Source organism: Mesoplodon bidens (assembly GCF_964165515.1).
Source record: "Mesoplodon bidens genome assembly, chromosome: 3".
Taxonomy (NCBI): domain Eukaryota; kingdom Metazoa; phylum Chordata; class Mammalia; order Artiodactyla; family Ziphiidae; genus Mesoplodon; species Mesoplodon bidens.
The window spans coordinates 108,220,631-108,797,346 of NC_138178.1; the positions used below are offsets into that span (position 1 = coordinate 108,220,631).

The window sequence follows — 576,716 nt, forward strand, 5'->3', positions numbered from 1 at the left end:
ATAGGTCAAAATATGACTTTACATATTTTAGTCTCTGTGCCCTTAGCAGCCTTGTGAAGCTTTGAAATGTGTTTCTTCCAGGGGTAATATACAGAGCATAAGATGATAACAAACTAACATTTGAGATTCCTAGGCAGATACTAGACTGGGTATGCACTCCTGTCCAAGGAAATCAAGAAGGCAGAGAAAGGCTGACCAACTGCCTTGATAAGGGAGCCAGCAGAGTGCTGCTCGCTAATATCCAGAGTTGGGGAAGACAAAGAATATGTGATGATTAACCATGGAGTAGATGTGTACCCTGTGGGAGAGAGAACCAGTGTGAAATTATCTTGAGTCTTTTCTAGTAGAGCTACCTGATGGATAAAAAGACCTTGGCAGAAAGTACTTGGATTTGAGGTACCTGGACTAAAGGAATTGCAAGAGTGACAAGTCTAGTAGGGACCTGTACAAAGTGTATGAAAACTTCCCACAAGGATAAAGAACTCTGTCTTTAAATAACTACCATCAGTCAGAAAAGGCAAAACCAGATTCGGAAATGTTTAGCTGGAGTGAGACCTTAACTTCCCCTGTTCCTTCCCCTGGTCTCCAAATACTAGCGCTGAAGGGACTTAGCAAGCTACGAGAAACAAGGCAAGAAACAGAAAAAGCAAGTATATACCTCTTTCTTAAGCCTGAAGCAGGCCCAAACAAGGAAAGGAAAATATATAATGTTTTGTCAAGTTTTAAGTTTTAATTCTTGCATGGGGCTAGGTATTCTAATTTTTTAATTGAGACAATTTCTGACTTAATGTGATAGTAGGACTGTCTGTTATCTAAGAATGGATAGAAAAGTTATGAGCTTGCCAGAGTTGAGATCTAATGGCAGAGTAAGATAGCCTCCACTGAATAAAATTTAATGAGATGGCAGAAGAAAATCAAATTGCATTTTAATGACAATCCATGTGTCGTGTTATTCCACATACAAGTGTCACATTCTTCTCCACTGTCTTTCTATACTACCCAAAAGAAAAATTTATCATAATACTTATTACTGATTTACTTGTCTGCCTCACTTAGAAGATGAATGATAAGATAAAAACTCATTCTAAAGAAAAGGCAGTAATGGGAAAATAGTCACGCTTCATAGGAAGTTTTCTATCAGGAATCAGGCTTGCTTGAAAACAGGAAGTAAACTCTGATCTACAGGCATTTTCAGTTGAAAAGAAAAAACATTTCTGGTATTTGTCAGAATGCAACAAAAAAGGAATTTTGAAACTATTGGCAAAAATATCTTTGTGGTGTAAACATTTCCTAATACACAGTCTTAGCCCCAAGTGTTCCTCTAGCAATTATTCTAATCTCTTGTTCAAGTTGCTCAAATCAACAAGCATTCATCATTTGATCTTGTATTTAAGTTGTTGGGATAGATACACCAGACTGGTTTTCTTGGAAAGTTTTATGATCCGTATCAAACTTACTTTGAGTTTTAATACTACTGACAACAACAAATAGGAAAATGGAAAATTCAATGATGCAAAGTCTTCAACATTATAAGCAAGTTATTACATGTCTAAATCATTCTGAATACTTGGAAATTGAACTATCTGTTAAAAACAAACAAACAACAAAAAGTCTTCTTTAGTATTTTTAACCTACCTTATTTTGAGATGAATTGCTACATACATTTATTTACTGAGATATTTATGAAAATATTCTACTAAAGAAAATGTTGATCTCAAATGAAGTGTTATCTGCTACAAGTTTGGGATTCAGGAAGCTTAACTAGCATAGACATGTGTCTATTGAAGCTGTTTCTATGTGTTCAACGTTCAAAATAATGGAGTATCATATTCCATGAAAATTAAGAGCCTTATTATTTAGAAGTGTTTATTGGGGATTATTCAAAAAAAGCATAGATAAATCAATCTTTTTTAACTCTAAACTTAAGGTGTTCATGACTCCATGATATATTTGCTAAATGAAAAAAAAAAGTAGAGATAGGAGAAATTTTAAAAACATTGAATATTGATAGTACTTACAATAGCTATGGCCTTTACTATCATGTAGCATGACATATGTGTTCTAAAAATTAATGTGCTATGCAAAATAGTACAATAAAAACTACATGCCATATGGAAAAAATGGCGTTAGGGACACAACACTCAAAAACTTCATTAGTGACACATTACTAAGGTCTGAATATTTGTGTCCCCTTAAAATTTATACACATTGCAATCTTACCCCCAAGATGATGGTATTAGGAGGTGGGGCCTTTGGGAGGTGATTAGGCCATGAATGCATAGCCCTCATATATGGGAATAGTGCCCTTATAAAAGAGGCCTGAGATCATCCCTCTTCCCTTCCACCATGTGAGGACACAGTGAGAAGTGACAGTCTAAAACCAGGAGGAGGGTCTTCACCAGAACCCGACCATACCGGCATCCTGATCTTAGAATTCCAGCCTCCAGAATTGTGACAAATAAATTTCTGTTTTTTGTAAGCTACCCAATCTGTGGTATTTTGTTATAGTAGCCTAAATAGACTAAGACACACACAGACACACACAGACACACCCACATACACATAAAGATGGGCCATGATAAAAACATTAACAGTTTTACACATGTCAAATTGTTAGGAAATGCACAAGTACTACAATGAATATGGCACTTTACCTTGAAAAAGACCTGAAGTTTGCCTGTGAATGTGGTCACAGGAAGGGTTACAGCTTGTGAGTTATAGATAAGTGATGGAAGGAAGTTATTTGAAATCAGACAGGAAGTCATAACACAAGATGTGGATAGGTGTACCTCATCACATACACACACACACACACACACAATGTGTTTGGGATGGGAGATGTTATTCCTGTGTGACTGGGTTCAGCTGGGTGCACTTTTACGCATTCACCTACTATTTCTTATGGGTGGAATTATGTATAAGTAAGCTCAGAAAGTATTTTATGCTCAAATTGTTCCCAAGTGTTGGAATAAATTTGCATTTCCAAAACAAGTGTTATAGGGTGACGGACTGTACTTTTAAGACATGTTATTTCCTCTTTCTTCTTTAATGGGAAAACATAGCTAATAATGTCCTAGATGTTTTCACTTAACATCCATTTAATCTTATATCATTCAGTTTTCTGGGCAGCCTTTAGATGTACATGTTATTGTCTTCACTTTTACAGATGATAAACTGAGAGAAGAAATTTCCAAAGGTATTACAGTCTGTTATTGGCGAGGCAGAAATAAAGTCAATCCTGTCAGATTAAAAAGCCCATGTTCATTTGTCTAATTACTACACTATGTCTCCATTATTTGAACAAAGAGAAATGCAGGGCAAAAGTGGTAATTTAAAAAATTTTCCACTTGTATGGATCTACATTTTAATGCAATAGGTAACTATATTTTCATATACCATAAACGTTAGCATACTGTTATATTTTTTATGTCTCTTTATGTTCATCTTAGCTTTTTCCAAAGAGGCTGCTGTTTACCCAAAGACATTAAATATTTTTTTGCTGAAAATGCTTTTCCTTATCAACTCAATTTATAGAACTCTTGAAATAAAATGAAATAATGATAGGCAATCTATGGGATTGTGAAAAAGGAAGAGTGTTGCACCACATATACATTTTACTCAATTTTCAGACAATATAATAAATTGTATGTTATACTGGAAAAGTGCTACAAAGAAGACACTTTAAAACTCATTATTAGTACAGCTCAAATGACTTGCAAACTTCTAAATTTGTTACTTCTCATAATCTAGTCTATGAAATATAACACCACTACCTTACAGCTGGCATCATGCCTTATGTACCTATGTGCATGATTTTACAAAATTTTAAAACACTACTTTTCATTTCATTTGATTTCATAAATGACTATTAAGACCACTGTTGTGCCACAGAGTCATGTCACAACCTCAGAAAATATTTCACTCCTCCATATATCAAAGTGCTTACTTACACGTATGCTACTACCATAAGAGTTCTTTTCCTCCACCAAAGGACAGATGTTACAACTGGGCAAAGTGTAGGGAAGTTTACAGTATATAATATGAGGGGTACAACTAAGACTTCTTACCTCAAAATTAATTTTAAACACCTGACAATGAAAACATCCTAATTGATACATTCATCCAAATAAAAATATGTATATTTGTTTCCCTAAAAATAAAAATTCTATGCAAATGATTACTCTATTAAGTACTATAAGCCATTACTATCTTTATGAGTATATACTTTCAGATATCTCTCTGTGTCTCTGTCTTTCACTGTGAGTTTATGTTTCTTCATTAATGTGAATGTGTGTAATATTGGGTTGGCCAAAATTTTGTTCATTTTTTCCCATAAGGTGGCTCTAGTAGCACTTAGTTTTCTTTAACTTCTTTGAAACAGTTTTGTTAGACTGTATGTGACAGCTGTCATATCAGCGTGAATTTTAAAAAAGACATCAAAATTGGTGAATTATTTTGTAGCAATTTTAATATTGAAGATGGAAGAAAAAAGGCAACATTTTCGGCATATGATGCTTTATTATTTCAAGAAAGGTAAAAACACAACCAAAATACAACAGAGATTTGTGCAGTGCATGGAGAAGGTGATGTAACTGACTGAATGTGTCAGAAGTGGTTTGTGAAGTTTCGTGCTGGAGATTTCTCGCTGGACGATGCTCCACGGTTGGGTAGACCAGTTGAAGTTGATAGGGATCAAATCGTGACATGAGTGGAGAACAATCAGTGTTATACCATGCGAGAGATAGCCGACATACTCAAAATATCCAAATCAAGCATTGAAAATCATTTGCACCAGCTTGGTTATGTTCATCACTCTAATGTTTGGGTTCCACATAAGTTAAGCCAAAAAAACCTTCTTGACCATGTTTCCACATGCGATTCTCTACTTAAATGTAATGAAAACATTCCATTTTTAAAACAAATTGTGACAGGCGATGAAAAGGGGATACTGTACAATAACGTGGAATGGAAGAGACCATGGGGCAATTGAAATGAACCACCACCAACCACACCAAAGGCCGGTCTTCATCCAAAGAAGGTGATGTTGTGTATATGGTGGGGTTAGAAGGGAGTCCTCTATTATGAGTGCCTTCTGGAAAACCAAATGATTAATTCCAACAAGTACTGCTCCCAATTAGACCAACTGAAAACAGCACTCAACGAAAAGTGTCCAGAATTAGTCAACAGAATACACATAATCTTCCATCAGGATAACTCAAGACCGCATGTTTCTTTGATGACCAGGCAAAAACTGTTACAGCTTGGCTGGGAAGTTCTGATTCACCTGCGGTATTCACCAGACATTGCACCTTTGGATTTCCATTTATTTTCGTGTTTACAAAATTCTCTTAATGGAAAAAAGTTCAATTCCCTGGAAGACTGTAAAATGCACCTGGAACAGGTCTTTGCTCAAAGAGATAAAAGTTTTGGTAAGATGGAATTATGAAGTTGCCTGAAAACTGACAGAGGGTAGTGAAACAAAAGCTTTTATAGGGCTTCCCTGGTGGTGCAGTGGTTGAGAGTCTGCCTGCCGATGCAGGGGACACGGGTTCGTGCCCTGGTCCGGGAAGATCCCACATGCTGCAGAGCGGCTGGGCCCGTGAGCCATGGCCGCTGAGCCTGCGCATCCGGAGCCTGTGCTCTGCAACGGGAGAGGCCACAACAGTGAGAGGCCCGCGTACTGAAAAAAAAAAAAAAAAAAAAAAAAAAAGCTTTTATACATTGTTCAATAAAGTTCTTGGTGAAAATGAAAAATGTGTCTTTTATTTTTACTTAAAAACCAAAGGCAGTTTTTGGCCAACCCAATACATAACCATTGTACAAATAAACACTGTTTTGAAACTGTTCTCATCAACGGTAAATCATGGTAATTTTTATGCCAATATATTTTCATATGCAACATTGTTTCTACAGGCTGAATATTATTCCACTATATGGAAAGGTCATAATTTTTAAGCAAGTTTGTTTTATAATTTTTAAATATTTTGAACAAGAGTATGAAGAACAAACAGAAATATAAATATTTACACAAACGAATTCATACTGCCTTTAGGCTAAATACTTAAACTAAAATTTTTAGATTGCACTTATTTCTGAAAATGTCCACCATAATTTGTACAAATATATTTCTATAAATGTGAGAGTATTTGTTCTCTATTTCATCACCAATAATCGATTGTATAGTTTTAAAAACAGTGTGCATTCCTTGGTTGGTTATCTTATATGATGCTATTTCTTTTGCCTGTTACCTATTTTTACCTTGACATTTCACCTAATTTTTTCATTATTCTTTTTCCAAGTTGATGTTTTTCTAAGTTTGTTTGAATTTGCCTATTGTAAACATTTCATGTAAATGTAATAATACAATCTGTGGTCCTGGTGATTGGCTTCTTTCACTTACGTTTGCAAGGTTGATCCATGTTGTAGCATGATCACTACTTCATTTCTTTATTTTGCCAAACAATGTTCCATTGTATAGATATACCACATTTTGGTTTTCTATCATCAATTTTTATCTGTGAGTAATTCAGCTGTGAACATTCCCTAATGATTAGTGATGTTGGGCATGTTTTCATGTACCTGTCGGCCATCTGTATGTCTTTGGAAAAATGTCTCTTCAGATCCTCTACCCATTTTTAATTGGTGCGTTTTATTGCCATTGAATTGTATGTGGTCTTTATATATTTTGGATATTAACCCCTTATAATATATATGATTTGTAAATATAGTCTCCCATTCAATAAGTTGCTTTTCATTTTTTTGCTCATTTCCTTTGCTTTGCAGAAGCTTTTTAATTTGATGTAGTCACACTTGTTTATTTTTACTTCTGTTGCCCAAAGTTGCCAGATTCCAAAAATCAATGCCAAGACCTATGTCAAGTTGTTTATCACCACTGTTTACTTCTAGGAATTTTATGGTTTCAGGGAATATGCTCAAGTCTTCAATCCATATTGAATAATTTTTTGTGTCGTGTAAAATAGTAGTAAAGTTTCTCTTTTTTTTTTTTTTTTTTTTGCATGTGGTTGTCCAGTTTTCCTGGTACCATTTATTAAGGAGACTGTCCTATACTCATTGCACATTCTTGGCTCCATTGTCATAAATTAATTGACCATATATGCATGAGTTTATTTCTGGGCTAGTCTCTTCCATTAATTTATGTGTCTGTTTTTATGCTAAAAGCATACTGTTTTAGTTACTATAGCTTTGTAATAGAGTTTAAAATCAGGGAGTGTGATACTGTCACCTTCATTCTTTTTTCTCAAGATTGCTTTGGCTATTCGGGGCCTTTTGTAGTTCCATATAAATTTTAGGATTATTCATTCTATTTCTGTTTAAAATGCCATTGGAATTTCGATAGGTATTGCCTTGACTCTGGGAGATTGGGTAGTATGGACATTTTAACAATATGAATTCTTCCAGTCCATGGCCATGGAATATCTTTCCATTCATTTCTATGTTGTTCAATTTTTTTCATTAATGTCTTTTAGTTTTCAATGTTCAGGTCTTCTATCTCCTTTGTTAAATTTATCCCTAGTTATTTTATTCTTTTTGATGCAATTGTAAGTGGTATTGTTTTCTTAATTTCTCTTTCTGATTGTTCATTATTAGTGTATAGAAATGCAATAGACCTTTGTGTATTGATTTTTCTTTCTTTTTCTTTCTTTTTTTTTTCAGAAGCTGCCTCCAGCCTCTAGAGTTCAGGCTGAGGAATTCAGTGTTGTTGTTGGTTTTTTAAAAATATTTATTTATTTAATTAATTTATTTTATTTAATTTTTTTAGCTGCATCGGACCTTCATTGTGGCATGTGGGCTTCTCTCTAGCTGTGGTGTGCAGGTGTGCCCTCTCTAGTTGTGGCATGCAGGCTCCAGGGTGCATGGGCTCTGTAGTTGTGGCATGCAGCCTCTCTCATTGATGTGTGCAAGCTCAATAGTGGTGGCACGTGGGCTTAGTTGCCCTGTGGCATGTGAGATCTTAGTTCCCTGACCGGGGATCAAACCTGCATCCCCTGCACTGGAAGATGGATTCTTTACCACTAGACGACCAGGGACATCCCTGTGTATTGATTTTGTATCCTGCAATTTTACTGAATTCGTTGACTAGTTCTAACAGTTTTTGATGGAGTTTTTAGGTTTTGTATACATAATATCTTGTCATCTGTAGATAGTGACAGTTTTTCTTTTTCCCTTTCCAATTTGGGTACCTTTATCTCTTTTCCTTGTCTGATTGCAATGGCCAGGACTTCCAATATTAGAATGAATAAAAGTAATGAGAGTAGTCATCCTTGTTTTATTCCTGATTTTAGAGGAAAGACTTTCAGCTTTCCACCATTGAGTGTAATGTTAGCTGTGGGCTTGTCATAAATGTCCTTTGTTATGTTGAGGTACATTCCCTCTGTACCCACTGTGTTGGGAGTTTTTTTTTTGGGGGGTGGTGGTACGCGGGCCTCTCACTGTTGTGGCCTCTCCCGTTGCAGAGCACAGGCTCCAGATGCACAGGCTCAGCGGCCATGGCTCACGGGCCCAGCCACTCTGCGGCATCTTCCTGGACCGGGACACAAACCTGTGTCCCCTGCATCGTCAGGTGGACTCTCAACCACTGTGCCACCACGGAAGCCCTGTTGGGAGTTTTTATTATAAATCGATGTTGAATTTTTTCAAATGCTTTTTCTGCATCTATTGAAATGATCACACGAATTTTATCCTTTATTTTGTTAATGTGTGTATCACATTGACTGATTTGAGCCATCCTTGCATCCCTGGCATTAATCCCACTTGATTGTTGTGTATGATCCTTTTAATGTATTATTGAATCAGTTTGCTAGCTAATATTTTATTGAGGTTTTTTTTTTTTTTTTTTTTTTTTTTTGTGGTACACGAGCCTCTCACCACTGCGGCCTCTCCTGCCACGGAGCACAGGCTCTGGGCGTGCAGGCCCAGTGGCCATGTCCCACGGGCCCAGCCGCTCTGTGGCACGTGGGATCCTCCCAGACCGGGGCACGAACCCACGCCCCCTACATCGGCAGGCGGACCCCCAACCACTGCGCCACCAGGGAAGCCCTACTGAGGTTTTTTGCATCTATGTTCATCAGGAATATTGGCCTGTAATTTTATTTTCCTGTGGTATTCACTTTTGGTATCTGTATCAAGATAATGCTGCCCTTATAAAATGAGTTTGGAGGAGTTCCCTCTTATATTTTTTGGAAGTTTGAGAAGAACTGATATTCTTTTTTGAATGTTTGGTAGAATCATCAGTGCAGCAGTCTGGTCCTGGACTTTTGTTTTTTGGGTGGTTTTGTATTACTGATTCAATGTCATTACTAATAATCAGTCTGTTCAGATTTTCTATTTCATCATGATTTAGTATTGGTGGGTTGTGTGTTTTAGGAATTTATCGATTTTTTCTAGTTTATTCAAGGTATTAGCATAAAATTGTTCATAGTAGCTCTTATGGTCTTTCATATTTCTGTGGTATCACTTGTAACATCTATGCTTTCATTTCTGATTTTATTTATTTGAGTGCTCTCTCTGTTTGCCTTGATGAGTTTAGCTAAATGTTTCTAATTTTGTTTATTTTTTCAAAGAACAATCTCTTAGTTTTGTTGATCTTCTCTATTATCTTTTTAGTCTCTATTTTTTTAAATTTCTGCTCTAATCTTTGCTGTTTTTTTCCTTCTACTAATTTTGGGCTTCATTTGTTCTTCTCTTTCTAGTTCCTTGAGGTGTAAATTTAGGTTGTTTATTTGAGACTTTTTTTGTTTCTTGTGGTTGGCATTTATCATTATGAACTCTCTTAGAACTGCTTTTGCTGCATTCCACAAGTTTTGATATGTTATATTTTCATTTTCATTTGTCTCAGTTATTTTTTTTGATTTCTCCTTTGACCAGTTAGTTGTGTAGTAGCATGTTGTTTAATTTCCACATATTTGTGAATTTTCCAGTTTTCTTTGTATAATTAATTTTTAGTTTTATATCATTGTGCTCAGAAAAAATGCTTGATATGATTTCATAATCTCATAATATGATTTCTTAATTCTATTAAGACTTGTTTTGTGGTCTACCATATGATCTATCCTAGAAAATGCGTCAGGCCTAATGTGTTATTTAAGGCTGATGTTTCCTTATTGATTTTCTGTCTAGCTGATCCATCCATTGATATAAGTGGGGTATTAAAAGTCCCTACTCTTGGGCCTCCCTGGTGGCGCAGTGGTTGAGAGTCCGCCTGCCGATGCAGGGGATACGGGTTCGTGCCCCGGTCTGGGAGGATCCCATATGCCGCGGAGCGGCTGGGCCCGTGAGCCATGGCCGCTGGGCCTGCGCGTCCGGAGCCTGTGCTCCGCAACGGGAGAGGCCACAGCAGTGAGAGGCCCGCATACCACAAAAAAAAAAAAAAAAAAAAAGTCCCTACTCTTTTTATATTACTGTCTATTTTCCCCTTTATTTCTGTTAATATTTGCTTTATTTGAGTAATTATATGTTGGGTACATAAATTTTTACAAATGTTATATCCTCTAGTTGAATTGAACAATTTATCATTATATAACACCCATCTCTTATTGCAGTCTTCATTTTAAAATCTAATTTATCTGATATAGGTATAGCTGCTCCAGCTTTCTTTTGGTTTCCATTTGCATAGAATATCTTTTCCCATCTCTTCTCTTTCAGGTTTGTGTGTCTTTACAGCTGATATGAGTCTCTCATAGGCAGCATATAGATGGGTCTTGCTTTTTATCCATGCAGCCCCTCTATGTCTTTTGGTTGAAGAATTTAGCTCATTTACTTTTAAAGTGATTATTGATAGATATCTACCTCTTGTCATTTTGTTAATTGTTTTCTGGCTGTTTTTGTAGTTTCTCTCTGTTCCTTTCTTCTTCTCTTGCTCTCCTTTGTGGTTTGATGACTTTCTTTAGTAGTATTCTTATATTATTTTCTCTTTTTTGTGTGTGTGTTTACTACAGGAATTTGCTTTGTAGTTATCATGAGGCTTGCATATAACAACTTACATGTGTAACAATCTATGTTAAGTCCATAACAACTTAAGTTTGGTCTCATTCTAAAGCTTAACATTTTTACTCTCCCCCACCCACATTTTAAGTTGTTTTCTTTTTCTTTTTTTTGCGGTACGCAGGCCTCTCACTGTTGTGGCTTCTCCCATTGTGGACCACAGCCTCCAGATGCACAGGCTCAGCGGCCATGGCTCACAGGCCCAGCTGCTCTGCGGCATGTGGGATCCTCCCAGACCGGGGCACGAACCCATGTCCCCTGCATCGGCAGGCGACTCTCAACCACTGCGCCACCAGGGAAGCCCACATTTTAAGTTTTTGAGCTCAATTTTACCTCTTTTTATCCTGTGTCCCCCTTAACTATTGTAATATTAGTTATTTTTAGTTCTTTTGTCTTTTATCCATCATACTACATTTATAAGTGATTAATTCACTAACTTTACCACATATTCTTTTCCTGTGAGATTTATTCTTACATATGTTTCCTCATTAGTAATTGACACCCATTCTTCTCAGCTTAAATAAATCACTTTAACATTTCTTTCAAGGCTGGTTTAGTGGTGATGAATGCCTTTAGATTGACTTGTATAGACAACTCTTATCTTACCTTTAATTCTGTGATAATTTTGCTGGATAGATTAATCTTGGTTGGAAGTTTTATTTTTTCTTTCAACACTTTGAACATATCATGCCACTCCCTTCCAGTCTCCAAATTTCTGTGGCAGTCATAAAAATCAGGGCTTCAGCAGAGTTTATATGCTCTTTTTCTGGGAGATGACAGTGAGCTAGAATAAGGCAGAGGGATAGGTCCAATATGGCATCCACAGCCTACATTCCTTGAGCCTACATTGTCTTTTTTTTTTTTAGCCATCCTAGTACATGTGAAGTGGTATCTGATTGCAATTTTGATTTTCATTTCTCTACTAAGTAATGATGTTAAGCATTATCTCATGTAGTTAGTGGATATTTGCATATCTTCTTTGGAATAATGTCTATTTAAATCCTCTGATCATTTTTAAATTGGGTTACTGTTTATATTGAGTTGTGAGCATTGTTAATATAATTTGGATACAAATATCTTATCAAATATATAACCTGGAAATATCTTCTCCCATTCAGTGGATTGCCCTTTCACTTTTTTTTAATGATGTCCTTTGAAACACAAAGTTTAGTTGTGATGAGTCCTCTTTATCTATTTTGTTCTTTTTGGCTTGTGGTTATGGTGTCATATGTAAGACACCACTGCCTAACCAGGTCAGGAATATTCACTCTTATGTTTTCTTCTAAAGTTTTATACTTTTACCTCTTACATTTAGGTCTATGTTCAATTTTGAGTTAAGTGAAGTAGGGATCCAACTTCATTTATTTGCATGTAGATATTCAGTTGTCCCCAGAGCATTCATTGAAGAGACTTTTCATTCTCCATTGAATTTTCTTGGCACACTTGTCAAAAATCATTTGACCATGAATGCAAGTATTTATTCATGAGCTCTAATTTCTATTCCATTGATCTATATGTCTATTTATGCCAGCACCACACTGCTTTGATAGCTATAGTCTTGTGGCAAGGTTTGAAATCAGAGAGTATTAATGTTCTAACTTTCTTCTTCTTTATTAAAATTGTTTTTGCTAATCTGTGCTCCTTGCAGTTACACATGAACTTTAGAATCAACTTGTCCATTCCTGCAAAAAAGGCAGCTGAGATTTTGAAAGGGATTGTGTTGAATCTGTAGATCAATTTGGGGATTATTGCTATCTAACAATATTACATATTCTGATGCATGAACACAGGCTGTCTTGCCATTTATTTAGGTCTTCCTTAATTTTTTTTAAACAATGCTTTAACATTTTCAGTATTTAACATCTCTGAATTGTACCATCTAGAAAAAGTGTCTTTCTTAGTCACTGACTTAACACAGGGGTGGTTGTGGGATCTTTATCCAGCTTCTTTTACTTTGTCTAGGAAGTCAACTATATCACTCTGTCCATTCTATGCCTTTTAGACATAGCTAGTTAGATAACTCTGCCTAACAGCAAGGGTCTGAAGAATGGGAGAGAGTAGATGAAGTGCTTAATGAGCACCTCTGTTTCTGACACAGACCTGATGTGGGTAAGAAAGAAGCATCAGGCTTTATTACTATGTGGGGGAAAAAAAAGAGATGAGAAACCATGCGTTTATTATGCTAATAGTTGTGTAAAAATAGATGTATGTGCATTTACATGTTTGAATTTGTGTGAAAAATAAATGGCACAATACACACAAAACTGGTATCTACATTTGCCTTCAGGGAAGTAAACTTAGGAAATGAAAACAGAACTGGAAATAAAACTTACTTCTAGCTTTATATCATATTTTACTTTTTGAACTTTGTGCATTTTATCACAGCAAGTAACGTACTTCTCATACATAATGGAAGAAATGTCAGTGGTAAAGAATAGAAAGTACAGAATCAGATCACTATATACATACAGTCACTTTGAGACAAAGGTGACACTGCAGGGTAGTGAGGAAATAACGACCTTTCAATAAATAGTGTTAGGTTGATTGGTTTTCCATATTGAAAGAAAGTGAATTCCTATCTTTCACTGTACACAAAAATCAACTCCAGAGGAATTGCAAAGTTAAATGTGAAAAGTAAACCAATAAATATTTTAAAAGAAAACCTGAGAGAATATCTTCATAACCATAAAGTACGCAAAATTTTCCTAAATGGAATGAACAACACTTTAATTATGACCAAAATAAAAATAATTTATTAGACTATAGGATCAAACCCCTCCAGTAAGAGTGTGAATAGGCAGCCCACAGAGTAAGATAAGGTATTTGCAATATATTTTTTTGCAAATGATTTGTCAGACTATATATAAAGAACCCTTGGAAGTCACTAAGAAAAAGACAGAAATCCAATAGCAAATTAAGCAAAAGATTGAGCCAAACCTTTAAAAAATTCAAAAGGCCAGTAAACATATGTAAAGGTTTTTAAATTCATTCATTTTCAAGCATTTGCAAAATGTAAATATGTTATGTTACCACTACCACTAAAAGGAAACAGATGCCAATGACAAATTTTGGTAAGGTTGTGGGAACATAAATTGTTAAAATGACTTTGAAAACTGATTTGGCACTATTTACTAACAGTGGTTTTTTGCATACACTAGGACCAAGTAATTCCACTTCTAAGTATGTACACAACAGAAATTCGTACATTTGTTCACTAAATAAATTTATTAAAATGTTCATGGCAGCACTGTATATGATAGCTAAAAACTGAAACTACCCATATTCCCAGCAGGAGTAGAATGGATTAAAAAAAGTATGGTATATTCACACACAGAATAGTAATACACAATGAGAATGAGAATAATGTGACTGCCTTCACTGATATGGATAAATCTCACAAATACAATATTGCATGAAGGAAGTCACACCCCAAAGAATTCATGCTGTCAGAATCCATTTGTATGTAGTAGTTCAAAAAAAAAAAGATGCATCTTCATTATATTAAAAGTCAAAGGGCAGTTGACCTGTGTTATGTCACTGCCTGCATGGGAATCCTGGTAACGTTGCTGCTTTATCTTGGTGCCAGTTACATGCGTGTGTGTTCAGTTTTTGAAGTCACCCAGCTCTACAGTTATGATTTGTGCACTCTCCTTTATATATTTTATTCTTCAATGAAGAGTTCAAAATTATTAAGAAGCCAGGACCAAAGTATTTTTGGAAAATATTTAATGCATTTATATCTTTAGTCTGTAGAAGTACTAGAAGATTCCAAATAGAAAAGGAAAAGAGGAAACATTTGGAACCACAATCCTCTAAGCATAATCACCATAAATACAAATTTTCTTTTCTTTTTTTTTTGGTACAAGTTTTCTTATTGGGTCATAAATCTTTATGTATCTTTTAGTGTTTGTGCCATCTTTTCATTTGCTGTACCAGATCTGCAGCAAGCTCATCCATCAGGACAGCAGACATGCATACTGTTAAGCATTTAAAACAGTGATCAAAACATATGATGGTAAAGCATAAATAAACAGATAAGCCTTGTCCTATCAGGACTCTACATCAAGACAATATTTTGAGTGAAAACAGTTCTTAATAATAATTCCATTTTCTAATCTATGGAAAAAATTCCATTTACTGTACCTGCTATGGATATGAATTTTCAATCTGACTTTCACATTAAGGCTGCAGTGAACAAATTCTCTGTAAAGATGAACCTCAGTAATTCATTTCCTGAACCATTCGTAAAAACCCTATCAAACTTGACTGAACTCAAAATAAGTCACTTGCCTGGTAATCTGTATTCAAAATTATGTGGTGTATGAGTTTTTCTAAATCTGTTGCCTCACTTAGGTCAGTCATCCTGGCTTTATATTTCATTACTAATAATGCTAAGAAATTGAATGAAAATAGACTTTCAGATCCAATCTGGAGTAAATAGATGTAGGGATTTTCTGAATCTCTTTAGGCATTTAAATTCAAGTTACATCAAAAACTCATCAATATTTTCTCTTCTAATAGTTATTAGTGTATGAATAAAGTTTGCCATTAGTCCCTTCGTTTTTTCAAGAGCAATTCAGCAAAATAAATTCTTTGCATCTCCAATTTTCTTTTAAGTATCTGTAAGTATTTATAATTAAGGAATCATGATTCATTTTAAAACTATTGGGAGATTGAAGTACTGGAACTTAAAATGTTAATTTCAGCAACTAGAAAACTATACTAGCTTTTTTGTGTGTTATTTTCAGACATAGAATATGCGAAGCAAATGTAATAAACCTGCATCCCCTCAAATTAGTAGTTAATGATAGTGTATGATGAACATTAGCCTATATCTTTCAAATCCTGGTCAAATTCTGGTTTTATCTAAACTATTTGAGAATTCCAAAGCTTGTCATGTTGTCTCCATTCTCAGTGTTTTTGCACCTTCAGATCTTTCTGTTTTGATTGCCCAAACAATGCCTTTAGCTCAACTCTTCATTATCTTTTTCCTTCCTGAATTGATGCCATTTTAATGAAAAACAATATTGTTCACCAAATATTTTAAAAACGTGAGCCTGACCATACCTCCTAGTTTGCCTTGGACAATCCGTTGTCATCCAGGCATAATTATTAATACTATTTCATCTTCCAGTCAAAACCATATCATACAGATGACAATTATAATCATCTATGATTTCCTAGAGCTAATCATTATGTCCTGTCAATTTTATCTCTAAAATGTATGTGGAATCCAGCCTCTTCATCTCTACTATCATCCTAGATTAGCAAAGAGACTACTGAAACAGTTTCTATCTTCACTTTCACCCTTTCCCACTTCAAATCTTTTGTCTACACAGTGGACACAATAGTTTTCTTAAAGCAAAGCAAATGCCTATCTTTTGTTGTTTTCACTGCTCTTACAATAAAATCTAAACTCCTTACTCTAAGTCCCTATCTGACCTGGCCTTTGCATACATCTCTGGCCTTACCCTAGACCCCTGCCTTCTTACTGTTTCTCAAACACACCTTGCTCTTTCTGCATTGAGCCTTATGGTTTCCTCCTCCCATAGAGATCTTTCCCCAGGTTTCCATATGACTGCTGCCTCATCCTTAGGGATTTTGTTCGTGTCACCACCTGACAGGTCTTTGCTGATCAAAAAATCTAAATAGATTTCTTTTTTATTCTCTATCATATTACCATATTCATATCTTTCATAATTCTTATAGTAATTTTGGGGTTCATTTATTTCATAATTCATTTCTTTCATCATTCTTACAGTAATTTGGGGGTAAAATGGCTTTTTGCTCATTTTCCTTCTGTTAGTTCTGTGAAAGCAAATTTTTCACTAGTGTATGTTCAGCATGAGCATAGGGTCAGGCACATAGTGGTCTTTAAAGCCACCAGCAAGTATATTTCAAAAACCTAATTTCCCTAAACACTCTTCCGGGTAATGGAGTATGGTGAGAAAGACAGATGCAATCTTTACCCTCAATACACATATTCCAATGTAGTAAAACTGACTCATGCTATGAAGAACATAAAGTAGAGTACTATGTTATAGAGAGATCAGAGAAGAAAGCCTCTACTCAGGGAAGGCCTCAATGGAGAAAGTGCTATTACATGTGAGACAGACCTACACAATGAGTAAGGGACAGTTAGATGCAAAGAGCACCAAAGAAAAGGAAGAACTTGTGCAAAGCCCCTGAAACCAGGAGGAACCTGACAGATTAAAGACAGAAAGGTGAGTATGACTGCAGTGTGATGACCAAGCACATAATTCATTCAATCTTTCATATAATTCAATAGATATTTATAAAACACCTCTTGTATGCCACTGATTGGTCTAAGCATTCAGGATACAACAGTAAACACAATCAGGGAAAATCTTTCTGGAGCCCCATGAGTTTTACAGTTTTAAAGAAGGAATAGTAAGTTATGACATTTAATAACAAAATAACCAGGTACTTAAGAATAAATAATTTCCAGCATCACTTGTGATACTCCAAAGTGAGTTAAATTTTTAATTATAACACACTGAGCAGTGTTCACATGTCACCTGATGAACGGGGAGGACTGTAGACCTAGAACATGGATTAACTTGGTTCATTAGATTATCATCTCATTCTAAAGGAATGAGCCATTTCTCACTGTAGAGTTATAAATATTTCCTGAATTATCAAATCTGATTTTATGTTCACTGGTATGCTGAACTTTTTTACCAGTCTGGTCATCTTATCATTAAAGGAAATTCAATGTAGCCTACCATGCTTATTTCTGTTTGATTTTTTTAAGGGCTAAGAAACTGGAGACAATTCTAAGTTCATCCTTTGGCACAGGTGTAGAAAAATGGTGGTGTTATCCAAAGATCAGATACCATACTGAAGAGGCCTGCAAAAGAAATATTCAAAGGGCAGTGATAGAATTTACCTTAGGTCTGTTCTATTTATGATACTGTTAGTCCTTTCACTCATGCCTTATTGCTTTAACCAAAAACACTTGTATAGTTAAATAGTCCACTTGTTCTATGAGAAAAATATGACCTATTTTTTCTGTCTGTTTGTTGGAGGTTTGGAAATTCAGTGGCAAGGGCTGAAACACTTTAAAGCAGACGTTATAACCTGATAGTCACAACATTTTTTAGTCTGCACAATGTAAACATAGGCAGTGTTTTGTTTTGATGTTTCTTTATTGTAGCCACATATATTTTCTATTTTAGCCAAAAATAAGCAATTATTTGACAGCAGAAAAAGAGGCATGTTGTCCTGTATTCTCGTACAAAGTGATGTCTAAAATCACCATTTTAATGAAAATTTTATCGGGATTAAACTTAACATAAAGTATCTTCTCACCTTATAATAGTGTTCTGATTTAACTCCTTCTAAAATTATAAGAATAACATTGTGAGTGAAGTAATATGCTGATCAGTTATCTGAAATACGTGGCCCTGAGAAAGCATAATGTAGTGTATAATTTGGATTTAGGTTGTATTAGTAGAAATACAATCTTTAAAGCAAGGCCATAATAATTCTGCTCTACTGTTCACTGGTCAGATTGCCATCATAGTGTTGTGTTCAGTTTTGGAGAATACATTCTGTGATGTTTAATTTTATGTCAACTTGACTGGGCCATGGGCTGCCCAGATATTTGATTAAGCAGTATTTTGGGAGTGTCTTTAAGGGTGTTTCTGAATGAGATTAACATTTGAATCTGTAGACTGAGCAAAGCAGATTGCCCTCCCCAGTATGGGTGGTTTTCATCTAAACCATTGAAGGCATGAATAGAACAAAAAAACAGAGTAAGGGAGAATTTACCCTCTCTGCTGGGCTGTGTTTGAGCTGAGCCATTGGTCTTTAGCCCTTGGACTTGAACTGAAATTATATTACTGGCTCTCCTGGTTCTCCAGTCAGCTTGCTGAGTATAGATCTTGGGACTTCTCAGAACCACATGAACCAATTCCTCATAATAAATCTATCTATATCTATATCTCCTATTGCCTCTGTTTCTCTGAAGAACACAGACTAATACACTCTCTAAGAGTAGCATTGGTACTATCCTATACATAAGTTATGTATAGGATATATTCAAGATGGTTATGTGGTGTACTGATTACAGAAGTCAAGGCTACAGGAACATATAGATCCAAAACTGTGTAACTCTTTCAACATAATAGTTTATCCCTAGCTCTTATAAGAGTTCAAGTTGATTCCAAAGTGGGGATTGGGTTCAGTTCCACACATTCATTTAACTACCCAGTTTAACAAAGGCTGTTATGTTTCATTATGTGGGATCCACAGTCAACTCAGGCATTGCCATCTCAGGTAGCCAGAGGATAAAGCACAAAAGTGCAAGCATAGATTCTCAGGAGTCTAGCAATAGAGATAGACTCTGGATGTCATGTGAAATCAGAGCAGTGAGAGATTTCTCCATTTTGTAGTTGGGGAAGGCTCCTTTGATGATGGAGAAGCTGAGCCTGATGACGAGACAGAATTTTGCTTGATTGAAAAGAGAAGGAGAAAAGTATTCACAAAAGAGACAGATGTAAGGCAGGGAATCTGAACTTTAAAATTTTGAAATTTGTTAATTATGGTGGAATCAAAATCATATTGTTTTCTCTTATGGGACCTGCTTAGGGCAATTTTGTAACATTTAAAATTAAATTTGAATATTAAAAAATGTGATTCTTATAGATGTTGGTTCTCATCTCAGTAAATACTCTCTCTCTCTCTCTCCTTTAACTTATTACTTTTCTGTTTCATTAGGATGCCAAATCCTTGAGCATGGGGACTTTCATGTTTTTATATTCTGTTAAATCTACTGCTAGCTCAATGTCTCTAACATAGATGTTTTCAAGAAATATTTGTCTAGGGTGTCCTGATGTCCACCAACACATACACAGAAAATTTTGCTCCATCGGGTGACTGCTATTTGAAATATATTAATAGGAGACAGATGCTTCTATCTCTTAGATGGTACCTCAAATCATTGTTCTCATAGATGAAACATTTTTAGCATAAATTAACAAGAGTTTAAATGATTTCCATCAATCTCTTCCTTAAAGAATGTTTTGATAAGTAGCTTGTTTGGAGAATTCCTGAATGAGGAGGAAAGCATGGAAGTTAGGGCTTAGAAGTCTCCCTACCTCTACGCAAACTGTAAGTCTTGATTTATAGACTTTATAGTATAATATTACATTGGGTCAGTTCTCTGCTAGAGTATAGAAATTAGATCTCATTAGTGAGTAAGTAGGAGAAATATCCAACTACTCCCTGTGTATGTACAGTGTGCCTGTTAATCACATATGTGTTGATACATTACATTTATGAATGGGTGGTGCTGCAAAATATTATTATACAAATTCCCATTAAGATTTAGAACTAATAGAAGGAAGCATAGAGTTAGTAAATAAAGTCATAGAAAAAATTTTTTTAAAGTCTCCTTTATCAGGAAACACTACATGAGACAACATCTTATCAGATAAATATATGATTCATTTTTACAGAAAGGGACTGAGAGTTGATTCCAACCTTCTTTTGAATAAAGTTTGCAGTTAATTCTTCCTTGGAATATTTGGAACTATTTTTTTACCCTGAAGAAAACTACAGGTTATTAGTGAATTTTCTGGTACTATTGGCCTCAAGTTGCTCTCTGTCAGCTACCTCATAGACATGCTGTCCTTCATTTATGCAGATGGCACAGATGACCTACTATCAGTAGAATATTGCATCAATTAATGGCACATAATTGAGAAATAACAGATTGGGGTTAGGGGTGCAGTCTGTGAGTAGAGAACAGAGTTTTCCCAGTCAGAAATATACTGGCCCATGTGGAAATTAAATATGTGACCTTGACTTTAATACCACCAGGATCTAATTGAGTTAACCATCTCTGTCACACAATGTCATATAAATAACTAATATTCTTGTCATTATCACCCCATGATACCTGCTAATGTTATAAATCTCTAAGTTTCACTATTCAAATAATACTGTTTCTAGGATAACATTTCTGATGATACCTTTTTTTTTTTTCATGTAGTACAGACTTTGTATTATCCTGGAATCACGCTAAACTTTTTTTTTTTTTTTTTTTTTTTTTTTTTTTTTGCTGTACGCGGGCCTCTCACTGCTGTGGCCTCTCCCGCCGCGGAGCACAGGCTCCGGACACACAGGCTCCGCGGCCATGGCTCGCGGGCCCAGCCGCTCCGCGGCACGTGGGATCCTCCGGGATAGGGGCACGAACCCGTGTCCCCTGCATCGGCAGGCGGACTCTCAACCACTGCGCCACCAGGGAAGCCCCTCGCTAAACTTTTTAAAGTTATCATTATTAAATATAATTTTAAATTAAAATTTATAAACAGACTGCTTAAAAGACAATTACAGAGAGTTTTTCTAAATTCTAACTCATAAGATGTAATTCATAATGGTTGCTTGTTTTAATAAAATAATAGCAATCACGTTAGATTTTAAGGAGACATAATGCCCTTGTCTACCTCATTGAAGTTGAAGAATCAGCTGAGAAATGTGACATAGGGGTCACCATTAACCTTTCCACATAGGAATGATCAGGACAGAATTTTGTGTTTGTTTTTGTTTTGCATAGGCAGGTCGATTCAAAAGAGAGAGCATCTAGAAAAGGCAGAGGCAAAGAAGCTGAGTTTCTTCTCTCACCCTTATCAAGTAGAGTGAGGGATAAGGAGAAAATTCAGGAGATTTTCTCTTCCTGAATTCCCTTCACAGGGAAACCTGGAGAACAGAGGGTCTCTCTCTCCAAACACCCTACTTACCTTCCCATCTCAGACGTGCAGCGTGTTTGATAATATGCTGAGCAGTTTACACTGGTGACCTCATTTCACCTTCTAAGTATGTCATGAGTCAGGAATTATTATCTCCAAGGGTGGAAGAGGGATTGGAGATCTGAAAGAAGTTAGTTAATTTTCTCAAATATTAAGTGAAAGGTATCTGAATTCGGGCTCTCTGATTCCAAAGCCTACATTCTTTGTTTCTATAATTTTCTACGAATAATAATTTATGCTACGGCAGCAGATACCAGCAGATAGAGAAAACTCATTCTTTGCAGAAATATGTTTTGAGCTGCTAGTAAGCTTTGTAAATATAATCATCAGCTCCTTGTCCCTCTCCTCACTTCCCTCTCACTTTCTTTTCACTTCCTCACATGTAAGAGATCCAGAGAGAGGGCTTGGAAGCATGTGTTAGAGAAAATAAGCGCTATTTCTCCCACCACTCAGTATTGCTCCAAACATTTATTCTACAAATATTGAGGTATTATATACAAATCTATGTATGTATGTATGTATGTATCTATCTATCTATCTAACTATCCATCTATCTGTGTTTCTATCTATAGCATGCATTTAAATACAACTCTGGCAAGAGCTTAGGTTTTATGATCAGTTAACTATGCTCAACACTTGTGATATTGGTATCCATTGACTGGTAATTTGTGCAATCTAGAGTTTCTTAGATAACTTCAGAAGTTATAACTCAAATGTCTGTTTTTAGATAATTCTGCCATTGGTTTTTCAACTAAAGTTGTGAATGGTCAGCAATCTTAAGTTTTCTCATGATAAAGATTAACTTGAACACAACATGCAACTTACTCTTTCATTTCTGAAAATGAAGTGTATTTCACATCTACCTGAACTCTCCCAGCTGTTTCCTTAATCTTAAATATGTTTCCCTTTTTGAGGTCCATGAAATTCCTACTCTATATTAAAGTCTCAAATACTAAACTAATCAGTAAAGATTTTTAACTTCTTTTTTTTTTTAAGGGAATTCCTTTATTTTATTTTTTATTTATTATTTTTGGCTGTGTTGGGTCTTTGTTTCTGTGCAAGGGCTTTCTCTAGTTGCGGCAAGCGGGGGCTCCTCTTCATCGCAGTGCGCGGGCCTCTCACTATGGCGGCCTCTCGTTGCGGAGCATAGGCTCCGGACGCGCAGGCTCAGTAGGTGTGGCTCACGGGCCTAGTTGCTCCGCGGCATGTGGGATCTTCCCAGACCAGGGCTTGAACCCATGTACCCTGCATTGGCAGGCAGATTCTCAACCACTGAGCCACCAGGGAAGCTCTTAACTTCTTTTAACACTTCTATTTAATATTTCATTTTCACTTCTTTCTTCTATTTTTTGGTAACTGTGTATTAAAAGGAAGAGATTATTACATACCAGTTGTTTCTCCCATACATTTACTCTAGTATATTTCTTGACATAAAATAGGCATAAAACATATTTATAAAATGAATAGTATCATAACTTATTCAACTCTATCATTCACTTAAACATGATTGCACTATTTTACCAAATATAATATTTACAAATAAAAATGGTACACATAAAAAGGCATCTAATTTTGGTACAATAATCCCCACCAAATTTGAAAAAAATGATATGTTTCTTAAAATTATACTTACTTTCTCTTTTTTTCTCTGTCACAGACATAATAATTTTGTGTTGTGGAGAAATTTCTGATTTTTGATAACTGAGTGTACTAGTCTCTGATCCATCATCAACTAAATAATATTTGATTGTTTCCTTTCCTTCAGCAAATGTATACAAAATATTTTTAACCTATGGAAAATGAATTATTAAGTCATGTAAGTGTTTTTCCATCTCAAAGTTTGAGTTAACAGTTCCCAAAAGCTGCCTCATCTTCTACTTTTTCCTCAATGCTTTATTTTCACAACTTTATAACCTTTCATTCTGCTTTCTATGATTTTAATCCTCTTATAACCTACTCTTTCTAAATTAGACATTGCCTAAATATCATAATTTGTTTCCTTTTATTGTTTATCCCTATAAATATTTCCATCCATTTTATTATGCTTTATTTAAATGCAATGTATGAATCTTCTCACCATAATTCTGTGGTGACATAATATGATAATCTGATGAGGAAAAATGCAGTACAACATAGATAAGAGTAGCTCATGTGTTGTCATTGACTTGTAGGACAACCTAGCAAAATGATTACTCTGTTTGTCAATCCCCTTCGTATCTTAGGGAGATGATTCTCAAATATGATGTGATTCCAGTTCAGTCCAGGTACTTGATGATTCTGCATTCTGCACGATTGCACCCTGCAAGGCTCTCCTTGAAGAAGCCTGGAGTGAGGCCCAGCAATATATATGTTTATATTTTTCATCTCTGGTGAAACTGTTCTTTTAGAAACATCAACCAGCATTTGAAAAATTAAGCTTAGAGAAAATTATGGATTATAGTTCATAATTCAGAAAAATTCTTGCTGTTCATTGGTGATTGATTTTACCCCAAAACAAGATGGTATAAATTTCTGTTATTTCCCAAAACACTGTGGCAGTCCTAATCAGAAGCCATTCCTTGCTTAAAAGTTATTGTGAATTGAATTCCACTCTATTTTGCATGTATAACCACATGTAATTCTCCATAATCACAATCTCAAAAGAGCTAAAATATTTATCTGGCTTGTTGAGGTAGGATTGTATTTTGCAGGACTCTCCAAAAGGTAACATATCTTTCAATAAGTAGCAAGTTGACCTATGTATTTGTCACTTTCAAATCTATTTGCATGCATGTGTGCCTGTGTGTGTATGTATGTGTATACATAGATATCATTTTACTTTATGTAAGGTACATGTACATAGTACTACTTCAGTAGTGCATAGTAGTAGTTCTGAGTGAGCTTTCTCATATCAAACTCCCTATATTTTTCTTTGTTCCACTGCTTATAAAATTTGTAATGTTGAGCAAATTATTTCATACCTCTCTACTCCATTTTCTTCATCTTTATAATGCAGTAAATAATAGTGTTTTTATAAACATTTCATGAAATAATACAGGTAAAGCAAGCCTTCAAACACTGCTAGATGATACTATAGACAGAGGGTTCATAAAGATTAAAGCACACAATTTCTGTCTTTTGTGACTTAAATCTAGATCTGCTCATATAAACTGAAAAGAAAGAAATTAGAGGAATATCTTAGGAAAAATTATATCACTGATAGAAAATGACAATATTTAAACCTTTTTTCACATGCTAGCTGCTAAAAGTCTTCCTCCCAAATACTTTTCCTTTAAAACAAGCATTTTAGCAAAGCAATGTGAACTCATAAAGAACTCAAAAGTCAGAAGTTTGAAGGCTGTCAGCACCACTAGCTGAAATATAAAAACGTTCATGTGAAAACTTTGGTGTTATATGCATGCTAGCTATTTTGGCATTTAATATCATTTATCATACTCTATATAAATATGGTACTTAATATAGAAGTGAGTTAATGTCAGTGTATAAAGGATCAAATTCCTGGCAAACTCCTCAAAGGCAGAACTTGATAAGGGATGAGAGAGCTGTAAGAATATGCATTTTGTTGTGTGGACTAGCTCACTAAGCCACGTGAGGAAAGATGGGGAAGAAAATGAGAACATGACATTATGTCCAAGCTTGGCTTTAGTAACTAAGAAAGAAAGGTTTCCATGTCAAAAACTAAAAAAGGAATGAAATTAGGGTAGCTCTGAAAGGAGAGGATTGATATTTCCCATAATATTTTTCTGACAATTTTCAACAAGTTTGGCATGCTTTCTTATAAAAATCATAGTCCACTCTGATCAGTATTGAATGAGCTTTTTTCTAATATAGTTAGAAATCTGAATGCAGATACAATCATTTTACAGCTAAAGAAACACAGAGACTTAAAAAACTAAAAATAGAACTACCATATGACCCAGCAATCCCACTACTAGGCATATACCCTGAGAAAACCATAATTCAAAAAGAGACGTACCAAAATGTTCATTGCAGCTCTATTCACAATAGCCCGGAGATGGAAACAACCTAAGTGTCCATCATCGGATGAATGGATAAAGAAGATGTGGCACATATATACAATGGAATATTACTCAGCCATAAAAAGAAACGAAACTGAGCTATTTGTAATGAGGTGGATAGACCTAGAGTCTGTCATACAGAGTGAAGTAAGTCAGAAAGAGAAAGACAAATACTGTATGCTAACACATATATATGGAATTTAAGAAAAAAAAATGTCATGAAGAACCTAGGGGTAAAACGGGAATAAAGACACAGACCTACTTGAGAATGGACTTGAGGATATGAGGAGGGGTAAGGGTAAGCTGTGACAAAGCGAAAGAGAGGCATGGACATATATACACTACCAAACGTAAGGTAGATAGATAGTGGGAAGCAGCCGCAGAGCACAGGGAGATCAGCTCGGTGCTTTGTGACCGCCTGGAGGGGTGGGATAGGGAGGGTGGGAGGGAGGGAGACGCAAGAGGGAAGGGATGTGGGAACAGATGTATATGTATGACTGATTCACTTTGTTATAAAGCAGAAACTAATAAAACAATATAAGACATGAAAGGCCTTATGCATGAAAATGTTATCAGTACTCATCAAAAAGTGATGAAATTGTTCTACATTTTTCTTGTAACATTTTGGAAATATTTTATTTTGAGTACGTATTAGTTTGCATAAAAATAAAGTTTATTTAAAAAAACAAAACAAACAAACAAAAAAAGAAACACAGAGAGAAAGCATGGCAACTTTCTGGCCTTTTCAAATTCCTATGACTTTCATGCGTTTGAGCATGGATTTCTTCTTCTCAGAAGAATATGACATAGGACAGTTGCACAGTGTTTCTCATTGGCCTCTGGCCTTTTCTGCTTGTTTCTTATGTGGAGCTCTAAAGCCCTGTGTAAGGATACTTATCATGCAATGGGAATTTTGGTTAATGGTAGGAAGTACTTTACTTACTGGCTTTTTACCTGTAATTCAAGATTTAGGTATGTGTTTCTAGTGATTTTGTTCAGAAATGCTTAAGATTATTTTGCTGCTGACAAATTTGAAGTGAATAAGTCCAATTCACTATATCTTTTGTATAATGTCAAGGTGGGAAAGAACTCTTAGGAAGCTAGAATCATAACAGTAAGAGGGATGATTCTTTTCAGTCCCATCCCTTGGTGATGAAAGTGAATTCCTTTGAGTAAGGAATTTGAGCATCTTATCATATGATGCTTTGAAATAAAAACCAAGAAGTTCTGAATTTTTGTTAAGTAACGATCTGATGATCTTAATATGCCACACACACTTTTTGAATTCAGCAATGCATTCTTGGGAAATTAGCAATGTATGTCAGGATATGAGAGACAAAAATTCAGACACAAGAAGACATTCATTTTCTAGGTCACTGGGAGAAGATTTAACAATTAGCTGCAGACGAACCACAAGGCATATTGCCAGGAAGCCCAATAAATAATGTCCAAAAGGTATTCCAAGTGAAGCTTAGTTCAGCATCTTTCCAGTAAAGGGATATTCCCTTCCTCTCAGTAATCATAGACCTTCTATGGCTTCAAGAAAGGGAAAAAAAAATCCATCTTGAAAAACCGCAGGAGCTTTGATTCCCCTTGACATTAAGAGAACAGTTGATGTGGCAGCTCAAATATTTCACAGAAAAATAATAATATCTATCCTCTAAAAAAGGAAGCCCCCCAAAAGAATATAGGTTTTCACTGCAAAGAAAAACAGCTACAAATATCAAAATTGTATCATATGTGACAAAATGATAGACTTCTATACCGTGTTCTAAATGGCAAATATAACTGCATTATTTGTGAATCTTTGGTTTTAGGTCATGCTAACATGGATAATATTTAGTTTCAGGTAGAAAGAATGCTATCATAAGAGTTTCAGGTGGAATTATTAGTCATTCCAAAAAAGTCATTCCAAAAATGGAGGAACACTTTAAGTGGATTTACAAGGAGCGGAATACAGATATGGAAAATATTGTGATGCTAGTTCTTTAGCTTGTGTACATCCAAGTCATTGCTAGGGCCCTGATTCTAGGAGGATGCTGGAGTACTGAGCTAATTAACAGAATAATAAAAGGGAGTGAGAATTGGAAGGTAGACTTAATGAAGACATTGCAGGAGGCATAAGGACAACAGATGGTTGTGACTGAGTAACCCAATTTGATTTTCAGTGAGTATCATTCATTGTAAATCTGTGTAGATGCTGAGCAGAAACTGATGATCTTCTGTGTGGGGCATAGGTATATGGATGTAGGAAATTCTAAACTTCTGAGTGGGTTTCCTGTTAGATTTGTTTGAAGGGAAATGCCAAAGTCCAAAAAATTTGATTGGAGCTAATGAAAAAGTCATATATTTTCAGATGGATTGTACAAATATGACAAATTGTGATAAGCATCGCCAACTTTTTCAGTGGCACAGCATTCATGCTTACTCATTCAGGGTTATCTTTCTATCCATCATGTGTGTTACCTTAGTTATCAGAGGGAAGAGACTTTGCTGGTTGACCTTGTTCTGCATAGAGTACAATATCACATTGTGGAAATCCTTATTCTTTCCTAAATGGAAACTTTTTAACATGAACTAGCTGTTAGACACGGTAGAAGATTAACTCCCACTTGGTTTGCTTTCTAATACAGGTTTTAATCTGTTCCCTGCTAGTTTATTTCAACTTTTCTGAGTCTTTTTATAGAATAAAAACACAAAAACCTTGAGTCAAGATATTAAAGTTACAATTCCATCTTATCAACAACTTGTTGTATAAATTTGGTAATTCATTTTTTCATGGCTCCATTTCTCACCTTAGAAGAGGAAATATCTGTCACATGCCTCTGTTCTTACTGACATTGTAAAGAATTAATTATTAATGACTACAAAACACTTCCCAAACATAAAGTAATAGATGTTCTTTAAAATAAAAAAGACCTTTTTCATAATACAATTTATACTGCCTATTTGTATTTGGTAGAAATGCTCATTTATGTATGATATACTTTAAAGAAAATGAAATATTTTGCAGGGGGAAAAAATAAACATCATCACCAAAGAAATATTTAAAAGCTTCCAACTCGAGTTTTCATTTTTATCCCTTTGTACAGATTGTATGCAGTAGTCCATACTTTCATTTAGTGATTTTCATAACATTGACACATAAATGAAAGGAGTTAGAACTCATATCTTGTGTGTATTTGACAAGCTCTAACAGAATTGTTTACAAAATTTTATTGAAATCCCTGCTTTCATTTATCTTTGTTAGCACAAGCCTCAGAAATCAGTGGTATGGAATTCTTGTATAATTTAACTCTAAGAGAATTAAATGTGCAGGTATTCAGAGAATAGCCTATTTTTCTAAGTAAATAAATTTTTTTTGGAAGAAAATATATTATTTTTATTATTTTATGAAAGAATATTCAATTGGTTTGAGTCATTTCTAAAAGAACAAACAGAAAATGTATTGCAAAGACGGGATTGAGAAACCAAGAAACAAAAATGCAATTAGTTGCCAGTAGTCTCAGAAACTTGAATTAGTAAACAAGCTAAAATTGCTTGAACAGCTACAACAAGAAATTTAGAGTTGCAATGCTTCTTAAGTTTACTATATTAACCAAAGGCATGTGCACACCTTAGCTATATTTCAAAGATTTTGATCTGTGGACACTCTTTTCCTTGCTATGTACCATAACAAATCCATAATGCAGACATTCAGAATTTAGACAGTGGAGGGAAACTTAGGAAAGACAGGCCTTGTAAATATTTCATTCACGTGTGTCTCTTTCCTCTCCACCCGTTGGGCTGGGTTTCATGTAAACTCTCCTAGACAAATGAGTTTCAAGTGCATTTTGAAAAGTCTACACAGAAAGAAATTTAGTACTTTCCATTTTAATGGCTTGCAGTCCTGATGCAAGTTCTTTCTTTTAGCTAATCTAAATGCTTTATACAACATTTCAAGTTCACTTATTCTTGTTCTGCCCTCTGTGGCATCAGAGTACTGATCAGCACCTTCTAGGTAATAATCCTTCATGTAATTGAAAACCAACTTGTTTCCCCAGCCTATTTTCCAACTTAAATAATATTAGTTCCCTTAACCTTTCCTCTGAGATTCTATTTTCCAAGCTATTAATCATGTTTATTGCTTGTCCTTAAAGCTTCCTCAAGTTTTCCAAGGTCTTTTTAACTTAGTGAGTCCAGGCCTATACACAGCACTGTGATTATGCTAGGAGAATTACTTTTCACATCGTATGCATTGTTCTTCTGCTTCTGTGTCCAGGGAGTTCAAATTGCTAATTCACCTTTGAAATATGACTCTCATACTGTTGTAGTTATTACTGTTGTTGCCTTGCTTCCACCAAATCCATCCCCTCACATGTAATGATCAAAGAGTTTACTTCTAAGTATTTCTGCATTTGTTTAATCCTGAACCTTCCTAGTTGCAAAAATATTTTAATTCGATATTACTTGTTCAAAATGGGGTCAACCTGCCCACCTCACCTAACTTAGTAATTGTATTTTTTTCAAATTATAACATGTATTTGAGAGTTTAAAATACACATACAATTTTATAGCAAGAGAGGCACTAGCATCAGATTAAAACCATTTCTTAATTTGGAAACTTTCTGCTTCATGTGTCATTCAGATTTTACGTGTGATTCATTCTGAAATGAAAGAAAATTTAAAACACGGGCATGTTATTTCTTACATAACTATAATCAACCAAATGTGTTTCACTTCCAATTTCATCATTGCCACCTTCCACAAAATTATTTTCCACAAATGTCGTAGTTGTATTTCAGACTTTCTCCATTCCCACAATGGAGCATATTTAACTCCTATTAATACTTAGAGTACTTAGCACACTGATTCCAATCTTTCTTACATTCCTCTCTCGAATTTTTCTACACAAGAGTAATAGGAACATAATTTTATTTCATTTCATTTCATATGATTTCTTTCACAGATTCTGCAGATATTTTTTACCATGCCTCACTTTCCAGTTTTCAGTTAATTTCATATGCTATAATAAAATGTACATGCAATAAACCAATAATTTTTTCTCTATTGGTATATTTTAAAATTTAAATAGACTATCCATGCATTTTACAAATACATCTACATAATGCAATGCATCATTTAAAAATGAATTGTATATTGTGAAATTTCTCTATAACTACCTAATTCTGGAACTAGTTTAAAACCCATTTGCTTGAAGGAAAAACAAAAGTTATCACGTTGTAAAAACAGAGATGTTAGTTAAAATGATGAAGTATGGTTCCTTCCTTGTCATGGACAAAAATCTATTGAGATTCTGATTCCTTAAGCTAAGATCCTATTTTTCTGAAGAAAAATAAGTTAATTAAAGGCTTTATTGTTTATTGTTATTTATTGTTATTAAGTTTCTTACTTATTCTGAACAGTACAAAAATTTTGGAATTTATGTAACTAAAGATTCCTGTTAGTTTCCTTCCGATTTTGCTGAATCTTACAATTCTTGCTTTGTTGTTAGATTTTAAGTTGATCCCATCTTTGTGTGCCTGCTGTCTAGAGCGTTTCATCTTAACTTGATTTCCAAGTCTCCATAAGGTATATTGAATCCTGAAGACCTAAATATAAACTGGTGAAATTATGCTAGGTGCCGTGATTCACATGTTTATTTAATCATCACAATAATTGTTGATATTAAGCCCTTAAGTATTAATATAATGTTTGAAGAGATTACCTCATGCACACTCACAGCAAGCCACGATTAGTTACTACTAGCATCGTCTCTCTCTCTTTTTTTTTTTTTTGCGGTACGCGGGCCTCTCACTGTTGTGGCCTCTCCCGTTGCGGAGCACAGGCTCCGGATGCACAGGCTCAGTGGCCATGGCTCACGGGCCCAGCCGCTCCACGGCATGTAGGATCTTCCCGGACCGGGGCACGAATCCGTGTCCCCTGCATCGGCAGGCGGACTCAACCACTGCGCCACCTGGGAAGCCCCTGCATCGTCTCTTTTATTGAGACATGAAGGGGTCCCATTTCTTGATTGTTTATAAAGGTGACAAATGGCAAAGCTGGGATTTCATCCCAGGTTCTGAAACACCAGAGCCCATGTGTTTCTGACTAAATCACCAGCTGGGCACAGTTGATGTTTAAAATGCAGTTGCTATCAGGTGGCATACCTAACTGATCCACAATCAGCCATTCAATACATTGCTTGTTAATTCTCTTTGGGGAGAAAATAAATCACTGTTTTTGCTACAATTATTTGTCAGTTTTTGAAATGATTTATTATATCATTAGTTTACAAAATATGGCCACATTTAGTGTTTACATTCATTTTTAATTGGTCCCACAATAGTGGTGCATTAGAAAGGTTTGACCTCCATTTAAAAATAAGACTAATTGGCACATGGTTCTAAACTATATATCATTTTGCAAAATAATATTATAAAATGTACAGCTTTTAAAGTAATTAAATGCCCATGATACATTATAATTTTAGTTATTTATCAGAAGCTTTAAAATGAAATCTCTTATGCTGAGTATTTTTAATAAACTGCTTTATAATTAAGAACTCCTGAGAATATTCTAATACTATGTTAGAGTCCCCAAACTTTCAACCTTTCTTTTATTAAAGATTGAATTCCTCTACTTTCCATTCCAAATCTAAGACCAGACTAAACCAGTCCTCACACTGCTATTTATGTTTTCACTCTTCATGTCCAGATGAATCATAAGTGTGTATATGGAGGAAAGCATGACCTTTTAGCCAGTGTTTTAATTTAGACTATTCGTATAGGGATTGACATGCATTGGCAAACCTATAGGGAAGCAAACAGAGGTAAACGGTGTAATCACAGCAGCAGCTGGGCTTGGGGTATGCCAATAGTTATCTTAGAGCTTCCTGGGCAGCTGGGGCAGGTGTTAGTGATCTAAATGAGGTTGGTGGAAAGACTTTTATTACTTTACAATATTTCTGGCAACTAGATCTATGTTCCTGCCATTCCAGTCCTGGTTCCCACTTTGTTTTCTGCGTTTTTCCAGCAGGTTTTTAAAAGTTTTATATCACCTCCAACGGCTTTACTACCACCTCTCTCTCCAGGCCAGTTGAAGAAGTAATGCACAAAACTGTAGTACTTCATTTTGCAGTATACATTAGAAGCATAACCATAATTTAAGCATCCTGCCAGTAGTTCTTTTATTAACAAAGTGACCCCAGCCTTAACTGCAAACTCTACTCCGTTTTGTAATAAAAGGGATGCATTATCTTTTCCTCAAACACTAAATCAACAAAACTGATGGAGTGCCTACCATATATAAGACATTTTTATAATAACTATTTAGAAGTAGTTTTCCTGTCTTTAAGGAGCTTAAAGACATTTGGGGAATTAGGCTATAAACTATGAAATAAAACAACTAACAATAGAGGCTAGCAATTGACCATTGCCAAATTAATGGTATACAGATCAAGTACTGTAGAATTTTCAAGGTGAGAGAAAATATATAGAAAATTTACATAAATGGACTCCGTGGACCTTGCAAGGCATAAAGATAATTAGAATTTAGATAAAATAAAAGAGATATAAACATAGTGTAGAACTAGCATTTACTTCAGTTTATCTGTAGTGGTTGGCCTGTATATAAGGACAATGGGAGATAATATAGGGAAAGTAATGGAGCAGTTGTGATGACAGGGTAACAATAATTATAATAACAGTAATAACAGTGTTAAATAACTAAAGTGTGGGTTGTTACTATGAGGTATGTATGATATGCTTTCTTTGTGCTAATAGCATCTAGTGTAATCCTTAGAACAAAACCATAAAGCAGGTAGTGTGATTTTCTAGATCTTACATAAAAGGAAATAGAGGCTTAGAAAAAGTAAATACTTGTGTAAGGACATATTTCCTTAGTGGTGAAGCCAGGGCTTAAATGCAGATCTCTTTGATATTAAAGCCTTTTCATTTGCAGGGGCTCACTTTACCATCAGAGCCACAACTTAAGGCATGTAGCATGAGGAAACAGCTACGACGAAGAAAATTCTTTAAGGGGGTTAGTTTGTTATATACTCATCAGATTGACAGGTATAGCTCAGATATGTATTGGAGTGGGGAGAGACAAAAGTCATTTAGTCATCTGGGGTACCTTGAAGTCTCCCCTGAGACCTCACTCTGGCCTCCTATTCTTCCCCGAATATGGCAGGCACATTAGGTCCACTGTAATGGTTATTCCTTCTGCCTGAGATGCACTTGTTCTCTCTCCCTCTGGATGTACGTGTAGTTCTTTCTCCATCTCTTAGCAGGTTTTACTGAAACCTCACTTCACGTCAGAGCCTCTCTTGACAATGGAATGCAACCATCCTTTCCCAGACACTTCTGATCTCCCTTGTGTTACTCTGATTCTTCCTGTTTTTCCATAGCACTTTTAGCTTTTTAATATGTTCTATAATTTAGTTACTTACTATGTGTATTCCTCATTGTCCCTCTCCTTTTTCTAAAATATAAACTCCACAAGGGCAAAGGATCTTTTCTGTTTTATTTACTCATGTACCCAAGACCCTAGAAGAAATTCAAATACCTATAGCTGCTCATAAATATTTTGGAGTGAATGATTATATTACTAACACTTTATTATGCAAATAACTCATGCTAATTCTAAAAAATAGGAAAATATACAAAGCATAATAAAAACATTTAAAATAACCACAATCTCACCAATATTAACACTATTATTACAATATTATGCATTAATATCTTTTTATTACTATTATTACTAAAAATTAGTTCTGAATCTATGTCTTTTCAAAAATGTTAGACACCAAAAATAACTTGTTGTTATCAAGATTATTTTTGAGAATTTTCATTCGGAAGAAATATCTATGAATGTGCAATAGTTATTCAAAGGTCAACATGACTTTTGCTTTTCATAATTTCAATGTATTTCACAATATTTATGACTTCGATTTTGAATGCAGAATACAAGTATACGTATGATGATCAGTAAGATTTTTGCATTGAAGATGAAGGCAATGTTTAAAAATATTATTTAAATGTATATAATCTCAAATGTGATTTCAAAGTAAAAGCTGTCAGTGAGATGAGGTATGAAAGATGAATGCAGAAATGATTCTACTGCTAAAACACTCTAAATGTCCAAATCAGTGAACTACTCAAATGAAAGTCTCTCAATGCTTCAATAGCAATATTAATTTACTTTTAATACAGCATTCATCACTTTGAGCAGCATTTATTAGTTATACAAATCTTTCTGTCTTTTATATTATTTCTCTCTAAATCATTCTCCATATTGAAGGGAGTGATATATCTGATATATCTTAAAATTACATATGTGACTTCCATATATATGTGAGTGTTTACAATTTAATCTAAAAGCTTAAATAGTAATAAAACATGAGAAATGTAATTTTATAAAAAAATTAAAAGACTACAAACATTACTGCTATGATTAAAGTGGACAGGGTACTTCCGCAGAATGAAATACTGAGAAAGTATTTAAAATGTCATGACCAGGTAAAGCCTCTCTGAGCAGGTGAAACTCTAGCTGAGTGTTGAAGAATGAGAAGAAATCAGTTAAACAACAAGTCTATGAGAAGAGACTTCTAAGCCAATGGATCTTTAAGTGAAGAGCATGGAGGTGGAAAATGCAGTCCACAAAATGTGACAGGAGCTCATTGAATGAAAGAGAGAGCAGTGTGAGTCGAGGCTGGTGAGATGGGTGGTTGCAAGATCACAGAAATTCATAATCTCTGATTATGAGTTTGAATTCTATTCTCTGTGAAATTAGAAGTCCTTGGATGATTTTAATCTACAGCGTTCCATTATCTAATCTAGGTTTTCAAAATCTTTAACTGCTGCCTGTTATTGGACTGGAGAGAGGAGCAGCTGTGGTTGGATATACAAGATTAGAAACTGAACATTATAGTGAATAATACTGTATTATACACTCACAGGTTACTACAAGAGAAGATCTTAAATTCTATCACCACAGGAAAAAATATGATACCTAGGTGATTATGTTAGGTGATGGATATGTTAACTAACCTTATTGTGGTAATAGTTTTACAATATGGACATGTATCAAATCATCATCTTGTATATCTTAAACTTGTACAATGTGATATATCAATTATATCTCAATAAAACTGGGGGGGGGAAGAAAAATCAGAAGCACAGAGACCATGGGACATGAATGAGCCAATCAGATATTCTAACCAAGATTTTTAATCTTTAGACCAAAATTGAATGAATTAGCATATTTTTTTCTAATTCCTGATACGTCACCATACATTTAAATGATTTGGGAATCAGTATATTTTTATATTTATTATTTTTACATTATGGGAAAACATAATGTTGACAATTGCATATAACAATGAATACCAATTTTTTGTTGTTGTTGTGGTACGTGGGCCTCTCACTGCTGTGGCCTCTCCCATTGCGGAGCACAGGCTCCGGACGCACAGGCTCAGCAGCCATGGCTCACAGGCCCAGCCGCTCCGCAGCACGTGGGATCCTCCCGGACCGGGGCACAAACCCGTGTCCCCTGCATCAGCGGGCGGACTCTCAACCACTGCACCACCAGGGAAGCCCACCAGTCTTTTAGATTAACTCTATATTTTTAGACAATTAAATATCATAGTTTTTTGAAATGGCTTCCATATTTGTGGGTTAATTTATCTTTCATTTGGCAAAATTATGTCTTCAAATAAATTCTTCTGTAAGTGTATAAGATTACATTGTTGGGGCTTCCTTGGTGGCGCAGTGATTGAGAGTCCGCCTGCCAATGCAGGGGACACGGGTTCGTGCCCTGGTCCAGGAAGTTCCCACATGCCGAGGAGCGGCTAGGCCCATGAGCCATGGCTGCTGAGCCTGCACGTCCAGAGCCTGTGCTCCACAATGGGAGAGGCCACAACAGTGAGAGGCCCGCGTAAAGAAAAAAAAAAAAAAAAAAAAATTACATTGTTGAATCATTAAGTCATTTAAACATTTTCTATTTCCTTTGCATGTTAAAATGAACTTAATTGGGTAAAGGGTCATCAGCATGTGTATTTTTCCCCACAGTTACTTGTCAAAGTTGATCTTCTGGCACTGTTGAGTGGATGTTGAAAACTATCAAATAATTCCAGTTATTTGTTTTCTTTGTGGGCAACCTACTTTTCTGCCTAGACCTTTGTAGGTTTTCTTTTTCTTTTTCCTTGAAGTTAGTAACTTTATAAGGATAGGTCTTACTTTGCTCTTATATATTAAAGTTTTATAGGTCAATGAGCTGTTTTCTTTGGCAGGGTGGGAATAACTTGCTTTTCTAAAGTTTCTTTTGTTATGCCAGAGAAGAGTTTTACTGTAGTTCAAATTTGACCCGACTAAGGAGTGATAGCTATTTAAATAAGTTTCACAGAGTGTTGTAGGCATCCTGGGTATTTTTACTGCAATCAAATAACACTTTCAATTATACCTTTTTTCTAATTTTAAAATGTACATTCATAAATAAGTATAAAACTAAATATCTTACAAACTTTCAAAAATAAAGAATAACAATGTTCAAATTATTCTATGAGTAAATTATTTCAGATGAATGAAAGGAAATTCATAAAATGGCAAAATGAAAAATAGCTATTTAGCTAAGAAGATACAAGTGATTTTGTATATATAGCTGTTCAAATGATTTTGTTGAGGGTGATTTTATAATATCTTGTATTTTCCAAATATATGTTAATAAATATACATTTTATTTATAATTAGAAAATATGAAACTCATGTTCAGGAATATCACAAGACTGTCTTTGAGAAAATTTTGTTACTTATAATTTTTGGCAACACTTTGCCTGTTTTTGAAAACCGTAAGTTTTGTGACAGCCATGAAATTAAGCACTGGCTCATAAACCCTATATCTAAGTCATACAAATTAGTCAAAATGAAATGAAAGAAATTAGTGTTTTCTAATTCCTTTTTGTTATGTTTCCATGGAAATCAAATGTTCACACTATCTGAATGCTTAAAAATAAACTGGAATCAGTGACCTGATGCTTAAAACATTTACTGGATATCAATTATATGCTAATAATAATAATAAAAAATATGCATTTCCCTTTGTTCTAGTGTCCCTGAGAAGAAAATCTAGTTAGCTTGTGGCTAGAATTGATTGGTAGGTGGGAGATTATAAAACCTTTTGTGAGGTCTTAATTGGAAATTTGGTAGTCAGTTTCACCGGCTCAAAGATTATTAACAAATGGAAATTTTCCTTTTCAAAATGTCCATTTGTAGTTACAAACACATTTTTGCTGTTGTGATTGCTCACAAAATGTTTGACCAAAATATTTGTAACAGTAGCTCCATGTACTTAGCTCATGTGTACTGGGAGAAATTTTCTCTGGCTAAGGTTTCAGGCAGATGCTTTAATTTGTTTGCCAAATTATATCAGTTATGGTTATATTCAGCATGATGAGAGAAACCCCAAATAGCTATGATTAAAATAAGATAGAGAAGTTTTCCTTCTCAAATACAAATCCCGCGGTAAGTAGTCCAGGGCTGGTGTAGTTTTCTGTTGTGGTAGTTATTTAAGGTTCTTTTATCTGTGCTCTGCTCTGCATATATTTAATTTCTAGGGTCATTCAACTACCAGGGTGGTAGTTCCAGCCCTGACATCACATGAATTTCATGAAGAAGAGGCATAACACTTACGTTTACCTCCTACTGGCATGAGTGTAGTCACCTTTCCATATCTAGCTGCTAGGTATAGGAGGAAATGCTACCTTTAGGCTAAATGGAATGTATCCCTCCAAAAATGTAAGGCTATATTTCTAAAGAATTTGAGCAACTAATATTGGGGAGCAAATATTCTCTTATGGAGACCACTGTTAGGCACATATGGAATTTGTCATCACCTTATTTCTGTACATGGGAAACTTACCAAATTAAAAAAAATCTATAAGGGAGTTCACCCCATCTTTACCCTTTTACTTCTAATCTTATTTTCAACACAGGTGAGTAATTCTATTAAAATACAAGGTAAAGCCTCTCATTACTCTGCCCATAAACTTCCAGTGACTCCCATCTCACTTAGAATAAAATTCATTCTTCAACATGGCATATAAGGCCCTGCATGATGTTTGCCCTTACTAATTCTCTGATTTCTTATCTCTGAATTCCTTGCTCATCATTTTTTTAGATACCATGACTTCTTTCTATTTTCCAAATAAGCAAGACAGGCTTCCAGTTTGAGCATTGCCATGCTGTGAGAAACAGTTTCCTTGATCATTCATCATTTTCCCTCATTTATGCTGTTTCATTTTTCTACATAGAAATATCACCTCCTAAAAATGAATTTATTTTACCTCCTCCCACTAAATGTAAACTCCATGAGAGCAGGGACTTTGTTTTGTTTATTGTTAGTTTCTGTCTACTCCAATTTCCCATTTCTTTAAATAATTACCATTTTTTAACCTATTCTCCTAATAAGATATGAATGACCAGTATTTAATTTTTTGTTTGTTTTTGTTTTTGTTTGCGGTACGCAGGCCTCTCACTGTTGTGGCCTCTCCCGTTGCGGAGCACAGGCTCCGGACTCGCAGGCTCGGTGGTCATGGCTCACGGGCCCAGGTGCTCCGTGGCATGTGGGATCTTCTCGGACCGGGGCACGAACCCATGTCCCCTGCATCAGCAGGCAGACTCTCAACCACTGCACCACCAGGGAAGCCCACCAGTATTTAATTTTTGAAAAGATAACTGTTTTTCATCACTGAGATGTATTTTCCTCAACCATGGCACTTTAATTTACTTCCCTCTCACAAGAAGGCCATGATCTTTATAATAATTTTACTTTTTCTCCTGTCATCCACTAGTTTTCCTCTCATTTTTCTGTGTTGTCTTTAGAATACACGTACATAATATCCTCTCAACCTTCATTTCCTAGCTTTTTTTTTTTCTTTTCTGATCATTAGTTTCTAATAGAAATTCTCTTACTCTGTGATTCTTCTGATTGAGGAAACTTTCTTTGATGTTGATATTACATAGTCCTAAAGAGGCTATCTTTAGCCATTAAATACCTAAATATCAAGGTTCACTCCTAACCACTCTTTCCTCTGCTGTTCACTTTTTCCCATATTGAGTTCTCTGTTTCAGTTTATTATTTTGGGTGAAGTCTTTCTTCAAGTACTTAATTAATAAGGTTTCTCACTTTTTAAATAGCTTAAATCTCTTTTTTTTTTCTTTCTCCCGTGACATGTATGGTATTGGTGAAGGCTTTTTCTCTCTCATTATCTCATTTCTTAATTGTTTTCTACCTTCTATTTTTGCAAATAAGTTATGCTAGCTTTTTAGTATTTTTATGGCTCCTTGAATTTGAGACCTATATTTTGAATATCAGTAAGGGTGGAATCTCACCTTTGGTGAAAGGCAAAAAAGCTAATGACTTTCTCCTGACCTTTTTCAATGTCAAGGACATCAATATACCCATTCCTGTTGAAGTTATTTTTAGACTTAAGTGCTAATACTTTTGATAGCGAAGCTCTTCCTGGGGTCTATTGCCTGGGCTCTGTCCCTGCTTTCTACTGATTTTTTTTTTCCTAAGACTGCTGAGGGAGCCCTTTGAAAATTAAACAGAGATATTGCCACTCCAAGTATTTTCCAGTTTTAGCAGGATCCTGGTTAACCAGAGGGAAGTAAATTGTAGTTGGGATTGAAGAGTAAGGAGGATATACTCAGGTCACCATATTCCCAGAATCCCTCAGCAAAAAAGGATCTCTTGGTTAACAGCAGGATGTTGAGATTAAACAAGCTGTGGCTTTTATCTCCTCATAAAGATTTGCAAACAAAACAAATTATAAAGCATTTATATTAATAATGTTTAGTTTCAAGTGACTAAATTATTAGCTATGGAGATAATTTATTCCATACAATAAGTCTTTTCTTGGAATAATGAAAATGAGTAAATTTTAGGTCAAAGTGAAGATAAGAACAAAAATAGATTTAATTGTTAAACATTGAGAGGGTACACTGGTGTCATTATAAATCACCATGACTTATACAAGTGAACTTTTGAGCAAAGAAAGTCTAACCTAATTATTCTGTTCAGGCAAGATTTATTTTTTTAATCTGAAAAAAGGAGCTTATTAAGAAATCTAATTAATAAACCATTCATGGATTTCAGGGAAAGATGGTAGCATATGAATAGACTTACAAAGAAAAACTTAAAAAAAAATCTGACCTAAATAATCAAAGGAAAAGATGCCTAAAATGATTTTAACATTTTTGTAATTAAAAATTCTAACTGTGAAATAGAATCTCATGAATTTCCTTATATTCTACCATTTTTTTGACCTACAAAAAGGGCAGTTTCATATGGTTCAACTTAACAAAAACACATCCTTAGGAAAGATTCTTCAGACCACTGTAACTTGATTACATATAATAGAAAAACCACAAAGCTTATAAAGAGAATCATACACTATTATTGGAAGTTAAAAAGAATTTAATAAGTACCATCAGGTTTTTTATGACACAACTACCCTATTGTAATTTCTTAATTTTGATTAAACTGGGAATTGGCTGGACTGTGCATTCAAAATAATTTTTTTTTCAGAAAGGGTATATGCATGCTATCTTTTCATAATTCCTGAGTACTGGAGAATATATTGCTTGTGTTTTAGTCATATAATAGGAGGAATATTGTTTTCCATCAAAAACATGTAGGTAATCTTTTTTGTTTTCATTCTTCAGAGGCAAATTCCATGGACAAGATAACTCCCTATGGAATTCTTTTTCTAATCTATGTAGGTCAGTAAATTCATCAGGATATTTCTTAATCATTATGCTTTGTCATTTTTCTTATATATTGCATAACTTATATCTGAATTTTCAGGCATTCTAGTACTTCAAGAACATTCTATCACATTTTTGAAAGATTCTTTCCTGTACCAATTCTTTCCTATTTCCTTCAGGAATACTAATTATCTTTACACTGAATCTTAGTTCTCTCTTTTCCATAATGACCATCTTCTCACCAAATCCCTTTAATCCTGGTGGAAATTAGTATGATTTTCTGTGATTTTTCTTAAACACTAAATGAGACATGGTGTGAATCACACAGAGAAGGGAGAAGCAAGCTGGTTTGTGCATCAAAACCCTCCTGGAAGGGCAGTACATATCCATGTTCATCATAAACCACCATGGGATACTCTTGGATTAGTTTCTGTTTTCTCCTTGTTTCAATTCTAGTAACTTCCCTTTACTCTCATTCTGTTTTATTATAATGCCTCTTCTGATTTCTTATTTCATACATACAATGACCTCTAAAAATTTTTGTATGGATCAAAGCAGTAGAATAATATTTCCTCCATTTCTAAAGTAAATCATCATCTAAATTGGCCTCTTCATGCTTTTCTTTTTTTTTTAAACATATGTTACTATATTTACCTTCCATTTTTGAATAGGTTCTATATTGTGGCTTTTCTCTCAGTTCATCTTTGACTTAAGACTATTTTATCTGAGCATGACTGATACCTCCATTAGGTAGCATTCATATAGATTATGAAGTATATTGTGCCTTATAACTAATGCAATGAATGAGCCCAGCATTTGGTCTTCCCACTTTACTAAGGACAATAAATAAGTTTCCCTCCTGATCCCAGCAGGCTGGTCTACTTGAGAACCTTAGGGGTTCTTGCCTAATAACTTGAACTACAGTTTTTTTTTTCTTTCAATAATTTAGTGTTTAAGTGTACTAGGGAGAAAATTAGAGTAATAATCATAGTCTGAGTGGACAGCTTCACATATGTGATATTTTCTCTTCATTTATCAACTCTCCTGCATTGGCAAATCTGTTCTTGTAGTCAGAAAAGGATGCCTCCCTTCCAGCACTCACATCTGCTTCCTTGCATTTTTAACCTTTCTCTGACACACTGCCAAGAAGACACCCTTTTAAGAGGTTAGGTCATTGCAAACATTTGTGGCAAACGTACTTTATTTCATAGATTTTTCCACATATTCCTTTGTTCAGTCCACTTTGGTTAGCAGTTATAAAGATGGTTGTAAGGATTTTCTTTTCTATCTTTCCAAGCATGCTTCAGCAGGCTTCTGTTTCTCCCTTTCCTGTACTGAACTGTCTATTCAGATTTTTAAAATAAATCAATTAAAACAAAAATGAAGGGGCCATTAGGCTTTCTCTTCAGCCCATCTTCCTTGCTATTGAACTTCATCAAAATTTAAAACATTTGGTACTAGCATTTTTGCTCTGAAAATACTATTTCCATTTTTGTACTCTGCTTATATTAGACTATGACGTCCTTTCTTCTTTTCTCAACTGTAAAATCCTACCTGTTCATTAATATTCAAACCAAATGCCATTTTCTCTAAGAACACTCTCCTGATTTCTCAATGTAGAATTAAATACTTCTCTTCATTCCTCCCAAATACTTAAAATTATCTCTTAACACTGGCTAGTATAGTATTAATACTTATTTCATCCTGCTGCATATCACAGTTACCTTTACAATCTGGTGGCCAGTAAGCATGTGATCCCCCTGAGGACAGAGATCATGTCCTATTTAATTTTAATTTACCACAACATTAAGCATATTGGTTTGTTCATTGGTTTGTTAGTTGGTTAAATAATGATTCTCTTAATAGATACCAAATAATCAAATCAATATAGCCAATACTTCTCTCTTACTAACCTAATAATAGAGACAATGGAAAAATCTAGTTTCTTAGATATAACTAGAAATAATATCAGAGTCTCTATGTTGAAAACATATTGCAAACCAATCTAAATTTAAATTGTTAAAAATATTTGCAAAATAGGTGATAAAGAAATTAAAATAGCTTAAGTAGATTAAAAATGTTTCCTATTCAATATACTGCTGGTCCTCTGTAACTCAAACTTAATTTAGGACCCTTTATTTCTTGAAATCACCCTCAAGTGTTGTCTTCTATGCAAGAACTGAATCTTGACATTATATAAAATAGTCATCCTTGTGAAATGGGACCTTTTACTTTTCACAAGAAAAACATTGAAAATAAGACTATGCGTTATGAGGAATTATGAATCACAAAGATAAGTAGATTCCCTTGTTATTTATAGGATTTATAAAGTGTCTACTAGCTAACAAAATAAGGTAAGCAACTTTAGGTATACATCCTAAATAATTTGAGAGTAGACAAGGACTGATGTGTAAGATTGCTCCTTGAAATATTATAAAATGGCAAAAGTGGAAATAACTTAATGGGCCAGATATCATCTACTGCATCTCCAGTTTACTCTCTATCCTTCCTGGTTCTGATTAGACTTGGGATACTGACTTATAAGGACTACATCCAAAAGCTCCCTTGCTCCCTGACTTCAGGTTAGGTTCAGCCTGTGAGGAATATTGGCAGGAGTTAGCAAGGAAAAAGGAGAGATGAATCTGACTATTTATCCTATAGATTTCTTCCCCATGAGGTCTCCTTAGCTAGCTGAGCCTCTCCATGGAAGGTCACTGTTAATTCTCCAGGTGGTTCCCTCTTTTTCCAGGTGTGCTAACCTCTTCTTCCCTCACCCAGCCCCAGTTCCAGATTTATTTCTGGTAATTTCCTTATTCTCCTTTCTTTGTATTTAAACATTCCTCAAGTTATTCTTAATTGTTCAGCATCTGTTTCCTGAACAGACCCCAACTAAGACAAAATATAAAAACTTTGAGTCAGGTCATGCTTTTCTATGTTCCCTTTCTTCTGTCTCTGTGACAATGGAGACAGGTATCAAATGGATTCTCCAACAGCCTCGATCCCTGACTGACTACAATGAGGGGAGGAGCTCTGTATAGGACATGTAGCATACACTAAAATAAACCTTTCATAAATTACTGATATGGGGGTGTTTCTTATTATTGTGTAATAACCAAACCTATCATTACTAATAAACGTTCAACTGTCAGGCAGTGTTCTAAGTTTTGTGAACAAAATAAAGAACAAAGTTCCTGCCATCAAGAAGTTTACTTTCTACTAGGAAAGAAAGATGATTAAAAAGTAGAGAACATAATATCGGTTTTTGAGTGATAAGTGTTATGATAAAAAATGAGAGCATAGGTAGTTTGTATAGGTTACTATCTATATTAGTTTCCTAGGGCCATTATACAAAGTACCACAGACTTACTTGCTTAAACAACAGAAATGTATACAATCACAGTTCTGGAGGCTATTAGTCTAATACCAAGGTGTTGACAGCACCATGCTCCCTCAGAAACCTATAGCGGAGAATTCTTTCTCATCTCTTCCTAGATTTTGATGGCAGCCATCAACCCTTGGCATTCCTTGGCTTACAGTTGCATCTTCTTATAAGGACATCAGACACACTTGACTAAGAGAACACTCTACTCCTGTATGAACTCATCTGTATTACATCTGTAATGACCCTGTTTCCAAATAAGTTCACATTCTGCAGTATTGGGGGTTAAAACTTTAACATATATTTATGGAGGATACAGTTCAACCCATAACACTATTAGGGTCAGTATTTCTCAATGCAATAATGTAAAAATGAAACTTATTATTCAAATAAAGTATATTCTATATTTAAAATATAATGATAAAATAATTTATAATTTCTAAAGAACTCATTGTTTTCATAAATCACAACACACTGCTGCTTTTCCTGTTCTCTATAAATCTGTATTTGTTTTTTGTTACAACTATTATGTCCCCACCAAACTTTTAATATAGAGAGTGTTCTGAGAACATTTATCAATGCCGAATATTTTACACAAATTGAAACCATAGTATATAATTCAAGTTGCCCTGAGAAAGTTTTGTTTTTATTTTTTTAGACTGAGTATCTCTATGGTTGACAGGATAAAATGTTAATGAGATAGTTCTATATCGCTCATTATGATGCTCATCACTGGGTAATTTTACTTTTATCCTGTCAATTGTGTTTTGTTTGGAAACAAAAATCAATTTAATATTACAATATATAAATATGTTAATACATTCTTAAATATTAATAATTCCCTGTTACTGTAACATCATATCATCTGAATAATAAAAGCATATTTAATTTCCAGCTTTATCCATTAGAAAAGAGCCAAGCTAAGTTAGAAGTTATTAAAAAAAACACCCCCCAAAAAAATAATGTACAAGAAAAAAATTAGCGGGCTTCCCTGGTGGCGCAGTGGTTGAGAGTCTGCCTGCCGATGCAGGGGACACGGGTTCGTGCCCTGGTCTGTGAAGATCCCACATGCCGTGGAGCAGCTAGGCCCGTGAGCCATGGCCACTGAGCCTTTGCGTCAGGAGCCTGTGCTCCACAATGGGAGAGGCCACAACAGTGAGAGGCCCACGTACCGCTAAATAAATAAATAAATAAATAAATAAATAAATAAATAAATAAATTCTCTACCATGCAACCCCAAATATTTTATTTTACCTTCTTTTATTCCTTCAATGATATGCTTGCTTTCTTTTATGCAGATCCAGTTTCTGACCCATATAAATTTTCTTCTCCCTGAAGAACTTCTTTTAACGTGTCTTGCAAGGCAGGTCTACTGGCCAGGAAGGCTCTCAGTATATTTCTGTCTGAGAAGGTCTTTATTTCTCCCTCACTATTGAAGGATAGTTTCACTGGATATAGGAATCTAGACTTTGATTTTTTTTCTTTATTTTAAATACTTTAAAAATTTCACCTCACTCTCTTTTTGCTTGCATGATTTCTGATGAAAAGTCCATTGTAATTTTTTTCATTATTTCTCTATAAGTAAGGTGTCTTTTTTACTTTGGCTCCTTTCAAGATGTCTCTTCGTCTTTGCTTTTTTGTTGTTTGAATATGATATGACAATGGCTCACGGGCCCAGCCACTGCGCGGCATGTGGGATCTTCCTGGACTGGGGCACAAACCCGTGTCCCCTGCATCGGCAGGCAGACTCTCAACCACTGCGCCACCAGGGAAGCCCTATTTTGTTATTCTTAATTGATCTAAAAGATAACAGTTTGTTTAAAATAATAATAATAATGTTTTGGGTGATTATAGCATATAAATAAGTGACATGATTGACAACAGTGTCCAAGAATGGGAGGGAGGAATTGAAAATACTTTTAATAGGGTACTCATACCAAGTGTGAAGTGATATTTGTGTTATTTGATTTATTTAAAGTGTTATTCAAAGGTAGACTGAGATTAGTTAATAATGTATATTGCAAACCCTAGGGCAACCACTTAATTTTTTTTTTTAAGTATAATCATCATTCTAAGAGAGGAGATACAGTGGAATTATATAAAATGTCAAAACTAGAGAAGGCAGAAAAAGAGGGTAGGGGCAGAGAACAAATGATATTAATAGAAATCAGCTACAAACATGGTAGATATCAATCCAGCTACATCAATAATCACTTTAAATGTACATGGTCTTAATATACCAACTAAAAGAGGGATATTGTCAGAATGAATAAAAATAAAAAGCTCAACATCTAGTTGATAGCTTTCCCTTTATTTATTTAATAAACCTGAACAACATTTCACATCTAATTCCTAAAGTTAAAATAAAAACTCGTATTGATGAATGTACCTTGTCTTACATAGTTCATTGATGTTTAAATCAAACATCCCACAGTACCATGCAACTGATCTTCCACATTTAGAAGCACAGCATATCTGTGCCACTGTAGTCTTCCTTGTGGCTACCTGCCCAGAGCTTACTTTGAAAAGTCACTTCCCTACTGAGATTCCATGACATTCATGGAACTGAGGAAAATGTAAATATACTCATATTAAGGTAAAAATAAAGTTTAGCCCTAAAATTACTACATATCCAATTTTTATCTACTGTTCTATAAGAAATTCTAGAGGAAATTAGTAAATCACATAAATTTTAAGGAACTTTGAGCCTTTAAAATATGAGATCCTGTAATTTGTGTTTGTACTTTCTGTATTTTACAAGAACTGGATGTTCTTTTTACATTTGTCCGCATGTTTAGTACCAATCCATGGTTTCTGGATCAAGTGAGGCCTAATTTATTTATTTAGCAAGATATTTACTTATTGAGCAAGATTTGAGAGACCACAATGCATATAAAACTGGTCAATTGGTTCCTTTCTGCTCTTTTTTATTATTAAGTAAATATTCATAATATATGAAGAAGAGAATGAGAAGTTAATGTGAGAGCATATGAGGGATAGGTGATAGAAGAGATATATTCGAAAATATGTAAGAGGTTAATGCAAACATGACAGCTTTGAGACCTACTTGCTATTCTGTCCTAAATGACCATGTGAGTTTCATCAGGAGGAAGTGGTCTTTTGTAACAGAAATAATAGTGCAGAAATAACAGAATCGTTTTGTATTTCTAAATAATAATAATAATGAGCAGATGGATCTTTTATTTATAGGTTTAAAAAAAAAAGTCAGTGATACCCTAAACATGCAGGTGCATGAATGTGTCTAATTCACTTTTATAAAGCGCTTATATTGTCTCCTAGAAATGATGATTATTGAGCCAAAGGAATATCATGGGGTAGGAATATAGGAAATGGAACCCTTAGTCACAAGTAATATCTGTTGATGAAATGGCTAGAAATTGAATATGCACTACTCAGTGTCATCAATAAGAAGGTGAAACTCATAGGTGATGGAATAGAACATGGCCCTAAGGTCTGTTATAATGCCCAAATCTCCCATCTCATGATTTACTTTTATTGGTGTTCCTATGAAGGACATTAATGAGTTTATGTACTGGGGAACCATTTGTTTAGGAAAAGCATGCTTTATTGCATGCCAAATCCATGTAAGTTTCTTTACAGATCCCCTTTTAAGTGATGAGATTTTTCTGGAAAAAAAAATTTTCTGGAAAAGAAAGATGGTTTTGTTGCAGATCCATGGAGCAATCTATGGTTTATAGGAGTTATTGTTCTTTCATAGTATTCATATTAATACCTAAGTAGAAAATTAACTCAAAATAAAAAGAAGATAAAGTGGTAGAAAATTTATTTTATCCTCAATTTGGGCAAAAATATGTAAAAGTTGATACATTATTTATGGTAACTAGAAAAAATAGGTGATTGAAAAGAAAATTTGACAAATTAAAAAAATTTGTCATTATGGTTTTTAAAATTTTTCATTTAGTTAATCTATTTAGAAATATCAATAAAAGCCAAACATGTCACCCAAAGTAACCACATACAAAATGATAATTATGTTGAAATCTTAGACTGACCCACATATTTGACTGAGAGTAAAGTGTTGACAGCCCATGCCAGAAAAAGAAAGTCCATTCCTTCTATTGAATCTTGGTCAATAGACCAATTTCAATCTTCTATTGAAATTCCCTGAATTTCACTTAACTTGTAATTGGAATCATAGGACTGGGGTATCATTCAATGGGGAATATTAAAATGAGCTTTCTCATTTTTGCAGTGATTTTATACGAAAGAAGAATCATCATTTTCATGAAATATTTTCCTACATACGAAAATGAATTTTGCTTGTGAAGTCTGTGCTATTTTACATTTTTCTAAATATACTTAATGACCTGACAAAGATAGAATAGAAGCCATATTTTGATTTGTTTATTATCTTCATAGATTCTAAAGATTGAGTTAGAATTCAGACAAAAACATAAAGCACTTAGTGAATTTGAATGTTGTATTCTACATAAGACCACACTGATATGATCTTGTCCTTTGCTGTTCTATTGCTTTCAAGTAGCAGATTAAAGTTTTCATTGCTATAAAGCATTATTATTTTTTTAAATCTGTCATTTTTTCTCAATGGTTGCTATAACCTTTAATTATCAATACAAGAAAAGCAAGTTATTTTCCACAGATGAAAACATTATCTATCTTGAGTTTTATTTTGGATAAAAAAATAATTAAGCACAGTTCAATCAGTATTTTGACTTAAAAAATAAAAATAAACAGAATTCTAAACTACACGTCTTCTGATGTAGGCATGCTGTCCAAACATTAGCAATCTGACTTAAAATACATCTTCATCTCATTATATAATAAAATATTACAAATCTCCTGTGCAAAAGATGAACTAGATTTGTTAGAATGTTTTGAATGTCTGTTTATTTACCTTCTTCTAGAGTATTCCTTCCATCCATGTAAATAGAAATTGGTTTATTTTATGCAAAAATACCAACACTTTTAGTTTTTAAAGGAACCTCCATACTGGTCTCCATAGTGGCTGTATCCATTTATATTCCCACCAACTGTGCAAAACGGTTCCCGTTTCTCCACACCCTCTCCAGCATTTATTGTTTGTAGATTTTTTTTTATGATGGCCATTCTGACCGGTGTGAGGTGATGCCTCATTATAAATTTGATTTTCATTTCTCTAATAATTAGTGATGTTGAGCATCTTTTCATGTGCCTCTTGGCCATCTGTATGTCTTTAGTGAAATGCCTATTTAGGTCTTCCACCCATTTTTTAATTGGGTTGTTTGTTTTTCTGATATTGAGCTCCATGAGCGGTTTGTATATTTTAGAGATTAAGTAAGCCAGAAAGAGAAAAATAAATATTGTATATTAATGCATATATGTGGAATATAGAAAAATGGTACAGATGAACCTATTTGTAGGGCAGGAATAGAGACATAGATGTAGAGAACAGACATGTGGACACAGTGGGGGAAGAGGAGTGTGGGACAAAATGGGAGATTAGGTTTGACATAAATATACTACCATGTGTAAAATAGATAGCTAGTGGGAACCTGCTATACAGCACTGGGAGCTCAGCTCAGTGCTCTGTGACGAACTAGATGGGTGGGATGGAGGTCCAAGAGGGAGGGGATATAGGTATACATATAGCTGATTCACTTCATTGTACAGCAGAAACTAACACAACATTGTAAAGCAATTTCACTCCAATAAAAAAAAATACAAACACTTATTTCTAAATGCTATCTGGAAAAAAACAATACTCTAACATATATAGGGTCTTTGTTCAGACAGGCTTAAGATACATCAGGTATATAATCTCATATTCTGAGTTGCAAAGAAGGGGGTATTTTCCAATACCATTAAGGCTGATATAAAAACAGATAATTGGTAGGCCAGGATTCTAATAAGTGGGAAGTGAAAAATTACTTATTTATGTCCATTGCGTGCTTGAATCTATACAATAAATATAGTTCTGTACTGTCTAATGGCTTCCAACTGAGAACAGTTAGGGAACAAAACTGAAATATATATGTAGGAAATAATATATGAGCAATACTAAATTATACAACTATCTTATTCGTTACATAAGTTTTTTGAGCAACAACTGTGTTAGGTGCTATATTAGTAAAGAAATGAACCAAGTGTGCATTTTACTCTTTGGCGGGGGATAATGAAAAAGCAGAAAGCAAAAATAATTGATGTAGAATCAAATAAATCATTAAATATATATATTCAAATATATATATACATACATATATATGTAGACATGCAAAATAATTGAAAAACCTTTTGCGGGGGGAAGTGTTGCAGCTTTATTATGAAATTGCATTTAACTTGGGTCTAGAAAGGTTGTAAGAAATGCATTTATCTCTAAAAGTATAAAATAATCAAGTGCAAAGGGAACCTAAAGCGAATAATAACTTCAAGAAATATTCATTTACTCATTCACTCACTAAGCATGTATTGAGGGATTTGTATAACTTAAGAGGGGAAAAAAACAAGAATTCTCTTGTGACTGGAGCATGAAAGGGAAAATAGTAGTAAGCGCTGGAAAAGGGCAAGATGAAACCAAAAAGTGGAGGGTCTTAAATTCCTTTCTAAATGAATGTGCTATAATCTGTAGGCAAGTTAGGGCCAATTCACTCTGTTCGATGCCTCTACATAGCAGTCTAGAAACTCACAGGATATAAAATGGGTACAGAAAGCAAACTGATATGAATTCAGGCCAATTTACTCCAGGTATCAGGAGACGGAGCTTCTGCATTATTTTCGATCATGGTACTTCCAAACAACAACGCAAGGAAGTAGAACAATTAATACAGACTGTCACACGTTTTATTAATTATCTTGATTTATAGTCAATCCAAGAAGTAATGAGCCATTATTGCTCAGAAAGTTTCTAGAGCAGGTGACCTCAAAGAAATCCTTATTTATATAACTCAAATTCTTCCACTTCACAATCAGAATCCTTGTAATCTGCATCCCAGTCTTCCCCCAAGGTGAGACACTAGAAACCACTGATAAATGGGCCACAAATTACTGTTTATCTCATTTGCCTGTGCTCATTGAGATGGAGAATCCAATGCCAGAACCCATTTTGGGCTAAAGGGAACATGATGCAAGACTTTGATTTTGATTGGGAAAGATGGAGAGCTTTTTCTTGGCCCTAAGTTGAATTGAGATATTGTATAGTCTTGTGCATGAGGGGAGTATTTCTGTGAAAATAGGTCCAACCCAGTGGAAGGAGAAATAACAAATGGAGATAAGCTGAATTATAATTTTTTCATTTGGACCCTGAAATCACCTATACTTGAAATCAGATTGCCCCTGGGCTTACTTATATTAGTCAACTTTTTTTTTTCATATATGTCAGTAGTCCCCAACTCTCTTTTTTGTGTCTGAAAATGTCTTTCTTTTACCTTCACTTTAAAAAAAGCTTTATTGAGGTATAAGTGATATAAAAAGCAGATATTTAATGAATACAATTTGATGAGTTTGGACGTATGCATACAACCAAGATATCATTACCACAATCAACATAATAAACATAGCCATCACCTCCAAAAGTTTCCTTGTGTATCTTTTTGTTTGTTTTTTGTGGTAAGAACATTTAACATGCAATCTGACCCTTAAGATTTTGAGTGCACAGTATAGTATTGACAGTATAGGCGGTGTGTTGTACAGCAGATCTCTAGAACTTACTCATCTTATACAACTATTGAAACCATGCCCCCTACAGTTAAGAGAAGCTCATGGCTAATAGAAATTCTTGAGCTTTTCTTGCAGAGCAACAGATAGGGGGAACAGCTTGTTGAAACCCTTCTGCTTTTGTCACCTGTCTTCATTGATTAAGCTCACTTTAGTTATTTTGCTTTTCTTTTTTTCCCTTCTTTTTAACAGACATCTTCCCAGCTTCACACAGCCCAGCTGTTTTACAGGAACTTGGAGTCAGCTCCTGTTCAGTGCAAGCCAGCTAAGGCTGGTTGGCACCACTGACTAAAACTGGGCCCACGGTGTTCAATGAATGGGCTTTTGACATCAGAGGGCTGGAACATGCCTCCAATTTGAATAGCAGAAGCATGTAACTCTGATGCACCTGCGTAGAGCACCGATTACCCCACCTTTTCCCTATCTCCAATCACCTTAACCCATGCCTAAGACCACCCTGCTTATCCCATAAATATCCCGACTCCCTCGCCTTCGTGGGGGTGGATTTCAGACTTGTTCTCCCTTCTTGCTTGGCTGTCTTATGGCAGCAGTAAACCTCCGCATCTCAGTGTTTGGCTTGCTACATGTCTGGCAAATTGACCTGGTTCCCTAACACCGTGATTTTATACTTATTCAGTAACTCCCCATCACCTGGCAAACACCACTCTCTCTTCTGCTTCTGAGTTTGACTGTTTTAGGTACCTCATACAAGTGGAATCATGTAGTATTTGTCCTTCTGTGACTGACTTATTACACTTAGCATGCCTTCCAGGTCCATCCATGTTGGTGCAAATGGTACAATTTCCCTCTTTTTTGAGACTGAATTATATGGTCATTTAGTTACAGGCCTCAGAAGAATATTCAGGATGTGAAGAATCACTTCCAAGAGAATGTTAATGATCTTATCCAGGGACAGGATGAATAGAGGAAATACATTTGAAGGAATTCTACATTTAATGAACAGGCAAAGACAGGGAAACCAATAAACAGCTAGTAAAGGAGTAGTAATAGAAGGAAAGGGAAAACTAATATCTTTGAAATCTCTACATGGTATTTATTTTTTATCTGCTAAATCTCCTTATTCATATTGAACTCTAGCTCTGTTACTGAGCTTTCCTAGTTGAAACTATACTTTTCCAAATGTAAGTGGGGAACAATATGCTACTGAGGAAGCTCTTACTTTCTCTATTCTAAAACAGGTGTGTGTTTTTTAAGCTTTCAAAGCTATTTTGTAATATCAAAGGCTCAAATAAAATAAAATGTTAGCATACATGCATTTAAACATTCAGACTTAGTCAAGGATTATCATAAAGTGTTAGCACCTGGTATTGTTACACGAGGGAACTTTGTTCTTTATTTTCCTACTTGCTATAGGCAACCACCAGTTGTTTACTTCCTTTATTTCCTTTCAGTAGTTATTCCCAGCAGGACAAATCTCTTAGAGTGAAAGAACCATCAAAGTTTGAGGAAAACAAAAATAATTTAGGTACAAATGTAAAAACACCTTCTCAATCACAATTAATTTATTAGATAAACCATCTGAAGTTTTGTCTTAGAAAATAAGCAGGAGTCTTACTTTCTATCCAGGTGGGCTTAATCTAATTAATTAACTCTTTAAAAGCAGAGTCTTCTCTGGCTTGAAGTAGGAGAAGTCATAGTGATTTGAAGCATGAGAAGGATTTAGTGTACTGGTAAAGGCTTTGAAGATAGAAGGGGCCTCGTGCAAGGACCAGGGAATGTCCTCAGTCTAGCAGATGAGCTTGACAACCAGAAAGGAAGTGAGATCCTCATTCCTACAACCATAAGGAACGGAATTCTTACAAGAACCTGGATGAGATTAGAGGTAACTTTTCCCCCAGAGCTTCCACATACAAATCAGCCTTACTGATACCTTGAATTTGGACTTGTGAGTTCATAAACAAAGAATCTAGTAGAGTCTGCCTGGACCTCTGATCTACAAAACTGTGAGATTAATACTTGGATATTATTTTGAATCACTACATTTATGGTAATTTGTTATGGAGCAATAGGACACATGGGAAATGGAAACTAATTATTTTTGTTAATTTTTAGAGGAGCATTTCAAACCAAATAGGCAGAAATATTTAACTATATATTTTTCCATGAATTTGTTTGCTACCATTCCCTATGTTAATAAATTCAAATATCCTGAAATATCCCTCCACAGAATTGGTGAGAACATTTTGAAAAATGATTGTGGTATTTTGTCATTTGAGTTACAGTTTTCAACTGTTGTACCATATTTTCTTTAATATTTTTCTCATTTTTTCTGTTTTTCAATTTGTTTAGGTTTCTGTCTAACCTGGATTTTCTCTCTCCCAGTCTATGTGTTCTCCACTTTTAAAATATCCCTATTTTACTTTTTTTTTTTTTTTTTTTTTTTTGCTGTACGCGGGCCTCTCACTGCCGTGGCCTCTCCCATTGCGGAGCACAGGCTCCGGCTGTGCAGGCTCAGCGGCCATGGCTCACGGGCCTAGGCGCTCCGTGGCATGTGGGATCTTCCCGGACCAGGGCACGAACCCGTGTCCCCTGCATCGGCAGGCAGACTCTCAACCACTGCGCCACCAGGGAAGCCCTAAAATATCCCTATTTTAAAAGTGCTTTCCTTTTCACTTGATAGATGAATTCATTTTTTTTCTCTTTATACTTGTTTGTATGGAATTCTGGTTTTTTGTATTTTACTATTTTTGTTCCTTTATCTTATATTTTATATTCCTAAATAAAAAATCATCTTCCTGAAGCAACTACTGAAGTTATCAAAGCATGATCCACTCCTTTCAAATTTCACCAACACATACACTTATATGCCTGTTTCACCATAACTTTATATTACTCTAAACTTATTTTTCTATAAATAAAACTGATCAGTAGCTATAAGTTGAATTTTTATGTTAAGTGACTTGTGCAATTACACGTGCAAATATTCTTTTATTGTTCTTGTTGAGACCAGAAATTAAAGCAACCATAAGGCAAACGTTTCTCTGGCATATTTAGTCCATATGTGGCCTGTAAAGAGGTCTCATAAGAATATTTCTTTAACTTCTTCTCTATCCTTTCTATTTGATATTAAAGTGTAACAGTAAATTATTTGTGTCTATTTTATCTGTTCTTCTTTGTATTCTGTTCTCCAAATCATATAATTTCTGTCCCACTTACATAGAATAAATATCCAAATTTTGTTTAAGTTTCAATCATGTAATTTTCTTCATTACCTGTATTTTCACTGATTTACTTCTTGACTTTTTTCTTGTGGTACCTTATTTCAATGATTAAAAATTCACTTAGTTTATTGTTGGTAATAGACTTTCTCCCCAAAAAACATAATATAAACTAGCTCAACACTGTTTTATTTTTCAAATATTTTTCCTTCCCAATCTTCTCCTAATCAAAGATTTCATTATATTTAGTTTATCATTTAATTCTCTTGTTCCAATAAAGAATAATTTTAGATACATATATTTCTCCTTAAATTTGTTTCTAATAATATTACTAATATATTTCTCTGTTATTTACAGGTACACAACTCTGTCCCTTGGTATATAATTTCAGAGGTGTGATATAGTAATAAAAAGAAAAAACATCCATGAGTGTATTCTTGCAAACTTTCAAAAGAGGTAAGTTATAATAAGGTTATCAATAGTTTATGATTGTCTCCCAGTAATAATTAGATGATACAGGTAGAAGTCAATGAAAAGACGTTAGACTTTAAAAATAATCTAACTGAGTTTGCATTGTCAGAGTTTTCATTGTCATTTGTTTCTAGATATTTTTTGATTTCCTCTTTGATTTCTTCAGTGATCTCTTGGTTTTTTAGTAGTGTATTGTTTAGCCTCCATGTGTTTGTATTTTTTACAGACTTTTTCCTGTAATTGCTATCTAGTCTCATAGCATTGTGGTTGGAAAAGATACTTGATATGATTTCAGTTTTCTAAAATTTACCAAGGCTTGATTTGTGTCAAGATATGATCTATCCTGGAGAATGTTCCAAGAGCACTAAAAATAGAACTACCATATGACCCAGCAATCCCTCTACTGGGCATATATCCAGATAAAACCATAATTCAAAAAGAATCATGTACCACAATGTTCATTGTAGCTCTATTTACAATAGCCAGTACATGGAAGCAACCTAAGTGTCCATCAACAGATGAATGGATAAAGAAGGTGTGGCACATATATACAATGGAATTTTACTCAGCCATAAAAAGAAACAAAATTGAGTTATTTGTAGTGAGGTGGATGGATCTAGAGACTGTCATACGGAGTGAAGTCAGAAAGAGAAAATCAAATACTGTATGCTAACACATATATATGGAATCTAAAAAATAAAAATGGTTCTGATAAACCTAAGGGCAGGACAGGAATAAAGATGCAAATGTAGAGAATGGACTTGACAACATGGGGAGGGGGAAGGGTAAGCTGGGATGAAGTGAGAGAGTGGCATGGACATATATACACTACCAAATGTAAAACAGAAGCAGCTGCGTAGCACAGGGAGATCAGCTCATTGCTTTGTGACCACCTAGAGGGGTGGGATAGGGAGGGTTGGAGGGAGACACAAGAGGGAAGAGATATGGGGATATATGTATATGTATAGCTGATTCACTTTGTTATAAAGCAGAAACTAACTCACTATTGTAAAGCAATTATACTGCAATAAAAATGTTAAAAAAAAAAAAGGCAGGGTGAGGAGAGATACAACTTGTGAGGTTTGAAATTTGGAGAATTTTGAGGTATGGGAAATAAAGAGTGGAAAAAAAGTTATTGGGGAACAGCTATGATTCCTGCAAATGTCACTGAGAAGGCAGAGATGGGGAGAGAAAATTATAAAAATGGTTTCCTATGCATAAAGGTCCAAAGGACTCAGAAAAGATTTGAAGTGTTTTAAGTTCCTTTCTGTCTACTGATCAGAACCAACTGTTTCTTTTAATATGACACCATCCTCAGACTGGACCACATGGGGCCCCAGTTAAATTTAGGTTACTCATAAAATATTTTCCTTTAGAAATAGAAGCCTTAAATAAAACACAGTGTGTAAATTTAAAAAAAAATAATCTAATTGAGTAGCTAGAAAATAGTAGGAAGGGATTTAAGAATTATAGCCATCTCACCTAGATTGAAATGTAATTAAAAAATAGAATTAGAAGAGTATTTACCAAAATATGACATTTAATCCAAATTATTGTTCTTTGGTCAGAAATATTCTTTAAGCTTAATAATTATTATTGTACCAAATCAAATTTTCTATATGTTGGTAAGTATCTATTTGCTATAGTCAATATTCATTGAAATATTTTTTTTTTGTCCTCTGTGACATTGCAGGCTTCCAGTTTTGTTTCTATTTTTGACATTTTTACTTTGTTCTCTTCATTGGTTCATTTTATTTCTCTAATTTGAGTCTGGGAGACATTTCCTAGAGCTTCTTTTCTTGTTCACTGTAAATTCAATTCACCCACCCAAGTTCATCTCTTCTTCCCTTTCCCATTATAGTAAATGATATTCTCTTTGGTTTAGAAATCCAGTGTCAAACTTAAGATTATGTCCATACTCTCATAATTTCTCTTTTTTCCATTGCTTCTTTCATAACTCATATCTGATCAGTGACTAAATTGTAAAGAGTAAGCATTGTATTTGACATGTATCATGCTTATCTACATTTCTATAGCCACTGTCTTTCCCAAATCTCATTATTTGTTGAATTCCAAATTCTAGTCCACTCTTTAGTCTTTGTCTCACTACTCTCTAAGGCAGAGTAAATGTAACCAACAGAAGAAATTAACCACCAGTGTCAACTTTGAAAAAATTTAACCTAGGGTTGGGGAAATGATGAGAGGTGGATACAATCATTAAATATATTAGCTTGATCAATGTCAATTAGTACTTTAGAAACAAACTTTAAAAACTGAGGGGAAAAAATAGGCTTTCACCAAAAGAACAAGCAAACAAGAACAATAAAAATAAACAAAAACAAAAACTGTAATGGCTATGACACAAAGAGGCCAGAAAAGAAGGGCTAAACCAATTTAACACTACATGACATTTATCAGAAATAAGAGAAATTAGACATCCTTCCTCTGTAGAATTTGAAACAAAGAAATAAAATATAATGCTTTTCTCCAGGTGTTTTGTCCAGAGGACATATCTAAATGATTTAAATACCTTGAAATCTATTTAGACTTGCTTACAGTCAGTATATGGTTATTTTATTTTGTAAAACATCCTGTGTGTTCTTGAAAATAATGTGCCTTCTGTAGTTATTTCAGTTAGGTTAAGTCAACAAAAATTCTAGCAGCAAATGAACAAGAGCTGATCACCTACAGGGGACTGAAAATTACCTTTCTATGAAGTTTTGATACCTGGTTGCAAGAATATAATGGGATATTATTAAAGTATTGAGGGAAAACAACTCTGATGCAGAATTTTATATCCAACTAAAATACTATTGAACACTGAGAATATTAAAAAATATATATCCAGGCACATTCAGCTTCAATTGGCTTGGCATACAGAGCATATACTGAAAATATTTTTGAAAAAAGTATTCAAATAAGAAAATCAATATAGACAGCATGTCAAGAGATATAGGATGTACAAATCCTAGAATATCTTAATAAAATATATTGTTAAGTCAGTTTTTAAAAATAAATATTTTATTGTTTCACATGCATAGAAAAATATTCACAAATCATAAATATATATCATAATGAATAGCACATAATATGCATTTTAATGGATATCACAAAATATAAAGAAAAATAGACTAGAATTTTACAATAAACATAAGTAACAACAACATAGGTCAGGAAATTAAACATTACTAGCAACCCAGAATCCCTCTCAACTCCTTTCTAGGATAATTTCCTCCTAACCTTTTCCAGGTAACTAATATCTTCATATTCAAAAATTTCTGCATAATGCTTTCTAGGTTTCTGTTTTGAGGTCTGTACTCTATTTAGTAGATTAATTCCTGGATAATTGATTCTGATATTAATATTAGTGGAATCATTTTTTCAAATTTTATATTTTGGTAAATGGAAATTGATGACTCATAGCTAAATACCTTGTAAATGTATTTATATACTAAAATAGTTTATCTATAGATTATTTAAGATTTTCTATGAAAAATAGTTTCATTTCTTCCTTTCAAGTTCTTTCATCTTTTTTTTCTCCTTGCCTTTTTCACTATTTATATTGTCAGGTAAAATGTTGAACAAAATTAATAGAGGGTATAATTTTCTTGTTCCCAGTATCAAGAGGGAAATATCCAGTATGTCACCATTACAAAAGATGTTTGTTACAGCCATTTTGGAGATAGCCTTTAATAAATTAGGGATTTCTTTCCACATTCATAGTTTCGGTAATAGTTTTTATCATGAATAATATTTAGAATTTGTTGTTTTTTAATTATGGAGAATTTCATATGATTTTTCTACTTTATACTATTAAGGTGATAAATTGTGTTTCAGAAATTTGGCTATGAAAACATATTCATTTCTTTAGCAAATGCAAAAATGCTGATGGTTTATATATTGCTAGATTTGATGTATAATATTTAATTTAGAATTTTTGCATCTGTGTTCATAAGAAGGATTGGCCTATAATTGTCTTTTCTTGTAACATCTTTCTCAGGTTTCCAAATTAATGTTATGCTAGCTTCATAAAACAAACTGGGAACTATTTCCTTTTTATCTGTGGAAATATGTGTGTAAGGTTGGTTTTATTTCCTTTGTAAATGTTTTGAAGAATTCTCCATTGAAACAATGGGACCTACAATTTTTGCATGTGTGTGACAAAGTTATTTGTTACAGATTAATTTTTTTCAGTAGGTATAGGGATACTTTAATTTTTATGTCTTCTCATGTCAGTTTTGCTAAACGGTAATTTTCAAAGATTTTTTTCCGTTTAGTTTAAATTGCCAAATATATTTGCATAAAGTATCTCAAATCTTATGAATTTCTTTATTCTGTAGGATCTGTCATTACGTTGTGTTTTATAATTACTGCACATTCTTCTGCCTCTCCCTCCTTCTCTCCCTTCTCTCCCTTCTCTCCCCACCCCAAGTTTTGCAGATTAGTGATTTTATTTTTCTTTACAAGGGGACAACTTTAATAAAAACCTTCTTTACTGTGTGATTCAAAATGTACTCATTTCTGTTAACATCTTAATTTTTTATATGGCTTCTAATTTCATTTGATTTGGTTTACTGTTTGGTTTCTAGCTTCTTTATGTTAAATGTTTTAGGCTTATTCTGTTTTAAGCTGTTGATTCAGGTACTTAAATTATTGAATTTAGCTTTTCTTTTTCCTTTTTAACATATACCATTAAGGTTATAAATTTTCTTGAGTTTTCAATATGTCATATTTTCTTCTTCATTCATTTAAAATGTTTTCTAATCTTCACTGAGATTTATGTTGTGATTTATGGATTATTTAGGAATAGGTTGCCTGACTTTAAAACATTGAGGGATTTTTAAGTTGTCATGTAGTTGATTTCTAACTTAATTCAACTAGTGTCAAAAAATGTATTATTTCAATCCTTTAAATTTGTCAAGACTTGCTTTATGGAACAGCATATGTTGCATTTGAATACATATTAAATCTGTACATCAAAAGAATACATTTTGAGTTGAGTGCAATGCTTTATATGTGTTAATTAGGCCAAATTTTTTAATAGAGATAGTTAAATCTTCTAAATTCTTACTGATGATTTTTTTCTATTTCTTCCAATAGTTAACATGGTAAAATTTGTAATATGATTATGGATTCATATATTTCTCCCATTATTACATGCATACAAATTTAAAAGTGCCATGTCTTCCTGGTATACTTCTCATTTAACATTATGAAAAGTATGTCTTTATCCCTAGTACTCATTCAGGCCATAAAATTTATTTTCTCTTATAGTAGTATAGCTACACCAGCTTTGTTTTGGTTGTGTTAGCATGATAAAGCATTTTTCATCTTTTTTATTCAGGCTTTCTATATCCTTTTTTTTGTTGTTGTAAAAAGCACTTAAAAGACTTTAAAATTTATTTTTGAAAATTTCCTTAATTGGAGTATTAAAATCATTTATATCTGGCTAAAGATACTTAGATTTTAATCTACCACCTTGCTATTTTTTCCGTCTGTTAGGTTTTCTTTGTTCTCCTTTCTTGCCGTCATTTTAATTAAGCATTTCTATTCTTCCATTTGCTCCTTTATTATCTTATTAGTTTTAGTATCTTATGATTTTACCCTGGATATTACAATGATTCCTTGACTTAAGGCCTAATATAAAATAATACTTTAATCACTTTTCTTAAAGTATAAATATCTTAGAATACTTTTGATATATTTTATTAGGTAGTTTTTGTCAATTTTTATTTAAAATTTTACATTACAGCATTTTTTTGTTTACATGGTCAATATTCATTTACATTTATCCACATATTTTATTCTTTCCTTACATGACATTTGTTTCTGAATTTCTATGTATGTATACCTGGAATAATTTTTTTTGTGCCTGAAGAATAGCATATTTCCCTTAGTTTAGTATTTATATCTGATGAAAACAATTCCTCATTTGTTTTGTTTTTCTGAAATGGCTTCATTTTTTTCCTTTATATCAAAGGACATTTTAATTGTGTGTAGAATTCTAGTTGGCAGTTGACTTCCATTTGAGAAGTCATCTCTACATCATATTGTCACTCCTTTGTAAGTAATGTGTCTTTTTTCTAGAACTACTTTTAAAATAGTCTCTTTGTCATTAACTAAGTTTTCCTTAGTTTTAAATTAGCAGCTATATGGTTATCTCTGTATTTGTCCTGCTTCATTGAAGTACTTCCTGAATCTGTGACTTAGAATTTTCCAAAGTGATGAAAAATTTTAAGTCTTATTTAAATGTGGCTTTTGCTCATTACATCTCTTCTTCTGGAATTCTACTTACTAGTTAATTCTGGTTAACTCTAAACATATGTTATGCATATAAGTGCTTTTTGGCCCACCTTTTTAGTTCTTAATTTTGATTATTATTTTATGCTTAGAATTTCCTTAAATTTCTTTATTGGATCACAAGTATTTAAAGTCTGAGTCTGATGACCCTAGTATTTGGATCTGGGCTTGTTCCTATTGTCAATATTTTTTCTTTAGTTTTTAGTCAAACTCATCTTTTAGTATTTTATTTTATAGACATATATACATACACATATACACATTTCAATGATGCTCATTGCTTTTGAAGATTCTTATGATAAGTTAAAAAAATCTGGTTTGCATTACCATTTTCCACAGAAGACTAATTTTGTTTTTTGGGGGTGGCCTAAGAGCTGTGCAGATCACTTCCAAGCAAGCAGCAATTAAACTGATTTGTGGTTAGGCTGCAATTCTTGTGAATGGTAATCTATTTCATTTCCATCCTTGCTCTTGGGCCTTTGAGGTTTCAGATGAAAGCCTTGGGTGTTTAAAAGGGGCCTCACTTGTAGTGTCTTACCCATGTTTTTTATTCCCCTCAGCCCTGTAAGACTATTAACATTTCTGCTTAGCTTCTCAGCCTAGCAATAGACATTTATAGATGGGAAAATCTTTCAAGCATCAAAGGATTATTAACAGTGCTCTTTCTGCTCTGAAGTGCCCTTTTCTTCAGTATTTTGGCCCTGCAATATTTAATGGTTTGGTGTCTTTTTGACACTTTAATTCATATTTTTTATATGTTTTTCTCAAAGGGGGGAGTTGAATCCAGAGTTAGTTTATTATTGTTTAGAGAAAAAAACAAGGACAACAAAAATAGAGGATATAAATTTAAACAAAACAGAATGGAAAATTTAAACAAAACAGAATGCAAATTGCAGAAGTGCTAGGATTTTCATCTAATAGATTAAGGAAACTTTCCTGAAAGAAATCTTGTAGAACCATGAAAGACAAAAATGGAGTTACATTGAATGACATCACCAAGATTGGTTTTGTTCATTCAAAAAAATTGGATCATTGCTCTACAATTTTCATCAATTTTAATTTTCTGAGTTCTTTTTATTTTTGTTATGTAGAAATGTAAGCATCTGAGATGTATCCAAGATAGCAGAGAATTATTAGCAAGGGTACTGAAAAATATCAAAATATAATTTTAATATGGAATTATAACCAAGCTGTGTTATAACACAATTGTACTTCTGTCTTTCAAAATTGGTTATGGTTAAGCTCCAATCTGTCAATAAGTAGAAACTAAATAGAAACTAAATAAATGGGAATTTAAAAATTATAATATGTGGTAAAATTATTTGGGAAAGTTTGGCATTCAGTTGTTTTTATTTTCTGCCACTTCTGCAGGTTTCAGTGGTAACTGAGGTCATGCAACACAGAAGTATTATTTATGATAACCTGAGACCCCTGAGAAATTGGAGTTCAGCACTAAAGTAACAATAGGGGGAAATTGTACTAATAACATCTTAAACAAAATGAATAATAAACTCAAATGATGGTGCTTAACTATATAAAACTAAAAGAGTATTGTAAATGAAACTATGCGAATGTGTGTTTACCTTTCATTGTATTTCATTACAAATAGAGAAATTCCACTTATAGTATTGAGTGTATTGGACTTTCAGGTTCAAAAGGCTGGAGTTTCTTTTCCTTCAGTAGGAGGGAATTCAAGCATTACTAAATAAGAGAATATCAGGACCTTTACATTCTGTATCACTTCCAAGATAGCTGGGCAAATGGTAAAAATAATAATAATAATAATAATAATTATCATAATTTCCTGATTTTTTCATAAGTTTTTACTCAGATTACTAACTGTAATCAGCATATATATGTATATATGTGCATACATATGATTGCATAGTTGTTAGATTTTCAAAAAAGGAGTATATTGGAAAACTGCATGCAATAATTTGAATGTTACAACTTTTTTTTTTTTAATCTTGCTGCTGAGTGCAGACTGTGCTGTTTCACATCTTATTACAAGACTCAGTGAATAAAACATATTTGATAGCTTGGCAATAGAAGAAAAATTTATATTTAAATGAGGACAGAAGACATTGGGCATGAATCAATATGATTATGCCACAACTGATGAGTCATAAGTAATGACACAGTCTAGTGCTCGTGAAGCAAATCTGCTGATGGGAGTGAGAGGAATGCAATCAGTAAGATATGCACAGGGAAGACAGGAGCACATCCACACGTGTGTGAGGGATTATTTAGCAGGAAGCTTCTTCCAAGTAGCGTATCTGTAGGAAACCATTTGTTGGTTTCTCAGCAAAGGTCTTTGGGGTGAAGATATTATATATCATGAAACAACAACAAAAAAGTTTGAGCCTAATGGCACTTGAAAACATACTGGTCTTGACATACATGTGTGTACAGTTAAAAGACCAATCGAATAGCCAACGGTCAGTTTTGGAAATTTTAAACTCAGGTTTTTTTAATGTCCTCTTATATGTGATTGTGAGGTCACAGATTAAAAATTATGAATTTCTCAGAAAGAGCCACTCCTGCTTTTATCATACACTTTGAATGATTCAACATTGACATTTTATTATTACTGCTTTTCATCTTTCTTATTGAAGCTCATCACCTATCTTGTCTAATGCTTTTCTTTTCTTCTCCTGATAATTTACATATGATTATAACAAAACACTAGCAGTCTCATAAAATTGTTTTCTTATCCTAAGAAATTCTCTGAAGGAATATATTGTTTATATCTTTATATTTTGGACTGAGTAGAATACCTTGCTTATTATAGGTAAAACAGGGTAAATACGGAATGACTGAAAATAAGCATATATAAAAACAGCCTCAACATGAGAAGAGACTTGGGATAGTTATAATATAGACATTCATTTTACTTTTTCCTAAAGCCAAGCTATTACTATTAGTTGGAGATTGTGTTAAACTAAATTCCTTATAGAAGGCAAAACAAAACTAGTGGATTAAAAAAATTCCACCTCCCCCCAACAAGATGTCTGGAATAGCTAGTCCTGGGCTGATCAAGGACGAGACAAGGACATGATCAAGGACCAAGATACTTGAAATCGTCCTGTTTCAATATTTGAGTCTTGCTTAGTCTTCATGGCTTACAAAACTTAACACTGTACTTACAGCCTAGGTAGTAAGTACACAGGACACAGGGCGAACGATGGTGGATAATATCCTTTTCTTTCCAAGGGCTTTTCTAGAAGCATCACCTAGTACCTTCTATTTTCTTTTCATTTGCCACAGCTGTGTCGAGTAGCTTCTCCACGTAGGAAATTGGGGAATGTTTTTTTTTTTTTTTGCAGTATGCGGGCCTCTCACTGTTGTGGCCTCTCCCATTGCGGAGCACAGGCTCCGGATGCACAGGCTCAGCGGCCATGGCTCACGGGCCCAGCCGCTCCATGACATGTGGGATCTTCCCGGACCCAGGCACGAACCCGTGTCCCGTGCATTGGCAGGCGGACTCTCAACCACTGCGCCACCAGGGAAGCCCGGGGAATGTTTTTTTCAACATATTCATACCCATCGGGCTTCTCTTAATAGATAGAAAAAAAAAAAAGAATTGTTTGGGGGAGACAACTGATGATGTCAGTCACAGACATTATCAACCCAAGTATAGTTCTCCATGAATTTCCCTGATGACAGGGAATTCTTTTTGCATGGTTGTGGGGAAGAGTGTTCTTTGATTACCTTGTCAGGGGACATTTGGCAATATCTAGAGAAATGTTTGGTTGTCAAAAATGTGGGCGAGGTTTGCACTGGAATCTAGTGGTTAGAAGCCGGGAATGCTGCTGAACATTCTATAATACACAGGACATCCTCCAACAACAAGTAATTTCTGACCTGAAATGTCAGTAGTGCTGAGGTTGAGAAAACCTGGTCTATACCACCTGACATTGGGATATGATCTCCCAGGGAAATGTTAAAAGAAATACAAGATGAAGGAGCAGGAGGAGTAGCAAAAATATAGCTATCACGATCAATCACAGAACCTAATTGTCTTCAAATAATCTGAAAGATTAGCTTGTCAAAAATAGAAGCAAATTTTCAGTATTTCTTCAGAAGGCAAGAAATTTGTAATGATGAATATATTAAAAATTTACAATCATTTGAACTGTCCAACAATAAAACATTAGGTACCTTTACAGCACTGAATGTCCTTGGAGGATATTATGGTGTACATTTGTGAAGAATTCTTCATATTATAAAGTTTTGAAATGTATGAGCATATTTGAGCCAGATCAACACAAAGTTCATTTCTGACTCTTTAATATAAACCACTTTTAGACTATCAGTGTGGGTCTATAGGGGCCACTAGTCTATGCACCAGAAAATTTATGAACCAAGAGAAATGTGATTGAGGAATATAGTAATTGCCGTCTGCTGAGCTCTGCTGTGCCTGCTGGTGGAAGAAGAGGAGTGGCTGGTCCTAATCCCCTCTGAACTATACTATAGAAGTATACTAGTCTAGTTTCTGAAACACCCATCAAGACTGAGCTCAATTAGCACTGTTTCAATTAACTGTGAGAATTATATATTGAAAACAGTGTGGTAAAACGATGACCCGATCAGAAGCATTCTTTTGCCAATGACGATTTTTCTATCCTGACCTCTTTTATAACCTAAGTTAAGACATAGTAACCCTGAACTGAGACTGCAGGTGTACTGACTCCCATTGTTTTATAAAGCAGAAACTAACACACCATTGTAAAGCAATTATACTCCAATAAAGATGTTAAAAAAATCAATAAGAGCAGAATTAAAAGTTTAATAGAAAAACTAGGAACAATTTTTATCCTCTTTCCTTTAATGTCTCTCTAGTCTTTTCCCTTCATAGTTATTTGCTATTTCTCATTCATTTTTCATAGAATGGATGATTATGGTTTTTGTTTTTGTTTTTGTTTTTAACATCTTTATTGGAGTATAATTGCTTTACAATGGTGTGTTAGTTTCTGCTACCTATTTTACGTTTTGTAGTGTATATATGTCCATGCCACTCTCTCACTTTGTCACAGCTTACCCTTCGTCCTCCCCATATCCTCAAGTCCATTCTCTAGTAGGTCTGTGTCTTTATTCCTGTCTTACCCCTATGTTCTTCATGACATTTTTTTTTAATTCCATATATATGTGTTAGCGTACGGTATTTGTCTTTCTCTTTCTGACTTACTTCACTCTGTATGACAGACTCTCGGTCCATCCACCTCATTACAAATAGCTCAATTTCATTTCTTTTTATGGCTGAGTAATATTCCATTGTATATATGTGCCACATCTTCTTTACCCATTCATCTGATGATGGACACTTAGGTTGTTTCCATCTCTGGGCTATTGTAAATAGAGCTGCAATGAACATTTTGGTACATGTCTCTTTTTGAATTATGGTTTTCTCAGGGTGTATGCCCAGTAGTGGGATTGCTGGGTCATATGGTACTTCTATTTGTAGTTTTTTAAGGAACCTCCATACTGTTCTCTGTAGTGGCTGTACCAATTCACATTCCCACCAGCAGTGCAAGAGTGTTCCCTTTTCTCCACACCCTCTCCAGCATTTATTGTTTCTAGATTTTTTAATGATGGCCATTCTGACTGGTGTGAGATGATATCTCATTGTAGTTTTGATTTGCAATTCTATAATGATTAATGATGGTGAGCATTCTTTCATGTGTTTGTTGGCAGTCTGTATATCTTCTTTGGAGAAATGTCTATTTAGGTCTTCTGCCCATTTTTGGATTGGGTTGTTTGTTTTTTTGTTATTGAGCTGCATGAGCTGCTTGTAAATTTTAGAGATTAATCCTTTGTTAGCTGCTTCATTTGCAAATATTTTCTCCCATTCTGAGGGTTGTCTTTTGGTCTTGTTTATGGTTTCCTTTGCCGTGCAAAAGCTTTGCAGTTTCATTGGGTCCCATTTGTTTATTTTTGTTTTTATTTCCATTTTTCTAGGAGGTGGGTCAAAAAGGATCTTGCTGTGATTTATGTCATAGAGTGTTCTGCCTATGTTTTCCTCTAAGAGTTTGATAGTTTCTGGCCTTACATTTAGGTCTTTAATCCATTTTGAGTCTATTTTTGTGTATGGTGTTAGGGAGTGTTCTAATCTCATACTTTTACATGTCCCTGTCCAGTTTTCCCAGCACCACTTACTAAAGAGGCTGTCCTTTCTCCACTGTACATTCCTGCCTCCTTTATCAAAGATAAGGTGACCATATGTGCATGGATTTATCTCTGGGCTTTCTATCCTGTTCCATTGATCTATCTTTCTCTTTTTATGCCAGTACCACACTGTCTTGATTACTGTAGCTTTGTAGTATAGTCTGAAGTCAGGGAGCCTGATTCCTCCAGCTCCGTTTTTCGTTCTCAAGATTGCTTTGGCTATTCGGGGTCTTTTGTTTTTCCAAACAAATTTTGAAATTTTTTGTTCTAGTTCTGTGAAAAATGCCAGTGGTAGTTTGATAGGGATTGCATTGAATCTGTAGATTGCTTTGGGTAGTAGAGTCATTTTCACAATATTGATTCTTCCAATCCAGGAGCATGGTATATCTCTCCATCTATTTGTATCATCTTTAATTTCTTTCATCAGTGTCTTATAATTTTCTGCATACAGGTCTTTTGTCTCCTTAGGTAGGTTTATTCCTAGATATTTTATTCTTTTTGTTGCAGTGGTAAATGGGAGGATTTTCTTGATTTCACTTTCAGATTTTTCATCATTAGTGTATAGGAATGCCAGAGATTTCTGTGCATTAATTTTGTATCCTGCTACTTTACCAAATTCATTGATTAGCTCTAGTAGTTTTCTGGTCGCATCTTTAGGATTCTCTATGTATAGTATCATGACATCTGCAAACAGTGACAGCTTTATTTCTTCTTTTCCAATTTGTTTTTCTTTTATTTCCTTTTCCTCTCTGATTGCTGTGGCTAAAACTTCCAAAACTATGTTGAATAAGAGTGGTGAGAGTGGGCAACCTTGTCTTGTTCCTGATTTTAGTGGAAATGCTTTCATATTTTCACCATTGAGGATGATGTTGGCTGTGAGTTTGTCATATATGGCCTTTATTATGTTGAGGAAAGTTCCCTCTATGCCTACTTTCTGGAGGGTTTTTATCATAAATGGGTGTTGAATTTTGTCAAAAGCTTTCTCTGCATCTATTGAGATGACCATATGTTTTTTCTCCTTCAATTTGTTAATATGGTGTATCACATTGATTGATTTGCATATATTGAAAAATCCTTGCATTCCTGGAATAAACCCCAGTTGATCATGGTGTATGATCCTTTTAATGTGCTGTTGGGTTCTGTTTGCTAGTATTTTGTTGAGGATATTTTCATCTATGTTCATCAGTGATATTGGCCTGTAGTTTTCTTTTGTGACATCTTTGTCTGGTTTTGGTATCACGGTGATGGTGGCCTCGTAGAATGAGTTTGGGAGTGTTCCTTCCTCTGCAATTTTTCGGAAGAGTTTGAGAAGGATAGGTGTTAGCTCTTCTCTAAATGTTTGATAGAATTCACCTGTGAAGCCATCTGATCCTGGGCTTTTGTTTGTTGGAAGATTTTTAATCACAGTTTCAATTTCAGTGCTTGTGATTGGTCTGTTCATAGTTTCTATTTCTTCCTGATTCAGTCTTGGCAGGTTGTGCATTTCTAAGAATTTGTCCATTTCTTCCAGGTTGTCCATTTTATTGGCATAGAGTTGCTTGTAGTAATCTCTCATGATCTTTTGTATTTCTGCAGTGCCCGTTATTACTTCTCCTTTTTCGTTTCTAATTCTATTGGTTTGAGTCTTCTCCCTTTTTTTCTTGATGAGTCTGGCTAATGGTTTATCAGTTTTGTTTATCTTCTCAGAGAACCAGCTTTTAGTTTTGTTGATCTTTGCTCTCGTTTCCTTCATTTCTTTTTCATTTATTTCTGATCTGATCTTAATGATTTTTTTCCTTCTGCTAACTTTTGGGTATTTTGTTCTTCTTTCTCTAATTGCTTTAGGTGAAAGGTTAGGTTGTTTATTCGAGATGTTTCCTGTTTCTTAAAGTAGGATTGTATTGCTATAAACTACCCTCTTAGAACTGCTTTTGCTGCGTCCCATAGGTTTTGGGTCATCGTGTCTCCATTGTCAATTGTTTCTAGATATTTTTTTATTTCCTCTTTGATTTCTTCAGTGATCACTTTGGTATTAAGTAGTGTATTGTTTAGCCTCCATGTGTTTGTATTTTTTACAGATCTTTTCCTGTAATTGATATCTAGTCTCATGGCATTGTGTTTGGAAAAGATACTTGATACAATTTCAGTTTTCTTAAATTTACCAAGGCTTGATTTGTGACCCAAGATATGGTCTATCCTGGAGAATGTTCCATGAGCACTTGAGAAAAATGTGGATTCTGTTGTTTTTGTATGGAATGTCCTATAAATATCAATTAAGTCCATCTTGTTTAATGTATCATTTAAAGCTTGTGTTTCCTTATTTATTTTCATTTTGGATGATCTGTCCATTGGTGAAAGTGGGGTGTTAAAGTCCCCTACTATGAATGTGTTACTGTCAATTTCCCCTTTTATGGCTGTTAGTATTTGCCTTATGTATTGAGGTGCTCCTATGTTGGGTGAATATTTACAATTGTTATACCTTCTTCTTAGATCGATCCCTTGATCATTATGTAGTGTCCTTCTTTGTCTCTTGTAATAGTCTTTATTTTAAAGTCCATTTTGTCTGATATGAGAATTGCTACTCCAGCTTTCTTTTGGTTTCCATTTGCATGGAATATCTTTTTCCATCCCCTCACTTTCAATCTGTATGTGTCTCTAGGTCTGAAGTGGGTCTCTGGTAGACAGCATATATATGGGTCTTGTTTTTGTATCCATTCAGCCAGTCTGTGTCTTTTGGTGGGAGCATTTACTCCATTTACATTTAAGGTAATTATCAATATGTATGTTTCTATTCCCATTTTCTTAATTGTTTTGGGTTTGTTATTGTAGGTCTTTTCCTTCTCTTGTGTTTCTTGCCTAGAGAAGATCCTTTAGCATTTGTGGTAAAGCTGGTTTGGTGGTGCTGAACTCTCAGCTTTTGCTTGTCTGCAAAGGTTTTAATTTCTCCATCAAATCTGAATGAGATCCTTGCTGGGTAGAGTAATCTTGGTTGTAGGTTTTTCCCTTTCTTCACTTTAAATATATCCTGCCAGTCCCTTCTGGCTTGCAGAGTTTCTGCTGAAAGATCAGCTGTTAACCTGATGGGGATTCCATTGTGTGGTATTTGTTGTTTTTCCCTTGCTGCTTTTAATATGTTTTCTTTGTATTTAATGTTTGACAGTTTGATTAATATGTGTCTTGGCGTGTTTCTTCTTGGATTTATCCTGTATGGGACTCTCTGTCCTTCCTGGACTTGATTAACTATTTCCTTTCCCATATTAGGGAAGTTTTCAACTATAATCTCTTCAAATATTTTCTCAGTGCCTTTCTTTTTCTCTTCATCTTCTGGAACCCCTATAATTCGAATGTTGGTGTGTTTAATGTTGTCCCAGAGGTCTCTGAGACTGTCCTCAGTTCTTATCATTCTTCTTTCTTTATTCTGCTCTGCTGTAGTTATTTCCACTAGTTTATCTTCCAGGTCACTTCTCCGTTCTTCTGCCACAGTTATTCTGCTATGGATCCCATCTAGAGTATTTTTAATTTCATTTATTGTGTTGTTCATCGTTGCTTGTTTCGTCTTTAGTTCTAGGTCCTTGTTAACTGTTTCTTGCATTTTCTCTATTCTATTTCCAAGATTTTGGATCATCTTTCCTATCATTATTCTGAATTCTTTTTCAGGTAGACTGCCTATTTCCTCTTCATTTTTTAGGTCTGGTGGGTTTTTATCTTGCTCTTTCACCTGCTGTGTATTTTTCTGTCTTCTCATTTTGCTTTTCTTACTGTGTTTGGGGTCTCCTTTCTGCAGGCTGCAGGTTTGAAGTTCCTGTTGTTTGTGGTGTCTGTCCCCAGTGGTTAAAGTTGGTTCAGTGGGTTGTGTAGGCTTCCTGGTGTAGGGGAGTAGTGCCTGTGTTCTTGTGGATGAGGCTGGATCTTGTCTTTCTGGTAGGTAGGCGCAGGTCTGTTGGTGTGTTTTGGGTTGTCTGTGGACTTATTATTATTTTAGGCAGCCTCTCTGCTAATCGATGGGGTTGTGTTCCTGTCTAGCTAGTTATTTGGCATAGGGTGTCCAGCAGTGTAGCTTGCTGGTCATTGAGTGAAGCTGGGTCTTGGCGTTGAGATGGAGATCTCTGGGATATTTTCGCCGTTTGATATTACGTAGAGCTGGGAGGTCTCTTGTGGACCAGTGTCCTGAAGTTGGCTCTGCCACCTCAGAGGCACAGCACTGACTCCTGGCTGCAGCACCAAGAGCCTTTATCCACATGGCTCAGAATAAAAGTGAGAGAGAGAGAGAGAGAGAGAGAGAGAGAGAGAAAGGAAGGAAGGAAGGAAGTGGATAAAAGAAAATAAAATAAAGTTATTAAAATAAAAAAATAATTATTAAGGAAAAAAAAACGGACGGATAGAACCCTAGGACAAATGGTGAAAGCAGAGCTATTGGGACAAAATCTCACACAGAAGCATACACATACACACTCACAAAAAGAGGAAAAGGGGAAAAAATAATAAATCTTGCTCTCAAAGTCCACCTCCTCAATTTGGGATGATTCGTTGTCTATTCAGGTATTCCACCGATGCAGGGTACATCATGTTGATTGTGGAGATTTAATCCGCTGCTCCTGATGCTGCTGGGAGAGATTTCCCTTTCTCTTCTTTGTTCGCACAGCTCCTGGGGTTCAGCTTTGGATTTGGCCCCCCTCTGCCTGTAGGTCGCCTGAGGGCATGTGTTCTTCGCTCAGACAGGACGGGGTTAAAGGAGCAGCTGCTTCGGGGACTCTGGCTCACTCAGGCCGGGGGGAGGGAGGGGTACGGAGTGTGGGGCGAGCCTGCGTTGGCAGAGGCCGGCGTGACGTTGCACCAGCCTGAGGCGTGTGTTCTCCCGGGTAAGTTGTCCCTGGATCCCGGGACCCTGGTAGTGGCGGGCTGCACAGCCTCCCCAGAAGGGAGGTGTGGAGAGTGACCTGCGCTCGTACACAGGCTTCTTGGTAGCAGCGGCAGCAGCAGCCTTAGCGTCTCATGCCCGTCTCTGGGGTCCGTGCTGTTAGGTGCAGCTCGCGCCCGTCTCTGGAGCTCCTTTAAGCAGCGCTCTTAATCCCCTCTCCTCGCGCACCAGGAAACAAAGAGGGAAGAAAAAGTCTCTTGCCTCTTCGGCAGGTCCAGACTTTTTCTCCTGACTCCCTCCCAGCTAGTCGTGGCGCACTAACCCCTTCAGGCTGTGTTCACGCCACCAGTCCTCTCCCTGCGCTCCGACCGAAGCCCGAGCCTCAGCTCCCAGCCTCGCCCACCCCGGCGGGTGAGCAGACAAGCCTCTCGGGCTGGTGAGTGCTGGTTGGCACCGATCCTCTGTGCGGGAATCTCTCCGCTTTGCCCTCTGCACCCCTGTTGCTGCGCTCTGCTCCGCGGCCCCGAAACTCCCCCCTCCGCCACCCGCAGTCTCCACCCGCGAAGGGGCTTCTGGTGTGTGGAAACCTTTCCTCCTTCACGGCTCCCTCCCACTGGTGCAGGTCCCGTCCCTATTCTTTTGTCTCTGTTTATTCTTTTTTCTTTTGCCCTACCCAGGTACGTGGGGAGTTTCTTGCGTTTTGGGAGATGTGAGGTCTTCTGTCAGCGTTCAGTAGGTGTTCTGTAGGAGTTGTTCCACGAGTAGATGTATTTCTGATGTATCTGTGGAGAGGAAGGTGATCTCTGTGTCTTACTCTTCCGCCATCTTCCCCCTCTCTCGATTATGGTTTATAATAAAATATCCTTGAGAATCCAAATGCATAACTATCCTATATAATTATAATCAGAAAATGCAATTATTTGATATATTTATGGTAAATATCAGTGTATATATCATTTGTGATCTATATAAGGAATTCATTTGTAAATATATATATATATTTATTTTTTTAGTGACTCTGCTTAATTAGGGTATTATAATTAACAATATAAATATAGTTTGAAAGTGTATTAGATTACACACTTCTCCTAAAAGGAGCAAGTCATATCCACTAAATACATATAACTATTGCTTTCATAATCCTCACTTTTAACCAATAATCTTTACATCAGAATTTTCTCTTTTATAGCATGTTAACTTTCCTTTGCTGTTTAAATGCAAAAATGTAACTTGTTTCTCTATGAGAACGGAGAAATACCTATTTATTTCCTCTGAATCCCTTTCCATTTGTTGGCCATGATAGCATTTATATTAGACCTTTTTTCCATTGAAAGACTGGGTAAATTTTGGAAAAATGGTAATATAGTCTCAGTTTGCAAATGTGGTCACATTATTTGGTGATCTATGACAGCTCACCTCTGAAGTACATCATGTTATAACACAAAGCCATTTGCTCTGGACAAAGGCACTTTCAGGAATGGTTTTATTACCATGAAAATGAATAGATATACTGGCTCTAAAGTGCCACCACTGCCCTTTATGAGAATAGTGAACTCGATTAGCTGGCACACTTGCTTCCCTCACTCTTTATGAGCCTTATGTGGTTTGGGATGTTTTCAACATTTTTATCTGGATGATGTTATTTTCAGAAAAATCCTATAACATTTTTCATATAGGCAAGGAAAAGGTAAACACTGAACTTGCTTAATAAAAATTCAGTCATGAAAATACATTTGAATACATCTGTTTAGCAATCCTAACAAAGTGATCATTAGACTGTCCAGAGAAATCTTTTGAGGTTTCACATTATAGTAACTTACAAAAGTATGAATGCGGAAAATAAAGAGGTTTAAAATTATGGGAAGTATTTGTTCATTTGGGTCCCTGATTAAAATTAAGTTTTGCAATTCTGAAGAATACAAATATATTTCTATAGTTATATAAAAGCAAATATAAGGCACAAGAGGTTGGTTATACTAAGTAGAGGAAACACAGTGTCCTTTTTGTTTCCTGTTTTTGCTGTGGTTAGTGTTAATACCCATATATTGAAGAGTACCTTATTCTCAAAGCAATTCAACCATAATTTACATATACATGATATTTTACATAATTTGCTAAAGAAAACATTCATATAAAAAGAGTATTGCAGAAGAGAACTTGGTAAATGTAATTAGTGAAAATTAATTTTGTGGGATGAATAGTTTTCAAATATTCTTGTGGAAATTGATAAGACTAAAATTTTGAGGGGGTTAACTTCCCCTACATCTTTTTTGCTCCCACTTTTGAAAGCAGCTAACAGTACAACTTAGTTCCCTAGATTTCTAACACATTTTTTTTGATTCTTCACATTAAATATAAAGCGATACACACACTTCACTGATTGTATGTGCAAAGAGTTCTCTATTAGGAAAGTGTCAGTATGAAAACCCTCTTCCCACCAAGGAGTCTCTCCATTACTGAAGGTCAGTTGGTAAAGGTTATTATGTCCCCAGTAATAACAATTTGATCCTTTGTTCACTCCTTTGTTAAATGAACCTCTGTTGAAAATTATGAAATCAAAACTACAGTACCTTAATAACAGAGAAAAAAATGTCATGAGGCAGTCTCTCAGCATCAAAGCAACAGGGGTATGTCTTTTCAAAGTGAAAAATATGGCTCATCTTATTAACAAAAAGGGCAGCAAGTTTCTTTATAGGTGAAAAATGGAAGCAGCAAAGTGGTGGTTGTCAAGCAGATGCCAAAGTTGCAACTTCTATGTTAGATGATCAAATATATATAAAGTCTGCATTAAAAAAGTAGCTGTCACAGTATCCAACATACTATATCAAAGAGAGGCCAGTCCTCATCCCAAGGAGAGGAATTTCCTTTTTTTTTTAAATTTCGTTCTATACTTGCAGACTTCCTAACCAGCGTGGAGAAAAATTGGGGGAAATAAGTTCAAGGTAAGCCTTGAAGGATGAAGAGAGTGAGCAAATTAAATGCCATGGTGTAAAGGCTTGAAATCATGACACTGGGGTGACCTTTGTGTAAGGACGGGACATTTCCACACTAAAGGTGAAAACAAGTGGATTTTTTAAATTCTGAGCTCTAAACATCTATTCTCTCTTGGTCCCTTCTTTGACATTTCTGCTAAATTGGCCAATGGGATGTTCAGAATGGTCAGATCTTCTGTCACCAGGAGCTGGGACTTTCATTTAATAATACGCATTTCACAAATATGCATAGTCAATGCCTCATACCCTACTCCAGTGTAGGTGATGTGTGTATAAACGGATGTGTAAAAGGATATATGCCATCAACTGTATTTTTGAAAGTAAATTTTGAAGTATTAGAGAAATATTAGTCCTTATATCAGTTGTCTAGTAAGCTAGTTGTACAGATATAGGTACTACTTAGGTAAAAGCAATGCTAAGATTCAATTGTAAAGCATGCCATTTATCCATCAGGATGTCACCAACTGAGCAGAGATATAATTTGTATTTTGAGTTTAAACTTTAGAGCAGCACAACAAATAGAAGATTCTGTGATGATGGAAATTTATATAATATAGATGTGCCTAGATCTAGATCTTTAGATGTGGCTAAATCTATAATATAGATTACTAGCCTTTTAAATGTGGCTAGAAAAACTGTGGAGTGTGTCCTTTATTTTATTTAATTTTGATTAATTAAAATTAATCAAATGTAATTGTCTTTAATTGTTTAATTAAATTAATCATATTTAAAATTAATTAAATTTAATTGTCAAAATTAATTAAAGGTGCATGTGTCTAATGGCTATATACTGGACAGCTTATCCTTAGAGCATCAACAAGACAAAAATGCAAATCCACAAATAGTTGGAAATATCAAATCAATTGAAACAAATGGGTAGGACATAAAAGGATTTTGGAACAGAACTAAGGTGACACTTATTTTTGCTGTAGACTTGTTCATATATAGCAACCTCATCAACTGTGTTTCCTAATAAGTGTATGTGTTTCCTAATAAGGTTAAAGGAACTCTAAGTTATCTGGCTAAAAGCAAGGCAAACAAATTCATCAAACACAATTTTATTAGGAACCCTGAGAATTCATACATCAGTTGATAGTAGGTCCTGACTCTAAGTAATAAATTATTTAGTGAAGAGCAGAACAGATTAAAAATCAACCAAGGTAATTGCAGGTGAAATAAGATCTCTAATATAGGTCAAAGTCCTGTAGGAAAACAGGTGTATTTAATTCCATTGTCAGCTAAAATAAAGAGTTTATTTCCTAGAAAGAATAGTATTTGTAGTGATCCTTGAAGGATGAGGAGAATAAGAGAAGTAAAATACATAGTAAAGAGACTTAGAGGCATGAAAAGGCACATTATATTTATGGAAGTTTAGGAGTGATTGGAAGGGTGCAGTTTAAAGTTATGCTAATAAGGCATGCAGTTTGGCATCAGGACATGAAAGGTCCTAGATGTTATGCCTAGAAATTTGAAACTTATTCTGTGAATGATGGGGCCCACAAATATTTTGATAAGTATAATAACATGATTTCATCTATGCTTCAGGAAATTAACCCTATAGTAATGTACACCAAGGTAGGAAATGAAAGGAAGGGAAACAAGTGAAGAAGTTACTAACTGTAATCCCAGTAAGATGATACTAGTCTGAATCAGGCTAGTATTTTAGCAAGAATGTAGAGTAAAGATATCTTTTTGGGACATGGCAAAGTTTGGAGTTGATTATTTAAGTCAGATATCTTCAAGAAAGAGAGAAGTCAAAGATAGTTTACACATCTCATTTCAAGGCCTGGCATAAAAGGTGATATCCCTAAGAGAAGATTTGGTTTTAGTTTGCTTACTTCTTTATTTTGCTTCTTTTTTATTTTTTGGTTTCTTTAATTAGTGGGAGTATGGCATTTTTGTGAAGTCAGTGTAGAAATTGATGATTAAAAGGAAAGAACATGAGTTAGACATACAATTCACAAAGTAGAATTCCAATTATAGTTATATTAAAAAATATTGCGGAGTTAATACAAATTCAATTGAAAAATTCAAGGAATACAAAGGTGTGTAAAGCAAAAATGAAAAGCAGTAGTAACCTCATCTCTACCCTTTCCACCATCCTACCTATTAAGTGTTTCTGCTATTTATCATTTGCAGTGTTCACTACTATAATTTTTTCTACATAAATATAATTACATTTTTAAGTGCTAATAATTTCAATGTGCATTTGTATGCAGAAATATCTATGATGCATATATAATACTGATGCTACTGAATTATTTACCTGCTAGAGTTGCACAATGCTACAGCCCTGCAGGTGTATAATTATATTTATACAAATAGAATAATTTTCACTCAAAGAAACAATTTATCAATATATCAAATACCCCTTTCATGTCATCATATGTAGACGCATGTCATTACTTTCAGTGGTGTGTAGGGTATTCCATAACATTGATATATCACCATTTAACTATTCTTTTTGTAGTATACATTTAAGTTGTTTAAAATGTGCTTATATTACAAATAATAGTGATAATTTAATACTTTGGTATCTTTAAGACTATTTTCCTTGTTAAAAAGCAAAATCATTAATTTAATATAAGTTCTACTGAAAAAAAAGAGATAATGGTAGAAAAGATCACATATGAAATTTTAAAGACAGATTTTAAAATGTTCTTTGTATTATTTTCGAGTGAAGACATGATCTCATTTTTAATTATTGGAAAATAGTTATCTATGCGTATGGTATATGGTTCTATGTTTTGTATCTATCCGTCCACATAAGTGCTATGCAATACTGAAACACCCCCTACACACGCATACACACTTTGGGTCCTTTTACAATATGTCATTTGAATGTGATATGTTTTGTCTGAGGTTCAGTGTATGAAATAGCCACACAATTGCAGTTCAGAGAATCCGCATTTGAATAGAGGTGAATACAAGTTTCACCTTGCGAATATTCAGAAATTGAATGTCAGGAAGAAATTTACTCCTAATAAACATTGTTTTTAGATGGAAAATGCAGACGTAGGATGTGGCTATTTTCAGAATGACACACATCTACAGACACAGCTAGAAATACACTTTAGCTTAGTGAGAATTGCAAAGAACTTTCTACTTGTGCAAATGTAATTCTTCCCTGGCAGAGAATTTGATGCTGTGATGTCTCTTAACTTCATTCAGCTTAATTCTAATTTGTAATCACAAGTTTCCATAAAAATAATAATAATAACCTATTCTTCTGGAGGTAGCAAAATGAAACTATGATAAACTGTCAATATTTTCGAGGCCAAATCTATAAATTATACACATCCAAATAATTATCTGCCAATCCTATGTTCTGTATGTCTTAAATCACAAAAGACAAAGAATTATGCAATTGTTTTTTCTTATATTTGAGCTCCCTAAAAATTGGAACCAGAAGTAAGTTATTTTTCATTGAGCAGGGTAGAAAACAAACCAGCCCACCTACCTCATGGAGTTTTCTTCATCTGCTTTAATACACTGAGCTGAATGTGTGCCTTCCTGTGAGAATAGATAAACATATTCATTGTACACATGGCTTTGGTCAATAAAAATGTCTTGCTAAGTCAAAGACACACGTGTAATTTAGTCACCCATATATCATGTTTTTTCCCAACCCATCCCCTCCAGAAAGATTCTAATAAGCCTCTCAATGCAAGTTCTGTGTTGTTATACTGGATTTGGAGGATTCAACATATAATAACTTCAAAAATCCTTCCCTTTTTTGTGGATTTCCTTTTTAAAAATTATATCAATGTTCAATTAGGTTATCAATTTATACATTATAATATAATATGAAATTATTGTCGATCAATGTCTGCTTCTCTTTATTGAAGTATAGTTGGTTTACAGTGTTGTGTTAGTTTCAGGTGTATGGCACAGTGATTCAGTTATATATATATATATACATATATATGTGTATATATGTGTATATATATATATATATATATATATATATATTCTTTTTAAGATTCTTTTCCCTTATAGATTATTACAAAATATTGAGTATAGTTCCCTGTGCTATACAGTAAGTCCTTGTTGATTTTCTATTTTATTTATAATAGAGTCTATATGTTAATCCCAAACTCCTAATTTATCCTCTCTTCCCCTTCACTTTTTGAATTGGAGTTCAGCAGAGTGAAAACCCAGAAATGCCCTGAAAATTCTAGAATCTGTTTAGCCTTAAGCTTGTGGGCACAGCTGGGGAAAAAGTGCAATTTTCTCTTACAGTTCCAGTTAGCATATGAAAGCTTTCTGTTAATTATAAGACTCAATACATTTCACAGAGCCTTAACAGATGGACCCTAAGTGTCCATCAATAAGGAGCTAACTAAATAAATTTTGGCATGCTATTAGGCAATTTGAAGAAGGAAGAGGAGAGGAGGAAAAGGACAAGAAAAAAATCTATATGTGTCTTTGGGAATGATCCCCCAAATGTGGAGTAATACAGGGAGAGAGGGAAAGAGGAAGGTATGTGCACACACATATTCTCCTTTTAAAAACATAATGACCGGGGCTTCCCTGGTGGCGCAGTGGTTGAGAGTCCGCCTGCCGATGCAGGGGACACGGGTTCGTGCCCCGGTCTGGGAGGATCCCACATGCTGCGGAGCGGCTGGGCCCGTGGGCCATGGCTGCTGAGCCTGCGCGTCCGGAGCCTGTGCTCTGCAAGGGGAGAGGCCACAACAGTGAGAGGCCCGCCTACCGCAAAAAAAAAAAAAAAAAAAAAAAACATAATGACCATATTCAGATATGCTCAGACAGGTACACAAAAATATGAGAAGTTAATACAAGAAACCAAGAGCAGTTGCTGCTGAGGAGAAATCTGGCATGTGTAGTCAGAGAAAGCCTTCTTTTTACTGGCAAACCATTTGGCACTATTTTATTTTTTTATTTCATTCATGCATAGCTTTTCCAACCAAAATTTGGGTTTTAAATAAAAACAGTGTCTTTAAAAATCTGGAATTTAGTTGCTTCTCCTTTTTACACATTAATAAGGTGAATAAGATAATATGCATACAGGTACTTTATGTTTCAGTTTTAAGTAATAAGTTAGCAGATGTCATACTGTGCTTTTATTATCATTATAATGGAGAGATTTGTAGTTTTCTAGGAATAATTTTTCTTAGTGATTTTTTAAATTGTTGACCATGACTGTCCTTAAAACCCTCTTCCCATGGTTTCTAAAACATTGCATGTTTCTTGTACATTCTAATCCCTCACAGTACTTTGACTTGTTTTTATTTAATTATATTTGTAATCTACCATAAAATAGAAATATTCATTGAGTAATAATTTATATTCTCTCCCTCTCTCTGTCTAAACACACACACACACACACACAAATGTGGGCACAAAGACTCCCACAGTCCTGTGAGAAAGATAATATCATCCTTAATTTATAGATGACTAAAATGAAGCTGACTAGTTAAGATAAAAATCTGAGATCATATAATTAGTATGAGCTAAGACCATAATACAAACACAATACAGTCTGATTTCAGAGGTTACGTTCTCTTATCACACCATGTTGCATCTTCCGTTAATGAGGGTGTTTCTCAACATTCTCTGTCTCTCTTACTGTTACTGTTTATAATTACCCACTTGGAAATCTCATCTACTCTTAAGATTTGAATGTCCAGTTCTGTAGGGATGACACTTAAAATAGTATATCCAGTCCTGGTGTTTCCCATCTACTGCAGTCCCACGTTGACAAGGCACTGACTCACATAAATGGCCAACCATTAGGTTCAAAATGGTATTAACTGGAAATCATGTCTCCCATCCCAAATCATTGTGCTTGTTTTTTAAATATCTTATAATGTCACTTGTTACACAAATCTTTCCATTGCCAGGCTAAATATTTTGAAATCATATTTCCCCCTTTATTCTTCACTGTAAATTTTAATCTATTATTGAGTTCTTCCACTTATGACTTCAATCACTTTCACATTTGTCTCATCTTATCTACATTTACTTTCAAGTTTTTTACCCAAGGCCTTTATCCCCTACATTTTGATTAATGAAATAATCTCCCAGTTAGTGTTCCTATTTCTAAACTCTGGCTTCAAATCCATGTCTTATATAAACTGTCAATATTTTATGGTATGCAAAACATTTTTTTTTTTTTTTTTTGCGGTACGCGGGCCTCTCACTGCTGTAGCCTCTCCCGCTGTGGAGCACAGGCTCCAGACGCGCAGGCCCACCGGCCATGGCTCACGGGCCCACCTGCTCCACAGCACGTGGGATCTTCCCGGACCGGGGCACGAACCTGTGTCCCTTGCATCGGCAGGCGGACTGTCAACCATTGCGCCACCAGGGAAGCCCTCAAAACATTTTTGAACAAAAAAATTAAGGCAGTGATTTTATATAATAAAATGTCATACAATCTAGACTTTTTAAAGCTAGTGTATTAAATATGGACTCCTACAGTTCTGTTGTGATGCTTCAACATGTGTATTACTTCTTAGCATTTTATCATAACTAAACTCGCTAAATGAAGAATCACTCCATCCTCTTAAGTGAAGCTTCACTTGAAGGAAATCCTCCACTAGCACATAAGCATACATATAGAACAGTTATTTTTTATATTTACAAAACAAACACAAGAAATCTGTCGTTTTGGTTTCATTGTTACATGGCCCACACTTAGATCAGCAAAAAGCTAAGTAATAAGCAAGATTTCACTGCAGCAGTGCAAACGATAGAAAGCAAAAACTTTTGAAGAAAAGTAGGGTGGTCAGTTTTGACAGAGGCTCAGTATGAAAAGTTGATGTGAAAACTAAAAATATTTAACTGGACTTGGAAATCAAGTAGATATTGGTGCCCTTTAAGAGAACAGTTTCAGGAGAAGTACAGAAATAGAAACTAATTGGAGTAGGGAATGAGCAACTGTAGTCTGAGTTAGTAGAACAGTGGCCTTCAAAGCTGGCCAGATATTGGAATCACATGGGGAGTTTTTAAAAACCGCCAGTGCCTGCGCTTTACTCCAGAGAAATTGCGTCAGAATTTCTGGGGAAGGGGATTGGTTGCCAATAGCTTCAAAAGGTTCCCCATGTGATTCTAATATTTAGTCAGGTTTGAAAACCATTGCGTGGAGTATTCTTTTCAAGAGCTTGGCTGCAAAGGGAAGGAGAGGAAACGAGAGGGGAAAATAAAAGACTTGACGCGATAGGAAATATTATCAACAGAAATTGAAAATATTTGAGATTAGAATTCAGGTTATTGAAGAAATGAAAGTATAGAAATCAGGATCACTGGTGGAGAAATCATCCCTGAAAAGAAAATGAACAGCTTATCCTCTGTGACTGGAGAAACAGGAGTGAAAGTGAGTACAATTATAATTCTGTTGTTTTTTCTTTTGTAGTTGTTACATAAGGAGATTAGGACAGGAAGTTGAGGGAATTTGAATGATAGCCACAATTTCTGCTAAGATTATATTTACCTTCTGCAGTAGGAGTGGCAGTAATAAGGGATTTGAAGACATTGGTAAAAATTTGGAATAACTCACATGGGGAAAGGTAACTGCTTAAGATAACTTTCAAGTAGTTCATATTGACTAGGTGAGATTCAGGGCACCATAATCTATATAAATATGTGATTTTCTCCAATGAAATTTTAATATCAAGATATATGAGGAAAAGAGTGTTGAGAAAGAGCCAATACTTGCCATTATCAGGGAAAATATGACAAAGAACAAAAGACTTAAACATTGAGAATACTGGCATAAATCTGCTTGAAATAGACCATCATTTGAATAGATGAAAGGTTAATGTAATTTGAAATAGTTTGGAGTGAAGTAATATTCAAGAAGTGTTATGGACACTGCAAACCAAGTAGTTCTATGATGTGAGGTGTGGGAGAAAATAAACTTAAGTCAAAAGAATCTGAAATTATATTTATCAACCTAGATATTATCCATGATAAAAGCAAAATTTAGAGTAGAAAGGAGTAGTAAATGTCCAATGAGAGAGACTGGAGAGGAGTGAAGAGGGAGGAAGAGGGACAGAGTGAGAGAAAGTGAGAGAGGGAGAGAGAGAGTTGAGAGAATAGGAATAACCTGGGTTCATAATGTCTCAGGTTTCCAAATCCCTTTCTTGTTTTTCTTAGTTTTCAGTTCTGGTTCTTTTCCCTCTTCCCTCCTCTTAAAGGTCAGTGTTTACCAAGCTTCTGCTCTTGGCCCCCTTTTTCTAATTTCTTTATAAGGTCACTAATGAATCCCTCCTCTCCTCAGTTTTCCATTATTATAAAAATCTTCCCATAATCCACTTTTTTATATCTAGATTGTGCTCTACAGTTTGATTTATACTCAAGTGTCTAAGGACTTCATTCAGGCTGAGAGTCCCAGCTCCCGTTCAAATTTAATATTTCTTTCTAAAACCAGCTCTTCACCTAAACTTCTCTTGCTCTAGTATCATGATTTGTAACCCTGACTCCTATGGGTATCACCTGGAGAAATTTAAAATTCTGGGCCCTGCTTTCACAGGTGCTGATTTAACTAATCTGGGATTCTACCTGGGTATTGGGCTTTTTAAAATGTTTCAGGTGCCTCTAATGTTCAGGCCTGTTGAGCAGCACCATGATGAGTTCTGTAAAGTTTCTCAAGTCTGGCTTCACATTAGAATTACCAGGGGAGCAATTTTAAAATACCATTCTAGACCTTATCAATACCATCCCTTATCAACTGAATACAGATCTCTGAGGTTGGATCTTAGGCTTTAGTATTTTGGGGTTTTTTGTTTGTTTTGGTTTTTTGTTTTTATATAAGCATTTAATGCTGAAATTTCTGTCTAAGCATTTCTTTAGCTGCATCCCACAAATTTTGATATGTTTATAGTTTAATTGTAGTAATTTCTCTTGAGACTTTCTCTTTGATCCATGGATTATTTAGAAATGTGTGGTTTAATTTTGGGAATTTGAAGATTTTTAAATTATCTTTTTGTTATTGATTTCTAGTTTAATTCCATTTTGATCTGAGGTCATATGTTATAAAATTTCAACTTGTACTAATTTGTTAAAGTTTGTTTTATGATCCATGATATGGTGTATCTTGGTGAAAGTGCCATGTAAACTTGAAAATAATGTGTTTCCATTATTGTTGGGTGGAGTGGTCCATAAATGTCAACTAGGTCTAGTTTGTTGATGGCATTACGTCCTTCTATATTTTGTCTACATGTTCGATCTGTTACTCAGAAAGGAGTGCTAAAGTTTTCAACCATAATGGCGGATTTGTCTCTTTCTCTTTTCATTTCCTTCAGTTTTTGTATTACGTATTTTGAAATGCTGTTAAGTGCAAACACATTTAGGATTTTTATGTCTTGTTGGTGAATTAACTCTTTTATCATGTAATGTTCATCTTTATCCCTAGTAGTCGTATTTGCTCTGAATTTTACTTCGGTGTGGATATATTAGGCTTTAGTATTTTGAAAAACTTCCCAGATGATGCTCATGTGTAGCCAAGGTTGAGAACCATTGCTCTAACAGTTCCAATCTCAATGAACAACTATAAAGTTAATAACTTTTACTCATCCAGGCCTGGGAGTCATGATAAACCCTGAATTTATCCCCACCTTCTTTTCATTCCACACTCAGTTAAAAACCAAGTCTTGTGCATTCTATCTTTGTGAAAGATTTCTTAACAACATCTCTTCTTAAATGTCTAATAGCCATTTTAAGCTTAACATGTGTAAAACCAAATTTCTGACATTGCCAATCAAAACTAGGCTTGCAAAGTCTAGAATATCATTCTGACATTTCCTGAAATGGTACTATAGGGGAAAAAATATTGTCAATTTGGTTAAAGCTAACGTATTTGACATAAATTTAAAACATCTCGTGGGGTAAAATTTGTCTGGATTTTGTATATCTTTTCCTTCCCCTCAGGTTAAATTGTTAGAGAATAATATTAAAGAGTCTAGTACCTTGAGTATACTTATATAGAATGACAGAAAAAACAATTTATAGAACTTGTGTTTGAAAGAAAAGAGCTTATAAATCTGCTGGTTCATCTCTTTGTCATGAATCAAAACCAGAAATTTTAAATGCCAACAAATTGCCAAAGGAAATTTGTCTCATAGCAAGAGCAGTTTGTTTTGAGTTGTGATACATTGTGAGTTGGTCTGAGCTTCCTTGAATTTGAGATTGTTTCATGCCTGCTTGCTCCCTTTAAAAAAAAATAAGTTTAGAGCAATAATAAGTTATATTGCCCTTTTTGTTGTTAATATTGACTCATATAATTTCTGAGTATGCCACTGCTTTGGTTCTTCCAAGAAAAATGAAAACTACCCCAGTGTGGGTATCTAACACAGGTTTTCAATACCTATTATGCCCCTGAGTCAACGAATTCAGTCTGGTCTGCTAATATTTTAGCCATGACATAGGTCAGTCACTGCAAGGAAAAAATGACTTGCTAGTAAGAGAAATACGTGCATATTTATGCAAATATCAGGATCTATCACATCCAGTGTTTATTTGGTGATACTAATATATAATATTCCATTTGCTTACTCTTTCATTGATATGTAAATAGGCAAAGGGAGAGGAAAAAAAATAAAAATATTCTTCCAGTTTACAAAGTGGCTGAAAAGGCCTAATCAATACTACATTTACAGTTTCCTTATAATTCTACATGTTTAGCTTTTAGAAATCTGTCTTTTAAATATGCTATTCTTCTTAATTTGGAGTTAATCAGCTGAAATAGGTTCATCCCTTTCATTTCATCAGTATCAGAAAGTGACTGTCTGGGAGCCTGAGTTCTAATGAGGCAGCCATTCCAAACACGTACAGACAAAGCAGTGGTTTCCCTGGCAACGAGCACCATGAAAAAGCTCTTAGAATAGTTATTCCCACCCTTACACATGAGTCCTTTTCATTTCAGTATTGCTTCCTGTCAGAATGCATTCATCAATGTAATTTACCAACGAAGTTTGAGAGATTAAATCCCTTTCCCCACAAGAATTAAAAAATAAAAACTACAGCTAAAAGGCAACAGCTATGCTGAAATTATACTTGTGTTGTCAAATGATGCTTCAAAGGAAGTAAAGGACATCGTAAGATTCCTGAATTCAGTTAACATCACTTTAAACCTGAGGTTAATTTTCATTTGATTTTAATCTGAGGCCATAGAAGGCAGATGCATTGGGAGGAGGGGCAGGTGCATTTAATCACTACCTCTAAAAATATCCTTTATGATCCAAAAGCAATTTTTATTAAATAATAAAAGTTCATAAAAACTCAAATTGCTCTATGTATCAAATTAAGACTTATGGTATCCTTCATAAGCATTACACTTTTGTTAGTGATGTTTACCAAGAAAAGCAAATTCTGAAAAGGTGTTATCTTTTCAACTGATGGAATTAAAAGATTTTCAAATGAGATACTTGAACCTACTTTCCATCTATGTATGCGATATAAAAAAAGCACAGAAACAGGCAGCATCTTGTGTTATGTAGCATTTCAAACAAGAAGAAAAAAAATCTGGAAATAAAAGTCTGGTTGAAAGAATTGCCCATAAATAAAATAATTGCAATAGTTTATTTGGCTTTCTTACTAGAAATCAAATTCCTTGAGTGTAAAATACACCTACTATATGTAATATAAAATGAGAATAACACACTTTCAGCATTTCTCAAAATGTTAGCACCCAACAGATACAGGGAGAGTTTATATGGCAGTGATTTACCCTGGTGTCCTCATTGAGCATACATATATATGCTTGTTTTTCAGCCAACATGCTATAGCAAAGGAACATTCATGTTGCGCAGTGCTTTTTCTTTAATGAGGTATGAAAATTACTTTTACATAGATTGGGTTGTATTTTATTGCTAAGAAAAGTCTATCTTACCTTCATTTTTGTCCCATGACACACTTAGCCTTATAATATTAGGAGGTCAAAGTTACCACTGCAAAATAAAACACAGGCACATACAAACACACATGATTTAAGAAGAGTTAAGAAAATAATTTACATTGACAGAGAAAACAGGGCATTCTCACTATTTTTTTCACCTGAAGATTGAAAAGGAAACTCATTTCAGTTTGTAACATTGCACAGATTGCTCCAGACACAAAATGAATCAAGTCTCCTATTGGATTATATGGGTGGTATTTCTTCTCTTTCCTAGTGAGATAATTCCTTGCTTACAGCTGTAGCATGTAAACTCAAATATTGTCTTTCTCCAAATGGTTTTGAAATATGTAGGTCCCCATTTTACTGCTGTTTGGGGATAATAAAATCACAAATTTCATTAAGCATCAGAAAGAATATGGAATAAAATATAGTGGGAAAGAAGTAACAATTTAGGATACAATAGATGAGAATTTCATGCCATGAATATTCATCAGTTTCTTAGAATCTGTATCTTATGTACAGGCTTCAGGGGAAAAAAAATGTAGTCTGTGTGTTTAAATCTCAGGCTTTATCTCTTCTTGAGGCTTTATCTTTTCAACATAGGAAGACATCCACATTACAAATTGTAGAGAACGTATTTTTAAATATTCAAATCTGTATGCCAGTCTAATCAATCTCCATCTCTAATTTATATTAGTTATCAAACCTTTTAAGATAAGTAAAACACAAGGATTTTGCTCATCTGTTTATTATATTTCTGTTCATTTTTCAGTGGACATTTGGTCTTATGCTTACAAGAACATGTATAATTCAAGTACTTCCTTGAAATAAAATATCATAATACACAGTTCTCTACAGTTAAAGTTACAGTGCCAAACCTCAGCTGAAAATTACTTATAAAACTTCCAATTACAGTTTTACAAGTTTAGGTCGTCTCTTCACAGTTGAGAAATATAATGTAATGCAAATAAAAGTTGAGTGTACATCTCTGCTTCCAACTACAACATAAAGCTGACCTTCCATATCATGTTTCTTAAAAGCAACTCTGAAATAACCTTCCTCCAGATCCTCTAAATTACTTATTCCCTAATGGCTTGTTGTATTGTTCCCCAGCAGAATGACTAGAAAAGCCCTACTGCACTTAATCTAATTAGGGATTTTTGGAGAAACAGAGGTTACATAGTTCTCATTAACTGACTGAAAAAAAAAAAAAACAAGAAAACTGTACCATCTCTGGAGGTATAGAAACAACAGAAAATAAAGGAAGAAAAAAGGATGATTCCTTTTAAAGTTCCAGAAATGAATGTAAGTGTTCATATTCTGGTACATTAATGTTTTGTTCCAGTACATTGATATTTTATGTGGAAGCCCTACTCTGCAATTAATATGCCTAATGCAAATTGAAAAACTCATAATCCATCCTTCTCTGTTGGAATGTAAGAGTATATTATTATTGAGAAGCTACAGGATACCAGAGCCATTTTTTAAAGTTGAGTGCTCATTACCTTAAATCTGCATATAAAACAGTTTTGCATTCAGACGTGGTAATACATAATGGAATATATTGTGGTGCATGTAAAAAAAAAAAATGCTCCCAATAAAAACGACCTGTGGGCTTCCTTTGTAGAAGAAATTTATGCCATTCCAGGCATTAGGGATTAATGATAGCTAACAGTGAAAGAGGAGGGATAAGCATTCAAATATTGTGCCTAACTTTTCTGACTACCCCAAGGCTATAGGACAAACTGAATTGTCTAAATATCCTTAAAGGTAAGGACTAGGTATTTATCAATAAGCAAATACAGTATATGGGAATTGCATCTTACTTTGTCACATTAGTATTCAGAATATTTCATATAGCTTTGAAGGAGAAAAGACAACCTTAATGGAAGTAAGAGAGAAGAAAGAAAACAGAAATCCTTTGTTTCTAACAGTTCAGAGAATCTCTTTCCTTGTTTCCAAAATTATCCATACAGTTGTTGTTCACAGGACATATAATTCTGCTATTGTCTTCTACAATTTACAAAATCCAAGATTTTGATGAAAGTTTATTGTACCTATTTTAAAGGGAAGATTAACCACACACCACTAAGGAAAGAGATTCAAATGTAATATGTACTCAAAAATAGAAAGATCCCTTGGATACAGGTTTATTTCCTTCATGGTTCTCTCTTAAATCTGTTCAATTCACTTGCTTCCTATTTATTTTAATTCACTTGAAACCTGTTCAGTTCATTTACTCCCATCACCATCACCTGAGATCTGGGCCTTATTAGCATTTTAGCATTCGCATGGGCCCTTCCTTCTTAGTTCTCTTCCTATCCATCACTTCGGACATTTAATGCTTCCTACTGGCAGTTATATGTATAATTGTTTTATATTACTTACCAAGTGATAAGATTCTTGAAGCAAGAGGCTGTGTGATATGACTGGTATCTTCCAAAACAAGTAATCATATCGATTCACATGATTCACATGTAATAAATTTTTGTTGAAAGCTAGTTTTATATTTATCAATTTTGGAACACAAATTTTAGAGCACAGATTTTATCTCCAGAGCAAAAAAGGGAATTCTATACATGGACACTAAGGAGTATCATATGATAATCTTCGTGGTCAGGCATTATAGTTTTCACTTGCTGCTACTCTCATGTAGTAGACTAGGACAGAGAATCAGCTAGAGCTTCAGAGAGTACCAGAGAAAAGAGACATCCTAGGGACTATGTAAAATCAAATACCTTTGTTTTACTGGTACAGAAATTTACATCTGTAAAGACTATCAGTGCGGTCAAGTTCACGTGTTAAGTTAGCTGCAGAATCAAATTTCTTTCCTCTCATTGCAGTGTATTTTTTTTTATTCCACAATGATGCCACAATGAGGAAAAAATTGAAATACATACCAGATTTATGAGAATAACATGTATGTCTGTATTTCAGACCAGAATGTAACTTCACACTCACTTGGAAAGGTAATAGTTTGTATCAGATGAATAAACACACACATACTCACAACTAACTTTGGCTCCAATAAAATAGGACTGGATGATTCACATATTTTTCCCTAGTGCAAATGTTTAAAGAGGGCTAAAGAGATAATTTATGTGAAATTCCTTTGATAGAGTAAAGTTCATGTTTCTCAGAGTGACTAACACATAGTCATTACTCAAAAGATACTTTAGGAAAAAAGGTGGAAATGAGAATGCAAAAATTGAGAGAAAAAAGAATAAGGCAGGGTAAGAAAAGAGGAAAGAGCTTCTCCCACAGATTAAATTCATTGCATATGTATGTGTAATCAGAGAATAAAATTGACTGCCATGTGATTTGACTCATGCTAAAATGACTCTCACAGTGAAAAATCTCTTTTAGTGGTCTTACACAGTGTTTGACATTTTCACTATTAAAACAAAAACTTCGGTTTCAGATACTGCACCTTATGACATCTTTGTTATAAAAAAAGTAAAATTAAAGGAGGAAAGCAGATAGTATATCAATTCTGCAGGCTACTGAAGAGGATTGGGGGAGGGAGAAAGGGGAAACTGGAAACAGTTGTCATGAATTACAGCTAAATATTTTAGTTTAGACATGGAGAGAGCATTCTGAATGTAAATAACATTACATATAACACCAAGGGAAGTTATGGAGTCGCCTTCCCATGATAATTTTTTAGAATAGTATAGCATATTGTAAATCAACTATACTTCAATTAAAAAAAATAGTATAGCTTAACAGCTGGCTAGGATGGTAAAGATAGAGATGTGGGCAAGATAAAACTCCTTAATGACAAATCCAAAACTTAAGTTGTTCTTTCCAATTTAGGATGGTTCTTTTTTCATTCAGATAATTACTTTGTATATTTCATTAAACTGTTTTCAAAATCTCTGTGAATATCATGAGTTTAGTTTTAAAGGCAAGTAGTGCTGTCTATAGCATCATAAAAGTAGTTTATAACAACCAAGGTGGATTGATGTCATTATGGGATAACTTTTACTCATATTATTAAAAGAGAGAGAGAGAGGGTGTGTGTGTGTGTCAGTGAAATTCACTGGCATAGAATGCAAATGAATAAATAAGGGAAGGGGCTTGAAATCGCAAGCAACTCTTCTTTCCACTGAGAATAGGAGAGTAGGAATTTTTAAGATTTACAACAGGAGTCATTACATTGAGACATTAAGTAAATCATTTTGACTGTTAGGGTTATTAGACCCTGTGATGTGTTACTGTAAGATGTTTGGGAAGTTCCTTTGGATACGTTCTATACTTAAGTAATTTTCTCTTTCGATGTGTATAATCGGAAGCTCTTGAAATAGAAAGACTGTTTAAATATGATCTCTCAGGCTCACTTCCAACACAATAATTATTTGATGAATAAAACTGAAGATAGTTTATATCTTGTCCTTGGCAGATTACACTGTAAAATCAAAGTATTTCTACTTCAGTGGATATTCCTACCAGTTAAGGTGATGTGCATTGTTGAGGTACAGTCACTGTGCCTAATTTCCACATCTGAATTCTCTTAATGCCTTAGATATGTAGAAAAGTCATTGCTCTATGTTTCATCATCAGTTAATAGTGGACATATATTCTTTTCTAAATAAACTTAACATAGGAAAAATCTAACGCACTCATCTAAGAACCTATATATTATGCATGAAATAATTCCTCAGACTTATCAGTGAGGTAATACAAATGATCAAAATGTTAAATAAGGCTCATAAGAATCAGGGATTTGCTCATCATTTTGAGGACCTAAAAGGCTAGGATCTAGAGGCCCAGGGAGAAGCAGAGAGAGAGAGATCTAGGACTCTCTGGATCTTTTCTTACTGCATCAGATAGACTCTGGGATGTTATTTACATGAAAAGTAAGTAGTATCCGTTATGAAACATCTCCATATAATATCCAAATAGGCACATATTTTCCAGGAACTTATGCCCCATATGTACATGGATCCTAGGTATGTTTAACATAAGGAATGCTATGCAACCAGGTACATCCTGCTAAAAATGCCCCATAGATAAGAACTCTTCCATTAACTAATACCATTAGCTTGTTTGCCAAGAAGTTTGCCATTAGCCTATTTATAAGTGTATTAGTCTGCTAAGGCTACCAGAACAAAGTGTCACAGATGGGGTGGCTTAAATAAGAGAAATTTATTTTGTCATAGTTCTGGAGGCTGGAAGTCCAAGATCAAAGTGTCGGCAGATTTGGTTTCTCCTGAGACCTCTCTCCTTGGCTTGCAGGTGACCACCTTCTCACTCGTGTCTTCATGTGGCCTTTTTTTAGTGTGTGCCCACCCCAGCTTGGCTCCTCTTCCTCTTCTTATGAAAGAGGATTGGATTAAGGCCCCACCCTTATGACCTCATTTAACCTTAATTACCTCTCTAAAGGTCTTATCTCCAAATGAGTCAGACTGGGAATTAGGGCTTCAACATATGAATTTGGGGAGGCATGATTCAGTCTATAACAACAAGGATATACATTTTTTAGGTGTCCTCCAGATAAAGAGAGAGTATGGATAGCAGACCTGCTTCTTATCCCTCAGCTCCTAAATGCCTCAAAAGCCTATAGAAGAGAGGGGCTTCAAAATAACAACTAGGAAGTGATAAAAGAGGATAAGAGATAAGCTAAATCTTCTCAAAGGCTGTGTTAAAGCAACAAAGAGAATGCTCATTAGCAAAGAATTCTGAGATGATATAAAATACAATGCAAACCTGAATATCAGTGTAGTAAAAGTATAAAATTCATTTGTTGAGAGCTACCAAAGTATCTCTTCTTCTAAAAACAAATATATTCCTAACAGTAACTCCTTTGTCATAAAAGTGCTCACCATTTTTATCATAGCTTTGACTTAAGCAAATAAATCTTAAGTACTTTTCACCACAGTACTTTTCCTAAACCACACTTACTTTCTAATCTGCGCCATCACCATGTTTCAGCTATTCATCATTCCCTATCTCTTCTCATTTTAATTCATTGTTTAAAATATCATAGGTTATTTGGTAGTAATGCTCCAGAAGTGAAATATATTAATAATTGCAGTACGTGAACAGAGAGAGTAGTGAACGGAAAAGAACAGAAAATCCAGAAATAGATGAATACTAAATCTCAAATTAGTGAAGGAAAATGAGTTACAATTTTGTGGAAAAATAATGTGAGTGGATCCATATCTTTTTCTGCTTATAATAAGATTATTTCCAGTGGATTAAAAAATTAAAGGTAGAAAAAAAATGAAGGCTTTTGAATAAAATGTGGGACATTTCCTTGATGACCTTAAAGTGGTTAAGGTGTATCTAACTATGACTTGAAGTCCAGAAGCCATAAGATTAAAGATGGATAACCCTGAATAGGATAAAAAAAAAACTTCTTCATGGAAAAACAATCCTGTAAACAAAGTGAAACTACAAGTGATCAATTGAGAAACAGTATTTGCAGTATATAGTATAATTTCTCTAATATAGGAAGTGTTCCTAGAAATGTATGAGCTTATGATTGACAGTCCACCAAATAGGCAAGCATATAGGCAAACAATTTATAGAAAAATAAATGTAGGTGACTTTTAAAGGATATTCAAGTTAGCTCATAGTAAGAAAGCTGTAATTAAAACTATAGTTTGTTAGTATTCTTTCACCAATCAGAATGACACATCCTTTGATAACACAAGCTTCTGCAAACACATAGAGAAACAGGTGCTCCCATCCATGCAAATCCATGGTTGAAATATAAATTGGTGCACGTCTATCTAAGGCAACTTGGTAATAGCTACCAAAATGAAAAATGGGTATATGCATTTCCACTTAATTACATCTTAGGTAAGTTAGCCTAAATAATTACCTACATGTGAAATTACTTATATACAAATGTATTCATTGCAAAAACATATATATTTGGAAAATTCTGGAAGCAACAAGACCATCAATACAGTGTTACTTAAATAAATCATGAGTTCCATTTGATGAAATATTCCATAACTGTAAAAAAGTAATGAGAAGACTCCATATATATTAACGTGGAAAGCTCTTCAAGAAAGGATGTATAATGTGCTGCCAAAATAAGGGAAATTTATAACTTATATTACTGATTCTTACATGTGCATAAACTCGTGAGATGCTAAGAACAGCATTTATTCATGGTAAAAGATGAGAACAGGGCAGATGAGGGACAAGGTAGAATGGAGAGTTTTTCTACTTTTGAATCATGTGCATATAGCACCTATTCAAATAAAAATAATGTTCACTTGTCCCCAGACCTACTAATATACAAATTCTTTAGCCAGTTGTTTATAGCCCTTTACAATTGTTCCAGTAATATTTCTTCTTTCTTGCCCAGCTAAACCATCAGACTCTTCAATACCTTAAATTTGCCTGGCATTTTTCTGCCTATGTGATGTTGGACTCATATTCCTTTCAATGCCTTTCATCTATTATCACCTATAGTAATCCTACATATCTTTCATGACACATCTCAAATGACAGCTCTTTCAAAAATCCTTCTTTGATCACCCAAGTAGAAATGATTTTTCCCTCATCACAATCCCTAGTGCACTTGTGCTCTCTTCTACACATAAGACGTTTTTCTTATACAAGAGGTCTGTCATTCTATTAGTTTTGAATTTCCTTAAAAGCAAAGATGCTTTTTATTCATCTTTATTTTTCAAAGTATTATGTACTGGATTGTATGCTAGACGTCACATTTTCTCAAAAAGTTTAGCTTAAGGAATACAAAATAACTCAAAATGGAATGGTAAGTTGTTCATCTTTGTACCTTAAGAAATGTCATCAATAGTATTTATACCAACAAACCAAATGATAACAGAATAGATGATAAAGGAAGATGACTTTTAATGTCATTGGACTCTGTTGTCTATCAAGAAAAAAAAGGGGGTGGAATCAGAGACAGGTTTTTCTATCAATTTAAAAATTGTTGAAATCCAGGGACCTCACTGAAGACCCAAGCAAGTCATTGCTTTCTGGTAGCTGTAGCTCATGTTAAATGATTAATTTGAAGCATGCTTCCTAAAGTTTGTTATTTTCTCCTTGAGAATATGCCACAAAGAAAGAGTGGTCCTGGTTATTGTTGTTTAGTTTCAAGTCTATGTTTAATTCATTAACAAATAATTGATAACCTAGTATATTTAAAAATTTAAAAAACCTTACAATATACTATAAAATTTCCTGTTTCTGATAATGCTATTGTAACTATATAATAGAATGTAATTATAAAAGAGAATATCTTGGTTTTTAGGAAATACACAATAAAGTATTTAGGCTCAAAGTTGTACAACATTTTCAATTTACTCACAAATGGTTCAGAAAGGAAAACTAGAGAGACAGCTGGCAATACATCAAAATCTAATCAGAGCGAATCTGGTGAAGGGTGTATGGAAGTTCCTTCTATTATTCTTGCAGGTTTTTGTAAGTTTTGAATTATATCAAAGTAAGAGTTACATACACATGTGTACATATATATAAACAATCAGGCAAATGGAATCTAAAATTCACTGTTAAAATTAAACTTTAAAATTCATGGTAATTGCTGTCTTTGATGGCAGAAATGAAGTTGGAAGTAAATAATAACAAGAAAAGAAAGTTATGAGGTCTTCATGGGAAAGCACAATGTTCTGATTCTTAATCTGCATGTTGATTACCAAAGAGTGTCATTCACTTGAAGTTCATCAAGTTGCCCATTTATGATCAGTATGTATACAGGTCATGTTTTCTGTATGTGTGTTCTCCTCCAATAAAGTTCAACAAAAATACTATGAAAGAGGAAAAAAGATTTTGCTTGATTATATTATTATAGAATGTAGGTTTTTAATATCTTGCTATAGTGATGAGAGAAAGTCATAAGAAAAATACTTCAAATAGGATTTACAGAAGTATAACCAGATATAAATGTCACTTTTTCTTAAACTGCTTTAATTAATACCAAATTTGATAGCCTCCTACAAAACTTAAAATTCACAATAAATCATCTATATGTTTAGTCTGCTGATTCTAAATACTTCACAAAATGTGTGTGAAAGTTATAGTATGGGGCACAATATTCTTTAATCATTCTAACTACTGTAATTAGGGCCTTATCTATGTTTATATCCTAAAAATTTCTCCAAATAAGGTGGGCATAATAACATTTAAATTGTTTAATATGGATCTATATGCCTTTACTGAACTTTGCTTATTTTTTTTTTAATTCAACTTTTAAATTTCTACCTTTGGCTCAAGAACTGTAACAAAAGGTCTGACTTATCTTCCCTTTGTTCTTTTTTTTCTGTTCTTCTATCCTTTCATCCAACATATATATTCTTAAATATCTTAAGAAGTTGTAATGTAGCCCTAAATGAAGTATACTTTTACGTATAAACTAGTATGCAAATAGAAAACAGTTTTGTAAGTTGTCTGTTATCCTGAACTTGAACTACATGCTCTAATGAAAGTATTTGGAGGTTGTCGTGTATATGCATTTATTTTGCTGAAAACTAAACATAACCCATGGGACTTCCCTGGCGGTCCAGTGGTTAAGACTCTGTGCTTCCAATGTGGGGGGAGCTGGTTCAATCTCTAGTCAGGGAACTAAGATCCCACATGCAGTGAGTCCAAAAAAATAAAGAAAGAAAAAATAAAAACGGGGGAGAAAAATAAAAGATAATTAAATAAATTGTAAAAATAATAATAATAAAAATAAAAATAACCCAGACAAAAAGATTAACCTTCTTTGGAATCGGTATGAAATATAAGGTTTCTTCTACTCAGAAAAGAAGTCAGAATATACCACAGTAAGTACATTGGATTCTAGAATTTTAGACAATTACTCATAGGTAGATTTTCTCACATGCTAGGACCTTGTATTCTTTTCCCTAAAGAAGGTCCCCATATTTTATAAGCTTCATTCCCTTTAAAAATGGTATAGATAAATTTTAATTGGGAAACCATAAGTGAGGCTGTCCTAAAATGAAATGAATATATGGAAAAAGACCCCATAGATACACATTCCCTTCCTCTGGTGGAAATAAAGATAGAACCCAAAAAGATGTTTGTAACATAAAACACAGTAAGCACATTATATCTGAACCTGCATTTTCCCTCCTGGACTGAGCTTAAAAGGGCAGGAAACAAGTCTACCGTCTACCCAGTGCTTATCACAAGTCCTGGCATATAGTAGCTGCACAGTAAATATTTAAGAAATTGATGAATCAGCATTTCCCTGGCTTGACATTACCCCGTGTATAGAAAAATCTATCAAATACCACTGACTCTAGAAAATCCTCATATCCTCTGAGGACAAAGTAGAGATTACAGTGGTAGGAGGCCCTGTGATTCTCAGTAAGTGATAAGCAACCCAAGGGGACAGAGGAGCAAGGCTGGAATACTCTAAGATACTCTCTTTTCAAATTATTTTTATTCATTGTCAACTGCCTATTAAAGCATGCCAGGGCTTGACATCTTCTGCAGCTTCTGTATTTTTTTCTACAACAGAGAACTTATTCACTATTGAATTGGGCACATGTCAAAAAGCAAAAAGGGAACTAAATGAACAGTTGCATTTCAGTTGTTGCCACTATATAACTAATAGTTTATCATAATTCTCAAAGGTTTAGTACCAAGATGCTCATGCAGGTTCACCCTTTGCTGACCTCTTACAATCTTTCTGTCAGCATTGTGAATGCTACTGATTCTGTGAGTAATATTTGCAGCAGAGGTCAGGCAGGCCAGTAAGTTCAGCATGCCCTCTCACTCATGAATTCCCCTTGTTCTGTGACTTTTCACCATGAGTTCACATGTCGTGGCCTCTACATCTCAAACTGCAGTAAGCAAATTTCAATCCTAAGTAAAAGGAGAAAAAAAGTAAATCCTGACTACTGCTTAACTTGTTTACACCAAAGGTCTAGAGCAAGCTGAAATCAACAGAGTGTAAATAAAAGAAAGTCCTCTGGTAATAACATACACACTCACACTTTCAGATTCTTAGTTTAAATGCAGTCTTTCATTGGTCACTAGCACTGCATTGTTATCAGGGCATTGATATGCCTATTGCCGTCGGGAAGTGTCACCAGCTCTAGCAATGCCCATTCTGGAGTTTTCTCCTATTGCTTATTCCATCTATGGGCTTAATGAAATTGCGGTGGACAAGAAGCTAGTAAGAGCTTCCTGATAAGGCCAGCAGGATCTGCCCCATAATGATCTGCTTAAATACTTCAGATCCTTGCTGTTAAAGCTTACTGCTGCTAATACCCCAGAATGCAGACAGAGACCTGCGCTTCCTTCCCTGTAGATGCACAGCAGCCCGCTTCCAATGAGGAAGCAAATGAAAATCCCCTTGTTGCTTAATTTCCAGAGTGAAAGGTGCTGAAAATCAGTGCTGGGATAGGGTTTCCTTCTTTCTCTCAGCTTTAATCTAGGAATGATGACAGTGATCATAGTATTTCATTATACAGTTAGAATAAGAAAGAAAAGCACAACAAACCAAGATATAAAAGATGAATGAATAAGGCATCTGTGGCAGCCTTGCTGTTTGCTTTGGCTTGAAACATATTTTGCTCTTTTTCTTGGCAGCTGCAGTTGCTACAGCTGCAGTCAGCACAGAGTGAAACGTTAATCACATAGTTGCACTGAAACATGTTAACAAAGGTAAAATTAATAGAATTTTCATAAGAGAGATGTATTTCTATGGTATCATTAATAGGCTTCAGAATTTTAAAGTAAATGTGTTTTGATTCTTCCAACATATTGGAATTGGAGTGACGTCAAGATGTTCCCACTGTCAAAGACACGAGGAGTTAAAATGGCTCTGTGTAGGGCAGTCACCTCAGGGGAAAAAAGAACTAATAGAAAATAAATGGCAAGTTCTTTTGTTTGTGGTAGGTTTTTTTTTTTTTGGCAAGCATTTGTAAGATAAGCTTATAATGTACTGGTTTCAATTCAGAAAGCACAGGAAAAATAAATAAATATGTGCTCACCTCATTGGTAGCAAAGCACTAAGCATGCATGTTGTCAGAAATTCAATATCCTCTTTTTTCCTCTATATCTTCTACCAAACAGAAGATCTCACATAAGTCAAAGACTTTAGATGTCTATGTGACTTGAGTACAATTTCCTTTTCCTTTGTTTTTCTTTTATTTTTTCCTGAGACTTAGAGAATGTAAAAAAAAAAAAAAAAAAAGAAAGAAAAAAAAAACCAACCCAAGTGCATTCTTGTTTTTGTAGATACTTATTTTATTTAACCTCTTTTTTCTGGGTAATTTAGAATAAGTTATCCAAACTGTAAAGAAGATAGCGATGGCATTGCATGAATTCGAAAACCAAAACCAAAGATTTTTAGACCAAATCTTTATTTACCTGGATGATGGTTCACTTCTGATAGGGAACAATTAATAAGTTTGCATAAATGAAAAGTATTCTTAACAGTGCAACAACAACAAATAGCCTCATGAACCATCTTATTTAATCCAAAAATTATTATAATTTACACAAAATCTAAATTAGAATGCAATTACTTTCTCTACCAGGGAATCAAAATAGAATTTTTTTAAATTAAGAAACTGAGCACATAAATGTATTACTCTATGGCCATAACAACCTTTTTTTGCAGAAGGCATATATATATATATATATATATATATATATATATATATATATATATATATATATATGAATGTCAGTGTTCAATCACTGAGTAGTAGAAAAACAATATTAAAATTTAAAAACAAAACAAGCATTTGTAACAGAAAGGTACAAAAAGAAGCAAACATTCCTCTTATTTTGATAATTATGGTGCTCTATAATGTTTATAAAGTACTTTAATAAACATCCATTGCTTTTTATTCTCACAGAATTTCTGTGAGCCAGGCAGACAAGGCTTTTTTATCCCCATTTTACCTCTGTAAAAACAGCCTCAGAAGCAATGTGCTCACCAGAATTATATAATGATTAAGGGTTAAGTCAGTGTCTGCATGTTTTCTTATCCCACTTTTCTTTTTTGTCCAGTGTACTCTGCTTCTATGAATACTTATTTCATTTCACTGTTTGTGACTTTTACGTTTGTTTTCATATAGCAAAGTAGTTGGCAAACTCCATTTTGGGGGATCAGAAATGAGGATCCAGTAGCTACCAATTGCTGATGCTTTGTCACTGGCTGTGTTATATTTCAGGAAAATGCACTAAGGAATAGATTCATCATAGATTCATCCTATAGGAGACAATTATAAACCCTGGCTTAATAATTGATTAGACTCTTGAAATTTTAAAGTTATTCAAAGAAATTTGCATAAGTGGGAGTAACTTGAGAAGAAAATAGATGAGAGATTTGGATATCATGAAAACTTTCGATAAAGTCAGCTTTTTCTGATAAGATGGAAAACTAACATGATATGTTCTCCATTCCGTGAATACAACCCCAGGAATGTCACAGATAAGAGGAAAGCTGGTGCATCTAATACTAAAAGGTGTGTGAGAAGTCCTTGGAGTATGATCTACAGTGAGGTTAGCGAGTGGAAAAGGAACAACAGCAGGCAGAAAAGTGGGCTCTAAGGATAACAAAATAGGCTAAGGCGGAGGGTTTTACTTGTTCCAATTTCTTTTCCTGGCATTCATTTTTTTCTTGCTCATTCAAAATTTAGGGTACCTGCTATGTGCAGAGTATTCTTTGAAGTAGTGAGAATTCAATAGAGAGCAAAAGCAGCAAACTCCTGCCCAAATAGAGCTTCTATTCTAGTAGGAGGGGAGTTGAAAAAGAGACCATTGCCACCTCCTTCAAAGCCATTTTGGAGTCTGCCAGGCAGGATGTTAATACCAATAGGGTGAAACTCAACCCAGCTTGGAAAATGAGGAAATAATGACAAATGAAGAAAAACTATCTGAACCCTGGGCATTCTCTTCTAAACCTGCAACCACACACATCAGGAGTTAGGTTGGTGATTAAAACTGAGGGAGCTCACTCTTGCTAAAAAGCAATAACTAGGATGCATGTATGCATCATTTCAGAATTGTATGGTTATGGGGGAGGAAGGCAAACAAAGAGGGGCAGAATCCCACTATTCCCCTAAAGTGTCCCTCATTCTAAACTGACTAAGAAGGGATTAACCTTGAACAGACTTTTCATGCCCTCTGCCCAGTTTCTTTTTCCACCTGAACATGATAAGGATCACCAAAACCAAAATGAAACCTCAGAGAAATTCAACCACGCAGAAAGTCCACATGCAGCAAAGACAGCCAGCTAATTGTACTAAAATAGCAATAATTTAAAATATGTGTATCAAATGTTCTCAAAGATATAAGGGAGGATATTTGAAACCTGAAAAAGAAATAAACACTCTTAAAATACATGTTGAGTATGAAAACCATATCTGTTGAAATGAAGGATGAAATACAGGTATTTATAAATAGCAAAAGGGATAAATTTGAGGGGCACATTAGTAAGATAGAAGATGAAGTTCAGAGAGTAGCAAATATCAAAGAAAATTTCAGGAAATTATAACATATACTGTTGATGGGAGTATGGATGGTGCAGCTATTCTGGAGAGCAACCCGGAAGTACTTAAGTACTTAGAGAAATTAAACTTATGCTTACAAAACAGCAATCCTACTTCTGATCTACTTACCAGATGCACTTCCACTTAAATCTATGAAAGGACGTAATGATGTTCATTAAAGATTTATTTTTTGTTGCAGGGAACCAAAGACCCAGTGCTATGAGAATAATATATATATATATATATATATATATATTGCTGAAAATAATGGATACTGTGCAGCATAAAAAAATAGAGATACACACAAGAACAAAGTTTTTAATAATCAAGTGTTGAATAAAAAAATATAAAAATATATATAACATTTAAATTCCCAAACTCTTCATAAAATTTTAAATAATATTCAAATATACATACATATTCAAGAGCCTACAGCAAACACACTGTTTCAAGTCATATAATTGGAGTGGGAGGGAGAGGCAGATGGAAATAAGAATAGAGATGTAATATTAGGGCAAGAAAAAAAACAGATGAATCCTGAAATATTCATGTTACTTTCCATGATAAGAATGTACTTTAAAAAATGTATGACTAACACAGTTCTTGAAGGAATGAATTCTTGAATTCAATGAATGAATTATCCCCATCTCACATTTTCCTACACTTGGTTCTCATCCATTCAGGATATTTCAAGAGGCCTATTATCCAGACTAACCTTTCCACCAGAGCTTTAATTCAATCCTTTCTTTCATCTCTAGCACCAGATCTTTGGCAAGTTTAAGCTCCTAATCTGCTGCAGTTCCTTCTTTACTAACTGCACATTTGTGTATGTCTGTCATGAAAGACTTCACTTGATATGACTACCATTTCATACTCCCACCTTCTTTCACTAAAAATATTTCTTCTGTAACTTCCAACTGTAATAATTTATGTGTAGGTATGTTCCCTGTTTATTTTCTTCAAAACCTGTCATTAATAACATACTACGAAATAAGGAATTCTAACATTTCAGTCCTCTGTGCCTAGAATATTTGAAATTTGGTTTGATAGGTGATTCTAGGAGTAGATTTCCCCATCCTACTCTGGGAAAATAGGACCTAGCCAACCTATCTCTCCCCTAATTGTACATTCCATCTGCATCCCCTGGATCTGTGTCTCTACATGAATCGATAAACACTTCAGGAAGGAGGTATAACATTGGTTAAAAGCATAGTCTCTAAAAATCAGACAAGGTAAATTCAAATCCCAGCCCTACCACTCATCAGCTGTGCAAACTTGGCGCCTCTCCTAGCCCAGGGGCTATGGATAAAGGACACATTCCCTGTGTCAAGTTTCCCCTATTTGTGTCAAAGTTATCACTGTCAATCTGAATCAGAATTTGGAGTTATGCTCTTCCATTTCCTTGGTTTTCCCGTGTCTACATAACGTATATTTAAATTCTTCATTTCAATGATTTAACAAATATATTTCTGCTTCCTTTACCTACTGTGGCCCTTACACTTAGAAAGTGAAGGGGTGAAGGATGAAAAAGATGGTCTTCCTGCTTTCTTTTTGATTATATCTAATCAACAAATATTATTGTTCCATGACTCTTTTTGTAGGGTGGTTAGCAATTTTAAATTTTTCCAATTATTTATGGGATAAAATCCAAATCCCTTAGTTTAACATTCCAAATCATCCACACTTTGTCCTGACGATTAACTTTTAATCATATCTTCAGATATTCTCAATTACATTCTTTTATCTAATGTATACATTCTGTAAAGCTCTAAATACATTTTCTATAATCCCTCCACCATAAATTTGCACTTGTTTTATATCATCTGTAACTTACTCCTTCCTCTTCCTCATAAAATCATTTTCCAAGACCACATTCAAATTTCACTTCCCCTATTAATTGATTACCATAGCTCACAATGACACCTCCCTCCTAGAAGATTCGCAGTACCTATTGCGTGGCACTTTTCTGCAAGCTATCTTCTTTGTGTCTATGTTTCTTATGTTCAGAGCTGGATACTAAATTACCTGAAGGTAAAGTCTCTATATGCTATCTTCTCTGGTCACACAGAATACTCGGTAAAGGACTGTGCACCCATTAATTCTATACAATATGGAGTGTTTGCTTTCTAGCTTCAGAATGACTGGCTATGTTTTGATATATCTCCTTCAACTTTATTAGTGAACTTCCATTTACAAATATTTGTGAAAGGTGTATTCAGGCTTTCTTCATATCTTTGACTCATTCTGTGGTAAAAATGAACTGTAGAGGGCAGAGCTGCAGTGCTGTGCTTAGACAGAGGGAAGAAGTAAAACTGTCTTTATTCACAAATGACATGAATCTTATACATAGAAAATCCTAAGGAATTCACTGAAAAAAGTACTAGAATAAAAGTTCAGCAAGATCATAGGATACAAGAGCAATATACAAAATCAATTACATTTCTATCCACTAGCAACAAACCAAAAATTAAATTATAAAAACAATTCCACTCTCAATAACATAAAAAACAATTTAGAAATAGATTTAACACAAAAATTTTTGCAATACTTGGACACTGAAAACGATAAAACATTGTTGAAGAAAATTCTGAAAGATTTAGATAAATGAAAAGATATCCCATGTTCATAGACTGGGAGACTTACTATCATTATGATGGCAATACCTTTTCTTTTTTTTTCCCCATCGTGCAGGGCTGTTTATTGACACATTGACACGTTTACTTCCCCAAATGACTTTTCCTTACAGGTCAGGAGTTGAAACAATTTGAGGTTTGGGGGTGGGGTACAGATGCATGTCAAAAGGTACACCTTGAATGTGCTGTGATGGGTTGAAAATAATGCGATTGACAAGCCCCACATATAAGATGCTCAGGAAGTTTGGGCCCTACAAGTTCTAGGCCCCGCCCTTTAGAGTGAACCCCTCCCTCCCTCCTTCCAACATGGCATGAGGAGTCCACGGAGCAAGGGAATATGTTCACATGAAGCAAATGGCATGTTCATATCTCTCTGTCAGTGCCAGGGTACAAGTACTCAAGACTGTAATCCTCAGTAGGAAAAATAAAAGGTCTTAAGATTGCTTTCAAGATCTGTTCAAGCCTCTTCCCTCTTGAAGGTGAGCTGGTGTGCACAACCGTAGCCCAAAGGGGTGGCTCACTGAGGGGAAGCCAGAGAGTAGGCAGTGGTGTCTCCTTGAATGTATACAAAGCCCTTCATCATGCAAAATGGAAATAGGGGTGGCAAGAGAATGGACACAGACTACAGGCTTAAGCGTGCTTTCCTCAGTCCCCACAGTCCAGCATGGAACTCCAAGTAGTCTAGGAATTCAGGATTCTAACTTGGTTTTCCAAGTTGTTATGAAATTGTATTTGTCAATGTAGGATCATAGACCATGCTTGACCTAAAAAAATTTTTTTTTTAATTTTTATTGGAGTATGGTTGCTTTACAATATTGTGTTAGTTTCTACTGTACAGCAAAGTGAATCAGCAATACGTATACATATATCCCCTCTTTTGTGGATTTACTTCCCATTTAGGTCACCACAGAACATTGAGTAGAGTTCCCTGTGCTAGATAGTAGGCTCTCATTAGTTATCTATTTTATACATAGTATCAATAGTATATATATGTCAATCGATTATATGTATATATGTTACATGTATATATGTTAACTCGATTTATATCTTTTAAATATTTAGGCATGTGAACAATGGCAGTACCCCATTCTGTTCCAGTTATGTATTGATGCATTAAAAACTACCCCAAACTTAGTGGTGTAAACAACCATTTCATTACACTGGCAGAAGTTAGATATACTCCAGAATAAAGTTTCACTGATGAAAAATAAAAATTTAAGCATGTGATATGAAGGCCTAAATTTAGACTATTTCTCCAGGTCCCACAAATGAGGGGGAGGCCTGGATCTCTAACTTCTTTTCCCCAAGTTGACTTTAATATTATAAGAAATGTCTTTTTTTTTCTTCAGTAGAATCAGGTGTACAGTTTGTTCACCCATTTACTTTGATAAAGGCCTTTCCCTTCTCATGAAAGAGCAGACTCAGGTTTGGAGTCAGTTAGGATATCCATATCATTTGATCCTTATGATATATCAAGATTTATTTAGGAACAAGTAGATATGGACTTAGTAGTATTTATAAGTAGCTTCTTTTACCTTCACTCTCAAGTTAAAAAAAAAAAAACTAAGAAAAACACATTTTACAATATTTATACTTGAGCTATTTCTAAATGTCAAAATAAAGTAATATAAATCATCAGCCTTGTAATTTATACATTGGAAGTGTAGTCCCAAATATTATACCATTCAGCAATACCTGCTCTTCTCGAAACATTTAAAAAACTCATTAAAAACTCTGCCCATATCTAGAAAAAGTGAAAAATGACTTAGTCATTACATTTTGTTCTTGGAATCAGTCTTTTTTCTTTTTTTTCTATTACCATTTCTGACTTGCTGAAATCCAGCCTATGTTCCTATGTTTACTATGTCTTAAACATGTGTCTATTACATAGTGGTATCTACTTAGAGGCAGATTGATTGGATTTGCATTTTAACAGTCATTACAGAAGGTAGAAAAAAAATGAAAAGGGGTTAGGTACTGGTTCTGAGTATTAATGGTCTACTTTTAAAGTAGCACATGAAGTGCTATGTAAATAACTTTCACCACTGAGTGAAAATTATATACATGAAAATCCTTTGAATTTGTAGAATTTCCCATTCCTGTCAAAATCTTTTCTTACTAACGTAATAATAAAGTACTACTGTCCATTTATATCTTTCAGCAACCAATTTAGTCTTATTTTCATTAATATGCATGTATATTACAATGGAAACCTTTCACAAGGTTGTATTTTCATTTTCTACTTTTTTAAGTTTCTGATTTTTTATTTTATGTCACTCTAATTTTGACATTTTACCCAGTTGTCTAATACCCCTGCCATTCAGCATATTTATTTCTTGCACTTGAGTACAATAATCTCAAAACGAGTCAGTAATTAGAAAAACAAGAGGCAAAGAGTATTCTAAGAATACACACACACACACACATATTCAGAGAGAGAGAAAAACCCTAGGGAAAATTCTAACTATATTTAACACACAAGGTACATACATATATTAATACTTTAAATATTTCTACAATAGTATTTCTGGATGGGTATATATATATGTATATATAAAATACATAGATTCAATTTGTAAATTGCAAATCACATGGTGATTTATAAAATTTTACAGAACATTGTTAAAAATTGGCCATTTAAAGTAGCCTATTTTAGGGACTTCCCTGGTGGCACATTGGTTAAGAATCTGCCTGCAATGCAGGGGACACGGGTTCAATCCATGGTCCGGGAAGATCCCACTTGCCACAGAGCAACTAAGCCCGTGCACCACACTACTGAGCCTGCGCTCTAGAGCCCGTGAGCCACAACTACTGAGCCCATGCGCCTAAAGCCTGTGCTCCGCAACAAGAGAAGCCACTGCAGTGAGAAGCCCACACACCGCAACAAAGACTAGCCCTCACCTGCTGCAACTAGAAAAAGTCCCCGCACAGCAATGAAGACCCAACACACTCAAAAATAAATAAATAAATAAATTTATGTTTAAAAAATAAAAATAAAAAAACAATAAAGTAGGCTATTTTAGTCCACAAAAAGATCAAGGAAACAAAATACATATACTATCTAACTTTTGTATAGCCCTAGGTGTTACCTTCTGTATTGTTTGTAAAAGAAATAATGTGTGTAACTTAAAACGATTAGGCCATGAAACTAATGGTAGAGAATATTTAAGAATCAGTAACAACCTGTAGTGACATTATGATTGTTATTTTTTATTTCAATATACATTTTACCAATTATTTAAACAACTATAGTTTGTTCAATAAGTCATTAGACAATAAAAAGTTGTGAGAGTATAAAACACTTTTTAAAGTGTTCTGGGAAAAGCTATCAAAAAGCTTTATAAGATCAGCAAGAGAATTCCAGTAGATCCATTGAATAACTGATGCCATCAATATAGGAAACATGATTTAGCCCATATCCTTTGGACAAAAATAGTTTTACTTTCTTCTGCTCATGATGATATGTCTGCTCAAATGACATACTTACAGTCATTTGACCTGAAATCATTTGACCCTCCTTAGCAATAATGTCCACATCCATTGTTTTAATGCTAGGCAGATATTAATGAGTTTGAGTGATGCATTTTTGTGTGTGTGTGGATATGGCAAAACACTGTAAGTTAGTTATTAATATGTTTTTTATGATGAAGGGTCAACACCACAATATTTATATTAGAATTGTGTAGCTTCTATATCTCTAACCTGTAAATTGCAGTGATTTTCTGTGAACATTTTAAAAATCTCAACGTTTTGGAATTTAGTCAGAGATAAACGTTACAAATAGGGTTCCAAGATTCCTTGAAAGGGACATGCAAATCATGAAAATATTTTATTAAAAATGATTCCTTTGGAACTAAAATATAGACAAAAAGATTCAAAGCAAACTTGACAGTTCTGAAAAATTCTACAGATATCGTGAAGGCCATTTTCTAAACATTTCCACATTCTTGAAGTGGCAGATAATGTGCCAACGTTATCTAATAAATATCAGCTGATGGATTTTAGCTAAAATGATTACTGTCTATTACAAGTAAGTATACTTCTTGGCCCTTTCATTAAAGAAGCACAGGACAGTAACCATCTCCCTGTGAGCAGAACAACAGAAATGGATCCACTTTGATTTGAAACTTTTATATAAATATAGACATTTTTGATAATCTTCTACCTATAATGGGTACAGTCTTTTTATTTATGTTCATAAAGTATATTCACTCAGCAAAAGAGCAATAAGCAACAACCTGTAGTGACATTATGGCACAGTCGCTGTTAAAATATATCTGGGTGAAACTTTCTGAGGAAGCTTTTGAAGTTTAATATTCTTCTTTTTACTTTTCCCATATCTTATTTCTTTTCCTTTCATCTCCATTTTTCCCCTGTGGTTAATGATTATCAATGATAGTTTTAATGTCTGAATGGTTTAGGATAAAAAGAATATTCACTCATATTTTAGAAATAGGATAATTGTGTAGATCAAGAGCTCTCAGATTCCTTGGTATCATGAATGTAGAAATTTTCAACTGGAAATGATTTTGGCCTTCTAAAATATCTGACATAAATTCTGTATTATTCCCTATGCTCTTTCAGCATTGGACTTATTTAACTGCAAAGCCATCTCTTTCATGGATGCCTTCACTTATTTATATAAAAAAAACTCTTATTCTTTTTTTTTTTTTTTTGCGGTACGCGGGCCTCTCACTGTTGTGGCCTCTCCCGCTGTGGAGCACAGGCTCCGGACGTGCAGGCTCAGCAGCCATGCCTCACGGGCCCAGCCGCTCCGCGGCATGTGGGATACTCCCGAACCGGGGCACGAACTGTGTCCCCTGCATCGGCAGGCGGAATCTAAACCACTGCACCACCAGGGAAGCCCTCTTATTCTTTTTAATCATTCTGCCCTCCATATGAAACTATTAGTCTGTTGACCATATTTCTATTAAGGTTTTTGGTAACTGTCAGTTTTAAAATAAAGGTTTATAGAAAGTTGCAGTATAATGCAGAGAGGTCCCTCATACTCCTTCACCAGGTTTCCCCAGTGGTTACATTTTTAGTAACTATAGTACAATATCAAAACCAGGAAATTGGGACTTCCCTGGTGGCGCAGTGGTTAAGAATCTGCTTGCCAATGCAGGGGACACGGGTTCAATCCCTAGTCCGGGAAGATCCCACATGCCACAGAGCAACTAAGCCGTGTGCCACGACTACTGAAGCCGGCACACCTAGAGCCTGTGCTCCACAACAAGAGAAGCCACTGCAATGAGAAACCCATGCACCACATTGAAGAGTAGCCCCTGCTTGCTGCAACTAGAGAAAGCCCGCACACAGCAATGAAGACCCAATGCAGCCAAAAATAAATAAATAAATAAATTTATTTTTAAAAAAAGGAAATTGACATTTATAAAATGTGTGTGTATAGCTCTCTGACATTTTATCACACATGTAGATTCCTATAACCACCGGTGCTATCAAAACACTGAACACTTCTAGTGAAGTATAAAATCCTACCTCCCTCAAAATCTTTTTACCCACCCTGTTCATAATTTTTTAATGTATTTCCTTTAGACACACTGAGAACCACATCGGACATTGTTACACTGTTTGCTTCAAGTCAAATATAATTTAGAAAGCACAAGAGAAGAGGGAGAGTTTATTGTATGCCCATACTTTTGGTCTCTTTGCTGTTCATTCTTCCCTCCTGATGATTTAAGACACCTTTTATCATGTTATTTCTGTTTCAAGAGCTTCCTTTGGCCATTCTTTTGGGTAGGTCTGCTGACAAATTTTTACTTTTACTTCTTTTGAAAATGTTTTTAATTTCCCTTAGTTTCTGAAAGAAAGTTTTGCCTAATATAGAATTCTGGGTTGACATTTTTTGCCTTTGAACACCTGAAAAATGTGTCACTTACTCCTCTGGCCTACACGGTTTCTGATGAGAAAGCCACTTTCATTCAAATTGTTTTTCCCCTGTAAGTAAAGTGTTGTTTCACTCTTACTGCTTTCAAGATTTTATTCTCTGGTTTGTTTACTGAAGTTGTACGTTTGTTTGGTTTCTGTTTTGGTGTGAATGTCTTTGGATTTATTTGCTCAGTTCTTGAATCTTGGCTTGTTTTTTTCCAAACTTGTAAATATTTTAGCCATTATTTCTTCAAATATACTTTTAGCCCCACCGTTTTTCTCCTTTCTTTGTGAAACTCTGATGACATAAATATTAGATTTTTTGTTGCAGTCCCACAGGTCCTTGAATTTCTGGGGGTTTTGTTTGTTTCTTTGTTTTCAGTCTATTTTGTCTTTATTCTCCAGATTTGGTAATTTGTATTGATCTTTTTATCAAGTTCACTTATTCTTTCCTCCATCCTCTTTTTTCTACTATTTAGAATATCGAGGGTTTTAAAAAATTTTTAGTTACTCTAATTGTCAGTTCCAGAATTTCTACTTGGTTCTTTATATCTACTATTTATTTGTAAAGCTTTCCATTTGTTTCATTTGTTTTGAGCATATTCATAACTGCTCATTAAAATATTTTTATAATGGTGTCTTTGAAATCCTTGTTGGATAAATCTAGTATATGTGTCATCTTTATGTTGGCATGTGTTATCTTCTCACTGAAGATATGACGATTCTGTTTCTTGGTATGCTTAGTAATTTTCAGTGTATTCAGGGCATTCTGAGTATTACAAGACTGTATTTTATTTAAATTTTGGTGAGTAAATCTCCTCTGACATGACATAGGGTGAAAGTGGAGGCTGCCTTGTTACTGCTAGGTGGGAGTAAAAGTCCAGGTTTTCCACTCAGACTCCTGAGGAGAGCATGAGGGGCTTCTTGTGTTTGCTCCCTATGTGGGCTTCACAAAGGGAGGGTATGTATCAGGAGGCCTTGGTCCTTGTTACCACTAGATGCTCGTGAAAGTACCAGTTTCTCACTCGGTCTCCTTTGACATCACCCAAAGGAGAGGAAGCACATGGGGGAGGAGAGGGGCACATTGTTACTCTTGGTAGGAAAGAAAAGAAAGTCCTACATTCCCACTTGGTCTTCTCTGATACCACCCGAGAAGAGGTTAGAACAAGGTCTACTAGGTTTTTTTTTTTTTTAATTATATGTTACCAAATAGAATAGTTTTGCATAAACATATGCTAAATTAAGAAGACAGATCCCACTGAAGATATGTAATTAAATTTATATTGTATATTTATAGGTCATTTTTCACAGATGCATTCAGTGTGTGGTTTAAAAGGGAAATTAAAAGTCCTAGCCATCATGCTAGAAGGACTTAAAATGCATACAACGGCATTATCAAAAATAATATAAGTCCTATTTAAAATTTCAAGTCTTTTTCATTGCATAACATGAAGTTAGCTGTTGCTTTTCAGTAAATAGTCAGGTTTTTTCCTAACTTTGAAAGTACATTAGGATTACTGTTTTTATTAATCTCAGTAATATTGTTTCCACTGATACTGCATTTATTGTACATTATGAGAACATAAATTTCAATAATTTATTTTTCATTTGTTCAAAATATATCAAAACCTCTATATCATATGAAGGAAAGTTATTCCACTGTTCTAAAGCAGTTTGTAAAATACAATGTACAAATTGAACAAAATACATATAAGAAACAGGGTAAAACATCTTTCTAAACAGCTCTACTGATAAAGGGGAGATACAATCTCTCCTCTTTATTGAGTGGATTCAATGAGGGTCAGTGCATATAGTAGTCAATGGAATACAAACCAATAAAAATATGTTAGAAGAATAGAATAAAAATATCCAAGGTTCAAGTGCCTAATTTTTCCTGCTGAATCTGACTATTTCTTTTTTTATTTTCTAACACACATGAAGACACTCTACTGAACACTCACATACATATCAAACATAATGGTTTTCATTTTTAATTTTCATTTTATTTGCTATTTAGTTTCCCCATTTTTGTCCAGCTTGCTTCTCCTTAGCCCTCTCACCATTTCTGCTATGTGCTGAATTCTGCCTTCAATGGTGATTAGCATATACACATTTAACAATTTATTAACCTGATTACTTGTTCTCCCTGTAAACAATATGATAACATATATGAAAGACAAATATGATATTCTGTGTCATGTTTAGTCCTACCTTTGTCCAGAGCTTAATTTAGCCTTTAAGTTTATTTTAGCAAACCAATGTCAAATATTACCATGCATTTAACTATTTATTGTAGCATCAACACAAGAGAGTAAGTGAAAGTTGTGAAGCTTATACTTTCCACCACTTTAAGGTGGATGTGCAGATCATTATGTATTCCTCACCATAGGTCAGTTGCTTAGCGACCAGAGAAGTAGAGAACTACTAATTGAAAGTACTCCGTATTGCTGGCAACGTTTGCTGCAGGACATTGAACTTAGAAATAGCAGAGACTATGTCAGATAAAAATGTTGCCAGGGATGAAAGAAAACCAGTTGCAATATTATCTTAGTAGAAATGGTTATTATTTACTTATATATAGTAAATTTTGTTTGCAAAATATTTTGCTGTTTCTTTCCTATGAAAAATTACCATTAAAATTGATTTTTAGCCTTAAAAATCATCTATACAATGAGAGGAAAAATCATAGTTGTAGCTTCTATTAAGAAGAAAAATAAAACAAAATAGAAAACAAACAAAGTGAAGAAAAGGAAGAAGGAGAAGATGCAGAAATAGCACTAAGTTAAATCTAGGTTCCTTGAGATAAGTAACAATATCCATATGGGCTTTTCTGAATGCATATTTCATAATAAAAACAAAAGAGGAAGAGGAGGAGGAAGAGGAGTGAAGGAAGAAGAAGAAATTGGGAGAAAAAGAAGAGAAATAAAGCCAAATATGAAGGGGAAAGAAAATTGAAAAAAAAGTAGCAATACTGTAAGTGAATGGATTCAAAACATTAATTTTATACAGTCTATTAAGCTTTCTAATATAAAGATTAAGTAAAATCAGGATTATTTTCTCATTTCTCCATGTAATATACAATTTATGTGTCCACAGAAAGTAGATGTGTAGTCATTGTGTGCCCACTTTCATTTAATAAAAAGACTAGGTCAGAGAAAGAGAGCACATCCTTCACAAGACCAAAACTAAGTTACCATGTTGGCTCAATTCTCTTGTTAGCTTATTTGCTATAAGAATTCTAATATAATTTTATATTTAGGGACTTCTCTCACACTCCACAGACATATGGGCATAAAAGTGTGTGTGTGTGTGTGTATGTATGTGTGTGTATGATTTGAATAACTTGTTTTTATAAGAATTCATTTGTAACAATAGTTAGTTGTCACTTATATCTTTAAGCAGATTATATCTAGTAATGGCTAAAAATGGGATATATGTTAATTTGACGTCCAATCACCTGATGATTAACTGTACATCTTATGTGCATTGCAAATATATATTTTTAAAATACCTCAAAAAATATCTAAATGTTTAAAACCACAACTGATCAGAATTTAACTGTTAATGTCCAGAAGCCATTTTAAGATCATGCATGGTCATTATGAATATCAGCTGTCTACAGTGATCTGAAGATAAAGGTTATAAGAGATGCTCTTAGTCTATGCTGTACTTATGATGCAACCTTTTAAAATATATCCTAGAGATTAAGTAGTCATTTGTCTGTTTCTCATAAAAGTTGAGTGTCAAACATGCTAAAATTCCAATTCGGCTCTTTGTATTCTGGCTATACTTATGCAGAATGTTAATAAAACTTTCTCTTTGGGTATTCATGAAAAGTAGTCTCTATTTACTTAAGGGTGGCTTGCACTTTTTTCCCCAGAGGTTTAAAGTTAATGGATGATAGGATTGAAAAAGATACAGGAAAGTTGATCGAAATTCTTAATTGGTAGAAAGAAGTCAGATCTGCCTTTGCTATAGCATACTGACTCGCATTCTATTCATAATCTGTTTTTGTCTTTCCGTGTTTTAAAAATAAATACTTGAAGATAATATTAGCTGATTACAGTTTTCTGTGGCTGTATAACAAATCACTCCCAAACATTCAGCTTAAAACAACTAAGCAACAAGCATTTATCTGTTCATGTTTCTGCAATCTGGGCTGAACTCAGCTGCATGGCTTGCCTTTCCTCCAGATGGTGTTGGCTAGGTTCTCCCATGTGTTTATATTCAGTGGGCAGCTCTACTGGGACTAGAGGTTCCAGGATGGCCCCATTTATATGTTGGGCAGGAGAGACTAGGAGATGACCAGGTCTTCCTTTCTGTCTTCCTGGTCCTCCATTCTCCTGGGCCTTTTCCACCATGGGGACACTCAGCCTCAAGAAAGCTAATCTGGACATCTTTGCACGGTGGCTCAGGGCTAAGAAGGAAGAAAGGGAAACTAGAAAGCCTCCTTAGGCCTAGGCCAGAAACTTGTACAATGTCATTTCTGCTGTATTCTTTTGATTCAAGTAACTCAAAAGGCTAACCTGTGTTCAGATTGAGAGGACACTGTAAGGACAGGAATTGAAGAGGCATCATGATTCACTGATCATTTGGTAATACTATGTGTCAAGGTTATAATTTGTTGAACTATATAGCCTGAGTGGAAAAGCAATATATCCTCACGTTTGGTTCCTACTGTTGTCATAACAAATTACACCAAACTTAGTGGCTTCAAATAACAGAAGTTCATTCTCTTGCACTTCTGGAGGTCAGAGGTCTAAAGTGTACATGTTTGTAGTGCTGGTTCCTACTGGCAGCTCTGAGAAAAAATCCATCCCACACTGTTAGGAGTTCTTGGTGTTCCTTGGCTTTTAGACACAACACTTCAATCTCGGCCTCTGTTTTCACATGGCCTTCTCTTTCTGTCTCTGTCTATTCTCTTATAAGAACACTTATCACTAGATTTAGAACTCATCATAATCCAGGATGATTTTATCTTAGATCCTTACCTTAATTATATCTTCAAAGACCCTTATTCCAAATAAGGCCATATTTTGAGGTTCCAGGTGTAAATAGTTTGGGGGGCGAACACCATTCAAACCATTAGAGTTTGCTATCAAACTTTATAATTTTCCCCCATGCTTTTAGTCATCTCTACTACAAAGAACTTGGATTTGGAAAATTTCATATCCATTCATAATCAGGGCAGCATTTCTCAAAGCATATTCCTCAGGAAACGCATTCTAAGAGTTGTTCTATGGGTAAAGAGTTTCTTGGTCACAAGATTTTGGAAAGTACTGCTTACTATTAATACTTTCTGGAAATTCACATTGTGCTTTAATTTATTAAAAAGAAATCATTCAGGAAAAAATACTAAATTTTTAGGAAGCACATTATTTCCCCTAAATGCATGTAGATACCGAACACCTCTAGTTTTATTCAAGTAATACCTATCAAAACCTCACAGAACCAGGGTCATATGTACCAAAGATTCTGATATGAACTGTGGTGTAGACTACATGATATTAGTTTCAAAACGTTGAACAAAATCAACCACGTACATTAGTGAACATTTTAATAATCTCCTTCCTGCCTGTGAACGAGAACTTTTGACACCTAAAATGTTCTTTCTGCTTTTTCTGGTTAATTCCTATTTGTCCTTTAGAACTCTCATTAGAGGTTATTTTCAAAAGAAAGCTTTTAACTCTCCAAAGATTCAGTTAGATGTTCTTTCAATTTTTCTTATAGCCCCCTATTCTTAACACTAATATATCACTAAAACACTCTACTATAATTACTTTGGTTTGTGTTCTTTATTTAGCCTCCAACCATATGCTTATTGAGGTTAAGAATCTTACTTGTCATTGATTCCTGGGACACAACTTGTATTCAGTTAATGTTTGTTTGAATGAAAAGATGAGAAATTTTGACATTGGGTAGAAATAGATCAACAAATAACCAGTATATATAATCTTGAAAGAGCATTCAGTTATAAAATATTTTGCATGGAAATCACTTTTTGCTTTCAAAATAATGTCATATAAAGTCCTTTATTTCCCACAGTTTGTAACAATCATCCTCAGAACTTAACTCTTTGTGTTCTATATGTCCAGCACTAAACAATGGGCCGGTAAAGTTGTTAGAAAAAGACATGGAGTAAACCTTATTAGCCACTTGGTAAAACAATTTAAAAAAATTAAATCCCTTTGACTCAGTTAATCATGACTGAATCCATTTATGTTACTTGGATATTTATGTTTCTCCAAGAAACAGTGCTAAATTTGACTGGTCAAGCTAAGAATTTTTTTTTTTTAAGATTCCTTTTTTTATTTTTTAATGGTACATTTACCTTTTTATTTTATTTTATTTTAGTTATTTACTTTTGGCTGTGTTGGGTCTTCGTTTCTGTGTGAGGGCTTTCTCTAGTTGTGGCAAGCGGGGGCCACTCTGCATCGCGGTGCACAGACCTCTCACTATCGCGGCCTCTCTTGTTGTGGAGCACAGGCTTCAGACGCGCAGGCTCAGTAGTTATGGCTCATGGGCCTAGTTGCTCTGTGGCATGTGGGATCTTCCAAGACCAGGGCTCGAACCCATGTCCCCTGCATTAGCAGGCAGATTCTCAACCACTGCACCACCAGGGAAGCCCCAAGCTAAGAATTTTAAGAAGAAAAAAACAAGTTCCCCTTTTAATAGCCTTTGCATAAGTGAAGCCTTTGTATACCCCTTCCCATAGTTTTCTTTAGAAACAATAGTTCTGTTGTTTTCTATACTCATTCAGAATTATCCAAACAGCTCAATTAATAGAATCAACCAAGAGAAGTAAATTTTAGACAGTGGGCATGCTATCCTACTAGTGAGATGTTTACTTCCAAACCTTCTTCCCCTCCACCCCTAAGACACACACACTGTTAGAGAAATATTATTTAATTATGGTGTAACTAATCAAAAACTTTATGTTCAAACACTTCCAGAATTTCATATCTAAATACTTTTGCCAATATAAAATTTCAAAGCCTAAGGAGAAGTTGGCACAAGAGTCATTCTCTTTTACATGGCTTGAAAATAAGCTTTAGTAACAGTTATTCCTGATAAGTAATAGTTTCATGGAGTAAAGTATCATTTCAAAGAAGAAAAAAGTCATATTTATAAATAATTTACACACATATTTTTAAAAGAAGAAATACTAAAGAAGGAAAAACACAGGAAAATATGAGGGAAAAAAGTTTCTGGAAGTGCAAAAGAAGAAAAGGAAATGTTTTATTGGCAGTGAAATATAACTACTAATCCACTGTATATAAGTGAAAATTGGGTCTTTACCTTATTGCTGTAATGCTTTACATGTTGAAATTAGAGTTTAACTAAAGGATAATACATACCCAATAAAGCGAAGCTCAGAAGATGTTATGAATTGTAAAATAAGAACCATCTCACTATTTTTATACTGAAAAACAAAATGTATTCATTCTCAATTATTTCATCCTGACTAATGCAAAAAATAATGAAATATTTTCCTTTCCAAAATCATTCTTCCTTCCCCTCAATTTTCTCTCTCTCTCTCTCTTTCTCTTTTGTGCATTATAAATATTTTTTAAATTCATTATCCTGAAATTGGATCTGGACATAAGACTTTGATATACTTTGCTATAAATCTTTGTTTTATTACAATACAAATATTCTCTACATTTTCATTATGATAATATTGATTCAGCTTTAGGATTATTTTATATGCAAAGCAAATAATTTACCCAAACTTGTAAGGGATATGCATTATCAGAACACAACACCTGCAGGACAACAGAGAGGTTAATTTCATTGTTGCTCTGAAGCAAAAGGAGATCATAATGGAGTCTGCAGTAACCAAGCTCTGTGAAATAGCTGCATTAGTCATTAACTTTCCAGCACTAAATTTCATATAAAACTCAATTAACTACTACATAGCTTTTAATGACAATATTTTTTCAGATGCAGCTCTTGTTTACTAATAAGATTTCACATCACGACTATCTGTTCCATTACTTTCTCCATGTTAATATTCAAGTCTAGATTTTCTCCAAAGAAAATGGAGCAATGAAAATTGCATTTGCTAAAAGTTCTCCTTGAATTATGTTTCAACATTTCAAGTGTGTTAATGTAATGCTTTAGAAGGTAAAGGGAACGATTATATAGGAAGCCAAAGTCCTCTATGTCTATCCCCAGGATTGATTGTTTGCTATTTATGCATATTTCCCCACAACATTGCTTCTGTGTTGGAATTTATCAGGATCAGAACCGTCTAAATTGGAAATGTCCCTTAGTATATTTTTATCACAGTGAAAGTCAAAGCCTAGAATAACAAAAAGGCACAAAATTAATGTCATCAGGAAACAATTTACACAGCTAATTAGCATAGCATTCTCATATAAAAAGGCAGATGGATTAAGGGATCAGGTCAGTCATAGCCTGCAGTAAACTGCTTCAGTCTTTAATCCCCTGCTGTTACCTATCAACGGGTGCTTTTTTTATGGACTTAGGTAGATCCCTGGAAAGATTTAGGTTCTCCCATTAGATTGATTCACCTTGTTCCTTTAACTTTCATTGATGATATGTTTCATTATTCCTTACTAAAATAACAAGAACTCGAATTTAGTTAGCAGCTAAAGAATCCAAATAAAAAACATATTTGAACATTTCTCAGTTAATAGCTTCCACAACAACACCCGCAGACACACTTATTGCTCTGTTGTGCTAAGAAATAGAATCCGGTTTGAGGGCAACAATGGAAGAGTTATTTCCTACTTCAACCAGGACTGAGCTTATTTTGCAAGTGCTATACATACACAGCATCTAAGACAATAACACATCACACAGCAGCTGCACGTGATCAACTCTGAAAAATGTCAAATTCTTTAAATAGAAGTATTCAATCAGAATAGATTGATTTCCATGAGTCTTCTTTAAAATGTTTCCAAAAGTAATGTCTAAGAAAAGTATCACTAAAGATATTTGATCCAGTATATGTAAAGCCAAAACCAACAAATGAAAAAAAAAACTGTCTATGAAAACAAAAATTTTTTTAAGTTGCAGGGCATAGGAAAATAAATTATTTCCTTTAATTATTGCATTAATTTCCTAGAGCTACCATAATAAAGACTCACAATGTGGGCAGCTTAAAACAACAAAAATTTATTGTCTCATGGTTCTGGAGACTAGAAGTTCAAAATCTAGGTGTTGGCAAATTTGCTTCCTTCTGGAGAGCTCTGAGGGAGTGTCTGTTCTGTGCCTCTCCCAGTTTCTGGTGGTTGCCAGCAATTCCTGGTGTTTTTTTTCTTTGTCAGTGTATTACTCTAATCTCTGCCTCTGTCATCCTATGGGGTTCTTCCCTGTGTAACTCTGTGTTTCTCTGTCCAAATTTCCCCTTCTTGTAAGGACACTTATCATTGAATTAGGGCCCACCCTGATCCCACATATCCTCATCTTAACTTGATTATATCTGCAAAGACCCTATTTCCAAATAAGGTCACATTCACAAGTGCTGGGGTTAGGATTTCAACATATCTTTTTGGAGACATAACCGTAACAACCAAAATACAGTCAGAACAATCAGAATGTTAGTTTATTAATTTATAACAAGAATTATGTTATATGAAATAAAATTCTTACTTCAGCATGGCCAGTACATATTTTCCCCCAAAAGCACATCTGTATGGAAAAACAAAATATAGTCCCATGATTGCTGGGTATGTATTATATCAGAAAAAAAAAGAGTTAGGTAATTAGACATTTTAATGCTATCAAGTCAAAATCAATGGACACATGCATTTTCATGATAGGAAGTCTTGCCAGTGGAATTGGCAATTTCACTAGCCCAGGCTTCCTTCCTATCTCAGGTCTTGGAATCATACTTGAAGAGAATGCAGATTTATACCTTAAAGACTCATCTGCATCTCTGTTTCAAAAAGTGACTAACTGTCCTGTGATTGACAGACTTTCTTTAGCTATGTTAATGAATTCATTCCTGACACTGAAAACTCCTCTTGGCTTTAGACCCCTTAGGTTGCTTTAAAATGCTTAAATCTCAGATGGTATTCTTCCTTCTCTTAGTTTCAGGGATTATATTTCTGCAGCTCTTTTCCCTGTTAGCTCAATGTGCTGGGAACTTGCCTGTATATATAGAGAGAGTATATACATGTATTCGTCCAAATTGCCCTATTTGGAAAGCCATGAAAGTATTCTTTTTTCCATTCTCTCTTTTCAATAATGATACAAATGATACAAAAATAAGATCTTTTTTAAAAATAATCACAGTTATCATTTATTGAGAACCTATTATTTGCTAGGAAAAATGTGGCATACTTTGCTTTCATTTTCCTGTTTACTTCTTAATATCTCAGTGGGTTATTTCCTATTATTTCTCTTTCAAAGATGAGGAAACCAAGGCTCTTATTGCTGCTTGTGCTCTCCATAGCACAAATAATAGAGATTAAAATTATTAGTTTTTCACTTCTTCAGAGGTCTTGCTTCATATTTCCTTCCCTTCAGCAACCTGCATTATTCCCAACTATATTCACCTTTTAGACTGGAAATTTTGAGCATCCATGCCTTTGCCTGTATTATTTCCTGCTTGTAAAATGTCTCATTTCAATTTGTCTAACTCCTGGTTATTATTTAAGGTAAGGTTAAAATACCAACTCATCCACGAAGCTTGTGGGAACAAGTTGAAATTAATAACCACTTGTTCTATACTCACATAGCCCTTTGTTAATAATAATATTAAGCATCCTATCTTTCATGCCATTAATAGTCATTTTTGTATGTATTTATCTCCTTCAACAAACTCTAAAATCCATTAGAGACTTGCTAATTTATTTACTAATTAATTCAACAAATTTTGGAGGGAATATCTAGAATAACTAGTATGTTATTAGACATTGGCTATCCTACCATGAACAAAGAGGTAAAATCTCTTCATGAATGTAAATCTTAGGGAATATGATGTTAGTCAGATAAATATACAAATAAAAAATGAAATTGTAATATAGAAGCCAGGAGTGAACAACATCTTGAAGAACATTTTTTTACTAAGTATTTAATTTAAATTTTAAAATATCAGGTAGTTTTTATTTTGATTTTTAAATTACCTTAATTAAATTAATATTCATTAAAAATAAGATATTTGCTTCCTCATGAACAGCTTTAAAATAATGGATAAATCACTTTCTTCCCACTATAGGATGTATTATTATCTTATTGTCCCTTTACCATTAACAATTCAAAGGAAAATAAAACATATTGTCATAGGGGAAGGACTTAACATAAGAAGTACATAAAAAGATCATTCTTCATGTTTATCTATCTGTGGATATAATTAAGAATACAGCCAAGTAATGACCTTTATGATAATAATGATCCTGTGTGATCCTTGATTTCAACACACTGAATTTTTTTCTTACTTGTAAATATTACAGGTGTATGAAAGTTATTGTCAATGCCTAGCAATAAATATGAAATGTGCAATTTTTGGTGACTACACAATATTGATTAGATGGACAGAGCTCATTCTTAAATTTCCTACCTATAAAGTAAATTGGAGATTAAGTTTGGGGAATTTTATAGCTAGAAAAACAGATCATTCAGTATAGATCTTTTATGTTATAGATGAAGCAAATGGAGCTCATAGAAAGTGAATTTACTTAAGCAAAATTGCGACCCCAGTGATGGACATAGCAGTAGCTCAATCCCATATTTTTTCACTTTAAGTCTACAATTAGGAAAATTGTATCCAGTAAACTACTGATCTGTAAAGTACAAGAAGTATGGATGATTATGGATAATTATTTGCATTCTTTTAAAATAAAGAGCACATTTAAAAAGCACTTGTAATTTATCAGTTTTTAGTCTCAACATCATTACCAGCTTTTTGGGGGACCCCACCTTTTCTATATATATTTTTCCATTTTGATGATCAGTGATATATTTGAAAGATATAATTTGGAGGGCTAGAGTAGAGTACTATTATGTTTTGCATTCAAGTTGTATTTCTATTTGTCTTCTTCCTGATTCTCTTTATATTCAACTCATTAAAAATAATTTCTGGACTTGATGTTAACCTAGGAATATGATGTGTTCAAAAAATGCATAGCTGACTTATAGAATGCTAAATTTTATGGCTAAAATTTAGCTTTATTAAAATAAAAACAAAACAAAAAAATATTGTCTTTTTAAGATAGATAAGATCATCCTTCGAGGATAGTCAGAGAGTAATGTAAATACAATAGTCTCCTTATGTGGTGGGACCTGTCCAAGCTCAGCACACTCAGATGGATGTCTCGCTGGTGTTTCAGGCTTGGACCATGACCATGTACTATGAATACATGTTGACACATATAGATGTATATTGTGAAAAGTAGTCTGAGGGTCCCTCTTTAGCCTTAATGTCCCAGTTATAGTATCAAATGTGTTGTTAGAGAAGCACTAGTAAAACTAGTAACTGATTCCCCTTGACTTCCTTTGTCTCCTTCATACAGGCTAAAACCAGGAGAGGGAAAAGAGCAAGTAAGCATGCAGAACACACCATCATATTGGCTGAGAACTGATGCTCGTGCATGCATAGCGCCAGCGTGTGAGTCGAGGCATACCCCATACGGAGGCTGTTTGTGAACCTTCTGTGTGTGACTTTGTCCTGTTTTGGCTGGAGTTGCTTGGAATGGCAGTAATACAAAAGTAAGTAAATATTTTTTCAAGGAAAAACTTTAAAGCTCAATTCAAATAAGCAGAGCACTGTATACCAGATTTTCAGCATATGTTGGTGTGGCAGTTTGTGCTACATCAGATTACTTTTTGTCCTTATTATATTTTTCATCCAGAATCCCAGGTCAAATGGTAAGTTTTAAACCAAGCTGAGTATAAGAGGTTTTGACCTTATCTTGTTAGGTCTGGACACTATTATCTAGGCATTAAATCAGCAAACTCAGATTTTGATTCTATTTAACTTGTTCTAACTCACATTTCAGACCAAAGAAGGAAATACATAGGTATTGGATATATTGATCATCTCCTCAGTCTCCTGGTATTATGTCCTCTCTCCCCTTGCCAAAACAAAACAGAGTATCAAGTTTGATTGTTTGATAAATGCTGATAGTAATTATGTCTTTCAGAAGCATACTGTTATAAAAACACTAGGGACTGGTATATATTAATCCATGAACAACTAAAGATAAATCTGAATTCTTCTGAAAGGGCATATATATACATTTTCTTGGGTTGAAATAGAAAAATAAAACTCTGCATAATTATAAATCAAAGAGTAAGAAATTTGTAATGTTTGGAACTCACTGTCTCTGTGTATCAGGCATGAGACACATAGGGTGTTTTATAAGATAGTTTTTGGTGTTCAGAAAATGATCAGCAGAAAGATTAAAGTGAAACAAATAAAGACATAGTGATAGAGCTTGAAAAACAACTTTGCTTTAAGAGAGTTTGAGTTTGAGGCTTGGCATATATGAATGGGATAAGGAGAAGTACCCATAGGTCAGGGAGGGTAAAAATGGGTACCTATGTGGATTCAGAATCCACTGACCCCAAATCTCTCACTGTGTGAGACTCTACAAGATATAATTAAAGAAGTGTTTAATAAAATAAAAATAGGCCCAAACATATATAGAAAAAAAAAAGAAAAGAAACCATCTCAAACCAGTAGATACTGTTAGACCGACATGTGTGAGAGAAAGAATGAGATAAACATACAAAATAATTGAAAGTCTTAGAGGTCAACAGAGAAAGTGTGTTCCACTGCTGCAGGGATAGATGATCAGGTAGGAGTATCCCTGCTGTCTTGGGAATGATACAAGTTATTCAAACCTGAAAAGTGCCAAGGCCGAGGGCAGGGAAGATTTTGAGGATCATTGGAAGTACTAGTCTTCCTTGGGCTCCTATGGACCAGGCTGCAAAATTTATCAACAACATCTTTAGGCTAAAAGTTTTACAGGTGATTCTCCATTTCTGACTTCATGGAGAAAAGGAGAGACTGATTTCCTTTGGGATATGAGGGCCCTAGAAGACCAAAGTACAATAGAAAGGCAAGGGATTGGGATATGGGCAGAGTTAGAAGAAATGATTATAAATGTTAATTATCCACAAGAGATGAAGGTTATTTCACTAGACATATTCCATACTAAGTTCAGAAGTGAAATAGATGTGAAAGACTTAGTAGAGAAATGCAAATAAAGGTGTTTAAACTTGAGCTGGAATATTGAATAGGAGAAATATTTTTGTCCTAAGAGGCAGTGTGGCCTTGATGTAGATCTAGCACTTTTAAGAACCTCCTATGGCAGCCCTAAGCTCATGGGGAGGAGGAGGACATGCAAAGAGAGAGGTATCAGTGAGGGGGCCTTATGAAAGTGGGTATAGATTGGCCTATGTAAATCTCCTTCACCCCAAAATAGATTGACACACATTGGTTGACCATAGCCTTTGATATTTAGGGTTGATGTACTAAGAGATAGGAAAGAAGTAATTTTCCATCATATTATTTCCTGAGTGGAGACTTCTGCCTTACTTCAGAGGAAGTGTTTTTGTAGTGTCCTTAACAGCCTCTAACAGCTTCATCTGTGAGAAAAGGAATTCCTAATTTTTGGCAACAGATTCATAAAAAACTATTATTTTTCTATTAATTGTATTTAATTTATTTCATATATTTATGTATGGCATGGCTCCCTGTATCCTAGGCATGCCAGGTTTCAGGCTGTGGGCTTGATTTGTGCTTCTATTTTGTATATGGTGAGCAGTTTAAGGATAAACCTTTCTGCTCTGCCTAGCTCTGTCTCATTCTCTCCATCTCAGTTTATCCATCTCTGGGTAGTGTAGCCTGAGACACAAGCTCTATCAGTTTATGATAGAGATTCAGAGCTCTGTTGTAGAGAACTTTTCAATTTATATTGGTAAGTAAGAAGTTGTTCAACAGAGCCATTAAAAAATACCTTGCATATTGGGGGTAATGGGATTTTTTCTCTGAGCCTAAGAGAGAGCTTATTTTTATTCATATATGGTCATTAATTCACTTTTTATTCATATATGGTCATTAATTCTTGATTGATTTGTGTACTAGGTTGTCTAAAACTTAGAACTTGAAAGGGACTTTTTTCAGTCCTTCCATTTGACCTGAACTATTTTGGGAAGAACCAGAATATAACTAGAACCCAACCATCAGATAAGAAGGGTTCCCGAATTTGGAGGAAGCATTTCTCCTAAAAATCCTGCAAAATTTATAGAAAGGATTGTAACATTGAATATAGCCTACTGAATAAATGAGATTTTACTCAAAGAAAATATTCATTTAGTAATTCCTTACAGGATACTTCATAAAATATTTACATGTATTTTTATTTGAACAAAAATTATTTCACTGAAAACTAAGGTTCCTCAGTGGCATGATATATTTTATTTATTCTCTCTTCAGTAGTTCATGGTAGCAAATGAGATGCGCGAGAATGTGGAGGTATTCCTAAAGATTAGTAGTTTTGGGAACTATTCTTGAAAAAAATGATCTTTTAATCCTTGAAAAGTATACTTTTAAAAACCTAATTACATCAACTTTTCTAAGAATCTTAGCAATAAAAAATATAGCATTGTAATTTGGACTAATATTTAATTGATTAATATGTTACCTTTTATTGGAGAATTGCATTAATAATCAAGATACAGATGCCAGGTTTGCTTGTTGCTTCTGGGGAGTTGTTGCTCCCAGGTACTTTCAGCTAACAGAACAAGGAAGTATAGCCCATGTGTATACAGTAATTGTAAATATTTCTGTATTAACCGTGTATATCTGTATTAAGCTAAACATGAGTTCATACTGATGTCTCCAACTTAAAAGACATCACAACATGGCTCATTCTAGCTTTCTCACCTTTTCTGTAATGTCTTACCGTGAAAAATCTGGTTTCCAAAATCCACCATCAATTTACTTAATTGTTCATTTGCAGTATACATGTATAGTGTTATCAGAATGGTTAAGCTATACCCCTGTGGGAGAAAAAAAACTTATTAACTGCTGTGCTGATGTACAGTTCCTGTTGCCTTTAATCTTATAGTCTCAATTCCAAAGTCACTTTGTTAAGCATATCTCCTTCACCTACTTCAGTGAGATTGTTTCATACATTAAAAAAAAATATTTTATTGAAGTATAGTTGATTTATAATGTGTTAATTTCTGCTGTACAGCAAAGTAATACATTTATACATATATAGAGATTCTTTTTCATATTCTTTTCCATTATGATTTAATATGGGATATTGAATATAGTTCTCTGTGCTATACAGTAGGACTTTGTTGTTTAGCCATTTTACATATATAATAGTTTGTGTTTCATACATTTTAATAGTTATACTTTTTGTCAAATTCTGCATTCCATTTTGCAATCTCTCTACTTCCCATATGGTAACTTTTAAAAATTTCATAAAGTAAGGTTCACTCTTCATGCTCAAATATTCTATGCATATTGACAAATGAATAATATCATGTGTCCACCATTACAGTATCATAGAGATCGTTTTAATTTCAAAAAAAACAAGTCCCCAGTGTTTTATCTGTTCAATTCTCTTCCCTCTCCTTTCCCCTGTGATACCTCAGATCTTTTTGCTGTCTCTCTAATTCTGCCTTCTACACAAGTTTATACAGTACAGTTAGAATCATACAGTAGGTAGTATTTTCAAACTTCTTTCACAGAGCAATAGGTATTTAATATTCATCTACTTTTTCTTGTAGCTTGATAGTTTTTTTTAATTACTGAATAATAGTCTATTGTACAAGTGTACCATAATCTATCAATTAACCTATTTAAAGTCATCTAAAGTTGCTGTCAGTTTTTAATGATTATGAAAAAAGCTGCAGTAGGCATTTATGTGTACATTTTTATGTTCTATAAGTCTTCATAGCATTTGGGTAAATACCGGGCGCATGATTGATGGAGAGTATGGTGAGACTGTGTTTGGATTTATAAGAAAGTGCTAGCTGTCTTTCAGTGTCTGTACCCTTTAAAATTCTGGCAATAACAGCAATTATCGCTGTGCATATTTGTCAGATTTTGGTATTGTTAGCCATAAATTTTAACCATTTGAGTGTACAGTGGTATCTCACTATTGTTTTGATTTGCATTTCTGTAATGACAAATTATGTTGAGCATCTTTTAATATGCTACTTACCGTCAGTATATCTTCTTTGGTACAGTTTCTGTTTGGATCCTTTCTCCTTTTTTTAATCCAGTTTTTTGTTTCCTTATTGTTGAGTTTTAAGGGTTCTTTGTATATTTTGGATATCAGTCCTTTATCAGATGTATGTTTTGTAGATATTATCTCTCAGTCTGTGACTTGTCTTTGCATTATCTTGATAGTGTCTTTCATAGCATAGACATTTTTAATTTTAGTAAAACCCAATTTAACAAATTTTTTCCACTACACATCAAGTTTTTGAGGTTGTCTTTATAAATGCATCATCAAACTCAAGATCACTCTTAACATGAGCATATCTTTTCTTAACTAGTTCCAAATATACATTTTAAACTAACCTAAGATCACCTTCAAATAACACTTCAAACCACTTCACATATTAAGGGATTTTAACAGCATATTTCCAATTCCTCTTTCCCATTTTGATTATCCATTTCCAGCTATAATAAGCCAATACATCCTTGCTATTATTACTTTACACAAACAGTTATAGTTTAGATCAGTATACAATAAGAAAAATAAAACATTTTATTTTACCCTCAGTTAGTCCTTCTCTGACATACTTCCTTTCTTTGTGCAGATGCAAGTTTCTGACCTGTATCATTTTCCTTCTCCCTAAAGGACTTCTTTTAAATACATTTGCAGGGTGGGATTGCTAACAATGAATTCCCTTAGTTTTTGGCTGTCTGGTAAAATTTTTATTTCTCCTTCACTTGAAGGATAATTTTACTAGATATAGAATTTTAAGTTGATGCTTTTATTCTTTCAACACTTTAAATATTTCATCTCACTCTCTTCTTACTTGTGTGGTTTCTTATGAGAAGTGGGCAATAATCCTTACCCTTGATCTTCTGCAGGTAATGTATTTTTTCCTCTGGCTTCTCTCAAGTTTTTCTCATCTTTGATTTTTTTCAGATAGAATATGTTAGGCCTAGCTGTTACATTTTTGGCATGATAATCATGCTGGATATTTTCTGAGCTTCCTGGGTCTGTGATTTGGTTCATGTTATTATGTTTTAAAATTTCTTGATGATGACTGCTTCAGATATTTATTCACCTCTCTTCTCCTTCTAGTATTCCAATTACATGTATGTTACAACTTTGAAAATTTTCCCACGTCCTAGGCTGCTCTGTTTGGTATTTTTTTTCTTTTTTCTCTTGGCATTTTAGTTTGAAATATTTCTCTTGAACTATCTTAAATCTCACTGTGTCTTCAACTGTGTCTGGTCTACTAATGAACCCATCAAAGACATTCTCTATTTCTGTTACAGTTCTTTTGATTTCTAGCATTTCCTTTAGATTCTTAGAGTTTTTATCTCTCTGCTTTCATTACCCATCTGTTCTTGCATGTTGCCTACTTTTTTCATTAGAGCCCTTAACATCTTAAGCACAGTAATTTTAAATTCCCTGTCTGATACTTACAAAATCTGCATCGTCACTGAGTCTTGTTCTGCTGATCTCTTTATCTCTTCAGACTGTGGTTTTTATTTTTTTCCTAGCCTTTGCCATGCCTTGTAATTTTTTGTTGTTGATGAAAGCCAGATGTGTTGTATCAGTAATAGGTACTGGGGTAAATAAACCCTTAATGTGAAGATATATACTAATCTAGCTACAAGTTGAGCTACGTTTGATGTTTGCTATAACTCTAGATGTCAGAGGCTTCAACTTCCTCTAGTGTCCTTTGTTTATGTCTCCTCTCTTAACTTTGGGCTTTCCTAAGTACTCTTCCTCAAAGAATGTCTGCTTCTTACGGTTTTTTCAGCTGTAACCTCCAGTTGTTATTACTGAAGTTCAGTTGGCTTAAATTTTAAGGTATGGGGGAGGGAAACCATTCTATAATATCAAAATTAAATCTCAGTCTTTTAGTGGACCTATGTCTGTACTTTTATGACCTTTACAATGATTTCTCCACTAGTATATTTTTTAGTTCCCCCTTGCTAGTGAGACAAGAATGTTTAATGCAGAGGAATGCCCCCCCCCCACCAGATGTAATACGGCTCTGGCAATGTCTTTTACCCTGGACTATAAGTCTTAAAGATGAAGAAGACACCCATTGTATTTCATATGATTACTCTTATCCTTGCCATATCAGAGAGTCCTAAAGGATCACTCTTAGTCTTTACCATGAGAACTCTGTGGGGTTCTTGGAGATAAAACCCATGAAAATTTGGGGGTATCCATAAAACTTCCCCACAGGAGTTTCTCCCCTCATACTAATCCATACTCATCTTCCAGCGATCAGTCAAAATCAACACTTTAGTGATCCTACAAGGTTTGGCTTTAGCAATATCTGCCCCAAGAAGTAGATCTTGCCTGATTTGCCTCTCTCTCTGTTTTGCAGTGATGTTTGCTCTGCATTCTCAGTTCTCTGAGAAGAGTCATTGATTTTCAATTTTCTAGCTTTTTTTTATTGTAAGGACAAAAGTTATGACTTCCAAGGACTTTGCATGTTGGGAATAAATCCAACCAAACTTCTATAGCATATTTCTTCTCTCATTTTTTAAACTAAATGTTTGAGGCTATGTTATGAAAGATCTCCTTTTCCCCCCAAAATGAAATGCATTACATATATTCTAGATATTCCACCTTCATGAGGAGGACAGGTTATTCTGTACATTTAGAAGTTGCATAAATATTATTCCTTTAGATAGAGTAGGTAATGAGAGTTCTTACTGTTAGTCAAAATCCAAGTGTAAATTTAGATCATAATTTTAAATTGGTTATTCTTCAAAGCTAACATAATTTTAATTTACAATGTGGACTCAGGAGTGAAAGAACATTAAATAACTTACTGATCCATAAAGAAGCAATTTCAAATTTTACAGTAGACAAAGTGATATAAAATTTTTTCCATATTTCTATGTTTAATCCATCAGTGTTTTTAAATATTTGTATCAGTTAAGAAGTGTATTCAGACGATTATTTATTTAAAAAGTGGCACAATTATTTTTCTCACAAGAAGGGCTATTGCAGGTGGTACAGAGCCAGTATCTAAGATAGCAGCTTAGTCCCTGATCATTCCATCTTTCTTTCAGTCATTTAAATTTGTGTTTATTTCTTCATGGTCACAAAACAGGTGATCTTCCTTAGCCATCCTATATGTTCCTGTTGCAGGTGGGAAGAAAGAGAAAGACAATGGTTTGGGCTGTTGTCCTATCAAAGTATAGAAAGAATTTTTCAATAAGAAAATCAACTGCTAAAAATACCTTTAAAACTATGCTATATAAGTATAGGCTATATAAAAATGTGGGACTTCATAAAATTGTGAAGTCTATGAAGGATTTTGTGAAATTTTTTGGTTGATTTTCTGTGCTGCCATTTTTAATCAGTCAAAATTTCATTCTAAAACATGTAATTGTCAGAATATATAAATACCCTTGAAGAGTGTAATTTATAAGTAAAATAATTTTGAATATTTTCTGAAATACAGTTTTTAAAAACTCCTGAGATATTAAAGTCATGATTGTTTATCATAATTAACATATTTCTCAGTGGGAAGTTCACCATTTAGTATGAAAAAAAATTATTGTCTGAAACTTCTCCTGGAAACTTCACATGGGAAAACTTCTTCTTCTGAGAAGAAGCAAAGTTTGATAAACAGAATAAACAGAAGTTTAAATATTTAATACAATCAAATGATTTTTAGATGATTGTAATGACATTCTTATTTCAATCAATAGAGACCAGATTTACATATCTCTTATATAGCTACTAAGATATATATTAATTATACTATATTATATATGTATTGAGTGCTGGCATAAATAGACAATTCAGTATTTAAAAATTTCAGTATTGAAAAATGGATGAAGTATTGAAAACCGATATTTTTTTTAATGAGAAATTTGGTTGACATATTTGAAATTATGCAAAAGCAAAAGGAAACTTAAATGCACTACAGACTGGCTATAGGATTGTGTGAGTGTGTGTGTGTGTGTGTGTCTGTGTGTGTCTGTTAAATGCAAAAAAGGTAAGGGGATAATGGGTTAGGCTTCCACTTCCAGTTGAAGATAGGGAAAGAAAAAGAAGACCAAGAAAAATCTGCATAATATTAAAGTCATACAAATCTATGTGATTATGAGCAGTGAACTCACTAAAGCCTTGGTAAACTGTTAATCAGCAAGTCGAGCCCTTCCTAGATTAATAGCCAGCCATGTTAGCTTCTGGTTGCAAAAGCTGGTGGAAGTGAAGGCCCTCCAGGAACAAAAAGCCTAGTGGGTGAAGCAGAGATCAATGGATTTAATGGTAGACTGAGGCAGATGGGATTGATTGACATATCTGGAAAATTCAAAGCAACAACCATTGTCTCAAAATACAAACTCTCCACATCCTAGTCTTCCCCAAAACTTTGCTGAGAGGTGGCAAGTGAAGATGGGATTAAAAGCAGGAAGAAACTTCAGTGTGGCCCATTCTCATGTTTTTTGGAACCATTGATCCTAACACAATATTCCTGCTCACCTCTCTTCAGCCTTCAGGCTCAGACACTAACCAAAAAAGCTAATCGCCAGATAGCTATAGCAACAGCAGAAGCAGAGATGGCACCAGGATCAGTAGAAGTGGCACAGTTGTACAGGAGTTGGGCTAACCAAAAGTGAGCTCAGTCTTCTTAAAGTTGTGGCTCCGTAGCATATTTACTCAAAATTTGGTGACTTTTTTTTATTACTTTCTCATTTTAGCATCAACACATAGAGCAGAGTCCCTTCTAACTGGAAGAAAAATAATGACAACAACAACAAAACCCAATAAAACAGTATCCTTATATTGCCACTATCATTTTATGTGTTGCACATTATGCAATAAAAGAGAGTAAGATATGTGAAGAAGCAAAAACACAACACTCACATTCAAGAAAAAATCAGCAGAAGCCAACCTATAGAAACTTGAAATATTGAAGCCATTAGACAAGGAATTTTATATAGTTATTATAAATACATATATGAATTTAAGTTTAAAAATGGTAAGAATTGGTAAACTGAGTCTAAGCAGTTGATTGAAGTTATAAACAGATCATTAGAAATCCTACATATATGTAATGGATATAGGGCTATTTAATATATTCATTTATTTTTGTATTACTTTATCTAAGTTGGATTTTTCAAGAGCTTTTTACATTTCAACTACATTGTTTCTTTGGAATAAATTCATTCACGATATTTCCTTTTTAGGCATTTAGTGTCTGAAGGATCTGGGATATTAGCCCCTCTTTCATTCTTGATATTAGCTATTTGTGTTCATTTTCTTTTGTTTTTTACCAGTCGTTTAAGAGATTATCAATCTTTTTAATTTTTTCAAAACACCAATTGTGGATATAGTGATTTTTCTCTATTATTTGTTTTCTATTTCACTGATTTCTTCTCCTTTCTTATTTTCATCTTTCTTACTTTGGTTAATTTGCCCATCTTTTCATCACTTTTTAAGTATAATTTTTAACCATTGATTTTGAATCTTTTATCTTCTAATCTAAGCACTTAAATCTATGTAAGTTCTTTTTATCAATGTTTCAGTTGTATTCCATGTATGTTGATATGTTGTGTGTTCCTTATCATTCAATTCAAACTTTCCCCAATTTTCTTTGTCATTCATTCTTTGACCCACTCACAGAGCATTTTATGGTTTCTATAAAGTATGTAAAATTCAGATATTTTACTAGGTAATTTTCATTCTACTGTGGAACATAATGTCTTCTCATTTTTATATATTTATATAAATATATATAAATATATAATTTAATTTTGCATTTTCAAATTTTTTGAAAATGGTTGTAAAAACAACACACCATGACAAGATATCTTCACTAAAAATTATGTCAAATAAATATTTAGTAAAGAAATGCTTGTTATTTATTTCAGAAAGTTGAGGAGGGACCACTTATAAATTCATTATGAGTCATCATAAGACTAATACTAGATATTGCCAAGAACTTATGAGAAAAGAAAATCATAAATTTTCATGAGCATAGACACAAGTATCCCTAAGAATAAATTAGCATATGTTAGCATTACCTTACTGGTAAGATATAGGAGTGAGGGCTTCCCTGGTGGTGCAGTGGTTGAGAGTCCGCCTGCCGATGCAGGGGACACGGGTTCGTGCCCTGGTCCAGGAAGATCCCACATGCCATGGAGTGGCTAGGCCTGTGAGCCATGGCCGCTAAGCCTGCGCGTCCAGAGCCTGTGCTCTGCAACGGGAGAGGCCACAACAGTGAGAGGCCAGTGTACTGCAAAAAAAAAAAAAAAAAAAGATATAGGAGTGAAAAATAATTTTGAATAAGTGGGTTTAATTGCAGAAATGCAAGCCTTATTTTGTATTCAAAAATCAGTCCTTGTAATTTTCACACATTGATATAGTAAAGGCAAAAAAACCCCATATACTCATCTCAGTAGACACAGAAAAGAAAATCTGACAATAATCAACCCTAAAACTCTCAGCAAACTAGAAATAGAAGGAGATTGCTTCAATTTAATAGATGACATATAAAATTTCACAGGAAATATCATACTTAATTATAAAATACTGTGCATGTCCCATCCAAAGCTGTCAACTCTCAATAATAAATTGGCACATCCACCCAATTATTAAAAGGGAAAAATTATTTGGACACTTCATACGCACACACATACACACACACACACAAATGATATTCAAATAGTCAATGAGCTCATGAAAAGATGATCAATATAATTAGATATTAGTGAAATATATGTTAGAATCACAATGAGATTCCAGTACACTTCCAATAGAATATCTAAAATATAAACAATACCAAATGATGAGTAGGATAAGGAACAACTAAATCTCTCATATATTACTGATTGAAATGTAAAATTCTACACCACTGTGGAAAACAGTTAAACATACACCATTCTTAAATCTAACAGCTCCACTCTTCAGAATTTGTACACAAAGAAATGAAAACATGTTTACTAAAAGACTTATACAAGAATGCTTATGGTAACTTTATTCATATGGTTCAAATGCAGAAATAACCCAAATGTCCATCACCCAGAGAATGAATAAACAAATTGTGGTTTATTCATACAAGGAATACTTCCCTGCAATAGAAAGTAGCAAGGTACTGACACAAGCAACCACATGGAAACATTTAAAAAACATCACATTGAACAAAAGAAATCAGACTGAAAAGAGTATGCAGTTAACAATTCCATTTATATGAAGTTTAGGAACAGGGAAAACTATACCATGAGGATTATGAAGTGAATAGTGGGTGCCTATAGTCAGGGAGAGAAAGACTGGGAAAAGATGCAAGGGAACTTTTTATAGTGATGTTAATGCTCTATAACTTTACTGGGGTTTTGTGTGTTGGGGAGAAAAAATCATTTTCCCTCTACCCTTCTAGATTCTTGGCTGAGACTGCCCTGTAATGAATGACAGATTAAACAGGAGAAAAAGAAACAGAAGTTTAATAACATGTATGTCTCCTATACACATGAGAGATATCCAGGCAAACTGAATGAATAAACAAATGGCCCAAGCCACCACCTCAAATACCATCTCCAGCTAAAGACAAATAAGATGTTGAAGGCAGAGGGGCGGGGTAGTATACAGTTATGGGAAGTTATCAAGCAAAGAGTAGTAAAAGAGGGTATGGTTATTATACAGATTTAAGTCTTTGCCTTCTTCACTGATAAGAGTTTCTAGAGATTTAGAACCATCATTTTCTTCCTGGTATAGAGAAATAGAGTTTATTATCCTTACAAATAGAGATTTTCTTTATAAACATAAATGTCTCTTACAAAAGGACAACTTCTACTCGTTTTCAGAGTGTCTTCTATGTTTGCAGTTTCTTAGAAATAACCAGCTCAAAATAATCCTTATGCCAAAGAGGAATATTTTGGGGTGCTATATCCTGCTCCCCTTCAAGTATATGAACATATATTTTTTAAACTGAATATTTGTGTACTTTACTGTTTCGAAATTAAAAATGCTATTTAAAAAAATCTGTTTAAAATCTGATATCTTGTATTTTATCTATATTTTATTATAGAGATTACTTTAATGACATTTTAATTTCTTCTTTTGTAAGTTGCTCACATAGCATATTTATTATTTTTTCCTCATAACTATATTTTCCAATCACACATATCAATATATGTAAATTTTCACAAGTTTAGACTATATAAATAAGGTGTAAAATGTTGGTTCACTTTAAGGGCATAGCTTTGGTGCTAGATAATGTTCAAATCATCTCTGCTACTTGCTTTCTTCATTTATAAAATTGGGATAATAATGAGTTGGGATAAAACTGGGATAATAAACAACTTTATAGGGATGTTATAACTATAAATATATTGATATAAATGTTTATAAAAATAGTGTGTAGCACATACTAAATGCTATAAATTTTTACCATTAATTTTGTGTAGTGTATATACACTTTTATATATATATATAAAATTATATAACTATATCATATATATTATATATTTTTGCTTTTTTAATTTGGATAGAAATATAAATACTATCTGGAAACATGCATTTCTGGTTAAATGTATTGCTTAATCATTTTACCTTAATTTCTGAAACACAGCTATTTCCTTGGATTAGTGTCTAGGTTGTAACTATATTAAATTAATGCAAATAATTTTGCGGTCAAATAATTTTGGGAAGTCTGAGTTAGACACTGTTTAATAGGCTTTTTAACTAAGGATAGGACTGAGGCCTTAATATGATAATATTATGAATACACAAATGGAGAATTTGGAGTGTGCAACATTTCCCAACATTAGTTAAGAAGACCCTTTTTTCATGGAATATCTTAAGTATTCGAGGTCTTGTGAAAGAAGCATTAAGAAATAATGTCCCAGGTGTAGATAAGCATATAAAAATGCAATAAATCAAAGCTTAGGCTATGTGTCAAAAATAGCTGGATTCAAAAATTGTCCCTATGCATACTAACTGTGAACTTGGGCAAGACATTCAGCATCTCTAAACTCCACTCACAGAGCAAAGTGATTGGAATAGAGCAGATGGCGATACACTAGTACTTCTTTTATCTATACTTTTACATAGTTGTTACATTTATGAATATATCACAGTTTATCTGTTATGTTGTTGATTCTGGGGGAATGGATTCTATTTTGATAAAATTGAAGGAGTACCATTTAAGATTGTACACATGAAACTTAGATAATGCCATAAACCAATGTTACCTCAATAAAAAAGTAAATTAAAAAAAGAAAAAGGAGTACCATCATGCATACCCTTATGCCTGTCTTCTGGTATATTAGTGCAAGCATACCTAAGAAAGGAATTGCTGGGTCATCATGTGTTCAGCTTTGTACTAAAGATATCACTAAATGGTTTTCTCACATGGTATAGCAAATTACACTTCCATCAGCAATATGGAAGATTTCCAGTTGGTCTACACCTTTTACAGACTTACTATGATCTGTCTGTTTCCCCCCCCCATTCTAGTGGGTGCTAAATGATATTTCATTTTCAAAGGACATTTTACTGAATTGTAGACTAGATGTAGATCTTATATGTAGATATATAATTATATGTTATACTATATCTATATTTATATATAGATATGCTTTATATCTATATATAAAATCCTACAAATCATAGGACTAGAGCTCCATGCATTTGTTTTTGTTTTTTACATCTTTATTGGAGTATAATTGCTTTAGAATGTTGTATTAGTTTCTGCTGTATAACAAAGTGAATGTGCTGTATGTATACATATATTCCCATATACCCTCCCTCTTGTGCCTCCCTCCCACCCTGCCTATCCCACCCCTCTAGATCATTGTATCTGTCAATGCTACTCTCGCAGTTTGTCCCAGTTTAGCCTTCCCCCTCCCTGTGTCCTCAAGTCCATTCTCTATGCCTGCATCTTTATTCCTGTCCTGACCCTAGGTTCATCAGAACCATTTTTTTTTTAGATTCCATGTATATGTGTTAGTGTACAGTATTTGTTTTTCTCTTTTTGACTTATTTCACTCTGTATGGCAGACTCTAGGTCCATCCACCTCACTATAAATAACTCAATTTCATTTCTTTTTATGGCTGAGTAATATTCCATTGTATATATGTCTACATCTTCTTTATCCATTCATCTGTCGATGGACACTTAGGTTGCTTCCATGTCCTGGCTATTGTAAATAGTGCTGCAGTGAACATTGTGGTACATGTCTCTTTTTGAATTATGATTTTCTCAGAGTGTATGCCCAGTAGTGGGATGGCTGGATCATATGGTAGTTCGTTTTTTAGTTTTCTAAAGAACCTCCATACTGTTCTCCATAGTGGCTATATCAATTTACAGTCCCACCAACAGTGCAAGAGGGTTCCCTTTTCTCCACACCCTCTCCAGCATGATGATGGCTATTCTGACTGGTGTGAGGTGATAGCTCATTGTAGTTTTGATTTGCATTTCTCTAATGATTAGTGATGTTGAGCATCCTTGCATGTGTTTGTTGGCAATCTGTATATCTTCTTTGGAGAAATGTCTATTTAGGTCTTCTGCCCATTGTTGGATTTGTTTGTTTGTTTGTTTGTTTTTTGCGGTACACGGGCCTCTCACTGTTGTGGCCTCTTCCATTGCAGAGCACAGGGTCCGGATGCACAGGCTCAGCGGCCATGGCTTACGGGCCCAGCTGCTCCACGGCATGTGGGATCTTCCCAGACAGGGGCACGAACCCGTGTCCCCTGCATCAGCAGGCAGACTCTCAACCACTGAACCACCAGGGAAGACCCAGTTGTTTGGGGTTTTTTTTGATATTGAGCTGCATGAGCTGCTTGTATATTTTGGAGATTAATCCTTTGTCAGTTGCTACAAGTATTTTCTCCCATTCTGAGGGTTGTCTTTTCATCTTGTTTATGGTTTCCTTTGCTGTGCAAAAGCTTTTAAGTTTCATTAGGTCCCATTTGTTTATTTTTAGTTTTATTTCCATTACTCTAAGAGGTGGGTCAAAAATGATCTTACTGTGATTTTTGTCATAGAGTGTTCTGCCTATGTTTTCCTCTAAGAGTTTTATAGTGTCTGGCCTTACATTTAGGTGTTTAATCCATTTTGAGTTTATTTTTGTGTATGTATTAAGAAGTGTTCTAATTTCATTCTATTACACGTAGCTGTTTAGTTTTCCCAGCACCAGTTATTGAAGAGACTGTCTTTTCTCCATTGTATATTCTTGCCTCCTTGGGCAAAGATAAGGTGACCATATGTGCCTGGATTTACCTCTGGGCTTTCTATCCTATTCCATTGATCCATATTTCTGTTTTGTGCCAGTACCATACTGTCTTGATTACTGTAGCTTTGTAGTATAGTCTGAAGTCAGGGAGCCTTATTTATCCAGCTCTGATTTTCTTTCTCAAGATTGCTTCTTTGGGTATTCGGGGTCCTTTGTGTTTCCATACAAATTGTAAAATTTTTGGTTCTAGCTCTGAGAAAAATACCATTGGTAGTTTGATAGGGATTACATTGAATCTGTAGATTGCTTTGGGTAGTAGAGTCATTTTCACAATGTTGATTTATCCAATCCAAGAACATGGTCTATCTCTCCATCTGTTTGTATTGTCTTTATTTCTTTCATTAGTGTCTTATAGTTTTCTGGATACAGGTCTTTTGTCTCCTTAGATAGGTTTATTCTTAGGTACTTTATTCTTTGTGTTGCTATGGTAAATGGGAGTGTTTCCTTAATTTCTCTTTCAGATTTTTCGTTGTTAGTGTATAGGAATGTAAGAGATTTCTCTGCATTAATTTTGTATCCTGCTACTTTACCAAATTCATGGATTACCTCTAGTAGTTTTCTGGTAGCATCTTTAGGATTCGTCATGTAGAGTATCATGTCATCTGCAAACAGTGACAGTTTTACTTCTTTTTTGATTTGGATTCCTTTTATTTCTTTTTCTTCTCTGATTGCCTTGGCTAAAACTTCCAAAACTATGTTGAATAATAGTGGTGAGAGTGGGAACCCATGTCTTGTTACTGATCTTAGAGGAAATGCTTTCAGCTTTTCACCATTGAGAATGATGTTGGCTGTGGGTTTGTCATATATGGCCTTTATTATGTTGAGGTAGATCCCCTCTGTGCCCATTTTCTGCAGAGTTTTTATCATAAATGGGTGTTGAATTTTGTTGAAAGCTTTTTCTGCATCTATTGACATGATCATATGGTTTTTCTCCTTCAGTTTGTTGATATGGTGTTTCACATTGATTTATTTGCATATATTGAAGAATCCTTGAATTCCTGGGATAAACCCCACTTGATCATGTTGCATGATCCTTTTAATGTGCTGTTGGATTTTGTTTGCTAGTATTTTGTTGAGGATATTTGCATCTATGTTCATCAGTGATATTGGCCTGTAGTTTTCTTTTTTTGTGATATCTTTGTCTGGTTTTCATATCAGGGTGATGGTGGCCTCCAAGAACGAGTTTGGGAGTGCTCCTCCCTCTGCTATATTTTGGAAGAGTTTGAGAAGGATAGGTGTTAGCTCTTCTCTAAATGTTTGATAGAATTCACCTGTGAAGCCATCTTGTCCTGGACTTTTGTGTCTTGGACGATTTTTAATCACGGTTTCAATTTCAGTGCTTGTGATTGGTCTGTTCATATTTTCTATTTCTTCCTGGTTCAATCTTTGAAGGTTGTGCTTTTCTAAGAATTTCTCCATTTCTTCCAGGTTTTCCATTTTATTGGCATATAGTTGCTTGTAGTTGTCTCTCATGATCCTTTGTATTTCTGCAGTGTCGGTTGTTACTTCTCCTTTTTCATTTCTAATTCTATTGATTTGAGTCCTCTCCCTTTTTTTCCTGATGAGTCTGGCTAATGGTTTATCAATTTTGTTTATCTTCTCAAAGAACCAGCTTTTAGTTTTATTAATCTTTGCTATTGTTTCTTTCATTTCTTTTTCATTTATTTCTAATCTGATTTTTATGATTTCTTTCCTTCTGCTAACTTTGGGGTTTTTTTGTTCTCCTTTATCTAATTGCTTTAGATGTAAGGTTATGTTGTTTATTGGAGAGTTCTCTTGTTTCTTGAGGTAGGATTGTATTGATATAAACTTCCCTCTTAGAACTGCTTTTGCTGCATCCCATAGGTTTTGGGTCATTGTGTTTACATTGTCATTTGTTTCTAGGTATTTTTTGATTTCCTCTTTGATTTCGTCAGTGACCTTTTGGTTATTTAGTAGTGTATTGTTTAGCATCCATGTGTCTGTATTTTTTACAGTTTTTTTCCTCTAATTGATATCTAGTCTCATAACATTGTGGTCAAAAAAGATACATGTTATGACTTCAGTTTTCTTAAATTTACCTGGGCTTCTTTTGTGACCCAAGATATGATCTATACTGAAAAATATTCCATGTGCACTTGAGGAGAAAATGTACTCTGTTGTTTTTGGATGGAATTTCCTATAAATATCAATTAACTCCATCTTGTTTAATGTATTATTTAAAGCTGGTGTTTCCTTTCATTTTGGATGATCTGTCCATTGGTGTAAGTGGGGTATTAAAGTCCACTACTATGATTGTGTTAATGTCGATTTCCCCTTTTACGGCCATTAGCATTTCCCTTATGTATTGAGGTGCTCCTATGTTGGGTGCTTAAATATTTACCATTGTTATATCTTCTTCTTGGATTGATCCCTTGGTCATTATGTTGTGTCCTTCTTTGTCTCTTGTAATAGTCTTTATTTTAAAGTCTATTTTTTCTGATATGAGAATTGCTACTCCAGCTTTCTTTGGATTTCCCTTTGCATTGAATATCTTTTTCCATCCCCTCCCTTTCAGTCTGTATGTGTCCCTAGGTCTGAAGGGTGTCTCTTGTAGGCAGCATATGTATATATCTTGTTTTTGTATCCATTCAGCCAGTCTGTGTCTTTTGGTTGGAGCATTTAATCCATTTACATTTAAGGTAGTTATCGATATGTATGTTCCTATTACCATTTTCTTAATTGTTTTGGGTTTTGTTATTGTAGGTCTTTTCCTTCTCTTATGTTTCCTGCCTAGAGAAGTACCTTTAGCATTTGTTGTAAAGCTGGTTTCGTTATGCTGAGTTCTCTTAGCTTTTGCTTGTCTGTAAAGGTTTTAGTTTCTCTGTCTAATCTCAATGGGATCCTTGCTGGGTAGAGTAATCTTTGTTGTAGTTTTTCCCCTTTCATCACTTTAAATATGTCCTGCCACTCCCTTCTGGCTTGCAGATTTTCTGCTGAAATGTCAGCTGTTAACCTTATGGGGATTCCCTTGTTTGTTATTTGTTGCTTTTCCCTTGCTGTTTTTAATATTTTTTCTTTGTATTTAATTTTTGATAGGTTAATTAATATGTCTTGTCATTTTTCTCCTTGGATTTATCCTATATGGGACTCTCTATGCTTCTTGGACATGACTGACTATTTCCTTTCCCATGATACGGCAGTTTTTGACTATAATCTCTTCAAATATTTTCTCAGACCCTTTCTATTTCACTTCTTCTTCTGGGATCCCTGTAATTCGAATGTTGGTACATTTAATGCTGTCCCAGAAGTCTCTGGAGCTGTCCTCAATTCTTTTCTTTCTTTTTTCTTTATTCTGCTTTGTGACAGTTATCTCCACTATTTTATCTTCCAGGTCACCTATCCATTCTTCTGCCTCAGTTATTCTGCTATTGATTCCCTCTAGAGAATTTTTAATTTCATTTATTGTGTTGTCCATCATTGTTTGTCTTTAGTTCTTCTAGGTCCTTGTTGAACGTTTCTTGAATTTTCTCCATTCTATTTCTGAGATTTTTGTGTCATCTTTACTATCATTACTCTGAATTCTTTTTCAGGTAAATTGTTTATTTCCTCTTCATTTGTTTGGTCTGTTGGGTTTTTACCTTGTTCCTTCATCTGCTGCATATTTCCTTGTCTTCTCATATTGTTTAACTTACTGTGTTTGGGATCTCCTTTTCGCAGGCTGCAGGTTCACTGCTCCTCTTATATCTGCTGTCTGCCCCCAGTGGGTGAGTTTGGTTCAGTGACCTTTGTAGAATTCCTGGTTGGGGGAATGGTGCCTGTATTCTGGTGGATTTTGTCCCTCTGGTGGGCAGGGCTGCGTCCAGTGGTGCGTTTTGGGGTGTCTGTCACCTTATTATTGTTTTAGGCAGACTTTCTGCTAATGGGTGTGGTTGTATTCCTGTCTTGCTAGTTGTTTGGCATGGGACGTCCAGCACTGGACCTTGCTGGCCATTGGTTGGAGCTGGGTCTTAGTGTTGAGACAGAGATCTCTGGGAGAGCTCTCGCTGATTAATATTACATGGGGCCAGGAGGTCTGTGGTGGTCCAGTGTCCTGGACTCGGCTCTCCCACCTTGGAGGCTCAGGCCCAACAGTTGGACAGAGCACCAAGACCCTGCCAGCTGCATGGCTTGGCAGAAAAGGAAGAACCAAAAACCAAAACAAAAAAACAAATACGAACAGACAGAACCCTAAGACAAACTGTATAAGCAAAACTAAACAGACAAAATCACACACAAAAAAATACACACACAAAGAAAAAAAATAGAGAACGTGAACCAATAAACAAACCCATCAATGAAAGCACACACTAAAAACTAAGATAAACATAACACCAAAAACAAATCAAAGGCAGAAAGCAAACCCCAAGTCTACAGTTGTACCCGAAGTCCATTGCCTCAATTTTCGGAATGTCCGTCTTCTATTCAGGTATTCCCCAGATGCGGGGCTTATCAAACCTATTTTGGGGATTTAATCTGCTGCTCCTGAGGCTGCACGGAAAAATTTCCCTTTCTCTTCTTTGTTTGAACAGCTCCTGGGTTTAAACTTGGGTTTTTGCCCCGCTTCTGCATGTAGTTTGCCCTCAGGCATCTGTTCCCTGCCCAGACAGGAGAGGGTTAAAGCAGCAGCTGATTAGGGCTCTCTTGCTCACTCAGACCTGGAAGAGAGAGGGGTATGGTAGTCATAGTTGGCACGCAGGGCGTGCCTGCAGTGGCAGAGGCCAGCATGACATTGCAACAGCCTGAGGCGCGCTGTGTGCCATGTGTTCTCCTGGGGTAGTTGTCCGTGGATCATGGGACCCTGGCAGTGGCATGCTTCACAGGCCTCAGGGGGGTGTGGGTAGTTATCTGCACTTGTACACAGGATTCTTGGTGGCAGCGGCCACGGCGGTAGTGGTCTGTGCCCGTCTCTCAGTTCCGAGATGATAGCCACAGCTCGCGTCTATCTCTAGGGCTCGCTTAGGCAGTGTTTTGCCATCTGTGGGCCCATGGAGCAGGAAGCCCCTCTCCTCACGCACCCCTAAATATTGGTCTCTTGCCTCTCCCACCGGTCCAGACTTTTTCCTGGACTCCCTCCTGGCTAGCTGTGGTGCACTAGCCCCCTTCAGGCTGTCTTCACGCAGAAAACCCCAGCCATCTCCCTGGGGTCTGATCTCTGAAGCCCGAGCCTCAGCTCCCAGACCCCACGTGCCCGGGCGGGTGATCAGACAAGTGTCTCAGGCTGGTGAGTGCTGGTCAGCACGAATCTCCTGTGTGGGAATCTCTCTGCTTTGCCCTCTGCACCCCTGTTGCTACACTCTCCTCCATGGCTCCAAAGCTTCCCCCACTTCCCACCCCCCATCTCTGCCAGTGAAGGGACTTCCTAGTGTGTGGAAACTTTTCCACTTTCACAGCTCACTCCCAGAGCCACAGGTCCCATCCCTATTCTTTTGTCTTTGTTTTTTCTTTTTTCTTTTGCCCTACCCAGGTATGTGGGGATTTTCTTGCCTTTTGGGAAGTGTGAGGTCTTCTGCCAGCATTCAGTAGTGTTCTCTAGGAGTTGTTCCACATGTACGTGTATTTTTGATGCCTTATTTGTGAGGAGGAAGGTGCTCTCCAATTCCTACTCCTCTGCCATCTTGAAGGTCTCCATGCAATAGATTTTTATTAGCTGCTGGCTCGCCAGGGTGATGTGGGACACCAGTTGGCCTGCAGCTTCTATGGCTCCTGTGGCTCCTGCAGGATCCTTATTCGGCCAGGTGCTTGGTTAGCCCTGTGCTGAAGGATACCATGTTCTCCTGGAAGATATTCACATCATCAAATTTGAGGTCCCGTCAGAGCAGTGGGAGCTGCAGACCAGGCTTCAGTAGGAAATTGCTACACAGGCACAGAGGAGACCAGCACTCCTTCAGGCCTGCCTGCAACTTTGGCTGTGGAGGAGTAAACTTGAAAGCTGGAGCAGTCTATCCAGCCTGAAATTCCTCCTTGGGTGCAGCCTTTCAGCAGTGGCCTACTCTGTGTGTTTTTTTAAGTTAATTCTTACTGGAGTATAGTTGCTTTACAATGTTGTGTTAGTTTCTGCTGTACCACGAAGTGAATCAGTTATACAAATATGTATATCCCCTCTTTGTTAGCTTTCCTTCCCATCTAGGTCACCACAGAGCACTGAATAGCATTCTCTGTGCTATATAGTAGGTTCTCATTAGTTATCTCTTTTATACGTAGTAGTGTATATATGTCAATCCCAGTCTACCAATTCATCCCACCTCACCTTCCCCCCTTGGTATCCATAAGCTTGTTCTCTACATCTGTGTCTCTATTTCTTCTTTGCAAATAAGTTCATCTGTACAATGTTTCTAGATTCCATATGTAAGTGATATTATACCAGATTTGTTTTTCTCTTTCTGACTTACTTCACTTTGTATGGCACTCTCTAGGTCTATCCATGTCTCTGCAAATAGCACTATTTCGTTACTTTTTTTGACTGAGTAACATTCCGTTGTATATATGTACCACATCTTCTTTATCCATTCATCTGTAGATGGACACTTAGGTTGCTTCCATGTCCTGGCTACTGTAAACAGTGCTGCAGTGAACACTTCAGGGTATGTATCTTTTTGAATTATGGTCTTCTACAGGTATATGCCCAGGAGTGGGATTGCTGGGTCATATGGTAGTTCCATTTTTAGTTTTTTTTGGAACCTCGATACTGTTCTCCATAGTGGCTGTACCAATTTACATTCCTACCAGCAGTGTAGGAGGGTTCCCTTTTCTCCACACCCTCGCCAGCATTTATTGTTTGTAGATTGCTAATGGCCATTCTGACCTGTGTGGGTGATACCTTATTGTAGTTTTGATTTGCATTTCTCTCATAATTAGTGATGTTGAGCATCTTTTCATGTGCCTTTTGGCCATTTGTACGTCTTCTTTAGTGAAATGTCTATTTAGGTCTACCCCCCATAGAGTTCCATGCATTTTGACAAAGCTTGCACATTCATATAAATAACACCCAGCTCGATAAATAGAACATTATCATTTTGTCCGAAGCCCATTTGTGCCCTCCAGCAGTCAGTCTCCTTCACAAAATAATTGGTATTCTGAGATCAGTATAGCTACACCAACTTTGTTTTAGTTAGTGCTCACAAGGAATATTTATTCCATCCTTTACTTTCAAACCTTCTGCATCTTTATTTTTAAAATATTTCCTGTTAACTGCTTATTGTTTTTTGTCAAGGAGGGACAACAATATTAACTCACATTTAATAAGGCAAGGTTGTATAGTAATGTAACCACTAAAAGGATAGTAACAGAATGTAATATGCTATAGAAGGGAAAGTAAAATGAAATAATAAAAACACTGGACTCATCCCAAAGGAGAAAAGAAAGGAGAAGGAGACAAAAAACAAAGTGAGCAAAATAGAAACCACATAATATAATGCTAGATCAAAATCCTAATATATTAATAATTGCACTGAATATAAATGGACAAAATACTCAAATTAGAAGAAAGAAACCATTTATTCTCTATGTTGCTGTGTCTGATATTGATATTTTTCATCTGGACACTTGGTTTCTTCAAGTCATTTTGTTTTTCAGTCCCTGTATTTGTTTCTTTTCCAAGGATGCCTTTCCTCTAGCTATGGACTTTGTATTAGAATGTTCCATCTGTCCTTATTATGTACCTATGGCTTCTACCCCCTAAAATATCACACAAAAGTTTCTTTTTGGAAAGCCATTTGTAATGCACATTTCCAAAAACATTGACATATTGAAAGATTGTTCAGAGGGCATTAATTATTTATTGATTAAATTTATCATCAATATAAAGATTATTCTTAGAATAGATTTCATGGTAACTATGAAGAAAATGTAGTTTGCACCTTCAGAGAGAAGGCATCTCACTGTGAAAGGAAGGGAATGTGGATTTTAACAGTGTACATAACTTGTATCTCTCTCTTTCATGTATGCATATATCTGTCTATCCATCTATCTACTTACCTATAGCTATCCTCTTTGTATAATGGTGGAAGAGATTCCATTTGTGTTATTCTCTAAGGAAGAATAATAATATATTCAGTTTTTGAATAACCATAAATCGAGTCTAGATATTAAAATGATAGAAATGGAAGTATTTTGACTTTTAAGTAATGCAACTTGTTCCCAAAATTGAAAACATGGTTGTGGGTTGATATGGCAATTCTGAATCCTGCCCTCAGGCAGCAGCTGAACATTGTGCTTTATTAGCCATCAACATTTTGTTGCACTGCAGGCTATTGTTGATGCTCTAAGGACAGCAGTGTTAATACTAATGTTCAGAGTGTCAGTCTGGAGGGAAGACATTAATTGACCTCATGAGATTAAGCTATAAAAATAATATCTTTTATTTTGAGCATTAAAACATTTCAGACAGAACTTCAAATGCTCTTGGTAAAGTGATTAGTAACATAATCCAAAACTGATTTCCACTCAAAGTTTACCTTAGGGAAAATCATCTTCAGTTAGACTCTAAAAGTGAGAAGAAATCAGGAAGAGTAAATCTCAAATGTCTTTCTCTCCCCTTTCTCCTTCACACCGTTCACCTGTGAACATACACATTCAGGTACAGGCCTATGGATCCCTGGTGTATATCTCCTTGTAGATCATTTACCTCATTTTATTAAATTTCACCTTCCCCTCATGATATGAGAAGAAATCTTTAAATCATGGAAAATGAATATAGGCTATATCATCTCATGAACTGCACTCTATCATTGATTTTAATTTTTCGTTACATTTCCAAATAATCAGTTGAAAATTAAATCTTCTAAAACTGTTTTCTCAGGCTGATTCACATTTCTTCTCCCTCCTTTTCTAAAGCAGTCAGAAAAAAAAAAGCATGAGAAACTGTAATACTTACACTGTTGTATTGTATATGAATGGTTCCTTGGTTCCACAAAGAATATGAGAAAACATCTGTCTGTGGTTATAAAATTTCAAAAAATAGCCCATATAAATTATCTCATTAATTATTGTAATACTTTTTGAATTAAATATTGTCATCTTGAAGTAGTATCTAAGAAATCTTATTTGCCTATAATTCCTGAACTGGAAAATCTAAAGAGCTCAAAAGTTTAACTAGCTTGTGAATACTGAGACTGGGCCTCAGTCTGGTTTATCTGATTCTGAAAAGAGTTTTGCTCTGAATAGCTAGAGGCAATAAAACATTGAATTCTACACCTTTACCTGGACATATTTATGTCCTTCAATTGAAATCATACGGTTTAACTTTCATGCTCTATTTTTCATTTTACTTTTTTGTTTTTGTATGTAATTTAGAGAATACCAGATATCCTCAAAGTCATTTGTTTAAGCTGACAGATAGTTCATCAGCCTGAATGCTTTGCTGGATCCATTCCACTCTCCTGATTATTTCTCCAGTATGGTTGGATGAACAAAAAAGAAAATTCAATATGAGACATTATATGTTTGAGGTTGCTGCTATCATAACTAATATAACACCTCAGCCCTACCCTGCCTGGAGTACAAATTTGCTCAATTACTTTGGACAGTTCTTGAGCAGTATACCCATACCATGTGATTCAACAATTCTGCTTCTAGGTTATGCAGCCAACAGAAATTCTAGTCTTAAATCCATATGTGGAGGCATGTAAATAAGTACTCATAGAAGCACTACTTATACCAGCATTAAATTAATAACCTCCAATATGCCCATTAATAATAGAAGGGATAAATAAAATTTTTGTATATTCATAAAATGCATGAGAAATTATGACCTTCTACTACACAGAAAAATATGGACATAGTTCACAAATACGAAGTTGAATGAAAAAGCCATGTATAAAAAATCCATATATAGGTTTTTATTAATAATAGAATTTGGTAACATGCCATATATTCCATATTCAGGTCTCTTACTTAACATCATGTCAAATTTCTACATGAATGTTCTAGAATTAGATAACTCATTGATTCTGATGGTATTTTGAAACTCATATAGTGATATGAAATAAAAATTAATTACCCCATAGTAGAGTAGAATAATTATCTCCCAACACAAGGAGGGAAAATCCAACTTTTGAAACATAAGATGAACTTTGACAAATGAAGTTTATTAAGTGCAATTGATATTTGGTGAAGGATCTAGAAATCTTGAAAGATGGGCATAGAGATAGTTTGCTTTGAAACAATATAGGTGCAGTGACATGTTATTACTCATATAGCATTTGAAAGTATGTGGTGTGATAGAACAATTGGATATGGAGGTTGACTACTAAAACCTACGGATAAACATTCAGATCTTGGTTCTGTACAAAATCTGAACTTTCTATAAGTTACAGTTCTCAAAAATTGAATAGGCTGCCTCCTAATTGAAAAATGTCTCCCAACGTGTATGTTTTAGGCCAAGGTCACAATTCAAGTAATGTAGATGTGGTTTTAAGCAACTTCCAAAGTGCTTTTCCAACCTGAAGTGTTATGCAGGTATCTTTAAGAAAAATCCTTTATTTGAATTAACATTGAGCACTTTTACTATTTTTGAGGATTTTTCCCCCATGCTTCCTTTTATTATCACATGGAGGGTTATTTAACCTTTTAAAGAAAAATATTAAAAAACACACACATTAAGACAAAACGTGGTGAATCTTCCCCAGAAACTTTAGTAACATTGATGTTGGCAGTATTGGAATAGATGGGGTATGCAACCGTGGCAGTGCTTGTGTGCAGTTATGCTTTAGGCTTTTCTTATGTGTTAATATGGGTGTTCCAGTTCAATCTGAATATAGTGCTATGCATATTATTGTTACTAAATCTTGCCTTCATAATAATTTATACATGTGTGACCTACTGAAAAGCAGGCATTTATATCTTTAGGAGGATAAGTGGGAAGTCATAGATTTAGAACAATAATCAACTTGAATTCGTGCTGCTTGCACAGGTACAAATTTTTAATATAATCTCAGGCAGGAAAATGCTTTCAGGTATGTTGTCTCAGTCGGTAGTTGAGAGAGCATATGCACAGTGGCAGACACCAGCAACTAGCTTTTGACGGCTTCAGAGATAAAGTCATTATAAACCTGGGCTTTAAACCAAATGTTGTGCTGGTTGTTGTCTAGACTTATGCTTAAAATGCACACTATGTTTTAAAAGTAAGGTTGAAAGTCACTGAAGTAAAACAAATAAATGAGGAAGCTGCCATTTTATATTACCTCTTCTCTATGTAAGTGATAACTGATATTCCAAAGACATAGTTTGCCTTGAATTGAAATTATTTTTATGTTGAGCAATAATGAACTCATCTATAGGCATGTTTTTAAAAGATAAGTTAATAAATAAGGGAATAAAAATTAACACTCTATGTAACAAAAATTTAGTTTCTTGCTCCTGATTGCTCTTTTACATTAAAGACTAGGAGCAGAATCCTTTTCTATTTTACCTAAAAAATATGTTTATTGTCAACAATCATATATATATATATATATATATATATATATATATATATATATACGTATATATATATAGGTATATATATATACCTATATATACATGTATATATATATAGGTATATATATATATATATATATACATATACATATATATATATATATATCTTAAACACAAATATATAACTCTGAAAACTGTCTACAGTTGTCCCTCAATACCCTTGGTGGACTGGTTTCAGGATCCCCATGGATACCAAAATCAGTGGATGCTCAAATTCCTTACACAATGGCATAGTATTTGCACATAAGCTATGCACATCCTCCTGTGTACTTGAAATCATCTCTAGATTATAATACCTAATACAATATAAATGCTTTGTAAACAGTTGCCGGTTCATGGCAAATTCAAGTTTTACTTTTTGAATTTTTTAAAAAAATATTTTCCATCCTAAGTTAGTTGAATCTGTGGATGCAGAACCCATGGATATGAAGGGCTGACCATATCATTTCTTAGATATCTCTGTTAAGACCCGTGAAATTTACCCAAGAAAACAGAGTTCTTTAAAAATTGTGCTAATTGATATTTTGAGAGGAAGAGGCCAATGGGAAATTTCGCATTTTGTCCATCAAAAGAAGCAGCAGTGATAAGTTTACCTGCAATGTAAGCACACATTAGCAACCTTATTTTTTGAATAGGAAAATTGTATATATATACACATATATATATTTGTATTTATTTATTTATTTCCCATTCTAAGTTAAGAGATGTAAAAAGAAAGCCATTCACACTGGCATAGGCCAAGATATGAAAGAAAGTATTTTCTCATGAAGTTAGAATCTGTATTCATTTTTTAAGTTAAAAATATGAAAATGCTAGGTAATATCTGAACCATAATTTAATTTCCTTTTTGTCAATATATATTCTTTATGGTCATATTTAAGTTGTCAAATAACTAAATGCTCTTCTTAAAAACAAATGAATAATCTTTTATTCATATGAAAATTCTATTCTAGATATAACTGTTCTGCAAATTAAAATACAGCGTTAAAAAAAACCAATGGGGGCTTCCCTGGTGGCGCACTGGTTGGGAGTCCGCCTTCCGATGCAGGGGACGCGGGTTCGTGCCCCGGTCCGGGAGGATCCCACATGCCGCGGAGCGGCTGGGCCCGTGAGCCATGGCCGCTGAGCCTGCGCGTCCGGAGCCTGTGCTCTGCACCGGGAGAGGCCACAACAGTGAGAGGCCCGTGTACCGCAAAAAAAAAAAAAAAAAAAAAAACAATGGCAAAGAAAAAATTGAGACAAGTTTTGTAAAACTGAGTCTCTTGAACAAGTCATAGAATTAACACGTGAGAATAGTCTAATGATGTCATAGGAATGTTGTTAGAAATTTATATATGAGAGTTGGTATGAACAAAATCTTAAAAACACAAATTTCCTGCAGTTTTCTTCAGCATCTATTCTAATTAGGTTTCAAAGTGAACATACCCAGATCTGATGATGTGGGGAAAGGGGGAAGATGATAATCATCAGTGACAGCTAACAAATGTATAAATTATATGGTTATAAAAGTTATGCATATCAGTTATTTAACACTCACCATAGTCCTAAAAAGGATATAAGGTAATGCCCAATAAACAATAGAGTCACATAAATGTTACTGATTCAAGATTGTAGTTTATATAATCACCATTTTCAGCTAAAATAACATGGCTAAAAATTTTGTCTAATACAAAGTAATGAGTTTAGAATCGTGGCATAGAGCTAAGATTTCCCAACTTCAGTGTTTTTTCACTCAATCATGCATGCCTATAATTTAGGATAATGGCTTCTATTAAATCCCACTTCATTTTCCTTTTACTTTACACCTAAATGAAGGTCAGAAGAGGAGATTGACATAGCATAGAGGATGTAATATTTTCATTTGCTTCAGTTTAAATATTGCTTGCCACTCAAAGTGACAACTGACATCATAGTATTGTATAGTAAGCCCACTGCTTTCAGCTTGTTATAAACCTGGAAAAAGAATTTCCTGTCTGAGGAATCTAAGTCTCTGATTTCACTTGAGATAACTTTGGGTCAAAAAATGCTGCTTTGGAGAAATAGCATGAAATATAGGATCATTATCAATGGTACCTTGCATTTTTCTAAGAAGATGAGTATTTCTTTTATATGTTTGCCAAATGCTACGTATAATATAAAATTCCGCTTTAAATAAATACATTCTTCATTTTCAGATCTAGAATGATTCTCTTTTTCCTGCCTTTGACTTTTCCACTACAATTACAGTAAACTGTCAGAAGCAAATACACTACTAAGACAACTGAAGCTTTATGAAATATTCCACAGCAATGTGATACTGTAGCTGACTTTGTCAGCACCATCATTTTATTTCTCATAAACCCTTGCACTTGGGAGAAATAAATGGTCTGCATCATTAATTTCTATGCCCAAATAAAGAGTTTCTCAGCAGGTTGCACATGAGCTACTTAAACTGGAGTGGTGTTAAGAAAGTCATTAATTATCCAGAAATGAATCTTAAGAATGTGAAAATTGCATTTGTGAGAGTCCATATCCTCTGAGGGGGGCTCGCTAAAAGCTGGACAATGATGTACTGGCACCAACCAGAAAAAAAAATTAAGTGTTATTTCACACAGGGACTTTAGGCCATAGGTTACCCATTTAAGGTGATCTTAGAGCAAAGGGTGGGAGTGACATATGTGTAATGCATTTCATCTCTGCCTAACCAAAAGTCGTGAGTGGTGTTGGCTATGTACATATGAGATTTAATATGGGTTCTAAAATGCACAAAGCAAGTGTGCATCAATTTATCTGGGATTCCTGGATAGTGTCTATTTTTTATCTTTTAGAATAATCAAGATTTGTAGTACTTAATGTTTGTCCTTTTATTAGCACTTAGCATATATTAATTCATTTAATACTCAAAATGACACATGAGCTAGGTATCTAATAAAGTCTCCATTTACCAAGTGAGGAAATTATGGCAGAGAGGAGCAAAATTATTTATCAGAGCTGAAATTTGGACCCAGGCAGTAAGGCTCTAGAATCTGTTCTTAATATCACACATGAGTATATCCTGTCATATCTACTTGCTTTTCTCTAGGCCTGAACGGAGGATCTTTTAGACGTAAGGTCCACCTTTACCAATCTTTTCTGTTCAGCAAATCATCAGTTCTAAGCAGTAAACATTATGAATCCTCTGGTAAAAAATGATAATGTCCAAAAGAGAGTAGTAGGAAATAATTTACTTCTGAATAGGGAAATTTCACAATATCTGGGCTCCTTTGCCTTTTGATTTCATTTTTACTCTACTTTGTCTAATAAGAATGGGCAGAATTTCTTTTGAAAACTTTTAGTTAGAACCAAAAACTCTTCTAGCTTTGTAAAGGGACTTGTCAACTTGCTATTAAATGTTTTTTTAATCATTCTTTATTTTAATTTCTCTGACAGAAGGCTTGTAAAGAATATACAGATGTAATGAATATTTCATAAAAATATGATTTATTAGGACTTCTCTGCCTTTGCTTCAAAAATTTCCATCCTTCAGAGAGCAAATACACAAAAACTACCTGCTGGTATAGTAACTAAACCAAATCCCCTGAAGGCAAACCCAAATTTCATAATAACTTCTGGCCTTTATAGATCATGAAAAAGATAGTCAATGTTCTATTAATACTTTAGGTAGCAAAGGAATATAGTTCTTAGCTACCACATGTGGCTGTCAGAACTGTCAGCTATGCCACTGTAAAATTATTAATGATATAATTTTTTATGAGCTCCATGTCTTTTTATATGAAAATAAAATTGATTTAAGGTCTAGAGGTAAAGAAAATGCTTATAACAGTTGCTTAGGGTACTTTACCAGTGCCACCAATTTCTTTCTAAATATTCTCTGCAGCCGGTTACTTCACTCTTTGTAATAACATGTATATGTATCTGTCCTATTTGTTTATGAATAGAGTTGCCTCCAAATGATCACCTTTTCTTTTCACTACAATATCAGTATTATTGCATGGTCTCAATTCTCTACAGTGACATCAGGCATAATTTGTCACAATCATTAATTATTATTTAGAGAATATCCACTAGATGAATGCCTTAAAGGGCAACAGAAATACCTAAAGCACAAATGAAGATGAATAACTGTAATAACTGTAATTTATCTCCTTCTTCTTTTGTGTGACTCTGATTTAATACCTGACTTATTCTCAGGTTGTGGTGCACATCACTCTTAAAAAAAATATGCTGTCGAAGGCCAACTTATAATTGCCCCATTGGGGCTGGTGACATTTCCTTATTCCAAATATGTATTAGCATACGTTTATTTTTTACAAATACTTGAGGTAACCAATTAGTTGATGTTTTGGAATACACAAGTAATGATTTTGTTCTGATAGAGGTAGAAACGTACATATGTTACTCTTAGAGAGCCAAAAATATTTTTAGGAGAAACTTGAAGTTAAATATTAATGAGTTAAATACTGTTTATGCTTGCTGTTTTAAGAATTCTGGTTTGACATTTTTAGTAATATTACTTAAAAGCACAACAAAATAAAAAAATTCTGAATTAAAATTTTTTTGCTACATTCTGCTGGAACAGAATATGCTAAAATTGTATTTCCCTTGGGTGGTAGTTCTCAAAGTTTCATGTTCCTAAGGATATTTTAAAATACAGATTTCTGGGACTTCACCGCTAGATGTTTTGATTCATTAGGTCTGAGGTGTGGCCCAAGAATTTGCACCTCTAAAAATTTCTAGGTGATATTGGTACTGCTGGTCCTGGGAATACACTTGGAGCAGTGCTGTCTTAAGAGACTCAAGATGTAAACATATCAAAAGCCTTGTGGAAATAAATGTTCCCATTACAGTCACAGTTATTGACATTACTTAAGTAAGCTGACACTATAGGAGAAGAAAAAAGAAAAAAAAATAGTTTCAGTGTGATCTAATTAGGATTAATATTGTTCATGTCTTGAACATCATTGGATAAGGAAAGAAATCAAGTTAAACAGGTAAGAGAAACACACTGCTGTATGCATGTCATATTTCTAACATAATGTAAGAAAATTAAATGAAGCTGCATTAGGAAATGAATGTTTTAAGTATATAGGCTTTGTGTTTAGATGTTAAAACTGAAATGAGATATTTAGTTACAGTTATTTTATGTTTCTTTTTTGTTGTTGTTGTTTCTGCTTTATAACAAAGTGAATCAGTCATACATATACATCTGTTCCCACATCCCTTCCCTCATGCATCTCCCTCCCTCCCACCCTCCCCATCCCACCCCTCCAAGCAGTCACAAAGCACCGAGCTGATCTCCCTGTGCTATGCGGCTGCTTCCCACTATCTATCTACCTTACGTTTGGTAGTGTATATATGTCCATGCCTCTCTTTCGCTTTGTCACAGCTTACCCTTCCCCCTCCCCATATCCTCAAGTCCATTCTCAAGTAGGTCTGTGTCTTTATTCCCGTTTTGCCCCTAGGTCCTTCATGACTTTTTTTTTTTTTTAAATTCCGTATATATGTGTTAGCATACGGTATTTGTCTTTCTCTTTCTGACTTACTTCACTCTGTATGACAGACTCTAGGTCTATCCACCTCATTACAAAAAGCTCAGTTTCGTTTCTTTTTATGGCTGAGTAATATTCCATTGTATATATGTGCCACATCTTCTTTATCCATTCATCCGATGATGGACACTTCGGTTGTTTCCAGCTCTGGGCTATTGTGAATAGAGCTGCAATGAACATTTTGGTACATGTCTCTTTTGGAATTATGGTTTTCTCAGGGTATATGCCTAGTAGTGGGATTGCTGGGTCATATGGTAGTTCTATTTTTAGTTTTTTAAGGAACCTCCATACTGTTCTCCATAGTGGCTGTACCAATTCACATTCCCACCAGCAGTGCAAGAGTGTTCCCTTTTCTCCACACCCTCTCCAGCATTTATTGTTTCTAGATTTCTTGATGATGGCCATTCTGACTGGTGTGAGATGATATCTCATTGTAGTTTTGATTTGCATTTCTCTAATGATTAATGATGTTGAGCATTCTTTCATGTGTTTGTTGGCAGTCTGTATATCTTCTTTGGAGAAATGCCTATTTAAGTCTTCTGCCCATTTTTGGATTGGGTTGTTTGTTTTTTTGCTATTGAGCTGCATGAGCTGTTTATAAATTTTGGAGATTAATCCTTTGTCAGTTGCTTCATTTGCAAATATTTTCTCCCATTCTGAGGGTTGTCTTTTGGTCTTGTTTATGGTTTCCTTTGCTGTGTAAAAGCTTGGAAGTTTCATTAGGTTCCATTTGTTTATCTTTGTTTTTATTTCCATTTCTCTAGGAGGTGGGTCCAAAAGGATCTTGCTGTGATTTATGTCATAGAGTGTTCTGCCTATGTTTTCCTCTAAGAGTTTGATATTTTCTGGCCTTACATTTAGGTCTTTAATCCACTTTGAGCTTATTTTTGTGTATGGTGTTAGGGAATGATCTAATCTCATACTTTTACATGTCCCTGTCCACTTTTCCCAGCACCACTTATTGAAGAGGCTGTCCTTTCTCCACTGTACATTCCTGCCTCCTTTACCAAAGATAAGTTGACCATATGTGCGTGGGTTTAGCTCTGGGCTTTCTATCCTGTTCCATTGATCTATCTTTCTGTTTTTGTGCCAGTACCACACTGTCTTGATTACTGTAGCTTTGTAGTATAGTCTGAAGTCAGGGAGCCTGATTCCTCCAGCTCCGTTTTTCGTTCTCAAGATTGCTTTGGCTATTCGGGGTCTTTTGTTTTTCCAAACAAATTTTGAAATTTTTTGTTCTAGTTCTGTGAAAAATGCCAGTGGTAGTTTGATAGGGATTGCATTGAATCTGTAGATTGCTTTGGGTAGTAGAGTCATTTTCACAATATTGATTCTTCCAATCCAGGAGCATGGTATATCTCTCCATCTAATCTATTTGTATCATCTTTAATTTCTTTCATCAGTGTCTTATAATTTTCTGCATACAGGTCTTTTGTCTTCTTAGGTAGGTTTATTCCTAGATATTTTATTCTTTTTGTTGCAGTGGTAAATGGGAGTGTTTTCTTGATTTCATTTTCAGATTTTTCATCATTAGTGTATAGGAATGCCAGAGACTTCTGTGCATTAATTTTGTATCCCGCTACTTTACCAAATTCATTGATTAGCTCTAGTAGTTTTCTGGTAGCATCTTTAGGATTCTCTATGTATAGTATCATGTCATCTGCAAACAGTGACAGCTTTACTTCTTCTTTTCCAATTTGGATTCCTTTTATTTCCTTTTCTTCTCTGATTGCTATAGCTAAAACTTCCAAAAGTATGTTGAATAAGAGTGGTGAGAGTGGGCAGCCTTGTCTTGTTCCTGACCTTAGTGGAAATGGTTTCAGTTTTTCACCATTGAGGACGATGTTGGCTGTGGGTTTGTCATATATGGCCTTTATTATTTCGAGGAAAGTTCCCTCTATGCCTACTTTCTGCAGGGTTTTTATCATAAATGGGTGTTGAATTTTGTCGAAAGCTTTCTCTGCATCTATTGAGATGATCATATGGTTTTTCTCCTTCAGCTTGTTAATATGGTGTATCACATTGATTGATTTGCGTATATTGAAGAATCCTTGCATTCCTGGAATAAATCCCACTTGATCATGGTGTATGATCCTTTTAATGTGCTGTTGGGTTCTGTTTGCTAGTATTTTGTTGAGGATTTTTGCATCTATGTTCATCAGTGATATTGGCCTGTAGTTTTCTTTCTTTGTGACACCCTTGCCTGGTTTTGGTATCAAGGTGATGGTGGCCACGTAGAATGAGTTTGGGAGTGTTCCTTCCTCTGAAATTGTTTGGAAGAGTTTGAGAAGGATGGGTGTTAACTCTTCTCTAAATGTTTGATATAATTCACCTGTGAAGCCATCTGGTCCTGGGCTTTTATTTGTTGGAAGATTTTTGAGCACAGTTTCAATTTCAGTGCTTGTGATTGGTCTATTCATATTTTCTATTTCTTCCTGATTCAGTCTTGGCAGGTTGTGCATATCTAAGAATTTGTCCATTTCTTCCAGGTTGTCCATTTTATTGGCATAGAGTTGCTTGTAGTAATTTCTCATGATCTTTTGTATTTCTGCAGTGTCAGTTGTTACTTCTCCTTTTTCATTTCTAATTCTATTGATTTGAGTCTTCTCCCTTTTTTTCTTGATGAGTCTGGCTAATGGTTTGTAAATTTTGTTTATCTTCTCAAAGAACCAGCTTTTAGTTTTATTGATCTTTGCTATCGCTTCCTTCATTTCTTTTTCATTTATTTCTGATCTGATCTTTATGATTTCTTTCCTTCTGCTAGCTTTGGGGTTTTTTTGTTCTTCTTTCTCTAATTGGTTTAGGTGCAGGGTCAGGTTGTTTACTCGAGATGTTTCCTGTTTCTTAAGGTGGGATTGTATTGCTATAAACTTCCCCCTTAGAACTGCTTTTGCTGCGTCCCATAGGTTTTGGGTCGTCGTGTCTCCATTGTCATTTGTTTCTAGATATTTTTTAATTTCCTCTTTGATTTCTTCAGTGATCACTTCGTTATTGAGTAGTGTATTGTTTAGCCTCCATGTGTTTGTATTTTTTACAGATCTTTTCCTGTAATTGATGTCTAGTCTCATAGCATTGTGGTCGGAAAAGATACTTGATACAATTTCAATTTTCTTAAATTTACCAAGGCTTGATTTGTGACCCAAGATATGATCTATCCTGGAGAATGTTCCATGAGCACTTGAGAAAAATGTGTATTCTGTTGTTTTTGGATGGAATGTCCTATAAATATCATTAAGTCCCTCTTGTTTAATGTATCTTTTAAAGCTTGTGTTTCCTTATTTATTTTCATTTTGGATGATCTGTCCATTGGTGAAAGTGGGGTGTTAAAGTCCCCTACTATGATTGTGTTACTGTCGATTTCCCCTTTTATGGCTGTTAGTATTTGCCTTATGTATTGAGGTGCTCCTATGTTGGATGCATAAATATTTACACTTGTTATATCTTCTTCTTGGATCGATCCCTTGATCATTATGTAGTGTCCTTCTTTGTCTCTTCTAATATTCTTTATTTTAGTGTCCATTTTGTCTGATATAAGAATTGTTACTCCAGCTTTCTTTTGATTTACATTTGCATGGAATATCTTTTTCCATCCCCTTACTTTCAATCTGTATGCGTCTCTAGGTCTGAAGTGGGTCTCTTGTAGACAGCATATATATGGGTCTTGTTTTTGTATCCATTCAGCCAATCTATGTCTTTTGGTGGGAATATTTAGTCCATTTACATTTAAGGTAATTATTGATATGTATGTTCCTATTCCCATTTCCTTAATTGCTTTGGGTTCGTTATTGTAGGTATATTCCTTCTGTTGTGTTTCTTGCCTAGAGAAGTTCCTTTAGCATTTGTTGTAAAGCTGGTTTGGTGGTGCTGAACTCTCTCAGCTTTTGCTTGTCTGTAAAGGTTTTAATTTCTCCATCAAATCTGAATGAGATCCTTGCTGGGTAGAGTAATCTTGGTTGCAGGTTTCTCTCCTTCATCACTTTAATTATGTCCTGCCACTCCCTTCTGGCTTGTAGAGTTTCTGCTGAGACATCAGCTGTTAACCTGATGGGGATTCCCTTGTGTGTTATTTGTTGTTTTTCCCTTGCTGCTTTTAATATGATTTCTTTGTGTTTAATTTTTGACAGTTTGATTAATATGTGTCTTGGCGTATTTCTCCTTGGATATATTCTGTATGGGACTCTCTGTCCCTCCTGGAGTTGATTAACTATTTCCTTTCCCATATTAGGGAAGTTTTCAACTATAATCTCTTCAAATATTTTCTCAGTCCCTTTCTTTTTCACTTCTTCTTCTGGAACCCCTATAATTCGAATGTTGGTGCGTTTAATGTTGTCCCAGAGGTCTCTGAGACTGTCCTCTGTTCTTTTCATTCTTTTTTCTTTATTTTACTCTTCATCAGTTATTTCCACTATTTTATCTTCCACCTCACTTATCTGTTCTTCTGCCTCAGTTATTCTGTTATTGATCCCATCTAGAGTATTTTTCATTTCATTTATTGTGTTTTTAATCGATGCTTGATTCATCTTTAGTTCTTCTAGGTCCTTGTTAACTGTTTCTTGCATTTTGTCTATTCTATTTCCAAGATTTTGGATCTTGGAAATAGAATCTTGGATCATCTTTACTATCATTATTCTGAATTCTTTTTCAGGTAGACTGCCTATTACCTCTTCATTTGTTAGGTCTGGTAGGTTTTTATCTTGCTCCTTCACCTGCTGTGTGTTTTTCTGTCTTCTCATTTTGCTTATCTTCCTGTGTTTGGGGTCTCCTTTTTGCAGGCTGCAGATTCGTAGTTCCCATTGTTTTTGGTGTCTGTCCTCAGTGGCTAAGGTTGTTTCAGTAGGTTGTGTAGGCTTCCTGGTGGGGGGGACTAGTGCCTGTGTTCTGGTGGTTGAGGCTCGATCTTGTCTTTCTGCTGGACAGGTCCACGTCTGGTGGTGTGTTTTGGGGTGCCTGTGGCCTTTTTATGTTTTTAGGCAGCCTCTCTGCTAATGGGTGGCTTGTGTTCCTGCCTTGCTAGTTGCTTAGCATAGGGTGACCAGCACTGTAGCTTGCTGGTCGTTGAGTGAAGCTGGGTGTTGGTGTTGAGATGGAGATCTCTGGGAGATTTTCGCCGCTTGATATTATGTGGAGCTGGGAGGTCTCTTGTGGACCCGTGTCCTGAAGTTGGCTCCCCCACTTCAGAGGCACAGCATTGCCTCCGGCTGCAGCACCAAGAGCCTTTCATCTACCCGGCTCAGAATAAAAGGGAGAAAAAGTAGAAAGAAAGAATTAGTTGAAGAAAGAAAGAGAGAGAGAAAGAAAGGAAGAAGGAAAGAAAGGAAGGAAGAAAGAAAGGAGGGAGGGAGAGAGGAAGGATGGAAAGAAAGAAAGGAGGGAGGGAGGAATGAAAGAAAAAGGAAGAGTGAATGGAAGAAGGGAGGGAGGAAGGAAAGAAAGAAAGACAGGAGGGAGGGAGGGAGGAAGGAAAGAAAAGGAATGTGAAAGGAAGAAGGGTTGGAGGGAGGGAGGAAGGAAAGAAAGGAGGGAGGGAGGGTGGAAGGAAGGAAAGAAAGACAGGAGGGAGGGAGGGAGGAAGGAAAGAAAAAGAGTGAAAGGAAGAAGGGAGGGAGGAAGGAAAGAAAGAAAGAAGGAAAGGAGGCGTGGAGGGAGGGAGGGAGGAAGGGAAGGTAGGAAAAAAAAGAAAGAGCAGGTAAAGTAAAATAGAATAAAGTATGAAATATAGTAGCGTTATTAAAATTAAAAAGTAATTATTGAAAAAAAACGGACAGATAGAACCCTGGGACATATGGTGGAAGCAAAGCTATACAGAGAGAATCTTACACAGAAGAATACACATACACATTCACAAAAAGAGAGCAGGGGGAAAAATCAAAAATCTTGCTCTCCAAGTCCACCTCCTCAATTTGGGATAATTCCTTGTAAAAAGAGGAAAAGGGCGAGAAGTCTGAAATCTTGCTCTCTAAGTCCACCTCCTTAATTTGGGATAATTCGTTGTAAAAAGAGGAAAAGGGGGGAAAGTCTTAAATCTTGTCCTCAAAGTCCACTTCCTCAATTTGGGGTGATTCGCTGTCCATTCATGCACTCCACAGACGCAGGGCACATCAAGTGAACCGTGGAGCTTTAATCCGCTGCCTCCGAGGCTGCACAGATTTCCCTGTCTCTTCTCTGCTCTCACAGCTCCCGGGTCTCAGCCTTGGACCTGGCCCCGCCTCTGCGCGTAGGTCGCTGGAGGGCGTCCGTTCTTCGCTCAGACAGAACGGGTTTAAAGGAGCCGCTGATTCGGGGGCTCTGGCTCACTCAGGTAGAGGGGAGGGAGGGGCGCGCAGTGTGGGGCGGGCCTGCGGCGGCAGAGGCCGGCGTGACGTTGCACCAGACCGAGGCGCTTCGTGAGCTTTCCCGGGAAAGCCGTCCCTGGGTTCCGGGACCCCGGCAGTGGCGGGGTGCACAGGCCCCCCGGAAGGCGGGGCGGACAGTGACCCGCGCTCGCACACAGGCCCCGCGGCGGCGGCAGCAGCAGCAGCAGCCCCAGCGTCCCACGCCCGTCTCCGGGGTCCGCGCCTTTAGCCGCGGCTCCCGCCCATCTCTGGCGCTTCCCAAAGCAGCCCTCTTAATGCCCTCTCCTCGCGCACCAGGAAACAAAAGGGAAGAAAAAGTCTCTTGCCTCTTCGGCAGCTCCAGACCCTTTCCCCGGACTCCCTCCGGGCTAGCCGTGGTGCACTAACCCCTTCAGGCTCTCTTCCTGCCGCCAGCCCCAGTCCTCTCCCTGCGCTCCGACTGAAAGCCGATACCCGAGCCTCAGCTCCCAGCCCCGCCCGCCCCGGCCGGCCGAGCAGACAAGCCTCTCGGGCTGGTGTGTGCCTGAGGGCACCGATCCTCTGTGCCGGAATCTCTCTGCTTTGCCCTCCACACCCCTGTTGCTGTGCTCTCCTCTGCTACTCCGAAGCTTTCCCCCTCCGCCACCTGCAGTCTCCGTCCGCGAAGGGGCTTGTAGTGTGTGGAAACCTTTCCTCCTTCACGGCTCCCTCCCACTGGTGCAGGTCCCGTCCCTATCCTTTTGTCTCTGTTTATTCTTTTTTCTTTTGCCCTACCCAGGTATGTGGGGAGTTTCTTGCCTTTTGGGGGGTCTGAGGTCTTCTGTCAGCGTTCAGTAGGTGTTCTGTAGGAGTTGTTCCACGTGTAGATGAATTTCTGATGTATCTGTGGGGAGGAAGGTGATCTCCGCGTCTTACTCTTCCGCCATCTTCCTCCGGGGTCTATTTTATGTTTCTTGATAGGCTTTTTAAATAAAATTAATTTGAACAATAAATATATGAGAAAAAAATATTGAAACATGGGTAATCATTCAGTGTGTAAGATGGGTATTGTAAAAGAAATGCCAGTGTAACAATTAAACTTGTATTTTAGAGGTTGGCTCCACAGGTGGTGGGATTTTTCAATCACCAAATGTTCTCCATCCGTGGGCTCTCTGAAAAATCTACCACCACAGGGTGTAGCTAATGTCAGTGCAATATAGTTGTGAGAAAGACCACTAGTAACCACTCATGGATGGCCAACTCATTCTCAGCCACAGCGGGTTTCTAAAAAGCTATTAAGGTTTCTACTGACCGAGAGATCACTTAAATTTCCAAGAAAGAACTCTTTAATGTGCCACTTCTCCAATTATGTATAACACCATTCCAACTCCAACTCAATTATTCAGTATTTTTTTTTTTTCATTATCAAATTGGAAAGCTCCGACTTTTCTGTTACCCAGCCACACAACTTTCTATTATACTGGATAGGGAAATTTTAATATATCAGTTTAATCATTCATAAATCACTGTAAGACCTGAGGAAAACAATGACATTTGCCTCTAATCTGAGCTGAGTCTAGACTGACTTACTCTTTTATTCTTTCATTCATTCATTCAATCAACCTAAATTTCATGTGTTTATTTCCTGCCAGTTTCCAATATAGGCAGTGAGTATACATGGATGAATAACACAGTAGGACAACATGTTTCTTAACCTCAATTAACAGATTGTTTGATGGGGCAAAAAGGAAGATTACAGTGTCACAGTCTGCTGTTTTATTAGGCAGAGACGTGACTAATTCCAACCAACAGCTAATACTAAGAAATGATTTGGGTCATATTTGAACTAGAGCATTTAACTGCTGTTGCAAGACCCTTCAGAGTCCTTTCTATTGCCATTAAAAGAAACTATTTCTCATATTATTTTTGAAATGGTCAAGTCAGTTCTTCTTTGATCTTTTGCAAATTGTGTTTTTGAGAATATTTTAACTTTGGAGAGTGTATTGTGGAATATATGTCCTTGAGAGCTAGTTTGTCCCACCTTGGCCTCATCTGGGGAAAGAGAAAACCAAGGAAATAGGTGAGATGAGCCTTCAAGCTCTGGGTTAATATAATCACTGTGTTCTGCAAACATTAATTTAGCCCAGCACCTAAACTTTCCTAGATTTCAGACCCCGAAATGGAGTGGTAAACCTTGGTGTGTAGAGCTGCTTTGCCCTTAACTCTTGGAAAGTCTTATTTTGTTGCTTTGCATGTTACTTTTCTCCTTCCCTATTTTTGTGGACAGAATAAGAGAATAGGTGCTTTGAGGTGGTGCTCCTGCCCCCTCGCTGAAAAATGAAGGAGACAAATCAATTTGTAATGCTTTGCTCAGAGTCCATTGTGATATATCTAAGAACAAGATAAAAGGAAATGTATTTCCAGTATGATATAATCCTAACTTTCTTAATCTCTCCCTTCTGTTCCTTGTGTCATTGTTGTCATTCACTTCACTTATATACAAGCATACATAAATATAAATATACAAACACAAGTATACATAATTGAACACATTCTTGGTATTATTATTTTGAAAAAATTTAGCTGTTACATTAATTAAGAATAAGAAAAATAAAGCTTTTTTTAAACTTTCACTTCTTCCTTCTCCAATGCTCTCTCTTACTTGATGTAGATCCAAGTTTCTAACCTCTACTTTTTTTTTTTTTCTTGAATGAACTTCTTTAAACATTTATTGCAAGGCAGGTCTTCTGGGAACAAATTCCCTCAATTTTTGTTGGTTGAGGAAGTCTTTAACTCATCTTCATTTTTAAAGGATAATTTTGCAAGGTACAGAATTCTAAGTTGCTTGTTTTTTTTTCACTCAACACTTTAAATACTTCACTGTCTTCTTGCTTGCATAGTTTCTGAAGAGAAGTCAGATATAATTCTCATCTTTGTTCCTCTATAGTTAAGAATTTTTTCCTCTGACTTCTTTCCGGATTTTTTTCTTTATCTTTGATTTTCTGTAGTTTGAAAATGATATGTGTGGGTGAGTTTTTTTGACATTTATTCTGCTTGATGTTCTCTGAGCTTGTTGGATCAGTGGTTTTGTTTCTGATATTAAATCGGGGGAATTCTCAGTCATTATTGTTTCAAATATATCTTCAGTTTCTTTCTCTCATTTCTACTATGTATTCTTGTATTTTTACTATGCATATGTCACACCTTTTGCAGTTGTCCCACCATCCTTAGATATTTTGTACTAATTTTTTTAGTCTTTATACTCTTTCCTTTTCAATTTTTGAGGATTCTATTGATATATCCTCTAGCTCAGAAATTCTTTCCTTGGCTATGTCCAGTCTACTAGTAAGCCCATCAAAGGCATTCTTCATTTCTATTACAATGATTTTGATCTCTAGCATTTCTTTTTGGGTCTTTCTTAGGATTTCCATCTCTCTGCTTATAGCTATTGAATGTTTACTATACCCATTAGAGCCCCTAGCATATTAATCTTAGTTGTTTTAAATTCCTAATAATGCCAATAATCTTGCATGTCTGGTTCTGATACTTACTCTGTCTCTTCAAGTTGTGTATTTTGCTTTTTGATAAGCTTGTAAATTTTTCTTGCTAGCTGAACATGATGTACTGGGTATAAAGAACTGCTGTAAGTGGGTCTTTCGTAATGTGGTGGTAAAGTGTGGGGGAAGGAGAAGAATTTTATAATCCTGTGGTTAAGTCTGATTCTTTAAATGAGGCTGGACTATGAATTTCATAAGAATTTCTCAGTTTTTTCCTTCTTCTTAGGTGGAATAGGATGGCTAGAATGGGCTGGAGTTGGGTATTTCCCTTTCTCCAGGTCAGTTAGCCTCTGATAATACTCCAGCAGGTTAGGCTGTTTACCTAACTTTAAGTAAAATACTTTACCCTGAGGACAGGCCTTGTTAAGAATAAGAGAGTGCTCTGGCATATTTCAAAGTTGTTTCTTTTTGTCTCCTCCTACCAGAGCACTAGGAGCTTTTCCTCTAATATTTACTGTGGAAACCTTATCAAGTTCCTAAGGATGAATGTCACAGTATTGTGGGATCCCTTCTATGGCAGGTTCCCCCAGGAGATTTTAACTCTCAGACTTGTCCACACTGAGCCTCCAACAATTCATCAATTACAGTTCAGGTATCTCCACCCCAGCATTGCTTCCTGTGTCTGTTTCTGGTTTCCACTTGTGAGTCTCTGCTCCAGTAAGCAGTGACTCCCTGTATTTGCCTGTCTCTCCAGGCATCAGTTTGTCCTGTGCTCTCACTTGTCTTATGGATCCAAGAAAAGCTGTTGATATTTCAGTCTGTTCAGATTTTTACTTGTTAGGATGAAGAGGTGACTTCCATTGTGAGTCCTTAATATGGAAACAGAAACCAGACTCAACAGTTTTATTTTCTTTCTAAATTCTGCTTATAAATTGGACTGGGTTTTTTTGTGTGTGTTTTGTTTTGGGTTTTGTTTTGTTTTGTTTTTCTGAGCTTATCTCTGTCTTATAGAACCTGATTATATTTGGCCAAAAGAAGCTATTTCATACATTCAACAATCTGTCTGGCAACAACCTTCCTTAAGTACATTTTTAGTTACTGTGGGTGACATAAGACAGGTTTCTATTTTTCAAGCCTCCAGTAATAATATTATTATGGTTTTCCTATCTTCACCGGCTTCTCACTTTCAAAGCCAGCGTTACATATGATAGCAATCAATTTCTAGTTGCCAATCTTAATAATGTTTGACTATTTATGCATAACAAACATTCCCACATTCAACTGGAGTTTAGTTGATCTAGGATGGATTCAGTTGAAATGCATCTGCTCCATATTTTGCTTATACTTCTTTCACCAACGGGCTAGACTATGCATGTTTTTCTTAGGATGGTAGCAGAGGTTCAAGAGAGCAAGATCAATAGTACATGGATTTTTTTTAACCCTTTTGTCTCTTCACACCTGCTGTAGTCATGTTTGTTCATAACAAATATGAACAGCATGACCAATTCTAAAGAAAACCTGCTTTCTGATCTACCTTCGGCCCACAGAAGTGGAGGATGTTTGAAGTAAATGTTTCTGAAGAGTTATCGAATCTGCAACCACTTAATCCATATTGGAACTACCCTTTTAAATGAAATTTTCATTTACTTCCCTCTTTTTCTCTCTCAATAAACACATAAACACACAGCTACCATATGCAAATAAGGAAAAAGGGGTTCTTTCTTGTGGTTGTATTATCAAACTCAGGTTCGGCTGCTCACCAATCAAAAGCCAGTAATTTGAGAGGCAAGGGTCGGTAGAAAGGAAAGCTGCTTTAATTAGAAAAGCTGGCGATCTGGGGAGATGGTGGACTCGTGTCCAGAGACCTACTCCAAAGATTCTGCTCAATGATGACAGTTTTTAAAGGGAAAAATGGGGGGAAGAACCTCAGTGAATCATTGAGGCAAGAGGTTGGGTTCTGCATTAATCTCCATTGCATACAGACTGGCTGACTCTTCATTTGTTACCTTGCCCATGTGATCTGCCTGCAGGATTCCTTAGGGGGCTTTTGGGGATAGAGAGCTAATCATTCTTTAACTACATAATTCTGCATTCTTACTTCTTTTTATCTAGGAAACGAATTGACAGGTTAGTCAAGGCATGGTGTGCATTCAGGAGAGCATAAATCAGGAGTTAAATTGCCTAATAATCTCATTCCTAATTTATAATTAGGAATATAACCTAATTTATAACTAGGTTCTTTTAAGGTCAGAGGGGAACAGAAATAAGCAAACAGGAAAGAGCCAAAGAACTTCTTTCAATTCCCCACTGTCAAACATCATTCTACTTCTATGGGATTAGGGGAGAAGATCCACCTTTTGTAACTTCTTCATGTTGACATAGGGTGCTGTATTCTCAGAGTGGAAGATATCAACATGGGTCTGTTTCATCTCTTTGCTGACAATTTTAGTTGCCCGATTACATATATGGGCAGAGCAAGTTACAATTAATTTGATGCTCACAAAGATATAGATTATTATGAGCAATAATATTAATCCCATGCTCTTGAGGCCAGTTCTTGGAACTGTACTAGCCATAGATTCAGTACTCCTCAGCTTATGTCCTAGCTACAGTCTGGTCATCATGCAGTGATGAAAATAGCTTTTTCCCCCCTCTGATGGCAGTTATTAGTATTTGTAAAACAACTCAGGAATATGCATCAGATACAGAGCCTGTGATGCTAGTGTCCTAATCATTAACTGCTCAGATTTATACTTGGGAGGAGTGCTGCAGGGTTCTGCTCTGTTCCAGAGGGATGTATGTCTAATATGCAAGGTTTGGTAAGTAAAGTGAGTATTAAATTTTAGGTCATGCTTACCCTTTCACTTATAGGCCCTCATGGATTGAATAAGTTGCACTAACAAATACAGATATCTTATAGGGGCACAAATCTAACAACAAAACTTACAAGTGTATTCTTAACAAGTCGTAGCTCCCTAGACTTAAAACTTGTGGCATGTAAATTCCTGTGCCATCTTCTCTAAACTACATTATTATTATTATTATTATTATTTGCATCTGAATCACCAATAATGCATTCAAAATAGGATCTTTTACATTGAGAGAACATTATGCTTTGTTACTATGGAAACTATCTCCTCTTCCTGAAAAGCTTTCATAGTCCTCTGTTTTTTGGTTTTTTCTCTCTCTCTCTCTCTCTCTGCATGTTCTATGCCTCAGATTCCTCAGCTGCCACTTTGTGTCTGCCTTTGCTCTGATTTTGATTGAGTGGAGTTTTATGACCTTCATACTCCTAGTATAATCATTTCTTTGATCTGAAATTTTGCTTTCTTTTCCAAGAAAGTAAGAGTTTAAGTAATCATTTGTCATTTATTTCTACTATCTTTAATTTTTAGATAGCAAATTGTCAAATCTAAATAAATCTTTTAGAGGAATAAATATTTAAGTAAATAAAACAATTGCTTGTCATTGGACATAGATTATATGATCATCATCCCTCTTTATTTGGAAGTATAAAGCATAAATCAGAACATTTAACTCAGCCAACAAAACCCCTGAAATCCATGATTTTCCCTAAGGCTTTTGTGAGTGATATAAATATGGCCAATAAATTGTGCCAATGGACTGTTTAAAGGATTCAAGACACTCCAAGTGTTGAAACCTCAGAATGCTTCAGTAGAGTATTTTATCTATAAAAACAGAGCTGACTTGGGAGTAAGAAGAGAGCAATGTGTCCATCAAGATTGTTAGAAAGAAAATTAATTCCCTGAAGGGACCTTCAAGATGGCAGAGGGCTAAGACATGGAGATCACCTTCCTCCCCACAGATACATCAAAAATACATCTACATGTGGAACAACTCCTACAGAAAACCTACTGAATGCTGGCAGAAGACCTCAGACTTCCTAAAAGGCAAGAAACTCCCCACATACCTGGGTAGGACAAAAGAAAAAAGAAAAAACAGAGTCAAAAGAATAGGGACGGCACCTGCACCTCTGGGAGGGAGCTGTGAAGGAGGAAAAGTTTCCACACACTAGTAAGCCCCTTCACTTGCGGAAATGGGGACTGGTGGGGTGAGGGGAAGCTTTGGAGCCATGGAGGATAACGCAGCAACAGGGCTGCAGAGGGCAAAGCAGAGAGATTCCCACACAGAGGATCAGTGCTGACCAGCACTCACCAGCCTGAGAGGCTTGTCTGCTCACCCACTGGGGTGGGTGGGGGCTGGGAGCTAAAGCTCGAGCTTTGGAGGTCAGATCCCAAGGGGAGGACTGGGTTTGGCTGCGTGAACACGGCCTGACGGGGGCTAGTGCGCCACAGCTAGCTAGGAGGGAGTCCAAGAAAAGTCTGGAACACCCTAAGAGGCAAAAGACCATTATTTCAGGGTGCACAGAGAGGGGATTCAGAGCCCCACCTAAAACAAGATCCAGAGATGGGCACGAGTTGCGTCTATCAGCTCGGACACCAGAGAAGGGCATGAAATGCTAAGGCTGCTACTGCAGCCACCAAGAAGTCTGTGGGCAAGGACAGGTCACTGTCCACACCTCCCCTCCTAGGAGCCTGTGCAGCCAGCCACTGCCAGAGTCCCGTGATCCAGGGACAACTTCCCCAGGAGAATACACAGCGCGCCTCAGGCTGTTGCAATGTCATGCCAGCTTCTGCCGCCACAGGCTCACCCTGCATACAGTAACCCTCCCTCTCCCTGGCCTGAGTGAGCCAGAGCCCCCTAATCAGCTGCTCCTTTAACCCCCTCCTGTCTGGGTGGGGAAGAGATGCCTTCAGGCAACCTACACACAGAGGCAGGGCTAAATCGAAAGCTGAACCCCAGGAGTTCTGCAAACAAAGAGAAAGGGAAATTTCTCCCAGCAGCCTCAGGAGCAGCAGATTAAATATCCACATCAACTTGATGTACCCTGCATCTCTGGAATACCTGAACAGATAACAAGTCATCCCAAAATTGAGGCCATGGATTTTCAGAGCACCTGTAGACTTGAGGTCTGCTTTCTGCATCTAATTTGTTTCTGGTTTTATGTTTATCTCAGTTTAGTATTTAGAGCTTATTATCACTGGTAGATTTGTTCATTGATTTCGTTGCTCTCTTCCTTTATATATATATATATATATATATATATATATATATATATATATATATATATATATATATATATATATATATATATATACTTTTTCTCTTTTTCTGAGTGTGTATGTGTATGCTTCTTTGTGTGATTTTTGTCTGTATAGCTTTGCTTTTACCATTTGTCCTAGGGTTCTGTCTGTCTGTTCATTTATTTATCTATTTAAGTATACTTTTTAGCACTTGTTATCATTGGTGGGTATGTTTTTTGGTTTGGTTGCTCTCTTCTTCCTTTTCTATTACTTTTAATTTTTAATAATTTAAAAATTTATTTTAATAACTTTATTTTATTTATTTTTTTTTTCCTTCTCTCTTTTTTTTTCTCTCCCTTTTCTTCTGAGCTTTGTGGCTGACAGGGTCTTGGTGCTCTGGCTGGGTGTCAAGCCTGAGCCTCTGAGGTGGGAGAGCCAAGTTCAGGACATTGGTCTACCAGAGACCTCCTGGCCCCATGTAATATCAAACAGTGAAAGCTCTCCCAGAGATCTCCATCTCAATGCTAAGACATAGCTGCACTCGATGACCAGCAAGCTACAGCTCTGGACACCGTATGCCAAACAACTAGCAAGACTGGAACACAAGCCCACCCATTAGCAGAGACACTGCCTAAAATCATAATAAGTTCACAGACACCCCAAAACACACTCCTGGACGTGGTTCTGCCCACCAGAAAGACAAGATCCAGTCTGTCATTCAGCTGTCATTGTTTGCTTATGACATGATACAGTTCATAGAGAATCATAAAGATGCTACCAGAAAACTACTAGAGCTAATCAATGAATTGGTAAAGTAGCAGGATACACAAAATTAATGCACAGAAATCTCTTGCATTCCTATACACTAATGATGAAAAATCTGAAAGAGAAATTAAGGAAACACTCCCATTTACCATTGCAACAAAAAGAGTAAAATATCTAGGTATAAACCTACCTATGGAGACAAAAGACCTGTATGTGGAAAACTATAAGACACTGATGAAAGAAATTAAAGATGATACAAACAGATGGAGAGATATACCATGTTCTTGGATTGGAAGAATCAACATTTTGAAAATGACTCTACTACGCCAAGCAATCTACAGATTCAATGCAATCCCTATCAAACTACCACTGGCATTTTTCACAGAACTAGAACAAAAAAATCTTACAATTTGTATGGAAACACAAAAGACCCCAAATAGCCAAAGCAATCTTGAGAAAGAAAAATGGAGCTGGAGGAATCAGGCTTCCTGTCTTCAGACTATACTACAAAGCTGCAGTAAATCAAGGCAGTGTGGTATTGGCACAAAAACAGAAATATAGATCAATGGAATAGGGTAGAAAGCCCAGAGATAACCCACGCACATATGGTCACCTTATCTTTGATAAAGGTGGCAAGAATGTACAGTGGAAAAAAGACAGCCTCTTCAATAAGTGGTGCTGGGAAAACTGGGCAGCTACATGTAAAAGAATGAAGTTAGAATACTCCCTAACACCCTACAGAAAAATAAACTCAAAATGGATTAAAGACCTAAATGTAAGGCCAGACATTATAAAACTCTTAGAGGAAAACATAGGCAGAACACTCTATGACATAAATCACAGCAAGATCCTTTTTGACCCACCTCCTAGAGAAATGGAAGTAAAACCAAAAATAAAGAAATGGGACCTAATGAAACTTAAAAGCTTTTGCAAAGCAAAGGAAACCATAAACAAGACTAAAAGACAACCGTCAGAATGGGAGAAAATATTTGCAAATGAAGCAACTGACAAAGGATTAATCTCCAAAATTTACAAGCAGCTCATGCAGCTCAATATCAAAAAGACAAACAACCCAATCCAAAAATGGGCAGAAGACTTAAATAGACATTTCTCCAAAGAAGATATACAGCTTGCCAACAAATACATGAAGCGATGCTAAATATCATTAATCATTAGAGAAATGCAAACCAAAACCACAGCGGTCAGAATGGCCATCATCAAAAAATCTAGAAGCAATAAATGCTGGAGAGGGTGTGGAGAAAAGGGAACCCTCTTGCACTGTTGGTGGGAATGTAAATTGATACAGCCACTATGGAGAACAGTATGGAGGTTCCTTAAAAAAAGTAAAAATAGAATTACCATATGACCCAGCAATCCCACTACTGGGCATATACCCTGAGAAAACCATAATTCAAAATGAGCCATGTCCCACAATGTTCATTGCAGCTCTATTTACAATAGGCAGGACATGGATGCAACCTAACTGTCCATCGACAGATGAATGGAAAAAGAAGATGTGGCACATATATACAATGGAATATTACTCAGCCATAAAGAGTAACAATATTGACTGATTTGGAGTAACGTGGATGGACCTATAGTGTGTAATACAGAGTGAAGTCAGTCAGAAAGAGAAAAACAAACACCGTATGCTAACACATATATATGGAATCTAAAAAAAAGAAAAAAGGTCATGAAGAACCTAGGGACAAGACAGGAATAAAGATGCAGACCTACTAGATAATGGACTTGAGGACACGGGGAGGGGGGAAGGGTAAGCTGGGACAAAGTGAGAGTGTGACATGTGGCATGGACATATATATACTACCCAATGTAAAATAGAGAGCTAGTGGGAAGCAGCCGCATAGCATAGGGAGAGCAGCTTGTGCTTTCTGTCCAGCTAGAGGGGTGGAATAGGGCGGGTGGGAAGGAGACACAAGAGGGAGGAGATACGGGGATTATGTATATGTATAGCTGATTCACTTTTTTATGCAGCAGAAACTAACACCCCATTGTAAAGCAATTATACTCCAATAAAGATGTTTAAAAAAGAAAAGAAAATGAATCCCCTATCTTCTGTAATGTTTACTAATGAAATATGAGATCATACTCAGAATTTGAAGATCATTTTCAGTTGGGAACTAAAGATATATCCATAGTGGAATTTTGATAAGGACAATGTAGAGGCTGTCAATCCATTTTTAAACAGAGTTGGGACATGCCTTTTCATTATTCATATACATTTTTGTCATGGTGACTTACTGTTTGGAACACAAAAGAATGGCTTTTGTTTGCTTATAATGGTTAATTTCATGTGTCAACTTTGCTAGCCTTCGGTGTCCAGCTGTTTGGTCAAACACTAGTCTAAATGTTGCTGTGAAGGTATTTTATAGATGTGATTAACACTTATAATCAGTTGATTTTAAGTAAAGGAGATTATCTGCAATAAAGTGAGTAAGCCTCTTTTAATCAGTTGAAGGTCTTACAAGTAAAAGGTGAGGTTTCCAGGAGAAAAAGAAATACTGCCTCAAAACTGTAACAGAAATCTTATCTAAATTTGCAGTCTGTCAGTCTGCCCTCTAAATCTTGGACTTAACACTGGGTTTCCATCCTGCCAGCCTGCCCTTCAGATTTTGGACTTGTCAGTCTTCAGGATCACCATGAGCCAATTCTTTAAACTAAATCTCTTTCTTTATATACTTATATCTCATTGGTTCTATTTTTCTGGAGAGCTATTAAAGAAAAAAATATTCTGATACTTGTTAAACTGGTAAGGAAGACTTAATTTTAAGACTGTTGCAACAGGGGAGAAAGATCAGACTCAACTCCAAATACAACAAAGACAAGGGGAATTTATGGCCAAGGAGCAGGGTGGGTGAGTGAGGGATGTCAGTGGATGGAAACTCACTAAGAAGAAAAATCAAGTGGGTGCGGTTCTTGCTAAACCAACTTAACAGAATTTTCACTGAAAGCAAGCCAGGGTGATCAGATATCAAGGGTTGGGGAGATTCTCATTAAACTGATTTAGCAGGATTCTTGCTAAAACTGGATTTGGTCAGGACACAGAAGCCCAGTGCTGATACCAAGTTCAGAAGAGGGCTCACAGGAGCGTAGCTAAAGCAGGGTCAAGAAGAGGGTCTTTGTGAGACCCCCTGACTAAAATAGTGAGTTATTTTCCCTAAAATATCTTCTGTTATACATCTAAAAAGCATAAGCATATTTTAGCTACATTTTCTGGGGGGACATGAATGAAGTATGACATGAAACATGTCTTATTTTAAAAGCTTGTGTGTATGCACTAAAATTTGAGAATTCCAACTCTTCTATAAATAATTGGCTAAACAAGTATTTTAGCATCCATGGAAATATCTACTTGCCCACAACGAATAAAAATTTAGTATCTATGAGGGTAAATGTAGGATAATTTTATTCATTTTTCAAGCCGAGTATATTTTAAATATATGGACCAAGTTTTAAACTTATTGTGTAGAATGGTAAACTGTGTTCCCTTTCTTACTATGTCAAATAATAGCATTGTAAATTGTTAAATATTTCTTTAAGTGGCAGCAGCTGGCTTACTGCTATGTAATGTGCAATCTCAGCTACATCCATTATTTTGAAATTCCTAGAATTGGAACTGAAAATAAGAGCAGTTAAAACTTTATTAATGGGCTTCCCTGGTGGCGCAGTGGTTGAGAGTCCGCCTGCCGATGCAGGGGACACGGGTTCGTGCCCCGGTCTGGGAAGATCCCACGTGCTGCGGAGTGGCTGGGCCCATGAGCCATGGCCGCTGAGCCTGCGCGTCCGGAGCCTGTGATCCGCAACGGGAGAGGCCACAGCGGTGAGAGGCCCGCGTACCGCAAAAAAAAAAAAAAAAACTTTATTAATAAATACACAAAAATGTACTCAAATATAGGCACATAATCCTAAGGAATAGTTTAATAGCATATGTGAAGACCAACTCAGTAAGTGCTACAGTTGTAAATACTCATCTCTGCCCTACTATCTATAACAGTGAACCATTTTTACTATCAAGATGAAGAGGTAATAATAGTGTCAAGGGATTCTATGTAAATGAATCTCATAGGTGCTGTAACAGCATATAATAGAAATGACTTTCTCACCTGGTAAATGACTTTCTAAAAGGCCAGTAGTGGCACAAATCCAATTATTTCAAATCTGTGAGTTTCTTTCCTCTCTACTAGTTAGTATGTCTTTTTTGTTTCCTTGATAATAGAAAAGTGTTTGTAACATAGTAATGGAGAAAAAAATTTGGATGGCTGATATAGGAAAGTGAGAAATGGAACATATCTTATTATATATTGCAAATTTGCCACTCTCCTTTGAAGTGATGGGGGGTGATTTCTAAGACAGTAAATGACCAAGAGGTGTCATGTGCATTTATTATATTGTTTTAAGAGAGTGCATGAATAGATGATTTTTTTGTCAACTTGGTACTTTCCTGTACAGTATTTCAGATCCCAAGTATTTGCTGAAAAATAAGTCTTTGTAAGTGATACGAAGTGAAGACACCAACCACAGGACTTAAGCAGATTACTGTGAAAAACTACATTAAAAAATAAACCTAAAAATCTATCCACCTTTACACTACAAAAAAGTAAACATATTTACATATTAACATATATAATGATCTCCAAATAAATGTAACTTACAAAATTTCAAAGACTTTATTTTTTAACCAGACCTTTTCATGATACCAGTGCCTATAGAATTAAATGTTATAGATTGCATTATTGTAACCAAGTATTGGCTCCCTTGCCTATAGGAAGATATCTTGTTTTTACCAGGCAGTATGTAACTGGCAGAACTTCATTGTAAAAGGAGAATATATTCTTGTCCCATGGACAAGTCTTGGACATAAGACTCATTTTGTCCAATAGAATGTGGACAAAAGTGATATAGGAATAGTTGGAAGCAAAGCTATAAGAAGCATCTCATGGATTGTCCATGTCCTTTTCCTCTGCCAAGAGACCATGACAGAGGTAATCCTTTTAGCCTGGATCATAGAATGAATAGCAACCTGGAGCAGAGCTACAGGCAATCCTCAAAAGGCATGTACCATGAGAGAAAATAAACGTCTCTTGTAGATTGCTAAGATTTTTTGGGTTATTTTTAACACAACATAATTTAGCTAAATCTGTTGGCTGCATATACTTCAGGAGAAATTCATCCTAAATGAATGTTTGCATACTACATAGGAATAAAGTTTACAAATTTAATTTTTAAAGTGTAACACCACTATAAATACAATCATCCAAGTGTATATTGATGTTATAAATTTATCTTAGTATATTAGGCTCCAGGTATCATACAGTGTAAAAAAGACACAATCTGGCTTTAAGTTGATTCAAGACAAATAGAGAATACCAGTTTTGAACAATGGGAATACATTATTTAAATGCAGACTTTTATAAACAATATTCTTCACATATTAAATATAAACATTATAAAAATTGTATTTATTTATAATGAAGATTCTGTATCAATACTGAAGATAGCATTACTTAACATGATCGTACAGCAATAAAATTAGAAAAACTAAGTGTCTAAATGTTAATAATCAGCATACCTATGATATATATATATATATGGGTACCTACAACTTCAAATCAAAAAGTGTTACTAAATTGCTGATGGTAACTCCATTCCCAACCTCAAACAAATACTGTTAATTCTACTGTTAATGATTTCTCATTGTCTCTGCAGTAAATCTTAGAGTCTTGGCCAGACACTCTAGGCATTAGTCCTGAATTATTTTTCTGAATCTAATGGGAAAAGTTGTTTTCTTGTATTATTTTTCCTGACTCTCACATTTCTAGCCAAACTAGTGATTTTCTAGCCTATCTAGGGTTTTCTGATAAAATGCAAAACCCAATTCTTTTTTTTTTTAACATCCTTATTGGAGTATAATTGCCTTACAATGGTGTGTTAGTCTCTGCTTTATAACAAAGTGAATCAACTGTATATAAACATATATCCCCTTATCTCCTCCCTCTTGCGTCTCCCTCCCACCCTCCCTATCCCACCCCTCTAGGTGGTTACAAAGCACCGAGCTGATCTCCCTGTGCTATGTGGCTGCTTCCCACTAGCTATCTATTTTACATTGGTAGTCTGTAAAAATCTACAAACAGTAAGTGCTGGAGAGGGTGTGGAGAAAAGGGAACACTCTTCACTGTTGGTGGGAATGTAAATTGATACAGCCACTATCGAGAACAGTATGGAGGTTCCTTAAAAAACTAAAAATAGAACTACCATACAACACAGCAATCCCACTACTGGGCATATACCCTGAGAAAACCATAATTCAAAAAGAGTTGTGTACTGCAATGTTCATTGCAACTCTATTTTCAATAGCCAGGAGATGGAGGCAACCTAAATTTCCATCGATGGATGAATGGATAAAGAAGATGTGGCACATATATACAATGGAATATTACCCAGCCATAAAAAGAAACAAAATTGGTTATTTGTAGTGAGGTGGATGGACCTAGAGTCTGTCATACAGAGTGAAGTAAGAAAGAGAAAAACAAATACAGTATGCTAAGACATATATATGGAATCTAAAAAAAAAATGGTTCTAAAGAACGTAGGGGCAGGACAGGAATAAAGATGCAGACGTAGAGAATTGACTTGAGGACATGGGGAGGGGGAAGGTTAAGCTGGGACGAAGTGAGAGAGTGACATGGACATATATACACTACCAAAACCCAATTCTTGATACCAATTTTTCATGCTTTTCCATTTTAGGATGTCCCATACTTCTTTTAATGGGATGCTTATCATTTTTTTTCTTTTTGTCTCACTCTATTTATTCTTCATGTCTCAGTATCAATATGACACTCTCAATGAAAACTTATTTGATCCCACCAGCTGGAAGCAATAACTGCATGTGAAAATTAGGACTCTTATAGGACTAATACTTTCTCCTTTACGCTTTAACTTTATGCACTTGCCATCCATTCATAAATCCAAATATATGCCATCCATAAATTTCTGTTATGCTGAAATTTCTTTAAGGGCAGTATTTGCTCTTTATATTATAGTTGGATACTGGGCTAGGTTTTACAGGTCAAGTTCTATTTTCTACATATCCCATAATAGAATTCCATGTTATGCATGGTGTGCACTGGAGCATATTGAATAAATGAATGAATAAGGGTTCTCATGCCCTGTGCAAAAATATTATCTCTTTTCTTACAGTGTACCACTTAAAAGAGTCTGAGAATTTACTGACACATTGCACCTCATACTGATTCTACAGTTTTGTAGGTTAAAAATGAATTTTATAGGTATGATAAGGATTAGAAATTGGTAGGCCTTTTCTGATACTACTAGGCATTTTCACATGCTTGACTGAATTACCAGATATAGAAAACTTTCTTTTTCATAATAACTGATCATCAGCTATGGATAAAAAATAAATTTCCCAAGTTTTATTTAATTCCCCTGAATTGGATATAAGGGACGTTATATATCCACCTCTGAACACTTTTCTTTGGCTAGAAATAGTTTATAAAACATATGTCATTCATTTATTTGAACATTATAATTGTAGTATTTGTCTACACTTTATTATTTTTCTTTTCTGAAACAAAAATAGATTTTGCTAAATTTCTGGAAAATATACTTTTTCTTTGCCTCATGTATCAACATACCCTAAAAGAAAAATCATTTATTTAACAATCATGTAAGGTAATAAATAACAGCATAAGTTTTACATTCTACACTTTCATTTAAATTTTCCTTTCATGGACATTAACATAAATATAAGAGCACATACTGATATTATTCTTCCTCAGAGATACTGAATGAAAATCTAGCCATACAAAAATTAGATGAATATACTTAAATAATGTTGGTTATCTATATTTGATAATGATACTATAAAAATTTTACTCAAGATTTTTGTTAATATTATCAGATATATGTAAAAGAGATGAAATATATTTTGATTTAGATTTCTGTTCCTAACACTTGTATTGGCCAAATTGATGGCTTCTTCCTAGAGTATAAAAGAAAAAAATTAAAAAAATCATAACAGGACAAACTGAAAAAACAAACAGTGGAGAATAAGGCATGAGAAAAAGTTGAATATTGGAAAGAAAGTCGTGAGCAAAAAATCAGTTAGATTCTTAGTACTCTTTCAGAAGGGGAGTTTGGAAAGAAGTAGGCATGAAGTTAAAATCATTAGTAAACTTACTTTGTCCATTTCTCTAAAGGTAAAAGGACATTTAGAAATACAATTTTAATTAGAATTAAAATTCTTCTTAGAGCTTCTACTGAGTTTGCCTGTACTAGTTTTCTATCGCTGCCATACAAACCACACCAACTTGGCAGCTTAAAACAACACCAACTTACTACCTCACAGCTTTGTGGCTTCGAAATCTGACATGGGTCTCACCAGGCTAAAATCAAGGTTACTGTAGGGCTATATCTGTAGTGAAGGTTGTGAGGAGAAACAATTCTTCTGGGTTGTTAACCAAATTCAGTTATTTGCAGTTATAGGACTAATGTCCCCATTTCCTTGCTGACTCTCAGCCAGAGACCTCCCTTAGCTATAAGAAGCTTCTCTCTGCTCTTTATGTACGGGCCCCTGCATCTCAGAATCAGCAACGACAATTTAAATCTTTCTCATGCATGGAATCTTCTTGACTCTTTTTGCTGCCAAGGTTTCCAAAGACTTTTTATTAACTTGAAGACCAAGGAAATACTGTACCATGAATTTAATCTGAAAAATAATAGAAAATTCTGGTGTTCGTGAACATAAGCCCACTCTTACCTGATTATGTAGCTATGGGACACAAGTATTGCTTCAATGGATATTTTTTAAAAAATCTAGCCGTATGCTGAAATTGGTCTCAATATGTTGTTTAATAGATAAAGGCAAGATTAATAGGTACACAGATGAACAGAATAATTAGTAAGCTTGATTAAACCACATCCAGAATCTGTACCCAAGAAAGAGAAAATACACAGAATAGCATAAACAGAAGTGTTTAGCTGCTGTAATTCTTTGAAGAAAAGTAGATATTCTTCTCTGTTTATGTCATTCTGTTTTGGGTATATATCCCTGCTTTGATAACATCTTCAGGAAACTATCACAACACCAACTAATACATATTTTTTTAAATATCAATGCATTTGTATATTTCTTTGTTTACTTTCATTAGCATTTCCATCACACATCAGGGCAAAATAAAATGGAGTACTGTGGCCCTTAATTCTCTGCCATCTAACACTAAAATCTACTACATCCCTTTATTTTAAATTAAACCTTGAACCAGATAACTACCTAAAAGAAGTAAAATAAAGGAAAGAAATATTTTGTGGCAGAAGTAGTCATTTATAGTAACAAGTGTGACAAGAGCTTTAGAGGATACTGAGAGGACTTTTCATTTGGGGGCTTTGTCTTTTGTTTCAGGCAAGTCAGTTTTAGAAGACAGATTCTTCCCAAGAGGTAATAAATGATCTTGTTTTTTACTCCTTAGAAGAATGTAGATGGTATTGCAGAAGCTGAACACATTTATAGGGTGCTCAAACTTACTGATACAGATCTGACAAAGAAAGTAGTTGAATCCTATAGATTGAACTGTATGATCCAGATAAGTTTAAAGCATGTGTCAATGTGACTAAAATCACAAGGTCTAAACAAGTGAGGATTACAAATTTGGCAAGAATCAGTCCTCCCAAAAAAACACAATCCTGATGTGATTTAAGTGAGGCAAGTTTCACTTTACTTCTATTTTTTGATTAAATGTCTATAACGAATTAAAATGAAATTAAGCAAAATCATCTTTACTATTTTTCATCATGATAAGATACTTCATGAACACCCTCAAACCAAACATGTAATCATATACAACAAATGTAGACAATTGAATTTCATTTCACATCTGAAGTATTTACTCCTTCCAACAAAATGGAATTAACACTGAACTTACAAAGTATCTTTTTCATTTTATAGTAATATAAGAGATTATCACCATGAACCCTAGAGTAAATCTTACTATCTAATAAGTATTCATCACTTAAAAGCTAGAAAAGTTAATTTCAGGCACAAAAGGGACAAAATTACAATCACTTATGTTATTTAAAAATATTATTTAGTAAATAATACCTATGTAGTGATATATGGAAATATTTAGTATTACTCTTCTTGAAAATGGTAGGGAGAGGAGGATGAAAAATAGAATCAAATGGAATATGGACAGAATTTTGGAACATGTGTACATATAGGGTAATTTATTTTCCTTTAAAACTTATCCCTTCAATTCAGCAACACATATATAAAAATACGTTTATACGTGTGTACATGCACATGTAGAAGTAATGAAAAACTGTATTTTTTGCTTGAATCAATCATGGATGGGCAGGTATAGATATGCATATACTTTAAGAATATCAAGCCAAGTATAAATGAAAGGAAGAATGGATTGAGGGCATCTATGTCTATACTGATGTAATATTTCTGGATTCATATTTTTCATTCTGAAGTCCTCATGTACAGATGTTAAAATTTTAACATCTTTCTGAAATATCAGGCCTGTCAGCTTCAGTGAAGGATAATGCAAATTGTAATAATTAACCCAAAATATCAAAAATCATGTGGGAAAATATTGAATTTGAAACAGGAAGTAAATTTTCTTTCATAGAAGGAAGAACATGTCTTCCAAGGGGAGTAGGGAGGGTTTCAGGTACATTGTGTATTTGCGTGGGGTGGGGGGTAGAGTAGTGCATATTATAAGTGGAATTTACTCTCTAAAACCTCATTCAATACATTGAAGTATTGAGTTTTGTTATTATCAAGATTAATAAAAATATCAGATTTCTAGAAAATCTACAGGGTTCAAACCTGAAAGACCGATACACGCAGGCAGCTTTTTCAGGATGCTTAGACTTGTGCCAATATAAATATCAAGGGAACCAGAAAGATCATATACAATCAGATCCTACACACAAAGAGGATAAGAAAAACAGGAATGGTGATATCTGTGATTGTTTAAAAATAAGGTACTTGTGCAATGTAGTTGAAAAAATATAGAGGCACCCATAGGCCAGTTTAACCTAAGAAAATTCACCACAATATCATCTACACACAAAAGTCATTATCTGAAATATGAAATATATCCTTTACTCTTGTAGCAAAAAATGATTTTTTTGACAATTAGTAATATATTTAACATGCATTTAATTTGATCAGATAGTACACTGATCTCCAAAAGCAAAGATAATCCCTCTCAACACATGAGTAAATTGCTGTCAAGAAAAGATTTCTCACTTAAGATATAATAAATCTCCATGGATTCATGTAGCATTAGTTTGAAATTTAATCCCCACCCTCATGGTTGATATAACAAAAAAAGATAACTAATTGTCGGTGAGATAGTAAGAGAACCTAGCAATCTTATAAATAATTGCTAGAAGTGTAATTCCTGCATTCACTTTGGAGAACTATTCAGCAATATCTAAACAATATAGTACGTGTAGTTTTAGATATATACTCAAGAGAAAGGAGTGCATATTTGCACAAAGGGCACATAAAAATTGTTCATAACAGTTTTATTCATAATACCCATGTATTAGAAACAAACCAAATATTCATCTAGTGGAAAATTGATAAACAAATTGTGATATATACATAAAATGGGATTTAGCACAGAAATAAAAAAAAAGTACTAGTGATACACACAATAGGAATTAATTTTTAAAAAATCTTTAACAAAAGAAGATAGGCACAATTAGGTTATGTTTCCATTTATGTGACATGCAAGAAAAGACAAAACTTATGTATAATTATAGAAGTCAGAATAGTGGTTATTAATGAGAGGCATAAGGAAACCTCCTAGGAGTGATAGAAATGCTCAGTCTTAGTCTCTCAGGTGGTTATGTGGGCATGTGCCTATGTAAAACACATGTAGCTATACATCAAATTGTGTTCATCTTACTATATGTAAGTCGTATCATTTAACAAAGAAATACTTTAATAGATTATGAATACTTTACGGAAACGAATTTACAAATTAAGTTGACTCATGATACTAGAAAAATACAACACTTTGAAAGAGATTCATAAAGAAGTAGGAGACTTAATTAGGTCTATAACTATTAAGTAATTGAAATATTAATTTAAAATTTCTCCCAATAAAACTTGGGGGATCATATGTCTTTGCAGTGAACTCTACCACAGTATTTGAGAAATAATTGATTGATTAAAACAAAGGGGAAATTATCTAAATCATTTATGAGACCCACATCATCTTTAAAATCAAAACCTTAAAAGTAAATCATAGGGGCTTCCCTGGTGGCGCAGTGGTTGAGAGTCCGCCTGCTGATGCAGGGGACATGGGTTCGTGCCCCGGTCCGGGAGGATTCCACATGCCACGGAGTGGCTAGGCCCATAAGCCATGGCCCCTGAGCCTGCACGTCCGGAGCCTGTGCTCCGCAATGTGAGAGGCCACAACAGTGAGAGGCCCGCGTACCGCAAAAAAAAAAAAAAAAAAAAAAAGTAAATCATAGCATGGGATATTATATACTAATCATACATTCTAAGTATAGACCCCTTAGGATTATACAAAAATGCAAAAAGTCAGAGCAAAGATATTTGAAACATGACATTAAATATGAAATATGAAGATTTAGAAAATCATTCATGTTCTAGGTTAATAAATTTAAAAATGACTTGGAAGTTGAATGTTAATTTATGAATTTCTGTTGAGAGAGAAAGAGAAAGAGAGGGAGCGAGAGTCAAAGACAGAGGCAGAGACAAAAAGAGGTTTGGGCTTTTGTCATTTTCTTCACTTAGTGGTTTACCCATGAAAATGTTATCTAGTTCATGTCTTTAACTGTGCACGCACACACACACACACACACACACTCTTGTATGTATACCACACAAATATAATACTGTTAAGTAGTTTTTTTTCCATTTCCATCAATTTCTTAAATGTAATGTGTTATAACATTTGATTTTTTCATTCAACATCACACTTTCTAGATACCTATGGGGATATATATAGAGCTAGTTCATGGATTATAACTGCTGAATATGAATAGAAAAATATGCCAAAAATGTATTTTCTCATTCTTCTAATTACTGGCATCTCACTTATATCCAATATTTTTCCATTACAAATAATGCTGCTGTGAACATCTTTGCACATGACTCATATGTTCTTTGGGACATATAACTAGATATGGAGTTTCTTGGCTGTAGAATATATGTGCGCTGGAACTTGATTAGATATTGCAAAATTGATCTCCAAAAGGATTTTACCAGTTGTTTGCATAACTGACAGTGATTGAAAACTCCTGTTCTCTTATATGCAAAAAGAGGTGTTTTAATGGATTAGGGGGACAAAATGCAGATTGGAGTTTGAAAAAGAGAAAGCAAGAGATGGAATGTAGAAACTTTGAACACAAACATCTATTTTGTGATGGATGCCATAGGAGAAAAGAGAAAGTCATTTATATTATCAATTATTTTCTAGGCATTTAGGTAACAGAAGTGGACAGAAAAGACAAATTTCTGCCTTTTTGGAGCTTACTCTGTTGTCAGGGAGACAGAACGTAAATAAATATATAGTATAATGTCATTAATAAGTGTTTATAAAGAGGGATAAAATAGAATAAGAAGATAAGAGATGAGGGGAGTAAAAGATGTGGGATGGAAATGGGAGTAGAAATGATTTACAAATGAGGCATTAGAATGGCTAATAGGGTGGTCCAGTAAGACCTCCGGAGGTGATATGTGAGGAAACTTACTTAAGTGGTGTGAGTATACAGGTCAGTACAGTAAATATTCTGGGGAGAAGGAACAGTCCTTGCAAAGGGTTTAAGGCAGAAATGTGATTGACGTGTTCAAGGCATGACAGAAAGACCGGTGCATGTGGATTAAAGTGATTGAGGTATAGGGTCTTAGAAAATAAAGGTAAAAATTTTGGCAGAGGTCTGACCATGTAGAGTCCTTTTGATATGTTACACTCAAATATGATTCCAAGTGTGACCTAACATGATTAGAGTGTTGAAAACAACACATGATCATTTTTTTTTCCTTTTAAAGTATCTTGCTCCTAGAATAAATTATAAGGAAACAGAACAAGAGTGGAAACAGAGAGGCTAGGTTAGATGGAATATTACCTATTCCAGACCAAAGATCATCATGGCTGTGAAAAAAATTCAGAAATGGAAGAAGGTAACTGATAGAATTAAAAGTTTAGTTTGATAGTGTTTGCTGAAGGATTGGTTGAAAAGTAGGGCATAAAGCATCTGGGACAAAAGCAATGACAATACCTTTGGTGGGAAAGCCTGGTGCAAGAGCAGATTTGAGGAGGCAAAAGAGGAAGTAATAGTTGTTTTACATGTTAAATATGAGATATTTATTAAGCATCAGAGGGAAGATTTCAAGTACGAGGTTAGAGATGTTAGTCTAGAATTCACAGAGGAGGTAAGGGCCGGAGGTAATAATCTGGAGGACCATCAGTTTTCTTAAAACCAGTGGACAGTATGTGATCACCATGGGATGGGTATAGATAAAGATGAGAAAAAGCTCATGATGGATCCCTGGACTCATAATTATTGGAAGACAAGAAGTACTAGCACAGGCTCTGAGTAACTGTTTCCTGAGAAGTAGCAATAAAATCAAGAGGCCAGGGCACCCTGTGGGCTAAGTAAAAATATGGTGTTTGTTCTGTTCTTGTATATCTCCTATTTCTTGTTTGTCTTTGTTTCTCTCCAGCCAACAGGCTATAAGCTCCTTAAGGGAGCTCTGATTTCTAGAACTCAGCACCAGTGACCTGCACACAGTAGGCACTCAATTCTTGTTGAATAAATGAAAAAGTAGATATCAAAGTATCAATAATTCTAGGAGGTGTAGCACATAATTTTGAATGAAGAACTGAAAATAGTATAAAAAGTGTCATTAGAGCTTAGTGGCCTAGGACACATGATAGAGCTGAATGAAGCTATGCTACTCTGGGAGAAGAGCATGAGAGAGGGAGGCTAAAAATCGTAAAGGCAAATTCCCAATGTCTCACAGCTTTGCCTTTGGCTAAACCTGGGGCTGACACTTAGATTTAGGGGAAAAAAAAAAAAAAATATATATATATATATATATATATAGCAAGTATTGAAATTTTGGAATATAAATTACTAGAAGCCTAGATTGTTATAGATTATTGTAGTTTTATATGTATAATATATCTGCCATGTTGGTTGCCTGCCAATTTCTTGAAGAGATAGTAAAAGCCTTCATTTTCCACTTTTGACACTTTCAAAATATATCATAGATTTGTGAAGGCTAGTAGGTCATGCTTTCCAATAATATATGCATAGCAGATAACCCTGAATCTTATAAGGAAGATTTCTTCAGTAAAAGTATGATTAAACTAGATTCAGAGTAGAGCAAAATTCCATTTCTGATTTATTGATACTTTTGGTTGGTTAAATCCCCACAGGGGAATTATGTTGGAAAATCAGTTTGTGTCATCCTAGTGAAACATAACCCTGTATCCAATAAATGACAAGCAGAACTTATATTTTGCTTTGCTATGTAACAAAGAGCTGAGAATATATAAACTGACCTGAATATAGGTGTTTCTTTTACCTGGGGCAATATTCAGGAACATAAAAGCTTCAAATTGCTAAATCCAGTAAAATGTGAGACTCTAATTAGGGATCTGGCATCATTTAAAATGTTTTTATGTCAAAAATAACTGCATATAACAGGATAAATAATGAACACTTCTCTTTTGAAATGTTAGAATAGAAGGGTTAAAATAATAAACAAGACAATTACATTCTCTAGAAGGATTAAAATAATAAGACAATTTCATTCTTCACTGCTCTTCCTACATAATAAAATTGGATGAATCACAAAGCACCGAGCTGATCTCCCTGTGCTATGCGGCTGCTTCCCACTATCTATCTACCTTACGTTTGGTAGTGTATATATGTCCATGCCTCTCTTTCGCTTTGTCACAGTTTACCCTTCCCCCTCCCCATATCCTCAAGTCCATTCTCAGTAGGTCTGTGTCTTTATTCCTGTTTTCCCCGTAGGTTCTTCATGACATTTTTTTTTTCTTAAATTCTATATTTGTGTGTTAGCATACGGTATTTGGATAGGGAGGGTGGGAGGGAGGGAGACGCAAGAGGGAAGGGATGTGGGATCAGATGTATATGTATGACTGATTCACTTTGTTATAAAGCAGAAACTAATAAAAAAAATAATAAAATATATGTGCATGTAAAAAAAATTGGATGAATCAATGAATTATAAAATATGTATAGAATTTTTCTGGACTTAGTAATAATAAAAATCTTTAATGTTAAATTAATCAGTATGTTTTGGTTTTAGATACTATCTGAAAGTTCAGGTATGTATGCACAAAGTGAAGTAAATGGTGAATATTTACTACATTTGGATTATAGAGGTAGCCATATGCAAACATTTAAAAGTATAAAAAGTATGAAAGGGGGGAATATAGGATTTAGAATAAGCCAGATCAGTGTTTAATTGTAATACCACCAACTATAAGTCCTTGAGTAATTATCTGAGTTTCAGTTTTCTCATCTGTATTTAATGGGGGAAATTTACACGTATGTCTCAGTTAAATAAAGAGAAAGTAAGATGGTGAAAATTGACTAGAATTAACTAAGAAAGTATGTGTCTTGTAAAGCACCAGACTTCATTTGATATAGCAAAGCATTAAATCTTGGAATTGAAAGTGACTTTATAGTTTCCCTCATAGAACATTTTCCCAAAGGAATTATGCAGATAAAATGTTGGTCTATAGGAATTCATAAACTTTTTTCATGTGTATTGAAATCAATAAATGGAGGTCAGTGTGTGTTCTTAAAAAATAATCTCGAATTCAACTGAGTTTTTTATTTTAAATCTATTATCCAATCACAAATCAAGTCTATATTAGAGATCATAATTTAGACACGTACTGTATATAGGATTGCCAGATAATATACAGAATGGCCAGTTATATTTGAAGTTCAGATATATAACACATGTTTTTCGTCTAAGTTTGGCCCACAAAGTATTTAGGACATACTTATACTAAAAAAATTATTGGTCGTTTATCCGAAATTCAAATTTAACTGGGTTTCATGCATGTATATTTTGCTAAATCTGGCAGCCCTAACTATAAAGTTTTCAGATTTTAGCAACAATAAATACAAGATAGTGTTGCAGAATAGCTATAATATCGCAGGCAATACATGAATCTGATTGTCAATTCCCCTTTTCTTCCTGCTATTAGTGGAGTGATTTAAACTAGCTGGGTCATGTTTGCCTTAGTTACTGAAAAGTGTATTGTAATTCAAAAATTATTTTAGGTGAATATATCGTTTGGGGATCTAGAATTCTGTAAAATGTAATTAAAATACATTTCAAATATCAGATGTGACTTATTGCCATATGATCCTCTTATTCTATAAGCACCATAAAATTAAACTTAGATATTATAACAATTTTCCAAGTAGTAATATATTGCTTTGGAGGTTTCTCCACCAAGAGTTCTGAACCAGGAGGGTTTAACTATGAAAAAAATTAAAATTTTTGTATCTTTCTATTAATAAAGAGAAATATAATCACTTAGATGCCTTTAAAATGATCTTCCAAATTAAATTCTTTAAAATACATAATGTTCTAAAAGGTAATATTCCAGTAGGTAGATCAATAATATGGTTGTCAAAGCTTTTAAATATAACTTTACATTATATAAATCAATACAGAAAGAGGTACTTGAATTTTGACAATATTTAACAGTGTTGAAAGAAATTAAAGGAGACCTACAAAATGAAAAGGCATCCTTTTTTTTTTTTCTCCATGGACTGGAAGACAATATTATTAGTATGGCTATACTTCCCAAGTTGATCTACAGAATCAGAACAATTTCTGTTAAAATCTCAGCTGCATTTTTTTCACAGAAACTTTCTGGCTGATCCAAAAGTTTATGGAAATTCAAGGAACTCAGAATAGCCTAGATGATCTTGAAAAAGAAGAACAAAGTTGAGGACTCACTCTTTGCAATTTCAAACTTTCTACCAAGCCTCAGTAATCAAGGCAGTGAGGTAGTCACCTAAGGATAAACACTTAGAGCAATGAAAAAGAATAGATATTTCAGAAATAAACCTTTATTTTTACAGTCGATTGATTTTAGACAGGGAGTCAAGATAATTCAATGAAGGAGAGAAAGGTCTCTTCAATAAATGGTGCTGAAATAACTGGATATCTACATGTAAAAGAATGAAATCGACTGCCCACCTCACATCATATGCAAAATATAACTCAGAATGAATCATAGACCCACATTTAATATCTAAAACTATAAAAATCTTAGAAGAAAACATAGGAGTAAATCTTTGAAACATTGGATTAGGCAATGGTTTCTTAGATATGACAGTAAAAGCAAAAACAACAGAAGAAAAAAAATAGGTAAACTGAACATCATCAAAGTTAAAAATCTTTGTGCTCTAAAAGATACTACCAAGAAAGTAAAAAGGCAGTCCACAGAATGGGAGGTAATATTTGCAAATCAATATCTTATATGTAACTTGTATCCAGAATATATAAAAAAGTTTTACAAGTGAACATTAAAAATTGGGCAAAGATTTGAACAGACATTTCTCTAAAGAAGATAGATGAATGGTGAGTGAATGCATGAAAAGATGCTCAACATCGGAAGTCATTCACTAGGGAAATGCAAATCAAAACCATTATGAGATATAATTCAAACACACTAGGATTGCTACAGTGAAAAAGTTGGACAATAACAAGTGTTGGTGAGGTTATGGAGAAATTGTTACCCTCATAAATAATTGGTTGGAATGTAAAATGATGCAGCCACTTTGGAAAACAGTTTGGCAGTTCCTCAAAAAGTTATGCATAGAGTTACCATAAAACCCAGCAGCTGCACTCCTAGGAATATACACAAGAGATCTAAAGATTCATGTCCATACAAAAACTATACACAAATGTTCATAGAGGCATTATTAATAATAGTCAAAGTAGAAAAACCCCAAATTTCCATGAATCAATGAATAGATTAAGAAATGCAGTATATCCATAAAATGGAACATTATTCAGCCAGAAAAGGAATGCACTAATAATATGTGCTACAACATGAATGAACTTTGAAAACATTCTAAGTGAAAAAGGCCAAAGATAAGGAACCACATATGTTATGATTCCATTGATATCATATCTAGAATAGGCAAATCAATAGAGACTAAAATAGATTAGTGATAGTTAAGGTCTGGGAGAGGGGATAATGGAGAGTGCCTGCTAATGAATATGGGGTTCTATTTTGGGGTGATGAAAATATTCTAAAAGTAGATAGTGGTGATGGTTATTCATCTCTCTCTGAGTATATTAAAAACCACTAAATAGTGCACTTTAAGGGAGTGTGTTTTATAAATGTGCATTTTATCTCAATAAAACTGTTATACAAATAGAAAAGAATAATTTTGGAAATTAAAGTCTTTGAGCTAATTGACTAATTTGAATTTTTAAGAGACGCTGACCTACCTTATAGTTAGCATAGGTATGTAGAAGTCCACCTGAGTTTGGAAATCAATACATCTGTGGAATTCCTGTGCAATATGAGCCTGGGTCAAACTAAACTATGCTGCATAACCAGGCCCTTGAGATGAACCTATCTCCAGATCATCTTCCCACTGTTGACTGTCCTTATTTTTGGTTTGTTTTCTCATAGCACTTTGCATTTGTACTCGAACTACTGGTCTACATGGGTGTTTGCAGTCTAGACTCGCATACTGTAATACAAAATAGGAAGAGAAAGTTAGACCTTTTTCTTATACGATGTCTGAGAAACCCTCTGGGTAACTAAATATCTAAGTGATATTTCTGCAAAGAGGAGGAGCCTAGAGTGACATCCCAAGTTTTTATTTTGCTTTCAAAGTTTTATGATATAACGTTGTATAGAGTCATGAATTATATTATCTAGTTTTCAACTAAACATTACAAAAAAGAAAAATATCAAAACTATCTCTGTACAAAAACATGAATTAGAGAAAATATTAACAATGATTGCAAGAAAACAATGAGAAAAGGTCAGCGGGACACTACGGTTCCTAGAAAGAGCTCTTGGTTAGCCAAGATTATAAAGTATAAATGATGAGAATGCAATATAACATTAAAAATATAAAACTTACAACTGCTCTGTAGTGTAAATGTGGCATCTTAACAAGATAGGTTGGAAATTGTTTTTCAAATAACAACCCTCATATTACAGAAAATATATTTTAGAAATATTTTGGAAATAGTTCCATTTTTATATGTTAGTATGGCCCAAGGAAATATAAGAATGTCACCATTTTAGGAAATCTAAAACTGAAGATTTGAAAGACAGAAAATATATTCTAATCTTTAAAAAAATGTTTTAAGCAAGGAGATTCTGTCAGTTTTAAAATATTTTTATGTATAAAAAATTTAACACTTTCTGATTAATTTTAAAATACCACTGAATTATGTTGGCAAAACTGACATGCACTAGCCAACTTTCGACAATAATGAAAATCAATAATTGGTAAACATGATTAAGAGGTGAGCATCATAAGTACTCACAGAGAACAATGTCTTTTACAATTTAGCACATCTTTGAGAAAAGCATTGTTTTCATTTATGATAAACTTAAAACAAGTCTAAAATAATAAATTTAAACCTTGGACCTTCTAATCACTTTTGAATAAAGAGTTAAGAAGAGAAACAAAATCAGTGATTTACTGTCTTCATAAATAATCACAAGGATGGATTTTATCCTTGTTTTACAGAAAGAAATCTAAGCTTCAGAAACGTTGAATAAATTTCCCAAGTTAACACAGGGATTGATCCAGGATTCAAACCTATGCTGTCTGACTCCCCAGCCAGCCTCTCAGCACTTCCCTTAGGAATTGTTCTTTTTTTTTTTTTTTTTGGTACTCGGGCCTCTCACTGCTGTGGCCTCTCCCGTTGCGGAGCACAGGCTCCGGACGCGCAGGCTCAGCGGCCATGGCTCACGGGCCCAGCCGCTCCGTGGCATGTGGGATCTTCCCGGACCGGGGCATGAACCCGTGTCCCCTGCATTGGCAGGTGGACTCTCAACCACTGCGCCACCAAGGAAGCCCAAGAATTGTTGTTCTTTTGAATAGAAAATATTTTACTCCGTTAAGTTAGGTAGAATTACTTTTTCCCAACTTGTAATTTATCCTATAAGGGGTATGTGAGCTCCTGTCTCATGGGCTTTAAGTTTGGCCAGATGATATGCTTTGGCTAATGAGAGGAGCTTAGAACAGCATTGCCCCATCATAGTGGATGCTTTAAATACGATTTTGTGGTTCCCTCTGACTCTCCTGTTCTCCTCCCCTCTACCACCAGACTCATATGACCTACAGGGCAGTTGCTCTTTCAGTCTGGGTCTCAGGTAAGAAGACACATGAATCCTGGTAGAGTGTAGTGGAAGCACAAGCTCTCACATAATAGGAGCAGGAAGTAAAAGTGTGTTTTGTAAACCAATGAGATAATGTGTTTCCCTTTTTCTGGACTACTGCAAAAGTTGAAAATGTATATTCCATTTACCTCTAAGCTTCATTAAGTGTCTAGAAAACTCTTTCATGGATGATTTAAATAAATGCATATGGAATAAGACCTACTGTCTATTATGCTTAGACAGGACTGATTCTACCAAGGTGAAGAATAAGATCTGGCAATTATACTCTGGTAGGGAGGAATTTGGAAACTAGATGATTAAATGTTTACTGGAATTTTTATGGTTTAGATCACTGTAGAGAACAAGTATCTTATGTTTCTATATCTTTTAGGGTGTGTAGTGAGATTTGTTGTAAGGAATATTTATCCTTCCCTGCAACCCTCAGGAACTGAGTGAACAACTATGCAAACAAAGCTTTTATGTGCATCAGTTGTGCTCAGAATAACAAGAACAATAGTAATGTTCAAACAATATTCTGAAAAAACAGTTTCCATAAACAGTCTATAGTTGGAATTTACTTACTCATTGGTTTCAGTCAGATCAGCAAAAGCTGCTTTTTCACATCTCACTGGCCCACTAACAGAACTGTTAACCCAAAATATAATTCTACATGATATTGCCAATTGATATTGTCATTATAAGAAAAATTACAGTCTCATGAAACTCATTCTACCTGTGTCTCTTTTAAGAATAATTTGAAGATCTTGCTTATTATACAACAGAGAGATTTCTGTCTGCAATTTATACAAAGAATAATATACTTCTCATTAGCAAATGGTTTGTTTTGATCTTATCTTTGCAATAAATTTGTCTAACTGGGTTTCTTTTGTTTTGCAAAGCTAAACGTCTTAAATTTGGCATTGATTTTTTCTTAGCCACATTTTTCCCGTACTTTTATGTCATTACTTTCTTGTTCTTTGTTTCTTTTATTTTAAGTTTCTTTATCATGTTATACTTTATATATCATTGTTAATCCTTTAAAACCTTTCTGGAACAAATTATAGCATCAGTATAGAATTATATATTTTTACAATTCTGAAATGAATCCATATACATCATTAGCTGCTTTCTCAAAATACAAAAGTGATAAAACAATATATCTTCAATTAGCTCACGTAAAAATAGGATTACTGATTATATATCTAAGGTCATTTTAAGCTCAAATAATACGACTGTATGAATTCTTGTTCTTAAGCAAAAGCAAAAATTACCCAGTCCTTTCCATCCACATCTACTACCAATAAGACCTACTATAGGAATAAACCTTCCTTAAACCATATTTCCTTCATCACCTGGTTCTTAATAAGAACATCTCACACTTTCATGTGCATGTTAATCACCTTAGGACCTTGTTAAATATGAATTCTAATTCAGTAGTTATGGAGGGGTCTGAGATTCCTCATTTCTTACACAGTGATGCTGATACTGCTTGTCTACAAATCACACACGAAAATGATTAAACTCAATAATGTTGTAGGAAATGATTTGATGTTAGCTACCCAGATAGGAAAAATTTTACAGCTGCTCTCAAATTTGAAAAAATATATCAGGGACCTGTGTCCACATTTGAAGTCTGATATTCTGAAAAAACAGTAAAAACACTACATTTATCTGACTATTCACCTGAAACTACCTTATTTAAAATAAAGTATATATTTGCATTGTGTAATTTATAAAACCAAAACAATATGCAGCACAGGAACATAAAGAATAATAAATGAGTAAACATTCTTCACCTTGTTCTCAAGGTGAACAGAAAAAGGAACAGAAAAAGAGGTTGCTAGCACCAAAAATTAGAATTTGAGTTAATAAATTTCAGCATATTATAAAAGTAAGTTCTGAATTTTAAGTTGTATAGTTAGCTTAAAGAAAACATGATTGTTTATGCATTTTGTTTTGGTTTAAACAAATCTGTTGGCATTCTGCGAAGAGAAACAGAGACAAATGGTTTAAACAGAACTTCACTCTGTGTTTCAGTACACTGCCATAAAACAAGTTAGATGAAATTAAGCATGCAGCAAGATGGAAAATTTTTGCTGGCGTTATCACAAGTGTTTACCATAAATATATTATAGTACATGCAAAAAGACTGCAAAGAAAGCTAGCGTTATCAAACCTTGAATTGATTTCATCCATACTTTTCATACTGGCTGCTTTTGTTTGTTTATTTTGGTTTGCTTTGTTTTGTATGATTATCATTCACAAATGAAATATACAAAAAAACACACCATTAATTTTCTCCATTATTTGTGAAGCATTAATGAGGAATTATGTAAACATTGATATTTTTAATGAAGACAGCTTTCCTTTTCGTGAATTTATTTCAGCTAGAGGGATAGGAGTACTTCATGTTATTAAAAATAAATCTGCAAAAAATATGTCTTTTTTGACACTACACTGTGATCTTCTTAGGGGATTTCCATTTTATTCATCTTTGGACCCTCAGAGCCTAACATAACTGTTGTTGAGTAATTATATGCTAAATCATTGCTTCTTCATGCTGTATCAGATAATAATAAGAAAAATCTTGCTAAGGCAAATTAATGCCATATTAAACTCAGTTTTCTGATATTTAGAATAGCCATCTAAGCGTAATTATAGGACAATATAACAGTGATGTAGGAGGTTATGACAGAAACACGTTGTCATATGATTTTTATTATAGAAACAAGAGTTTTATGACCAATGGAAAGATCAAAATCTTTATTTATCTTTTTAATTTTAGAAAATATATAGAACCACTCTTGGCTTATAACAAATATTTTATGATATTTTCATGGTTCTTGGCGTTTCTATTCTGGCCTTTCATTTAATCACCATAAGGCTTATGGTCCAGGAACTTCAGACTTCTTTTATAGTCATACACTCAAAGATTTTGTCTCCTCCTTCTCAATTTTATCAATCAATTTTCCTCCCCTCTTGATGATGAAGGTAAGTCATATAGGCACATAATCTGCATATACTGTACAACTGATTTTTAAAAACTTATTCAATGCCTTTTTGTGCCAATTGCTTTACCAATGAATAAGACCTAAGTTTGCCTTCATTGTGTTCATAATCTAGTGGGTGCTATCAGACTTCATTGTTTTCTGAACTTGTAGTTTACAATGTTGCTAAAAGCAAACTTCTCATTTCATGATACACGATTCACTCAAATTTTTTCTTTATTAAAATTGTATACTTCTTTGTATTAGCACTTTTAACAATCCCACTAATTTTATACTTTTAACTAATATTGGACTTGAGTATTTTTTAATTAATTAATTAACTTTTGGCTGTGTTGGGTTTTCGTTGCTGCGTGCGGGCTTTCTCTAGTTGAGGCAAGCGGGGTGCATGGGCTTCTCATTGTGGTGGCTTCTCTTGTTGTGGAGCACGAGCTCTAGGTGCACTGGCTTCAGTAGTTGTGGCTCACGGGTTCTAGAGCACAGGCTCAGTAGTTGTGTTGCACGGGCTTAGTTGCTCTCCTGGACCAGGGCTCGAACCCGTGTCCCCTGCATTGGCAGGTGGATTCTTAACCGCTGTACCACCAGGGAAGCCCAAGGACTTGAATATTTTTAAAATAATGTAATATTAAGCACAAACTCAGCAGAAACACTGTAGACTAGTTGGTGGGTGGGCCTCTGTCTGGGCTATAAGATCAGATTCACTCAGAGAGCACTTAAAAAATCTATGCATGCCAAACTTAACAAGAAATGTCCAAAATATATAAAAGGAAAAACTATAAAACACTCCTGAAAGATTAAAAACTAGACTTGAAAAAATGAAATGGCCTATGCTGTTCTTGAATAATAATAGACAAACATATCAAAATATTTTACAAACTGTTGTACCTTTAATTAAAATTGTATACATTGATTAATAGATCAAATGAATATGGAACTCAAAAATAGATTAAAGTACATTTAAACATTTTGTATATGAAAAGGTAGCAAATACATCAGTGGAAAATGAAAACTATTTTGAGAAGAGGTATTGGATAATTGGATAATCATGTTACCCAGTCCAGGTCCCTACTGCTCACTGCACAACAGGCCAGTAAATGGAGAGATGAGGTGTTGGTGCAAGGAATAGCAACTTATTTGGAAAGTCAGCAGATTGAGAAGATGGCAGACTAGTGTCCCAAAGAACCATCTTATCTGAGTTAGAATTCAGGCTTCTATTATACTAAAAGGGGAAGGGGTGTGGCTGGTTGTTGCACACTTCTTGGTGACAGCCAGACCCTGGAGGGGGTGTGATAATCCTTTTATCTTGCAGCTGTTCATGTAGGTCTGGTCAAGGTGTTCATGTAAAGTGCCAACAAGACAAATATTCTCTGTTCTGCAACTTTATATCTCTATATAAATGAAGAGTGTTATACCTCTAAAGGTCAAGCCTGGGAGGCAGAGCCTTGAGAAAGGAACATTATGTGTATTTCACGCTATAGGAAACATTCCTTTACAAAGACAAGAGTCAGCAAGACTAAACACAGGCAACAGAGCACAAGGGTTAGAGCTAAAAGAATAGCTCCAATAAGGAGTCAGGTTTGTTCTTCTCTGTTACAATCATATGGAAAAATTTAAATGTGATCTGGTTCAGATGCCACATACAAGAAAATAGATAATTTATAAGTGGATTAAAGATTTACAGATAAAATAAACATTTATGAATGCTAAAATAAATTCAGGCTATTTTTCTGTAAAATAGCTGTGGGGAAATGTTCCTAAATAAGGCTCAAATTCAGGAGTTATGTTACAAAGGAATAGCACACATGACTAAACAGAAATTTTTAAATTACATATAAATATAAACCAAGATGAGAGTAAAAAAAAATGGAATACTGAGAGAGAATTACAACAATATCACAAAGTTAATATGATATTAAAATGATCTGAAAAACACCATCATTTATGGAAACAGAAAACATATAGAATCAGTTTACAGAAACGGTTCTCATTTATAATTAGGAGAAATGTAAATTAGTATTACATAAATACTATATCTCACCCATTGGGACATTTGACACTTGACAACATGCTTTCTTGATGAGCTAATGGGAAACAAGTATCTTCTACAGTATTGGTGGTAATACAAAGTGTTATAACCTCCTACAGAGGTGAATTTGGCTATATCTTACAAAATTACAACCGTGTTTACCTCTTAACCCAATATCTCTAGGAATTGATTTCAAAGACATACTGTGAATATTCAAAATGGAATATGCTAAAGGCTATTCTTTGCAGTGCTATTTAAAATAGCAAAAGACTGGAAAGAACCCAAATGTAAGTGAATAGTGAAATGTATAAGAAATTATTATACATACAAACCATGATACCAGCTTTAAAAAGGACAATCTCTAGATATTACTTTGGGTTGATCTTCAGGATGTACTGTTCCAAAAAATGTAAATGGTTAATATCTTTTTATAAAAGATATTATTTATCTTTTTATAAAATGTATAGAATGCAGATGTATTTGTTTATAAATTCAAATAAGTTGATTAAAAGATGAGCAACATTAATAAAAGTAGTTAGTTAAGGAGATGGAGAGAATAGGGTGAAGGGGATATTTTGGAAGCTAGACTCTGAATGTATCTTGTATAATATTTACCTTAAGATCATGCAAATATTATACATATTCAAAAATGTTAAAGCAAAATTTTAAAAAAGCTTGTAATGAGATAGTCGCTTAACTACACAGAGAAGAATTATTTTCTGCATCTCTAAAAGACAGTAATTTGATTGAATATCCCTGGTGAGATGTAGCCTAAGAAAAATTAACAGCTACAAATAATCTTAGCCTGTATTCAGAATTCATATATTAATAATAATCTTGATATTTTAATGTTCACTAATGTATGTATGTGTGCATAATATATAGTACATATCCATTGCATATATACATGTGTGTGTGTATATCTCTATACACACACACATATATAGTGGTTAATTTTATATGTTGACTTGACTGGGCTAAGGGATGCCCAGTAGCTGGTTAAACATTATTTCTGGGTGTGTTTGTGAGGATATTTCCAGAAGAGATTAACATTTGAATTGGTGAACTGAGTAAAGCTGATGGCCCTCTCTAATGTGGTGGCCACCATTCAGTCTGTTATGTGCCTGAAAAGAACAAAAAGACAGAGGAAGGGTGAATTTTTTCTCTCTGGCTGAGCTGAGGCATCCATCTTTTGCCCTCAGACATTAGCACTTCTGGTTCTCAGGCTTATGGCCTCAGATGGGAACTTACACTATTAGCCCCCTTGTTCTCAAGCCTTTGGACTGGGACTGAATTACACCACTGGCTTTCCTGGTTCTCCAGTTTGCAGATAGCAGATCATGGGACTTCTTGGCTTCTATTAGCATGTGAACAAATTCCTATAATAAACCTCCGTATATATAAAATATTCTACTGGTTCTGTTTCTCTGGAGAACCCTGTTTATTGTAAAGGTCTAGATGCAGTGACTAAGATTTTAGCAAAGAGCACTTTGTGCTTAAATTACCATCTCTAGTTACCATTTCTTTATCCAAAGAAACAAGACTCCTTAGAGAAATAGTCGGACCTATACCATGTGAAACTTGAACTTCTTGTTCAACTAGAAACCAAGGTTGCTATTAAACACTACTAGTGTTATGCAAATGTGAAGAGCCTTCCACTGGCCATAGTGTTGCAATATGAAGACTGGAAAACCATCTATGGAGTATTTTTGCCAAAAGATAAAGTGTGATCTAGTTTTTAGATAAATCAGTTTCTAAAAACCAGGTAGAAGAAAACGTTAAATGACACCACAGGTATACAATCAGAAATATCTAAATGTGGGGTGTTCTATAAGACAAATAAGTGAGAAGAAAAAAATTTTAATCAAATCTCTTCTAAAAGAGATTTAAAATGCATATAATATTTGAAGCATGTCTGACATGATTTGAAAAACAATTTTTAAATTGCATTTCTAAGAAAATCAAAGCTCTGTGACCTTGACAGGCTATTTGATGCTCTTGAGATGTTATTGTTTAAATTTACATGGTACTGTTTTTATGCTATGTTTTTCAAAGTGTCTTCACTTAGCAATATGTAACAAATTATTTATGGATGAAATGATGTCATTTCTAAAATTTGCTTTAAAATTACTCAGTAACTAATGGGAATAGGAACGTGGAAATAGAAGAAAGAGATAAAGATGAAATAAGTATGGCCGTATATTCATGGCTGTTGAAGAAGAGTACTAGAGGTTATTGTTCTATCCTTTCTACTCATGGATGCATGTTTGAAAGTTTTCAAGATGAAAAGTTAAAAATAAATAAGTAAACAAACCAACTATTGAATGCTACAAACCAACCAAACAACAAAACAACTAATTGGATCAGTATCATTAGAAATGGGGCCTGAAGTGCTTAAGTGTATTAGAAGTCCCCAGGTAATTTAAATGTGCAGGCAGAGTTAAGGATCACTGCTAAGAAATATTATGCTGGCCCAGGTAAAGTGCCACAGACAACTCTAACACATCTGTTGATGTGAGTAGGTTTGACCAGTATAGCTTTCTTTGCCATTACGGATACTGTTAAATGAGACTTTTTCTGTCATGTGAGTTTATTTCAAAGGCACCCAAAGCTGATAACAGACTATGGATTCCAAACAAAGTTCTTCTTTTGCATCCATGAAGTAATTGAGCCAAAATGAGTTTTACAAACCTGAACTCATTCTTCTTAAGTGCTTTATAAGAGAATTGAGAATTCGATGTAGTAAGGAAAAATTAAAGAGCCTTAGAAAGAGTTAGTGGTATGTGTAGTGCTTCCTTTAGAAATGGGGAGAAAACAGATATACTTTCCCTTATTTCAAACCAAGTGAAGGGATTTTTAAGACAAAATTAGGAGATATTGGCCAGTGTTGGATGAAGTGTATGGGACATACGAACTGATTTCAGACTCTGCAGGGACAAATGACTATGACTATAAAGGCTTGAGGTAGAGGAAAGAAAGGAATGGAAGGGGAGGGGAGGGGAGGGAAGGGTAGGAGGAAGGGAAGGAAGAAGGGAAGGAAGGCAGGCACTGCTAGGAGTCAGTACTTCCCCAGTGGGCAGTAGACCTGCCTGTTTATCAAGAACCAGGTGTGGATCTGCCCAGAGATACCAAAAAGAATTCTAGAGATACCAAAAAGAATTCTATCCAGGAAGGTCACCTGGAAGGCAAGGAAATCTCAGTGAAATGATAAGCTGCCAAATGCCCTCAACGAAGAGAATATTGAAAATTAGTTAGCTAGAGAAACTGTGAAAGAACAGTTCTTGGAGTTCTCTATCAGGAGCTTTGTCAAGAATTCACACACAAAAAATGCCCAGACAGAAAGACTCAGCAACTGAATGTTTGGCACCTACAGGGCACCAACACCCAGACTGGAAGACCTTTCCTACTCCTTTCCATCCAGCCAAAAGGGGCCAAGATCCTTGGCCAGTATAGTGTTTTGGAGTTAGAACATAGTAACCAGCTTATAATGCCTCTGTCCGCACTTGAGACTTTCAAGCTTAGGTTAGACTTGAGTTGAGGAAGGGAAAAATGTTTAAAGTTTTCATGTGTTTGGAGCATTAAAATTACACAGGACAACACTTTTCATTTATTAACCCGAGGCAATTTTTGTGACTGATCAGTAGCTGAAAAGCAATAGGTCCTGCTTCTGAAGATTTCATCCAAGTATGGTAGACATGGAGACTAGAAATCAGATTTGTAAAAAGGAAAGGGGAAAAAAATAAAATTGTGTTCTGTTCATTGTCTATTTAGCACAGCTCATTAAAAATTTTTATAGCAAGTTACAAATATATGTTAAAAAAGTTATTGCACCTGCTTATCTAATATCTGAAACAACTAAAGAGAATGAGAAATATTTAGAATATTTAGTTTTAATATTATTTTCATGAACTAAAGCAAAACATTAAATATCCATATAATGTCTAAGAATTCTTAACATAAGAACATTATATGCACCTCTATTCTATGACACTGTGTGTGTGTCAGAGGGAGAAAGAGAGAGAGAGATTGAAACTGCATGAGACTGCATTCATACACTGAAGGAGAAGAAATGTGGAAGAATATAAAGCACACCTGGACCTTGAATCTCATGGAGTTACACAGAATGAGCTTTTGGCCTCTCATCATCAAAATTCACAAAGGGTTGTTGATGGGTCTGATCTCATATATGAATCTCTGAACTACTATTCCACAAAGACACAAAAAGGATCAACCAAAGAACAGCAGAGGAGCCATGCTGGCATCCAATGAATGCACTAACTGCTTTTTTACAGTGTTCTTCACTCTGTTACTTCTATCATGCTGAGACCTGCATAAAAATGAAATGTCATACTTCACCACCCTTCCAGCCAGTGCTATAGTTTATTTTCTTGTCTTCTGATAGAGTTCACAAATTTAATAACTGCCTTTTATCCTGGTCTCTATACTCCCTTTCAGCTTCCTATTCAGTCTTCTCTCTCTGCAGGCTTGCAGGAAATGCCTCATTTTAGGTTTCCTATAAAGGACATAATAGACAAGAAAAGCAAAAGAGGAGAGGATATTATCTATCATTTAGAAAAATGGACAAGGGGCAATCAGACCATTTTAATGGAGGGAAAGTGAGGGGAAAAAACTTCTTGCTATTGTAGTATTTACCATGTTCTTTTGGATGAGACAACTTAGACTGTAATAAATTGAGTAGTTTATGTTGAAAGGCATATTCTCATTCTTCTGATCAGTGTCCATTTTGGAAAAAAGTTATCCTTAAAAAGGTAATAAGGTTATTTTTAGGGAAATATTTATCAAATAAGACTGAGTTTTCAGCTAATTAACAAATACAGTGATGAATTTGAGTGTTTCTGCTTTCATGAATGTAACTATAATTAATAATGACTGCAGGTCTCCACATGTTTTCTAAATGACAATGACAGTATCATTAATGAGGTGCATTATCGTACAGATTTTTTGGAAGTTGGGAAATAATGGAGTAAGGTTCAGGCAATATTTCTAAAGAAATATCATCTGCTGGTGGAACGAATAATCCTTCATTTACATTCTCATTAAGGTCTGAATAGGCAGCACACCACATTCAAGTTGCTTTTAAACATTCAGGCAGGCACATTACCAGCAAATTGCAAGAGTGGGTTTGTAACTAGACATCTTTGTTCCTGTCCCATGCTCTATACCTTTCACCTCTTTGATTAAAAACACAGCATGTAAGAATGAATCATTGTTAATCTCAGAGAAAATGGTTTCTAACATTGAATTATTTAAATGCTAATTGCAGTACATTGCCTACAAATAATCAACTGGAACTCTTAACTACCTGATATTTAATTCTCTTTTGAAATACCAAGTGGCTCTCAGTGCTTCCGTAGTTCTTCTTGCATCCCAATAAGTGAACATCAAAGTGTGTACTTTAGAAGAAGCATGAGATAATTGCTGAAATTTATTTTCTACCATATTCTCTTCTTACTCTATGGCATTAGAATGCAGGAACATAATGTTATCCTATGTGCTCATAAAAATTCCAATACTAGATACATTTGAAATGAATGTACTCTCATTATAATCTTCAGAATTTCATCAGAGTGCATTTCATGTCATTTTATTTTTTCTCTTGCAGTGCTAAAGACATAACGGGCTTTGTGAGAAAATTGTGAGCTGGCTCATAGTTAAATCATTTTCTTAGTGAAAATTTTCAAAGAGTCGATAAAAGACATTTTTATGTTAGAATATTAAGAAGCTGTTCTTAAATTTTGGTGTGCATAAGGATCGTCTGAGGTGTCTATTAAAAATATGTATTCCTGGGCTGCACCTCTAGAGTTTTGGATTAAATACTTTGGCAGGAGGCCCCAGACTCTGCATTTTAATTATCACTCCTTATGTGATTCTGTTACACTTAACAAAAACACCTTTTGACAGTTTGCTTTCTCATTACAATAGCAACATTTTCAAATACGCTTATTATCTTAAATACAATCATCATATTTCCAGTGCTTCTGAATTTGACTAAACAGTTTATTTCATTTTATCCTTTTTTTCCTCTAGTCTTAAAACTTCTCCCTCTCTCCTTAAAATAAAGTTTAGGTTATCATCTATTTTCTTTTGTGCTTATATAACTATGACACCCACCTACTTGACTTTTCTGCACCATTTTGTTCCATGTCAATGCATTATTTTTAGTTATTAAAATAATTCTTAAACTTATTTATCATCTGTTGAACCACAGTACTGTCAACGTGATTATACATAGATTAACACAGTAGATTTCAAATGTTGTAACTATGACTCACAATAAGAATGCCTTTTACATTGTGATGGTATATACATATATATGTTACTGAAATATGCATACATATATGCAACATATGTTTCACAAAGCAGTGTTTACTCTAATTATATGTGATTCAATTCTTCTATACTGTTTTATTCTAGTCTATGATTTTTTTAAATTGTTGATAAAAATTCACAAATGGGTTTTGACTTGCATTTTGACTTTTGGCCTTAGCTTTTAGTGACTACCTTCAAGAGTCACTTTCTATGTGATGACCTATTTTTAATTTTTACTTATTGTTCAAGAAGTCATCATGGGGAAATATAAATTTATTTGATAATGAAATAGAAGGCTTTGCTTTGTCCTGCTTTTTCCGAGGACTGGAGCATCACAAATATATATTAATTTATATCCCTTGAGATTTTATTCTGTAACTATTATAGTATATTACCTATAAATGATCAGATAGATATCCTCAAAGAGATTATGATTTTCTTACTCACCAATAGCCTTCATTCCTTTGGTTATTCACTATTCTCAGCACCTTAGTTTACCTAAAATAAGTACTTACATCTACTTTTACTAATAAACAGTTCCCTCCAGAAAATCAGTAGACATGCTATAATCTGTATTTCATAGAATGTCAGAGGTTTGCAGCACCTGAGAAGCCAACTCTTCTTCTGATTCATAAGTTTCCTCATAATGTCTCTAGTAGACATTGATTGTGAGTTGGAACACTTACAGGGACACGGGAAGCAGTAATCAGGACAGAAAAATGGAAGTTACCTAAAAGAGACTAGGAAAAAATAGAACAAAACGTCCCTGAAAAAAAAAATGTATATGTTAAAAGTGGGGTTTGAAAAATAGAAATAACACTTTTAGAAAAAGTAATAACATATAAATGGATAAAATTAAGTGGGTTTAGTGTCATGATTCTCTTTTCTGTCTTGTTCTGTTGTGGATCATTGCATCCATCGCTCAGTAACTCACATTTTTCATCCCTCCCCCAACTTTAGATTTTCATGTTTAAATGTGAATCCTTGAAGTAAATTCAGATAACAAATACACTGACCTACTCTTAGTTAAAACAGCATCTCTCATATAATAATTAGTGTATTTCAGCAGATAACTAAGCTGGTGATAGACTTTCCATTTCTAATTCTTTGAATTTGATAGCCTTGGTTTACCCTTTTTCTCTCTCTCTCTCTTTCTTTCCTCTCTTTTCTTTCTTCCAATTTGATTTTTGAGGCTTTTAAATTTGTGTCAGGAGACATTTTGTGTCAGGAGCTGGTGAAAACTAGTTTTATATGATTGATTCTTCATATCTCTTGGGTGGTAAATGTTTTTCTATCTTTCATCTGAAATTTCTGGGTTCATATTCTTTTATCTGCTTTTTTTTTTTTTCCCAAGATCTGGACTAGATGTCAAAATTATGTAATTAATCCTGTGAATTCAAATGGAGAACTTATCATATGGTGGAGATACTCAACCTATCTGCAGTATAATTGCATCTTTCAGCATCTGAAAATGAATTATAGAACATTTTAATCCTGGCATTTCTACTGGTAGGAAATGCAATTTTTTCCATGTTAATTAGTTTAGGTAATACATTGTCAACATTTACTTAAGTGAACAAAACAAAAAGGCAAAAAGTAAAAAGGCAACATCAGAGGTACAGAGTCAACTGATATAAAACCATGTGAAAGTGTCATAATATTTACAAATAAATTATGAATTTACATTAACTGTTGCCTTCATGAAGCAAGTATAATCCTTTCTCAATTAAATTAAAACCAAACATTCTTATTTAAAAAGTTGCTGGGCTTCCCTGGTGGCGCAGTGGTTGAGAGTCCGCCTGCCGATGCAGGGGACACGGGTTCGTGCCCCGGTCTGGGAAGATCCCACATGCCGCAGAGCGGCTAGGCCCGTGAGCCATGGCTGCTGAGCCTGCGCGTCCGGAGCCTGTGCTCTGCAAGGGGAGAGGCCACAACAGTGAGAGGCCCGCCTACCGCAAAAAAAAAAAAAAAAAAAAAAAAAAAAAAAAAAAAAAGTTGCTAAAAAACACTTCTTATGAAATTGTCTAATAAACTGATTATCTTTACACTTCAATAATAGTGTAATTTACTATATTCCTTGGCAGAAAAACAGTATTTTTAAAAGGTGAAGCCTCCGTGAATAGTTGCTGAATCAAATACATAAGTTCCTTATGGGTTTATACACTGACCTGATATAAAATGCATTTTCCAATAGGCAAAATATTAACAAGGATTACAAATAAGCCAGCAGTGGGTATTAATGACATATGAGTAAATTTAACATTTTATACATGTATTAACAACTGGGTCTTATCGCAAAGTATATTTCTAATAGATCACTAAAATTCTTTGCAACATCAAGCCTTCAAGTCATCTCTTTCAGCATAATCAAAAAAACCGCACACACATTTGCAATTCATGCATTCAAAGTTTTAGAATTTTCATTATTAAAGTTTCAGAAGGCTGAGTAATATTATGAATTTGTCAGATTAGTGCATATGTATATATGATTGATGGATTATATTTTCATAACAACTCTTTCAAGTTTAACGTTTTTTTTTTCCTAATGGGTTGAGTGGACTTTAAGCTCAAAAACATTTTGATCATAAATAAACATAAATTCATTCTAAACAACTATGCATTCAGCATAGTCATTCTCATGACCTCTTCTCACAAAGTTAAAAATGTTTCCAGTGAAGAGTAAACAAACAGGCTAACAAACCACTATGAAATAATTCTAAATTGAATTTTTAGTTACTCAGCTGTTGCACACATGGATTTTTGATGATTTCAGTTGGAAAGTCTGTATTGATGACACATATGATTTTGCTTAAGAAAAAATAATCAAGAAAAGATAATCAAATCAGAGATAGAGTAAGCTTTTTCAAAGTAACCATTTTTACTGTTTCATACAAAGAAAACAAATAATTTCATTTCAATCTGTTAGTTTAGTTGGTGTGGATTTATCATATATTTATTATCCCAATTTTCCCTGAAAAATGAATTGTACCCAGCAGTGGCATCCCAAAGGAAGGGTGGTATAAGCGGTCTGCTGCTATGCAGAGAAGTAGTGTTTTGTCAGTGACGTTGTTTCAAATTGCCAAGAAAACTGTCTTTTAGTTGGTTTTATTATTATTTTAACATTTTCAACATAAAACACATCCCTAATTACAATTACCCTTGGTATTTCCCTACCTACATTGCATAGTTGTTAAGATTAAATGAAACTTGTGTGGACCTGGCTATTTTGATATTATTGTAGGCATTTTCCTTGTCTTAAAAATACTAAGAAACGCTAGACATAAGTGCAATTTTAATATTTAGGATAACATTAAAACATAATCTTAATACATTTTCAAAGGAAAAACCCAATATTATCTCCTTTGTTCAATTTGAAATTTAAGGGTGATAATGATTCAAACAAAACAGAAACAGACTCATAGATACAGAGAACTAGTGGTTGCCAGAGGGGAGGGGTCTGGGGGAGACAGGAGAAATAGGTGAAGATTAAGAGGTATAACCTTCCAGCTATAAAAGAAGTAAGTTATGGGGAGGTAATGTATGGTGTATGGAATATAGTCAATAATATTTTAATAACTCTGTATGGTGACAGATGGTAACTAGTCTTACTGTGGTGATCATTTCCTAATGTATAAAAAAAATATCAAATCACTATGTTGTACACCTAAAACCAAAAAAAAAAAAAAAAATTCAGAAGATACCTGAAAACAGAACATATTTGCCAAATTCTTCCTAGTGAAAATAGTTTTGTCCTAAACTTTCCAGATAATTAGCTCTTAACTAGTACATGTGATATGAGCTTTGACAATTGGGCCATAACTTTAGAGGAATAATTCATTCATACACAAATATTTGAAAGAATTTATGTATATAATCACAAAATTTAAAAATATATAAATTGTAATAAAATATTTAAATTCACTAATTTATTTTAGATACTTTTATAAATTTTTTAAGGTTTAGATCATATTTTACATATCAGCAGATTATGTAGCTAAGTAGTAAATAAATAATACCTACATTTAAAATAAGCATGTCTATGTCTACAGATGACATGATCTTGAACACCATTTCATAGGCTTATTGGCAATTTAGATATCCATTTTTGCTATGTGCCTATTTAAGCCTTTTGTCTATTTAAAAAATTAGGTTGCTGATGTTTGTATTGGTTGATAGGAGTTCTAGGCATGAGTCCTTTTCCATATACAAATATATATAAATAGATAGATATAATATCTTCCCCCATTTGTTGCTTTACATTCTTACTTTCTTAATAGTGTCTTTGAGGAACAGAAATTTCATTTTAACAAAATACAGTATATCAGTTAGTTATGATTAAGATCTTTAGTGTTATTCTAGCCTGTTTAAAAAACCTTTTCCTATGCCAGCATTAGGAAAACATTTCATCTGTCTTCTAGAAATGTAATCATCTTACTTTTCAGTTAATTTTATAATTTATATGAATTTTTGTGTGTATGTATGGTATTAGAGTTAAATATTTAGTTATTTTTATAAATAACTATTTATTTTTATAAATAAATAGTTATTTTTGTATAGAAAGCTAATTGATCTGGTAAACTTACTGAAAATATCATCCTTTCTCCCTGTACCGTGGTGATATATTTACCATAATTCTGATGACCATGTATGCATGGGTCTGTTTCTGTAGCAGTCCTCAACCTCTTTGGCACCAGAAATGGGTTTCGTGGAAGACAATTTTTCCACCGACGGGGAGGGGGGAATAGTTCCAGAGGTAATGAAAGCAATAGTTCAGACAGTAATGAGAGCGATGGGGAGCAGCAGATAAAGCTTCGCTCGCTCACCAGCTGCTCACCTCCTGCTGTGTGGCCTGGATCCTAACAGGCCGTGGACCGTTGTGGCCTGGGGGTTGGGGACCCCTATGTTTCTAGACCCTCTAATCTGTTGTATTGGTGTGTTTGCCTCTCCTTACACCAATATCTCACTGTTTAATTTGCTTTAAAATAAGTCTTGATACTTCGTGATGGATGTCCTCCAGCTTTGTTCTTCCTCAAATGTGCCTTTGATCATTTTTCTGCCTTTCCATTGCCATATATATTTTAGAATCAGCTGGTCAATTTCCATTAAAAAGCGGCTAGGATTTTTTTTTAACATCTTTATTGGAGTATAATTGCTTTAGAGTGTGTTAGTTTCTGCTTTATAAAGCTGCTAGGATTTTGATTGGAATTGCACTAAATCTATAGATAAATTTGGGTTAAATTTCACCTTAACAATATTGATACTTCTAATTGATGAAAGAAATTAAAGATGATACAAATAGATGAAGAGATATACCATGTTCTTGGATTAGAAGAATCAACATTGCGAAAATGACTATACTACCCAAAGCAATCTACAAATTCAATGCAATCCCTATCAAACTACCACTGTCATTTTTCCCAGAACTGGAACAAAAAATTTCACAATTTGTATGGAAACAGAAAAGATCTCAAATAGCCAAAGCAATCTTGAGAAAGAAAAACGGAGCTGGAAGAATCAGGCTCCCGGACTTCAGACTATACTACAAAGCTACAGTAATCAAGACAGTATAGTACTGGCACAGAAACAGAAATATAGATCAATGGAACAGGATAGAAAGCCCAGAGATAAACTCATGCACATATGGTCACCTTATATTTGATAAAGGAGGCAAGAATATACAATGGAGAAAAGACAGGCTCTTCAGTAAGTGGTGCTGGGAAAACTGGACAGCTACATGTAAAAGAATGAAATTAGAACACTCCCTAACACCATACACAAAAATAAACTCAAAATGGATTAAAGACCTAAATGTAAGGCTAGACACTATAAAACTCTTAGAGGAAAACATAGGCAGAACACTCTATGACATAAATCACAGCAAGATCCTTTTTGACCCACCTCCTAGAGAAATGGAAATAAAAACAAAAATAAACAAATGGGACATAATGAAATTTAAAAGCTTTTGCACAACAAAGGAAACCGTAAACACGACGAGAAGACAACCCTCAGAATGGGAGAAAATATTTCCAAATGAAGCAATTGACAAAGGAGTAATCTCCAAAATTTACAAGCAGCTCATGCAGTTCAATATCAAAAACATAAACCCAATCCAAAAATGGGCAGAAGACCTAAATAGACATTTCTCCAAAGAAGATATGCAGATTGCCAACAAACACATGAAAGAATGCTAAACATCATTAATCATTAGAGAAATGCAAATCAAAACTACAATGTGATATCATCTCACACCAGTCAGAATGGCCATCATCAAAAAATCTAGAAACAATAAATGCTGGAGAGGGTATGGAGAAAAGGGAGCCCTCTTGCACTGTTGGTGGGAATGTAAATTGATACAGCCACTTTGGAGAACAGTATGGAGGTTCCTCAGAAAACTAAAAATAGAACTACCAGATGACCCAGCAATCCCCCTCCTGGGCATATACCCTGAGAAAACCCTAATTCAAAAAGAGTCATGTACCACAATGTTCATTGCAGCTCTATTTACAATAGCCAGGACATGGAAGCAAGCTAAGTGTCCATCAACAGCCAAATGGATAAAGAAGACGTGGCACATATATACAATGAAATATTACTCAGCCATAAAAAGAAATGAAATTGAGTTATTTGTAGTGAGGTGGATGGACCTAGAGTCTGTCATATAGAGTGAAGTAAGTCAGAAAGAGAAAAACAAATACCGTATGCTAACACATATATATGGAATCTAAAAAAAAAAAAGAAAAAAGGTCATGAAGAACTTAGGGACAAGACGGGAATAAAGATGCAGACCTACTAGATAATGGACTTGAGGACACGGGGACGGGGGAAGGATAAGCTGGGACAAAGTGAGAGAGTGGTAGTGTATATAGGGACATATATACACTACCAAATATAAAATAGGTAGCTAGTGGGAAGCAGTCGCATAGCACAGGGAGACCAGCTCGGTGCTTTGTGACCAGTTAGAAGGGTGGGATAGGGAGCGTAGGAGGGAGGGAGATGCAAGAGGGAAGAGATATGGGGATATATGTATATGTATAACTGATTCACTTTGTTATAAAGCAGAAACTAACACACCATTGTAAAGCAATAAAACGTTAAAAAATAAATTGATGAATATAGTGTGCTTCCCAATGGATTTGTGTCTTTAACTGATATGATCTTTTAAAAAATTACTTTAATGATTGCTCTAGAATTTACAATTTGCATTAGGGTCTAACTTAAATTATAACTGTTACCACTTCTAGACACTGCAAAAACCTTAACACAGTTTAAAAACTTTTTTCCCACTCTTCCCTTTTGTACTATTATTGTTATAAGATGTATTTCTTATATATATTTGAAATCCCAGAAACAGTATTATCAAACTTTTATTGAATTCTTAATTTCTGCCATGGTCAAAATGTCTAATATACAGGTAAATATCCTATTTCATTGGTTGCAAGTTATAGCTTTCACAAAAGATTAGATCACAAATACAATTCAGCCAAATTCTTTGCCACTTTATAACAAGGATTGCCTTTTCTCCATTGTCCAATAACCTGTTCTTTATTTTGACCTGGGACATCATCAGAGTGGCCTTTACAGTCTGTATTTCTACCCACATTCTGTACATGATTATGTATTCTCTCTAAGAAGATGGAAGCTTTCTCTACAGCTTTCCTCTTTTCTTCCTGAGCTCTTACCAGAAGCACCTTTAAAAGTCCCTTCGCAAACAATCTTCACTCCTTCCAGCAGTAATTCCAGCCATTACCCACTACTCAGTTCCAAAGCCACTTCCACATTTTTAGTGTTTTTTATAGCAGCACCCAACTTTTCAGTACCAATATATGTCTTAATCTGTTTGAGCTAGTATCACAAATTACCATAGACTCGTGGCTTCAACAACAAACATTTATTTCTCACAGTTTGGAGGCTAGAAATACAATATCAGTGTGCCAATACTGATGAGTTCTTGATGAGTCCCCTCTTCCTTGTTGACAGAGGGTCATTTTCTTGCTGTACCCTCATGTGGTAGAAAAAGAGCTAGCTAGCCTCTTATAAGGCCATTAATCCTATTCATGAGGGTTCCATCCATATGACCTAATTACCTCCTAAATGTCTCACCTACAAATCCCACCACGTTGAGATTAGGGTCTCAACATTATGAATTTGGGGGTAGCACAAACATTTAGCATGTTGCAATATATTTTCAGAATTGTGTTTGACAAGATGATATTTGTTATGCTGCAATAATAAGTAAACCCCTATATACCTTTGTGGCTTACAGTTGAAAGGTATATGCCCATCCCAAGACTAGATCTGGGGACCCTGCTTCTTGATTCCTTTCCCCAGGATCCAGAATGATGGAGAGTACACCATCTAGAATATTACTGGTTACCATGGCAGAGGTAAAGAGAGCATGATGATTTATTCATTGGCCCTTCAGACGTCTGCCTAAAAGAAGTTCTGACATTTTATTATCAGTGGAAAACATATGATCCACATGGTCAATGGGCTGAGATAGTGTTTGGAGGAAAACCATAGATTATGGAGAACAAGGACTAAGGACCAGGAAGAAAATTCATGGTAGTCCCTGTCCCTATCCCACAATTGTATATAGTTGTGTGTGGAAAAGATCACTTATGGGTTTTGTTTTATATTTCCTTTATTTCATTTTTCAGTGTATAGATGTATAGATCAAGAGTAGGCACATCTGATATAAAAAATATGCATTTTTTATCCCTGGTTCAAACTACTGTTGTGCATCAGTCAAAGAACGAAGTCTATGAGCCTGTTGTTTGACTTCATAGGGCTTGGTCTTAATTTTCCCATTTTTTTTTATTGTGGTAAAATACTCATGACATAAAATTTACCATCTTCACCAGTTTTAACTGTCCAGTTCAGTGGTATTAATTATATTCATAATGTTGTGCTATCATTACCATCATCCATCTCCAGAACTCGTCTACCTTGTAAAACTGAAACTCTATACTCATTAAACAATACTTACACCTTACTCCAACTCCTAGAAATAACCATTCTATTTTCTGTCTCTATGATTTTGACTTTTCTAAGTACCCTGCATAAGTGGAATCATGTAGTTTTTTTTCTTTTTTAACTGGCTTATTTCACTTAGCATAATATCATCAAGGTCATCCATGTTGCAGCCTATGTCAGAAAATCTCTCCTTTTAAGTCTAAGTATTACACTACTGTGTGTGTGTGTGTGTTCTTACATCAGTTTTAAGTCTGATCCATTTTGAGTTAATTTTTGTATATGGTGTAAGGTAAGTTTCCATTCTGGTGTATGTGGATATCTAGTTTTCCCAGTACCACTTGTTGACAAAACTGTCCTTTCCCCATTGAATGGTCTCAGTACCCTTGTCAAAAATCATTTGAATGTTGTTCTCTTTTTTAAGTAAAAGAATATAGTTTATCTGTGTGTACATAGTGTATGTGATAGTCATTAGGGCTGACTGGAAACATTTTGGTTATCCTTTTTCTGAGGCCATGGTAAGTTTGCATGTTTCTGCTGTATCTGTGTGTGTTGTCAGGAAACAGTCATTCTAAGCATTCTTTTATAAATTAATCTAGGAATGGAGGTTTATTATGAATATGAAGGAGATGGGAAAGCAAAGCACAGAAAAGTCCTTGTGAAAAGGCAGAGAAGCTGCCACCATATGGTTAGGGAAGCAGAGCTGAATACCTTGCATGACATATTGAAGAAGGCATTTGTCAAAAACTAGCTGGAAATTATTTCCTTTTTTAAGGAATTTCTAGGAAATTTTCCTCCACTTATCTCAGTTGGCAGCAGTGTAGTAGTTGTTCTCAATTCTCACCAAGAAGCAGCTGTGAATCTCATATCTGCTCACTTAGGTGCTTGTAACCACTTCCAGGAAATAATGACCTCTGCTTTTCTCCTGCTTTCTAAAAGAGGAGTCTGAAGAATACAGTTCCGATCTTCTCCACTGTTGGGTAGAGGACCTTTTTAAAAGATATGGTGATTATACTGAATTGCTAACGGATAATTCAGACATCCCACGAATCTGAAGTTAGATGTAGGAGTATGATTTGTTTTGGCCCACAAAATATAAAAAGTGTTGTGTCACTTCTGGGTAACTATTACTCTAAGAGTCTAAGAGTAGGTAAGGCATCCCCCACACTCACTTTTGCTGCCATGAGATGATGAAAGCATGTGTCAAGATGGACTGGGTCTCTGAGTGATTATAATGAATGAAGCTGCCCTGAAAACCCACATTGGACATGTATGAGGAATAAGTTAAATTTTGTCACATTAAGCCACTGACATTTTGTTATGAAACCTGACACTAACTAATATGTAACAACAATAAAATTTCAGCACATATGTGCACCACACACACACACACACACACACACACACATCTCTGTGGTTTAAAGCAAGAAGGGATTATTTAGTGCTATTTTACATGTTAATCTCAGGTTTGTGAGGGGTCTCTGTTTTGCGCCGTCCCCACTCAAGGACCCAGGCTGAGGAACAGGCATTATATTTAATATTACCAGTCACAGTGACAGAGGGAAAAGTTGTTCTTGTTGTTTTTTTCCAGATATGACACAGGACATGTTGGCTAAATTTTATTGGACAAAGCAAATCACAAAAATGCACCTAACTTCCAGAATGCAGGAATTGTAATCCTGTCATGAGCCTAGAAGAAAAGATGAAGTAGAATATTTATTAATATTCCTAATGATTAACATAGTGGCATGAAACTTGAAGAGATAATGAATAACAATTATAGGTCTGAAAGAATTTTCAGAAGCTAGAAAAATAAGCTGGATTACAAGATATAAGATTCAAAAGGGATACTAATAAAGTTCTATATTTAGTTCCCCCAAAATCAGCTCTTCAAGTTCTCAACAAACTGTAAAAGTAATTAACTAATAATCAAATATACAAGCTAATTTTAGTTAAAAATAAACTAATTAAAACCCAATATACTGGTATTACTTGAAAAAAAAGATTCAATACCTAGAAGTACATTATTTTTAAAGAATAAAAGGTATCCTTTATTCTTATTCATTTCTGAGACATTCCTACTGTTTCTGAGAACCCCCCTGTAAGGGGTATAAAATACCCAGACTGAAGATGAATGAAAGGTATTCTAACATATTTTTAGGATAGTGAGGGGATGAATTGTTGAGAAAACTGGAAATGATTATTCTCTAGAATAAATATCTCAATTTAATAGTAGCTATTTGGAGATACTTGGAAAACAATTATACTTACTCTTTATTCACAGTAAAGAAACAAAAAAAGTATAGAATATAGGGATTTTAGTCTAGTATAAACATTTTTAAGAAATTCTTTAAAGCAAAAAACAAAAAAGCAACAGTAGCAACAACAACCAAAAAGAAAACAATGAACCAAGTAGACCCTGGTAGAAAAATCCCATCTTTAAATAATTAACAAAGAAAGTGCTCAGTATCAAGCACTGCCATATTGATGTTGTTAAAATATTCTTATTCTATAAGAGATTTGTTATATTCGAGATGATTAGAGATTATGTTGCATCATGTATTTAAAGAAGCAAGTCATAGGTCAGGCAGAATAAGCAGCCTGAAAAAGGAGAAAAAGGAGCTAATTTTGAATTTCAGATAATTTTCTGGATTGTCATGCTCAGTAGTTTCATATACAACTATTATGTCATTTGGGCAAAGAAGCATGATTCTCATATTTTCAAATCAAGAATTAGGCTAAGGCAAAGATAAATTATATTTCAGGCAAGTGAAAATAAAAAATTGGCATTGGCTAGTGTTCAATTTGGTATGACTGTACATGTGAAAATTAGAGGTCAGTTTTTTGAAACTTATAAATATGTTTTAAACTTGACAAAACATCTGTTCCCAAATATGTTTAATAAATTATTATTTATTTAATAATAATACACTTAATACATTTATTATTTCTTAAAATGTGGAATATTTATGAAATAATCATGTATTTTGCATAAAATACATTTTAAACAATGAAGAGTATCCAAATATTTTAGACATACTATTGCTTTATGAGAAAAAGTGACATCCATCTTCATAAAAATAAGAAAATGAATTTTAATATAGTGACACTTTCATGGATGTGTTCTCATAATCACATAATATAGTTAATTTTATACTTAATTTCTTTATAAGGGTACATGAAGTTTTCTGGACATACATCATTTAGGAGTTCCTTAAAAAAGGATTGCACCTGTGCTATATAAAAATTCACTACACTATAGATCAAAGTTAAGAATAATATATTCATTTACAGAATTATAAAATGGTTGTAAAGTCAGTCATAAAAAGCTGAATACCTAGGCAGGTAAATAAACTGTCTATCTAGCTTTTATAACATTGACAAAAAGGTTGTTTCTGCTGAGCAGTATTACAGGCATAATACTAAATGTAAAACAATTGCTGAGATTCGTATAGTGGATCTGAAGAGTGTTGATGGTAAAAGTGTTGTGGTTAGTCTATTAGAGCTGCTATAAAAAAAATACCACAGACTAGCTAGCTTATAAACAACAGAAATGTATTGTTCACAGTTAGGAAAGCTCGAAAGTCCAAGACCAAGGCGCCAGAATGGTCACTTTCTGGTGAGAACCCCCTTCCCGGTTCATAGCTGGTGCCTTCTCCCTGTGTCCCCACATGGTGAAAGAGGTGAGAGATTTCTCTGGACCTTCTTTTATAAGAGCACTAATCCCATTGTTGAAGGCCCACCCTCATGGTTGAAGCACCTCCCAAAGGCCCCACCTCCTAATCCCATCATCTTTGGGGGTTTGGATTTCAATATGAATTCTGGACGGACACATTGAGACCATAGCATGTATTTTTTGAGAAGTCAAAGCCTAAAACTCTAATATATATTTTTTTTCAGAATGCACTTCTATTTTCTACTAGAGAGATAATGAAAACTTAAGTTTTGTTACTATTGAAGGAAATAGACCATACAGAAAAATGACTGATTTGATGTGATACCTAGTATCAATATAAATTCTAAATGTAAAATATGAGGGTGAAAAATATTTGAATACATACTCATCATTTAACCTAAAGAAAACCATTAATGAAATATCTTTAAAGAAATGAATTATTTATAATTTAAAATAAATAAAACTCAAGAAGCCAATATTTAACACAGACATAACATATGTATAACATTATAAACATATGCTCAAATTTTCCCAGCTTCAAGAATTTACAGATGATATGACAGTGAAATTTAAATTGGGCCTGTGCTAACTGGGATAATTATATCCTATAACCTGAAAACTGAATCTGTTTAGTAAATCAGTTTTAGGCCTTTATGCCATGCTTGCTGTGTGTTGTCCATTTATTAATTTGGAATCATTAAAAAAAAACAGAAAGAAAATAATTGTATATCATATCCAATAAAAAATTGAAAGTATTTGAATGATTGTAGTCACATGAAAATTCCTCAGTTTACAATAATTTTTCCTAATTTTTTACCTTTGTTGCTGCTGCTCCATTGCTAAATTTAGACTGAAATCATTAGATGCTTTTATAAAATCAGCATATAATATATACTTTGAAGTGAAAACCTTTCATTTCTCCATTATAATAAAGAACTAAAAAGTCCCAATTTGATTAATTATAAAATCAGTATTGTTATAATTATTAGTGGTATTAAAAAGTGACATTTTGTTCCACCCCAAAGGGATTATACAATGTAATTGGAGAATCAGGACTTATGGCAAAAATACAACTGCTATTTCATCCAAAATGTTTAAGTTGCAAGAATCCTTAAATTCCATAACGTTTGGCTTCCTCGTTTTGTGCAATGAATAAAAGCAAAAAAAAAAAAAAAAGTTTAGGAACTTTCTCAAAGTCACTCAAAAGTTAATTACCAAAACAAGAATAAGACCCAGGTGGGAGGCAGAATGTGGTAGAGAGTGTTATTGACTTCACAGAGAATTTCTGAAATGACCATTTCATTTCCTAAGAGTATGACTCACCCTTAAACTCACTGAGGCTCAGTTGCCTCCTACATAACCCCCTGTTATGGTCTGAATTGTGTCCCTTCCAAAATTCATGTTTTAAAATCCTAACCCCCAGTACTTAATTATCTCTTTAAAAGCACTATCTTAATTAGATAAAATTATGGCTTTAAAGATAGTGCTTTTAAAGAGATACTTAAAGGAAAATAAGTTGGGCCATAATCCAATATGACTGGTGTCCTTATAAGAAGAAGAGGTGAGGACAGGCACACACAGAAGAAGACCATGTGAAGACACAGGAAGAAGACAGTCATCTACAAGCCAAGGAGGAAGGCCCTTAGAAGAAACCAACCCTACCAACAGATTGACCTTAGACTTCTAGTCTCCAGAACTGTGAGGAACTAAATTTTTGTTGTTTAAACCACCCAGTCTGTGGCACTTTGTTATGGCAGCCCTTGCAAACTAATACACCTCATAAAGTATGGAGTTGACATGATAATTAAATAGGATTATATATGTAAGCCATTTAGCATATAAAAGATGATCAATTTGGTTTAGTTAGTTTTCCCTCTCCATAGCTCCCACTCCTTCAGAAAAACAAAAACAAACAAAAAGAAACGTGAGATGAAGAATGCTCAACAAATCTGAAAAACTCAATAGGCAGAAAGTTTATAGGTAAAGATGTTCAATTTTGTCAAACCGGCACAAAAGGAAAATGGGACAAGACCCAAAGAGATAATTATATTTATCATTTCAGAACCAACGGGTAACCTTTCCAAAAGAAGCTGAAATGACATTTCTGAGTTGATCAGAAAATTACAGAGGTAAATTTGGTGTGGTATTTTTAAATATGGATTCAAAGAGGCACCTAAGAGTTAAACAAGGATCCACAGAGCTCCTTCTTGTTATCTTCTATGATTACTAGCTAAAAGGAAATATTTCATTTGTCAGAATATCATTTTTAAACATTGTTCAGCATCCCCAAAGCCTATGAACTGAAAAACAATGAGAAAGTCATCTAATCTTAACTTTTTCTGGTTTCAGAAAAAGTTCAAGACATCATTTTTCATTTGTCCAATCAATGTACTCATTGACTAATTATTATTGACTAGAGATAATTACCTTGAAAAAATTCCTTTATTTCTTTTATGTTTATCCTAGGCCCTCTAGGGAGCCTTGTGTATTAACTAGGCAAACACCTGGCAACATTGCCTCAAAATAGATTTATTTAAAATAAACAGATACCATTAATCCTACCATTAATCTGGCCAGGCAGACATTTCTGCTTAAGTGTGCAACTGCACACTTCTGAGCCACCATGATGGAATGCAGAATACAGCTCTGATATTTGACTTCAGTAGAGTTTATCCCCCCAGGTGTCCGGGAGATGAAAAGGTAAATTTGACATAAGGAATACTTGCCTTTGTTACCCATCAGTACCTTCAACGATACAATGCTGTGTCTGGTGGGACCATGAAACATGCCAAGGAAGTGTGTCCTTTAATTATAACATGACTTTTTCCTGTGAAAAGACAGAGGAAAGTACAATGAGCAATAACAATTTTCTAAAAATATCAATACTTATTTTGCCTTATTTTTAAAGAAAATAAAGAATAATTCTTTAGTGTATTTTGTACAAAGACTGTATTAAGTTGGCTATGCTCTTCTCTGGAAAGGAAAGATGAGGAAAACCTAAAAACAAAACAAAAAAAGATCAAACACATTATGCATGATATGATGTTAATTTTAAGTTAGATCCATTACTGTTCACTGATTATTGTATGATCAGATGGGACCCTTGGGAAGGATAAGACATTTGAGAACCTTACGATCTGAACCAATGAACACCAATTGGTCTTTCCAGAGTTATCTAGGTCTCTGGGACAGAAGCCAACAGCAGTGCCCCATTACAACTTCAGGCAAGGTATCTTTAGGGATGTAGCACTATTCAGAGAGACTAACCTCTTTTGGATCTTGTCAATGTGACTGGAAAGAGGAGTTTAGAGACATCCAAGAAAGATGACTTATCTAAGGAGGAATTTATGTGTCTGTTTCTCAAACCACATGTGATTTTTGAACACAAAGGAAGAAAGTGGCAATACATTGGTATGCTTGTCATATATTGCCACTAATGCATATTAAATCAATTTTTTTGTTGTGGTAGCTTAAAACAATGAGATTTAGAATAAAATTCTGATACAATTATAATATAGAATCAGAAGCAAAAAATAATGTAATAGGTTATCTGACAACTCACTGGATGAAATGTCTAACAGAACACTTTCTATTATGATTTTGTGGTCTTACACGAAGTAGTCAGGTATGCACAGTAAGAGATAATTGATAACTGATAATACCATTTCTTGAGATCTTATGTATGAGACACTATATCCAACACCTTAGAAGTTTATTTTTTGTCAAAATTTCATAGGTGAGAAAACTGAGTCTTAGTGAGGTGGGTAATTTATCCAAGGACATTAAGTGTTAGTACCTAGATTTCAGGACCTGAATTGAAAGCTATGTTTGTCAGACCTCAGAGCTAATATTCTTAATCCAAATGGTTTCAGTCTAAATCTCCAGAAAAGAAATAAAAAATGAAATTAGCCAATATATCATGGACAAATTGAAGTTTATTCTTACTTAGGGAAAGGCAGTTTTCTTAAATGTCCTCAAACTCCTCTTTTCAATTGTACTAAAAAATTCCAGGAGGGTTAGTCTCTCTAAATAGTCCTGTACATGCACAGTGATTCATACTTGAAACACACATACACACACATCCATACATACATGTGTATGTATAGATAAAAGAAAGAGAGGGAGATTAGTCAGGTTAGTCAGGGTTCTCCAGAGAATCAGCACCAGTAGAATTCCGTGTGTGTGTGTGTGTGTGTGTGTGTGTGTGTGTGTGTGTGTGTGTGTGTGTAACTGGCTCATGCAATTATGGAGGCTCACAAGCCCCAAGATCTACAGTCCTCAAGCTAGAGAACCAGAAGAGCCAATGGTGTAGTTCAGTCCAAAGGCCAGCAAGCCTGAGACCAAGGAAAAACCAATGTTTCAGTTGGAGTCTGAATTTCTGAATGCAGGGAAAAAAACCTATGGCATGGCTAGAAGGCAGTCAAGCAGGAGGAATTCCCTCTTATTCAGTGGGAGATCATCCTTTTGTTCTATTCAGGCCTTCAATTGATGGGATGAGGCCCACTGACATTAGGGAGGGCAATCTGCTGTACTCAGTCATTTTACTCAGGAGTCAATTCACTCATTTAAATTTTAAACTCATTCAAAAACACCTTCACAGAAACACCCAGAATAATGTTTGACCAAATTGCTGAACACCTTGTGGCCCAGTCAAGTTGATACATAAATTTAATCCTTGCAGACAGTAGATGGATAGATAGATACAGACGGGAAGGAAGGGAGGGAGGGAGGAAGATATATAAACCCAAAGTTGGCTTAAACATTTAGAGAAAACGAAGATGTAGGAAATAAACTGTGGTGAGATTAACAGTGTTAATTTCTTAGAAATATTATCAAAAATCAGTATAATAAATAACATTCCAATCTAGCTTCATTTTTATGTCTCTAATTTTCACTCTGATTTTAATATTTTTATTGTATTTAATGGAAGATTATCTGGCATTACAAATATTTTTCATTAATCACAGAATTTCTGTGCTGTTAAGTAGACATTGTTAGAGCCAATTCTACTGGAAAGATGAAAGGTCTCATGCATTGAAATTTCATTCCCTTTGACATTAGATCCATTGATTTTTCTTAAAAGATGTTTATACACATCAATTTTACAGCTTTCTAGAGGAAAGTGTGTAATTAAGTATTGCCATTCTGAAATGCATATATCAAAATAGAAGGTTTATAATTTTTAAATGGTCAAAAATAAAAAGATTTAAAATATTTCTTACTATTTATGATGATGCTCATTTTCTCCTATGTTCTGCTTCAAAGCAGATCATGATTAATTCATGGCAAAAATCCACAGAGGATTTCTTGCAATTATAATTTAACATTTTTTGTCTTTATCAGATTCTTAGAGAAAAAAAAAAGATGATTGATTTTGAACCCAGGGAATTGCCTTATGTGTCAAACATCAAGACACATTTCCTTATTGAGAAAGACAATATATATTGGAATAAAAGATCATGGATATCCTATTACATTTTTATGAGAGAGTTTTTCCTCCCTCTTGGTCTTTCTCCATGAATTTTAGTCTTACATTTTTTATATATGCAAGACTTAATTATTTGATATAAGATAGGGAGAGAGGAGCCAATTTACCTGCCAGTGAAAAAGCTTTAATTACCTCCGTCTTTGTCTTGCTCCTCCACCTTACAGCAGAGAATTTGATGTAAGCATTTATCATTTAATTCCACAGAATCAAAAATTAATTAATATTTCCTCCATCCCCCTTCTCTGCACGTATTTCCCCAGGAGCTTCAACAGTGATATGGGCTCTTCTGATATCAATCCCAAGAGAAATAAGAAGAAATTGTGCACTATTAATAGAAATTTATTTCTTGATAACATAATTTATCTTATTTGAAGAGATCATAAAATGTATATAAATACTGTGCACTGTAGTGGAGCATAGACAATGGAGGTAAATTGTCTGGGTTTGAATCCTCTTCCTGGCAATTGCTAGTTGTGTGACCCTTCTGTGTCTCCATTTTGTCATCATTAAAATATGAATAAAAATAGTAATTGCTGTATTAATTAGGATATTGACTAAAGGCTTAAATGAGTGGGTAGAGGTAGATGCTTAGTAGAGTGCTTGACCCATGGAAAGTACTCTTTCAGTGTCTGATATTATTATTTTATCATTTTGAACAATGCATTTACTATTATATAATGTCTGTTTTTCTATATAACTGGTGGGTTTCTATTAAGGACAGGTTTTGTTAAAGTGTTCCTACTTGCAGCACCTCAGAAAGACATTTTCATGCGTTATCCCACTTAAAAAATAAAGAAGGAACTGCCACCCCTAAGCAGATAAAATTATTGGAACACAGTTATTTTATTTAACCCATTATTTAACTCTAATTACATAGATAACAGTAAAAGTACTTTTTCTCTGATTACAAGGTTAGTTACAAAGAGATAAATAATAATTTTATTAATATTCTGGGACGTGGAAACTTATTACAGCTAAACTTCATTTAGTATAAGGTGTATCTCTATACCTTTTTATCAATTGTGTTTTATATTAAAATATATGTGTATGACAGACAGAAAGTGAAAAGACTTTGGGTGGATAATTAATACAAAAATTAGCGAATTTTTAGTTTGACCATGTCAGCAAATTTTTATGTTTTCCTAAAATACTGAGATATTTTGCAAAAGCCATGTCAGCATAATATTTTCATATATAATTATTGGTGGGTGGATGAGAAATATGCCTTTTTTGTATATTCTTATATATATTTAGTTTAGATTTTAAATTATCGGTTAATACCCTTAATTCAATGCCATCCAAATGTGGCTTTTCTCTTTTGCATAAATTTGATCAGCTGCTGATGAATCATGAAGAGTTTAGGTTAAGTGAACTGAACTAGTTTTTCCTTCTTAATTATGGAAACTCTAAAAACAAGTTTATAAATATGCCACAAAGTAAAAGTTTCTATTCTTTTCTTAAACTGCTGATTGTTTGAGCAAAATTTTGAACTTATCCTTGGTCCACAGACATTTGATTATAACTCGCTTATACCCAGTGACATGTAAACTAATTTTATTAACATAAAATTTTAATTTTGGGCTTCCCTGGTGGCGCAGTGGTTGAGAGTCCGCCTGCCGATGCAGGGAGCGTGGGTTCGTGCCCCGGTCCGGGAAGATCCCACATGCCGCGGAGCGGCTGGGCCCGTGAGCCATGGCCGCTGAGCCTGCGCGTCTGGAGCCTGTGCTCCACAACGGGAGAGGCCGCGACAGTGAGAGGCCCGCGTGCCACAAAAAATAAATAAATAAATAAATAAATTTTAATTTTGATTTCTGAAATTCACTAAACTTACATCTCTCTTATAATTTTTAAAATACAAAGAATCACTAAGAATAATCTACCATGAACAATCTGTTATTAATATGTTTATGCTGAAAATCTACCATCAAATATTAAAAGTAGCATTGAATTTCAGATTACATACAATAGAAATGACATCTTAAATTGTGCTTGGACCAACGTAAGTAAGACAGATAAGCTGTACTCTTACCTGGGAAAATTCACATTTATCTGGCTATTGAAAGGAGTTTCTTGTCAATAGAGTGAATGGAAATTATTCTCGATGACATGAAGCTCAAACATGAAGCTCAAAGGCTATATTTCAAGATTTTTTCTACTTTTACTAGGAAATATAGCACTACCATATTGGTCACTATATAAATGATTAAATGCCCAGTTCTACTGGGATAGTCCAAATTTAAGCACAATAGTTTGAGGCTTAATGTAAGATTAGTGGGCTAAGAATTCAGTCATACTATAACACTGGATATTGTGTTGGTTAGAGATGAACTCTGAAAAAAGAGGAATGGATTTACATATCTAGTTCTGGCCCACTTCCTAGTCTGCTCCGTACATTACTTATGGAGTTTTCTTTAAAAAATAAGAGAAATTACTTCACAGTGCTGTTTTAATTCAGTTCAAAAATATAATCTATAAAAATGTTAGTGTTATTTTTATTACTGGAACACCTATTTTTAGATATCTCTTCGGTTGTTTGATCCGATTTTACTATAAGAGAAGTAGAGCCTTCAACGTGGTGATATGAGAAGGTTGGCAAACTCCGTTCGTTACCCAAAACCAAATGTAAATACTGGACAAAATTGTCAAAAACAAACATTTAAGGGCTTTAGAAATTGACCAAATACAAATGCTTTCTTGAAAACTTACCAAACTTTGAATAAGAAGAATGGAAGTCTGTGGCATACTTGCCTGAGGCTACTCCCATTCATTCAGTCCAGTAGGGCTGTAGTTCTACCAGGATGAAGAAAGACACAGAAACCCTCAGCTTCAGTGCCAGAGGTGACTCACTTAATTTGGAGTAGAAGGCAGAAAAACTCATGGTCATGTTGGTAAAAGTAGCAATCTTAGAGGCAACTGAATGGAAAAGATCAGCAGCTCTTATGGTCTGAGGTCACAGTTCTGGTTAAAGCAAGCAAGGAATCAGTGAACAAGCAAGAATTTTAACAGGGAAATTTTGGAAATGAAATGGCCTTATATAAGGTCTCCACACATTCCTGGCTACCTTGCTCATGCCTATGCAGGTTACTAGACGGAGTTCAAGATAAACACACATCCCTGGATTAACAAGAGACTGTTCACATATGCAAAGGAGATGCAAAAGGGCCCAGAGAAAAGCCTGGCAGATCTGAAAACTACCAGGCATTTTGAAGGCACTCCCCAGCTAGCTTGAGCACAGCTTCTGATGAATCATTACTTGACCACTAAGCAAAGCAGACTAAAGAATGACCCCCAAAATGCCAGGGTCAAAAACTTAAAAAAAGAATAAATGTATAAAATTGAGCAGAGACACAAATAGCCACATACTGTTGAGGAGACAGATTTTACAGATTACAGGAAAATCACTAAATAATAAACAGCAACAGCAAATCTCATGGGGGAAATCAGTCAGAATCCAAAGGTGCTAAAATATATTATCTGAGCATATTATCTAAGTGTCCAGTTTTCAAAAAAAAGTCATGAGATATGCCAGGAAAGAGGAAAGTGTAATATATACTCAGGAAAGGTCAACAAAACCTGTTTCTCAGTAGGCCCACATGCAGCAAAGACTGTAAAGCAGCTATTTTATATATATACACAGATATATACAGATATATATATATATACATGTATTCATATATAAAAGCTAAATAAAATAATGTTTAAAAAGTTAAAGGAAAGTATAATGTCAGTGCCTCCACAAAGGAAGTATTTTAACAGAGAAATAGAAACATAGACTAATGGAAATTTTGCAGTTAAAAAGTATAATTCTGAACAATGCATGTTGTTGTGCATATATTGTCTGACCTTAGAACTTTCTATAAATGTACAGAAATGAACATAACATATTAAACATAGATAACTGGAACAAAATAAAATCTAAAAATAGATCCACACATATATGATCAATTAATTTTCATCAAAAGCACTATGGTAGCTCAAGGCGGAATCTTCAACAAATGCAGCTAGAAAAAGTAGATGAAATTATGGAGGAAAAAAAATGAACTTTGATTTTTACGTCACATCATATGCAGCAAATTAATTTGAAATGGGTCATAGACCTAAAAGTAAAAGCTATAACTATTATTTCTTGGAAAAATTACAGGATGATATCCTGGACACTTCGGGTGTTTCTTTCTGTTTCTTTCATACAGGTCACACACACACTAGAGATACACAAGAAAAAAGAAATTTAAGTGAACTTATTCACCATAAATATTCACACTAAAATTTGTATAAAATTGTATGTAGCAATTTTATTTATGATAGCCCAAACTGGACATAACTGGAATGTCTGTCAACATGTAGTAAGATTTAAAAAATTGTAGTATATTCATACAATGGAGTATAACTCAGCAATAAACACGAATGAATGCTTGCGTGCAACGACATGGATAAAAATATTAAGTGAATAAAACAAAACAGTCCAAAAAAGAGCATATACTGTATGAATTAATTTATATAGCAAAACTATAGTAATAGAATCAGATCAATGGTTGTCTAGAACGAGGCATGGGGGACTGAGTGGGAATGGGGTATGAGAGAAAAATTCTGGATGATGGAAATGTTTTATATCTTAATCTGACTATTCATAATAGTGAATATATTTTTCAAAATTGGGCAAACTGTATAGTGTGTACACTCTATTTTATGGAAATCATACCTCAATTGCTAACTTTAAAGAGAAAAATCTATGCAATCTTATCCATCCTCATTTCAAAAATTATGTATAAATCAACTACCAAGTTATTGCTCAAGCCTTGATTTCTCTTTTGGACTCTGGATCATGTACCTTCCTCTCTGACTTATCACTTTCAATATTTAACAGTATTTTTAAATTTATTATCTCAAAAACAAAAACCAAACAAAAAAATCAGTTTATTTTTTCCTCCAGCTTTCACCATCTCTCTTGATGGTATTTATCTGTCATATATATTTTATCTATCATCTATCTATCCTCAAGCCACAAACCTACAGACTAGTCTTGATATTTTTCTCCTTTATTTTTTATATCTAATACATGTTTAAATTATTAATGGAAAGTATGATGACCATGACTCAACATTTAGAGAATTTCAAGTTGGTATTTTTCACTTCTAATCCTGCTGATACATCTCTGTGGTATCTACTCTAATTCTAATCACCATCTCTCCATCCAGAATTATAGTCCTCAGCTTGGTCTTCCTGCTTGTTTTCTTGGCCCATTTAAAACCATTCTCCATATATCAAAAAAGTAGGTATTTTGGAAAGTGAAAATGAGGTCATTAAAACCCCTGTTTATATCCATTCCATAGATCTTTGTTACACTTCAAATAAAATACAAACCCCTGTCTGTATCAGGTGTACCTTTGCAATATGAAGGACAACTTTTCTATAATTTACTGCGTCTCATAGATTTATCTTCAGAGAGATTCCAGTATAAAGAATAATATTCATCATATAGTAGATACCTGATAGATATCTTTGAATTAATGAATGAATTTGACTTTCGTTACCTAAATAAGCACAGTGCTTTCCTACATCGAGGTTTCCATAGCTGATGTTTTCAATACCTAGAATAGTCTACCCCTAATTCTTTACCTGTACAGCCCATTCATCATCCACTTTTTATTTTAAATGTCACTTTCTCTGGCAGGACTTCCATGACTCTTTCCAGCATTTAAATTAGGTTCCACTCTTTTAATCTCTTTCAAAATACCCCAAGCTCTCCTTTTATTTTCACATATAGTATATATCTCTATTTAAAATTAGTATTAAACATTTAAAATACACAGAAATGTCCAGAAAATATTATATTACTCATTTGTATACCAAGTTAACAAAGGTTAATATTTTGCCATTTTTGCTACATTTTTTCTCTCTCTCTCTCCCTCCCTCCCTCTTTTTAAAAATAAAAATGTACAAATAAAGGTAAAGTTTAATTCCTACTTGGTGGTGATTTGTGCTATTCACCAAATATCTGATCCCTCTGAACCTGCAGTATAATTGCACTTCCTGGCTTCCTCCTTGTTTGATGGAGTCATGTGCGTAATTCTGGTCAAAAAATTGTGTTTCATCGATGTCTGTCACTTCTGGATGTGTGAATTTAATTGTGCATGTAATCTCTCTTTCCCTCTGGCACTGTGAACAGTGACATTCTAGATGGTAGCTGCTCAATTCAGCTTCAGTCCCTGAGTAAGTAGCATGAGCAGAAATATTCTCTCTCTTCTACTGATCCATAGTGGGTAGTAGCTTTTGTTGTTAAGACACTAAAAGTTGGGAGTTGTTTTACTCTGTACAATAAAACTAACCTCTCTTCACTGGTAAAGTCTACATCTCCTTATCCTTGTCACCCTCCCTATGTGAAAACTCTTCTATGACTCCAGTGTTTATCCATAAAAATATTACTGTTTTGGGCATATGACACATACATATACCTTTTTTTTTCACTTTACATTATGTTTTTTAAAAACTGACAGTCTTTATGCGGATTTTTCAAACTGTTGTATAATATTTCTTTGTAGGAAAAACATCTCTATCCACTCACCTATTGAGGCTAGGTGGTTTCCCCTTCCTTACTATCATAGCTTAGGAGTAAAGATCTTTGCAGATGTGCAGATGACTCTTTTTGCATATGTGCAAGAATTTCTCTAGACTGAAAGCTAATTGTATAATTGACCAATTTTGGGATCATTTCTTCAATTTTAATGGGTTTTACCAATTATTCTATGAAGTAATTGTACCAATTTAGATTCCTGTTGGTAGTATATGGCAGTTCACATTTCCTACATCCTCTGCACTACTTGGGTTTATTAGACATTTATTTTTTTGCCACTCTGGTGGGTATGAAATGGAATCTTATGGTTGCTTTAATCTATATTTCCCTGATTACTAATATGTCTGGTTGTCCATTTGGGTTTCTTTCTGTGAATTACCTTTTAAAACATTTTACTGAAAAATTTTCTGATCTAAGTGTTTATTATTTCATAATATTTTGTGGAATGTTTTTAATATAACCTAGATACTAAGTCTTTGTCAATTATATGGGTCTCAAATATCTGTTGCGTTTCATCTTACTTTAATTGTGGTTACTTTTAGAATATGGATTTTTTAAAAAATTAACTGAGTTAAATTTATTCTTCTTAATTAGTATTGGTCAAGACAGAAAAACAAAATTCTGATACTTAATCTTATACTAAATATATTTTCAATTCCCCTTCTTTTACTAAGTATTTCTATCTGGCAATGATAATCTCTGCTTGAAATTATTATTGAGAAGTTGTCTCTATCATTTTTACCCTTTCCTTTTACCTCTAAAGTTTTGTATCAGTGATTCAAATTGTTTGGAATTGCAAGGAATTTATAGATTATTTTGGGGAGAATTTCCATCTTTATATGTTGAAGAATTGTTATTTTGATTGATTTAGGTATCCTTTTATGTCTTATGTTGATGTTTGATTCAATGTTAAGATTTTCTTTACATAATTATTTCACATATTTCAAGCTTTATCTTAAGTAACTTATGTAATTGTTGCTATTGTTTATGGCATATTGTAAAACTTACAGTTTCTGATTTTCTTAGAGCTACTGTATATCTAGAAAACTTACTAATAATCTGGGTAGCTAAATTATATTTGCTATTATTTTATTTGGGATTCTTACATCCACATTATTAAGTGATATTTTTCTTTCTTATATAGTTCCTATATGAATTGTTATACAAGCCTCATAAAATAAGTTGAGGCTCTTTTTCTACCTTCTTATTCTCTGTGGGTTATTTTTCTTGCAAGTTTGATAGAAATAGCTTATAGAAGCATCTGGGAATAGTGTTGGAAGGGGGAAACCAGGTTTTGTAGAAGATTTTTGACTGGTGGTGGTTTGTTTCCTTTGTCGGTCACAAGCCTTTTCTGGATTTCTATTTCTTTCAAATATATTTTAAAAATTGTTTTACAAGGAAATTATTTTCTTAGATAAAATAGACAATATTGATTTTAAATAGTCACTTGTGATTTCATTTTAATGATACCCAAGATTTTTTTTTTTTTCAGGTATGGTAAGACATGCAGACAAAGACATGATTCTCACTGACGGAAGTTTTCATTACACTCACATATATACAAACAATAAGCATGCACACTATACAGGACCACGTGGGGAAACACAGAGACATGATGAGCAGGCAGAGGAAGCGAAAGTGCTGGCTGGTGCCTTTATTGTGGTTTTCATGGGAAGGACTGGGCTAGGCAAGGTAGTGCAGCTAAGTAGATTTAGGATTGGATAATTTGAGTAATTTTGGTGGGCTCTGCAATGTAGGAGTGGTCCCTAAATATCCAGTCCCTGGCCCTGGAGTGATTAGGGGAGGAGAATAGTTCCCTGATTGTGAGAGCCCCATAAAAGGAGGTGGCTGGGGATAATGGCTCCTGATTGGTTGGTTTACATATTAAAGGCATGCTCCCAGGCAAGCCACTTACTAAATCTAGCAATTAGCTAACCCTGGGAGGGGTAGTCCCTCCTGAGTCAGTAAGATCCCAGATATTATTGAAACCAGAATAGAGAAAATACAAAAATATAGTTAATGCATTTAAAAATTTTTTCTCATTTATCTCTACGTTTGTTATTTTTTATTTATTTGCAGGTTTATCTCTCTATTTTCTGTCTCTATCACGCACTGTAAGCTCCTTGAAGTCTAGGATCACATCTATTCATTATATCGATAGCCTCACAAAATGCCTACTATAATACCTAATATTTGTTGATTATATGAATAAATGAGGAAACAATTAGTGTTTTTTTAAATGTTCTATTGTATCTTTTATTATTTGGCCTTTAGCCTGCTGCTTAATTTAATTAACTTTATTTTATCTAATAAAAATTGTGCTTTTTTTTCAATTTTTGAAAAAAAAGCTGGATTTAAGAATCTAACTAAAACTTTTTACCTAGAAGAGATTTTGACTTCCATCTTTTAGAATTCACATTGGACAGATCTGCAGGGCCAACCCTGCTTATAAAACTTACATTTGATGATAGAGCTGGGGGAAAAAAAAGAAAATATTAAACCCATTAAACCTACATCCAGAAAGTCTCTTTCCTTGAAAGGAGCTGATATGGAAAGGAAAAAAAAGTGTGAGGAAAGAGGGCATGCAATATTTTTTGGTTTACATCTAGCCTGAAGGACAGATCTTAGCCTATTTGGCCTGTTAGATAACTCTGCCTCCTAAACACAAACTTTATAGTTTTAAAGGGAGGCACAAAGCAGCTTTTATTGGAAAATAAATGCTTGGTTATATTTCTGTGAAACCCAGACTTTTTTTAGGGAAAAGAAACAACATAAGAAGTAATTATTTAAAAAATCAATATTGTAAAATACCATGGTTTATAATATACTACAGAAGTCTAGCTATTTTTATATGAAAATTAAAGCAAAACATCTAATTGGCACTGCTAATTAAGAGTAATAATATATTATTCTTGTGAAGCCCTGGCAAGAGCAAAAATCTGAAAAGGGGCAAAGATATCTAATATTATACAATGCAAGTAGCAGCTGGGAAACTATAGAATCTTGATGGCAAATGAGTGTGATTTTCCTAAGTTACAAAATTATAAATAATTTTCATTTATTTAAGAAGGAAAGTAACAACCCTCTTGCATATGGAAAACGTAAAACTTGGTATGCCTGAATGAAGAATAGTTTGTCACATGAGCCTTGTTGCCTATAATTTACTGATAGTATTTTTTATTAGTTCTCAATTTAATTCTACTTGTAAGAGAAAAATATAATTTACTTCAGTGTTTCAGCACTTAACATATTATGACCTTCATCCTTCACTACAAACATATTTATCCTACCTTGCAAAGCTATAAGCCCTGTGGACAGGGAATGGATGTTAAAAGGAACAATCCATTCTTCTTTAAAATGGGGAAGGGACTGAGATCCTTCCTAGAAATACTGCCTCTTTATGCTACTGTCTCATTATACCCCATGTGTGATGATGCTAAGAAGGGATGTTAGTTGGGGTAATTTACAAGTGTCAGAAGCATGTATGTTATTTCCCTTCTGTATCTTAGTAATAACATTGGACTTTAAGATTCTCAGAATGCTTATATTTTCTCAAGTCAACACATATGGGTACTTCATGACCCTTTTTGGAGTAAATTCCAATATATTCTGCTTTCATATTCAACTCTTTACTATCATATGTTTACTAGATTAAATACTTTTTTGGAGGAAGAGAAAGGCAGTGAGTAAGCCAGGTTTAAGTCATGACTTGATAGATGAATGGTTCAAGTATTTCTAACACCAGCAGGGAGTTTTTCAACATGGAACTTTAGAGTCAAAGAAACAAGGAAGCACATGTCCCCAAGACTTAACTCTGGATACCTACAGGTTTAGTTGCATTAAATTAATACCAGCACAATCCTTGCTTAGCTACCAAACTTGCACAGTAGAGACTGGTGAAAATGTTTAGCCAATGGAAGTTAGGGAAATCCTTATCCTCTTCCTGGGCATCTGCTTTTAATTTATATTTGGACACCAAGATGAATATAAAGGGTGGCCAATTTCTTTGGTTATGTCTAAAAATATGCTTACTGCAAAGAACCTTGGAACTTTTACTGTACTTGCATACATCACCTTCCTGGCTACCTAATGCTGACTTCCAGAGCTCTTGTTTCCATTCCTTCATCACCAGCCCTATTGCCACTACCTCAGTTCAGTCTCAAATCATTCCATTTGTGGATTACTCTAAGTTTCCTCTTTCCACCCCTACCCATATTTTCCACATACTTTAATAATTTGTTCTTTTTCATGCTTACTTATTGTTGAATATACCTAGTTCTTAAAATATGTTAATCCCTCTTTATTTCTATGTTTCTCAAACTGAGTTACCATACACCCTAAAGTGGATCAAGAGGCACTTGAAACCAAAGGATACACAGCTATTGTGTGTCAGGGGTTTTGTTGTTGTTTGATTGCTACTTAGTATTTGTGAGAAATATATTGTTATAATATTGAAATTACACCAATATATATGAAATGCAATGTAAAATTTGTAAAGGTGATTACAAATTCAAGATTTACATCAGGCTTACCATGTGGATGATGGGTTTTACACAGTCCTATTTATTAAAAAATTTCTTTATGTTAGCTACTACTATTTTGCTCATGTTATAAATAAGGTAACAGAACAGAGTGGCAAGGGCAGGGAGCAGCCGAGGAGGGGGAGGGGAGAAAGGAAGTGCGGAGGAGGGAGGGGCTGGAGGGGGAAAACTGGGAGAGGGAAAATGGGGGAGGAGCTGCTGGGGAGGGGAGTTTATGTTTTCTGTTTGCATGTTTATAGTCATGTAATGAATGTTTCAAACATTCCCTTCACTGGGCGACAGGTGAATTTCCTGATGAAGAAATAAAATTCCGCAAGGACATATTTCCAGCAAGCTGTGGAACTCAGGAGCCTAGCTCTTAACCAATGACATACTGCCCCATGGAAACTTTATTCTCGAAGGAGAGTTCTGAGGGCTTACCTCCCTTTATCTTAACCTCCCTCTACCCCGTCTTATTTTGAGTTTACCTCCTCTCCTCCTACCTTCACCTGCTTCCACTCTCCCCTGCCCTTACAGTATAGTGCAGGGGACATTTGAAAAGCACTGTTTTGTTTCATGACATATGCAGGTCTTTATTAGATGGCCCATGTGCACATGTCCAATATCATCTTCAGCCTCTTATGTTGCTCTAATTCTACTGATTTCTTGCCTCACCTTCTCATATTTCTGAATCATTGACAATGCCATTCCTGCTGCTTGAAATCTTTCCCCTGCTCCATCTGGTTCATTTTTATCTATTGCTGAACTCTCATCTCAAATGATACCTCTTTTATGAATCCCTCATTCTTGAAAAACAATTTTCTATTTCATTATTAATCCCATGGCATCTTGTACTAAAGAAAGGAGTTCAGCATTAGGCAGAATCAAAATAAAGATAAAAGACAAAAAACTGTGTGGAATGCTGGTCGAATGGAAAAGTGATGTGTGAAAAGAACCAGGATGACTCAAAATAGCAAAAATTAAGTATCATGTACTTCCTGATGATACCATGCAATGCCATCTATAATCTTGCCAAAGTTATTAAACCTGAGTATGATCAAAGCTCTGGATCTAGCTGATTATTTGCAGGTGACAGAAGAGAAAAATACATCAAAGTGCACTATGAAAATGAAAATGAGATCAGCAAAATATAGACTGTGGAACTCTACAGGTCAAATGGCCTGGTTTTTAGCACATGAATTCTAAGAAGAAAAAGGAATACAGGGAGAACCTGTAGATTTTAAGAAACTTGAAATACATATTGAATTTAAGATTGGGCAAGACTAAACTATAATGTCAAAGAATGCACATGTATGTAGTAAAATCTAAGAAATATAGGAATTACTGAAATAGTCAAGAGAGTAGATACTTTTGGAGAGAAGAAGGAGGCTGTGAATGAGAATAGGCATATGAAGGGTAATAATTCATTAACATTTTTGTATTGTGTGTTTTTCTGGCTAGAGGCTGATTACTTCCTCTTTTGGGGAGCAGCTGGTTAACTCCACACCCCAAACACTTTCCTTATCTAGTTCTCACACCCTGGGGCCACTATGCATCCATTGTAATTGCCCCAGGGCCAGGTACCTGACAACTAGCCACAGCTCCTATGCCCTGGAGCCTGAGAAATTATCCAAATTATCCAATCCACAGGGAACCTGTAAAATTTAGTTAAAGTCGCCCTGCATGCCATACATAAACTGCCCGGCAAAAGCTGCAACTTGGTATCCTGTTATCAGATGCAACCCTTTGTGTGTGGCCCTGCCTGGTAGCCTTCTCTCAGAGCTATAAGTAACAAAGACTTTTGTCTTTCCTCTATTTCAAGTATCATTATGTTGTATTATCCTGCCATAGAAAGAACCTTTAAGTCTTTTAGAACAACATATAATCTCATAAACATTACCTGTGTGCATTCTACCTTAGGAATGAGTAGGGGATGTGTGCCACACAATGAGTAAGACCAAGATTAACAGAGGGTCCTGGAAAAATGGGGTCTAACCAGGAGACTGGTGAAGAGAAGCATGAAATGACATCTATAAAATAAGACTAGAGAGCAACTTGTAAAGATGGGAGAAGGACCAGGAGCTATGGGAGGACAGTTCCTGGGACAGAGAAGAGAGGGGTAATAATGATAAGATACAGTATTTGGAAAATATATTGATAGTTTATTGACAGGTCTGTTGGAGCAGGAAGAAGAGGAAGAGGTGAGGAAAAAGGGAAGCAAATAAATGAAACAAAAGTTGAGAAAAATGTATAAGAAAACAATCAAATTATAATTCTTATTTCAGTTGCAACTATTAGTCACATATAAAGATTAATATAACATTGGCTATTTAACTAATAGCTAATAGTTATAACTACAATAGGAAGATGGAAGGGGGAAACACGGGTTTAAGAATAGAAACCTCAAGCATAGTGAAAGGAATTCAGTAGAAAATTTGATGAACCAAGAAATAGCATTCTACAGCCATTATGTAGAGCTAAGGAGACAAATATCAGAGGAAACAACTAAAAGAATTGAGAATGTTTGGCTCCAAGAGTTAGAGTACAAACACAAAATAACAAAACATTTATTTCCACTTTCAGTAAAATGGCAACCTACTTAGGTAGAAATAGCCAAGTCGCTATTTAAAATTATTAGAATATTTTTCTAATATCCTGACTCAAACTTTCTAACCAGTAACTGGCTTATGTTTGTCTTTTTTTTTTATATTTAGTTGTATTTCATCTTTTTTTGTTACAGACCCTGTAATCATGCCTGGACTTCCCCAAACTGAAAACATTATGTCTATACATGATCTACTAAGTCAGTATATGATCAAATTGTAGTTTCTGAAAGAGATGCAATTTTGAATTAGTATCAATGTTTCATATTTCTCTTTTCTGAATAAAGAAGAAATATACTTTCTTGTTTCAAAGCAAAATAAATCCTAAATGCTTTCCCATATCAGTTTGATTAATAGAAATAGATTTGGTCCATTGAGCAAAACTGTCTGCATTAGGCTTAGGAATCACAATAAACCATAGCATTAAAAACAAACACAGAGATTTTAGAAATGCCCACCATCTTGTTGTACCATTACCTAGAGGAGAGCACAAAGCTGACTTTCTCCATTGCAAAGAAATAAGACGTTTATGTTTAGTTAAAATGTTGAATTGTATTTTGTCCATAGATTCAGAGGCCCAGAGGCAATGGGTGTATTTTATGAAAATCAACTGAAATAAATAGAAGTATGTTATATCATAATTGGAAATAGAACAGTGCCCTTTGCAGGAAGGAATGTAGACAAGGAGAGAGGAGAGGGAAAATGAGGCTAAAAATATGAACTACAATCATTCTTAATGTATTATTCATTTTATTTTTACCCAACAACCCAAAACAGATCATCGAGGCTGAGATGCCTATTTCATGGTATGCTCATAAAACAAAAACTAACTATAGTGTATATATATATATATATATATATATATATATATATATATATATATATAATATATTCACTATATATAATATATTCATATCTTTGAATAAGCTCAAATATCTGTAAGTGGTATGTAGCATTTTGGGAACACAATTCAACCATTTAGCTTCAAACGTCTTATGCAGCAATATTTGAAGTCATAGGCAATACCTCAATTACTAAATCCATTGGGAGTTTCCTTGTTTTTATGAATCTGACTTGAATATAGAGAAAGCTGGGAAAATACCATTACCTAATGGTTGTCTGATAACAGCTGTAACTAAAGAGGAAGGCAGAACACAAAAGTATTAGCAGTGTCAGGAAAAAGGTTCTCTGAACAATTATGATGAGGTCTTGGGATCTACACAGTGGATTGTAGGGGACTGGAACCTATTTATAGTTAAAGCAGGACTGCAAGTAGAAGGTGTCCACTGAAGAAAAACACACAACCTCAGAGTAGCAAATTGTTTTGTTAGGGGACCTCAATGAGGACTATAGCCTGGGAGACAGGCTCTCAGATAGCTCTGAGGAAATGTTCCAAAGAGGTGAGTGAGGATATATAGGAGGTGTTGCTGGGAAAAAAACAAACAAACATGTAGCAGAACATCAGAAGATTACTGCTAATCACAAAACACAGACACCTCATGTTGATGATTTTAGTGCTTTTCTAGGTATTGGAAGATGCAAGAGTTTGAGCCCATTGAAATTATTCCTTATTTATGCATCTTAACTATCTAGGACCAGTGTCCTTCTTTTTCACCATCTTGAATTCCCTTCAGGGTGCACTGTTCGGGTGGGGTGGGAGAGACTGCAGTGGCTGATGACTTGATGGTTGCAACATCCTTTATTTACTGATATGGCAGGTGATAATCTTTGTCCACAAAGGTAAAAGAGCAGGTGAAAAGAATTATCTGCAAAGTGTTGAAACAGGCCAGATAGACAGGGAAGCAGGTTTTGGAGGCAAAGCCTAATGTTGCAGTTCTCAAACTTGATTGTGCATGAGAATCACCTGGATGGCTTGTTAAACCACAGACGCACAATCCCGGAGTTTCAGATTCAGTGGGTCCAGGTTAGAGTCTGAAAATATAGAATATTAGGTGAGCCCTGTGCTCCCGGAAAACAGCGATGGTTAAGAAATACCCCCAAACTTTTGTTTCCCAAACTTCCCCCACCATTCTGTGTTTTGAGAAATGCATCCTCTCCAAGAGCCACTCTTTTCCAAATGACTTAGAAAGACTCAATGCCCACACTTTCTCATAAGTCACATAGATTTGCAGATGACTCCTGTTTACTTGTGACAAAGCCAAACACAGACCCTCAACCTTTCTGTTCTTAGTCTCCTGGAGTAGAACTGTTTGTTCCCCTGAAAAGAGCTATTTGCTGAGATAAACTCCCTTTCAGCTGACTGAGACATCCCCTGATTGCAAAACAATCACAATGTAAATCACCTGTCCTGCAACTTGTTTTCTTCTCACTACAGAAGTCTAAGGTAAAACCAACCTGCTGAGACACTCAGATCTTCGATTTTCAGTTTTGCCCTATTGCAGTGGTTTGAATAAAACCAGTCTCCTTACTTTTTTTCTTTTTTTGTCTTCGATAGGCCCAGAATTTTACATTTCTCACAACTACCCGGATGATGCTCGGGCAGGAGACCACACTTTGGAAACTGCCACCCTAATGAAGTTATGGGCAATTAGGAGAATATCTGATTCACCCTAGTAAACCCAAGGGAAGCCATTACATATGTGAAGCTGGTAAGTAATTGCAAAAATTTTTCTCAGGTGAAAATTAGGACCTGCACTCAAAGTGGAGGAAACCCGCCTCCTAGGTCTTGGGGGTGAAAAGAGTAAGGTTTCTCTGCAGATTCTGAGGTTATGGCCTATCACTTGGCAAGGAGTCATTCCCCAAAGTAGTGTGACCCAGGCACACGAAGAAGGCGACAGGCCTGTAGCCCTGCAGAAATTGAAGGAGGAAAGGGGTCCTTCAAGATGTGGTAAGTAATCCCAGACTTTCAACTTTCTGCCTCCTGTATTATTGCTACCATGGTAGTTAAGTCACGGCCATAGTTTGTTTATGAAGCTACTGTTGTGTCGTTCTCCAATTTGAGCCACGTTTCCATATCATGTTAGATAAAAAAAAAACAAAAGGCCCAAACTCTATTTTAACTTGAGAAAACAGAGATGAAAATACCTAACAGAATTCATGCTTAAATAAACAGTCAGCAATGTTTTAAACATTGCCTCTGTATTGGTCTTTCATGTCAGCAAAGTTATCAATTTGTGTGCTGCATCTTAGAACAGCAGTGTAGGCGCTCTCTTGCATTACAAACCTCGTGGCGTGACATTTCTATCTTTGGCCCAGCATTAATGATGTTCCATTCTGACCCTCTTGTGTGAAGGCAGAGCTGGAGAGCACAGCTTTGATAGCAGTGTTTACATGAATGTTTGATAAGCATCTGTCAGCTCCTAGCCCTCTACAAGCCTAGGAACACAAAAGAAGCCAGGGAACCCTGGAGCTTTTGCCACCTGAAAGCATAGTCTGGTGCGTTTGCTGAATTTCAAATCAGCATTGAGACTGTTCTCTTTGTAGCTCAGATTGTAATTTATGTATTATTTACTCAAAGAGAACAAACGATAAAAGACAATTGCTTTTTCTAAAAAGGGTTTTGATTATGGAGGTCAGAATTCTTTTAATGTACACTTATCTTGCTACATTTTGTTTGTTCCCACTGGACACAAAATATCATGCAGATTGAAGTAGATTTGACAGGTTAAACTGAGTTTTAAGAATATTGACTCTTCCTCTTACCCCCTCGTCCAAATCATTATGTATTTATTCCTTGAAAGAAAAGATGGTGCTTAGGAAAGCCTTTGTCTGTGTACAAACAGAGCAATCTATATTTTGTGTGTCTTACTGTGGGGCAATTCAGAAAAAAAAATTTTGCATATTGATTGGTTTTGAATTGGTTTTGAATTCTTGAGACCCTCACACCTTTCTTTTGGCAATTCATGTTGTTCTGTTTGTTCAGTATTTCATGACTCCTGAAATAGGACTAGAGACAACTTTCCGTTTTAGACAATTCAGAGATATAAAAAGTTAAAAATTCTGTGGTGCCAGAAATACCAACTTCATCCTCTTAAAATAATGTATTTGCAAATTCAGTGGCATTTCTGCCACAGAAAATGGATAAAATAGCATACTGGTGTCTGGTATTCTATAAATATCAGGTATTAGAAAATATTACAATTAGCATTGTGTAGTCTGCATATTATGTTGTCCTAATGAAATGGTATATATAAATATGCTTTCATTAATGGGAAGCCCCTCAAAAATAAAAGAAAGGGAAATATTCAAAAGAAAGGACAAGGCAAGATATTTAATGACCTGGAGGTGCCTCTCATCTTTCCTGCTGACTACTTGTGTTAAATTGACTGAGTTGTGTGATCTCTCTCAGCTTGTTAAATTTGTTTGAATTTCTGGATCAAGCTATTCTTGAAGCTGCTTTTATCCTTTGGATTTCTGATTTACATGAGCCAATATATTGTTTAAAATACAAAAACACTTAAACTAGATTAAGACTGTTTTAATTTGTAACAAAAAACTTTTGAATAATATATCATTTCTATTTAGAGTCAATTCACCAACATACTATCATTAGATACTCAATTTAATTCATCTGTTTTGGTACTGATCCATTCCCTCTTCTTATTACGGTTTGGATTTCCTTATAGATATGTGTTAGGATTGATCATTTATATTTTTAACAAGTGTTTTCCGTGTTGCATTATCTTTGTAAATGATTAAATTAGCATTCTACTTCTATATTGACTTTCTGAGAGGGTCTATCCAAGGCGGGGGATATGCTAGCTACGATATCACGTACACACACATTCTGGTACACAGGAGAACTATCACAGAAAGTGACTAACTTTATTCCAATTAATAAATTAGAATTCTGTTTTTATTACTCCTATGAGCAAGATTTATGGTTATACACCATTGAGAGATAACTTCCTATTGATCTATTGACAACAACAAGTTTCTAATCAATGTTTTAAGGACCAACCCTGTAAAATGGTAGATTCACTATATGATGACTATCTTCCTACCTCCCATCTTGACTGTGGCTCCTGTTTGGATATGATCCTACCAACCTTAATTCAGAAAAATAATCATGCCTGAGCTATCTGAGCATAATTTTAATAGGACGTTTCTTTTACTTTTTTACAACATAGATATGGGAAATTTGGAGAAATGTATGTGGTTTTTCAAAATTTGTTCCTTGGATGTAACATGAAAAGCAGGTCAAGTGAATACATAAGCTTGAGAAATGCTACGTTCTACTCTATAAAGCATCCTTCTTTATTAAATTACATCTAAAAATGGTTAAGACCTTTTGAATATTGAAGACCTAATTTGACCACAGCACTTTTATTTCATGGAATGTCTCAAGGAGTGTACTTTGGGAAATATTTGACTAGTGTGAGGGTTGCATGAAAAATGGAGTGGGCATTAGGACTAGGGGAATAGTTTATAGGCAACTCATTCATAGCCTTGATTTTAAGCCAAATATTATATTTTATTCCTTTGCACAAATAAGGTTATTAAAGAGCTCAGGATTGGGTGTGACACTTTCATATTTGTACCTAAGGATGATAGTTTTGAGTAGCTTTATACAATGTTATATCTTCTGGTATTAATCACTTAAAAGTGAATTGTGCTTTTTTCTCTAGATGATGAGAACATACATGCTAAGTTTGTTCAACCTACTTTTCCATACTTTTCAAATTTTATTATTATTGTTATTTTTAATTAGGATATAATCAATGTACAATGTTCTGTTAGTTTCAGGTGTACAGCAAAGTGAATCGGTTATACATATACATATGTCCACTTTTTTTTTCTTTTTAGATTCTTTTCCAATATAGGTCATTACAGAGTATTGAGTAGAGTTCCCTGTGCTATACAGTAGATCCTTATTAGTTATCTATTTTAAATATAGTAGTATGTATATGTCAATCCCCAATCTCCCAATTTATCTCCCCTTTCTCCCCCTGGTAACCATAGGTTTGTTTTCTACATCTGTGACTCTATTTCTGCTTTGTAAATAAGTTCCTTTGTACCATTGTTTTTAGATTCCACATATAAGCAATATCATATGACATTTGTCTTTCTCTGTCTGACATACTTCACTCAGTATGACAATCTCTATGTCCATCCATGTTGCTGCAAATGGCATTATTTCGTTCTTTTTTATGGCTGAGTAATATTCCATTGTATATATGTACCACATCTTCTTTATCCACTCCTCTCTCAATGAACATTTGGGTTGCTTCCATGTCTTGGCTATTGTAAATAATGCTGCAATGAACATTGGGGTGCATGTATATTTTCGAATTATGGTTTTCTCTGGATATATGCCCAGCAGTGGGATTGGTGGATCATATGGTAGTTCTGTATTTATATTTTTAAGGAACCTCCATACTATTCTCCATAATGGTTTTACCAATTTACATTCCCACCAACAGTGTAGGAGGGTTCCCTTTTCTTCACATCCTCTCCAGTTTATTGTTTGTAGATTTTTTGATGACGGCCATTCTGACTGGTGTGAGGTGATACCTCATTGTAGTTTTGATTTGCATTTGTCTAATAATTAGTGATGTTGAGCATCTTTTCATGTGCTCTTTTGGCCATCTGTGTGTCTTCTTTGGAGAAATGTCTATTTAGATCATCTGCCCATTTTTTAACTTGAGTTGTTTGTTTTTTTAATACTGAGCTGCATGAGCTGTTTGTATATTTTGGAGATTAATGTGTCGCTTCATTTGCAAATATTTTCTCCCCCATTCTGTAGTCTGTCTTTTCATTTTGTTTATGGTTTCCTTGCTTTGCCAAAGCTTTTAAGTTTAATGAGGTCCCATTTGTTTATTTTTGTTTTTATTTTCCTTACTCTAGGAGATGGATCAAAAAAAATATTGCTGCGATTTATGTCAGAGTGTTCTGCCTATGTTTTCCTCTAAGAGTTTTATAGTATGTGTCCTTACATTTAGGTCTTTAATCCATTTTGAGTTTATTTTTGTGCATGATGTTAGAGAGTGTTCTAATTTCATTATTTTACATGTAGCTGTCCAGTTTTTCCAGCACCACTTATTTATTTGAAAAACAAGTTTACTCTTAGGCATTTAAAAATTAATGGTTCTTCATTTAAGGAAGATCAAAAAATCTTAGAATACAGTATTAAATATTGAGGAAAGATGAGAGGATGGATGCAAAACTAACAGGAGAAAATATAACAGTCTATGATTAATGTTACTAATTAGAGGAAATAAAGAAGAAGAAGTAGTTGAGAAGCATCTTGAAAATGCATGTGTGTGTTAAGAATTGATAAATATATAGATCTGGCAAAGGATGGAAATGACTAGGTTTCTTGGATTGTGTAGAGATATAAATAAATGACTTCTATCAAAGAACTTATTTGGAGAAAGAAAACTAATATACACGAATCCACTTAAAATATTTAATTGCTGCATTGCGTAGAATTGACTAGAAGAGGAAGTAGAGTTTATAGAAGTGGAGATCAAGGATACGTAGAAGATATAAAGAGACATATAGGAGACGATGAGGTTTACAAGGAAGATTTAGATAAGCAAAGCTAAGATGCAAGGGTGACTGAATACAAGAGCTGAAGAAAGAGGATGGGATCTGAGTGCGGCATATAGAGAAAAGAATGACAAGGCAGGTCTCACTGAGGTTGCTGCTGTGTGATCTAAGGGAACAAACAAATATAACTTTTTCTTTACTTGGAATAAAATACTTGGGTTCATTTATTCACTTTGAGAATCTGACTGAATTAATAGTGTCCAAGATATCACTTCCTTAAATGTTACATAGGAGTCCTGAATGTGTTGCCTTGAAAAAAGAAGGAGCTGGTCCACAAATATCCTGCCAAAGAAAAGAGCTTGGAAGTGTTTGGTGACATAACACAGTATCACAACCAGAGAAAAGTGAGGAGGGAGGAGTGGGGAGTATAAGAAATGTTTGGAGAGAAAAACCAAGGGTGAAATCAAGCAGGGCTATAGGCATGATAAAACTTGGTGTCCTTCTTTAAGTGCAATAGGTAGGCCTTAGGGAGTATTAAGCAAGGTAGTAACATGATCCTATTTACATTCTAAAGAGCTTACTCTCTATACTGAATAAAGATTGATCCAAGTGTGAAAGAGTGAAAATGGGGTCAACTTGAAGCCTAGTGCTGTAGTCCTGGTAAAAGATGCAAATGTGTTGGTCAAGAGCCCTGACAACATGTAATAAAAATAGTGGATAGATTGGTGATAGATGTTTTAGGTAAATCAACAGAAATCAGTGATTTGGATGGAGAGTGAAGGAGAAGAAATCATCAAGAATAATTTGCAGGTTTTTCAGTTTATAACTGGGTGACTGTTGAGTGTTAACATTTACTGCAAAGGAGGAGATATAATATGAATATTTTTGAACAAGTCTAGATCTTTTAGGAGATTTTAAAGTAAGCACACACAAACACAAAGGAAGATGTTACTGGAGGTAGTATACAACATACTGAAAGAAGGGAGTAGATTCAGAGAAACTTAAAAGAAAGTTTTTACAGCAAAAGCATTTGGGAATATGGACCTGGATCAAGATTGTGGATAGAAGTGGGAATTCTGTAGAAAGAGTAGCTCTTAGAGGAATGTCTTAATAAGAAGTTCCAGAAAAATTTACCAATAATTTCTTCCCTATCACTTACTCAGAAGATTAATGATTTATCTACAGTCATTCAACAAGTTTAACCTTTGGAAAGTCATTCCCCTTCAGCTAACTGTCTGTTACCTTAATCTTAAGAGAGGGTAAATAAGGAGATACAGCTCATCCAACACTAGACAGATTGAGTTTCTGAACCAAATGATAAATTTAGTCTTTCCTTGTGTGTTAGTGGAAAGAAAGCACATACCTTGAGCAAGTCTGTGAAAGATTCAGGGTTAATAGCTGAGATTTACTCTCTGATATTAACTTGGTTATTTGTACAGATGATTTCTGAAGGCAATTAGTACAATATATATCAGTAATTGGCAAACAACATTTCAGTAAGCTTTAAGAGAAAATTTTTTTCTAAAACACTGAAATTGTAGCTAGAGAGCAAAGTGTATACTTTTGCAACATGGTTGTACATATGACTAAAATTTTAACAGTATAATTACCTCTAACGTGGCTTAACTGAGAGAAGACTGATCTGCATTAATAAAAGCCTACAAAAAAGAATACTTTTAAAAATGAAGTTATATTAGTTTAGTCTGCATGTAATTATTCAAAATAATAACAAAATTTTGCTATATACTGTACCCCCAAAAGGTGTTTAATAAGTTGAAAAGGATAAGTTTAAATTAGTACATAGCACTATTGGCAAACATTTTTGAATGCATTTAAATTCTTTCCAAGGGCATGAGAAAAAACAGGTTTTATATAAATGATAAATATTCACCCCCAAACAAATATACAAAGCAACAATAACCTTGTTTACTATAAATATAGGTGAATATTATTTTCTCAGTGTCCTCTGAATTAAAACCAATTTCAAGTCACTAGAATTTGTTTTTCAAAAACTATTATGTAATGATCATGTAATAATATCTTGTTAAAGTTGCATAATTTAAAAAGCAGATAAAGCTATAGATTTTTTCTTAATGAAGGCTTTTCCATTCAGATATACTAAAGCTTAAAATATAAATCAATTTTTAAATTTGCATTAAAATAATAGTGTTAAGATTAGAGACTGTGTAGATCTTTTATTTGACATATTTCTTTAATACTTTTTAATCAGTTAAAAATATCTTTATTTTCACCCCCCAAGGGTAATAATTTATGTATATAGTGTGTATTTTTCTAATATCAGTTCAAAATTTTTTTTGTGACAGCTCATTAGAATGCACACAGACAAACCCAGGAGGAAATTTTAAATAATCTATATTATTTTTCCAGTAAGAATAAAGAGTAAAATGCTGATTGATATTTGGTCTGTTGTTCTACAAGCTGTGAAATAAATTGTGCATTATATACTATGCAACTAGCTCAGAGTAACAAAATCCAAGAGATGGTAAACTCTTAATAGCTGTATGTAGATACCATTTTTATATAGAGATGTGTATATAACTTGTGTAGGCATATATTTGTCAACATGTATAGATATTCATGCTACTATTCAAAAGAGTCTTAGTGTATTTCTACATCTATTATTTCTATTAGAAACTTTTATTCATGAGAATTCAGTCCATTTCAAATTATCATCTGAACAGCACTACTTTAAAATGGTAAAAAGCAAAAGCAATGCAGAAAATGCATTAAGCAAAACTCAGTATCATGGCCATTAAGATATTCTATACTTTATATTTGATAGTGCAAATCTCTAGAAACTTCTTACCTTATCAATTTGTTCCTTATACCTATGCTTACTTCTAAAAAAATATAATATTAATCCAAGAAATCTCCTGGAATCCTGGTAGAGAGCCCACATAACTTGAATGCTTTCGATATACCATGCCATTTTCCTTAATAAACTCAGACATTGCCTCTATTATCCATAGGAGAACTAGCTTTCTTTACAAGACAAGTAAGGCTCTGAGCAAAGTGGTCTCTGCCAACACTTCCAACTGCAGTTCCCCACCACTCTGTATCATACCACACCACAGGAAGACCAACCATTGAGATGATCTCATGTTTCTATCATTATTCATCCTGTTCCCTCCACCAGGAATTTCCTCCCCATGGATAAATTCATTTCATTTTGGGGCATAAATTCAGGTACCATTTCCTCTGGAGCCATTTGCTAATATCTCTATTTCACCACTTATCTGGTTTGCTTTTTCCTCTGTTCTTATAATGTCCTGTATATGTTACTAGCATTTTACTATCCAGAATATAGTTCATGCATCTCTTTTTAATTAATATACTCTCTTCATTGAGCAGTTTTAGGTTTACAAAATAATTGAGTGGAAAGTATAGAGAGTTCTCATATACCCTCTCACCCTTTCCCCAGTTTGCTTTATTATTCATATCTTTCTTTAGTGTAGTACATCTATTACAAGTGAAGAGCCAATACATTACCAATAGTGTCCATGGTTATATGAGGTTCACACTTGTGTTGTACATTCTGTTGGTTTTGGCATACATATGTATAATTACATGTATCCACAGGATAATACAGAATAATTTAATTGCTTTTAAAATTCCCTGTAATCTACCAGTCATCTCTCCCTCCCTTCAAATGAGGCCCTGGCAACCAGTAATCTTTTCACTGTCTTTGTAGTTATACCTCTTCCAGAATGTCATATATTTAGAATCATACAGTATGATGACTTTTCAGATTGGCTTCTTTCACTCAGCAATATGCATCTAAGATTTCTCCATGTCTTATGGCTTAATAGGTCATTTCTTTTTATTGAACAATAACATTCCATTTCATGGATGTGGCACAATTTGTTTATCCATTTGTCTAATGAAGGATGTTTTGGTTGCTTCCAAGTTTGGGCAATTATGAATAAAGTAGCTATAAACATTCATGTGCAGGTTTTTGTGTTGACATAACTTTTCACCTCATCTGAGTGAAGACCAAGGAGTGTAATTGCTAGGTCATATGGTAAGAGTGTATGTCTTGTAAGAAATTGCTGAACTCTCCCAAAATGGCTGTACCATTTTGCATTCCCATCAACAATGAATGCGAATTCCTGCTGCTCCACATCTCCACCAACATTTGGTGTTCTCAGTGTTTTTTTTATTTTAGCTACATATCTAATAGATGTGTAGTCATATCTCATTGTAATGTCAGTTTGCCATTTTCAAATGACATATGATATTGAGCATCCTTTCATACGCTTAATGCTATCTGTGTATCTTTTTCATTGAGATGTCTGTTCAGATCTTTTGCCAATTTTTTAATTGGTTTAATTGGTTGGTGGTTTTCTTACTGATGAGTTTTAAGAATTCTTCATATATTTCTTCATACCAGTCCTTTATCAGATAAGTATTTTTCAGATTTTCTCCCAGTGTGTGGCCTATCTTTTCATTCCCTTAATACTGTCTTTCACAGAGCTGAACTTTTTATTTTTAATAAAATGCAACTTATCAATTTTTCTTTCATTGGTCATGCTTTAGGTGATGTATTTAAAAAGTCACCACCATACCCAAGGCCACCTTTTCTCCCACTATCTCCTAGGGTTTTTATGGTTTTGCATTTTACATTTAGATCTAGGATTCATTTTGAGCTAATATTTATTAAGGTATAAAGGGAGTTTTTTTGTTTGTTTTTTTTTCCATGTGGATGTCCAGTTGTCCCAGCATCATTTGTTGAAAAGATTATTCTTTCTCCATTGAATTGCCTTTGCTCCTTTATCAAATATCAGTTGACTATATTTGTGCGGGTCTATTTCCAGCTCATTTTATTTTCCATTGGTCTATTTGTCTGTTCTTTCACCAATACCACATTTTCTTGATTAATATGCTTTTAAACTGAGTCTTGAAGTTGGGTAGTGTTAGTGGTCCAACTTTGTTCTTCTGCTTCAGTATTTTTTTGGCTTTTCTGGGTCTTTTGCCTTTACATGAGACTTTAGAATCAGTTTGTCAATATCCAGAAAATTACATCCTGGGATTTGGACTGGACTTGCACTGACTCTTCAAACCAAGTTGGGAAGAACTGCTATCTTGATAATGTTGAATCTGCCTATCCATATACATAGAATAGCCTCCATTTCTTTTGATTTTCCTTGTTTTCTTTCACCAGAGTTTTTTGGTAAGTTTCCTCATATAGACTTTGAACATATTTTATTAGGTTTATACCTAAACATTTCCTTTTATGTGCTAATGTAAATGCTATTATGGTTTTAATTTTAAATTCCAATAGTTCATTGCTAGTATATAAGAAAGCAATGGATTTTGTATATTAAACTTCTATCCTTCCACCTTGCTATAACTGCTGATTAGTTTAAGTAGATTATTTTTGTTGTGGAATCTTTGGGATTTCTGTACAATCATGTTATCTGCAAATAAAACAGATTTATTTCTTCCTTCCATTTCTTTTCTTGTCTCACGGCATTTGCCAGGACTTCTGGAACAATGTCGAAAGGGAGTGGTGAGAAGTGTATATCTTTTCCTTGTTCTTGATCTTAGCAGGAAAACATCTGGTTTCTCACCATTAAGTTGGATACGTCCTTTCGTTTTTTTTTTTTAGTAGATGTTATTTAATGCATTGATGAGGTACCCCTCTATTCAGTTTGCAGAGAATTTTTATTACGAATGGATGTTGAATTTTTTTCAAATGCTTTTTTTGCATCTATTGATAAGATCATATGATTGTTATTCTTTAGTAAGTTGATATAATGGATTACATAAATTGATTTTTTGAATGTTGAACTAGCCTTGCATACCTGGAATAAATACCACTTGGTTTGATGTGTAATCCTTTGTATACATTGTTGGATTCAATTTGCTAGTATTTTGTTGAGGATTTTTGCATCTGTGTTCATGAGAGATATTAGTTTGTAGTTTTCTTGTAACATCTTTAACTGATTTTGGTAATAAGGTAATTCTGGCTGCATAGAATGAGTTATAAATATTTCCTCTACTTCTATTTTCTGGAAGTGATTGTAGAGATCAGGTGTAATTTCTTCTTTACATGTTTGGTAGAATTCACCAGTGAATCCATCTGGCCCTGATGCTTTCTGTTTTGCAAGATTATTAATTATTTATTCAATTGGTTTAGTAGTTATATCTCTATTTAGATTTTCTATTTCTCCTTGTGTGAGTTTTGGTAGAGAGTGTCTTTCAAGGACTAAGTCCATTTCATCTAGGTCATCAAATTTGTGGGTATAGAGTTGTTCATAATATTCCTTTATTTTTCTTTTAATGTCCACGGTATCAGAAGAGATGGTCAATCTTTCATTTCTGACATTAGTTACGTGTGTCTTCTCTTTTCTTAATCAAGCTAGAGGTTTATCAGTTTTATTGATCTCTTCCAAAAACCAGCTTTTGGTTCCATTAGTTTTTCCTGTTGTTTTGCTGTTTTCAATTTCATTGACTTTCATTCTACTTTTTATTATTTCTTTCTTTCTGCTTGCTTTGAATTTATTTGCTCTTCTTTTTCTAGTTTTCTAAGGTGTAAACTTAAATGATTGATTTTTTAAATCTTTCTTCTTTCTAATACAAGCATTTGTTGCTATAAATTTTCCTTTAAGCACTGATTTTTTTAATGCATCCCACAAATTTTGTTTTATTTACTTTAAAATATTTAAATTTTTTTTTTTTTTTTTTTTTTTTTTTTGCGGTACACGGGTCTCTCACTGTTGTGGCCTCTCCCATTGCGGAGAACAGGCTCCGGACACGCAGGCTCAGCGGCCATGGCTCATGGGCCCAGCTGCTCCGTGGCATGTGGGATCCTCACAGACCGGGGCACGAACCCGTGTCCCCTGCATCGGCAGGCGGACTCTCAACGACTGAGCCACCAGAGAAGCCCTAAAAATATTTCTTGATACTTCTCTTTGACTCATATTTTAAGAAGTATGTTGTTTAATCTCCAAGTATTCTGGTGTTTTCCATCTATCTTTCTGTTATTGATTTCTAGTATTTTTTCTTTCAACACTTTAAACATTTCACTCCACTCACTTCTTGTTTGTATAGTTCCTGAAAAGAAGTCCAGTGTTATTTTTACTCTTGGACCTTTATAGGCAAGGTCTATCCCCACCTCCCCATCCCCAGCTTCTTAAAGATTTCCTCTCTGTCTTTGATTTTCTGCAGTTTGAATATGGTATACCTATATGTAGATTTTTCCTTTTTTGGAATTTTTTTGCTTATTCTCTTTAATTTCTGGGTCTGTGGTTTGTCATCATTGCTTCAAATATTTCATTTTTAATTTAATTTAATTTATTTTTTATTGAAGTATAGTTAATTTACAATGTTGTGTTAGTTTCAAGTGTACTGCAAAGTGATTCAGGCATATTTATAATATTCTTTTTCAGGTTCTTTTCCATTGTAGGTTATTACAAGATACTGAATATAGTTCCCTGTGCTATACAGTAAGTAGATCACTGTTGTTTATATATCTTAAATATAGCAGTGTATATATTTTAATCTCAAACTCAAATATTACTTTTGTTCCTTTCTCTCTTACTTTTCCTTCTGATATTACCAATATGTGTACATTACAACTTCTGTAATTATCCCAGGTTTTGTATATTCTATTATATCTTTTTCATTTTATATTTCTCTTTGCATTTACATTGTGGGAGTTTCTATTGACATTTCTTTAAGCTTCTTCAAGCTCCCTGACTGTGTTCAGTATATTAATGAGCCCATCAAAGGCATTCTTCATTTTGGTTACAGTGTTTTTAATTTTTAGCATTTCCTTTTGATTCTTTCTAAGAGTTTCCATCTCTGTGGAAACATTACCTATATATTCTCACATGCTGTCCACTTTTCCCATTAGAGCCCTTAGAATATTAACCATAGTTGTTTTAAGTTCCTGATAGGATAGTTTCAACATGTCTACCATATCTGAATCTGGTTCTGATGCGTGTTCTGTCTCTTCTTTATGTTTTGCGTATTTTAGTGTGCTTTGCAAATTTTTGTTGAAAGCGGAACATGTACTGTACTGTGAAAGGAGCTGAGATAAACATGCCTTTAGTGTGAGGTTTTATGTTGATCTGGCTAGAGGTTAGGCTGTGTTTACTGTAGGTGTAGTTATCAGTTTCCTCTGATATTGTTTGTTTGTTTGTTTGTTTGTTTGGTTTCCTCTGTTGTGTGTGAGTTTCCCTACAGTGTGCTTAAATAAAGCCTAAGATGTACATTTCTCCCCATTATTATACTGATGTGGTGGTAAAGTTAGGTATTTCCTTTCCCCCACTTGGAAGCAGGAAGTGGCTGGAGTTGGTTTTTCCTTTTGCCAAGGTCAGTTAGGCTCTGGTAAAATAATTTATCTTGAGGGCAGTCTGTTAAGAAGAATAAAATATTCTGGGAGTATTTAAAAATGGCTACTTTCCTCTTCTCCTGCTGGAAGCATAAGTTTATTTTTCTCTGATCTTTACTGTGAGAACCTGTAGGGCTCCTGAAGGTAAAACTCATAAAACTGCAGGACCTCCCTAAGACTATCCCCTGCCCCCTGGAATTTTTAACTCTCAGACATGCCCACACTGAACCTCCAGCCATTAGTCAATCACAGCTTTGTCTAACCCAGTACAGGTTCCTGTGGAGATTTCTGTTCTGCTAAGTTTTGAGCCTTTCCATCCACCTGTCTGTTCAATTTTGGGGGCAGTGGTTTCCCTTGTGACCTTAATCTTCTGGTGGATCTAAGAAGAGTTGTTGATTTTCAGTTCAGCTTATTTCTTGTGAGAATCAGAGTGATTATTTCCAAGCTCCCTATATGCCAGGTCAGAAACTGGAAGTCCTGTATATATCTCTTTATGTGTTTCTCTTGTAACTAGTGCCTGGTACCTTTTGAGGGACCAGAAAGTCATAAAATATCTGTAGATTGAAAGAATCAATTTTCTATGACCACTTATCACTAATGTCAAATTCCTTAAATTCTAGAACATTTTCTTTTTGTAGCTCCCATATGCCAGTGCCCAGCATCTAAAAGTATTTTCAGTGAATAAATAATTTAACTTGCTTTAAAAGCATGGCTTTGTGGTCTGAACCAATGCCCCTAGATATGCTCAAACTTCTTATGCAAAAGAAGAGAATGCACTAAAATAAACCACTTCATTTTAATTTACTTCACATCATACCTAGTAGAAAGATACGCACCAGAGAATAATTATGACAGCCATGAAAATGATGAGACATTAAAAGGTATCCTGATAATCAGATAACTTTTCCATTTTGAGATGTCTTTACTGAACATTTTGTACACAGCTTTGCAAGAAATAATTAAAACTAAATTCATAAATACAAAGTAAAATAGGTGGAGATAAAGAGCTATGTTTTATCAAGAAACAGTTTAGATGGTTCTAGTTAGTTTGCAATCTTTCTTTTGCTGCCTAGTCTCATTCTATAAAGACTGGATTCCTAGGGTACAAAATGTTTCTCTTTATGCTTCCTCACTATTTAGCATCCTTATGAGGGGATTCACCACAGAGTTCTTCAAAGGGGAGCAATTCAGCACCCCAGGGCCAGGCCAGCAGCAGCGCTTCCCAAACTATCATCAGGCACTTTTAAGGATAAACAACAGCTCCCCAGGAGACGCAGTGCAAATCCAGCCCTTTAAACTCATTTACTTTAATTGCGTAACATTTTAAATACTGCACACCAGTGAGAGGCAGGTGGATCAGCAGGTGCAATGTGGCGAGCTGCCAATAATGGCATCAGAAAAACAGTCCCTCACAGAGGCAAGAAGCAAAAGAGACTGAGTGAAGAACTCCTCTGAGCTTAATGTCTATTTCATCCAGTAATTGCATCAGAGGGGAGGATTTCCAAGCAATCTAAACCAAAGCTGTTTTATTCATTTTTAGCTGTGCCTTTTTTTAAAAATGGGAGGTCTCAGAAATAGAATTTTAGTCCAAATTCAGCCAAGTCCTTTCTGCATTCACCCTACTGAAACTCATTTGTGGGTAAAGATGTTAAAGAAAAGAAAATCAGAAAAGCAGATGTTTTCTCTCTAAAACTTGTTTTATGAACAATCTGAAGCATATGATGCCAAGTTTTATATTGGGGGTATTAATTTGACCCAAGTAAAATTTGAAGGCAAATCATTAAAGGAATTCATGAGATTAACTTCTAAACTAATAATAAACTCCAAACTTACATAAACTTTCTATTTTTTCTTTCATTGGCACTCTTTATGTACAAGGAAGAAAAACTGTGCAGATAAAGTATTAAAAAAAAGTATACTACATATATTTTTGAAAAAACTTAAAATTAGATATTCATGGAAATACACAAATTGATTAGAATAGGTAAATGAACACAAATTTGTTAACTCTTTATCTTTTTTGTTTATAAAAACAGGGAATTCCTGATAATATTAGGCTTTTTTAATCACAGACATTATTAATTTTTAAAAAAATATTTTGACCAAATTGAGCTCTGAACATAAAGTGGTGGTGAGTGGAGAGAAGTGAATATTTTGATTATTGAATACTGTCTCTATTTCAGGCTTCCTTTTTGCCAAAATGCAGCTCTGTTGAAGTTTATACAGAACTGGCAGTTAAAGTATCATCACATAAGATACCCTCAGCAACAGCTCAAAACAATTCAAAGTAAGACAGAAGAAGGAAAATAGAGGGGAAAAGTTGCTAAAATTTAAGATCTATCAATATTTGCCAGGCCCTGTGGTTTATCTGTTTCATCTGTGTATTCTGAAGGCAGATGTCATTCATTCTACTTTTCTTTTGTGCTAACTGAGGCTAAGAGGTGTTAGCCCCAGCCAGACAGCTACTGGGTGGTGCAGAACAGTTTCAAATAATTTTATCTTTATGCCATGGTGAGCTATTTGCTTGGCACACATGCTTTGCAAGATATATCAATAATTTAGGGATTAAGTGATAAGAAATGAGGATTTTCCTTCATATTTATTTTACTACCAAGATGATGGCAGTAATGAAACCCCCAAGAAGAGATAGGTCTGTAGAAAACTATAAGCATTTATATTCAGAGTCCTGACTACATGTAAGTTATAACGAGCGTGTAGATGGTCATACTCTCTCTAATTTCTGCCTTTTATTTCTATACTTTCTATTAATAAAAGTACTTGGGTCATCTGATAAATCAAGAAATACCTCCCATATACAATATAGTATTTTCTATTAACTTACACTCACCCATTTCATAACTTACCCTTTCATATCATCAATCAGGGTATCCTTTCAGTCATGGCAGTACACAGAGAGTAGGCAAAACAGGAATGTAAGAATATACCTATTTCACACCAAAATAAAAGTGAGATCAGAAAGGAAGCTTGTATAATGAAAAACTTTACATAGCATAATGTGCTCCCACTCTGCAGATATTCATAACCAGTAATTAGAATTGCCGTTTGCATCATTTTTCTAAAAAGACGTCTGGAGTAACTTACTCTTTTTTTTTTTTAACATCTTTATTGGAGTATAATTGCTTTACAAGGTGTGTTAGTTTCTGCTGTATCACAAAGTGAATCAGCTATACGTACACATATATCCCCATATACCCTCCCTCTTGCGTCTCCCTCCCACCCTCCCTAAACTTACTCTTTTGTTTCTGATGTTGAAAACTTTCTCTGGTGATATTTAAGTATCTCTCTTCTCTGCCCTGGCATTCATAGTGCCTTGAATAATCTTATCTGGCAGCAGCAGGAGTCCTGAAGCCAAGTCAGACAAATGCAAGAAGGAACATTCCTGATTGCTGATGAGGCCTCCTGAAACCACACATCTGTTATGTAGGGATTTTAGGCTTCTAATCAGATATCAGGTGAGAACAAATGACTGGCTTAAAGTCTGTGATGTTCTGTCATTTGAATAATGAGAGGCTGGTCAAATGATTGTCCAGTCTGTGGATTAGCCATATACTAACTTTGCCATCCCAACCTTATGTTACCAAACCAAACTTGGGTCCACTTGCCCGTGCACAGTAAAACCAATCTACTGACACTGGGGTGTGGGGTGAAGGAAAATGAAGCGTTTATTGCTGGGCACCAAGCAAGGAGTCCAAGGAAGCTAGTGCTTAAAAGACGGGAACTCCCCGAAGGCTTTTAGGGAAAGGTTTATAAAGACAGGGTGAGGGAAGGGATTTGTGGGGTGTGTGATCAGCTCTTGGACATTTTTCTGATTGGTTGGTGGTGAGGTAAGTGGGAGGCAGCAATATCAACCTTCTGGTTCCAACTGGTCTGGGGGTCTATGTGCTTGTGGGCAGCATACAGTTAACTTCTTCTACCTGGTGGGTGTTTCAGTGTCTGCAAAACAGCTCGAAGAACGTGGGTCAGAATATTATCTATAGTCCTTGAGGAAGAACTAAAGGTCCTTGACTTTGTTTAATGGCTAAAGTATTATTGTTTTGTCTTGCTTGACTGTTTTCCTTTCTTTCTGCATTTTTTCACTTCTCTGATTACATTTATTCTTTGACTAAAATTTTTCTGCAGACAAAAGGCAGGTGGAGGACATGGGGTAGGGGATAGTCCTGTTCTGGGAAGGCCCCATAGGATCCTGCTCCATTACACTAGACAGTTTAAAACTCATTTGATTCCTTTAAGAAGATAAAAAAGCAGAAATAATCAGCCTACTTTTTCATTAACAGAAGTTCTGGGCAAAAAGGAGAAGCTAAAAGCAACATTGAAGTGAAATATAGATTTGATATATCAGATTTTTAATTACAATGAATGACAGATTGCTGAAATATTCATGTGGTAGAAATGATTAGACACATTGCCTGGTAGGTAAGAGAAGTGGTGCAGCATAATTTATCTTTATTCTTGCGAACAGCGGAATCTGTCTCAACACAGGAGATGGAGACGGAGTCAGAAAGGTTAGGTTAATTTCCAGTACAAGGGCCAGAAAGTTACCAGGCCTAAGGCATGTATAAATCTAGGATTGCAAAAAGAAGGGGTGTGATAGAAATGAGATGGATACAATGAGTTCTGAGAAATTTGGGGAAATTTTTTTTCTGCTTACAGTCAGTTTATTAATATAATGAGTTATTCACAGTTTTGTTTCAAAATTGCATTAATCAAGGTTCTTCAGTGTATATTGCCAAATTTAGGATTTTTACCAATCCGTTAGGTAAGAAATGGAGTTCCAGTTGTAGTTTAATTTGCATACGCCCTCTGATTACATAAGTTAAGCATCTTGTGTATTTAAACATATTTTAAGCTCACAATAAATAACACAGAATTATAACCTGTCAGTGTTTGAAGGGTTATAAATAAAACTGCCCAGGGAGTCTGTTACTTAGAAAATATAGTTACTAAGTAAAGAAATTAAAACAAATATTTGACTCAATATTATGAGATTGTTATTATTTGTTAAAATGAAAAAATTCAGATTGTTTTCAAGATTGGCATTTAGTTTTTGAATTACTCAGTATGTTTAGAAAAATCTATGGCATGAGAAACAATTTGGAACATATCTTTAAGGCTCCTTAGCGGTAGATGAATCTTAAAATGTTTAGTGATTTAACTTAAGGTTAAATCATTCTGCCTCACTCTGTATTCAGCATTTATTAAAGCTATTGGAATTGAAAAAACTCAAAAAAATGAAAAATTCAGTGTTTTCAAGTCTTTTATGACAAAATCAGTTATCACATGTTGAGGCTTTTCAAAATGTGATTTCTATATTTTTGAGATATAATTGGCATACAACATTGTATTAGTTTCAGGTATACAACATAATGATTCCGTATTTGTAACTATTATTAAGTGATCACCACAATAAGTCTAGTTAACAACCATCACCACATATGGTTTCCTTCTCTGTACAGAAGCTTTTTATTTTGATGTAGTTCCTCTTGCTTATTTTTGCTTTTGTTGCCTTTGCTTTTGGTGTCAAATCCAAAAAAAATCATGGCCAAGACCAGTATGAAGGAAGTTAGCACCTATGATCTTCCTAGGAATTTTATGGTTTTAGGTTTTATGCTCAAGTCTTTAATCTATTTGTGTTGATATTTGTGTATGGTGTAAGATAGTGATTAAGTTTCATCATTTGCAAATTGTTGTCCAGTTTCCCTAGCACCATTTATTAAGAGACTGTCCTTTAAAGGGTCTTTAAATACTGTGGGTATGTAAATTCTATCAAATGTCTTTTTTTCATATCTAAAGAAAAATAATCTAGTAGTTTTTTCTCTTTGATTGGTGTGCTACCTATTTGATTGTGCTACCTATTTGATTGGTGTGCAACTATTCTACATCAATAGTTTTTTTTTTTAATTGAGCCATTCTTTCACTTTTAGGGTAAATATAATTTGACAATGATTCATTGTTTTTCTCAGTTGTTGCCAATTTAAAGTTACTAGTATTTTATTTATTTTTTAAAAATATATGCATATTTGTATTTATGCATATATGTGTATAAATTGTCTTTTAGTTCATGTCTTTTGGTTCATGTGTGTATAGTAATCTGTTTTCAGGATCAGTTTGTTATTATTTGTGGAATTATTTAGTAGCATAATATCTCTTTCCTGTATTTTGGAACTGTTTACGTATCCTGACTTTTTTTCTATTATTCCTTGGGTATGTAAAACAATTGACAAAGAACAAACAGGGCTGACTTGTTTTTCTGTTAATTTATTCTTATGTTCAATTATTCATAAAAAATGTCAAGATAGGGTTTCCCTGGTGGCGCAGTGGTTGAGAGTCCGCCTGCCGATGCAGGGGACGCAGGTTCGTGACCTGGTCCGGGAAGATCCCACATGCCGTGGAGCGGCTGGGCCTGTGAGCCATGGTCGCTGAGCCTGCGCATCCGGAGCCTGTGCTCCACAACGGGAGAGGCCACAACAGTGAGAGGCCCACGTACAGCAAAAAAAAAAAAAAAAAGTTAAGATAAGGTGAGGGGGGCTTCCCTGGTGGCGCAGTGGTTGAGAGTCTGCCTGCCAATGCAGGGGACACGGGTTTGTGCCCCGGTCCGGGAAGATCCCACATGCCGCGGAGCAGCTGGGCCCGTGAGCCATGGCCTCTGGGGGAGAGGCCGCAGCGGTGAGAGGCCCATGTACCAAAAAAAGAACAAACAAACAAGCAAAAAAAGATAAGGTGAGGCATCAGAAACACAAATAGAAATATAATATTATTCTTGACTTCAAGGAACTTACAGTTTGTGAAAAACACATGTAAGATCAAATGCAATTTAATGTCCTGGTTGCTTTGACAGTATTTTTAAAGACTAATATGAAAGTGAAAGGGGAGATGAGATGGACAGCATACAAATCCACTGACGAATCAATGGGATGACTAGAGATCACCTGCCTCCTGACATGATGGAATACAAAATAGCACTATCTGTATAGTATTCTTAGTTTAAAAAAAAAAAAAAAGTACTGAAACTCTTTCTCACTATCCCCACAATAATAGGTTGAATGAAGGATAAAGGGGCAATTTGTACAACAGAACAAGCGATCAGTCACCCAAATCCAGAATGTGAGACATTCTTGAGTTCAAATGGTCTTAAAATTGCGTTCTTAAAAATTACAGCATTAGAGGAAAGAAAAGATTGGAGGAAAGTGATCAAAAGTGCAAACTTCCACTTATAAGTGATGACTATAGCAAACACAGCTGTGTGATACATAGGAAACTTGTAAAAAGAGTAGATCCTAAGAGTACTCATCACAAGGAAAAACATTTTTCTTTTATTTTTATTGTGTCTATATATGAGATGATGGATGTTAGCTGAACCTACTATGGTAATCATATCACAGTATAGGTAAGTCAAATCATTATGCTGTACACTTTAAACTCCTACAGTGATTACGTCAGTTATTGTGCAATAAAACTGGAAAAAGAAAAGATATGGCCTAAGAAAATAATGGGATTGTTATGGAGCAAAAGAGACAAAAAACAGGGAAACAAAATGCAGCGTGTACACCTTGTTTGAGCCTAATTTAAACAAATCAACTATAAAGAGACATTTGTGAGGCAATCTTGGAAATTTGAATATAGTCTGTACTAGATGATTTTAATAAATTAGTTTTGGTGAGTGTGATAGCATTATGGTTACATTTTATAACTGTGTCTTTAGAAATATTTACTAAAGAATTAAAGGTAAAACAATGGTTGCCTGGGATTTGCTTTAAAATATCAAATTACAAAAATGATATAGAGGTCTTCCCTGGTGGCACAGTGGTTGAGAGTCCGCCTGCCGATGCAGGGGACACGGGTTCGTGCCCCGGTCTGGGAAGATCCCACATGCCGTGGAGCGGCTGGGCCCGTGAGCCATGGCCACTGAGCCCGCACATCCGGAGCCTGTGCTCCACAACAGGAGAGGCCACAACAGTGAGAGGCCTGCGTACCGCAAAAAAAAAATGATATAGAGATGACAAAATTGGCAAAATATATTTATTGGAACTGTATAATGAATACATCATGATTCATTATACTGTTCTCTCACATTTTGATATTTGAAAATTTTCTGTGATAAAAATTTTTTAAATAATAGAAGATAAACCTCTAATTTGAAATGATAAGGAACTCTTTCCTCAAAGTATTCAAAATATTGTTTATGTAAATGGACATTCTTTTGTAACCTGCTGCTAAGACCCATGTTATGCTATTTAGAATTGATGATTATGTGCCATCTGAATACAATCTTTGAAAAGACACTATCCAGAGATACTACAAACAACATTCAAAAGACCTTATTCAGGACACTTGTTTTGATTATAAAATGCAATTTTGTTAACTTGTTACGGACTGTGGAGAAAGAAAGGACATAACAATTGGAGAGCTGTTTTGTCCCCATTAGCATTAATACAGATATAAAATGTTTATTTCTTATTTATCAAAAAAAGGATATACAAAATCATACCTAAATATTAGCATGCTTCTTTTGGTAGCAGATAACTTCCATCTGAAAACAGTAAAGACGAGAAAAAGTAAAGCTTCAAATGTATAGAAATAAATATTTAATACTAAAAAAAATTAACTTACTCTTATATAAAAATTAATTTAGATTATCACACCCAGGAGAAAAAGCACACCCAGCAACTGTGCTAAAATAAACCACCTGCTGAGAAGCAAGTGCAAAAGTATGTATTTCCATGATTTGTTTTCTCTGTCTAATCAGTAAAGTCATATCAACTTCTGCTACCACCCAGTGAAAAAATGGCTAGGAAACTTCTCCCTGATATGGGACAGAAAAGACTTCCTGTACCATGAATCTTCACTTGGTTGTTGAGGGGCACTTTGCAAAGTGTGAAAGAGTTTGAAAATGGCTATCAATTTTGTCTGCCATCCATTTTTCATTGGAAAGTTGACACTGCTGGAACAGCAAGAGAAGGAGTCAAGAAAAAAGGGAAAAGAAATAGTCCAACTCATTAAAAGAACAGATGAACGAAATGAATTCTTCAGACAGATGATGAAACGCCATCTGTGACCCAGTATACAGTTGACAGAAGTAAAATCTGTTTCTCCATTAAAAAAAAAAAAAACATTTCTATCAGAGCTGATTTTTCCATACGAAATTTCCATAAATAGTTTCAGAAAATATTATAAATTGACACATTCCTCTTTATAAAAATTCCAGAAAATTCTTGCAATTACTAGGCAAGTTTTCCTACCATAAAGTTATTTCAAAGAGTTTAATGAAAGATACTCTAGCAAGTAAATGGCACCTGATTATCTTTCCCGAATCATCCATTGATAGAATCAGGATGACGTCAGAGATACAAAGTTTAACAGGAACACAAATAGCAATACATATCCCAGCTTCTGCCAGACTCTTAGAACAATCTATCAGGTTTTAAACCATGAAATACTAAATTTAAGGTAAATAAGATAAAAAGGATGAGGCTTCCTTGACTGAAACACTCAGAAACCTCAGTGTGTCTAGCCCTTCCCTTAGAGCAGAGTACCTTCTGACACAGTGAGCACTCATCGGTCCCCAGACTCATCAGTAGGACTCTGCATCCAATTACATAGTACTCAGTCCTCTAACAAAGGCCAGGCTGGAGGGGAGAGGCCACAGTGCATGGAGTAACCTGCAGGCAGCTACCCTCCTGTGCACAGCCCATGGTTCTGCTTTATGCCAACTTCACAGTAGGGCCCAGCAATTTTTCTCCTGAAAATCTACTCCAAAAAAGCACTAGGACACAAAGTTGACTCTACAGAAGATTCTTGGGGACACAGAAGAGAATTTATGCCACATACTAGAAAGCAAACAGCCTAGCAAAACATCTCACTGGGGGTTTATATTGTCCCCCACTTTGTTCTTTTATGAGTAGCCACTAGCCCCCTCTCTTTCCTTCCAGAGTATTCCCCATAAGACAATATCCTTAGCTTTCCTTTTTCTAACTAGACCTATTTGAGGACTTACAGGCCCTGCAGGCCCAATTCAGAGCAAGTCTATCAAATCATTCATCTAATGAACTCCTCCAACTGCCTAGAGGGAATCTGCTGCTAATAAAATTCAGTTTTGTTTGTCATCTTTGCATCCTGTAATGTGAAATAAGCAGTTGTTAGGACAGAGGCTGGAAGGGCCCTCAGTGAAATACATGCATGTGCAGGTAAGCTTTCTTGTACTGCATAGAGCCTTTGCAGAACAATAAATGTCCTGTGTTACTTGGAAATAAACTCCCCTCGTAGCAAGAAGGCTAAGCAATGGGAGAGAGCTGAAATTATATTTACCACAAAGCTGATTTCCACAGATGTCTGCTTCATTAAGTTCAGGGCACTTTGCTTGCAGAGGCGATTTAGATCCTGGGATTTGGTTGGGTTATTCAGTGTTTCCTACTTTTAATGTGCACATGAATCACCTGGGAATATTGTCAAAATGCAGATTCTGATTGAGTAGGTCTGAGTGGTGGCCTAAGGTTCTACCTTTTGAACAAATTCTCTTGCTTCTGGTCCATGGGTCACACTTTGACTAGCAAGGAGAGTGTGCTAATGGGGCAGGGGTGCTGGTGGTGGTGAAAGAATAGGAGAGGGAAGGGAAAGCAACTTGCAATCAGAAGGCATTTCTGTGTAAAATTTCTGGTAAATTAACTAAAGAGAAAGATACTCAGATTTCCAAGGTGTTAATACTTTGTTTTGATTTCTTCATCTACTGATTCTAATTACTCTGTATCAATTTTGTAACTCATTTTATATTTGCAATTTTGTATTCTTTTTCTTAAAGAGGACCCCTAAAACTGTAAAAGCTTCAGGCTACATAAAACCTGGATCTGTCATTATCTGTGGGGAACCAGAAATTTGGTTTGAGATTGTGTACATCCACTTAGCCTCATGGTTCACATCTGAGAGGAGGGATTTATCAGTAGGAAGTAGGGCAGTGAGGAAAAAAATATATATATATAGTCTGGTACAAAAAAAAAAAAAAAGGCCCAGAAACATCTCTTTTCAGTCAAGGCTGAGTGAAGAATAATGAAGAAAAAAAACAAAAGGAGCTCTTGGCTTTACTAAAAAAAAAATTTTTCTACAACAATAAAGAGGAGTGTTATTAAATGATAAAATAATTAATATTTGAATCCGAATAAATTTAAACTTTTTAAAGTATTTGTTCAACAACATACCAAAGAAATTGTGAAATCTTGGGAAAAAAGAAAAGAGAGACTAAAAATTATGGGGCAAATATGAAAACTCAAAACCACAGAGGTCTGGATATATTCTATCCAGGGAAAAAGAAAAAACAATCCACAATAAAAAAAAAAGGAAAAAACTAAAAAAAGAGGCATAAATATAGAGAATGTAAAGTAAGATTGTAATATCAAATTATATAAATATAACCCCAGACCATAAACTTTAAAACCTGGCCTAAGCATCATCAGGTCAGAAGGAAGGTTACTTTTGCTATAGTATGAAAGACACTGATGTAAAATTCATGGTGAATTGGCAGGAAATAAGGCCCTGGGAAAAATATCAGTATACCAGTATTAGTCTATGGAATCTTAAATAGACAAAGATACAGAAGGGAACTAGAAGCCATAAAGAATATAATAGAAGAGAATTGTATTTTTAGTAAGTTCTGTAACTTCACTGAATCATCTTCAAGAATCAAGCTTTATTGAACATGCACATGTTCTTAGATTAAAATACCAATACAAAAAATGCATAAGGGCTTCCCTGGTGGCGCAGTGGTTGAGAGTCCGCCTGCTGATGCAAGGGATACGGGTTCGTGCCCCGGTCTGGGAGGATCCCACATGCCGCGGAGCAGCTGGGCCCGTGAGCCATGGCCGCTGAGCCTGTGCGTCCGGAGCCTGTGCTCCACAACGGGAGAGGCCACAACAGTGGGAGGCCCGCATACCATTAAAAAAAAAATGCATAAGATCTACATATTGTGTCAATATATTATTAAAAATATACCAAAAATTTCAAATTAGAAAAATGCCTTTCTGAAACATATCAAGGCATCAAATATGCAATGAAAGATATTTTGGAAAACCAACCTAATGTGTCAAAATTGAACAACTAAAGCTGTATTTAGAAGTAAAATCACAGTATTACATGCTTCAGTTATTTAAAGAAAAAAAACTACTTTCAGCTATGGTAATTAGAGAAAGAAATATATAAGAAAATAAAATGGAATTATGAGGAAGAAAAATTACAACACAGAAGAAAATAGAGGGGAAAAACTACAATTGATAAGTCTGAGAGCCATGCTACTTTAATCAAATCTAAAATGAAATTCCAATAAATGTAAATTTAATTAAAAGAACATACAAATAAAAATTAGAAATGGAAAGTATTAAGTCTTTTTTTAGTAGAAAGAGAGTGAAATCCATCTCCAACTTCTTTAGAGGGACGTAGGTAAATTTAATTGCTAATATTGGAGTATAAAACAAGATTTTGAAAGGACAAGGATGAAGTTGAACCTCAATACAAACTAAAACAAGGACCTTCAGGCAGTAAGCTTCTCCGTAGGGGTTGGGTACTTAAAGGCTTTATTGTAAGAGAATGTAGCTTTTTACCAGAACTGATTTTTTGGACAACATAACTCCCATAAAACTTCTGTCATTTGTCTATGATTTTCATTTCTGAGAATTTTGTGTGGAAAGCAAAACTAGAAACCTTCTGGAATCATGCACTTTTTAAAAACACATTATCTGAGGCTGTACCCACCTAATCTAAGTTTCCAATTGTTGCCCTCTCTGGGCATAATTGGGAATCTATACCTGGGAAAGTCCAGCATTTTCAAACTCATATACTTTGTGATGTTAACTCAGACCTAGTGGATGCATTAGATTTGATTTTACATTACAAAGGGATACATCATTCCAAGAGACTGGGAACAGCAAGAGTTGATAAGTGGGGTTGTCAGATTTCACTGAAATTTTTGCTATTCTGTCTCCACTCAAATGGCCACAGGCCCATCATTTCATTATTAGCACCTAATTGGAGGTTGCAAGGAAATCTGGCCTCATACATGATAATCTTCTTCTCCCCAATTGGTTGCAAATCCTATACCACAAGACAAAACATGCCTTTTAACAAAGTTAAAAATTACCCTGCTACTTTCTCCCTGCTCTTGCACATGAGCCCCTGTGGATTTGAGCTTGTCAAGCTTGTGGTACCTTGGCTGAGGCCATAAGAAATAGTCAATGGACTTTAATATTCTTTACCTTTCCACAATAGACAAGAGTGTTCCTATCTTAGCACAGACCAAAGACACACCTAGTAGAAGTATATTCTTTCACTGTATAAATACGCTTGTCAACTGTCCATCCTAGGATTAGGGAAACTCTCACTATACCCATCACACTCAGGGAGAGAACAAAAGTAAATAATATGATTTGAAATTTAATAGTATGATAGCAGACTTAAATCATGTTAAATGTGACCTCCACTTCTGGGCAATATAACATAATAGGACCTGGATTTACCCTCCCACCTGAAACAACTAAAAATAGATAAAAACAGGTTTCAGACATTGGGTGTCAGGTAGGGAAGAACAGTGATTCCTGAGACAGGGAAACAAAATGAGCCCTACAATTGCTGGAGAGACTGTCTAGGCCACAATGAAATGAGTGGGAACCCAAGTAGAACCAGGAGGTCTCCCTCAATGGAGGAGACAGTTGACAGTCTGAAAGGTCAATGTGGTAGGAATCACAAGCCAAAGAGTACAGGTAGGGTCCGTGCATTTATCTCTGTTAAATTGTGCCTCAGTGAGTATATATATATTTTTTAAATTATCATATGTCTGAAGCTGAAAGCCAAGGAGAAAGTGCTATGAGGTCTGATGATGTATTATTGGGAATGTGTTTACAGCAACTAACTTTTAGAGTCTTTTTTATAAAAAGAGGCTCATTTTTCTCACATCAAAAGACATTACCCTCATTGGTTTACCTTCTCACATATGTCATGAGGTACCTAGGCTATCTGTGTGTTTTTGACTTTGCCATTCTTAATGTTTGGCTTTTGCCCTTTTAAATGCTTCATAGTTTCAAGATGGTCACTGTAACTCCAACTATCATTTCCACATTCAAGGGAAGAAGGGAGTGACAACCCTTTTTATATCAGGAAAATAAAACAATCTTACGGTTTCTTAAATTCTTAAATGACATCTTAAGAACCCACCCCCAGAGACAGCATATGTAATGGTAATATATACATACATATATATGGTAATTTTACTTTTACTTTATATATACATAAAATATAGAAAAATGTTTATGTTGGAAAGCTTTGCAGTGGCAAGACAGGCTGGTAAAGGCAGTAGCTTTTCCAACAAGGAGGAATTGTGTTGGAAAAAGTTGTGGGTTATCCAAGCCACGATGTCTGCCACAAAGAAGGCAGCTGAGGCTTGATTGGTGTGATTGGATTTCTTGTTAAGGACTTAAGTCTTTATCCTTAAGAGAAACGAAGATATATTTAGAAGCTTTAGGCATGAACAAAATATGGCGTGTTTTTGGAGAGGTTACTAAAGGAGTAGAAAAGAGAAATAAAGGTGGCTTGGGGTAGTTGATCAAGGTAGTAGAGATGGGTATAAATCAATAATTAGAAAGGTAATTAGGAAATGACATGACCAAGGTAAAAAGATTGGATTTCAGCATTTAAAGAGATGAGGTGAGTGATTTTCAAGTCTTTTGCTTGAATACTTGAGTGCTGTGGATTGAGATAGGAACTGAAGCTGGATAGAAAATAAATCTGAGGGGTAGAGAATATAGATTTCTTTTGAGGAATTGAGTTTGAGTATCTAAAAGAAATTCATCTGGAGATGACAATTAGAAAGCTATTTGGAATTGGAATTTAAAGGAGAGCATGAAATGCTTGTATTTATAAATCAAGTATTTATATAGCATTGCATGCCATGCATAAGAAGAGAACTTCAGAAAGAGTCTTAAAAAACTCCCACACTGACAAATTTATTTGGTGGACAAGTCAACAAAAGAAATTGAGAGAGAACATGTGGAGTAGAAGAAAACCAGGACAGTAAGAGCCATAGAAACCAAAGAAAGAGAATTGAGAAGGAAGAAGTGATCAGCATGCCAAAGTGTATTCAGATGTAAAGAAATTAATGGAATATCAAAGATAGAAAAGTGTACCTTAGAATGATTGACATCTTAGCAAGAAAGATTTCAGTTGAATGGTGATGATCCATATTATGTTGCAATTTGTTTCTGGAGGAGTGCAGGGGGAAGTAAGTGAATGGAGAAGAAATATTTTTTGATACATTTCATCTATCAAATTACATTTCATTGTAAAAGCAAGAAAAGAGTAGAAGGAAAGGGTGCGGGCTTGAGGGGCAAGTATGTATATGCTTTTTATGAGCTGACAGAATTAAGTATGTACAAATGCTGAGGAAGGGCCATTAGTGGGTGTAGGGAGAGCCCATGTATGGGTGTTGCAAAAAATATATAAAAGAGGATAGGATAAGCGCAGAGATAGGCTGCTTTGCAAATATGGACATGGAATTTTGAGTTTCCCACTGTGTTCTGGCTTGTTTACTTTCTAAAGTGGAGACAGTGTCATCTTCTGAAAAGAAGGGAGGATGGAGGGTTGAAGAAAGTAGAAGACGTTTGAAATAGTCATTTCGAAAAATGAGAGAAGCACCTGACTAGAAGAAATAGAATGGTTGCCAGAAAGTTTGAAAATCTGGTCAATATTAAGCCATAAATGCACACTGGCAGCACTATTTACAATAGCCAGGACATGGAAGCAACCTAAATGTCCATTGACGAATGAATGGATAAAGAAGATGTGGCACATATATATATAATGGAATATTACTCAGCAATAAAAAAAATGAAATTGAGTTATTTGTAGTGAGGTGGATGGACCCAGAGTTTGTCGTACTGAGTGAAGCACGTCAGAAAGAGAAATGCAAATACCGTATGCTAACACATATATATGGAATCTAAAAAAAAAGATAAAGGGTTCTGATGAACCTAGGGGCAGGACAGGAATGAAGATGCAGACATAGAAAATTGACATAAGGATAGGGGGAGGGGGAATGGTAAGCTGGGATGAAGTGAGAGAGTAACATTGACATACACACACTACCAAGTGTAAAATAGATAGCTAGTGGGAAGCAGCTGCATAGCACAGGGAGATCAGCTCCGTGCTTTATGACCACCTAGAGGGGTGGGACAGGGATGCTTGGAGGGAGACCCAAAAGGGAGGGGATATGGGGATATATGTAGACATATACCTGATTCACTTTGTTATACAGCAGAAACTAACACAACATTGTAAAGCAATTATACTCCAACAAAGATGTTAAAAAAAGAAGTGTTTTGTGACTTAGAACGTAATATTCAAGGTTGCAAAGTGTTGTTTTATGCATAAGAGATATATACATGTATTGTTGGACATTTGTATTTTTCTAATTAATTTTGCTGCAATGAATAATATGATGAATATAATTACAGTTTATTACTTGCATGGACCTCAGAAAATTTCATTAGGATGAATTTCTAAAGATAGAATTACAAGGTCAAAAGCCATCACATTGTAAGAAATTTGGTCTACCATGCCAGTTGACCTCTGGGAAACGTCTAAATTTTATTACCCTAAGCAAGACATGATTTTAATGGACAATGTATTTCTTTTGACTAAGCATGATAATAATCACTTTTAGAGAAAATAAGGATAAAGTAAAAATCATGCAGTATGAGTCTATGATTCAGTATGATTACAGTATGATTACCCTTCTCCATCTAAAAATCCTCCTACTGATTCTCTTTTCTTTTAAAAACCTTGAAAGGGATGCGACATCTTCTGTTGTTATTGATGATGATATCATTCATAACATAAGGAAATCTATATATCCATACATCCATGTATAACGGGAGAGGGTTTTATCCTTCAAAGACTGTATGCTTTGTTTTCAGCTTTGGTGAATCTTTCCTTCCTGATACAGACTTCATATGTACATAATGTATATACACACATATGGATGTGTATGTATATGTATATATGTGCATGTATGTATGTATATATACTCACACACGCCATGTTTAGGCCATATGTAAATAGATTTCAGGATACCCTTACATGTTTTTAGAGGCAATAGAAAGTCACATTCAGCACATTAGCACATATCTGCACAGGGAGTTAGAATACACTGAAATAGTCTTGGAGGTTGCATGGGACAAGCACCATTTGGATCATTATTACTGTGTGCTGAGAGCAGAATAAAAATGCCTACCAGGATGTATTTGAATTCTGTGTTTCTTATTACACCTATGTACAAACCAGACAACTCTATAGATCAAATGAAGCATCTTTTATTCAAATCTCTAACCTGTGAGTTATCTCAACCATGCAAATTAAATCAGCATTCTGTTTTAAGGTCTCCTGAAGAAGGGTTTACTAGACTTTTTCTCAGGAGTTCATTAGAAAGTTTTCCCCTATAATTAATCTAAATTCACTGTCCCTTGGGATTGCTTAAGTATCTTTACAGTGTATTTTCTTCCTTCTTTTCAAATAATCCATTCTCTCCTCATAGGGTTATCCTTCATTTAAAGTATTCCATTTACAAAATCTATCTTAAAATGCACAAATCTGGATAGATTTTTTTTCTTTTTCCTTTCTACAAAGAAAAATATGAGTTAAAGTATTATCTTTTGTTTCTTTATGACCAAAGTTTTTTAAACACATCTTCTAAATGAAATTTCACTTATTAATCCTTATTTTCAATTTACTCTACAAATCTAAGTAGTCATTTAAGTTTGAATAATTTACTTGTCTCTTTCAATTGTAATCCAAAAACTATGGATATGAAATATGCTTCCCTTGGTGAATGTAAAAATAAATATATCACGGAATATTTTATATGCAGAACAGAAATAATAATTTATGATAAAACATGCCATAATGGATTAAAACGATATAGGAGCACATGAGTCAGACTGTATACAAGAGAAATGCATCACTTAGATGTTTATTTGAAATTAAAATTTAGATATATTTACTTTAATATTTACATTCTTATGTCTTGTTCTGTAATAAAGAGGTTGAATAAAACATATTTGCCATTAACAAACCATTGTGATGAGTCATTTGGAGCATAAAGTGACATATTTAATTTACTCTCCTTATGGAGATCTTAAAATAGTTTTAGGCACTGTTAATATCTCTTCATTAGAAAACTGTTTACTTTCAAATGATTCATCTGGGCATAAAAACTCACAAAAAATTAGAAACTTTTGAAAAGTGTTAGAAGTTTTCTAATATTACTTTCCCAGAAAGCTACAGATATTTAACAATATTTAATAATAAAGAATGATTGGATATTACCATTGCTTAAAAATATTATTTTGTTATTAAGGGTTTATTTGCTTCAAATGAAGAAACAAAACAGATATAACTTTTGATGATTTAAGGGCTAGTTATTAGTATCCATTCTCTTTCTATCATAATTTATAATTTATTAGAAGAGGAAACAGGAAAATTTTTTAAATCTTTCAAAATTAATGTTTTCCTTTTGTTAATTCTTGATGTAGTAATTGATGCAATTAAAACTCTATAAAAGTGAAAGATTAGGATTTTTGTGGTCATTTTCCTGCTTTCACTTTTTCTCATTACCATAGATGATTAAGAGTTAATCATGTAATATATCTCTCCCTTACGATACTCACATAAAATAGTGACATAATCTCTAAATTGTCACCTTCTATGGACTACTTGTACTCTGTACCACACTGTGATGTCACCTGAGGTCATCTGTTTCTATTTTCATTCTTTCTAACTAAATCTTCCCTTAGTATATAATATGCACAGTATCTTTCCATAGGCAAAACTAGTATGTCTAGTGAATGTGTCTTTTGAAAACTGTCAAAACTTTGACGGGGTGGAAAATGTTTAATGCTTTTTCCTGTGCTGTCAGAATGTTGACATTTGACAGCGTGGGAAAACGTTTAACATTATGACTGGAAGGCTTTGTAATTCTTGTCTATGAAAACTCTTCATTCTTTTCCTATAGCCCCACTTTTACCCCATAAAATTTTAACCCTCAAGTAACAGCCTTTAGCAAATATTGCTATGTGCCACTTGTTGTGCAATGCCATAGTTATAGCCAATCTATGTTATAGTAGGATAATTTGATGCAAAAATTCATCTAATGTCATTTTTCTACATGGCAGTGGATAAAATCATGCTATAAGTATTGATGGTGCAAAACTATGGAATTGTCATTTTGCAATTGTACAATACCACCATTTCCATCACTATTTTTGTGCAGAGACTAAGAGGAATGCTCAAAAGCAAAGTTGCCCCAAGTAAAAATATCTAGAATATTATGGCAACTTGTCTTAGAATATAAAGATGAATGTGTGTGGCTAGAGAGATTGGTGAAGAGAGATATTAGTTGTCACAAGTCATTTGTGAAGTGAGGTAGAATATAAACTGCCCACAATTTTAAAGAAATGGAAGAAGTTTAAACAATCATAAAGTTGTGATCATTTGCAATAAATGGTGATAAAATAGATGATTTGTAATATTTGTAATTCAGCATGGTGTAGCAGTGTACAATGATTTTTTGTTTTTGACGTGGTTTGCTGTGGTTTTGCTCAGTTTCTTGTTCGAACAGTTGACATATGATTACTCTAAGGTGTTCTATATCTTTAGATTCAGTGTTTCACCTCTGAGAGCACCAAAGCATTAACATTTTTTATTGAGATATAATTAATTTAACCTTATGTTTTGTAATGCAAGAACCACCTTAAAAAACTAAAGATGTTGGGCTTCCCTGGTGGCGCAGTGGTTAAGAATCTGCCTGCCAATGCAGGGGACATGGGTTTGAGCCCTGGTCTGGGAGGATCCCACATGCCGCGGAGCAACTAGGCCCGTGAGCCACAACTACTGAGCCTGCGCATCTGGAGCCTGTGCTCCGCAACAAGAGAGGCCGCGATAGTGAGAGGCCCGCACACTGCGATGAAGAGTGGCCCCCGCTTGCCACAACTAGAGAAAGCCCTCGCACAGAAACGAAGACCTAACACAGCAAAAATAAATAAATTATTTAATAAAATCCTACCCCCAACATCTCCTTTAAAAAACAAAAACAAAAACAAAAACTAAAGATGTTGATGGAGAAAAGAGAGAATAAAGTTCCAGGTCTCGAGCGTAGATAAATAGCAGCAAAGAGCAAAGATTGGAAGTGATATATATTTTCACTTCAGATGTAACTGAAATCCTATACCCATTCAAAATATAGCCAGGTGCAGATATAAAGATATCTCTAGTGTAATATTTAATTCAAGGACTAAAGAAATAATAAATACATTAACAAGCTTTTGAATGATTTAGTGAACAAGGATGTATTTTAGAATAATTATTGTGACAATGTAATGTACTTTAGGCTATGGTACTCTACGTATTAATGCCACATTCAATTTCTTGAGATAAGCATGTGGGAGGGGAGTATGTAACTGAGGAAAAACTGAAGATTTTTAGGCTTAATGATAACATACATTCCATTCTGTTAAACATAATAATATCCAAGTAACATTGTGAAATAGTGTCGTGGACCTTAGGGCCTGGACCTACTCATAAAAATATTCAAAATGGTGTCAAGTCTTCTGCAATTCAAAGACGACATTATGGCTTTGGCATGTACCATGAACCAACATGGATAAAAGATGTTTTTATATCATATATAAGTGGTTTATAAATGGTATGTCTATTGTATATATGTACCCCATCTTCTTTATCCATTCATCTGTCGATGGACATTTAGGTTGCTTCCATGTCCTGGCTATTGTAAAGAGAGCTGAAATGAACATTGTGGTACATGACTCTTTTTGAATTATGGTTTTCTCAAAGTATATGCCCAGTAGTAGGATTGCTGGGTCATATGGTAGTTCTATTTTTACTTATTTTTTTTAACATCTTTATTGGAGTATAATTGCTTTACAGTTCTGTGTTAGTTTCTGCTTTATAACAAAATGAATCATTTATACATATACATATATCCCCATATGTCCTCCCTCTTGTGTCTCCCTGCCACCCTCCCTCTCCCACCCCACTAGGTGCTCACGAAGCATGGAGCTGATCTCCCTGTGCTATGCGGCTGCTTCCCAGTAGCTATTTGTTTAACATTTGATAGTGTATATATGTCCATGGCAGTCTCTCACTTTGTCCCAGCTTACCCTTCCCACTTCCTATGTCCTCAAGTCCATTATCTATGTCTGTGTCTTTATTCCTGTCCTGTGCCTAGGTTCTTCATAACCTTTTTTTTTTTTTAGATTCTATATATATGTGTTAGCATACGGTATTTGTTTTTCTCTTTCTGACTTACTTCACTCTGTATGACAGACTCTAGGTCCATCCACCTCACTACAAAAAACTCAGTTTTGGTTTTTTATGGCTGAGTAATATTCCATTATATATATGTGCCACATCTTCTTTATCCATTCATCTGTTGATGGACACTTAGGTTGCTTCCATGTCCTGGCTATTGTAAAGAGAGCTGAAATGAACATTGTGGTACATGACTCTTTTTGAATTATGGTTTTCTCAGGGTATATGCCCAGTAGTGGGATTGCTGGGTCATATGGTAATTCTATTTTTAGTTTTATAAGGAACCTCCATACTGTTCTCCATAGTGGCTGTATCAATTTACACTCCCACCAACAGTGCAAGAGGGTTCCCTTTTCTCCACACCCTCTGCAGCATTTATTGTTTATAGACTTTTTTGATGATGGCCATTCTGACTGCTGTGATTTGATACCTCATTGTAGTTTTGATTTGCATTTCTCTAATGATTAGTGATATTGAGCATTCTTTCATGTGTTTCTTGGCAATCTGTATATCTTCTTTGGGGAAATGTCTGTTTAGGTCTTCTGCCCATTTTTGGATTGGATTGTTTGTTTTTTTGGTATTGAGCTGCATGAGCTGCTTGTAAATTTTGGAGATTAATCCTTTTTCAGTTGCTTCATTTGCAAATATTTTCTCCCATTCTGAGGGTTGTCTTTTTCTCTTGTTTATGGTCTCTTTTGCTGTGCAAAAGCTTTTAAGTTTCATTAGGTCCCATTTAAAAAATTTTTGTTTTTATTTCCATTTCTCTGGGAGGTGGGTCAAAAAGGATCTTTCTGTGATTTATGTCACAGAGTGTTCTGCCTATGTTTTCCACTAAGCATTTTATAGTTTCTGGCCTTACATTTAGGTCTTTAATCCATTTTGAGTTTATTTTTGTGTATGGTGTTAGGGAGTGTTCTAATTTCATTCTTTCACATGTAGCTGTCCAGTTTTCCCAGCACCACTTATTGAAGAAGCTGTATTTTCTCCATGTATATTCTTGCCTCTTTTATCAAAAATAAGGTGACCATATGTGCGTGGGTTTATCTCTGGACTTTCTATCCTGTTCCATTGATCTATATTTCTGTTTTTGTGCCAGTAGCATACTGTCTTGATTACTGTAGATTTGTAGTATAGTCTAAAGTCAGGGAGACTGATCCCTCCAGCTCTCTTTCCCTTTTTCAAGATTTCTTTGGCTCTTTGGGGTCTTTTGTGTTTTCATACAAATTGTAAGATTTTTTGTTCTATTTCTGTGAAAAATGCCATTGGTAGTTTGATAGGGATTGCACTGGATCTGTAAATTGCTTTGGGTAGTATAGTCATTTTCACAATGTTGATTCTTCCAATCCAAAAACATAGTATATCTCTCCATCTGTTTGTATCATCTTTAATTTCTTTCATCAGTGTCTAATAGTTTTCTAAATACAGATCTTTTTTCTCCTTAGGTAGGTTTATTCCTAGGTATTTTATTCTTTTTGTTGCAGTGGTAAATGGGAGTATTTTCTTAATTTCTCTTTCAGATTTTTCATCATTAGTGTATAGGAATGCAAGAGATTTCTGTGCATCACTTTTGTATCCTGCTACTTTACCAAAGTCATTGATTAGCTCTAAGAGTTTTCTGGTAGCATCTTTAGGATTCTCTATGTATAGTACCATGTCATCTGCAAAGAGTGACAGCTTTACTTCTTCTTTTAAAATTTGGATTCCTTTTATTTCTATTTCTTCTCTGATTGCTGTGGCTAAAACTTCCAAAACTACGTTGAGTAATAGGAGTGAGAGTTGGCAACCTTGTCTTCTTCTTGATCATAGTGGAAATGGTTTCAGTTTTTCAGCACTGAGAACGATATTGGCTGTGGGTTTGTCATATATGGCCTTTATTATGTTGAGGTAAGTTCCCTCTTTGCCTACTTTCTGGAGGGTTTTTATCACATATGGGTGCTGAATTTTGTCAAAAGCTTTTTCTGCATCTGTTGAGGTGATCATATGGTTTTTATCCTTCTGTTTGTTAATATGGTGTATCACATTGATTGATTTGCATATATTGAGGAATCCTTGCATTCCTGGGATAAACCCCAGTTGATCATGGTGTATGATCCGTTTAATGTGCTGTTGGATTCTGTTTGCTAGTATTTTGTTGAGGACTTTTGCCTGTATTTTCATCAGTGATATTGGCCTGTGGTTTTCTTTCATTGTGTCATCTTTGTCTGGTTTTGGTATCAGGGTGATGGTGGCCTCATAGAACGAGTTTGAGAATGTTCCTCCCTCTGCTATATTTTTGAAGGTTTTGAGAAGAATAAGATAGGTATTAGCTCTTCTCTAAATGTTTAATGGAATTCGCTTGGGAAGCCATCTGGTCCTGGGCTTTTGTTTGTTGGAAGATTTTTAATCACAGTCTCAATTTAAGTACTTGTTATTGGTTTGTTTATATTTTCTCTTTCTTCCTGGTTCAGTCTCAGAAGGTTGTGCTTTTCTAATAATTTGTCCATTTCCTCCAGGTTGTCCATTTTATGGGCATAAATTTGCTTGTAGTGGTCTGTCATGATCCTTTGTATTTTTGCAGAGTCAGTTCTTACTGCTCCATTTTCATTTCTAATTCTATTTGAGTCTGCTCCCTTTTTTTCTTGATGAGTCTGGCTAATGGTTTATCAATTTTGTTTATCTTCCCAAAGAACCAGCTTTTAGTTTTATTGATCTTTGCTATCGTTTCCTTCATTTCTTTTTCATTTATTTCTGATCTGATTTTTATGATTTCTTTCCTTCTGCTAACTTTGTGGGTTTTTTGTTCTTTTTTGTCTACTTGCTTTAGCTGTAAGGTTAGGTTGTTTATTTGAGATGTTTCTTGTTGCTTGACATAGGATTTTATTGCTATAAACTTCCCTCTTAAAACTGCTTTTGCTGCATCCCATAGGTTTTGGGTCATTGTGTTTTCATGTCATTTGTTTCTAGTTATTTTTTTATTTCCTCTTTGATTTCTTCAGTGATCTCTTGGTTATTAAGTAGTTTATTGTTTAACCTCCATGTGTTTGTATATTTTACAGATATTTTCCTGTTATTGATATCTACTCTAATAGCATTGTGGTCATAAAAGATACTTGATACAATTTCAATTTTCTTAAATTTACCAAGGCTTGATTTGTGACCCATGATATCATCTATCCTGGAGAGTGTTCCATGAACACTAGAGAAGAAGTTTTATTCTGTGGTTTTTGGATGGAATGTCCTATAAATATCAATTACATACATCTTGTTTAATTTATCATTTAAACCTTGTGTTTCCTTATTTATTTTCATTTTGGATGATATGTCCATTGGTGAAAGTGGGGTGTTAAAGCTCCCTATTATGATTGTGTTACTGTCAATTTCCCCTTTATGGCTGTTAGCATGTTCCTTATGTATTGAGGTGCTCCTATATTGGCTGCATAAATATTTACAATTTTTATATCTTCTTCTTAGATTGATCTCTTGATCATTTTGTAGTGTCCCTTTTTGTGTCTTGTAATAGTCTTTATTTTAAAGTCTATTTTGTCTGATATGAGAATTGCTACTCCAGCTTTCTTTTGATTTCCATTTGCATGGAATATCTTTTTCTATCCCCTCACTTTCAGTCTGTATGTGTTCCTAGGTCTAGAATGGGTCTCTTGTAGACAGCATATATATGGGTCTTGTTTTTGTATCAATTCAGCCAGTCTATGTCTTTTGGTTGGAGCATTTAATCCATTTACATTTAAGGTAATTATCAATATGTATGTTCCTATTACCATTTTCTTACTTGTTTTGGGTTTGTTATTGTAGGTCTTTTCCTTCTCTTGTGTTTGCTGCATAGAGAAGTTCCTTTAACATTTGTTGTAAAGCTGTTTTGGTGGTGCTGAACTCTCTCCGCTTTTGCTTGTCTGTAAAGGTTTTAATTTCTCTGTCAATTATGAATGAGATCCTTGCTGGGTAGGGTAATCTTGGTTGTAGTGTTTTCCCTTTCATCACTTTAAATATGTCCTGCCACTCCCTTCTGTTTTGCAGAGTTTCTGCTGAATGATCAGCTCTTAACCTTATGGGGATTCCCTTGTATGATATTTGTTGTTTTTCCCTTGCTGCTTTTAATATTTTTTTTTTAGATTTAATTTTTGATAGTTTGGTAATATGTGTCTTGGCATGTTTCTCCTTGGATTTATTCTGTATGGGACTCTCTGTGCCTCCTGGACTTGATTAACTATTTCCTTTCTCATATTAGGGAAGTTTTCAACTCTAATCTCTTCAAATATTTTCTCAGTCCCTTTCTTTTTCTCTTCTTCTTCTTCCCCTATAATTTGAATGTTGGTGTGTTTAATGTTTTAGTTTTTTTCCTTATTCTGCTCTGCAGTAGTTAATTATACCCTTTTATCTTCCAGGTCACTTATCCATTCTTGCGCCTTATTCTGCTATTGATTCCTTCTAGAGAATTTTTAATTTCATTTATTATGTTGTTCATCATTGTTTGTTTTCTGTTTAGTTCTTCTAGGTCCTTGTTAAATGTTTCTTGTATTTTCTCCATTATATTTCCAAGATTTTGGATCATCTTTACTATCATTATTCTGAATTCTTTTTCAGGTAGACTGCCTATTTCCTCTTCATTTGTTAGGTCTGGTGGGTTTTTATCTTGCCCCTTTATCTGCTGTGTGTTTCTCTGTCTTCTCATGTTGCTTAACTTACTGTGTTTTGGGTCTCCTTTTCGCAGGCTGCAGGTTTGTAGTTCACGTTGTTTTTGGTGTCTGCCCCCAGTGGCTAAGGTTGGTTCAGTGGGTTGTGTAGGCTTCCTGGTGGAGGGAACTAGTGCCTGTGTTCTGGTGGATGAGTCTGGATCTCATCTTTCTGTTGGGCAAGACTGTATCTGGTGGTGTGTTTTGAGGTGTCTATGACCTTATTATGGTTTTACACAGCCTCTCTGCTAATGGGTGGGGTTGTGTTCCTGTCTTGCTAGCTGTTTGGCGCTGCGTGTCCAGCACTGTAGCTTGCTGGTCGTTCAGTGCAGCTGGGTATTAGTGTTGAGATGAAGATCCCTGGGAAACTTTCACCATTTGATATTACGTTGAGCTGGGAGGTTCCTGGTGGACTGATGTCCTGAACTCAGCTCTCCCACCTCAGAGGCACAGTCCTGACACTCTGCCAGAGCACCTAGACTCTGTCAGCCACATGACCCAGAAGTAAAGGGAGAAAAAAAGAAGGAAAGAAAGGAAGGAAGGAAGGGAGCAAGAAAGAAAGAAAGAAAGAAAAGAAAATAATTTAAATAAACAATAACAAATAATTCGTAAAAATTAAAAAGTAATTTAAAAAAGAGAAAAAATAAAAGGAAAGAAAGAAGAGAGCAACCAAACTAAAAAAAAAAAAAAATCCACCAATTATAACAAGTACTGAGAGCTATACTAAAACAAACAAACAAAAAAAAACCCAACAGTTAGAACCCTAGGACAAATGGTAAAAGCAAAGCTCTACAGACAAAATCACACAAAGAACCGTACACATAAACACTCACAAAAAGAGAAAAAGGAAAAAATATATATATCATTGCTCCCAAAGTCCCCCGCCTCAAGTTTGGGATGATTCGTTGTCTATTCAGGTATTGCACAGATACATGGTACATCAAGTTGATTGTGGACATTTAATCTGCTTCTCCTGAGGCTGCTGGGAGAGATTTCCCTTTGTCTTCTTTGTTTGCACAGCTCCTGGGGTTCAGCTTTGGATTTGGCCCCGCCTCTGCATGTAGGTCACCTGAGGGCATCTCTTCTTCGCTCAGACAGGACAGGGTTAAACTAGCAGCTGATTAAGGTTCTCTGGCTCACCCAGACTGGGGGAGGGAGGGGTATGGAGTGCGGGGTGAGCCTGCGGCAGCAGAGGCCGGCATGACATTGCACCAGCCTGAGGCGCCCCTGGATCACGGGAACCTGGCAGTGGCAGGCTGCACAGACTCCCAGGAGGGGAGCTGTGGATAGTGACCTGTGCTTGCGCACAGGCTTCTTGGTGGCTGCAGCAGCATCCTTAGCATCTCATGCCTGTCTCTGGTGTCAGCTCTTATAGCCACGGCTCGCACCCATCTCTGGAGCTCATTTAGGTGGTGCTCTGAATCCCCTCTCCTCCCGCACCCCGAAACAATGGTCTCTTGCCTCTTAGGCAGGTCCAGACTTTTTCCCAGACTCTTTCCCGGCTAGCTGTAGTGCACTAGCCCCCTTCAGGCGGTGTTCACGCAGCCAACCCAAGTCCTCTCCCTGGCATCTGACCTCCGAAGCCCGAGCCTCAACTCCCAGCCCCCACCTGCCCCGGCGGATGAGCAGACAAGCCTCTTGGGCTGGTGAGAGCTGGTCGGCACTGATCCTCTGTGTGGGTATCTCTCCGCTTTGCCCTCTGCACCCCTGTTCCTGCACTCTCCTCCATGGCTCGGAAGATTCCCCCCTCCCACCCCCTGTCTGTGCCAGTGAAGGGGCTTCTAGTGTGTGGAAACTTTTCCTCCTTCACAGCTCCCTCCCCAATGTGCAGGTCCCGTCCCTATTCTTTTGTCTCTGTTTTTTCTTTTCTCTTTTGCCCTACCCAGGTACGTGGAGTTTCTTGCCTTTGGGGAAGTCTGAGGTCTTCTGCCAGCGTTCAGTTGGAGTTGTTCCACATGTAGATGAATTTCTGATGTATTTGTGGGAAGGAAGGTGATCTCCATGTCTTACTCTTCCACCATCTTGAAGGTCTCTCTTATTTTTACTTTTTTAAGGAACGTCCATATTGTTTTCCATAGTGGCTGTATCAATTTACATTCCCACCAACAGTGCAAGAGGGTTCCCTTTTCTCCACACTCTCTCCAGCGTTTATTGATTATAGATTTTTTGATGATGACCATTCTGACCAGTGTGAAGTGACACCTCATTGTAGTTTTGATGGTCCAAGAAGGAGGAGATATATGTATACATATAGCTGACTCACTTCTTTGTACAGCAGAAACTAATACAACATTTTAAAGCAACTATACTCCAATAAAAAAAATAATAAAATAGTGTGTCTAGATTTGATAGTTTAGTATTTTTAAATCAATATTTTCAAAGTGGTCAGGACAATTGATGTGGGATTTATTTTTAAAACCTACCACTATTACAATAAATACAAATAAAGATGTTATTATCTTTTTTAATCAATTATTTTACCCCAAGTATAATAGATCCCAGACTCAAAGAGGACTTAATAACAAAGCTTGTAGATAATTACTTTCACATTTGCTGAGATAATCATTTCCTCAGTGGATGTGAAAAAGCCAGAGAAAACTTTCTATGGATAGTAATATAAATTTTTACCCCTTAAATAGTGACAATGATACATTACATCTCTAATGAAAATAATTTCTATTATATAGTTATAGAGAGCTTTAGAAGGTCTGCAGAAGTATTCCAAGAACTGTTGCAGGGTCCCGTCAAGATTAGGTGTGGATCTGGCCATCTGCAGCAGTTAAATTCTAGCTATTTAATAAGAAGAGAAGAAGTATATAAAACTATTTAAATGTGTTCTGTAAAAAATATGGGTGAAAGACACCAGTGTAAGGCACTTTAACTAATAAAAGAAAAAATAATTGAAGATCACATTATTCTAAATAAAGCAATAGACAATTAGAATATAAAGACCAGACCATCCCTCAGGTCTACTTAGTGTAGTAGAAAAGAAGACATAAGAAACTATAGCTGATGAATGTGATTAAGTGGATTTTTTGACATTAGATAAAGATTTTTGGAAGATCTGAAGTAATTAATTTTGCCTTGGGAGAAAGGTGAGGAAACAGTGCTAATTTGATATTTAAAGGATGGAAAGCATTTCAGCTAACCTAGATGCAGGCAAAAAACATTTGAACCAAGCAAACAAGGGCAAATTATCTTACTTATCATTAATTATTGATATATTAATATTGTTAGTATATTTAAATTATAATTACTTTATGACTATTAACACTATTATTATTAACAATAATTATTATGTCTAATATTTGTGGAACATTTAATATGTACTAGTACTGTACTACACATTACCTCATCTAATCCTTATCCAATCTTGTTTGATATATAACTATATCAGGAACTATAATTATTCTCATTTTAAAGATGAAAAAAATTGAAATGCAAAGAAGTTAAATAATTTTCCCAATGTCACATGGTGGTGAGAGATAGAGCCAAGATAGATATGCAGACTGTCAGTTTACAGCTTCTGTAATCTCAGTGTACCATAACAACAGAATAGCAGTTGGAAATAACATGATGCATCAACATGTTGATGAAATATTTATCAGTCATTTCCTATATTCTAGCGTTGAGCTAGACATTGGTAACAGAAATGAAATACCTGTTCTTAAAAAGTATGCATTCAACCTGTGCATACATACACAGGTAATTATGATAGGATAAGTAATAATAGCTAACATTTATACAGCTTTTAATATTCAAAGTGCTTTACATATGTTAGTTTATCCAATGCCCATAATAATTCTGTGTCTAAAGAACTATTATAAGCCTAATTTTTCACTTAAGGAAATTTGAGACCAATGGCATGAAGTGACCTAAGACTACCCAACTGGTAAATAATGGAAGCTTGCTATAACCCCAGCAGACTAGATGCAAAGTCAATGCTGTAACAAGATATATTGGTTATCTTACAGTATGCTCAGGTCAGAAAAAAATATATGTTTAAATGTGACTTAAAATCATGGAATTGGTTTCAGCTTAGAGAAGAAAACTGGAAAAAAATTGCTCTTAGCCTATAATAATAATAATGCCAGATGAAACCTTGTTCACAATTTTCTTGAACCCATCACAGAGCTCTGGCATCACAGGATAATGACCTAGCCCAAAACCTAAGGAAATGCAAGCTCTCTCAGGGAGATGTAAGACGTGAGCTCTGGCCTACCTGGGCAAGATGCAGCCACACATTGATAAGAAGAGTTCAGTTAGGGTGATTAGCAAATCAGTGGAGGATAGCCAAGTGTATAATGGCAAGGAGAGGAGAAGTTCCTGGTGATGGCAAATATAAGAAAGTCTTCACTCTCTGAGTCCTACCAGGAGCTCACAAATAACAATTATAATACATACGAATGAATGAACACCACATGTATATAGGTAGGTAGGGTAGGTAGGTAGATGGGGGTGGTTGGATGCGGGGGTAGATGGATGATAGGAAAATACTGAGAAAGTTTCTCTCCTGCAGCAGAATTGGGTGAGGGGAACAGCTGCTGGGGAAACAATGGGAAGAGTATTAGGAAACTCCACTCGGAAAACTTCCCCACTATAAAACTTATGGAACAAAATCCTTCCTATGTGGGAGTAAGGGCAACAAACACTATTGTTTCTAGGACACTTATGAAAGCCCACTGCAACTGTCAAAAGGGAACAGGAAGTGAAAATTTCTCTCAGGTTCTGGGCTCAGAACTATGCCAGGGGAGTGGTAGCAACACTAAGAATACCAGTTCCCTGAACTGTGAGATCTGGTTCCTACTTAAAACAGAGACAATAAAAATAAGAGCTAACACACTTCCCACACACATCCTCATCTTTAAGCTAAAAGTCACCTGGTACCAAATACCATTCAAGACACTTCTCTGATATGTAGCGTAAAGGAGAGGACTAAAGCTGAGGGTAGAGCAGACATTGTAAGAAAAAGCAAAACACTGAAGCAAACCATCCCCTACTTGAAAGGACTGGGACACAGGGGCTTGTATACAGTTTCAGGCCTAGCAGAAGAAATGGCATGCCCACTTCCAGTTATAAAGGTTATTTGCTTCAGTATCCACTATCCTACACAAGATCTCCATCTTTCTTTCTTTCTTTTTCTTTCTTTCTAATACGGAAACTTTCTGGGGTGACAGTAATGTTCTATATCTTGATAGAGTTGGAATACACAGATATGTATTTGTCAAGACAGAAAATTTTTATCATATTTCATCATATGTAAAAAGCAAAAAGTAAATATTGGACTTGAGTTGTTAGGTGAAAATTGGTTGATGCCTACAATTTAATTTTTTTTTCTTTTATTTATTTTTCATTGAGGTATAATTGACATATAATATTAGTTTCAGATGTAGAACCTAATGAATTGGTTTTGTATGTATTGTGAAATGATTACCATAATAAGTTTAGTTTACCCTTATCACCACACATAGTTACACATTTTTTTTCAGTTTAGCTGTTTCTTAAAAATTAAACATATACTTACCATATTATCAGGAATTCCACAGCAAGGTATTTACACAAGTGAAATCAAAATTTGTGTTCACACAAAAAGTTGTACACATATGTGTGGCAGCTTTATTCATCACTGCCACTGTGCAGAAACAACCCAGACGCCCTTCGTCAGGTAAATAGATAAACAAACCATGTTATATCCATGGAAATGAATACTATTCAGCAGTAAATTAAAGAACAGATTCTTCTTTAATAGAAAAACATGGATGCATTTTGCTAAATGAAATGACTCAGTTGCAAAAAGAGTACATGTTGTATGATTCCATTTATATGACATTCTAGAAAAGCAATAGTGTAAGGATGGAGAATAGATTAGAGATTGCTGAGATCTGGAGTGAGAGAGGGCTTGATTACAAAGAGTTAGCATGGGGGAAATTCCGGAGTGATGGAACTGTTCTGTATGTTACTGTGATGGTAGAAACACGACTCTGACATTTGTCAAATCCCTCAGAACCGAGCACTAAGCTTTACAGTGTGCAAAATTATTTTAAAAATCAACAAGGATGTCAGAGGAAATCCAAGAGGGAATGTAGACTGTGACACATGAATCTGCTTGTAATATAAATTAATAATAAAGCCACACTGAAGAAGGTTTAGGGGAGAATAGAACTTTGGGAAACAGTTGTGTTGATTTTTTAAGGCTAAAGAAAAAAAGAACTGTAAACAAACATTATGTTGGTCCCCCCCACCCTCCAGCCACGCACATGTTTGTATGTTTATGTGTAAGCAATTCTGAAAACACTTGAATAACAACTAAATGGGGATAATGTATTGAGGGTTTAAGAGTGTGGGTTTTGCTGGGTTTTGTATGGTTTTTGTTCTAAAGTGGTGGGTCATGTGCTTGTTTAGAGCACCAGTAAAGAGGTCTAAGATAAGAAAAGAGAGGGGCTGAGTGCTAGTGTAATCCTGGAGGGGATAAAGGGAGAGAAGCAAGGAGGTGAGTTAGAGACTTGGCCTTGAACGGAAGTAAAGGCTCATATTCTCAAGCTGTGACAGAATGAAATTAAGAGAGCGGAATGCAAAAAGCTTTAAGAGGCAGAAATCAGGAAGCTCATGCCTATTGACCACAATTCATTCAATAAGATAGAAGAAAGCACATCTCTAAAAATGAAGAGACTTATGACTTGTCCAACATGGCACAATCTTTATTGAAAAGACATATCCCATGAGGTAAGACTAATATAGTCTTGTATTGAATGTTCTGGGAATGCCAGTGAATTTCATTTGAATATCTATGAAAGTATCTGCCCACTATAGCAAAAACAAAGACTTTTTTATTGTTTAAGATTTAATCTATTCAGTGACTTTGCCTTGCTTGACATTTTTAATGCAAGTGTTTAAACCACTTTTAATGCTGAAAACAAAGAAGTAGCACTGGAAACGTTCATGCCTGCCATATTTTGGAGAGTATTAAATAAAACATAGCACCAGAGAAGTTTCAAGTATTCTTGAGATCAAAATGTTTTTCTGAAATAATACATATTTTGATCCTGAATATTCTGTGTTTCCAAATGATGAGTTCTTAAAGAGGGTATAGAGGATGCATTAGTTCAAGCAAAGGAAGTTTAGTGTGCAAATGCTGAGCATCTAAATTTACCCAAGAACCCCAGAAACTATTCATTTCAAAGTTGAAAGAGATAGTGTAACCCAATACATACAAATCAGATATTGAAATGACCAACTCCAGATTTGGAAAGAGATCATATCTTCTTAATAATAGCAACAGAAATCTCACAGTAGCAATCTAAAGACGTTGGCCACCAATGAAGTGCAAAACACTAATAGAGTCCCAGTACAATTCCATCCTCTTCCCTTCATTAGCTAATTAATAACCAGCTGATATGCCTATCATGGAAGCATTTACCAAACCAATTTCACTGGCATTCTCTGTGGACCACAGGGTTAAATAGTGTGGAACTATGGTAGGGGTGAGTTCTACTGTATAATTTACTCAAGATTATGTGAAACCACAGTCTAATTCAAAGAGCTTTTCAATTTTCTTTTATTTTCTGGTTAACGTTAAGCCTACTTTACTTCAAAATATTTTATTAAATACAATAACCAGAGAGTTTCAGTGTAATCTACTTAGATTATATTCCAATTTCATATAACAATATAAAACACAGTTCTAATACTTATCAGTTACACAACAGTTGCTAAGTTAAATATTCTGAAGAAATGCTGATTCATTTTCATGAATCTAAATCTCTCTAAATACAATTCAGATAAATTGTCTATTAAAAAGATACCACCTTTTTTGTCACAAAACCAAAACTTAATATAGCTCAGTCCACCTTTCTAAAACTGTCTAATTTTTTAAGTGCTGTATTCTTTTTTTTTTTTTTTTTTTTTGCCGTACACAGGCCTCTCACCGTTGTGGCCTCTCCCGCTGCGGAGCACAGGCTCCGGACGCGCAAGCTCAGCGGCCATGGCTCACGGGCCCAGCCGCTCCGCGGTATGTGGGATCCTCCCGGACTGGGGCACGAACCCGTGTCCCCTGCATCGGCAGGCGGACTCTCAACCACTGAGCCACCAGGGAAGCCCCTAAGTGCTGTATTCTTGAATATACATGTTTAAATGAACATCCTTAAGGATATAAAATAGATTGCACAGGGACAATTAGCGGTTTGAATTTGTTAATATAACATAATTTAAATACAGCATCTTGGGGTTCCCTGGTGGCGCAGTGGTTAAGAATCCACCTACCAGTACAGGGGACATGGGTTTGAGCCCTGGTCCGGGAAGATCCCACATGCCACGGAGCAACTAAGCCCGTGGACCACAGCTACTGATCCTGTGCTCTAGAGCCCGAGAGCCACAACTACTGAGCCCACGTGCCACAACTACTGAAGCCGGCATGCCTAGAACCCATGCTCCACAACAAAGAAGCCACTGTAATGAGAAGCCCTCACACCACAATGAAGAGTAGCCCCCACTTGCTGCAACTGGAGAAAGCCCCTGTGCAGACAAAAATAAAAAAATAAATAAAATAAATACAGCATCTAAGTGATATTTTGCTCAATTAATTATAAAGGACAATAGCTTAGTTTTAAAATACATGCTCTTATATTTAAGCACTAACAGAGAGATAAAGCAATTTATTGCCTCTATTTCCTGTCATAAACGCAAATATTGTTCTAATCTATTTTCTAAATAATTTTCAATACACACGTGTTTGTTTCCTAGATGCTAGGTGGTACTTTTTTCAATTTCTATGAAAGTCAAGTATAAGCAGGTCATGCCATCAGTCATCCATTTTCCATCCACCAATCTTTTGTCTCCATAAAATGAGTCCAGTTTCTGAATTTCTGATGGTTTGGAGTGAATTCCTGTCATCTATTTCCCTATGCTGCACTCTGCCTACAGGCATGTATACTGCAACATCTACAGGTTACATGATGTCTAGCCATGTCCTAGAGAATCTGGCTAGTCCCAGAAGCTCCCACTGATCTGGTACCCTGCACTACCAACTGAATCCACAACTGGCAAGTTTTCTTATTCTGTTACTGAGTCCAAGCTTGTACTGCTTGCTGAATGACAGGCCAGTCAATTGAGAGATGAGGTGTTGGGGTAAGGAATAGTGACTTTATTTAGAAAGCTAGCAGACTGAGAAGATGGTGGACTCGTTTCCCAAAGAACCATCTTGCCCAGGTTTTGATGCTAGTTTCTTTTATAGAGCAAAGAGAGGGAGGTGAGGAGGTAAAGTAAAAAAAGGCAATAAATTGTTGCAAACATTTCCTGGTTCCAGCCAGACTGTGAGGGGATGTGTTAATTTCTTCCTCCCTGCAGCCATTCACAGGTGGGCCTGGTCAGAATGTTTCCTGTGACCTTAAAGGTATTTAGCTTAAGCTCAGGCATGGGAGGCAGGGTTCCTGGAGATGGGCCATTATGTACACTTTAAGCTGTAGGCAACATCCCTTTAGTGATTACCTTGTAGCAAAAGCAAAAGAGTGCTACAAAGGTTAAAGTAAAAGAAACAGATCCAATATGGAGTCAGACTTATTCTTGCCTATTACAGTTCTACTTAGCTTAAATAGTGGGGGAATTCTGTAATTATTAAAATGAAACTAAATTCTCATGAATTATGAAACTGCATTAGGATCTTAACACTCATAACGGATGATAAAAAATAACTACACAACGCAGTGACGCTTTTGGTTACAGGGCCACTATGGTAGAATTAAGACAAGGGAGGGAAGCATAGGAATTTATAAACTGTTATCTAAAGCAGAGTGTTTGAGAATTATTGCAGGTAGTATTTTTAAAAGTACCAGCATGAGCATGGCTTGTCATTATTTAGGAAAACTAAAACCAAAATTTACTTGAATGAGCAGTTGTCAAGATTTTCCATCAAATAGCAAGAGGTGATAATTATTACTGATGCAGAAAAAAAAGATTAAAATTTCAAGGTTTTTAGGTAGCTGTGATTATTTTATCATATTATTTTAGGGCATATCTCCTAAAGTTTTGCAGCAATTGTCAAATGGGGAAGTGCAAAAAAAAAAAAAATTACTGGCTTACATATATGTTGCTCCCAATGCAAAGTCTTGTGTTAGAGCAGTCTGTTTGAAGTACTGTATCTCTTATGCAGAAAATGAGTGTCTCTGCTGTAAAGGTTGATATGGAGATTTTGTTTCTATGGAACTGAAATTCGAGGGTGTTACATATAGTAAATAGGACATATATTTCCAAGTCTGATTCATGTGATCAGAATTAACTGAATATGTGTTGACTCTGTGGCAGAAATAAGTGAACTCATGCCCAGTTACAATTGCAATTATATAGAATCTGTATGAATAAGATCAGGATGTAAAGTTATAGGGCAAAATTCTATGTAAATGGCAAGTTTAGATGTTTAGACATTAAGCCCTATCAGCTGTAAAAGCCAAGCTTGTGATGGTTATTGCAATGCTTTTAGCTCCTTTTGAGAAAGTAACACTAGCATCTTGCTTCACACTGTACCTCTAATGCATGTGAAGATCAAGAGCATAAATATCCATTTCACTGATTTAATTAATAGCTATTATTATTTTCCCTACATCTAAGATGCCATAGACAATGGAAATTTTCAGGGTGCAAAGGATATATCAAAATTTCATATCTTTACTTTTTTATTTATTTATTTTTAGTACTTGGGAAAAGTAGTTTAATATGGACTGTGTGAGACATGGCTCTAGTCTATGAGGGGAAAAAGTTATAAAAGCAATATTTGGAAAAAGAATAGAAAAAATTGGAAACATATTTTGATGACTATAAGGAATAGTAAATAGTAAAAGCATAATCATCAGGAGCTCCAGATGTTCTATAGCTATATAGATCTGAAAAAATGGACTTGACAAAAAGTGCTAATCTTAAACATTCAGTCTGTTAATGTAAATTAAAAGTACAGACCCTTGTGCCTAATGCTGAACTAGTTATGTATGAACGTGTATACATTTAAGTCAGTTTATTAGACTGATTTCTTTCTCATCTCACGATAGGAAACAATGGCGTTTTGACACAGCAAGCCTCTTGAGGATGGCAAGCTGATACTAGGGCCTATGCTCACAGGAGATTTTTCCCTGATCACTGTAACCTTTGCATTTAATGGATTTCTCTTTATAATAACTGCCCTGTCTCATGGCATGAATAGGGTCTCCACTATTTTATAGTTCTCCACCAAGACCTTTTTTAACCTGCCTTACTGCAAAAGTACTCATCTTGAGGAATCAAAATGGAAAAAAAAGACACCTTAAAACTTATTTTGGAGGTTATAATGTTGGGGGAGACACTGATGTAACATCTCTTAGTGTTCCTTTCTTTGTAACTGGACCAATGTCATTGACTTGCACTCTGCAGATAGGAAAAGAAAGTTCTGGATTACTACTGTCATTTAAAACAAATACATTCCATGGACCATTAAGAAATTAAGAAATGCTGCATTTTATTTCCTTGCTGTGTTTAAGAGAGGTATATGATAGATCCATTAAGGAAAGATTATCATAATAATCATAACCGTAATCATAAGGGACCATCTTTGAAAAGTGATTTACTATTGACCAAGATTTTGTCTACATACTTGCATTTGTTTTTACAGGCAGGAGGCTATAGTATTGACCAGAAAGCCAAGGGTCTTCTCTGGGAGTTGAATTTTACCGTATATAAATGCATAAGTAGTGCATTTGTGTCTCAGAATGTTTTGGTAAAAGGGCATTTTTTTCACCTCTCACAATATTAATTTGATCCTTTTAATATTTTCTTTTTTGTGCTTTATTTAGTTTTCCTACAATTGACTTTGAGGGCATTTATTGACTTATTAATATTATTATCTCTGTGTCAGTTTGTCTAGTATCTAAAGGATTATATTGAATTAAATTTAACTAAATAGTAGCATTTTCTTCCAGGGTAAGATTTTGGATATTTTAATGAGGAAAGCTTTCCTGTCAGTATCTTTTCAGAGGAGAAGGACTCCACTGGTAAATTTCATGAGTGTTTAAGGGAGATACTCAATTGCCTAAATCGGCTGAGAAAATACTTTCTAAAATGAAGTATTTTGTGCTGGCAAGGACTCGCTAAATAAATAAGAAGAATGATTTTTTTTTTCCTTCAGATAACCACATGATGTGAGCAAGGGACCTCTCATAAACTATGTCAGTAGAGAAAGAGCCTAATACTTTGAAATAGTCTTCGGCCAGTGAAGCATTCCTGCAACACAGGCATCCTTCTGAGAATCATAAAGTATTCCTTTCAAGTGTATTAATAAGGTCAGCTGGAACTTATAATATGCTCAGTCAAATCATTCTTTTCAACATTCTTTGCTAACTCCAGAATTTCATTTTCATTTAATTCTACAGATTTAATCACATCAACTTTAAATTTTAACCTTCCTCAATGAAAGATGTTTTCAAAATGACATTTTTAAGTAAAATTGCTCAGATTTATCCTGAGATATATGCCAGTGGTGATGCTGAGTCATTATATATTTATGCACACACACATGTTAATGTTTGTGAAAATATAAAACAAGATCATATTGATAAGAGTAATGAATGCATTTTAGTCATATTTTATATGGTCACCCACCAGTTGGTGCATTATCTAGCCAGATTCACAAGGCTTTTAACAGAAGTGAAAAAATGTTTCCCTAAAGTATGAGCCTGCCCCCCAGGAAGTAAGATGAATCTCCGTGTACACAATAATGGTTCAGCAAATGCAATATGTGTACACTGTGTTGCTGGGAGGCCACATTTTCCAAAGTATGCCTTAATCACATTGAGCGCTATTTCAAAGTTAATAATAACAACAACAGCAAGTGTATAACCTCTAAGTAACACAGTATTATGCTAAAAAAATTATGAAGGTAGGCATTTAGGAAATGTATTCTAAAGCAAGATCCTGGGCGCTTATGTAAAACTGCTTGGAATTTGCTTTATTGTAATGCATTAGCTTTTAGAGCCCTCTGTCCTGTTAGATTAATGACCTCTTCGTTAGTACAAAAACTATTTGTATCCGGTTTAATTCTTATTGCCCTAGACTCAGATCATTATATTTTACTTAAGATTATTCTATACAAAAGTATGCTTTCAGAGACTGAAAAATCACGAACGAGACAAGGATGCCTACTTTCACCACTTCTATTCAACATAGTACTAGAAGCCCTAATCCTTTTTCTAGGCAAGAAACAGGAGTAAAAGTTATCCAAATAGAAAAGGAAGAGGTAAAATTATCTCTGTTAGCAAAAGACATGATTTTATATGTGGAATACCCAAAAGATTCCACAAAAAAACTGTTAGAACTAAGAAATTAATTCAGCACAGTTGCAGAATATAAAATCAAGAAACAAAAATCAGTAGTGTTTCTATATGCTAAAAATGAATGATACAACATGGAAATTAAGAAAGCAATTTCACTTACAATAGCATTGAAAAGGATAAAATATTTAGGAATAAACTTAACCAAGGAAGTGATAAACTTGCACAATGAAAGCTACAAGATGTTACTGAAAGAAATTAAAGAAGATACTAATATATAGAAATGCATCCTGTGTACATAGATTGAAATACTTAATATTGTTAAGATGTCAGTATTACCCAAAGTGATCTACAGATTCAAAATGCAATCTCTATCAAAATTCCAATTGTGATTTTTGCAGAAATAGAAAATCCATCATAAAATTCATATGGAATCTCATAAGGCCCCAAATAACCAAAACAATTTGAAAAAGAACAAAGTTGGATGTCTCACATTTCTGATTTAAAAATTTATTACAGAACTACTGTAATCAAAACAGTATGGTTCTGGCATAAAGACAGGCATATAGATCAATTAAATAGAATAGAGAGCCCAGAAATAAGCCCTACCATATATGGTCAAACGATTTTCAACAGGGATCCCAAGACAATTCAATGCAGAAAGACAGTCTTTTCAACAAATGGTGTTGGGAAAACTGGATATTTACATTCAATAGAATAAAACCGGACCCTTACACCATATACAAAAATTGACTCAAAATAAATAAAAAGTCTAAACATAAGAGATAAAACTATAATAAGTCTAGTTACAATCTGCAGTGATACAAAGATATTACATAATTATTGACTATATTCCCCACACTGTACATTTCATACCCGTGACTCATTTATATTGTAACTGGAAGCTTGAACCTTTTAATCTCTCTCACCTATTTCTCTCCTCCCCTATCCCTCTCCTCTCTGGCAACCATCTGTTGGTTTTTTCTCTGGATTTATAACTCTGTTTCTGTTTTGTTATGTTTGTTCATTTGCTCTGTTTTTTAGATTCCATATATAAGTGAAATCATACAGTATTTGTCTTTCTCTGTCTGACTTATTTTACTTAGCTTAATACCCCTAGGTCCATCCATGTTGTTGCAAAAGGTAGGATTTCCTTCTCTGTTATAGCTGAGTAATATTTCATGTGTCTATGTGTATGTATGTGCACATCTTCTTATCCATTTATCTATTGATGAACATTTAGGTTGTTTCCATATCTTGGCTATTATTAATAATGCACCAATAAACCTAAGGGTGCATATATCTTTTCTGGTTAGTGTTTCTGTTTTCTTTGGCTGAATACATGGGAGTGGAAATGCTGAATCTAGTTCTATTTTTAATATTTTTGATGGATCTCTATACTGTTTTCCAGAGTGGTTACACTAATTTATATTCCCACCAACAGTGCACAATGGTTCCCTTTTCCCACATCCTCACCTGTTATTTGTCATCTTATTGATGATAGCCATTCTGACAAGTGTGAGGTGATATCTCATTGTGGTTTTGATTTGCATTTCCCTGATGATTAGTGATATTTAGCAAATTTTCATGTGCCTGTTGGCCATCTGTATGTCTTTGGAAAAATGTCTATTTGGATCTTCTGACCATTTTTTACATGAGTTGTTCATTTTTTATGTTGAGTTTTATGAGTTCTTTGTATATTTTAGATATTAACTTGTTAGCAGATGTATTGTTTACAAACATTGTCTCCCAGTCAGTAGGTGGCCTTTTTGCTTTGTTGATAGTTTCCTTTTTTTTCTGCTGTGCAATAGCTTTTTAGTTTGATTTCCCATTTGTTGATTTTTGCTTTTGTTTTCCTTGCCTGAGGAGACATCCAAAAAAATATTAATAAGATTGATGTTAAAAATGTTACTGCCTAGTTTTCTTCTAGAAGTTTTATGGTTTCAAGTCAACCATAAACTCTATTTTTAATTTATTTTTGTGTATGGTATGAGAGAGAAATCCTGTTTGATTCTTTTGCATGTAGCTGTCTAATTTTCCCAACACCATTTATTGAAGAGGATTTTCCCCATTTTATATTCTTGCCTCCTTTATTGTAGATTAATTGCCCATATAAGTGTGAGTTCATTTCTGGGCCCTCTGTTCTGTTTCATTGATCTGTGTATGTGTTGTGTGTGTGTGTGTGCGCGCGCATGTGTGCGCCAGTACCATACTGTTTTGATTACTGTACCTTTATAGTTTGAAATCAAGGAATATAATACCTCCAGTTTTGTTCTTCTCTCAAGGTTTTTTTGGCTCTTTGGGGTCTTTTGTATTTCTATACGAATTTTAGAATTATTTGTTCTAGTTCTGTGAAAAATGCCATTTGTATTTTGATAGGGCTTGCATTTACTCTGTAGATTGACTTGAGTAGTACAATCATTTTAACAATATTAATTCTTCTAATCCATAAGCATGGAATATCTGTCCATATTTTTGACTCTTCAATTTCTTTCACCGGTGTCTTATAGTTTTTCAAGTACAAGTCTTTTACCTCCTTAGTTAGATTTATTCCTTAGGTATTTTATTCCTTTTGATACAATTATAAATGGGATTGTTTTCTTGATTATTCTTTCTAATAGTTCATTGTTAGTGTATAGAAATACAACAGATTTATGTATACTAATATTGCATCCTGCAACTTACCAGCAACTTTTTTTCTCATAGTTTTTTGGTGGTGTCTTTAAGATTTTCTATGTATAGTATCATGTCCTCTACAGACAGTGACAGTTTTTATTTCTCCCTTTTTCAATTTAGTTCTTTTTCTTGTCTGAATGCTGTGCCTAGGACTTTCAATACTATGTTGAATAAAATTGGTGAGAGTGGACATCTTTGTCTTATGCCTGATCTTAGAGGAAATGCTTTCAACATTTTAGAATTGGGAATGGTGCTAGCTTTGGGCTTGTCATATATGGCCTATATTGTGTTGAGTTACATTCCCTGTATATTCATTCTGTTAAAAGTTTTAATCATGAATGGACGTTGAATTTTGTCAGATAGTTTTTCTGTATTTATTGAGATGATCATTGTGAATGTGGTGTATTACATTGATTGATTTGTGGTATTGAACAATCCCTATATTCCTGTGATAAATCCCATTTGATCCCAGTGTATGAGCATTTGTTGAATTAAGAATTCAGTTTTCTTGAGTATTTTTGCATCTGTGTTCATCAGTGATATTGGCCTGAAATTTTGTGTGTGTGTGTGTGTGTGATATCTTTGTCTACTTCTGGTATCAGGGTGATGCTGACCTCATAGAATGCATTCCAAAGTATTCCTTCTTTTGATATCTTTTGACATATATTGAGAATGATAGATATTAACTCTTCTCTAAGGGTTCAGTAGAATTCACTTGTGAAACTTTTTGGTCCTGGGCTTTAGTTTGCTGGGAGTTTTTTAATTACTGACTCAATTTCAGCACTGATAATTGTTCTGTTCATATTTTCTATTTCTTATTGGTTCAGTCTTGGGACACTACATTTTTAGGAATTTGTCAGTTTCTTCTAGTTTGTCCATTTTAGTGGTGTAAAATTGTTTGTATTAATCTCTTTCGACCCTTTGTGTTTCTGTGGTGTAAGCTGTAACTTCTTTTACATTTCTGATTTTATTGATTTGGGCCCTTTCTCTTTTTTACTTGATGAATCAGGCTAAAGGTTTATCAAATTTATCTTTTTAAATAATCAGCTCTTACTTTCATCTTTTCTATTGTTTTCTTCATCTCTGTTTAACTTATTTCTGCTCTGATCTTTATGATTTCTTTCCTTCTACTAACTCTGGGTTTTTTTGTTCTTCTTTCTCTCATTCCTTTAAGTAAGGTTACATTGTTTATTTGAGATTTTTTGTTTGTTTGTTTCCTGAGGTAGGCTTGTATTGCTATAAACTTTCCTCTTAGAACCGTTTTTGCTGTGTTTCATAAATTTTGGATTGATGTTTTGCCATTTTTATTTGTCTCCAGGTATTTCTTGATTTCTTCAGTTTTTTCCAGTGGTTGTTTAGTAATATATAGGTTGTTTAGTCGTATATTGTTTAGTTTCCATGCATTTGTGTTTTTTTTCAGTTTTTTCCTTGCAGTTGAATTCTAGCATAATAGTTTTGTGGTCAGAAAAGATGCTTGATATTTCAACTTTCTTAAATTAACTGAGACTTGTTTTGTGGCTTAGCATGTGATGTCCTGGAGAATGTTGCATGTACACTTGAAAAGAATGTGTATTCTGCTGCTTTTGGATGAAATGTCCTATATATACCTATTTAATCTGTCTGCTATAATGTGTCATTTAAGACCAGTGTTCCCATATTGATTTTCTGATTGGATGATCTGTCCATTGATGTGTGATGTTAAAGTCCCCTATTATTATTGTGCCACTGTCAGTTTTTCTCTTTATGTCTGTTAGTATTTGCTTTATGTATTTAGGTACTTCTATGTTGCGTCCACATATTTACAATTGTTATATCTTCTTGTTGGATTGATCCCTTGATCATTATGTAATATCTTTTGTCTCTTGTCACATTCTTTGTTTTAAAGTCTATTTTGTCTGATAAGTATTGCTACCCCAGGTTTCTTTTGAGTTCCATTTGCATGGAATAACTTTTTCCATCCCCTTACTTTCAGTCTGTATGTGTCTGTAGATCTAAAGTGAGACTCTTGTAAGCAGTCTATATGTGCATCTTGTATTTGTATCCATTCAGCCACTCTGTCTTTTGATTGAAGCATTTAATTCTTTTACATTTAAAGTGATTATTGATAGATATATACTTATTGCCATTTTGTTAACTGTTTTGGGGTTTTTTGTATTTGTTTTTTGTTCCTTTCTTCTTTTGCTCTCTTTGCTTGTGATTTGATGACTATATTTAGTGTTATCTTTAGATTCCTTTCTCTTGTGTGTGTGTATATCTATTATAGATTTTTGGGTTTTGGTGCCATGAGGTTTATATATAGCAATATATGCATGTTATACATTGCTATATATAAACTTCATACATATATATTATACACATATATATCTATATACATATATATAGTATGTGTATATGATTAATTTAAGTAGTTGATCTCTTAATTTCAAAGGCATTTTAACAAAACTGCATTTTTTCTCCCCACCACTATGTTTACTGTTTTTGACATCATATTTTATATCTTTGTTTTATGTATCCCTTAACTATTTATTGTAGATATAGATTATTTTTACTAATTTTGTCTTTTAACCTTCTTAGTTGATTTACTACCTTTACTATATATTTGCTGTTACCAATGTTCTTTTTCCTTTTGTAATTTTCATAATTCCAGTTGTGGCCATTTCTTTTTTCTTTTGGGAAGTCCCTTTAACATTTCTTATAAAGCTGGTTTGGTGGTGCTGAACTCTTATAGCTTTTGCTTGCCTGTAAAACTTTTGATCTCTCTATCAAATCTGAATGAAAATCTTGATGAGAAGAGTATTCTTGGTTGTAAGTTTTTCCTCTTCATCACTTTAAATATATCATGCCATTTCCTTCTGTTGTACATAATTTCTGCTGAAAACTCAGCTTATAGCCTTATGGGAGTTTCCTTGTATGTAACTTATTGCTTTTCCCTTGCTTCTTTTTAATTTTCTCTCTTTATCTTTAATTTTGCCATCTTGTTTACAATGTGTCCTGTGGTCCTCTTTGGATCAATTCTATCTGGGACTCTCCATGCTTCCTGGACCTGGATATCTGTTTCCTTTCTCAGGTTAGGGATATTTTCAGCTATTATGCCTTCAAATATGCTCTTGGTTCCTTTCTCTCTCTCTTCTCCTTCTGGGACTCCTATAATGCAAATGTTAAGTGTATCTGATCTTATCCCAGAGGTCTCTTAAACTGTCTCGATTTCTTTTTATTCTTTTTTCTTTTCAGCTTCAGTGATTTCCACTACTCTGTCTTCCAGCTCACTGATCCATTCCTCTATCATCTAATCTACTACTGATTCCCTATAGTGAATTTTTATATCATTATTGTATTATTCACCTCTGCTTGGTTGTTCTTTATATTTTCCAGCTCTTTGCTAAAAACTTCTGACTTCTCACTCTGTTCATCCAATCTTTGAGCATACTTACAATCATTTCAACATATTTACAGTCATTACCTTGAACTCTCTATCAGGTAGATTGCTTATCTCCACTTATTTTCTTCTTCTGGTGTTTTATCTTGTTCCTTTGTTTGGAACATATACCTCTATCACTTCATTTAGCCTAATTTTATGTGTTTTACTTCTGTGTATTTGGTAACTTGGTTATGTTTCCCGACCTTGGAGAAGCAGCCTTTTGTAGGAAACGTCCTATGTGTCCCAGCAGTGCACTCCCCGCCCCACTGGTCACCACAGCTATATGCTCTAGGAGTCCTTCTTTTGTGACAGGCTGACTACTGTGGGTGGACTAGTAGGGGTGGCTGGCTCCTAGTCTGGTTGATTGCCAGGCCCAGCACAGTGCAGTGGCTGCAGATTGCTTTTGGGTAGGGCAAGGTCATGGGGTGGCTGTCTGTGGGTCTCTGGTGAGTTTTGGGGCTAGTGATGGTCCACTGGTTGGCAGAACCAGGTTCTGTGGTGTGTGGTTGTGGGGCTGGTGTTCCTGGATTTAGTGTTGGCCCTTTGGTGGATGGGGCCAGTTCCTGACATGAATGGTTGTGGGTTCTGTGGCATCCCAAAGCTGGTATTGGCTTACTGGTGATAGGGACTAGATCCCAGGGTAGCTCGCTGAGAGGGGTCCAAGGTGTCTTGGAGCTGGTGTTGGCCTGCAGATGGGCAGAGCTGTTTCCTGACATGGCTGACTGTGGGTTTCAGGGTGTCCTGAAGCTTATGTCAGTGCTTTGGTGGGTAGGGCTGGATCCAGGGGCAGCTGGCTGAGGGACCCAAGATGTCCCAGATCTGGTGTTGGTCTGCTGGTGTGCAGGTCTGGGGTCCTGGGGCTGGTGCCAGTCTGCTTGTGGCTCAGAGCTGGGTCCTGACATGGCAGACTGCAGGGCTTAGGTGTTCCTGGGACTGGTTTCCACCCACAGGTTTGTGGGGCCAGAACTCAGGTGGTCCCAGGGCTAGTGTCTGCCTGCTTGCCAGCACCAGTGTTTTCATAGTAGCATGAACTCCCCAAAATGGATTCCACCAGTGTCGATATCCTCAGGGTGAGCTCCATTTGCCTCCTGTCTCTCTGGGAAGCTCTCCAATTCTAGCAGGTAGGTCTGACCCAGGTTCCTTTCAAATTACTGGTTCTTCCCTTAGTCCTGGATCATGTGAGATTTTGTGTATGTCCTTTAAGACTGGAGTCTTAATTTCCCACAGCTCTCTGGCTCTCTGGGAAGTAATCCCTACTGGCCTTCAAAGCCAGCTCTTCTGGGGGCTCATCTTCACAGTTCAGGATCCCTGGGCTGAGGATCCTGATGTGAGGCTTGGATCACTTCTTGGGGAGAACATCTGCAATTGTAATTATTCTCCCAATTTTGGGACACCCATGCAGGGGTATGGGTCTTGACTATAATGCATCTCTGCCCCTCCTACCCACCTCGTGATTCCTTCTTTACACCTTGTAGATCTTTTCTAATAGTCTTCCAGTCTTTCTCATCAATAGTTACTCTGTATATAATTGTAATTTTGGTGTGCCCATGGAAGGATGCAGGTTCAGTGTCTACTCCACTATCTTGGCCACTTCCTCCCATCACAGATTTATTGTGCCCCAGGAACATAGCAAAGTACCTTAATGAAGATTGTTGTTCAAGTCATAGCTGAAAGAATTATCTGTTTTGAATTATATTAACATATATACACAATTATCCACAACAGATTATTACATATAAGATTTATTCATCCTTTATATATGTAAAATGTGAAATCAACTATTCAATGTTGTAGTCAACCTCATACAAAATTTTAGGGTCTCATTAAGAGCATCTTAATGATCAACTGATAACCAACTCTATTTTGTGGCTTAACAGAGGGAGAAATTTGATATATAACAGTTCTCATCACTTTAACCAGTGAGCATTGCACATTCATTTAATGTGTCACAGAAGTGATAATATTCATTACTTGTAAAATTCTGAACTGGCAACAGATGCCACCAATTTCTGCCTGAATGGTCACATATGACCCTTCTGAGCATGAGTGGATTATACTCTCTGTGGTTCATTAAATATACAGTTATCACACTTATCCATTTCAGAGTCATTTATACATTTACTAATAACCCATTGAAAATATACCAATTCTACTAATTATTGGAAGGATCATGGAAATCATACATTCCAACTTTCTATCCACTGCAGGAATACCTAATACAATATGTTGACTGGTTTTTGTTTGAATCCAAATAGGAATGGTGAATTTAGTTAACTTTCAGACAGTTCTTTATGATTTTGGGGTAAATGTATATATTCAACTCCTCATTATAGTAAGCCTAAAACATCCTTTCTATAATATCTAGTTTTCTAAACTCTGTTACCCATGTAGAATAGATCTTTTCCCTCCTGTATATGCTAGAACTTTGCATTTGAAAATGACTCTTAAAAGCTCATACGGCTTTTGTGCTTGTTTTCATGATGGATAACCTCTGTTCCTTCAGCTGTTATTTACATGACACAGTTATCCAGACCACCATCCCTTATGTTTCTGTTGCACTTTTGTGAAGTATTAAAATACAACAACCAAAACATATCACATGCCTCACAAATACTCCAAGTGTATTGAACGGCAAATGTCTCCTTTTTCTAACCTATATGCTGGGAAAACTGGACAGCTACATGTAAAAGAATGAAATTAGAACACTCCCTAACACAATACACAAAAATAAACTCAAAATGTATTAAAGACCTAAATGTAAGGCCAGACACTATAAAACTCTTAGAGGAAAACAGGCAGAACACTCTATGACATAAATCATAGCAGGATCCTTTATGACCCACCTCCTAGAGAAATGGATATAAAAACAAAAATAAACAAATGGGATCTAATCCATATTAGAAGCACTACAAGATGATAATGATTTTGTTAAATTGTCTAATTATATGGCTGATTCATATTGAGTCGAAGGAAAGTAAAGCAATTTTTTTCGCATGAATTTCTAAAAGGTATCTTCCTCATCCCCTATTTGTACAATTTGTATTTTTAATGTATGCTTGCTTTACATTTGTCACTCTTAAAACTTATCTCCTAATGGTCCATAATTGCAACCTTCTTGATTACAGTATTTTAGCATCTCATTGATTTTGCCAATTCCAAGTGGTGATAAGCATGGAGAAACTTAGAGTGGTGTGATCAAAAGCTTGAGCCTGAACGTGAAAGTTGTTGGCTCTTACCTTAACTAGCTGAGTGGCTTGAGGAAAATTATTTAATCTGGATATCTCTAGTTTCCATGTTTATAAAATGAAGATGTTGATAGTTATACTTCCTATTGCTGTTAGGAGCATTAAATAAGATAATACAAAGTATCTGATATGCAGTAAGTTTATTGTATGTGCTATTAATAAAACTATAGATTTTATTGTGGAAGACTGAATCTAGTGGTGTGTATTAAAATTTCATGATCATTTTATCACCAGTGTTCTATTTTCTAGTTTACCAAGAAGTTTCTATTAAAAATTCAGATTGGCAGTTTTTCTTGCTGTTCACTATGTCTTAAGAAATTAAATTATCATCAAGGACAAGTTAAAATATATATATACTTTTGTTTTGCTTTTTCCAAAATAATAATTTTAATAATATTTAGAAGTTTAGCATTAATATAGTATCTATATACTATCTGTTGAAATTTTGTTATATTGATTAGGGAGTAATCATCCATACCTATCATCAAAAAACCTTATTCCTTTTTTATCTTTTATTCTAACTGAAGTATTTCCATGAAATATTAGATCCAACTATGCAAACACAGCATTGATATTTTTGTAATACATAGACTCCACTCTCAGCCTTTCTGATTAATGTGTTTTATTGGAACGTGATATCCCTCACATCATGCAATATGACCTATGGTTCTGTCTCACTAAGTCATAGGGGTAAGTAGAGAATTACATTTGCTTGTTTAAGAAAAAATTATTGATTTATTGTAATGTTGCTGCACAGTGTTTGGTAAAGACATGAGTATATAAGTACTTTTCCAAATCTTCTCTCCTATGATATATTCCTTTCAATCGTTGAGCTTCTCATATATTGTTTCTCTTTAAATACTGTATTTCCATTCAGAGTGTCCAATTTGTACTGTTGGATATAGGAAATTTTCTCTCAGCTCCACAAATTTAAATTTGACAGAAACATTTTAATGTCAAAATTGGGTGAGAAGCAACCATTTAATGAGTAGTAAATAGGTATATATTGACATGAAGGCACATCTACTGTATGTGGTTACATAAGAAAAAACAGATCATTAACAGTATGCTTTAGTTTTTAGAATAGACCAGAAAAAAAAGGGGGGGGAAAGAAAAGATCTCAAAAAAGATAGGTGTGGGGCTTCCCTGGTGGCGCAGTGGTTGAGAGTCCGCCTGCCGATGCAGGGGACACGGGTTCATGCCCCGGTCCAGGAAGATCCCACATGCCACGGAGTGACTGGGCCCGTGAGCCATGGCCGCTGAGCCCGCGCGTCCAGAGCCTGTGCTCTGCGGCGGGAGAGGCCACAACAGTGAGAGGCCTGCGTAGCACAAAAAAAAAAAAAAGATAGGTGGAGGCAGGGGAGAAATGAAGTTATTTTAAGGAAATGTGTGGACTAGAAATGGCACTGGAAAGCTCGAGTAGCTCAGCAGTTGTGTGGCCCAGTCTCCCTAATGTCTCTGCTTTAGTTTGTCTCCCTGCTACACTCTCCTCTCTTCACCAATTGGCTCTCTCTACTTACTATACATTCTGCTCCTTTGTATTTGGCTTCACATAGCTTTAAATAGCTGAATCCAGTCCTTTCTCTGACACCCTTTCTACATCAAAATCTTTCTGCTTCTAGTCACTCTGTTACTGACAAGTTCTTAATATTCAAATCCAAAATCTAAAGAAAGAATCTGGTTGACCCACCTCATCTTTGCATTTTTTACACAGGGAGGTCACAAGGCAACATACAGATTGACTCTCCTTAGTTCACGCACCCAACTCCTAGTCAGCTCAGCTGTGGCCTAGGGGAGACTCAGTTACATGGTGAAGAATATGTTTGTTTAGGCATCACAGAAGCAGGCAGGTGATGATTCTCTTTGAAGATGGCGTGATTGTCAGATAGACCTTGATTGACTTTTAGGTATTCTCCTTTGTCCATATACATTCCTTATCCATCCCACAAAGATAAACCCTTATATATTCCTGCTCAACAGATCTACCTATCACTCTCTCCTCCAGAGAGAGATAGTCCAAGGCTAATGCTGTGACAATATCAGAGGCAGAGTTATAGACTAGGTGAATATTGCTGTCAGTCTTTGGGTCCACACTCTCCAGAGTCTGCCCGTATCTCTTTGTTTTATGTCACAACCCTCTTGTACATTTTCCACACCTGGTCTAAAGGTGGTATTTAAATTGAAAATTTAACCACTAATGTACCTTTTATACTGAAAGCATAATGCCATTTAAAAAGTATATAAAGAAAGCCACCTGAATTTCTGTCTCAGAGGGCAATTTGCCTTGCAGTGTGATACCCCATTTAATATTATTAATGTCAACCCTGTTGAATGTTGAGACAGTGTATAAAACTGGTGAATCTCATGGGTGTCAGATCATTGTCTCACTTCGGTGACAGTGGAGTCTGCCCCTTGGTCCACAGTGTGAATTCTCCCACATTCCACCTTCTTAGGGGATCGATTTCCCCCAAGGGGGCTCTACAACCAGCAGTGACCTTTGACTGTTGATAACATCTGTCGTAACTTGGTCAAAAAATTGCTGAACATCTAAGATTTTATAAAGATTGGGGTGAATATCTGAGTCAGTCTTTTGGTGTATTAAACTATGTGTCACATAACCGTGTTCATTGACCAGTGATGCATAACTGCTACAGCGGGGCCTGGTGTATTATATCCGCAGTTCCATGTTGCTTAGGGACAACCCAGTCCTCAAAACTCTATCTTTCTAATAGTAATGAATAATCCAAAGTTCTTAACAAGGGTAGGACTTGGAGAAACAGCATCAGAAAGCCATTTTTTATACTGACTATTGCTCCTAGGCATTCATTATACTCAAGTCATAACCAAGAAATTTGGAGATACATTTATCGGGGATGGGTTGGTTGCTGTATTGGAGGGTAAAACAGGTTTTTTATTCACTGTGCTCCTCCTCCCTAGTGCCACAGGTAAGTTAGGATAGAATGGTTTCAAAAAGGCTCGAGTTTGCAGGGGCCTAACCCCACCCATGAACCTCTTTGCTAAGAGTCTAGCCTTCAACATACCAGGAATTTAATTTTAACCATTGCAGCAGAAGTCAAAATATGTTTGGATTCAGTAATGTGCATCATTTGGTTTTGGCCTGAGTTTTAAATGATTTCAGAATTTGCCTACAAGCAGGAAATGTTTCCAGAAACAGAGTCAGAAGCTATCTCTGCCTTTTCTTATCTGCTTCCAGCAGGTAACATGGACTGCAGTTAATCCGTCTCTCACCAGAGCATGCCTTATTCTCTTGGAACTTCCCTAAAACATTAGCTACAAGATCCTTCAGAACCTTACACACAATGGGCATGAGATCCTTTACACTATAGGTGGACAGTTTAATTCCCAGTTACTGCACCACCTAGATCAGCACAGGATTGAGAGGAGTATCTCCTGATTGTCCACTTTACCACCTTATATAGTTAGCAACTTTTAGTAAGTTTCATTTTTCTGTTTTAGTTAGACTCATTTAGTTATAGAGATAGAAGCCTATCCAAGTTACTTCCAAATGTTAAAGAAGTCTTTTACAACAGCAGGTTTGAATGTCAGTCCCTAAACTTAGGGTCTAAAAGAACTATAACTGTCTTTATTTTCTAAAAGCAACTTAAATTTTCATTCTCTTCTGGACTTCACTTGGGGGAAAATATAACTTATTTTAAATATGTCATGTTTATAACATCAGTTCCATTGCCTCAAGTTTATGTAACAGTCCAGAGTGCTCTGTAGTATCAAGTGGTTGGAGAAAGGGAAACAATCGGGCCCTCAGTCATCAGTCATCTAGTTAGTAGTGCGACATACACTGACTGATGCTTAGATCTTTCAGATCTTGCCTTTCTGCTGATCGCCAACCACTCTTGTAGCAGAAGGCTTTTTTGTATCTGTGGACTTGTCTGTCAACACATACCACATAGTCATATCCTTCCTGGCGCTTGTTCTATACATTCCCTGGTGGCACTGCCTTTTTACAATACACATGCTCTTCTACTCTTAGGCTCAATAGCACTCTCTTTTTTGGGCTGAATTATGTCTCTCTTCAAGTTCATATGTTGAAGGTCTAATCTCCAGTACCTCAGAGTTTGACTGTATTTGGAGACAGGGCCTCTAAAGAGGTAACTAAAGTAACATGAGGTCATATGGATGTGCCCTGATCTAATATGACTGGTGTCCTTATAAGAGGAGATTAAGGACATAGGCACAGAGGGAAGACAATGTGAAGACAGAGAGGGAAGACAGCCATTGACAAGCCAAGGAGAAAACTTATCTTCTCTCTCTCTCTCCCTCTCTTTCTTACCTATACTACCTGAAGTAATGGGAGACAGAGATTTATTTTACATTTTTTGGTAAATACATATAATTTCTCTTTTGTGGCCAAGATACTTCACTCATGCCCATATATTCCTTTCCCCTTAATTCCACCAACAAATTCTCAAAGTTCTCCATATATATAATTTTGGGAACTAAAACCAAAACCAAAACCACATATATCTCTAAGCTATATCTTCCTTCTCCCCTACTGAGATCCATACCTCTCTTGAAGTAACTTGCACAGAGCTATGTATTTGCTTGAATAGAGGTAAGGGAAAGGGAAAGAGAGAGAGAGAAAAAAAATAAATACCAACATCTCAAAATATTCTTTATCTACAACTGAAAGGACACATATAGACTAAGACTGCAAATTCAAAAATACAGAAATATTTATAGAAAGTAAAGCAACTCCTCATATGTCTTTATAATTACCTACTTTGATCTTTCTTTCTCTGCCTTTATGGTCCATTTTCTTCTCTTTACCAATTGGTGCCATTTTCTTTTTAATAATTTTACTCTCACATAATTTGTCCTATATTGGCTACCACCTAGTTTCTATATGTATCTTTTTTCAATTTAATAGTCTTTGCTGTTCTATTCTCAATTCCAGTAGCCCTAGAATTTAGATTAGTTGCCCTTGGGTCAAGTACCAATTACAGGAAGATAAGACCTTAGTGATAGAGAACACAGCACACCCTTCTATTATACTACAGTGGCCTGGCAAAGCTGGTGGCAAGGAGATGAGGGCCTGGAAGGATGCAGCATGACATGAAGAATGAAAGAGGTAAAATTAAGAAGAGACCAGAGGTGGTGAGAAATTTCATGGTTGGCCAAGAGTGAAATAGATAAGTAGTTGCCATAAATGTTGACTTTGGGAGATGAAACTCTTTGTATACAATATCTAGGAAACTTTTTCTGGGGCACTCAGCATACAAATTAGTTGGACCCTTAAAACCTGTTACTATCTACATTAATCTTCAAGGTACATTTCAGTCTGATTATGTGTACCCTTTGGATATATCTCTAAGTTAGCAAAAGGACCCTTTAATTTATTAGAGTTATGTTTGTGGGGCTAATGTCTAAATTTAGCACATTATAAGTAGTGCTCAGACACCTTGTAGGTTAAATGTTTAACCTTAAAGAGTGTCTTTGACTGTAACTTCCTAATTAAAAGGCTCAAGGTGGAAAGAAGTGTGAGTTGAATAGATATACACTATTGAAGTTCTTAGAAATACAACTGAAAAGTCAGAGAAACTTCGCAGAGTTGGTGATGATGGAGTCAGAATTATTTCAGAAATAAATATATTTTGGTAATACTATGGTCTAGAATAGGATGTTTCAGATCAAAGATCAGGTTAAGGTGATGTTATAGAAATCTATTAAATTTAATAAGAATAAAAATGTCACTTATGAAATTATTAAATGGAAGTGTTTTTTTACCCACACCTCAAATGACAGATTTTATCAGTGCTGCTTTTTATGATAAGTCTTTGTCACAGTTTCATAATAGGTCGAGACTGCATAATGATTCCCTACCCAAGACAGAGCACTACTGAGTATCTAGCAACTACTGTAGAACCTGTGATAAATGAAGCTATAGGAATATGGTACAAAATAAATTTCTCTGAGAAACTTGAGAAATTAATGGCAAGTACCATGCCATGGAACTCAGTATAGGATTTTGATTTATCACCAGGACTTAACTAAAAATTGTACAGTGATACACTAACACATAGTGAGGGTCTTTGTCAAGATTCCACAAATTTAGATGCCTACAAGAGCCAGGCAATAATGTAAATAAGTGAAAAGATTAAGTCTAATATGATAGAGAGTGGAGGAGATAATAGTGAATTTAATATTTCTTGCCATAGCTAAAGGGGAAGTTACTGTGAAACAGATTTTGTTGCTGTGAAGGAATACATGTCTGGTTTTGACACCCTTTCTAATAAAACCAGAAATCAATAACCCAGATTTTGTGAGAAACATTTGAATCTTTACAACTTAGCAACTAAACAGATACATTAAGTAGTAGGTTTGCCAAAAACACATTTGTTGGTCAAATCTTGTCTGCAAATTGTCCCTCAGCTTGTCATTTTAGGGCTGTAGCTTTGGCTACCTATCATTATTCATAGACCCAAACCCATATAAAATTCTGTTTCTTTGGGGCACAGCCTCTCTACATCAGTTCAAGTCCATGAACAGTGGACAGTGGCTGGAATTCATGGGTCAAATTCATGAATTGGCATCATTCCCAGGGAGAAAAAAACTTCAGGTTCTGTAGTCATTTTGAAAAAATATTACTCTTTCACCAAGAGGTTACTTGAAAGAACATGGTATCTTACAGGTACCTGAATAAAGTTCATGTGGGAATAATTTATAATGAGATCAAAATTTTATACAATAAAACTGAGGCTTTGAAAACACATGTTGTATTTCTTATTACAACTGCCTTAATCTTTATTAATACAATTATCTTCTTACTAAATACTGAAGTAGGAGTTACATGGGTCTTAAATTTGCCATAAAGATATCTCAGCCTCCTTCTTTCAAGCAATCATCAGGTCCAGCTAAATCTACATTTTTTTCTTCCAGTTTTATTGAGGTATAATTTACATGCAGCACTGTATAAATTTAAGGTGAACAGCATAATGATTTGACTTATATACATCATGAAATGATTATCACAATAAGTTTAGTGAACTTCCATCATCTCATATAGATACAAAATTAAATAAATTGAAAATATTTTGCCTTGTGATGAGAACTTTTAGGATTTACTCTCTTAACTTTCATATATAGCATACAGAACTGTTAATTATACTTACATTGTGCATCACATACTAGTATTTATTTATCTTATAACTGGAGGATTGTACCTTTTGACTACCTTCATCCTATTCTTCCTTCCCCCAGCCCTCACCTTTGGTAACCACAAATATGATCTCTTTATATTTTCGTTTATTTTTTTTAAAGTATAATTGACCTACATTACTATGTTAGTTCCTGAAACACAACAGAGTGATTTGCTATTTCTATACATTTCAAAATGATCACCATGATAAGTCTAGTTATAATCTGTCACCATACAAAGATATTATATAATTATTGATTATAGGTCCCACTCTGTACATTTCATACCTGTAGCCCATGTATTTTATAACTGGAAGTTTGTACCTCTTAATCTACCTGAAAATTTCTCTCCTTCCTCCAATTCTGCCCCTTTGGCAACCACCTGTTAGTTCTCTATATCTGTGACTCTGTTTCTATATTATTATGTTTGTTTGTTTTGTTTTCTAGATTCTACATATAAGAGAAATCATCCAGTATTTGTCTTTCTCTGTATGACTTATTTTACTTAGCCTAATACCCTTGAGGTCCATGCATGTTGTCACAAATGGCAGATTTCCTTCTTTTTTATGGCTGAATAATATTCCATTGTCTGTGTGTGTGTGTGTGTGTGCATGCATCTGTGTATATATTTTTTTATTTTTATTTTATATTAGAGTATAGTTGATTTACAATGTGTGTTAGTTTCAGGTGTACAGCAAAGTGATTCAGTCATACATATACATATATCCATTCTTTTTCCCATTATTTTCCCATATAGGTTATTACACAGTATTGATTTCCCTGTGCTATACAGTAGGTCCTTAATGATTACCTATTTTATATATAGTAGTGTGTATATGTTAATCCCAACCTCCTAATTTATCCCTCCCCCTCACCTTTCCTCTTTGGTGATCATAAGTTTGTTTTCTAAGTCTATGAGTCTGTTTCTGTTTTATAAATAAGTTCATTTGTATCATTTTTTTAGGTTCCACATATAAGTAATATCATATGCTATTTGTCTTTCTCTGTCTGACTTACTTCACTTAGTATGATAATCTCCAGGTCCATCCATGTTGCTGCAAATGGGATTATTTCATTATTTTTTATGGCTGAGTAATATTCCATTGTGTATATGTACCACATCTTCTTTATCCATTCCTGTGTCGATGGACGTTTAGGTTGCTTCCATGCCTTGGCTATTGTGAATAGTGCTACTGAATCTATTGAGATGATCATATAGTTTTTATTCTTCAATTTGTTGATGTGGTGTAACACACTGACTGATTTGCAAATGTTGAAAAATTCTTGCATCCCTGGGATAAAACCAACTTGATCCTGGTGTATGACTCAACCCTTTTAATGTATTGTTGGATTCAGATTGCTAGTATTTTGTTGAGGATTTTTACATATATGTTCATCAGTGATATTGGCCTGTAATTTTCTTTTGTGTGTGTGTCTTTGTCTGTTGTTGGTATCAGGGTGACGGTGACCTCATACAGTGAGTTTAGGAGTATTCCTTCCTCTGCAATTTTTTGGAATAGTTTCTGAAGGATAGGTGTTACCTCTTCTCTAAATGTTTTGTATTGATGTATTGATTTCTTATTGTATTGATATCTTTATATCAAGTCTTCCTACTCATAACATGGGATACTGTTCGATTTGTTTAGGCCTTCTTTAATTTCTTTTAGCCAGGTTTTTCAATTTTTGGTGTATAAGTCTTTCACCTCCTTGGTTAAGTTTATTGCTAGGTATTTTATTCTCTGCATGCTACTGTAAATGGAATTGCTTTCATAATTTCCTTTCTGTATTGTTCATACAGTTGTATAAAAACACAACTGAAGTTTCTGTGTTGATTTTGTATCCTGCAGTTTTGCTGAATTTTTTATTAGCTCTAGTAGCTTCTTGTGAATTCTTCAGAGTTTTCTAAATATAAAACCATGTCATCAGTGAATGGAGATAATTTTATTGTTTGCTTTCCAAAATGGATGCTTTTTAAAAAAATTTTTTATTGGAGTATAGTTGATTTACAGTGCTGTGTTAGTTTCTACTGTACAGAAACGTGAATCAGCTATACATATACATATATTCCCTCTTTTTTTGGATTTTCTTCCCATTTAGATAAAAACAGAACACTGAGTAGAGTTTGCTATGCTATACAGTAGGTTCTCATTAGTTACCAATTTTATACATAGTATCAATAGTGTCTATATGTCAATCCCAGTCTTCTGCTTTTACTTCTTTTTCTTGTCTAAACGCTCTGACTAGAACTCCCAATACAGTGTTGAAGAGCAGTGGTGAAAGTAGGCATCCTTGTCTTATTCCTGATCTTTGGGGAAAGGATTTAGTCTTTACCATTGAATATGATAGTAGCTTCAGGTTTTTCAAACATGCCCATCATCATCTTGAGGAAAGTCCCTTTAATTCCTAGACATTCCTATTCTTATGAAGTTCTCTATTTCTTAAAATATATAATAATCTCTATTTCTTAGAATATAACATATAATTATTATATATGTAATTGTATATATAATATAATCTCTATTTCTTATATAATATATAATAATCTTACATATTTCTTGGAATAGTTCTCTATTTCTTGATGGAAACCAAGATTTCAGTCACTTAAACCTTGATGCATGAACCATGTTATTTGTCATCACTCGTATAACCTATGTTTTAGTTTTTCATTTCTTTAAAAGTCATTTTAAAAAAAAACGTTTTATTTTATATTGGAGTATAGTTGATTAACAATGTTGTGATAGTTTCAGGTGTACAGCAAAGTGATTCAGTTATACATATACATATATCCATTCTTTTTAAAATTCTTTTCCCATTTAGGTTCTTACATAATATTGAGCAGAGTTCCCTGTGCTATACGGTAGGTCCTTGTTGGTTATCCATTTTAAATATAGCAGTGTGTACATGTCAAAAAAAGTCTTAAGGAAGAGGTTAAATATGTGTATGCACAGATTCTTCAATTGCCTACTCAGATCTAAAAGATACCAAAGAAACAGTCCAGATTATTTGGATTTCTCCTTTGATCCTCCGTAAAAGCAGAATCAGGTTAGAGCTTTTGGATTTCATGTCTTAGAAGACAGTTTATTACAACGACAATATCGTTAGCTGTGTATATTTTAGACCACCCTTCACTTTCTCTCTTCTGTGTCTCTCAAGATTTCTTTTGTATACTCCAATAAAGATGTTAAAAAAATTTTTTTTTGAATTCTCCATATCTTTATCTAATCAGGCTGCATTCTGAACTACCTCTCCCCAGATGAAATCTGCTTGTCACATCTGTATGAAATTGGTTCTTCCTTAATGTGTATTTTAACACTGTGCATCTTATTTTTACTTCTAGCATGGTGTTAGTCATGTTTTACTTGTTGTGTTTATTTGTCTCTACCACTACATGACCTCCAAGGGTGGTATGGTGGACAAATTTTTATTTTTTATCCATCATCCATGTGCTTGCATTTAGCCTGGAAATGTATTTGTCTCCTTAATTCAGCCATTTGGTACCCATGGAATTGATTTTTAATCCCCATCAGTGTAATTCAACCCTATGATCAACATAAGTTATTGAAGGATTGGCATATGCTCCAACCTTAAGCCAGTGAGTGTACCACATTACCTAACCACTTTGATTGTTCAAGGTAACAGTCAGCAAACGTTTCTGAAAAGGGCCATATAATAAATATTTTTGGATTTGCAGACCACAAAATTCTCTGTTGCATATCCTTCTTGATTGTTATTTACAACCATTTTAAAATGTAAAAATCATTCTTATTTTCCCCATAGAAAAACAGATCACTGGCTGGATTTTATCCAAGGACTGCAGTTTAGTGATCCCTGTAAAGAAACGTGACCTAAGGCATTGTCAGCAGACACGGGACTTTCACTAGCACTGATGACTTTAAAAACCTTTTATTCTTCTGCCAGGAAAAGGAAATATTTACCCCTGAAAGCTGTCTTGAAATTATGAAAGAAGTCAAACTATGAATGTATCTAATACTAAGATTTCAAAGAAGCAAGAGAGATAAAGTTGGTCCATGATGAGCCATTGGAGCAACTCTCCCCATCAGTTATTTCTACATACAGACTTTATAATTTAAGTGAGCAAATAATTTCCCCTTATTATTTCAAAAAATCACACTTTGTTGAGGTTTATTTTCAATCAAAATTATTTTAACTGATAGAGAAAAGTATTGATCTTTATGATCCTAGCACCTAGGACAGGAAGCATTCAATAAATTTGCTATATATTTGTGGAAAAAGCTACACACTTACTCATTAGTTTCCTTGGCAATGAATGTTGTAAATCCCTTCATATATGTGTTTTGGGTTGTGGTCACAGATTTTGCTCAGTGAGCTTTGAAACTGTTGCTTAAGCAATGGTACATGCTATGCCGGGAGAGTTGAAGGTTCAGGTTAATGAAGTAAGAAACTAGGTTCAAATCATAATGGGAAAAAATTCAAATGTCAAGTCCACAGAGACTGAGACATGATTAAAATCAGGATCAGATTATTCTTTGTCAGAATCAGGAATTTGGGAATGAGACAGTCATAAAATTAGGGCAATACAGCAACGAATATTTTTTTGCAGTCTGAGACATTTCCAAGGCTCTTATATATAGGCCCACAGGGGTTGTATTCTAAAGTTTTTGAAGATTTTATTAGATAATATTTTAAACTCTGTGTTTCTATTACTCTTGCTGCTTGCATTTATTTTTCAAATAATATTATGTCAAATCACTTCAGCTTTTCTATGTATTGATTTTGGATACAAATTCAGCACAAAAATACTCTTTATTTCAGATTTCATTTTGTTAAAAGATGGCTGTTGTTCTAATTATATGGTTTTCTAAATCTCTAGGTCAGAGACCCAGGTAAATGTGTAATAGTTCAGGTAGCTGGAGAAAAAGAGAATAAACAATGGATTGTCTTCCTACCCTTCAGTCCCCACAGACTGTTTTCCTAATCCAGAACAAAACACAAAGATTCATTGCATATGGAGTGACAAAACTCCCCAGTGTAACGCCAAAAGTGGAGAACAAACTTTCTCTGATGTTAGAAGTATTAATGGAAATAGCAAAAGAGGAAAGAACAAGAGAATAGAAAAGAAACATATACACTCTGTGCACATTTGAAATGGAGAAGAATTCCTCCTTCTGAAGGGAGAATTAGAACACAACTCACTTCAAGGAGCATTTCACAACCAAGAGTAGCTCACACTATTTATTTTTGAGAACTTTATGTTTAATAAAATATGATATTTAAAGAATATTTAAAGAAATTTTTAAAATAAATTTTTCCATGATGGAAGATTTTCAAAGGTCGATTAACAAAAAAAATCAAGAAAGATAGTTCCTGTCATAATTATCATGTTTAAAAACTGGACCAGTTCTCTATTCTGTTTAAGCAAATAAAAATTTAGATTTGTACTATAAGATCATTACTTCAAATTCAGTTGAAAATAAGTATAGATTATTAAGTTGGAATTTTTCCTTTCCTTTCCTCTCTATTTTCTTCACATTTGCCTATTTTTGAACCTGTATTATCTAGATAATTTTCTCAAATTGTTGCTATGTGACTTATCTATACATGATAGCAGTCTATTTCAAATACACAAGTGTGGCAGGTATATTGAAGTGCACTGACAAGTTTTGGGTTTTTTTTTTTAACACAAATGAATAATCCTATGGGTACTGGAAGGATTAATTTCCTGAGGCTGTCTTTACAACAAAGACAGCTTCACATTAGCAACCACAGTATTATATACACAGTCGGTGATCAATTAACAACTATAGAACTGTTTTCCATTTTGGTTAAAATTGAGAAGATTATGTAACTGAAAGTGTGAATTTTGAAAGGCTTTCTACAATATTTGCAGCAAAATCCTTATCAATATGTAACACTCTTGCATTAACATATGCATCATATCATAAAATTGAAATTTATTTTGCTGAAACAATCGACATTCATATAAATTATGGTGAAAAAGAGAAATGTGATTTATGGAGAAAAAGAGATAACCTCATATAGGTCTGTAAGGTCACCTATGAATTAGTTATTAGCAGAAAGATTATCAGAGCTTTGGATTTTTCTCATCGACTTAGACCAACATGCCTGTGAATAGAGCATTTTGATACTACATTTATTGTTAAGGGACATTGGGAATGGATTTCATTTTACTATGCCAGTTATCAGCACTGCCTTGTCATTTTCATCTGCTACACATTTTGTTTGCTGTCTTCAAAATCTCACTTTAGTATTATCTCCCTGGCCTGTTGACATAGGCCACTGGTCTAGCAGAAAACATACTATCAATCTAAACACAGTAACAAAGAACAGATTACAAAAGGGAAAGATAGTTGTCATAGCCACTTTCCTGAATTTCATTCCCAAAGGCTCTGGACTCAAAAGATTCCCTTGGCCCATCAGCCAAACCCATGTGGTAGAGTAATACCATATCAGTGTCAATCTAATCTATAGATGAAAATATTTCCTCTTTGGAGACTTAATATATTCTGACTTTATTTCTAATCTCTTTCTCCTGCTTGTCCTTTATCAATGGAGGAAGAGGTTGTCAAACTCATTAATTCTCTTCCATTTGAACTGAGAAATGTTATCAGTGAGAGCGCCTGTGAAATTTTAAATGTTGATTTGTTCCTTTTTGGAGATAGACGGCAAGATGTCATTGAAGGTTTTAAATATTTTCATATAAATTCTCTCTTCATAGACTTGTGCAAGAATTTCATTGACTACTAAAATCAGAATTTAATCATGAATGGATGGAATCTCCTAAATGTGATAAACTTAATCTAAAAGTTTATCCTCAATTATTTCAAATATAATTTTGTTTCATATTCTAATTAGCATAATATAAATGAATCCTTCATGTTAGTCCTATCTGAAAAAAATGCTATAACAAGACATTTTATTTCTCTTTGCTTCTGGTTTTTGTTTTTCTTTTTTTCCCCCACTTATAATGTTGGTAAGCTTACACCTGCTTTCCTCTAGTGAAAAAATTAAAGATGTCTTCCTCAATAGTCATCTGAAATCTACTTGTTCCTCTAATCTGCTAATTTTGAGTGGATAGAAAAGAAAAACTGCCTGGTAATTGTACATACACTTGCTTTCACCTTGCTCCCTTTGCTTGATTCCAGATTCACATACAGTAGTTTATCTGCTTTTGGATCCTAAGTTAGTGGGAAACTTTCAGGCCCTTTCAATAACTAACAGGGCTTGTCATTCTGTTTAAGTTTAGTTCAGAATGCTCTTCTGACATTGGACCTTGGCCTCAAGAATGAACTGGGAAAAACTGATTAAAAATATTGATGGGGGCTTCCCTGGTGGCGCAGTGGTTGAGAGTCCGCCTGCCGATGCAGGGGACACGGGTTCGTGCCTCGGTCTGGGAAGATCCCACATGCCGCAGAGTGGCTGGGCCCGTGAGCCATGGCTGCTGAGCCTGCGCATCCGGAGCCTGTGCTCTGCAAGGGGAGAGGCCACAACAGTGAGAGGCCCGCCTACCGCAAGGGAAAAAAAAAAAAAAATATTGATGGAATATTGCATATTCCTTTCCTCTTATTTCATGAGTAAATTAGATTTTCAGTCACAGTGCTTGATATGCTGGTGGTTTCTGAGTGAAAGTTCCCCATCCATGTCCCCTATGAAAAATGTGGCCCCTCTGTGAATGTTTTGCCCCAAGTAGACCTTATTATATTATCCCTGGGTTCTTGCCACAGAGATAGAAAACATACAGGCAGGAGAATGAACTGATGCTTCTTGGAGGAAAAAAAAAACTGATCAATCCATATCTCTCTATGAAATCTGAAATGGTAAACGTGGAGAGAATATGCCAATTGAAAATGGTAGCTGCAGATGAAAAGTCCTTAAAAAAGAAATGGCAAAAAGAGAGAGAGAAAAAAAGAGTTGTGGAATAATTATAATAGATGAAACCTGGAGGTTCAGCTTCAGAAATCAGACCAAAGGCCTCAGATGGCCGGATGTACTCAGGGATCACCTCCTTCTATTTTCCACCAGTTTTTCAGACTCAGAGAGAATGAGGTCTAGTGGGAATGCAATGTGATTGAGAGATGACCCAGAAATGACACCCAGAAGGGATAAAATATGTTTACAGAGAAAATTCAGTGTCAGGATTGGTGTCCCCTACGGTCCAGCATCAGTACCAACTTGTAAAGTATGGAGAATAAGACACCAGAGAGAGCTGTTGCTTTACTCTTATGTCTAATGTGTATTTACTCTATGTTTCCTTAATTGAGTCCCAGTTCCTGAACTCCAAAGAGTCTAATTTAAATGTGAACCACGTGCATAATTTTTTAGGAAGACTGAATATTAAAATGATAAAATAAGTGTTCATTGAAAATGTAGTTCTTCAACAGTATGCATCAGAGTCATGTGGTATATTTATTAAAAAATAGAGTTTCCTGGGTCTCTCTCAAACTTAAGAATCCTAAAGGCTTAGAATCTCCAGAGAAATGGCTCAGGAATCTACTTTTTTTTAACAATTTATCCAAGGTGATTTGTGGTGGTGGGGGGCTTAAAACAAGACCCATTTATCTCCCAGTTTCTGAAGGTTAGAAGTCTGGGCATGGGTTCTCTGCTCAGGTTCTCTCACAAAGCTGAAATCAAGTGTTAGCAGGGCTGCATTCTCATCCAAAGCTCAGAGTTCTCTTCCACACTCATTCAGGTTGTTGACAGAATTCAGTACCTCATGGTTGTAGAACTGAACCCCATTTTCTTGATGGTTATTGGCAGGGGTTGCTCTCAGTCCTTACGGCTACTCTCAGGTCCTAGCTACATGGTCCATTCCATAGGCAGTTTACAAAGTGGGCATTTGCTTTCTACCAGGCCAAAAGGAGAGTGTCTGTTGCTTCTTCTTGTCTCTTTTCAGGGTGTGGCTAAGTCAGGTCCATCCAAGATAATCTCCCCTTTGATTTACTGTGTTGGATATTGTCCTTTGACCCTTCAGATTCACTCAGCTGTCTAATTGAAGCCTGGCCTCAATGATTGCAACAACTTGAGAAGTTGGGATATAAAGACTTCACTGGTGGGCTGTAGAGGAATGAGTTGGAAGACTCAGAAAGATGAGAATATTGGAATATATCCTTGCAATTTACACTGTTACCTCCTAACCAAACCACCCTCTTCCATTAGACATGTCTCAAAGTAAACTCCCTTCACCAAGTTATTAAGAAATATAGCAGCAAGGAGAGAACCAGCATCCTGGAAATTCTTTTTGGTGACATTCTTCTAGGTAAGAAATGTCAGTGGGAGAGTCTGCAATTTAATTGGGTTCCCATATTTCAAATGAAATGATGTGATCCCATAATGGTATAGGCCAAGTGTGTGGCTTTCACTCTCAGAGGCAAGGCAGGTATACTTATCAAAGAATGGGGCATTAATCAGTGTTTTGACCTAAAGTGGTAGTTTTCAGCTGGAGACTTTTATCTCAGGGAACATTTGGCAATGTCTAGAGACATTTTTAGTTATCACAATGGGAGGGGGGGTGCTATAGGCATCTAGTAAATAGAGGCCAAAGATACTGCTGAACATGTTACAGTGCATAGGACACCCCCCGCCCCCAAACACACACACAACAGAGTTATCTGGTCCTATATATCAATAGTGCTGAGAAACTCTGACCCCAAAGGATCTATGGCAATGACTATCTTATCAAGGGGTACATAGAAATAAAATAGATGGGAAGACCACTAACATTTAGTTTAACACATAAAAGTAGAAAACTTCTAGATCTGATGGACAGACAACTGACTCAGTTGCCAGAATGGGAATTCATGGTCTTTTACCGAGTTTCTAAATCTAAACTATTTACAGATTCAAACACTGGGGCAGGCTTGTCCCTTTAAGGAAGGAATCTTTTTAAATTTTTTTTTTTTTTTACTAAAGTTTAGCTGATTTATAATATCGTGTTAGTTTCAGGTTTACAACACAGTGATTCACACACACACACACACACACATATATACATATGTATATTTATAGATATATTCTTTTTCAGGTTCTTTTCCCTTATAATTACAAAATATTCAGTATATTTCCCTGTGCTATACAGTAGGTCCTGATTAATTACCTATTGTATATATAGTAGTGTGTATAAGGAAGGGATCTTCAATGTGTTGATAGATACAGGTGTAATCTTAACTCTTCCCCAGTCTTCCCCAAAATGACATGTGACTCTTACCAGGGTAAGGTAAATATCCAGATCTTTGGACTGTATTAAATACTGGCTCTGAACTGATGCTAATAATCCTTGGAGAAATAAAATACCACCATGGTCCACCAATCAGAGTAAGGACTTATAGAAGTATGAAGATATATGGAGTCTTGACCTCAGTCTGCCTCATGCTTGATCCAGAGGGACCATTGGCCCATCCAGTGTGTGTGTGTGTGTGTATTCCCACTCCCATAATATATAAGCCAAAGAGATATAATTGGTAACTGATGGGATCCCTATCTATATTGGTTCCTTGATCCTTCAGTGAGGGCTATTAACAGAGTTAGACAACTGGAAGCATCTGGACCTTCTCTCTTCCCTCTCTTTTCTGCCCCCAAAATAAAACAAAGTGAATGCTAAATTCCAGAGTGCAAGGTGCAGTAGGAAACTGTTTACCAGCCACTGCTCTTGTCTCTGTGCTTCAAAATAAACAGTGATTAGCCCTGGTGTGCATGCAGCAGGTCATTTATATTTGTGTATTAACCCTTTCTGAAGTTTTAACATAAGGGTAGAAATAACCTTTCATTAACATTTTTCCTCTTCTCCTTTGGTATGTGGAAGTTGATGGTGGAAAGAGACAAGAGAAGTGTGAAAAGAAGGGGAGGGGCATACGAATAGGCCACTATGGGTAAAGCTGGTATTGTAGGTTACTTCAGAGATTGTTAGGAAGTCTTAAAGCCAAGGATGTTCCATATTGAAGAAGGAGACAGGCAGAGAGAATGAGATGAACTTAGGCACAAAAAATACTGTGTAGGAGAAGGAAAAGACAGAGACCATCAAAGTTGCCTGAGCCAAGTCTTCTTGCTCACCATATTCTTCCTCACCATATTCATGCTCTCAGGGCATAGGTACCCTTACTCAAACTTTAATCTTTAAGAGAAAATAACAATTTAGAAAGAGAAAATAGGAAGCCAGTGAAAATGTACATGCAGTATGTCAATAAAAAGAAAATCTTGGGAGAGGCTGTTCATTTTAGGCATGAGCAATATGGGGGAAAAGTGACGTGGCATCTATGCAAATATACTAAACAGGAGAAAAAGTAACAGAGTAGGCAAAATAGTGAAATTTTTAATTTGTTATGAATATATTATAGAAGTAAATACAACTCAAATAAGAAACATCTCCAAGAATTTTAAGTGCTCTAAAAGATTTTATGAAAATGTTTTCAATTAAAAGAATTCAAAATTAAATGAAAGAATGTGAGATAAAGAATGGATGCCCATGGATGATTTTTAACTCTATGTAAAAATAGAGAAATAAAAAATTAAAAGACTGAGAATGAAAAACAGTAAATAAATAGACATAACTCAAAATCAAATTACTTACAATGAAGAAAGTTTTGAGGCAAATAGCATAACACGGTGGTAAAAGATTTTTTAAATAATAAGATAATTAATATGTAGTACAAAAGAGGAGATTCACTAAAGGTTTCTTGAAATCTCTGAAGAGGAGAGTCCAACAAATTAAAACTAAAAATAAAACCCAAGTTAAAATAACAGATAATTTTCCCTGAATTCAAGAAAACAAAAATAGCAGATAACAAAATGCCTTAAATATTGCTGGAAAATATTGCATCAGAATCGTCTTCTTTGAGATATACCCTATTCATGTGAATCAACTTCAAAGTATAAAATCTTCAGATATCCAGGCTGACAAATGCAAGGGAGAAAAAAAAATTAGAGTAACCTGAAACTTCCTCAGAGCCACATTAACTATCTGAAGTTAATAGGTCAATGTCTGTAGAGTGCTAGTGGAAAGAAAGTATTATTCAAGTGCATTGTATCCAGGCAAGATGGCAATAAAGTAGAAAAGAGAACAAACAACCATTTCCAAATGTAGAAACTATCAAGGAATATAGCACCCAAGAGAGCTGCATAAATAAATAAAAATAAATAAACAAACAAATAAAATTACTCAATGAAAAAAATCCAGCCAAACCAGAAGCTCTAATAAGAGGACTACTGACCAAAAGAATACCAAAATTGCTCAGTAGTTTTATAAGGTAGTTTGAACTTATTAGATTGAAAGTATGGAGACTTTCTGTACTGAAGACTATTCTCAAGGCTCCATAAATTATTGAGCATATCACTAAAACTGAAATATTATATATTTAAAATTTGGAGATGATAATGAATGCGTTTCTAATCCTCATTGTTTATATTTGGCTCTGCAAGTATATCCCTGTGTTTTCTTGCAGACTTTACATAAATTAAAAAACACATACCCAAACAATCTAATAAGAAAATGAAGAAGAAGCAAGAACAGATATTTTAACAAAGAGGAATTACAGATGGCAAGTAAGCACGTACAAAGATGTTCAACATCATGTGCCATTATTAAACCACAATGATATCTCAGTACAAACCTATCAGAATGGTTAAAAATTTTAAAAATTAAAAAGTAATAACACCAGGGGCTTCCCTGGTGGCACAGTGGTTGAGAGTCCGCCTGCCGATGCAGGGGACACGGGTTCGTGCCCCGGTCTGGGAGGATCCCACATGCCGCGGAGCAGCTGGGCTCGTGAGCCATGGCCACTGAGCCTGCGCATCCCGAGCCTGTGTTCCGCAACGGGAGAGGCCACAACAGTGAGAGGCCTGCGTACCGCAAAAAAAAAAAAAAAGTAATAACACCAAATGCTGGTGAAAGTATGGAAAAACTGTATCACTCATTGTAATGTTGAGTTTGACTCCATTTTTTGCTATTTGTTGACAGCTATTAAAGTTCCACAGTTTTTTTGCCAGAGGCATACTTCTTAATTTCCCCAAGCATACAGTGCTATTGCCTACCAAACATCATTCCCCACTTTTTTGCTAACAGATTGCTGATTTTAATTAAAGCATTAAAGCATTTTAATTAAAGCATTAATGTACTCAACTAAAATCTCCACTTCCCAGCCTCCCTTTGCAGGTAGGAGTGAGAGAAAAAGGAAAAAAATATATATATATTAAAGAAAGGAGAGCAACCAAATCAATAAATGAATCTACCAATGATAATAAGTTCTAAACACTAATTTATGATAAACATAAAACCAGAAACTAATTAGATGCAGAAGCAAACCCCAAGTCTACAGTTGCTCCCAAAGTCCACCACCTCAATTTGGGATGATTCGTTGTCTATTCAGGTATTCCACAGATGCAGGGTACATCACGTTGTTTGTGGAGATTTAATCCACTGCTCCTGAGGCTGCTGGGAGAAATTTCTCTTTCTCTTCTTTGTTCACGCGGCTCCTGTGGTTCAACTTTGGATTTGACCCTGCCTCTGCGAGTAGGTCGCGTGAGGGCGTTTCCCCGCCCAGACAGGATAGGGTTAAAGGAGCGGCTTATTAGGGGGCTCACTCAGGCCGGGTGGAGGGAAGGTACAGAATATGGGGCAAGCCTGTGGTGGCAGCGGCCGGGGTGACATTGCAACAGCCTGAGGTATGCTGTGTGTTCTCCTGGAGAAGTTGTTCCTGGATGATGGGACCCTGGCAGTGGCGGGCTTCACAGGCTCCCAGGAGGGGAGGTGTGGATAGTTACCTGTGCTTGCACACAGGCTCCTTGATGGCTGCAGCAGTAGCCTTAGCATTTCATGCCCGTCTCTGGTGTCTACGCTGTTAGCTGCGGCTCATGCCCATCTCTGGAGCTCATTTAGGTGGTGCTCTGAATCCCCTCTCCTCACGCACCCTGAAACAATGTTCTCTTGCCTCTTAGGCAGTTCCAAAGTCTTTCCCAGACTCCCTCCCAGCTAGCTGTGGTGCACTAGCCCCCCTGCAGTCGGTGTTCATGCAGCCAAACCCAGTCTCTCCCTGGGATCTGACCTCCAAAGCCTGAGCCTCAGCTCCCAGCCCCCACGCACCCTGGTGGTTGAGCAGACAAGCCTCTCAGACTGGTGAGTCCTGGTCAGCACCCATCCTCTGTGCGGGCATCTCTCCACTTTGCCCTCCACACCCCTGTTGCTGCGCTCTCCTTTGTGGCTCTGAAGCTTCCCCCCTGCCCACCCCCTGTCCCCGCCAGTGAAGGGGCTTCCTAGTGTGTGGAAACTTTTCCTCCACAGCTCCCTCCCAGAGGTGCAGGTCTCATCCCTATTCTTTTGTCTCTGTTTTTTCTTTTTTCTTTTGCCCTACCCAGTTATGTGGGGAGTTTCTTGCCTTTTGGGAAGTCTGAGGTCTTCTGCCAGCCTTCAGTAGGGGTTCTGTAGGAGTTGTTCCACATGTAGATGTATTTCTGATGTATTTGTGAGGAGGAAGGTGATCTCCACGTCTTACTCCTCTGCCATCTTGAAGGTCCCTCCTCAGATATAACACAATTCTTATTAGCATTCACATGATTCTGTTTATGTTTGGTTTGTCCAAAAGATAAATGAAAGAATTAATTTTAAAGCAAACTACCCATAGGTCAATTAATTCTGTAAATAATACTTAATAGACAATTTAGAAGTTTTACATTATTAAATTTAATATATGTCTATAAAGCAGTAGTGATAGAATAATAGAATAGGACATCCTCTACTCTTTTTAAAGATGGTTACAAAGGCTAAATGAAAACTTTCCTCACCGTGGCTACTTTTAACAGAAAAAATGTCCTACCTTAAGGTGGGCAAAGTTCTTTCTCAGGTGAAAGGAGAACACAATGAGTCTTGAGTCCTAGGATTGAGAGTTCTACATTGATGTACCCACTTTCTGCTTGGACACCAGCAAGACATCCCCAGATGGGGGAAGATGGGTGCTTCTCCTCAAAAGAAGCGTCACTCCACACACTCTTTACTAGATAGTTATTGATTGTTTTATCTTCAAGTTGAAAAATAACAGGATAATAACACTAGCAAAAAATATCCACGATTAAAATGATGCTAATACAAACCTGACAGGATGCTTAGATTCTAGGTTTTTTTCCTATTCATCTAAAGGAAGTGAAAAAAAATGTATCTGAGTTTACTTATTATCTCAGTGTAATTTCAATAGTCAATTATACATCCACAACATTTCAAGTAATGAATTAAATAACCATTCATTTTGTCTTACAATACCCTTGACAGCGGAAATCCACCAAAAGAAAACCAACAAATTAAATGAGAAACTCTTGAAATATTGACAATAGAAAATTATAAAGTGACGATATGAATAGTTAATATGATACAATGACATGTGCTTATTAACTCACTGTACTTATTAACATGTACAAAGTATCAGTGCTTTCAAGAGCAATGAGAATAGAAATAAGTTCTTAGTAGTCTGTAAAGGACCCTTATTTGAGGGTGGGGGGTTAAGGAAAAATAAATTGTAAAATAGTTATATAATTTACAGATCTATGTGACTTTTCTTGTATTCCAGGAGAGCATAATAAGGACCCTCTTAAATAAATTATAATACATAAATATAAGATCTATATCTTTGTCACAAGTTCATAGACAATCTTTCTACTTTCTTACATTTTCCCCTTGACCTAACTTACATTATAGACAAATTCTACAAACCAACAAAATGCCTGCAAAAAGGAACAAGAGTAGTTGCATGATGACCAGTTTTGTGCTCATTAATTTTTAGTCTTATTTGTGGTTGTGCTAATTATTCTCTATTACTCTCACTGTTTTCTGCTATCCACCCCACCCCATTTTGACCTCCCACTAATAGACTGGCAAATACCATTTAATGAATATTAAAGGTGCATTGATAACAACTTTGTTATTATTTGTTCATCTTCTAACATTTTGTCTTTTTAAAATATATATTGAAAAATAGTTCAAAGAAAAACATATTTCTTTGAAAAAAGGCTGTGAAAGGACAAAAGGTAATTATTAAAGCAAATTGCCCTTGGTACACTTTCATAAGTGTTAACTATGGAATATTTCTTGTCTTGTCAAAAGTGTACAGTAATGGATTCTTTTTTCCTTTACTCGTTCTTCATATAACATTCATTCATTTATATCAACTAGTTAAGAACAGGAGGCAACTGGTTAGGCAAATTTATGTAAATCCTGGAAGACTTTCCCTATCCATTATTTAGAGGAGTACTTGTACATATGCTAATTTCCCTTTTTTTTTGCTATAAAAACCCATGTGGATATTTTCCCTCCATTTACCTTCACATCTTAGAACAGATGTTTAAATGTTTTATAAAAATGCTTATGAAAATGGCAGGTTACTGTTACTTTGTCAAGGCAGGGATGTCATAGTAGCTGTGATGTTTGGTGACTTATTGAGAAAATCCCTTTTGCTTGTGGATCCAGGGGGAATATTCAGAAAGAAAAAGAAACCCTCAAAGAGTTCCAAGGAGCTATGCCTAATGCATCAGAATATTAACCCTTTGATCTTTGTGTTGAATTTTATAAACCTCCAATGAACAACAAATCTTATTCACTTCTATATTTCCTAGGATGGCACTGGAACGATGCTTTTATAACACAGTCTTACTCTTGATGCAAATATTTTCAATATCTCTTAAAGTCAATAAAATGTAATATTAATTATGATTATTGGCAATAATTAATATTTGTTGATGACATTACTTGCTAATTAATTTCCATATGTAACAGGAGTTTAAATGAAAATTTTGGTGGGAACCCTAGAAATCTAGATTAGCTTCCGTAATGCAGTACCAGACTAAAGTGAGAATGTAAAAAAAAAAAAAAAAAAAATCAGTGCTCAAAAACTTGTCCTTAAAAAAAGCCACATACCCACAAACTTAACTGTTAAGCCCTCATCCACACTGAAGCTGTGTAAGTGTGGGGAAGTGATAATTAGGAGGACAATTTGTGAATCAGATTTTTGGAGTTGTTGTGTTCTGGTCCCAGTAATAGGTATTCCCAATGAGGAAGGGTAGAATTTGCCTGGGTCTCAAACCTGTGAGAAGAGTTTCAGCTGGACTTTTTCCCCTTGATGCTTGGGCAGAGAGTGACCTAGTATTTGATTCCTGCCTAGAAAATTTGAAGTCAAGAGACAAACTGGCTCAATGCTAATGGATCAGATCAAACACAAGTGGTTGAGTTTTGAGGATGGGCCTGCACACTGGGTCCTGTCAGGGCAACAGTGCTTGAGTATCTCACAGGAAATATGTGAGAACCAGAAATAAGTTAGAACTGTCTGTGTGGAGTCTTGTATAATCTGCCTAAAGGGCTTTGGCTGGAAAGCACTTAACCATCAACTGATAGAGGCTGGAAGAGAGGAAACTGCAAATTAGCAAGTAACCAGAAATGTATCTACTCTGACCAGTAGTGATATCACTGGCAGAGAAGATCCAGCTTTGGATGCCTGCCAAGCCTATAACATGGTGCTACCTGCTGGGTCAGTACCATGGAGTCAGTCTATACAGAATGTCCCTTCCCTACCACCTCTCTTGCCCTCTGGTCCTGAAGGAGTCAGGGACAGCAACTTGGGAGTAAGGGAGAATATGCATATAAAAGAAATAAGAAGCCAACGATATCCTTTTCCCTACTCAGTTTACCTATGCACAGCCAGCTCAAGAAAGAACATAAGAGAAGGTTTAACTTTAAAGCCAGAATATTGAATAAAATATTGGAGTGGAATTCTGATATTAGAATCAATATTATATGCTGTGAATGAAAGTGATAGTGAGATGATTTATTATGCAAAAACAATGGTTCTAAACCTTAGCTGCACCTTGGGAGTTTTTTAAGAGCTGCATACATGTAGGCCCCTTACCCATAAAATGACTAAATGATTCTGTTGATGGGCCTGGACATCAGTGTTTTTAAGAGCTCCTGATGTTATTCTACTTTAAAACCAGCATTAAAAACCACTTGTTTAAAGAAACAGTTTTCATCTAGGGGAGCAGAAGAACTGGACCCCTGTGAACAAATTTAGGGTTTTAGTGTGAGATAAAAATGAAGTGCTTTATAAATGTACCACATGAGTTATGTTTATTCAGCATATTGGTTACATATTTATTATCCAATTTGCTTCTCATATCAACACCACAAAGAAGTGATTAATACCCCCATTGACCTCACAGAGATAGGAAATCTGTCTAAGTACAAAGACAATGTCTATGCTCTTTTTACCCAAGCATTGCTGTATCTCAGTATAAAAGGAAGCAGAAATAGTGTATAGTTAAAGGAAAAGAAAATTGAGAATGGGTTAAAAAAAAAAAGGAGGTATGAAGATTAAACTTTTGTTCTTTGCCTTGTTGCCCAGAGATATGTCTTCCTCTATATAACCTTATCTGTTATAGTGCCCCAGGTCAGAATCTCTTTTCAGCATCATAATTCTGCCCTGCTTCCTACCTCTAACATCACTCCCTTCCTAACATACAGCTTGGGTCAAGGTAATACTTCTCTTAACATAGCTCACATTTTGCCCTTATCTTCTAAGAAAGCTGGATCTAAGACCATCAAGGAGTCCAAGCTAACAGTCTGCACCCACATTTATCATGACAACTTTATGGATACAATACCTATCAATTTAATAGTAAAGAGCTACTGCAGCCAATGTTCACAGGCTGACTTTCTCCCTTTCTCAAACTTTCATTGACTAAAATGACATCACATTTTAAAAAATTACCTTATATTAGGAGAATTATTGTCATTAAATAAAAAGTAAACTTAAAATTAACCTATTAGGTGCACAAAAGTGAAGGCATCATTTGGGCTGATTGTGTCTATTATATATTATATAGAGCAGTTGACTCATTGGAAAGGATAAGAAAATATTATGGCATTATTAGAAATGTTCTCTAATTTGAAGTCAAATAAATTTTTCTTCCTTTCAAATATTATTCCACAATGGAATAATACCCATGTGGATCATTTGTGTCAATATTTAAATATGTTCTGTTCCTTAAATATAAATAGCACTTCAAGCTTCCATGTCTTTTCCCATGCGGTATCTGTTGAGAGACAGTTGTCCACAAATATTTTCACATTTGTACACAGTCCAGGATTTCTGAGCAAAGAGAACTGAAAAACAAGGTTAAAGGATGACTGAATGGCAGCCATGCCTTAGAAGTTAGAGATAATATATTGCTCCAAGAGATTTAGAGCCATTATTTTCTCACCTTCCAGAGTAGAGATCCGTCTTTCCCCGAACAGGAAAAGCTTTGTTTATATTCCAGAATAAAAGTCTCTCTTTCTTGCTCTCTGTCTCTCTCTCTCTCTCTGGAAAGGAGAAGGGGCAGGTATGTGAGCCACCCTATATATGCTTTGGGTTTCATAATTTTAGGGTTCCTTCCTAGTGGTGCAACCCTGCTGCACACGCAGATGAATTTCTGACCCTCATTGTGTTGCCCATTGGGAAAGTGATGCATACAAACTGCTGCTAAGTTGCTTTGAGAGTAATCAATAGCCTTTTCTCTGATCCAGTCATCTCCTTTCTCCTGGTAGAATAGGAAAATATGTATATTGCATGCATGCATGAACACATGTATGCATGTATATAAAACTGTTCCCTCCTTTTGAAATGTCCACTTCCCTAACTCCTCATCCAGCTTTTCTGCCTGGCTAATAATACCCTTCTAGCATCTGTTAGTGTCCCTTCTTGAATAAAGTTATGCATGAGAATTCCAGGATGGTTTTTACCAATTGTGTCTGTAGCACTTTGTATCTCTTCAAGTATTTATCACTCTACATTATAAAGTTGGTATTAGAATAAGTCTTCCCTTTTAGAATTGGAGTCCTGTTGGCTCAGTCCCCAGAATATAATAAGTGATTAAGAAACGATGAATGAATGAATGTTAAGTCAGAATCCCTGATGGTCTTTGGGTCATAAGAAGAGCATGATCTCCGCCATCTCTAGATCACTAATCAATTTTTATGGGCATTCAATTTTTAAAGATTTTGGGCATGCTAGTGAGTATATGCACCATAAGTGGAAGAAGGTAGAGGCAATCTGAGTCATAAGTATTATTGGTGGTGACAGGTTTGTGAATTGGCTAGTTGATTTCAGGGTGAAGATGTTAAATTGGCTGTTAGAGTACAACTTCTCTTTAGCTAACCTAATGGACCCTTGTTGTCACTCTCAAACCACCCTCTGAGCTCATTACCTAAACTCTATAAGCTAGACACTGATCCACTATATAAATTAGTAATGACTGGTTTTTTTCTTGGTAAACTGTAATTAAATCATTCATTGATGAAGCCAAGCCACAACATGACTCTTCTCTAATAACAGAGGCTTCTTAATATTTTACCAAAGTTTAAACAACAGCAAGAATATAAGATAAGTTTCCATTTTCTGAAAGAACATACATTTTCAAATACTTGCCTGCTCTTAATGTAAGAGCTCGTAAGGTATTTAAAAAGTCGTTTTTCAAAGGCACTACAGAGTTTTCAGATGAGAAATAAATTTGTAAGCTTCACACACACTGCTTTATTTTATGACATAGTTCTCAGTGGAACCATGATATGGAGTAATTTGATTGACTAAGGAGAATGTAAGTTAAGATCAACGTCAAAAACAACCGATCATGTGGCTGTTGTTTTTATTCCATAAAGGAAGAATAAGATAGAGAAAAATAAAAGGGGATATATAAAACAGATTGCCTGAGCAGCAGGAAATAGATAAAGTATAAATATAAAATAAAAGTAAGATTGGTTTAAAATGCTGGTTTGCAGATAGTTATTCAAAATATATAGTGCCCTGGTCTCAATCTTCCATATTTTCAGGTTGAGATCATAATAATCTGTACCTTTTCTGTATAGAAATAAAATCAAAAGCAATCATAATACATTTAAGCAAAAAAAAAATGTAGAGAGAAGGAGAACTTTATAGGTTACTGATTACAGATTCTGATTTGTACCTTCTCACCTTTTGCTCCTCTGTGAACTTACACATGAAGTTCAGTTGACATCACCACATCTACTGGTCACATCATGACCAGTAGATGACAGAGACTGAATTGGCCCTCGTACCACATTGCTTCCTGTAAAAAAGTAGCACCAAATATCGTCACTCACCCTCAAATTTATAAAGCGCTTTCAATTTATTTCCCCACAAGTAGTAGCTTGTCCCTTCAATTCAAATATAAAAATATCTAATGTCCAGTTGTATTAATTAGGCTCAATTTACTTTATGGTACTCTTTTTCCTAAAATCACAAAAAGTGTCTCTGTGTGTGTATGTAGAATGCATGTGAAATATTGATATGCATGTATATAAATGTATGCATAAACATGGTACATATACATGTATATATAAAATGACAGGAATTAGTATTTCCCTATCTTATTCCCAAATATGGTACTCTATATGATTGTGGAAGAAGGAATGATAGGTTGGAGAGGAAAAAACTTTTGAATTCATTTCAGTCACTTTGATTAAATGTTTTAAGTTTTCACTCTGCATTAAAAAAGAAACAGGTGAGGTCAACCAATGACATGTACCAACACATCGCTGCTTTAAAGCATCACCCACCTTCATTTTCATGTTATAATTCCCCTTCCTTTTCGTCGTGAGCTCTTACAGAAAACGACTTCCAATATATGAAGCACTTTGGCTATTATAGAGGTGCCTTCTATTATACATTATAGGTCTAGCTATTCTGCATTTTATCTTCCATTACTTTCCTTTAATGATAGAGCATTGTGAAGAAGTGAGAACATGTCTGTCTGTTTCAGGAGAATATATTGGAATTGTTCAAAGCTACTGTGTATGGCAAGTAGGCTTGTACTAGATGAGTGATGTTTCTCACTGGAATTTGGAAAGACTCAATGGCTCTTAGAGAAAGAGCTTAGGGAGGCTTTTCTGTCATGCAGGAATAGAATAGTTTTACCTTTGTCCTGTTATCCAGCTGCCCAGAGAGTAGATAACAGCGGTCAGAGATAGCCCCATTATCCAAATGGAAGCAATAGTGGCACTGCTCATCTGCTATTCCCAGCACACAGAAGCCCTCTCATTTGCCTCTCTAATTCTCCATCTTCCTCCCCAGGTTTATCAAAAGAATTGCTTGTTATAATACACACATATTACCATTCTACTCTAGTCTATTCTCCGGGCAGTTATAAATGCCCACAAAGCCTCTGTTATTGCGTGATCTACACAACAAACTAGAAAATACCTCTGAATTATATGTAATTGTCTTTTCAGGGTATTCACTGCTCTATAGCCTGGCATTTCTGAATTTGGATATTCTTTTCAGCAGGGTATCTGTTTTGTTCTGTGACACCATTTTTTCCCCTGCCCTTCAAGAGATAGCATTTATTGTAAAATGCAGTGTATCAAATGGGTTATTTCTTCACTTCGAATGAGGTACTCCTTCTGTACTGAAATTTTAATTAAATAGTTGATTTACCTGAACATTCAAAGTTCATTCAAATGGAAGTTTAACTTTTCTACAAATGAAAGTTAACTCCCCTAGCAACTCTTCTTTTTCATTAAAATAATCACACTTTTAGAACTGAAAGTTATCTAAGACCCTCAGCCCGAGTTACTGTGAATATAAGTGCCACTGAGAGAAATAAGCTGTTTATAGGGGAGAGATGGCTGATTTGAAAGGAGTAAAATGATTTAATTAATTTGACTCTTTTTATATTGATATGAAGGTGACTGATTTATGAAAGTGAACATCTTGTGGACAACGAGAGATTATGGGGCTAGAGTTTCTTGGTCAAAACTGGAGTTGTAGGCTTAAGAATCATTCCTATTTATGTTAACAATTAAGCTGTTCAAATAACTCGGTTCTCTGAAAAAGACAGAGATGTGACAGAGACATGGGGAGTGTTTACAACTAAGTGACTGTTAAGGAAGATAAGCCAGAGGAGGAAAGGAAAAGAGACAGAACTAATATGTATGTGTCATGGGTCAGGCTCTGTGTTGGGTGCTTTGCTTCCATTATTTCATTTAATCATCCCAACATTTTCATGCAATGAATAATTTTACAGACTTTACAGATCAAACATTTTGGCTCAGTGAGATTGAGTAACTTGATCCAGCTCTAATCATGAATTGGTGGAAAATTGGAAGGAGAAACAGTGAGGGAAGGGAAAGGGAAATGGGGAGTTTATCAGGCCAGGAAGGTAAAGCAAAAAGAGAGTTTAAGAAAGGCTTAGGGGAGAAATTGTTCATACTAGCAAGTACCAAGTGATGTTGCGATTTCGATCTGAATAAGGGCTGGTGAAAATGCTTCAATGGAAGTATAAAATTAGGGTTTGTTTTTTCATGTGTTTTCACACATTGTCTAGAATTCAGAGATCTTCTAAATTTCTGAAAGCTGCTTCTTTGATTTAGCCTAAATTTGTCCTCCTCAAATAGTTCCTTTTTATCTTTGTATTTCCTGCATTTGAGCAAGAATTCTATATGACCCCAAACATAAGCAATAAAACTTAGAATATCCAATTCTCTGAATAGGAGCCTTCACTGCTTATTATGAGCTATACAATGTTAGCTGAAATGCGGCTGAACCAGAAGACAATGTGATAATTATTACAATGTAGTATAGGACATTTTAAAACTTTATAATCTTTTAAAAGGTATAACATAGCCTTGGAACATTACATTAGTTACTTCTGTGTTCTGGCATGAGAAATAAAAATGGCCAATAAAATAATCAAAGGATTGCCAAGCCAGACCCACTGCCAGATTCATCAGATCATCCATAGTGTGACTAAGGAGCCCAGATGCACTGGATTTTAGGTCTTGACACTACAGCACTATCCCTACACACACATACTCTGAATGTCCTGTCAAAAGATTTTATCAATAATTATACCTCTTTGTTAGTGTCATCTACCTACCATCCTGGTCCTGGTTCAATCGCACTCTCTTCAACATGATTTTCCTCTCAATTCCTAATGATTTGCACATATAGACTGCTTGCTTATCAATGTCTTGAACACTTATCCTCCAATGACCCTGTCCTCCATCTCACTTCAGCCATGTTCATACCCTAGACTTTTTTTCCAGTGAGTTCCGTCCCTCCATAATCTCAAATTCACCATGGATCCCTCTCTCAGATCACCACCTCCAGTATCAGAAATCACCCCATCCTCAGCAATCATTTAATCCAGAAGAACATCCAATGCATTGATTCTATCACGCTTTCACAGTCCCTCAACTTCCTCTTTCCCCCATGTTTCCTAACTTAAATCCCCAAATCAATGAGAACACTCTTTATACTTCTCTTGCTCCATGCTACTTACCTGAACAGAGCACAACCCAATTCCTTCTACTGGGTTTCTGCATTCATTGAGTTAAATGGAGCTAGAGAAAGCACATAGCTACACGGATTGCTCTTGAGTTAAATTCAGAAACACAAACCTCAAATGAGCATTTGTTGCACCTGGCAATCATGCTATGCATTCCTAAATACTGAGGTACTAATGTTCTAATATGCTTTCCACACAAATGACTGTTTCACACCTCTCCCTTTGCCCTCAAATCCGACACCTCATTATCCCCTTACTCTCAGCTGATGATTTGGTTTCCCACTTCACTAAGGAGGATTAAGATATTAATCAAAACAGAACTTTTACAGACTCTGCCACCTGATCTCCTGGCTACAAGAATCTATACCCAAATATGTCTGTTTCCATAAATGAATTTATTCAAGCTCTTATCTAAAAATAATCTCCCTTTTAATATACTATCCTTTTATCTACTCAAAGACAATGCTTCAGAGGTTTTTTTTTCTTCCATATTTTTCCATCTTCATAAAATTTTCCTTGTCTACAGGATCATCCCATTAGTATATGGATATACAATTATTTACCATATCTGAAATACATTAAAGAACAATAACAAGAATCTTCTCTGGCCTGATTTCTCCCATCCTTTTTCCCTTTGCATCAGAGTTTCTCAGAAAAGTTGCTGGGACTGTTGTGCAAATTTCTCATTTATTATTTCCTCTTAAACTCAACTCTAATCAGGCATTTGCCTTTGCCATGCCATTGAAACTTATCTTCAAAAGATCATCTGTGGGGCTTCCCTGGTGGCGCAGTGGTTGAGAATCTACCTGCTAATGCAGGGGACATGGGTTCGAGCCCTGGTCTGGGAAGATCCCACATGCCACAGAGCAACTAGGCCCGTGAGCCACACCTACTGAGCCTGCGCGTCTGGAGCCTGTGCTCCACAACAAGAGAGGCCGCGACAGTGAGAGGCCCGCGCACCGCGATGAAGAGTGGCCCCCACTCGCCGCAAGTAGAGAAAGCCCTCACACAGAAATGAAGACCCAACACAGTCAAAAATAAATAAATTAATTAATTAATTAATTTACTATATATATATATATACCCAACAGAAAGCAACATTACTATGCCATAGTAATTGCCAAAAGGAATTAAAAAAAAATCATCTGTGGCCTCCATTTTGCTAACTCCCATGACAAATTATCTGTCCTCATTTTATTGTATCCACAAAAGCATTATACAAAGTTGATCATTCTTTGATCCTTAATAATCTTTCTTCGCATGATTTTGTTTTTTTTTGTTACGTGGGCCTCTCACTGTTGTGGCCTCTCCCGTTGCAGAGCACAGGCTCCGGACATGCAGGCTCAGCGGCCATGACTCACGGGCCCAGCCGCTCTGTGGCATGTGGGATCCTCCCGGACCGGGGCACGAACCCGTGTCCCCTGCATCAGCAGGCGGACTCTCAACCACTGCGCCACCAGGGAAGCCCCTTCACATGATTTTGAGGACATCATGTCTTTTTTATTTTCCCTTCCCCATTTCACTAATCACTTCTTAATCTCCTTTGCAGGATTTTCATCTTCTCCTTAACCTGTTATTGGTGAAATTCCCCAGGTTTCAGTCCTCTTTTCTGAACTCCAGGCTCATATATCTGACTCCCCACTTATCATCTCCCCTTAGCTAGATAATTAAAATCTCAATCCTAACATGTTGAAAATTACTCATTTTCCAAAATCTACTCAATCTACTCAAAATATTTTCCAAAATCTGCTCAATCATTTCCTTCTCCATCACAGTTGTTGACAACATCAGCCTTCCAATGTTTCATTTCAACAACTTTGTTATCATCTTTGATTACTTTTCTCCTCATATTCCATATCATCTGGTAGAAATCCTGTTGAATCTAGCTTCAGTATATATCTATAATTCAGCTGCTTGTCACAAGGATGTACTGCAAATTGTAAGACAGGTTAGAAAGTGAATATTTCTTTGAGCATATTGTCTGTTGAGCAAAATCATGTTCCACATGGCACAGCTAATAAATATAGTCTTTATTATTTACCCACCACTGTATGCAAGAAGAGTTGACAAGAGAGGGTGACACTTGACCAATTGTGAATTCAAGTTGTCAAATCCTGCCTAGTACTTCTTAACACATGGCACAGGAACTATAAGAGAAAAGAAGCCATACATAATAAAGGACATTTTAATTCTCTGTCACCAAATTCACTAGTGAAATATGACTTAAAGAATAGCCTGACAGTATCTCAATCAGACTGGTAACTTCTTGTCTCTTAGGGAGTAGCTAGGAAGGAAATAGAAATGTACGGAAATTCTTGATATAGAAAAGTATGCCTCTTGCCTATTGTTTCCTGTTACATTTCCCTTGAAATCAGGCTGAACCAAATATATCTTCTCTCAGTCCTGTTTTCATCTGAGATTGGTTTGACTGACTTGATATTTATATAAATTGAATTATACAATATGTTCTACTTTATATCTGGATTATTTCACTGAAAAAATTGATTTTATGACATTCATCTATTTTGTGTGCTGTTGTGGTTTATTAATTTTATTGCTCATTATTATTTCATTAATTGAATATACCACAATGAATTTATCTATTAAACTCTTGGTGGATTTTTAATTTTTCCACCAGTTTTTGGCACTTTTGAATAGTACTGCCATGAATACTTTAATATATGCCTTTTGGTAAACATGTGAACGCATTTCTGTTGAGAATATACTTAAAGTGTGAAATTACTGAACATGAGACATGTTCATGCTCAGCTTAATGATAGTAACAAAGAGCTTTCCAAAGTTGTTGTACCAGTTTATATTCTCATTAGAAAAATATAAGAATTTCAATTATTTCACATTCTCACAAATATTTAGTACTGTAAACTTTCATGTTTTGTAAAAAAAAATTAGCTATTCTGATAATAATTAAGTGATATCTTACAAGTTTTTAATTTGCATTCCCTTGATAACTAATGTGGCTTTCATATGTTATTCTTATGTTATTCTTATTCGAATTCCTTATTAGAGATTTTGGTTCATTTTTTAAATTAAACATTTGCTTTCATCCTACTGCTTTGTTGGAAAATATTTTAAAATATATTTTGGATACAAGCTCTTTGTGAACAAACGTGATGCAAATAATGTCTGTTGCTCTGTATCTTGGCTTTTTTACTCTAATAATGTGTCTTGATAACTGAAATTTGCAAATCTAGTAATGTCTACAATTTCTTTTATTTCATGATTATTGCTGTTGTTTACTAGTTTGAAATACACTTGATAACTCAAGATTACAATCTTTTTAAACGTTATCACTTAGATTGGATCTTTATTGTTTTATCATACACATGTTTTTTTTTTTTTTTTTTTTTTTTTTTTTTTTTTTTTTGCTGTACGCGGGCCTCTCACTGCTGTGGCCTCTCCCGTTGCGGAGCACAGGCTCCGGACACACAGGCTCCGCGGCCATGGCTCGCGGGCCCAGCCGCTCCGCGGCATGTGGGATCTTCCGGGATAGGGGCACGAACCCGTGTCCCCTGCATCGGCAGGCGGACTCTCAACCACTGCGCCACCAGGGAAGCCCCATACACATGTTTAAAATTCACCCAGTGTTCATTTGTGCCTTAAGTGAGGTAAGAGTCAAGATGCTTTTATAAATGAAGTATTTGATTGACCCAGAAATACTTGTTAATAAGACCACCCTTTGACCAGTGAATCCAGGCATGTCTTTTTCATAAGTAAAGTGACTCTTTACATAGAATTTGTATTTACATAGAATTATAATTTTTAGACTCTACTCCAATGTTCTAGTCAATATCTATACCATATTAATTAGTGTCAACTTATAATAAGTCTTGACACCTCATAGTGTAAGTCTTAACTCATTTCTTTAAGTTTATCTTGGTTCTTCTCTGGTGCTTTAAATTTCATATAAGTATAAATCACCTTGTCAATCTTCACAAGTAAATCCTGGTAGAATATTTTATTTGTATTGCAATGAATGTATAGATCAATTTGGAGAGAATTAACATCTTACAGTGCTATAGCTGTTAACATATCATATAACTTCATTTATCTAGGTCTTCTTCAATTTTTGATTGCAATGTTCAATGATTTTATTGATAGCTTGCACATCTTCCATTAGATTTATTCTGAGGAATTTGATGTAACTTGTACTATAGCAAATGTTTATTTAATTTTATTTCCGGTTTCTTTTTTCTGGAATACAAAAATGATATTGATTACTTTATCTTATATCAAAAGGCCTTATTATCTTTACTTATCATTACTTGTTAATTCTAACTGCATAAGTAAAGTTCCTTTAGTTCCAGTCTCCAATGGGGGAAGCTTTCAACATGTTGCCACTAAGTATAGTGCTAGCTCCTTTTAAAAAAAATGTTTCTCTTTTTTAGATATCTTTGTCAGGTTAAGTCCCTCTCTATTCTAAGGTTGCTGAGAGGATTTTGTTATTGTCATTATTTTAATCACAAAACAGATTTTACTTATCTTGAATGCTTTTGCTGCTCCACAGAAAATATGACTTTTATCTTTTTTTCTATTAGTATATTGAATTACAATGATTGATTTTCAAATGTTATCTCTTCTTTCCTAAGATAAATCTCACTATGTCATTATATGTTATCTTTTTTGTACATCACTAGATTCAATTTGCTAACATCTTACTTAGGATTTTTGACGTTGCTTACAGAGATATTACCTTTAATTTTCCTTTCTTGCATTGCTCTTTTCAGGTTTAGGTACAAGATTATGGTGACTTCATAAAATGTTTTAGGACATTTTCTCTCTACTTGTTCTTTTAAAAAAAATATATATATATATATATATTTAACATTGATATTGATAGTTCTTTAAATATTTGGAAAAATTCAGCAATGAAGTAATCTGGTCATTGAGGGAGATTTTATTGTGTGGTTTAAATTAAAGGTATAATTTGTTTTACAGATTTAGGAGTATTTAGATGTTCTATTTCTACTTGTGTCCGTTTTACTGATTTTATTTTTCAAGTAATTTGTCCATTTCTGCTACATTGTACAATATATTGGCATAAGTTTTTTTCATAGTAACCTCATATTGTTGTTTAAAGTGTATGTAGGATTTGTTACATTATTTTTATTGCTGATATTGGTAATTTGTGGTAAATTGGTAATTTCATTTGCTTGGTGAGTCTGGCTAGAGATATATCAAATTTATTAATCTTTCCAAAGAATAAACTTTTAGATATCTTGAGTTTCTTAATTTTTTACACATTTTCTATATCAGCATTTTCTATATAATGCTGATTTCTGCTCTTATATATATTAGTTTCTTCCTTCTACTTACATTAGACACATTGTAATTTCACAAACTAAATATAATAAGAGGTTTACTTTTAATTGCATGATGGTTAGAAAACAAACATATGATTCTATTCCTTTGAAATGTATTGAAACTAGTTTTATGAGTCAACATATAGCTTATTTTGTATACTAGACATGAATTTGTCTTCTACAGCTGTTGAATATATTATGAGTATAACTATTTCAATTTGGTTGATTGAATTGTTCAAATTCTTTTAAGCCTTACTGATTCTTTTCTGCTTCTTCTATCAGTTACTATGAGAATTGTTTTAAATATCAGACAATTTCTACCTCTCCTTTTTAATTGATTATTTTGGCTACACTCAGAAACACACACAATTTCAAATTAATTTAGAATTGTTATGTTTTCCTACTGAATTAGCATGTCATAATTTTGAAATTATAACTCAAGTCTATTTTGTCTGAAAAGTGGGAGGGTTGTACTGAGATAAGTTACTCCATCAAAGTAGGAAATAGAAATCTAATGTATACATTTACATCTCTTACATGTCTCTTAAACATTTATGATTCATGTGCTTTTCTTTTTAATTATCAAAGTTTTTATCATATCTAACTTATATAATTGAAATATTCTTTAAAATTTTCATCTTGCCATCAGTTTAGCCCTCTTCAAAAATTCTTCATGTGGCTGTACAGTATTTCTAAAATAAATATTATTCTGATTCCCTATTTAAAACAATCTTGGAAATACATTACCCTTGAAATACAATCAAAACCTGTAACAGAACCTATAGGACTTTCAGATTCTTACTACACTGCTTAACTCATCTGCTACCTTTTATTTTTTATGTTTAGTTTTTTTTTTTAAACTGAAGTATAGTTGATTTACAGTGTTGTGTTAATTTCTGGTACACAGCAAAATGATTCAGTTATACATATATGTACATTTAAAAAATATTCTTCTCCATTATGGTTTATCTCGGGATATTGAATATAGTTCCCTGTGCTATACAGTAGGACCTTGTTTTTTATCCATTCTATATGTAATAGTTTGCATCTGCTAACCCCAAACTCCCAGTCCATCCCTCCCTTGGCAACCACAAGTCTGTTCTCTATGTCTGTGAGTCTGTTACTGTTTCATAGATAGGTTCATTTGTGTCATATTTTAGATTCCACATATAGGTGATATCATGTGGTATTTGTCTTTCTCTTTCTGACTTACTTCACTTAGTAAGATAATCTCTACTTCCATCCATGTTGCTGCAGATGACATTATTCCATTCTTTTTTGTATGGCTGAGTAGTATTCCATTGTATATATGTACCACATCTTCTTTATCCATTCATCTATCAGTGGACATTTAGATTGTTTCCATGTCTTGGCTATTGTGGATAGTGCTGCTATGAACATCAGGGTGCATGTATCTTTTTGAATTATAGTTTTGTCTGTATATATGCCCAGGAGTGGGATTGCTGGATCATATGGCAATTCTATTTTTAGTTTTCTGAGGAACCTCCATACTGTTTTTCATAGTGTATGCACTAACTTACATTCCCACCAACAGTGTAGGAGGATTCCCTTTTCTCCACACCCTCTCCAGCATTTGTTATTTGTAGACTTTTTAAAGATGGCCATTCTGACTGGTGTGAGGTGGTACCTCATTGTAGTTTTGATTTGCATTTCTCCAACAATTAGTGATGTTGAGCATCTTGTCATGTGCCTGTTGGCCATCTGTATGTCTTCTTTGGAGAAATGTCTATTTAAGTCTCTGCCCATTTTTGGATTGGGTTGTTTGGTTTTTTTGTTGTTGAGTTGTATGAGCTGTATGTATATCTTGGAGATTAAGCCCTTGTCAGTTGCATCATTTGCAAATATTTTCTACCATTCTGTAGGTTGTCTTTTCATTTTGTTTATGGTTTCCTTTACTCTACAAAAGCTTGTAAGTTTTTTTAGGTCCCGTTTGTTTATTTTAGTTTTTACTTCTATTGCCTTAGGAGACTGACCTAGGAAAACATTGGTATGATTTATATCAGAGAATGTTTTGCATATGTTCTCTTCTAGAGGTTTTACGGTGTCATGTTTTATGTTTAAGTCTTTAAGCCATTTTGCATTTCTTTTTGTTTATGGTATGGGGGTGTGTTCTAACTTCATTGATTTACATGCAGCTGTCCAATTTCCCCAGCACCACTTCTGAAGAGACTCTCTTTTTCCCATTGTATATTCTTGCCTCCTTTGTTGAAGATTAATTGACCATAGATGTGTGGTATTTTTTCCTGGGTTCTCTATTCTGTTCCACTGATCTATATATCTGTTTTTGTGCCAATACCACACTGTTTTGATTACTGTAGCTTTGTAGTATTGTTTGGAGTCTGGGAGGGTTATGCATCCTGCTTTGTCCTTTTTCCTCAGGATTGTTTTGGCAATCATGAGTCTTCTTGTTTCCATATAAATTTTAGGATTATTTGTTCTAGTTCTGTGAAAAATGTCATGGTTATTTGATAGAGATCACATTAAATCTGTAGATTACTTTGGGTAGTATGGCCATTTTAACAATATTAATTCTTCCAATCTGTGAGCATGGGATATCTTTCCATTTCTTTGAATCATCTTTAATTTCCTTTATTAATGTTTTATAGTTTTCAGCATATAAGTCTTTCACCTCCTTCATCAGTTTTATCCCTAAGTATTTTATTTATCTTTTGGTGTGATTTTAAAAGGTTTTTTTTTTATATTCTTTTTCTGATATTTCATTGTTGGTGTAAAGAAAGGTAACCAATTTCTGTATGTTAATCTTGTATCCTGCTACCTTGATGAATTTATCAGTTCTAGTAGTTTTTGTGTGGAGTCTTTAGGGTTTTCTATATACAATATCACATCATCTGTATATAATGACAATTTTACTTCTTCCCTTCCAATTTGGATACTTTTCCTTTTTCTTATCTGATTGCTGTGGCTAGGACTTCCACTACTGTGTTGAATAGAAGTGGTGACAGTGGGCATCCTTGTCTTGTTTCAGATTTTAGTGGGAAGGCTTTCAGCTTTTCACTGAGTATATGGCTGTGGGGTTGTCATAAATAACTTTTATTATGTTGAGATATGTTCTCTCTATACCCACTTTGGTAAGAGTTTTTATCATGAATAGATGTTGAACTTTATTAAATGCTTTTTCTGCATCTATTGAGATGATCATGTGGTTTTTGTCTTTTCTTTTGTTGATGTGGTATATCACATTGTTCGATTTGCATATGCTGAACCATCCTTGTGAACTTGGGATGAATCCCACTTGGTCGTGGTGTATGATCTTTTTTATGTGTTGTTGGATTTGGTTTGCTAATATTGTGTTGAGAATTTTTGCATCTATATTCATCAAAGATAGTGGCCTCTAGTTTTCTTTTTTGGTAGTATCTTTGTCCGGTTTTGGTATCAGGGTGATGGTGGCTTCATAGAATGTCTTTGGGAGAGTTCCCACCTCTTTAGTCTTTCGGAAGGGTTTGAGAAGAATCAGTAAAAGTTCTTTGTATATTTGGTAGAATTCGCCTGCAAAGCCATCTGGTCCTGGACTTTCGTTTGTAGGGAGTTTTTTTGTTTTTTTGTTTTTCTAATTACAGATTCTATTTCACTTCTAGTGATCTGTTCAAATCTGTTCAAATTATCTGTTTATTCTTGATTCAATTTTAGTGGGCTGTATGTTTCTAAAAACTTGTCCATTTCTTCCAGCTTGTTGAATTTGTTGGCATAAAATTGTTCATAGTATTCTCTTACAGTTTTTGTGTGTGTGTGTATTTCTGTGGTATCGGTTGATATTTCTCCTTTTTCATTTCTTATTTTATTTGGGTTCTCTCTTTTCTTCCGGTGAGCCTGGCCAGAGGTTTGTCATTTTTCTTTACCCCTTGAAAGAACCAGCTCTTGGTTTTATTGATTTTTTTCTATTGTTTTTTAAATTTCTATTTTATTTATTTCTCCTCTGATCTTTATTATTTCCTTCCTTCTGCTGACATTAGGTTTTGTTTGTTCTTTTTCTAATTCTTTCAGGTGGTAGGTTACGTTGTTTAATTGAGTTTTTTTTTTTTTTTTTTTGAGGAAGGCCTGTATCACTATGAACTTCCCTCTAAGAACTGCTTCTACTGCATCCCATAGATTTTGTATGGTGGTGATTTGATTGTCATTTGTTTCAAGGTACTTTTTAATTTCCTTTTTGATTTCCTTGTTGATCTATTGGTTTTTTAGTAGCATGTTGTTTAGTCTCCATGTAATCAATTTTTTTCTCATTTCTTTTTCTGTGGTTGATTTTCTAGTTTCATGCTGTTATGGTCATACAGGATGCTTGAAATACTTTCTATACTTTTAAATTTGTTGAGGATTGTTTTGTGCCCTAGTATGTGGTCAATCCCAAAGAATGTTCCATGTGCACTTGAAAAGAATGTGTATTCTGTGGGGGGTTTTAGGGGGGATATAATGTGCTGAAAATATCAATTAAGTCTAACAGTTCTATTGTGTCATTTAGGATCTCTATTGCCTCATTGATTTTCTATCTAGAAGATCTGTCCATTGACATGAGGGGGTTTTAATGTCTCTTACTAGTATTGTATTCCTGTCAGTTTCTCCCTTTATGTCTGTATTTTTTTTTTCTGTATTTTGGTGCTCCTATATTAGGTTCATGTATGTTGAAAGAGTGTAAAATCCTCTTCTTGTATCGATCTTTTTATCATTACATAGTGTCCTTCTTTACCTTTCTTTATTGCCTTTGTTTTTAAGGCTATTTTGTCTGATATAAGTATTGTGCCCCCTGCTTTCTTGTCATTTCCATTTGCATGAAATATCTTTTTTGATCCTCTCACTTTCAATCTGTGTGTGTCCTTTGCCCTAAAATGGGTCTCTTGCAGGCAGCATATTGTAGGCTCTTGTGTTTTTATCCACTCTGCCACTCTGTGTCTTTTGATTGGAGCATTTAGCCCATTGACATTTAAGGTAATTATTGATAGATATATATTTATTGCCATGTTAAAGCTTGTTTTCCAGTTGCTTCTTTGTTTCTTCCTTGTTCCTTTCTTTTCCTTTTGGGTTTTCTTTCTGTGGTTTGATGATTTTCTTTTATTTTATGCTTGTCTTCTTTTTTTGTTTTTTTGGTTTTTTGAATCTATTATATTTTTTTGATTTGTGGTTACCCTGTTTGTCAAGCACGTTTACCCTTCCTATATCTACTTTTCTTAGACTGATAGTCATATAGGCTCAAATACATTCTAAAAGAAAAAGAAATCTACATTTTCTTACTCTCCTACTCCACATTTTATGATTTTGATGTACTTTTTTACATATTCATGTTTAACCTTTTGCTGTTCCTTGCAGCTATCGTTGCTTTCACAGATAGATTTTTTTTTGTCTTTTTAATCTGTGTACTGGCTTATTTAAGTGACTTACTTTCCAATTGATTTCCTCTTTTCATTTTTTTTTTTTTTTTTGCGGTACGCGGGCCTCTCACTGTTGTGGCCTCTCCCGCTGCAGAGCACAGGCTCCAGATGTGCAGGCTCAGTGGCCATGGCTCACGGGCCTAGCCGCTCCGTGGCATGTGGGATCTTCCTGGACCGGGGCATGAACCCGCGTCCCCTGCATCAGCAGGCGGACTCTCAACCACTGTGCCACCAGGGAAGCCCTGATTTCCTCTTTTCTATATCTTCTTGTTTCTTTTCTATTTAGAGAAGACCTTCCAATATTTCTTTTAGGATAGGTTTAGTATTGCTGTATTCTTTTAGTTTTTGCTTGCCTGAGAAATTCTTTCTCTCTCCTCCTATTCTAAATGATAATCTTTCTTCATAGAGTACTCTAGGTTGAAGATTTTTCTCTTTCAAGACTTTGAATATATTTTGCCACTCCCTCTGGCCTGCAATGGTTCAGTAGAGAAATCAGCTGATAGCCTTATGGGGATTCCCTTGTAATTAACTCTTTCTTTTTTTCTTGCTGCCTTTAGAATCTTCTCTTTATCTTAAACTTTTGCCATTTTTATTATAATATGTCTTGGTGTAGGTCTGTTTGGGTTCATCTTGTTTGGGACCCTCTGTGCTTCCTGTACCTAGATATCTGTTTCCTTCTTTAGGTTTGAGAAGTTTTCAGCCTTAATTTCTTCAAATACATTTTTGATCCCCTTTTCTCTTTCTTCTCCTCTGGACTCCTTATTATGGGTAGATTGGCACACTTTATGTTATCCCATATGTCTTTTATGTTGCTTTCATTTTTTTTCATTTGGCTTTCTGTCTGCTGTTCTGACTGGGTGATTTCCATTATTCTGTCTTCCAGATCACTTATTCATTCTTTTGCAATATTCATCCTGCTATTCATTGCCTTTAGCTCAGCTTTTGTCTTGGCAAATGAATTTTCTAATTTTTCTTGGTTCTTCCATAGAATTTCTAGTTCCTTTTTATAGTAATCTGCATTTCTGTTGATAGTCTTTCTAAATTCCTTCAGTATTTTCATTATCTCGTTTTTTTGTTGTTGTTTTTGCGGTACGCAGGCCTCTCACTGTTGTTGCCTCTCCTGTTGCGGAGCACAGGCTCTGGACATGCAGGCTCAGCGGCCATGGCTCACAGGCCTAGCTGCTCCGCGGCATGTGGGATCTTCCCAGACCGGGGCATGAACCCGTGTCCCCTGCATCGGCAGGCAGACTCTCAACCACTGTGCCACCAGGGAAGCCCTCATTATCTCCTTTTTGAACTTGATGTCTATCATACTGAAGAGGTTTGTTTCATTGTTTGTTCTTTCAAGGGAATTCTCTTGGTCTTTTAACTGGGCATGGTTCCTCTGCTTCTTCATTTTACTTATATTTCTCTTACTCTGTGAGTTTAGGAGAAGCAATTATCTACTGTGGTCTTGGAATGCTATTTATATGCAGGAGTGTCCCTGTGTAGCTTGTGTGTGTTTAATATTTTTGGCACAAGGGCTGCTTTTAGTATGGATGCCTTCCACCTCTTTCCTCAGTGTGTGCTAGCCTTGATAGGGGGTGTGCATATGCAATGGCTCACATGCACTCCTGGCGCCCATGATAGTGGGAGCAATCTGCTACCCTATTTTAACACGTCACTCCCATGGCAACTAATGAAATACATCATGGTCTGTCACATCTCCAAATAGTAACATATAATGTACAGTGGGACTTACAATATCCTTTCTACATCAACCATTATAATCTGCTTGGTGAATTACTACTTATTTCCTACTCTGTTTAAATATCAACTTCTTTAAAGATTTCTTGATTCTTCCCTATATCTAGCTCCTACTCAACTCTCAGATCAAGTTGACAACTTTTTCCCTCTTCTCCACTTAGCACCTTATTCATACTTCTGTTATAGTACTTGCAGTATATGGTAATTGTCTGCTTTCCAACTACACCAAGCCACTCAAGGGGAAAGATTATCTATATATTAGTTTAAATGCTATGTATCTAGAACAGATTCTGGGACTCTCTAAATATTTTTAAACAATTTAGAGTGAGCCCCTATTGTATTTTACCAATAAGCTCCCTAAAAATATTAGACAAAGATGTATAGTTCTCAAGGCCATAAGCATTAAGGATAGACAGGAGTAGATTTGACTCCTGGCTCCATCATCAGGTAGCAATGTAACACGGAGCTAGTAACTTATCTTTCTTAGTCTCTGTTATGAGCTAAATTGAATCCCTTCAAAATCCATATGTTGAAGTCTTAACCCCCAGTACTCAGAATGTGACTACATTTGGGTTAGGGTCTTTAAAGAAGTAATTAAAGTTAAATGAGGGACTTCCCTGGTGGCAGAGTGGTTAAGAATCTGCCTGCCAATGCAGGGGACGTGGGTTCAAGCCCTAGTCTGGGAAGACCCCCACATGCCGCAGAGCAACTAAGCCCATGCACCACAACTACTGAGCCTGTGCTCTAGAGCCTACGAGCCACAACTACTGAGCCTACATGCCACAACTACTGAAGCCCACATGCCTAGGGCCCGTGCTCTGCAACAAGAGAACCCACCACAATGAGAAGCCCGTGCACCACAACAAAGAGTAGCCCCCGCTCACGACAACTGGAGAAAGCCCGCGTGCAGCAACAAAGACCCAGCACAGCCATAAATAAACAAACAAACAAAGTTGAATGAGGTCATTAGATGGGTCTCTTTTAGAAGAGATTAGGACACGTACACAGAGGGAAGACCTTGTGAAGACTAAGGGAGAAGACGACCATCTCCAAATCAAGGAGAAAGGCTTCAGAATGAAATCAATTTTTTTTTCTATTTCAACATCTCAATCATGTTTAAGTAAACATTTTAGAACAGTTTTTGATTTACAGGATTATTGCATAGATAGTACAAAGAATTACAGTATACCCCACACTCAGTTTCCCCTATTATTAACATCTTATATTAGTATTGTATTTGACACAATTAATAAAACAATATTAATACATTATTATTAATTAAAATCCACTTTTTAATACACCTAAAATTTTCTAGATTATAATTTTACCATTTTATATGTGTAATGTTAGAGCTAGAAGGCTCTTAGAGACCATTTACTTCAGCCTCTGTTTTAACCAACACTAAATTAACAGGCATAGAGAAATTCATTTTTATGTGTAAAATATATATGTTTGAGTAGGGAGAAAACTTTGGTCTACTGATTCAAAGATCAGAATTATCTTCTTATGCCTTGTCGTACTGGTTAAATGGTTAAATGACCTGCTCTTTCCTTTGAATAGTTAACTGATGAATTAACTCACTGTGAAAATCCCATTGTTATCTTCATATCTCTTTCATAGTTATTTAATTATAAATCTGACTAGCATTCTATTTGTTCCTTTCCTTTGAAAAGCTGAATCATTTTGTTTATGCTTATCTACAGAAGACACTCTTCACACTTTTCACCAAACCATTTGTGGTTTTCCATCAATTTCCATATTAAATGTTGACAACTAAAACTCCAGTAATAGATTAAAACTTGGTCCCTTCTTTCTGAGCTCTTGAATCTTGTTGCTTTTTTCAGTCTCTATTTATAACTGCTTCTATCTCCAACTCTCTACCTTCCACCTCTTCATTATCATCACTCTTCCTTAGAGTCCCACTTTCTTGCCCCAGTAACAACTTCAATGTCATCAGTAGGTGACATATTATCATCAGCAGAATTATTAGCAGCAGAATTATTATTTTCTTAATACATCACAGTCTGACATGTACTTCCCTGATGGTTTGGCTTCTATCAGGACTTAGACGTTTAGAATACATTTTAGTGCAATAGACTCCTGATATTTTAGAGATAGAACATTTACAAAATTTCTGATCAGGAATAGCTACATTGTGCCATCTCACCCATCTTCAATGTTGCCTGTGGTATTTTTTTTTCCTTACGGATGATTGATTTATTTTTATTATATAAGTGAGATTATATTAATAAAAAGAAATACAAGGATACTGATTGATTGATTGAAATCTAGTTGATTTACAATATATTATTTTCATATGTACAGCCTAGTAATTTAGTATTTTTACAGTTTATACTCCATTAAAAGTTACTATAAGATAATGGCTATGCTCCCTGTGCTATATAATATATCCTTGTTGCTTATCTATTTTACACATAGTACTTTGTATCTCTTAATCCCATACCCCTAATGTGCCTCTCTCCACCGGTAACTACTAGTTTGTTTTATACATCTGTGAATCTGTTCCTATTTTGTTATAACCTTTGTTAATTTTATCTTTTAGATTCCACATATAAGTGATATCATACGGTATTTGTCTTTCACTAAGCATAGTATTTTCTCGGTCCATCATGTGGCTGCAAATGGCAGAATTTTGTTATTTTTTATGGCTGAATAATATTCCTGTGTGTGTGTGTATGTGAGTGTGTGTATCACATACTCTTTATCCATTTGTCTTTTGATGGACATTTGGGTTGCTTCCATGTCTTGGCTATTTTAAATAGAGTGGCTATGAACACTGGGGTGTATATGTCTTTTCAAATTAGTGTTTTCATTTTTTCCAGATACATACCCAGGAGTGGAATTGTTGTATCATATGGTAGTTCTAATTTTAGATTTTTGAGGACCTTCCATACTGTTTTCCATAGTGGCTGCACCAATTTACATTACCACCAACAGTGTACCCTTTTCTTCACGTTCTTACCAACATTTGTTATTTGTAGACTTTTTGATGATAGCCCTTCTGACAGGTGTGATATGTCATTGTTTTGATTTGCACTTCTCTAATAATTTGTGACATTGAGCACCTTTTCATTGGTAATGCCGAATTCTGCTGAGTCAATAGAATCATTAGAAGACGTATTTATATATTTTTTTCATATATTCCTAGGTTCTACTTGCAAGGAACTATAATAATTGAGTTGAGGCCTGGAATCTTTATTTGGAAAAAGCTCTTCCAATGATTCAATGATAGCTATAGCTATTCAATGACATGTTTTTAACCACTCATTTAGAGATAGCTATTGTAAATCTAGTGTCAAATAAAGTCACCTAAATCCTTCCATTATTGGCAGAGTAAGGATATTCCAGTACTCATGTAAGATTTCTGTGAAAATTTTTTTCACGGTTACCTCTGGTACTAAGGTCTTCCTTTGCCTGAAGTAATTCAGTTTAGGGATATCTCATCATCCCACATGGTGTCACTGTTCCTTACTGCCTATACACAGATGTGGAATGAAATCCTTTTCCTTCTTTTGTAAACATATGCATGTAAATGCACACACACATATATACTCATAGAAGACATTCATGTCTTAAATTTTATTGAATATCTACCTATTTAATAAAGATTTATAGCAAATAAGCAACTTAAAATTGAATACTTGATCATTTTCTTTAAAGAGAAACCACTAATTTTCCTCATCTATTTTGCAATCCATGCTCTGATCTGCCTGTTCTTAGCTGCCTTTCCATTCTTCTGTCACTCTTCCTTTCCAGAAAGAAACCAAAAAACAAAACACCCCCCCATAAACCCCTGTTTTATTTTATTAGTGAATTTACAAATTTTTCCTTAAAGTGTGTCCTATAAAATATCTACCTTTGTTTGACACTGTTTCAGGTCAAGACTGGGTGGGGCATACTAGAGAATTGGTTCCATGACTGCTGTGAAAGAGTTACAGGTTTTATATGTTAGTAACTTTTATGTACATACTCATTTTTTAACCCTCATGAAAACACTGTGAGTTAAATGTGTTTTCTCATTGTACAGATGAGGGAACTGAGGTACCAGTAGTTCAAATAACTAGATACAGAATCACACATTTTGTTAAAAAGTGTGAGAGCAGGAATTTGAACACAAATATAGGCTCCAAAGTCTGGATTCTTTTTATACCTACACTCCACTTCTTTAGCAAGAGCCTTAAAGTGGTTCTTCTGGTGCTACTTCCCACCATCAGTTGTGCTCTAGCCTACTGAGCAGAGAAACAGAGCAGTAAATTTCCTAGGAAAGCTGCTACAGTCTGGAGAATGGCAGGGATGCAAGTTGGCAAAGTTAATGGTGATAGCCAAATAAATATTGGTTGCCATTTTGACAGATGTAGCATCTACTGGTATTACTTCATGTGTACATTTACCAGGTATACCAGCTTCTAGTATTAACACCATCTAAAACAGGGTTGGATGGTGTAGCTAGAATTACAAATAAGACAAAACTTCTTGTCCCACTACAATTGCCTAGATAGGTATTATATGGCCACCATATGCCATCCTAAAGTGGAACTTTTACATTTATAAGCAACACAGTTTTTTTGTTTTTTGGTTTTTTTGCAAAGACAAACTCTTTGTCTTAGACTTTACATGTAACTGATACAAGGATTTGATTTGTACTCTGCTGTCTTGAGTAACAACTCTGACACAGATGAATAAGTTTCAGTCCATCAAGAATGTACCATTTTAGAGAGATCTAAAGAAATTTTTACTTTTTAATATTATTAAAAGTTCTGAAAGAGTTTAGATTAACTGACCACTTTGCCTTACCTTCAGTTTATCCTGAAGCTGGTGAATATTATTATAATACAAATTTATAGGCAGATAGCTTGCTAACCTATAAGCAAAAAATTAGGTCTACTTGGGAGATTTTCCTCATGTAAATCTTGACCTCAAAATAAGCATTTTAAGAATTTTCAATTATGAGTATAATAGTGAAGTGTCTTTAGATATGGCTTTTCATAATAACAAAAGGAAACATATTTGTGAAGCATTTTCTTTTTCCTTTTGGCTCATTCTTATTTTCTCTATAATTGTAATAGTATCAGCATAGTATGTCATATATGATTATCACAATAAGTAAGCTATTTGATGAAGGTAACATAGGCTTCAGAATCTCTGCAGCAACACAGAGCTATAAAGGACTTAGTACAATGTCTGACACTCAACAAAATCTGAGTAATTAGTAGGTATTACTGCTGAATATTTGAATATATAGAGAGATAGATAGATAAATGTGACTTTATATATATAACTTTTTATAGGAATCTAGAACTAAGAAAACTATATATCTTTAGTGAAGAAATCGTAAAACTATAGATAAGATTATAGGCCTAGAAATTCAGTTTATTTCTGTTCAGATTTTGTTAATTTCATCATCTATTATGGTACCTATTTATGTGATCTAAACAAGAAAGAAGCATAGGATTTTTTTTACATCTTACACTATAATGATGGGTAACTATTCACACCATTTCCTTCAGAATTGTTTCTTCCAGTTTAGTGAGTGTTAATTGCCCCAGTGACACAGATTAAATTTAAAGGAACAGTGAGGTGTTTTCACACACATAGATTCAGGCCTCATCTCTCAGGTAGTCTTTCCTGTTTGCAAACACTGGCCACAGAGCAAATGTTTTCATTATAACACTGTAGCCATTTGTTGAATTTCACTTATATTTAACATGCATGCCTAGAATTTTATTTTTTGCTAACAAAAGCAAGATGGGAAGTGGTCTTTGGAAGAGGTTACAGTTGACAGCTTCCACAACAAGCACCGTGATTCTACAGCTGGTAACAATGCCTAATGCTGCAGCTCCATAGACTTGTACTGGCTGGGTGCCAACCTGCCTGTTGGAATTCAAAGAACCCATCTGGAGAAAGCATCCCTAAAACTGATCTGAATGGAAGTCACAGATTGACACAGTCCCTCAGATTTTAGGTATTGTGCACCTTTTATAAAGGGAGGCCATGACACTGACAAAAGAAAAAAAATTATACTATCTATGTTGACCAATTTTTTTCCACTGCTATAGATTCAAAGGAAAAGACAGGAATAAAAATGAAAGAGCCCCAAAATGGAAAGGCCCTTTATGTCTTGGGCATAAATTATGTTCATATTTTATGCTTATGTCCATGAAAACAATTTTCCCGAAGACTTTCATTTAAATTAGAGATTAAAGAGTATTGTGTCAGGAAATGGGATGCTTACATGAAGAAAAATGAATGTTTTATAATAAAGTTTAGACATTATTCTTCATGGACGATAATCAGCTTTAGAAGACATTATATGGAAAGTTAGGAAATATGATTATGTATGCCTTTTTTGTTTAATGGTGAGGTAATTGACATTTTATGTGCTTTATTCTTCTACCTTAAGGAATGCAAGAAGAAGCTTCAGAAGGTTTCTTGAGCTGAGACTTAGTGAGCTACCATCTAGGAAAGGCAGTGCAGTTCTCCAAGCTTTAAAAGCCTGCCTGCTAACAACATATAAGTCTCCTAGGCTCCATAAATCATGCCCTGGGAGCCCCATTTTATGACATAGCATCAAAACTTAGGGAGCAATCTTCTCACAAACAGTCATACTTAGATGAAAGAATTCTGAATCATAGTGTAAGAGTAACAAGACTCATCCCCCTGTGCCTGTTTATTGACCTTAGTCACTGCCTCTATCAGTCAAGATAGTCTAGGTTATATGGTAGTACCAAATCAACTCAAAGTCTTCCTGGCTTGTATCAGTGGAGATATATTTCTTACTCACAACATGGACAGTGTGGTTTGCATCCAGGTTTTTTTCCTACTGGAACCTAGGCTGATGGAGCAGGATCAGTCTGAAACATTGCTGGTTATTGTGGTAGAGGGAAAGGAAGATAGGGCAAACTAAGATCTTGCCCTGAAGGGACATGTCACTTTTGCTTACGTTTTATTGACCAATGGAAGTCACATGAAGCCCTAGTTAACATTTTCTAAGTAGTTAAAGAAAAACTGTAACTCATTTTTTTTTTCTAGCTTAAAGTGCTTCTAGACTACTGTTATACCCAGGTGCCTAAGAGAAACAAATGCAAATCATTTTCAAAGGATGAACCATCATTTTAGGTCTTTCAGAGATCAGGCCTACAAATATTTTTTCAAGATAAATGGTCAGTTCACAGTCAGATATTACTAAACGCAAAAGAAAAACTAAGAATGAGAACAAACAAAAGAATTCAACCTTGCATAAACATATCCCTTAAAACTTCAGGTATTGAAATGATCAGAATACTGTAAAGAATATAAAATGTTTACAATGTTTAAAAAATACATATTAGTGTGAAAACATCTGCAGGAAACATTAATATGCCACTTTTATGACTTTAAGGAGAATTTGAAAAAAATTACAGTAGTTCCCAAAGGTGAGAAAACTTTTATGTATGTTGATACATTGAAATCTTTCTCTTTGAGATCAGTAGTACAGCAAAGGTGTACTCACACCATATACATTAAACACTGTAATGGAGGTAGGAGCCAAGTCATTAAAGAAAGAAAAAGAAGGGAAAAGTTTGGGTTAGGAAAAAAGAAACCATCTGCCATTATTTGTAGATAATATAACTGGATTTACAAAAAATCCAATATACATTTGGAACTGAAATTTATTAACTTAAGTAATTAAATAAGTTTTAGAACAGAAAATTTAACTTAAAGGATAGCATATTTTAAGATATAAAGTCAATATATAAAAATCAACTATATTCCTGTAATCCAATTATACCTATCTATAAACATAAAAGATAAATTTTATTAAAATTAGCATCAGCTTTATAGATTGTGTAGAAGTGAATTTAACAAAAGTCACACATGACAAAATTATTTAAAAATATAGAAGAACATTAAAGAAGATATAAACAAAAAGTAAAAGTTATTTTCTTACCATGGAAGGCTTAATATTGTATGGTTATCAAATTTTCCCCCCAAATTCTACAGAACCAATGAAATGTAAATTGAAATCTCAATAGGCTTCTTTTTGTGGACTTGACAAGATGATTATAAATTTATATAAAATCCTCAAGGACCAAGAATATACAAGACTTTTTCTCTTTGAAGAAGAAGAAAAAATAGTGGAAGTCTTACCCAAATAAATATTAAAAATATAATAAAAAAATAAAAATATAATAAGGCCATATATATATACATATATATATAGAGAGAGAGAGAGCAAGAGAGAGAGAGAGAGAGAGAAAGAGAGAGCGAGAGAGAGAGAGAGCAAGAGAGAGAGAGAGAGAGAGAGAGAGAGAGAGAGAGAGAAGCCAGTGTGGTCATTCATGTAGAGATAACAACTAGATCAATGGACAAGAGTAGAAGACCCAGAAACTCATCCATAATATATTGACACATGTATTACTTACCTAGGGCTGCTATAACAAAGTATCATAAGGACAAATTTATTGTCTCACAGCTCTTATGGCTAGAAGTCAAAAATCAAGGTGTTGGCAGGGCCATGCTCCCTCAGAAACCTGTAGAGGACTACTTTCTTGACTATTCTTAGCTGACTGTGGTTTGCTGGCAATCTTTGGTGTTTCTTGGCTCGTAGATGCATCACTAAAATCCTTTGGCTTCACCTGGCGTTTTCTCTTGTGTCTCTGTCTTCACATGAACATCTCCGTATATGGAGACTAGTCATATTTGATTAGGGGCACATCCTACTCCAGAATAACCTCTTCTTAAGTTAATTAATTACATCTGCAATGATCATTTTTCCAAAGAAGGTCTGAAGCACTGAGGCTTAGGACTTCAACATATGAATATTTGGGGGGCACAATTCAACCCCTAATAATACTATTAAAACATTCTTTAAAATTTGCTTAGCATATTCAGTGTGTTTAAGGAATATGGCTAGTTTGGAAATTTAGTGATTGTCCTTAATGTTTAAAAGTGAATATTTATCAACAGCATGGATCTATAGTCCCTAGCTGCCTTTGCTCGCATTCTATTAAGAGAAAGCAGAAAGGCATAGTACCTGTCTCAGACAACACAAGCAGTGATTTAAAAAAAATTGTTTACTGACTCACCACAGATAAAGAGGTCAAAGAGAAAAGTTAAAGCACTGTTATTCTGACATTAAGTAATAACTTCTCTCAACCTTCCATCTAGGAGAGATATATGAGCAGTTTGTTCTGCATGATATTGGAATTTTACAGGCAAGATAAGTAAGTGAATTATTGAAAAGGTTATTTTAAAATAGAACATTTTTAAAGCTTTGGATATGATTGCCCAATTTGCTTATTTTTAGGTTTTATCTTAAAAAACAAGAATAATTGCAAAACAGAATGTAAATAACCCCTTTTAGATAAGAACATGTAATTGGAAAAAAATGAAAGTGTATAGTCAGGTAAAACTTTTGAATATCTATGACACACTAGTGGTTTTCCATTTAGCTTCAAATATATTTGAAATAGAAAATTCAACAACACCTACTCATCCACCCACCCTACACCAACAAGAATGAATTCTGATGTTTCCTTACCATTTCACTTACTAAATTCATCACTGCTACTCAGTTGCATTGCTTTTCCTACTTTTTATGCATATAATTATAATGCCTTTTGCTTAGAGCTTTGCAGGTTAGGTATATCCATTGATTAAATTAGTGTTTTTTTTAAAAACCAAATTTAGTAAGTAATTCTATATTTTCTAGTCACCCACCTTCATTCTTAGGAGTCTTAGGTCACCTCATAGAATAGTCAAAAATAATATCTAAAAGTCATATGACCTCAGCCAATTTCTTAGAACAATTATAACAAAGCTACCAGAGACTGCTGAATTGAAAACACCATTTTTAACACTGTTAAAAAATTATAACTTTCCCTATTTTAACACTGTTAAAAAATTATAACTTTCCCTATTTCACCTTGATTCCCTTCACTTTCAAAGGGATTTATGTTGTAATCACTCTATTTCAAAAGTGTTTGATATAATAAGCTTTAAAAAAAAACTTTGGGAACTTTATTAGTCTTCTTTCTTATTAATGAGAAGATATTTCTACCAATCAACTTATGCTTTGAAAAGCTTTTGTGTTATCTTAATGATTTTAACTCTAGCAACCTATGCTGTGTTTAAACTTCACCTAGGGACATTAATTTATTATATCCTTTTGGGATATTTCACAACCAATATTACATCTTTACAAATCCTTTGGTCAAGAAAGCAGTTCTTTAATTTTCTTGTTAATTATCTTATATCTAAGTAGATAAAATTATGATTGGGTATGTTATTTTTTGTTTTTTAAATAAAAAGTCAGTTCTGCAGGACTTTGAGAAACCACATTTAAGGAATTTCTCTCCCTCTACTCGGGATTCCTTGATGCAGTCAGTCATTATGTACACAAAATTCAGTGTTTTGTAGATATTATTAAGGCTGGGGTTGGAATTTCAGGATAGAGGTTGAAGATATGATCAATACAAATGAGGCATTTCCAGAACAGAAAGAGTAGGAATGTCAGATTAAAAACATGACCAAATTAAATTTGAATTTCAGATAAACAAAGAATGATATATATTTTTAGTACATCTCATACATTTTTACCATGCTATCTTTGATGCAAATATAATATGGGACCTGAAAAAATCATTCACTTTCATATGTCTGAGACCACTTCACAGAACAGGGTGGGGAAAAGGTGCTGAGCTAAGTAAATTTGGAAATGAGTGGAATCTCTAAGATTCAGTGCAAAATAAACTGCACATAAGCACTGTACAAAGTTGGTAAATTTGTCTTCCCTGAGGATATAGGTTAACTATTCTGATACTAATATACTCATATATACTAGAATTTAAAAAGTCAGTGAATTGATGAGGGATGGTGGGAACCAGGTTTCTCACTATTGGAGTGGGAAAAAGCTAGAAAGATCATGTGTTAATATACCTAAGTTGAAGACATTGATATGAACTCATGTTCACCTTAATATAGATTCTTACATATAGAAATATTTATAGATATGTTTATATACACAGGTTAGTATATACACATATAAACCCTTGCTTTGTCAGGCAGAGAACATAGGAGGAAGGACACCCCAGTAGCAACAAGCACATCTACCTTCTGGATCTTGATTTCTAATACTGTTCTACAGTAAAAGGAACCAGGGTTCTTTATAGAACTGGTTGATTCTAGGATTCAGGTAGGAAATATATAAGATGAACCTGAAACATCTTGTACTGCCTGACATAAGGAAGTACTAAACATCCATCCCCTCACACACACACCCCCACACCCACATGTGCTTACACACACTCTCACTCTCTCTCTCTCACACACACTAATGGGGGGGAATATCAAAGGGGCACAGGAGCCAACTGAAAGAGCTCCAAATGATCAAAACTAGAATAGTTTGACAAACAAATTAAATAAAATAGCGTTGGTTTATAACTCAAAATATAGATATCTATAAGTCCACACTCATATAGGGTACTGAATACATAGGTGACTGGAGGAGAAGTGCTAATTCTCCCATGCAGAAAAATCTCAAATAACTTACATAGATACTCCAGCATTCTTATAGTCCTACCAGATGGAAGTTCAACACGGGTCTCACTGGGTAAAATTCAAAATTTAAATAGGGGGCCTCCCTTGTGGCACAGTGGTTGAGAGTCCACCTGCCAATGCAGGGGACATGGGTTCGTGCCCCAGTCCGGGAATATCCCACATGCGGCAGAGCGGCTAGGCCCATGAGCCATGGCCGCTGAGCCTGTGCGTCCAGAGCCTGTGCTCTGCAACGGGAGAGGCCAAAAACATAAATAGGGCTGCATTCCATTTTTTAGGTCCTCGGGGTGAAGCATTTTCTTTGCCTTTGCCAGCTTTTAGACGCCACCCACATGCCTTGGCTAGTGGACCTTTCTCTATGACCAAAGCAAGCAACACTGCATCTCAGTAACTACTCTCCTAAAGTCACATCTCTCTGGCTCTTCTCCACTTTTAAGTACACTTGTAATTACTTGAGCACACCTAGGTAATCCAAGATAATCTCCCTGTTTTGAGGTCAATTGATTATCAGACTGAAATCCATTTGAACTTTAATTCCTCTTTGCCAAGTAAAATGATATATTTACACTTCTGGAGATTAGGAAATGGATATCTGTGGCAGGCTATTTTGTGCCTACCACATCCTTCAAGGAGATAGAGCATAACTCCTCACTCCTTGAGCGTGGGCTGTACATAGTGCTTCCTTCCAAAGAATAGTTTGGAAAGAAGGATAAAAGAGTAACTTACTGTTGGAGAAACACAATTCATATTTCCTCAGCTACATGATAAAGATTAACATCAAGAGTGATGTCTTGTTGACAGTATATGTCCTTGATTTGATGTGATGAAAATGGCACTTTACCTCTATGGGTTTCCTCCCCAAAATACATAATCCCAGTTTACTCATAAGAAAAATGTGAGGCAAATCCTAACTGAGGGATGTTCTACAACATACTTCATCGGTACTTCTCAAAAAATGCCAAAGTCATCACAAACAAGGAAAGTCTGAGTATCTAGTTACCGCCAAGAGGAGGCTAAGGAAATATGAAAAATAAATGTAATGTGTATCCTGGATGAAATCATGGAACAGAAAAGGGACACTAGGAAAAACGAAGAAAATCTGAATTAAATATGGACTTAGTCAATAATAGTGTGTCTATATTGGTTCATTAGTTATCACAAATGCACCATACTAACATAAGATGTTAATAATAGGGGAAACTTGGTGTGGGTATGTGGAAACTCTTTGTACTACCTTCACAATTTTTTCCATAAATCTAAAACTGTTCTAAAATTAAAGATTTTTGTTAGCTTGTTTTAAGTGAGATGTGAAGCCATAGATAATCTGCTGGGGAGACAAGAGAAGTACCTAACCCAATTTGGTAAGGTTGTAAACATCACCCCTTTCCAGTGGAGTCAGCTTATAAAGAGAATATTATGGGATGAAAAAAAGTGAACTATGTCAGTCCTGATGCTACTCCAGGTAGAGAGAATATTAACAGATGGGATGGCATGTGTGAGCTAAAGCAGGGCAATCTAATAATGGCAAACAAGACAGAATCGTGAAACAGAATCGTGAAACAAAGGGTTCAGTGAGAGAGTATTAAGTGAAAGACAGGAGGGTAGGAAGGAACAAAGTCATGTAGGACCTGATGTTAAGGATGTTGAACTTTGTCAGGGAAGTTTTGTCAGGAATTGTATTTACAATTAAAAAACTAAATTACAGCCTTCCTTAGTAAGAGGCTTATACTTGGTTAGTCCTAAAATCCAACATATTGAGATTTAAGCCCATTTCTGCTAGATTTGTCTTCAGGAAAACAACTTGACCAAAACAATGAATCTGTTGAGAAACTAGATTTTCCCTCATCATTGGTTATCACATCTCCGACCTAGTCGAACAGAGGTTAGCAAACAGCAGGCCTAGGGCTAGATGCCTCATTCAGAGCCTCAAGTATTTACTATCCAACCCTTTAAAAAAAACTTTTTTGTTCCTGCTTTACAGGTATTTTTTTCCCTTTACTAAGTGTAATACAACAATCAAAACTGAGTAAATTATATTAAAATATAGGTTTTCCTATTAATATCTAAATATCTGAAATACTTTATTCAATATATACATAGGGATGCAACTTCTATTTGCTTATTTTTTCTGCAGTGCTATAGTAGTAATATCAAAATAAGAGATTTCTGAATTTGTTTTATTTATTTTATTTTATTGACAAATTTATTTTAGATAAATTAACAAAAGGAATAATGGTTTCTGAAAGGATGAAGAAAGTTAAAGAAATGAATAAAAAATGAAGAAAACCAGGGACTTCCCTGGCAGTTCAGTGGTTAAGACTCCGTACTTCCAGTGCAGGGGGCACAGGTTCAATCCCTGGTCAGAGAACTAAGATTCCACATGTCGTGTGGCCAAAAGATTAAAAAAAAATAAAGAAGAAGAAGAAAACCACATCTTAAGTTCAAAAAGGAATTTTGTATTTCTAGGACATGTGATGGTCCTATATTTCACAATGCCAGAGTTCTAAATGTGTGTTCTGAGGAGGAATTTGATGATTCATGCCTGTGTTCTTTCCCTACTAACAACTGTTGAAGGTAATTCAAGGAGTCCCAATATTAGAACTGTCTTTGCCCTTCAGTAGCAATGCTTTCCAGATGATTTGTAGATTGTAGATGGGGGCAACTTAGAGCATAAAATAACATGTGGAAATATGATCTCTTTCCTCAATGAAAGCCACTAATAATTATGTATACATACATATATGTGTGTGTATAATGTACACATATGATATATGTATATATACTTATAGGTATATATTTGCATATATTTATCATTAGAAAATATTTTTACTATTACTCTGTCCTGAATAGTTACTGTATTTAGAAACATTGAATTACCATGAATGTTTAGTCTTGAAGGATTTCTTAAATTTCTATACTAGTGACATTCAGTAGGAATGATTCATCTACTTGAGTAAATTTTTCTTAAAAAAGGCCATTTAGGGCTTCCCTGGTGGCACAGTGGTTGGGAGTCCGCCTGCCAATGCAGGGGACGCGAGTTCATGCCCCGGTCCGGGAAGATCCCACATGCCGTGGAGCGGCTGGGCCTGTGAGCCATGGCCGCTGAGCCTGCTCGTCCGCAGCCTGGGCTCCGCAATGGGAGAGGCCCGCCTACCGCAAAAAAAAAAAAAAAAAAAAAGGCCATTTAAATTAAGGAGTACACCTAAATCCATTCAATACCAGGTATTAATAATTTTTAAATGAGTCCAAGACGATTTTTTTTTTTTTTTTTTTGCGGTAGGCGGGCCTCTCACTGTTGTGGCCTCTCCCATTGTGGAGCACAGGCTCCAGACGCGCAGGCTCAGCGGCCATGGCTCATGGGCCCAGCCGCTCCGCGGCATGTGGGATCTTCCCGGACCAGGGCACGAACCCGCGTCCCCTGCATCAGCAGGCGGACTCCCAACCACTGCGCAACCAGGGAAGCCCCAAGGTGATCTTTGCCTCAAAAACCAGGGCAACCTTTTTCCTTTCTGGGAATATTTATTTTAAAAATGCAATTCACGTTTTAATTTCATACCTGAAGGTAGAAGCCTCTGTATGAGTTTTCTTTCCTTTTCCTCTGTCTGTAGTTCCCTGTTTGTTTAATCACAATGCATATTGTTTACTATTTCCGTGCTGTTTATCGAGACTTTAATTTGATTGTTTCCTTTCGTATTTGTCTTCACCAGGTGTTTCTTGTGACTGGGCGCATTTCCCACATGATAAAATTAAAGGTCTAATTAATGCCTTTAAGGACATTGGTGCACAATTCAGCACCTAATTTTCTGCAGGGGGCATATTTAGGTGTTTAACTAGGTGGAACTCTGTGCCAAAGATTTAATTTGGATACAGAGTCACTCTTTTTTTCTTTGTAAACACTCTTCAATAGAGAAACAAAGAATGCATTCACATTACTTGGTATGCACTTTTCCAGCAAGCAGAGGAGTATAGAAAATAAATATATCTAAGCCACATTTCATCAGAGCAGAAACAAAAATCCTATTAGATGAGGTGTTGAAATATGAGGTCCATTTCTTTGGAGCAGCGAGGATAATACTCAGCATTTAAAAATGGAAGGGGGACCTGCAAAAGCACTGCATGAAAAACGGATGCTTTGAAAAATCACGTCTGAGATGTAGAGGATCTTAAGAAAAATATGGCATCACATCAAGCACAAAAAGGAAAGCTAAATCACCACCAGGCAACTGCTGGCAGAGAGCAGGCCAGGAAACAAAACTCATTGATCAATCTTAAGGCTGCAAGGACCAGGAAAGGGGCCATCTATATAAAGGCTGGGACAGTGTTTCTAATCCCATTTCACTTTCAATCCACTCTGAAACATAAATGTTGTGGCTGCCTTATATATTGTTACTAATAAAATATTTGCTTAATTATTAGCATATTAAATCTATTAAAATTACATTTCACTCAGTGTCCTCAAAGACATGATTTATCAGGTATGGGGATAAAATTTTTGCCCAATTTCCACATTTCCTGTACAAAACCATAATCTTTATCAGCACTTCTTTTCTGAACATTTATACATTTTCTGAACATTTATAAAATGCTCCAGTCAAAACAAAAATCACTGAGACAAAGGACAAAGTTAAACAGGCAAGGACGACTTTACTCAAGGATGTTGCAGTAAGGTCTTAGAGATCAGAACTCAGTCTGAACCCAATTCCACTGAAACAAAGCTGGAGAGCTTTTAAGAGCTGGTGTCGAGATCACAGGCCACCTCTGTGGCTATGGGCCAATTTTCCTAAAGGAAAAGTAAACTTACTTATATCTTCAAGATAGAAAATAGTTTTACAACTTGGAGCAAGACACCCCAGAGAAGTTAGCCTCCTATCTTCCCACAGAAACCAGGAAATAGGGACTCTACATTCCTTGATGTTTAAATTTCAAAAGGAGGTCCAGGGGGTCCTTGAGAAAGACATTTCTGGGTTGTAAGACAGGCAAGAAGCTTTTAAAAAGATGTGCATCTCAGAGGAGTAGAGAAAGAATTTATAATTACAACCTTTCTAAACTAAATTCTCTAAGAAAAGGAAAGTCAGGGGTCCAGAGACTGGAAGAAACCTGTCTAAAGTTTAGTTAACCTGAAGGGAATGTAAAGATGGTCTTGGCCAGAGGGAAGTACAACTTTTAAAGAAATCCAGCAGACCCATCCCTTCCAATCCTATTGTGCCCCTGTGACTCACCTAAATATAAATTTTGAAGTCCTTGCTTTTTAATATCCATTGTTAGAATGACAGTTTCCTCTAGAATATTTATTCGTAGTCATTTACTGCGTCATATTACGTTAAGTACTGTATAGAATGGGATAAGGCAGATTTAAAAATAGGAATCAGAAATTAAAATATAAATCATAGTAATCAGAATTACCAAGTATATGAATTATAATATTTCATTTGCTTCTTTTCCCTTTATATCACACCTATCCATTGATCCAGAGGTTTTCTCAGAAACCCTAGTGTTCAGAGGATAAAAATGAGGAAATATTAATCCTAAATTCTATCTCCTGTGCTCGACTGACTACATAATTTATGGTGCCCAGTTCAAAATGAAAACATAGGGCCACTTATTTAAAATTATTTAAAATTTGAAGATTGCAGCAATGGAGCATTAAACCAAGTGTAGGTCTCGTCTGAATAATAACACAGGTCTTAACACCTAAGATGCTGGACCTGCTCAAATGCTAATTTTCCTATAAGAATATTTTTATCATCCTTACCCAGATAACACTACCCATCCTATGAAATATCATAATACTTTGTTCTTTTGTTTCACCACTTATTATAAAATTTGTAATCACCTCTTTTTTTGCCTTATTACATAGATACTATTTGAGAGCAGAGGACATGTCTTATTGATCCCCCTAAACTGTGCAATACTTTTTATTTTGCTTTTGCAGCTTAATTTCAAAATATGTAGTACATTATATGATTTAAAAAACACAATAACATAAGAAGAGCATATTTCGCAAAGTCTTAGTCTCCTCCTGCACCATCCAGCTTGTTTCTCACTTATCCCCCACCTCCATAGGAACCCATTTTGTTAGTTTATGGGTACATCCTTCTGGAGTCTCTTAAAGCAAATGTGAGCGTATATGAATACATATTTCTAGTCCCCATTTTTCTTATGAATCGGTAATATATATTTATCTACACATATATCTATATACACACACTGTTCTGAACCTGCTTTTTTCACTTAACCATATATATTAGAGAATGTTCCGCATCCTACCTAGAAAATTTCCCATGTGCCATGGATTATTTAACCAGTTCCAAATGGATGGATAATTGAATTGTTTCCAGTCTGTTGCTATTATAAACAATATAACAATGAATATTACAAATAAGCTATTTCATGTATGAATGCATATTTGTAGCATAAATGCCTCGCAGTAAAAATAAAAGTGTAAATGTTATTTTTATAGTTTTTGCCAAATTATCTCCAATAGAGAATGCAGTATTTGCCCTTCACCTCAGCAGTATATGAAAAGGCTTTTTTCCCTCCCCACAACCTCATCATTGTATTTTTATCAAATATTTGGAACTTAGTGTTTTTGCTGTGGTATTTGGCACATGGATAGCTCTAATTATTATATATTTATTATTAAATGTGTATATTATCTTCATAAAGTGCTCTCCTTTTCCTTTACTATATTTGGGTCTTAATTCTGCTGTATCTGATTTTAAGGATGCAGCCCCAACTTTTTTTTTTTTTTTTTTTTTTGCGGTACACGGGCCTCTCACTGTTGTGGCCTCGCCCGTTGAGGAGCACAGTCTCCGGACAGGCAGGCTCAGCGGCTATGGCTCACAGGCCCAGCCGCTCCGCGGCATGTGGGATCCTCCCGGACCGGGGCACGAACCCATGTCCCCTGCATCGGCAGGCGGACTCTCAACCACTGCGCCACCAGGGAAGCCCCCAACTTTTTATTTGCATTTACTGGGTATATATTTTTAATCCTTTTATTTTTAACATTTATAAATTATATTATTTTTGTCATTTATCTTTGACACAGAGATAAGGTTTGATTTTTAATTTAGTTTTATTTGTATCTTTTATTTTAATATACAAATTAAGCCAATTTATATTTATTTGTATATCAAATAATGTTTGAATTTAGTTCTATCATGATTTTTTTTGTTTCCTATTTATACATGCATACATATATATATTTTATATATATATATATATAAGGTCTTTTACCATATATAATAACCTTGATCACTTCTTTTTTCTGTTATTCAATATTTTTTTATTGAGGTATAGTTGATTTACAATGTTGTGTTAGTTTCAGGTATACATCAAAGTGATTCAGTCATATGTATATGTATTCTTTTTCAGATTCTTTTCCCTTATAGGTTATTACAAAGTACTGAGTATAGTTCCCTGTGCTATACAGTAGGTCCTTGTTGGTTATCTATTTTATATATATTAGTGTGTATTTGTTAATCCCAAATTCCTAATCTATCCTCCCTTTCCCCTTTGATAAGGTTAAGTTTGTTTTCTGTGTATGTGGGTCTATTTCTGTTTTGTATATAAAATCGTTTGTATCTTTTTTTTATACTCCACATATAAGCAATATCATACAATATTTGTCTTTCTTTGCCTGGCTTACTTCACTTAGTATGATAATCTCTAGGTCCATCCATGTTGCTGCAAATGGCATTATTTCATACTTTTTAAATTAAATTTATTTATTTTTGGCTGTGTTGGGTGTTGTGTCTTCGTTGCTGCTCGTGGGTTTTCTTTAGTTGCGGCGAGCAGGGGCTATTCTTTGCTGTGGTGTGCAGGCTTCTCATTACGGTGGCTTCTCTTATTGCAGAGCACAGGCTCTAGGTGCGTGGACTTCAGTAGTTGTGGCATGCGGGCTCAGTAGTTGTGGCTCGTGAGCTCTAGAGCCAGGCTCACTAGTTGTGGTGCACAGACTTAGTTGCTCTGCAGAATGTGGGATATTCCTGGACCAGGGCTCGAACCCGTGTCCCCTGCATTGGCAGGTGGATTCTTAACCACTGCACCACCAGGGAAGCCCCATAATTCATACTTTTTATGGCTGAGTAATATGCCCTTGTAAATATATATATACCACATCTTCTTTATCCATTCATCTGTCGATGGACATTTAGGTTGCTTCCATATCTTGGCTACTGTAAATAGTGCTGCAATGAACATGGGGGTGCATGTATCTTTTCAAATTATGGTTTTCTCCAGGTATATGCCCAGGAGTGGGATTGAAAGATCATATGTTAACTCTTTTTTTAGTTTTTTAAGGAACCTCCATACTGTTCTCCATCGTGGCTGTACAAATTTACATTCCCACCAACAATATAAGAGGGTTCCTTTTTCTCCACACCCTCTCCAGTATTTATTATTTGTAGACTTTTTGTTGATGGCCATTCTGACCAATCTGAGGTGAAGCCTCATTGTATTAATAATTTGGATCTGCATTTCTCTAATAATTAGTGATGTTGAGCATCTCTTCATGTACCTTTTGGCCATCTATATGTCTTACTTTGAGAGATGTTTATTAAGATCTTCTGCCATGTTTTGATTGAGTTGTTTGTTTTTTTTTATATTGACCTGTATGAGCTGTTTGAAAATTTTGGAGATTATTCCCTTGCCAGTCACATTGTTTGCAAATATTTTCTCCCATTCTATAGTTGGTGTTTTCGTTTTGTTTATGGTTTCCTTTGCTGTGTGAAAGCTTTTAAGTTTAATTGGGTCCCATTTGTTTATTTTCATTTTTGCTTCCATTATTCTAGGAGATGGCTGCAAAAAGACATTGCTGGGATTTATGTCAAAAAGTGTTCTGCCTATGTTTTCCTCTAAGAGTTTTATAGTATCTGATCTTACATTTAGGTCTTTAATCCATTTTGAGGTTTTTGTATGTATGGTGTTAGAGAATGTTCTAGTTTCATTCTTTTACATGTAGCTTTCCAGTTTTCTCAGCACCACTTATTGAAGAGACTGTCTTTTCTCTGTTGTATATTCTTGCCTACTTTGTCATAGATTACTTGACCATAGGTACTATGGGTTTATTTCTGGGCTTTCTCCTGTTCCATTGACCTCTATGCCTGTTTTTGTTTCAGTGTCATACTGTTTTGATTGTGGTAGCTTTGTAGTATAGTTTGAAGTCAGGGAACCTGATTCCTCCAGCTCCATTTTTCTTTCTCAAAATTGCTTTGACTCTTCAGGGTCCTTTGTGTTTCCAAAATTTTATAATTTTTTGTCCTAGTTCTGTGAAAAATGTCATTGGTAATTTGATAGGAATTGCATTGAACCTGTAGATTGCCTTGGATAGTATAATCATTTTGGACAATATTGATTCTTCCGATCCAAGAATGTGGTATATCTTTCCATCTGTTTGTGTCATCTTCACTTTCTTTCATCAGCATCTTATGGTTTTCAAAGTACAGAGTTTTGCCTCCTTAGGTAGGTTTATTCCTAGGTAGTTTATTCTTTTCTGATGCAATGGTAAATGGGATTGTTTCCTTAATTTCTTTTTCTGAGCTTTCATTGTTAGTGTGTAATAATGCAAAAGATTTCTGTGTATTAATTTTGTATCCTGCAAATTTACCTGATTCATTAATGAGCTCTAGTAGTTTTCTGGTAGAGTCTTTAGGATTTTCCATGTATAGTATCATGTCATCTGCAAACAATGACAGCTGTACTTCTTGTATTCTAATATGGCTTCCTTTCACTTCTTCTTCTTCTCTGATTGCTGTGGCTATGACTTCCAACACTGTGTTGAATAAAAGTCATGAGAGTGACTTGTCTTATTCCTGATCCTGATCCTAGAGGAAATGCTTTCAGCTTTTCATTGCTGAGTATGATGTTAGCTGTGTGTTTGTCATATATGGCCTTTATTATATTGAGGCAATACTATATTCTTATTGGATCAACATCAACAACAAATTTAGCTTGAATCCTTTGATAAACCTCTCTCTGGACATCATAGATGTCCAGTTACTTGATATGAGATAAATTTCCCACCATTTTTCACCACATATTAGTAGTATAATTACTCAACTGGCAGAATGAATAGTATTTATACCATATTTTGTCATACTTATCCCACTTTTCCCAGGCTCAAAACTGTTTGTCTATGGCCTATATGATTGAAGGAGAGATTGGCTGGTTATGAAATCTCACATTTTCTTTCCTTAGTATCTTGTGGGTATTCTTTCACTGCCTTATAATGCTATGAAGAAATCTGATGTCAGGATAATTTTAATTACTTTACAAGTGAATTTTATTTAATTTTTCTGGCTGCCCAAAGGATTATTTCTTTTTATAAACCTAATAAATTTACTAGATTATGTTTCTTCTTGGTTAATATTTTGTGATCTTTTAATATGTAGATTCATTTTTTAAGGAAATTGTTTGAATTATGTTTATTTTCACTGTTTTCAAGTTCTACTTTGTGGATTCCATTTGTATGTAAGATCAATCTTCTTTGCTTGTATTCTCTATTCTGAATTTCATATTCTCCCTAACCACTAATTATTTGTATCACTTCTTTTTTTCATTTTGTTAATTTTTTTCAATTTTATGTTACACATTCTCTCCTGTGCTTTTCAGGAGTCTGTTCTCCATCCTCTCCCTTTTAATTTAGACAATTTCTGAAACAATTTTGCCTTTTTATTTTTTTAAATTATTTCCTTAATTTTGATGGTTTCTTCCTTGTGCTATCTAGCCATATCTTCTTTGAGTACTTATATTTCTGTTTTAAAAACTTATTTCTTAATAATGATTTCACTAAAGTATATATATATATGTGTATATACATATATATATGTTTAAAGTCATGTTGAAATAGTTGGCCTATTATTTTTATATTCCTTTCATATAGTTTTCTAGTTTTTCTTTTATTCATTGTCTACGTATGCTATTATTACCATTTTCTTATAATTTTTGGGGGGATACTATATTTACACTTTTTGTTACTTGTATTTGAATGAGTTGAATTTCCCTGGTCATATATTAATAAAATGTCATTGGAAGGGTGAAGGGTGAACTTTGTCAGGTTTCTGTGTTTAAGAACTCCCAATTCTTTTGCTATAATGATGATTCTTTTTTAAAAGATGGGTGTTCTGTGTGACCGTGTAACCTTTACCTCGTATTCAGGATCTGATCTGGATTGGGAGACCTTCCATTCTTAAGTTATCTCAAGATCTGGCCCAATAAAGGGGATAGTCTCTATTTTCCAAGTGTTCCCTTTAGTTTCAAAGGCATTTCTTTCTTCCATGAGTCAAACCTTGGACCCCAGACTCTTACTACCTCTTCCTTCTCTGCTTTTACTTCCTCAGAGATTGAACACTGTTTGATTCAATCTGCCTCACAACACTTGATGCTCAGAAATTACATATTTTCCAGGAGAGTATATTTGCTATCAACCTTAGGCTCCTATACATACCCTGATCTTCTTAGCACAGTGCCACACAACTGTGGCTGCTCACATCATTTGTCCTGGGCTTAACTGTTTTCGACTACACTTATATTTAAATTAAAGAGTGGGTCTCCTCACATACTTTTATTGAAGAAGTAGTTTGTATTTTTTCCACTTTTTGTGTGTAGTTCTGTATAATTCCAAACAAAAAGTAGAAAAATTTGGGAATAAGCTGCCATTCTATTCCTATTGGCCCTGGATGTTTCCATCTGACACCTGATAAAACACAGCAGATAAAAAGTTTCAGGAGAGGTTTCATGACCTTACCACTTTACCCTTTTATTTTTGGAGTTCCCTACTCAGAAAGCTATTTTCAAAGAACAATAATCAAATGGAAGCAAAACACCACTTTATTAAGTACTGGGAAAGTTTTCAATCCCCCCTAATGCAGAGCTTCCCTAAAATTGGAATGGAGATTTCCTTGCTTTCCTTTTCCCTTCCTCTAACAATTAAGACAACCAAGTCTTCTAAGCAAACTCTGGCATTACCTCTTAACTCTGTTGTGGCTGAATGACAGAGAACAGAGAAGAAAAGAATAGGATATGGTCAGGTTCTGCCCAATGCACTGGCTATATGGGGGACACAAAGCACAAGAGAGAGACTGCAGACAGGCTTCAATATTTAAGGCAAAGTAATCACATTATTTAGTAATACACGGCTAATTTTAGAGATCAGGTTTTGTGTGAATGTTGTAAGTGAATAGAGAGTGTGGAAGAAGCATGGGAAACAGAATGGAAGTGTGAAACATGTGTTCTGCGTAAGAAAGAAGAAATGTGGGAAGAATGAACAGGATTTACCTTCTCTACCACCTGACATATAATAGACACAGAATTAATATTTGTTATATACAAATTATTTTTGACATATTTCAGCATGTGTATGTATGAGATATTTTGGAAAGTCACTTCCAAAAATTAATTAACTTGCCTTCGAAAATTTAACTCAAGCACTTTATTGTAGTTTCTCACTTTGGGCTTTTGTTCATAAATGCTTCTTAATTTATACTCTGAACATAGATCATGCAAACCTAATTGCTTCTTATCCTAGGGAACACTGACCTATCTAAAGTTCTGCCTTAATATAGATATGCTTTATTGTTTGCCTTCCAAAATCAGGTTCTCTTGTAAGACAGTCTTGATTAAGAGGCCTAGAAAAGTAAAGAGGGGTTCATTTTCATTAGCAGAAGTATTTTAAAAGCTTCTAAAGGCAAATTGTCAATTTTGTCTTTATCAAAAATTGGTCAATATTCATAGATTGTAAGAATATCTTTACATCCTCCTATAAAATTATGTTATCTCTATTCTTCTCAGTATTATTTAGTGGAAAAATAGGAAAAAACTGTAACCACAAGATTTTTTTTAAATGAGTAAAAATAAAATGAGTATTAAAAAATAGAAACTACCACATTTGAGTGTTCATTATATGCCAGTATGGGTTTAATTTTAAAGATAAAGAAATTTAAATGCAAAGTGTTTCATCCAAGATCACCCAGCAAGCAAAAGGCAGAGCAGGGACTTGGGCCCAACTAGTTTGTATTTCACAAACCAAACCCTTCTTCTTTGCCACACTAGCTTTCTTCTAGAAGGCCCTGGAATAAGCAAGTTCCAATTTGGACCATGAACAAAAAGAATGCTAGAGATTCCATTTTATGTGGTGTTTTGTGAAAAACACATATGTGGCTGGAGAAGCTGAAAGAAATAGGTCCAGATGGTTAGCTTACAGGATTTTAAAATTGCATGTCTAAAAATGAAGTCAATATATTCCCCCAAACCTTTTTTGCCGTGTGTCCCCTTCCTCAATGAGAAACACCAGCAGCTACTGCATTTTAGAAGCAAAGACTAGAAAGTCATTTCCGACTCTTCCCCCACCCATTATCACTCTTTATATATATATACTGTCAAGTTCTGTTCAGATTTCTTTAGTAAGTCTCAAGCCTGGACACCTCTCATGATCACCAGTCTATGTTGTTTAAGAAAATCATCACTTCTGGATTAGTACAGTAACAGCCCAGATGTCCCCCACTTACTTGTGTTGTTCTCATGCTCAGCCCATCTCCATCCAATTCTTCACCCTATAACTCAGAATGATTTTTAAAAGCTGATTTTATCACGTAAATCCCCTATTTACAGTCCGTCTCAATTCCTCTCAGGATAAAATCCAAATGGTATAATAATATATGACAAAGATGAAAGTGTACCTCACATTCTCTGGTATAGGAGAAAAAGTAAATTCAAATGGTTGGGGACTGAAGGTGACCAGTTCATGTTTGGACATCCTGAATTTGGGGTGCTTATAGGATATCCGGTAGGAGATGTCCATCTGACATTCGGAGATGTGTATCTTCACTGGTCCTTCCTCTCAAACAAGAAAGAGACCAGGCCAATTTATTCAGAGGAAAATACTAGTAACACTGTTATCACCTACCCCAAGGGCATTTCTTTGTATTAAACAAGTCATTCATACCTATAAATTAATTTCAAAACATCAGATCTCAAGCACAGCAGATTTGAGTTGGAAAGATATTTTTTTAAGGGTGGGTCTTGGCCCTTCAAATCATGCTGCTTGTATATTTCATGTATGTTGTAAGAGGTGCTGGTTTCAGAGAAACTGCTGGAAAATTCACCGGCTGAAACATGCAAATCAGCACAGAATGTTTGCTGGAGGGTAAGTCAGAGCAATGCCATTGAAGTAGCCTATATATGCATATCTCATTGGTGACATCTTGAGCTCTCTTAATCAATTCCTATTTGAGATAAATGCATCTGTTTGTATCTCAAAAGACTAGATTCACAGAACCGTGACTAAGATACTTCACAGATGCTCTTCAAGGACCTTAAAAGACAGAATGGCAGGAAATTTACTAAATCCATACGGCTAACCTGGAGAAAAGGTTAAGCAAAATTCAGAATCCTCCTTTACAGTCTGCAAATTTTGATAATGCCATAACTTTGTCTACCAATTTCTAGAGATATGATTTATTGTAATGATATCTGTGTTAACTGGACTTATAAGAGGTGCTAACTCCTGTCCCAGAAAGTATTGTCAGAATTTCATTCCCCCATTTAATAGTCCCCTCAAAATATTTAAGAAGCAGAGCTTCTCTGCTTAGGAAAAACTGAACAAAAAATACCTGACAAGATAACAGAGAATTGTAGGATTTTTATTTAGAAGGAAGCACTATAGAATTTGGCTCACAATTATGCACAGAAGTCCTAAGGGCTACCTATGACATCTTTACCTCAGACTGTTTCTCTCCTAAATCATCTATAATAGAGGCCCCAGGCATTGCGGAGTAAACCCTGAAGCTCACTGCACACAGACTCTAAGGGGTATCATTTTCATGGTTCAGCTAACAAGAGAAGTGAAACTCACGCCATTATTTGACTTACTTAGAATGTATCCTTTTTGTGTTTTAAGCTCTCCTATCCCATATATTTGCAATTATGGCCCTTAGCATTCTCCTTGGAACTGTCCTCCTCTGCCTATTTCTCCTCTTGTTCCCTATGGCATTTTTTACTCCATAGCTTCTAGCTATCCCTCAACCACAAAGGTAGTTGAAGCAACATCCAAAAATACCAGCTCCCAGGAGCTGTTAGTTCTGTGCTTAGAGTATAAAATGGGTCTCAAGCCTGGGTAATAACTGAATTCATGAATCTCAATTCCCAGATGACATTAATAGCAGCATAGAGCAGGAAGCAGAGTTATGTTAATTTCTGCAGGTACCCTGTGAAAGCAGATAGGGAAAGCTTGAAAGGTCAACATCTGCTGTCATGCAGGAGTATTGCAAAATATGATTGGCCAGTAAATGTCAACACCATGTTCTAAAATCTACATGCCACCCTTTCAATTTAATCTTAGCTTGCAGCCCAGCTAACAATCATGCAGCATGTTTCAAAAGCCCTTGAATTCTAAAATGGAATTGTATGATTGCATTCCCATGGCAATAAGACACCTGTAAATTACAAACTTGTCATTTAATCAGCATAAATGTAGGGAGTTTGTGCAACCACTGTGAATTTTTTTCATATCTATTTTCAGGGGAGGCTGAAGACCTCTTAAAGATTATATACCATAACAGACTGCAGGTCTAACTGTTGCCATAGTATGATGTACTTCTTTTCTTTCAAAGAAGTGACTGGAATGTAGAGCAGATAATGAATCTAATTGATTGTCCTCTGCTCCACACAGATATGCTTTATATTCTCTCCCTTTTGTGCTCTTCCTCCCTTTCACAGGGAGGATTGGATTGGATTGGATTCACAGGTACAGATTTGTTCAGTGGCAAGAATGGCTCTCCTACAGAGCAGCCCCCACTTTATAAAAAGAAATAAGTATAGAATGATCTGCTTCGAAAAATATCTATAACAACAAAAAAAAAGTGTATGGATAAAGAGCACAGAAAAAAATTTTACCTTTACCACACAAACTGTCAGATTAGATCAATAAGGAGAAAGACAATATGTTTTTCTTTTTAAAAAAAGTAGTTTACAGTCTGTACACTCATAGTGTCCAGGGTTATGCATAAGACGTTCTCTTCAATTAAATGTGGAATGCATTGTGGAATCTTAAACATTCCAGATATTCAAATTCAGTTAATTATCAACATCTTTGATAGGTAACTGGGTTTTTAGATTATAATTAATTATTATTAATGTGTATTTGCCAACTGGAAACCAATTACAACACAAGCACAAAATTTCATACAATTGACTTTTACTCTCACAGTGTTTGCAAATTGACCAAAGTAAATTTTTATAAAGGTGTTTTAGTTTGGGTAATTATTTTGAACAGAATCTTAAATACTTGGCTTCAGAGTACAGCCTCATTTTTACATCTGTAAAAATGACGATAAATAAATATATTTTAAAAGAGGTATTGTTCTCTCTCTTTAAAAGGAAATGGATAGAGGCAGTCATTTCCTAAGTTGCTGTTTAGTATCTACAAGTTAGCTAGAGCATAAATGATGTGCTCACATTTAATAAGTTAGTTATCCCTGTTAGGGTTTACAAAAGTTTAGGTTTTAAAAAAAACAAAACATTGTTTTAAGAAGGAAAAGGAACCCAATATGGAAAATACTGAATTATCACATAACTTTTTCATTTTATCGACAACTTAAGATACAAATCTAAAGCCTGCCTAACTGTGAACATGTGAAATGTCATTTCCTTTGTTTTAGTGGTATTATGGTATAAAGGTTGAAGCACTGCTTAAAGATACCCACCTTTTATTCTGTTCACACAGTTGTTAAGCAAATATTCTACTGGGCACAGTTTTCTACTTCCTACCATGAACTAGGCGAACAGGTTTTTAATAATGCTAAGAAACCTATTAATCCAAGTGTGGAGGTTGGGACCCTAGGCAAGATGAGCCATACCAGTTGTCTGTTGTCAGTTTATGTCTCATTCAAGAGTATTACTGACCAGTGAGGAATTTACCACCCTTCCATGTTTAAACTGGTAGATGTTATATATATATATATATATATATATATATAGTTTAATGGATCAATATGAACAATGCTGCGTTTTACAGAAATTTTACTAATGGATCCATACATGGGATAGTAAGTGAGTAGGACCAATGATCACTACACAATAGCATCAACAGAATATTGTCTAAGGTGAACCAGATATAGCCATACTATTTGATATGGTAAAGACTTTGACTTTCATTTCAGCAAGGAAGGGTAAGCCAGCTCTCTAATTCAGAGGGATAGGGCAATTTCCAAACTGGAATTTAATCTCTGAGCAGATCGAAAAAGGGGCTCTTTGAACCCACAGTCACACAGCAAGTATTAAAGAAGTGCTGTCCCTTCAGTGTTTGGGGAGGTCACCAGCGCTGGCACTGTTATCTCAGCAGCAGCATCTGACTTTCTACCTAGAAAGCAAAATCTAAGGTTGAACTCAATCTCCTCCAATAGGAATCATTTTTAAAACAAATGTCTTCTCCTCATTAGAATATATACTAGACAGCAGGACTTAGATTTATGTCCTCCCTTAAGACTTAACCTTGGTGCATTTCCAAAGGCCCTCTTTCAAATGCGTGGCAGGCAGTTACAGGAAATCATTTAATTCTAAGTTTTTGATCATTGCACTACTTTCCTTCCCCACATTCAGTTTATCACATGGAGGTTTCACCCATGGGGTTTTACAAACCGAAATGGCAAATGTGAATTTTCAGTGATTCCAAATAAAGCACAGTGGCATGTCCTATCACTTTTCCAAATGAAAAGGATGCACCAAGTCCCATTAGTCACCAAAAGCACGATCAGTAACATGACTATCATTTTGCCTTTTTGCATGGTGAACACTGGAAGAAATTCTACTGAATTTATGACTTTTAAGAGAGTTATGGGTCATCCTCTTTAAAAAAATTATGAAAACCTACCAGTTACTGAAATTGCCAGATACAGCCTCTATGTGTTCTTTTTTTGAAGCTGAATGCTTATTAATACACTATAAGGCTTGATCTGAAATATTTTCAATGTAATGGTTTACTATACACTACCTTATATCTCACATATCTCCAATGCTTTCCTATATGCTGGTGATTCCTAAATTTGTACCATCTCTTTTTCCTGTACCATCATAAAACATCCACAAGAAATATGTATCTAGGTTATCTTCCAGGAACCTCACACTCACCATATACAAAATTATATTAAGAACTTTTTACCTCCTTTTCCTTTAATTATAGTCTCACTTACTGATATTGACTTAACCTAAGGCAAGAACACTGGAGTCATCTTTGCTCCCTTCTTTCTAGATCATCCCCCAAATATTAATGGTAGCAAATACTGACATCAGAAATCCATTTATAACTTATCCCCTTTTCTCTATCCTTCTGCTTTAGACCAGAAGTAGTCCAGAGACTACAGAGAGATGATGATGATGATTGCTATTGCAATAACCCCTGGAAGAAATGGGAAAATAACCACTGGGAAACAAGTATTTCAATGGCATAAAAATCTTTACCCGATTTCTGAAACAATGTCATAAGTTCATGAAACTGTTAAGTACAATTAGACTATAGGCCTATAATGTCATGAAAGAGCAATTTAAAGTGAAGCCAAGTACAATCCTATTCCAGTAACCAAGTGCTAAATGAAGGCACAGAGAGAACGAGATATCCCAGGTTAAAGTCACTGTAGTCTTATTCAAAGTTCCTGAGTATTTTAAACCTAAAAACCAAAGAGTCATAACCTTGGTTATAACCTCAGTAGCCAATGACCACCATCTTATGGCTGTAGTTCCTGGCATTCGTGTCAACTACTAGATAAAATGCGAGCACATTTTTTTGTTTATTTTTCTTCTTAACACTCTTATTTCTTTCTTCTCCCCCACTCATCCTTCCTTTCCTTCCTCTGAGACTCATCTGAACTATGACTTTCCAGAAGAACCCTTTGCCCATTACCTTCCTTTTGCTCCATCTCCCTTCTATTATTTCTGAGATTCTTTTGCTCTCTGCTAATGTTACACAGCAGTCTGGGAGTCTACCATAATAGAGGATATGGGATCAATGTATAATATTTGCATTTATTGGTGGTATCTGGATATAATGCTTGCGTTCAAAAACTGGCAGGAGTAGAATATATTTTGAGGCAAGAAGCCCTTTTGGCAGTTCATATGATATAGGTATAGCTGCTTGTTCCACTGTACAGACTATTGGCTCTTTTGTTAACACAACTTCTAATGAGTAGTTAGTGAGTGAGAGTTCAAACCAGACGTATCTAAGCAGTGACAGTGAGATTAGGCCATCCAGTCAGAGGATTGAGGTACTGTTTCCTTTTTTTTTTAAATGTCATGAAATTTAAAGAGACTAGTGTTAGTTGAACAGTTCATAGCAACTTGGCAACTACTTTATTATATAAAATAATTGTATAGAATTTGCATAGAGAAAATGATGACAGCTGCACCAATGATGAACTGAAAGAAGGAACCCAGGTAAATTTCTTGCCTTTTAAGTATATCATTCTAAAGAACAAAGAAATTGATTAAAATCCACAATTTTGACAATGAGACTTCTTTACTCAGAATGTGCTGAAGGGTCATCCATTTTCCTATATTTTCTTTGTTAGCCCATCACACATATTTTCCTATTTACTAAACAGAATATTAAATGTATTTATAAAATAAATGTTGATATTGTAGAATTTCATTGTCAAGTATCTCTTACACAAACATGCACACACATGCATGCACAGGCTAGCCTAAATATGAAGGAAGAGCAGTGATCCTAGATTAAACTATCAAAGTGCTATTAGCTGTATGGTTAACCCACTGCAGTTTAGAAACATTTTCAAGAATCCTGTCCCTTTCCTCATCCAGCAGAGAAGATTGAATGGGCCCCCTAACTATACTGATGATAAGAAGGCACAGATAAACCACAGAAGTCATTCTTGCCTTTAGGGATTCACCTGGTAAATTGCTGCTTAAAGAGTGCTGTCAATAAGTTAACTTCTTTACTGTCAGGAACAATCCTCTACTGGCAGTGAGATGGACAAGATGACCTAATAGATCTTTTTTCATCTCAAGATCCAAAGTTTCTTTTCAAGGAATTGTGATTAGAGAACAGAAACAGTGTTTAGGGCCTGTCCACAAATTTTTAACTTTAAAAGAACTTGTATTTTAATATGTTCTTCCTTTAGTGAACTGGTTTAAAATCTCTGAAAACAATATTCTTTTACTCACATATTGCATTGCTGTATTTATTTTTTAAATAATGATAAAGGTTAAGAGATATTCTAGGACTTAATATTATAGGGTGAAGATTTCCTCTTGCTCCTTTTTTTTCCTCCTAGCATCTGCATTACCTGAAATGGAAGACTTTTCCTCTTCATCTTTTAGTCAGCAGAGAGATACAGTGGATTTGTTAAAAGCACAGACTTTATAACCAGGTTGGGTTTTTAAAATATAGCTCCACCATCTATTAGCTATGTGACCTTGGACTGCTAACACCAACCTTTCTTTGTCTCAGTTTACCTATCTGTAAAATGGAGACAATAGCAGCACCTACCTGATGGGACTGTTGTGAGAGTAATATGGGTTAATATATGTACAGCCTTTAGAAGGATACCTAGCATGTGCTAAGTATTACATGAGTGTTTGCTTCTGTTGCTGTTATTATTATAATGGTTATTATCAGGGCAGTTCTTATTAAATGCACTATTCTTAAGAATGTTAAATTATTCTCTGATTACATACATACATATATATATATATATATATATATATATATATGTACATACATCAGTTTCAGAAATAATGCCACATTAGGATTCCATATTAGATGAGTAACTGAGTGGTTTTGCATTATCCTTTCTAAGTTATGTATAGTAATATTGGAGAAATAGGAAAGCTGCAAATCTTAGAGGACTTTGTAAATCAGATGATGAAGTTATCTTGCCTGTTGAGGGGCATGATAAGTGTATGCCACCATTCCTTCTCTTGTATCATGGCACTTCTCAAATACTGTGGATAATGTTACTGGACACATCGATGTTGAGAATAAACAAGATCCAAGTGGCTTTAGAAAGACTGTATTTTGAAGAGTTTGGTGGATACATTTTAATTAAATCAATACATAATTTATGATGATTTACAAGACCTTTCCACACTTCAACTAACTAAATTCAGTTGACTACCAGAACTGAAACTTTATTTCTTCTCTGAGTCTTCCTCCCTGGCTCTAGTAGGAATGTGGCTTCCATTGCCTTCTTAGAGCTCACTATTCCCCAAGTACATAACTTATGTGTGGTATTATCTTGTTTAGGGACTAAGCTTCTCATTCATTAGACTGTGAGCCACTTTTCCGTAGTAACTTTTCCTTAATCTTTGTAATTCTTAGCATCTAACACATTGCTTGGTGTAGAATAGGTTTCCAGTAAGTATTTGTTGAATGAATGCATGAATAAATGTCATTTGTCACTCAAAATTGATATTTTAAACTACTCATTCCCCCAATATGATATTAGCATGGTCCTCTGTCCCCACACCTTTTATTATTGAGACAAAAAAGTGAAATGGTAGCACATGACTTAGTAAATATGAATTTATGTTACAGAACAGGGATTTGCCATTTAGGTTCTTCAAATGCAACATAAATTCACACTTTCAATGTAATCTGGTTATATACGGACAAAGTCAAGCTGTTATTAAATGCATTTCATGGTGTATAAAATATATCAAATGCATAATTTATATTTTCACTGAGTTTCCTGTATTATTAATGACCATGAGTTTACTACAGCCTATAATTATTTTGCATACACATTTGAAAGATAAAATTATAAGAAAGATTATGTTCATCTAGTACCTCTTTCCCTTTACTCTCAAACACTAAAAGAATGGTCCTTTGAAGGTGCAGATAGTTAATTAACATATATCTACATTTCTGTTGGTAAGAGAGCAAATTTCAAAATTAGGAAAGACTCGGTTGAAGGCACTTTCTCTACACAGAGAATTCTTTCCAGTTCAGGTATTTCAGAGAAAAAAATGCCTGAGAAAAATCTTCCTATCTTTGCCCCTAAGGAAATAAAGTTACCACCACAGTCGCCTAATCTAATAACTTTTCTTATTCCTTTCATAGGTTCGTCTCGTAGGTGGACTGGTTTCCCTCATTTTCATTCTTTCCACTGATCCTTTTTTAGCCTCTGATTCCCTATTGATATCTATTGAAAAGTGCACAATTGCACCTTTAGCATTAAATTTCTCTATAATACTGCTTGTCTCTTCTCATTGATCCAAAGCTATGTGCCAAGTCAGTGGAGCAAAGTGAGTTTAATTCTTTCCTTGGCTTGTTTACCTTAGTTCTTCATCAACAGCAGCAATTAAAATACACAGCACCTCAATCCTTTTGATATAATTAGACGAGTAATTCTTATGAAGATCTACTTATTATCATTCCTTTCAACTTTTCATCCTTTTTCCCATTCTCACTGCATCTCACTTCACTCCCCCCAAAGTTAGCCACAGCAGAAGTGGGACATCTGCTCAGAAAAACATTAGATTGCTAATGATTCTTTTTAACATCTGTTACACTGCTACTGAACAGTTGTTGTTTCTTTAAGGAGGCTCAAGGGACAAGACCTATGTCACCTTAATAGTGGGTACTTTTTGAAAGTAGTAAGACCTATGCCTTTGGGAGCTATCCAAAAGTGCTATTGTGTACATACATAAACTTAACGCTTCCAGTCTTAGATTTCTTCTTTGTACATGGCAGTATTTCTGATTAAAGTAATTTGTGTCTGGTTGTTGTAATACTTGATAGTTTTTTTTTGTTTCTGTCTTCTCATTCCATTGCTCATTACAGTTGCACTTTTAAAGAGAAATGCTATTAAGCACAAAACGTATCTCATATCTCCTATTGAATTGGATATGAGCTTTTACTCAACAAAAAAATTCAAATAGGCTTTGATACCAACAACTCAATCTGTATGATAATTCACAGTAAGGAAATGACTTGAGAATGTGGGCTGGGACCAAATTTTTGCTATTCTTTTCAGCAAATGCATGTTTATTTATTCACAAATACTTTACATGAGAAGAAATAAAAAAAGGATTTATTTTAAATGTGTCTTCCCAAGGTTCTCTGGAAATACTCTCTTGTCCTCAGGCTGCAAAAAATAATGTGTCTCACACATTCAGACCACAGGGGCCAAAAATTATTGGTGAGACAAAATGTGGTTCATGTAAAAATTACAGCTCTGGTAATTCAAAAGAGTGGTGAAAAATGTAAAAGGAATTTTAGGAAGTCAGGCTTGGCCATAAAAGAAACTAATATCTGAAATGGAACTTAAAATAAGTATGTGATGATTGTTTTGCTAATTCATTTTCCATGCAATTTTAGATTAAGCCAAATCTAATATCTAAGGGAGTTCTCACTTGACTTTTAATTATTAGTTGATCTGTTCTACATACGAATCTGTATAGATAGATATATAACAGATAGTAGATAAATGTCTAGCTTTCTCATATTCTGCACAGACTTGCTGTTTCCCATTGTCTTTCATCTGCAAAAAGCCCAATTGCAACCTCTGGTGGATGAATCAATTATAATACTAGGGAAAATAACCTAATATCTGTATAGGAATTTATACAACTATAAAGAATATCTTTTACTTCACACCAAAAAATCAAAACACTAATATCAATGATGTAAAATGGAGGTTATTTTTCATGTGACATCTTGAGACCAATAATGGGTTCTTTTTTTAACCACCTTAGGAAAATCCAAGTAAAAACAACAGTAACAATCGAATTAACTCAGCTGCCTCGGTTCTTCCACTTTTGACTTTTCACTTAGCTATCACTAGGTGAATATAAGGGCTTTGATATTTGGCTAAGGAGTTTATTCATAAAAGTAAAGCATCTGTAGTTTGATAAACCAATTAAATGACAGCTAATCTAGTACAAGTTTTCTCTGGGATGTATAATGCAATTTTATATCAGGGCATGGAATTTAACAACTAAGTGATTTTTTCTTTCTTCATTCTTAAATGTTTTTCGGGAAGTGATACATTACTTGATCAATAAGTAATTGGAATTTAAAAATCTAGACAATAGATGTTCATTGGCATAAGAGAAATAAGGATACAGATTAAACAGATCATGCATTCATGTAAAAAGTAGCACTAGAAGAGACTTTAGTGTAAACCAAAATATGACCAGTAATATCCCTTTGTGGCTAATTCTAGGTCTGAGATTCCTTGACTCCAGGACCATCATGTCTTTCAAGTTCATTAAAATTGTGCTTTATAACTTAGTTTCTATTTAGTTATATAAAATAAGATTCCTGTATGGAAAGTTTAAGCACTTGCACATTTTATTATATTACTTTCTTAAATTTTAGTTTTTAGGATATAGTGGTAAACTTTTCAATTAAAATAAATATAACTCTCATTGCACAATCTATCCTCCATCATTTCACACAAACTTCAGCCCAACACCATTATAGTTTCTATCTCATGAGGTGCTTCCGATAAAATATGGGAGGCTTCAGAACAATCCAACAACGTCTGATTCTACTTCAGGCTGTATCAGTGACTTGACTTCATGCTTTCCAAAGCCTGCCTCCTTCCTTCCTTCCTTCCTTCCTTCCTTCCTTCATTCATTCCTTCTTTCTTTTTACATGTTCACATATCTGAAATTTAGATGAATCTTACAATTAATGATGGATCATACTTTAATAATATTTTTTTTCTTAGTTAACACAAAATAATGGTACATCTTATTATTAATGACACCTTAGGGTCAATAAACATGGTAAGTAGGTACTAAAGAATATGCTGAATTTACAAAGAACCCACTGGTCAGTTTATGTATAATATTCCTTTTTAAATAACAGCTAACACCTGATGCTCTTTATCCTTCCTGAGTTAGCTAGAATCAATACCAGCCACTGACTAAACTTTTAAAATTAATTGTTTTGTTCCTTCATTTTCTATCAGCCAATTCTACAAGTCACATGTTTAAGAGATTAAACAGTGACCCTGGGATAGATCATACTTGCTAGATTGTGAGACCATAGCACTCAGTGATTCTGTGGAACATTAACTACGAGATACTCAAATGGATTTTTATAGTACAACATCCGAAGTCACCTAGTATATGCTCTAGTGGTATTTCATTATGTAAATAGATTTTATTCATATATCTCAAACTTCTAAAATATTCACTCAGGTAAAAAATTTCTTAATATATAAATGTAACATTCTTTCAGACTTTAGACAGCAAAATCTATGCTTGAGACCTATGCATTATTTTATTTGTGTTTCTGCACATCCATTCAGCAAAGCCTCAATTCCATGGCCTTAGGCACTACTTTGTCTTTCTTGCCACTGTTATCATAGGGGGAAAATGTTTTTAAAAACATATGTAAGTGATGTGTTCCTCGATTTGTTGTATATTTAGAATTCAGTAGAATAAAAAGACTGGTTTGGAGAAATCTTTCCAGAAAATCTAATATCAGTAACAATGACAAGAGTTCCATCCATTATCCCATCCTTTATTCATATGCAGCAGGAGGCAAGAAATGGAAATTGGCCGGCCAATTTATGCCTTTTCTCAATCTTTGTATCTTTTTATTCAAGGGGTATGGCAGCCCTTTTCATTTAGCACTAGTCAGGATCCCATGGGTTTGTCACTGTCACCTTGGTGAGTCTCCACTGCCTTGAGGTGGCTCATCTTGCTAGCCTAAGTGTCAGGTCCTTTGTCTCAAAGGGCATGTGTGTGTCTGTGTGTACTTACAGACCCAACATAAACACGTAACATTGGCAAGTTTGAATCCAGTATTTCAAAGTGAAGTTAATAATTACAAACCACACAGAGCATAACTGGTGCAATCTATTCAAACACAAAGCAAACAAAAGCAATAGAACTGTATGCTGTAGCCCTGCATTGTGTTTATTCTAGAATAAGCAATGTTTAAAAACTCATTTTAATCATTCAACTCCTTAGAAAGGTCAAGATCATTATATATTTTCGTCGTATTGTTTAATTTATTGTTCCCATGTACACAGCTGTCTTCATTACTATGCAGATATAAAATGATAGGAAAAATTTATAGAGGGAGGCTATCTTCAGAATATTCATTATTAGAGAGAATTAGTAATATTCATTATCATCTATACAAAAGGAGGAGTGTTTTAGTACAACTTATGTTCTAATGATTTACTTATAGTCCCTAAAATATAGTTTGGAAAAGGCAGTAATGTTGGCAAGGAATAAAGGAGATAAAGAAATCGCTATTAAACCACTTCCTTCATCAATATTTACTATATTTGATCCTCAAATTTTACTGCAAAGACATTCCAAATCTCAAGGTATGCAAATTAGCAATAAGGAATAAATAACCTATGTTATTTCATTCAAGTTTAAAACAAGCCTGTTTTGTGTCTTTGTTCACACTGAACTGGAGGGGGAAAAAAAAGCGAAAGCCAGTTCTTAAGCCTATCAAATGTTTTACTCCCACCTTGTGGCAGTGTGCTGCATGGCTAGTTTTCCAGATTGGATACCTTCAGAATTTTGGTTAAAAATGACTTATTTTCGTATTGTCTTGACCACTGATGAAAATAAGATTGATTAGGTAAGCAGCTTTGTGATTCACCAAATACGGAGGTCTGTGATGCAGGGCTTCTGCAGCGTGCAAATCACTAAAGAGTTATATGAACATTGCTACAGAATAAATAGGCTTGCTTTCTTTACCTTGGACATAAAATTTAAAGAAATTTTGCAGGCTCCTCTTTTTGACCAACTACACTAACATGCTTTGTATATCAATGTTCAAAATGCTTTTAAATATCAAAATTATTTCACAAGACAAATTTAGAGTGTTAACAAAAGCACAACTTCTTATTTTGTTTCTTTTAGCATTAAAAAATATACAAAGAAACATTTAAGATGCCTATAAAAATATACTAAATAAATTTTCTGCAGAAGTTCAAAACTGAACTCAAATGCTTATTTATGCAATTTTCCCTCTCTTTCCCTTTAATTTCTGTAGATTGAGAAATACATGGAATAGATACATTTGGTTGGTAGGTTAGAGAAATAATCTGAGAATGTTTATTCCTTAGACTCCTGCTTATTCCACGGTTTACTACCTCATACTTTCAGCGAAAACTACGCCGTCAAATTCTTCTCTCCCAGATAGATTTTACTATCTGCCTAATTGAGTTTAACGTCCACCTTTATTAGAAAGAACACTCAGCTTCTCTCAGCTAGAATGAAATAAAAGCACCTTAGTTTCAGGATGAAACAACCTTGGAATCACATATTCTTTCTCTCTACCACAGCCAGGGGCTTCTTCAAAGACATCTGTGAGTCCTGCCCTGCTATGTGTCACCATGGCCTGGTAATTCCTGGAGATGACCAGCTCAATATTTTTCAAAGGCTCTCCTCACCAAAAGCTGTGCTGGTCTCAGCCCAATTTAATTTATGACTAACAGCCTCTGTCTGAGGGTTGCTATTCCCTTCAAACTTACCAGATTTGAGTTCAGGGACATATAGTTAAATGGGTCTTATTATTTTAGAAACATAGGGAAGTATGGGTAAGGAGTTAACCTCATTTATGAAACAGAATTCCTAATTGATTTGAAATTAGATATTCCCTTTTAAAAAAGTGCTAACAAAACAAATCTACTAAAACTATCTTTATTATTTATAAGATGTAAAATGATTCATATATATGTATATGTGATTCATATATATGTGTATATATATATACACACATGTATATACAACACATATACACACACATACATATATATGTTTTTAGTCTTCCCAATTTTTGAGGATCACAGCTAATAAAACTGCTGTGATTTTGGTATATTTCAGCCCTCAGTGTCTAGATCATATACTACATAAACTTTGTTCTTCATTCAGGTGTCTCTCAGGTGCAATTTTTTTGTCCCTTAAGGATAAATGATAGAAAGAGATGAGTTTTTACTACCTAATTAATTGTTATTCACTACCAATTAATGTATGTTACATCACAAAAATAATTCATTCTCATCATCATGATTATATTAATATTCTTTTCTTTAAAAACAATTGTAGGCATTTAAAAATACTTGACTAGAAATTCCTTCCAAGTTTATAAGTGATGACATTAGTTTCAAAATGCCAGCCACATAGCTGTTGAAGTGGAAGATACATAGGGATTAAATAGTATACAAAAGTCTCTAAGATCCACTTTATTTTACGTGTAATATTAACTTCTATGTAACTTCTTTCCCAATTCCTAAAAACATATAGAAGTGCTTTTCTATTAAACAACTTTAGAGATAGAAAAGTATATATACCACATATTTTCTCTCTTAACACTAGTTTCTTTTGCATGTGAAGGGGATTTTTTGTTCTCTGCAAAACTATTACTTTGAGTTACGAACCAGTCACACTGTATAACTCCTCATAGTCTCCACCTGCATGCTTATCTGAACGTCTCATCTGGGAGAATTTGAGTTTTGTTTATCGATGCTGCATTCGTAACTGACTGCATGTTAAACCAGCCCGCCATCACTTTAGGAGGTAAACTGCGGTAATAAATGAAGTCGAAATTCTTTATTCCTCATCTGGCACAAGTCATTAGTTTTCCTAGGTTAGGAGGTATTTGCAAGCTTGCATTCCAATCTTGATTTTCTTTATCTCTGAAGCCCTAATTTTTTTCTTCTATTGGGAAATTTTCTTCCATTTACTATATTGTTCTATCTATTTAAAATTAAGTCTTAGGAGTTCCCACAGAAGACTTATGAAAATAATTTTTTTCTTTTACTTTGGGTCAAAATGCCCCAACAAGATTGACAACTGCTTAAGTTGCTAATAAATCAGAAGTGTCCTTATCTCTTAAATATCCAAGTAGTAAAATAATCTGGATCAGACTGGGCATACTCCAAAATGGCAAGAATATGTTCCTTACTTCTGATCAAAAACAGAGATTTCAGGCTCAAAAAATCACAGACAGTTAAAAATTAAATTTATTTTGCACTCTTATTTTATATCAACAATAGTAACCATATAACTCAAGACAATTATCAATGGTTTTGTATGCCTAAATTTATTACCTTCATTTTTCTATGATTAAACATGAAGAATATGTCATTTTAGAAAAATTGCAGAATGAGACAAGAAAGCGAACAGCAGCAGCAATGAAAGTATAGCCTACAGAAAAGCACTGTTCTGTGATATTAAACAATCGTGAAACTTTGTCAGGCTCAGTTAGTGCTTTCTGGAATCCATTGCCCTGACAGAATTGAAAAAGTCATTTGGACTTAGTAAGAGGAGGAGAATCAAATCCCATTATCCTGTGAGTTCAAACTGGCAACATGTTTACAGTCTACTGGCGGGTCTACTCCATATTTTATAATTTACTAAGAAAAAAAGAATAGCACAGAAACACACACACACACACACACACACATACACAAATCCTATTGTATCCCACTCTAACTAAACTAATCTAGTGGTGTTATGGACTGCATGTCTGTATCCCCTCACCACAAATTCATATGATGAAACCTTAACCCCAGTGATGGTATTTGGAGGAGGGCCCTTGGGAAATAATTAGGTTTAGATGAAGTCACAAGGCTAGAGCCCTCATGATGAGATTAGTGTACTTATAAGAAGAGAAAGAGACTAGAGCTATCTCCCTACCCCACCTCCCACCATGTGGGATACAACCAGGAAATGGCTGTCTGTAAACCAGGAAGAGGGCTCTCACCAGACACCTACTCTGACCCTGGACTTTTCAGCCTTCAGAACTGTGAGAAATAAATGTCTATTGTTTAAGCCACCTAGTATATGGTATCTTGTCATAGCACAGCCCAAACTCACCAAGACAAGTGGTATTCCAAATTTTAAGAGCTAAGACGCCATGTTAAAAGTTGAAGTGACTATTGTGGGCTAGGCATATTACTTTGAAAATATAAGAAAATAAAACATTTCCCCTCTTCCAAATTGTTAGAATATAGCTTGGGCTCATAAGAATAAATTGAAAGTTACTATAAAGTATGTCAAGATTACAATAAAGATATGCAGTGGTTTGTTATGGTAGTACTGAAAAGGAGCATGTAAATAGTACTGATGGGTAAAGGTCATGGTGTTCTAAGTGACATCTACCAACTTTCTGTTTTCAGAGAATACCCTTACAAATTTTTTTTGTTTAACACAGCTTTTGTAAGAAAGCTCTTTTTCAAACAGGCGAAACAACAGAACGTATTTTACTGTATACATATGCTTATTTTAATGCTGTACTATGAGGTGTCAAATTACCTGAGTATTCCTGTGAACTTCCTCAACAGAATGGCAAACCACTTTTTGATCCCCTTGCATTCATGAGGCATTTTATTAGGAAAAATACAGAAATAAAAAGGTTTTCAATTTCTGCAGTTTAAAACTTTGTCTATACAAACCAAATGGAGTAAAGATTTCAGTAAAAATATATCTAGATAATTTGATCAAGGGAGAAATTCTTTCTATGATTACTCTAGTGTAAATACATGCCACTTTGACCCTCTGAGGACCAGAACTGTCTGCATTATCTCAGACTGAAACAGAACACTGTGGGAGATCTGAAAAGGCAATTGAAACCACAGTGGGGAAACTTGTTATTGGATTTTTTTAAAATCTCATGCCTTGTGACATACTAGCATTTGAGAAGGTCAGCCTTGTTGAGGCGTGGATACTTTAATAACAAGTATCTCTTCATAACAAACTTCACTTGATACTGTAATTGATTTCACATCTGTGAGATTTTTATTACTGTGGATTTTCATCAACATTTCACCCAAATCCTAACTTGCCAATGAATAATGCCTGGTGAGTATCACAGACCTGAGATTATGAAGCGGGCTATGTGGCTGATAGTCTCTGTTATAGGACCATTGCCAATATATAAATACAGTGAAAAAATTTGTGAGACTCTTATATTTGACCCTTGGAACAGTTATCTATTAATATCACTGTGCTACTGGCAAAGACTTACTTTCCCTCCCTGGCATCCTTATGAGTGATTTTGAATTCCTATGGAAATGAACTAAGACTTCAACTTTCTGGAAAACTCCTTGTAAGAAACTGCCTCATTCTTGTAATTTAAACCAGTTTTGATCAATTCTTTTTACAATATTGTTTGAAAGGTTCACATGAATTAGAAAGTAAACTCTCCCTTTAAGATAAGGTTAGAAAGACTAACAGATGTTATGCAATTGAGTTAAAATGTCAAGTTTCTTTTATATAGACTTTCTCTTATGCAGAGTCCCCACTCAGCTCTTGAAAGATAAAGGAGATTGGGTGAATAATTGCTTAAAGAAGGCACCAGAGAAACTCAACCAAGTCAGAGAACAAAATGTCAGGCAGGATCCTTTCCCATGGAGTATTTAATTAGCAAATGTCTAACATGTGCAGTTATAGGATTTTTATCTGGTAAGGCTAGGAGGAGGAACCACAGCACAGTTGATGCTAAGATAACTTTGACACCAAACGAAGTTAGGGCAGGTAGGTGTTTGGTGCAATCTTGTGCAATGCTTTCAAAGACAAGTTGGTTTTGACTGACAATGCAGTATTAAAATAAGCAAGGAGAGGAACTCAGAAAACTTAGAACTGAGAAGGGCAATGGAAAACCAAATCAGCTTTTCCCTTAACGATACTACAAAAATGCAGACACTGAGTATTTTATTAATATTTATAATATTTACTTATAGAAATGTATATAGAAAAGGGGGCATATTATCATTCCTCTTCATTGTAAAACTCCTTCTCTATGAAAACCCAAATCCATGTCCATGACATCATCTTCCATTATCCAATACACCAGAGGAAAAAAAGCCCACTGCCCTCTATTAGGCACCTAATATGTGCTAGAGAAAGCAGAGATCAGTTATTTGAATTTTCACAGTTGCTCTACGATGTGGTCATTATCTTTCTTTTAAGAGAAGGAAAATAAGGCTCAAATTATACATGTTGTTCAAGTTCATCTTTTCAGGGGCTGAGCCAGCATTTTCAGGAGTTTAGCGGGACATCAAAGCCCATGTTTTTTCACTGTGTCTCACTCTTCTGACATTGTCGGTACCGAGAGCTGCTGACTGCACAAGGCCAGCCATTTAATTAATGTAGTAGGTGGACTAATTAATTTTGGCCAGTGAATGTTTAATGATAATTTTGCTTCCTCACTTGACTACTCTAGCTGTAGTTAACGACTCAGGAATGTGCTGATTATTTCAAAACACTAAAAAATATTCATAAAAGATGAATTGATAAGGGAACGCTATTTTTATGAAATATACATATTTTATGTAATTGCCTTATCATCATGTTCATAATCTTTCTTCAGTGACTCTTCTAATATAATATTCTCTGTCCCAAAGTAAAGGCACTGTAACTATCACCTTAATTTCTGCCAATACATGAAGCAAAATACATGTTGTGGAGGAAGGGGGATGTAAGGTTACCTACTAGCTCTTCTAAGTTGGAAAGTTGTAAAAATGGTGTTAATACTTTTATTAAAAATATATTTCTAATCCATCATAAAGTAGCTACTAGTATAAATATATTTCATAAATTACCATAAGTTTTATGCTATGGATTCTTTTCAATAGGCTATAATTTCCTTTGAAAAATATCCCTAAACTCTCATCCACATCCCCCATGAAACTCAATTCTGCTACATCCTTGCCTGTCTTTTGTCCTCTCCTTCTCTCTTTTCTTTCTTTGGTGTTCTGATTTTTGCCCTTCTTTTTTTAACCACTATTAACATTTTTTTTTATTAGTTTCTGCTTTATAACAAAGTGAATCATTCATACATATACATCTGTTCCCACATCCCTTCCCTCATGCATCTCCCTCCCTCCCACCCTCCCCATCCCACCCCTCCAGGCGGTCACAAAGCACCGAGCTGATCTCCCTGTGCTCTGTGGCTGCTTCCCACTATCTATCTACCTTACGTTTGGTAGTGTATATATGTCCATGCCTCTCTTTCGCTGTGTCACAGCTTACCCTTCCCCCTCCTCATATCCTCAAGTCCATTCTCAAGTAGGTCTGTGTCTTTATTCCCGTTTTATCCCTAGGTTCTTCATGACATTTTTTTTTAATTCCATATATATGTGTTAGCATACAGTATTTGTCTTTCTCTTTCTGACTTACTTCACTCTGTATGACAGACTCTAGGTCTATCCACCTCATTACAAATAGCTCAGTTTCGTTTCTTTTTATGGCTGAGTAATATTCCATTGTATATATGTGCCACATCTTCTTTATCCATTCATCTGATGATGGACACTTAGGTTGCTTCCAGCTCCGGGCTATTGTGAATAGAGCTGCAATGAACATTTTGGTACATGTCTCTTTTTGAATTATGGTTTTCTCAGGGTATATGCCTAGTAGTGGGATTGCTGGGTCATATGGTAGTTCTAATTTTAGTTTTTTAAGGAACCTCCATACTGTTTTCCATAGTGGCTGTACCAATTCACATTCCCACCAGCAGTGCAAGAGTGTTCCCTTTTCTCCACACCCTCTCCAGCATTTATTGTTTCTAGATTTCTTGATGATGGCCATTCTGACTGGTGTGAGATGATATCTCATAGTAGATTTGATTTGCATTTCTCTAATGATTAATGATGTTGAGCATTCTTTCATGTGTTTGTTGGCAGTCTGTATATCTTCTTTGGAGAAATGCCTATTTAAGTCTTCTGCCCATTTTTGGATTGGGTTTGTTTTTTGGCTATTGAGCTGCATGAGCTGTTTATAAATTTTGGAGATTAATCCTTTGTCAGTTGCTTCACTTGCAAATATTTTCTCCCATTCTGAGGGTTGTCTTTTGGTCTTGTTTATGGTTTCCTTTGCTGTGCAAAAGCTTTGAAGTTTCATTAGGTCCCATTTGTTTATCTTTGTTTTTATTTCCATTTCTCTAGGAGGTGGGTCCAAAAGGATCTTGCTGTGATTGCCCTTATTTCTATGATACCTCTCAGACTTTTGCTTTTCCTTTTCCTTTGATTTCTACAATATTGGCAGTCCCCGTTTTCTCTTCCCAGTTAATCTCTTATACATAATACTTTTATCTACCTGTTTTACTATTTCGTTTATTTTTTCAAAATTTATTTAATCACCCTTCTTAGTTACACTTTGCTTGTTTGCTGTAATTTTAAGACAAATATCAGTTTCTTCTATGTTGAGACCCCCCCATTATTAATAATGAAAGCATTTAAATTAAACATTATCAGTTGAGTATAGGCTTTTGTTTGTTTTATAAATTTTGGCATGAAATGTTTTGTTTCACTGCTTTCTAGATATATGCTGTTTTCTAAATTGATTTTTGCTTTGGACCAAGTGTTATATAAGAGGTTACTTTTAATCTAATCAGTAAAGATTTCTGTGTCTATCTTTATTATGTATTTCTAATTACATTTGGTTGTGTTCAGAGAAAGGGGCTATAAAATCTTTACTTTAAAAATGATAAAAGAGTGTATCTGTTAATGCCATACTCCTAATTTATCCACCCCCCTTTCCCCTTTGGTAACTATAAGTTTGTTCTTTATGGGATTAACAGATACAAGCTACTATATATATACAACAAGGATTTACTGTATAGCACAGGGAACTAGATTCAATATCTTGTAATAGAACATAATGGAAAATAATCTGAAAAAGAATATATATAACTGAATCACTTTGCTGTATACCTGAAACTAACACAATATTATAAATCAACTATACTTCAATAAAAAATAAGAGAGTTCTTTATTAATAGTTCTGTAAATGTTTTTATAAATATGTAACAAGAAAGATACTCTTATTTTTAGCTTTTTTTGAGGTAGGCACAAATAAAATTGTACATGCTTAGGTTGTACAATGTGATTTTTAAAAGGTGTACAATGTGATGATTTAATATACATACACATTGTGAAATGATTAGCACAATCAAGTTAATTAACATATCCATCACCTCACATAGTTACCACAATTTTGTGTGTGATGAGAACACTTAAAATTTACTTTCTAAGCTACTTTCCAGTGTAGAATACAGTATTATTAACTATAAGCACCATGCTGTATATTAAATCCCCAGAACTTACTCATCTTATAACTGAAAGTTTGTACCCATTGAACAGCATCTCCCCATTTTCCCCTCCCCCTAGTCTCTGACAACTACAGTTCTATTCTGGTTTTATGAGTTCAACATTTTAAGATTCCACATATAAGTGAATTCATACAGTCAGTATTTGTCTTTCTGTACCTGGCCTGTTTCATTTAGCATGTCTTCCAGCTGCCTCCATGCTATTGCAAATGACCAGATTTCCTTCTTTTTTAATGACAAGATAATATTTCATAATATATGGATCTATATCCCTATCTATCTATCCATCACTCTACCTATCTGTTACATTTTCCTTATCCATTCATCCATCAACAGATGCTTAGGTTGTTTCCATATATTGATTATTATGAATAATGTTGCAATGACACAGGAATGCAGATATCCCTTAAAGGTACTGATTTTTATTTCCTTTGGATATATTCCTAGAAGTGGGATTTCTGGATCATATGATAGTTTTATTTTTAATTTTTTGAGGAAACTCCATACTGTTTTCTATAATGGCCGTGCCAATTTATACTCCCACCAACAGTGTAGAAGGGTACTCTTTTCACCACACCCTTGGCAACATTTGTTACTTTTTTTTTTTATGGCCATCCTATCAGATATGAGGTGATATCTCATTATGATTTTGATTTGCATTTCCCTGATGATTAGTGATACTGAGTGCCTTTTCAAATACCTGTTGGCCATTTGTATCTCTTCTTTGGAAAAAATGTCTATTCAGGTCCTCTATCCATTTTTTAATTGGGCTGTTTCTTTGATATTGAGTTGTATACGTTCCTTATATATTTTGGATATTAACCCTTTATCATGCATATATTTTTCCCATTCCATAGGAATCTTTTAATTTAGTTGACTGTTCCCATTACCATATAGAAGCTTTTTAGTTTGATGTAGTCCCACTTATTTATTTTTGCTTTTGTTGGGCTGTGCTTTTGGTGTACACAGAAATCACTGCCAAGACCAATGGCAAAGAAATTTTATGATTTTAAGTCTGAAATTTAAATCTTTAATCCATTTTGAGTTAGTATTTGTGAATGGTGTGAGACAGGGGTACAGTTTCATTCTTTTTCATGTGGTTATCCAGTTTTTCCAACACCATTTATCAAAGAGACTATCCTTTCTCCACTGAGTAGTCTTGGCTCCCTTGGTCAAAAATTAGCTAACTGTATAAGTGTGGGTTTTTATCTGGGCTATTTATTCTATTCCATTGGTCTATGGGACTGTTTTTATGCCAATACCATGCTTTTTTGATTACTATAGTTTTGTAATATAGTCTGCTATCAAGAAGTGTGGTACTTCTAGCTTTGTTCTTCTTTATCAAGACTGTTTTAGCCAATAAGGATCTTCTAAGGTTCCATGTGAATTTTAGGATTTTTAAAAAAATTTCTGTGAAAAATGTCATTAGAATTTTGATAGGGATTGCACTGAATCTATAGATGGCTTTGGGTAGTGTGGACATTTTAATAATGTTATTTCATCCAAAATGAACATAGGATATCTTTTCATTTACTTGGTTCTTCAATTTCTTTCATCTTTGTCATAGTTTTCAGAGAACAGTACTCTCATCTCCTTAGTTAAATTTATTCCTAAGTATTTTATTTTTATTTTTTGATACAATTGTAAATGAGTTTGCTTTCTTTATTCCTTTTTCAGACACTTCTTTATTAGTGTATAGAAACTCAACTGATTTTTGTATGTTGACTTCACATCACACAATTTTACTTCGTTCATTTATTAGTTTTCACAAATTTTTGGAGGAATCTTTAGGGATTTCTATAGAAAAGGTCATGTCATCTGCAAAGACAGTTTTACTTCTTCCATTCCAAATGGATGCCTTTAATTTTCTTCTTCCTAATTAGGATCCCTAGTACTATGTAGAACAGAAGTGGTCAGAGTGGGCACCTTTATCTTATTCCTCATCTTAGAGGAAATTTTTCAGCCTTTTATTATTGAGTATGATGTTTATGCTGGGTTTATCAGATATGCCCTTTATGATGTTGAGGTAATTTTTACTATTCCTAATTTGTTGAGAGTTCTTATTATGAAAGGGTATTAAATTTTGTCAAATGCTTTTCTGTATCTATTGAAATAATGTTATGATTATTTTTGTGAACCACTAACACAATGCCAGCTCTACCTTCCTCCAGATGTTTTTTGTTATAAAACCAAGTAAATCCCTATTTAATCTTTAATCCACTTTCAGATGATACTCATTATTATGTGAACTAACTCTAGGGGGATATGGATTTCTTTTTGTTTGATATTCCTCATAGAGGTACATCCAGTGCCAAGAACATAACCTAGCACAAAATATGTGCTCAGTAAATATTTGTGGAATAAATAAATATAATGTTTATTGCTAATTTACAAGATTTATATCTTTTAAGTCACATTTACCTTTCAATGTGATCTAATGTAATATTAATATCACTGCTGCTGCTTTTTTTGTTTGCATTTAACTGTACCTCTTTGTCCACATTTTCATTTTCAACTTTTCTGTATCTCTTTAAGTCTGTTAATTATAGCTGAGTTGTTTTTAAACTTAAGCCAATAGGTTCCATATTTCAACTGGAAATTTCAGCTCTTATTTACTTTAAGTAAACTTATTTCATCTTATTGTGTGTTTATTAGTTTTTTTAGGAATTTTTTCTTTTACTCCCTTGATTTTATTCTTCACTGATTTGATCAAGTTGCTATTCCCATGAATTTTCCCCTTGTTAATCAGGAGAACTACATGATGTTCATTATAAATATATATATATATATATATATATATATATATATATACACACATATATATATATAATTATATAATAAGAAGATACTGATTATTTCACCCACACAGGTGTTTAATTTGTTTGCTCTTCTTGCTTTCCCCACCAAATAAGTCTTTTAGAATACGTTCTCATTCCTACTATTCTCCAACACTTTTTAAATAAGACATTTGAAACATGTTATTTTTCCTATTATCCTGGGACAATTTGGTGTATTAATTTATTTATTACCATTAGAATTTTTCTTAAAACATGTTTCTTTCCTTAAAAGAACCCTGATTTAAGAGGGTATGCTCTTACACATTTAGATACAACTATATTGTTCACCAGTGTTTTACCTCCTTCTTCTCTATCTCAAAGTGTCTGGTCAAATTCATGTGTAGTTAGGTTCGAATTCTTTATCAAGAATTTTCCTGTATGAAATAGATGAGGTATTCTCTGGACCCTTGCACATCTGTGAATAACTTATTTTGACAGTGAATGATATATGGACTGTATATAATATTCTCTCAGTAGTCCATAATTGCTCCAAACTGTTTTCCAGATTTGCAGATAAGAAGTCTGATACTATCTATTTTTAATTTGTAGGAAATATGTGCTGGTTAGATATAGACATACATATACATATAATAGATACAAACACACACACACACATACCAGAATTATACCAGAAAATCCTGAGGCATGTATATTTATCAATCAGTATTTTCTGGATCTCCATGAACCATTTTGATCTATAAACTCAGTTTTAACAGAGAGTTCTGCACAGAGAAATTATATTTTATTATATATGGTTTCCACTGCAATCTGTTTCTTGCTCTTTCTTTTTCACATGGTAACGCCCCTGAATCTGTATCTAAGTCTTACTTTTTTCCATTGTAATTTAAATATAATTGTATTTTTGTATTATGGTTTGAACTACTTATTGATCTTTCAAACATAAACTTTCTTTCTTCCAGTTTTATTGTGAAATAATTGACATGCAGCACTGTATAAGTTAGGGTGTAGAGTGTAATTATTTAAGGTACATACATAATGAAATGATTATTACAGTAAGGTTAGTAAACATCTATCATCTCATACAGATACAAAATTAAAGAATTTTCCTTGTAATGAGAACTCTTAGGATTTACCTGAACAACTTTCATACATAACATACAGAAGTGTTAATTATATTTATCATGTACATTACATCTTTAGTACTTATCTTATAACTAGAAGTTCATACCTTTTGACTGCCTTCATCCAATTCCCCCTCCCCAGGCCCATTGCTTCTGATAACCACAAATCTGTTCTATTTTCTGTGAATTCATTTGTATGTATATATGTTGTTTTGAAGTTTAATTGACTTAGAACACAATGGTAGTTCCTGTTATACAACATAATAATTCTTTTCTATACATTTAAAAATGATCACCATGATAAGTCTAGTTATGATATGTCACCTCAAAGATATTACCTAGTCATTAACTATATTCCCCACACTGTACATTTTATACTGATGATTCATCTACTTTGTAACTGGAAGTTCTTAACCTCTTAATATTCCTCACCAATTTCTTTCTACCCCTAACCCCATCTTCTCTGGTAACCATCTTTTTGTACTCTGTATATATAACTCTGCTTCTATTGTGTTTTGTTTGTTCATTTGTTTATTAGATTCTACATATAAGTGAAAGCATACAGTATTTGTCTTTCTCTGACTTTTTCACAGCATAATACCATCTAGGTTCACCCATGTTGTCACAAATTGCAAGATTTCATTCTTTTTGATGGCTGAGTAATATTCTGTGTGTGTATGTGTGTGTATACATATATATACACACACATATATATATAAAATATTCTACTGTATATATGTGTGTGTGTGTGTGTGATACACACACACACACACACATCTTCTATATCTACCTGTTGATGGGCATTTAGGTTGCTGCCATATCTTGGCTATTGTAAATAATGCTGCAATATACACGTGTCCTTATATCTTTTCTAATTAGTGTTTTCATTTTCTTCAAATAAATACCCAGGAGTGGATTACTGGGTCATACAGTTGGTTCTTTTAATATTTTGATTACTCTTTTACATAGTGGCTGCACAAATCTACATTCCTACCAATAGTGCACAAGGGTTTGCTTTTCTCCACATCCTCTCCAACAATTATTATTTGTGGTCTTTTGGTAATAGCCATTTTAACAGGTGTAAGATGATATCTCAGTGTGGTTTGGATTTGTGTTTCCTTGATGATTAGTGATGTTGAGCAAATTTTTCATGTGCCTGTTAGCAATCTCTATGTCTTCTTTAGGAAAAGATGCTGGCTGTGGTCTTGTCATAATTGGTCTTCTTTAACATTGATATATGTTCCCTCCATACCCACTCTGTGATGAATTTTTATTATAAATCGATGTTGAATTTTGTCAAGAGATTTTTCTGCATCTATTGAGATGATTATATGATTTTCATTCTTCAATTTGTCAATGAGGTGTATTACATTGTTTGATTTATGGCTATTCAAACATCAGTGCATCCCTGGGATAAATCCCATTTGATCATGGTGTATCCTCCTTTTTGTGTATTGTTGAATTCAGTTTGCTAATATATTGTTGAGGATTTTTGTCTGCTTTTGGTATCATAGTGATGGTGGCCTCATAGAATGTGTTTGGAAGTGTTCCTTCCTCTGCACTTTTTTCGAATAGTTTCAGAAGCATAGGTGTTAACTCTTCTCTAAATGTTTGGTAGAATTCACCTGTGAAGACATCTGGTCCTGGACTTTTGTTTGTTGAGACTTTTTAAATTACTGATTCAATTTCAGTACTGGTAATTGGTGTGTTCATATTTTCTATTTCTTCCTGGTTCAATCTTGGGAAATTTTCCTCTGAGAACTGCTTTTGCAGCATCCCATAGATTTTGGATTGTTTTGTTTCCATTTTCACATCTCCAGGTATTTTTTCTATTTCTTCTTTTATTTCTTCAGTGATCCATTTTTTGTTTAGTAGCATATTGTTTAGCCTCCAGGTTTTCATGTTTTTTCTTTATGGCAGTTTTTTTCTTGTAGTTGACTTCTAATCTCATAGTGTTGGGGTTGGAAAATATACTTGATATAATTTGTCTTCTTAAATTTAATAAGATTTGTTTTGTGGCCTAGCATGTGATCCTGGAGAACCTTCCCTGTGCACTTGAAAAGGATGTGTATTCTGCTGCTTTTGGAGGGAATGTTCTATATGTAATTATTAAGTACACTTGGACTAATGTGTTGTTTAAGGCCAGTGTTTCCCTATTGGTTTTCTGTCTGCATGATCTGTCCATTGATGTAGGTGGGGTTTTACAGTCCTCTATGATTATCATGTTATTGTAAATTTCTCCTTTTATGTCTGCTAATATTTTATGTATTTTTGTGCTTCTATGTTGGGTACATAGATATTTACAAGTATTATATCTTCTTCTTGGACTGATCACTTTATCACTATGTCTCCTGGTGGTCAGAACTGGGTCTTGGGGTCTCTGGCAATAGGGCCCAGGGGTCATGGAGCTGGTGTTGGCCTGCTAGTGGGCGGGGCTGGTTCCTGATTCCTGACACAGCTGGTTGCAGGGTCTGGAGTGTCCCAAAGTTTGCATTGATCCATTGTTGGGTGGGCAAGGTCAAGGCTCTAGGCGTTCTGAGGCTAATACTGGCTCACTGGGGGGCAGAGCTAGGTCCTAAGGTCTCTGACTGTAGGGCCCTGGGGTCCCAGAGTTATATCAGCATGCTGATGGACAGGCTGAGGCTGAGAATGTCCTGGGGCTGGTGCCTGCCCACCAGTTTGTGAGGCTAATTCCAGGGCTGTCCTCTGTTGGGTGGATCTGGGTCTTGGGAGTCTGGGTGTAGTACTGGTACACTGGTGTGCGTGGATGGGACCTAGGCCAGCTGTGGTCTCAGGGGGTCTTAAGGCAGCAGACCTGCTGGTGGGTGGGGCTGTGTCCCTATCTGACTACTGCTTGGTTTGGCCTGAGGTATCCAAGTACTGGGGGTAAGAGACTGGTGAGGGGGGTTAGGTCCTAGCACTAATAAGCTAGAGGGAGTGTTCCAAAATGGCACTTGCCAGCACCAGCATCCTTTATATGTGTTTAATTGAAATTCACTTAGGAATTCTAAATAAGAGGTAATTGGAGTACATAATGTAACAAATTGCAAAGTGTTCAACCTGGAAATTGTTTTTATTCCTACCTTAAAATAGAAGGACATTTTAATTGTGCTGGTTAAAACGTTCTTTTTAACATTTCCTAAACAAAAAGTATATGATAAAATATATCTAATAAAGCAGAGTGGCAAGAGAGTGTAAATTTAGAGGAAAGTTAGAGAGAATGTGACTGGCACTCTGACAACAATGAGAGAAAAGATGTAGGTCAAAATTATTTATGGTAATCAAAAGATATTGTTTCCAGAGGTATCAAGGGAATTCTTTGGAATATATTTTCTGTAATTTATTTTGAATAATTCTAAAATAGGGTATTAGCATCTCTCTTGTGTTAGTAATCAGATGTAACAATAAAATAATATGAGGAAAAGTAAATGAAACAAATAAAGTAAAAATTGGCTCTATTCTTAAAGATATGTTAAAAATAGGAGAACGCTGGGTGCACACAGGGTGCACACAGCATTCAAAAATTGAACTTTTTATATTAGTGGAGGAGGATGTGTCAGGATTAGTCTTTTTGACATCAGTGAATTGCAGGGAATTATACAAGTCACCAAGATCATGTGTAGAAAGAGAAAAATTAGGACGAAGATATAAATGTGTATATTCTTCATGCTTTAATCACTGGTTAAAACAGAAACAGAGTTAGACTTTGGCAAAATGAAGCAGAATTGAGCCAAGACTAGACTAAGTGGACCGAACTCTATTATCTTGCCTATACCTCTTACATGATTATGATATAACAATGAGAATAATGTGTGGAATAATTAAAACTGGGCAACGTTTTGTCAAGATTTCCCCTAGGGAACCTGGGGGGAAGATCTAAGAGGAATTGGCAGTACATTTTATGTTACATAGACTAGATGAGGCCATAATTTGAATTACATATAAAACATTTAAATCTGGTCTATATGCACAACAGCACCTCAGGATAGCAATCTCTATTGTTTCTCCAATGCATTTTAATCTAAGTCTTACAGTTAGATGTGTCAGTACTGTTTCTCCAGCTCTATCCATTTACCATTGCTAAGAAGGAACTTGAAAGATCTGATGGAACGTTTTCCTCCTGGTAACCAGGGTGAAATGGCTGAGAATAGACCAGTGGTTAGAGACTGTCACTTACTTCTAGGAGATACAGACATGTAAACAATTACTCTAGATGCCAATACTTATAAGAGGATAACTATTTTATATGGCTTCAAAAAATCCTTCAGAGGGCTTCCCTGGTGGCACAGTGGTTGAGAGTCCACCTGCCGATGCAGGGGACACGGATTCGTGCTCTGGTCCGGGAAGATCCCACATGCCGTGGAGCGGCTGGGCCCGTGAGCCATGGCCACTGAGCCTGCGGGTCCAGAGCCTGTGCTCTGCAATGGGAGAGGCCACCAGCAGTGGGAGGCCCGCGTACGGCAAAAAAAAAAAAATCCTTCAGAGATGTTACAATGTGAATCCATGAAACATGGAACTACCATCACCCAAATTTAAACCTTGTTTTGACAATAATTACTTTCCTGTGTTTCTTGCCTCTAATTTCTACCCTCTCCAGTTTCATCCAACACACTGCTAACAGATTAATCTTTCCAAAGTATATCTTTCTAAAGCATAAGTTAATACTGTCTGTAAAAACCTTTTGTGTCTCACTATCAGTATACAAAATACAGAATTCTTACAGGGTTTTTACTATATTTTTGGGGATATTTCAGGATGATGGTGAAGTTTGAATGAAATTCTTAATGATCAGTCATAGTATCGCCCATTCTATATTTCAATCAGTATATGGATGCATGAGCATCCATACCATCAATATTTCACAACCTAGATTACACTTTCTTCCATATCTACCTTTTTAACCTTCGTATGTATCTCCTCAAAGTCTTCTTCATATGTATTCTGTCTTTTAATCGTTGTAATACCTCTCTTACAGCACTTATGATTGCCTACTTTGTGTTGTTTGCAGTATATTTGTGTCTTACCTCATCATTCACTTGTCTTTAAGTTCTTGGAGGGCAGGATTTATGTCTGATTTATAATTTTTTCAAACTCCAGGACCCAATGTGAGAGATACTTGATAAATATTTGTTGAATGCATGCTGTTGTTTAGTTCATACACATTATATTTGTTTAGCAACACAAAATAGGCCAGTTTCAACAAGATATACCAGTGCTCAAAACAATGCCTTTCATAGATAAAATATCCAAAATTATTTGAATGAATTAATGAATAAATTAATGAAAATGTGAATATTGATTGTTGTTTTGTTATACATTTTTCAAGTCCCTTATTCATTGACATGCCTAGCTTCTCATTTTCCAGGTGTGAAACTATGTCAGGGAGAATGATAATTTGTTCATATAGGTTAAGGCAGTATTAAGTCAACCTTTGGGGATTTGGAGCAGTTTAGTCAGGTTGCAGTAGTGAGAAGCTTCAGCAAACTAGTTGTCACCATGGATTTTGCAATCTCCTCGGGCTAATACTGGTTCTGTTGAGTTTACAGTCTATAAGCCCAATACCCTTCTATAATAGAACAGCCTTGTAACTTCCTTTAAGTTTAAAGGGAAGATCTAGAACATAATTATACCTTTGGGTTTGGCTCAGGATTAAACAGGGTTTTGATCATAGGGTAGCACTTGTCAAGTAATTAAGACTACTCTTTACAAAAAAGCATAAGCAGCATTCCAAAACATAATAGGTCTAACCTTTACAAGTATAGAAAAACCCACATTCCTTATTCAAATTTTTATTTTTTCTCACTATGTTGTCCCTTAAAAGCCCATGCATCCTAGACACTCAATAATATTTACTATTTACAGATGAGAGCATTACAAAACACCGGCACTGTAAAAATAGTTTTCTATGGACCCTTTTCTTCAGAAGATTATATTTTCCAGTATTCTGGCTGCCATGAACTAATACACTTGCTCAACTTTCTTTGAATTACCTAAGAAAGTTCATTATAAAAACAGTCTCCATTTCTCTTCATCAGACATAGGTCACTTGGAAAAAGTTTACGTCTAAACCATCAAGAATAAAAATCTGTAATACCGTTTATTTGGAAATTGAATGAGAATTCTTTTAGATAGAAAAAAATAGTGTTCATTAAATAGAAAAAATCAACCTCTCTTTTACTGCCTGTTTAAACTGAGAATAGCTATTCTCCTTATCCTGCTCAGATGCAAGCAAGAATGCTGCTTCTTGCTCAGAATTTCAGATTTCTGATAAATATGACTCACATTCTTTGTAATATTTCAGCTAGATGGCTTAATATAATGTTTGATGATAATGATGATGAGGAGGATGACAGCTAGCATTAGTTAAACACATATTATGTGTCATCATTCTCTACATTTGGCATGCAATACTTCATTTAGTCTTCAAAACAGATCTAAAAATATGTAATATTATTTCCCCATTTTACTTATAAGAAGCTGAGGCATAAAGAAGCTGCATAACTTGCCATGGGCCCCACATTTACTAAATAAGAGAGCCAATCCAGTTCTTGCTAATCTCACAACATGGACTCTGTGTTATTACAGAATACTGTGAGTGCCTGATTCTCAGATTCTATGACCTAAGAATTAAAATTTCATCAAAAATTGAAATTATGTTAGAAATTTATATAATTGAGGCAGCATTGTTCTGAGAACTAAACAAAGATTTAAAAGAATGGAATTTCAGTGTCAATTAAGCAGTTGATTTAGTTCTCTCATACATTCTTGTTCTCTCTCTTGCTCTCCTTTTTTTCCCATATAATGATATTTATATTTGAATGCATGGGAAAGTGGCTAAGTCACCAAGTGTGAGACACTTTAAGGAACAATATAAAATGAATGTATAGTAAAATCAAGTTACAGCAAAGGAGTGTTTCCTTGAAATTTATTAATATTATGCAAAACTAACATTGGTATTGCTCATAAAATTCTATCACTTGAATGAATACTAGAAATCATTTAGTTCAGTATTTCCTGCTCATTTTTACTATAAAATCTCACAGTAAATATGTATTCCTCTTTAAGTCACTCTTTACATTTCAGCCATCAGAATCTTTTACGGCTAGTGTTTGTTTTGATTGGTTGGCATCCACTTGAACTCACTGATGCCTGTAGTGTACTAGTTGTTAAATATTTTTAAATATCGCTACTAGTCTTATGATTTCCCTTAGGAATTTTGAAATCAATATTGCATGGTAGATGAGCCAGTCCTGGTCCATCAAAAAGCAGATGCCAAGACAGAATTACATTTGAATATATTTTAATAGAAGAAACACCCATATAAGAAAATGGGGGGGAGCTGGGATGACGAGGACAGTTACTCTTGTATCATGGTCTAATGGCTATCCCAGTTATCCCAATGCCTCCCTTTTGATCCCACAAAAAAATTATTAGGAGGAGGTAAAATATACAGTTACCCAATAAACCAAGTACTGACAGATTAATAATTCTATTCTAAGCAATGAAAAATTCACTAATTCATTGTTAATGTATTTATTTATTTATACAAACAATAGAAATTGAAACCTCAAAACTGGCCTTTTTGTTGTTTTCTTTGATAGATGGAAGGAAAAAAACAACAATGAAAATAAATTGGGATGTTTGGTCATAATTTGGTGTTTACCTTTTACCAATTTCTGGTATCCAAGGAACAACTGGCAAAGAGTTAAAATAAAGAATTCTGTTTTAAATAGATATGTCTTTCTGGTGGTAATGTTTGAAAATTACAAGTGAATTTAAATTCTTTGATCTACAACATCAAACAACAACAGAAACAGTGAGCCAACACACACTTTAGGGCTAGCAGTTCTTCATTGTCACTTGATTTGGTACTTTTTGTTTTCAAACTGATATTAGAGGGTAAGTGAACCAGCAAAAGACAATTAAGTTGAAGCTACACTTTCTTTCTCAAGTACTCAGCAATATGAATGCAGACATAATGCTCTTTTTATTTAACAGGCACACAAATAAATCAACTTTAACGTCAATAAAGTCAGTAATGATAGATTTCATCACTAAAACATAACTAAACAATAATGACCAGGAGGAAAGTAAGTAGCTCACAGCAGCAGAAGCGATTTCTTTTTTGTCCTAGGTGAAGTCAAGGGTATCTGAAAAGACTGGCCTTTTCCCCTCTATTATTAACTGCACATCATTCTTGTCATGTTAGAAAACAGATTTTTTTTTCAAGTGTTATACACCATTATGTTTGGATCACATAACCTGACCTTATTCCAGGCAACTTAAACTCCATTTCCAATTAGCAAGAATGCTTATAGTGGAGATGAAATTTATCTGCCTATTAAGCCTTTCTTATTATATCAGTTTGAGCAGAAATTTATATTCTCTGTTCCCCCTGCACTGATATTACCTCGTGGCCAACCATATCAATTTATTTTCATTGCTGGGTTATTTAATTTTTTTCATCTGCCAAAAACTACAACAAAAAGGCCAGTTTTGAGGTTTTTCAATTTCTATTCCTAGTGAACTGAAAAATTCTTCACATTAACAGTAAGGAATGGCAAGGTGGAGTAAAGGGCTCGTTTATGAAATTTTTAAAGAAAAACACTTTAATGCAACAGCCACATTTAGGACATAACTAAAACCACCACTTGAAGAAAGATGCTATAAATTGTACATTTCACTCCAATTATGTCTTAAAACAATACATTGCCATTTTATGTATGGAGTGTTTAACCCTTGGTCTTAGCACTCAGTGATCCAGTGGCCATGTGTCAATGTATTGGCTGACATCCAAACAATATCTGATCAGATTCTAATCACTTAGCTCAGTTAGTCCACCCATCTATCTTTTGCAAATGCCTATTCTTTGGAAAGTTCTTATTAAAAGCAACGTTTCACCCAACTTCATCTTGCTGTTGAATCTTGTCAAATGAGAAGGTAAATTATTCCTATGCTCACAATATTATAATCTTTAATTTTAAATAAAGTTTTAAAAGTTCCAATCTAAAGTAAAAGTGAACAGACTATTTTTCCCACTTAATGGTTTTAAACCATCCGATTCTTCCTAGATGCCATTTGTACTTCACTGGAACAAAGCTAAATAGAAAAACAGATAAAATGCTTATTGAAAATGTTTGCATTAAAATAGCTTACGTTTACTAATTCAATTTAATCCTTTATGCCCAAATTCAGTTTATCATTTCATTTTTTCATCTTGATTCATTTTCTTAAATGATGAGGAAATTATTATTATAAGGAATAATTTGCCATAAAACTGAAAATTATTAGCTATGTAAAATTTAAACTCAGTCCTTGGTATATAATTGTAAAATGTATTACTGGACAAAAATGTTCACTAAAATAAAACAGTTCTCAAATAATATTTTATTAACAATTATACACTTAAATATGACAACTGAAAATTATATCTACCTTCCAGATACTTTAAAATATATCACCAAATAATTTTAAAGGTGTCTAATATCTCTCATATTTATGCTAATACACCAGGAACCCTTTCTTATATCACTTTACATATTACCTTACTATATATTTTATTGCATATATCCATCTCAGCTTCATATGTGGTTTATAGTAATGTTAAGTAAATAGACTACCTAAACTGCAATATGTTTGTGATCTTCATCTTAAAGCTTATTATTTAAGCTACTGTGGAAAAATAAGAATTTCAACATTGTTCCAAAGAAATATAGGTAGCACTATACTACAGAGATCATAATTATATTTATTCCAATAGCAAATGAATTAGCAAACCCATCATCTTTCCAGGTTGCATTGCTTTAATATTTCCTATTGCCACTTGGAAAAAAATCAATATATAGATTACCTTACAATAGATATGAAAAGTCAATAAATTTAGGTATTAGATGATGAGACTAATTATCAATATTATTATTTCCTATATAATTTATGGGGGAAAATGCATATTCTCTAAAAAAAGATATTTTAAAGAATTGCCCCCAGATTTTGCTTTCTAGTATTATGTAGTAAATTCCTAACAAAGCAATTCTCCAGAAGATAACAAATAAAAACTCTGAAAAAATACAAAATGAAACTTCACAATGTTTGAGGAGAAAAGGCAGGTAGATTTTGGAAAGTAGTCGAAATTTTGGAAAAGAGTCTCTGTTACATGGTGAGTTCAAGTTTGGGCTTTTTCCTGAAGGCAGACAACTGTTGCAGCATGCAGCAGGGTACTAAAACTCAGGTAACATACCCTTATGCTTTGGAGCAGAAAATCCAGAGAGCAGGGCAACCGGAATAGCTGGAAAGACAAGAAGGAGTGACCTGAAAAAATAGAGATCAAGAAAAGAAGAGCCCCAAATGCTGTGTATAAATTCTTCCTGAACTCTAACTGAGCTGAAAATCATGCAGTGTTGAAGTGGACTCAAATTGGCTTGACCTAAGGTAAAAATGATAAAACCAATCACAGGAAAGACAGAGGTTGCAAAGTGAATTTAAGAAAGTTAATTGCTGTATATAGCAAAACAGAAACAGACTCACAGTGGTAGAAAAAAACTAGTGGTTATAGAGGGAGGAGGGAAAATGGGAGAGACAAAATAGGAGAATGGGATTAAAAAATACAAACTACTATGTATAAAATAGATAAGCAACAAGGATATAATGTATAGCCCAGGGAATTACAGCTATTATCTTATAACAGCTTTTAATGGAGTATAATCCATAAAAATACTGAATCACAATTCTGTACACCTGAAACTAATATATTATAAATCAACTAAACTTCAATTAAAAAAAACAAAAACGCCTGTTCCAAAAAAAAAAAAAAAGAGAGAAAGTTAATTGCCTACTAAAACTAAAACATCTGTACTCTCTGGAGGAGTAAAAAGCCAGAGTCTCCACAAAAAAACATTCAATATATAAATAATACAGTTCAAAAATACTTGGCATACAAAACCAGAATTATAAGAATAATTTTCAAGAAAAACGAGTACTTTGAAGGGACTCTCATGACTATGCTCAATGCCCATATATATTTTTTACTTATATTAAAAAAGTCATTAAAATAACAAAAATTATAAGCAGGTAGAAAACTAATAAAGCAAACCCAAAACTATTAGAAGGAAGAAAATAATAAAGAGTAGAAATCAACACAGTAGAAAACAAATAGAGAAAATTTGCAAAGCCAGTTTTTTTGGAAAATATCAACAAAATAGAGGATGACAAAAACAACAAGGGGCCAAACAGAAAACAAAACTAAATCCATCCAGAGTCATAGTTACATTAAATATTAATTACTTTCATTTTTATTGAGATATAATTGACATATAACAATATATTAGTTTCAGTCGTATAACATGATTTGGTATGTGTGTATATATACATATATATATATATACACACACACACACACACACATATATGTTGAAATAGTCACCACATGTCTAGTTAACATCCTTCACCATACATAGTTACACACTTTTTTTTCCTTGTGATGAGAACTTTTCAGATCTACTTTCTTAGAAACTTTCAAATATGCAATATAGTATTATTAACTATGGCCACCATGCTGTACATTACATCCCAGTGACATATTTATTTTATAACTGGAAGTTTGTACTTTTCTTTTTTTTTTTTTTTTTCTTTTTGTGGTATGCGGGCCTCTCACTGTTGTGGCCTCTCCCGTTGCGGAGCACAGGCTCCGGACGCGCAGGCCCAGCGGCCATGGCTCACGGGCCCAGCCACTCCGCGGCATATGGGATCCTCCCAGACCGGGGCACGAACCCGTATCCCCTGCATCGGCAGGCGGACTCTCAACCACTGCGCCACCAGGGAGGCCCCGGAAGTTTGTACTTTTGACCATCTTCACCCACTTTGCCCCAACACGCCCAACCCCCCACCTCAGGCAACTACCCATGTGTTCTCTGTATCTGTGAGCTTATTTATTTTTAGATTCCACATATAAGTGAGATCTCTCTGTCTTGCTTATTTCACTTAGCATAATGCACTCAAGATCTATCCATGTGGTCACAAGTGGCAAGATTTCATTAAATTTTTATAGCAGAATACTATTCCTTTGTATATACATACATTGTTATCCATTCATACATGGATGGACATTTAGATTGCTTCCATGTCTTGGCTATTGTACATAATTCTGCAATAAACACAGAGGAGAGCATCTTTTAAGTTAGTGTTTTGTATTCTTAGAATAAATACCCAGAAGTAGATTTGCTGAATCATGTGGTAATTCTCTCCAATTTTCGAGAAACTTCCATGCTATTTTTCATAATAGTTGCATAATTTATACTCCTACCAACAGGGCACAAGAATCCATTTTTCTCCACATCCTTGCTGACACTGGTCATTCCTTGTCTTTTTGATAATAGCCATCCTAACAGGTGAGAGGTGATATCTCATTTTGGTTTTGATTTGCATCTACCTGATGATTAGTGATGTTGAACACCTTTTCATGTATCTGTTTGTCATCTGTATATCACCCTTGGAAAAATGTCTATTCAGATGCTTTGCACATTTTTTAATCAGATTTTTTTTCTCTTTTACTATTGAGCTGTATGAGTCCTTTATAAATGTTGGATATTAACCCTTTATCAGATATATGATTTGCACATATTTTCTCCCTGTCATAGGTTGCCTTTCATTTTGTTGATGGCTTCCTTTGCTGTGCAGGTTTATAGTTTGATATAGTCCCACTTATTTATTTTTGCTTTTGTCACTTTGCTTTCATTGTTAAGCCAAAAAAATCATTGCCAAGGCCAATGTCACGGAGTTTACCATCTATTTTTTCACCTAGCAGTTTTATGGTTTCAGGTTTTATGTTCAAGTCTTTAATTCATTTTGAGTTTATTCTTGTCTACAGTGTAAGACAGTGGTCTAGTTTCATTCTCTTGCATATGGATGTCCAGGTTTTCAAGCACAATTTATTGAAGAGACTGTTCTTTCTGGTATATTATTGGCCTTTTGTCATAAATTAATTGACCATACATGTCTGGTTTTATTTCTCGGCTCTCTACTCTTACTTTAATTTATGTCTCTGTTTTTATGCCAACACCACACTGTTTTGATTACTAAAGCTTTACAATACACTTTGCAATCAGAGAGTGTGATACCTCCAGGCTTGTTCTTCTATCTCAAGATTGGTTTGTCTATTTGAGGTTCTTGTGGTTCCATACAAATTTAAAAATTGTTCTGTATTTGTGAAAAATACCATTTAAGTTTTTATAGGGATTGCATTGAATCTGTAGATTTCGTTGGGTAGTATACAAATTTGTACCATATTAATTCTGCCAGTGTATGAGCTTAAAATAGCTTTAAATTTATTTATGTCTTCTTCAATATTTTTTTTCATTAAGGGGCTATAGTTTTCAGAGTACAGGTCTTTCCTCATCTTGGTAAAATTCATTCCTAGGTGTTTCACTCTTTTGGGTGCAACTGTAAATGGGAAAATTTTCTTAATTTCTCCTCCTGATAATTTGACATTAGTGTGTAGAAATGCAACACTTTTTGATATTGCTTTTGTATCCTGCAACTTACTGAATTGATTTATTAGTTCTAACAGTTTTTTGGTAGGGTCTTTAGAGTTCCCTATATATCATATCATGCCATCTGAAAATAGTGACAGTTGTACTTCTTCCTCTCTGATTTTCATGCTTTTTCTTTCTTCCTGCCTAATTGCTCTGAGTAGGATTTCTAGTACTGTGTATAATAGTGGCCACACTTATCTTGTTCCTGATCTTAGAGGAAAATCTTTTAGCTTGTCATCACTAAATAGCTGTGTACTTATCATATCTGACCTTAATTATGTTGAGGTACTTCTTTTATTCCTAGTTTGTTGAGAATTTTTACCATGAAATCATGTTTAATTTTGTCAGATGCTTTTTCTGCATCTATTGAAATGATCATATGATTTTTATCTTTAATTTTGTTAATGTGGTGTATCACATTGATTGATTGGTGGATGTCAAGCTATCCTTTTATCTGTGGAATAAATCCCACTGGATCATGGTGTATGATCCTTTTAATATATTGTTGAATTCAGTTTGATAATGTTTATTGAGAATTTTTGCATCTGTGTTCATCATGGATATTGGCCTGTAATTTTCATATGGCATACCTGTCTAATTTTGTTATCAGGGTAATGCTAGCCTTATAAAATGCATTTGGAAGTGTTCCTTCCTCTTCAATTATTTGCAAGAGTTTGAGAAGGATTGATTTCTAGTTTCATGCCATTTAGTTGGAAAAAATGCTTGATATGATTTTAATCTTCTTAAATTTATTAAAACTTGTTTTGTGGCCTAACATACAATCTTTCCTAGAGAATAGTCCATATGTGCATGAGAAGAATGTGTATTCTGTTGCTTTTGTATGGAATTTTTTGTATATATATGTTAATTGGTCTAAAATGTCATTTAAGGTCAATATTTTTCATTGATTTTTTTCCTGGATGATCTGTCCACTGTTAAAATTGGGTATTACATTCCCTTACTCTTGTGTCTATTAGACTGAAGAGGTCTGTTTCATTGTTTGCTCTTTTAGGGAAATTCTTTTGCTCTTTTAATTGGGAGTGCTTCCTCTGCTTCTTAATTTTATTTATATTTCTCTTGTTCTACGAGTTTAGGAGAAACAATTAACTACTGTGTTCTTAGAGGACTATTTTTATGTGGGAACATCCCTGTGTAGCCTGTGTGGATTTAATATCTTTTGGTGCAAAAGCAGTTTTTAGTATGGATGGCTGCCGCCTCTTTCCTCAGTACATACTGTCCATCCTTTCCTTGATAGGAGATGTGACTGGTGTTGTGGTGACCAGAGCCTGCACTGGATATTGAGCAGGGCCTCCTCTTTGCTCTGTGGTTGTCACTGCCCTGTCAGGGACAGGGTCTGCTCCCTACTTGTTGGAGTAGAAGCCCCTAGATTTGTTTCTGAGCTGCGCTTCTGAGATACGATGCAAGGTAGGTAGGATTGGAGTGCTCCCACTGGGAGAGGAGCCACTGAGTATTCCTCTACTGGAGCTATTTACTGGTGTGTGTGCTATGTTGTGTCATCTTGTACCCATTTTGCAGGCTTACAAAGTACACTGTTGTTGGCACTGACCTTGGCCCCACCTCAACCATGGGAAGGCCAGCAGTTGGCCCTGGTGTCCTCAGACATTGTTTTCACAAGGCCACCAGCCAGGTCCACTGAAGTCAGGTCCCAGGACTGCAGTAGTTGTGCAGCTGGACCCACTCTGGGAGCTATGGAGGCAGCTCAGACCCTAGCCTGGCCTAGCCCCCGTGTGCACATGCCCACAAAGCCCACAGCTGCTAAAGCCAGACCCTTCCCAGCCGCAGCAGCACCTGTTGTCTGTTTGGATGTCCCACATGTGCTGAATTTACAAAGCTGGCTGCAGAGGTGTAAATTTGTGGCTCACACAGCTGTGGGGAGAGATTTCAGCCCTGCTTCCTAAGTCACTTGGCCCCTGGGGCTCAGCTGTGGTTCCAGCCCCACCTCTGCATGTGGGCTACCCTCTGGCATCTGTTCCCAGGGCCCACCAAGGTGGCAGTTGGTGCGGGAGCCTCCTGAAGTGGTGACTGCGGTGCATAAGCCCACCCACGTGGGAGCCCACCAAGGCAGCAGTCGGGGTGTGGAGCTGGCCAAGGTGGTGGCTAGGGCATGCAAGCATGACAAGGCGATGGCTGGGGTGCACTCTCCTGGAGCCAGCAGAAGCAAGGCAGGGACAGGCGCATGGAGGAAGAGGCTGCTACGGCAGCCCCACCCTTCACATGCCACTCAACAGTGGTGCTTTGTTTATATGGTGGGCCTGGACTGCTTCTGCGAACACTCACATTTGTGGTACCACACACTCCACCCCTTCAGGCTGTCTCTGCACAGTCAACACCCATCCTCTCCCTGGGTCTGTCCTCTAATCCCCGAGTTCCAGCACCCAGCCTCTCCTGGTACCAGCAGATGTGTCTCTCAGGCTGGGACAAAAATGGCTGTGTAGATCTCTCTCTGTTCTGCCTGCCACAAACCACTTGTTGCACTCTCCTCTCAGCCTTTGAAGCTCCCTTTTGGTCCCAGCTGATCTCCCCACTGGCGAGAGAACTTGCCAGGGTGCAGGAACCTTTCCTCTTTTTCAGCTCCCTCCCAGGTGAAACTGCAGAAATGTTTCTCAGGGGAGGAGGAGCTCTGGTTCTTTATGTCTCAGCGCAGAAAGAATTCAGAGAGAGGCAAAATGATAGATAAGAAGTGATTTTTTAGAATAGGATGCTTGTGAGACTTACAAGTGGGGTGCCATGCCAAGAACGTATTGGGCTACAGTTTTATAATCAAAGGAAAAGTGGGAAGGGGGACAAGACTACCTTCTTCCTCATTCTTCAGTAGACCTCAAGCTTCCATCATCAGTTCCTCTTTCACGTCAGGCAGGGGAGTTTTCTTGCCCCTACATGGTCAAACTGAGACTGTCATGGCACAATGAAAATGAGCAAAAAGGTGGTAACATACTAAAATACGGTAAATCATCGCAGGTTTCAGCATGTCTCCCTTTCCTTATATTTTTGTTTTTAGTGAATGCAGAGGAGTGAGTCCTAGGGATAATGAACTTACTGACCTTGCTAGGCAGGATGTGGGTCTCATTTTACCACTGTTTTATTGTTTGGGGGCATGTCTCATGCTTCTGTTGCATGGTTTTATTGCTAAGCAAGCCTGCTTGGTTTTGTGGTTAAGCAAACCTGATTTCCTGAGTGATCATTAATTTACAGGGGTATCTGGTACATTTTTCTCTACTTACAATCCCCTAGTGGGATTAACTATTTAATCACCTACTTTGTCCCTTTACTCTGTCTCTATCACAGAGGTGTAGGTCCCATCATGCTTCCTCTTTTTTTTTTTTTCTTTCGTCCTACCAGATATGTGGAGATCTTTCTTGTCCTTTCAGGTGTTTGAAGTCTCCTGCTAGTGTTCAGTAGGTGTTCTGTGAGAATTGTTCCACTTGTAGATGTATTTTTGATGTATTTGTGGGAGGAAGTGAGGTCCATGTCTTTCTACTCTGCTATCTTGATTCTTCTCTCCTACTATCTTGTTTTAAGTGTTTTCTTTGTAACAGTAGAGAACTGCATTTTGTTTACTAATGCAATGTAACTTCTCCCGTTAGTAAGAAAATTCCAACCTTTCACATGTCATGAAATTATACACATTAAATTTATTCCTACCATCCTACTATGTGTTTAAAGTTTTTTATTAGTATAGTTTTTACTACTCTTTTACTTTAAAAGTAATGATTGATCAAAATCTAATTGTTCTATTTCCTCTAATTTTTTGAAGTCCCTTATTCCACTGTTATATGCCTTTGATTTTACTGACCTCATATACAAATTTTTATGTCATAATAGAAAAAGAATATACTACTCCTTTTACTACTCCTTGACTTTCAGTAATTCCCATTCATGTGGAGAATTCAATACATCCATTCAAATCTCTCTTGGCCTCTTAGGAACCAGAGTAAATGGTGGCCTTTAGTAGAGCTTATGTCAACCTTTGCTCACAGCTTCAAAGATCTCTGTAATCCAACCTCTTCCCAGTATCTTCAGCTTTCTGGTATTTTCTCTGTCTTCTCTGACACTTATCTCTAGGTTCTGACACAGTGCCCTGGGGAGAAAGCCCCATGCATATGCTCCAAGCTGAACTGAAAGACAGTCTAACATCTCACTTTCCCACAGTGGTGATAAGCCTGTGAATCTGTTTGGAAGTGGATAGGAAAAGGCCATATTTGTTTCTCCTCCTTCCCACAACTGAGTAATTGGTTTGACTCTGTGTGTCTATGTGTATATAATTTATATTTATATATGTATACAAACAAACACATATATGGCAATTTGACTATATGTGATAAACATATATAGATATTTGATGGCTTTTAATTGATAAATTAAATATTAGTCATTTTTCATAAACTGAAAAATTAAAATGTCCATGTATAGATATTTATTGATGTTACTCTATGGAAATGCTTGGGTGCACAGTAGATATAACCCTTTTTCATCATTCACTAGTCTACATGTCAGTCTTTATTATGTATATGATATTATGCATTGATATATGTCTAACCCAATCAAAAGTCTTCCCTTTAAACTCTGGGTTTACTATGTGAAATGAAATGTGCACTTACATTGGTTGCCTAGGAATAATTCTTAAAACATGTTGTACCTAGGTACAGTATTTCATTATTCATCTGGAGCAAGAGATCAATTTAAAGTGAAGTTAACTTTCCCCATGAATCAAATTTATCACTGGAGAAGGTGGCCAGTATCTTTGAATTTAAAATAAAAAAGAGCTTGGTTTTCCTGTTACTTGAAACTGGTTATCTATATACCATACCTCTATATTTGAGGGTAATCTTTTCTAATTCTATCACTTTAAATTGCATTCAAATTTAAAATTTTGTGATTTTTTTCTAAGCATCCACTTAATTTTGCTAATATGGAAATATAAGAAGCAGGGGATAAAATTAGAGTTGTGATTGTATTGAATGTATTTGTATAGTACATGGCACGTATAGAGGTAATAAGTAACTATCTCTTTTCTCTAGTTTTGAGGAGATATAAAAATCTTTAATGTTTGAGTTAGTTCATGTAAGACTAATACATACTTACTTTTCACAAAGAGAAAGGCAAACATGGCAACAGCTAGAACATACCAGAGAACATTCTTTCTTAGAACTTCATTATAGTCCATAATAGTTAAAATTTGAAGGGAGAGGAGCTAGACCTAATATTGCTTCCAAAACTTGATTTATATTTTTAAATTACATTTAAAAACTTTTAAATTTATTATTTATTGAGTAACTGTGATGAGGAGTTATGGAGCAAATCATAACACTTTTCTTCCACTGTTTGGGTATAGACAATTTGATTCAGAGGTCACACACATAAATACCAGATATAGGGCAATTAGCTATACTTGGGATATTCAGTGATGCCTCCACAGAGGAGAATTTTCATTTGGTGTTTAATGATACATATGAGTTTTTCAGGAAGAATTTAAGAAAGATAATTAAAGAAAGCAATTACAAGAAGAGTAAAGTGCATGTATAAATTCATAAAGGAAAGAATATTTGTAATATTTTTGAAAATGAAAGTTTAGTGTGATTGCAGTGTATTGTGCCATGGGTATGTAGTGCAGGCTACAAGTTACATGTAGCTAAACAAACAGGTGACTTACTATAAAGAGAATTTTTACATGCATTTGATGACAAGAGTTCTCCTCAAGCTTCAAATACATATAAATATTTAATCAAATAAAATGTATTTTTAAAATAACAGCTGAATGTAAAACCAAGAAATAGAAATTGTCAAGTGTCAGGTAGGAATAGAATTAGGTAGACAAAGTGAGAAAATTTAGTAGACTGAACCTATAAAGTTATGGCGCCAGTGAAACTTGGCATACCCTCAGGATCAGAGATAGAATTTTAAAGGAGAAAGAATTTTAAAAGAGAAAGGGTCTTTCATGCTTGTTTAAAGCTAGTAGGTATTTTTAAGTTATTCCGAGCAAATGTATTCATTTAAAAGTAGTTCAGCAATGGGGGAAATACACAGAATCCTGGCAGTAGCAAATAAATACAATCATATAGGGGTGATAAAAATGCCACTAGAACACAGAAACTATAATGATTCCATAGAAAATAGCCCCTTTGAAGAAATTCACATTCAAAAATTACCACATAATGAAGAATACTACTATTAAGAAGAAACACTTTAGAAAAAATAAGGAGAATAATTCTCACATCAAGAACTAAACATAATAAAATAGTTTGAAAGATAACTTTTTAAACTATATTTAATATCCACAAGAAGAAATAACAAATATAGAAATCAAAGGCAGTAACATAAAGTATCAATAAAACATGAAGGAAAAAACAAAAGGAAATCTTGCTGTAAAAATAGCTATACATATTTTATTTTAGGTCTTTTAATTAAGATAATATAAGCAACCGATAGATCCAGGGGAAGAGAGAATTAGACCATCAGTAGATAGTTTTGGGAATCACCCAGAATGCAAAACAGATAGGTATGAAAACTATAAAAGAATAGTAAAGAGACATGATGGATAGATTGATGAGAACTGTCACACATTCATTCATTCAATAAATATTTATATCCTATGTTACAGCCTCCATCCAAAGCACTTGGGATACATCTGTGAACAAAACAGACATAGTCCCATCCTTGTGAAGTTACATCCTAACCAGGTGTGAGAGTGGGAGCCAATTACAGTACCAAATAGGGTGTTCAGGAGAGGACTCATTGAGAAGAGGAAATGTGAAAAAAAAAATACTGAAAGGACTAAGGGATTTAGTCAAATGGATAGCTATTAGAGCCCTATCCAGGCAGAAAGAAGAACTAGAGCATTCACCCTATGTTAGGAGCACATATAGTCCAGCAAAGAGCAAGGAGGTAGGATTTAAGCTATTGTGAGAAAGAGGACTAGGACATGGGGTCAGATACCACATATTGTAAGGAACTGTAAGAATTATAAAGGGATTCAGTCATTTATGGAGACGTTTGTGGGTCTTGAAAAGCAAAGGAATGAGATCTGAGACCTGATTTATGTTGAAGGATCATTACAGGGCTTCCCTGGTGGCGCAGTGGTTGAGAGTCCGCCTGCCGATGCAGGGGACACGGGTTCGTGCCCTGGTCTGGGAAGATCCCACATGCTGCGGAGCGGCTGGGCCCGTGAGCCATGGCCGCTGAGCCTGCGCGTCCGGAGCCTGTGCCCCGCAGCGGGAGAGGCCACAGCAGTGAGAGGCCCGCGTACCGCAAAAAAAAAAAGGATCATTACAGCTGGTATATTGGGAATGGACCATTGAGGGAAGGAAGGTAGACGTTTTGAGACCTATTAATAAGGCAATGCCAGAAATTCGATCCAAAGATAGGTAACAGTGAAAATTAGGAGAGATTACATTCAAAGGAAAAATTAAGAACATTGCAGAATTAAGAAATGAGTTCTGAGATTGAAGCAGTATACTGAATCATACACCTCTCTCTCTCTCTCTCTCTCTCTCTCTCTCTCTCACACACACACACACACACACACACACACACACACACACACACCCCACACACACACACACTATAGGGAAATTGAAGAAAACCAATGAAAATGAGAGTAATTAAAAAGCAATCAGAACTTACCTATAAAAATGATAATTAGACTGAAGTGTATTGCTCATTAGCAAAAATAGAATTCAGAAGGCAATTGTATATCTTCAAAGTTAAAAATCATTCCAGCTTCTGGCAATAAAAGAATAAGTTATATCAGACTAAACTTCTCTCTGATAACAACTCCAGATGAAACATTTTAAAAGTCAACTACTTGAAGGCACTGGAGAGCAACTAAAGTCTGGCAGAAACTGGAGTCGATTTGACCTTTGAAATAAGGAAACAAAAGAGGTGATAGCTATATTTATGTGGTTTAGAGGGCACTCCTCAGTCCACATGGAGTGGGTCAGCTAAACTCGAGCAGAAAGCTCCAGACTTTTTGACTTGAGGCATCAGAGGAAAGAATTTGGGGCTTCCAGAGGGTGGAAATTTAGGAGGAAAATGCTCAGAAAGGAAGATATTCAGGGAACGGAAGTCCAAAATTGGCATATAAACTCTCCTCAAACTCTTGACAGACTTTTGTAATATGAATGCATGGGTGCCCCCCAAGAGCACAGTGAAAAGCAAATGAAAATCAGAAAGGCTGAAAACCTAATTTCACTTTCAACTTCCAACAAAGACAAGTATAATTCTACATCATTGTTTAGAGTTGGACTTTCTTGGTTTGTTTCCTAAAAACAGAAAATTAGCTCTTAAACAGATTGTGTCAACCAGGAAAGAACCTGTCGAGAGGGATAAAAATAATTATAAAAAAATTATGAAAGCATAGAATGCATACAGCATTTCAGTCAAATGTTACATGTTAAGCAAATATATAAACTTACAGTACTCTGGCATATAATTACAAGCTCTGGCTCAAGTTTTTATCTAGCCAACAAAACGTATTTTCCCTGCCTACAAGCCCTAATAAAACCCATTTTTGTCTTCCTCTTCTGCAAATTCATACCTCTACCTTCCCTTCAAAACACCATACAAAATTCTTCCATGTGAAAATCTTATTAAATCAATTCCATATAAATCTTTCTATTTCCTCTGGGAAAATGTACAGCCACATAATTTTGGTGTTAAATGTATAATTATCTTTTCCTTTCATGTTTCTTTTGCTATATTTATGTTTCCATATTGGTATGCAGATATATTATGAATTAATGCTTATGAAAGATTTACTTTATCAGAATATAGAAACATAGTAAATTAGGGTCTGTAAAGATGTTGGAGTCTAATTATTGTCAGAAGAATCACAAAATTTAGAGAATAATAATAGTTACCATTTATTATTTATATGGTTTTGTTACTGGCTTTTATTTTTATTTATTTTAAATTGGGGTGTAATTGACATTATATTAGTTTCAGTTTATATCATTATATCAATGATTCTATATTTGTATATATTGTGAAATTATCACCATAGTAAGTCTAGTAAACATCTGTCACAATATAGCTAACAAATTTTCTTTTCTTGTGATGAGAACTTTTAAGATCTACTCTTTCAGCAATTTTCAAATATGCAACATAGTGCTGTTAATTATAGTCACTAGCTGTACAGTACATTCCCATGACTTATTTATTTTATAGCTAGAAGTTCATACCATTTTATACCCTTCACACATTTCACCCACTCCCTACACCCACCTCAGGAAACCACCATTCTGTTCTCTGTATTTGTGAGCTTGGTTGTCCTTTTTTATTTCGTTCTTTTTTAGATTCCACATGTAAGTGAGATCGTGTATTTGTCTTTCCTTGTCTGATTTATTTCACTTAGCATAATTCCCTCAGGTCCATCCACGTGGTCAGAAATGGCAAGATTTCCTTCTTTTCTATGGTTAACCAATATTTTGGGGAGGGTGTATGTGTGTGTGTGTGTGTGTGTGTGTGTATGTGTATCCATTCAACCACAGATGAACACTCAGATTGCTTCATGTCTTGGCTATTGTAAATAATGCTGCAATGAACTTGGGGAGGCATAAAAATTTTCAAGTTTTCCTTTTCTTCAGATTAAGTACCCAGAAGTGGAACGCTGATTATATGGTAGTTCTATTTTTAATTTTTTGAGGAACTTCCATACTGTTTTCCATAGCAGATGCCCCAATTTAAATTGCCACCAACAGTGCACAAGAATTCCCTTTTCTCCACATCCTCACCAATACTTGTTATTTTTTGCCTTTTTGATATTAGCCACTCTAACAGGTGTGATGTGATACCTCATTGTGGTTTTGATTTGCATTTCCTGATGATTAGCCATGTTGAATACCTTTTCATGCACCTCTTGGCTATCTGTATTTGTCCAAAAATGTCCATTCAGTTCCTCTGCCCATAGTTTAATCAGATTTGTTTTTTTTAATACTGAGTTGTGGAAGTTCTGTATGTATTTTAGATATCAACCCTTTATCAGGCATATGCTTTGCAAATGTTTCTCCAATCCATATGTTGCCTTTCATTTTGTTGAGGGCTTCCTTTGCTGTGCAGAAGAATTTTAGTTTGATGTACTCCCACTTGTTTATTTTTGCTTTTGTTTCCTTTGCTTTCATTGTTGAATACAAGAAATCATCACCAAGACTAATGTCAAGGAGTTTAACTCCAATGTTTTCCTCTAGGAGTTTTATGACTTCAGGTCTTGCATTCAAGTATTTAATCCATTTAGAGTCAATTTTTGTGTATGGTGTAAGAGAGTCATCTAGATTCATTCTTTTCCATGTGGCTATCCATTTGCCCAGCACAATTTATTGAAGAGACTGTTCTTTCTCCATGGTATATTCTTGTCTTCTTTGTCATAAATTAATCGACCCTATGTATGGATTTATTTGTGTTCTCTACTGAGTTATATTGATTTTTGTGTTTGTTTCTATGCCAATACCATACTGTTTTGATTACTAAAGCTTTGCAGTACACTTTGAAATCAGGGTGTGTGACACCCCCCAGACATGTTCTTCTTTCTCAAGATTGGTTTGGCTATTTGGCTTATATATATACACTATCAAACGTAAAATAGATAGCTAGTGGGAAGCAGCCGCATAGCACAGGGAGATCAGCTCGGTGCTTTGTGACCACCTAGAGGGGTGGGATAGGGAGGGTGGGAGGGAGGGAGACACAAGAGGGAAGAGATATGAGAACATATGTATATGTATAACTGATTCACTTTGTTATAAAGCAGAAACTAACACACCATTGTAAAGCAATTATACTCAAGTAAAGATGTTAAAAAAATGTTCTATATCTGTGAAAAATACCATTTAAATTTCGATAGGGATTGCATTCAATCCATAGATTGCTTTAAATAGTATCCATATTAACACCTTGTTAATTTTTCCATGAGTATGGAATAACTTTCCACTTATTTATGTCTTCTTCAATTTCTTTAGTCAACATCTTATAGTTTTCAGAGTACAGGTCTTTTACCACCTCGGTTAAATTTATTCCTAGGTATTTTATTATTTGATACAATTGTAAATGGGATTGTCTTCTTAATTTCTATTTCTGATAGTTGTTAGAAACACAACCCTTTTTTTTGTATATTGCTTTTGTATCCTGAAACTTAACTGAATGTATTTATCAGTTCTAACAGTTTTTTGGTAGGGTCTTGAGGGTTTTCTACATATATCATGCCATCAGCTAGTGGCAGTTGTACTTTTTCCTTTCTGATTTTCATGCTTTTTATTTCTTTTTTTTTCTGCCTAATTGCTCTGAGTAGGATCTCTAGTACTATGTAGAACAGAAGTAGTAATAGTGGGCACATTTATAATGTTCCTAATCTTTTTTTTTTCTTTTTTTACAGTTCTCTTTGCTTTCTCCTTCTTTTACTTGTTCCTAATCTTAAAGGAAAAGCTTTTAGCTTGTCACCATTAAGTGTTTAGTTAGCTGTGTGTCTGTCATATATGGCCTTAATTATGTTGAGGTAATTTCTTATATTCTAGTTTGAGAGTTTTTATAATGAAAGGATGTTTAATTTTGTCAGATGATTTTCTGCATCTATTGAGATATGATTTTTATCTTTAATTTTGTTAATGTGATGTATCACATTGATCAGCGGATGTTGAACCATGCTTTTGGGTGGATAAAAATTTGCAAATGCAATATCCTTGTTTGAGTGACCCCTTTATCATTATGCAGTGCCCTTATTTGTGTCTTTTTACAGTATTTGGGGTTTTTCAATAAATTTATTTATTTTTATTTTTGGCTGCATTGGGTCTTTGTTGCTGCACGCAGCCTTTCTCTAGTTGTGGAGAGCGGGGGCTACTCTTTGTTGTGGTGCATGGGCTTCCTATTGTGGTGGCTTCTCGTTGCAGAGCACGGGCTCTAGGCACACGAGCTTCAGTAGTTGTGGCACGCAGGCTTGGTAGTTGTGGTGCACAGGCTCGGTAGTTGTGGCGCACGGGCTTAGTTGCTACGCGGCATGTGGGATCTTCTCAGACCAGGGCTCGAACCCATGTCTCCTGCATTGGCAGGCAGATTCTTAACCAATGCGCCACCAGGGAAGTCCCCAGTATTTGTTTTATAGTCTATTTTGTCTGATATAAATATAGCCACCCCAGCTTTCTTTGTTTTCCATTTGCATGGAATATCTTTCCCATAGATTCACTTTGTTTGCATGTCCTTACAGCTGAAATAAGTCTCTTGTAGGCAGCATATAGATGGGTTTCATTTTTTTATCCATTTAGCCACTCTATGTCTTTTGATTGGACAGTTTAGTCCATTTACATTTAATTATTGATAGGTATGTATATACTGCCATTTTGTTAATTGTTTTATAGTTCTTCTGTTTCTTTCTCTTTTTTTGCTGTTTTCCTTTATGGGTTGATGATTTTCCGTGTTGGTATGCTTAAATTCCTTTCTCTTTATTTTTTCATGTCTACATTATGTTTTTAATTTACAGATACCATGAGGCTTACATATAACAACTTATATTTATAACAGTCTGTTTGGAAATATCATGCCATTCCCTACATGTCTGTAAAGTTTGTGCTGAAAATTCTGCTGATAGTCTTATGGGAGTTTCCTTGTACAGAACAAGGTGTTTTTCTCTTGTTGCTTTTAAGACTCTCTCCTTATCTTTAACTTTTGCATTTTAATGTGGTATGTTTTGTTGTGGGTCTTTGGGTTCATCTTATTTGGACTGTCTGGGGCTCTCCGATTTTGAATGCCTATTTTTTTTTGCTCAAGTTAGGAAAGTTGTCAGCCATTATTTCCTGTAATAACTTTATGCCCCTTTTCTTTCTTCTCCTTTTGGGAGCCCTATAATGCATATGCTCCTCCAGTTGATGTCTTAAATCACTTAATCTCTCTACTTTATAAAATGATTTTGAATGATAAAATGATATTCTGACTGCAAGTTCCACTTTCCCATCTTTAACAGAATGGATAAGTCCTTGCATGAATCCTTTAAGAACTGTTTCTTGGTTTGGATTATCCTTGTGGGGCTTGTGGACGAAAGAAATGCTGGCATTAAAAGTTATATGTTGGGGACTTGTTTTTCAGGTGCAAGTTTTAAAATTTGTGGTGTCTGATGTGGGGTTCCTTCACTCATCAGGATGAAACTCTGGATTTTTAATTACTTCCTGATTGTTGGTTGCCATGCTGGAGGTGGGGTTTAAGGCAGGATTTTGTATCAGCCCGTCCCACCCACTTCAATGATTTTTTTTCTTTTTGGTCCGATGTGTAGGAGTTGCCCAGCTAGTTTTTGTATTTTTCCAGAGGAAATTGTTTCAAATGAGCTGTAGATATTGTGCATCCAGTAGGGAAGGTGGGTTCAGGATCTTCCTACTTCACATCTTGAACCAACCTCATTATCATGTTTTAATCTCTGTATTGGTTGATATTAATAAGAATTAGCCTATCAACCTTGTAAGATATGTATTAATATTAGCCCCTTGTATATATGATAAAATTGAAGCAAAGAGAGGCTAAATAATTTATCTAGGACCACTAAGAAAGAATGAGAGCCAGTCCACTTAGTTCTATGACCTGCCCTCTTCATAACTGTTCTATACTCTTTCTAAAATTTTAGAAATTGGAAATTCAAACCCCTGATTATTGAATCTTAGGTACAAGAAGGTTATATGACTTTACCTAGATCTTCTGTGGAAAACCATTCAATCTTCTTCAATTTTTCATATTTCTTTGTTGTTACTATGACAACAGTATCTCTTCTTCTTAGCTGTAGAGTAAGAAAAAGCTTGTAGGTAGGAAAAAAGATAAACACTTGGAGGACAAAAATTAAACTTAGCTGCAATTGCCAATTCTCCTGTGTAATATTATTTTATATTTGTATACCACTCACATACTTGGCAAAAATAGGGGGAAAAATTGAATACAAACGTGAATATGTGAAAATAAACTATTTCAAGTAAACAACATAACCAAACTGAAGGTAATGAAAAATAAATAAGAACAATTCAATTAACTATAGAGAAATATCTGGACAACAGGCCCTCTGGCTAAAGCCAAAAAGCACTTTAAACAAATAGTGACTCTAATTAATAGGCTTTTTTTACTCTCTCTCTTTTTTCCTAGTAGTATGGGATAGCAATTCAGAAAATACTTTTTATGCACTTTAGGAATGTACTACAAAGTAACAAAACACTTAACTAATGATAAGGGTATGTTAATAGGACACCAATGCCACTTTAAACAGGTAACTAGCCAAATATGAGATAGCTTGAGCAACAAAATTACAAATGTTAATAGTATACTCTAGCTTATATAATAAAATTAGAATACATGAGTCTATAAAAATATTAATTAATCATCAATAATGGTAAAGGGAAACCTCCTCCTAACAGTAGAAAATCAACTAAGAAATGTAGAAAGAGTAATGCCATTTTCAAACATCATCATCATTATAAATTATGTAAGAATAGGCCATGGATGCTATAATTAGTGGGTAAATGTTGAAGGGTAACAGGATATTATACAGTCTTAAAATATCTCCTCAAAATTTCCTTTACTTATTAATAACAAAGAGTAAAAATCATCAGTGAAGAAAATTGGCAGGTATGACCTTAAGCAAATGATCAAATTCAATGTCAGTGATAATGAGACTATATGATAGCAAGTGACTTCTTTTTTTTAATTTAATTTTTATTTTATATTGGAGTAGAGTTGATTTACCATGTTATGTTAGTTTTAGGAGTACAGCTAAGTGGTTCAGTTATACATATATCCATTCTTTTCCAGATTCTTTTCCCATATAGGTTATTAAAGAATATTGAGTAGAGTTCCCTGTTCTATACAGTAGGTCCTTGTCAATTATCTACTTTATATATAGTCGTGTGTATATGTTAATTCCAAACTCCTAATTTGTTCTCCCCACCCCCCACAATTCCCCTTTGGTAAAAATAAGTTTGTTTTTGAAGTCTGTGAGTCTGTTTCTGTTTTATAAATAAGTACATATATATCATTTTTTAAAATTCCACATGTAAGTGATATCATATGATATTTGCCTTTCTCTGTCTGACTTACTTCACATAGTTTGATAATCTCTAGGTCCATCCATGTTGCTGCAAATGGCATTATTTCATTCTTTTTTATGGCTGTGTAATAGTCCATTGTATATATGTACCACATCTTCTTTATCCATTCCTCTGTTGATGGACATTTAGGTTGCTTGCATGTCTTGGCTATTGTAAATAGTGCAAAAAGTTTAAAAAGTTTAGTGTAAAAAGTGTAAAAAGTTCATTGTAAATGAACTTTGGGGTGCATGTATCTTTTCGAATTATGGTTTTCTTCCAGATATATGCCCAGGAGTGGAATTGCTGGCTCACACTGGTAGTTCTTTTTCAGTTTTTTAAGAAACCTCCATACTGTTCTCCACAGTTGTTGTACCAATTTACATTCCCATCAACAGCGTAGGAAGGTTCCCTTTTCTCTATACCCTCTCCAGCATTTATTGTTTTTACACTTTTTAACAATGACCATTCTGACTGGTGTGAAGTGACACCTTATTGTAGTGTTGATTTGCATTTCTCTGATAATTAGTGATGTTGATCATCTTTTCATGTACTTTTTGGCCACCTGTATGTCTTCTTCAGAGAAATGTCTATTTAGGTCCTCTGCCCATTTTCTGATTGGGTTGTTTTTCTGATTGAGTCATTCAGGTTTTTTTTTTTTTGATATTGAGCTGCATGAGCTGTTAGTATATTTTGAAGATTAATCCTTTGTCAATTGTTTAATTTGCAAATATTTTCTCCCATTCTGTGGGTTGTCTTTCCATCTTGTTTATGGTTTCCTTTGCTGTGCAAAAGCTTTTAAGTTTAATTAGGTCCCATTTGTTTATTTTTGTTTGTATTCTCATTACTCTAGGAGGTGGGTCACAAAAGATCTTACTGCAATTTATGTCAAAGAGTGTTCTGCCTATGTTTTCCTCTTAAGAGTTTTATAGTGTCTGGTCCTACACTTAGGTCTTTAATCCACTTCGAGTTTATTTTTGTGTATGGTGTTAGGGAGTGTTCTAATTTCATTCTTTTACATGTAGCTGTCCAGTTTTCCCAGCATCACTTATTGAAGTGGCTATCTTTGCTCCACTGTATATTCTGGCCTCTGTTGTCATAGATTAGGGGATCATTGGTGCATGGGTTTATCTCTGGACTTTCTTTCCTGTTCCATTGATCTATCTCTGTTTTTGTGCCAGTACCATACTGTTTTGAATACTGTAGCTTTGTAATATAGTCCAAGTCAGGGAGTCTGATTCCTCCAGCTCCATTTTTCTTTCTCAGGATTGCTTTGGCTATCTGGGGTCTTTTGTGCTTCCATACAAATTGTAAAATGTTTTGTTCTAGTTCTATGAAAAATGCCATTGGTAATTTGATAGGGATTGCATTGAATCTGTAGACATTTTGAAAACATTGATTCTTCCAATCCAAGATCATGGTATATTTTTCTATTTGTTTTTGTCATCTTCAATTTCTTTCATCAGTGTGTTACAGTTTTTGGAGTACAGGTTTTAGCTTCCTTAGGTAGGTTTATTCCTATGTATTTTATTCTTTTGATGCAATGGTAAATGCAATTGTTTCCTTAATTTCTCTTTCTGATCTTTCATTGTTAGTGTACAGAAATGCAAGATATTTCTGTGTATTAATTTTGTATCCTGCAACTTTACCGAATTCATTCATGAGCTCTAGTGGATTTTCTGGTAGTAGAAACTCTAGGATTGTCTATGTATAGTATCATGTCATCTGTAAACAGGGACAGTTTTACTTCTTTTCTGATTTGGATTTCTTTTATTTCTTTTTCTTTTTTCTCTGATTGCTGTGGCTAGGACTTCCAAAACTATGTTGAATAAAAGTGGTGAAAGTGGACATCCTTGTCTTGTTCCTAATCTTAGAGGAAATGCTTTCAGCTTTTCACTGTTGATAATGATGTTACCTGTGGGCTTGTCATATATGGCCTTTATTACGTTGAGGTAGGTTCCCTCTGTACATACTTTCTGGAGAGTTTTTATCATAAATTGGTGTTGAATTTTGTCCAAAGCTTTTCCTGCAACTATTGAGATGATGTATGGTTTTTTTCTTCAGTTTGTTAATGTGGTGTATCACACTCTGGGATAAATCCTACGTGATTGTGGTATATAATATTTTTAATGTATTGTTGGATTTGGTTTGCTAATATTTTGTTGAGGATTTTTGTGTCTATCTTCATCAGTGATATTGGCCTGTAATTTGTGTGTGTGTGTGGTATATTTGTCTGGTTTTGGTATCAGGGGGATGGTGGCCTCATAGAATGAGCTTGGGAGTGTTCTTTCCTCTGCAAATTTTTGGAAGAGTTTCAAAAGGATAGTTGTTAACTGTTCTCTAAATGTTTGGTAGATTACACCTGTGGAGCCATCTGGTCCTGGACTTCTGTTTGTTGGAATTTTTAAAATCACAGTTTCAATTTCAGTGCTTCTGACTGGTCTGCTCATATTTTGTATTTCTTCCTGGTTCAGTCTTGAAAGGTTGTAACTTTCTAAGAATTTGTCCATTTCTTCTAGGTTGTCCATTTTATTGGCATAAAGTTGCCTTCAGTAGTCTCCTTATGATGCTGTGTATTTCTGTGGTGTCATTTGTAACTTCTCCTTTTTCACTTTTAATTTTATTGATTTCAGCCATCTCCCTTTTTTCCCTGATGAGTCTGGCTAAAGGTTTGTCAATTTTGTTTATCTTCTCAAAGAAACAGCTTTTAGTTTTATTGATCTTTGCTATCGTTTCCTTCATTTCTTTTTCATTTATTTCTGCCCTGATCTTTATGATTTCTTTCCTTCTGTTAACTCTGTGTCTTTTTGTTCTAATTTCTCTAGTTGCTTTCAGTATAAGGTTAGGTTGTTTATTTGTGATTTTTCTTGTTTCCTGAGGTAAGATTATATCGCTATAAACTTCCCTCTTTGAACTGCTTTTGCTGCATCCCAGAGATTTTGGGTAATTCTGTTTTCGTCTTCATTTATCTCTAGGTATTTTTTGATTTCCTCTTTGATTTCTTCAGTGATCCATTCATTGCTTAGTAACATATTGTTTAGCCTCCACGTGTTTGTATTTTTTTTTTCAGTTTTGTTCTTGTAGTTGATTTCTAATCTAATAGTGTTGTGGTCATAAAGGAGGCTTGATATGATTTCAATTTTCTTAAATTTATCGAGTCTTGCTTTATGGCCCAGCATGTGATCTATCCTGGAGAATGTTTCATGTGCCCTTGAGAAGAATGTGTATTCTGCTGTTTTTGGATATAATGCTCTATTAATATCAATACATCAGTCCTAATGTGTCATTTAAGGCCTGTGTTTCCTTAATGATTTTCTGTCTGGATGATCTGTCCATTGATGTAAGTGGGGTGTTAAAATCCCCCACCATTATTGTGTTACTATCAATTTCTCCTTTTATGGCTGTTAGTATTTGCCTTATATATTGAGGTACTCCTATGTTGGGTACATATATATTTACAATTGTTATATCTTCTTCTTAGATTGATCCCTTGATCATTATGTAGTTTTCTTCCTTGTCTCTTGTAACAGTCTTTATTTTAAAGTCTATTTTGTCTGATATGAGTATTGTTACTCCAGCTTTCTTTTGATTTCCATTTGTGTGGAATATCTCTTTACATCCCTTCACTTTCAGTCTGTATGTGTCCCTGGGTATGAAGTAAGTCTTGTAGACAGCCTGTATATGGCTCCTATTTTTTTTATCCATTCAGCCAGTCTATGTCTTTTGGTTGGAGCATTTAATCCATGTACATTTGAGGTTACTCTGTTATGTATGGTCTTATTGCCATTTTGTTAATTGTTTTGGGATTGCTTTTGTAGGTCTTTTTTCTTCCCTTCCTTTTTTGTTCTCTTCTCTTGTGATATAATGACTATCTTTAGTGTTGTGTTTGGATTTCTTTTTCTTTTTGTGTGTGTGTATCTATTGTAGATTTTTGGTTTGTTTACTGTGAGGTTTTGATATAGCAGTCTACATATATACAAGATTGTTTTAACTTGCTAGTCTCTTAATTTCAAATACATTTTCAATATCCTGAATTTGTATTCTCCTTTTCTCACGATTGCTGGTGTTGATATCATATTTGTGTGTGGATGATTTCCTACTTTTACTGTATGTTTTCCTTTACCAGTGAGCTTTCCCATTCATTATTTTCTTATTTCTAGTTGTGAACTTTTCTTTTCTGCCTAGAGAAGTTCCATTAGCATTTGTTGTAAAGCTGATTTGGTGGTGCTGAATTCTCTTAGCTTTTGCTTGTCTGTAAAGCTTTTGATTTCTTCATGGAATCTGAATGAGAGCCTTGCTAGGTATTCTTGATTGTAGGTTTTTCCCTTTCACCACTTTAAACATATTGTGCCACTCCCTGCTGGCCTGTACAGTTTCTGCTGAAAAATCTGCTGCTAACATTATGGAAATTCCCTTGTATGTCGTTTGTTGCTTTTCCCTTGTTGCTTTTAATATTTCCTCCTTGTCTTTAATTTTTTTCAGTTTGATTAATATGTGTCTCAGCATGTTCCTCATTGTGTTTATCCTGTATGGAACTCTCTGCACTTCCTGGACTTGGGTGATCATTTCCTTTCCCATGTCAGAAGTTTTTAGCTATTACCTCTTCAAATATTTTCTCAGGCACTTTCTCTCTCTCCTCTTTCTGGGACCCCTATAATGCAAATGTTGCTGCGATTGATGTTGTTGAAGAGGTCTCTGAGACTGTCCTCAATTCTTTTCATGCTTTTTTCTTTATTCTGTTCAGAGGAAGTGATTTCTCCACCATTCTGTCTTCCAGTTCACTTATTTGTTCTTCTGCCTCATTTATTCTATTTGTTCCTTCTAGTGTATTTTTCATTTCAGTTATTGTATTGTAGTTCATCTCTATTTGTTTGTTCTCTAGATCTTCTAGATCTTTGTTAAACATTTATTGTATCCTCTTGGTCTGTGCCTCCATTCTTTTTCCAAGATCTTGGATCATCTTTACTATCATTACTCTGAATTTTTTTTCAAGTAGATTGTTTTCTTACATCTGTAACATATTCCTTCACCATCTCATTTTGCCTAATTTTCTGTGTTTGTGGTCTCATAGCCTTCAGGATTATGGTTCCTCTTGCTTCTGCTGTCTGCCCCCTGGTGGGTGGAGCTGGGTATTGTCATTCTGGTGGGCAGGGCCATGTCAAGGGATATGTTTACAGGAGGCTGTGGGCTCAGGAAGACCTTAAGCAGCCTGTCTGCTGATGGGAGGGGCTGTGTTCCTGCCCTGTTGTTTGTTGGATGCCTGAGGCATCCTAGCACTGGAGCCTTTGGGCTGTCAGGTAGGACCACGTCTTGGCATCAAATTGCGGCCTCCAGGAGAGCCCAAGCCACTGAGTACTCCCCAGTACCTCCACCATCTTTGCAGTGAGCCACCCCCCATCTCCCCAAGAAACCCTCCAAAACCAGCAGGTAGGTATGGCCCAGCCTCCTATGAAGTCACTGCTTTCTCTCCTGGGTCATGGTGCACACGAGACCTTGTGTGTGCCCTCCAAGAGTGGCTTTTCTTTCTCCCAGTCCTGTGGAGTAGCTCCAGTCAAGCCCCAATGGCCTTCAAATCCAAATGCTCTGGGGCCTCCTCCTCCTGATGCCAGACCCCCAGACTGGGGAGCCTGACATGGGGCTCAGAACTCTTGCTCCTGTGGGAGAACTTCTGAGATATAATTATTTTCCAGTTTGTGTGTCACCCACCCAGTGGGTATGGGATTTGATTGTATCATGAATGCACCCCTCCTACCATCTCGTTGTGGGTTCTTCTTTGTCTTTGGAAGTAGAATATCTTTTTGGTAGATTCCAGTCCTTTTTTGTCGATGGTTGTTCAGCAGTTATTTGTGATTTTGTTGTTTTCTTGAGAGGAGGTGAGCTCAGGTCCTTCTACTCTGCCATCTTGTCTGGGGATCCTCACTCATTTTAAATGTTCATTAAATGTTGGCCAAGGCTCTATCCTCTGTCACTCATCCTCACCCTTGGATCCAGGTTGATGTATCTACCTGGAACACTGTAGGAGAGGTATGAAGAGGATAGAAAATTGTTTACTGGATCTTTAAGCATCTGCCCAAATATTACTTTAACTCACATTCTGTTGACCGAAGCCATCTGTGATATCTAACTTCAAAGCAGAGAGAGTGGGTATAGAGACTTAGTGGCTATCACAGTTCACCACTGGTCAATAAATATTTCATCATGTGCTTTACAAACATATAGAAAGAGGAAACTTCTACTCACTTTAAGTTGTATGTAATAATGGGATTTTGATTTGACAAATGAAATTTACAGAGATATAATATATGCTGTTTCCCTGAGGAAATAATAACAGCCTTATCCTCTTGCCCCTGCTTCAAAAGGAAGTCACAATCAGTCCAAGTTTCCAAGTGACTAAGAGAAAAGATTCTAGCTTACATGTGCTGGGTATGCAACATGAATACACCTGTTCATGGAATATACCTACTTTTAGAAATAAACTATTAGGATATGGGTGTCATTTGTTGCTGTCATTAAATCTAGACTATTCAGACTAGTTCATCTGCTTATAAAATATCTCTAAGTATATAGAAATGTCTATTTAATTACCAGTATTCTGGCAATTGACTATTCTTTTAACAAATCTGTCTTCAAGAGTCTTCTGTGTTACTTTTTTTTAAATTTTTTTTATTAGTTTCTGCTGTATAACAAAGTGAATCAGTCATACATATACATCCGTTCCCACATCCCTTCCCTCATGCATCTCCCTCCCTCCCACCCTCCCCATCACACCCCTCCAGGCGGTCACAAAGCACCGAGCTGATCTCCCTGTGCTCTGCGGCTGCTTCCCACTATCTATCTACCTCACGTTTGGTAGTGTATACATGTCCATGCCTCTCTTTCGCTTTATCACAGCTTACACTTCCCCCTCCCCATATCCTCAAGTCCATTCTCAAGTAGGTCTGTGTCTTTATTCCCGTTTTACCCCTAGGTTCTTCATGACATTTTTTTTTTAATTCCATATATATGTGTTAGCATACGGTATTTGTCTTTCTCTTTCTGACTTACTTCACTCTGTATGACAGACTCTAGGTCTATCCACCTCATTACAAATAGCTCAGTTTCGTTTCTTTTTATGGCTGAGTAATATTCCATTGTATATATGTGCCACATCTTCTTTATCCATTCATCCGATGATGGACACTTAGGTTGTTTCCAGCTCCGGGCTATTGTGAATAGAGCTGCAATGAACATTTTGGTACATGTCTCTTTTTGAATTATGGTTTTCTCAGGGTATATGCCTAGTAGTGGGATTGCTGGGTCATATGGTAGTTCTATTTTTAGTTTTTTAAGGAAACTCCATACTGTTCTCCATAGTGGCTGTACCAATTCACATTCCCACCAGCAGTGCAAGAGTGTTCCCTTTTCTCCACACCCTCTCCAGCATTTATTGTTTCTAGATTTCTTGATGATGGCCATTCTGACTGGTGTGAGATGATATCTCATTGTAGTTTTGATTTGCATTTCTCTAATGATTAATGATGTTGAGCATTCTTTCATGTGTTTGTTGGCAGTCTGTATATCTTCTTTGGAGAAATGCCTATTTAAGTCTTCTGCCCATTTTTGGATTGGGTTGTTTGTTTTTTTGCTATTGAGCTGAATGAGCTGTGTATAAATTTTGGAGATTAATCCTTTGTCAGTTGCTTCATTTGCAAATATTTTCTCCCATTCTGAGGGTTGTCTTTTGGTCTTGTTTATGGTTTCCTTTGCTGTGCAAAAGCTTTGAAGTTTCATTAGGTCCCATTTGTTTATCTTTGTTTTTATTTCCATTTCTCTAGGAGGTGGGTCCAAAAGGATCTTGCTGTGATTTATGTCATAGAGTGTTCTGCCTATGTTTTCCTCTAAGAGTTTGATAGTGTCTGGCCTTACAGTTAGGTCTTTAATCCATTTTGAGCTTATTTTTGTGTATGGTTAGGGAATGATCTAATCTCATAGTTTTACATGTCCCTGTCCACTTTTCCCAGCACCACTTATTGAAGAGGCTGTCCTTTCTCCACTGTACATTCCTGCCTCCTTTATCGAAGATAAGTTGACCATATGTGCGTGGGTTTATCTCTGGGCTTTCTATCCTGTTCCATTGATCTATCTTTCTGTTTTTATGCCAGTACCACACTGTCTTGATTACTGTAGCTTTGTAGTATAGTCTGAAGTCAGGGAGCCTGATTCCTCCAGCTCCGTTTTTCGTTCTCAAGATTGCTTTGGCTATTCGGGGTCTTTTGTTTATCCAAGGAAATTTTGCAATTCTTTGTTCTAGCTCTGTGAAAAATGCCAGTGGTAGTTTGATAGGGATTGCATTGAATCTGTAGATTGCTTTGGGTAGTAGAGTCATTTTCACAATATTGATTCTTCCAATCCAGGAGCATGGTATATCTCTCCATCTATTTGTATCATCTTTAATTTCTTTCATCAGTGTCTTATAATTTTCTGCATACAGGTCTTTTGTCTCCTTAGGTAGGTTTATTCCTAGATATTTTATTCTTTTTGTTGCAATGGTAAATGGGAGTGTTTTCTTGATTTCATTTTCAGATTTTTCATCATTAGTGTACAGGAATGCCAGAGATTTCTGTGCATTAATTTTGTATCCTGCTACTTTACCAAATTCATTGATTAGCTCTAGTAGTTTTCTGGTAGCATCTTTAGGATTCTCTATGTATAGTATCATGTCATCTGCAAACAGTGACAGCTTTACTTCTTCTTTTCCAATTTGGATTCCTTTTATTTCCTTTTCTTCTCTGATTGCTGTGGCTAGAACTTCCAAAACTAGGTTGAATAAGAGTGGTGAGAGTGGGCAGCCTTGTCTTGTTCCTAATCTTAGTGGAAATGGTTTCAGTTTTTCACCAATGAGGACAATGTTGGCTGTGGGTTTGTCATATATGGCCTTTATTATGTTGAGGAAAGTTCCCTCTATGCCTACTTTCTGCAGGGTTTTTATCATAAATGGGTGTTGAATTTTGTCGAAAGCTTTCTCTGCATCTATTGAGATGATCATATGGTTTTTCTCCTTCAACTTGTTAATATGGTGTATCACATTGATTGACTTGCGTATATTGAATAATCCTTGCATTCCTGGAATAAACCCCATTTGATCATGGTGTATGATCCTTTTAATGTGCTGTTGGATTCTGTTTGCTAGTATTTTGTTGAGGATTTTTGCATCTATGTTCATCAGTGATATTGGCCTGTAGTTTTCTTTCTTTGTGACATCCTTGCCTGGTTTTGGTATCAAGGTGATGGTGGCCTCGTAGAATGAGTTTGGGAGTGTTCCTTCCTCTGATATTGTTTGGAAGAGTTTGAGAAGGATGGGTGTTAGCTCTTCTCTAAATGTTTGATAGAATTCGCCTGTGAAGCCATCTGGTCCTGGGCTTTTGTTTGATGGAAGATTTTTAATCACAGTTTCAATTTCAGTGTTTGTGATTGGTCTATTCATATTTTCTATTTCTTCCTGATTCAGTCTTGGCAGGTTGTGCATTTCTAAGAATTTGTCCATTTCTTCCAGGTTGTCCATTTTATTGGCATAGAGTTGCTTGTAGTAATCTCTCATGATCTTATGTATTTCTGCAGTGTCAGTTGTTACTTCTCCTTTTTCATTTCTAATTCTATTGATTTGAGTCTTCTCCCTTCTTTTCTTGATGAGTCTGGCTAATGGTTTGTCAATTTTGTTTATCTTCTCAAAGAAACAGCTTTTAGTTTTATTGATCTTTGCTATCGTTTCCTTCATTTCTTTTTCATTTATTTCTGCTGTGATCTTTATGATTTCTTTCCTTCTGCTAACTTTGGGGTTTTTTTGTTCTTCTTTCTCTAATTGCTTTAGGTGCAAGGTTAGGTTGTTTACTCGAGATGTTTCCTGTTTCTTAATGTGGGATTGTATTGCTATAAACTTCCCCCTTAGAACTGCTTTTGCTGCGTCCCATAGGTTTTGGGTCGTCGTGTCTCAATTGTCATTTGTTTCTAGGTATTTTTAAATTTCCTCTTTGATTTCTTCAGTGATCACTTCGTTATTGAGTAGTGTATTGTTTAGCCTCCATGTGTTTGCATTTTTTACAGATCTTTTCCTGTAATTGGTGTCTAGTCTCATAGCATTGTGGTCAGAAAAGATACTTGATACAATTTCAATTTTCTTAAATTTACCAAGGCTTGATTTGTGACCCAAGATATGATCTATCCTGGAGAATGTTCCATGAGCACTTGAGAAAAATGTGGATTCTGTTGTTTTTCAATGGAATGTCCTATAAATATCAACTAAGTCCATCTTGTTTAATGTATCATTTAAAGCTTGTGTTTCCTTATTTATTTTCATTTTGGATGATCTGTCCATTGGTGAAAGTGTGGTGTTAAAGTCTCCTACTATGATTGTGTTACTGTCGATTTCCCCTTTTATGGCTGTTAGTATCTGCCTTATGTATTGAGGTGCTCCTATGTTGGGTGCATATTTACAATTGTTATATCTTCTTCTTGGATCGATCCCTTTATCGTTATGTAGTGTCCTTCTTTGTCTCTTCTAATAGTCTTTATTTTAAAGTCTATTTTGTCTGATATAAGAATTGCTACTCCAGCTTTCTTTTGATTTCCATTTGCATGGAATATCTTTTTCCATCCCCTTACTTTCAATCTGTATGTGTCTCTAGGTCTGAAGTGGGTCTCTTGTAGACAGCATATATATGGGTCTTGTTTTTGTATCCATTCAGCCACTCTGTGTCTTTTGGTGGGAGCATTTAGTCCATTTACATTTAAGGTAATTATTGATATGTATGTTCCTATTCCCATTTCCTTAATTGCTTTGGGTTCGTTATTGTAGCTATATTCCTTCTGCTGTGTTTCTTGCCTAGAGAAGTTCCTTTAGCATTTGTTGTAAAGCTGGTTTGGTGGTGCTGAACTCTCTCAGCTTTTGCTTGTCTGTAAAGGTTTTAATTTCTCCATCAAATCTGAATGAGATCCTTGCTGGGTAGAGTAATCTTGGTTGCAGGTTTCTCTCCTTCATCACTTTAATTATGTCCTGCCACTCCCTTCTGGCTTGTAGAGTTTCTGCTGAGACATCAGCTGTTAACCTGATGGGGATTCCCTTGTGTGTTATTTGTTGTTTTTCCCTTGCTGCTTTTAATATGATTTCTTTGTGTTTAATTTTTGACAGTTTGATTAATATGTGCCTTGGCGTATTTCTCCTTGGATTTATTCTGTATGGGACTCTCTGTGCCTCCTGGACTTGATTAACTATTTCCTTTCCCATATTAGGGAAGTTTTCAACTATACTCTCTTCAAATATTTTCTCAGTACCTTTCTTTTTCTCTTCTTCTTCTGGAACCCCTATAATTCGAATGTTGGTGCGTTTAATGTTGTCCCAGAGGTCTCTGAGACTGTCCTCTGTTCTTTTCATTCTTTTTTCTTTATTTTGCTCTGCAGCAGTTATTTCCACTATTTTATCTTCCACCTCACTTATCCGTTCTTCTGCCTCAGTTATTCTGCTATTGATCCCATCTAGAGTATTTTTCATTCCATTTATTGTGTTTTTAATCGATGCTTGATTCATCTTTAGTTCTTCTAGGTCCTTGTTAACTGTTTCTTGCATTTTGTCTATTCTATTTCCAAGATTTTGGATCTTGGAAATAGAATCTTGGATCATCTTTACTATCATTATTCTGAATTCTTTTTCAGGTAGACTGCCTATTACCTCTTCATTTGTTAGGTCTGGTAGGTTTTTATCTTGCTCCTTCACTTGCTGTGTCTTTTTCTGCCTTCTCATTTTGCTTATGTTACTGTGTTTGGAGTCTCCTTTTTGCAGGCTGCAGGTTCGTAGTTCCCGTTGTTTTTGGTGTCTGTCCCCCGTGGCTAAGGTTGTTTCAGTAGGTTCTGTAGGCTTCCTGGTGGGGGGGACTAATGCCTGTGTTCTGGTGGTTGAGGCTCGATCTTGTCTTTCTGGTGGACAGGTCCACGTCTGCTGGTGTGTTTTGGGGTGCCTGTGGCCTTATTATGTTTTTAGGTAGCCTCTCTGCTAATGGGTGGGGTTGTGTACCTGCCTTGCTAGTTGCTTGGCATAGGGTGACCAGCACTGTAGCTTGCTGGTCGTTGACTGAAGCTGGGTGCTGGTGTTGAGATGGAGATCTCTGGGAGATTTTCGCTGCTTGATGTTATGTGGAGCTGGGAGGTCTCTTGTGGACCTGTGTCCTGAAGTTGGCTCTCCCACTTCAGAGGCACAGCAGTGACTCCTGCCTGCAGCACCAAGAGCCTTTCATCCACCCAGCTCAGAATAACAGGGAGAAAAAGTAGAAAGAAAGAATTAGTAGAAGAAAGAGAGAGAGAGGGAAAGAAAGGAAGAAGGGAAGAAAGGAAGAAAGAAAGGAGGGAGGGAGGAAGGATGGAAAGAAAGGAGGGAGGAATGAAAGCAAAAGGAAGAGTGAATGGAAGAAGGGAGGGAGGAAGGAAAGAAAAAGAAAGAAGGAAAGGAGGGGTGGAGGGAGGAAGGGACGGTAGGAAAAAAAGAAAGAGCAGGTAAAGTAAAATAGAATAAAGTATGAAATATAGTAGCGTTTTTAAAATTAAAAAGTAATTATTGAAAAAAAAACAGACAGATAGAACCCTGGGACATATGGTGGAAGCAAAGCTATACAGAGAGAATCTTACACAGAAGATTACACATACACATTCACAAAAAGAGAGCAGGGGGAAAAATCAAAAATCTTGCTCTCCAAGTCCACCTCCTCAATTTGGGATAATTCGTTGTAAAAAGAGGAAAAGGGGGGAAAGTCTTAAATCTTGTCCTCAAAGTCTACTTCCTCAATTTGGGATGATTCGCTGTCCATTCATGCACTCCACAGACGCAGGGCACATCAAATGGGCCGTGGAGCTTTAATCCGCTGCTTCCGAGGCTGCACAGAGAGATTTCCCTGTCTGCTCTCACAGCTCCCGGGTCTCAGCCTTGGACCTGGCCCCGCCTCTGCGCGTAGGTCGCTGGAGGGCGTCAGGTCTTCACTCAGACAGGACGGGTTTAAAGGAGCCGCTGATTCGGGGGCTCTGGCTCACTCAGGCAGAGGGGAGGGAGGGGCGCGCAGTATGGGGCGGGCCTGCGGCGGCAGAGGCCGGCGTGATGGTGCACCAGACCGAGGCTCCGTGCGTTTTCCCGGGAAAGCCGTCCCCGGGTCCCTGGACCCCGGCAGTGGCGGGGTGCACAGGCCCCCCGGAAGGCGGGGCGGACAGTGACCCACACTCGCACACAGGCCCCGCGGCGGCAGCCCCAGCATCCCACGCCCGTCTCCGGCGCTTCCCCAAGCAGCCCTCTTAATGCCCTCTCCTCGCGCACCAGGAAACAAAAGGGAAAAAAGTCTCTTGCCTCTTCGGCAGCTCCAGACCCTTTCCCCGTACTCCCTCCGGGCTAGCCGTGGTGCACTAACCCCTTCCGGCTCTCTTCCTGCCGCCAGCCCCAGTCCTCTCCCTGCGCTCCGACTGAAAGCCGATACCCGAGCCTCAGCTCCCAGCCCCGCCCGCCCCGGCGGCCGAGCAGACAAGCCTCTCGGGCTGCTGTGTGCCTGAGGGCACCGATCCTCTGTGCCGGAATCTCTCCGCTTTGCCCTCCACACCCCTGTTGCTGTGCTCTCCTCCGCTACTCCGAAGCTTTCCCCCTCCGCCACCTGCAGTCTCCGCCCGTGAAGGGGCTTGTAGTGTGTGGAAACCTTTCCTCCTTCACGGCTCCCTCCCACTGGTGCAGGTCCCGTCCCTATCCTATTGTCTCTGTTTATTCTTTTTTTCTTTTGCCCTACCCAGGTATGTGGGGAGTTTCTTGCCTTTTGGGGGGTCTGAGGTCTTCTGTCAGCGTTCAGTAGGTGTTCTGTAGGAGTTGTTCCACGTGTAGATGAATTTCTTATGTATCTGTGGGGAGGAAGGTGATCTCCCCGTCTTACTCTTCTGCCATCTTCCTCCGGGCCTTCTGTGTTACTCTTGCTGTAATTCTTTTTTCATCTATTTAGCTACTTGGTAAAACAGCTAGCAGAAAAAAAAAAAAAACCCGAAGTTTATGTTATTTATGTTATTTCCTTGAACTTTCTCTCCAACTATGTTCAGATTTTTACAATATTTGGTTTCATCAAAGATCTCTCATGGGACTTATTTTTTTCCAGGCAACCAGGTGAGTAAGATAAACAGACTAGAGATAGAACAGAGTGTAGTCCTGTTTCTTAATGGTCTTATGAGTGATGGTCTTTTAGCTGTGAGCTGGCATTATGTACTTTAGGCTTTTCTCTGGTGAAAGTTTCTCTCTACGTCTTCAGAAGACTGAAATACTTCAATAAAAAAGATGAAATCATTCGGACCAAACTTCCTACTGAAAATAACTAGAGGACTAGGAAAATGTATTTTTAATATACTTACTTAAAGAGAAATGAGAGCTACCAATTCAGTGAGGAATTCTGGGGTTAAGATCTAGAAAATAATAAAAATCCAAAGAGAGAAACCTGGCTTTGACACCACTTTTATCCATTGCTGGTTTTGAAAGTGCAGCTGAGAGACTGAGAAACTAAATAGAATTCTCATCTAGTACATGGTGATGAGAGCAAAAGAAACCTTACAAAATTCTCCATTCTAGGAGAAAGGTGAATTAGAAGAAGCCTAGGTAAAGGCTTCATCCTAGGTGTAAGGGTAAAGGAAGAAATCTGGAAACTCCACATCCATTTTTGGTTTGAGACCCTATAAGGACTACAGCACAGGAGAAAAGTTGGATGAGAAACAAGCCCTCACAGGAAAAAAAACCTAATTTTGAATCATCACCTCTGACTGGGTTAAGGTAATCTAGAATGTCTATATTTACAGGCTAATGCAATTAAAAAGTTAAGTGATTGTTTGGGGAAGAAACATGATCCAGAATACCAAATGCTCTATATTTTTATATGCAGTGTTAGTTGCTGAATCAAAACTTTGGTAATTTTTGGCAGATGAGAGGAAAAGAGCACATGACATACTGAAAACAAAGAGAACAAATGAACAATAGAAACAGATGAACAGAAAATGTAAGTATGTTAGAAATGGACATGTATATATTATATATATTGGATATGTGAATATTACATTGGCTTTTCTATATATGTTTTGGAGATATTAGAAATAAACTGTTTAATATGATTGAAAAATTAGAAGATAAGATTTTGAATTTTGGCAGAGCACAGGGTACTACGAAAATAATGACAGGAAATAGAGACAGAATGGAACACAATATTTGAAGAGACAATGACTGACTGTCTTTTGAAGATGAAAAAATATTTAGCCACAGCTTAAAAACTACTATGAACTCCAATGAAGGATGAGTACAAAAAAAAATCACCTATAGGAGCTTCATAGTTAAACTGGAAAAAAACTTCTGAAAAGAAATTCTTAGAATCATTCAAAAGAAAAAAAAGAGATATTACATCCAAGAATAGACTGGCTTAAAAAATTAGAACATTTATTAGAATGTTAGCTGTCACCAATTCTGTTCAATATTGCATTTGAGGTCATAGTGTAAAAAGGAAAGAAAAATTCTAATGCATAAGGACTTGAAATAAACAATAAGCTTGCCATTATTTGAAAACCAATATGATTCTTTCTGTAGAAATCCCCAAAGAATCTACAAGGAGTTCATCAGCAAGATTGCTGAGCATAAATTCCACATGAAAAATTGATAGTATTCATACATTTCAGACAGAAAACATAAAAAATATCATTTTAAATGTTAAAGTAGATTTAAATGTTAAAATAGCTTCAAAATTATCTAATACCTAGGAATAAAGGCAAAATACAATATAAAAGAAAACTGTATTTTAAAAAAGTATAAAAGAAAACTACTATAATAGCCCCAATTTGGGAAAAGCCCAAATTTCTATTGAGTATAGAATGGATAGAAACAATTACTATATTCAATGGAATATCATATAGTAATTTAAATTAACAAGCTTTAGACATGCATAAGTATCACATACATGACTAAATATCACAAAGATAACAACTGAAAAAGACATAAAATATAGAGAGTCGAATAAAAAAGTAAAACTGTTGTTAGAACACAAGATGATGACAACAACTTTTGGAAGGACAGATGTAGAAATTGGGAGGAAGCAATGGAAGTTTTCAGTGTTGCTTACTACTCTATTTCTTGACATGATGGTGGTATGTTTATGATAACTCATTGATGTATGCACTTAGGACTTGTAAACTCATTTATATGTATGTTATACAAGAAAAGAGCTTTTTAGTGAAAAGCTGACGAATAAGTCCCTCATTTAGCTCTACACACCATGTCCACTACTAGGAGAAAACAAATATGTAGGGCATTGCCTATTTTTTTGGTGACAATTTAGCCCTTATCCCACCATATGAAGAGTTACTATTAAGGCCTTTTAACTTTATTAACCACATTTTGCGCACTTTGCTGAGTTTACAGTTAGTCAAGATTGGAATAATTCCCAGGATTCTCTTCTCATTAAGGCTAAGTCTAAACTGGATAGAATTTTACATGCTTTTGAAAACAATGGCTTGGGATGGTTCTCTCTTACTTTCATTATATATAAATTTTTATTTATTTTGTCAAATTACCTACAAACTTGAACTACTCTACCATCTGTTTGTTTTACTTCTAAGAAATCTCTATATGGGTCAATTCATGTGATTGAAATTACACATTCATATTTTGAAGTCAAAAGAATATATTTAAGATTCGTATATCAAGCTCAGAACTCTTCATTAATACTTTCCTTTATATGTTATTTCATTTGGTTTAAAGTTTGAAATTTAGCTCTTTATTTGCTGAAATTGAAGTTATTAGATTGACACCTAATTTATTTACCGTTCTATTATATCTTGTTCCTCAAACACTTGAAACATAGACAAGGAGGCAAATCAGGTCTTTAGCTCACCTAAACAGATATCACAAGCAAAAATATAATTTTTAGTTAGTAATTTGCTATTCAAAATTGGAGCTGAGGGGAGTTCTAGTTTGGGATGGTAACATAGGAAGATCCTGAACTCACCTCCTCCCACAGGACACCAAAATCTGCAGCCACATATGGAATAGTTTCCTCTGAAAACAAACAAACAAAAAAACTGAGTAACTCCCACACATTCAGCAAACAAGAAAAAATCCACATCAAAGCAGATAGGAGAGGCTGAGACACAATCTCTCCATAAACTTCACCCAAAAGCAGGAGGGAACTGAACACCTGGAGCTGAGTGAAGAATTTGAACCCCACATCAGTCTCCCCAACATTTAAGACCTGCACCTGAGAGAGGAGCCCCCAAGACATCTAGCTTTGAAAACCAGTGGGCTTACATCCACAAGGCTATAGAAAACTGAGAAATGGCTTTAAAGAACTTACGTGCTGTGACTCACTTGCCCCCAGTACAAGTGCAGAGGCAATCCAGGCCTGATGTGAAAAAGGTTTACTTGTCTATCTTGAAGTGTTTGTTTGCCTGTGGGGCAGACATCTAATTTAACACACATCTAGGGGGCTGCTGGAGTACATTACAGGGATGGAGGCTGGCAGGTGCCATCTTTGTGTACCTCTGCCTCTCTCCAGCTTATCAGTATCTCCCAGAAAGGAGCACGGACCCTCCTCAGGTGCCCTGATTTTTGTGACTAGTACCCAGGGAACATGTCAAGACTCCCTGACTCCGATGCTTAGTGGGGCTTACACTTGAGGGTACCACTCTCACCCTAGTGAGAGTTCTACCCCCACTAGGCACAGCAAGAGGATACAGTCTGAGGAGCCCAGCCTTTCTGTGAAAAAAGCTTCTAATTAAACACACATCTAAGGTTGACTGTAATCCTTTCCAGAGACCACAGAGTGTGGGCACTCTATTTGCACTCTTCCTCTACTGTGCTCTAGAACACCTGTATCTCCAGGAGGTGAGCCTTTACACAGGTGTGGTGCCTGGTTTTTGTGGCTGCTGCCCAAGGGATGCCTGCTGACTGACTGGCTCTGGTAGCCAGGGGGACTTGTGTTGCTGGGTCCCATAGGACTATAACAATGGTAAAGACAGTTCTTAGAGGGTTACCACCCCAAGGGCACTGCACAGGCAGCAGACTGAAACACTCCCCTAGTCCTTCTGTGAAAGAGGCATATTTGCTTATCTGGAAGCTTCAGCCTGAGGGACAGACTTGGTCTGGCACACTCCTAAGGTCCTACTAAGGTGTGTTCTAGGGATGAAGGCCAGTGGATGCCATCTTTGTGCTTTCCTTCTCCCTTTCTCCAGGTCACCAGTATCTCCTGGAAAGGAACTTGTACACTCATCTGGTACTCTGATTTTGGTGTGCACTCCTCACTGAGGGGACACCTCTAGATAACCAGGCTCTGGTGGCCAGGAGGACTTACATTTGTGGTCCCACAGGACCATATACATTTGGGTACTTTAAAAGCTGCTGCCTGAAGGTCTGGTCTTCCAATCAGCCTGAATCTGGATGCTGACTGAGATACTCCCCTTTGGGACCCTGACAGGTCTTGGCACACCCTCAAGTACTGGGAGTCACTAAAAATTAAATAGGCCTCAGGAACAATTACAAAGATTTGAGAGAAAATCAAGAGCTGGAGAAGGACTGAATGATAAGATTCATTTCCTACATGAGGCTATTCCTTCAAAAGTGAGGGAGGTGGCTGTTTTATCTAATACTTAGAACGAAACCAATACAGAGAGTCAAAGAAAATGAAGAAACAGAGAAATATGTTCCAAATGAAAGAACAACACAAAAACTCAGAAAAATGAAGATAGGTGATTTACCTGATAAAGAATTCCAAATAATGGTCATAAATATGCTCACTGAATTGAAGAGAAGAATGTGTTGGAACAGATGTATATGTATGACTGATTCACTTTGTTATAAAGCAGAAACTAATTTAAAAAATAAAATAAAAAAAGAAGAATGGATAAATATAGTGATAACTTCAACAAAGAGATATAAAATATAAGTACCAGATAGAAGACACAGAGATGAAGAATACAACAATTGAACTAAAAAATCCACCAGAAGATGCCAATTGAAGACTGGATAAACCATAAGAATGAAACAGTAAACTCTCAAGGCAATAGAACTTACACAATCAAAGCAGCAAAAAGAAAACAATGAAAAAAAGTGGAGATAGCTTAATGGACATATGGGACAACATCAAGTGGACTAACATTCACATTATAGAGGTGCCACAAGGAGAAGAGAGAAAGGGGCAGAAAACTTACTGGAAGAAATAATGGCTGACAACTTCCCTAACCTAGGGAAGAAAGCAGACATCCAGATTCAGGCACCACAGAGAGTTCTAAATAAGATCAATTCAGAGACCCACAGCAAAATACATATTAAAATATCAAAAGTTAAGGATGAGGATAAAATCTTAAACACAGCAGGAGAAAAACAACTTGCTATATATAAGGGAACCCCCATAAGACTAACAGCCGATTTTGCAGCACAAACTTCCCAGGCTAGAAATAAGTGGCACAATGTATTTAAAATGCTGAAAGGAAAACAAAACAAAACAAACTTCCAACCAAGAAAACTCTACCTGGCAAAGTTATTCAGATTTGAAGGCAAGATAGTTTTCCAGACAAGCAAAAGTTAAAGGAGTTTATCACAACTAAACCAGCCTTACAAGAAATGTTAAAGGGACTTCTTTAAGCTGAAAAGGGGTACTAATTAATAAAAGAAAAACATATGAAAGTATAAATCTGATGGGTAAATATATAATCAAGGTAAAGTATTAATTACTTATAAAGATAATATAAAAGTTGTAATACAAAAGAAGTAAAAATATAACTACAACAATTTGTTAAGGAATATATAAAGATGTAATATGTGACAAAAAATGAGGAGAGAAAACGTAGAGCTTTAGAATACATTAAAACTTAGGTTGCTATCCACTTAAAATACACTGTTATTAATATGATTTGTTATAAGTAAGCCTCACTGTAATCATAAAGCAAAACCTATAACAGATTCACAAAAGATAAAGAGTATGAATCTAACCATAACACTACAGAAAGTCACCCATCTACAAAGGAAGAGCACAAGAGAAGACTAGTGGAAGGAACAGAACAGCCAGAAAACAATTAACAACATGGCAGTGAGTACATACCTATCAATAATTACTTTAAAAGTAAAGGGACTATATTGTCCAGTCAAAAGACATACAGTGGCTAAATGGATAAAAAAAAACAAGGCCCATCAATATGCTACCTATAAGAGACTTCTTTCAATTGTAAGAACACATGCAAAGTGAAAGTGAATGTGTGGAAAAGAAATTCCATGCAAATGAAAACCAAAAGAAAATTGGGGTAGCTATACTTACATCAGATGAAATGGACTTTAACAAGACTGTAATAAGAGACAAAGAAGAACATTACATAAGAGTAAAGGAGTCAAACCAACAAGAGAATGTAACATTTGTAAGTATTTTTGCACCCAACAGAGGGGCACTTAAATATATAAATCAAATAGTAACACCTAAAGGGATAGATGGCAATACAGTAATAGTAAGGAATTTTAATACCCCACTTACATCAATGGATAGATCATCCTGGGAGAAAATGAATAAGGAAACATTGGTCTTAAACTACCTGGTAGACCAGAAGGATTTAATATACATTTAGAGAAAATTCCATCAAAAAACAACAGAATACACATTCTTCTCAAGCACACATTCTAAAGGAAAGATTACATATTATGCCACAAAACAAGTCTTAATAAATTTAAAAAACATTGAAATTATATTAAACTTCATTTCTGACCACAATTCTATGAAACTAAATATCACTGCAAGAAGAAAACTGGAAAATTCACAAATGTATGGAGATTAAACAACATGCTACTGAATAACCAGAGGATCAAAGAAAAAATCCACAGAGAAGAAGAAAATACCTTGAGACAAATGAAAATAGAAATACAACATCCCAAAACTTAGGGGATACAGCAAAAGCAGTTCTAAGTGGGAAGTTCATAGCAATAAATTCCTACCTCATGAAACAAGAAAAATCTCAAATAAACAAATTGTCTTTACATTTTCAGAAACTAGAAGAGGAAGAGCAAACAAGGCCAAAGTTAGTAAAAGGAAGGAAATAAATATCAGTGTGGAAATATATGAAATAGAAACTAAAAAGAGAATCAAAAAGATCAGTGAAACTAAGAGCTGGTTCTTTGAAAAGGTAAACAAAATTTACAAATCTTTCGCTACACTCACAAAGAAGAAAAGAGAAGATTCAAACAAAAATCATAAATGAAAAAGGAGATATCATAACTGATACAATAGAAAGATGAAGGATCATAAGAGACTACTATGAACAATTATATGCCACCAAATTGGACAACCTGGAAGAAATGAGTAAATTCCTAGAAACATACAACCTACCAAGACTGAATCTTGAAGAAGCAGAAAATCTGAGCAAATTACCAGTAAAAAGATTCAAACAATAATTACAAACCTCGCAAAAAACAAAGGTCCAGGACCAGATGGTTTCACTGGTAAATTCTACCAAACACTCAAAGAAGAATTAACACCAATCATTCTCAAACTCTTCCAAAAAATAGAAGATGGCGGCAGGGGGGGTGCCCTTCCAAATTCATTTTACAAGACCAGCATTACTCTGATACCAAAACCAGACAAGGATGCCACAAGAATAGCAAATTACTGGCAAAAGTCCCAGATGAACACCCATGCAAAAATCCACAACAAAATATTAGCAAATCAAATTCAATACCATTAAAAGGATCATATAGCATAATCTAATGAGATTTATTCCAGGAATGCAATGAAAGTTCAATATCCACAGATAGATGTAATATATTACATTAACAAAATGAAGGATAAAAATCATATCATTTCAATAGATACTTAAAAAGCATTTGATAAAATCCAAGTCCATTCATGATAAAAATTCTCAACAAAGTGGGTACAGAAGAAAAGCATACTTCAACAGAATAGAGGCCATATATGACAAGCCCACTGCTAACATCAACTCAACTATGAAATGCTAAAAGTAGTTCTTCTAAGACCAGAATAAGACAAGGATGTCCATTCTCACCAATTTCATTCAACATAGTATTAGAAGTCCTACCAAGAGCAATTAGGTGAGAAAAAGAATTATTAAAATTGGAAGGTAGAAGGAAAACTGTCACTATTTGCAAAAAGGTTGTGTTGCCATATATAACAAGGAACTATCAACAACAATAAAATACTAAGGAATGAATTTGACTAAGGTGAAAGATCAGTACACTGAAAACGATAAAATACTGATGAAAAATGTACTAAAACATAAATGTATGAAAAGATATTTGTCCTCATGCATTGGAAAATTTAATATTGTTAAAAAGCCCATACTATCCAAAGCAATTACAAATTCATTGAAATTTCTATCAAAATGCCAGATGACTTTTTTTCACAGAAATTGAACAAACAATCCTAAAATTTTTATGGAATCACAAAATACTCCAGATAGCCAAACTGATGTTAAGAGGAACAAAAGTAGAAGCATCATGGTCCCTCATTTCAAACCATATTACAAAGCTGTAGTAATCAAATCAGTATGATATTGTCTTAAAAACAGAAACATAGATCAATGCAACAGAATAGAGAGCACAGAAAATAAAACCACACATACATAATCAATTAATCTACAAAAAAGGAGCCAAAAATATACAGTGGTGAAAGACAGTGTCTTCAATAAATGCTGTTGGGAAAAGTGGACAGCCACGTGCAAAAGAATGAAACTGAACAACTATCTTACAGCATACACAAAAATTAACTCAAAATAGATTAAAGATTGAATGTAAGATCTGAAACCATAAAAATTCTAGACGAAAACATAAGTGGTAAGCTCTTTGACATTGGTGTTGGTGATAATGTCTTAGGTTCAACATCGAAAGAACAGGCAACAAAAGCAAAAACAAACAAATGGGAATACAGCAAACTAAAAAGCTTCTGTGCAGCAAAGGAAACCATCTATGAAATGAAAGGGCAATCTACCAAATGGGAGAAAATATTTTCAAACCATATTGAAATATGGGGTTAATATCCAAATATAAAGAACTAATACAATTCAATAGTAAAAAAAATCTGATTAAAAAATGTGCAGATGATCCAAATAGACATTTATCCAAAGAAAGACATACATATGTCCAAGAGGTACAAGAAAAGGTGCTCAATGTCACTAATCATCAGGAAATGCAAATCAAAATCACAATGAGATTACCTCACACCTGTTAGGATAGTTATTATCAAAAAGACAAGAAATAACACAATTGGAAAGAATGTGGAGAAATGAAACCCTTCTGCACTGCTCGTGGGATGTAAATTGGTGCAGCCCCTATACAAATGGCATGGAGGTTCCTTAAAAATTAAAAATAGAACTACCATCCAGCAATTCCACTTGTAGGTATTTATTAGAAGAAAACAAAAACATTAACTCAAAAATTATGTGCACCCCTATGTTCATTGCAGCATTATTTACAACAGCTAAGACATGGAAGCAACCTGTGTCCATCAACAGATGAATGGATAAAGACAATGTGGTGTGTAGGTATACACACACACACACACACACACACAGAGGAACATTATTCAGCTATAATGAAGAAGGAAATCTTGCCTCCTGCGACAATATGATGGCCATTATGCTAAGTGAAACAAGTCAGACAGAGACAAGTACCATACAAAAAGAACAAAACACAAAGAACTGAGCCATAGATACAAAGGACGAATTGGTGGTTGCCAGAGGTGGGGGGCTGGGGGTTGCTGGGTGCGAGCAAAAGGTACCAACTTCCAATTATAAAGTAAATAAGTCTTGGGGATGTAACATACTGCATGGTGACTGTAGCTAATAATACTATATTGCATATTTGAAAGTTGCTAAGAGAATAAATCTTAAAAGTTCTCAACAGAAGAAAAAAAATTGTAACTATGACAAATGTTAATAGACTTGTGACCATTTCACTATATATACAGATATTGAATCATTATGTTGTACACAGTATATCTTGGAGATATTGAGGGTTGGTTCTAGACCACCACAATTAAGCAAGTATCACAATAAAGTGAGTCACACAAGTTTTTGCATATAAAAGTTGTGTATACATTATTGTCTATTATGTATGCAATAGCATTATGTCTGAAAAATGTATGTACCTTAATTTAGAAATACTTTCTTGCTAAAAAAATACTAACCATCATCTGAGCCTTCAGTGAATTTCAATCTTTTTGCAACAGTAACATCAAAGATCACTGATCACATATCACCATAACAAATATAATATTAATGAAAAAGATTGAAATACTGTGAGAATTACCAAAATGTGACTCAGAGACACAAAATGAGCAAATGCTGTTGGACAAATGGCACCAATAGACGTGCTTGGTGCAAAGTGCCAGAAACCTGCAATAGGTTAAAAAAAAAAGCAATATCTGCAAAGGACAATAAAGCTGAAGCCCTATAAAATGAGGTTGCCTGTATGAAACTAATACAAAGTTTTATGTCAATTATTTCTCAATATAGAAATAGAGGAGACTGCCTGAAGTAAAGACAAAGTGCAACAGGAACAAAGAGAGAAATAACAAATAGAATCACACACGATTGATACCACATTTTTTGTTACAAATTGACTTTCAAAATTTGAATAAAGTTGCTACCATGGAAATATAGCTACTTGGATACTAGTGAGAATTTTTTTCCTTTTTCTTGGAGGTTATTTAAATATATATAAAAATATGAGACCTCAGTTACTAGAGCAAGAGAAAACTATAATCTGTCCTTTTAACTAAAAAATGGAGAGAACATTTTTAGAGGTAATAGAACAAATGGAAGTAATGAAGTTTCCTAAAATAATAAGAAAACAAATACAATAGAATTCATTATCAAGGGAAAAACAGGTTAATGGAAAATATGAATATAATTATGTAATTAAATCAATAAAATAAATATACAGATACAGAATTTCAGAGAACTTATGGAAGACTCTATAGTAATAAAAATTCCATTGAAATTGAATACTACAATTAGTATATATTACCAAAATTATCCAAATAAGTAAAAAACATGAAAAAACAATAACCATGAACAACCATGCACAAATAGAAAAAAAAGTGCACATTTGATATTTATCTTCCAATATACTTGGTATCAAGTATAGTTTCAGTATATAAGATTTAGTATATAAAATAATATTGCATAAGGTTTCAGTGATGAGTATGTTTATATTGTAAATCCAAGTAACATATAATTCCAAGATATATAAACATTAAATACAGATATATGCCTATATAGGAAATCCCCAGTTAACTTGGTAAAGAATCAAACCCTGATAGCAGAATTTTATAAAGAAAACATAACTGAAAATATAAGTATTCTAAATAAATTACTTGCAAATTTAATCCATAAGTATTTTAAATAAAAATATATCATGATAAAAATGATTTGTCCCAAAACTATAGAGCTCACTTATAAACATCGAGTTATAAAATGCATTACACGTTTTACAAAGAAAAATGTATAAGGCCTCCTTCTCTGATTAAAAAAATGTTAAAATTAATGACCACTCTTGATTAAATATTCTTTGTATACTACCCCTGTAGGATCACTTTAACATAAAAGGAACTATCTTAAAGCCACCCACACTAGTGAGATCTTAAACTTACACTTTACAAGTTACCAGATAAGATTATTAACATGGAATATTACTGAATAAACAAGGTTCATCTTTAAAAAAGGAATTTAATTTAAAACTTTTGGGAAAATCACATTATATTTCTGTTAGAACAAGCACTGCATCATGAAGTAAAAATTTAAATGTCATCAGAAAATATTATACTAAGAAAACATGAGAAATTTCAATAAGAGGCTGTTTTTTTATTGTAATAGAAACTCTTAAGAAACATTATTTTACTCTTCTCTACCTTGTGCAATTCACCAGTAAAAAAAGGTTTGAGAAAGATGTAAATAAATCATGATTAATTCATAGAATAAAATATTATGCAGACATTAAAATTAAATTTTAAATGATAGGATAAGGAAAGGGCTTACGTTATATTAAGTATTATTTAGTCTGAATCTATTATATACTGAGTGACATCATAGTAGTTCTATATGCATTATATGACATTTGATCCTAATAACAATACCATTATCTCAGTTTTACTTTCTTTATTTTAGATCCCAGGAAAAAACAAGTTAGGTAATTTGACCAAGTTCTTTCAACTAATGGCTGAGCCAGGTAATGGACACAAGCTTATGGTTTCCAAAAGTTATGCTCAAACTCACTGCTACAGTACCTAGATTTTTTATTGATAAAGGGAATGACATAATATAAAATTCCACTTATAATATAACCTCAACTGTGTTTATATTTTCCAAAGAACATTAAAAAATGTAGTTATCAACCACATTTATCACTGGGTGGTGGACAACTTTCATAGACTGTCTTCAAGATATCATGATATCTCATTCATATACACACACATTCACACATTACCTTGAATGGTTACTGTTGGGTTTTAAAAGTTTTGGTTTAATTGTGAAGAAAGGGGAAATTTGTCTTAAGTTGTATGTATACACACACACACACACACACATAAATGACTCTAAAGAAAAAAGGTTTAAATACTTCCAGGCTAACAAGAGCTAATTTCATTGGCTGATAAATAGCAAAGCTTCAAAGGCTTTTACAATAGAACCACAGAGCATTTGAGCTAGCAGAGACCTTTGAGCTCATTGAACTCAACATCTACAATGCTACAAATAGACCAGTATAGCAACATCCCAGGCATATTGGCATCCATTCTTTGTTTGGATGCTTCCAATGACAGGTTGCTCATGATTATATAAAAACACAGTCCATTCTAAAGTTGGGCAGTTATAATTATGAGGAAGTTTCTCCTTATCCCAAGATGAAGTCTCCTCCCTTATTATATCCAACTGAGTATAATTGCTTTTCCAGAATGCCAGTCCATCAAATTTTATTTAGCCATTTAATACTTCTTCCCTAAAATGTCTTAGTTTTTAATTGCTCAAAATTTCCTTATTTGAAATGGCTTCAAAATCTCAGTCACCCATCTCAGGACATGTTTATGCATTATCAATGTCCTCTTAAAAGTGATGCAAAGAACAAAAATGATATTCCAGATGATGTATGATTAATGTACAAAATAGTAAAACTATTTCCTTCTTTATTCTGAATACTATATTTCTTTGAATAAAATGTATAATCCATTAGCTGTCTTTTGACAGCCATGTCACACTGTTAACTCTCACTGAGATCACGATTATTAAAACTCCTAGCTAGTTTGCATATGGAACATGGTTAAATCAGACTTCAGTGAGGCAGAAATTTTAAGCTGAAGAAAAAATGAGTTAAGGATAATGTGGGAATTTCTCAGAAGCAGATCAGATAACCAACTCTGAGTAATCCTGATAATGTTATTTTAAAAAAGAAAATGAGAGTAACTTCAAAGATTATACCAGATACATCAGCCTTTCCCCTCACATAGCAGGAAGGAAGGGTATATGTTGAGTTCTGGATAAGGTAATAACTAAAGCATATTCTCCTGTTTTGATTAGTATTAGCATGGTGTATCTTTATCAATCCCTTTACTTTCTTATTATTAATTTTTATTGGAGTATAGTTGCTTTACAATGTTGTTAGTTTCTGCTGCACAGAAAAATGAATCAGCTATGCATGTACATATATCCCCTCTCTTTTGGATTTTCTTCCCATTTAGGTCACCACCTAGTAGAGTTCCCTGTGCTATACAGCAGGTTCTCATTAGTTATCTGTTTTATACATATTAGTGTATATATGTCAATCCAAAAATCCCACTTCTTCTAACCCCACCTTGCACCCCAGTCTCCATTCTCTACACCTGTGTCTCTATTTCTGCTTTGCAAATAAGTTCATCTGTATCATTTTTCTAGATTCCACATACAAGCAATACTATACGATATTTGTTTTTCTCTTTCTGACTTACTTCACTCTATGACAGTCTCTAGGTCCATCCACGTCTCTGCCAATTGCGCAATTTCATTCCTTTTTATGGCTGAGTAATATCCCATTGTATATGTGTACCACATCTTCTTTATCCATTCTTCTGTTGATGGACATTTAGGTTACTTCATCTCCTGGCTATTGTAAATAGGGCTGAAATGAACATTGGAGTGCATGTATCTTTTTGAATTATGGCTTTCTCCAGGTATACGCCCAGGATTTACTTTTAATCTAAGTTTTTAACTGGTTTTTAATTTTTTATCAAGAAACTGCATATCCAGCCCTAGAATTTCTATCTTTTAATGGCTGCATTTAGATTATTCACATTTACATTTTTTATTAAGATAGATTGATATCTATCATCTTGTAACTGTTTTCTATTTGTTACATTTATTCTTTGTTTCCCTCTAATTAAGATATTTTGTTACTCCTTGGTTGCCTTCAAGATTTTCCTTGTCTCTGGTGTTCTGTAGTCTGAATATGATATGCCTAGATGGTGAGAGTGTATGTGTGCTGTATTTATTCCAAGTTCTTCTTACATGTTGGATCTGAAAGTGGAGGTCCACATTAACTCAAATTTCAGTGGGAATGATGAAAATAGTAAATGTATAACATTTACTATGTGCTATGATGTGCTAGGCTCTGATATAGATGTATACATCTATGTATATGTAAATAGATTCATTTACTCTATTGTATTTCAAAAACATAGAAAACAAAGCCTTAGAGAGGTTTAACAATATTCCCAAGTCCACAAGGCTAAATAACTGGCAGAACATGAATTCAAATGTAGGTGGTCAAATTCTAGAATTTCTGCTAAGTATTCACTATATTTTATTGCCTATGCAACCAAATACACAAGTAGTTCCTAGCTCTGTACCAGAACTGGAAACTATAACTGAGCACCATCCACAAGTCAGAACCTCTGAGGAATTTTTGGTACAATTAGTACAGCTAAGATTACATTAAAAGAACTGATAATGGGTTAATGTGCAACCATCCTTCAGTGAAAAAGCAGGACAGGTGTAAAGTCAAGGACAGACACACCAGTAGCAATTAGCTGACATCCCATAACTCAGAGGGTTAAGTTTAGGTTGCAGGGTCCTTTGAGACACAACTTTCCCTGTCTCTGAAATTAATAAGATTTAGATCCCACCAGAGGTCTATGATCCCAAGTATTATTCTTCCACTAAGAGTCATCCTGAATGAAGAGGAAATCCTGCTAAGCCCTGTTCTTTTAGTGAGCACTCACAGAAAGCCCAGAAAACAGAGACTGAGACACTTCTGCGGTTCCAACTGCCACCTCACTTCTCTCAGTCCTTCTGATCTTAGTAATAATAAATAAAGCAAATAATAATAAAGCTAAATTACTATAAAGATTATTTCCATTTAAGTTTGAAGTATTCAAACTACACAAATCTCATATTTAACTATTATAAAACAAAATTAGGCAAGCACAGCCTTCCTTTTCTAAGGAGTCACTAACATTGAAAAACCACTAGTTTTATGAGAAAATATGACAGTTTATAGAAGGTGAACTTTCTGAGTGCAAAACATCTTTCAAATATATAATTACTGCAAAAACCAAATATTTTATAAAATGCCCTATGTATTTTCCTAAAGTAGATTCTGTTCAAAATAAATCGTTGATTTTATGTATTTAAATCTCAAATGGTCAAATAAATTTAACAGGACAACTTATATATTCCAGCAAGCATCAAGAAAACATCATACAAATATTGACATTTTAAGAAATTAGATATGAAATATACCAGAATGAGAGATGGAACAATCAGCTAAGGAGAAAAAGGAACCTGCCTGAAAATGAATATTGGCATTATGGTAAAACACAAAGACCCCACTAATGGATTTTCATAGTATAGCCTAGATAGAAGTGCTGACTCAAGTCAGAGTGAGTGCTGAAATCTAGGTTTTTGAAATCAGGTTGTACTCCAAACTCCTGTACCTTAGGAGGAGGACCTTATCATCCTAGAGGGATGTCTGCCCCAGACCATCTTTTTCTAACATTGATAAAGTATGTTTTTCTGCTATTCCCTAACATAATGTTTGACCTCATGACCTAGAGATCAGGGTGTGGGGAGCTGAATAGTGAGGTAAGGCAGGGAGTGGGATGAAAGTATTGGATCTGTTGGAATCTGTTGCACCTGAATCTGTAACAATTGTTCTAAGGATGGAGACAAGATGGTGGAGTAGGAGGATGTGAGCTCAACTCTTCTTATGAAAATACCAAAATAACAGCTAACTGCTGAACAACCATCAACAAAAAGTATGCTGGAACCTACCAAAAAAGATATCCTACATCCAAAAACAAAGAAGAAGCCACATCAAGGCAGTAGAAGGGGCGCAAACACCATAAAATCAAATCCCAAACCCACCGGGTGGGTGACCCACTCACTAGAAAATAATTATACCACAGAAGTTCTCCCACAGGGAAGTTCTCAGTCCCACATCAGGCTCCTGGCCTGGGGGTCTGTCAATGGAAGGAAGTGCCCCCAGAGAACCTGGCTTTGAAGGCCAGCTGAGTTTGATCACAGGAATTCCACAGGACTAAGGAAAATAGAAATTCCACCCTTGAAGGGTGCACACAATGTCTTGTGAACACCAGGACCCATGGAAAAAAGCAGTGACCTCATAAGAGCCTGGGCCAGACCTACCAGCTAGTATTAGAAGGACTCCTGCAGAGGTGGAGTGCAGCTATGGCTCACTGCAGGGACAAAGACGATGGCAGTAGTAGTTCTGCAGAGTATTCATTAGTGTGACCCCTCCTGGAGGTTACCGTTTTCTCAAGAAGGCCTGGCCAAACCCAACAGCCTGTAGGTTCCTGTGCTGGGAAGCCTCAGGCCAAACAACCCACAGGGCAGGAAAACAGCACCATCCATCAGCAGACAGGCTGCTTAAAGTCTTCCTGAGCACATAGCTGCCCACTAAATGCACCCCTTGACATGGGCCTGCCCACCAGAGGGATAAGACCCAGCTCCACCCACCAGTGGGCAGGCACCAGTCCCTCCCAGCAGGAAGACAGCACAAGCCTCTTAAACAGCCTCACCCACCAGGGGGCAGAGAGAAGAAGCAAGAAGAACTGTAACCCAGCACCCTGTGGAATGGAAACCACAATCACAGAAAGTTAGACAAAAGGAAACAGCAGAGGAATATGTCCCAGATGGAGAAACAAGATAAAACCCCTGAAGAATAACTAAGTGAAGTGGAGATAGGCAATCTACCTGAAAAATAATTCAGAGTAATGATAGTAAAGAGGATCCAAAATCTCAAAAAAGAATGAAGGCACAGATCGAGAAGACACAAGAAATGTTTAACAAAGACCTAGAGGAACTAAACAACAAACAAACAGAGATGAATGAATACAATAACTGAAATGAAAAATACACTAGAAGGAACAAACAGCAGAATAACTGAGGCATAAGAACAGATAAGTGAGCTGGAATACAGAATAGTGGAGAAATCATTTCCACTGAACAGAATAAAGAAAAAAAAATGAAAAAAAATGAGGACAGTCTAAGAGACCACTGGGAAAATATTAAATGCACCAACATTCACATTACAGGGCTCCCAGAAGGAGAAGAGAGAAAGGACCTGAGAAAATATATGAAGAGATAATAGCTGAAAATGTCCCTAACATGGAAAAGGAAACAGTTACCCAAGTCCAGAAAGCACACATAGTCCCAGGCAGGATAGACCTAGGGAGGAACACAATGAGACACACAGTAACCAAACTAACAAAAATTAAAGACAAAGGTAAAATATTAAAAGCAACAAGGGAAAAGCAACAAATAACATACAAAGGAATTCCTGTAAAGTTATCAGCTGACTTCTCAGCAAAAACTCTGCAGGCCAGAAGGGAGGAGCAAGATATATTTAAAGTGATGAAAGGGAAAAACCTACAACGAGAATACTTTATGCAGCAAGGCTCTCATTCAGATTCAACGGAGAAATCACAACTTCTACAGACAGGCAAAAACTAAGAGAATTCAGCACCACTAGAACAACTCTGCAACAAATTCTAAAGGAACTTTTCTAGGTGGGAAAAATAAAAGGCCACAACTAGAGACACGAAAATTATGAATGGGAAAGCTCACTGGTAAAGGCAAACATACAATACAGGTATGCAATCATCCACACACAAATATGATATCAAAAACAGTAATCATGAGAAGAAGAGAGTACAAATGCAGGGTATAGGAAATGCATTTGAAATTAAAAGAAAAGCAACTTAAGACAATCTTGTATATACATAGACTGCTCTGACAAAGCCTCAAAGCAACTGCAAACTGAAAATCGACAATAGATACCAACAAAAAAATGAAAAAGGAATCCAAACACAACACTAAATTTAGTCATCAAATCACAAGAGAACAAAAGAGGAAGAGAAGAAAGAAACCTACAAAAACCAATCCAAAACTATTAACAAAATAGCAATAAGAACATACATATTGACAGTTACCTTAAAAGTAAATGGATTAAATGCTCCAACCAAAAGACATAGAATGGCTGAATGGATTAAAAATAGGACCCATATACATGCTGTCTACAAAATACCCACTTCAGATCTAAGGACACTTACAGACTGAAAGTGAGGGGATGGAAAAAGATATTCCATGTAAATGGAAATAAAAATAAAGCTGGAGTAACAATACTCATACCATAAAAAACAGACCTTAAAGTCAAGACTGTTGCAAGAGACAAAGAAGGGCACTACATAATGATCAGGTGATCAATCCAAGAAGAAGATATAACAATTGTAAATATATATGCACCCAACATAGGAGCACCTCAATATTTAAGGCAAATACTAACAGCCATAAAAGGAGAAATCAACAGTAACACAAGAATAGTGAGGGATTTAACACCCCACTTTTATCAATGGACAGATCATCTAGACAGAAAATCATTGAGGAAACACAGGCCTTAAATGACACATTAGAACAGATGGATTTAATTGATATTAAAAGACCATTCCATCCCAAAACAGCAGAATACACATTCTTCTCAAAGGCACATGGAACATTCTCCAGGATAGTTCACATGCGGGGCCATACAGCAAGCCTCAATAAATTTAAGAAAACTGAAATCCTATCAAGCATCTTTTATGACCACAACACTATTAAATTGGAAATCAACTACAAGAAAAAAAAAAGGCCAAAAAACACAAACACATGGAAGCTACAAAATACATTACTAAGCAACCAATGGATCACTGAAGAAATCAAAGAGGAAATCAAAAAAATATTCAGAAACAACTGGCGATGAAAACATAGTGACCCAAAACCTGTGGGATGCAGAAAAAGCAGTTCTAAGAGGGAAGTTTATAGCAATACAATCCTACCTCAAGAAACAAGAAAAATCTCAAATAAACAATCTAACCTTACACCTAAAGCAATTAGAAAAAGAAAAACAAACAAAACCCAAAGTTAGTAGAAGGAAAGAAATGATAAAAATCAGAGCAGAAATAAATGAAATAGAAATAAAGAAAACAATGAAACTAAAAGCTGCTTCTTTTGAGAAGATAAACAAAATTGATAAACCATTATACAAACACATCAAGATAAAAGGGAGAGGGTTCAAATCAATAAAATTAGTAATGAAAAAGGAGAAGTTATAACAGACACCACAGAAATACAAAGAATCATAAGAGACTACTAGAAGCAACTATATACCAATAAAATGGACAACCTAGAAGAAATCAACAAATTCTTAGAAAGGTATAATCTCCCAACACTGAACCAGGAAGAAATACAAAATATGAACAGACAAATCACAAGTACTGAAATTGAAACTTTGACTGAAAGACTCCAACAAACAAAAGTTCAGGACCAGATGGCTTTACAGGTGAATTCTATCAAACATTTAGAGAAGAGTTAAACTTATCTTTCTGAAACACTTCTAAAAAACTGAAGAGGAAGGAACACTCTCAAGCTCATTCTATGAGGCCACCATAGCCTTGGTACCAAAACCAGACAAAGATACCACAAAAAAGAAAATTACAGTCCAATATCACTGATAAACATAGACATAAAAATCCTCAACAAAATGCTGGCAAGCCAAATCCAACAATACATTAAAAGGATCATACACCAAGATCAAGTGGGATTTATCCAAGGATGCAGGGGTTCTTCAATATATGCAAATCGATCAATGTGATACACCACGTTAACAAACTGAAGAATAAAAACCATACGATCATCTCAATAGATACAGAAAAACTATGGACAAAATTCAACACCCATTTATGATAAAAACTCTCCAGAACGTGGCCATAGAGTGAAACTACCTCAACATTATAAAGGCTAAATAAGACAGACCCACAGCAAACATCACACTCAATGGTGAAAAGCTGAAAGCATTTCCTCTGAGATCAAGAACATGAGAAGGATGTCCACTCTCATCACTTTTATTCAACATAGTTTAGGAAGTCCTAGTCAAGGAAATCAGAGAAGAAAAGAAATAAAAGGAGTCCAAATTGGAAAACAACATGTAAAACTGTCACTGTTTGCAGATGACATGATACTATACATAGACAATCCTAGAGGTGCTACCAGAAAACTACTAGAGCTCAATGATGAATTCGGTAAAGTTGCAGGATACAAAATTAATACACAGAAATCTCTTACAGTTCTATACACTAACAATGAAATACCAGAAAGAGATATTAAGGAAACAATCCCATTTAACCTCACACGAAAAAGAATAAACTACCTAGGAATAAACCAGCCTAAAGTGGCAAAAGACCTGTACTCCAAAAACTATAAGATGCTGATGAAAGAAATTGAAGATGACACAAACTAATGGAAAGATATACCACGTTCTTGGATTGGAAGAATCAATATTTTCAAAATGACCATACTTCCCAAGGCATTCTATATATTCAATGCAATCCCTATCAAATTACCAATTGCATTTTTCACAGAACAAGAACAATTTTTTTTTAATTTGTAGGGAGACACAAAAGACCCCAAAATAGCCAAAGCAATTTTGAGGGAAAAAAAAAAAAAAAAGGAGCTGGAGTAATCAGGCTCCCTGACTTCAGACTATACTTCAAAGCTACATTCATCAAAACAGTATGGTACTGGAACAAAAACGAAATATAGATCCATGGAACAGGATAGAAAGCCACAAAATAAATCCATGCCCCTATGGTTAATTAATCTAGGACAAAGGAGGCAAGACTATATAATGAAGACCTCGATGTAGGAGCAGATACTATAAAACTCTTGGAGGAAAACATAGGCAGAATGCTCTTTGACATAAATTGCAGCAATATCTTTTTTGATCCGTTACTAGAGTATTGGAAATAAAATAAAAAATAAACAACTGGGACCTAATTAAACTTAAAAGTTTTTGCACAGCAAAGGAAACCACAGAACAAAAAGACAACCCACAGAATGGAAGAAAATATTTGCAAATGATGCGACTGACAAGGGATCAATCTCCAATATTTACAAACAGCTCATGAGGCTCAATATCAAAAAAACAAAAACAAAACGAAACAAACAAAAAAACAACACAATCCCAAAATGGGCAGAAGACCTAAATAGACGTTTCTTCAAAGAAGACATACAGATGGCCAAGAGGCATATGAAAAGATGCTCAACATCACTAATCTTTAGAGAAATGCAAATCAAAACAACAATGAAGTATCACATCACATCGATCAGAATGGCCATCATCAAAAAATACAAACAATAAATGCTAGAGAGGGTGTGGAGGAAAAGGAACCCTCCTACACTGTTGATAGGAATGTAAATTGGTACAGCCACTATGGAGAAGAACAGTATGGATGTTCCTTAAAAAAAACTAAAAGTAGAGCTACCATATGATCCAGCAATCTTACTCCTGAGCATATATCTGGAGAAAAACATAATTCGAATAGATACATGCACCCTACTGTTCACTGCAGTGCTGTTTACAATAGCAAAGACATGGAAGCAACCTAAATGTCCACTGACAGATGAATGGATAAAAAAGATGTAGCACATATATACAGTATTACTCAGCTATTAAAAAGAGTGAAATAATGCCATATGCAGCAACATGGTTGGACCTGGAGATTATCATACTAAGTGAAGTAAAGCAGACAGAGAAAGACAAATACCATATGATATCACTTATATGTGGAATCTAAAAAAAATGATACAAATGAACTTATTTGCAAGACAGAAACAGACGTAGAGAATGCATTTATGGTTATGGGGGGAAGAGTGGGGGTAAGGGATAGACTAGGAGGTTGGGATTGACATATACACACTGCTATATTTAAAACAGATAACCAACAAGGATGACTGTATAGCATAAGGAGCTCTGCTCAAAATTTTGTAATAACCTAAATGGGAAAAGAACTTGAAAAAAAATAGATACATATATATGTATAACTGAATCACTTTGCTGTACACCTGAAGGTAACACAACATTGTTACTCAACTATACTCCAATATAAATAAAAATTTAAAAAAAGAACAACAGTTGTTCTAAGCACATTAGTTTGGATAGATTCTCAACTCTATTGTACATAGTATTGATACTTCCATCTTTCACATACTATAGATGACATTACTGTAAATATTCAGCCTTTCCATGGATGTTGCCTGTTAAGGCAGTTAAAGAGGGAATACACATAATTTAGTTTAGTGTTCTACAGTAATCTTGGAAGACAAAGTACTGTGTATTTTCTATGCATTCCTTACTCAGTACAGACTAAAAATATATAAAGATTGACAATCACTAGAAAATTGCCTTCTTTTCCTTTTGCCTACGTAAGATTAAGATTCTTTAACAAAATCCACATCACTTCCAAATTCCATGCAGTTATAGACCCTCTTCTAATAGAGGGAGTAGACTGATTCAGGAGTTTAAAGGATGGGCATAATATATGAGATAACAAATGTCCCTTTTTGAAAAGAACTTAACAAAAGAAGTGGAAAAGAAAAACTTTCCTAAAGTTAACATTTTCAATTTGATTCAAAAGGGAACTGTATGTACATAAAAAGAGAAGTTACAGTAGAAAAACTGAGAACAGAAAATCAATCATAGATATGAAAATTATAATTGCTGAGGAAATAAACTCAATGAAGTTTTACCAACAACACTTAATGGAAACACTGAAGACTTATATGATAATTATTTCAGAACACAGAGAAGAAAGATTAAAAAAAGTAGGAGCATGAGCATTTCATGTGCTTTCCATTTCAAAAGAGAAAAAGTTTCTCAAAAAAAGGATTCTATCCTTTCAAAAACATATATCTATAATGTTTTTAAAATAGAAAGTATTATGGAAAATATAGAAGTCATAAGTAAAATAAGATAAAACAAATTTGTATTAATAATAAAAATAATATTCTTAACTAAATTCTCAGGAGTTTTCTGATATCACTGTGAAAATTACATGACATAGTGTCTAATGTACTTATTCAAACACCTGGTACATAAGAGGTCCTCACCAAATGATAAAATATCTTATTATAATTATTATCATTATTATTAAAAAGAATGTCATCCACTCCCTCAAGCCACATATAAGGAGAAAATATTCACAACATACATATCTGACAACGGATTTATATTTAGAATATATGAAGAACACCCACAGTCAATAAAGAAAGGCAAATAACTCATTAAAAATAAGTAAAATGACTTCTACAAACAGTTTACAAATAAAAGTATATGAATGGCAAATAAGCATTTAGAGAGATATTAAATACCATTAGCCATCAGAGAAATGCAAATTAAGACCACAAAGCCAGCAGCAATTTTTAGTGAGGATATGGAATGATCTCATATATTACTGATTGTGACAGGAGGGTAAAAGAGTACAATGACTTTGGAGAAAAAAGTCCTGCAATTTCTTACAAAATTAAATATGCATTTACTATATGACCACACATTTCTATTCCTAGTTATGTTTCCAAGAGAAAAAAAATATATGCCTACAAAAAAGAGTTGTAAAAGTATGTTCATAGCAGCTTTATTCACAGTAGAAAAACTAAAACAACCCAATGTCCAATAATAATAGATAAACATGTTAGTATATTTGTAAAATAGAATACTAAACAATAAAAAGGAAGAAACACACAGCAACATGAATAAATGGGGAAACTCTTCCAAATACATTTTAAAAGGCCAGCATAATCCTGAATCCAAAACCAGACAAAAATGCCATACACAAAAAATTACAGGTCAAAATCCTTGATAAACATAGAAGCAGAAATCTTCAATGAAACATTAACAGAACAATTTCAACAATACATTAAAAGGATTATACACCATGATTAAGTGGGACTTACTTCAGGGATGTAGGGATGGTTCAACATCCACAAATCAATGTGATAAATTGTATTAACAAAATGAAGGATTAAAATCATATGATCATCTTAATAGATGCATTAAAACCATTTGACAAAATTCAACATCCATTTATGATAAAAACTCCGAACAAAGTGGGTATAGAAGGAACATTCCTCAACAAAATAAAGGCCATATATGACAATCCACAACTAACATCATACTCAGTGGTGAAAAGCTGAAAGTTTTCCCTCTAAAGTCAGAAACAAGACAAGATGTCTACTCTCATCACTTTAATTCTACATAATATTGGAAGTCCTAGCCAGATCAGTTAGGCAAGAAAAAGAATAAATGACATCCAAATTGGAAAGGAAAAAGTACAGCTGTCACTATTTTCAGTTGACATGATATTATATATTAAAAAAAACTAAAGAATCTATCAAAAATTGTTATAACAGGGCCTCCCTGGTGGCGCAGTGGTTGAGAGTCCGCCTGCCGATGCAGGGGACGCGGGTTCGTGCCCCGGTCTGGGAGGATCCCATATGCCGCGGAGCGGCTGGGCCCGTGAGCCATGGCCGCTGGGCCTGCGCGTCCGGAGCCTGTGCTCCGCAATGGGAGAGGCCACAGCAGTGAGAGGCCCACGTACCGCAAAAAGAAAAAAAAAAAAAAAAAAAATTGTTATAACAAATGAACAATAAAGTTACGGGATTCAAAAATGAACAGAGAAATATCTGCATTTCTTTACACAAATAATGAAGTATTAGAGGAATTAAGAAAAAAGTCTCATTGGCAATAGCATTAATAAAATATTTAGAAATTTAACCAAAGAAGTGAAAGACCTATATGTTGAAAACTATAAGAAACTAATGAAAGAAACTGGAGACACAAATAAATGGAAAAATACTCCATGCTCACAGATTAGAAATATTCATACTATGAAAATGTTCATATTACACAAAGCAATATACAGATTTAAGGCAATCCTTATCAATAGCCCAATGGTATTTTTCACAGAAACAGAACAATTCTAAATTTATATGGAACCACAAAAACCCTGAATAGTCAAATCAATCTTGAGAAAGAAGAAGAAATCCAGAGGCATCATGCTCCCTGATTTCAAACTACATTACAAAGCCACTGTAATTAAAATAGTATAATATTGGCATCATGGACATATAGATCAATGGTATAAAGGTCCTAGAAATAAAGTGGGCACATATGGTCAATTAGTTTATGATTTTAAAAAAGCCAAGAATACAATGAGGAAAAAAGTCTCTTCTATAAATGGTGTTAGGAAAACTGGACAGCCACATGCAAAGAATGAACCACTATCTTACAGCATACATAAAAATTAACTCAAAATGAATTAAATACTTGAACATAAGACCTGAAGCCATAAATCTCCTAGACGAAAACATAGGTGGTAAACTCCTTGACATTAATCTTGGTGATGATTTCTTGAATTCAAAACTGAAAGCAAAGGCAACAAAAGCAAAAATAAACAAGTGGGCCTACATCAAACTAAAAATCTTCTGTGCAGCAAAGGAAAGCAACAAAATGAAAGGCAACATATGGAAGGGAGAAAATATTTTCAAATCATATGTCTGATAAAGGGTTGATATCCAAAATATATACTGAACACATACAACTCAATATTTTAAAAAATCTGATTAAAAAATGGGCAGAGTATCTTAATGGACGGTTTTCCTAAGAAGACATACAGATAGCCAAGAAGTACATGAAAAGGTATTCAACATCACTAATCATACAAAGCAAAATCACAGCGAGATATCACATCACAACGGTTAGAATGGCTATTATCAAAAAGACAATAAACAAGTGTTGTCAAGGATGTGGAACAAAGGGAACTTTTGTGCACTGTTGGTGGCAGTCTAAATTGGTTAGGCCAGCATTTAAAAATTATGGATTTGGCTTTCCCTGGTGGTGCAGTGGTTAAGAATCTGTGTGCCAATTCAGGGGACATGGGTTCGAGCCCTGGTCCAGGAAGATCCCACATGCTGCGGAGGAGCTAAGCCCATTTGCCACAACTACTGAGCCTGTGCCCTAAAGCCTGCAAGCCACAACTACTAAGCCCACACTCCCTAGAGCCCATGCTCCACAACAAGAGAAGCCACTGCAATGAGAAGCCCATGAGCCACAATGAAGAGTAGCCCCCACTTGCTGCAACTAGAGGAAGCCCTCACACAGCAATGAAGACCCAATGCAGCCAAAAATAAGTAAATAAAATAAATTTATTATAAATAAATAAATAAAACAATATGGGTTCCTTTAAAATTTTTAAATAGAACTACCATATCAAATACCAGCAATTCCACTTCTGTGTATTTATCCAAAGAAAATGAAAACAGTAATCTGAAAAGATATATATCCCATGTTCATTGCAGCATTATTTATAATAGCCAATATATGGAAACAACCTAAGTGTACACAGATAAATGAACAGAAAAATAAATTGTTGTATATATATATATATATTTATATGTATATATATGGTATAATTGTGATATATATAAAGTATCCAATGAAATATTATTCAGTCATAAAAAAGAATGAAATGTTGCCATTTACAACAACATGGATGAACCTTGAGGACATTGTGCTAAGGGAAACATGGCAGACAGAGGAAGAAATACTGTATTATCTCTCTTATGTACAGAATCTTAAGAAACAAACCAAAACAATCTCATAGATACTGAGAAGAGATTGGTGGTTGCAAGAGATGGGGGTGGGGGTTGGGATAAAAGGGTGAACTTTTTTTAGTTTAGATCAATTGTTTCCTTTCTTTAAAAATAAATTTATTTATTTATTTTGGCTGCATTGGGTCTTTGTTGCTGCACGCAGGCTTTCTCTAGTTGTGGTGAGTGGGGGCCACTCTTCATTGCAGTGTGCGGGCTTCTCTTTGTGGTGGCTTCTCTTGTTGCGGAGCAGGGGCTCTAGGCACGTGGGCTTCAGTAGTTGTGGCTCTCAGGCTCTAGAGTGCAGGCTCAGTAGTTGTGGTGCACGGGCTTAGTTGCTCTGTGGCATGTGGGACCTTCCCGGACCAGGGCTGGAACCCGTGTCCCCTACATTGGCAGGTGGATTCTTAACCACTGTGCCACCAGGGAAGTCCTCAATCGTTTCTTATATTAAAAAATTACCACATTTCACTAAAAAGAACCAGTATTCCTTTGAGAACCAGCTGGTTTTAGGGCTGGGAGAGATGGTAAGTATAAGATGAGCCTAGAATAATTCTGCATGTGAAAGTTAGAAAATATTCCCCAAATGATCTAGAAATATATAGAGGACATAAAAGTACCTTGAAGGGGCTCCCACTGGCTAAATTTGGAAGAATTTGATCCAAGTAAATATTCACCCTAATGAATGATAACCCAATGTACAAAATAGGAGTGCATGAATCCACCTTGATATAAATGAATTCATAAAATATCAATTAAATGTGGGAGAAAAGAACGCTCTTCCTGACTCTAGAATACTGGCTAAAATATATAATAGATGATAAAATTAGAGAGTCATCAAAAGATGATAGGGGGAGGGGTAAATTAGGAGTTTGGGCTACTATATATAAAATAGATAAAACAACAATATAGCATAGGAAACAATACTCAATATCTTGTAATAAACTATAATGGAAAAGAATATGAAAAAGAACTATATATATATATATATTTTAAAGATGATAGAACTACTGTGTGACAGTTTAATGAAGAAGAGAATATTTACATAGTGTCAAAATATCTACCCACAAAAAGAAAAAATTACAGGAGAAACCTGAAAATATCCACCTTAAGAATGTGACCAAAATTAATATCATTATTTTACTGGGACAAATGATACCACATGTCTTCAAATGGAAACAACACCATTCTGTGGTATTCTTGCCAAAATGCATAACCTGAATTCAGTAAAAAAGAAATATAAGATAAACCAAATTGAGGGACAGTGTACAAAATAATTCACCTGCACTCCTCCAAATGTGAAAGTCAAGAAAGTCAAATTGAGGGGTATTCTAGATTAGAAGAAACTAAAGAGGCGTGAATAAAATTAATTTTACATCTTAGATTTTTACATTCTTTAGTCTTTATTGCATTTTAGATTTTTTTTTAAGCCGTAAGGAAATCATTGAGACAGTTGATGCAATGTGAATATTGGCTAGAGTTGTAGATAAGTTAACTCTGGTGTATTAACATCAGATTTCCTGATTTTGATAGCAGCACTATTGTTATGTAAGAGAATATCTTTGTTCTTTGGAATAAGAGGTAGAAGAGCACAATGTCTCTAATTTATTCTCACAAGAATCAGAAAACCAAAATTTCGATATACACTTTGGAAGGTAGCTCTAAGGAGGGGCTCTCATGTTCCCTGCCTCTTGATATTTAATAGACTGGATTTTGTGACTTGCTTCTGAGGACTAGAATAAGGCAGAGTTATGGCATGTGTTATTGTCTCTTCCTTTTTCTAGTAGTTGACCCTTCAGCCCCTTCAGACTGCAGCCTGGGCACACATAATGAGTACAACCTCTAGAGAGACCCTGAGCACAAAGTTTAATAAAAATCTAGTGGACTGAGGACAGAAGATGGTGAAGGAGTAGGAGGATGTGGAGTTCATCTCTCTCCACGGATGCATCAGGAATACATCTATAGATGAACCAATTCTCACACTGGATGAACACTAGCAGAAGACCTTGGACACTGGAAAGGACTATAAACATCCCTGCATAACGGGTAGGACGAAAAAAAGGAGGAAGAGAGGAAGCGGGATGGAAACTGCACCCCAGGGTGGGGGAGCTGAAGTAGAGGATAGATTCCCAAATTCGGGGAAATCCCCTCTCCAATGGGGAAATCGATTGGGACAGAAGGGAAGCATTTGAGGCTGTTGAAAGAGGGTGAAGCAGCTGATCTGTGGCAAACGGGACAGGGTGAGAAATACAGACAGTCTGTACTGTGGCCCTAGGTGCCCGGGACTGGGATGTGTGTTCACAGGTGTGCAAGGGGGCTGGGAGCTGGTGCATGGGGATTGGAGAACAGGCTCGGAGTGAGAACTAGTGTAGGTTGTGGGGAGATGGACTGAAGGTATGGGAGGGAGAAAATCTGCAGCAGGGAATGCCTACAGAGGAAGACTGGACTGCCATGGAAGCAGGGTGCTACTGCTGAGTCACATGCAGGGGGAGGAGCCACTATTGTAGCCTCTCTCTCCCTACACGCTGGTGCCTGCCAACGATCAATAAAAGAAGCCCTCTCAGGGCTGGCCTTCATGAGCCTGCTGCCAAGTGCCAGAAAAAGCCTGGCCAGGGCTGGCCCTTATGCACCTTATGCTGGGCACCTGAAAAGGCCCTCACTAGGGCTATATCTATTGCACCCGTGGCTGCTGGCTTTGCTGCACATTTGGCGCCACTGGGGCTCCTGCGATCCAAGCAGTCATACCACCTCTGCACACTGTCCTGACTGGGGCAGGCCAAGAGCTCCAAGGCAGCCTCAGGACCAGACTCCTGTGGGTGGACCATACACAGAGGTGGGGGTAAAACCAAAGCTGAACCACAGGGATGGGCAACTAAGGAAGAGGATCAAAAATCTTTCCATCAGCTGTACAAGCTGCAGATTAAATCCCTGCGATCAGCTGGGTAGATCCTGCATCTATGGAATATCTGAGCAGACAATGAGTGTTCCCACAAATGGAAATGGTCTAGCTCTTGCAGCTGTGGACTTCTGGGGCAAGCACAGGCAGGAATTGGGGCAGATCAGAGTCTGAGTGGTCCCCACAGGGCCCACAGCAGGTCCAGGGACCAGCCCAGAGGCAGAGGAGGAAGAGGTGGGCAGGCGGAGGTGGGCTGTGGCTCATGGTGTGTGCAAGGACACTTAGAGTGGAGGGAAACATTATTATTATTATTCATTCTGTTGTTGGTTCTGGCTTTTTTTGTTTCTTTCCTTTCTTTTGTTTGATTTTGTTTTATTTAGTCTTTTAGGATTTTTGTGTTTTATAACTTTTTTTAACATATTTCTATTTTTACTTTGATTTTCTGTTGTTCTGTGTTTTTCCCTTTTTATTTTAAATCATTTTTATTGGTTTGTTCTATTTCCTTGCTTTATTCCCCAGTTGGTACACTGCTTTGGTTTTGTTTTTAGGTTTTCTTAGTTCTGATTCTAATTGTTTGATTTCATTTTTGGATTCTCCTGTTTGGATGTTGTCTTGATTTTTGTTGTATTTGGTTCTATTTTTGTTTCTTTTGTGTGTTTCCTTGTTTCTGTTTTTGTTTGTTTGATTTTGTTTTTACCATTTCTCTGGGGTTTTGTTTACCTTTTTCTTTCTTTAATATGCTTTTTATTTTATATTTCTATTTCTACATTGCTTTTCTGTCTTCTTTCCCCTTTCAATTTTCCTTTTTTTAAAAATCATTTTTGTCAGTTTGTTGCTTCATTCTTCCATTGGCACTCTGCTTTGGTTTTGTTTTTTGGCATGGTGTTTTTGTTAGTTTTCATCTTAATTGTTTGATTTCATTCTTGGGTTCTTTTGTTTCTCTGGTTGTTCTCTTGCCTTTTGTTTTATTTGGTTCTCTTTTTGTTTCTTTTGTGTGTGTGCATTTCTTTCTTTCTGTTTTTGTTTGTTTGATTTTACTTTTTACCATTTGTTGGTGTTTTTGTTAGTCTTTTTATTTATTTATTTTTTAATCCCCTTTATTCCCAGGACGAGTGACTTGTGCAGTCTTGGTTCCTCAAGCAGAAGTCAGGCCTGAGCCTCTGGGGTGGGAGCACCAAGTCCAGGAACCTGGACCACTAGAGAATTCCTGGCCCCAGGGAAGATTAATCACTGAGAGCTCTCATGGAGGCCTCTATCTGAATCCAAGACCTGCTCCACCCAACTGCCTGCAGCTCCCAGCACTGGTTTCCTCACACCAAACAAACAAGACAGGAACACAACACCACCCATTAGCAGAGATGCTGCCTAAAGTCATACTAAGTTCAAAGACACCTCAAAACACACCACCTGACAGGGCCCTGCTTATCAGAGGGAAAAGACTCAGCTGCACCCACCAGAACGCACACACCAGTCACTCCCATCAGGAAGCCTACACAAGACACTGGACCAACGCCACCACCAGGGGTGGAGAACAGAAGCAAGAGGAACTATGACCCTGCAGCCTAGGGAAAGGAGATGTCAAATACTGTACATTAGACAAAATGAGAAGACAGAGAAATATCTTTCAGGCAAATGAGCAAGATAAAAACCCAAAGACTGGGATTCCCTGGTGGCACAGTGGTTGAGAATTTGCCTGCCAATGCAGGGGACACAGGTTTGAGCCCTGGTCTGGTAAGATCTCACATATCGCAGAGCAACTAGGCCCATGAGCCACAACTACTGAGCCCGTGCATCTGGAACCTGTGCTCCACAACAAGAGAGGCCGCGATAGTGAGAGACCCACACACCGTGATGAAGCGTGGCCCCCGCTTGCCACAACTAGAGAAAACCCTCACACAGAAACAAAGACCCAACACAGCCAAAAATAAATAAATAAATACATACATACTCTCAATTTCTGACAATATATTAAGAAAAAACAAAAAAAAAAAACCCACAAGACCTAATAAATGAAGAGGAAACAGGCAAACTACCTAAAAAAAGAATTCAGAGTAATGATAATAAAGATGATCCAAATGCTCGGAAATAGAGAAAATACAAGAAACATTTAACAAGGACCTACAAGAACTAAAGAGCAAACCAACAGTAATGAGCAACACAATAACTGAAATTAAAAATACTCTAGAAGGAATCAAGAGCAGAATAAGTGAGGAAGAAGAACAGATAAGTGAGCTGGAAGACAGAATGGTGGAAATAACTGGCACAGAGCAGAATAAAGATAAAAGAATGAAAAGAATGGAGGACAGTCTCAGAGACCTCTGGGACAACATTAAGCACAACAACATTTAAATTACAGGCATCCCAGAAGAAGAAAAAAAAGAAAGGGTCTGAGAAAATATGTGAAGAGATTATAATTGAAAACTTCTCCAACATGGGAAAGGAAATAGTCAATAAAGTTCAGGAAGTGCAGAGAGTCCCATACAGGATAAACCCAAGGAGACACACGCCAAGACACATATTAATCAAACTAACAAAAAATAACACAAAGAAAAAAACATTAAAAGCAGCAAAGGGAAAACAACAAATAACATACAAGGGAATCCCCCATAAGGTTAACAGCTGATCATTCAGCAGAAACTCTGCAGGCCAGAAGAGAGTGGCAGGATCTATTTAAAGTGATGAAAGGGAAAAAGCTACAACCAAGATTACTCTACCCAGCAAGGATCTCATTCAGATTCAATGGAGAAATTAAAATTTTTACAGACAAGCAAAAGCTAAGAGAATTTAGCACCACCAATCCAGCTTTACAACAAATGCTCAAGGAACTTCTCTAGGCAGAAAACACAAGAGAAGGAAAAGACCTAAAAAAAGAAACCCAAAACAATTTTTTAAAAAGTAATAGGAAAATACATATCAATAATGACCTTAAATGTACATGGATTAAATGCTCCAACCAAAAGACAGACTGGCTGAATGGATACAAAAACAAGACCCGTGTATATGCTGTCTACAAGACACCCAACACAGACCTAGGGACACATACAAACTGAAAGTGAAGGGATGGAAAAAGATATTCCATGCAAATGGAAATCAAAAGAAAGCTGGAATAGCAATAATCATATCAGACAAAATAGACTTTAAAATAAAAACTACTACAAGAGACAAGGAAGGACACTACATAATGATCAAGGGATCAATCAAAGAAGAAGATATAACAATTGTAAATATTTATGCACCAAACATAGGAGCACCTCAATATATAAGGCAAATACTGACAGACATAAAAGGGGAAATCAAGAGTAAAACAGTAATAATGTGGGACTTTAACACCTCACTTACACGAATGGACAGATCATCCAAACAGAAGCTAAATAAAGAAACACAAACTTTAAATGACATAGTAGACCAGATGGACTTAACCATTATTTATAGGACATTCCATGCAAAAACAACGGAATACACTTTCTTCTCAAGTGCACATGGAATATTCTCCAGGATAGATCACATCTTGGGTCACAGATCAAGCCTGGGTAAATTTAAGAAAATTGAAATCATATCAAGCATCTTTTCTGACCACAACACTATGAGACTAGATATCAATTACAGGAAAAAAACTGTAAAAAATACAAACACATGGAGGCTAAACAATATGCTACTAAACAACCAAGAGATCACTGAAGAAATCAAAGAGGAAATCAAAAAATACCTAGAAACAAATGACAATGAAAACACAATGACCCAAAACCTACGGGATGCAGCAAAAGCAGGTCTAAGAGGGAAGTTGATAGCAATACAATCCTACCTCAAGAAACAAGAAAAATCTCAAATAAACAACCTAACCTTACACCTAAAGCAATTAGAGAAAGAAGAACAAAAAACCCCAAAGTTAGCAGAAGGAAAGAAATCATAAAGATCACAGCAGAAATAAATGAAATAGAAATGAAGAAAACAATTGCAAAGATCAATAAAACTATAAGTTGGTTCTTTGAGAAGATAAACAAAATTGATAAACCACTAACCAGACTCATCAGGAAAAAAAGGGAGGAGACTTAAATCAACAGAATTAGAAATGAAAACGAAGTAACAACTGACACTGCAGAAATACAAAGGATCATGAGAGATTACTACAAGCAACTCTATGCTAATAAAATGGACAACCTAGAAGAAATAGACAAATTCTTAGAAAAGTACAACCTTCCATGACGGAACCAGGAAGTAATAGAATATATAAACAGACCAATCACAAGCACTGAAATTGAAACTGTGATTAAAAATCTTCCAACAAACAAAAGCCCAGGGCCAGATGGCTTCATAGGCGAATTTTATCAAACACTTAGAGAAGAGCTAACACCTATCCTACTCAAACTCTTCCCAAATATAGCAGATGGAGGAACACTCTGAAACTCATTCTACGAGGCCACCATCACCCTGATACCAAAACCAAACAAAGATGTCACAGAAAAAGAAAATTACAGGCCAATATCACTGATGAACATAGACGCAAAAATCCTCAACAAAATACTAGCAAACAGAATCCAACAGCACATTAAAAGGATCATACACTGTGATTAAGTGGTGTTTATATAGGAATGGAAGGATTCTTTAGTATATGCAAATCAATCCATGTGGTACACCATATTAACTGAAGGATTAAAAACCATATGATCATCTCAATAGATACAGAAAAAGCTTTTGATAACGTTCAACACACATTTATGATAAAAACTCTGCAGAAAGTGGGCATAAAGGGAAACTCCCTCAGCCTAATAAAAGCAGTACATGACAAACCCACAGCCAACATCATTCTCAATGGTGAAAAACTGAAAGCATTGCCTCTAAGATCAGGAAGAATAAAAGTGGGCCCACTCTAACCACTATTGTCTAACATGCCTTTGGAAGATTTAGCCACAGCAATCAGAAAAGAAAAAGAAATAAAAGGAATACAGATTGGAAGAGACGAAGTAAAACTGTCACTGTTTGCAGCAGACATGATACTATACATAGAAAATCCTAAAGATGCCACCAGAAAACTACTAGAGCTAATCAATGAATTTGGTAAAGTAGCAGGCTACAAAATTAATGCACAGAAATCTCTTGCATTCCTATACATTAACAATGAAAAAGCAGAAAGAGAAATTAAGGAAACACTCCCATTTACCACTGCAACAATAAGAATAAAATACCTAGGAATAAACCTACCTACAGAGGCAAAAGACCTGTAAGCAGAAAATTATAAGATACTGATGAAAGAAATCAAAGATGATACAGATGGAGAGATGTACCATGTTCTTGGATTGAAAGAATCATCATTGTGACAATGACTAAACTACCCAAAGCAATCTACAGATTTAATGCAATCCCTTTCAAATTAACAATGGAATCTTTCAAAGAACTAGGACAAGAAATTTTACAATTTGTATGGAAACACAAAAGACTCCGAATAGCCAAAGCAATCTTGAGAAAGAAAAATAGAGCTGGAGGAATCAGGCTCCCTGACTTCAGACTATATTACAAAGCTACAGTACAAAGCTACTAATATAAAAAAACACATATAGATCAATGGAACAGGATAGGAAGGCCAGAGATAAACCCATGCACATATAGTCACCTTATCTTTGACAAAGGAGGCAAGAATATACAATGGAGAAAAGAGAGTCTCTTCAATAAGTGGTGCTGGGAAAACTGGACAGCTACATTTAAAAGAATGAAGTTAGAACACTTCCTAACACCATACACAAAAATAAACTCAAAATGGACTAAAGACCTAAATGTAAGGCCAGACACTGTCAAACTCTTAGAGGGAAACATAGGCAGAACACTCCATGATATAAATCACAGCAAGATCCTTTTTGACCCACCTCCTAGAGAAATGGAAATAGAAACAAAAATAAACAAATGGGACCTAATGAAACATAAAATCTTTTACACAGCAAAGGAAACCATAAACAAGACAAAAAGGGAACCCTCAGAGTGGGAGAAAATATTTGCAAATGAAGCAACTGACAAAGGATTAATCTTCAAAATATACAAGCAGCTGATGCAGCTCAATATCAAAAACACAAACAACCCAATCCAAAAATGGGCAGAAGAATTAAATAGACACTTCTGCAAAGAAGATATACAGATTGCCAACAAACACATGAAAGGATGCTCAACATCACTAATCATGAGAGAAATGCAAATCAAAACCACAATGAGGTATCACCTCACACTGGTCAGAATAGCCATCATCAAAAAATCTAGAAACAATAAATGCTAGGGAGGGTGTGGAGAAAAGGGAACCCTCTTGCACTGTTGGTGGGAATGTAAATTGATACAGCCACTATGGAGAACAGTATGGAGGTTCCTTAAAAAACTAAAAATAGAACTACCATATGACCCAGCAATCCCACTACTGTGCATACACCCTGAGAAAACCATAATTCAAAAAGAGTCATGTACCATAATATGCATTGCAGCGCTATTTACAATAGCCAGGACATGGAACCAACCTAAATGTCCATCATCAGACGAATGGATGAAGAAGATGTGGCAAATATACAATGGAATATTACTCAGCCATAAGAAGGAACAAAACTGAGTTGTTTGTAGTGAGGTAGATAGACTTAGAGTCTGTCATAGAGAATGAAGTGAGTCAGAAAGAGAAAAACAAATACTGTATGCTAACGTATATATACGGAATCTAAAAAACTGTACTGATGAACATAGTGGCAGAGCAGGAATAAAGATGCAGACATAGAGAACAGACTTGAGGACACAGGGCAGGAAGGGGAAGCTGGGATGAAGTGAAAGAGTAGCATTGACATATATACACTACCAAATGTAAAATGGATGGCTAGTGGGAAGTTGCTGCATAGCACAGCGAGATCAACTTGATGCTTTGTGAAGACCTAGAGGGGTGGGAGAGCGAGGGAGGCTCAAGAGGGAGGGAATATGCGGATATAGGCATACATATAGCTGATTCACTGTGTCGAAAAGCAGAAACTAACACAACATTGTAAAGCAATTATACTCCAATAAAGATGTGAAAAAAAAATCTAGTGGAGTAAATTACCAAATTTTCAATGAAAATTGAAAAAATCAGTTTTAACAGTAAGCTTAGAGTAAAGAAAAATCAAGAAAAATATAAATTAATGAAGTATTCAATTAGGGAATCTAGAGAAAGGACAACATAAAAGACATAAAGTTAAATTGTGAAAAAAATAAACATTAAAACAGCAAGAAACACCTGTAATTAAGATATTAATAAAATATAAAATAGAGAGCTTGTTCCTTCAAAAGAATCATAAAATCACATAACTTCTTAAATAGAATCAAGGGCAAAATCACAGTTATAACAGAATAAATGGAAATAAGACTTGGTGAAGATTATTTATTATACATAAAATAATAATTATCAATAAAATTGGTTTATTTTTAAAACTCATTGTATTATAAGTTCTGAGAAGTCAGGAATTGTCTGAACTTTACTTACCATTATATAATCAATGCCAAATACAAGATAGGTAGTCAATAGTTATCTATTGAACATACACACATACCAATGAATAAATGAGTATTCTCTCATGTTAATCAATTCAAGAGGGAAAAGCAACATTCATCTTCATAGAGAAATAAAAGGAAAACAATGAATATATATATTCCTCATACCTCTAGTTAGCAAACATCAAAATATTTTTTTTGATTAGTTGTTTTCGACTTCGCAGGAAAATGGTAATCTCATATGTAGCTGCTATAAGTTTAAATTGGTAGAGCCACTTTGGCAGGAGAGATGGAAATATTAACGTTCAAGTTCACCTATTCTTTCACAGAAACATCAGATTTCTGTATATCTTCTCTAGAAAGTAGTCAAATATGGGCACAATAAGCATATATAAGAACATTCCTGCAACATGTTCAATAATACCAAAGGAAGAAGAAAAATTACTAAAGCCAACCAACATGTCCGGTCATGTGGACCTGACTAAATAAATCACATGACATCCATCCTATGGCTGCTATTTATACAACCTTTCAAAAGAATGAAGGACTCAATGTGCTGACAGGAAGGTCTACAAGATATATTAACCAAAGGGAAAATAGGTTGCCTAACAATGTACACAAAGATATTTATATAAACAATAAAATGATGTATTTCTTTGTATGTATGTTTCAAAATACAGATTTCTGCAATATATTACCTACAGACTGCTGTCATACTACTTCCCTACCTATATTTAAAATAAGACATATGTCTGATATGCTTTAGGTAAAACTTCTAAGGAAACAGATCTGATTAGTGAAAGCCACTTCCAGACTTTGTTTACTTTTTAATTCTAAAAGTTGATATAGCCTATATTGTTCAATTTTTTCATATTGAATTTTTACATTTTAAATATCTTTTGCTGAAGAGAATGCTTTAAAATTACTCTCTTGTTTATATAGCTTAGATATGAATTATGCAAGTGAGTAGCATTTTGGGGTTTGTCAAATATGGAGAGGGAAAGCCTATGTGGGTGGGCAAAATTTTCTGCTTTCCAAGTTGCAAAAACCACTTTGCAATAATTATCTTGTCTGATCATAAACATATGTATTTCCTATAAAGTGATTTTAATAGTTTCTTAAACAATTTTAACTGTGAAATCTTCCTATGGATATGAAATGTGAGTTGATTTACTAGAAATTGTTATTCAGTTTTATAGAAGTTTTTCTTCTCTATTTGGTGCTATTCAATTAAATCTATTTATAACCTCTTTTAATTAGCTGCAGAATTATAGTCCAGTTTGCACTATCCACTGTATATGTATATTTTGAAAACCACATATGTGAAATGCTGTACTTACTAAGCACAGAGTGCCCTGCTGCTGAACATTGACTTAGGCTATCAGAGATGTAAATGTAACGAACTAGGCAAACCTAAATAGAGACTGTTGAATGCTTCAATTCACCTGCAGCTAACCCACCAAGGGGGACACTCTATTTGTTGAGAAATGCTGTGCCAAGGATATCACATTTAATGGCTTTGGCAAGAAGAATGATTTTCATCAGCTGTAACAAACAAGTTCCTCATCTCCAATCCTACCATCTGTCCTCCTGGTTCCTACCCAGAACTCTATATACAGGCTCAACTGAACAGGTTTCAGACTGCCTAAGGTCACTGCACAATCAACCTTAACAGATGGCATCACAGCGAACATGTAAACTGTAGCAGTGGCCAAATGCATAGGATAATCCTCATTGCTGAGGAAGAATGCCCTCTGTGTATGCTGCCCTGATGTTCTGATTCTACTAAACATTTCATGTGAAAATAAGTCTTCATAGTCTTTCTATTAATAGCTCAAATGGCTAAGTCTTTACACTAATTTGCCAGTACATTTCTACCTTAAACCTTGTTTCTAGTATTTTCATTGTTATGGTATAATTAGATAAAGATTATACTCTGAGATAATATCTACCATTAATGACCCTCAGAATATATATATATATATATATATATATATATATATATATATATATATATATATATATATATATTAAGAGAAGAAATAGGCTAGGCATGCTTTTTTTAAAAAAGACATCAGTGTGTACTGAAAAACAATACAGTTAGATGTCAAAATAGTCACACAAAGTTTAAGATAACCATAAGTAATTAATGATTAACAGAGAATCTTTTTAACTTTAAAATTAGTCCTACTTAAGTAAAACCCATATGCCCATACTTATCTCTGGCTGACTGATATTCTCACTTGATTTCTCAACATCACTTCAAATTCAACAGCCAAGGGCATTATTCTTGCTTTCAAAGTAGCTGTAACTTCTAATTTTCATATTTCTGTTATGGGTAGTTTCATTCCATCATCACCCAGCTTTACTATTTGGAGACAGAGAATGCTGTAGTTTAAAGTTCATCCATTCTCTTTCTCCCCCAATATTAATACCCCTAGCCATTTACCCCATTATGTCCCAATAATTCTGGAAGCCAAGTTTATATCCTTTAAGGAGAAACTGGAGATATTCTTTCTGAAGAAGATAGTGAAATCTTAGACCTCCCAGTGAAAAGGGTCAGAGAGAATTTCCTATGATAAAAACTTCCATTCACAAGCCCTGTTATACACACTAAAGAACGAAAGGTAGAGTTGAGAAAAAATATTTAAAATTAGAATAAAATTAAGTCAATGGAAAATAGGAGAGAAAAATTTTAAAAATTATAGGATCAGCCCCAAAATATCAAAAGCTAAATAAGAGGAAATATAAAAACAAATAAAGGAGAGGCAATTTTTAATAAAAGAGTTTAAATAAATTTCCTAGAATTTAAGGAGATTGATTTTCAGACTAAAGGGGTTTGTAAAGTGCCCCTGAAATCCTACACTACTACACTATGGCATTTTATCATGACATTTCAGAACAGCAGGGACATGGAGAAGGTCACAATAACTGCCAAAGGGAACAGAACAGGCCACATACAGGATTAAAAGTCAGAATAGCAGCATTGGTATCTGGAAGACAATAGATCAATGCCTTCCCATTTGGGGGGATAAATTTACTTAGAAATCTGAAAACAGGCAAATCATTAATTGTATGAATTCAATAAAGATTTTTGATAAGTAAATTACCAAAAATTTACCTCCAGAAATTCTGGATGTTCCTCTCCACAAAATAGGTATAAACCAAGAAAGAGAAGGGCTTAGTGTGAAATAACTAACCCAGATCACAGGATTAGAAGGAGAATACAAAAAGAAGGTCTTCAAGAAAATTAAAAAAAAAACCAAAACTTGTAGAGTCCCTGATGTGTCTATGTGTAAGATAATATCATTGATGAACAAAGATGCAAAAATCAACAAAATATAGGCAAACTAAATTCAATAATATAAAAAATTTATATATTAAATATATTAAAATATATTAAAGGGATCATACACAATAATTAAGGATTTATTCCAGGGATAAAAGAATGGTTCAATATTTGCAAATCAATCAATGTGATATACCATATAAATAAATGAAGCATAAGAATCATATAATCATCCAAATAGATGCAGAAAAAGAACTTGACAAAATTCAATATCCATTTATAAAAACTCTCAACACCATAACTCAGCAAAATAAAGCCATGTATGAAAAGCCCAAAGCTAACATAATGGTCAAAAGCTGAAAGCTTTTTCTCTAAGACCAAGAACAAGACAAGGATTCCCCTTTCACCATTTTTATTCAGCATAGTATTGGAAGTTCTAGCCAGAGCAATTAGGCCGGGGGGGGGGGAAAAAAAAGAGTCATCCAAATTGGAAAGGGAAAAGTAAAACTGTCACTATTTGTAGTTTACAAAATATCATATATAGTAACCCTAAAGATGCCACAAAAATAATGCTAGAATAAAAAATTTCAGTAATATTGTGTGGTACAAAATCAATATACAAATATCTGAATTTTCTACACTGATAACAAACTATCAGAGAAATTAAGAAAACAATCACATTTACAACTGCATCAATAAGAATAAAATACCTAGGAGTAAATTTAACTACAATGGTGAAAGGCTATTGAAAAGTATGTTATTAATTTAAAAAATGGAAGAAGAAATGAAAATACAATCTGTGCTCATTGACTGGAAAAATTAATATTGTTAAATATCCATATTATCCGAGCAATCTACAGATTCAATGTAATCCCTACCAAAATTCCAAAGTCATTTTCACATAAAAAGGACTAACAATTCTAAATTTGTATAGAACCTAAAGATGCCAAGTAACCAAAGCAATCTTGAGAAAGAAGAACAAAACTGGAGGGACCGGACTCCCTGATTCTAAACAGTATAACAAAGTTATAATAATCAAAATAATATAGTACTGGCATAAAATCAGACACAGAGATCAATGGAACAGAATAGAGAGCTTAGAAATCAATCAATCAATCAATCAATTCAATTTATTTATGACATAGGAGCCAAGAATATATGCTAAGAAAGGACAGTCTTTCAGTAAATGGTGTTGAAAATCCTGAACAGGCACATGCAAAAGAATGAAACAGGTTTCTTTAATTTCTCTTTCTGATTATTATTTGTGTTTGTTGTTAGAGTATAGAAATGTAACAGATTTCTGTGTATTAATTTTGTATCCTGCAACTTTACTAAATTCATTGCAAGCTCTAGTACCTTTCTGGTGGCATCTTTAGGATTTTCTATGTATAGTATCATGTCATCTGCAAACAGTGACAGTTTTAATTCTTCCTTTTCAGTTTGGATTTTTTTTTTTTTTTTTTTTTTTTTTTTTTGCGGTATGCAGGCCTCTCACTGTTGTGGCCTCTCCCACTGCGGAGCACAGGCTCTGGACGCACAGGTTCAGCGGCCATGGCTCATGGGCCCAGCCGCTCTGCGGCATGTAGGATCTTCCCAGACCAGGGCACGAACCCGTGTCCCCTGCATCGGAAGGCAGACTCTCAACCACTGCACCACCAGGAAAGTCCCTGGATTCCTTTTATTTCTTTTTCTTGTCTGACTGCTGTGGTTAGGACTTCCAATACCATGTAGAATAAAACTGGCAAGAGTGGGCATCCTTGTCTTATTCCTGATCTTAGAGGAAACGCTTTTAGCTTTTCACCACTGAGTATCATGTTAGCTATGGACTTGTCACATATGGCCTTTAGTATATTGAGGTATGTTCCCTTGATGCCCACTTTTTGGAGAGTTTAATCATAACTGGATGTTGAATTTTGTTAAAAACTTTTTCTGCATCTATTGAGATGATCATATGGCTTTTATATTTCAATATTTTAATGTGGTGTATTACACTGATTGATTGCCAGATATTGAAAAATCCTTGCATCCCTGGAATAAATCCCACTTGATCATGTATGATCCTTTTAATATATTGTTGGATTCTGTTTGCTAGTATTTTCTTCATAATTTTTGAATCCATGTTCACCAGTGATATTGGCCTGTATTTTTCTTTTTTTGTGATTTCTTTGTCTGGTTTGTCTGGTCTTATATCAGGGAGATGATGGCCTCATAGAATGAGTTTGGGAGTGTTCTTTCCTCTGTAATTTTTTGAAAGAGTTTGAGAAGAATAGGTTAACTCTTCTCTACATGTTTGGTAGAATTCTCCCATTAAGCCACCAAGTCCTGGACTTTTCTTTGTTGGGAATTTTTTATTACTGAATCAATTTCATTACCGGTATTTGGTCTGCTCATATTTTCCAGTTCTCCCAGTTCAGTTGTGTGAGATTGTACATTTCTAGTAATTTGTCCATGTCTTCTAGGTTGTTCCTTTGATTGGCATATAGTTGTTCATAGTAGTCTCTTATAATAATTTGTTTTTCTGTGGTGTCAGTTGTAACTTCTCCTTTTTCATTTCTGATTTTATTAATTTTTGCCCTCTTTTTTTCTTGATGATTTTAGCTAAAGGCTTATCAATTTTGATTAGCTTCTCAAAGAATCAGCTCTTAGTTTCACTGACTTTTTCTTCTGTTTTTGACTCTCTATTTCATTTATTTCTGCTTTGATCTTTATGATTTCTTTCCTTCTACTAACTTTGGGTTTTGTTTGTTCTTTTCTAGCTCCTTTAGGCATACGGTTAGATAGTTTACTTGAGATTGTCTTTGTTTCCTGAGGTAAGCTTTTGTCTTAGAACTTCTTTAGCTAAGGTCCATAGTTTTTGGTTGTTGTGTTTTCATTTTCATTTACCTCCAGGTATTTTTTGATTTCCTCTTCGATTTCTTCAGTGACCCATTGGTTGTTTAGTACTATATTGTTTAGCCTCCATGTGTTTGTGTTTGCTGTAGTTTTTTTTTTTTTTTCTTGTAGTTGATTCTAGTCTCAGAGCATTGCGGTTGGAAAAGATGCTTGCATGATTTCAATTTTTTAAAATTTATCAAGGCATATTTTGTGGCCTAGCATGTGATATATTCTGGAGAATGTTCTGTGTAAACTTGAAAAGAATGTGTATTCGGCTGCTTTCAGATGGAATGCTCTCCATATATCAATTAAGTCCATTTGGTCTAATGTGTCATTTAAGGCCTGTTTTACCTTATTGATTTTCTGTTTTGATGATCTGTCCATTTATGTAAGTAAGGTATTAAACTTCCCTATTATTGTTGTTATTTTCAATTTCTCCCTTAATGTCTGTTAATATTTGCTTTATGCATTTAGGTGCTCCTGTGTTGGGTGCATATATGTTTACAATTGTTATATCTTCTTGGATTGATCCCTTGATCATTAGGTAATGCCCTTCTTTGTCTCCTGTAAGTCTTTATTTTAAAGCCTATTTTTTCTGACATAAGTACTGCTACCCTGGCTTTATTTTGATTTCTATTGGCATGGAATAACTTTTTTCATTGCCTCACCTTCAGTCTATGTGTGTCTTTAGACCTGAAGTGCATCTTTCGTAGGCAGCATACATACAGATCAAAACAGTATGGCACTGGTACAAAAACAGACACATAGATAAATGGAACAGAATAGAGAGCCCAGAAATAAATTCACATGCTTATGGTCAATTAATCTATGACAAAGGAAGCAAGAATATACAATGGAGAAAAGACGGTCTCTTCATTAAGTTGTGCTGGGAAAACTGGACAGCTACATGTAAAGAAAAATTAGAACATTCTCCAACACCATATACAAAAATAAACTCAAAATAAATTAAAGACCTAAATGTAAGACTGGAAACCATAAAACTCCGAGAAGAAAACATAGGCAGAACACTCTTTGACATAAACTGTGGCAGTATATTTTGGATCTGCCTCCTAAAGCAAAGGAAGTAAAAGCAAAAATAAACAAATGGGACCTAATTAAACTTAAAAGTTTTTACACAGCAAAGGAAACCATCAACAAAAAGACAACCTACTGAATGAGAGATAATATTTGCAAATGATAAGTCCAGTAAGGGGTTAATATCCAAAATATATAAACAGCTCATACAACTCAACTTCAAACAAAAAAATAAATTTAAAAATGGGTAGATCTGAATAGACTTTTTCCAAAGAAGACGTACAGAGGGCCAACAGTCATGAAAAGATGCTCAACACTGTTAACCATCAGAGAAATGCACATTAAACGTCAATGAGATATCACTTCACACTTGTAAGGATGCCTATCATCAAAAAGAACACAACAAATTTTGGCCAGGATGTGGAGAAAAGGGAACCCTCAGACACTGTTGGAGGGAATGTAAGTTGGTGCAGCCACTGTGAAAAACAGTATGGAGATTTATCAAAAAACTAAAAATAGAACTTCCATATGACCCAGCATTTCCACTCCTGGCTATACATCTAAAAACTGAAACCATTAATTTGAAAAGATGCATGCACCCCAATTTTCATAGCAGTATTATTTACAATTGCTAAGACAGATGTATGGGTAAAGAAGATGTGGTACGTATATATACAATGGAATATTGTTCAGCCATAACAAAGAATAAAATCTTATCTTTTGTGGTAGAATGGATAGACCTGGAGGGCATTATACTAAATGAACTAAGTCAGATCAAGAAAGACAAATACAGCATGATTTCAGTTATGTGTGGAATCTATAAAAAGAAAACAAAACAAAACCAAAAACAAGCTAAAAAACAATAAACACTCATAGATACAGAGAACAGATTGGTGATTGCTGGAGAAGGGGGCAAGTGTGGGTGAACATCATCTAAGTTTCAAACTTTCAGTTATAAAATAAGTCATGGAGATGTAATATAGAGCCTGGTGACTATAGTTAACAATATGGTATTGCATATTTGAAAGTTACTAAGAGAGTAGATCTTAAAAGTTCTCATCACAAGAAAAAATAATTTGTAACTATTTATGGTGACAGATATTAACCAGACTTATTATAATCATTTTGCAATTTATACAAACATTGAATCATTATGTTAAACACCTGAAACTATTATAGTTACATGTCAGTAAAGTATTAAAAATAAAAATTCATAAAATAAAAATTCATAAAAAATTCACTTATAAATTATGTCCATATGAATACAAAATTGCCTTCTACCAATTCTAACATCCACCATATAAAATATGTGTTTTTCAAGAAAATAAGCAAAGAAAAATATTTTTATAGTTTGACTTACATATGTTACTAATGAGATTTGAACTTTTTTACACAAAATATTTATGCTTTTATTTATTTTTTATAACGTTTTAAGAGCAATATTCTATTTTTAACTAATATGAAAAAGTGATTTATATATGAAGAGTAGTCTTTTCCATCTATATTTCAAAGTCCCATTTATAATTTGTTGACTGTCTTTCAATAACAATCAAAAATTGATTCACTTTCAATATTAAAGTGAAGTTGATGATGCAGTCAGTTTCAACATTTGCCCTTATGTGTTCTAGTTTTAATGAGATGCTTAGAAATTACTATAAGATTACATAAACATTTGCTAATGTTATTCTAATACTTTTTAATTTTACCTTTCATGAATTAATTTTGATTTGTGTCTTATGTATTGTTTTAACTAATTTGTCCTAAAGTGTTTTATTTTTCCCCACCAGTAAATAAGCCATTAATTTTCCACTAATTTGCACTAACATCTTAATTGGATACTGTTTTTCTATGATAAATTAATTAGCTAATATCATTGGAAAATGAATAAATGATATAATATAGGATGCTCATTGACTGATTACATGAATTTTTCAGCCCATTAATGTTTTCGGACATCAAATATAATAGCTGAATATAACAGAGTTAAACATATTATGTCACAGAGGAATACCCATTAAATACATTACCCATTGACCCTATGTTCTTCATTTTGTCTCAATTTGGCAATTGTTCTGCCTTATCAGTGCAGATCTTTTCAACTCTTATTTTTTTCTTATCTTCACAAATTAGCAGACCTAATCCTTACTTATAAGTTAAGTTTTACCTGTTGGAGGCACTCATGTGAGATTTAGAATGAGGAGGTGAAATGGAGGCCATATTCTTATTGTTTTTGACCAGCTGTCAAAGTTGTAGACATGTAAGAGTTTGGAGGCAATTGCAGCAGCCACACTCAAAATCCCTGTCCAGACTCAGCACCAAGGCTCTTAAAAGGTGGTTTTGATAGTATGGGGACTGTGGAAACTTTTTGAGCTCTGGTTTGCAGCTATTAAGTGTTATTCTTCAGTGATACCCTATGTCTTATGCTCCTTTCCAATAATTTTGGAAGCAACAAATGTCTATTACTGGAGTTGTATTGTTTCAAATATCTATAATGATACCTGTTTGCTGCATTGTCTATGCACTATATAATATTGAGTCACTTTACTTGTTACAGCATTAAAAAGAAAAAAAGAAAAACTTTGGGTAAATGGGTAACCTCCATAAGATAGAAAAATAAATGATACATTGCTCAGCTCAGAATACAGAAGGCTAGTTGGCAGTATAATCACTGCTTTGAAATACATGAAAGACTGTTTATTATGATAATAGTAATGATAGTCACTGAGTAAGGGAACACAATGCATTGAGAGGGAGAGAGATTCTATTATATTCAGAAAAAAACCCTCAAGTCATTGACTAAGAGAAAAATAGCTAAGTGGCTAATGATGTAGGTCATAAGGTTTGGGGCCCTGAAGAGTTCTGAGAAAAGAATTGTCAACAACCTGCCTTTCATTACTAGAATTGCCTGGAGGGAGGTTATGGGACTAGGATCCCCTGACATTTTTTTCAATTTCTATTGTCCAAGCATAAGGAGGATAAAAATCATACTTGACATAGAAAATGTATATACTCCTTTCTGCCATGTTTATTATTTTTACATAGGGACATTAGTAAGATATTTGGTTTGTGTTATGGTATAGACATTTTGGTCCATAAATATTCTAAAGGGAAATGCTTAGGGAACAAATTTAGGTCCCCAAAGAACATTCAAAAAATTCAGGCAGCCAGTATTTTGAAGATGCTTATTATCTTATTTCAGTAATGATTGTTGATTATGGTAACTGATCATTTCAATAATTTCCTATATAGATAATTGGTAAGAGTAATTTAAGTGCACTCCTATTTTAAATATTCTTAATTAGTAAAGCACATTTAAATAAATTACCATATTATTGAAGGTTACACATAAGTATGGTTCACCAAAATTTTACAAAGTTATAGCAAACTATATTCTGTGAAATTCATCTTTAAAAATAGCTCAGCAAATATAAATTCAACATTTGTGAAATAATTTTTATTATAATAGAGCATATTTCTCAGTGATATTAACAAAATAAAACATGGTTGGCTACTAAATTTTTTATACTCTATTTTTGACCAAAGAATGGTCACCTTACAAAGAAAAAGTAGTATTTTTTTCCTATGTTTTTAGCAATATGAAAAAAGTTGAGAGAGGGAAGATGTTGGAGAAAAGGATACAAAAATGGACAAAAAAACTAAGCAAAAAAGCACCTCTCTCCAGTAAAACCACCTAAATTAGCCAAGCTGATAAACTGGGCAATGTTAATAACATATGGTATGCACAGAATGGAAAAGAGGAAGGGAGGAAATAATGGAGGAAAGAAAGTTAATTATTATATATAAACATTTTTTAAGGGTAGTTATATGAGACGTTTCTTAAGGGTAGTTATATGATGTAACTAATACAAACATAAAATGCAACAGAACAGAGAGCCCCAAAATAAACTCCACATATACAGTCAACTAATAAATTGACAAGGGAGCCAAGAACACTCAATGGGCAAAGGATAGTCTCTTCAACAAAGGTTGTTGGGTATACTAGACAGGCACATGCAGAAAAATAAAACTGAATCTCTACCTTATGCCACTCACAAAAAGGTAACTCAAGATAAATTAAAGTTTTAAACATAAGACTTGATACCTTATAACTCCTAGGGAAAAAACAAAGGGATGAAACTCCTTGACATTGGTCTTAGCAATGATTCTTTTGGATATGACACCAAAATCAGAAAAAAACAAAAGCAAAATAAACAAGCTGTACTATCTCAAAGTAAACTGCTTCTGCACAGCAAAAGAAATAGTCAACAAAATAAAAAGGCAACTTACAGGATGGGAGATAGTTTCAAACCACATACATGATAGGAAGTTAATACCCAAAATATATATAACAAAAACCCCACACAGCTCAATAATAACAAAATCTGATTAAAAAAATGGGCAAAGGAGCTAAATGGACATTTTTCCAGAGAAGACATACAAATGGGCAGCAGGTACATGAAAAGATGCTCAACATCACTAATCATTAGGGAAATGAAAATCAAAGCCACAATGAGATATCACCCCACACATGTTAGGATGGCTATGATCAAAAAGACAAGAAATAACAAGTATTGGCAAGGATGTGGAGAAAAGGGAGCTCTTGTATACTGTTGGTGGGACAGTAAATTTTTTCAGCCAGTATTGAAAACTGTGTGGGTTCCTTACATTTTTTTTAAGACAGAACTGTCATGTGAACTACCAGCAATCCCACTTCTGGGTATTTATCTGAGGAAAACAAAAACACTAATTTGAAAAGATATATACATTCCATGTTCATTGCACTATTATTCACAATAGCCAAGAGTTGGAAACAATCTAAGTGTCCATCAATGGATGAATGGATAAAGAAGATGCACTCTACATATACAATGGAATATTAAGTCAGCCATGAGAAAGAAGGGGATCCTGCCATTTGTGATGACATGGATGGACCTTGAGGGCATAATGCTGAGTGAGATAAGTCAGACTGAGAAAGACAAATACTGTATGATATCACTTATATGTGGAATCTAAAAAAGTTGAACTCATACATCAGAGAGTAGAATGGTGTTTGGCAGGGACTTGGGGTGAGGGGATTGGGGAGGTGTTCATTAAGGGCAGAAATCTGCAAGTAGTAGATAAATAAGTCTGGAGATCTAATGCACTGCATAGTTATCATATTCAACAATACTGTATTATAAATGTCAAAGTTGCCAAGAGACTTGGTCTTAATTGTTCTAATCACACAAAAAATAACTATGTAACATGATAGAGGTCTTATCTAATGCTATGGTGGCAATCATAATTGCAATATATAAATGTATCAAGTCAACATGTTGTAAACCTTAAACTTATACAATGTTACTGGTCAATTACATCTCAATAAAAAAATTAATAAATGTAGTAGGTTGAAATCATCACTTTTAAAATGGACTACAATGGACAGAATAATGCATTATATATGAAAAGCGAACTATTATTTCCAAAGCCTTCGTTGTATATGTATTTACAGGTTTAGAGGAGAAATGGATCATGAGTAAAAATATATGCTTTATCATAGGTAGCAGACAAAAAAAATGAAAAAAGTGCTTAAAAAAACCCTTATTTCACCATGATTGGTAGTTAAATGACATGAGTAGTTCTATTAATAAATCAAAAACAAAGGATTATAAGCCAAATTCCCAATACACTAATTAAAATAAAGAGTAAGCTTCATTGCAACACCTTTTCTTCCTTTATCCATGAGAATACATATTGTATTATTATGCCACTGCTTACAGCATCTGGGAAGAAAGGACATGAAGTTAAAATGCTCAGATTTTGCATTGCTAGAAAGGTGTGGTTCTCAACTAACTATATATGTATAAATGTATGTCTATATTAATGCTACTTCAACCGAATTTAAAGACCTCCTTTTCCAAATTCTGCCTCTGTATGCTTCACAGTATCTATTTTATACTTAGATTCCGGAGATCTTCAGATTCATATCCCAGCTCTGCCACTTACTGACTGTATAGGCAAGAGGTCTGATAACTCTAAGTGTCTCATATATCAAGTGAGGATAATAATAGGAAATTTTTCAGTGGTATAAAATGAGATAACATAGTTAATGTAATATGCACAGTGTGTCACAAATAGTAGGCCCTTCAGATATGTTACCTGTTACTAATATCATTAACAACTGGATTGAAGGTGCAGATGGGGGAATTCTTATGAACATGCAATTTCAACCTTTTAATATATAAGAAATAGAAATTACTCAGAAAACATGCTTATTTCAAATTTATTACATAATAGTGTAATTTTATTTTGAAAGAATATTTTTGATTGTATCTTTGCTTCCACTAAGGATGTAAAAATCTATACACACAAAAAATTATTCTTTCCCTAATAACAAGAAAATACTATATAATCTACAAATTATAAGATTTTAGCCCATTAGAGAAATGAGTTGGTGAGGCGGACATATGAATAGGATTCTAAAGGCCGGTAAGCCCCTCTGAAGAGCAATGGGACCTGACAACTATTTCACATTTGTCAGAGCATGGGAGGAGAAGGTGGAAGCCATAAAAGCAGGTAAGACAAAAGCAACTCAAATTTAGGAAATCCTTAAAAGTAGAATATGGGCTAGCATGACAGCTGTGAAATCTGAGGACTCCCTAAATAAAATTTATGAGCTTCTGTTTATGGTCTTCCACCAGGTGCTGATGAGAGGATTAAGAGACACCCTATTTGTTGGCAAAAGTATGCAAACCCTCATCAAAAAAGCTGAAGTAACTAAATTTATATCTAAATAGACATCAAAGAAAGAAATTTACCAAGTATCAATAGCATAATGAAAATGGGAAGCGATCATTAAACAGACAAAACAAATGTATGTGTATGTACATAATGACAGAGATATATTTGAAGACTTTACATTGAACATTTCAGCTTAGATTATCCAATTTAGTCAATATCAATAATCAAGAAGTATGGTAGATAAGTCATTTATATTATTTTAGAGAGGTAGCAACTAACAATAGGGTTTACAAATTAGAACAATTTTCCCTCCACATAAAGCTTTCAATATAAAAAAATCAAGTGTACAACGTCTCTTTATGTCAAAATACTAAGCATTCTCATAGGTTATGGATTATTCTTAGATTCATGTTATGCTTCTAACTAAAATATTCAGACTATTTTAAAATAAGATCATTAAACTTTACATGTAACTTCTGAATCTTTTGGAAGAATAAATGAAGTGCTAGAGACTGTTGAAAATACAATTGAGAGTTTAGAAAAACTATAATGATATTTAATGAAAAAATAAAGAAAGGAAATAGTTTGGTAGCCTCCAAGTAAATCAGTGGTACTGATAACTAAATAATTAGAATTGGGATTTTGTGAACATCTTTATTAACCTTATATTAATTTGAAAAGTAAGGACAGAAAATAAAGAAAGTGTGATTCCCAGAAGTTACATTGAAGGGTGCACAAAATAAATAGGAATCATAATAAAGGTGATGCTCATCTAACATATAACCAAATGAAACTTTATACTTCCTTGGAATCAAACTTCTAAAGTTTGATTATTTTTGTTTCTATAAAGAATGGTGAATCTCATAAAATTCTCCTTTGTAAATTGAACAGATTCAGTTAGATATAATAATAGTAGATATAGGGGGAAGAAAGCAATACATATATGTATGTTTATGTCTATTTATAAAATTATACATAAATATATATATCAGAATATATTCACTGTGTCTCTAGAATCATGATAAATCTATAAACTAAGTTATTGCTATTCGTATTTTTCAGGGGTGATGTGAATGATGAATGAAAGTGACATACGTGTCAGACAAAGCCACATGGTTACTTTGTAGCTATAGACTTGTAATAATAATTAATGTAGTTAGAATTGAAAGGCATAATATAATTTCTAGAGAATTTAGAGTGAAACTGTTATATATTTCATGGATATAATTATTTTTCTGCATTATTGTGGTTAATTTTATTATTGTCTATGAACAGAGACATGAACACTAGAGCATACATTCAACAGAATCATCTAAGTTACTAATCCTGCAGTCAGTGTGAGGGAATCTGGATATTTCCCTGAATGTGCAGTTTCATAAAGAATGGCTGTTATTACTACTGCTTTTCTCATGTCTTTATTAAATGATTTTGCTGAAAGTAATTCTAAAAATAGTCGATGGAAATAAGAAATTAAAAGCAGTTATCAAGTGAAATACATTTGATCAACATTACCATTACCATCCAAAAAACCAGGGTTTGAGAGCCATTAATACTGCACTTTATAATTGTCCTATCTCCTACTGTAAAGGTAACTCTCCAACTTCATTTATGTTTGGGTTATCTGAAAAGAATGAATACTTCTGTTTTTATTCATCTTCTTTTGAGGACAGCAAAAATGAAGGCAAAAGTCATGGCTGATGAAATCAATGTATTGTCATTAGCAAAATGGGTATTTTAAATACTTAAGTTTCATGAACCATTTTAAATGTTTCACATATATTATCCATTTTAATCCTCAAAATCTGTGTTAGGAGATATTACTAATCACATTTCACAAATAAAGAACTTGGGCTTAGACAGGTATGTTAAGTCACTTGCCAGAAGTTACTTAAGCTAGTAACAGTTCTAGAATATTCTGGCATCTAAAACCCATTTTCCTAATGACTATGTGTGTTAGCAGTGAAAGAGGCTTTAGAAATCATCTTACCATTTCACAGAATCCTGGGATGTTTTATAACTTGTCAAAAGTCAAGTAGGAGGAGAACTAAAATTAAATTAGAAATCAAGTGTTTTTCTAAGTCTATGGCTATTGTAATAATGCTATATTGCTTATATAATGATTTATTTTGAAAGCTCAATTTTGCCATTAAGGTATTTTATCTCAAAAAGTAAATTTAAAGAAAAATTGTTTAGAAATAGAGTAAATAAATCTACTTATTCTTCCCTTACTTCAAAGAAAAAAGGTGAATTTGTTACTCTGAAAATACATTTATTCATTCATTCTCCCAAATTAAATTTATGCTACTGGGAAAAAATTAGTAGGCATTTAAATTGAATCCAATTGAAAGAAAGGATATTTAGAAGATAAATATCAGCATGTCCATGATTGCACCATATAGTCCAAAATCTTTGGAGTCGGACATAGTTGCCATTCTGCTCTTTTCACAAAATGAAGACAAAATTAAAATCAGGCAATACTCTGAGAGCTTTACATTTAATATATACTTTAGTCCCCACACTACTCTAGGGCATAAAATCTCATTTATTCTCATTTTACAGAAAAAGAGACTGAGTTTTAGAGAAGGTTAAGTCACAAAACAAAATCATATAACTTGAAAGAGGCAGAAACCGTATTCAAATCCATTGCCTTTTTAATTTTTATCATATGACAAACATTTATTACCTTAGTAAGACTGATACAAAGAAAATAATGAATTGTTATAATAGAGATATAATGTTTCACCTTTTAAAAGTGTCCTTGGTTAAACAACCAAGAAAACACATATTTAATTATCAAAACACAGCTGAATTATGTTATCTCATTAATGAATTACAAAAGGTTAGTCATGTGCCTCTGCTTGTTACCATCAAGAGACACTTCAAGTCAGAATAGTGGTCAAAATTCCATGAATATGGAAACTGGAAATTTACATTAATATAAATATACTTTAAATCTTTAGAGTTCTCTGCCATATTAATATACAGTGAATTAAAATTTTAGTTATTTTTTTCTGGATACTATACTGTCTCATATAGTATGACTACATAATGTAGAGTACTTTAATTATTAATAGAATAACTTCTTCTACACAGGGCTTGGAAAATCAATCTCATTATCACAGTTTCCCTGATATCTGCCATAAAAGTTTTTCCTAAATTGATCACCCACTTTATTAATTAGCTTTGTTATGACTTTGTTTACAAAATATGTAACATCCTTCAAGTCAATGCTTTTAAAACATTCAAATAAACTGATTTTTTAAAAAATACAAGAAAGGAAATTTTCAAAAATTGTGAGGAAAGATGATTGTTAAGATAAGTGTATAGTTTTGGAAGGCAGTTACTTTGAAGCCATCAATATTCATTCACATGTATAATTTCTGATACATTCATTTTAAAAATCTGATACATTTACTTTAATATAGTCTAAAATCAGAAGTTCAAGATGTTCACAAATCATTTTTTAATGTCATACTTGGCCATACGACCATACTTATCCCCTGGAAAGATATAGTGATAGTTTGGTTAATTTTGGTTTGTTCCCCAAAATTCATTCTCCACCTTTCTCTGCCTCCTCCATGACCAGGAGGACTGTTTCATCTGTATGAAGTCTCTGATTAGGTTCTGCTGGTAGAAGTCACCAGCTGGAGATCTGACTAGAGAGAAGGAAGAAGTTGGCAACCTTATCTACAATCTCCTGCTGTGCCCCATCAGGTCTCTGGAAGCATCTAAAGCTCTTTCTGGGCAGATCCTCCATATCTGTAATTCCCACACTGCTTCAGTAGCATCATTCCCTCCATTTGTCCCTTCAGCCCTAAGGGTGGTAACTGCCCTCTAATGTTGCTAATCTCTGGATCACCATCCCTTACTTGTTCCCTTAATGTGATTCACCCACTATAGTTTATCCTATCAGATTATCTTCAGTTTGACCTTTTTGAGGCTAACATCTATTTCTAGTGCATGACTCATACCCATGAATAGACAAAATATACAAATATATTAAAAAATTCTTTTGTAGCTCTCCTTTCTGGGAGAAGGAAGGAGAAGTGAAGTACAGAAGTCAAAAAAAAAAAAAAAAGAAAACAGACAAAATGCTTGTCCTCATGGTGAGCATATTCTGACTGGGGAGATAGTCAACAAACATACAGTGTGCAAGATGGTGACAGTGCACAGGACTAAATGTGGTAAGGAAGGGGCACAGGAAATGTCAGAGGTTGGATACTGTAATTTTAAATGGGTTTTCCAGGCATGGCCTTACTGTGACTGTGGCATTTGAAAAAATACTTAATGAAAGTTGTGTGGACATCTGGAGTAAGAACGTCAGGAGTAGGGACTTTCTTTAGTATTTCTTGCAAGACAGATTTGTGTGACACAAATTCTGTCAGTCTTTGTTTACCTGAGTATATATCTTATCTTCACTTCTGAAGGATAACTTTACTGGATATAGAATTCCAGAATGACATTTTTTTCCAGCAATTTGAATGTACTGTTCCACTGCCCTTAGGCCTTCATTCTTTCTGAAAGTTTGTTTTCCTTTTGAAGCTTTCAGGATTCTCCCTCTCTCTTTCTCTTTTGAACAGCTGAGTATTATGTGTATATGTGGATCTCTTTATTTTTATCCTCCTTTGAGTTTGTTGCACTTTTAGCATCTATAGACTAATTTTTTTAATCAAAATTGGGCCATTCTCAGCTATTACTTATTTGAATAGTTTGCTTTTCCCTTCCTTCTCTTCTCCTTATTGGATTCCTAACGTATGTATTGTGTATGTTGACCATATCTCACTGGTCTCTGAGGCTCTGTTTATTTTTCTTCTCTTTTTCTCTTACCTATTTAAATAATTTTTATTGATTTGTCTTCAAGTTAATTAATTCTGTGTTTTGCTGTCTCAAACTTGCTATTTACGTAGATTTGAATTTTTAATTTCATTTGTTGCATTTTTCACATCCGAAGTTACAATATGATTCTTTTGGGATACTTTCAATCACTTACTGACAATGCCATCAAATAAACTTATTTCACAGTTTTTGTTTTGTTTTTTTTTTGTTTTGCCTCCTGTTCCAAATTAAGTGAGATCCATATAGCAATAAAACTGCTGGCTTTTTCAGCATGCCTCACTCTGATAGAACTACCATCCTACCAGCTGGTGAGGGTGGGAGCAGCACCAGGTAAGAAAGTTGCAGATACTTACAAGAAATTTTACATGAATAAATGTTTTTAAATTTCTTGTTGACTCTGGCCAATCTCCAGAGAACTAAAATGACAATTTTTTTGATAATTCTGTCCAGTTTTATATTTATTTAGGGAGAATATTTGCCAAGCTCCTCACTATGCCATACCAGAATTCCACCTCCCACTAAAAGGTTTTGAGTATAGAGTGACCTGGATTGTTTTAAATAATCACTGTGAATGCTTTTATCGTAAAGGGGAGAGGTGGAAGAAGGGAAATGAATTAAAACTGTTGCAAGAATCCAATCAACAAATATTGCTAGTTTACACAAAGGTGACAGAAGTAAACATTGTGAGAGGTGGTCACATTCTGATATATTTAAAGGGTTTACTGATGCATGGATGCTAGTACAAGAGAAAGACTCAAATGACTGTAGCTGGAAAAATACTGGGTTACTAGAGAAATCTTTGTTGTTGCTTTTAAAGATGGGAGAAAGAATAGATTTTTGAAGGAAATGTTTGATTACTGTCGGGAAAAATAACAACTGAAGAAAGAGAAGGGATATTTTGTGGATCAAAGAACAGAAGGAGGTAAGAAGGGATGAGATTTAGTGCACTAGTGAAGATGTTGACTTGGAATAGGAGCAAGAGGAATTTATCCATAAGATCACATAGAATATATAGGTAGAGATGCATATGGGAGGTGGATGTAGTGACAGGAACTAATCTATTAGATTTGGTAAAATAAGAATTAAAGTCATCAATTGTGCATGAATATGGACCGATACTGTAACTCTGAGAAAAGAGAAGATAAGTTATGAGATAATCATCCAGGAGAATAAAAGAACAAATGGACAAAGGAAACAAGTGGTTTGACAGGTAGCTTTAATGGCCCACTTGAGACTAGAATTCACACATTTAAAGTCAGACCAGTACACATGATTGTATGTTTTAACCCAGTCATACTTAACTTCACAGGTGCAGTCACAAAGAAAGTAGAGAGTTTGATTTTACAGGGTTTTGGCTTTGTCAAGTGAGAACTACAAAGCAAATGAAGATCAAGGTAGTAAAATATATATACTCTAAGTAATATAAATGATTATCTATGAAATTAAAGATAGGGAAGAAGAAAAGTGAGACTCTGTGGGGGATGAAGGGCAGAGAAAGGATGATAAAATCAATAAATTATAGGTCCAATAATGTCACAGGATTTTAGATGTTGAAATACTAGGAGTGAGCTGAAAAGAAAGGAGGTGAAGGCCAGAGATTGAGATGTTCACATTAAGATCATGTCAAGGTTGTAGTCATTGATAATAGCTAGGAGCATAAGTGTGAGTAGCTAAAGAGAGAAGGTAAACAAAATCTTTGGAATGAAATAAAAGGACAGTTATTTTTAAAGATCATTTAAATGGACACTAAAATCAACAAAATTTGTGTTAGAATGTGTTGGCGACCACTTCACAGCCATGAGGATAGCTGTTATTAAAAATAAAAAAAAGTGAAAAATAACAAGTGTAGGCAAGAATGTGGAGAAATTAGAATGCTCTGTGCATTGCTGATGGTAATGTAAAATGGTGCAGTCACTATGGAAAATGATATGGAGTTTCCTCAAAAATTAAAGATAGAATTACTATATGATCCAGCAATTCCTCTTCTAGGTGTATATCCCAAAAAGTGAAAACAGGGACTTGAGCAGATATTTGTACATCCACATTCATAGCAGCATTATTCACAATAGCCAAAATGTAGAACAATCCAAGTCGCCATTGATGGGTGAGTAAACAAAATGTGGTATATACATAGAATGGAGTATTATTCATCCTTAAAATGGAAAGAAATTTTGACACATGCTACAACATGGATGAACATTGAAGATATTATGCCAAGTGAAAGTATCCACATACAAAAGTACAAATATTGTATGATTTCACATATATGAGGTACCTAGAGTAATCAAATTCATAGGGACAGAAAGTAGAATGGTGATACCCAGGGACTGAGAGAAGAGAATGGGGAGTTATTGGGTGCAGAATTTCAGTTTGGGAAGATGAAATTACTCTGGAGATGGAATGGATAGTGGTGATGTTTGCACAACAATGTGAATGAATTTATGCCACTGAGCTGTACATTTTAAAATGGTTAAAATGGCAAATTTTATGTTATGTATATTTTACCACCATAAATTAAAAAAAAAAATTACAAGCAAACAACAACAAAAAGGAAAGTATTGAGAAGAGTATGACCAGGATCTAAAATTTTCAAGGAATGAGGAAGATTGATCTTTTCCATTATTGGGGTACCTTTACAAAAAAGGGATTCTGTACCAGATTAATTGGAATGAATTTGAAAACCTGGAAATTACCAAAATATTATTACATGAACACAGCATGAAAATGCTTGCCTTACAGATCTTAATTTTCACTGAAACTGGAAAAATTGTATTTGCTGAGAGTCCTAAGAAGTGATAGCATATTTTTCTGAGAAACGTAAAAGCAGAGAAATTTTGAAGTAACTCTTTTTGAAGAGTTTAATAATAGATGTGTCCATCACAGCTAAGATCCTCCTGTTTGAGCTCTATGTATTGGGCAAATCTGCTGTGCATTTTCATTGGGCAGTACCAAATACTATGGGTACAGGCAATATACGATAAATATATAAATAGAAGTATAGATCCATGAAATGATGACGTATTTTAAACTATATGTGCACATGTGTACACACACACACACACACAATATTCTACATTTCATTTCCTTTATATATTCTCTGGAAACTCATTTAACATAGTTTCTTTTTTCATGAATCCCTGAGTATAGTATAAGCATTTTTTTTTTTTTTTTTTTTTTTTTTGCGGTACGCGGGCCTCTCACTGTTGTGGCCTCTCCCGTTGCGGAGCACAGGCTCCGGACGCGCAGGCTCAGCGGCCATGGCTCACGGGCCCAGCCGCTCCGCGGCATGTGGGATCTTCCCGGACCAGGGCACGAACCCGTGTCCCCTGCATCGGCAGGCGGACTCTCAACCACTGCGCCACCAGGGAAGCCCGAGTATAAGCATTTTTGAGCGGTGTTATCTAGATAGTACATTATTGTGATTTAATTTGTCAACAAGGTTTAAAAGATTACCATTTACTGAGTTCACCATTATACAATGCAGGGAACCTCAAAGTGATTCAAATCCAATCCTTTTTTTTTTTCACACGTGTGGAAACCAGAGTTAACAGTCCCCCCCCCCACCGGGCAAATTGCCTTGATTAAGTGCATTGCATGTGAATGGTGCTCACCAAGTATCTTTGGAAGGTCTGCTATGTCTGCTGAATAAATATCAACGTAAAAGCCAAGATAAGAGGTTTTACAACTTTGGGTGCGGTTTTATTTTTATTATATAAGGATTTTCCCTAAGACAATTATATAGTTAACAATTAGACTATATATACACACGCTGCCTAAACAGGTCCAAACATATTATGTTAGTGATTCCCAGTTGAAGTTAGTTTCAGTTATAATCTTACTCATACTGATATTTTAAAATAATTTACAAAAGTTTTTATATATTAGAAGTATAAAATGGAGTCCAAATTGTTCACACTAAAAATAAAGTAGAAAATGTATATGATTAAATTGGTATCATTCAATTTTTAAAATGAAGTAGAGCTGAAAACTGAGTTTTCTGAATTTTGTTCTAAATTATATTTTCAACGGTGACCCTGTTTTCAATTCAAAACTAACTTAATTCATAGTCCACAGTACTTGTGACTATGGGTAGCAACTAAGAAAACTAAAGGCATTTATACTAAAGACAATTTTTCATTTTCATCCTTTGAGGCTAAGAAACAAATAGGAAGGATAGTGTTATAGTAGAAGCCACAATGAATACTAATCTAATAAGCTAAAGTAAAATCTTCCTACCTCAGTGGCTGAATATATTTCTTTCTTTGCCAATCATTGTTTTTGTTAACTAGATAATTAGCATTTTTAGCACATTAAGAGTCTTAATTATATTAGTCCATATTTCAAAGTATAGGGAAGAATATGCATGTAGTTCATTTCAAAACAAAAGTAGGTGTAGGCACTTGAAAATATTTGTTTACTTCCAAATTAAGGTATGAAACTCAAAGAAACTAGTAAACAAGATAAATTGAACATTGACATTTTAACATTATGGCATTTAAAATCTTATTAAATGAATATAGGTAAAATGTTTTGAAATTAAATTATATGAATATTATTTCTGCCAGTTGTATATACATGTATTCTCTTTTTACATACACACATATATAAAATATGAATTATATATCATAGATCACATACATATTGCAGAAATTGTCATATAATTTTATATACTTTAAATTATTTGTGACAGTGAATTCTTAATTATGCCATATGTCACGAGCCAAAGAGATGCTCCTTGTGGCACTGCATCCACTGCAGTGTGACCCATCAAACATAAACATTGTGCTCTTTACATAAGAAATCTTACTTATCCTCATCACTGTTTTATTCTGACATTTCTACGTACATATGAACTTGAATATTTGATATAGCTATTAAACTATTGTTTCCCCAGCAACACTGTAAGCTTCCTCAGAGTGGAAATTGTGTTGCATACTTCACTTATATCCTCATAGTACTTCACAGGTGATCAAAGTTACACCGTAAATCAAATTGAATTTAACAACAAACAAAAAATAAGCAAATGATATAAACATTTTAAAATAAAAGCTTTTTTAGGATATTCCAGTACATTATATCATGTGCTTGCTCTTCTCTTTCTGGAGTAATTTAAACATACTAAATCAGGTAGCTCAGAGGTTCCTCTGCTCTAATGTTTGACTTCCATTCTGGCACAGTGACACTGGACTCTCCACTGATTTCTAAATCGCTTTATTGTGTAATTTGGGAGGACTAGAGGAACAGAATCTACAATCAGAGGCAGCTGGTAGAAACAGGTGTTGCAGAAAATTATAATCCTACTTTGATTAATCCTGTTTTTTACAGCCACCCTCCAGTTATGCATGACAGGTATCCAAATAATCAAACATACAGTCTTCATTGCAACAATCTGAGTTATTATCAGGAGAAACATCAGGAGTTACTGAAGCGTTGATGCCAAAATAATGTGTGTTTCATGAAAGAAGCTTTTGTTATTCCATCATTTCTTGAATTTTCTGAGGGAAAAATGTGCGTGTGTGTGTGTGTGTGTGATTCATTACAAAGCTGTACATTTTTCTGTTTATAATAGTGATTTTCAATAATCCAAAAATTTTAAATTTGCTTTCAAAAATAATCTTAAAATTCAGCTTAGTATTATCAAGCTCCTGGTAATTGTTTTGTGCAGCATTTGGAATTATAAAGCATCTGTAACGAGGCATACATAATATTAAGAATCCCTATGTGGTTATTAAAACACTATATTGGGCTTCCCTGGTGGCGCAGTGGTTGAGAGTCCGCCTGCCTATGTAGGGGACACGGGTTCGTGCCCCGGTCGGGGAGGATCCCGCGTGCCGCGGAGCGGCTGGGCCCGTGGGCCGTGGCCGCTGAGCCTGCGCATCCGGAGCCTGTGCTCCGCAACGGGAGAGGCCACAACAGTGAGAGGCCCGCGTACCGCAAAAAAAAAACAAAACACTATATTAATTTCAAGTATGGGACAATATGTCATTAAAGCATTTCTCCTGATTTGCCTATTCTTTCCCAACATATAGCAATCATCATCCTGACTCACACAGAGCTCAAAGGAGCTGTCCAACATTCAGCCTTTTTGAGAATGGTTCTATACGTACAGGGATACCGTGGAGATATTTCAGGTTCAGTTCTAGACTACCACAATAAAGCAAATATAACAATAAAGTGAGTAACATGAATTGTTTTTTGTTGCCCAGTGGATATAAAAGTTATGTTTACACTATACTCAAGTCTATTAAGTGTGTTATAGCATTATGTCTAAAAAACCAATGTATATACTTTAATTTAAAAAATATTTTATTGCTAAAAATGTTAACCACCATCTGAGCCTTCAAAGAGTCATAATCTTTTTGCAATAGTAACAAAGATCACTCATCACAGATTATCAAATATAGTAAAAATGAAAAAGTTTGAAATAATGTGAAAATTACCAAAATGTGACACAGACACAAATGCTGTTGAGAAAATAGCACCAATATACTTGCTTGACACAGGGATGCCACAAACCTTCAATTTGTAAAAAAACACAATATCTGTGCAGTTCAATAAAGGGAAGAGCAATTAAATGAGGTATGCCTGTAAGCAGTCATCCCTCAGTATCCATGGGGGATTAATTCCAGAAATCCCTGTGAATACCAAAATCTGAGGATGCTCAAGTTCCTTATATAAAATGGCATAGTGCAGTAAATACACTCAGCCCTCCATATCTGTTGGTTTCCATATCTGTGGATACAGAATGCCTACTGTATTTGGTATAAGGGTTAGCTCATAAGTGATTTTGTGGGGTTTGAAGCTAGTCCTCTCAGAACAGCCAAGGCATGAAAAATTTCCCTGTCTCATTATATAAATCAACTCTAGTTAAGTAAATGAATCATCAGGTTAAACACAGAAGAGTTAAAACATGCACAACTGTATATTAGACTTAGCTGGTAAAGTACCTTAGTCATTTATAAATAAAACTCAGCTTTCTTTACTGAAAATGAATACAGGATTATAATTTGTCTTGACCAAATATAATGCTTTATCAATAAGAGGTGTTCACTCAAGGCTCTTAATATATTATAAACATATTTCTCTTACATATATTTTCAATGTAAAAGTTAATGAATACTACTAATACCCTAAATTTGTTATATTATTACATTTAATGTTTCATAAAATGTTTTCACCTTCAACTTTACTTATATAGAATGTATTAACACCATGATACTGGGAAGCAATATCATATTTTGCATCTGAAAAAGAGATACCCTTGATCTGACCAATAATGTAAGGATTATATAAAACTATATGATTTCAATTCTTTAGCAACTAATGGAAAGTTTAAAAATGAAATAAAGAAATTTAATGAGCACCCTCATATTCATTACAGCATTATTTACATTAGCCAAGATATGGAAACAACCTAAGTGTCCATTGATGGATGAATGGATAAATTGTTGTCTATGTACACACACACACATACATACACACACACTGGAATATTATTCAGCCATAAAAAAGAATGAAACCTTGCCATCTGAAACAACAACACTGATGGACCTTGAGGGCATTACGCTAAGTGAAAAAAGTCAGAGAAAGACAAATACCATGTGATCCCTTTTATATGTGGAATCTAAAAATGTATATATATTTAAAAAAAAAACAAGCTCATAGATACAGAGAACAGATTGGTGGCTGCCAGAGGTGGGGGATGGAGGGTGGAAGAAATGGATGGACTGTTTTTGTTTTTAGTTTATATAAATTGGAAAAACTGCAAAAAATTTAAAAACTACCATTTGAATTGCTCTTGAAATATCCATTTAATTGTCTTTGAGTCATTATTTTTAAATAAAGATTTAAGAGTTATATAAAATAGGTATGTGATTGAAATTAAATGTCAAAATTGTCACACATAACCAGCATCTGACCATATTTGCATATTCAATTATTGATTGTTTCAAGTTTATCTATTTCCATTTTACTCTTCTTCTTCCATTACTACAGTGGTCAAGCTATCATAGGTACATATAAATTGCGAATTGGACCAAGACAGACCTGATGTTTGTTATAATCTACTTCAATAAAAATGCTTCTTAAATAGACCTTTGTTGGGGCCCAGAGCAGGCCAACCCAAAATATGCCTCAGTGGCATATTGGTTATTTTGATTTAAGGTTACTTAAGAAAGAGCTGCTGTAAGAGGGACACTTTGACCCTCCTGTCTTCCTGAAAGCAGGAAATAAATCTCTCATATAACAGGTGCACTCCCTGCATTTGGAGATAGGACACTGTTATCACCAGAGACGTGAATTTGGGGCCAAGAAGCCTATATAAACAAACCTTGTCATTTCTTTAATTTACAACCCCAAGCCCAAACGTTGTTTAAATTCCTCACCAAAACCTAGGTTTCTTTGTCCTGTCAATTCCTGTTTTCTGTTTTGGCCACTTCTTAGGTCTCAGTTCTATGAGACTTCCATGCTCACGAATTAAAATGTACGTCTCTCCTTTTAATCTATCTTTTGTCAATTTTATTATTAGTCCAGAGGGATAGAGGGAGAAATTCTCCCTTCCCCAACAATTTCAAAGTTAAGCATCAACCTTAAATTCAAGTGTAAGATTGTGTCAAATCCTCCTACTTCATTTAGGAAATTTTGAATCACTGTCTAGCTTTAGTGTCTTCATTAAATATGTAGCATTATTTTTAGAAAGCACTTAAAATACCTGGAGACATTCTCTACTGGTTTTGAGATAAATAATCACGTTAATGTGGCATTATAGTTAACATAAATATGTAAATAGTGGATATAGAGATTTCGATACTCACTGTGTCTAATTCTTTTATTTTCTCTTGAACCCAATTTAATCAGATTTTGTTCCATACTAATCCACAGATGACTTTTGTCTAGGTCAGCAGGGACCTCCACAATCCAGTGGTCATTGTACACAAACCTATCAGACACTACTGAACAGAGCAGCTCTTTCCTTCCTGGAACCACATTCTTCACTTGCATTCAACTATTCCATTCCCTCTGCTTTCTCTCCTACTGTACTTGTTTCTTCTTAGCCACTCCTTCTGGTTCTTCTTTAAATCCTTATTATCTAAACTTCAGTGTACCCAAGGACTAAGTATTAGAACCTCTTTTCTTTAGTCATTCTCACTCCCTTGGTCAACACATTCAATATAAACCTTTAAAATTATACAGACATGCACACACATGTATTGTAAACTTGAGAACATAGGTCTTGATTTGGAACTCTCCCCTGAAATATAAATTGCAGGCTACTCTGCTTCTCCAGTTAGAAGTATAATAACCATTTCAGGTGTAACATGTGCAAAAGTAACCTAAGATATTCCCTCAAAATCCTGTTCCACTCACATACTTCCCTGTTTTAGTGAATGCCAATTTTTTTAACTTTTTATTGTTTAAGCCAAAAGTATTGGCATCATCCTTTGCCTCTCATTTCCTTTTGCAACCCACCTTCTGTTTAAAAACTACTTCTATTGGCTCCACCTTTAAAATATGTATAAAATCTGACCACTTCTTATGAACTTCATTACTACCACCACTTCCCAAATAATACCATCTCTCATCTCAATTACTGCAATAGGCTTCTAACTGGTTTTTCTCCTCCACTCTTGCCTCTCTATACCTGTTCTCACCAAAGCGGTCAGAAGAATACAGCTGACCCTTGAATAACATGGGGGCTGGGGCACCCACCCTCCACTCAGTCAAGGGTATATAACTTAGAGTGGGCCCTCTGTATCCACGGTTCCTCTGTATCCATGGTTCCATATCCTTTAGATTCATCCAACTGAGTATCGTAGAGTACTGTAGAATTTACTATTGAAAGAAATCTGCATATAAATGGACCTGCACAGTTCAAACCCTTATTATTCAAGGGTCAACTGTACTTTAAAAATATAAAGTCTTGTCATATTAAAGCCCTCTACTGGCTTGCTATCTCTCAAGATAAAATCCCAAGAAATAACCATTTCCTATAAGGCTTCACATGATCTGTTCCCAATCACTGCGCCCCACTCTTATTCATGGATACAATTTAATGTTGCTCTCCCCCTTTTCACTTCACTTCAGACACACAGATCTCCTTGCTGCTCTCCCGACATTTATCTTCTCCCATATTTCCACATGACTTATTCCTTTACCTCAAACAGGTCTTCATGCAAATGTCACTTTTGTGGTAAGTACCTCCCTAATTGCCCAGCACTGTTTTTTCTCCCACACCTACTTTAGATATTTTTATTCATGGTCTTTTGGAAAAAATTTTAGAGTCACAAAAAAGTTACAAAGGTAGTATAGAGACGTTTTGTATACCCTTCCCCCAGCTTCCTCTACTATTAATGTCATATAACCACAGTATATTTCCCAAAATCTGTACTATACTTTTAACTACATTACATTGATGCAATACTGTTAAGTAACCACAACCTTTATTCAGATGTCACCAGTTTTTCTACTTCTGTCTTTTTTTTTTTTTTTTTTTTTTTTTTTGCGGTACGCGGGCCTCTCACTGTTGTGGCCTCTCCCGTTGCGGAGCACAGGCTCCGGACACGCAGGCTCAGCGGCCATGGCTCACGGGCCCAACCGCTCCACGGCATGTGGGATCTTCCTGGACTGGGGCACAAACCCGTGTCCCCTGCATCGGCAGGCGGACTCTCAACCACTGCGCCACCAGGGAAGCCCTACTTCTGTCTTTTACTGTTCCAGAATCTAATCCAGGATACCACACTGCATTTAGTCACCATGCAGTCATGCATTAGCCTCTTTGATGTTCTCTTCTCTATGACTATTTTTAGTTTTTCTATGTTTTCCATGACCTTGACACTTTTGAATACTGATCAGGTAATTTGAAAACTATCCCTCAGATTTGACTAAAGTTTCCTCACAATTAGACTGCAATCATGGATGTGGATTTTTGTAAGAAAAGGTGAAAATTATCTATGTATATTATTTGGATTTCTTCTGTAAGGAATACCTTTCTCTCATATATTTATTTAATCATTTATATCAAGTATTCACTCATGGATATTATTTTATTATTTGAGATATAATGTAATGTTGTTTTTATTTGGTTTATTGACCAAATTGTTCCAGGTTTTGCTATTAGGATGTCTTTTAGGCTGGCAATACAAGATATCTGTATTTTACCTTCCACAGTGCTAGACTCAACCATTTCTGCAAGAAATAACTGATTCTAAGCTTTCTTAGTCGAAAGACCTAGGAAATATATGATGTTTACTAATGCATGAATACATATCAGTATTTGTGTATCTCTATAGATATTAAAGTAAACATGAGTTCATATTGGTATCTCCAACTGTAATCTAGTCAGAACCATGGGGTTCATTCTAGCCTTTCTGCCTTTCCCTGAAGGTAAGAAACCTGGCTCCCATTAACTACAATATTTACTTATTTGTTAAATCCTAGTATACATGTAATTTTAGAAATGCTGTGAAAAATATATGTACCAACTAGACTGTGGTACTAATGTATAATCTTTTGCATTTAGTCTTAAAATATTCAATTAAAATACTGCTTTCCAAAGTTACTTATGTCAGCTTTTCTTCCTACCCTCTTCAGTAGGATTATACTATATACTTGTAATATTCATTTGCCAAAGTCTGAACTCCATCCTGTATACCCTAAAATCAAATTGTTGTTATGTTATTATTGTTGCCGTTTTCCTCATACTTTGTGGTACACAAGTGTATGGGTTTTAAAAATGGATAGAATCATGTGTCTATAGCCCCAGTACCATGTAGAAGAGTTCTATCACTCAAAACACTCCTTTCTGAGGCCTCTTTGTAATCAATCCCTTACCTGTCCTCCAACTCTTAGAGTAATGAAGGAATGTTAGTTATTGAAGGAATGTTAGGCCCTCTTGCGGGCCTTGGATGGAGCATGAGACGAGGAAATTAACCAGCTGTTTGTAGGAGCCTTCATCCTATCAGCTCATTTTCAGCTTAAATCCTTACTTACAGAGATACACAGTACTAGGATTTTGCATTATAAAATGAATGCCTTCTTTTGAACTTTCCCTTCTTTTATAGTCAGCAGACTTAGGTTTTAGCTTTTTCCAATTTGCTAGATCAGTCACCATTCATCCATCTGCTTCAAACCCATGTTTTGTTGTCTTGCTCTCTTTGCTATCACCACAATTTACATTCCCTTCGTCCTTTGGGCATATTCCTTTACTAAATTTTTCTGGAGTTTAAGGAGGAAACAAATTAGTATTTGTATTTAATCTGCCACATTTAACTAGAAACACACATCATGGACAGATTTTGAAAATGAAATTGTTGAGTGAAAAAAATCAAGTTTCACAATGCATAAGTTACACCATCATTTATGTAAATATATAAAATTTTAAATGGACTGGATAAGTATACACAAGCATAATCAGAGTGTTTTCCTCTGGGGGTGGGGGGAGATAAGCTTGAGGAGAGGAATGGAGAGAATTTCAGTGTTTACTGTAATGCTCTACCACTTTAAAAAATCTTAAGTAAAATATTGTTATAATATTTTAATTAAGGATAATAGGTACATTGATATTTGCCATATATTGCTTATGATTTTTAATGCATTTTAAGTATTGCATAGTTTTAAAAGTAAAACTTACCATGATAAAGTTTTCTTAATGGTCAATAACATATTTTATCCCTTAATGATTTTATACCTATTATAAGACAAACTTCAGGGAATTTTTAGTATAACATATCAGATTTCTGTCTTTTGTCCACTAGCCTTTAATTTGTAAAGTTGAAAATGTCACCAATTAATACATACAGGAAATAAAATCAAAGACAACATTTTCTTAAAAACTAATCTGAGACACTCATTGTAGCAACATGTTAAACGACAGTGATAAGATCAAGTTTGTGACCTAATAGGAGGAAGAACAAAACATCTGGCTTTGTAGACAGAGAGTCAATATACATGTACTTTCAGATACCTTTTCTTCATTAAGGATCCTATAATAACCCAGGGTTGTTTTGCTATTATATCATAAATACACGGAAAGAATATTAGAAACTCATATCCGCTCAATTCTCCCCACGTAGAACACCAAATTTTTCACAAGTTTTAAAGGTTACCTATCCCCTTCAGATCTTTAGCAGTTATGAAATGGAATGGCAAAACCACACAGAGGCATCAGATTTTTTGACACCTGTAATAATATATTATAGGTATAGAACACATATGCCATCATTTAAATCACTGTAACTGGTAAGTTTTCATTGTCATTGGCCAGATGGAAAATCTGTTCACATTCCAAAAATTTACTTTTGAAGACCCCGACAAAGGGGTCCCCTTGGCATTAGTCGACAGCAGAGTATGCCTGCTTTTATGTGAACACTTGGCCCCAACATCTGTCATATTCTTTGCTGCTCTCGCCCTGCATCCATGCTTTTACTCTGTTTCCAAATATTTGCTTTCTGTATTGTGTTACTTTGCTTTTATCTTCTCCTGTGTTTTAGAAGCTATTTATTTTAATGGAAACATCTTTAATTTTCCTACTATAAATGTAATCAATGCTGATTAAAACAAACAATACAGACATAAAATTGAATATAAAATGGTCTTGAGTAATTTGTATTCACTGCAACCACTGGATGAATATACTATATGCCATCTACAAAAGATTCACTTTATTTTCAATGGCACAAATAGGCTGAAAGTAAAATGATGGAAAAAGATATTCTATGTGAACAGTAACTAAAAGAGAGCAGGTGTGGCTGTACTAATATCAAACAACTGAAAGTTTAGGACAAAAATTGTTATGAGAAGCAAAGAGGACATTATATAATGATAAAAGGGTGAATACATCAAAAATTTGTAACAGTGAAAAGTGAATTAAGCCAGACAAAGAGAAATACTATGGTATTACTTACATTTGGATTCTAAAACCAATCCACCGAACAACAACAAAACAAGCAAACAAACAAAAAATCCCCAAAACAAACCAATTTCATAGAAACAGAATAGAAAAATTTCTTCATTATGACACCAAAACCACAAGCAACAAAAGAAAAAAAAATGATAATTTGGACTTCATCAAAATGAAAACTTTTGTGTGTCTCAGAACACTGTCAAGAAAGTGAAAAAAACAACCAACAGAATGGAAGAAAATATTTGCAATTCATATGAGGGTCTAATATCTAGACTATATAAAGAACTCTTACAACTCAACAATAAAAAGACAAGCAACCAAGCTTATTAAAATGGGCAAAGGATATGAATAAACATTTCTCCAAAAAAGATATATGCATGGACAAAAAGAACATGAAAAGATGTTATAAATCTTTTTACATTAGGAAAATGTAAATCAAAATCACAGTGATATAACACTTTACACTGAATGGAGTATAATAATAATCATAATAAAGAAACAGAAAATACAAAATGTTGGCAAGGATATAGTAACATAGAAACCCTTATACATTGCTGGTGGAGATGTAAAATGGTGATGCTGCTGTAAAAAACAGTTTCTCAAATGTTCACAGCAGCAATATACATAATAGCCCAAAGCAGAAACAACCCAAATATCCATCAACTGAAGAATGAATAAACAAAATGTGCTGTTTTCATACAGTAGAATATTATTCAGCCACAAAAAAGGAACGAAGCTTTGATAAAAGCCACAGTATGAAAAGAAGTTGAAAACAGTATGCTAATAAAAGAAGTTAGACACAAAGGGCTCATATTGTATGATTCCATTTTTATGAGTGTACAAAATAGGCAAAACCATAGGGACAGAAAGTAGATTAGTAGCTGCCAGGAAATAGAGGGAAAAGGAAACTGGGATTGAATGCTAACTGATATGAGTCTTCTTTTTGCTAACTGATATGAGTCTGACAGAAATATTCTGGAATTAAATAGTGGTGATTTTATACTTTGAATATGCTAAAACTCATTTAATTGTACACTTTAAAATGGATAAAAATGGATAAATGGTAAATTTTGCCATTTTTTACGTCAATAAAATAATCCAAAAACAAACAAAAATGCTACAATAGACACCCCAGTATTTTCCTAGCACTCTTTTGTACGAGTAAAATTTAGTCTAAAGTCAATGTAATAAAATTCATTTTTATGCATATTGCCAATTGCCTTCTTGAAACTGAGATGTAGTTTACCCTTTTATTTTAATGAAATTACTTTCTTTCCACCAAGATAACAATATTGCATATTCTTGATTTGGCAGGTCTTTGAGAAACTGGTACTTGAAAATAACATGCAATTGTATTAATTTGCTTTCAATTGATCTTCAATGAGGTTTAGCTCCTTTTCACATGTTCATTACCAAGTTTAACTTTTGGGACTAGTCTATTCATGTATTATGCATTTTTTCCTAAGCCTTTGTCAGATTTAAGATTTTTAAATGCAAATAACGAATTCTCATTTTTTAAAGTACCCTGAAACAGAATGTATGAAGTAAAAAGTTAAATCACTTGGTTTGTACACTCACTGCAGCTTCCAAAAGCAATTTCATACATATGTTTTTGCTTTGCATATAATAATCTATCCTATCAACGTTGCATTAGAATACCTGTCTACACACCATTCCTAACACTGTGTTTTGTTAAGAATGTCATGTTTCCTAATACTGTTAGTGAAGTAGTATCTTATTATTTTGGTTTGCATTTTCTACCATTTGTGTAGCAAAATATCTTTTGTATGCTTATTGTCATTTGTATTTTTTGTGTGAATAACCTCTTCATAGCCTTTGTCCATGTTTCTATTCTTTTAATTATTTCTACACTTGTAGAACTCTTCATATAGCACAGCAATTAATTATTTTTCTATTTACATGTGGTGTGGTAATTATTTTATCCAGTTTTTATATTTTTCTTTTGACTATGCTTATTTTATTTTTTCTCAGATAATACACTTAAATGATTTGGAGTAAAATCTGACAATATTTTTCTATATGGCTTATGAGTTTCAGGTTTGTTTGAAAATACTATCTCTTCCCAAGACTATAATAAGAGTCTCCTATAATTTTTGTTAGCTTGTAGTATATTATTCATATTTTTTGAAATGTATTGCTTCTGGAACTTATTTGGTAGAGACTGAATTATGTACCTAATGCAAAATTTCTCCAAATGGATAGTTGTTCATCATAGCATCTTTTAATAAATATTGCAAGTATTCTAAAACTTCATCATTATATATTTTTTCATCATTTTAATATAACTGTATGTCATCTGCACAATAACTTGTGTAATATTTTCTTTAAATTAGCTTTAACTTAACCCCTTTATTAATATAGCCTTGCCGTAAATTATAATGTTCATGATTTTTGAGAGGATAGGTGAGTTGAGAGACTCATTTATAAATTTTTTATATATCAGTTAAAATAACAAAATTTTTAAATTTTAAATTGTTCGCCTCTGAAACATATAAGATAATCTTGTTTACCTTTGTTGTGATATAAATTACACTTTGGGGAATGCCAAGATTTCCTATATGATTCAAAATGCCATCCTTTTCACACATCAAATTTTCAACTATGCATGTCCTGTTTTTGGTCTATTTCATTTTCACATTGTATTCTTGTACTAAAACCCTCTATTTTTTGTATTTTATTGTGTGTAGTGGGCTTTTTAAGTTAATTTTTAAATGTAGCTTTATTGATATTTCATTGATTTTTCTAATTAGACTTTCTCCTCAATGTATTGGATATTCTTGATAAATTACAGATGAACATTAAATCAGTTTGTCAAATTATACAACAAATCCTTAAATTGAATTGACTATAAGGATAAATCAATCACAAACTGATTTCTCTTTTCAGTATGGACATCATACAATCTTTTCAGTAAAATGGTAAGTCTCTCCATTTATCTATGTTCACTGTAAATACTTTAATAAACTAATACAATAAAATTATATAATGGTTCTGTTACATTTATTGTAAAGTTTATTTCTAATTGTTTTATTTTTTTTCTTTCTATAATGCCTAGCATTTCCCTCCAATTAATAGTATTGGTTTATTTCTCATATATTGTAAAGCTATTAATTTGTATGTTTCCATGTATTTAAAAAATTCTTTATCTGTTTGTACCTGTCTTATCATTACTAATAACTTTTCAGTTGATTCTCATTAAGAAAAGAATAATATATCAACAAAATAGCTGACTACTTTTTCCCACAGAGATAATTGTTTTCTCATTAATAGGATAAACAAAAACCTCCAAAAGAAACCTTAATAATAATAAATCAAAATAATGATAGGAGGAGGAGGAGAAGACAGAGAAGGAGGTAGTCACAGCATATTTGCCTTGTTTATAATTTTAATGGCAATAACTACCTCTATTTCCTATCACTGTGAATAGTCAATATATTTTAAGCCTTTCTTTTTCCTTTTGGCAAACAAACAATACTTCAAACACAATTTTACCTAACTTAACGCCATTTCTTGACTTCTGCATCCTTTACATTATAAAGTTTTGATATTATAAAAAATTTTCTGCAATATGTCTTTGATTTTAAAAATGATCTCACAACCATCTTTCACTTTTACATATATATTATTAAAACACTATATACATTTTATGTTGTGATAGTTTCATTTTATTTAATTAATTTATTTTGAACAAACCATTTTATTTACCTTCTACACCAGAACACCAAGTAGTGACTTCTAAAACCCTGAAAAAGACAGTGTAAGTCTTCACACATGAGTTCCCCAGTACACTACTGTGATCAAAACCAGGAAATTAACAGAGATATTATACTATTAACTACATTACAGACCTTAGTCAAATTACACAGGCTTTTCCTCTATTGTCCTTTTTCTCTTCCAGGATCCTATCCAGAATCCCACATTTCATTTCGTTGATGTGCCTCTCTATTCTGTGATAGTCTCTCAGTCTTTCTTGTCTTTTGTGATCTTAACAGTTTTTTTACTTTAATATCTTTATTGGAGTATAATTGCTTTACAATGGTGTGCTAGTTTCTGCTTTGTAACAAAGTGAATCAACTATACATACACATATATCCCCATATCTCCTCCCTCTTGCGTCTCCCCGCCACCCTCCCTATCCCACCACTTTAGGTGGTCACAAAGCACCGAGCTGATCTCCCTGTGTATGTGGCTGCTTCCCGCTATCTATTTTACATTTGGTAGTATATATATGTCCATGCCACTCTCTCAATTCGTCCCAGCTTACACTTCTACCTCCCTGTGTCCTCAAGTCCATTCTATGTGTCTGCGTCTTTAACCCTGTCCTGCCCATAGGTTTTTCAGAACCACTTTTTTTTTTTTTTAGGTTCCATATATATGTGTTAGAATACAGTATTTGTTTTTATCTTTCTGACTTACTTCACTCTGTATGACAGTCTCTAGGTCCATCCACCTCACTACAAATAGCTCAATTTCATTTCTTTTTCTGGCTGAGAAATATTCCACTGTATATATGTCCCACATCTTCTTTATCCATTCATATGTCAATGGACAATTATATTCTTTCCATGTCCTGTAAATAGAGCTGCAATGAACATTGTGGTACATGACTCTTTTTGAATTATGGTTTTCTCAGGGTATATGACCAGGAGTGGGATCCCTGGGTCGTATGGTAGTTCTATTTTTAGTTTTCTAAGGAACCTCCATACTGTTCTCCATAGTGGCTGTATCAATTTACATTCCCACTAACAGTGCAAGAGGGTTCCCTTTTCTCCACACCCTCTCCAGCATTTATTGTTTGTAGAATTTTTGATTATGGCCATTCTGACCGGTGTGAGGTGATACCTCATTGTAGTTTTCATTTGCATTTCTCTAATGATTAGTGATGTTGAGCATCATTTCATCTCTTTGTTGGCAATCTGTATAACTTCTTTGGAGAAATGTCTATTTAGGTCTCCTACCCATTTTTGGATTCGGTTTTTTCTTTTTTTGATATGGAGCTACATGAGCTGCTTATATAATTTTGAGATTAATTCTTTGGCAGTTGCTTTGTTTGCAAATATTTTCTCCCATTCTGAGGGCTGTCTTCTCGTCTTGTTTATGGTTTCCTTTGCTGTGCAAAAGCTTTTAAGTTTCATTAGGTTCCATTTGTTTATTTTTGTTTTTATTTCCATTTCTCTAGGAGGTGGGTCAAAAAGGATCTTGCTGTGATTTATGTCATAGAGTGTTCTGCCTGTGTTTTCCTCTAAGAGTTTTATAGTGTCTGGTCTTACATTTAGGTCTTTAATCCACTTTGAGTTTATTTTTGTGGATGGTGTTAGGGAGTGTTCTAATTTCATTCCTTTACATGTAGCTGTCCAGTTTTCCCAGCACCACTTATTGAAGAGACTCTCCTTTTTCCATTGTATATTCTTGCCCCCTTTATCAAAAATAAGGTGACCATAGGTTCATGGGTTTATCTTTGGGCTTTCTATCCTGTTCCATTGATCTATATTTCTGTTTTTGTGCCAGTACCATACTGTCTTGATTACTGTAGCTTTGTAGTATAGTCTGAAGTCACAGAGCCTGATTCCTCCAGCTCTGGTTCTTTTTTTTTTCTCAAGATTGCTTTGGGTATTCGGGGCCTTTTGTATTCCCATACAAATTGTGAAATTTTTTGCTCTAGTTCTGTGAAAAATGCCATTGGTAGTTTGATAGGGATTGCATTGAATCTATAGATTGCTTTGGGTAGTATAGTCATTTTCACAATGTTGATTCTTCCAATCCAAGAACATGGTATGTCTCTCCATTTGTTTGTCTCATCTGTAATTTCTTTCATCAGTGTCTTATAGTTTTCTGCATACAGATCTTTTGTCTCCTTAGGTAGGTTTATTCCTAGGGGTTTTATTCTTTTTGTTGCAATGGTAAATAGGAGTGTTTCCTTAATTTCTCTTTCAGGATTTTCCTTAGTATATAGCAAGGCAAGAGATTTCTGTGCATTAATTTTGTATCCTGCTACTTTACCAAATTCATTGATTAGTTCTAGTAGTTTTCTGGTAGCATCTTTAGGATTCTCTATGTATAGTATCATGTCATCTGCAAAGACTGACAGTTTTACTTCTTCTTTTCCTAGTTGGATTCCTTTTATTTCTTTTTCTTCTCTGATTGCTGTGGCTAAAACTTCCAAAACTATGTTGAATAACAGTATTGAGTATGTGCAACCTTGGCTTGTTCCTAATCATAGTGGAAATGGTTTCAGTTTTTCACCATTGAGAACAATGTTGGCTGTGGTTTTGTCATATATGGTCTTTATTATGTGGAGGTAGGTTCCTTATATGTCTACTTTCTGGAGAGTTTTTATCATAAGTGGGTATTGAATTTTGTCTAAAGCGTTTTGTACATCTATTGAGATGATCATATGGTTTTTCTCCTTCAATTTGTCAATATGGTGTATCACATTGATTGATTTGTGTATACTGAAGAATCCTTGCATTCTTGGGATAAACCCCACTTGATCATGGTGGATGATCCTTTTAATGTGTTGTTGGATTCTGTTTCCTAGTATTTTGTTGAGGATTTTTTTTTTTTTTTTTTTTCTTTTTGCGGTATGCGGGCCTCTCACTGTTGTGGCCTCTCCCGTTGCGGAGCACAGGCTCCGGATGCGCAGGCCCAGTGGCCATGGCTCACGGGCCCAGCCGCTCCGCGGCATATGGGATCCTCCCAGACCGGGGCACGAACCCGTATCCCCTGCATCGGCAGGCGGACTCTCAACCACTGCGCCACCAGGGAGGCCCTTGTTGAGGATTTTTGCATCTATGTTCATCAGTGATATTGGTGTGTGGTTTGAATTTGTAAGAATTTTTCCATTTCTTCCAGGTTGTCCATTTTATTGGCATATAGTTGCTTGTAGTAATCTCTCATGATCCTTTGTATTTCTGAAGTGTCAGTTGTTACTTCTCCCTTTTCATTTCTAATTCTATTGATTTTAGTCTTCTTCTTTTTCTTGATGTGTCTGGCTAGTGATTATCAATTTTGTTTATCTTCTCAAAGAAACAGCTTTTAGTTTTATTGACTTTTGTTATTGTTTTCTTCATTTCTTTCTCATTTATTTCTGATCTGATATTTATGATTTCTTTCCTTCTGCTAACTTTGGGGTTTTTTGGTCTTCTTTCCCTAATTACTTTAGGTGTAAGGTTAGCTTGTTTATTTGAGATGTTTCCTGTTTCTTGAGGTAGGATTATATTGCAATAAACTTCCCTCTTAGAACTGCTTTTGCTGCATCCCATAGGATTTGGGTCATTGTGTTTTCATCGTCGTTTGTCTAGGTACTTTTTGATTTCCCCCTTGATTTCTTCATTGATCTCTTGGTTGTTTAGTAGTGTATTGTTTAGCCTCCAAGTGTTTGTATTTTTTACAGATTTTTTCCTCTTATTGATATGTAGCCTCATAGTACTGTGGTCAGAAGAGATACTTGATATGATTTCAATTTTTTTAAATTTACCAAGGCTTGATTTGTGACCCAAGGTATGATCTGTCCTGAAGAATGTTCCATGAGCACTTGAGAAGAAAGTGTATTTTGTTGTTTTTGGATGGAATGGCCTATAAATATCAATTAAGTCCATCTTGTTTAATGTATCATTTAAAGCTTGTGTTTCCTATTTGTTTTCATTTTGGATGATCTGTCCATTGGTGATGTGGGGTGTTAAAGTCTCCTACTATGATTGTGTTACTGTCAATTTCCCCTTTTATGGCTGTTAACATTTGCCTTATGTATTGAGGTGCTCCTATGTTGGGTGCATAAATATATACAATTGTTATATCTTCTTCTTGAATTGTGGAATACTTGAATAGACAATGAATCATCCCAAAATTAAAGTGGTGGACTTTGGGAGCAACTGTAGATTTGGGGTCTGCTTTTTGCATCTAACTTGTTTCTGGTTTTATCTGTGTCTTCTTTAGAGCTTAATATCATTGGTAGATTTGTTTACTGATTTGGTTGCTCTCTTCTTTTCTTTTTTTTATACTTTTTTTTCCTGTTTTCTCTTTTTGTGAGTGTGTATGGGTATGCTTGTGTGATTTTGCCTATATAGCTTTGCTTTTACAATTTGTCCTAGGGTTCTACCAGTTTTTTTTTTTTTTTTGGTATAGTTTTTAGCACTTGTTATCATTGGTGGATCTGTCGTATGGTTTGGTTGCTCTCTTCTTTCTTTCTTTCCTTTTTTTATATTTTTTACTTTCTTATTTTTAATAATACTTTTTTATTTTAATAACTTTTATTTAATTTATTTTTTTCTTTTCTTTCTTTCTTCTTTTTTCCTCCCTTTTCTTCTGAACCATGTGGCTGACAGTTTTTCTTGGTGATCCAGCTTGGTGTCAGGCCTGAGCCTCTGAGGTGGGATAGCCGAGTTCAGGATATTGGACCACCACAGACCACATGGCCCCATGTAATATCAATCACTGAGAGCTATCCCAGAGATCTCTGTCTGAATGCAAAGACCCAGCTCCACTCAATGACCAGCAAGCTACAGTGCTGGACACCCCATGCCAAACAACTAGCAAGACAGCACAGCCCCACCCATTAGAAGAGAGGCTGCCTGAAATCATATTAAGTTCACAGACACACCAAAACACACCATTGGATGTGGTCCTGCCCACCAGAAAGACAAGAGCCAGCCTCATCCACCAGAACACAGGCACCAGTCCCCTCAACCAGGAAGCCTACACAATCCACTGAACCGACCTTACCCACTGGGGGCAGAAACCAAAAACAACAGGAACTATGAACCTGCAGCCTGTGAAAAGGAGACCCCAAACACAGTAAGTTATGCAAAATGAGAAGACAGAGAAATACACAAAAGCTGAAGGAGCAAGGTAAAAACCCACCAGACCAAACAAATGAGGAGGAAATAGGCAGTCTACCAGAAAAAGAATTCAGAATAATGTAAACCTTAGTGAGTGTTGGGATCACCTGGGGAAATCAGTAAAAGTGCAAAGATCCAGCTTCCATCCTATTTCAATGAGCCTGCGTCCCTGTCTTAACTCTAAGGTGACTATGATACACACTAATGTTTGACAATCTCTGTTCTTGCTAACAGACTCAAGAGGGAAATTAGTTCTTTTGGGCATATTTGTTTAAGATACAGCTTTTCTTTCCTCTCACCACCACCACAATCATTAGTGCAATTCTCCTATACATTATCATCTTTATCACAATTCTCTGCATAGTCATTTAAAAATGAAAAATGACTTTAAAAATGCTGCTTTCCCCTCTATATGGATGACATTAATTCTATTATGATATAGCCAATAGTAGTCCCTATTATATTCATTGCATTAAATCCAATTTTAGTTTTGAAAACTTCAAGTTCTTCTTAGTATTCCTGTTGGAATGTTGTATTTTTTACTCTCTGCCCATACAATCTTTTTCTCTTTATCAGTCTATAAATAAGAGGGGTTGCCCTTTGCTTTACTCTCATCAACTTGTGAAAGCTGACTTTCCCACTCAGATTAATGGCCAGAGGGAAAACGGATATATGTATATATAGAGAGAGAGAGCTCCCCATTCAATTCTCATGTATGAATGTGTTTACCTGGTGTATCTTCTCCTTCATTCCTGTTTGATTTTCTCAGATATTAAATAAACTAAGTGCATAAAACATTTCAGTTCTCAGCTCCAATTAGTACTGTGGTTCTTCTGAGGCCCCACTTGTGATGATTTATTTGTGAAGCTAAAATTTCCAGAGCATAATGTGACACTGTTAATTCTCATCCCCATTTCCATTTCCTGTTGTTTTCTGAGAATTACTGTTTCTGATTGGCATAAAAAATAACTAGCAGAATATAAAAATCATCCACATAACACAGTAAGAAGAAGGCAAATAATTCAATAACAGAATGGTCAAAGAACACAACAGGCTATCACAAAAAAAAGGAAATACAAATGGTAAGATGCTTAACTTCATTAAAATTGACAAAAAAAATTAATACAGGACATTATTGCTTTTAGCTTGGCAAAAATTGAGAAAATATAAGATTCTATTTTGCCAAGTATATATAAAAATATAAATGAAAATATATTTTGTCTATTTCTAATGCAATTAAAGATAATTGCTGGGCAGGTAGGGCCATACTAATCAGACTGCTGTAGGAATTGGTTCCTGAGGGGCATATGTACGGTTACCCAATGTTCTGGTTGATAAAGACACTGAATCAGGGTATAGGGAATAAAGGAGGATTGTGATGTCTATCTTTTCTCAGGTGGTCTGAACATGCTTTTCTCAATCTGGTTTCACTTATTTTATATTTCTCCCAGATTTTAGCCTTAGGTAAATTGTCAACCTTAGGGTTGGGAAAGTTGATCTCTTTTCTCTTATGTATTCTAATGGGAAGCTGAGGAAGCTGGCATCAAGAGCTGCAAGCCAGGTACCACATTAAATCACAAGTTGAATCAAATATTTATAAACTATATTTGAATTTGCTGAAATACCCCCTTTAGGAATTCATCCCTTTGGTACTAGACAAGTACAAAAATCTTAAACAAGACTCAAATTACTGTATACCAAGAATCAGTATGAAGCCTGTTATAAGTCAAAAGTGGTGGTAAAGTGGGGAAGAGGCAGGCTTATGGGGAATGGCTTGGCAATGGATCCTCCAGGTCAGTGCCTGAATGCTGCCGCAAAGAGAGAGAGCAACCCAAGCCAAGGACAACTTGCCAATGGGCAAGTGGACTTCCTCCTCAAAGAAAAAGTTATCAGAAAAGATTTACAGAATTAAGCAGCTAAATCAGGAAGAACTCTACAGAGTACCATAAAAACATTTTTTTCAGATTTTAAATGAACTCTCCTTTATATCTCAAAAAGAAAAAAGTTTAGATTTTGTATAATCTTATTTTCTACTCTATAAGTGATTAAAAAGAGAGCTATCAAATATGGAAACTTGTTACTGCCCCTTAAATTTTTACTGAGAATTATATCTGCCCTATATAAATTTTAATCTCCTTCATAGTCTCTGAAGGACCAACTTGAAAGCTAACCTCCAGATGTGTTGTGACTATGAAAGCTCTCAGATCAACATAATGACCAGGAAAGCTCTATTATTTTCTTTGTTCCTTAACTCTGCACTCTGCTTAGCTTTTCTTTTTCTGGCAAATGTTTAACCAAGTCCCTTAGCAATGGGCTCGTTCCTTAAAGAGCTACAACTCATCTTAAACTGGGAAACCTCCAGTTTGCATCAGATATTAGTGGTATCCAGTGGAATATCTCTGTGTACATTTAAGATAGAGCAAGGAAATGCTTAATGTGAAGTGGTTTCTCTATAACAAGCTGCTGAATTATTTACACCAATAAAAATTTATCTGCTGGAGTCTACTGAGAAAAAAATTATCCTCTTGGTATATACAATTGTTGTCTGCAATGAAATAAGGATGCACAGCAGTGCCATTCTACAAGCACCACAGGAACATTTAAATTATTCTCCTATCTCTCATTTTCTTTTTGTGTTTGTTAAAAGGAATTTAAGGAAATTAATGCCTAGCTGGACTGAAAGTAATGACCACAAAGCAGTATCCCTTATCTCTGAAAGATTCTGTAGATTACATGGTTTTAAGAAATAGTTAAAACTCCCAAGTCTCATAGTTAATGCCTATATACAGGTTGAAATAACTATGATAGTATATGGGGCTCCTAACCTTGAGGAAAAAACACCACATATTTTTCTTATATGTGTCAAACAGTATGAAAAAAGAGAAGAATTTAGATTGCCAAAGATAAGAATAAATTCTTATAGTGTTGGGGTTTTAAAAGGTGGTAAGTTTTTATTTCATTTTAGTTGAGTTGATTTCTTCCTTTAGACTCATGGAAAATTATCTATAGAAATATTAGTTAGGAAACAGGCCAGGTAAGGAATAGAGTATTCTCTGTTATGAGACTCAAGCTCTCACTATCAAAACTGTAGGACTCTGGACCAAGATGGCAACATAGGAGGCTCCTGAATGTTCCTCTTCCCACAGACACAGAGTTACAGCTATACATAGAGCAATTTCCTCTGAAAGAAATCCAAAAACTAGCTGAGGAACTCCTATGCAGAGGGAAAATGAGAAAATATCCATATGAAAATGGGTAGGGAAGGCTGAGATACACTCTCACCACAAACCCCACCTCCAGCACAGCCCCATAGAATAAGAAGGGGACCTCCAACTCCCAGCTTTACCTGAGAAGTAAATGGTTTGGACCACACATCTAGTGCTCCAACTTTTAAGGTTATGAGCCTGCAAAACACCTAGATGTGAAAGCCATTGCTTGTGTTCATGGTCCCAGAGGACCACAGGCATACCTTGGTAAATTACACTTCACTTTATTGTGCTTCGCAGATATCATGTTTTTTAATAAATTGAAGGTTCATGGCAATCTTGCATTGTCAGATAATGGCTGGTATATCTAAGCAGTATTTTTACGTTTTTTAAGACAATACTATTCACTTAATAGACCATACTGTAAATATAACTTTTATATGCACTGGGAAACCAAAAAATTTGTTACTTGCTTTATTGTGATATTCACTTTATTTCTGTGTTCTAGAATTAAACCTACAGTAGCTCTGTTGTATACTATACATCAGTATAGCAAAAAAATAAGCAGTTGTAAATGGGGACATGAGCACTCACCATGGCTATCCACCCAGGGCTCAGCACCCATAGAGCAGGCAAAAACACCCGTCTCCAGAAGTACTTTGATGTGTACTTTACAAGCTGTAGCCTAAGTGTCCAGCTTCTAATTAGCATGCCATCTATGTGCTAACTGCCATCCTCCCCAGAGTCCAAAAGAGTTGATGGGTACTTTCCCTGCCTTTCTTTGGCTCACTCCAACAATAAGGACAGGTTGCCAGTATCTCCCTGGAAGGATCATGTCCACACATCTTAAGCCCCAGCATTCATGACTGCCACTCGCGGTATGGGACCCAAAATACCTAGCTCTGATAGCCAACAGGGGCTATATTCCAAGTCCCACAGGACTAAAGAAAATCAAGAAGCAGCTTTTAAATAGGCACTGGAGCACAACCCCAGGCTATACACATGGTCCAGTACAGAGTAAAATACTAATAAGAAGATTCTGAATCAGTTATCAAAAACCTCCCAACAAAGAAAAGCCCAGGATATAGGATGGCTTCATGGGTGAATTCTACCAAACATTTAAAGAAGAATATTACAAATCTACTTAAACTCCTTCAAAACATAGAAGAGGAGGGATCATTTCCAAAGTCACTTTACAAGGCCAGAATTACCTTGATACCAAAGCCTGATAAGGACACTACAAGAAAATTATAGGTCAATATCTGTTATGAATATTTGTTCAAAAATTCTAGCAACAAAATACCTGCAAACCAAATTCAGCAGGACATTAAAAGAACCATGATCAAGTGGCATTTATTCCTGAGACTCAAAGATGTTTTAACGTATGCAATTCAATAAAAGTGGTACACCAACTTAACAAAATTATTGATAAAAATCATATGATCATCTCAACAGATACAGAAAAAGCATTTTTTTGTATAAAATAAAAAAGCATAAAATTAAACTCCCTTTCATAATTTAAAAAAAAAACCTCTCAACAAACTAGGAATAGAAGAAATTACTTCAACATAATAATGCCATGTATCACAAGGCCACAGCAAATATCATACTCAATGGTGAAAAGCCAGAAAGAGAAATTAAGAAAACAATTTCATTTATAATAGCAACAAAAACAATAAAATACCTAGGAAGAAATTTAACCTTGAAGGTGAAAGATCTATACATTAAAAACTATAAAACATTGATGAAAGAAATTGAAGAAGACACAGAAAATGGCAAGATATTCCATGTTCATATATTAGAAGAATTAATATTGTTAAAATGTCCATAGTACCCAAAGCAATCTACAAATTCAATGCAATCCCACCAGAATTCAATTCCAGTGGCATTTTTCATAGAAATAAGGGGAAAAAAAACAATCCTACTCTATGTATGGAAGCACAAAAGACTCCAAATAGCCAAAGCAATTTTGAGTTAGAAAAGCAAAATGGGAGGCATCACAGTTCCTTATTTCAAACTATATTACAAAGCTAGAGTAATCAAAACAGCATATTCCCATAAAAATAAACACATAGATCAATGGTATAGAGAGCCCAAAAATAAACCCATGCATATATATGGTCAATTAATTTACAATGAAGAAGCCAAGAATAAAAAATGGGGAAAGGATAACCTCTTCAATAAATGGTGTTGAGAAAACTGCATAACTACATGCAAAAGAATAAAATTAGACCCCATTTAGACCATACACAAAAATCAACTCAAAATGTATTAAATACTTAAATATATAACGTGAAATCCTAAAACTTTTAGAAGAAAACATAGGGAAGAAGCTCCCTGACTTTGGATTTGGTGATGATTTATTGGATTTGGCAACAAAACTGAGAATAAACAAGTGGGGATACATTAAACTAAAAAGCTCCTGCCCAGAAAAGGAAACCATCAACATAATGAAAAGGCATCCTATGGAATGGAAGTAAAAATTTGCAAACCAGCAATCTGATAAGGGGTTAATACCCAAAATATACAATGAACACACAAAATTCAATAGCAAAAAAATAACCCAACTGAAAAATGGGCAAAGGGCCTGAATAGACATTTTTCCAGATAAGACATACAAATGGCCAACAGGTATATGAAAAGGTGCCCAACATCACTAATCATCAGGGAAACACAAATCAAAACCACAATGAGATATTACCTCACACCTGTTAGAATGGCTGTCATCAAGCAGACCAGAGAACAAATGCTGATGAGGATGTGGAGAAAGGGAAGCTTTAGATAGTGCTAATGGGAATGTAAACTAGTAAACCTACTATGGAAAACAGTATGGAGGTTCCTCAAGAAATTAAAAGTAGAATTATCATATGATACAGCAATTCGACCTTTGTGTATATATCCAAAAGAAACAAAATCACTGTTTCAAAGAGATCTGTACTCCCATGTTCACTGCAGCATCATTCACAATAGCCAAGATATGGAAACAACCTCAGAGTCTGTGGATAGATAAATGGATAAAGAAAATATGGTATATATACACAATGGAATATTATTCAGCCTTAAAAAAGAAGGAAATCCTGACATTTGCAACAAGATGGATGAAACTGGAGGGCATTATGCTAAGAGAAATAAGCCAGACATGGAAAGACAGTGTAAAGAATCACTTATAGGTGAAATCTTAAAAACCAAAACCAAAACAAAACAAACGAAAGAACATAAACACATAGAAACAAAGTGTAGTGTGGTGGCTGCCAGAACCTGCAGGGTAGAAAAAATAGGGCGAAGCTAGGTAAAAGAGTACAAACTTTCCATTATAAGACAAGTAAGGTCTAAGGATCTAATGTATAACATAGGTACTATGGTTGATAATACTATGATGGATGTGTTAATTAACTTGATGTTTGGGAGTCCGTCAAAATGTATACATACATGTATATTAAAATCATCACATTGTACACTTTAAATACATTACAATTTTTTGTCAATTATATCTCAATAAAGTTATTAAAAAAATTGTATTATGGGAAAAGTAACTGTCAAAATTTAGCAACTCCTTTAGTCTCTTTCTGATTTAAAGACCATTAATGATGCTAAGTGTTTTAATCAGTTTATTCCTAGAAGCTGAGAGCTCCTGTTTAAGATCTGAAAGAGACCAAACAAATTGTATATGCTCTTTTGTGTATGTGATAGGTAAGAATATTTTTCTAAAAATAAGCCATTATCAAAATAGGGTATCCTTAGAACAATGGTTTTCAATTGGGGATGTTTTTAACCCTCAAAAGACATTTGGAAACTTCTAGTATTTTTCGGTTGTCACAACTTTGGGTGAGAAGTTTCCAGTGCCTAGTGGTCAGGAATGTGGCTAAACCTACAATGCACAGGAAACCCTGCATAAAAAGTATCATCCAGTCCAAAGATCAATACTGCGGACAGGGAGAGATCCTCTCGCCTTAGAATATTATTTTTTTAACACTTAAACCTAAACCTAAAATTTACTCTACTTAAGAAATCCAGAAATCAAAACCTTAGAGCATTAAATTCATGAACAGCAAGACTTCCTATCAGTTTTTGACCTATGAAAAGAACAATTATCTATGGCTCAAACTAATACTTGTTTAAAACTCAAATACTCAATATTGTTTTAAAACTATACTCTGGACATTTTTTATCTATAACAAGAAGAAATATATAATTCTTTTTTTAACATCTTTATTGGAGTATAATTGCTTTACAATGTATGTAAGTTTCTGCTTTATAACAAAGTGAGTCAGTTTTACATATACACATGTTCCCATATCTCTTCCCTCTTGCGTCTCCCTCCCACCTTCCCTATCCCACCCCTCTAGGTGGTCACAAAGCACCGAGCTGATCTCCCTGTGCTATGCGGCTGTTTTCCACTAGCTATCTATTCTACGTTTGGTACTGTATATAGGTCCATGCCACTCTCTCACTTTGTCACAGCCTACCCTTCCCCTCCCCACATCCTTCTTGAAAGCAGTGTAAAATGTGTCAGGGATTAAGAGGATGAGAAAACAAGCTACAGACTGTGAGAAAAATTAGCAAAGGATATATTTGGTAAAGTACTGTTTCCCAAAATATGCAAAGAACTCTTAAAACTCAACAACAAAAAATAAAAGACTTGATTTTAAAAAGGGCAAAATATCTGACCAGATACCTTACCAAAGAATATACACAGATGGCAAAATGCTTAATATCATAGGTCATCAGGGTAATACAAATTTAAAAAAAAAATGAGCTACCCATTACATACCTTTTAGAATGCCAAAAGTCTAGAACAGTGACAACACCAAATGCTGACAAGAATGTGGAGCAACAGAAACTCTCCTTCATTGCTCATGGTAATGTAGAATGGTACAGCCACTTTGGAAGACAGTTTGGCTGTTTCTTAGAAAATTAAACATAGTCTTACCATGCAATCCAGCAATTGCACTCCTTGGTATTTACCTACAATGAGCTGAAAATTTATGCCCACACAGAATCTAGAAAAATGGTACAGATGAACTTCTTTGCAAAGCAGAAATAGAGACACAGATGTAGAGAACAAACTTATGGATACCAAGGGAGGGGGATGGGGTGGGATGACTTGGGAGATAGGGATTGACATATATATACTACTATGTATAAAGTAGATAACTAATGAGAACCTACTGTATAGTACAGGGAACTCTACTCAGTGCTCTGTGGTGACCTAAATGGGAAGGAAAGCTAAAAACGAGGGGATATATGTATACGTATAACTGATTCACTTTCCTGTACACCAGAAACTAACACAACATTGTAAAGCAACTATACTCCAATAAAAATTGAAAAAAGTTTTTAAAGTTATGTCCACACAAAAACTGGAACATAGATGTTTATAGCAACTTTATTCATGATTGCCAAAATTTGGAAGCAACCAAGATGTCCTTCAGTAGATGAGTGGATAAATAAATGGTGGTACATCCAGACAACAAAATATTATTCAACACTAAAAAGAAATGAGCTATCAGTCCATGAAAAGACAAAGAGGAAACTTATACACATAGCATTAAGGGAAAGAAGCCATTCTGAAAAGAGAACACATGGTGTATTATTCCAATTATGTGATATTCTGAAAAAGGCAAACTATAGAAATGGTAAAAAGATCAGTGATTTCCAGGGGGTTAGGAGGGCAAGGAGGGATAAATTGGTGGAGCATAGAGGATTTGGGGGACAGTGAAAATATTCTGTGTGATACTATAATGGGGCATGTATGTCACTATACATATGTTAAAATTCATAGAATATACACTAACAAGAGTTAGCCCTAATGTAAATTATGAACTTTAGGTGATGATGACATGTAGGCTCATCAATTGTAACAAATGTATTGCTCTGGTACAGGATGTTGATAGTGGGACAGGTTATGCTTGTGTGCAGGCAGGGAGTACATGGGAACTCTCTATACTTCCTGCTCGATGTAGCTGTGAACCTAAGACTGCTCTAAAAAATAAGCTCATTACAAAACATGACCATAGGTCAGGATAAATTATTCAATTTTGGTTTTTTTCCCCTTTTCTTTTAGGTAACTCTTCAGAAAATGATAGTTTTTATTTTCCATGCATATGCATAAAAGCATAATTTAATTTTAATTGAGTTACAATATGTTTATTAGGTAAACAATTCCTGATTTTAAAGCTCATATAGCTTCTACAAATAAATCTCTAGGTGGGAAGCACCAAGAGTATTTGTTTGGCATTACAAAGTTTGCTAGAATTCAGATTCTTCAGCATTTAGCCATGACTATCCCTTCTGAATCTCCCTTCCATTTCTCCCAATTGCCAGTGGTGGCACTGGTAAACTGTTCTTGGAGAGAGAAGGGGAATTCCTTATTTTAGCCTTTGCCAGTTTTCATGTTGTAAATACTTCCACCATGGCCTATGCAAGGTATCAGTGCTTTACAGCTGGCTCACAGAGTTCCTCATCCTATTTCTATCTCATGTTGTATTTCACCCATCTCCTTCATTTTATCCATCTTCTCTTTATATCTCTATACTTAATGTGAAAGAAATTTGTTCACTGTTTCTGAAGCTGATTTTCAAAACTTTAAAAAAATTCAAATATTCAGAAGTAATTGGAACAGTTTATAGGACCTCCTTACCTGGCTAAGGTGTTGGAATTTAAAGTATGTAACTGAAAAGTTAAGAAAGGCATCATTGTAAACATCAGTTTCTGGTTGCTTGTCATATATAACCCTCTCCACTCTCATAAATGCTTCTGCAATCTTAATAATCATTTAAAATATTTTCTTAATCATGCTTTTCAGGAAACTGAAGTAAGGCTGTAAAGGAGAGGAGGAAATACCCTTTTATGGAGCACAATCATAGGGCAGATAAGTAGTCACCCTTTTTCCCCTGCCATGATGCATGAGATGGGTGAGGTTTCTATGTGGCTCATTCTGGTGTGCATCTCAGGGACATCTAGCATTTGACTATACCTAACTTCCAAATAACAATATGTGAATAAGCATAAGTGATAATATCAAATTACTCTAATTTGTAGTAAAACTCACTTGCAAATTCTAGAACATTATCAGAATGTGATGGCATGACATAACTCATAATAGATCATCTAATTTGTTTTAAAATAGCTCTTTAAAGCAGACACTATTATTATTCCTATATGACTGATAAGAAAAATAGCATTGAGAAAGATAACACAACGCTGAGTGAATTTAGGTTATATTTTTACTCAAGGTCACATAGCTGATGAACGATAGAACAAAAATTCATTCATTCATTCAACAAAAATTTATTGTGTCAACATTACTGTAGATAAAAAGGTCTCCATTATGCTCAGTTTATAGTCTACTGAAGGGCAAAGATTATTTGTTCATGATCATAACATAGTAATAAATGCAGTGGTACAAGTATGCCAAGAGTACTCTTGGAGCACATAAACCGGTACCCTATATAATATTGAGGACAAGAGAAAGAAGTAAAACATAAGCTGAAATTTAAAGAACTATTAGAAGTCAGGTAGGTAAATAATGTTGGGAAGGACATGCCAGAGGTAACAACACATTGAAAGGCAATGGAAAAATATGGTCAATATTTGAATAACTTCACTAAGTTCAATGTGCTGGTTGAAAGAATGTATAAAAATGAATGGTGAGCAATAAAGCTAGAGAGGTAGGGAGAGGCCAATAATATACATAACATCATCTTTTAGTTTTTGCCCAGTATACCTCACCTGAAAAATACATGCTCATCAGTACTTGCATCTCATTATAGCAAAGATTCTAACCTGAATGTGAGAGAAAGGAGGCAATCTCAGACACTGCAGAGCTTCTGATCCTTAAAATCCTCTCAGAAAGCTAAATGGGGCCTATTGATGGATTCTGAGCAGGGAAATGACACAGTCAAATATAAAATTTAGAAAGGACATTTCAGCAGCAGCAAAGAGGATTGGAGGGGCAGGAAGTAAAGAGACTGACCAGAAGACATTTGCAAAAATTCAAACAGAAGGATAGTTTCAGTTAAGGCTGTGATGATAGGAATACAGCAGAGCATTCAGGTATTAATCTGTACATATTAATACCTGATAGAATATAGAGATTTAGTAATATGAAGTAGGGTACAGTAGCTCAATGTTTCTGATTTATTTATATAACATAGCTATTCTTAACATTTGGGGGTTATAGACTTCTTTAAGAATCTGATTAACCCCTGCCCTATGACTAAAAGGGATTCATACTATTTCATGAATTCCATGAATCTATCCAAAACGTCAGGCTAAATACTACATTGGATTAATCTATGAAGATATGAATACAGAAAGAAAAAACAGTTTGGAGAGAAAGGATGATAGTTCATTCATTCTAGGAACATTAATGTGCTATAGAAGATCCTAAAAGAGATATTAAGAACTTGCGTCATATTGGTCTGAAAGATAGCTGAGAAGTCATTGGTGAAGGTAGTTTTAAATATCTCATCTAAAAGACACAATGTAGAGTGAACAGTAAAAAGGACTCAGGTCCTCGGACCATCATCATTTAAGGAATGATCAAAGTCTATAGATGTACACATAGGAAAGAAAGGCAAAAAAAGATATCTGGGCATCAAAGTCAGGAATTTCAACTACCACTGCAAGACTGGAAAATAAAAAATATTGTATGTGGATTATCCAATCTCAATATTACTTATAAGTTTCTCCAAAATTTTGGTCCAATAGAGATTTTGATATTGTTTAATGCACTAGGTGCATTAAAGAAGAATATTAAAGAATAATGTTCCAACTTTATCACGAGAGATAGATAAATGTAACTGGTTTAGCATTTATTTAACATTATTAATTACTCCCATGCAATGCTGGGTTAAGCACTGTCTTTTTCAATACACTGTAGATTGATAAAAAAACAAGAGAAGCAAAGTCCAAGAAAGTTTCCTGTCTACTCCACCTCTTTCACAGAACTATAGTCTTCCTATATCAATGGATAGGAAGCTAATATTATACAAGAAAATAAAATGATGGGCAGCATTCAGCATTTAGATAATGAATTTGTGATATAAAGTGTTCACACATTTTAGACTTTAGTAATTTCTGTTGACAAATTCAAGATTCATTAAAACCTTTGCTCAAGATCTATGCAACAGAGATTCTTTGTAAAAATATGGATGGCATCATGTATATTTGATGTACTTCACCGTTTTCCAGTTAATACACACTATGTCATTTGATACTTAGAATTCCTTGAACTGTGCAGGTAATACTTTTGATGAAAATGGAAGCCTGGGGGAATTTCTTAGCAATATAAATTTAGTAAGAGCTAGAACCTAGTTCTGACTCTAGTCAACTATACTTGCCTTTGAGTCTCACTGACTTTCTAATATGGTAGATGAAATTACTTTGTTATGTCAGTTATTCTATTCCAGAAACGTACCTTTGATGAAGTGCAAGTGCAGAACATTATTTTGAGCTCTGTTTTATTGTGGTCATATGACAAACTTTCAGTAAAATGCATAAATATGGTAGTTTAGTGTAACAAATAGTGCACAAGTAACTAGAGTATGCCTAGGTAAGCTGTCTAAACATGAGAGAATCTCAGAAATAGTTGTATTACATCTGGAAGAGCACTACGATGACATTTAAAATTTTTGTTTTAATTCTGTTAAATGCTAACAGTAACATGAAAGTGTCATTATTTCAAAGAATGAACAATGTGACATTACTCAGAAAGAGGGAAACCAAATACAAGTCTTACTGTTTACTCTATCTTTTGGTTAAGTCTACATCACTACTTCACTCCACCATGCTTAAAACAGGTCACTTCACTTGGTTGATTCCTTGGGCCAGAATACAAAACAGAACTTGTGAGGACTTCAAAATACCCCAATGGAAAAAGTGAGTGTATGCAAGTATCTGGTCAGAGAAAAATCAGGGTCTCCAACAAAATAGTAACTGATTTTAGAGATCTGAAGACTACGCGTTTTGAGCTCTGATTCTTGATGCTACATTTCCCTGAAATTTCTAAAACGAGATCTGTTTTTGCCCGTCCCTCAAATCACAAGGCCAAAGTTGGACTATCAATGAAATACTCTGTTTGACCACCTCACTAGTGTATTCTCAGTGCTTTTGCTGTACCAAGAAAATTATATATTTTGTGAAAATATAACTATAGCAGAGTTTTTTTTCCTACAGACACCTCCTCCTGTCACATCACGTCATGTGAAAGAAAGACTGGTTGAATAATTAATCTAAGGATTTTAGGTCCAGTACAGATTTTGAGAGTCTAAATATGACTGAATATTATCATTAATATCAAAAAGCAAAATCCTTGTTTGTTATAGGGAGCTTGTGAAAAAGATCTTTGAGTCAGTCATCAGTAAAACGAGATTACATTCAAAGAATTAAAAAATCCTTTCCATACTCCATCTCAGTGACTGCACATAGTATATACTTAATAAATATACTGTGAATAATATTAAAAAATTTTCCATACCATGGTCTCCTACAGCATTTGAACTACAAACATTTTCAACATTGCAGAATAAACTAAATTCATTTTGGCATTTAACTCAATTAGAAATAATATATTGTTGATTATGTATCTGCAGTTTATTCATTTGAATGTCTAGCACTCACAACTGATTAAATTAGGTTATGCATTCTGAATATTAAACATATTAGATGATATTTCTAGATTTTATTCTGTAAAGTGAGGACCTCAATTTCATTTAAAAGCAGATAGCAATTAAATTGAAGTTTTAACATAATGTATCACAATCCACTCAAAATTGGTTTTTACAGGTAGTCTTCTGATAATTTCTTTAGATCTCAATTCTACAGTAATGTCATAAAATACATTAGACAAAATCCAGGAGGGGAATAAAAATGCAATGGGGATGGTGAAATGTAATAATCCTGGCCCGGTAAAGAATTAAATTTGATGAGATCACAAACCCTTTCCTTCCTTTCTTACAGCTGTTCCTACTAAGCTGCTTTGAGTTTGACAGCTGAAAATAATAAAAGTTCAATTATTTTGATGAGCACCGCATACTACGCTTGGTGTATGGAACCAAATTCAGCAAAGAAATTCTGGTCCATTCTCCTGACTGCCTAATATCCCCATATTTGTGTAATTCATATCTGTAGGCCTAACACACTGTGAGATGAAAGAGAATCGAGACATTACCATGGAAGATAAAGAACAAAGTAAATGGAATCAGATGATTTAAGTTAAAATCAAGACAAGACACATTAGTTTTATGACTAAAACTAAACTTTTATGACTAAAAATATGTTATTTTAGATTCTCTGGGCTTCTGATCCATTCAATACAAAACGCCATAACAATACTCTTCACAGAGTTGATAACTTACAGTTAAATAATGTAAATGAAAATAATTTTTACAATAAAATATTAGACTGCTGTAAAATGTGGACTAATGTTAATGGTAATAAAAACTGTAGTAAGAAAAAACATGAAGGTGACATTGCTGAAGAAGTAGGGGGAGAAATTCAGATTTCTGGAACTCAGTCAAATTCTTCAATCTTGACAATTTAAGAAAGCAACACTCTCCATAACAATTAGTAATAAAGTATCCTTGCTGTATAGACATCTAGTGACACCTTCTAGAGCAGAAACCATATTTTATTTTCATGAAAAGTTGAATTGCCTACCAGGCTTATGTACCTGTTATAACTGATATTTAATTTGACCTAGTATTTTCACTAAATATCTACATTAAAAAACATTCTTATTTAACCTTCCCACTCCTGGTCAAGTGTCCCTTCATGTGCTCCAATAGCATAATACACTTAAGCCATTCACAGACTTTATCATAAGTAGTGTAATCATGGATTTCTCAGTCCACACTAAGCTTCTTGGGGTCAGAAGCTTGTCCTCTCTGTATCCTTGGAAGTATCTGACTCATAGTAAGAACTTATTAAGCAATCCAAAGGATGTTGATCAAACACATTGTTTAAGTGGGAATATGTTGCTTGATTTAGCAAATAAAAATACAGAATGTTCAGTTCAATTTGTATTTCAGATATACAACACAAATTTAGAACAACTTACATGAAAAATTTATTCGTTGTTTATCTGAAATTCAAATTTTATTAAGTGCCCTATATTTCATCTGGCAGTGTTAAATGAGAGAGAAAATAGTTTAGATGGCTTCAAGGCAATTGAATTTAGATAACTACATCACAAAATCATTTAAATTCAACTCTAAGTTAGAAATAATGCATGTAAGGAGTAACAAAATCTTTTAAGTTAAAAAAAATGAATTTACTGCTCAAAGAAGCACAAAACTTTCTAGTATACTAACCTTTCTAGTATACTAAAAAAAATATCAATTTTGCCATTGTTGTAGATTACGTTATTGTTTAGCATATATTCACATCTCCATTTCTTTGAAGTTGGACTTAAGCAATTAACTTGCTTTGCTCTATTCTACATATGTGCAAGTGACAGTGTACCCATGCCAAGCTTAGGTCTTAAAAAGCTGAGTATGTTTTTGCTTAATCTTCTGGTAGAGTCCAAATTCTGCTATGAAAAGAATATGCCCCAGGTAGCTGTTGCCTCTTTAGCCTACATTCTGGATTGAAACAGGTAAAGCCAAACCCAGAAACTCAACCAGCTGACCTGCAGACTTGTGATTAAAGAATAAGGGTGTAATGTTGAATGCCATTCATGTTTTGTTGATGTTTGTTAAGCAACAATAGGAAATTGACCCAGCCAGAGCTTTCACTCTTCATCACTCCAGTCCCAGGCAAACCTGGATAGCTGGACCCTCAGCAGAGTTAACTGACATGTTTGAAACATTTTTTCTCTTTTCCTGAGTTGGAGGAAAAAAGATAAACTTACTTCCTTGATTACCTATTTATTAACTACATATTAACTAAGTTCACCTTCCACTGTATCTTTGGGACATATTTGTAAGACTATATTTGTTTACATCCTGCACTTAATGGGAATTAACTTTTTTTTTTCCAAACCAAATGCACTCTGTGTATTGAGGAATCAGAGAAGTCAAAAAAGTGATAGCAGGACTTCCCTGGCAGTCCAGTGGTTAAGATTCCACGCTTCCACTGCAGGGGGTGTGGGATTCTATCCATGGTCAGGGAGCTAAGATCTCACATGTCCTGTGGTGCGGCCAAAAAAAAAAAAAAAAAGAAGGAAAGGAAAGAAAAGTGATAGCCTTACCTTGTATTTTACAACATCTTACTGACAGAAAAGAAAAAATCATTAATCCCAGTATTCATTTTTTCCTTACAAAAAATCATGAGTCAGTCCTGGTCCAAGAGAGAAAGGAGAAAAATATATTTCAAGAAGAAAAATATTTTTCTTTAGAAGAACTTATCCTGGAACACTTCTTTTGATTTTCTTCCTCACTATTTAAAGCTGCATAAATGCTATGAAATTACCCAGGAACTATTAAGCACATAGATGTATATTTGCTAGGAAATCAAAGGATATAAAAGCTACAGTTACTCAGGAATTTTACAGAACCCCAACTGAGTGCAAAGCAATATACACATTTCCCCCACTATCTGAAAGTACAGGGTTCCTATGAAACCTTTCATAAGCTGAAATGGCATAAAGTGAAGAAACAATTACCTTAGGACACATCTTGCTAACGGATGCACAAAATGAATCAAGTTAAAGCACGTATGCTCACAGACACAGCTCAAAACTATGGACACTTGATCAAGACGGCAGAGTAGGAGGACACTGAGCTCACCTATCCAAAACTGCATCTACATGTGGAGCAATTCTTACTGAAAACAAAGTGGAGACTGGCAGAAAGACTTTTCTATATCCAATCCTGTAAAGAAACATCCACACAGATTCAGGTAGAAAGGAAAAGGAGCAATCAGGTCAGTACCTGTGCCCCTATGAGATGACACAGAATGAGGGGAGGATTACATAGGCTGGGAGATCCTCCATGGGGAGTGAACGGTTTAAACCACACATTGGGCACCCCAGTCCTGGGGTCCAACATGAGGAAGATGAGTTCCCTTGGCTGGTTTGAAGACCAGCTGGACTGGCAGAGGGGCTGTGTGAAACTTGGACTCTGCTTGTGAAGAGTGCACATATTCTTGCTTGCTCCCAAAACAAAGCAAAGGAAGCAGATTGAGACTGCCCAGGACTCTGGCCGGTTTCCCACAATTGCCCCAGCATACACCCTGGCCCAAGTTGAGAGCCCAGTCTGGCACCTCTGGCTCTGCAGCACAGCTCCCCAGTAGGGAGAAAGATGCCATTGCTGAGAAGAGCGCTCAGTTGTGGGGGGAAGAGCTGGCTGAGACCTAGCACAACGTCTGAACAGGGTGAGAGCAGCCATCACTGGCACTCCTGGAGGAGGCAGATTGGGAGTGGTCTGGAACTCTGACTGAAGCCAGGACTGCCCCAAGCACATGCCTGACCAACACGAGGTGCACGCTCTGGCCCCTCTTGCCTCAGCACTGCTCCCTTCTGCCACATTTTTCTGCCCTCCACAGTTATTAGATGTGAATGATTCCCCATTCCTAAAATCTCTCCTGCAGAAAGAGTTATCATCTGCTTACATGGGATTGTTTAGCAACACATCAGAAAACAAACCGAAAAAGCTTCAATTCAGTTATTCCCAATCGAAGTAGATTAAATTAGATATTCTTAGCAATACTAAAGGCATTCCAAAGCTGATTTTTGAAATACTTTGGGAAGAATGTACTAGTTTTTCCCCAATTTTTGATTATAACTACAGTTTTTTCCCAAATGTTTCAGATGACAATCATGTGAAAATATACCCCAGAAATTCCATCCATCTCAATAATTCTAGAAAAATAGTATAGAATGTTGCATTTTCTGTCTATACAGAAATTGAGATAATTATGAAAGACTCATTTACAATAAGACTGTAAGATACTAAGACACTAAAATAGAAACATTATATACTTTTAAAAAATCACTCCATTCTTTGATAGGTCATTTTGAACTTGATATTCCTGGTGATAACTCAAATTCAGCAATGTTATTCATATTTTTTCTAAAAGATATCCTTAAGAGCTGTCTACATAAGAAAAAGAAGAAAATCTTATCAGATTTTCAAAAACTGGATCCAGGTATAAAGGAGATTTCACTGGACAAAAATGTAAAATGACCTGGGAAGGAATTCTGTAGCATTTGTGCCTATCCAACTTGGCCATTATCCCTGCAGTGGTCGTCTTGGCTTTTCAGACTTTTTCACACTCACTTCAAATTCTATGACATATCCGGAAACCTCTGGGAGAAGGCATAAATTTTTTCCTCAGTATTTATTCTGATGCAGTACATTAAAGTAAATCAAGAAGGAAGGAAAGAAGGAAGAAAGGGGAGAAAGGCAGGGAGACAGGAGAGGAGGAGAAAGAGCGGGTGAGAGAGAGAAGTTGCCATTTGTTCTGTTACATGGGAGTTCCTCACAACACACTGATTGAGGTAATGCTGAGGCTTCATACACCTTAATATAATTATATATTCTCATTGAAGATAAGTCTCCTACTAAAAATAATCTAGGACTTTTGTAAAGGAACTGTGTTATGGGGTAGAACAACATCATAAACAATATGTTGCAAATTTGCTACCATGTGCAATTGCGGAATAAATTCCACAGAGACTGGAACATTTTATTAATACAATACAGGCCCACTTTTCCTTCAATGCATTTAGCATGTTTAAAATAACTTTGGAAGAACAGTTGAGTCAAAGGGGTGTTTGTAAGTGAAATAAAATGACTGTTTCTTTAAATAAGAACATTTTACTTAGACTAAGTTCTAAGATTCAAGTTTAGTGTTATGGTAAATTAACCTTTGAGCCAACGTAATAAGTAATACCATCAAAAGAGGTAAAATCAATGCATGTAAAGAAATGATTATCCATAGAGTCTTACTGGTCCACGAGTTTTCATCTACTAACTACCTCCTACAGCAAAGTTTAGTGGAATAAAAGTCTGTGGAATTATTTCCCAGGCAATCAAAATATGAGTGAATGATTCTATTCTCTAGAATCTACTTATATAAATTTTATCCGTTGCAGTTGAAACTTTCAACGAAACCATCTGTCAGGATAAGTAGGGTAAGGTTTTAATTACTTACAGCAATGCAATTATACCATTAATGTTCAGCTAAAATTGAACCCATTCAATTTAATTAGCAATGCAGCTGTGAGTGGAAAGAGATGGGTTCTTTCAGATAGCCAACACAAGAGGTTATAAAAGCTCTTTTTTTTCAGTTGCCAGGACTTTGTTCTGGCATAATCCCTATTCTGCTTTACTGATCTTTGAATGTGTGGTGTGTGCATAGATACACAGTGTATGGAAGACATATGTATATATATCTTTTCTGAAGGAGTGTGTATATATATAGTATTAATGTTTCATATATATGTCTCTGTGTGTATGTGTGTGTGTGTGTGTATATATATATATAGATATAAATACATATATTTATAAAATAACCAAAGAATTCTACATGCACACATACACTTTCAGGAAAGCAAATCTCCATCTATTTATAACCATAATTTTATATCTGCCCCGCATATGACATGAAAATAAGATTAATTCAGCTCACTGAGAAACAATCTTCCTTTCAATTAAAATTAATGTTTTAGTGAATGCATCTTCATTACAGTAACAACACTAGTCATGGGGTAAGGGGAAGATAAAGGATAAGCATAAAATTTATCTAATCATCTGAAGATGCCTACAATCTCTTTGATGAGATGAGACATTCATATATAGAACAGTTAAATAAAAATGCAAGAAACACATCTGTAAGATACAAACTAATTCAATAAAATAAACAATGTGTATCCTAAAATTTTTGAAGAGGAAAAATAATGTAGGCTGGAAAAGAATGAAGTTTAGACTCTTCCTAAACTTCAAAAAATGGTTTTAGACATTGATAACATATAAATGAGGGAAAGGACACTTCAGATTGAGGCAGTGTCTGGTGGATGGCATGGAGACACGGTGAGAAAGGTGAGTCCAAAGGGAAATCAGGAGCCTTCCTAGATAGATAGAAGGCTGATGTGGAACATAACAGTAGGTACCATGCATTAGAGAGCATTCTGAGGAGAGCCATGATAAAATTTGCTTCTTCCAAGAAACTTTTGTAAAATAATCAAATTCGTGAAAGTGCAGCAACTAATTCTCATTCTTTGATCTTGCTAACACTTATGTTTTATAAATGGAAATATTTTTAAAATGTTAACACCACGAACATAAGGAAAGGATTAACAGGGTCAGATCTGTGAGGTTTCTCTTATCATATACCTCACAGTTGCTATAGCAATGTTTTCACAAACAGAGCCATAAAGAGAGAAAACTGGCATGTTTGGAGAATTGAGACAAATTATTCCAACATGAAACTGTGAAATAAATGAAGAGGTAGCATAGTGATGTGCTAAGAGCATGGATTCTGGATCAAGTATATCTGAGTTTAAATCCTATTAATATGTAGCTGTGTCAACTGACAGATAGTTGATTAGGATCTTTATACTTTATTCTCCTCCTCTATAAAATAAGGAGTAGTACCTAATAGGATTGCTAGGTTAAACAATATTTTAGGTAAAGCTCTTAGAAAAGTGGCTGACATATAAAATTATTTAATGCCAGCTATTATTATAAAAAATCAATTTCACAAATAACATTTAGCTAGTAAGTAAATTCCCCAGTCATTCTAATAACCAAATAACCAGAGAAGTTTCTACTTGTGCATTCATTATGCTTAAGGAAAATCACCCTCAGGATCTAATTCTATGGAAAACAATGTCAATTATACCTTAAGTGCCACCATAAGTCCTATGTAATAAGTTGGATCAAGTTTTAAAAGGTAGAATCTAAATTTATAATCTCTTCACACTTCACACTTTCTGGGCAAAAACTCTAATTCTTTCAGGCATATTTTATAAACTCAAATGTCTTTACAGGCCAGATGCTTATATACATGGAGGAAGAGGAATGCAAGGAATAGGGAAGAGCGAAGTCTGTGACCTAATGAAGAGGATGTCTCTGCCAAAAGGCAATGGGATTTGGCTACACAAGTTATGTTTGTAGGCTGAATTTGCCTATCAGATCATCAGTTTGCAAACCCATTAGTGCAAAACTTCATCTCAAAAAGGAAGAGCTTCCCTAGTATTTGGCTATCCATTGTTGCAGGAAACACCCTACCTAAACTTTCTTGAAGAAAGAAGGAATTCAGTTACTTTTGAAAAATCCTTTATCTCTTCCCTCAGGAAATAGAAACATTGTCAGTATCAAGAAAACATAGAGTCTTCCTCCCTAAAATTCGTATTCCTCTGCTTTAGGTAATTAAAAAATGGGGAAATGCTCTTCTAGCAATCATCTATGAAATTCTGATTGTGATAAAGGAAGAATGCCCAACAAATTCTGACGATTCTATTTCTATATTACTTAAAATACACCAGATGTACTGAATATACAAATGTAAAAACAAACAAGGACTACAGAAACATTCTCTGCTGAATTTCACATCATTAATCCAGGATGACATACAACATCTAGATAAACCCAATAGAGATGACCTCATCCAACCACTGCCTTTACAAACAACTGGATAAATTCTGAGTCAAGAAACCACTAAAATGTGCTGGAATAACTAACCATTATAGAAAAGGACTAAAAGCAACCCAAAAGCTCAACAATAAGAAACTAATTGAGTAAACTATGAAACATCCATGTAATAAAGTATTCTGCAGCTGTAAAAAGTATAAGAAACATCTCTAATTAGTGCTGTGCAGATCTTCTAGGATACATAAGTGAAATACATCAAGGTGGAGGAAATGTGTATATGCTAAGGTAAGCCACTATTTATCTAAGAAAGTGTGAATATACATAAACACTGGAAAAAAGTTACCTATGGAAATGGGAACAAATAGGTATAGGTGTAGAGGACAGGTGTAAAAAGTGAGACTTCTTTTGAATTTTAACTTACTCTGTAAATTTAAACTTAGAACCTATAAATGTCTACATATTTGTGAAATCTATACATATATGAAATACACACATATATATACATCTCTACATAAAATACATTAAAAATTAAAGAAAAATGAAACAAATGAACCAATACAGAATTGGTAGACAAATCATACAAAGAGGAATTGTGGTAAGACAGCGAGATTTTTAAAAGTTAAAAAAACTTCAAATTCTTTATATTTTTTCAGTTATTACATCATTAGTACTGATAATGATTTTTATTGTGTTAACGAATTATGTTAGAAACAAAAATTTTCAGATATGGGAAGAGGAATGCAATTAGAAAAATAAAAGAAGTTAAGTAAAAGCTCTACAAATGTAAGTTTGAATGAAAAAAAGTAGGAACCCATGGCACATTTTTCTTCAAAAATATACAGATTTCCTATCACTGTCCACTCAAAAGGTTTAAGAAATAATGATAAATCTGCCAGCAGAGATCATCTCTATTGTCAGGGTTGTGGTCTCTAGGTAACACTCTCTGTTCAAAAGAACCAGGGCTTCTTGGAAGAAATGACTGATACCCAGGGTCTGTGGAAAGAATCTGCAATATGAACTTGGACTCTGTTTTTATATCAAGGAAGTTATGAATGACTACTATTTTTATGAACAAGTGACTTTTGATGTAACCTGGGAAGCTTCCACAGGTCAAAATTAAAACATTTTAAGCATCATTAAAGACATAGCTATAATGGACTGAAATCTATCTATCTATATGAATAAATCTGTGAGTTTATAATGATACTTTCATATACTAATAAATTACTTCATTATTTAAAAACTGGTAAAAGTGGTAAGTGGGAAAATCAACACTAAAATGTTCTCTCTACTTTTGAAATTTTTTACAATAAAAAGCTACAGCATTTTCTAGATGTAAGAAACAAATCTTGTTACAAAATTATAATGGTTGACCCACCAAACATTTTGCTCAGAAGCTAAAATATCTGATTCTGACACCTCTCTGGGAAATGAATATTCATAAATATGAAAGGCAAAGACAGATATAGAAAGCCTGATGGAAAATACCTAGCAACCTGCCTAACCCTCACTAAGATATGTTATTAGAAGAAAGCAGTGTTAGGGTAAACTTTTTGAAAAGTTTGAGAAAATGTTAATACATTTTACACTGAAATAGCTAAGATATAGTTGAAATACTTATGGCATGTTTGTATTAAAAACCAATTGATCTACTGAATTCCATTTTTAGAAATCATGATGCAATTTTATCATTAATTGAGCTTATTTTACTAGCTTAAGGGAAAATTTGTCAGTATTGCCCTACTTCCCTCAATCTTATTATCCCTGGAGAAATGGTGGTGTAGTAAAATGTGCACAGATATTGCCATTAGATGGTCTGAAAATCGAATCCAATTCTCTCCACCCTATGGCATAGAATGTAGTTTATGTTAAGTGTGCTTCACTTCTGCTGTATACTAAGTATAATAAGTCTTAATTTAGAGAGGGTTGTTCATAATGAAATTATGTTGGTTTAGGCTTTATCTCAATGGGCACACAGTAGATTATCTGCTATGAGTTCTCTTCCCCAGACCAAGATGTATGGTCACCATTCACAGAAAGCGAGGTTTGAAGAGTGACAGTTAGGAGTAACTTTTCAGATAATTCTTAATTTCCAATGAAATGAATAATTCAATTATCTAATGTTAACTACATTTCAAGCCTGCTGCATTCTGTACCAACATGTGCTAGAAAATGGAAATAGAGGGTAAAGTACATGTGACAGCTCCATTTTAGTTAGAGAGTGTGCCAGCCTCTCCTTTGCTCCCTTTTGGTTTGTTATTTGCACATCTGGTGCCATTGATATTTATAAAATGACCTCTCTTCCCCTTTCTTCCACATACACACACCCAGTGCAGGGAGTTGAACAGTCATACATGCAATGAACACAGTATTTCATGGTTAATGTACCATCCTTTATGAGAATATGCTAGCATAATGATAAAGGGCTGAAGCATGTAATCTATAATTAATACAAAGTGAACTCTCATGTAGGGGAAAATGGGCCTTTCTGCAGAAGTATAAGTGCAGTCATGGAAACGGCTATAGTTCCTTGATTGTAATTATTCAACCTCACTAGGGGTCTACAGCTAGCTATTAAAGTGTTGGTGGTCCCTCGTGGAGTAGCCTCCTGTCCAATTAAACTTTCTCAAGTCTATTCAGGAGGCACACTTCAGGTTGTCAAGACTCTGTGGTACACCACTGTGTTCCATTAAATAGTGTCAAGCACCTGCATTTTTAATAGAACATAAAGCTTTTGGTTGCCTTTTGCATATAGAACTTGATCTGATAATTTTCTGTGTCTGATTTGAACAATTTGAATCTCTAGACAGATAAAACATTTATAATTGAAATACATAAAGGTCTTCAGTTTCTGACATTAGCAGGACTGTACTAATTTAGCATTGTCTCTCCTGTACAAAATAAAAGCATATGTGGAAGTCAGTGAGAAACAAAGAAATGTTAAATGTTTAGGATGATTGGCAAAATAAATGCAGTGTAAGTTAAAATCAGTAAGTAAAGTATTTCACTGGATATTTGAAAGTTTGTACAACCATATTTGATACAAATTTTGAAATCTAGATAAAACACATAATGAAAATGCCAAACATTCTATGATTTCATGAGTTAAGGACTTCCATTAAAAATCACAATTTCTACTGCAAATTTCAAAATAAGAATAGGCTGAGTTGTCAATATATGAAATGAAAATGATTTGGGGAACCCAGTAGATGCAGCATGATATACTGAAAAAAAGAGTTTGAAAATTAGATTATATATATATTTATATATACATATAATTACCCATGATGACGATCAGATACTTCTCGTACACCTCTTAAAATCTCAGTCTTATCTCTTACTCCAAGCCCTGGTTTATAGTCACCAGTTATGGACAGGTCTTAACCAGCTTCTGACAGGTAAATCAAATCTATGCTTCACCTTTGCCTGAGCCTCCTATTTTTTCACATTCTTCTCAGGAATCTCTGATTCATTGACATGAGACTCAGTGAGGAAATATTTGGCACTCATGATATGCATCACAGAAACATGAGGAAGTTAAATTCTTGGGGCCACAACTGGCCTTTATACACCATTAGGGTTTAAAGGCCAATAAATACTGGCCCTATTTGCCCCCAGAGTAGAGAACTCATCAGGCTCAAGAATCAGTCACTTGCAGCAGTGGCCAAGTGAGTAACGAAATGCTGCGTGGCTTTCCACCCTTCAACCTTCCGCTCCCCAATCCTCTCCTCTTCCCTGGAATCATCTCTCAAATAAACTACCCTCACGAAATTCTCTTTCTATGGCTTTTCTTCTGGGGAAACCAGGTTAAGACAATATAGTTCCCAGCTATCCTATATGCTAACTCTATAACCCTATATAAATAGCTGGACATCTCTATGCCACCATTTCCTAATCTGTTACCTGAGGGACTTAGGCAAGAAGAGCCTTTAAAACTCTAAAGCCATGACTTTATGAAAAAGCAGCAGCCCAACTTAAAAATATGTAATTTCAGTAAGAATAAGAAAACTTGAGAGTGAAAGCTATCTCTTCATACTTTTTGCTGCTTATCAACTTTTGCTTTTTGTTTTAGTTTCATTTCATTTTGATTTTGCATAAGGAGGTAAATGGCTAGTCAGTAACTAATATGTTTTTTTTCAGAGAAACATTCAGATTATGTTAAATTACCAATCATGCCCCGGTATTATATCTGCTCCCTGGAGCCCATAACAATCAAAAACCTGCAGAACCCTTTCTCCATGGAGTGGATTCCACTTTTGAGAACACTAGACTGCTCTTCCATCACTCTCCTCCACCGCACCCTTACTATGACCATTAGCAGACTAGTGTTCCTGACACAACCGAACAGGATATAGAAAGATTATTAGGAGTAAAGAATGATCAGCTGAAGTATAATGGTCAGAAACAGGAAGAACCTTGGTAGAGAGAAGAGAAAGGAGCTGTGGGGGAGTTGTTTTATTTCAATAATAAAACAATTACATTGTTTTAATGTAATCGTTGGGTACGTGTCAGAAAACCATGAAAATGTGTAGTCGCTAGAACTATGTAAAAAGCTAACACTGACAAAGATTATTCATAAACTTGCGGCAAGGAAATCTTTCAGCCATCACTTTCATTTCAGCAAGGGGTCAAAGGTGTGATAAAGGAGAGTCAAAAAAAGAAAAACTGGATCTCTGGCAAGCATTCTAGCAAGGGGAGATATGTATTTTTGGAAGTGGGGGAGACTTGCTAATTGGTTTTCAGGTACTTTGGTTGACCTTTAGTTGGTTACAATGGGACAATCAAGTGGTTGACAATTTTAAAAAAGGAAAGATTGCTCAATATAAGGGGTAGAGGGTTTTCTATGACCAGTAATTTCCTAGAAAAAGTGAGGCCCACTGGGGTCCCTTTCTGCAGGTAAACTGTCCTTATGAAGGGAGGGGGATGGCTACTTTAGCAGGCAGTTTGTCAAATTTTACTCAGTCATTAAAAAGAAAACAAATTATAAAAATTTCTGATGGCATAAGAAAATGGTAACAATATAATAAAATTATGGTTCTATGGATAGACATTGCCTATGATAAATATTATAAATATTATATGTGATATATGTTACATATACAGTATGTAGTATGATAATAGATATATACATAGATGCTAGATAGTTACTTAACATCTCAAAGCTTTAGCTTTCTCATTTAAAAAAATATGCTAACACCCACCTCACAGGGTTATTTCAAGTTTTTATGAGATATAGCAGAAAAGTGCTTATCATATAGTACATAAAACATTTATATTTATGTACATCTGTCATATCCAGAAGGATTTTTAATGTTACACGAAAGTGTCACAGAGATTCTGGGGTGACAAAATCATCTACGTTTGCCCCAAATTTTCCCAGTTTTAAAACTGAAAGTCCTATATCACAGGAAATTTCTTATTCCTGGGAAAATCAGGACTGTTGGTCACATTAAGTATTTCATAAAGGTAAAATTCATTTTTAGCTCAGACTCTAAGAATAAATAATTCCTTCCCAATAAACATGATTTTTAAACCACAATCAAGATTACTGTAATCATATACTGCAGTTTTCTGACCACAAAACATTCCCACTACTAAGAGAACACAATTTCCAGAAACAGAACTCATAAGTTAGAGTCAGAGCTATCCAATTATGCAGGCTTTTTTGGTTGGCAAACAAAACTAACTCTTTGGGATCAGAACAAAGGGTGAAAATGTAGGCAGGCTTTATACAAATTGAGAATGGACTACTTCAAGCCATAGGAAAAGAGATACAGAAAAGAATCAAAATGGAACATCTATAACACCATTTCCTAACATACTAACGAAGACCATTATTAAATCCTTATAAGGATATACAAGAACTGATAACAGGCCTTCATATTTTTATATATATTGTATATGCAGGTATATTCAATATATACTATATGCATATAATTAAATGTTTTGGGTTTTGTTTATCCTCAACAAATTATTTCCATGTTTTGCTAATCACTATCCCTGATATAACTGACAAGAGGTGCAGAATAAATATATTCAATTGAAAAAAAGAAATGAATAATGTAGTTGTTGAAATAAATTCCCTACTTAAAAAATCCCTTTAGATATGGTCTGTACTTATATATCAGGTCAAGATCCTTTAGCCCAGATTAGGAAAAAGCAGGTTCTATTTATAGAGGATTGTTTTTGCTGTGTATGATATACATCACTACATTTATATGCACACGTTTATAGCATTGTTTAACTGGGATAATCAGTGGATTATTAGCACTATTCAAAAACTGAAAATAAAATAGATGATAGCTATGTTGTATCAAACCACCTCCCTGAAATCAAGGGTATTATTAGCACATGCTACCTTTCTAAGATCTGAGTATACTCTGAATTAATACAGTGTTTCTACTCTCTGTTGAAGGTGTTAAACCTAAGAGGAATTTTTCATGGCAATAATAACTGCTAAAGTTTACTGAGTTCTTATCATGTGCTAAGGTATTTAATACATTATTTTCATTAATTTATCTCAAATAATCGCCAAACAAACCTATGAGGTAGTATTTCAACTGTCTATATTTTCAGAAGAGAAAAATTAGTCTCAGAAAGATAAAGTAATTTACTCTGAGTCAAACAGTCAAATTGGGATTCAAACCAAATCTGTCTTATTCTAATATTAAATAGAATCATAAATAGTTAGAAAACTATTGAAACAAAAATTTAGAACAGAATATTCAATAAGGAACACAATATTACTTTTTTTACTCTCTCAGAATGGAAAAAATTATCAAAGATCTCCAGATAAGTGCCTCAGTATGGTCCAAGGAAGTAAATTTCTGAGGAAAGCACTTAAAGTACATATTCAGCAGGCTGTAGACAATTTCAAGATCTATTTGTGAAGTTACCCATCCTGTTCCTTGCTACAGTTCCAAAAGGTTTGCTCTAAATTAATTAAGAAGTACTTGCTCTCAATGAATTAAGAAAATGATACCAACATCAAAAGGCTTCTCCTCTTAAGGAATTTCTAATACAGGCCACATCTGAGCCGACTCTGGAGGCTGAGTGAAAGGTCTTTTCAATAATATGCACTATTCCTTTCCCAAGATGTTTCTTTTGATTTGCTGTATAAATATCTAGCCTTTGAGAACAGGGAAAAAAATCTTTTGCTGTTTCAAATCATTTTGTATAAATTATTTTGAGAATTCCACTGTCAGAGTAGTTATTTTACTCTCCTTTCTAACTCTTTGAGAGGACTATGCCTTTGAAAATCAGAATAAGAATTCCTTAACAGCTTATAGATTATCTCTGAAGGTAGCATCAACACATTTTTTAGAAACAGTCTTATCTAATTCCAGCTGACCTTGTCGTGTGTTGATCGGCTTAAATCAAGGATTGGCAAACATATAAATGAATCGCCACTCAAGGCACAGTGCCTGCACTATTGACACCTGCCTCACCTTGTGCTGCCAGAGTGCAGATAGATTTCAGAACATCTTACTCAAAGAATTACTCTCTTGATAGTGCAAAATTTGAGAGCAAGGGGAAAAAAAGAAGAAAAATGAACAAGATTTTGAAAAGAAAGATTGGAATTATTATTTTCGAGGGAGCAGGGAAGAGCAACAGCCCTCCTCCCTGTAAGAGAGTCTGAACTCTTTTATCTCCTCAAAAGTATTGCACCACCCAACATCAAGAATTCAAAATGCTAAATTTGAAGTACCATATATCCTGTGACCATAATATACTGCTCTCTAAATTTTAATCAGCAAGGGAATATAGATTTTTCAAGGCTACTTTTATGTTCTATTACTAGGTCTAGAAATATCAACTATGCTATATCATTTGTTGTGAATCTGATGCTCCCTTTTTGGTTCCAAACAAGCTGTACTGTTATTAACAGACCTAGTATTCCGTCAGTAAAAATATCCATACAAATTATGCTCCAAGAGTTGCTCCTAATCATTTTGCTCTTGACAGCTGAGCAAACTCAAAAGATCAGCTTGTCAGATCAGACTCTCAAAGATCAAAGAACTTAGTCAGTATCAAGATCTACTAATAACTTAAAGAATAGAGGCATTCAAGAGGCCTGGGTGAAGCAAGGAGAAGACTGGGACTTCCTCTGTGGCTCCCACATCCCTTCTCATGGCATCAGGAATGCATCCCCTAGCCCAAAATAATAGAAAAGTTCTTTAAGAGGTACTTGAGTCCCCTCAGATAGCAGAGGGCATTAAACTCATGAAATGTCACCATTTTATACTCCAGAGAATCATATGAGAGCCATGTCTCATAAATCAACAGATAGCTAGTTTGCTTTATCACAAGCAATCCCAAAACTAGTACATTCTGCTCAAAGCTGTGTATAGATTAAGGACCCCTCTCCTTACATATTTCATCAGTCTGTTTTCCCAGAGGCCCAATTATCATATTCACAAGAGGAAAAGACCTAGCCACCTGCCTTCTTTCCTTTTCCCTGGAAATGCACCCTTACCCAAAACCCCACCTGACAACTGGAGAATAAATGAATCATGGGTCTCTTTTTGACTTCTTCCTCTAGTACCTGACCTTGGAGAAATGCACTGACAACTAACCAAGACAGTAGAGATTCACTGGTCCAGGGGCTAGGTGTACCTTTTATGTCACAGGCTCCATGACCACAAATAGAAAGTATTCCTTTCCTTTGTGAAATTTCTACCCACTCCTGAATTTGTGAATAAAGAAGACAAATGAATGTCCATATTCTATTAATTTTCTAGTGAATATAGCCTGTTGACCTTATTATAAAGAGCTAATTCCTGCAAATTATGAGCAGTTATATATCATAATTGAATTCCTAGAATGCAATCTCACTGGCTATATTTAACTCATCTTGTGAGATGAGGCAGAGGCATATATCAGGATATAAGGCTTCTGATTTTGTTAAATATATGAACATTTACTGATGGTGTACCTCACACCTCAGTTTATCAAATGTTCTACAAAGCTAGTTTTAGGTAGAGATCAAACCATTCACCACACTTGAAAGTAGCCATTTTAAAACCTGCTCATCGTCAATGTAAAAGTTACATTAATTTCCTTATCATTGATACTTGATAATATATTAGCACTGCCTATTTCTATCCATCCTTTCTAGAAGAATAAAAATAATACAAATAACCTTTAATTACTTTCCAATATATAGCAAGACTTTCTCTCAGAGGCTTTGAATCAATCAATGAATTTCATTTAAGTACTATTCTCATTAATGCCAAAATTAAGTTGCATTTAGAGAGGACACATGAAGTTCATTAAGACAAGTCTTTATTACCATAATTCTATGATGCATCCTCCCTTAAAATCTTGATAGCATTCAAAAGCCAATAGAAATGTTTTTTTTACAGTTTTTTTCCTCCATGCGTTCATGTTTTTTTTACAGGAAAAAAAACTGTAAAAAACACAAACACATGAAGGCTAAACAATACACTACTAAATAACCAAGAGATCACTGAAGAAATCAAAGAGGAATTCAAAAATACCTACAAACAACTGACAACAAAAACACAACGACCCGAAACCTATGGGATGCAGCAAAAGCAGTTCTAAGAGGGAAGTTTATAGCTATACAAGCCTACCTCAAGAAACAAGAAACACCTTAAATAAACAATCTAACCTTACACTTAAAGGAACTAGAGAAAGAAGAACAAACAAAACCCAAAGATAGTAGAAGGAATAAAATCATAAAGATCAGAGCAGAAATAAATGAAATAGAAACAAAAAAATAGCAAAGATCAATAAAACTAAAATCTGGTTCTTTGAGAAGAAAAACAAAATTGATAAACCTTTAGCCACACTCACCAAGAAAAAAAGGGAGAGGACTCAAGTCAATAAAATTAGAAATGAAAAAGGAGAACTTAAAACTGACACCAGAGAAATATAAAGGATCATAAAAGACTACAACAAGCAACTATATGTTAATAAAATGGACAACCTGGAAGAAATGGAAAAATTCTTAGAAAAATACAACCTTCCAAGACTGAACCAGGAATAAATAGAAAATATGAACAGACCAATCACAAGTAATGAAATTGAAACTGTGATTAAAAATCTTCCTACAAACAAAAGTCTAGGACCAGATGGCTTCACAGGCAAATTCTATCAAACATATAGAGAAAAGCTTAACATCTGTCCTTCTCAAACTCTCCCAAAAAATTACAGAGGGAGGAACACTCCCAACCTCATTCTATGAGAACACCATCACCCTGATACCAAAACCAAAGATGTCACCAGAAAAGAAAATTACAGGCCAATATCACTGATGAACATAGATGCAAAAATCCTCAACAAAACACTAGCAAACAGAATCCAACAACACATTAAAAAGATCACACACCATGATCTAGTGGGTTTATCCCAGGGATGCAAGGATTCTTCAATATACGCAAATTAATCAATATGATACACCATATTAACAAACTGAAGGATAAGAACCATACGATCATCTCAATAGATGCAGAAAAAGCTCTCAACAAAATTCAACACCCATTTATGTTAAAATTCTCCAGAAAGTGGGGAAAGAGGGAACCTACTTCAACACAATAAAGGCCATATATGATAAACCCACAGCAAACATTATTCTCCATGGTGAAAAACTGAAAGCATTTCCTCTAAAATCATGAACAAGACAAGGGTGCCCACTGTTGCCACTATTGTTCAACATAGTTTTGGAAGTCCTAGCCACAACAATCAGAGAAGAAAAAGAAATAACAGGAATCCAAATTGGCAAAGAAGAAGTAAAACTGTCACTGTTTGCAGATGACATGATACTATACATAGAAAATCCTAAAGATGCCACCAGAAAATTACAAGAGCTAATCAATGAATTTAGTAAAGTTGCAGGATACAAAATTAATACACAGAAATCTCTTGCATTCCTATACACTAACAACAAAAGATCAGAAAGAGAAATTAAGGAAACAATCCCATTTATTATTGTAACAAAAAGAGAAAAATACCTAGGAATAAACCTACCTAAGGAGGCAAAAGATCTGTACTCAGAAAACTATAAGACACTGATGAAAGAAACCAAAGATGACACAAACAAATTGAGAGATATACCATGTTCTTAGATTGGAAGAATCAATATTATGAAAATGACTACACTACCCAAAGCAATCTAGAGATTCAATGCAATCCCTATCAAATTATCAATGGCATTTTTCACAGAACTTGAACAAAAAATTTTACAGTTTGTAAGAAACACAAAAGACCTCGAATAGCAAAAGCAATCATGAGAAACAAAAATGGAGCTGGAGGAATCAGGCTCTGTGACTTCAGACTATATTACAAAGCTACAGTAATCAAGACAGTATGGTACTGACACAAAAACAGAAATACAGATCAATGGAACAGGATAGAAAGCCCAGAGATAAACCCATGCATCAGTGGTCACTTAATCTATGACAAAGGACGCCAGAATACACAATGGAGAAAAGACAGCCTCTTCAATAAGTGGGTGCTGGGAAAACTGGACAGCTACATGTAAAAGAATGAAATTAGAATACTCCCTAAGACCATACACAAAAATAAACTCAAAATGGATTAAAGACCTAAATGTAAGGCCAGACACTATAAAACTCTTAGAGGAAAACACAGGCAGAACACTCTTTTACATCAATTGCAGCAAGATCTTTTTTGACCCACCTCCTAGAGTAATGAGAACAAAAAAATAAAAAATAAACAAATGGGACCTAATGAAACTTAAAAGCTTTTGCACAGCAAAGGAAAACATAAACCAGACAAAAAGACAACCCTCAGAATGGGATAAAATATTTGCAAATGAAGCAACTGACAAAGGATTAATCTCCAAAATATGTAAGCTTATCATGCAGCTCAATATCAAAAAAACAAACAACCCAATCCAAAAATGGGCAGAAGGCCTAAATAGACATTTCTCCAAAGAAGACATACAGATGGCCAGCAAACACATGAAAAGATGCTCAACATCACTAGTTACTAGAAAAATGAAAATCAAATCACCTCACACCAGTCAAAATAGCCATCATCAAAAAATCTACAAACAATAAATGCTGGAGAGGGTGTGGAGAAAAGGGAACCCTCATGCACTGTTTGGTGGGGATGTAAATAGACACAACCACTATGGAGGACAGTATGGAGTTTCCTGAAAAACTAAAAACAGAAAGAACTACCATATGACCCAGCAATCCCACTACTGGGCATATACCCAGAGAAAACTATGATTCAAAAGGACACATGCACCCCAATGTTCACTGCAGCACTATTTACTATGGCCGGACATGGAAGCAACCTAAATGTCCAGGATCAGAGGAATGGATAAAGAAGATGTGGTACATATGTACAATGGAATATTACTCAGCCATAAAAAGGAACAAAATTGGGTCATTTGTAGAGACATGGATGGACCTAGAGACTTTCATACAGAGTGAAGTAAGTCAAAAAGAGAAAAACAAATATCGCATATTAATGCATATATGTGGAATCTGAAAAAAATTGATATAGACAATTTATTTACAAAGCAGAAATAGAGACACAGATGTGGAGAACAAACGTATGGATACTAAGGGGGAAAGGGGGGTGGGATGAATTGGGAGATTGGGATTGACATATATACACTATTGATACTATGTATAAAATAGACAACTAATAAGAACCTATTGTATAGCACAGGGAACTCTACATGGTACTCTGTGGCGACCTAAATGAGAAGGAAATCCAAAAGAGTGGGGGTATATGTATACGTATAGCTGATTCACTTTGCTGTACAATATAAACTAACACAATATTGTAAAGCACCTATACTCCAATAAAAATACAAAATAAAAATTAAAAATAAGAAAATGATACATACAAAAAAAATCCAATAGAAATGACTAAAATGCAATTCAATTGAGTCTCAACACCTTGAACAAATAAAAAGAGGAATTTTAAATTACACGTAACTTCTGAGTTTGCTGGCTTTTATAAAGCCATATCTGTATTTCTGTGAAAGTTGTATGTTAAATTCTTCTTATGCTTTAATTTCTTATGGTTTGTTCTTGGTTTCCCTTCTCTCTCCCTTTCATTCATATCAGCACTTTCTCCCCATAACGTACTAGCTTTAGAGAAGGTAATATGTTTTTTAACATGTACGGATCATCTTACCCTATGCACTTACTGCCAATGTGAGGCCAAATCTGGCATTAGTAAATTTTTAGTAAATTCAACTACCTATTATAGTTGAATAATTTTTTAAGAGATTATTTAAATTTAAAAAATGCCTGTAAAGAATTAACTTGATAATAGCTTGATTCCAAAATGAAAATTATAGAAACAGATACTTGCTCCAAACTTAAGCAGAGCAACTATTCAAATTCCATTCCTAATTACTTGACTACACATTTCTGCCTACGATTTTTCATTCAGACTAATAATGTTTAGATTTTTTTTCTCTCCTCACTTCAGGTAAGAGAACACTTCTTCAATTTGCATTAGCTTGTAGGTAAAACTTTGCTTTTCACAACATAGATATTTTATAACATGGTGTGGACAGGAGAAATATAACTAAAATTATGTCTTTTCAAGAAAACACTAATCTTTCTGTCAATTCATATCATTATGTTAAACAAAAAGGAAATTAAAGAATGCCATATGAATCTTTAATGCTATTTCCAACAACAATGTTAATATTTATTTTTTAAACATATTATTTTAATGATATATTCAATATTTCAAACTTGAAGATCAAAGATTGAACACAATATTAGGTTAAAAATGTATCAATAATCATTTCTTACAACATATGCTTCATACCTTGGAAATGTAGTTTAGGATAACAAAAAGGGAAATTCATGTGAAATTGTTCTTAGTTTAAATTCTTACTCAAGAATTGATCCATAAGATTAAACTTGATTAATTTATACTGAGATAGTGTGAAAAACTGGTCAAGCAACTCAAATTTTATGAATGCTGAATACTATACTGATTATTTTTCTGTGAAAATAATCCCATTTCTATTTAAAGTCCTACTGGGAATGTTCAATAACTTCCACACAAATATTCAAATTTCAGGGTTTTTCTTTGGACTTAGGCTTCCTCTATCCACTTTTAAGAGAAGTCAAGAAAGGAAACTCCAATCAACAGGCAGAAGGTGAATTATCGAACAACAGTCATCCTGGTAATTTTGGGCAGAACAAGTGATTGTAATGATAACCAGAGCTAGTGCTCTACTTACACAGAAAACCTAACAATTCACTGAATATGCCATGCATGTGAATGGCCTTCTTCCTGTAGAGAGTACCTGTTCTTCCTCTATCTGGTAAAACTGTAACACAATCTTTAAAACTCAGCTCCAATATCACCTCCATTGAAAAGCCTTTCCTAAGTCTCCCCTGAATAGATTTAATCATGTCCTCCTCCTCTGGGATTCCACAGCACCTACCATGTTGCCTATGAGTCTCCCTTTTAAACTACAAGGCCATGGAGCAGGGACAAAATATTTTCTTGTCCTCATAGTGATTAGCGCACTGACAATAATACTGAATAGAATATTAAGTCACATTTTCCTGAATTTTATTTAATATTTTCCTTATACATACAAGAGAAATGATATCAGCCTTCAGATTATTGCATAGATTAAATAATGTACATGCAAAAAGTCTATCATTTCTAGCACGTAAGTAGCATTCAATAAGTACTGAAGTTGGAATATGTGATATTTTCAGAGTATCATTCATTTTTATGCAAACATTAAAGAAGGATACTAAATATAGGGTAATCTTGAAACTCTTAACAACAAAAATAAATTATGACTAAAATTTGAACACAAAAGTGAGTTCAAAGTCACTGAATACATTATTTTATAAATGTATATCCGCACAGCAAATCTGAGCTAGGTACGATAAAGCAAAATGCCTTTATAAGATACCATTTTAATGTAATGGATGGTAACAGGTGATCATTAAATGAATAAATATTTCAATTGATTAAGAAAGAAATGCACAAAGAAGGAAGAAAAGAAAGGACAAAGGAGACAGAAGTGTACTCAATCACTATTCAATAACTGTCCAGGTCAAACATTAAGTGAACACTGAACATAGGTCTTGGAAATCCAAGAACAATTTCTATCTTCATGCTCTAAGCTCCTAAAGGAGTTAAGATTTTAAAAAAAATCTCCATTATGGATGTTTTAGTGAGGAATACTTATATCTGCATGTAATAGAATACCTGAATAGTCAAGAGATAGAGGGACTAGAATTGGTTCAGTGGCTCAATATTGGCATCAAGAGATCATAATGCTGTCTTTGCATTAAGTACCTAAAATTCACAGCAGGACTATTGCCTAACCAGACATCATATCTTAATTACAGGAAGGAAAAACACAGAAGAGTCAAAGGGTAAATGAGGCCCTACCCCTTGAGACTGTACAAAAATTCTTTTTTCATTATCCTTCAAGGTAACACCTTGGACAAAGGGAATAGGGATATTCTTCCTGCAACCTGCATGGCTATAGCAGCTTTTTCCTGCATCTCCATCCATTTTAAGAGATACAGTGTTTTTCATCCATCTTAAGAGATACAGTGTTTGTATTAGGGATTGAATAAACAGAGGCTGTAGCTGGCCAGGGCCAGAGTTTCTTTAAAAATTCTGCTGTCAGAAATATGGCCAACTTGTAGTCCTTATGCTTTTGGTCAATTCATTTAACATGTAAACACAGTCAAACTGATCATCAAGGCACAGCCTGAAGCCTGGTAAGTTTTAGCTTCTAAATACAGACTTCTGTACACTTCCCTCAATCCCAGCAGGTACTCTTCCACATAAATCTCAATGGCCAGAAGCAGATCGTATGAGACACCCTAGCTGTGAGATATAGAAAATGGAAATTTCAGTTTCCTGGCCTATCTAAAGAGGAAGGCAAGGAAAAAAATGAATGTGAATAGTGTTTGGGTGGGCAAATTTGATGACTGTCTTTTGGGTTACAGATAGAGCTACTCTGCTTTTGTCGTCTATTTCCAAAGGAGAGGCTACACTTCTCTCTATCTTTAAAGTTAGGGTTCTGAGATTTTAGAAACAGTCATATTCACCATAACTCTTCCTGGTTTTATTGTCTTCAATTATAATCAGTATATTCATTCAGCAAAGAAAAAAGCATGATATTATGAAGAATTTAAGCATTGTAAAAAATTCCAAAATTCTCAAAGAAATCACATCAAAAGTTACAACTCATATATAATAATTATTAGCATGAAGTCAATATAAGCATAAGTATTTTTCAATTTATATTTAAATACAGAAAAATAGAAAGATAATATGACATATAAATGGCTAGATATGTAGATTAACATATATATATGCACACTATATATGTGAATGAATATGTACATTCAGAAATCTGATTTTGGTAATATAACTGATTAAACAAGTTAAAAAAACCCACAAGTTGTATAATGATAAGTATTACACTATAATTTTTTTTCTATATGACTAGATGAGCTTATAGAAAAGGAATATTACTGCATATTACTAAAGAATAGAAATGAACACAGAACTAAAAGTGAAGGTGGTAACTGCCTGAGCTGACAGGGTGATTACCCTGGTCAAAGTCAGTATTTCTCCATGAGCAGCTACTGGTACTTAGGGCAGGCCAATTCTTCATTATGTGGTTCTGTGTCATAGGAATTTAGGATGATTAGCATCCTTGTTTCCCAACTTCAAAATACCTACATGACCTCTGTCATTGTGACAACCAAAACTTGCTTAAAGGATGGTACCAAATGTGCTTGACAATCACTAGCCCAAGTAACCCAGGGGCTTATGTTTCAATGCCAAGATGTGGATAGGAGATGAAGCCTTGAGGCAAGTTAAGGTAAGAAATTGGGACTGAGATTCTCATATAAAGCTAGGTATCTCAATGAGGTGCAACTCTAATGAAAGACTGAAAAAGAAAAATACCTGTACTCTGGTAAAATGGGATGACAAAGAAGGTGGTCTGTTTTGGCTGTGCTCTGATATATTTTCCCTGAGGTTTTGAAACCACATGCCCGACCACAGCAGATCTGGGGTTAAAACTTTCAACACTACATGGTCTGTGACCCTCCAGGCAAAGAAATTAACAAAAATTTTAGATACGAACCATTGAAAATTTTAAGGTATTTTTTAAAAAGCAAATGCATAACTATTGTGGAAGGAAAAACCCTCCCCACCAGCTGCCCAATATTCTCACTTCAATCCCCATTGAAGATGATTCCATGTATAATCTCAAATACACAATGAAACTGCTAGCCTTGAGTAAGAGTTCTAAGATACAAATAATATCACATTAAACCACATGTACATCAGATAATAAGTTATCTGTTTTGCATGAAATGATTAAATACAGAGAAGAATTGAAAACATTATCAAATTATTTAAAAGATGCATATATAGAAACAAATAATTCAGACTTCTACAAAGAAAATATAATCACAGAAATTAAAAATCCAATAAATGGATTATATAATAAATTAGACAGCTAAGGAGAGAACTCATAAACTAAAGAAAGATGCTAGAAAATTATCCCAAATGCAACACAACTGTATAAAGAAGGACATGCTAAGAAAAGGAGAGTAAGGAGCATGAAGAATAGACAAAGGTGACCCAACATTTGTCTAATGTGTGTGGCAAAGGAAAAGACAAATAATAGATATAAAAGAGGTAATATTTCAGGAGAACAAGCAGGAAGTTTTCATATTTAGGATTTACAATTCATCTTAAGCAGAATATTTAGAATAATCCATGATTAGATGATCAGACTGAGTCTTTAAAATATAAACCAAAAAAAGAATATCTTATGGTACCTGGAGTTAAAACACTGTGTCTTAAAAATAAAAAAATAAACTTACCCACCCCCCCGCAAAAAAGAAACAATTTCTCACCAGCAAAAGCAGAAGCCAGAAGGTAATGGAATAATAATGGCAAAGTAATGATAGAAAATGAGTGTTAATCCAAATTCTAAGTTCAGGTAAACAATGATTCAATAGAGAGAGCAAATGAAAGACATATTTAGACAATAAAAAGGAGAAAGAATTTGCCACTAACAAAACCTCACTAGAAAAATTACTAAAGGGTAAACTTCAGTAAGAAGGAATTTCAACTCAGAAGGAACAAATACAAAAAAAAAATGTTGAATGAATAGATCAGTAGATATGTGAGTTGACCTAACTAAAAGTCAGTTTTATAAAATGATAACAATGTCTTGAATAGTTTGAAAACAAATTGGAAATAAAATACTGTAAAATAATAACAGGATTATGATGATGGTGTGAGAGGAGATTGGAATTACAAATTCTAATATCTTTAGATCATTTGGGAGATAAGATTATCAATTTATTTTCAGTCAAGTTTGAGTTAAAATTATTAACAGTTTAAGTACCAATATAATACATATATTCAAAACTAACAGAGGAAAAAGGTGGGAAATAAAGAAAATTGATCAATTCATTAAAAAAAAAGAGAAACTACAAAGAAAGAAAAGAATAAAATAAATAAACCCCAATATATCTATAATCACAAAAAATGCAAATGGACTAATAAGCTCATCTCTTAAGGACTCATATTTCCTGATTAAATTATTATTTAGAAAAGTCATCCCTAGAGCCTAAAGAAAGAAATAAAGATTTGTGAGGGGAAGAGTCCAGTTATATGTTATATAAGAGATATATGAAGCAAACACTAAGCAAAAGAAAACAGTTGTAAGTACATTCACAGTTGATAATGCAGACTTAAGGTACAAAAGCAGTTTTAGGATTAAAAAGCAACAATAATAAATGACATAATTTACTAGAAAGATTTAACAATCCTGTTGTGTACATTATGTAGGGTAGTCTACCATACACAGTTCACAAAGATTAAATCCAAGTGAATGAAGGCCTAAACTTTTCTACTTATTAAAGAAATTAGAACCAATTTATAGACTGATAGGAGAGTAAAAGATTTCAACAGGACACAAGGAGCAAAAAGAAAAAAATGATAATAGTTTGATGAAGTTGATTTTAATAAATCCAAAACTTCAATACAACAAAAGAAATAAATGAATCATTAACAAAAATGGTAGATTTAAGAGAACATATATACTTGGCAAAGATTAACACTAATATATATTAAGCATTAATGCAACCCAGCTGAAAAAGGGTAAGGAGTGAAATCAGTAAAATGATGGAAAAAGAGGTCTCAGCACCCATCCACACTCAGAAAACCAATTTACCAACCACCCATAGTTGAAAATACCTTTAAGAGAGCACTGGAGTACAGTTGAGAAGTTCCAACATATTGGTAGGACACAAAATCCATAAAAGATATTGAATATAGTTCCCTGTACTATACAGTATATCCTTGTTGTTTATCTGTTTTATATATGGTGGTGTGCATACTCAATATCTTGTAATAAACTATCATGGAAAAAGAATATAGATATATACATATATATATACATGTGTAACCGAATAATTTTGCTGTATGCCTGAAACTAACACAATATTGTAAATCAACTATACTTCGATAAAACAAACAAACAATAACAAACCACAAATTTTAAAAACTGGTTAACTTTGAAAAGTGTTAAAAACAGTTCCACTTTACTCATATCAAGCCTCTCCCAAGCCAGCGCAACATAGTGCCAAGAGAGACCCTTTTGGCTAGTGATTTCTTCTGCAAGGGAAAGAGAGTGAAGTGAGCATCAAACTTCCCCAGTTTTTTAGTGCATTGCCTGAGAGGTCCACTTCTGTCTCACCCCATCCAGAATGCTGAGGGAATTGGCATGGCTAGTTCATCTGGGACAGCCAAGACCAAAGAAAATAAGTAAGAGTTCACAGGAACTGTTGTGTGTATCTCAAATACCAGATTGTCAACCCTGCCAGCCTACCTGTGAACCTTACCAGCTGGAATGCCTGCATACTCCAGCAGCCATTCTACACATAAATCACAGAAACAATAGAAAAATAACAAAACTAGAAGTTGTTTTTGAAAATATCAACAAATTAACAAAACTTTAGCTAGACTAAGAAAAGGGAAGAATCAAATAATATCATAAATTAAATAGGAGACATTAAATAAATAAAAAGATCATAGGAAACAATTAAGATTGATTATACACCAACAATTGGACAACACAGAAGAAATAGACAAATTCCAAGAAACAATATCAACCAAGACTGGATCATGAAAAAATAAAAAATCTTAACATACCACTTACTAGTGAGGAAATTTAATCAGTATACAAAACTTTCTGAAAAAGAAAATCCCAGGATAAGATGGCTTCACAGGTGAATTCTACCAAGCATTTAAAGATGAACTAATGCCAATACTTCTCGAACTCTTCCAAAAAAACTGAAGGGGAGGGAACACTTCCAAACTCATTTTTTAAGACTAGTATTACCCTAATACCAAAGCCAGATAAGAACACTACAAGAAAACTAGAGGCAAATATTCCTGATGAATATAGATACAAAAATCCTCAACAAAATATTAGCAAACTGAGTTCAACCACACATTAAAAGGGTTATACACCATGATCAAGTCTCTGGGATGTTTCCCTGTTACGTAAGGTGAGCCAACATGTGAAAATCAAGCAATGTAAAACACCACATTGACAGAATGGAAGATAAAAATTTATATGATAATATCAATAGATGCAGAAAAAGCAACTGAAAAAATTAAGTATTCATGATTAAAAACACTTAACAAACCAGAAATAGAAGGAAATTACTTCAACATAATAAAGGCCATACACATGCCCATGTGTCATACTCACCAGTGAAAATCTGCAACCTTTCCTCTAAGATCAGGAACAAGACAAGGATGCCTCCTCTTAACTACTTCTGTACATACAGTACCAGAAATCCTAGACAGAGAAGTTAAGCAAGAAAATTATATAAAGGCATCCAAATCCAAAGGAAGAGTTAAAATTATCTGTTTGCAGATAACATGATGTTACATGCATAAATGCCTAAAGATTATACAAAAAAATCCTGTTAGAACTAATAAACAAACTCAGTAAAATTGTGGTATACAAATAAACATACAAAAATCAGTTCCATTTTGATATACTAACATAAAGCAATCTGAAAAGAAAATTAAGAAAATAATCTCACTTACAATAGTATAATAAAGAATAAAACTCTTAGGAATAAACTTAACCAAGGAAGTGAAAGACTTATACCTGAAAACTACCAAACATTCATCAAAGAAATTTTAAAACAAATAAATTGAAAGACATCTCATGTTCACCACTGAATACTGTTAAAATGTTCACACCAACCATAGTGGTCTACAGATTCAATATAATCTTGATCAAAATCCCAATGGTATTTTTCTCAGAAATAGGAAAAATAATCCTAAAATTTATATGGAACCACAAAGCACCCTGAATAGCCAAAACAATCTTGAGAAAGAAGAACAAAGCTGGAGGCACCACACTCCCTGATTTCAAAACGTATTACAAAGCTACAGTAATCAATATAGTATGATTACAGCATACAAATAGACATATAGACCAACGAAACAAAATAGGGAACTTATAAATAAACCTCCACGTATATGGTTAAATGAATTTTGACAATGGTGCCAAGACTACATACATATGGGGAAAGAATAATCTCCTCAAAAAATAGTGTTGGGAAGAGTGGATATCCACTTGCAAAAGAATTAAATTGGACCCTTATACCACACACAAAAATCAACTTGAATAAAGTCTTAAATGTAAGACCTGAAACAGTGAAACTCCTTGAAGAAAACATAAGGAAAAAGCTTCCTGCGATTGGCTTTGGCAACGATTTCTTGGATACGATGCCAGAAGCATGGACAACAAAAACAAAACAGACAAATGGGATTACATCAACTAAAACGCATTTGCACAGTAAAGGATATAATCAACAAAATGAAAAGGCAACCTACAAAATGGAAGAAAGTATTTGCAAACCATATATGTGATAAAGGGTTATCATCCAAAATATATAGGGAACTTCTACAGCTCAATAGAAAAAAAAAAAAACAGCTCAATTACAAAAATGGGCAGAGGACTTAAATAGACATTTCTCCAAAGAACACATACAAAAGGTCAGTAGGTATTTGTAAAGGTGCCAAATATCATTAATCATCAGGGAAATGCTGATTAAAACCATAAGGAGATAGTACTTTATACCTGTTAGAATGGCTATTATCAAAAACCAAAAGATAACATGTATTGGCAAGGATGTGGACTAAAGGAAACACTACTGGTGGGAAGGCAAACTGGTGCAGCCACTATGGAAAACAGTATGAAAGTTCCTCAAAAAAAAATAATAAATTAAAAATTTCATATGATCCAGAAATCACTCTTTTAGGTATATATCCAAAAGAATTGAAATCAAGATCTTGAACATACATCTGAATTTCCATGTTCATTACAGCATGATTCACAATAGTCAAGACATGGAAGCATCCTAAATGTCTAAAGAAGTATAAATGAATAAAGAAAATGGAATGGACTATTAGCCTTTAAAAAGGAAAAAAATCTTGTCATTTGTGACAACAATGTTCTGTTCTTGGATCACCCCTAATTTCTTAAACAAATTCCAATTTTACTAAGTCTTTATCTAGATGCATCGGTTTGAATAAAAATCCAGACATAAATGTATTATGAATTAATGTAAGTGTATGATAATAGTTTTAATTTTCTTTGTAATTTGCCTTATGCTATTAAGAATTGTATTGGATGTTTCTGGTCACAGTAGCATAGTTGTCTGATTATTTTTTCAGAGAATTGCAATAACCCTCTCTAGTACCCTTGAAAAATGAGTAGTTTGGAGGCCACCAACCTAAAAGTACTGTTTACATTTGTGTTCATACAAGGCATTGCACTGAAAGAGCCAACACTGGAATTCATTTACCACATGTTTTGGCTACTTTCATAGTATGCTGAAAATACCCTGTTCATCCTCATAAGCTTGGCATTTCAATGAAAGTTGGGAATTCTACTGTGCATTTCCTCTAACAGATAGTGCATATAAATACTAAATAAATCTGGCCAAATTCTTATCTCTGGTGAATTTCTCTGTTGATACTTACACTGCTCCTGCCAGAGAAGTGTCTATTTATCCCTTCTCCTTGATTGCTCTTTCTAAGATATCCCCCCTAGCTTCTGACAGCTATTTTTATTTAAATAGCTTTTGCTGTGGACATTCATCAAAGATTTCTTGAACGTCTATATCAATCACATGCAATAGTTGCCTCTTTATATGCAATTTTACATCAAATTAAAATAACAGTCCATTAGGTCTGTTATAATCATCTTCAAATGCTTCATCGGTATATCCTCTGTGAAGGCAGAATATTTACCAACATAGCTTAAACACAGAATCTTACAAGTAAGTATTCAAAACATTACTGCTTATTTAAGTATTCCATTATCATTTTGGAATTGTATTTTTGATAATTGCAGAAATGAATATGGGTGAAAATGAGTCTAAATGGTTAAATTCTATGTTCTTCAAGTCTTCTAAGTATGCAAGATTGGCAAAGTGTCAGGTTGCCAGATTTAAAATACAAAAATAAATCCAGATAAATTTTAATTAAAAAATACATTTTAGCATAAATATGCACCAAATATTTCATGGAACATATTTTTTTGTGGTACGTGGGGCTCTCACTGTTGTGGCCTCTCCTGTTGTGGAGCACAGGCTCCGGACGTGCAGGCTCAGGGGCCATGGCTCACGGGCCTAGCCGCTCCGGCATGTGGGATCTTCCCGGACCGAGGCACGAACCCGTGTCCCCTGCATTGGCAGGCGGACTCTCAATCACTGTGCCACCAGGGAAGCCCTCATGGAACACACTTATATTATAAAGAAAAACATGGTGTTTATCTGAAATTAGATCTCACTCAGCATCCTGAATTTTATCTGACAGCCCTACAAATCGATATTCTGTAGCTCAGTATGCTTCCTCCTATTTTAAAGAATTTCATACTATCAAGCAAAAAGATTTCCTTTAAAACTTTAAGAAGGTATCATATAGCCCAGGTAATCTATCTTCATTTAGTTTACTAATTAGGTCTAGAACAGCCTGTCCATATACTAATTTATAATCTAATACTGCAACCCTATTTGTTTCAAAGGCTATTTTGAATTGAAATTTTTCTTTACCATATTTCTCTTAAGAACTGAGGCAAACCTTTAGTTTTGTTTAATGGCATTTTTATTTTCCTGAGTATAAATTTTCTCCTCTTTATTACCCAGTTTTTTACATAATTGTTGTAGTTTAAAGGCACTTTTAAGATATTATTTGATTTTGGTGTCTAATTTAAAATATACCTGTTACTTTTATCAGTAGGTGCCTCCTCTCCTTTGCCTCCCTACCTCCAGGCAAATATAAGTGTATGATTTTTTTCTCATTTTTGTTTCACTGAGCTTTTACCTAACAAAAAGTAATAAAAGCTTTTGGTAATAGAAGACTGTTAACAGAATCATAGAGTATTAATTGAAATCAATATCATTTTCAGTGTTTTAAACGTTAATATTTTTTCTGTAATTAAAAAAAAGACATTCTAATGTGTTTAATGTGAGTTTAGGAGAAAATTTTAGGCACTGCTCACCAGAAATTATTTTTAATTGATTTTACCTTACTTTTAGTAAGGTAATTTCAGATTTCCTGTTATTGAATTTTAAATAATCTCCTTTTCCATTTTTTGTTAATATTAATCATAGTTTTTTTAAATTGATAGTCAATTTCTTTAGAGCAGTTTTATGTTTACAGAAAAACTGAGTGGAAATACAGAGTACTCTACCCTCTCCACCCCTGCACACACGCAAGATTCCATTACTAACATCTTACATTATTGGCAGGGTACACTTGTTATAATTGATGAACCAGTATTAATACACTATTATTAACTAAAGTCTGTAGTCTATATCAGGGTTCACTCTTCGTGTTGAACATACTACAAGGTTTCAACAAATATAAAAGACACACATCCAACATTACAATATCATACAGAATAGTTTCACTGCACTAAAAATCCCGTGCTTCACCCATTCATCCCTCTCCCCACCTCCCTGAACCTCTGGTAACCACTGATCTTTCTCAGTCGCTGTAGCTTTGCCTTTTCCAAAATGTTTTATGTAAGTTGGAGTCATACAGTATGTATAGTCTTTTCATATTGGCTTCTTTGACTTACCAATATGCATTTAAGGTACCTCTAGGTCTTTTGTTGACTAGATATCTCATTTCTTTTTATTGTTGAATAACATTCCAATGTAGGGATGCACCAACATTTCTTTATTCATTCACCTCTTGAGAGATATCTTGATTGCTTCCAAATTTTGGCAATTATGAATAAAGCTTCGAAAAACATTTGTGTGTAGGTTTTTGTGTGGATAAACATTAGCTTTTTATTAATGATTTGGATTTGTTTTTACATCTTTTACCAGAATGTCAAATTCAGTTAAGTTATCATTACTATTACATGATAGTCAATGTCTAATTATCTTCTGTGTTCATCTTGTTTGCCTCTCAGGACAAAGTCTAATTCAGATGATATAGAATCTCTACCTGTGAGTCCACAGATATTGTGCTGTTTGGGCTTCTCTATCAGTCTTGTAATGTGATGCAGCAGCTCTACACTGCTGTTATCATGGCAGAATAAAAAGTGTTGGTATCTTTATTTGGAAGGGGAGAGTAGTGAAGGGGATGGTTTGTGAGTAGTCTTACTTTAGATGAGCTTATGAGTTCTTAACACCCTTTCTATACTATGCTTAATTGGGTTGGTAAATCATACCAAACTAAAAGCTATAAATCTATGATCAAGTGTGTTTCAATATCTTATTCATAAATAAGGACTTATTCATTGAGGTTGTATTACTTTGTATTCCTATATGTTACAAAAGTAGCATATCAAGAAAATTAAGTCAGAATCAGACAACTGTTCAAATACTAGAATATTCAAATGTTAGAATTATTCCTAATAAAGAGCTTAGAATATGAGATAATCTCCATTTTTCATATTAAGATAATTATACACTGCATTTGTGGCTTTTGCAAACAGCTGTAATTACCCCTGGCATTGTATTGCTTACTGTCTTTTTTCCCACTTATTAAATCTATTTATTTACAACAAATGCTTTGTATGCAAACATTAGTCTGCTGTTAACAAAAGTGAAGCCCAAATTTGTAATTAGCTACAGCTGTACATGCTGCTGCCTTTATTCAAAATTCTTCTATCATTGCGAAGCTGGTTAGCTCATTTTATTCTTTGTGGGAACCAATCTTGGATACTAGATAAAGGCCTTGTTCTCCATATGCTGAGTTCAAATCAACTATTATCTATCCTAGTTAGGATGGGAGTGAGGGGGTACAGTTTATAGCAATAGCTGGATTGAAGGGGGGAGAAGGAGAAGAAAAAGGCTTTGAGGGAAGTTGTGCATACTGCACAACTATGAGTATGAATATGATATGCCAGTTAATAATTTAAGCACCAATTTAAAGTTCTGTGTTCAAGTTATATATCATTTAATGCCAATTAATCAAAATCAAGTGCATCTCTTACATCATAGAATCAATATATGATCTGAGGCTTTTTCATTATTGGTTAATCCTACTCAATTTGTAGCCCATGGATAGAATTTCATGTAAAACAGCCTGGGTTCTGTGACCATGGGAAAGTTGCTTAACCTCTCTATTCTTCAGTTTCTTCATTTGTAAAATGAAGATAATAGTAATGTATACTTCATTGGGACCTAGTGAGAATTAAGTGAATAAACATTCATCAAACACTTAGAACACCACCTACCACATAATAAATGTTATTAGTGTTAGTTATTCTTTTAAAAGGTTCATTGTTTTCTGCAATCTTCATTTAAAATTCTGAATTCAGCTCAGCAGTTGCCAGTTTGATTTCATTTTGCCTCCGTATGACACTAAGGCCACTATCACTCCTGACAGCATTAACACAGGAGACACAGCTACCTGAGTAATTCTCTCACAGTCTCAAGTTTCCTGAGAATAACTTGAGATCTTTGATGTTCACATCTTAACTAAGGTTCATGGTTTTCAATTGGAACTGATAAGTACTCAAGGCACTGAAGGAAAAAATAAGTCTAGGGCCTTGGTAACCCTGCAAACATCTGGCCCTTTTTTTCTCCATAGCTACTGTTGCCTGTCCACTGATGGGGAACTGACAGATAATCATGGTAAAATTGGCAGTGTTCCCTTGGCTCACCATTTTCCTGCTGATTCTGAATTGTTTCCCTGACTGTAACTCTTCCCTGATGTACCACACATTGGTTACCACATTGGACTTCCTGCTTGAATTATGCCTAAGCTTGCTATGTTTTCTAGACTCTTGACTTGGGGCAACCGACTGCTTTAGTTCTGCCTACGGTAGTAATACTGTGGCTTCATTGCCACATTAATTTTTCATCACATGCTTTGATACTGAGTTTAAGTAGTTTTCTCCAATATTTATCTTAATAAGTTGGTTTTCCTTTATTTACATATGTAACTATTCATTGTCTATGCCACTTACCAATTTTTTTAAAAATCTTAAAAGCACCTTAAAAGTGGTCTTGTTTTTGCCATAAAACAATTCTTTCTATTTTACCACAGTGAAACTTATTTTATAAGACAATCACAAATAATAAAAAATAATGAAGAAATATTTTCAAACTCTAGTGTGATGGCTGTACCCACACTTGAAACCTTACACCTATTATGAGTATCAGACTGTGACCCAGACCTTTACAGAAATACCTATTTTCTACCAAAGAAAATAAAAAATCAGTCTTCTTGTGAAAAGCTTATTTTAAAAAGAGTAAACTGAAGAGAATATTTTTTCAAATGGATTGTAATTAGAGATAGTTGCATACGACTTTCCCTAAAATAGCCTATGCATGAGGTTTACCTACCAGGAAGGGTCTAGGTGGTATATACCTTATCATGATAGAAACAAAAACAAAGATGCACTGAAGTAAAAAAGCTGAAGAATCAGAATCAGGGGCAGCTGCAACTATAAAAGGATAAAGCTAAGAAACCTTACATGTCAAAAACATGAAATCACAAGTTATACAGGCAGAAGCTCAGGTAAAATCCCATGGCATACTTCAGATGTCTTAAACATGGCAAGCCCCTGAGCACAACACATGCAAAATAGAATAACACACACCATTTTCCCACTTTTGATCTACTGAAGAGAAAGATGACTTATAGCACCTGAAAATAACTCGCGGCCCCAAATATAATTCCTGCTACAGAGCCTGAAAATTCAACCATTGCTGTTAAAGATGTTTAGAAGATGTTCATGTCTTTGACACTACTCATATTCCCACACTTGACCCTTCCTATATTCGACTTCTCTGTGAATTCTACCGCCTGGAATTAAACCCAGCCCTTCGATTTCTGAACCTCTTATCGTTTTGTATCTACTTGACTGAATGCAAATTCAAGGAAAATTGTCACTAATTTTGTGTGAGCCCCCAAGAAAGGGTCTTCAATACCTCAATAGGATCTCGCTGTTGTATGGTTATATTATTTTCTAACTCCTCACAACAGCTATTTTAAGCCTCACTGGTCTCCATCACCATTTACTCTAAATCTCAACTTACAAGTTCACCTGCTTCTTCACAGGAAAAAAGAAATCCTTCAAATTCTTAACCCGTCACCTACAGAAAATAAATTGGAACCTGATCTTATACTTATGTCCTTATAAACTCCTGTCCAGGGCAAATTTCTCCTCCTTTTACATGTATTTAATTTTTTCTAATCTTCATGTATATGTCATTTAACAGTTATCTGTTATCTCTGCTAAGCTCCTAGCATGCCCCTTTCTCTTCAGTGTTTCTTAAACTTGGTTTCAGATTAGAATCACCGGAGAGCTTAAAAAATATTTGTACCTGTGTTTCAATTCCAAAAATTCTTGTGTAATTGGTGTGAGGTGTGGCCTGGGCATTAGGATATTTAAAAGCTCTTCAGGTGACTTTGATCCCAGCCAAGATTCAAAGTAACTGTTCTACTGGCTCATTTTCTGAAAATACAGAGCATTCAAAATTATTCCTATATATATATATATATAAAAAAACCAAAATGTCCAAATCTGTGACAATTTAAGCCTCAAAATAAATAACAGTAACATTTACAACCCAATGCATAAAGTAGCAATTCATGAGTTTACAATGATATAAAGAAAGAAAGAAATGGAAGGAAGAGTTAGTTCTTCCTTACAATAGAATGATAGCTAACAAATGAAGAAAGAAAGCTGGAATAAGAAAAATCACCATTTGGCAACCATTGCAATAATGATAATTCAAGAAATACATTTCAATAGATACTAAAATAGTGGGTGAAAGTTGGATAAAAAACAGAACTTTGTATAATTTCAAAGTTCCTCCCCACAAAATAGTTACTTATCAAATATGAGATAAAATTGGGTAAAATGTGATTTTACATTTACATAAAAAATCAAATGATGAAAGTTAAAATCACCAATAATGAGATGGATCAATAACAAATATTACTCAGTAGGAGGCAATGAGGAAAGAACAGCATCACTTCAGTGACACTCCAGGCAAATAGTATTGCCTGGGTCTAGTCATAAAGAAACAGATAAACCAATCTGAGGGACATTCTACAAAATGACTGCCCGGCAGTCCTTAGAAATATCAAAGTGATAAAAGTCAATGAACAATTGAGGAAATCATACATAATGAAAAGTTTAGTATTACAAGACAACTGTGTACAACACGTGATCCTGGACTGGATCTTTCTGCTGTAAAGACTCTATGGGATAATTGCTGAAACTTGAATGAGGCCTATACATGAAAAAATTACGTGGGAGTTCTTTGAAATATTCTTGCAACTTTTTAAGTCCAAAAATGTTTCAGATGAAAAAGAAAACAAAACAAAAACACTGACCTTATAGCTTTCAGAATGTGTCTCTAACACTCTAACAGTTGTTTCTAGATTGTTGCTTGCTTGTATTTACTTTGAAAAAGCTGCTCTTCCAAATATTTCTTTATCTCCTTCCTTTCTGTACAGTCCAACTTCTTGAAAGGATAGAATAAATTTGTTTTCTTCACTCTTTTGTTTTCCTTTATTCCTCAGGCCTAGGTGTTTGAATTCTGCTTCTAATATTCTATTGAGACTACTCCTACCAATGCCATCTGTGACCCTTTTGCTAAATTCAATAAAATCGATTGTTTTTAGACACCATTGGTCTTCCTTCTAAATGCTGTACTATAACTTTTTCCTGCGTTTTCCTCTACCTACTGCCTACGCTTCTCACTACTTCATACATCCATTTATTATCAAATACTCAATTAACTTATTTTGTGCATCAGATACTTTCTAGGGGCAGGAGACCCAGTGGTGAACAAGATACAGCAGGTCCTTGTTCCCATGAAGGTTGCATTCAAGGGTGGGAAAACAGACGACAAAGAAGTGACAGATAAACAAGATAATATCAAGAAGTGTTGAATAATACAGTAACAACACGGTAGCTTGACAGAGATGGACTGGGAAAGGGGACTGTGAAGTAGGGATTATTTTAGATAGGTAGTTCAGAGAAGGCCTCTCTGAGAAGGTTCTATCTGAGCTTAGAAATGTTAAAAAGTCTAGCAGAAAGAACTGAAAAAAGAAGCAACAAGTTCAAATGCCCCCTGCTTTGAACAAACTTGATGTGCTTGAAGTAGAGAAAGAAGAGTGGTGTGGCTGAAGCAGAATGATGCAAGGAGTAGCATGGTGGAAACAATATCACATAAGGAGTTTGGATTGTATGCCACTTACAAAAAAAAGATATTGTCATGATCAAACCCAGTTGGGTTTTCTGATTTAAATTCTAATGTGAAACTGGCACTTCCCTTTCTCCATGTCTCTTTAGAAAATGTCTAACACTATATATATATTTTCCTATTTATGCCCTTCTCTTAATCTTTGGTACTTTCTATGGGCTCCATCACAGACCCTCTACTCTTCTTGCACTACACATATTCCTTTGATAATATACTCCCATGATTTCATCTAAAACTTGTATTTATTAGTGACTCTCCAGTATCTCTTCTCAGCTCCAGACCCATTGCTAGCAGTCACTATACATCTGTAGAGACTCAGCTCGTCATCTTCTCCTTCAGACCAGCTTTCCATCCTATATTCCCTGATGTAGTGAATGATAAACCATCACACCATCCCAGTCAGAAACCTTGTAGATAGCCTTGGTTACTCTATATACTTAATTAATAACCATATCATATAAAATTTTCTTATTAAAATCCCTTTTATTTGTCTCGTTCCTCTCCCCACACTGTAATACCATTAGTTTAGGCTTTCTTTGCATCATCTCTCAACTGATACACTGCAAACACCACTGATTTTCCTATTTCTAGTTTTGGCTCTTCCAAATACAATCCATTTTGTTTAGGGCTGCCAGGATAAACTTTCAAATACACATTTGATCAAAACTGACTCATGGTTAGATACACTGGAGGGAGAGTTCCTTCAATGTGTCTCCCTTGCCAAGACAGTTAATAACAGTAATAAGCATTGTGATGATGATTTATTGAGTGATTGCTATAGGACACTTGTTGATATAAGAGCTATATATGTATTAACCCATTTCTTGTATTGATTGTGAGGTAGGTTTGTTTACTACTTCCACTTTACAAATGTGATAATTGATGCACAGAGAGCTTGAGTAACTTGTCCCAAGGTATATAGCCAGTAAGTGGCAGAGTTAGGATTTAAATTTAATCTGACTTCAGAGTCGGTGCTAAATTCAAACTTATCACCACAACATACAAGTCTCTGCATGCTCTTTGAAGACTTCCCAGCCCTTGTTTCTCAAACATCTCTCTTACACCACACTCTCAGGTCATGTTAAACACATTGCAGGTCCTTTGCCAATATCATGCTCTCATCTGCCATGCCATTTTTATGAGGTCCCTCTGATTGTAATATCTCTCTTCCCCTTTGTCACCCACTTAGAGCTTACTGATCCTTTAAGACTGTCAAAGCCCATTCTGTCTACCTCCAGGAAATATCCGATTGATGTTGGTGTCTATCAGTGCCTTATCAGTCTGTACCTCCCTATGTTATAGTAACCAACCCCTTCCATATCATCACGTGTTTACAAGTTTCCTTTATATTCCCTTTAACATTAAGAATTCCTTAAGAAGCGGAAATCTTTTGTTTCTATATCCTAGTGCCTCATGTAACAATGAATGCATTATACATCATTTTAAAAGAAATTAATAAGTAAATACCACCACCATTCATTGCTATCTCATTACAACTCAGTTTCATGGTTATCTAGTAGAGAAGGTGGCCCCTAAAATGAGGTACATAATAGAGGATATTGAAAAAGAGAGAGGTGAGAAAGTCACTAAGCACAGGGGGATCTTTCTAGTTGCCGATACATAGGCAAAGGCAATTCTTAGATATCTAGAGGCAACCATTAGGACAGTGGATATAAGAGGAGGGGAATGACGGTTAGAATGTTATGAAGAAGAAAAAGGATACATTAAAAATGGGATGCTAAGAAATGATGCAGATGCAAATTTAACAATTTTGTTTGGTAAGATTAAATGGATTTAACTCTCTAAAAACTTAATAACTATCTTTTGTTGTTGCAATAATAATTCCTTTCTTGGGAAATGAAACCAATTAGGTACAGTCATCTCACCACACTAAACTGTTTTCTTTGTTCCACCAGCCTATAGATATTTAGTTACATGGAGGAAAAAAATTCTGTTAATCGTTTTTGCCAAATTAGAATCTTGGAATTAAACTAGTGATTTTTACATTCGCATAAATTGACTAGGGAGATAGTTATGTATAGAGAACTAGTTGTTCTCTTTGGAGTGAAACATTTAAAGAAGAGTAGAGGTGCTAGAAAAGAGGGCTCAAGAGTCTGAAAATCCAGCCAAAACTAAAGTTTAAACATTTAGAGAAGATTGGTACTTGGAAAGCTATTCGCCAGTGCAAGTGTTGTAGCCTGGAAAGGTGGAAAATAAAATGCTGTTTACAAGTTTTCTCTGGTTTGTTATATAAAATGTGTTGTGCATGTGATGTCTAAATTTAAAATAACATGATTTAAGCTGCACTATGTGATGAAGAGTCCTCTGAGGTCACTAAAGCTTTGATTTTCCAGTTAGCTTATTTTATAGCTAGTGCTTTGGAAGCCATCAAGTCCATAACGAGATAGATCAATCAGATTATTTTTATTGGTCTACTGCGTACCATACACTATACACAGCAGTATTCATTGAATCATACTGCTTGGGAACAGCAGCTTTAACCTTGAGACTTGAGCAGAGAAAATTACAGCTTCAAAATTAAATCTCCATGAATTATATATATTCTTATATAAAGCTGAATTTTTAAAAAGTGTCAATTGAAATCCATTGGTAATGAACCCAGTGCAGTTATTTCAAAGAAGAATCGTGATCAAACCATCACATGTTCACTGATTTAAAATAGCTTACTAAATTTGATGTTTAAACATCAGACCTTGCAGTGGTTCAAAGAAACACATTTTTTAAATGGCTTTAATTATACACTACTTAAAGGTAAAGTAAAAGAAACACATGACCTTCAGAAGTTGCTTCAAATGCCTATGATGATTTTATTGTTTTACGTTTGTTTATCTGCCTTTCAAAAAAATCGAAGGTATACTAAAAGATGCAAGCCAATCATATGGTAAATGGCACACTTATGCTACTCCATTAATGTTAAATATTTTCTCCAGATTTTTGAGGAGGCTCAAAGATTGATATAAAAATCTACAAATTGCCTGACCTACTGGTTTTCTTAGTGCAAATCCTTAGCTTCATCAGTGTTCAGATTCCTTCACAACTCAAATGGAAATCAAGGGGAAACTGGAGAAAGTGATTCAAGGATCACTAATCAGAAATAGTGTATCCTCAAGGGCGAGGTCAGGAATTCACATTACAAAATCCAAATGTGCCTATATAACCAAGCGTAGAATTCATATACAAAGGATCTAATCTGTGGGATGGGGACATAGAGAATCTCTGTAGAGTTGAGGACTCAGGTAGCTGAGACTGTTTCCATTTTAAGGAATTCTTTCAAGCTGAAGTAAATGCACTCTCAAACTAGTCATTTAGGAAAAAAATTAAATCCCATAGGTTAGCTGGTAAGGAACTGGCTTGTTGTGGTCAGTATCTTAGGGATGTGGCTGAAGCTCATGGTACAGCTTCCATCTCAGCAGGGAACTAGATGCAAATCCAGAACAAGCAAACAAAGATCCTGAGTAGAACATACTGGTGTGGCTGAAACACCAAATTCCAAAATATTTACATATGATACATATGAATGGTGTATGAAATTCCAAATATAGTATAAATTTGTTTAACTATAACTCAGGCACTGGGTGTGTGGGCTGAAATTTCATGATGTATGTCATTAATACCTACAACTGACCAAGCCTAGGTAAACAGAGGGCTGTCACAGTTGCCCAGAGCACTCTAAAATGTCAATATTCTCCTGCTCTATCTGACACCAACCAGCAGGCACCATGACCAGAACTAAGTTTCTTATGATAACCTTCAGACTCCCATAAAGCTTACCTCTCAGCCTCTATCAGGAAGAATTTCACTAAGAAATACTCTCATCATATTTCAAGATCTCAAAGTTAAAACATTACCCCTAAATTTTTGATGATTAGATGGAGAAGGGGTACAATATGATATTTAACTTGCAGATAAGATACAATATTTCTGCTTCTTCTTGTTTTTTTTTCCTTCTCTGCCACCAGATTTTAAATTCCACAAATGCAGAGCCAAGTCTATTATATCCACTGTTATATATCCATCACCTAGTAGGTGCTCATCCAATATTTATGGAATAGTAAATACATGAAGAGATAGATAAATGTTGCTGCTGTTGAAATTTAAAAAAATATATTTTCTTGAATTTTCTGAGACAACTCTTGGCGACTCTCTTTTCTATAGCAATCTCTTTAGAATAGTCTTCTATAACTTGGCACCAACTTATCTTTCTAGTGCTATCCTTTGCAACATTTTTTAAATACTTCTTGGCATTTGCTGAAAATATTCAATACTTTTCTTGTAGTAAAGGCCTTTTTTACAGTAAAGCTAGCGCTAAATAAATACTTGAGAAAATTTCATGCATTCTATTTATGATGCGAAAGAAGGTATCAAATCATTTCTCTTAGCCTTTACTGGTATACTGGGATTTTGCTGGACCAAGAACAGGGTCTTCAATTAATCTATGCCTTTCTCCAAGCCTAACACAGTGTTTTTTATATGATGGGTTATTCAAAAAATGTTTGGGGATTAAAAGAGGAATGGAAAATAATTTCACTAGATATTAATGTAAAATAATCAGAGTAATTAATAATTTGACTAAATATAAATCAGTGGTTTTATTCAATGCAACTGAGATATTGACCTTGAGCTATGGAGACACCAGAGTCTTGAAGGACCAACAGCTGGAGGCAGAACATACGGTTGAAGTCAGAGAGTCACAGTGTCTAAAGGCCACTGTCTAAGCAGAAGGCATCTCTTTGGCATTTTTCTTCAAAATCCTCTGAGCCTGTGGCAGTATGGCAATGAGACTGCTAGACACATTAATAGAGCTGCAGCACTTATGGAAGTAAATGTGACAGATGCAATTTAAACCTGCCTTGGGGCAAAACTTAGGGATAAAAGAGAAGCATGCTTAACAAAGTTTTATATTTCAGAGAGTCCCCAAAAAGTGCACACAATGCACAATTGGATAAAACTAAGTTTTCTAAAAGACGCTTCTCCATGGAAACTGACATAGAGTTTATAATGGAAGGAAATGCTCCATAAGTTTGCTGTGAATCAGACATCATTCCTCTGCCTTCTTTGCCCTCATACGTGAGGTTATATATTTTTCAACAGACAACGCAACTCAGAAAGAGTTAATGCTCATCAGAGCAAGGTACCCTAATGAGGAGAGTGTCCTCAGTTATGTTCACAATATATGGAAAGATGCTGCAATAGAATATTCAACTTATGTTCCCAGTGACTCTTGTGTTTAAACCAGTTCAAGAAACATTTATTGATCATTTATCATGTAGTATACACTAAAGCAGCTTTGTATAACAGCAATACGGGCACAAGTAGTTGTGCAGATACAAATTTTGGTTTCTATCCATGCCTCAACACATTCACTGAATGAGCTCTGCTTAATAATAATAATAATAATTTTGTTGAGGCGTTACTAATTGTCAGACACTGTGCTAAGGGTTATATCATTTAATCCTCAATAACTAATGAGATAGATATTGTGGTTATGATCCCCCTTGTACAAATGAGGAAACTGCAGCCTAAAGAGGTGAACTAATTTTCCCAGTGTGACTCAATATATAACAAAGCTGGGATGTGAATCCAGGCAGTCTGAATCTACACACAAGATCTTAATTGCCACTTTATATTCTCTCCCAATTCATTGACAATTTCTGGTACTGCTTCTTCATCTAAAAAATGGGGATAGAAAAACTCCTTCCCTGCTACCATGAGAATTAAAAATGATAATGTAGTTTTAATGACAGAAATAAGGTACAGAAATCATCTAAAATAGTAGACAGTCCCTAAATTATCTCCATTATAATCCAGTATTATTCTATTTTTCATTGATTTCCCCCATCCTTGAAATTTCATATATTTGATGGTTTAACCTATACAATTTAAAATTCACTCGTATCCTGTCTTGTCCTACTGGCTAATTGTTTCCTATACACTACAGCCTTCTTTTCCTACATAGTTAACACATTTATGGATGAAAACAGTAACTTAGGGCTTCCCTGGTGGCACAGTGTTTGAGAGTCTGCCTGCCGATGCAGGGGACACGGGTTTGTGCCCCAGTCTGGGAAGAGCCCACATGCCGTGGAGCGGCTGGGTCCGTGAGCCATGGCCGCTGAGCCTGCGCGTCCGGAGCCTGTGCTCCGCAACGGGAGAGGCCACAACATTGAGAGGCCCACATATGGCAAAACAAACAAACAAACAAAACCCTGTAACTTATATAGTACATATCCCACTTAATTTAGCAACTTTCAGTTGAACTTACCTTCATTTCTCTGTTATCTTCTGATGCGTTGGTGAGATCTCTCTGAGTTTTTCTTGATTTGCTGAGTCACATTTCTTCCACTGTACCAGCTAGCTATCATGCTCAATCTTTCCACTTCAATGGCTGCCTTAAGGTCTAAAGCTGTGGAACAGGAAGGACTAGCAAACCCATTGGTGAACATGATTCCTGACCTCGGTCCCTCCTCTGCATAGATTTTTGGACCAGAGCCCGTTCCCCCTCACGACTTTTTAGGGATGTCTGGAACAGCGACCTCCGGCACCCCGGGACTCAAGTGCTTCCATCCCAGGATTCCCCTGCCAGCTCTGGTAAATCTCACGAAATCCTGCGAGATCAGGCTTCCTCTGGGAAGAGAGGTCGCAGCTGCAACACCTCAGGCCTGATTGCATCATTCTCTGAGCTGCTGCTGGCCCT

At 35.0% G+C, this 576,716-nt stretch overlaps 1 long non-coding RNA gene across 1 annotated transcript; it reads left to right on the forward strand.

Annotated features, from left to right (window-relative positions):
• The first annotated feature begins 83,516 nt into the window (after positions 1–83,516).
• On the forward strand, positions 83,517–474,187 carry LOC308613731. Its single transcript, XR_014015307.1, has 6 exons — positions 83,517–83,893; positions 123,884–124,079; positions 239,551–239,704; positions 439,517–439,630; positions 467,390–467,651; positions 469,609–474,187. It is a non-coding gene; the product is annotated as an uncharacterized lncRNA (long non-coding RNA).
• Positions 474,188–576,716: the final 102,529 nt, after the last annotated feature.